Source organism: Bufo bufo, chromosome 4, assembly GCF_905171765.1.
Source record: "Bufo bufo chromosome 4, aBufBuf1.1, whole genome shotgun sequence".
In the NCBI taxonomy this organism is placed as follows: domain Eukaryota; kingdom Metazoa; phylum Chordata; class Amphibia; order Anura; family Bufonidae; genus Bufo; species Bufo bufo.
In genome coordinates this window covers 177,841,737-178,418,452 of record NC_053392.1, presented here as the reverse complement: position 1 = coordinate 178,418,452, position 576,716 = coordinate 177,841,737, and the positions used below count along the sequence as shown (strand labels likewise).

At 43.1% G+C, this 576,716-nt stretch overlaps 2 protein-coding genes across 3 annotated transcripts; one reads left to right on the top strand and one right to left on the bottom strand.

Moving 5' to 3' along the window:
• The first annotated feature begins 118,746 nt into the window (after nucleotides 1-118,746).
• SSR3 (signal sequence receptor subunit 3) lies at nucleotides 118,747-123,382 on the top strand. Its single transcript, XM_040428139.1, has 5 exons — nucleotides 118,747-118,961; nucleotides 120,571-120,697; nucleotides 121,482-121,580; nucleotides 121,774-121,905; nucleotides 123,209-123,382. Exons 1-5 carry the CDS (start codon nucleotides 118,829-118,831, stop codon nucleotides 123,273-123,275), a joined length of 558 nt encoding a protein of 185 aa, XP_040284073.1. The 5' UTR covers nucleotides 118,747-118,828; the 3' UTR covers nucleotides 123,276-123,382.
• Nucleotides 123,383-158,280: 34,898 nt separating this feature from the next.
• Nucleotides 158,281-552,178, bottom strand: KCNAB1 (potassium voltage-gated channel subfamily A member regulatory beta subunit 1). Of its 2 annotated transcripts, none has more exons than XM_040428136.1 (14): nucleotides 551,829-552,178; nucleotides 261,856-261,899; nucleotides 242,787-242,824; nucleotides 234,032-234,111; nucleotides 214,657-214,701; nucleotides 201,487-201,531; nucleotides 200,979-201,022; nucleotides 198,068-198,154; nucleotides 173,922-174,007; nucleotides 170,858-170,978; nucleotides 165,310-165,404; nucleotides 163,289-163,409; nucleotides 162,068-162,156; nucleotides 158,281-159,305 (listed from the first exon to the last, which is right to left on the bottom strand). In XM_040428136.1, the coding sequence occupies exons 1-14, from the start codon at nucleotides 552,065-552,067 to the stop codon at nucleotides 159,216-159,218; spliced, it is 1,224 nt and encodes a 407-aa protein (XP_040284070.1). In that variant the 5' UTR covers nucleotides 552,068-552,178; the 3' UTR covers nucleotides 158,281-159,215. The 2 variants fall into 2 exon arrangements, with proteins under 2 accessions (XP_040284070.1, XP_040284071.1); XM_040428137.1 differs by lacking the exon at nucleotides 551,829-552,178 and adding an exon at nucleotides 357,322-358,037.
• Nucleotides 552,179-576,716: the final 24,538 nt, after the last annotated feature.

The window sequence follows — 576,716 nt, the reverse complement described above, 5'->3', positions numbered from 1 at the left end:
ATTACACAATGGCTGCAGTGGCAGAGAGAAGAGACGCCGTGGCACTGCAATGGAGGGGGGCTGGAATGGTAAGTATTAGGGTTGAGTGAACACCTGGAAGTTTGAGTTCGCCGGCTTCGGCCGAACTTCGCCGCAAAGTTCGGGACCTGAACTTGACCCGAACTTGACGCCGAACCTGAACCCATTGAAGTCACGGGGACCTGAACTTTGGGACACTAAAATGGCTCTAAAAAAGTCATAGAAAGGGCTAGAGGGCTGCAAAAGGAAGCAAAATAGGGGGAAGAGCAGGACAATTGCCCTGCAAACAAATGTGGATTGGGAAATGACTTAAAATAACATAGAATTAAAAAATAATAAAAAAATAATGATCTTGAACTAGGAGGCGGAGGTCAAAGTAGAGTAGGAGGTTGCGGAGGCAGTGGACGTGGCGGTGTGGAGGAGGAGGTAGCCAACACAATTTTAATTTTTTTTATAAATTTGGGAAGACCTCAAAACATTGGGAAATATAAAAAAGAAAGCAAAGAGAAAGTGCGCTGGAGTATAGCAATGGCTGGGTGCGGCTGGTATTCTTGTCTATTCTGCACAAGGTACGGACAAGTCCTGTGGGATCCATGCCTGGTTCATTTTAATGAACATGAGCTTGTCCACATTGGCTGTGGACAGGCGGCTGCGCTTGTCTGTGATCACCCCCCTGCCGTGCTGAACACACATTCGGACAATACACTGGCCGCAGGGCAGGCCAGCACCTCCAAGGCGTAGAGGGAAAGCTCAGGCCATGTGCCCAATTTGGAGACCCAGAAGTTGAAAGGGGCAGACCCATCATTCAGTACGTGTAGGCGTGTGCACATGTACTCTTCCACCGTGTTGCTGAAATGCTGCCTCCTGCTAAGACGTTCCATATCAGCTGGTGGTGCTGGTTGTTGTGGCGTGCTGACAAAGCTGTTCCACATTTCGGACATGCTAACACTCCCTTCTGAGGTGCTGGCGGTGCCCCAGCCCCAGTGCGTTGGCAACTTCTTCCTCGTCCTCTGCCTTCACCTTGTGCTTCCACTGAGCCCCCGGTGTCAGGTGGGAATGCCATCAGCAGCGTGTCTACCAACGTGCGCTTGTACTTGCGCATCTTCCAAACACGCTCCAGTGACGGAATTAAGGACAGCACGTTGTCCTTGTAGCGGGGATCCAGCAGCGTGGCCACCAATAAATAAGCACAAGTTAGAATGTAGGCAACTCGGTGGTCATTGTGGAGACACTGCAGCATGTAGTCGCTCATGTGTGTCAGGCTGCCCAGAGGCAACAACAAGCTGTCCTCTGTGGGAGGTGTATTGTCTGTGTCCTCTGTATCCCCCCAGTCACGCTCCAGTGATGCCCATGAGCTGCTTTGAGTGCCACCCTGCTGTGAACACGGTTCCTCCTCATCATCATCCTCATCCTCCAGAACTGTGCTGTGGCTGGACAATTGTGTACCTGACCTCTGTTGGTGCAGGAACCCGCCCTCCGAGCCACTTGTGAATGACTGGCCTGATAACCATGGAGATGATCCCCCTTCCTCCTCCTCCTGTGCCACGTCCTCTTCCATCATCGCCTAAAGCGTTTTTTCAATGAGACATAGAAGTGGGATAGTAACGCTGAGGACTGCGTCATCGGCACTGGCCATGTTGGTGGAGTACTCGAAACAGCGCAACACGGCACACACATCCCGCATGGAGGCCCAATCGTTGGTGGTGAAGTGGTGCTGTTCCGCAGAGCGACTCACCTGTGCTTGCTGTAGCTGAAACTCCACTATCGCCTGCTGCTGCTCGCACATTCTCTCCAGCATGTGCAAGATGGAGGGTGAGAACGCCGAAAGCGCACACAGACGGACCACACGTTCTGCAGCAGCTGACATATCGGGGTAATTTTTCAGGAACCTCTGCACCACCAAATTCAGCACATGCGCCAGGCAAGGGATGTACGTCAAACCGGCTAGGCCCAGAGCTGCTTCGAGATTTCGCCCATTATCGCACACCATCAGGCTGGGCTTGAGGCTCAGTGGCACCAACTATTCATCGGTCTGTTGTTCCATGCCCATCGACAGTTCCTGCGCGGTGTGGGGTTTTTCCCCCAAACAACTGAGTTTCAAAACAGCTGGCTGTCGTTTCCCCCTGGCTGTCCTGAAGTTGGTGGTGAAGGTGTTACGCTGACCAGATGAGGAGGCGGTAGATGAGGAAGCGGAGTAGGAGGCAACAGGAGGCAACGAGAAATGCCCCGCAGTCCTCGGTGGCGGAAGGACATGCGCCAAACTGCTATCCGCCTCAGGCCCAGGCACCACTGCATTTACCCAGTGTGCAGTTAGGGAAATATAATGTTCCTGCCCGTGCTTACTGGTCCACGTAAGGGTGGTTATGTGGACCTTGCCACAGATGGCGTTGCACAGTGCACACCTAATTTTGTCCAAAACTTGGTTGTGCAGGGCGGGGATGGCTCGCCTGGAAAAGTAATGGTGGCTGGGCACGACGTACTGTGGGACAGCCACCGCCATAAGTTTTTTAAAAGTCTCTGTCTCCACCAGACGCAATGGCAGCATTTCAAAGGCCAGGAATTTTGAAATGCTGGCATTCAGGGTCAGGGATCGTGGGTGGGTAGGGAGGTACTTCCTCTTTCTCTCTAGTGTTTAGGAGATGGACAGCTGAACGCTTCCATGGGACATTGTGGAGATGCTTGGTGACGGTGACGGACGTGGTGGCGTTGCTGCCACACATCCTCTGTTTGCGGGTTGGCAGGTGCCACTGTCACTCCAGAGGAGGAGGAAGAGGCCGAGACTGCAGCAGAAGAGGGACCAGGAGGAGCCTGAGATCTTTCGTGGTTTTTGAGGTGTTTGCAGCTCGTGCTTTGCATTTAGATGCCTGGTCATGCAGGTGGTGCTCGGGTTTAGAACATTTATGCCTCGCTTCAGGCTCTGATTGCACAGCGTGCAAACCACTCACGTTTTGTCGTCAGCACATTGTCTGAAGAACTGCCACACCAGGGAACTCCTTGGAGCTGGCTTTAATGTGCTCAGTCACTGGGTGCGGTGGGCAGTAGCAGGCGTACTGGCTAGGGGATGGCCACTCTGCTTTTGCACACTGCTCCCTCTTTTCCTGTGTGGCTGGCGCTGTGTGACGACCACCTCTTCCTCCGAACTGCACACGTCACTCGCATGACCTTGATTCCATGTGGGGTCTAGGACCTCATCATCCTCCACATCATCTTCCACTCACTCTTCACCCCTGCCCTCCCTGCTGGTCTGCACACTGCAGAAAGCCGCAGCAGTTGGCACCTGTGTTTCGTCATCATCATAGACGTTCTGCGGTGGTCCTCCCATGTCCACATCCTGAAACATAAGTGGTTGGGCATCAGTGCACTCAATCTCTTCCACTTCTGGAGCAGGGCTATGTGGACGACCTTCGGAAACCCTGCCAGCAGAGTCATCAAAAAGCATAAGAGACTGCTGCATAACTTGGGGCTCAGACTGCTTGGCTGATTTGCAAGAGGGTGAGGTGAAAGACAGATCGCCATGGGCTGCAGGTGCCAATTCTGCACTTTCAACAGGGGACCGGGTGGGAGACAATGTGAAGGAACTGGAGGCACTGTCAGCCACCCAATCTACTACCACCTCTACTTGTTCTGGCCTCACCATTTGTACACCGGTATTCGGGCCTACAAAATAACGCTGAAAATGACCTACATGCACCTGAGGAAGGTGTTTCATTTGGGCGTGTAGCTGGCACAGGTCGACCACGTCCTCTCCCTGCAACAGGAGCTCCACCAACCTGAGCAGCACCACGACCAGGGCCACGTCCCTTATTTGATGCTTTCCTCATTCTTTGAGGTCACCCACTGAACTAACAGACAGATTAACTATATTAATTTTCCCTGTCACGTATGCAGTGCTGGTGTACTTCACCCAATAAATGGGTATATGACGTGCACCTAACTAACAGATGGATTAACTATGTCAATTTCCCTGTCACGTATGCAGTGCAGGTGTACTTCAAGCAATAAATGGGTATGTGACGTGCACCTAACTAAGAGACGGATTAACTATTATATTTGTGTGTCAGAGGTACAAAGTACAATGTTGCATTGCACCCACACAAAAAAATCGCTGCAGGTCACCCACAGAATTAACAGCCAGATTTATGATTAGATTTCTGTGTCAGGGGTGCAAAGATGGTGTATTGCACCCAAAAAAAATCGCAAACTGTCCCTCACTTCAGCTGCCTGCTTTCTGTCCCTTCACTACTGAGAGCTGATGGGCGGTGCTACACGTGATCCAGCTTATATAGAGGTTGGGTCACATGATGCACCTGCCAATCACAGCCATGTCATTACTAGGCATGGCTGTGAAGGCTTCTAAGGGCACACAGCTTAAAAGCTTGTTGATTGGCTGCCCATCATGTGATGTGACGTCACCACAGGTCCTTAGCCAGCAGCTCAACATTACAGAAGAAGACAGAGATCCGCAACTACACGATCAAGTGGACTTGGTGAGTTAATTTTTATTTATTTTTAACCCCTCCATCACTATTTTACTTTGCATTCTGTATTCAGAATGCTATTATTTTCCCTTATAACCATGTTATAAGGGAAAATAATACAGATCGGGTCCCCAGCCCGATCGTCACCTAGCAACCATGCGTGAAAATCGCACTGCATCCGCACATCTATGGGGCCTGCGTTGCGTGAAAAACGCAGAATATAGAGCTTGCTGCGATTTTCACGCAACGCACAAGTGATGCGTGAAAATCACAGCTCATGTGCACAGCCCCATAGAAATGAATAGGTCCAGATTCAGTGCGTGTGCAATGTGTTCACCTCACGCATTGCACCCGCGCGGAATACTCGCCCGTGTGAAAGGGGCCTAAGGGTTACCTAACATCAAAAATCAATATAATGCTATGCGACCCCATCAGTGCTGGGAGGTCAGGACTGGAGCTGATCCATACTCACGCTGCGAGTCCGATGCATGGAACTCGCTCATCTGAAAAGGAACCTAAAGTATATTTTTTGGGGGGGCGCTATATATTTTATGCAATTAAATACCGAAAATGAATACAGGGAGTGCAGAATTATTAGGCAAGTTGTATTTTTGAGGATTAATTTTATTATTGAACAACAACCATGTTCTCAATGAACCCAAAAAACTCATTAATATCAAAGCTGAATATTTTTGGAAGTAGTTTTTAGTTTGTTTTTAGTTTTAGCTATTTTAGGGGGATATCTGTGTGTGCAGGTGACTATTACTGTGCATAATTATTAGGCAACTTAACAAAAAACAAATATATACCCATTTCAATTATTTATTTTTACCAGTGAAACCAATATAACATCTCAACATTCACAAATATACATTTCTGACATTCAAAAACAAAACAAAAACAAATCAGTGACCAATATAGCCACCTTTCTTTGCAAGGACACTCAAAAGCCTGCCATCCATGGATTCTGTCAGTGTTTTGATCTGTTCACCATCAACATTGCGTGCAGCAGCAACCACAGCCTCCCAGACACTGTTCAGAGAGGTGTACTGTTTTCCCTCCTTGTAAATCTCACATTTGATGATGGACCACAGGTTCTCAATGGGGTTCAGATCAGGTGAACAAGGAGGCCATGTCATTAGATTTTCTTCTTTTATACCCTTTCTTGCCAGCCACGCTGTGGAGTACTTGGACGCGTGTGATGGAGCATTGTCCTGCATGAAAATCATGTTTTTCTTGAAGGATGCAGACTTCTTCCTGTACCACTGCTTGAAGAAGGTGTCTTCCAGAAACTGGCAGTAGGACTGGGAGTTGAGCTTGACTCCATCCTGAACCCGAAAAGGCCCCACAAGCTCATCTTTGATGATACCAGCCCAAACCAGTACTCCACCTCCACCTTGCTGGCGTCTGAGTCGGACTGGAGCTCTCTGCCCTTTACCAATCCAGCCACGGGCCCATCCATCTGGCCCATCAAGACTCACTCTCATTTTATCAGTCCATAAAACCTTAGAAAAATCAGTCTTGAGATATTTCTTGGCCCAGTCTTGACGTTTCAGCTTGTGTGTCTTGTTCAGTGGTGGTCGTCTTTCAGCCTTTCTTACCTTGGCCATGTCTGTGAGTATTGCACACCTTGTGCTTTTGGGCACTCCAGTGATGTTGCAGCTCTGAAATATGGCCAAACTGGTGGCAAGTGGCATCTTGGCAGCTGCACGCTTGACTTTTCTCAGTTCATGGGCAGTTATTTTGCGCCTTGGTTTTTCCACACGCTTCTTGCGACCCTTTTGACTATTTTGAATGAAACGCTTGATTGTTCGATGATTACGCTTCAGAAGCTTTGCAATTTTAAGAGTGCTGCATCCCTCTGCAAGATATCTCACTATTTTTGACTTTTCTGAGCCTGTCAAGTCCTTCTTTTGACCCATTTTGCCAAAGGAAAGGAAGTTGCCTAATAATTATGTACACCTAATATAGGGTGTTGTCATTAGACCACACCCCTTCTCTTACAGAGATGCACATCACCTAATATGCTTAATTGGTAGTAGGCTTTCGAGCCTATACAGCTTGGAGTAAGACAACATGCATAAAGAGGATGATGTGGTCAAAATACTCATTTGCCTAATAATTCTGCACGCAGTGTACAAGCTCTTGCTCTACATAGTGTGCTCTGTCAGTCTAGCTGTAGCTTTAAAGGGGTGTTCCAGGATCAAGATATTTATGGCCTATCCTTAGGACCCCCGTCCATCTGATAATCTGGGAACATGCCATTAATATGTTGAAACTGGAAAACTACCCTTTGGAATCCTCATTCTGTCTGGAGGTAATGGCAAGTAAACTGCAATAAATGAAAGCAGAAAGAGAGTACTGATGTGATTTATGTGCATTTTTAGCTTGCTTTAGTGAGTTTATATCTACAGATAGCCTTGTCAGTATGCATGTGCATCGGGGCATAAATATTCATCCTATGGGCACAGCTTTGCTATTGGTAACATTGCATTTCGTTTCCAGATTGTGTTTCATCGGAAAAGATGTGCATTATTTACATGAGAGCAAAGAAATATTTGTGTTTCTCACCCTAGCAATGATGATCATGCCCTGAAGTCTATTAGGAGTTGAGTTTTTGGCGCGAATATTCAAATTGTGAATTTTAATCACGAATATCGTCACTTCGAGAATTTGCGAAGATTTCGAATATAGTGCTATATATTAATATTTGCGAATATTCTAGATTTTTTTTTTCATCAGTAACCTCCCCTCTTGCTTGTGGGCCAATGAGAAGGCTGCAATGTCTTTGAGCTTAGCAACATTCCTAGCGACCAATAGGAAAGTTGCCTACCCCTTACTATATAAGAACCTCCCCAGTAGCCATTTTCTGTAGTTCTGTGGAGTTCTGAGAGAGACAGCAGTGTCATTGCTGTGCTCTGTGCTTCACTGTTTAATTACATTAGATAGTTAGTTAGTTAGTTAGTTAGTTAGCCCTTATATATTTATAATACAGATAGTTAGTGGGAGATAGTCAGTGTAGGTTATATCCTGATATAGTGTAGCTGATAGGTTCCAGTGCAGGGTGTTAGGTAGTGTGATAGGTTCTGCTGTCCATACATACATGCTACAGATAGTGCTGTGATGTCACAGCAATACTTAGTGCACCAATCAGTAATATGTAGTTACACCTGCTAAAATGTGAAGTTGCATGTATTGCGCCAAAATATTCGCATCATTAGTGCCGATTTTGCAATCGCGAATATATTGGAGCACTCTATCTGCATATAAAGCTATTGTGATGTTCTGCCGTGCCAACCATTTTCTCCAGTCTCAGGAAACTTCTAGCAGCTTGATAAATGTAGCAACAGTGACCCATGCCTGTATTGCGCACGCAATACGCGCATATTACATTGGCGATTTTCGCAATCAAGAAAATAATTGCGAATTCTCGAATATATGACGTATATTCGCCCAAATATTTGCGAAATATCGCGAATTTGAATATTGCTCCTGCTGCTCATCACTAATTAGGAGTATGAAGAATAGATTAATCTACTGCTACAAAATCGGTACACCGCTGAGGTTTCCTTCCATGTTTCTCATAGCATACCTACAGTTATGGCAGCAGGGGCGAGCAATAGGCAACAATATTTTATACAAGAACATGCTTTATTTTTGGCTTGGTCCCTACTACGCATGGTTGTTGTATTGTCCAATTTACAACATCATTATTAATCCTGCATTGCCATGATCTGAAAAGACTGGGTGCATGAGCCCTGAGGGTCCCATGTGGACATACTCTAAGGTCACTTTTAGAACACATAATCTTAGATACACTGCCTCAGACTGCAGTTTATTTCCCTCCTTAGTGCACCTCACAGTAAAAATGGCTCATTAGTTGGTCCCATAGTGCCCCTATTTGTGTCCCACATTGTAACATTGCTCGCCACACCCTAATGGGTCACCCTTAGCTCCCCCACAGTGCCGCCACACATAAGTGCCCCTGAGTACTGGTGCCAACATAGTGTCCTCGACAATGTAATCATACCTCCTTAGTGCCCCCAGTTTTAAATGATGCCACCTTAGTGCTCAGTACTCCATTATAGTGCCCTCCAATCAGTACCGGAGCCCCTTTAATGCCCCCAAATCAGTAATGGTGCCCATCAGTTCCCCCAGTTAGTCATGGTGTCTCCTTAGTGCCCCATACTAGATAATGGTGAACCTGCTGTGCTCCCTTTCAGTAATGTGACCCCTTTACTCTTCCCTCTGCCCCCAGAGATATAATGGCACAAAAAACCCAATACTTACTGTACCTTACCCGTCTCATCCCTGTCTTTTCAGGCCTGCAGCATATGAGATGCCTGGATGGGATCTCTGCACGGTCGACCCCACTGCACTAACCTATGCAGGAGCTGTCCCAGTCTTAAAGTGGCCTGTAGCCTATGAGACAGAATGGCCGAGCAGGAAGGTGACAGCACGAAGCTCCGTCATATATTCAACTGTATCTGCATCTTAAGGACAACAATGCAGTTCAAAGTGAAGCTGGAGACTAGGACATAGAGTCAAAAATGTGTGCCCTGGATGCCTGGTGCTAGCTATGCCTCTGATCCTGCTGGATTATGGGGCAGTAACATGGCTATGGGGTTGTTCCCTACGGTGTGTGTTGTGATTGCTGTATTTACCATATTATTCCAAGTACTGCTTGAAATTCAATGTAATCTAAAATAAACACAGCAATGAGACAAAGGTAAAAAGCAGCAAATTGCCAGTGTCTTTGCAGCTACCAATCGGTATGAATGCATTCTAAAAGATAAAGGAAAAAAACATTGTTCTGGCACTAAAATCAAGTTTGCTGTTTCTGTACTAGTTTTTTGTTTCATTACCCTTAAAAGAGGGTCAAAGAAACTTCAGTGGCCTAATAGGTTTGCTGGCAGAAGCAGTAATCCTGATGTATGTTAGTATCTCCAGGGCAAGCAGAACCCCGCAGAGATGATGTGCCTGACGCTGATATATGTCCACATTCATAGCTGTGGTATACTATGAGCTGAATGCAATCTGGCCTAAACATCTATACTAAACAATGCCTGTCTTGCCAGGTTCAATTGGTTAAATAAAAGTTCTGGTTTCTGGGATTAACCTTTGTTTCGGGGACAATGAAAGACATAGCGGAGAGTGACTGGGCATGTAGACATTATAAAATCAATAGCACAAGGTCATCATCACCTTCTTCATATCGTGTCTGTGTACATAAGATATCCTTCTTGGCGTGAAACAATACTATAGCCAAAAGTGAAAACAACTGGAAATGATATTTTTGGAATTGCTATCATGATTCAAAAATGCATCTTGTGTACAGTGGAGGAAGGGACAAATCATGTGTCATGTACAGTATGTTGGATGAGCAATGGTTGCTTCATTCAGACTACAAATTCTATACTGCAAATGCTGGTTTCACGCCGCCATAATACAGCTGAATTTAAGGTGCCCGTATATGTAAGAGCAGGCAGATGTATGGGGCTGTGCCATATCATATTGGGTGAAAGGAGAGTCTGGCATGCGGAGATTCAACATGCCTGATCCTTAGTTCTCACTGGACATAATCTGCCCACAGATGTGTTTGGTGGCGACTCTGACCACTGAGAACATGCGGCGTGTGTGCATATGTATACGATGGGTCGGAAGGAATAGCTGACAGCTTAGCCAACAGCTATTGAAGGTGTATGGGTCAGTATTACAGCCGCAACACCCGGACTCCCACAGTGCTACTGAACAGACCACAATAGTACCCTAGAATAAACTGGGATAAGGGGCTATTCACATGACTGTATCCGTTTTGCGGATCTGCAAAATATTGATGCAGTCGGTGTGCATCCTGCACTTTTCGCAGACCCCACTGTAACAATGCTTATTCTTGTCCACAGAATGGAGAAGAATAGGACCTGTTCTATCTTTCGTGTCGGGCCGCGGAACGGACATACGAATGCCGACAACACATGGTGTGCTGTCTGAATTCTTCGCGGCCCCATTGAAATGAATGGGTCTGTGTGCGATCCGCACAAAATGCAGAATGGCTGCAGACCGAAAATATATGCGGTCGTGCAAGGGCTGACTGAGAACTTAAAGTGGCTCTGGAAAAAAAATACTAAAAGTGGCCCTGTTTTGTAGTTGGGTCCAAATTGATGGAAGGCAGCTCCTGCAATACCATATTGTGGCTGTGAGGAGGGCCCAGGTGGGCCCCTGGGCATCAGCCCACCGGGAAGTTTCCCCTGTAAGTTTTTTGGACATAATACATACTCTAAGGGTATGCTCACATGGTGGAATCACTGGCACAAATCCGAGGCTGGGCCCGTGGATTTACACACGCTGTGGATTCTTCCAGGGATTTAGCCCCAATCACTGGGACTATTATTCCACAAGTGGCCATCTGCACATGGAAACCGTGGCAAGAATGAGAATGTCAATAGTTTTGTATTCTTTTTTCCACGCTTTGGATTTCAAATCCGAGCACAAAAAAAAAATCTGTGCTGTATGAACAATATTGTGGATTCCAATCTAAATGAATGGATATTAATCCACGCGGATTACTTGTGTTTTTTCAGCGCAATTTTGATGCAGAAAAACCGTAGCATAATAAAGTACCAGCAAAGTAAATGAGATCTGACAAGCTTTGCTTCCTCCGTGCGGAAATTGACCTGCCTTGTGGATTTTGAATTCCGCAGCATGATAATTGTTAAGTGGTTTTCCCATTAGACTTTAATGAGGTTGTTAACATAAACAGAATATTTGGAACAAAAACATCATAAAAACTGTAAAAAAAAAGACACCAAAAAAGCGATAAATAGTGCGGATTTATGTGCGGTATTTTATGTGTTTTTGATGTGGATTTCATGCAAATCTGCACCGTGCGCAGGTACCCTATATGTTTTTTGCGACAGATTTGAGAAATACCTAGGCTGATGATGAAGACTTGGGTGCCAAGACAATTCACTTTCATTACATTGGCCATGCTTGTCACCGAGGAATACTTCATATGCTAATGAATGGATAAGCCCCCTAGAGCGCCTAGCTTGGGGGAGACATGGGGGCACATACACATATAGGGTTAAGTTCTATTTTGTGGGGTTTTGGGTGTCTTTTTCTTCTCTTCCCCCCCCTTTTTATTTCTTCAGGTAAATCTTACCTGAAACCGGTTTGTGCTGGTTTAAAGCGTTCCTAAGAAAGAATACAGGACCCTCCTGATTGGCTGTCGGCAGTTGCTGGGGGAGAAATCCAGCATCTTGATTTGTCAGGGAGAGTAGCGGCGGGAAACTGGCACCTTTATATTGCGGCATTTCGCTGCATTGAGGTGCCAGTTTGAAGAAGATCGTGACCTGCGCTGGATCTGCGGCTGAAGTCAGCATGGAAGAATTACTCCGGCAGCTGATCCTGAGAGCCGAATCTGCCGGTGGTGAGGAATGGCTCAGGAGCTGTTTGAATCAAGCGCCGCCGGTGGGAATGGAGCCGGAAGAAGAGAGCCCAGCAGCGCCGTTGGCATCAGCGGAAGAGGCGGCGGCCGGTCAGCTGATGGAGGGGGAGTTGTTGGCGCTTCCTGTCATAAGAGCTAGGAAGTCTGGGAGCGCAGCAGGTTGAAGAGCGCTTTGCCAGCAAGTGGGAGCAAGAAGACGCGGCATCAGTCCGCCAGGCAGGAGGTCTCCAGGGCACAGACTTGCCAGCCTTCAGAGGAGCAGAGAGAGGACGTCGCAGAGGAGCGCCGTCTAGTGGGCGGAGCTACTAGGTCACGTGATCCGCCTGCTTCAAGAGTCATGAATGAGAAGAGCAGTACGGGACCTTCAAGTAGCAAAAGCGTCTTGGGGCAGCTTGTTGAGGGGCTCCCTCCTCCGGGGGTTGAGCCACCTCCGAGCCCCCATGGAAGATTGAAGACAGCCTCTGGTGTGGTCCAGGAGGAACATATGGATGGTGAGAGCTTCAATGTATCGTCTGTGTCTGAGTCCACGCTGTTGTCTGGGCTGGTTAAGCTGCTGGCAGAGTTTGCTAGCAGGCAGGTGCCCCACACAGCGTCTGACGTATGGATTAATAATAAGAAGCAGGTTGCTACTAGCAACGCTGCAGTTAGTTCAAGGCCAGTGTTGGAAAAAGGTTTTGGTGTTAATGAAGTGTGTGTTAAGGAGGCAATGGTTTGTGAAGTGTCGCCCCTGGGTTATCATTTGGCTTCCGGTATTAAAGATAAGATTTGGAGATCAGAATTTGCTGAAATCATGTCCCTGTTGCCTTCTGCTAGGGAGCATGTGGTACGTGAAAAGAAAGAAGCTAGAAATGAGGACGATAGAAAGCGTACGATGCCAAGGTCTTTTAATAATTGGCTTCAAGCCTTCTTCATATATGCTGCGGTTCTTGGTGAAAAGCATCCTGAGCTTTGTAGTGGCCTTTTCCAACACTTGGATATTATACTTGAAGCGTATCTAAATTTTTGTGGAATGGCGTGGTACCAACACGATGAAGTGTTCCTCCAGAAGCTGGCGGTGCGCCCATCTCTTAAATAAGGAGTCAAGGATATAGGTCTTTGGGTGAATTTAATGTTACCTAAAAAATCGGTTACACCAAAAAAAATTAATTCTCCTCAGCCTGGTATGAGAAAAGGGGTATGCTTTGCCTTCAATGAAGCAACTTGTAAGTGGTTGTCTAACTGCCGCTACAAACACGAATGCTCTTTTTGCGGTGGCACTCATCCTATGCTGAGGTGTTTTAAAAGGAACTCACAAGCTAACCAGCAGCAGCCTTCCACCAGGGATCAAGTTTCCAAAAGCACCGACCCCAGTGAAGCTTTTAGAAATGCTTCCATGGTTAAGGCAGTACCCTGATCAGACGATGGCGAAGTTATTATTTGAAGGTTTTCAGTCCGGTTTTATAGTACCCGAATTTTTAGGTGAAGGTTGCTGCTGGGTAGACAATATGAAATCCGCTGTTTTATTTAAAGATGTAGTCAGGAGTAAGTTGTTTAAAGAATTGGAATAGGGTAGAATAGCTGGACCTTTTGTCAACCCTCCTTTTCTAAATTTTCGGATTTCTCCTTTGGGAGTAGTTCCCAAAAAGGTTCCTGGGGAATTTAGACTTATACACAATTTGTCGTTTCCTGATGAGAGCTCGCTTAATGACGAGGTGGATAAATCTAAGTCCTCGGTAGATTACGCGTCATTTGATGACGCTTTGGCGTTGGTAAGGCAGTTTGGCATGGAGGCCTTGCTGGCTAAGGCGGATGTGAAATCAGCCTTTTGCTTATTGCCAGTGAGACCCTCTGGATTTAACTCGTTAGGTTTTCAGCTTGATGGTAGTTACTATTTTGACAAATGCATGCCAATGGGATTTTCTTTATCTTGTTTTTATTTTGAAGCATTTTCAACATTTATTAATTGGGTTTTACAGTCATTAGTGCCAAAAGGTGGTTTGTTACATTACTTAGACGATTTTTTGTTTGTTGGTGATTGTAGTTTCAGTTTATGTTCAGAGTTATTGTTTAAATTTTAAAAAATTTGTGAAGATTTTGGTATACCAGTAGCAGAAGAAAAGACAGTTTTCCCTTGTACTTGTTTAGAATTTTTGGGCATAGTTATAGATACCGTAAACATGGAATTTCGTTTGTCATCAGAGAAGTTAGATAAGATTAAGTTGTTGTTGATTTCGTTACTAAAAAAGGAAAAATGCACTTTGAAAGAGATGCAGTCTTTACTAGGGTCATTAAATTTCGCCTGTAGGATTATTCCTATGGGAAGGTTTTTTTCCCAAGCGTTTATACTTTGCAACTAGAGGCCTTAAATCTCCTCGTTCGCATATCAGGTTAATTGGAAGTTTGAAAGATGATATGGCTATTTGGTTGGAATTTTTTGAGAATTTTAATGGATCAAATTGCTGGCAAGAGGAGTTTGTGGAGACGGACGCTCTGGGTTTAGTCACAGACGCAGCTGGTGGCTGTGGTTACGGGGCTTATTGGGATGGCAGGTGGTCGGCAGAGGCGTGGCCATCTTCTTGGAGTGACAATGGGGTAACTCGTGATATTGTTCTTCTAGAGTTTTTCCCGGTTGTTGTCTCAATTGTTTTATGGGGAAGTCACTTTATGAATAGAAGGATCTTGGTCAATACAGATAATAAAGGCGTTGTATTCGCAATCAATACACTGTCATCAAAGTGTGAATTAGTAGTTAAATTGCTGAGGCATTTTGTGCTTTGTTGTTTGAAGCTTAATATTTGGGTTAAGGCTAAATACACTGCGTGCAGAATTATTAGGCAAATGAGTATTTTGACCACATCATCCTCTTTATGCATGTTGTCTTACTCCAAGCTGTATAGGCTCGAAAGCCTACTACCAATTAAGCATATTAGGTGATGTGCATCTCTGTAATGAGAAGGGGTGTGGTCTAATGACATCAACACCCTATATTAGGTGTGCATAATTATTAGGCAATTTCCTTTCCTTTGGCAAAATGGGTCAAAAGAAGGACTTGACAGGCTCAGAAAAGTCAAAAATAGTGAGATATCTTGCAGAGGGATGCAGCACTCTTAAAATTGCAAAGCTTCTGAAGCGTGATCATCGAACAATCAAGCGTTTCATTCAAAATAGTCAACAGGGTCGCAAGAAGCGTGTGGAAAAACCAAGGCGCAAAATAACTGCCCATGAACTGAGAAAAGTCAAGCGTGCAGCTGCCAAGATGCCACTTGCCACCAGTTTGGCCATATTTCAGAGCTGCAACATCACTGGAGTGCCCAAAAGCACAAGGTGTGCAATACTCAGAGACATGGCCAAGGTAAGAAAGGCTGAAAGACGACCACCACTGAACAAGACACACAAGCTGAAACGTCAAGACTGGGCCAAGAAATATCTCAAGACTGATTTTTCTAAGGTTTTATGGACTGATGAAATGAGAGTGAGTCTTGATGGGCCAGATGGATGGGCTCGTGGCTGGATTGGTAAAGGGCAGAGAGCTCCAGTCCGACTCAGACGCCAGCAAGGTGGAGGTGGAGTACTGGTTTGGGCTGGTATCATCAAAGATGAGCTTGTGGGGCCTTTTCGGGTTGAGGATGGAGTCAAGCTCAACTCCCAGTCCTACTGCCAGTTTCTGGAAGACACCTTCTTCAAGCAGTGGTACAGGAAGAAGTCTGCATCCTTCAAGAAAAACATGATTTTCATGCAGGACAATGCTCCATCACACGCGTCCAAGTACTCCACAGCGTGGCTGGCAAGAAAGGGTATAAAAGAAGAAAATCTAATGACATGGCCTCTTCGTTCACCTGATCTGAACCCCATTGAGAACCTGTGGTCCATCATCAAATGTGAGATTTACAAGGAGGGAAAACAGTACACCTCTCTGAACAGTGTCTGGGAGGCTGTGGTTGCTGCTGCACGCAATGTTGATGGTGAACAGATCAAAACACTGACAGAATCCATGGATGGCAGGCTTTTGAGTGTCCTTGCAAAGAAAGGTGGTTATATTGGTCACTAATTTGTTTTTGTTTTGTTTTTGAATGTCAGAAATGTATATTTGTGAATGTTGAGATGTTATATTGGTTTCACTGGTAAAAATAAATAATTGAAATGGGTATATATTTGATTTTTGTTAAGTTGCCTAATAATTATGCACAGTAATAGTCACCTGCACACACAGATATCCCCCTAAAATAGCTAAAACTCAAAACAAACTAAAAACTACTTCCAAAAATATTCAGCTTTGATATTAATAAGTTTTTTGGGTTCATTGAGAACATGGTTGTTGTTCAATAATAAAATTAATCCTCAAAAATACAACTTGCCTAATAATTCTACACTCCCTGTATGTTCAAGGTAAATATAATATTTTAGCGGATTCTCTATCTCGTTTCCAGTTTGGCAGATTTCGGGAACTAGCACCAGAAGCGGAGTTGGAGGGAATGCCGTGCCCTCGACATCTTTGGGATCTGTTATGGGATTGGTTTCAGAGTCGATCAAACAGTCGGTGGCTGAAAAAACATGGGCTGCTTATGCAGCCGCATGGCGGGACTGGGTACTATTCTCTAGTTCATTGCCCAGTGAAGTGGATGACCTTGGTTGTGGTATGTTATTTATGGCTAGTCTATTTAAAAGAAACTTGTCATTTTCGTCAGTTGCTAGGACAATTGCAGGGATTTCGTTTTTTCTTAAGTTGTCAGGTAAGAAACCGTTAGCAGCTTATTTTCCTATTAAACAAATGCTGAAAGGTTACCGTAAAAGTTTCTCGGGTATTGATAATAGGAGACCAATATCAGTTGAGTTATTGGGGAGTTTATATGAAATTTTGTCTTCCATTTGTTTTGATTCTTTCGAAGTGTTGCTTTTCCGGACGAGTTTTATTTTAGCCTTTTTTGCAGCGTTAAGGATTAGTGAATTGGTTTCTGCCAGTCGTTTGGTATGTTCTGGTTTAAAAGTGGAGGAGGTTGTGGTAAATACTGGTTTTGTTGAAATTTTATTGAAGCGTTCTAAGACGGATCAATATGGGAGGGACAGAATTATAAGGTTGAACGAGTGGGTGGGTTCTTCACTGTATCCAGTTGTTATGGTTCGTGCTTGGCTTGAGGTCCGTCCGTCTGGTCCGGGCCCCTTTTTAATTCATAAGAATGGTTTCCCCCTGACTAAATTTCAATTTAGTGCAGTACTTAAGAAATGCTTGATGGCGCTTGGGCTGAGCTCTTTTAAAATTTCTTCGCATTCATTTAGAATTGGTGCAGCGACTGAGGCAGCTAGGTTCGGGTTAGATGATGCCGTCATCAAAAGGATAGGTCGTTGGGATTCTTATAGATTGTATGTTAGGCCGGATTTATTATTACCAGACTAAATTATTTTCTATTTTTTCAGGAAGTCATATAATTGTTTGGATTATTGGCCATTCGTATGTATTCTGGGCACAGAAGAGAGCAGAGAAGAGAACATACACTGAGAACTTATCTTTTGATTGCTCATCTTTGCAGGTGTTTTGGCAGGGTATTAGTGGGATGGGATGGAGCAGTGTTTTACGTGAAATACAAAAGTTATGCGCTAGATGGCCTCATCATAACATTTTAATTTTACATGTGGGCGGGAACGATTTGGGCAAAATCAAAACGTGTATGTTATTATGGGAAATGAAGAGGGATTTTCTGAAATAGTGCCTCGCTTGGTTTGGTCATTTAAAGAGTATTCCTTTTGTGAAAAAATTCGTAAAAGGGTTAATAGAGCCATGGATAAGTTCATGCCTTTGCTTGGCGGAATCTCTTACAGGCACGTTGATCTGGAAGGATGGGTTGTAGGTCTTTTCAGGTCGGTTAATGTGCACCTGTCTGAAATTGGAATTGACATTTTTAATTTAGGATTGCAGGGCGCTATTGAGAAAGGGCTGCAATGCTTGTGGGGGGGCCTCGCCTTTCTAAGGCGTGGCGTGTGGGATTTATCACTCAGCTACAGCTGAGTGGATTATGGTTTTTAATGGTTAATGGACTGATTTTTAATGGTTAATTATTTATTTATGCTAATTTATTGAGTAATGAATATTATGGTAATTTAATGGGTAACTCATAATAAAGCATTGCGGCCTTTTCATCCAACTTTGAGCTTGCTGTGTTTTATTTCTTAGTAAGTATTGATAAGTTATGATTTGGTTTATTGTGTGTATTGTGCCTCCATGGATAAGCCCCCCAGAGCGCCTAGCTTGGGGGAGACATGGGGGCACATACACATATAGGGTTAAGTTCTATTTTGTGGGGTTTTGGGTGTCTTTTTCTCTCCCCCCCTTCCCCCCCCCTTTTTTATTTCTTCAGGTAAATCTACCTCAGGAAGAATCTAACCTGAAACCGGTTTGTGCTGGTTTAAAGTGTTCCTAAGAAAGAATACAGGACCCTCCTGATTGGCTGTCGGCAGTTTCTGGGGGAGAAATCCAGCATCTTGATTTGTCAGGGAGAGTAGCGGCAGGAAACTGGCACCTTTATTTTGCGGCATTTCGCTGCATTGAGGTGCCAGTTTGAAGAAGATCGTGACCTGCGCCCGCCCTCCCTCCCTTGAAATAATTTTTTCCTATTGTTGTTGTCGCATGCTTTATTAGTGGGATTTATAACTCAGCTACAGCTGAGTGGATTGTGGTTTTTAATGTTTGATGGACAGATTTTTAATGGTTAATTATTTATTTATTTATGCTAATTTATTAAGTCATGAATATTATGGTAATTTAATGGGTAACTCATAATAAAGCATTGCAGCCTTTTTATCCAACTTTGAGCTTGCTGTGTTTTATTTCTTAGTAAGTATTGATAAGTTATGATTTTGTTTATTGTGTGTAGTGTGCCTCCATGTTTTATCAAGCCATAGCAATGCTACAAATTTGGTTACCACGTTGTATATGAGGATGACATAATGATCCCCATAGCTACCAAACAACAAGTCATACACAAAAACCACGGCGATCCCTGGGCAACAGAGGAAAGGATCCAACATTTATTGTGCAAATGCTGTCTTTCCTTATGTAAACATTTCACCAGAATACAAGAGCTTCCTGCTACACGGCGGCCCATGGAACGTAAAAGAAGTTATATTTAATGAGGATGTAAAGTGAGAATTGCAATAATATAGATATACAGTACAGACCAAAAGTTTGGACACACCTTCTCATTCAAAGAGTTTTCTTTATTTTCATGACTATGAAAATTGTAGATTCACACTGAAGGCATCAAAACTATGAATTAACACATGTGGAATTATATACATAACAAACAAGTGTGAAACAACTGAAAATATGTCATATTCTAGGTTCTTCAAAGTAGCCACCTTTTGCTTTGATTACTGCTTTGCACACTCTTGGCATTCTCTTGATGAGCTTCAAGAGGTAGTCCCCTGAAATGGTTTTCACTTCACATGTGTGCCCTGTCAGGTTTAATAAGTGGGATTTCTTGCCTTATAAATGGGGTTGGGACCATCAGTGGCGTTGAGAAGTCAGGTGGATACACAGCTGATAGTCCTACTGAATAGACTGTTAGAATTTGTATTATGGCAAGAAAAAAGCAGCTAAGTAAAGATAAACGAGTGGCCATCATTACTTTAAGAACTTTGAAAGTAAGGGCTATTTGACCATGAGGGAGAGTGATGGGGTGCTGCGCCAGATGACCTGGCCTCCACAGTCACCGGACCTGAACCCAATCGAGATGGTTTGGGGTGAGCTGGACTGCAGAGTGAAGGAAAAATGGCCAACAAGTGCTAAGCATCTCTGGGAACTCCTTCAAGACTGTTGGAAGACCATTTCAGGGGACTACCTCTTGAAGCTCATCAAGAGAATGCCAAGAGTGTACAAAGCAGTAATCAAAGCAAAAGGTGGCTACTTTGAAGAACCTAGACTATGACATATTTTCAGTTGTTTCACACTTGTTTGTTATGTATATAATTCCACATGTGTTAATTCATAGTTTTGATGCCTTCATAGTCATGAAAATAAAGAAAACTCTTTAAATGAGAAGGTGTGTCCAAACTTTTGGTCTGTACTGTAGATGTCTATGCCTAGTGCTGAGCGAATGGACTTCGATCCATTCGGGAAAATTCTATTCACTGCAAAGCTGATATTCCTTGTGCTTCGTGGTAATAAATAAATTTTCACTGAAATGGCGGTAAAAATAAATAAATCGCGAAATCTCATGCGCAGTGACATATGATGTCACATCATCATGCACCGCCCCCATTTTTCATCATGGGTGATGAAAGAAGCATCTGAGGAGTTCAATGAGGGGGGGGGGGGGCCGTCATTGCGCCCACTACTTACAAACAAATACGCTTCGTAAGTAATTCAAAAGCAGCCGAATCGAATTTTTGTAAACTTCGCTCATCTATGCCTATCACTTATGTCACATCTCATACTGTACACCCGACAGAAACAAGGCTGTGAGCACACTGCTTCTTAGGCCTCATGCACACGGCCGTTGTTTGGGTCCGCATCCGAGCCGCAGTTTTTGCGGCTCGGATGCGGACCCATTCACTTCAATGGGGCCGCAAAAGATGCGGACAGCACTCCGTGTGCTGTCCGCATCTGTTGCACCGTTCCGTGGCCCCGCAAAAAAAATATAGCATGTCCTATTCTTGTCCGTTTTGCGGACAAGAATAGGCATGTCTACAATGGGCCGCCCATTCCGTTCCGCAAATTGCGGAAGGCACACGGACGGCTTCCGCTTTTTGCGGATCCACGGTTTGCAGACCGCAAAAAACGGCACGGTCGTGTGCATGTAGCCTTATGCTGCTTCATCCAGGAATAATACTCATTACAACATCTGAATCAGTTGAAATTTGCTTAGTGATAAAGTGAACTGCAGCTTAAATATCAAGGCTTTTCGATGCTATGCAAAATTTGAGTCAGATAGAAAAGTATTGCATACATTGGGGGTCATTTACTATGGTGTAAAAAAGTTGCAATCTGCGAGTTTGTGACTTTTTAAACTTTATTATGCCTACATTTAGGTGCCTTATGTTTCTACGCCACCCTAACCACCTTTCAAAAAGGGAGTGTGGCGGTGTGTGGGTGCACACACCAGTGTACTGGAGTAAATGATGATAACGAGTGAGGCCTCTTTTACACTGCCGTTTTTTTTTTTCCGTTTTGCGGGCCGTTTTTTGCGTTCCGTATCCGGTCCGTATACGGAACCATGCATTTCAGGGGTTCCGCAAAAAAACGGAATGTACTCCGTATGCATTCCGTTTCCGTATTTCCGTTTTTCCGTTCCGTTGAAAGATAGAACATGTCCTATTATTGCCCGCAAATCACGTTCCGTGGCTCCATTCAAGTCAATGGGTCCGCAAAAAAAATGGAACACATATGGAAATGCATCCGTATGTCTTCCATATCCGTTCCGTTTTTGCTGAACCATCTATTGAAAATGTTATGCCCAGCCCAATTTTTTCTATGTAATTACTGTATACTGTATATGCCATACGGAAAAACGGAACAGAAAAACGAAACGGAAACAAAACGGAAACAAAAAAATGGAACAACGGATCCGTGAAAAACGGACCGCAAAACACTGAAATAGCCATACGGTAGTGTGAAAGAGGCCTGAGTGAGTAGCGAGTGAGTTGCATATCACGCACGACTTACTGTAAAGTCAATAGAATAAAAGTTGTGCACGACCTGTGATACAAACTGCAACATGTCTGTATTTTTTGCAACTGTCACTTCGCAGTCACAGCATGCTACGTGTCGACACCATTGACAAACATTGCATGAAATGTGGCACGATACATGTTGCCGTGTAGCAGTACCCTGCCGTGTAGCAGTTCGGCCTGTTATCCTGCAAGTTGAGGCATAAGCCAATTTTCCCCACTTAAGGGGGAAAAAATTCCTTCCCGAATCCAATCAGGCAATCAGAATAACAAATCTCTAGTAGCTATAGCCTGTAATATTATTACACTCCAGAAATACATCCAGGCCCCTCTTGAATTCCATAGAGTTCCATAGTCTCACTGCTCTTACCGTAAAGAATCCTCTTCTATGTTTGTGTACAAACCTTCTTTCCTCCAGACGCAGAGGATGTCCTCTCGTCACAGTCCTGGGGATAAATAGATGATGGGAGAGATCTCTGTACTGTCCCCTGATTTATTTATACATAGTAATTAGATCTCCCCTCAGTCGTCTTTTTTCTAAAGTGAATAACCCTAATGTTGATAATCTTTCAGGGTACTGTAGTTGCCCCATTCCAGTTATTACTTTAGTTGCCCTCCTCTGAACCCTCTCCAGATCTGCTATGTCTGCCTTGTTCACAGGAGCCCAGAACTGTACACAGTACTCCATGTGTGGTCTGACTAGTGTTTTGTAAAGTGGTAGGACTATGTTCTCATCACGGGCATCTATGCCCCTTTTGATGCAACCCATTATCTTATTGGCCTTGGTAGCAGCTGCCTGACAGTTTTTTTTCTGCTTAGTTTGCTGTTTAATAAAATTCCTAGGTCCTTTTCCATGTCAGTGTTACCCAGTGGTTTACCATTTAGTATGTACGGGTGATTTGTATTATTCCTTCCCATGTGCATAACCTTACATTTGTCAGTGTTAAACCTCATCTGCCACTTCTCTGCCCAAGCCTCCAGTCTATCCAGATCCATCTGTAGCTGTATATTGTCCTCTTCAGTGTTAATTACTTAACACAGTTTAGTGTCATCTGCAAAAATTTATATTTTACTGTGCAAGCCTTCTACAAGATCATTAATAAATACTGTATATTGAAGAGAATAGGGCCCAATACTGATCCCTGAGGTACTCCGCTAGTGACAGTGACCCAATCTGAGTGTGTACCATTAATAACCACCCTCTGTTTTCTATCATTGAGCTAGTTACTTACCCACATACAGACGTTTTTGCCCAGTCCGAGCATTCTCATTTTATATACTAACCTTTTATGCGGTACAGTGTCAAATGCTTTGGAGAAGTCTAGATATACGACATCCATTGATTTGCCACTGTCAAGTCTAGAACTTACCTCCTCATAGAAACTGATTAAATTAGTTTGACATGACCGATCCCTCATGAAGCCATGCTGATATGGTGTTATTTGCTTATTTCTATTGAGATGCTCTAAGATAACATCTCTTAGAAAACCTTCAAACAGTTTACCCACAACAGATGTTAAACTTACCGGCCTATAGTTTCTGTGGTCTGTTTTTGCACCCTTTTTGAATATTGGCACCACATTTGCTATGCGCCAATCCTGTGGAACACTGCCTGTCAGTATAGAGTCTGTAAATATCAGAAATAAGGGTCTGGCTATGACATTACTTAATTCTCTTAGGATACTGGGGTGTATGCCATCTGGCCCTGGCGATTTGTCTATTTTAATCTTTTTAAGTCGCTGTTGTACTTCTTCCTGGGTCAGACAGGGCACTTTTAATGGGGAATTTACTTTTATATTTTGCATTTCATCTGACAATATTTAATAGCTTTGCTTTCTCCTCGTTGCTCTCTGCAACTCCCCCCTCATTGTTCTGTAGAGGACCGACACCTTCAGATTTATACTTTTTCCAATTTATATAATTGAATAACATTTTAGGGTTAGTTTTGCTCTCTTTGGCAATTAATCTCTCGGTCTCTAGTTTGGTGGCTTTTATTTGTTTTTTACATATTCTATTTTTTTCCTTATAGTTTTTCAGTGCTTCTTTGCTACCCTCCTGTTTTAGTGATTTAAATGCTTTCTTTTTGTCATTTATTGCCTTCTTTACAGTTCTGTTTATCCACATTGGTTTCTTCTTGTTCTTTAACCTTTTATTCCCATAAGGTATGTATCTCTCACAATTAGATTTTAGGATGCTTTTAAAAATATCCCATTTTGTGGCGGTATTTTTATTTTTGAGGACTGTCCCAGTTAGTTAGGCATATAGCCTCTGGCAACGTGTTGCTGTTATGGCATGTGGTGGCAGTGTCTTGGCTTTGGCTGTGTGCGCTGTGACATGGTTGCCACACATGCTGTTGCCGGTGGTGGCTGGTGTGTGCACTTCCCCTTTAAGTTGTAGCCTTCCCCTGTCTAGTGCTGTAAGGGTTAACCCCCTGATTGGGTGTGGTCACTAGGTGCTTCTTATACCTGTGGACTTTGGCCAGGAGTCAGTTGTACTCCAGCCTTGGTGTGTGCTGGAGTTATGCTCCTTGTCTGGATGTTCCATCTTCCTGTGTGAGGGCCACCTAGTGGAACATCGATGTCTCCAGCGATGTCTTCCTTATGTCTCTTCCATTTTCCCTACCTTACCTGTGGTTATGTTTGGTGTGGGTATATGTTCTGGGGTGGTTGTTCGTCTAGATGTTGTTCTGTGTCTGGTCAGTGTTTGGTGTATTATTCTGTCCGGCATGGATGCTAGATGTTCCCCTGTTTGTCTGTCGTGGCCTCCAGAAAGGGGTCTCATGCTTTCCCGGAGGGGTGAACCAAATGTCAAGTCTGTGAGCTGTTGCTAGAGTGCTGGTTCCTGTGTGTCAGTACATACTGCATCTGTTTGGTGTTTGGATTGCAGTATGTTTTTATGAGTTCCAGTTTACCTTGGTGTGGTCTTCTGTTGTGCCGTCCAGCAGCTGCCAGGGGTAAGTTACCATGCCTTCCTGGGTTCTAGGTTCAGTGGTTATCCCCGCCACTGGATACTTACCTGCTGTTCCACTTGGCATTTCTCTGCAACTAGGCCGGTTGAGACTCCTGTTCATCCGAGTCGTGGATGAACAGGTTGTTTCTCCCTTGCTCCTATGTGAGGGATTATCAGAGCGACTCAGGGTCCTAGGTATCCTGGGTATGAGCCGTCCTACCATCCAGGTCCGCTCATACGGTGAGAAGTTAGGGCGAGGATTAGGGACTCATTAGGAGGTGACCTGCTCCCTGATTCCGGTATCCTGGCCTAGCTGCTTCCCCATTATGCCTGACATTGTACGGTGGGGGGTTTCCCCCACTCCCCATCGTGACAGTTTGCTTTTTTGAAGTTTGGTATTTTTGTTCCTCCTTGTAGAAACGCTCATTTGAAGGATAATTGAAAGGTTATTACTTTATGGTCACTATTTCCCAGGTGTCCACCAACCTGCACATCTGTATGATACGTATGATTTTCATTTTTTACATTATTCATTACTGTATAGGGATAATACACACAATGATATCACAGTACAGGGATAATGCACATAGTAATGTCAATGTATAAGGATAGTACACCCAATGATATCACAGTAAAGGAATAATGCACACAGAAATGTCGCTGTATAGGGATAGTACACACAATGATGTCACAGTACAGGGATAATGCACACAGAAATGTTGCTGTTTAGGGATTGTACACCCAATGATTTCACAGTACAGGGATAATGCACACAGTAATGTCATGGGTAGAAATAGTATACACAGTGATGTCACAGTACAAGGATAATGCACATAGTAATGTCATAGATAGAGATACTACACACAATGATGGCACAGTACAGGGATAATTCACATACTGTACGTAGGTCCCAACCGTTCCAGTTCCAGTTTCAGCAGTCAGTCCTGGATTTTAGGTGCTATCATGGAATGTCTGTACCCACTATGTATATTGATGGCTTGGCAGCTTGGCACACAGTACCCCTGACCTTCACTCTCTACTCTGCCCCCCCCCCCCCCCCCCCCACACACACACACACCAAAAGGCAGTACCAGAGGTCTGGGCAGGCTGGTATCTGTGGTGTCCAGGGGAGAGGAAGCAGGGATTGACCGGCAGAGCATTTATATTTCTGTAATTTACAGATGAAACACAAATCAAGAACTATTTGTCCTTGGGGAAGAATGTGCCAGGTTTTCATTCTCATGCATAGATAAAGGAATTAGGGCTGTTGTGTAATTCCCCTCAGCAATCTATGCAATTTGAAGATTAGATTTGCAGACGAAAACAATAAAAACAATAAAACAGAATAGGATATAAGTGGGCTGGGGTAGATATGTTGGGCTGAATCATTCCAAAATACAAGATAGATAGAAAATTACGTTTTTGGCCCATGGTATATCTAGCACTGCTGAGTACTGAGAGATTATTGACAATTTTAGAAGTTCAATCCTGTTATAAAAAATTATCAGTGTAACGTATACCAGAATACTGATGGCATTTATGTTTTCGTGTAGTTCAGGCACTACCAGTTGACAATTGGAGTTTAAAGCCTGGAGTTTAGTGTCACACCTAATATTAAAGGGGAAACTATCTAATATACTATACATGAGAAGATCACACTGGTGGCATTGGTGATCTCAGACCACAATTTATTTTACAACCAGAGTTTCATTTTTTCCCCCGCTGCAGTAAGGCTCTTTTCACATGTGGGTGTTGTGGCACCAGGATGTGCTGGGTCTATCACACAAAGGATCCAAACAGCACCTGATGGAACCCACTGAATTCTAAAGGAGTCCACTTGGATTCTCTCAGGGTTTCCGTTGTTTTGAGAGCAAGAACAGCGAAGCATACTGTATCATTCTTGCCGTAAAAAAGTGACAAAATCCCTGAGCTGAGTCCCCAGAGCCCCAAACGTATCCCAGGTAGCAAAAGAAAAACTGAGGCAATCACCAGTGATTAGTCCTGTTATTGACTTTTACATAAAAGACAACTTCTCTCAGGACAGAAGAATGTGATACAAGAGAAAGGCCGCAATTTTCCTTTTGTTATTTGGGATTTATCCTGGACTTTAACTTTTTGTAGAGCGCCACCAAGATAAGATCCGTGGGGGTCCAGCAGGATTGGTGCAATATGTGGAATAGCAATGCCCATTCCACTTCTATTGTTTCATATCAATGACAATTTGCTTAAGGCCCTATTACATGGAGCGAATACAGATTCTCGTGCATGTAAGTGAAAATGAATGAGAATCATGTGATGTAATAAGTATGAACGATTCAAAGACAAGCGACAAATCGATTGTTCCTTGTCCATCGTGATCTTTCAGCACGCTAAATAATTATAGCTCCTCATTAATAGACCTGCTGGTACAATATGGAGTTTTCTCACTAACGATCTCATACATGCCTTTTGACTAAGCATCTGTCCCCCATCTTTATATATAACAAGGAATGATTTACAAGTGAACGAGTAACGACTGCAAGTATGAACGATTATCTGTGTATAATAAACGGAATTTGTTACATCTTCAATCGTTTATTATGATTTGTATGACATCTGCTGGTGTAATAGTACCTTTAGTATGTTGTTATTTCAGTTACAGAAATGTCACTGTTGCTCCGAAAATCAGTCTGCAAAGAGAGCAGCGCGATCTTCTCACATGTACCCATGCAGGGGCGTAGCTAAAAGGTCATGGGCCCTGTGCAATGGTTCATCCTGGGCCCCCTTCCCTCTGTGCTTTGTGGCCGGGGGGGCAGGGGAGCACATAGCCTTCCTGCTGCCTGAGGCAAAAATTGAAACGGCAACCCCCCCCCATGCCAAATTCTTGACCTAACCCATTTCCTCCAGCCAGAGGTGTAACTTGACCAGCATGCACTTTATATAATGCCAGTGTCTTTTTATGTGGCACAAGGTTCTTTGGAGCCCCCTTAGCCTCCTGGGCCCGGTAGCGACTGCTACCTCTGCACCCCCTATAGCTACGCCCCTGTACCCATGACATCAAAAGATCGTTTAACTGAATGTTCCTTTTTAAAGAGGTTGTCCCATTGACAACGTATCCCTTATCCACAGGATAGTGGTTAAGTGCCTGATTGGTGGGGGTCCAGCCACTGGGGCCCTTGCAGATTATGAGAACAGTAGCCACAGACATGCATGCATGTGCACAAGTCCATTCAACTCTAGGGGACTATACAACTGCTCAGCTATCCCTGGCAGCCCCATAGGTCTGACTGGAGCAGTAGAAACGCATGTGTATCCACCACTTTATTGAAATGGCCGCTCCACTCAAATGGGAGAAAACAGGCTTTGTTCTTGCGATCGGCAGGGGCCCCAGTGGTTGGACTCATGCCGATCCTGTGGATAAGGGATAAGTTGTTTTAATGACCGCTCTAGCTCATTCTATGACATATAGAATGATCATGACATTTGATCAAGTACTGCCTTCACTTAAGAAACGGTTTGCTATCTTTCATTAATACTTTGGTCATGGCTGGGTATTTCGTGCGAATGCTGAATTTCTCTTGCACTGATAACGAGCAATTTGTGTATAACGAAAAAAGTGATGTGACAGTAAACTCAAAATAAAGAAATGATGTTAAGCCTAAGGGGATCAAAGAACGAGTGTGCAGTGTGTGAAAAGCTATTAGAAGTTATAATTATCAGCTGGACTGTGGTCCGCTCTAATCCTATCAATTTGTTCATTTGCTTGAATAAACACATTACGAGGTATACTTGAGTTCAATGCAGTTTCTTCACATCAAGTATCTTAAATGTATTTTGTAACATTCATTTCAGCTCATTGCTTCTAATGAATGGGATTAGCAGGAAAGACTATATGGTGTGTTTGTACCTGTATGGGATGTAGGCCAGGGAACAAGTGTCTGTTTTATTTGACCTGGTTCAGGTAAGTTGAATGAACAGAAATTTAATTAGGCAGGTTAGTACACAGGGACTGTGGCTGTTCTTTTCAAGAATCAAATATTTTAATGCATCATTGCTTAGCTGGCCTCAGTTGAAAAATCGAATATAATGGAATTAAGTTAAGGTAGGTTCACACTAGCGTTAACCGGCAGGCTGCTCCAAGAGAGGAACAGCCTGCCGGAGTTCATCGTATCCGACATAGCTGGACACTGCCTTTCACCTTCGGAGCCCATCAACTATAATGAGACCTGGCGGGGATCTGGCTGGTTTCTGGCATGATCCCCGACGGTTTTTGTCTGGCTCAATCTCGGCACTCGTGCCTTTAAATCTCTGGGATATTCTGGGTCAACGAGCCCAGTGGATGGTCTTACATTCCAGCATGAAAACCTCATCCTATCTGTGAACCAGGATGGTGATAGTTTCATAGTTTAGGCCTGTTTTGCTGCATCTGGGCCAAGAAGTCTTGTCATCATTGATGGAATAATGAATTCTAAATGATAACTGAAAATTTGAAATAAATATTTCAGGACTTCTGGCCATCAGCTAAATCTCAAGCGAACTTGGGCAATGAAGAAAGACAACGACCCTGAGCACACGTTCTACCAAAGCATGGCCAAAGAAGAGTAAAGTTAAAGGTTTGGAATGGCCAAGTCAAGTCCTGACCTTAATACCATAGAAATGTTGTGGAAGGACCTGAAGTGAGGTCATTAGAGGAAGCCCACCAACATAAGGGAGCATTCACATGACCGTATGTATTTTGCGGTCCACAAAAAATAAGGATGATGTCCATGTCCATACTGAAAGCAATGGCTCACATACTTTTGCCACTCACCGACATGTGATATTAGATTATTTTCCACAATAAATAAATGGCCTAGTCTACTATTAATGACTCATTTGTTTGATTTGGTAAAATTAATGCAGAAATATAGAAAATTGCAAAGGGTTTACAAACTTTCAAGCACCACTGTATGCAAGACTCTATAAATCTTCACAATAACCCAGGACCAAACATTATATTCCATGTCCCTAACCACACTTTTAGTCATTCTTTACTTCAGTAAATGAGAAATACACAAACAACCAAATATAAGTGCTTCCAGACTAAAATTTTATTCATGATCATATGACAACACACTTCTAAGCCTTAAATGGTCATTTTTCACATTTCATAAATGAATAGTGAAAGCAACCACAAGAAACTTTGTAATAGGTCTTATCAGAGAGAAATGTCTAGTTCTAATTGCTTTTTAAAACTGTCTCGAGAGGGGCCAGCTCACAGAGGGATCATATTCCACATTATTTATTTATATCCCAGTGATAAATTCACAACCATACAGGTCAGTACTTCTCTGTAATGTCCACCATGCTCCTAAGGCTGCTTCTGAGTGAAAAGGAGAAGGTTAAGAAACAGAGTTTACTCTCCTTTTTGTGTACAATGGATGGCACACAGTTGTGCAATTCTATGACAAACATTAGTTGTAGTGCACATTACACTGAACAGCTCAGTGACTTACACAGCACTAGAAGAGGAAATCACAGTACTCATATCCAATTCACAAGTGTAACTTTTCTTCATCGAACATGTGACATTTCTACCAGTGAGTGGAGTAAGACTTGCCAACCCGTTCGACATGCTTTGCATGTTTTTGGTGAATAACACTTCCACTTTTTCAACTGCAAATTGGATATAGGTGCTGTGGTTTCTTCTTTTGTTGCTGGATATTGTGGGACCCTGGAGGCTGGAGCCTGTCACTGCACTCACCATTTGATTTAAAGGCTATGTACACCTTTGGGGGAAAATTTTAAAGATTATTGCATTGTAGGGATGGGATGCACCTCAATGGGGAAGGGGCAGCTGTTTTAGGGGAGAAGGTGGCTAGAAGGTTGGAGGAGTGTTTAAACTAGGGACTGGGAGGGAGGGAAATTACATTACAGGATGGGAAGATAAAGCAGATAGAGAACTGGGACAAGGTAATGGGACTGGTGGAGGAATGGAAAGAGGGACTAGAACAGTTCAGAAGGAAAGGTATAGAGTAAAAAATATACATAAACCTCATAATGTGGAGGGGGTTAATGCATATTTATAGGTAAGTTTGATATTTTTATTATTGTCGTTTAGGACCGAATAAAATGTCTGCAGCTGTAAATGATCACCCTGCCAGATCAAAAACACATCATCGATGTACCGCGCCCAGAAAATGGCGCGGTCCATCAATGAGTGCCGATCTGACGAAAATAGGTCCTCCTCCCACAGCCCCAGGAATAGATTAGCGTAAGAGGGCGAAAATGGCGTCCCCATCGCTGTTCCCCGGAGCTGCAAGTAGAAGGACCCATTAAAAGTGAAAACATTGTGTGTAAGCACAAAATCGAGTAGATTGATCAAAAATCTCTTTTTATCATCTTAAACATTCACATGTTACCAGCACCATGTCCTCCTCCAGATGGATCCCATCAATTCTAAAAAAATAAGTAAAATCAGTAGTATCTTGGATAAAGGATGGTAAATTGGCCACCAAACCCTTCAACTGAGAGTCCAGATAGTGTCCCACCCGCTCTGTTAAATTACCATTCCCAGATATGATGGGCGTACTTGGAGGTACTTTGGCATTTTTGTGGATTTTTGGTAGAAGATATAATGTTGATATTGTAGGTTCTTTAACAATCAGGGCATCATGAAAAGGTTTTGAAATTACACCTTCATTAACAGCTCTTGTCAAAATATTTCGTAGATTGGCTTCAAAAGACGACAAGGGGTTATATGTTAGTTTTTTATAGCAATCTTTTTCTTTCAACTGCCTATAAGCCTCCTTCTCATACATAGAGTGGGGCCATATCACAATATTACCCCCTTCGTCCGCAAGTTTCAAAACAACACCTAGTAATTTCGATAATTCCCTCAAACTAGAACGTTAAGCTTTGGACAAATTGTTCTTTTTCACAGTAGTAGGAATAGTAACAAATTCCTTAGAAACCAATTTAACAAACAGATTAATTGAAGGACATAATGAGAGTGAGGGAATTTTTTTAGACTTACGTCTGATTGATGAAGGAATCTCCATATCTCTGGTTTGTTCAGCCTCCTCCAGAAGTTGCTCCAAAATATGTACTGCTTCCCGTTCTTACCTGGTGGAAAAATGTTCAAGATCTCCCTCCTTGTGATGCCATTTAAAAAAAAGCAAGGAACGAGTGTAGTGTCCCACTAGGTAAAGGTGGGCACTACACAAGGGTTAATATGTCTATCTCATTAATGTGTTATGTTCATTTCCCTGTGTTATCTGGGTGTCAGGCCTGTTAGGGTGTAGTTCAGCCTCCTAGACATTAGAGGGAGCTAGAGAGCCCTGAGTATATATAGGTAGACCCAGACAGGGGAGAGTTAGTGCATTCCAGGTGGCTAGTAGTACAGTCTAGCCTGCCTGAAGTTCCTGAGCCTCTGTTAGCTCAGAAGATTCACCCCAAGAGAAGAGTTTGCCTCCTGGGAGAAACCTACAGTTCCCACAAGCAGAGCAGAGCCAGTGTTCCAGCTAAACAAGTAAGCTGAAGGGCAGAGGAATCATTGTATTAAAGCAAGGGATATATACCTGAGGAAGATTGTTTACCAACGATAAAAGCCAGCATTAGGGCATATGGGCCTTGGAATATAGCCAGCCAGAACAACTGAGGAATAGTGCAGCCTGGTCTGGAGTCAGTGTAGGGATCGCCATAGCAACCGCTATGGGGCCCGTCCGACCGCATTCATTTATTATTATTATTTTTTTTTTTATTAACAGACACTACACACAGGCAGCCAGGAGGTGGTGTAACTACCGGGGAAGCAGCTGCTTCGGGGCCCGACAGTTTATTTTCAAGTTAGTTAAATATCGATGTCTTAATGTTCAGGGCCCCTTCACAGCAGCAGTCTTAATGTTCAGGCCACCTCGCTAATGTGATCTAATCTTACTGTATTAAAGTCTCCTGATGTGTCTGGGATTCGAACCCACAACCTCCAATGTATGAGTGTATCAGAGCATTTACCCTCACAACCATAAAGGAGGCATTGCAACCGATTGAAAAAATTTGACACTTCTACTGTTCTAGCTGGCTAAGTGTACATCTATACATATGACAGCTGCCCCAACACACCCAGCACTGCTATATCTCTATATGACACTGGCACATGGGGGGAGGGGGGTTGGTACCTGACCTGATACTGGCACCTGGGGGGGGGGGGGGGGGGGCACCTGATCCTGACTGGCACATGGGGGGGGGGGAAGGCACCTGATACTGTGGAAGGCACTGTTTAGGGGAGGGGGATCTGTGTATGGCACTATTTAGGGGAGGGGGGGATCTGTTGATGGCACTATTTAGGGGAGGGGGATCTGTGGATGGCACTGTTTAGGGGAGGGGGATCTGTGGATGGCACTGTTTAGGGGAGAGGGATCTGTGGATGGCACTATTTAGGGGAGGGGGATCTGTGGACGGCACTGTTTAGGGGAGAGGGATCTGTGGATGGCACTATTTAGGGGAGGGGGATCTGTGGATGGCACTATTTAGGGGAGGGGGATCTGGGGATGGCACTATTTAGGGGAGAGGGATCTGTGGATGGCACTATTTAGGGGAGGGGGATCTGTGGATGGCACTATTTAGGGGAGGGGGATCTGTGGATGGCACTGTTTAGGGGAGGGGGATCTGTGGATGGCACTGTTTAGGGGAGAGGGATCTGTGGATGGCACTGTTTAGGGGAGAGGGATCTGTGGATGGCACTGTTTAGGGGAGGGGGATCTGTGGATGGCACTGTTTAGGGGAGGGGGGATCTGTTGATGGCACTGTTTAGGGGAGGAGGATCTGTGGATGGCACTATTTAGGGGAGGGGGATCTGTGGATGACACTATTTAGGGGAGGGGGATCTGTGGATGGCACTATTTAGGGGAGGGGGATCTGTGGATGGCACTATTTAGGGGAGAGGGATCTGTGGATGGCACTATTTAGGGGAGGGGGATCTGTGGATGGCACTATTTAGGGGAGGGGGATCTGTGGATGGCACGGGGGGGCCCATAATTTTTTTTTGCTATGGGGCCCATGCATTTCTAGCTACGCCCCTGTCTGGAGTGTTGATTTTACCCTCTGAGTATCTTGCAAAGAACATTATCTGCCATTTATAAAAAGCCTGCTAATCGTTACTGCTGCAATGTGGAACTGAACCTGAATTGTACAAAGTTGAACTGTTTTCCAGTAAAGCAACGTTTGGTTCACCATACCATCTGTGTACCTCACTTATTACAACTAGAAATCGGTGTGCCACCGTTACAGGCACTGGCGTCACGTTTCTTAAAGGGACCTTGCCCCAGGCACATAAAATACCTGCAACATCCAGGGCACCTCATCCACCACCAGGCCTGGTCCCTAAATACAGAGTGTGCCCCAGAGGACTCCTGTGCCAGCCTCTCCTTCACTGCTGTACGCCTGCCCAGGGTTTTCCTACAGAACTGTGAGTAACCCTCGCTTGCCCATTAACCGTGACCTCACAATACCTTGCAGGTCTGGCAAGCTGCATAAATTGGCGTCACGAACAGGATACAATCATTTCTGCGCCATTGTGGAATATAAAAACTGTGTGCCGTTGTATGCCCATAAAGTGACTAAGCCCTACTTGTTTATTGGAAAAATTGCTGGGCCAAAGAACTGTAATAATCGCGGTGTGAAGATTTTGTTGCATGGACTGTTTGCCGCTTATTTAAGTCACCGCTTGCTGTCAGTGAATATACAGCGATGTGCTCAAAGATGGCCGCTTAACCTGACCGGATTATTAGAGCGCCTCGTTGTGCCCGTTTGGCGCGAAAAAAACAAAGAGAAGGTACCGCCCAGCCTGCAAGGAGGAAAAACGCTGCCCTGTCTTTAAAGAGGATACCGCCTACCTGGAATCCCGGAGCTCCAAGAGGCCGCGCCTACCTTTTGACGCTGTGTGTGGGACTCCCGTCTGACGTAGCCACGCATCTCACGAGATTTGGAGCGAGCACCGCCGGAGTAAGTACAAACTTTCCCATTCACCGGCCCCTTCATATAACTGCACCGGGGAGGTCCCGATCCTTGCCAGGAGACCGGGGAGGGTCCCCCACTAGCAAAAAGAGACTTGACCTGGGGGAAAAATCTGTCCGTCTTAGCTCCGGTCCGCAGTTTCTTAAAGGGCCATACTCACTCCATCGCCTCCTTAGCAACGCTATGTCTGCGCCTGAAGAAGCGGGGCAGGCGGCCCCTGATGTGCCTACTGAAGTGCCTGCAGCTGAGAATAGGGCGCCTGCCATTGCGGCAGCATCAAGCCTGATGCCATTGACCATGCCGTATTATTTTTGGGCCCCCTGGTTCCCGCGATATTCCGGGGAAGCCCATAAATTAAAGGACTTTAGAGACCAGATCCTGGCCTTATTCCGGCTCTACCCTATCTCTGCTGAACAACAAATGGATATCCTCCTAGCTCCGTTAGAAGGGGCTGCCTGCAGGGAAGTCATGTCATGGCCCCGTTCTGAAAAGAGTAGCCTGGAGCAGATTTTCGATCGCCTCGGCACCACGTTTGAGGCCAGAACGGTGTCCGAAGTTAAAATGCGATTTTTCAGCAGGAAGCAACAGCCTGGAGAGTCGCTCCGCGATTTTGCTCTGTCCTTGCAAGAGACCCTGAGGGCTGTGGTCCAGGTGGACCCCAAGGAGGCCGAGGACCAGGACAGGACTCTTAGAGAGCTATTCATTGCGGGTATAAGTACTGAGCACTTAAAGGGCCAGCTGAGGATGCTGTCAGCTCAACACCCCAATTGTGCATTTTTGGATTTTAAGGAGCTGGCCATCAGTATCCTAGGCCAAAACCCGGCCGCAGGGCCAGCAGCCTCCCCTGAATCTCAGGCCTGTCAGCCAAAGACTGTCAATGTGGGACCGGCTGGAGTCAGTCAAGCCACGCAGGCTCCAGTAACAGATGTGGTGGCGGCATTAATGGTGCAGGTAAACCATCTCACTATGAGCCTAGAGAAAGTGTGCAAGAAAATAGAGGAATGGGAGAGACCATTGTTACTGGAAGATGAAGGCCCTTTTCCTCCAAGGCTCCCGCCTGCATATAGAGATGTATACCCCAAGGAACCTGATGAACGACCAAGTTACCGGTCTAGAAATCGTAAGCAGGCTGTCTGTCACTATTGTAAAAATTATGGACATACTGAATCAATGTGCTGGCAGTTAAACGGGCAACCCCTGAGGCAGAGGACCGCCCCTCGGGAGGTAGAACAGTAGGTCCAAAGGATCCAAGCTGGATGCCTAAATACATAGGATCCTGTCCAAAAATTAACATATGTATCAACGGGATACCTTTTGAAGCCCTGCTGGATACTGGTTCTCAGGTCACCACCATCCAACGACCTGCCTTTGACAAGTTCTGGGATTCAAGCCTCCTCACCCAGCCACCAGAGTCCTGGCTGGATATCATCGCCAGCAACGGTAAGCCAGTGAAAGTCCATGGGTACTGGGAACCTACCCTTCAGGTGGGAGAAGCCACCTTACCACAGCAAGGTGTGATCGTGGTACAAGCAGGAGATAAAGGAGGACACCCTGTGATTCTAGGGACTAACGTCTTTAAAAATTGTTACTCCGAAGTGCTTGAAGCTTTGAACCAAACTATATCTTCGGCCTCACCTGCTTCCAGAAGAGACATTCAAAAGACTATCAGTGTGCTGTGTGCTCAGCAAAGGTTCGCCAACGGAAAAGGAGAAATCTGTACTGTCCGGATCCGGGATAACCGGCCGGTAATTCTGCCTCCAAATTCCCAGATCATCCTGTGGTGCCGTGCGGTGTTAGGGATCCAGGGCCAGGACTATCAAGCCCTAGTGGAACCTATCCAAATTGAGAATCACCCCTTCGTACGAACGGCCAAGAGTCTGGTGACCGTGTCTCAAGGTAAAGTGCCTGTCCGTTTGATTAATTTTGGTGATCACCCCGTTACTCTCTTTAAGCATTGCCCTGTTGCTCAGCTTTTTCAGGTGTCTTTCCAGGATGTGATCCGTCTGCCTGCAACGGAGACGTTCCAGACCACACAGAGCAGCAGCTCCCCTGCCAGCGCCTCTTCAGTATCCTGGTGGGAGGAACTTCATGTGGGGAACGAATCCACCCCGAAGGAGCAAATAGAGGGGGTCCTGAACCTGGTGAGAGAGCACCACAAGGCCTTTAACAAACACTCCACGGACTACGGACACACACCATACCCACTGGCTCTCATCCTCCTATCAAGGAGAGATACAGACCCATACCACCTACTACCTATCAGTCTGTGAAAGAGATGATACAGGAGATGAAGGACTCTAATATAATCCGGGACAGTCATAGTCCCTGGGCTGCGCCCCTAGTCCTTGTTCGAAAAAAAGATGGCAGTATAAGGTTCTGCATGGATTACAGAAAAATAAATCAAATCACCCACAAAGATGCTTATCCATTACCACGCATGAGGAGTCCTTGACTGCCCTGGGGTCATCAGCCTACTTCTCCACTCTGGACTTAACTAGCGGGTACTGGCAGGTACCTATGGGCCCGGAAGATCGTGAGAAGACCGCTTTCACTACACCCATGGGCCTGTTTGAATTTAATTATATGCCGTTCGGACTGTGTAACGCTCCAGGGACGTTCCAGCGGCTGATGGAGCGTTGTTTAGGTCATAGGAACTTTGAGACTGTATTGTTATACCTAGATGATGTCATTATCTACTTCAAGACGTATGAGGACCATCTAAAACACCTGGCCGAATTGTTTCAAGTCCTTACTAAATATGGCCTCAAAATCAAGCCGTCCAAGTGCCACCTGCTGAAACCAGCAGTAAAGTATCTAGGGCACGTTGTTAGTGCCGAAGGAGTCCAGCCTGATCCTGATAAACTTGCTGTTGTCCGTAATTGGCCTACTCCCACCACCGTGAAAGAGGTGAGAAGTTTCCTCAACTTCGCAGGATATTATAGACGCTTCATCCCACATTTTGCACAAATTGCGGATCCGATCCTGGAACTCCTAAGGGGGCATCCCAAGAAGAGTCCAAAGACTCCTATCACTGTTGAATGGAAAGAAAAACGGGAGATTGCCTTCCAGCTCTTAAAGAAGAAGCTGACTGAACCCCCTGTCCTGGGTTACCCGGATTATCAGAAGCCGTTCCACCTCTACACGGATGCCAGTAAAAGAGGCCTGGGAGCCGTGTTGGCCCAAATGCAAGACAACAAAGAGAGGGTGATTGCCTACGCCAGCAGATCCCTGAGGGGAGCTGAGAAAAACGATCAGAATTACAGTTCCTTCAAGCTGGAGTTCCTTGCCTTAGTGTGGGCTGTGACTGAAAAATTCAAAGACTATCTTGCTGCCACACCGTTTGTCGCTTTCACGGACAATAACCCCCTGGCACATCTGAATACAGCCAAGTTAGGGGCCCTAGACAAAGATGGGCCTCCCGCCTTGCCAACTAGGACTTCACTGTGAAATACCGGGCAGGCCGCTCCAATGATAATGCTGATGCCCTGTCTCGGCTCAGCACCACAGAAGCACCAGATGAGCCAAAGGATGCCTGGGAAGAAGTGGAAATGCCGGCATTTTACAACAAATTTGCTCAGCAAGATAATATTCGCACTGAAAACCACTCAGCTGCTGATCCTTCCTCATCAAATATTCCTGAGTCCAGGGGCGACCAAGAAAGGTGGATTAAGCTCCAGTCAGAAAGTAGAGTCCTCAGTGAACTGCTCGACTTCCTTACCAGTGGAAGAACTCCTGAGAGAGTCCGCAGGAAGAGTGCAGACCCAGAACTAATGAGACTGTGGAGACATTGACACCAACTCTTCCTTCAAAAAGGCCTGTTGCTAGGAAGGAGCCTGGATCCAGTGTCCTGTGATAGGATATATCAGATCCTCATACCCCGTCGAGATGCCAGTCTGGTGTTAGAAATGTATCACAACCAGTCCGGACACTTCGGCGTGCAGAAGACTGAGGCCACCATTCGCAGGAGATTTTATTGGATTGGGATGAGAGAAGACATTGAGAAATGGTGCAGAGAATGCACTGCCTGTGCCGTGGGGCGAAGTGAACGAAATGGCCAGAGGGCGCCTCTCCATCCTATTGTGAGTAAAACTCCTTTAGAACTTGTTGCTATTGATCATGTGAAGTTGGAGCCAAGTCGCTCAGGGTATACCTATGCCATGACCATTATTGATCACTTCACTAAGTTTGTCGTAGCAGTGCCTGTGAAAGACCTGACAGCCAAGACTACAGCGGAGGCGTTCTGAAAAGCATTTCCTCCTGCCTTATGGCTGCCCAGAGAGGATCCTCACCGACCAAGGGTCTGCGTTTGAATCACAGCTGTTCCAAGAGATGTGCCTGCTGCACAATTGCCAGAAAGTCCGGACTACCGCCTATCATCCACAAGGTAACGAACTCTGCGAAAAGATGAATAAAACTCTCATTGAAATGCTATGAGCAGTACCCCCTGAGACAAGGGGTGATTGGCCTACTCTGCAGCCACAACTCATGTATACCTATAACAACACAATTCACTGCTCCACCGGGTACACACCTTTTTATCTGATGTTTGGCCGTCAAGGGAGGTTACCTGCTGACTATTCCCTGGATGTACAAGTGCCTGATGTTATCAATCCACTACCAAATACTGATTGGGTGGTGGAGCATCAAAGGCGTCTCCTCAATGCTAAGGAGATTGTGCAGGAGCGCATGGAGAATGCCCGAGAACGACAGCAAAAAGACTATGACCTGGCTGCCCATGCGGAACCCATAGCCCTAGGAGACATGGTATGGTTGAAGAACAACCATCGAACCAGTAAATTTGACAGTAAGTGGGAAAGGATTCCCTATGTCATTTCTGCCATCCCTAATGCTGAGGCTCACATTTATAAAATTTCAAGAAAAGGTAAAGGCTCCCAAGTTGTACATAGAAATCGTTTAAAACCCTGCATAGAAGGAGAACCTGCAGCAGAGGACATTGAGCCGGAGTCTCCTGAGCCCGAGTTGCCAGCCTAACCTGCTGATCCTATGCAGGCTGTTGAGAACCTGATACATGACCAAGATCCATTTCATTGGTTCCTCACGCCCTGGTTGAACTTGGTGGTACCAGCTCCAGTTCCTGCTAATCCTCAACCCCAGGACAATCTGTCCCAGAGCGTACCTGAAACAGCTCCAGAGCCTGTGAGCTCCTCTGACCATCCTGAGCCGAGGCAGGAAGAACCTTTGCCAGTAAGGATGTCCACGCGGTCTACCAAGGGGCACCCCCCTGTGAGATTTGGAGATTACATTATGGGCCCAGGTAGCCCCTCACGGGAAACCCCTGTTTAACCATTTACTAGACCCGGGTACGGACTCCTTTTGTTCTTTGAGCCTCCAGGAACTTATGTCATATCTACATTTTCTATAGACTATCATTATGGACTATCCTGGTTATCCTTGATTCGCTGTGCCAGGTCAGCGCCCCCTGTTCCTTTACACTATCCTGAGAGAAGAGAACGACGCCCCTTTTCACCGCACTTTCCAGTGGAACTGCTTGATATATTTATACTGCTAGTATGGTGATTACCGTATATGCCTGTTCTCCATTCTGTCTTTCAGGTTGCAGTTTCCAGCTGGGCGGGCCCCTTATGTTGCGCCGAGGACGGGCAACGTCACAGCAACGAGGTATGTAGTGTCCCACTAGGTAAAGGTAGGCACTACACAAGGGTTAATATGTCTATCGCATTAATGTGTTATGTTCATTTCCCTGTGTTATCTGGGTGTCAGGCCTGTTAGGGTGTAGTTCAGCCTCCTAGACATTAGAGGGAGCAAGAGAGCCCTGAGTATATATAGGTAGGCCCAGACAGGGGAGAGTTAGTGCATTCCAGGTGGCTAGTAGTGCAGTCTAGCCTGCCTGAAGTTCCTGAGCCTCTGTTAGCTCAGAAGATTCACCCCAAGAGAAGAGTTTGCCTCCTGGGAGAAACCTACAGTTCCCACAAGCAGAGCAGAGCCAGTGTTCCAGCTAAACAAGTAAGCTGAAGGGCAGAGGAATCATTGAATTAAAGCAAGGGATATATACCCGAGGAAGATTGTTTACCAAGGATAAAAGTCAGCATTAGGGCATATGGGCATATAGCCAGCCAGAACAACTGAGGAATAGTGCAGCCTGGTCTGGAGTGTTGATTTCACCCTCTGAGTATCTTGCAAAGAACATTATCTGCCATTTATAAAAAGCATGCTAATTGTTACTGCTGCAATGTGGAACTGAACCTGAATTGTACAAAGTCGAACTGTTTTCCAGTAAAGCAACGTTTGGTTCACCATACCATCTGTGTACCTCACTTATTACAACTAGAAATCGGTGTGCCACTGTTACAGGCACTGGCGTCACGTTTCTTAAAGGGACCTTGCCCCAGGCACATAAAATACCTGCAACATCCAGGGCACCTCATCCACCACCAGGCCTGGTCCCTAAATACAGAGTGTGCCCCAGAGGACTCCTGTGCCAGCCTCTCCTTCACTGCTATACGCCTGCCCAGGGTTTTCCTACAGAACTGTGAGTAACCCTCGCTTGCCCATTAACCGTGACCTCACAATCGCAATACCCTGCAGGTCTGGCGTGCTGCACGAGCAAACATATGCAGGCCCTTTATAGCTGTGAATTGATCAAAAGGAGCACAGGGAGAAAAGGTTAAACCCTTTTCAAGCACCAATATTTCCAATTGGGATAGCACATAATTAGAAAGGTTGATTACCTTCAGATTGTCCTGTTGTGTTTCTCCCAGGGAAATTACGTCTCTTCCCCCCGGAGATCATCATAGGGGCCACTTTCCTCTTATGTGATTATGTACAGTACAGACCAAAAGTTTGGACACACCTTCTCATTCAAAGAGTTTTCTTTATTTTCATGACTATGAAGGCATCAAAACTATGAATTAACACATGTGGAATTATATACATAACAAACAAGTGTGAAACAACTGAAAATATGTCATATTCTAGGTTCTTCAAAGTAGCCACCTTTTGCTTTGATTACTGCTTTGAGCTTCAAGAGGTAGTCCCCTGAAATGGTCTTCCAACAGTCTTGAAGGAGTTCCCAGAGATGCTTAGCACTTGTTGGCCCTTTTGCCTTCACTCTGCGGTCCAGCTCACCCCAAACCATCTCGATTGGGTTCAGGTCCGGTGACTGTGGAGGCCAGGTCATCTGGCGCAGCACCCCATCACTCTCCTTCATGGTCAAATAGCCCTTACTTTCAAAGTTTTCCCAATTTTTCGGCTGACTGACTGACCTTCATTTCTTAAAGCAATGATGGCCACTCGTTTTTCTTTACTTAGCTGCTTTTTTCTTGCCATAATACAAATTCTAACAGTCTATTCAGTAGGACTCTCAGCTGTGTATCCACCTGACTTCTCCTCAACGCAACTGATGGTCCCAACCCCATTTATAAGGCAAGAAATCCCACTTATTAAACCTGACAGGGCACACCTGTGAAGTGAAAACCATTTCAGGGGACTACCTCTTGAAGCTCATCAAGAGAATGCCAAGAGTGTGCAAAGCAGTAATCAAAGCAAAAGGTGGCTACTTTGAAGAACCTAGAATATGACATATTTTCAGTTGTTTCACACTTGTTTGTTATGTATATAATTCAACATGTGTTAATTCAAAGTTTTGATGCCTTCAGTGTGAATCTCTAATTTTTATAGTCATGAAAATAAAGAAAACTCTTTGAATGAGAAGGTGTGTCCAAACTTTTGTTCTGTACTGTAGATCTGGTCATCCTATTAATTGGTTCAGAAGCATCCAAAATTAAAGAGACAGAGATGAAAAGGAGGATGTACGATGCTGAGGCCTGGTATTCCCATTTCTTGTGGGATGATTATCCCTCCACCTCCATTTATATACATAAAAGGTTAGTATATAAAATAAGAATGCTTGGACTGGGGGAAAATGTCTGTATGGGGGTAAGTAACTGGCTCAGTGATAGAAAACAGAGGGTGGTTGTTAATGGTACACACTCAGATTGGGTCACTGTCACTAGTAGGCAGGGCCGGACTGGGGATAAAAACCAGCCCTGGAAAAAGTTGCATACCAGCCCCACAGCATTGCGTCATTATTTACTTGTTTATAATAGGAGAAAGCATTCATTTTAAAACACGTGTGGCCACCTATTTAATGATTGTTGCATGCAACATTTTACTTGACCAGCTATTTTAGATATTCTACGGCAGTCCTGTTACAATCCCCCCTCCCCCAATGAGCCTTTCGACCAAATAATAAAAATATTTATAAAATCTCACCCATATGCTGCAAAAAAAATAAAAATAACCTGCAATGTAAAATCGATAATAAAGATCAACTACAAACAAACATATTTCACATGGAAACTTACAATTACTTGGCTTGGCCCTTGGGGATCTCAGACGCCACTTCACCACTTTGGCCGGGGGCTCGGCGGAGCTGATGTTGTGTTTTATCCTAATGAGAAAGATTTCATAATAAGGATTTGGAGAAGGGGCAGAGGGATAGCAGAGCAGGGAGAGGCTGGTGCTGGTGCTGCTACTAGGGGGCTCATACCATGGGGGAGTAATAAAGCCCACCATAATGCCCCCCCCAGTAGTAATAATTCTCCTTATAATGTGCAAAACATACCCCTCTGTAATGCCCCCAGTTGAGCTAATGTTCCCATAATGTGCCAATATAAAATACCCCTTCTCAGTGCCCCCTGTAGATGACCCCATAATGCTCCCCCCTTCCCCATAGTACCCACCATAATGTGTCCCAGTATAAAATACCCCTATACAGAGCCCCCCATATAAATACCTCTTCTTTTTAGCCTCAGTAGATGCCCCTATAGTGCCACCCAATAATCTGCCAGTAATAAGTGCCCCAAAAGATGCCCCCAATCATCTGCCAGTAAGATGTGCCCCCATAGATGCCCCCCAATCATGTGCCAGTAATAAGAGCACCCCCACCATCATGTGCCAGCAGCCAGAGCCCCCCATATTATGTGCCAGTAGCCAGAGTGCCCCCCCTATCATGTGCCAGTAGCCCCCCTTATTATGTGCCAGTAGCCGCCCTCATGTGCCAGTAGCCCCCCTTATGTGCCAGTAGACGCCCCTTATCATGTGCCAGTAGCCCCCCTTATCATGTGCCAGTAGCCCCTCTTATGTGCCAGTAGCCCCCTTATCATGTGCCAATAGCCCCCCCCATGTGCCAGCAGCCCCCATCATGTGCCAGTAGCCCCTCTTATGTGCCAGTAGTCGTCCTTATGTGCCAGTAGCCCCCCTTATCATGTTCCAGTAGCCCCCCATCATCTGCCAGTAGCCCCCTTATGTGCCAGTAGCCCCCCTTATGTGCCAGTAGTTGTCCTTATGTGGCAGTAGTTGTCCTTATGTGCCAGTAGCCCCCCCTTATCATGTTCCAGTAGCCCCTTTATGTGCCAGTAGCCGCCCCTTATTATGTGCCAGTAGCCCCCTTATCATGTGCCAGTAGCCCCCCTTATCATGTGCCAGTAGCCCCCTTATGTGCCAGTAGCCCCCCTTATGTGCCAGTAGCCCCCCTTATGTGCCAGTAGTTGTCCTTATGTGCCAGTAGCCCCCCCTTATCATGTGCCAGCTTGCCCCCCCTTATGTGCCAGTAGCCCCCTTATCATGTGCTAATAGCCCCCATGTGCAGCAGCCCCCCTTATCATGTGCCAGTAGCCCCCCCATCATGTGCCAGAAGCCCTCCTTATGTGCCAGTAGCCCCCCCTTATCATGTTCCAGTAGCCCCTTCATCATGATCCAGTATTGTACCTATATAAAAAAAAACTTAAAAAAACTTATACTTACCTCCAGCGATGCGATGCAGGCCTCTTCCGGTCTGTGTCCCTTGCTATACGGCTCAGTCAGGCGGCGCGATGACGTCTTCGTTCCGCCTGCACCGGCCTCTGATAGGCTGCCGGCCTAGTGCTGGCAGCCTATCAGAGGAACAGGAGGGGACACACCTCTCCCTTCCCTGCCGTAGCATAGACATCTGTATCGCCGTCCTGAGGACGGCGATACAGATGACTATGGAGATGAGCGCTTCCACACTGGAAGCGCTCATCTCCTGCTGTGCCTTGCCGCCGGCCGCCCCCACTTGTCACCAGGGCCGCGGCCTTGCGGCACTCAGGCCTACCAGCCTAACGGGAAATTTTGCGGTATTCCGGCAGGCCAGTCCGGCCCTGCTAGTAGGGTACCTCAGGGGTCAGTATTGGGCCCTATTCTCTTCAATATATTTAATAATGATCTTTTAGAAGGTTTGCACAGTAAAATTCCTGAGTGACCACCTCCAGGAATGTATCTAGGGGTGATCCGTCATTAATTGGCGGGCTCTGTGTCAATGGTAACCTCAGATCCGTGAACGGGCCCTCTCCTGGTTGTCTCTGCCCTTCTACCAAGAGGTCTGTCAGTAGTTGTACATCTGGCATGTCCTCCAGAGACACTCCTAGTTCAAGGGATTGACGTTGATCATGGTTCTGGAAGAATTCCCTCCATTTTAGCTTACAGATTTATAGGTTGATGTCTTTCACCCATCCAAAAGCTTTGAATTTATGCTTACTGATTTGTTCTGCCCCGTAGGAGATAATCTGAGACTGGTGGTGTGTTGCCTAAAATAAAAAACTATTTTGCCTCGTGTGTTGCCTCTTCCTCTCTGAGTTCTACCATGTTCCCTATTTGTTTGTGAGTTCGGGGCTGTCCTACTTGTGTTGGACTCGATTTCACAATCTCCTTCAGACAAGGAATGTTCTGTATCAGTCTCTGGGTTTTTATTTTTAGCCCCTCCAAAATCTTTTCCCCTCCTTGAAGTCACGCGTATCCCTAATATATTGTGCGTGTTTTTTATCTTTGATTAATGCCGTAAATTTTTCCACTGAAAGTTTCCTTCCTGCTAACATTTTTACTGAATTTTTGGGCATTCTCAATGCTTTCTTAATTTGGACAGGAGTGATTTTTCTTCCTCCAATAGCAGTATCATCAACCGCAAGGAGGAATCAATGCACTTTTTCTCCCACTTGGAGATTAATTCAGGAGACTGTAGTCTTGCGGCGGGTGCAAATAGAATCCGCAATCCCCTCGGGAAAATTCTATCCTTGATATATGTCTTGGGGGATTGCACCTAACCCATGACCTGATGTGATCTTTATAAATTCCAGTCAGATTTCTGAATGCACTTGTAATGTTCCCATTAGCACTTTGGGTAGTTACCATATTTTTTCACCCCATAAGATGCATTTTTTCCCCCCATTTTGGAAGCGCTCATTAGTACCGGAGGACCGGGAAGCGGTGAAGGCTCTGTACTCACCACTACAGCGTGAGGGCGCTCTGTGCTGGGTCACATCACAGCAGAAAGAGGAGGAGGAAGACCGAGCATGCTGGAGGTGAGTAGCGTCGTCGTCAAGGAGCAGGAGAGGTAAGTGGGTTTTTAATTTTATTTGCTCTGTGGCACTGGGGGCATCTGAAATGGCACGGGGGCATTTGAAATGGCACTGGGGGCATTTGAAATGGCACTGGGACATCTGAAATGGCACTGGGGGCATCTGAAATGGCACTGGGGGCATAATAAATGGCACTGGGGGCTCATAAATGGCATGGGGGTCATAAATGGCACTGGGGCTCATAATGGCATGTGGGTTAATAATGGGGCTCATAAATGGCATGTGGGTCTGATCTAAGGTCTTACTGGAGTCCTATTAACATTGGGGGTCTGATCTGAGGTCTGATTGGGGCTTTCAGATGAGGTCTGATTAACATTTGGGATCTGATTGCTTGCCTGATCTGAGATCTAATGAAAAAAATTGTTTATTATTGTACTCCTGAAAAACCTAGGTGCGTCCTATAGGGCGAAAAATACGGAAATTCTTTATCTGAAAACACCTCCCTAGCCTCAGTGTTCCATTTTTCCACATCAAGTTCCCCCGATAGAAAGCCTGCCAGCCCCCAACAGAGAATCAAACTAGTTGAGAATCTTGATACAGAATAATACAGGTTCAAATGTTTCCATTTCTCTAAAAATAAATCACTGCCTAATAGAAAATAACAAAACTTTATTATCAATACTTAGTAAAACTTGGCTAATCCCTCTCTGGATATTAGAGAGATAGGCAGTAGAGATATCACTGTATGAGGGTTCAAATGGGTTTATATAACCATCGTACGGGTTTGGGTGAGGCACCATGGATTATCTAATCTGATGCATCAGGAATTGGTGGTTGGAAATCCTGGCTGATCCATGCCTGATTCATCTTGACAAAGGTCAGTCTCTCCACATTTTGGGTGGACAAGCGAGTTCTCCTTGGGGTAACTATGTCCCCCACTGCACTAAACACCCACTCTGATGCCACACTACTGGCCGGGCAGGACAGCTTTTCCAGGGCAAACTCGGCCAGTTGCGGCCACAAATCCAGTTTGTCTGCCCAGTAGTCCAGCGGATCTTCAATGACGGCTGGCAGGGTGCACTCCAAGTATGCCACCACCTGCTGGATCAGGTTCTGCTCTATGTCTAGCTGCTGGTGAGTAGTTTCTTAACTATGCGGGTGAAGAAAGCTGCTCATCATCGACTCTAGACTCAGGCTGCTGCTGATGGAGCTGGTACTGCTCCTGCCACCCCAACCCCCACCCCAGCAGCCATGGCAGTAGAATGTGAGCACAGAGGGCTTCCCCGGTCAGACCTGCGAGAGGATGGACGATGGTGCAGATAGGCAGCGGCCAACTAACTACATACAAAATATTCCAAAGCTTAAGCGGCTCATAACCTAACTTGACCCAGGTAGTAAATCAATTAAAACTTTACTTTTATTTGCTTAATTAAAACGGCTGTGAGCCAACACACAGGTTAAAAACTTTGTTTGCCACTCCTTTGTGTACACAGATGTCTCCTGAACGGGTGGTGGAGATGTGCACAATCTCCTCTCCCTCCTTAACACCCAGCATTTAATTACCAGTGAGTCAGTTTATATTACTGACCACCAGCCTAGTAATGCCGCAGAAAAGGGTATATATTTTGATCTGACACTTTATCAGTAGCTGTCAGACCTGTGATTGAACGTCAATTGATTTACTGATATTCACATGCCCTAGATATGTGGCTGGGTCTGTGTGCCCTTATTTTAAGAGCTACCTATTGATAGGTTGCAATCAAGTTACTTCACTGATGTACACATCCTCTCACAACGTTGAGAACTTATCTGACACTGTGTCAGTAGTTGTCAGATACTTGGTTATTTACATGGTGTCATATTCCACCACTAACCACAGTACACACAAATAAGAGACAAAGGCACATTAGATTCGGATAAATTAGTTGTCTTTATTTTAGTTAAATAACATTGTTTTGGTAATAATTTGGCCACTGTGTTTTACGTTAACTCACTTAAACTATTTAAAATTAGTTAAACACAACTGAACTAAATTATTAAAACCATGACATTGTCTAAGACCCCAACTAGTCTGCTCAAGGAGCGACTATTACCCCATCACCATCAGCAACAGCTAGATGGCTAAACCCCAGTAGCCAATTCAATTAAATGTTGCATTCCGACATTAAAGATGTCTAAACCGATTTCAGACAAAAAGCTCTTATCCATGTTATAGAGCCCGGGGAGAAAACCCTCTAATTCAGAAAGTCTACAAGTGAGACCATTGGAATAGAGCATTTTCCAGAAAACGCAAATGAGTCGACTGCCACTCCCATTTTGAAATTATGTCAGAAAATGCCAACATAGTCGAAGGCAAAATCCTTTGAAGTACTCTCAACCTACAGGTATAATCATCAATCAAAAGATCGGTCTTTACAATGCCTAAGTCACTGTATCCTACATGCAGGATTAATAAAACTGGGGAGGTCAAATTTTCTTAAAATGGGTACACAAATTAACAACATCACGAAGTCTAATGTCAGGAATACCTTTCCAGAAGATATTTACATTCTTACCGAAACCGAGGTTATCAGATTTAAACCTCAACCTCGGGCGGTTACAGGCTTCGGATACCAGTTCTGACCCCAAAATCCAAATGTTTTTGACATCTGAAACAAAGTAATCAGTTTTTTAATAGTAATTCAGGCCTTACGTAAAGTTTGAATCTGAATTCAAATCGAATTCTGAATTTGAATCGAATTTGTATTCGCAAAAGGTTATCTCATACTGTCAATGACATTTCTATGCCAAAGGAGCATGGCAGAATAAGTGTGCCCTTATTTTGGGAGCTACCAGTTGTAGGATTTCCAATCAGTTACTTCACTGACATACAAATGCTCTCTTTGCGTTGAGAAATTATCTGACACTATGTCAATAGCTGTCAGACACTGATTCATTCACACACAGTCACATCGCACACATAACCTTATATAGCCACTACCTAAACTGACTGACTGGCAATGCTGCATTTGGCTTACTAGCTGGTGTACTGGCTGAAATACACGTTCGCTGGCTAAACTAGCTGACTATTTGACAGTTGACTCACTGGTTAGTGCTGCAGCTAAAGTGCAAAAGCGCTATCACTAGATTGCCTATCTGAAATTATTAGCTTGCTGACTACATTGGAGTGGAGAAACACACATTTAAAAGCTGCATCTGCCCCCGACATGTTTCGCCAGTAACCTTGCTTCATCAGGGGTTGGGCAGAGAATTTAAATGCAGGGTGTTAAGGAGTGAGAGGAAATTGTGCACATCTCCACCAACCGTTCAGGAGACATCCGTGTACACAAAGGAGTGGCAAACAAATTTTTAAGCTGTGTGTTGGCTCACAGCCGTTTAAATTACACAAATAAAAGTGAAGTTTTAATTGATTTACTAGCTGGGTCAAGTTAGGTTATGAGCCGCTTAGGCTTTGGAATATTTTGTAGGTGATGTACCTGTACCCAGGTAGTGGTACCTCTTGAGAACAACTAACTACATAGGATGTCTCTATAGTAGTTTAGTTTGTCCTCCCTCTCAGCGGGTGTAAAGGCCCCCATTTTGGACCTGTAGCAAGGGTCTAACATGGTGGACAGGCAGTAGTCATCCCTTTGCCGAATGGTGACAATTCGGCTGTCACTATGCAAGCAAGTGAGCATGCATAAGCCATTTGCGCAAGTGACTCGGAGGAACTCCCTGCCTCCATCTCCACTGCATACTGCCACGGTGTGTCTGGGTCATCTGCCTCGTCTTCCTCATCTCACTCATGCTCCTACGGCTGCTCCTCCTCTCCTGTCACCCGTGTAGAAAAACCACCCATTTCGCTACACATTGCTTGTGCTCCAATGTCCTCCCCCTCCTCCAGTTCAGCCTCCACAGGGCTCATGTGGCCGTGAGATGTAGCCGCCACGTCTCCAGTCCCCTGACCAGCCAGATTTACCAGCATCTTTTCCAGGACATGAATCAGTGTAATGACGTTGTTTATCCTGAAGTCCTGGAGACTGACAAATAAAGTGGCCTCCTCAAAGGGCACGAGCAAACGGCAGGTGTCACACATAAGCTGCCACTGGCTAACATCAGGGGAGTTACACAGGGAGTACCTCTGTCCGCCTGTACCATCAAGAAATCGTTTATGGCCTCCTTTCTCTGTTCGTACAGTCGGTCCAACATATGGAGGGTGGAATTTCAGCAGGTGGAAACGTCGCATATAAGCCTATGTTGGGGGACGCTGTTCTGCTGCTGTAGCTCAAGGACAGTGTGCTTGGCGGTGTACAAGTGGCTGAAGTGCATGCAAAGTTTCCTGGCCATTTTTAGGATGTCTTGCAGATGGGTGTTTAAATGACAAAAATACGTGGTCTCAGAAGGCAGGAAATGCTCAACCCCAAATGATACTGCGCTTGTGGTCTGTTGCTAAGGACGATCCCCAGCAAAAAAATTCATACAGTGGAGGATGCCCGCAACAGTCCACAAGTGCCACAGAGAAATCCTACACCAGATGGTAAAATGTGTGGATGTAGAATGATATGTGTTAAGCAATGAAGGCATTGCTGGGTTTGTGCTAGGGGAGGCGGGGCCACACAGGGTTAAAAGGCAGCCGAAGATACCTGCTGCCTCACGTTCACCGGCACGTCTGAGGCAGAGCACTTCCGGGTCGTTCAGGTTCGGGTCGGGCAGCGCATGCAGGTCGTGTCATCGCGACTCCAAGTAAGACAAGGGCGGCGGCACTCTGGTGGGACGCAGTAGGGGGGGGTGGCAGAGACCGGCGGGCGCCGGCGGGCGCCGGCAGAGGCGCGCTCCGGTCTGCTGGCCGGCGCAGATCGCATTCCTTGGCCGCACGGCTCAGCGGCTGGTCATGATTTGCTCAGCGCCGCCTGGTGGCCACTAGCGGCTACGCTCGGGGGGGGGGGGGGGGGGGGTTCAGCGGCAAGCCGGAGCTATGGCATCTGGGTCAGGCGGCTGCAAGTTAACCCCCCTCTGTGGCTTGCGAATGTCACCATAGGCACCGCTGGGTCTGTGGGGCGGCATGCTCAGAATAAAACGAATTACTACGTACAAAGTTGTTATAGCCTATGGCGACATAATCAGTCTTACTATGGTATTTTGACATCAGCATATGACCGCACCACAATAGAACGACACTGTGTTACCCACCCTCATCTGAGCTGTATCTTATCACGTGGGTGGGCCATATAAAATAAATAAATAAATAAAAATGGTACATAAGAGACATTGGCATAACAAAGGTTAGGCGCTGAGCCCGGTTCATTGGTTTTCCTGCACTTTATCGGCACCTGTGCACTATGGATGGCATTTAGGAGGGATTCTGCAGTAGGTGGTTCTTAAAGACGAAAAGGTTCATCCATTAAATCCAGCAGCCTCATAATTCCCAGGCCGTCGCATCCATGCACCAGGTCTTCAGGCGACTGCACACTCAGCGCACATACAATTACCATGGCCTTACTAGGCAACGGCCTGGGGTAAGTTCCGTTGGCAGTCCCAGTCACCAACCATTCCTGCTGGGCGGGGGGGGGGGTCAAAGTCCAGGTGCGGGTATAATAAAAAAAAAAAAGGGAAATATTTGATAAAATAAATATAAATAAAACAACCCATGTTCATGTTTTCACAGTTCGGGTAACTTTGTGTGCCACCATTGGCATTGACAGAAGACAAGGTATGTATCATGTTCCGACGTAGCACAAACAGTCAGTCATCCATGGCGTTAGGTCCACGGTGGAGGGTTTACCCACAAAAAAAAAAAAAAATCTGTCACGACCTCAGACTCACTTAAGTCCTGTCACGACCACGGGCAGCCAAACGCGTCTGTCACGTCTTCAGACTTGCGATACAATCCTGTCACGACTACAGGCATTCGGGAAAGAAAAAAAAAAAAAAAAAAAACCCTGTCACGACTACAGGCATTCGATAAAGAAAAAAAAAAAAAATAAAACCCTGTCACGACTACAGGCATTCGATAAGGAAAAAACAAAACAAAAAAACCCTGTCACGACTACAGGTGTTCGTGTCACAACGTCTGTCACGTCCACAGACTCGCTATAAAGTCCTGTCACGTCCACAGACAGCCTTGTCATACACTACGCGCACGTCCACAGGCTGGTCGAAGTCCTGTCACGCCTACAGGCACACCACTGCTTATTCAAACATCAGCACAAAGTCCTGTCATGACCACAGGCACACGTACCAGGACGTTTTCTCAGTCATGGTCACTCCACAGGTGCCACCTGGGGTATTCCGACACTGGCCAGGGCCTGTCCCGTCTTCGGGCCTCACAGCCCGGAGACCACTGGGTGCTATAACACAGGTGGCAGTAGCACGCTTGTCAGCCACGGCACCCGCGGGACGGACAGGTCCCTCAGTGGCCAGGCACACGGACACAAGCTCATACTTCGCAGCCTGGCAATAAAGGGGGGTTCTAATAGCTCTCAATTAATAACCAATAGGAAGATGTCGCAAGAACTCACACCTGGAGGATCTTCCGCATCGCGGGATAGTGGGGACACCCAATCGGAGCGAAGCGTGGGACCCTCTTTACGTTCCTGGACCATACCAAAATTGGCCGCCGAGCTGCGCCGAAGGGGCATCCCCTTTCCGGCATCAGCAAGAAAAGCCGAGTTGTATCGTCTTCTGATGTCTGACGTACCTCCAGTGAGTCAGGATGAGGTTTCCATGGGTACCATTCAGACGTCGCTCACCCAAATACACGCCATGATCAACAGTATGGCGTCATCCATGTCAGACCTTCAGGCCAGAATGGAATCGGTGGAAGCTAGGTCTGCGGCGGCAGCATCACCGACACCAACACCGGCGGAACCTGTGGCAGGGCCATCCGGCGCTTCGGGTGGGTCATTCCACTTTCCCTCTATCGCCCCATCCCACTTTATTCCGGCCAGTATCAGGCAGGACATTTTGGAGGGCAAAGACGTCAACCTGGCGTCCCTGCTCATTGCGACACATGAGGCCCTGGACAATAGAACCATTGCCTGTGGGGAAGTTTCAGTAATCCTGAAGTCTAAGGACGCTAGACTTAACAGGAAGTTGAACGCCATGGAATTCGTTCTGGCGTTCAGTTTATATCGGGACGTGATTTGCTCAGTCAACCCGCATAGGAGGGCCGAGCTAGATCTGTATATGTATAAGGTGGTGGAATTAGCTTACAAATATGGCGGCTCGGCATTCTTCGAATATCACCGGTCATTCTCAGCCAAGGCAGCAGCTGCCCTTGTGCAGTGTCAGCGCGTGCTGGATTGGTCTGACATAGACACAGAATTGTTCTGCCGCCATTTTGCTGGGCTCAAAGCTCCAACCTGCACGGTCTGCAACTCGTACTCCCATACTACGGGTTGGTGTTCTCAGACAGGCCACATAGCAGATCCAGCACTACCTTATTCTGCCCCAGGTTCATCAAACACCAAGTCAGCTTTCGGGGTTGATAAGTTAGGTCGTCCCATTAAATACCTTGGCAGGAGCCAGATATGTAACAATTATAACTACGCCATTTGTCACTACAACCAGTGCAGGTTGCTGCACCTGTGTGCGATTTGTTTTAGGGCCCATCCACGCGCAGCGTGCCCTCAAAGGAATCAAGGCCCATCGTGACTAAGCGTGGTCAACGTGGGTCTGCTGGCGGTATTCTTGGCTGAACATCCTCACCCAGCTTGGGTCCAGTTCGTCATCTACGGCTTGACACACGGGTTTCATACAGGGCTTCTGGCGCTTCCTCAAACCACGTTCGAATGTGACAATTTGCAGTCCGCAGACAGAGACCCAGAAGCGGTCACTCAGTTGATCCACACTGAGCTAGACCGGGGGTACTTGACAGGGCCGTTCAACCATCCTCCCTTCGCATGCTGGAGAGTCAATCCAGTAGGCATCGTGACCGGCAAATTCAATAATAAAAAACGCCTAATCTATGACTTGTCCGCCCCACATTCTTTACACATACCAAGCTTGAACTCTCTGATTCCATCCGAGGAATTCACTATGAGATACGCATCTATAGACGAAGCCATACAGGTTATAATCAGATTAGGCAGGGGCACCTGGCTGTCAAAAGCAGACATCACCGATGCCTTCAAGTTACTTCCCATCCATCCTGAGTTATGGCAGTGGCATGGCATGAAATGGCAGGGTGCTTATTATTTCGCCAGTAAACTGACCTTCGGGTCAAAGTCCAGCCCCTGGTTATTCGACCAGCTGGCCAGCGCGCTGCATTGGGTGTTGACCAACACCTTTAGGGCGAACCACGTCATCCACTACTTAGATGATTTTCTCCTGATAGAATCCCCAGATCAAGTACCACAAGATTTGCAAGTCCTAGCGCACTGCGTTTTCAGACCTGAGTATTCCATTGGCCCCACATAAGGTGGAGGGACCCAGCACTGAGATCACTTTTCTAGGCATCCGCTTGAACACAGTGGACATGAAAGCCAGTCTTCCTCTGGATAAGCTGGACAGGATCAAGGCTGTCGTTCATAGACTAACACAAGTGAGGGCAACCACCAGGGCAGATCTGCAGTCACTCCTTGGAATGTTGAATTTTGCAATGCGCATTATGCCGCAGGGCAGGTCCTTCATTTCAAGGCTCCTGGCACTCCTCCCGCTTGCACCCTGCCAAGACAGTCCAGTCCAGCTGGACCAAGACGCCATTGCTGACTTGTTAATGTGGGACAACTTCCTCTCCCAATGGAATGGGGTTTCCCTCTTTATCCCGGTGGCTTCCAGTAATTCCCCAGTGATCCATACAGACGCCTCGCCTGCTGCTGGCTTTGCAGCCATTAATGGCACTCACTGGTTCGCCCAATCATGGCCGGTAGAGGTCTCCAGCATCCCAGGGTTTTCAAGGAGTTCCTCACTCTTTGAGATTTATCCCATAGTAGCAGCGGCCGTCCCCTGGGGGGCACAGTGGAGCAACCAAACAGTCCTGTTTTTGACCGACAATGAGGCTCTCGCTGACATCCTAATGAAGGGCAGGTCAGCCTCCAGGCACGTCATGGCGTTTGTACGGAAGCTGGTGTGGCTGGCTCTGCAAAACAATTTCAATTTTATATGTACACACATAAGTGGCCAACTTAATGTGGCAGCCGATGCTCTATCTCGGTTTAACTTTCCCCTCTTCTTTCAGGTCTTTCCAGAGGCAGATCTCTCCCAAACACCAACCCCGCCTCATGGCCAGCTATTGTTGGAGTAGCACCTTTCCTCCAGATGGCTAAGAACCTCATGTCCGATTCTCTGTCTAGCAACACACGAAAGGCGTACAGAACGGCCTGGCGTTTGTTTAACAGGTTCAAATTCTCTTACCCTCCGGCCGGGGAAGGTCCTATCACTTACCTGCTGGCGTTTATAGCTTTTTGCCACTCACAGCTAAATCTATCATATAGCACCATTAAGCTGTACCTCGCGGGCATACAGCATCATTGGTATGTACAGTTCCCGGATCAACCATCACTGTTCACGGCCCATCCAATCAAGTCCTTGCTGAGGGGCATCCAGAAGCAGGCTATCAGGAAAAAGCCGGCCAGGCAACCTTTCACCGGCAACATGGTTAGGACAGTTTCGGACGCTCTGGCCAATGAACCGTTCGTCCGTTATATTAGCTCACTCGTCAGGGCGGCATTGTATCTGGCCTTCTACGGGTTCCTCAGGCCAGGTGAGTTCACCTGTGTACGATCATCAAACAAATTCTTGCGGAGGAACCAACTGGTTTGGGATGGTACGCACCTCATCCTCAGTTTGGACTCCAGCAAGACGGGCCGACCTGGGGAATCCGTGCAGGTCAGGTACTTTGTCACTAACAACAAGTGGTGCCCAGTGACTGTACTACGCGAGTGGTTGCGGTATACCGGGAACGTGCCCGCGGAGGCCCCCCTGTTCCTGCTGGATGGGTTTCCCTTGAACATTCAGACCTTCCTCAGGTACGTTCGCCTTTTGGTCTCCTCGTCAGAGGGCAACCCGTTAGCCATCACCGGGCATTCATATCGTATAGGTGCCGCCTCCGCGGCCTCCAAAAATAATGTACCGGCACACGTCATTCAGAAATTGGGCAGGTGGAAATCTGCATGCTATGCTCGTTATGTTCCTGATCCTCAACAGGAAATGTCACTTGCTTTCAATTATTTGTTGTTGTAATTCACTTAGAATACACAGATCCTAACCTTTCCTGCATCCGTGTGGTTTTTGGCCCCTTCAGGCTACCCTCTATACAGCAGTTCCGGCATAACTCTACTGCTTCAGGTAGGTACAGGTACATAGTTCTCAGCCAGCCGATCCTGGCACAAGTGTTAAGCAATGAAGGCATTGCTGGGTTTGTGCTAGGGGAGGCGGGGCCACACAGGGTTAAAAGGCAGCCGAAGATACCTGCTGCCGCACGTTCACCGGCACGTCTGCCCACCCTACCCTCCCTTTTTCAACACATAATCCACACTGGGGTAGCCCCCTTCAGGCTACCCTCTATACAGCAGTTCCGGCATAACTCTACTGCTTCAGGTAGGTACAGGTACATAGTTCTCAGCCAGCCGATCCTGGCACAAATATAGAATAAATAATTACAAGAATAGGTGCACTACTGTGGTAGATGCAAACAGTAACATCTGACTAAACCCTCACACTGTTAAAAATGAGACTTTAGCCAGTATATCCTTATATTAAGCACATACGTGAGCCTGCGCACCATGCCAAGGTTTCTCAAGTGGCACGGGACCTAACGCTAAACCTACGTGTACCGTATGGGTAGTACCAGGAGCCAGTGGGCAAATTACAGCAGCCTAAGGTCTAACTCACAGCAAACAGCTCCCACTTCCCGCCAGTGTGACTAACCACACATACAATAGGAGGAGGGAGGAAGCTTAGAGTCCCACCCATGGCTGGCTCATATGTTGCAGGCCTCACAGGTGCACCTAAATGCTGCCTATGGATGGTAATCAAGGCGTATTTAGATTGAAGTTTATACACCTCCACATATAAATATACAATTTAAATTACAAAAATACATGGTCGAAGAAGGTAGGAAATGCTCAACCCCAAATGCAGTTGTGCATTTATACTCGGGGGAGCAGATACTGCGCTTGTGGTCTGTTGCTAAGGGCGATCCCCTGCAAAAAATACATACAGTGGACGATGCCCGCAACAGACCACAAGTGCCACAGAGACATCCTACACCAGGTGGTAAAATGTGTGGATGTGGAACGATATATAGAATAAATAATTACAAGAATAGGTGCACTACTGTGGTGGATGCAAACAGTAACATCTGACTAAACCCTCACACTGATGTTAAAAATGAGACTTTAGCCAGTATATCCTTATATTAAGGACATACCTGAGCCCGCGCACCACGCCAAGGTTTCTCAAGCAGCACAGGACGTAATGCTAAACCTACCTGTACCGTATGGGTGGTAGCAGAAGGAGCAGAGTCGGACCTTATGCTGCTGTAATTTGCCCACTGGCTCCTGGTACTACCCATACGGTACAGGTAGGTTTATCGTTAGGTCCCGTGCCACTTGAGAAACCTTGGCATGGTGCACGGGCTCAGGTATGTCCTTAATATATAGATATACTGGCTAAAGTCTCATTTTTAAAATCAGTGTGAGGGTTTGGTCAGATGTTACTGTTTGCATCCACCAGAGTAGTGCACCTATTCTTGTAATTATTTATTCTACCTTGCAGATGGGTGGAAGACTTCAAGAAATGCTTGACAACCAGATTGAACACGTGCGCCATGCAGGGCGCATGGCTCATTCCTCCTTGACGCAGCGCTGACACCATGTTCTTCCTGTTGATGGTCACCATGGTTCCGATTTTGAGTTGTCGTGGAGAAAGCCAGGATTTGATTTCTTGATGAAGGACGTGGAACAGTTCCTCCCCTGTGTGACTCAGTTCGACCAGGCAAACTAGGTGCAGAACAGCTTGACATCTCTGTGCCATGCACATTTGGTATGCTGGTGGGGCACTGTGAATTGCTCCTGCAGTGGAGGCTGAGGACAAGGTGGAGGATGAGGAGGCAGAGGCGGACATTGTCACAGGACCAACGGCGTGAGAACGTAGAGGTGGTAGCGGTGTCACCTAGCCAAGTTGCTGGTTTGGCTGGGCAGGAACCACATTTACCCAGTGGGCCATAAAGGACATATATTTTCCTTGACCGTAGTTACAGTTCCACACGTCGGACCTGCCGTACACTTTGGCAGACACCGAAAGACTCAAGGACTGGCCCAACTTCTGTTCTACATATGTGTGCAGGGCTGGTACTGCCTTTTTGGCAAAGAAATGACAGCTTGCGACTCTCCACCTCGGCTCGGCACGAGCCATCAGTTCTCTGAAAGGTGCAGAGTCCACCATTTGGAAATGGAGGGACTGCAGTACCAGCAACTTGGCCAGAAGCACGTTCAGCTTCTGCGCCGTTGGATGAGTGCACGCACACTGTTGTCTCTTGGCAATCGCTTCGATGATCGATTGCTGACGGAATGACTGACTAGGAGGAGGAGGAGCAGGAGCATCAGGACCAGCAGATAATAGGAAGGACAGACAGCTTCCTTTGGCTGAGGTGGTGGATTCTTGACTGCCTGAAATCAGGTGCGTGCCACTGGGTGATGCTGCGGTTGCTGCTGCAGGCTGGACCACCACATTGGAGCCACGGTTCTCCCAGGCCACTTTATGTTGACGCTGCATATGTTGACGCAGGGCCGTGATGCCAACATTGGCACCCTGGGCACACTTCACCTTCTGCCCACAGATTTGACAAATGGCCATGTTCACCTCCCCCGGCTGCTTAACAAAAAAACTGCCACACCGCTGAGTAGGTGTTTTTACCCCCAACACTCCACACTGACTGATTGCTACCGCCACTGTCTCCGTGAACCCCTGCACCACTACTTTCTGTCCGGTAGGCTCCTGCGAAGCAGATGGTCCACTCCGGGCACGTTTGGCTCCCAACCTCCCACTGATGCCACCTTGCTGACTCCCACGCAAGTTGCCACCCTCTTCTCCCGATTATGATGAAGCCTCTTCGTCACCTGGCTCCCAATTGCGATCGGCTACATCAACATCATCATTAAGTACTGTCTGCACGTCACTAATGTCCTCCTCAACGGTCTCTGAGCCAGGAGCCTGACCGCTCGCAACACCAGCTCCCACGCCACTCTCCTCATCACTACTTGCCTGCTGGGGGTGTCTGATGTCACTTGCGACGAAGTCGAAGATCGAGTCAACCGCTAGCTGACACAACCGCTAGCTGACACTGGGAGCTCAGGCCTTTCGAAGTGATCCCTCCTGCCACGGCCCCTTACTCTGCTGCGACCAGAAACATTTAGGCCTGTGCCCCTCCCCTGTGCAGGGCCTGTCACTTCTCTGTCTGATATACTGTTAGATCAAATAAGTAAATAAAAAGGAAATTAATACATGCCAAAAAGGGCTGCAATTTTCTCACTTAACCACACAACGGCTAATAAGCCCCTTTTTCCCCCACCAATACACGCCAAAAAGGGCTTTCATTTTCTCACTTCACCACACAACAGCTAATAAGCCCCTTTTTTCCCCCCACTAATACACGCCAAAAAAAGGCTATAGAACATATAACTGCGGCAGAGAACGGCAAATAATTTTTTTTTTTGCCACTAATACACGCCAAAAAGGTCTGTAATTTGTCCACTTCACAACACAACGGCTAATAAGCCCTTTTTCTTTTCCCCCACTAATACATGGCAAAAAAGGCTTTAGAACATATAACTGCGGCCGTGAATGGCAAATAATTTTTTTTTTTTGCCACTAATACATGACAAAAAGAGCTGTAATTTTCTCACTTCACCACACAACGGCTAATAAGCCCCCTTTTTCCCCCCACTAATACATGCCAAAAAGGGCTTTAATTTTTTCACTTCCTCACACAACAGCTAATAAGCCCCTTTTTCCCCCCACTAATACACGCCAAAAAAAGGCTTTAGAACATACAGGGAGTGCAGAATTATTAGGCAAGTTGTATTTATGAGGATTAATTTTATTATTGAACAACAACCATGTTCTCAATGAACCCAAAAAACTCATTAATATCAAAGCTGAATATTTTTGGAAGTAGTTTTTAGTTTGTTTTTAGTTTTAGCTATTTTAGGGGGATATCTGTGTGTGCAGGTGACTATTACTGTGCATAATTATTAGGCAACTTAACAAAAAACAAATATATACCCATTTCAATTATTTATTTTTACCAGTGAAACCAATATAACATCTCAACATTCACAAATATACATTTCTGACATTCAAAAACAAAACAAAAACAAATCAGTGACCAATATAGCCACCTTTCTTTGCAAGGACACTCAAAAGCCTGCCATCCATGGATTCTGTCAGTGTTTTGATCTGTTCACCATCAACATTGCGTGCAGCAGCAACCACAGCCTCCCAGACACTGTTCAGAGAGGTGTACTGTTTTCCCTCCTTGTAAATCTCACATTTGATGATGGACCACAGGTTCTCAATGGGGTTCAGATCAGGTGAACAAGGAGGCCATGTCATTAGATTTTCTTCTTTTATACCCTTTCTTGCCAGCCACGCTGTGGAGTACTTGGACGTGTGTGATGGAGCATTGTCCTGCATGAAAATCATGTTTTTCTTGAAGGATGCAGACTTCTTCCTGTACCACTGCTTGAAGAAGGTGTCTTCCAGAAACTGGCAGTAGGACTGGGAGTTGAGCTTGACTCCATCCTCAACCCGAAAAGGCCCCACAAGCTCATCTTTGATGATACCAGCCCAAACCAGTACTCCACCTCCACCTTGCTGGCGTCTGAGTCGGACTGGAGCTCTCTGCCCTTTACCAATCCAGCCACGGGCCCATCCATCTGGCCCATCAAGACTCACTCTCATTTCATCAGTCCATAAAACCTTAGAAAAATCAGTCTTGAGATATTTCTTGGCCCAGTCTTGACGTTTCAGCTTGTGTGTCTTGTTCAGTGGTGGTCGTCTTTCAGCCTTTCTTACCTTGGCCATGTCTCTGAGTATTGCACACCTTGTGCTTTTGGGCACTCCAGTGATGTTGCAGCTCTGAAATATGGCCAAACTGGTGGCAAGTGGCATCTTGGCAGCTGCACGCTTGACTTTTCTCAGTTCATGGGCAGTTATTTTGCGCCTTGGTTTTTTTCACACGTTTCTTGCGACCCTGTTGACTATTTTGAATGAAACGCTTGATTGTTCGATGATCACGCTTCAGAAGCTTTGCAATTTTAAGAGTGCTGCATCCCTCTGCAAGATATCTCACTATTTTTGACTTTTCTGAGCCTGTCAAGTCCTTCTTTTGACCCATTTTGACAAAGGAAAGGAAGTTGCCTAATAATTATGCACACCTAATATAGGGTGTTGATGTCATTAGACCACACCCCTTCTCATTACAGAGATGCACATCACCTAATATGCTTAATTGGTAGTAGGCTTTCGAGCCTATACAGCTTGGAGTAAGACAACATGCATAAAGAGGATGATGTGGTCAAAATACTCATTTGCCTAATAATTCTGCACGCAGTGTATAACTGCGGCCGTGAACGGCAAATAAAATGTTTTTTTTCCCACTAATACACGCCAAAAAGGGGAGTCATTTTTCCACTTCACCACACAATGGCTAATAAGCCCTTTTTCTTTTTGCCTACTAATACACGGCAAAAAGAGGCTTTAGAACATATAACTGCGGCCGTGAACGGCAAAAAAAGTTTTTTTTTTGCACTAATACATGCCAAAAAGGGCTATAATTTTCTCACTTCACCACACAACGGCTAATAAGCCCCTTTTTTTCCCCACTAATACATGACAAAAAAAGGCTTTAGTACATATACTGTATATAACTGCACCGCACAAGGGCTAATAAGACCCCAATAACAAGAACAGTTTGCTGGAATTACAGAGGTATTACAAATCTGAAATGAGCAGCAGTATAATGGCAATTTGGATCCACAGTCAGTGCAGCAAGGTGTAATAGGATTGTTCCTGTTACCCAGGATGTAAACACCCCTATTGAACCCTGTTATGCTTCAATACTGTGTAATAATTCCTCCCTTTCCTTTCCCTACACTTCTAATGCTCTTTCCCTGAACTTTTTTTGAGCAAAATATAAGTTTTCAAGTCTTTCCTAGCACTTTCCCTAGTGCCTGCTAACGTCTCTCCCTGCACTAAGTACACTGGAAAATAGCTGAATCCAAGATACAGTAGCTGAGGCTATTTAAAGGGCTGTGACATCACAGGACTGGCTGGCTGCTGATTGGCTGCATGCATGGCATTGTGGGTGATCCTTCGTTCCCAGAGTTCCTTGCTCCATGTCCTAACGTGCAGCAGCCGTTTTAGGAAAAAATGTGATTCGTTACCACAAAAGGTTAGGAAATTCGGATTCGGTGCGAATCGAATAGTTCCTCAAATTCTGATCGAATTCCACTTCATCAGCTTTGATTCGCTCATCTATATGTGACATTATAAACATTCATTATTGTTATCTTACTTACCTTACTGATAAGAATGTGACATAAATAAGTGTTTGTGACCGCTTAGTAATTTAGAGATAAAGTTTATTAGATGACCCCACAAAGTGAAAGTGAAAGTACCAGTCACACAGTTAGAAAATAAGTCAACCCTTTGTGACAGAATGGCTCAATATTTTTATGCACTGACTGCAGAAGAACAGGGGGAAGTAAGAAAATACAAAATAGGGATATGGACTCCAGATCTGCACAACTACTCATGTATTACTGTAGATAAGGGTCCACAATCGTGTTGACAGATTCCCTTTAACCCCTTAAGGACATAGGACGTACCGGTACGCCCTATTTCCCGAGTCCTTAAGGACCAAGGACGTACCGGTACGTCCTGACTTAAAATCGGAATTCCGGCGCCGCGGGGGTTAATCGGAACGGGACGCCGGCTGAAATCATTCAGCCGGCATCCTGTAACAACGCAGGGGGGGGTCATTTGACCCCCCCGTATCCGCGATCGCAGAAAACCGCAGGTCAATTCAGACCTGCGGTTTTCTGCGTTTCCGGTCCATTCGGGTGTCCTGTGACCCGATGAACCGGAAAAAGACTGCGATCGGTGGCGTAATTATACACCACCTATCGCAGTCCGAGGATTTGGAGAGGCGGTGCTGGCCCTGGTGCTGAACGCCGCTGTCCAGGGTGCTGATTGGTGCAGGGGAGAGAGGCGCGAGATTCAAACTTCCTGCGCTCCTCTCTCCCCTCCTCTTCCTGTCCAGCACCCTGACCGTGCAGCATCGTCCAGCACCAGCTCCTGCGTCCCCCTAATCGGCATACATCACCCTCCTGCACCCATCGCCACCCAGGTAGGTTAGGGTCAGTGAGGGAGAGGCACCGTTAGGCAGGGAAAGAAGGGAAAAGTAAGTTAGAAAAAAAAAAAGAAAAAGTACTTTTATTCCAAACTTCCATCTATCCATCTAACCCTAACCCAGACCCCCCCCTGCCACTTGCCCACCCCATCAGCCCCCCCACCCCCCACCACATAAAACACTATGGCTCTCAGACTTTGGAGACACGGAAAAAATTTTCTTTCCCCAAAAAATATTAGTTTTAGTGCAGGCATCCTCAAACTGCGGCCCTCCAGATGTTGTAAAACTATAACTTCCAGCATGCCCAGACAACCTACAGCCATCAGCAGGGCATGTTGGGAATTGTAGTTTTACAACATCTGGAGGGCCGCAGTTTTAGGATGCCTGCTTAGTGTTTCCAAAGTCTGAGAGCCATACATATTGGGCATTGTCGCGTGCGTAAAAGTCGTCGCTATAAAAATAACTTTTGACCAAACGCCTCGGATGAACGGTGTTCAAAATTTCAATTTGAATCCATTTTGCCGGTAATAAAGCAAGCCAAACAAAACTAAATATTTATTGCCCCGATTCTGTAGTTTGCAGAAACACCCCATATGTGGTCGTAAATGGCTATATAGCCGCACGGCAGGGCATAGAACGAAGGGAACTCCATACGGTTTCTGGAAGGCAGATTTTGATGGACAGTTTTTTTTTTACACCATGTCCCATTAGAAGCCCCCCCTGATGTAGCCTAGACTAGAAACTCCAAAAAAGTGACCCCCATCTAAGAAACTACACCCCTCAAGGTATTCAAAAGTTACTTTACAAACTATGTTAACCCTTTAGGTGATCCACAAAACTAAATCGCGAATGTAGAAACAATTTTAGAATTTAATTTTTTTGTTACATTGCCTCAAAAAAGAGTAAATCAGAGCAACCAAAAATCTAATTTACCCCAAAAATAGTCCCAAAACAACAACCACCTTATCCCGTAGTTTCCTAGATGGGGTCACTTTTATGGAGTTTCTACTCTAGGGGTGCATCAGGGGGCTTGAAAGGGTACATGGTGTAAATAAACCAGTCCAGCAAAATCTGCCTTCCAAAAACCATATGGTGTTCCCCTTCTTCTATGTCCTGCCGTTTAGCCAAATAGTAGTTTACGACCACATATGGGGTGTTTCTGCAAACTGCAGAATCAGGGCAACCCATTTTGAGTGTTGTTTGGCAGTTAACCCTTGTTTTACTCCTGGAAAAAATTGATTATGTTGGAAAATTTTCCAAAAAATAGAAATTTCTAAATTGTTTCTCCATCTGCCATTAACTCTTGTGGAACACCTAAAGGGTTAACAAAGTTTGTAAACCCAGTTTTGAATACCTTGAGGGGTGTACTTTCTTAGATGGAGTCACTTTTTTGAAATTTCTATTCTAGGGGTGCAACAGGGGGCTTCAAATGGGACATGGTATAAACAAAACCAGTCCTGCCAAATCTGCCTTCCAAAACCCATATGGTGTTCCCCTCCTTCTATGTGCTACCGTTCGGCCAAACAGTAGTTTATGACCACATATGGGGTGTTTTTGCAAACTACAGAATCAGGGCAACCCATTTTGAGTGTTGTTTGGCAGTTAACCCTTGTTTTACTCCTGGAAAAAATTTATTATATTGGAAAATTTTCCAAAAAATAGAAATTTCTAAATTGTTTCTCCATCTGCCATTAACTCTTGTGGAACACCTAAAGGGTTAACAAAGTTTGTAAACCCAGTTTTGAATACCTTGAGGGGTGTACTTTCTTAGATGGAGTCACTTTTTTGAAATTTCTATTCTAGGGGTGCAACAGGGGGCTTCAAATGGGACATGGTATAAACAAAACCAGTCCTGCCAAATCTGCCTTCCAAAACCCATATGGTGTTCCCCTCCTTCTATGTGCTACCGTTCGGCCAAACAGTAGTTTACGACCACATATGGGGTGTTTTTGCAAACTACAGAATCAGGGAAACCCATTTTGAGTGTTGTTTGGCAGTTACCCCTTGTTTTACTCCTGGAAAAAATTGATTATATTGGAAAATTTTCCAAAAAATAGAAATTTCAAAATTGTTTCTCCATCTGCCATTAACTCTTGTGGAAGATCTAAAGGGTTAATAAAGTTTGAAAAAACAGTTTTGAATACCTTGAGGGGTGTAGTTTCTAGCATGGGGTCATTTTTGGGAGGTTTCTATTATCTAAGCCTCACAATATGACTTCCAACCTGAACTGGTCCATAAAAAGATTTTGAAGATTTCTGAAAATTTCTTCTAAACTTCTAAGCCTTGTAACATCCCCAAAAAATAAAATATCATTCCCAAAATGCTACAAACATGAAGTAGACATATGGGGAATGTAAAGTCATCACAATTTTTGGGGGTATTACTATGTATTACAGAAGTAGAGAAACTGAAACTTTGAAATTTGCTAATTTTTCTAAATTTTTGGTAAAAATTGTATTTTTTTATGCAAAAAAATTAACTTTTTTGACCCAATTTTAGCAGTGACATGAAGTACAATATGTGACGAAAAAACAATCTCAGAACGGCCTGGGTAAGTCAAAGCGTTTTAAAGTTATGAGCACTTAAAGTGACACTGGTCAGATTTGCAAAAAATGGCCTGGTCCTTAAGGGGAAAATGAGCCCGGTCCTTAAGGGGTTAAGGGCAGCAGCTCTGGCTGATCACGAGGCAGCATCTGCATCATAGGACAGGGAGATCCCAATCACCAGGGAGAGTCTCAATACAACCAGTCTGCCGCCACCTAGTAGCTGTATTGTATATTAGATTTATATGGCTCTATAGAAGCTCCAGCTGCAAAAAGGGATTTTTGCTTTCCAGTGATACAGTAGCTGCTTACTACTCACTGGTGCTGTATATAGGGTAAAAAGGGGGAAGTTTTTAACCTGTAAACCCCCTCGTGTATTCACACTGACTCACAGTCTCATACTGACGCTGACTGTGCCAATGATTACTGTGAGACTGTGAGTCAGTTCTGCAATAGGTCTCGTAGAAGACCCACTCTCCCAGTGTCTTGTAACAGGGCTTCGGTCACAGTGCACATAAAGAGAGAGGGACTGGATTTGCAGCATGTGTATTATATGGGCCGATAGACCCACTTTCCACTTGCTGATGTGGCATTTCTCGGAAATGTCAGATCGCCATCAGATTTTTTTCTTCAGCCTGTAACCTAAAGCTATCATATCTCACAGACAAGAGATTTCACATACATCAGGGCCGTCTCCATTTCAGTGGGCCTCCTTGTGGCATTTGTCAAATGTCACCACAGCATCAGAGAGTGTAAAAAAACTGAAGCGCGGACGCGCCTTCCCCCAGCGGAGATCAGGGAAAGCACCCTGTTCTAAATATGAGCCGCAGCCTGTACTAGGCTTCCAGGCTCATTGTTAGTATATCCCAGTTCATGCCACTAGGTGGCAGCACTAAACTGTGATATAGTGATAGTATAGAGAATAATAGAGCAATTTCAATTTTTCTGTATAAGTTGCAATCTGATGAAAAGTAATTTAGAAAAAAGTTTTGAAAATATAAAAAAATACTTAAAACATAAGATCACCCCACTTTCCCCCAAATAAAAATGAACAAAAAAAGAATAACATCATGGACATCGTCACATTTGAAAACACCCATTCCTTTAAAATATAAAAAAAAGTTAGCCCATACGGTGAAGGATGTAAACAGAAAAAAATAAAAAAGGTTGATTTGCCGTTTTTTCATCACTTTATCTCTCAAGAAAATTGAACAAAAAGTGATCAAGTCATACACACCCCAAAATGGTATTGTCAAAAAAGACAATTAATTACACATTTATTTTGTGCCATACATTTTTTACAATTACTAAAAAAAAATATAAAATGATACTTCTGCTCTATAGTAATACCTAATACATCAGAAACTACTCAGAGGTTTTCCTAGCACAGTTTAGCATTGAGCTCCAAAGCTCAGTGGTTAAGGTTCTTGCCTCTAATATAGAAGGTTGCGAGTTCAAATCCTCCCAGCAGAAGCATTTCAGAAATAGAGGCTAAATTAGACTTAACCGCCTCACGTCCGCCCATAGGATATAAACGTCCTATGGGTGGACGTCTATTTCTGACAGCACGTTTTAAAACGTCCTGTCAGAAATAGCAGCTGCACGCTAATCGTGCAGCTGCTGATCGGGTTGCCCGCTGTCAGTGACAGCAGGGCAACCCAGAGATAAGGCAGGGACAGTGCCCAGGTGTCCCTGCCTTCACGATCGCTGCAGACACAGCGCTCACCGAGCGCTGTGTCTGCAGAGCAGGAAGCGCTGTGCGCTTCCTGTTCCGGCCCGGCGGTCATGTGACCGCCGTGACCGGAGTGTGCAGGGGCTGTGTGAGGTCTCTCAGAGACCTCGATCAGCCCTGCTGTGAGGCTGTACAGCGCAGGATTGCTGCTGTACAGCCTCTATAGGGGTGCATTTGTCCTGTAACTGGGGCTACTATCTCAGCCCCAGTTACAGGAGAAATCAACTGTGAAAAAAAAAAGAAAAAGTGAAGTAAATGTCCCCCAGAGGTCTTGTATGACCTTATGGGGGACGAAAAGTGTAAAAAAAAATAAAAAAAATAAAGGGTTGAAAAAATAAAATAAAATAAAGTTTCACATGTAAAAAAAAAAAAAGTTCCCAAGTTAGGAATAAAAAAAAAAAAATTAAAATAGAAAAAATAAAGTAAAATAGACATATTTAGTATTGCCGCGTCCGTAAAAACCAGCTCTATAAAAATATCACATGACCTAACCCCTCGGATGAACACCGTAAAAAATAAATAAAAAAAACTGTGTCAAAACAAGCAATTTTTGTCACCTTGCATCACAAAAGGTGCAACACCAAGTGATCAAAAACGCGTATGTCCCACAAAATGGTACCAATAAAACCGTCACCTCATCCCGCAAAAAATGAGCCCCTACATAAGAAAATCTCTCAAAAAATAAAAAAACTATAGCTCTTAGAACATGGAGACACTAAAACATAATTTTTTTGGTTTCAAAAATGCTATTATTGTGTTAAAGTGAAACAAATAAAAAAAAGTATACATATTAGGTATTGCCGCGTCCGTAAAAACCAGCTCTATAAAAATATCACATGACCTAACCCCTCGGGTGAACACCGTAAAAAAAAAAAAAAAAAAACTGTGTCAAAACAAGCAATTTTTGTCACCTTGCATCACAAAAGGTGCAACACCAAGTGATCAAAAACGCGTATGTCCCACAAAATGGTACCAATAAAACCGTCACCTCATCCCGCAAAAAATGAGCCCCTACATAAGAAAATCTCTCAAAAAATAAAAAAACTATAGCTCTCAGAACATGGACACATTAAAACATAATTTTTTGGTTTCAAAAATGCTATTATTGTGTAAAACTTTAATAAATGAGAAAAAGTATACATATTAGGTATCGCCACGTCCGTAACAATCTGCTCTATAAAAATGTCACTTGACTGAACCCCTAAGGTGAACGCTGTAAAAATAAATAAATAGAAACTGTGCTAAAACAACCAATTTTTTGGTCACCTTGCCCCATAAAGTGTTATATTGAATGATCAAAAAATCATATGTACCCAAAAATAGTACTAATAAAACTGGCACCTTATCCCCTAGTTTCCAAAATGGGGTCACTTCTTGGGAGTTTCTACTGTAAGGGTGCATCAGGGGGCTTCAAATGGGACATGGCATCTAAAAACCATGTGGAGTTCCTTTCCTTCTGCGCCCTGCCGTGTGCCCATACAGCAGTTTACGACCACATGTGGGGTGTTTCTGTAAACCGCAGAATCTGGGTAATAAATATTGAGTTTTGTTTGGCTGTTAACCATCGATGTGTTAGAGAAAAAAATTGATTAAAATGGAAAATCTGCCAAAAAAGTGAAATTTAAAAATTTGATCTCCATTTTCCTTTAATTCTTGTGGAACGCCTAAAGGGTTAACAAAGTTTGTAAAATCGGTTTTGAATACCTTGAGGGGTGTAGTTTCTACAATGGGGTCATTTATGGGGGTATCCACTATGTAGGCCCCACAAAGTGACTTCAGACCTGAACTGGTCCTTATAAAGTGGGTTTTGGCACTTTTCTTAAAAATTTGAAGAATTGCTTCTAAACTTCTAAGCCTTCTAACGTCCTAAAAAAATAAAATGACATTTCCAAAATGATGCCAACATAAAGTAGACATATGGGGAATGTTAAATAATAAATATTTTATGAGGTATCACTTTCTGTTTTAAAAGCAGAGAAATTGAAATTTAGAAAATTGCGATTTTTTTACATTTTTGGGTAAATTTGGGATTTTTTCATAAATAAAGGTGAAATATTTTGACTCAAATTTATGACTATCATGAAGTACAATGTGTCACGAGAAAACAATCTCTGAATGACTTGGATAAATAAAGGCGTTCCAAAGTTATTACCACATAAAGTGAGATATGTCCGTTTTGCAAAATTTGGCCTGGTCAGGAAGGGGGCAAATGGCCCAGATGGGAAGTGGTTAAATACACTGGGTGTCCCGAAGCATACTGACAATGCTTGGGGATACCCCCTTTATGTTCATAGCACTGACTCCATATATGGACATAGCCAATTTTCAATTTTATGTCCCAATCTTAAAAATTTCTATGATGCATCTAAGGGGGTTAAGCCAATCACCATGTCCCTAGGTGAATTCCTTGAAGGTTTTGTTTCCGAAATGAGGTAACATTTTGGGGGTTTACACTGGTACGTCATGGACTCTGCAAATGTAACATGGCACCCAAGAACCATTCCAGCAAATTCTGCCCTCCAAAAGCTAAATGGCACTCCTTACCTTCCTGGAAAATCTGCACAAAAAATGTCACCTCCAATTTCCTTTAATTCCTGTGGAGAACCTAAGGGGTTAAAATGATTCTAAAATTAGTTTTGAATCATTTGAGGGGGTAGTTTCTAAAATGGAGTCATCATTTATGGGTGGTATTTATTAAGTAAGCCCCTCAAAATCACTTCAGAACTGAAATAGTACTTAAAATGTTAAAGAGGTTGGCCACTTTCTGGTCTTAGTGTTGATCAATGTATCTGTAAGATGACTATATGGCACTTACTAATAGAGATTTTGTTAAAATTTTGCGCCATTTTCGATTTTTCATAAGCCATGCCCCCTTGTTGGGAAACTTGGGAAAGTATTTTATGCTGTCTGAAAATCTGTCCATAAAATGGCTGCCAATGGAGGGTCATGTGACCAGACAAATCACTCAGCCTCCTAAATTCACATACACTGCATCTGTTATCTGCATTGTTGGGAGTTTAGTGCAGGGGCATTGTGTTTTAATAGAAGAGGCTAAGTGATGTGTATGGTCACATGACCCTCCATCAGCAGCCATCTTGTGAACAGAACGTTTCTGTGGACAGCAAAGAAGATTTGCCCAACAAGGGGAAACGGCACAGAATAGCAGCAAAGACTATATTACTAAGTGCCATATAGTCATCTTATATACACATTGGTCAACAGTCGTGGTCAACCCTTTTAATTAATAACTATTTTGTGAGGTATCGTTTTCTGTCTTAAAATTCAAATTTAAATATTCTATTCCATTAATTAAAAGCATTCCATAGTTATTACCAGATAGTGACACGTCGGATTTGCAAAATTAGGGGATTACTAACTAATTTTATTCCCAATGCAGTAGCAATTCTGGAGCTTTTGTTTTTATAACTCTATGTTGTTCTTTTCCTCAGTTATTGCTCCTAGAAGTATTTTAATTAAATTGCAACTGAGTGTTACCAGAGGGGTGTGTCCCTGGACAGTCTGACCATGTGCAATCAGAGCTGCCAGTGTGAGACTGTCCAAGGACACACCTCCTACTGGTAATAACCAGTTGCAAATTAAAGCCTCATGCACACGACTGTATTTGGGATCCACATTTTTTGTGGTTCAGACGCCTTTTCCATTAATTTCCATGGGCTCTGCAGAAAATGCAGACAGCATACAGATGTCATCTGTGTGCTGTCCATCTCCGTATGTCCATTCCGCAAATGATAGAACATGACCTATTCTTGGCCACAAACTGTGGTCCGTGGTCCCATTCAAGTCAGTGGGTTAGCAAAAATTGAGCTGGCACTTGGAAACCTTCCCCGTGCTTACAGTTGGACCGGCCCACCAGAGTACCAAAGGATCCTATGGTGGACCCAGGCTCTGATGCCATAATAGGCCCCAAAGATCCAGGAGAATGAAACACTGCCACGTCATGCACATTTTGTAGACCCGTTGCCCGAAACTCAAGTACACAGTAAAGAAGTACAGCCCTCTGAGCCCTGTGCAGACTGGTTGTGGAAGAGTTACGGAGAGATGTCTGCCAAATTCATCACAATGCCTCGCATAGATGTAGACAGGCTAAGATGGTTATCATTGGACCAATTTTGATAAATCTTACCCACTCATACACACAATAGCGCTCGGTCCTAGATACATGGGCCTTTTGTCAGCCACGGCTCCTTTATGAAGGGCAGCTCCAGTATCCCAAACTGACCGCATCATAGTGATATGAAACAGTCAGTTCCTATCTGATCTATTGTACTATGTTCACATAGATGATGTTAGCAGATTACAAGAGAAGCATGACACAGGTTTGAATCTCCACGTTGGCATTGTCCATATCCTTCTGTAGGGATGACATGAACATCCTCCACTTGGTGGAAAGTATCTGGAAAGCACATTCCGCATACCAACGGGCTCTAGTCAATCAGTAGTTAAAGATACGCCTCCTGTTGTCCGAGTTGTATCTTGGGAATGGCTGCATCATGTGGGGTGACATTGCAAACCCTTCATCAGCCACGATGACAAAAGGAACCGGAGGTCCTGCAGATCCAGGCAGCCTTCTGGGCTCTGGAAGGACGAGTGGCTTGAAGCCATTCACCCATTCTGGAAGCACGGAGGATGCGGCATCAGATGAGCTTCCATAGACTCCATTATCCACAACTATAAACCGGTAGTTAGTGTCAGCAAAGGACAACAACACCACCAACAAAAATTGTTTATAATTAAAGTACTGGGACCCTGAGTGAGGTGGCTTCCTAACACAGATGTGTTTGTCCACATGAAATTTGTAAACTGCTAAATTCTGAAAGCCCTCGGTGAAAACGGAGCCAGTCTTCCACTGTGGGCGGTAGCATCAGCGTCTCTCAGATTACTTCACAAGTTTGTCAGACAATCCGAGAAATTGTAGAGATCCCCAGCAGGAACTTGAAATTGCAGTGATGTAAATGAGTTCCCGATTGCCAGAAATCTGAGAAGAAAAGAAAATATGTCAGCAAGGGGGAAAATGTGCCAACAAGATAGTCATGTAACAAAGGGTGAAAGGGTTACGTTTGGGTTCTTACCTTACAGTGACGATGAGCCTTTCCTCTGGAGAAATGCAGCGTCCAGGGGCATTGCTATATTAAAACAATCAAGGTCTGGGCCCCTGATGTTTTGTCCCAGGCCCCGAATGTCCTGCCTGCCTGCTAGATAGAACTGTATTGCCCTCCTCAGGATGGCAATACAATTGAATCTAATGCACTGGAAGAGCTGAAGGACCTGTGGTGACATCACAGGTCATGTGACCAGCAAAACAGGCAGTAGTTGAGAAGGACCTGCGATGATGTCACCATCATGTGACCAGTGCAGGAGAGGACAGCAGTGAAGAAGAGAAGTCCTGGGGGAAGAAGCTGTGGTGAGGTCTGTACATGAGGAGAGGTAAATGAAGGGAGAGGCAGAACAATGCTGGGAGTTGTGGTTATTTAACTGGGACTGTATGTTAGGGCTAAAAGGAGGGATGTATGGCTACTTTGACACTAGCGTTTTTGCAGATCAGTCATGGATCTGCAAAAAGACTTCCGTTACAATAATACAACCGCATGCATCCGTCATGAACGGATCCGGTTGTATTATGTCTTATATAGCCATGACGGATCCGTCATGAACACCATTTATAGTCAATGGGGGACGGATCCGTTTTCTATTGTGTCAGATTGTGGTCAGAGAAAACGGATCCGTCCTTATTGACTTACATTGTGTGTCAGGACGAATCCGTCTTGCCCTGCACCACAACAGAACGGAATGCATTTTGGAACATTCCGTTTCGTTCAGTTTAGTCCCCATTGACAATGAATGGGGACAAAACAGAAGCGTTTTCTTCCACTATTGAGATCCTATGAAAACGCTAGTGTGAAAGTAGCCTTATTTACATGGGACTGTGTGTTGGAGGTGGCTGGGAAGGGGGTGATGTTATTTTCATGGGACTGTATGTTGGAGGGGGCTGGGGTGCTGTTATTTACATGGGACTGTATGTTGATGGTGGCTGTAGAAGGGAGTGATGTTATTTACATGGGACTGTATGTTGGAGGGGGCTGGGGAAGGGAGTGATGTTATTTACATGGGACTGTTTGTTGAAGGCAGCTATGGTAGGGAGTGATGTTATTTACATGGGACTGTATGTTGGAGGGGGCTGGGGCAGGGTGATGTTATTTACATGGGACCGTATGTTGAAGGCGGCTGTGGGAGGGGATTATGGTATTTACATGGGACTGTATGTCAGAGGGGGCTGGCGAAGCAGTGATGTTATTTACATGGGACTGTATGTTTAAGGTGGCTGTGGGAGGGAGTGATGTTATTTACATGGGACTGAATGTTACAGGGGTCTGAGGAATGGAGTGATGTTATTTACAGGACTGAATGTTGAAGAGGCGATGTTATTTACATGGGACTGTATTTTGAAGGTGGCTGGTGGGGGAGAATGATGTTATTTACATGGGACTGAATTTTGAGGGGGTGGTTTACACGGGATTGCATGTTGGAGGTGGCTGGGGAGGAGGTGATGTTATTTACATCGGACTGTATATTGGAGGGGGCTGGAGAGATGGTGTGATGTTATTTACATGGGACTCTATGGTGGAGGGAGGTGTAAGGAAAATTTACTCTCTTCCCTAACGGTGTGTCCCTGACACATGATTTCAGTGGCCAGCTTGAATTAAGTCTTACCGGTACCGGGAGAATGAAGAAGATAGACCACATGAACACATGTCTATTTCCAATCCATTCTGGTTTATTCACAGCTGGCAAACAGTTTTAATAGAGGGGGTTGAGCTTCCTTTACATCCAATCATATGTTAGCATTAGTATTTGACCAATAGTATGGTCACACATAAGCTCTGCATTAACATCATAGCTGACTCATAGTAACAGCATTTGACCAATCAGGTATATACACATAGGCTAGCATACAGTTGAACGAGATGTCCTTTTATGGCTAGAAGGCTGTTCATACTTTCAACATGTATGGATTTCATGAAACAGTTTAAGGAAGTGTCTCACATTCCATAGGGGGGAGGGAGGTTTTGTAGTGCACTAACCAAATGTAATACACGTGGCTAAATGAGACAAAATGGAGTCACATATATCCCATCAAATCCCCTCTTAGAACCTTATATATATACCTTATACTATATGGTTCTTTCTCTGCTCTTCCTTGGTTTGCTTATAAGCCTTTAGGTATTCCATATACCCTTCAGCAGTATAATCCTCAGGTTTTGTTGAGGTTGGGTTTACCTCTTCTACCTCTACCGGAGTATAGAGGAATGTTGAGTGTACCCCTCTTTCGGCCACATTTTGACATATGGTAAGAAGGGAGGGCACACACTGTAGACAACAGCAGAGACCCACTATTGCAGCGACCACGGCGAGTACCACTCCTAAAACATACCTTATTTGACCAAAGTCAGATATTCAGCCAAAAAGCCAGTCCCACCAACCTTGGTCAACATCCTGTTTTATATGTTTTCTCATCTCCTCTAATTGGCCTATTTTATCTTTTATTCCACCGGAGTGATCTAATAAATTGAAACAACACATCCCTGCGGACGCTGAGCATCCTACACCATGCTGGAGCAATAAATAGTCAATAGTTGCCCTATTCTGCAAGATAGCCTTTTCATACGATTGTATATCCAGCAGCATATCTTGCAGAACTGCACTAGTGACATTTATCTGTTTTATCATAAAACAGGCAAGTTTTGATATTGTCCTGTGGTTATATATGGCCAACCCTGGTACTCCTATCAAAGATACCCCTAAACTCATATATTCTGATCTAGAGAGGAGATTCATATTATAATCGCAATTTTCTGGTAACTGTAGGGAAGTGTCTCTCGTGTGTCGTGTCTGCATTGCTGGGAATAGTGGTATCATTGCTAATGTCAACCTAGCTATTGTACAGGGTCCCTCTGTAATATTGGCCGGTATGTATGTGTAACTAGTATTCCCACAGGCCAATACCCATCCTGCTGGTAGAGGTACATGTTTGTCTAGGGATGGTACTGTTTTTGTAATATTACATTGCATATTCTTTCCTGATATTATCTTTTTACAATTACCTATATCTCTATCACAAATATTTGGCTTAATCTTATTCTGCATTTTTGCTTGTATGCAGGGAGGCAATAGTGTCTCATCACAGGTGAAGTTATAACATATTTCTGCTGCTGTGACAAGACCTGTAATTACTTCTATCATATTACTCTGCAGATTCTCATATGTAGGACAGTCATAACAAGCATGATAAGGATTTACATATCCATATTTAACATCATGATCCTCCAAGTCTGTGTCGTTCCATTGGGAACGTAGGAGCTCCGTCCATACGTCTAGTGGGGTGGGGACTGCTACCAGACATGTCTCCAAAATGTTAGATGCCGATAAAGTGGTTTGGAGACAAAAGTCAGTTAAGTTCAGAGTTTTGGCCAGGTACAGCCATAAGTTCTCCTTTGTCTTGCATAGACTGTCTTCCCCTCTGCATTCTGTTTCCAGGTATATCTGTCTGTTCCACAGCCATGGGACAGTAAGTAGGAGACACAAAATTACAATTATTAAGGCACTACATCTCAGCCATCTCGAGGAATTTCCCGACTGCGTCATCTTGTTGGGGGTCAAGGCTGTCTGCCTCCGTTAGTACCCCTTCTGTATCTTCTTCGAGGTCAAGGCTGTCTGCCTCCGTTAGTACCTCTGGGCCTCGTTGGAGGTCAGGGCTGTCTGCCCCCGTTAGTACCTCTCTTTTCTTCACCAACTTACTCCTTGTGGCGTGGATCCACGTGAGCGATTGTTCAGTGAGGACCGCTGTTCTGGTGATCGCGACTACCTCGGTGGGTGGTCCGTAGGTGAAACTTCCTGGTTCCTTCCTTTCTTCAGTTTTACTGAGGACTTTGATCAGATTAGTACTTCTCTCTGATCAGGTCCAAGTCCCCTTCCTGCACCACCAGGGGGCGTCTTGCCCATGGTGTGGGGAAAGGCCTACCCATGAGTATCTCAATGCTGTTTATGTCCTACTCTGTGGAATGTCCTACTCTGTGGAAATGTGCTACTTAAGATGGAAGCACTGTGTTGGGGAATGCATAACTTCCCCTCTTCGCAGACTAATCCTATCTCAGGATTTTTCTGCAATACTGGATAACACCAGTCCTGCTGTTCCTGTTCAGTGACATACCACTGAAGATCAGTAAGTATTTGCAGCATCTCAGGGGTTGGAGATGCCAAACATGGCATCTCCCAATGGTTATACAAACCTGTGAGGTTGCTTTTGGCAACTCATTTCGCCATCTTAACTGCCAGCGCATTGCCCTGTGAGACATGATCCTTACCATCTGCTGCCGTGAATCCTCTCCTCTGCCAGATCATACCATGGTCCCACACTACCCCATGTGTGTACCTACTCTCAGTATGAATGGTGACAGGTCTATCAGCATGTAGAATACATGTCCTAGTGAGTGCAATAAGCTCAGCTGCCTGCTGTGTTGAGTGCGGATGTCCTTGAGTAGGCCTACAACATCATGAGTGGTGTGCAAAATGGTGTAATGTCACATTGTGAAAGAATTTGCCGACTCTACCATCATAGCACAGGCTGCAAGAGAACGCAGACATGCCGGCATCCCCTGGACAGAGGTGGGCATTACCTTTGAGAAAAACACACAAGGACGCAACTTGCCTCCGTTTTCTTGTGTCAGTACACCCGCCATGGTTTTACAATTTTGGCGTGCAAACATGTGGAAGGGCATATTATAGTCAGGGAGGCCCAGCCCTGGACTCGACATGAGCGAACATTTCAGATAATCAAATGCATTGTACATTTCAGAAGACCATTTAATCAAATCTGGATTTCCATCCAGAGTGGCTTGCCTCAAAACATTGTCAATAGTGGGAGCAACCAGTAATCCATTGTCTACCGTTTATCATACCAAGGAAAGATAACATTTCTTTCTTGGTGTGCGGGGCGACCAAACCCGCAATAGACTGGACTCTTTCTGTGCTGATTCTCCGTTCACCTTTTGTGAGGACAAAGCCCAAGTATTCAACCTGCATTTTACACCATTGCATTTGCTTAAGTGTCACTTTGTGACCACATCCTGACAACCATTATAACAGTGATAAACCATCCTGAATGCTGGCCTCCGCTGACATGCTACACAGTAATAAATCATCGACATATTGCAGCAGCACAGAACCTTGGGGGGATGTACCATGACTCTAACATCGCTCGGAGGACTATGCTGTACACTACAGGTGAATCAGCATATCCCTGGGGCATCTCTGCACCAGGTCAGTTGGCGTCTGTCAAAGGAAAAAGCAAAAAGTAGTCTGGTTATCTTATCAACTGGGATAGAAAAGAAAGCATTTTTCAGATCTATCACACTGAACCAAACAGCGTCTGCTGGAATGGCAGATAATGATTAAGTGACATCAGATACAACAGGGGCTATAGGCACAATGATGTTGTTGATGGCCCTTAAATCCTGTACAAAGCGGGCAGCACCATCTGCCTTTGTCACTGGATTCACGGGCGTGCTGTAGGGTGAAATCACCTCTTCCAGGATTCCCTTTTGTAGGAATTCTTCTATCATTGGCCTAAGCCCATCAAGTTTCTCTTTTAACAGCAGGTATTGTTTCTGGAACACTGAGATGACACCTGGTTTCACAGTAGCTGTGTAATGTGTGCAATCTATGAATCCTGTGTCATATTCATTTGAGGACCATAATGCAGGGTTAATGTTATTCTGGGTGGTCCTGTATGTTTGCAAGAATCAGTGGCACTGGTGTAGAGACTGGAATGAGACCTGAGTGTACTCTTATGTCCTGATTCTTTGCTGATACCTGCAAGTTAAGCCTAATGAACAAATCTCTCCCTAATAGGCTGACTGGGCAATCTAGTATAATGCTAAATACATGACATGATGTATTCCCTGTCCATGGTTTCTACTGGTAAGGAATCTGTTCTGTATGTCCTTGTCAGTACCCCATTTATTCCCATAGAGGGCTCACATTTCCTTCCTGACACTCTGAGTCACCTAAGTCCGCCCCTTTTGGTGGACGCTTTGGTCTGTCTTCTGTTCTGCCATTAGTATCTTAGCTGTCCATACGAGCAGAGCTCTGATGTTAAGCACAACACTGAACATGTAACATGTAACTGCAAACATTGAAACAAACAGATCTGACAATACAGACATGAACACACAAAGGGCCCATAAAAACTTTTCATTGAAATAAAAATGTACAGCTTGATCAATGCTGTTGGTACCAATAAAAAACCCAAAAACTTCCAATAAAATAAAATAAAATTCTTAATGCGCATATTTAAAAACAAATACCGTATTCCATACGCATTCATATACATTTTCATGTACTCATCTTCACAAACCAGCTCATAACCACGCCCTTATACATAAAATATGAATTACACACACAGCTCTGCTACGTACATATAACTCAGAGCCACACCCATTCACATTCCACTGAATCATGTATCTTTCACCCAATCACACAATCTCTTTGTTACATCCCAAAACTTGCAGCACAGACAAACACAGCAATTGCTGATGGTCTGTCGCTGTAAAACAATATACATGTTAATCATACAGTCATTTTGTTAAAATTAACAAATCATCTTATATGCCATGTCGTTTTTTTTTTTTTTTTTTTAGTGTTACACACATCGCCACTTATTGTATATAACTAACCCTTCCCCCATTTCCTCTGCCTTGCGTCTCCTATTTCAGGAGTGTTCGAACAGGGGAAGTAAAGCAATACATCAAGACGTTCAGCTGTACCACATGTTCCTCAAACTTTTACTCACATCTGAATAAGAACTTATTGGGTGCAACCTTAGATTGATACGAGTGGACACTTCTAATTAGCATCATCACTGCAGGCACATTTTAAACCATCGGAACATACAATTTGGAAAGATACAATCAATACTGGAGCCCTGTCTGGAATATCTTATAGATAACACAGGTTAGTATCTTCACATTGCTGCTTATGCATTACCAGATAGCAGCCCCCCTCCTCCCTCAACCCCCATATGAAATTCCTGAGCAGAGAAGGGGGGTGAGATAGGAGGGGGCTCTCTCTGAAAACACATCTCATACAGGACAGGAAGAAGTTTTTTTTTGTAGTACTACAAGTGACATTTTGGAATGTGGTGGGGGGGAGGGATGCCTCATGGCAACCTTTGTTCTCTATAGGATTCAAAATCCTCCATCTTGAAATAAGAAATGCTGCTCATTTCATTTCTCTAACTTCAAGTTCTCTCAGTCACTTCCCTATACACTTTTTCACCATTACTCAGCTTGCACCAGGCTATTATTATCCTTTAACAACTTCTCTCTTCAACTATCAATACACTTATGCATTAACTGTCCATCTTTTAGTGCTGTAATCTCTAATTCCAGGGACTATAAATCGTCACTATTTAAACACACACAGATCATTAGGGCAACAAAACTTAACCAGTTCATTTCTGAACGTTTAACACAAGCCCTTTCTAATTGCAAACACTGAGACACTTTTTCCCTTGCCATGAATTAACTTCCTGACTCTGCTGTGTCTTCTCACTCACAATAGCCCCCCTTCACAATCACGGGAGTTCTGATGTAACTGATTTTCATCCCTGCCAGCCTGGCATAACATTCTGTTTCACATTTTAACTGTCAATTCTCAAATCTTGCCCAATTGTCTACTCATGTGTTAACTAGGAAATAATTTGTGGGACTAGACCGTGCAACAAAGTTTACATGTTGGCAGTGATGGAAACAGAATGATTTCAAAGCGGGATGCGACCGTAAACTTACCACCCGGCCAACATCTCACACAGACAGATAATCTTAATACCTCTAAAATACTTATACTATATATACATAAGAGTTAATTCAAGCTTGTATCCTTCTGTTCCCGGAACAGATATCCTTATATAGTGCACTATCTCTTAACGATACGGACTCAAATGAGCCTCTTACAATCAACATTTTATAACGATATGGACTCAATGATATGAGCCGCTTACAATCAACATTTTATAACGATATGGACTCAATGATATGAGCCGCTTACAATCAACATTTGCGTGAACCAGACATCGCAATCCACTGAAATCATAAATAGATGGTTCGACTTACTTAAATGGGATTTTTGGTCATTGCTCCCAGGTCCAAGGCGGACAAAAATTGATGTCTTTCACGGTAGACCTGAAGAGTTGACCCTCCCAATCCCGGACGAGCCCCCAAATCTGTAAGGAAAATTTACTCTCTTCCCTAACGGTGTGTCCCTGACACATGATTTCAGTGGCCAGCTTGAATTAAGTCTTACCGGTACCGGGAGAATGAAGAAGATAGACCACATGAACACATGTCTATTTCCAATCCATTCTGGTTTATTCACAGCTGGCAAACAGTTTTAATAGAGGGGGTTGAGCTTCCTTTACATCCAATCATATGTTAGCATTAGTATTTGACCAATAGTATGGTCACACATAAGCTCTGCATTAACATCATAGCTGACTCATAGTAACAGCATTTGACCAATCAGGTATATACACATAGACTAGCATACAGTTGAGCCAGATGTCCTTTTATGGCTAGAAGGCTGTTCATACTTTCAACATGTATGGATTTCATGAAACAGTTTAAGGAAGTGTCTCACATTCCATAGGGGGGAGGGAGGTTTTGTAGTGCACTAACCAAATGTAATACACGTGGCTAAATGAGACAAAATGGAGTCACATATATCCCATCAGGAGGGAAAGTGTTATTTACATGGGACTGTATGTTGGAGGGACTGACGGGAGGGGAGTGATGTTATTTACATAGAACTGTATTTTGGGGGGCAGGAGAGATGGTGTGATGTTATTTACATGGGACAGTATGGTGGAGGGAGGAATATAACTACAGGGGGCACTGCAAATCCATGGGACATTATAGGCGTTCTTATTACTACTGGGGGGTTCATAGAAGGGACTTATAGCTCTGCCTTATTTCTATTAAGAGCACTATGGGAGGCCTTATTACTACTGAGAGGTCTGTAGAGAGCTTTATTACCACTGGGGGAACAATAGGGTCCTTATTTCTACTGGGGGCTCTGTGACAGTATTATTAATACTGGAGGGCTCTTCTACTAATGGGGACATTCTTGGGGAGCATTATCACTGTTGGGGGCAGTTTTAGTGATGAGGGCATTCTAGAAGGAAATTACTATTGGTGGGACTTGGAGGGGCACTATTACTGTGGGAGGGGTCTATCTGTATGGCAGTAATTTTTCTTCAGGATAGTATTTGGGGGTATTGGGGGCACAGCAAGCAGCAGGATAACACAGTGCGGACTCCAGGTAGGGGGATGATAACAGAAATGTGAGGAAGCTAAGATGTCTGTGTATCACACTGCAGAGACAAGGCCGACCAAATGGAGAAGATGATGACAGAGAAGATCTACATCAGAGGAGACGTTACCTGGGAGGCACTGGATGTGACAGGTATGTGCTGCTGTATAGCAAGTACAGCAAAATGCGGTGTGTGGGGGGAGGGGGGATTGGTACTTAAAGAATTGGGCCATATTTATTGGGGCTTGGGTCCCGGATCTTTTGAGACCTTAGCAATGCCCCTGGCAGCGTCTCATTGTGGAGTCATGGAAGGTGAGGCCAGGATGCAGGTCCACCAGCAGGAGATCAAAAGTGGTGAGCGGCATAAGGTCTCATGCACACAGCCGTTGTTTTGGTCCGCATCCGAGCCGCAGTTTTGGCGGCTCGGATGCGGACCCATTCACTTCAATGGGGCCACAAAAGATGCAGACAGCACTCCGTGTGCTGTCCGCATCCGTTGCTCCGTTCCGTAGCCCTGCAAAAAAAATATAACCTGTCCTATTCTTGTCCGCGCTTTGCGGACAAAAGTAGGCAGTTATATTAAAGGCTGTACGTGTCGTTCCGCAAATTGCGGAACGCACACGGGCGCCATCCGTGTTTTGCGGATCTGCGGTTTGTGGACTGAAAAACACACAACGGTTGTGTGCATGAGGCCTAAGACTGAAGCTTTGGCACTTTTCAAGCTGCTGCCACAGGTCAGTGTACAGGGTACGGAAGTGGCCTTTCCTGGAGCGCTGGGAGACTATGGGGTCAACCGTGTACAACCTTCTTCTTTGTCCAGAATACTGCTGTCCGTAGCGCAGCTAAAGAAGCCAGTAAAGGAGGAACTCATCTGCAGAGTTTTTTGCCATGGTGGTCAGCCACAAATCACCAGAAAGCAATGCCAGACAAGCAGAAAGCCATAGAAAATGGCACTGGAGCGATCACGTGACCTTCCTATAGGTATTCAGGGGTTTGGGACTTAAAGGGGTTGTCTTAGTTATTTTTTTGTTCTTTGTATGTTTGTAACTAATCAAATGTAATAGCTTTACCATGCGCTTACTTTATCTGTAGTTGCTCCTTTCTCAAATTTCACTGAGGGTCACATGACCTGTGATGTCAGCTTCTCTCCCTGCTCTGATGATGTTTCCTGCACAAGCCTGTGCTGGCCACGCCCCCCTGCACTGCTATCTGCCCTCTTCCTGGATTCGTAACCCCTTCAGCTGCACAGACTCAGGGCTGAAGGCTTTACTGAGTAGCTGCAGGCAGTGAGGAGACAAATGCTGGGCACAGGAGCTGACAGGCCTATGGCTGCCTACTGGGACATGATAGGGGGGCCCTATGGCCACTGGCACATGATAGGGGGGGCCCTATGGCTACTGTCACATGATAGGGGGGCCCTATGGCTACTGGCACATGATAGGGAGGCCCTATGGCTACTGGCACATGATAGGGGGGACCTTATGGCTACTGGCACATGATAGGGGGGCCTATGGCTACTGGCACATGTTGATGGGGGGCTCAGGCTACTGGCACATGATAGGGGGGGCTCTGGCTACTGGCACATGATATAGGGGGGCTCTTGTTACTGACACATGATTGGGGGGTATCTATGAGGGCACATTTTACTGGCACATTATTGGGGGACATCTATGGGGGCACTTATTACTGGCACATTATTGGTGGGCACTATAGGGGCATCTACTGAGGCCACAAAGAACGGCTATTTTATATGGGGGCTCTGTATAGGGGCATTTTATACTGGGACACATTATGGTGGGTACTATGGGGAAGGTGGGAGAAGAGTACTATGGGGTCATCTACGGGGGCACTGAGAAGGGGTATTTTATACTTACAAATTATGGGGGACACTGAGAGCATCTACTGGGGCACTATATATGGGGCATTTTATACTGGTACATTATGGGGGGCACTAGGAGGAAGGGGGGAGAGGAGCACTATGGGGGCATTTACTGGGGGCACTATATAGGGGTATTTTTTACTGGCACATTATGGGGGCACTATGGGTACATTAACTCAACTGGGGGCATTACAAGGGGGTATTTTTTTGCACTGTCACATTATAAGGAGAATTATTTCTACTGGGGGGGGGGGGGGCATTATGGTGGGCTTTATTTCTCCCCCATGGTATGACCCCCTAGTAGCAGCACCAGCCTCTCCCTGCTCTGTGACCCCTCTGCCCTTTCTCCAAATCCTTATTATGAAATCTTTCTCATTAGGATAAAACACATCAGCTCCGCCGAGCCCCCGGCCAAAGTGTGGAAGTGGTGTTCGAGATCCCCAAGGGCCAAGCCAAGTAATTGTAAGTTTTCATATGAAATACGTTTATGTTATACACATATAGCATACACTGTGCCACACAATATACAGTTTCTTCTATAAAAGTCATCAAGTGTCATGGGTGGGGGGGGGGGGGGGGACGCCTTATTGTTTTTCGCCCCAGGCTTGTTTCTTTAGCTATGGCTTAAGTTATGTTAGTTATTCTCTTAATAGGGGGTTTTATTGCAACATATAACTCTCTTTTAATTTAAATGCTGAGAAACGGGTGGAACATATGTGATGTCATGATATGGGCAGATCATCTGATAAGGGGGGGGGGGGGGCGGCAATTTTTATCTTGCCTAGGGCGGCAAAAATCCTTGCACCGGCCCTGGTCCTACACATACAACATGCTGCAGAGTCACCGAGCAGGCAGACATGTCACTCAGGGCAGCACTTGTATTTACTCCCTTAGCAGTGTCATTATACAGCTGGGACTTGTAGTCCTACACATACAACATGCTGCAGAGTCACCCATCAGGTAGACATGTCATTCAGGGCAGCACTTGTATTTACTCCCTTAGCAGTGTCATTATACAGCTGGGACTTGTAGTCCTACACATACAACATGCTGCAGAGTCACCCAGCAGGCAGACATGTCATTCAGGGCAGCACTTGTATTTACTCCCTTAGCAGTGTCATTATACAGCTGGGACTTGTAGTCCTACACATACAACATGCTGCTGAGTCTCCCAGCAGGCAGACATGTCACTCAGGGCAGCTCTTGTATTCACTCCCTTAGCAGTGTCATTATACAGCTGGGACTTGTAGTCCTACACATACAACATGCTGCAGAGTCTCCCAGCAGGCAGACATGTCACTCAGGGCAGCACTTGTATTTACTCCCTTAGCAGTGTCATTATACAGCTGGGACTTGTAGTCCTACACATACAACATGCTGCAGAGTCACCCAGCAGGCAGACATGTCATTCAGGGCAGCACTTGTATTTACTCCCTTAGCAGTGTCATTATACAGCTGGGACTTGTAGTTCTACACATACAACAAGCTGCAGAGTCACCCAGCAGGCAGACATGTCACTCAGGGCAGCTCTTGTATCCACTCCCTCAGCAGTGTCATTATACAGCTGGGACTTGTAGTTCTACACATACAACATGCTGCAGGTAAACAAAGGGCCAGAAGAGAACCAGGGAAATGAGGAAATAGATTTATTTTTTTTTGCCAAAAACTTGCTTAGCTTAGTTATATATTGCTGACCATCAGATTTACAGTGCTATACATTTTTTTTTCATAACTCGGGCAACCCCTCTAAATAGCAACAATTTCCTCCTTCCGTTTTTTTTTTGGGGGGGGGGGTCCGCAAAAAAGGATAACAAATGGAAACAATATGGCCGTATTTTAATATATGGAAGCTCAATGGACAGAAATGCAGAATCACGTGGTTTGCGGTTGTGTGCACGTAGCCTAACTAGAACTCCTAGTAGCAAAAAAAAGAGGAACAGCACAACACAGAATTATAAGAGCAGATGCTCCAGCATTGTTTTTACATGGGGAGTCCAGGAGAGGTGACGGGTCCTCTTTAAAGAAAAATGGTTCAGGTAGCAAATTTATATAAGGAAATCATTGTTGACTCGAGTGAAGGATTTCTGGACGGTAAACCATGGCTTGTTACAATGTCGTTGACAGATCTGTTTTTGAACTGCAGCACCGAATACCAGCTGTACAATGGTATCAGCCTTGACACAGGGTCTGTCTGTCCTCTGTGCTATTTTTATCAGAAGTTGTAGAGTTAACTCAAGGTCCATTCATTTCCCACATGTTTTTTTACACATAAGTTTATGGTATTTTTGGAACATAAAAGAAAGAAAGTCCCTGACTGTAAAATATCTTAAAAATACAAATGTAGCCAGCATAATTTTGACACTATGATGGTCACTTTAATGTGATTTGTATTAATGTAATGTGTTTTGCTGCAATAGCGCATTAATCCAGTCAAAGAAATGATGGCTACATGTTTTAATAAATCTTAATACAGTATTTCTATTCAACATTTCCTGGGTGAATTAGAGTGTCAGCCTCTGATATATATTTACTTATTACACTTTGTTTTGGCTTTTCCAGAAAGCCATTAAAGGGAATCTGTCACCTGGTTTGAGCATATTAAGGTGTTACTACTGCCATGTAGCATAAAATACCTTATTTCTTGCTGTAGTCTTCATTTTTTGTTTTGTGGTTTCATTAGCGATAATATGTTATGCAAATGAGTGTCCAAGGTGCCCAGAGGGGCGTTGTTATCCTTCTCTGGAGCCCAGGAACTCCCCTGTACAGTGCCCGGCCCGCCTTCCTATAGAGCCCAAGCACGCCTCTTCCAGCATAAGTAACTGCCCACACCCGAACTCTTTGCCGCTGCCCTCCTCCACTATGTGAAATCTCGCGCAGGCGCAGTACTGCAGACTGCCTGCGCGATGTAGAAGCTCCTGAGGGCAATAGCTTCAAATGTGTTACTGGGCATGCGCCGAACCCAGTGACAAATTTAAAGCTATTGCCCTCATGGGCTTCTACATCGCGCAGGCAGTCCGCGGTACTGCGCCTGCGTGAGATTTCACCGAGCGGACGCAAGGAATCTGTGGGCGTAGTTACATCCAAATAATCACATAGCGAAGGGCGGCGGCGGCAAGGAGTTTGGGTGTGGGCAGTTACTTATGCTGGAAGAGGCGTGCTTGGGCTCTAAAGGAAGGCGGGCTGGGCACTGTATGGGGGAGTTCCTGGGCTCCAGAGAAGGATAATAACGCCCCTCTGGGCACCTTGGACACTCATTTGCATAACATAAAAAGTGGATTTTATCGCTAATGAAACCATGAAACAAAAAATGAAGACTACAGCAAGAAATAAGGTATTTTATTTTACATGGCAGTAGTAACCCCTTAATATGCTCAAACCAGGTGACAGATTCCCTTTAAAGGGGTTGTCTCACTTCAGTGAATGGAATTTATCAGGTAGAGGGTTAATACAAGGCACTTACTAATGTATTGTGATTGTTCATATTGCCTCCTTTGCTGGTTACATTCAATTTTCCATCACATTATACACTGCTTGTAACCATGGTTACGACCACCCTATAATCCAGCAGCGGTGGCCGTGCTTGTGCAGTATTGGAAAGGCGCATAGGCCGACGCTTCTTCCTATAGTGTGCAAGCATGGCCACCGCTGCTGGATTATAGGGTGGTCATAACCATGGTTACAAGCAGTGTATAATGTGATGGAAAATTGAATGTAGCCAGCAAAAGAGGCAGTATAAAGAATCAAAATACATTAGTAAGTGTCTTGTATTAAAGGGGTTCTGCACTTTGTTTTAACTGATGATCTATCCTCTGGATAGATCATCAGCTTCTGATCGGCGGAGGTCCGACACCCGGGACCCCCGCCTGATCAGCTGTTTGAAAAGGCAGCGGCGCTCCAGCAGCGGCGCGACCTTCTCACTGTTAACCGCCGGCCCAGTGACGTCACAACTAGTATCGACTAGCGTGGGCGGGGCTAAGCTCCATTCAAGTAAACAGAGCTTAGCCCCGCCCACGCTAGTTGATACTAGTCATGACGTCACTCGGCCAGCGGTAAACAGTGAGAAGGCCGCGGCGCTGCTGGAGCGCCACTGCCTTCTCAAACAGCCGATCGGCGGGGGTCTCGGGTGTCGGACCCCCGCCGATCAGAAGCTGATGATCTATCCAGAGGATAGATCATCAGTTAAAACAAAGTGCAGAACCCCTTTAACTATCTCTACATAATAAATGCCATTTGCTGAAGTAAGACAACCCCTTTAAGCTATAGCACCCACAATATCCATATTATAATACCAGAGAGCTGCTACCTAGTTTGAGTTATCTGTATCTAATGACTATCTGAATTTTCAGCTTTTGTCTAGCATAACAATGCAAATACATGCTAGAGAAGACTGGAACACGCAGTGATTATTTCATGTGACATTTGTCTCTACATGTACATGGTCATATTATGGCTCCACTTCGTACAAATCAGTAATGGTGTTATCATTCAAGTGCTCGGGTCTTTTACTCTACCTCCATATGCCCTTCAGTTTCAAAATTGTATAAAGGAAGGAAGAACCACCCAAACAATCATAGGAGAAAACTGTCTATTGTTGTCCACACAAAAACTTCGACAGAAATACAGAATTCAACCTCAGAAGCTATATGGTTTCATTTCATAGAAACTTGCAACATTCTGTTTGTGAATATAAAAGCTGCGGAAAAATGCAAAGAAAAAGATGGTGGAACCAGCAGAACCTAAAGGAAAGCTATGGGAGAATAGCTATGTAAATGCATCACCTGACAGAGCCTGTACAGTACAGTTCTGTACTAGAGAGCCATACAGCCTCTATGGATGGCAGTACAGGCTGCGTGCACATGGCTCTGTGATTGATGGAAGCCTCTTGCCATATACCACAGGAGACCATCATCATTATAACATGAGCGCAGCGTACATACGCGCCAATTAGTCTGGAGTGGCTTTCCAAGATCAGGGACTACAGTTGCAAGAAAAAGTATGTGAACCCTTTGGAATGATATGGATTTCTGCACAAATTGGTCATAAAATGTGATCTGATCTTCATCTAAGTCACAATAGACATTCACAGTCTGCTTAAACTAATAACACACACAGAAATAAATATTACCACGTTTTTATTGAACACACCATGTAAACATTCACAGTGCAGGTGGAAAAAGTATGTGAACCCCTAGACTAATGACATCTCCAAGAGCTAATTGGAGTGAGGTGTCAGCCAACTGGAGTCCAATCAATGAGATGAGATTGGAGGTGTTGGTTACAGCTACCCTGCCCTATAAAAAACACACACCAGTTCTGGGTTTGCTTTTCACAAGAAGCATTGCCTGATGTGAATGATGCCTCGCACAAAAGAGCTCTCAGAAGACCTACGATTAAGAATTGTTGACTTGCATAAAGCTGGAAAGGGTTATAAAAGTATTTCCAAAAGCCTTGCTGTTCCTCAGTCCACGGTAAGACAAATTGTCTATAAATGGAGAAAGTTCAGAACTGCTGCTACTCTCCCTAGGAGTGGCCGTCCTGTAAAGATGACTGCAAGAGCACAGCACAGACTGCTCAATGAGGTGAAAAAGAATGCTAAAGTGTCAGCTAAAGACTTACAAAAGTCTCTGGCATATGCTAACATCTCTGTTAGCGAATCTACGATACGTAAAACACTAAACAAGAATGGATTTCATGGGAGGATACAACAGAGGAAGCCACTGCTGTCCAAAAAAAAACCATTGCTACACGTTTATAGTTTGCACAAGAGCACCTAGATGTTCTACAGCAGTACTGGCAAAATATTCTGTGGACAGATGAAACCAAAGTTGAGTTGTTTGGAAGAAACACACAACACTATGTGTGGAGAAAAAGAGACAGCACACCAACATCATAACCTCATCCCAACTGTGAAGTATGGTGGTGGGGGCATCATGGTTTAGGGCTGCTTTGCTGCGTCAGGGCCTGGACGGATTGCTATCATCGAAGGAAAAATGAATTTCCAAGTTTATCAAGACATTTTGCAGGAGAACTTAAGGCCATCTGTCCACCAGCTGAAGCTCAACAAAAGATGGGTGTTGACAAAGATCCAAAGCATAGAAGTAAATCAACAGAATGGCTTAAACAGAAGAAAATACACCTTCTGGAGTGGCCCAGTCAGAGTCCTGACCTCAACCCGATTGAGATGCTGTGGCATGACCTCAAGAAAGCGATTCACACCAGACATCCCAAGAATATTGCTGAACTGAAACAGTTCTGTAAAGAGGAATGGTCAAGAATTACTCCTGACCGTTGTGCACGTCTGATCTGCAACTACAGGAAACGTTTGGTTGAAGTTATTGCTACCAAAGGAGGTTCAACCAGTTATTAAATCCAAGGGTTCACATACTTTTTCCACCTGCACTGTGAATGTTTACATGGTGTGTTCAATAAAAACATGGTAACATTTAAAGGGAGTCTGTCACCAGCATTTCACTTTTTTAACCCTTCCCACAGCTCCCTAGCATGCTTACAGTTTATAAAAACGTTACCTCTGGCATCAATCCTGGACTTATAGAACCCTCAAAAACGATCTTTATAAGATATGCAAATGAGGGCTCGCAAGTGCCCAGGGCGGCGTTACTCTCTTAGGTGCCCTGCTTGCTCAGCCTTCTCATTGCGTCCCCCCGCCCCTTCCTACCCTCTGCCCGCCCATCCTTTCCCTCTGACCGCCTTTGTACTAACTTGTTATGCTGCCGATATCCCGCGCCGGCGCACTCATTCCTTTGGGCGGCGCATGCGCACTGTGATGCCCATTCCTTGTACGGCATCACAGTAACTATTGCGCATGCGCCGGCTAACGACGACGATTTTCGCGTCATTAGCCGGCGCAAGGCGATCTCTGTTAGACGGGTTCCTACACTAAATTCTACCTGTTAGGTGCCATGACGGCTACCATACACTTCAGGGAGCGTATGTTCCACAGCAGGCCCACTCTACAACACCACCGGCGCCAAATGGCCTCCAAGGACTGCAGTGAGAGTCCACAAACTATCTCACTCCTGGTGCCATGGCTTCAGTGAGTGAAGGGGAGCAGGCCTGACTATGTGCTAACACTAATTAAAATCAGCCTATAGGGCAGACAGGGTGGTCAGGAGTGCATGACTGAGGAGGCAGCCACACCTCCAGTACAAACTGCAAAGAAAGACAAAAAAGGGGGTCAGTCAGCACATACCAAACCGCAGGAGCACATTGCTATGGCAGGGAACAACATTAAAAGACAAAAACATGCAATGCGACAACTCACTGCAATATAGAGTACAAAATTGCATAATAATTACAAGTGCTACACTATAAGTGAGAGATACTTGGCAAATCGTTTTGTACAAAATTATTTGAGCCCGTCTGCCGCACGTCAAGGCGATCTCTGTTAGACGGGTTCCTACACTAAATTCTACCTGTTAGGTGCCATGACGGCTACCATACACTTCAGGGAGTGTAGGTTCCACAGCAGGCCCACTCCACAACACCACCGGCGCCAAATGGCCTCCAAGGACTGCAGTGAGAGTCCACAAACTATCTCACTCCTGGTGCCATGGCTTCAGTGAGTGAAGGGGAGCAGGCCTGACTATGTGCTAACACTAATTAAAATCAGCCTATAGGGCAGACAGGGTGGTCAGGAGTGCATGACTGAGGAGGCAGCCACACCTCCAGTACAAACTGCAAAGAAAGACAAAAAAGGGGGTCAGTCAGCACATACCAAACCGCAGGAGCACATTGCTATGGCAGGGAACAACATTAAAAGACAAAAACATGACGTGCGGCAGACGGGCTCAAATAATTTTGTACAAAACGATTTGCCAAGTATCTCTCACTTATAGTGTAGCACTTGTAATTATTATGCAATTTTGTACTCTATATTGCAGTGAGTTGTCGCATTGCATGTTTTTGTCTTTTAATGTTGTTCCCTGCCATAGCAATGTGCTCCTGCCATGTGCGTTCCGCGGATAAGAATAGGACATGCTCCATATTTTTTGCGGGGCCGTGGAACGGAACAACGGATGCGGACATCTTTTGCAGCCCCTTCAAAATGAATGGGTCTGCACCCATTCGCAAAATTACGGAACGGATGCGGATCCATTTATACGGTCATGTGAATGCACCCTTACAAAGCTAGAACCAGCCCTGTACCTCACATGGAGATCCAGAGATCTCATCATTCATTGTTCTACTAGATTTATATAAAGCTGACAGCTCAAGGGGAGTGTCTTTTCTGCTGCAGCCAAGGGGGCGTGTCCATGCTCTCCCTATCACAGCTCAGGAGGCAGTTGAAGGATGAAACTGAGCATGTGCGGCCATCTCAGTGAGAAAGACAAAGAAATAAGAAAGAAAAAAAGAACAGGTGGCGCTATACAGATATTTTATTGAATTTTTAATTACATAAAATTACAAAAGTATTCAGATCCAGGTGCTGGTTTGAAAATGGTAAAATATTTTTCGTGGGACAATCCTTTTAACACTGTACAGAGCTTATCTAAGGTGGATATTTAACCCTGTATATGTATTGCTCTAATTTATCTTGTATATGGAACTTGCACTTCTCCTTTGTCAGTAATTATAGGTTGAATTTTTTTAAATTCAGAAACTGCCTTCAGTTGGCCAGTTCTGCATTTAGTAATATAAGAGAACCCTCCGTATGGGGCTGTTTCTTGCTAATTTACCATTTTTGTGCAGCTCGTAGGACATAATGGAAATTTGGATTTCTAATGTTAATGAAAAGATAGTTCCTTGTGCAGCGTCCCACTAGTGTACGTGGGCACTGCAAAATCTTGTTATGTCATATGTTATACGATGCTGTATTTCATTCTTATGTAGAATCCCTGTTACCAGGCTGTTAGGTGCATTTCACACATTCCACCACTAGATGGGGATAGCACCACAATATGTATACTACAGTTCAGGCCTAGTTAGAGGTTGGAAGCAGGAGGAGATGGAGTGAGGAGCAAGGGGGAAGGAGAGGAACCCTCTCCTCTCAGCGCTCTCTTGGGCTCCACGGCCCAGAGGAGCCAATTCATGGTCTCAGTGTCAAGCCAGGAAAATAGGCAGAGGTGAAGTCTTATTCTACCGTCTACTCTTCCGGAGTGTCAAGTTTATTGTGGAAAGACAAAGGAAGGACAATAGCCATTATTCTAGGCGCCCTTTGTAATAACGTGAAGGTTTATTAGCTTCCAGCAGCCTCACCGTTACTTCAAGGACAGATAGGACATCTGTTACATCACTTGTGTGTAGAAGACACGGACTTGAACTACCTTTACTGAGACTGAAGCAAGGCAAAGAGCTGAATACCAGTGAGTACATAACTACCCTAGCCTGAGACATGACCACATGTACAGCCTGTTACTGGGATTCATCACATCCAACTTACATGCTCATAAGAGATTGTTTTATAACTGGATGTAAACTGTTATCGAGATCCTGGTTATAGTAAAGTTCTGAGTTGGATTCAAACCCTGCCTCATTCTTCTATCTTCATACTACAACCACTCTCATAATTTTGCACCCTCAAGGTGCTGGCGTCACGACATTACCTAAGTCAGGGGCCCAGCTGCACAAGCACCCAGAAACCCAATCACCATCAAGGGCACCTCGATCACCACCTGGCCGGTGTCCCCTGTAATAGAGTGTGCCCCGGAGAATCTAGTGCTGTTCTTCCCTTCACTGCACTGCTGGCCCAGGGAGGCATCTGCTAACCATGAGTACCCGTTGAACTGTTGTACCCTTCGGCCCACCGTGAACCTTACGTGTTCTCCCCTGCGGATCGGCACGTTGCACTTCTCTTTAGGACCCACTAAAGGGATTTTCTGGATAATAAACCATTTGGCTATATAAATGTACCATGATGAAAAAAAGAAATAACAAGTCATGTTAAATCCCCCGAAACTTTGGTGCTCTCTGCTGGTCTTTTTTCTTGGCTTTCTTGTATAAATTATAATGTAAGTTCAGAGAAGAGCTACTAAACTAGTACATGGATTGCAGGATAAAACTTACCAGGAAAGATTAACCCCTTAAGGACTCAGCCCTATTTCACCTTAAGGACTTGGCCATTTTTTGCAAATCTGACCAGTGTCACTTTAAGTGCTGATAACTTTAACCACCTCCGGACCGCCTAACGCAGGATCGCGTTCCGGAGGTGGCAGCGCTGCGCACAGTCACGCATATACGCGTCATCTCGCGAGACGCGAGATTTCCTGTGAACGCGCGCACACAGGCGCGCGCGCTCACAGGAACGGAAGGTAAGAGAGTTGATCTCCAGCCTGCCAGCGTCGATCGTTCGCTGGCAGGCTGGAGATGTGTTTTTTTTAACCCCTAACAGGTATATTAGACGCTGTTTTGATAACAGCATCTAATATACCTGCTACCTGGTCCTCTGGTGGTCCCCTTTGTTTGGATCGACCACCAGAGGACACAGGTAGCTCAGTAAAGTAGCACCAAGCACCACTACACTACACTACACCCCCCCCCCCCGTCACTTATTAACCCCTTATTAGCCCCTGATCACCCCTAATCACCCCTGATCACCCCATATAGACTCCCTGATCACCCCCCTGTCATTGATTACCCCCCTGTCATTGATCAACCCCCTGTAAAGCTCCATTCAGACGTCCGCATGATTTTTACGGATCCACTGATAGATGGATCGGATCCGCAAAACGCATCCGGACGTCTGAATGAAGCCTTACAGGGGCGTGATCAATGACTGTGGTGATCACCCCATATAGACTCCCTGATCACCCCCCTGTCATTGATTACCCCCCTGTCATTGATTACCCCCCTGTAAAGCTCCATTCAGATGTCCGCATGATTTTTACGGATGCACTGATACATGGATCGGATCCGCAAAACGCATCCGGTCGTCTGAATGAAGCCTTACAGGGGCATGATCAATGACTGTGGTGATCACCCCCCTGTCATTGATTACCCCCCTGTAAAGCTCCATTCAGATGTCCGCATGATTTTTACGGATGCACTGATAGATGGATCGGATCCGCAAAACGCATCCGGACGTCTGAATGAAGCCTTACAGGGGCATGATCAATGACTGTGGTGATCACCCCATATAGACTCCCTGATCACCCCCCTGTCATTGATTACCCCCCTGTCATTGATTACCCCCCTGTAAAGCTCCATTCAGATGTCCGCATGATTTTTACGGATGCACTGATAGATGGATCGGATCCGCAAAACGCATCCGGACGTCTGAATGAAGCCTTACAGGGGCATGATCAATGACTGTGGTGATCACCCCATATAGACTCCCTGATCACCCCCCTGTAAAGCTCCATTCAGATGTCCGCATGATTTTTACGGATGCACTGATACATGGATCGGATCCGCAAAACGCATCCGGTCGTCTGAATGAAGCCTTACAGGGGCATGATCAATGACTGTGGTGATCACCCCCCTGTCATTGATTACCCCCCTGTAAAGCTCCATTCAGATGTCCGCATGATTTTTACGGATGCACTGATAGATGGATCCGATCCGCAAAACGCATCCGGACGTCTGAATGAAGCCTTACAGGGGCATGATCAATGACTGTGGTGATCACCCCATATAGACTCCCTGATCACCCCCCTGTCATTGATCACCCCCCTGTCATTGATTACCCCCCTGTAAAGCTCCATTCAGATGTCCGCATGATTTTTACGGATGCACTGATAGATGGATCGGATCCGCAAAACGCATCCGGACGTCTGAATGAAGCCTTACAGGGGCATGATCAATGACTGTGGTGATCACCCCATATAGACTCCCTGATCACCCCCCTGTCATTGATCACCCCCCTGTCATTAATCACCCCCCTGTAAAGCTCCATTCAGATGTCCGCATGATTTTTACGGATGCACTGATAGATGGATCGGATCCGCAAAACGCATCCGGACGTCTGAATGAAGCCTTACACGGGCGTGATCAATGACTGTGGTTATCACCCCATATAGACTCCCTGATCACCCCCCCTGTCATTGATCACCCCCCCTGTCATTGATCACCCCCCTGTCATTGATCACCCCCCTGTCATTGATCACCCCCCTGTCATTGATCACCCCTCTGTAAGGCTCCATTCAGATATTTTTTTGGCCCAAGTTAGCGGAATTTTTATTTTTTTTTCTTACAAAGTCTCATATTCCACTAACTTGTGTCAAAAAATAAAATCTCACATGAACTCACCATACCCCTCACGGAATCCAAATGCGTAAAATTTTTTAGACATTTATATTCCAGACTTCTTCTCACGCTTTAGGGCCCCTAGAATGCCAGGGCAGTATAAATACCCCACATGTGACCCCATTTCGGAAAGAAGACACCCCCAGGTATTCCGTGAGGGGCATATTGAGTCCATGAAAGATTGAAATTTTTGTCCCAAGTTAGCGGAACGGGAGACTTTGTGAGGAAAAAATTAAAAATATCAATTTCCGCTAACTTGTGCCAAAAAAAATAAATTTCTATGAACTCGCCATGCCCCTCATTGAATACCTTGGGGTGTCTTCTTTCCAAAATGGGGTCACATGTGGGGTATTTATACTGCCCTGGCATTCTAGGGGCCCCAAAGCGTGAGAAGAAGTCTGGTATCCAAATGTCTAAAAATGCCCTCCTAAAAGGAATTTGGGCACCTTTGCGCATCTAGGCTGCAAAAAAGTGTCACACATCTGGTATCGCCGTACTCAGGAGAAGTTGGGGAATGTGTTTTGGGGTGTCATTTTACATATACCCATGCTGGGTGAGAGAAATATCTTGGTCAAATGCCAACTTTGTATAAAAAAATGGGAAAAGTTGTCTTTTGCCAAGATATTTCTCTCACCCAGCATGGGTATATGTAAAATGACACCCCAAAACACATTCCCCAACTTCTCCTGAATACGGCGATACCACATGTGTGACACTTTTTTGCAGCCTAGGTGGGCAAAGGGGCCCATATTCCAAAGAGCACCTTTAGGATTTCACAGGTCATTTACCTACTTACCACACATTAGGGCCCATGGAAAATGCCAGAGCAGTATAACTACCCCACAAGTGACCCCATTTTGGAAAGAAGACACCCCAAGGTATTCCGTGAGGGGCATGGCGAGTTCCTAGAATTTTTTATTTTTTGTCACAAGTTAGTGGAAAATGCTTATTTTTTATTTATTTTTTTTTTTCATACAAAGTCTCATATTCCACTAACTTGTGACAAAAAATAAAAACTTCCATGAACTCACTTTGCCCATCAGCGAATACCTTGGGGTCTCTTCTTTCCAAAATGGGGTCACTTGTGGGGTAGTTATACTGCCCTGGCATTCTAGGGGCCCAAATGTGTGGTAAGGAGTTTGAAATCAAATTCTGTAAAAAATGACCTGTGAAATCCGAAAGGTGCTCTTTTGAATATGGGCCCCTTTGCCCACCTCGGCTGCAAAAAAGTGTCACACATCTGGTATCTCCGTAATCGGGAGAAGTTGGGGAATGTGTTTTGGGGTGTCATTTTACATATACCCATGCTGGGTGAGAGAAATATCTTGGCAAAAGACAACTTTTCCCATTTTTTTATACAAAGTTGGCATTTGACCAAGATATTTATCTCACCCAGCATGGGTATATGCAAAAAGACACCCCAAAACACATTCCTCAACTTCTCCTGAATACAGAGATACCATATGTGTGACACTTTTTTGCAGCCTAGGTGGGCAAAGGGGCCCACATTCCAAAGAGCACCTTTCGGATTTCACAGGTCATTTACCTACTTACCACACATTTGGGCCCCTAGAATGCCAGGGCAGTATAACTACCCCACAAGTGACCCCATTTTGGAAAGAAGAGACCCCAAGGTATTCGCTGATGGGCATAGTGAGTTCATGGAAGTTTTTATTTTTTGTCACAAGTTTGTGGAATATGAGACTTTGTATGAAAAAAAAAAAAAAAAAAAAAAAATCATCATTTTCCACTAACTTGTGACAAAAAATAAAAAATTCTAGGAACTCGCCATGCCCCTCACGGAATACCTTGGGGTGTCTTCTTTCCAAAATGGGGTCACTTGTGGGGTAGTTATACTGCCCTGGTATTCTAGGGGCCCAAATGTGTGGTAAGGAGTTTGAAATCAAATTCAGGAAAAAATGAGGAGTGAAATCCGAAAGGTGCTCTTTGGAATATGGGCCCCTTTGCCCACCTAGGCTGCAAAAAAGTGTCACACATCTGGTATCCCCGTACTCAGGAGAAGTTGAGGAATGTGTTTTGGGGTGTCTTTTTACATATACCCATGCTGGGTGAGATAAATATCTTGGTCAAATGACAACTTTGTATAAAAAAATGGGAAAAGTTGTCTTTTGCCAAGATATTTCTCTCACCCAGCATGGGTATATATAAAATGACACCCCAAAACACATTCCCCACCTTCTCCTGAGTACGGAGATACCAGATGTGTGACACTTTTTTGCAGCCTAGGTGGGCAAAGGGGCCCATATTCCAAAGAGCACCTTTCGGATTTCACAGGTCATTTTTTACAGAATTTGATTTCAAACTCCTTACCACACATTTGGGCCCCTAGAATGCCAGGGCAGTATAACTACCCCACAAGTGACCCCATTTTGGAAAGAAGAGACCCCAAGGTATTCGCTGATGGGCATAGTGAGTTCATAGAACTTTTTATTTTTTGTCACAAGTTAGTGGAATATGAGACTTTGTAAGGAAAAAAAAAAAAAAAAAAAAATCATCATTTTCCGCTAACTTGTGACAAAAAATAAAAAGTTCTATGAACTCACTATGCCCATCAGCGAATACCTTAGGGTGTGTACTTTCAGAAATGGGGTCATTTGTGGGGTGTTTGTACTGTCTGGGCATTGTAGAACCTCAGGAAACATGACAGGTGCTCAGAAAGTCAGAGCTGCTTCAAAAAGCGGAAATTCACATTTTTGTACCATAGTTTGTAAACGCTATAACTTTTACCCAAACCATTTTTTTTTTACCCAAACATTTTTTTTTTATCAAAGACATGTAGAACTATAAATTTAGAGCAAAATTTCTATATGGATGTCGTTTTTTTTGCAAAATTTTACAACTGAAAGTGAAAAATGTCATTTTTTTGCAAAAAAATCGTTAAATTTCGATTAATAACAAAAAAAGTAAAAATGTCAGCAGCAATGAAATACCACCAAATGAAAGCTCTATTAGTGAGAAGAAAAGGAGGTAAAATTCATTTGGGTGGTAAGTTGCATGACCGAGCAATAAACGGTGAAAGTAGGGTAGGTCAGAAGTGTAAAAAGTGGCCTGGTCTTTCAGGGTGTTTAAGCACTGGGGGCTGAGGTGGTTAAAACGCTTTGACTTATCCAGGCCATTCTGAGATTATTTTTTCATCACATATTGTACTTCATGACACTGGTAAAATGAAGTTAAAAAAAATCTTTTTTATTTTTAAAAAATACCAAATTTACCAAAAATTTCTCTACTTCTATAATACATAGTAGTACCTCCAAAAATAGTTATTAATTTACATTCCCCATATGTCTACTTCATGTTTGGATCATTTTGGGAATGATATTTTATTTTTTGGGGATGTTACAAGGCTTAGAAGTTTAGAAGCAAATCTTGAAATTTTTCTGAAATTTTCAAAAACCCAATTTTTAGGGACCAATTCAGGTCTGAAGTCACTTTGCGAGGCTTACATCAGAGAAACCACCCAAAAATTTTACAAACGTCGTTAACCCTTTAGGTGTTCCACAAGAATTAATGGAAAATAAGTTTTACACAATAACAGCTTTTTTCAAACAAAAAAAATGATGTTTTAGTGTCTCCATATTCTGAGCTATAGTTTTTTTTATTTTTTGGGCGATTGTCTCAGGTAGGGGCTCATTTTTTGCGGGATGAGGTGACGGTTAGATTGGTACTATTTTGGTGGGCAAACGCCTTTTTGATCGCTTGCTGTTGTACTTTTTGAGATGTAAGGTGACAAAAAAATTGTTTATTTAGCACAGTTTTTATTTTTTACGGTGTTCATCTGAGGGGTTAGGGCATGTGATATGTTTATAGAGCCGGTCGATATGGACGCGGTGATACCTAATATGTATACTTTTTTTTTTTCCCTATTTTTTACCAATTTTTTTTAACTTTATTTGGGGAAAATGACATTTTTCCTGCGATCGCCGCCGCAGGTAAAGTTGCAAACCGCAGGTCTGAATTGACCTGCGGTTTGCGGCGATCGCCGATACGGGGGGTTCACATGACCCCCCCCAGCGTTGTTACAGGATGCCCGCTGAATGATTTCAGCGGGCATCCTGTCCCGATTAACCCCCGCCTCGCCGAACTCGCGGTTTAAACCCATGACGTACTGGTACGTCATGGGTCCTTAAGGACTCGGGAAACATGCCGTACCGGTACGTCATGCGTCCCTAAGGGGTTAAAGGACCTTAACATGTATAGCTTGGAAGAAAGACGAGACAGAGGGGATATGATAGAAACTTTTAAATACATAAAGGGAATCAACAAGGTAAAAGATGAGAGAATATTTAAAAGAAGAAAAACTGCTACAAGAGGACATAGTTTTAAATTAGAGGGGCAAAGATTTAAAAGTAATATCAGGAAGTATTACTTTACTGAGAGAGTAGTGGATGCATGGAATAGCCTTCCTGCAGAAGTGGTAGCTGCAAATATAAGGCCATCCTTCATATAAGATAGGGCCAGGGGCTATTCATAGTACTCAGTATATTGGGCAGACTAGATGGGCCAAATGGTTCTTCTCTGCCGACACATTCTATGTTTCTATATAGACAAGGGACAATCCTATAAGACACATTTGGTGTTAGAGTACAATACAATAATACTATAGAATTTTTCATTTTGATTGTGAGATCAGAAGCATGTATATAATACTAAAGCATTCCTGTCCCCAAAACATTAGGTAAGGTCCAGACGCATTAAGCAAACATATTACATACAAGTTTCCCAAAAAGTACGAAATTATGGACCCGAACTCACAGCATCATAGGAGTCTATGATGCTGTGAGTTCAGTTAAACTTGCGGTTGGGCCAGTTCACACATCTGAAAAACTGATGCATAACATGTCTGTAATACATTTGTGTGTACATGGTCTTAGATGCAATCATTGTCTATGTATAGGCAGAGCGTTCAATCAGTTCTATCCACCAGGAAACAATAACTCACAAACCATATGGAATAGAAATGCGGGTAATAGAAAAAATAAATAGATGAAAAATGGATTTTTAAAGCAAACTGGATGACAGATGAACACATATGGAAATGATCAGGTGAAGAATTAAAACGGACACGGTTCTCATCATGTATCTCTTCTGAAATTATTTGTTAGTAAAGTGTAATTTGCATATATACTGTAGCCAGGAGCGGTTGCATATAGATGAGGACGTGTGTATGATTCCTCACTAAAGCTGGACTTACCGGTATGTGCCCTACATGTGCCAAATTGGGAGGAGGGGGTGACAAAAACTATCAATTATGTTCAAACAGGCACTTCCTATTTCCAAGGCTGGGCTGGCCTATTTCCAAGGCGACTTATTGAAGCACAACTTGCAATTTTAACTGTTGAGTGAAAGCTGCTGCCCAGACTAGTGCACTGTGGTGCATGCAGCTCACAGTACTTCTCGGTATTGCAGCTGCAGATTGATAGTTTAAATTGGTAAGTCACACTAGGAAAAGTTGTTGTCAAATGTCTGATAGGTGCGGGTTCCACCTTTGGTTGATCACCATCTATCTGGAGAACAGGAACCCGTCAGGAATGGAGAGGACATTGTGCATGTGTGGCGCTCTCCATTCACTATTATAAGGCTGCATTCAGTCGCTGCCCGGGAACGAAGATTAAGGTTTCTGCACCTTAGATCACTTCACCCAATAAACAATCATTTTGCTCGTTCATGGGGTGAAATGATGCACCTTTTATACGGAAAGATTATTGGGAACGAGTGTTCATAGCAACGCTCATTCCAGATAACCGGATTGAACATCGGGCCATGTGAATGTGGCTTTAGACTACCTTGTTCTTTTCAGGAAACATGCTCCATGTGTGACACGGACTTACGCCATTGTAATGATTTTGCTGTGAGTCCCTGCCCGGCTCGCTGTAATGAATTGTACTCAAATAAAGCCATCAGAACAGTTCTGGAGGTCGGGCAGGAACCCACATTATAAATCATTATAATGCCATGAGTTTGGGTCATAAGAGTAGCGTTTCCTTTAATGAACACGTTCTTCTGAAAGTAGCCTAAGTGTGTAGCAGTGAATGGCGAGAACTGCTCATGTTTGTAATGTCCACTCCATTCCCGACGGGGTTCCATTCTTTAGATAGGACCTTGCCAATAAAGGCCAGATGGGACAACCCCTTTAAGATTATTAGATATGGAAACTAATGGTTTTCCTTCTTCTACTCTAGCATCATGTCATCCATAGTGACTTCATACTTAAAAAAAAAAAAATTGCACAGATATCAGAGGGGGAAAACATACCTAAAAAAGGGAAAAACTCACCAGCATAAACAATTATTTTGTCAAAGAAAACTAGAGGAACCTATCTTATCAAATGGTTGGCCGTTTGACCGGCAGAGATCATAAGTGGCTTTAGACCAGGGGTGCACAACTTTTTCTGGTTGGGGGCCACATTGCCAGACTGAACCAATCACAAGGGCCGAAAATAACATTTAAAGGGGAATTAAGAATTGAAATATTGTATTTATGGTATATTGTACACATTGTATATACTATAAACGTCTGGTTACACCTCCAGGACCCCCATCTAATGGGGGAATACATGAAAAATACATGGGAGCAGCCCCAAGACATAGACATAGATGTCTGTTACCAGATGGTTGGGGGCCACACAGAATGGCTTTAAAGACCGCATGTTGTGCACCCGTGCTTTAGAGGTTGAATCCACAAAGATGTGAGACAGTGAAGACACAGCAGTTTTACAGTGACACCAAGTGGCCTTTTGTAATCTCACAGCATCAATGAATCTGACAGAAGAAACTGTGTAGGTATTCTGAGTATGATCTCATCCCATAATATAAACCAATGGTTAGTAATTACCCTATTCCTGCTTATCATATATGTGCTCCTACAGCTTAAAAACAACTTTTAATGCTATCTAAAACCTCAGATTTCTATAGCAAGCTACATTTGCGTATTTCAACAACTTGGTCAGCGGCAGGCACTACACAGATCGGCTCATGCACACAACTTTATATTTTTTGCGGGTCTGATGCGGACTCATTTACTTCAATGGGGCCACAAAAGATGCGGTCAGCGCACCATGTGCTGTCTGCATCCGTATGTCCATTCCATTGCACCCGTATAAAAAAAGTACATGTCCTATTCTTGTATGTTTTACAGAAAAGGACTGTTCTGTAGAGGGCAGGACGTTCCATTCCACAAAATGCAGAACACGCATGCCAGGTATCCGTGTTTTGAGGACCTACGGTCATGTGCATGAGCCCCAACAAAGATGCGCCTAAATTAAGATGAGGCACACGCCATGTCATAAATTAGGCAAATCTTCCAGTAGCAAAAAAAAAAACTGTGACTAGACACCACGGTTTTAGATAGCATTAATAAAGGATAGGGTCATTACTGACAATTGGCTGATTGATTATATTGTAGGTTAACCAGACGCCCCACATTTATCAGGGTCAGTTGTTTTGTACCTAGTAATCTCATCCCATGTCTGAGACAGAAGGAACTCATAAAGGATGTGTCCTTAACCAGTATGGATAGAATTAAGAGCTTCTTTGTGGGGTGAGACATGTCATAAGCCATACATACAGTAATTGCTTTCCCTAATTAGCATCTGGCTGTGTGCACGGTATAGTCAGTACAGTTTACATGCTTTTACGTGTGTTTAGAGCTACTGTATTGGGCCAAGAGATGTAGAAGCTAAGGGGGTCATTTATCAAACTGATGCAAAGTAGACCTGGTTTAGTTGCTCATAGCAACCAATCAGATTCCACCTTTCATTTTTGACAGCTCCTTTGGAAAATGAAAGGTGGAATCTGATTGGTTGCTATGGGCAGCTAAGCCAGTTCTACTTTACACCAGTTTGAGAAATGGCCCCATAAATCTCTACTGATTAAAGGGCTGATGCAGATGGCAGTGCTTGTCTCACGTATGCCTGCCTGACATCCATATATGACTGGTGACAAGTATAATTTGAGTAGTCTCCTATATCTATACCCCCCTTATAAGGCACCGCCGGCACTGCTGCGTCCATTAGTCATATAGCACCACTGCCATATGAGAGCAGTCTGTTTCTGTTTATTATGGAGACCACACTGTGTGATTTAGATTTGATACCATAGCGGGAGACGGCTAATCTAATGGCTGTGAATATGTTTACGTGGCTCTACGGCTTTCTGTTGCTAACAGATCATACTATGTCACTTACCTCATAACGTTTCCCGGCGCATCCAATTGGACATGTCAGAATTTATATTATCATCATCTACTTAGATCGGGTTACACATGACAACATTGCTGCGCTGGGACTGGAAAGTATGCTCCTAGGATCGCTTTCACTCATACTATCCTGGTAATGCCACAGCTGAAATAACAATTACACTGTCACCTGACATACACCATGGTGTCAAGGAAGGGTAACCATTGCAATGAAGTATTAAATATAGCACAACCCATAAAGGGGAAGTAGCATCCCAAAGACTGGTGACATGAAGGGGTACAGGCTACAGCTTTCTAATATACTCCCCCCCCCCCCATCATAATCTTGTCTAGTTGTACAAATAGTGGTACATGCAAGGTGGGACGTCAGTCCATGGGATGAGTCTGGTTCTAGAGTCAGCTCTGTTTACTTGAATTGGGTGCAGTGCAGTACCACATCAGCCCATGGACAGACATGACAGCCAGCAGACTTGGACAATCCAAGGATGTCTGCAATGTGGCAGAATTGATATAGAGTGTCAGCCACAGCGAAACACAGGCAATCCGCCTAATTCAGTCCCCTTCACCAGGGACCCAGGGTCACGAGTAAGGGTATGACCACCCGTACCAGGACTAAAAAATGCTGGAAACAAACAGTGCAGATTTTGTTGCATTAAGGCTTTATGCACACGAATGTATTTTGTTTCCGTGTCCGTTCCGTTTTTGTTTTTTTTTGAAGATAGGATGTGAACCCATTAATTTCAATGGGTCAGCAAAAAATGCGGACAGCACACTGTGTGCTGTCCGCATCCGTATGTAGGTCCCGTAGCACCACAAAAAATATAGAGCATGTCCTATTCTTATCCGTTTTCCGGACAATCATAGGCATTGTTACAATGGATCCGCAAAAAAAACATGGATGTAACATGGATGTCATCCGTATTTTTTGAGGATCACAAAATACATACTGTCGTGTGCATTTAGCCCTAGGCCTATTGCACACGACCGTATGGCTTTTTCAGTGTTTTGCGGTCTGTTTTTCACGGATCCGTTGTTCCGTTTTTTGTTTCCGTTGTGTTTCGGTTTCTGTTCCGTTTTTCCGTATGGCATATACAGTATACAGTAATTACATAGATAAAATTGGGCTGGGCATAACATTTTCAATAGATGGTTCAGCAAAAAACGAAACGGAAACTGAAGACATACGGATGCATTTCCGTATGTGTTCCGTTTTTTTTGCGGACCCATTGACTTGAATGGAGCCACGGAATGTGATTTGCGGGCAATAATAGGACATGTTCTGTGTTAAAACGGAAAAATGGAAACGGTTTGCATACGGAGTACATTCCGTTTTTTTTGTGGAACCATTATAATGTATGGTACCGTATACGGAACGCAAAAAACGGCCAGTAAACGGGAAAAAAAAACGGCCGTGTGCAGGAGGCCTTATGCTGTAGATTTTCAACAGATTGCATTGCACAGGTTGAAATCCAGTGCAGAAGTCCACAAAATAATGGACACACTGCAGATTTAAACTCTATACTACAGCTTAAAGGGACTCTGTCACCACTTTCTAACCCCCCCTTTTAAAAGTATTGTTCTCTCCATGGCGCCCTTGTGATTACAAAGGTGTTGTTATAACATAAATTCGCCGTCTCGTTTTGATAAAAATACCTTTTATCTAACCTGTCAATCTTGTGGATAAGGTGCCCAGGGCGTTTCTGAAGGTCTGAAGCTGCCGCCCGCCGCCGCCGCCGTTGGTGCCCAGCTCCTCCACTGATCCTTTCAGCGCCGCCTGAATGTAAAGAAATCCGCCTCCGGCTCTCGCTCAGTGCCCCCTCCTCCTTTTCAAAGATCCCGCGCGTGCGCACAGGCCTGTGCCTGATGCGCCCGTGCGGACATTTAGAATCAGCCTCATTGAGCGAAGTGCGCATGCGCGCACTTCGCTCAACCTCCTCATCAGACGAGCACTGCAGCCAGCCACTCAGAGCCTGCGGCTCCATACAGCGCTTGGCAGGCTCTGAGTGGCTGGCTGCAGTGCTCGTCTTATGAGGAGGTTGAGCGAAGTGCGCGCATGCGCACTTCGCTCAATGAGGCTGATTCTAAATGTCCGCACGGGCGCATCAGGCACAGGCCTGTGCGCACGCGCGGGATCTTTGAAAAGGAGGAGGGGGCACTGAGCGAGAGCCGGAGGCGGATTTCTTTACATTCAGGCGGCGCTGAAAGGATCAGGGGAGGAGCTGGGCACCAACGGCGGCGGGCGGCAGCTTCAGACCTTCAGAAACGCCCTGGGCACCTTATCCACAAGATTGACAGGTTAGATAAAAGGTATTTTTATCAAAACGAGACGGCGAATTTATGTTATAACAACACCTTTGTAATCACAAGGGCGCCATGGAGAGAACAATACTTTTAAAAGGGGGGGTTAGAAAGTGGTGACAGAGTCCCTTTAAAGGGGTTGTGCAGGCAGTATATAACGGTATTGTTGGTGTATCCTCAGGATAGGTAATCAATATAAGATCCCAGGTGATAGATCATCAATACCTGATCCGTAGGGGTCAGACACCCAGCCCCCGCAGATCAGCTGTTTGAAGAGGAGGCAGTGCTCTATGCGAGCGCTACTTCCTCTTCATTACACTACCTGTCGTCTCCGAGGCAGAGTGGAATTCACTTGAATGGAGAGAGTACTTGTAATCACACTACGCCACTGCTGCAAGGTAGATGATGGGTAGTGTAATGAAGAGGAAGAAGAGCTCGCATAGAGCACTGCCTCCTCTTCAAACAGCTGATCTGCGGGGGCTGGGTGTCTGACCCCTACGGATCAGGTATTGATGATCTATCCTGAGGATAGGCCATCAATATATACTGCCTGCACAACCCCTTTAAGTTATGTATGGATTTTGTTGCAGAAATTTTCCACAGCATTTGAAAGCAATTTTCTGCTACTCTAAACATTGTGGGTTTTCCCTGTACAATTCTGCAGGTTTTATACGACATGCAACCATGCCCTAAGGGCTCATGCACATGGCCATATGTATTTTGCGGTCCGCAAAAAAAAATACAAATGATGTCTGTGTGCATTCTGTATTTTGCGGAACGGAACAGCTGGCCCCTAATAGAGTAGTCCTATCCTTGTCCGTAATGCGGACAATTATAGGACATGTTCTATTTTTTTGTGGACCCATTGAAATTAATGGTTCTGTATAGGGTCCGCAAAAAAATCCTGGAACGGACGTGGAAAAAAAATACGTTCGTGTGGATGAGCCCTAAGGCAGAGATCAGCAACCTCCAGCATTCCAGCTGTTCTGAAACTACAACTCACAGAATCCTCCTTTCACTTCCATGGGAGTTACAAGGGCAACTGAGTAAGCGTGCATGCTGGGAGTTGTAGTTTCACAGCAGCTGTAATGTCAAAGGTTGCTGATCCCTGCCCTAAGGCCTCGTTGACATTTCCGTTTTCCATGTGCATCTGCATTTTCCTTGGACATCACACATACCCATTGATTTGTTCACGCATCAGTGGTTTTCCACTGACTGTGGGTCACTGGAAAAATCACGGAGACATGCACTACTTGGGTTCATAATGTGGACCAAACATTCCCACTGAAGTCTATGGGTCTGTGAAAAAACACTGACACAGCACAGATGGCGTCCATGTCCATGTTTCACGGACCATTGGTAGGAGATGTTCTGGAAATTATTTTTCAGCTGAGCATTGTCCCCTCCGTAGTGCTTCTGTGGTGTTCCGTTCCGCACTGCATCTCCAGATTTACGGACCTATTCAAGTGAATGGATCCGCATCCGTGATGCGGAATGCACACGGCTGGTGACCCGTGTATTGCAGAACCGCCGTTTGGGGTCCGCAGCACGGGCACGGAGCCCTTACGTTCATGTGAAAGAGGCCTATCTCTGATATTCAGACCAGATCTTTACTACTTTAAGAGGATTTCTACCCAAAATTTCAAATTGGCAATATTTTTTTAAATGCAAAAGTTACCTTACTGACCCAAAACAAAGGTGTGGTGTGATGGAGACAGTACTTTGTATAAGCCTTATTTCAGAATATGGACCTCACAAAAGGCAGTCCAAAACTGATTAAACTTGCATTCAAAACCATCAGTTTCTCCCTGAACAGATCCTGACACAATTCGGATCACTCATGTGATGAGGTCTAAGGTTACCTGCACATAATGCGTGTAATTTGCGTGTGTGAATTTCTGCAGTGTACTACTTTTTGTTGCCAGAAATCTACCTGCCATGAGGATTTAGAAAAAACTGCAGCATGTCAAGTATTTCACCCTTTGCAAAAAAAGGCAGGTAACGTGGTTTTTGGCACAGATTTGGTGTGGAAACGCAGGGAGACGTGCACAAAATGTGTGGGATTTCTGTTTGTAAGCCTGCACTCGTGTGAAGGTACCCCGAAAGGAGACCGAAAAGGAGATTTAGAAATGAAATACCAAAAGGACAGCTCCATCTAGTGCCCTAAAAGAGGGTTGCAGAATTACTGTAGAGGAGAAATAAATTCCCAATGACCCAGTTTTCCAAAAACAGATATACTTTTGTTCTATCCAACCCATCTATAGAAAAATGGGTGTTAATTACAGTTGTATCATTGTATGTATCCAGATTCCTACCATTATTATTTTCAATAAATGCATAAAAATAACAGGAAACACAGAAAAAAGGAACGACAATAAAGTTCCCCAGGGGCCAGATCAAACCAGAACCCAAACCATAGGGCTACATACAGAGCGCACATTGTCGGTGTCCGTATTTTGAGGATCCGCAAGACACATACGGACGTGTAAAAGGTCCCTTAATGGCAGTTTTGCATTAGTTTTTCATGGCTGTTAAAAATTTATTCATTTCATTGCCTTTTTATTTTTATAAAGATCCTAACCCCTGCAGTGCCCTCAGTACACGTAATGTTCCTCACAATGGCCCCCAGCAGTAATAATTCCCCCATAGTGGCCCCAATCTGTAATAATGTCCCCCATAGTTGTCCTCAGCTGTAATAATGTCCCTTATAGTGGCCCCCATCTGTAATAATGCCCTCCATAGTGGCCCCCATCTGTAATAATGTCCCCATAGTGGCCCCATCTGTAAAAATGTCCCCTATAGTGGCCCCCATCTGTAATAATACCCCCCATAGTGGCCCCCATCTGTAATAATGCCCCCCATAGTTGTCCTCAGCTGTAATAATGTCCTATAGCAGCCCCCATAGGTAATAATGCCCCCCATAGTAGCCCTCAGCTGTAATAATGTCCCCTATAGTGGCCCCAATCTGTATTAATACCGCCATAGTGGCCCCATCTGTAATAATGTCCCCCATAGTGGTCCTCAGCTGTAATAATGTTCCCTATAGTGGCCCCCATCTGTAATAATGCCTCCCATAGTGGCCCCATCTGTAATAATGCCCCCATAGTGGCCCTCAGCTGTAATAATGTCCCCTATAATGGCCCCCATCTGTAATAATGCCCCCATCTGTAATAATGTTCCCTATAGTGGCCCCCATCTGTAATAATGCCTCCCATAGTGGCCCCCATCTGTAATAATGTCCCCCATAGTGGCCCTCAGCTGTAATAATGCCCCCATAGTGGCCCTCAGCTGTAATAATGTCCCCTATAATGACCACCATCTGTAATAATGCCCCCATCTGTAATAATGTTCCCTATAGTGGCCCCCATCTGTAATAATGCCTCCCATAGTGGCCCCCATCTGTAATAATGTCCCCCATAGTGGCCCTCAGCTGTAATAATGTCCCCCATAGTGGCCCTCAGCTGTAATAATGTCCCCTATAATGGCCCCCATCTGTAATAATGCCCCCATCTGTAATAATGTTCCTTATAGTGGCCCCCATCTGTAATAATGCCTCCCATAGTGGCCCCCATCTATAATAATGTCCCCCATAGTGGCCCTCAGCTGTAATAATGTCCCCTATCTGTAATAATGCCCCCCATCTGTAATAATGTCACCCATAGTGGCCCTCAGCTGAAATAATGTCCCCCATAGTGGTCCTCAGCTGTAATAATGTCCCCTATAGTGGCCCTCATCTGTAATAATGTCCCCCATAGTGGCCCTCAGCTGTAATAATGTCCCCTATAATGGCCCCCATCTGTAATAATGTCCCCCATAGTGGCCCCTAGATGTAATGTTTCGTTTTAGCAACATTACATTGAAAAGGACCCATTGAAGGACCTGCGCTCAGCTTGATGACGTCACTGCACCTTCCCAGCATGAGCACGTGGTGAAGTCACCATGCTAAGTGCAGGTCCTTTTTAATGAACAGAAGGGCAACTGTCTCTGCGTGTGCAAGTGGATGAGGTAATTTTTTAACCCCTAAAAGTGTGCATTCCGTTTCCATATGTCCATTCTGCAAAAAAATTTACATGTCCTACTCTTGTCCGTTTGCGGACAAGGACAGGTTTTGTTACATTGGATCCGCAAACAAACGGATCCAACATGGATGCTCTGTGTTTTGCGGACCACAAAATACATAAGGTCGTTTGCATGAGCCCTAAGCCTCAATCACAACTCTGTCCATGAAAAGGTGGACAGTGATACCTCCATGAACATGCCCGTGATGGATTTGTGTCCGTTTTTTGCTGTCCGTGTGTCATGGACACTGTGCTGCTGAAAAAAGATTTTTAAAGCATCTTTTCCTAATGATCCATGAAACACGGATTGCATCTGTGTTGTTCACGGACCCATAGACTATAATGGGGGTGATGGATCCGCGAACACTAACAAAATACAGCATGCTTCCATGCTAAAAACACGGACCTGCGGACAGTGGTAAAAACTGACGTGCGAATGCACACATTAAAAGTTCTCACCCGTTTCTTGCTATGCAGAGCACGGACAACAGCCCCTGGGTTGGACTTCCAAGTGTGTTTCTATACCTAATGTGTAGTATGTTATATATTTTGTGATCACCAGTAACTATGACTATATTGAGCTGCTCTACATACTGTTTAGCTAAGGCTACTTTCACACTAGCGTTTTTTGCGGATCAGTCATGGATCTGCAAAAACGCTTCTGTTCCAATAATACAACCGCATGCATCCGTTATGAACAGATCCGGTTGTATTATCTCTTATATAGCCATGACGGATCCGTCATCAACTCCATTGAAAGTCAATAAGGGACGGATCCGTTTTCTATTGTGTCCGAGAAAACGGATCTGTCCCCATTGACTTACATTGTGTGTCAGGACGGATCCGTCTCGCTCCGCATCCCAGGAAGGACAGAAAAGCGCTGCAGGCAGCATTTTGGTGTCCGCCTCCAGAGCGGAATGGACACTGAACGGAGGCAAACTGATGCATTCTGAGCGGATCCTTTTCTATTCAGAATGCATTAGAATGCAAACTGATCTGTTTTGGATCTCACAAACGGAAACCAAAATGCTAGTGTAAAAGTAGCCTAATAGAGTGTGATTACTTCCCTAAGCATGCCCGTCTAGCCACGTGAGATATGTAAAGACGGGAGCTCGTCCTATATAACCTACTGCTTCCCTCTCCTTATAACACTAACATAAGACAATGGAAAACCTGGTATATACTTAAATGGGTTATTCCACAAATATTCTACAGTTTTCAAGCTAGAAGCTGGATCTGAATACTATTGTAATTGCATGTAATTAAAGATTTAGTATAGCTACTGATTGCAGACGAGCGTGTGTCAAGAGCAGCTCCCGGCCTGACCTCCCAGCACTGACGGGGTCACATAGCATTATATTGATTTATGATGCTATGTAACCCTTAGGCCTCTTTCACACGGGCGTTGCGAGAAGAGGTGCGGTTGGTTGCGTGGCGGGAACATGCGCGATTTTTCCGCGCGAGTGCAAAACATTGTAATGCGTTTTGCACTCGCGTGAGAAAAATCGCGCATGTTTGGTACCCAAACCCAAACTTCTTCACAGAAGTTCGGGCTTGGGATCGGTGTTCTGTAGATTATAAGGGAAAATAATAGCATTCTGAATACAGAATGCATAGTACAATAGGGCTGGAGGGGTAAAAAAAGAAAAAAAAAAATTTAACTCACCTTAATCCACTTGATCGCGCAGCCCGGCATCTCTTCTGTCTTCTTCTTTGCTGTGTGCAGGAAAAGAACCTGTGGTGATGTCACTCCGGTCATCACATGATCCATCACCATGGTAAAAGATCATGTGACGGACCGTGTGATGACCGGAGTGACGTCACCACAGGTCCTTTTCCTGCACACAGCAAAAAAGAAGACAGAAGAGAAGCCGGGCTGCGTGAGCAAGTGGATTAAGGTGAGTTCAATTTTTTTTTAACCCCTCCAGCCCTATTTTACTATGCATTCTGTATTCAGAATGCTATTATTTTCCCTTATAACCATATTATAAGGGAAAATAATAATGATCGGGTCCCCATCCGATCGTCTCCTAGCAACCGTGCGTGAAAATCGCACCGCATCCGCACTTGCTTGCGATTTTCACGCAACCCCATTCATTTCTATGGGGCCTGCGTTACGTGAAAAACGCACAAAGAGGAGCATGCTGCGATTTTAACGCAACGCACAAGTGATGCGTGAAAATCACCGCTCATGTGCACAGCCCCATAGAAATGAATGGGTCAGGATTCAGTGTGGGTGCAATGCGTTCAACTCACACATCGCATCCGCGCGGAATACTCGCCCGTGTGAAAGGGGCCTAACAATTCTGGAATGTATTGGATGACACTGACATAATGCTTCCAGTATTATCCAATACATTCCAGAACTGTAAAGCCTCTTTCACATGGGCGTCCCGGATTTGCTCCGGATGTGTCGCGTGTGCATTGCAGGAAATTGCGGGTGCAATGCATTTTGCACGCGCATGATAAAAAACTGAATGTGGTACCCAGACCCGAAATTCTTCACTGAAGTTCGGGTTAAGTGTTCTATTCATTTTATTATTTTTCCTTATAACATGGTTATAAAGGAAAATAATAGCATTCCTAATACAGAATACTTGCTAAAATGTGGATTGAGGGGTAAAAAATTTATAAAAAAATATTAACTCGCCTTATCCAATTGATCGCGCAGCCGGTATCGTCTTCTTTCAGGACCTTTGATGATGTAATCACGCTCACCACATGGTGATGTCAGCGCAGGTCCTGCTGAATGAAGATCCTTCTATCTTCATTCAGCAGGACCTGTGCTGACGTCACCACGTGGTGAGCGCGATTACATCATCAAAGGTCCTTTTGCAGGTCCTGAAAGAAGAAGAAGACGATGGCGGCTGCACGATCAAGTGGATGAGGTGAGTTAATAATTTTTTTTTTTAACCCCTCAATCGACATTTTACTAAGCATTCTGTATTAAGAAGGTTATAAGGGAAAATAATACAGTGAATTTACTTTAATGGTGTCCGGGGTTGCTCATCCTGATCGTCACCTAGCAACCATGTGTGAAAATCGCACCGCATCAGCACTTGCTTGCAATTTTCACGCAGACCCATTAATTTCTACCATTAAATTCTACTATTAATATAAACCATGCTGCAATTTTCACGCAACGCACAAGTGGTGCATGAAAAACACCGCTCATTCACACAGCCCCATTGAAATAAATGGGTCAGGATTCAGTGCGGGTGCAATGCGTTCACGTCACGCATTGCACCCGCGCAGAATTCTCGCCCATGTGAAAGGGGCCTAAGGCCTCTTTCACATGGGCGTTGCAGGAAAATGTGCAGGTGCGTTACGGGAACACCCGCGATTTTTCCGTGCGAGTGCAAAACATTGTAATGCGTTTTGCACTCGCGTGAGAAAAATCGCGCGTGTTTGGTACCCAAACCGGAACTTCTTCACAGAAGTTCGGGCTTGTGATCGGTGTTCTGTAAATAGTATTATTTTCCCTTATAACATGGTTATAATAAGAAAAATATATTTTTCATTAGACCTCAGATCAGATATCAGACCCCCAATATTAATCAGACCTCAGCTCACAGCCCCAATCAGACCCCCAATGTTAATAAGACCCCAGATCGGACCCCAATGTGAATGACCCCCAATCAGACCTCAGATCAGAGCCCAAAATAAAGAAGACCCCCAATCAGACCTCAGGTCGCAAAAAAAAACCACTTACCTCTCCTGCTCCGGACGCCGCCACTCCACCAGTGCTCTTCTTCCTTCTGCTGTTGGCTGTGCTGTGAACTGGCGCGCACAGCGTGAGGTCACAGAGCGCCCTCACGCTGTGTGCACCCACTGCACAGCCAACAGCCGAGGACCAGGAAGCGGTGAGTACAAAGCCTTCACCTCTTCCTGGTCCTCCAGTACTAATGAGCACTTCCATAATGGAAGCGCTTATTAGTATTCACCGCACACTTTGGGGGTGGGGGAAAGTGCGTCTTATGGGGCAAAACATACGGTACTTACCTATTTTTAATGGTATCAAAGCGATCAGTGTGTCATTTCTAAAACAAATGACAGATGTGTTCTATGGATGTCTGACTTTTCCTTTTGTATGTATTCCATCGTCAGTAAAAGCTATAATATAGCCCAAAATCCTGTCTCCTTATGTGAACTGATGCACATAGGGCTGGAATAAAACAATAAAAGGACTGACTACTGCTGTCTTCTAAAGGAACACTACTATCAGGTTTTATATCTCATATTAACAGCATATACAGTACAGACCAAAAGTTTGGACACACCTTCTCATTCAAAGAGTTTTCTTTATTTTCATGACTATGAAAATTGTAGATTCACACTGAAGGCATCAAAACTATGAATTAACACATGTGGAATTATATACATAACAAACAAGTGTGAAACAACTGAAAATATGTCATATTCTAGGTTCTTCAAAGTAGCCACCTTTTGCTTTGATTACTGCTTTGCACACTCTTGGCATTCTCTTGATGAGCTTCAAGAGCTAGTCCCCTGAAATGGTTTTCACTTCACAGGTGTGCCCTGTCAGGTTTAATAAGTGGGATTTCTTGCCTTATAAATGGGGTTGGGACCATCAGTTGCGTTGAGAAGAAGTCAGGTGGATACACAGCTGATAGTCCTACTGAATAGACTGTTAGAATTTGTATTATGGCAAGAAAAAAGCAGCTAAGTAAAGAAAAACGAGTGGCCATCATTACTTTAAGAAATGAAGGTCAGTCAGTCAGCCGAAAAATTGGGAAAACTTTGAAAGTAAGGGCTATTTGACCATGAAGGAGAGTGATGGGGTGCTGCGCCAGATGACCTGGCCTCCACAGTCACCGGACCTGAACCCAATCGAGATGGTTTGGGGTGAGCTGGACTGCAGAGTGAAGGCAAAAGGGCCAACAAGTGCTAAGCATCTCTGGGAACTCCTTCAAGACTGTTGGAAGACCATTTTAGGGGACTACCTCTTGAAGCTCATCAAGAGAATGCCAAGAGTGTGCAAAGCAGTAATCAAAGCAAAAGGTGGCTACTTTGAAGAACCTATAATATGACATATTTTCAGTTGTTTCACACTTGTTTGTTATGTATATAATTCCACATGTGTTAATTCATAGTTTTGATGCCTTCATAGTCATGAAAATAAAGAAAACTCTTTGAATGAGAAGGTGTGTCCAAACTTTTGGTCTGTACTGTATATGAATATTCTATGTAATTTTATTTTTTACAAAAAAAAATATGCTGGATGGTTTTCTGCATATAGGGTCACATTTATTAAGACCGGCGTTCTACACGCCGGTCTTAATAAAGCCCCATAGCTGGCGGGGATCTGCTGAAGTCATGAAGAGGCGCAGGCCTTTTCATAACTGACCATTGGACCACAATCAGCGCCTGAAATACGCCCAATTTAGGTATTTTTCGTATTGATAAATGACCTCCATAATTTTTTTAAGTCACTCCATGTGTTCCACTTCCGGTTGTGGCTCTACTTTCTTAGGCCTCTTTCACACGAACATAAGGGCTCCGTGCCCGGGCCGCATACGGCGGTTTCGCAATAAATGGGTCACCAGCCGTGTGCATTCCGCATCACGAATGCGGACCCATTCACTTGAATGGATCCGCAAATCCGGTGCGGAACGGAACCCCACGGAAGCACTACTGAGTGCTTCTGTGGTGTTCCGTTCCACAAAAAGATAAAACTATCTTTTTGCGGAACGGACGGATCGTGGACCCCACTCAAGTGAATGGGTCTGCGATTCGCATGTGGCTGCCCAACGGTCGGTACCCGTGCATTGCGGACCGCAATTTGTGGTCCACAGCACAGGCACGGAGCCCTTACATTCGTGGGCAAGAGGCCTTAGGGCTGTTTCACACGAGCGAGTCCATTGCGGGAATCACGCTCCGTGTGTGAGTGTGATCCTCTGCTCTGGACTTGCAGGAGCGCACGGCATTATCATGATTTCTGATGCTGTGTGCCTCTGCTTGACCTTATTTCTACAGAATCATACTGGCAGCTTTATGTCACTATGATTCTGTGGAAAAAAGGCCATGCAGAGGCACATAGCATTATAAATCATGATAATGCCGTGCGCTCCTGCAATCCAGAGTGGAGGATCACACTCACACACGGAGCGTGATTCCTGCAATGGACTCGCTCGTGTGAAACAGCCCTTACTCAGACTATACACCCTGACCAGAGAAGGAAGGGGATGAGTGACTCAATTAAGGCCCCTTTATATAGGGAATGGAAGCGGTGTGAGCTGATCCTAATTCTACATTTACTATTATACTAGCAGATAACATCTTTTCCTCATAGAAGTAGTCAACTAAACCATGGTTTACTTATCCATACAGGAGTTTTAGCTCTATGACTGCTATAGAAGGACAATATTTTGGATTTCATTCTCAATGGTATACTACTACCAAAATAAAAAAATTTACAAAAATTATTAAATGTTTCTATTAGCCCCTTAACACAAAAATGCCATACATGCACGGCATTAAGCACCCACGTTTCTGTGGAGCGGGCTGCTGCAGTGAACCAGCTCCATACGCGGCAGGTGCCGGCTGTATCATACAGCAGGCACCCGGCTGCAATGATGGGTAACTGCGATCACGCCGCACCCTGTCATTGTGATTTGGGGATTGAATAATATGCTTTAAGAAAGAATAATGACATTTGGAGCATAATCTGGTACTGATACTCTTCTTTTGTACATGATGGTTTGATTAATCAGTATGTCATCATTTTGGCTCTTCTATTGTACTTCAGCACTGTGTAAAACCATATTTTGCTTCTGAACTGTTTCTAACAGAAAATTAATAAAATGTTATTTTAAAAAAAAAGATCCCAGGTTCTGGCTCCCTAAGGCGCTAACAGTTAATAAAAAGTAAAAAACCAAAAAATAACCAATTTTCCATATAAATAGATCTAAAAATAAATAAATAAACATAATCGGTATTGTAGTGTCTGAACTATTAAAATATTTAAAAAATTTGAAAAACAGAAAAAAATGAAAAACACGCAAATTTGGCATTTTGGGGTCATCTAGTCCCCCCCAAAAAAAAATTAATAACAGTGATCAAAAAGTCGTACATACCACAAAAATGGTACAAAAAAAACTAGTTTTAAATGATACAGCTCTGTGAAAATGGCAATTTTTTTTCAAAGGTTTTAATTTTTTAAGTTTGGTATCGCCGTAATTATATTGAGCTGCAGAATAAGAATGTCATGTCATTTTTAGCACACAGTGAGGCCTCTTGCACACAACCGTATGCCCTCCGAGATATACGGTCCATGAGCGGGCCATATGTCCCGGAACGGCATTGGTCGTGCGCACGGGAGCACACAGCATCATAGGTTACAATGATGCTGTGGACGTTGGGCCGCTCGCGGGAATATTGTCCGGCACTCGGACGTGAGGTAGGCGGCTCTATTGAAAGGGAGGGCGGCGATTTCTAGTCGGAAGGCGGCGCTGGGCACCGAAAGGAGATGGCTGCAGCCGGGCACCCTGCATGATGAGATGTCCCCTTGGACACATTTGGGACGTGAGTGCCAGGTTATATAAACCTGTTTTATATGATAATAGAGCCACAGGCGCATTTAATAAGGTCAGTTTCAGGTTCAGGGTATTAGTAGGGACCTGGCCTTATGTTTAGGTTATAGGCCTCAAATCTGATGACAGAATCCCTTTAACCTGTGAATACCCTGGCAGGTCGTTATTTCTTTACAGAAAAGAATCTAATTGAGGATCAAGGTCAAGTTTACCTCACCAGTATCTAGTATTTCACAGGGCTCTTGTCCTGTGTTAGGGTATGTTCAGACTGCGCAGATACCGCAGGTGGCATAGTCGGCGTTACATCACTGGCTACCAAAAAGTATGAAATATAAATAAGCTATAAAGAACACCCCGCTCATCACTAAGAAGCAAAAGTAGAGAAACTGAACAGAATTCTGGGGGCTGGAATGATGAGAGGAACCGTCCATGAGCGGCTCTATCCTTCCTCTGTCTCCTCTATACATGGCTTCCAAAAAAACACATGAAAAGCGCAGTGTAAAATAGGGCAAGCCTAAGGGTAAGCCATTCATGCGCTGGCCCAGGTTCTCCCACAACATGCCCAGCACCATCCTACACTCACACGCCGCATAAGACTACGGAAACTAAAAGCCTGGTTGGCAAACACGTTGAATAGCGCGCAGAGCTCCGCCCACCAGCACCCCTTCCGCTTCCGGTCCCCTAGTGCTGACGAATCAGTAGCGGAGTCTGGTGACGGCGGCCGGGAGGGCTCAGTCAGAGTGAGACGTGTCGCTTGCCTCTCTTCCTTTCCGATCATGGCTCCTAAAAGCAGCATCAAGCAGCAGTCAGAGGAGGATTTGCTTCTCCAGGACTTCAGCCGCAACCTCTCGGCCAAGTCTTCCGCCCTCTTCTACGGCAATGCCTTCATAGTGTCCGCTATCCCGATCTGTAAGTGTCCGGGCCTCAGCCCATTCATCCTATAGACGTGGCGTTCCCGGCGGTGGGGTACATAGGGCTCGTAGCTGAGGGATAGCCTTATACACGGCGTATGCACTCACTGTATATAGAGGACATGTAGAGGGATAGCCTTATACACTGTATATGCACTCACTGTATATAGAGGACATGTAGAAGGATAGCCTTATACACTGTATATGCACTCACTGTATATAGAGGACATGTAGAAGGATAGCCTTATACACGGTGTATGCACTCACTGTATATAGAGGAGATGTGGAAGGATAGCCTTATACACGGTATATGCACTCACTGTATATAGAGGACATGTAGAAGGATAGCCTTATACACTGTATATGCACTCACTGTATATAGAGGACATGTAGAAGGATAGCCTTATACACTGTATATGCACTCACTGTATATAGAGGACATGTAGAAGGATAGCCTTATACACGGTGTATGCACTCACTGTATATAGAGGAGATGTGGAAGGATAGCCTTATACACGGTATATGCACTCACTGTATATAGAGGACATGTAGAAGGATAGCCTTATACACGGCGTATGCACTCACTGTATATAGAGGACATGTAGAGGGATAGCCTTATACACGGTATATGCACTCACTGTATATAGAGGACATGTAGAAGGATAGCCTTATACACGGCGTATGCACTCACTGTATATAGAGGACATGTAGAAGGATAGCCTTATACACTGTATATGCACTCACTGTATATAGAGGACATGTAGAAGGATAGCCCTATACACAGTGTATGCACTCACTGTATATAGAGGAGATGTGGAAGGATAGCCTTATACACGGTATATGCACTCACTGTATATAGAGGACATGTAGAAGGATAGCCTTATACACGGTATATGCACTCACTGTATATAGAGGACATGTAGAAGGATAGCCCTATACACGGTATATGCACTCACTGTATATAGAGGACATGTAGAAGGATAGCCTTATACACGGCATATGCACTCACTGTATATAGAGGACATGTAGAAGGATAGCCTTATACACGGCGTATGCACTCACTGTATATAGAGGACATGTAGAAGGATAGCCTTATACACGGCGTATGCACTCACTGTATATAGAGGACATGTAGAAGGATAGCCTTATACACGGTGTATGCACTTACTGTATATAGAGGACATGTAGAAGGATAGCCCTATACACTGTGTATGCACTCACTGTATATAGAGGAGATGTGGAAGGATAGCCTTATACACATTGGGGTAGATTTATCATCTCCCTTGCACCTAAAAAGTGGTGTTAAAAAGTTTTTTTTTGCCATCCTCTGCACTTTTCTGAATAGGCGCCGTGGCCAGTGGCCCTGACAAGTTTACTCTCATTTACACCAACTTTCTGGTGTAAATGAAGCCAGAAATCTATGGCAGCTCTGAGCTGTTGTTTTTTGGTTAGGTGCACGGACTGCAGGAGGATGCGCTTAATTCATGCGCCTCATCAGTGCAGGGCATATCCAGATCAGCGCAGAAATCGCCGGCCTTAATAACACCACCCCCCCCCCCCCCCCCCCCCCTTCCCTTTATATCTCACAGAACTGTGTTCATTTTCAGGGCTGTACTGGAGGATATGGCACATGGATCTGGTCCAGTCTGCTGTTCTCTACGCAGTGATCACGCTGGTCAGCACGTACCTCGTGGCCTTCGCTTACAAGAATGTTAAATTTGTTCTTAAACACAAGTAAGAGGTTTTTTTTTATCAATGTCAATGTATGAATGTGTAATGGAATTCCAAATAAAGCGCAGGGTTCTGGTCACACTGTGTCCTGGATGGTCTCCGTACACAGAGATAACATACCAAGCACACAACACACAACTCTATGCTATGGTTGCTAACGACTCCTGCATTAACAGTATTCTCTCTTTATCTGCGGTACACTTGGCCAAAATAACCCTATTGGTGCAGGTAGTATGCGCAGGGTAGGCTTTAGGGGCTTTGACCTGCTTCCAGAATCTGATGGTTTCAGTATATAGATGACTTGTATGGAAATCCTATTTCACCACTATTTTATTTTTATTAATGGGGTTGTCCAGCTTTGGAGCTGACCACCCCTGTGGTCCTCCCCTGCCCCCATGAACATTAAGAACCATCTCGCCTTTCTGTCATCCCACCACTGCTCCACTCACAGCAACTTCTTGACCCCGCAGGACCAGGAAGTCCACTTGGTCTTGTGACATCTGCGGCCAATCACCACCCTCAGTGGTCACAATTCTTCAATCACAAGATTCTTCCTGGTCCTGCGGGGACCACAGGCCAGTATGTTTAGTTTTTTTTAACGTTCAGATTGACAAGCGCCAAGGCCAGACAATCCCTTAAATGTACCAGTATTGGAACGCCGGCATTGTCTTCTGCTGACTGGCTTACAATCTGTCCAGAGGGTAGATGAGCATACAGTCTCATTGACTTCAATAGCAGCATCAGCGTTTGACCTGTCTCAAGAATAAGGCTTGAACTTCTTTTTCAGAGTGGCCCAGAAGCGGGAAGATGCTATCTCAAGAGAAGTAACCCGCAAACTGTCTGAAGCTGACAACAGGAAGATGTCTCGTAAGGAAAAAGATGAAAGGTAAGCAGCCTGGACAGTGGAAGCCTAGTATATGTAAGTTACACATTGGTGCAGCTCTGCTGTGATTTCATGCCTCCCTTAGATAGGCCAGTGAGGTTTAGCTGTCAGATTAAAACCTAAAATTAACTACTCAAAATATTCTCGGATGCTTGGCACAGGCTTTGATTTTCTTTTGTTTCTTCTCTGATTCAAGGATTCTCTGGAAGAAAAATGAGGTTGCGGATTATGAGGCTACTAACTTCTCCATCTTCTACAACAACACTCTGTTCCTGGTCTTGGTCATTGTCTCCTCATTCTTCCTGCTGAAGAACTTCAACCCTACAGTGTATCCTTTGCAGTTTGATCATTTTTGTGATACTAGACATGTGGTTGGTTTCTATTAGATTTACGTGCGGTTACATCTTTATGATCCTCTCAAAGCAGTACTGCGGGGCCGTATTTCAAGAGTGCTGAATTTAGAAGAAGTGCCTTCTAGAGTTGCACCATTCCCAGTAGAAGAGGCACTTTACTTAAGTTCTAAATAGCTATATATTCAGCCCTGATGTTCCTCCATCAATAGGATCACATTAGAGGCTTTCAGCCTCTAGCATGGTCCTGCGGTAGTCATGGGAACTGATGTCTTCTCTACTTTGACTAGCTCTTCCATCCAGCGCAGGTAGTGGAAAGTGGTGGTCATAGGTGCCAGCAAAGTCTAAACCTACCCATATATTTTAGACTGCTTGTTCATTAGACCCCTCTTTCTCTCTTGACTCCCACCCCTTTACATGTATTCTGAATAGAGAGCCCCAAAAACAAAGGGATTGGGCAGGTTGAAATCCAAAGGCCCACTCCTTCTCTTCAAGTCAACAAGACCCCTGTACACATTGCATGGTTAGCAGGATCTGTTGTGTTTAGAACTCCCTTAAAGGGATTCACCCATGGACATAGTTTATCACCATTTTACAGGATGGTCCCGTAGGAGTGAATGGAGCAGTGGACTGACATGTGCACCATCACTCCATTCATACAGAAGACTTTTTTTTATTTTTTTTTGGATGACTGGGGGTGACAATCAGCGATCACACTTCATGATTGTATGCAGATAGGTGATAAATGAAACTTGTGGGGTAACACCTTTAAGGGGACGGCCAAGCAGGCACAGCAGTTGAAGGCACTCGCATTACCTGACAGTCTATTCTGAAGCAGTAGGTGGGAATTGGAGCCAATTTGTAGAGTGCCCATTGAGGGCTTCAGAGTCTAAAACACCATGTACATTACTCATCTATGTGTGGAGGTCTCAGTGAAGTAATAAAAGTTGTGAAATCAATCCCTGCTGCTCGGAAATGTTTTTCTACTTGCTTCACTGGGGCAGGTTGTGTCTGGCTGTGGTTGTTTTGGCTGGATGTGTACAGTGTATGTATGTATGTATGTATGTATGTGCTTTATCCAGAAAGACAGGCATCAAGTAGCCCTTGGAAGAATAGACAGCGGCCAAGAGAAGTGCATGAGAGGGTAGTGTGGGGCCTAGATTTCACATTTATGTTGATGGTCCTAGTAGTGACAGCTTTCTTTTAGATTAAAATTTTTTGCCCTTTAGCAATATTTTCATGTTTTTTCCTCACGTAGGTTTCCTTAACTTTTTACTTCAGAAACTACATCCTGTCTTTAAGTGCTGCTTCTGGCCTTATTGCGCTGCTGTCTACTGGATCAAAGTAAACGCTCTATAACCGGACAAACAACTTGGCGTAGAGAATCGTTCTATGTATTTTTTTTTTTTGTAATAGACAACATGTACAATAAAGATTGGGTTGGATTTCTTTTCATGTTTTTACCATTCATTTAGTTCAGTAAGAGCTGGGCTTAAATCTAGAGTGGTCATTTCAGCTCCTGAGCGGGGACGGTCTTTAAAAAAACAACATCTGCTGTACATGTACGGTGAAGGATGTGAAACACTACAAAAAATTACATAAAATAAAGCCCCATCTATCACTGGAAAAGGCTGAAAATGTTTACATAACCAAGCAGAAAAACAAACGTGCTAACAAAAAACTGAAAATGCACCTGTCAATCAAAATATAAAAATAATTCACTGGATATAATAAAATAAATAAACCTATACCAACCAAAACAGTTGCTATATTCTCCATGTTAATGCAAAACAGTACATATTGTCAGCACATATATGTCAGAATGATACAAAATAGAGAACCCGTTTTAACTATTTAGTTTGGTATCAGTTTGCATATTTAAAGAATAAAGAGCTATAGTTTGAAAAATAGAAACTAAAAGTGTTTTTTGCAGTTTTCCCCAAATTAATTTTGGTATCCCAGTGAATTAAGTTGCAGCCGTTAAACTAACACATGCACAAAATGACAATAAGTGTCTGGTCATTAAATGGGCTGTCCGGGTAGTGTTGAATGAAGCGAGCTTTGGATGCTACATCCAAAGTTGCTTTCTTTCAAAACTTTGGATTATTACAGTACTGAGAGCCTCATATTCAATGATCAGACTCATCAGAGATCCGTCTCCGTATTAGAATGTATGGGCTCCAATGAGCCAAAATTAGTTATTCTCAAAGTCGTGCATGGCTTGAAAAAATGCCCACGAACGTAAGGGCTCAGTACCCATGCTGCAGACAGAAAATAGCGGTCTGCACCAGCCATGTGCCATGATGCGGATGCCGACCCAATTACTTGAATGGGTCAGTAATCCACAAAATACACTAAAGATAGGACATATCTTTTGGGGTGCGAAAGCATGGACCCGAAATCCCACGGAAGCACTTTGTATTGCTTCTGTGGGCTTCTGATCCGTCCCTCAACTCTGCAAAACATAGATTACCAATCTTTGTCTGTATCTGGCAGATCGCGGACCCATTCAAATCAATCTGTCATTATCTCCACCACAGAGTATATTGTGGGCCGCCCATTTACAGTCCTCAATACGGGCACAGAGCCCTTACTTTCGTTGGCATGTGATTAATAAGAGGTGGATTTTCGTTCGACAGATTTGCAGTGTTGTATGGGACCAGCAAATTGGATGAGAATTTCTGACTTCTCATCCACAGACTGCATAAAAAAACACTGGCTTTGAAACCAGCAGCATGCCAATGTATACAGCAGATTTGTCCTGTGGATTTCACAATTCTCAATGGAGAGGGTGAAATCTAGCAGCATTTCTGGACTAGCTGTTTGAAGTACCTGCTATTTATCAGCGTTTTATGTTGTTCCCCTTTTTCCCTTCTGGAGTGTTTGACTATCTAAGAGTGACAGAGATAGTACTTTGAAAGCAAAAACTGCACCTAAGCTCTGTAAATGTGTGATGTGTGCTGCTAAACTGTCAGAATCTTCCTCCAAAAAGATATGTTCTAAATGCATAGTCAATATTGCTAAGGATATTGTTCCGTCTGTTAAAGGAGGTTATTAGACAGGATATGAGATCGGCCATGTCTGAAATATCTGCTGGGCCCTCAATATCTACCCCAACTCCCAGATATAAGGGGAAAAAAAGGTAGAGTGCTCCTCCTGGCTCTGAATCGGACTCAGATCTATTGGACTCTATATCTGATGACTCGTCTGGTTCAGGTTCAGAATATGAAAAGTTCTTGTTCTCCGATGATACTAAAGAACTTATTAAGGCAGTTAGATCCACTGTGAATTTGTCAGACTATAAAGTTCAAAGATCTGTACAGGATGAGATGTTTAGTGGACTAGAACAAAAGAAAAAGCGAGTGTTTCCAGTCCATAAAAAAAAATACACTATGATTAAGAGAGAGTGGGAAACCCTTTTTACCACAGACTATTAGGCGTAGATTCCCGTTTAAGGAGGAGGACGAGGAATTCCTTGAAACTTGCCCTAAGGTGGATGTCTCATTAGCCAAGTTATCAAAAGAGGCTAATGTGTTTACATTTGAGGATACTGAATCATTATAAGACTTAATAGACAAGAAAATTGATGCCTGTCTTAAAAAAAACTTGGGATTCGGCAGTAGCTACAGTATGTTTAAACCAAACATAGCTTCTACTTCTGTGGCTAGGTCCCTAAAAAAATGGTTTATACAGCTGGAGTCTCTTCTAAAAGACAATACTCCGTACAACAGACTCTTTTCTTCTGCTGTTAAAGGCGGTAGATTTTCTATTCAGTCAGGATAACAGCAAGGACTACAGGATTACTAATACGGCCAGAAGAGCGCTGTGGTTAAAATCCTGGACAGGGGACACAGCCAAGTTGAAACTCTGTAGTCTCCCTTTTCATGGTACCAGGTTGTTCGGTCAGGATCTGGAAAATATATTGGAAAAAGCTTCTGACAATAAGAAATCGTTTCCCCTTGAGAGTAGAAAGCGTAAATATCCCTTTCGTAGGTTTTAAAAAAAAGGTTTTGTTTTTTTTTTTAAACCAAAAAAGGGGAAAAGTGGAAATCGAATAGAGGTGGCAGATCTATGGGTTTCCTCTTTAATCCCCAAAAAACTAATTCCGGTAAGCAATGACGGTGTGGAACAGGTAGGGGGAAGGTTAAACATTTTTCACGAGGAATGGGGAAAAGTATCCACAAATCCGTGGATTCTAAGTTTAATAAAAAACGGATATTCCATTCCTTTTGTGTCTTCCCCCCTCACCTGTATTTCAAAATAAGTCTCTATCCCAGAGGTTGTTTTTTTTGGGAGTCATGCTAGACTCAATCAGGCAGATGAGTTTTCTCCCGGTAGAGAGAGAAAAATCCTTGCATTGGTAAAGAATTTCAGAAATAGGTCCTTTTGCTCCATTAGTCAGGCGATTGCCCTTCTGGGATCCTTAACAGCCTGTATCCCAGCAGTTCGTTGGGCCCAGTCTCACACCAGATTACTTCAGAGTGAAATCCTAGACTCTTAGAACAAAACTCAGTAGTCTCTGGAGGATCGCTTTGTGATCTCTCAGGAGGTCAGTCTGTCCTTGACTTGGTGGGAGGTAACACGGAGTCTACAAAATGGGGTCCCTTAGAATTACGACCAGTTGAATATAATAATGACAGACGTGAGTCAGTGGGGCTCGGGGGCCCAATTTTCCCAGACATCTCTTCAGGGGAAATGGTCTCGGGAACAGTAGGAGAGATCCTCCAACTTCTGAGAGTTTCTGGCAGTCTGGATGGCCTTGTCAGCACTGTCTAGTCAGATACTGGATTCCAATGTTCAGATAAGATCAGACAATGTAACAGTGGTCTCTTATAAGTCATCAAGGGGGGACGAGAAGTCATTCCATGCAGCTGTTGGCATTAAAAAAATTTGGTTGGTCAGGTCATCTACGCTCTCTGTTGGCAGTCTATATAAAGGGCGAGTTAAATATAAAAGCAGATTTTCTAAGTCGAGTAAAAGTAGACCCCAAGGAATGGTCCCTGGATCAATGGGTGTTTCTGCAGATTGTAGACAGATGGGGAAAGCCGCAGATAGACATGTTTGCCTCAAAGTTCAATGCAAAAGTAAAAAATGTTTTATTCCCTAACCCCAGGGGACATGGGAATAGGAGTGGACGCATAAAGTCAGGAATGGAACTATCATTTAAGTTATGCATTCCCTGCCCTTCCTCTGATTCCGAGAGTACTAATAAAGATCAGGAAGGAAAAGGCTAAAGTAATCTTAATCGCCTCCATATGGTCAAACAAACCTTGGTTCCCATTGTTAAAAATCCTAGCTCAGGGGGGCCATGGCCTCTTCCATGGACCCAAAACCTTTTGACTTAGGGACCAATCTCGCATCCACAAGTGGAATGTTTACATTTAGCTGCCTAGATGCTGAAAGGTTAAAACTAAGAGCTATGGGTCTTTCAGATGGAGTGATTAGCACTATGTCCGCAAGCAGGAAAGAGACCACATCCAAAATATATTCTAGAATTTGGAATAAATATCGCAATTGGTGTAGTAATGAGAAAATTTAATCTGATTATTTTTCTCTTCAGACAGTGTTAAATTTCCTACAGGTGGGGTTCCTAAAAGGGCTACGACCCTGCAGCTTCAGGTTTCGCTCCTTAGCACAATTTTTGAGATCCCTGGGTGATTCGATTCCTTAAGGGGGTGGATAATAAAGTTCCTAGTTCCTCCTTGGGATCTTAATATTGTTCTTTCGGGCTTATCCGAGTACCCGTTTGAACCACTAGAAGACATTTCTATTAAGCTCCATACTCTTAAAACAGTTTTTTTGTGACAATCACCTCAGCAAGAAGGGTAGCGGGGATCCAGACCCTTAAATCTAAAGAACCGTTTCTAAACATTTTGGATGATAGGATTATTCTAAAGTTAAAGCACTTTTTTTCTCCAAAAGTGGTGACAAATTTCCACAGACAGGAGTAGATTGGTTTTCCTTCTTTTTGTAATAAATTTACATCTACCAATGAAGAGAAATTTAATAGTTTGGATGTTAGACGCTCAGTGATTCAGTATCTTAACTCCACCAGGTCATGTAGAAATTCAGATTTTTTGTTTATACAGTTTCAGGGTAACAGGAAGGGTTATAGAGCCTCTAAAGCAAGCATGTCAAACTCAAAGGCTAACATGGGCCAAAAAAACAAAATTTAAGTTTATGTGGGCCGCATCAAAAAAAAAAAAAAAAATCGTACATTTTCATAGAACAACATTGTTGTTTCATGACTGCTGACCCCCAACATCCCGTTGCCCAATAACACAAGTGAGACCTATATATATATATACAAATATTAAACTTCACTATAAGACGCACCTAGGTTTTTGAGGAGGAAAATAAGAAAAAAATATTTTTAACCAAAAGTTGTGCTTTTGGTGGGCTTTGAATTAATGGTGGTCTGTGCATGACACTATTATGGGGGATCTGTGGATGACGCACTGTCATGTGGGGGATCTGTGGATGGCACTGTTATGGGGGACCTGTGGATGGCACTGTTATGGGGGATCTGTGGATGGCACTGTTATGGGGGATCTATGGATGGCGCTGTTATGGGGGATCTGTGGATGGTGCTGTTATGGGGGATCTGTGGATGGCACTGTTATGGGGATCTGTGGATGGCACTGTTATGGGGATCTGTGGTTGGCACTGTTATGGGGGATCTGTGGATGGCACTGTTATGGGGGATCTGTGGATGGCACTGTTATGGGGGATCTGTGGATGGCACTGTTATGGGGATCTGTGGATGGCATTGTTATGGGGTGGGGGGATCTGTGGATGGTGCTGTTATGGGGGATCTGTGGATGGCATTGTTATGAGGTGCGGGATCTGTGGATGGAACTGTTATGGGGTGGGATATCTGTGGATGGTACTGCTATGGGGTGGGATATCTGTGGATGGCATTGTTATGAGGTGGGGGGATCTGTGGATGGAACTGTTATGGGGGGGATCTGTGGATGACACTGCTATATGTCATCCACAGATCCCCCTCATAACAGTGTCCCCCAATACACCGGGCCCTGCCGCTCAACGCAGTATTTATAAACGTGAATCCTTATCCTGTTATTAAGTTGAACTAACGCTGCGCTCTCCCATGTTCCCCTGTATCCCCACAGCACTTACGAACACGCTTCCATAGCAGGCAGAGCGGACGGCACCAGTAACGTCACTCACTGACGTTGCGCGTCTGCTCCACCTGCTTCATTCATAAAGTGGGCGGAGCAGGCGCTCGACGTCAGTGAGTGACGTTACTGCTGCCGTCCGCTCTGCCTGCTATTGAAGCTTAAGTAAGTGCTATGGGGATACAGGGGAACATGGGAGAGGGCAGCGTTAGTTCAACTTAATAACAGGATAAGGATTCACGTTTATAAATAAAGCACTTACTTAAGCTTCAATAGTAGGCAGAGCGGACGGCAGTAGTAACGTCACTCACTGGCGCCTGCTCCACCCACTTTATGAATGAAGCAGGCGGAGCAGACGCGCGACGTCAGTGAGTGACGTTACTGGTGCCGTCCGCTCTGCCTGCTATGGAAGCGTAACCAGAGCAATGAATATCTTTGCCGGGCCGCATGTTTGACACCCATGCTCTAAAGCATCCTTGAAGTCGTTGGATTAAATTTACAATGCAAGAAATAAAGATCCCCCACCTAAATTAAAAGCCCACTCTACCAGGGCTCTGTCTACTTCATGGGCAGAGCTGAGAGGGGCTTCTATTGATCAAATATGTACTCAGGATAGGTCATCAATATCTGATCACTGAGTGGTCCGACTCCCAGGACCCTTCCAATCAACTGTTTGAAAAGGCCACAGCGCTCTGGTGAGCACTACAGCCTCCTCACAGCTTACCAAGCATAGCGAAGTACATTGTATTCTGCTTGGTATTGCAACTCACTTGAATGGGACTGGGCAGCAACTAGGCCATGTGACCAATGTTCATGATGTCACAGATCTCCGCAGCCTCTTCAAACAGCTGATTAGGTAGGGTGCCAGGAGCTGGACTCCCATTGATCTGAGATTGATGACCTACAATGGTGCTTGAAAATTTGTGAACCCTTCAGGATTTTCTATATTTCTGCATAAATGTGAACTAAAACTACATCAGATCTTCATACAAGTCCTAAAAGTAGATAAAACGAACCAAATCAAATCAATGTATTTATTGACGAAACTTATCCAACATCACATAATAATAATAAAATGTATTTATATAGCGCCACATTATTCCGCAGCGCTTTGCAAGTTCATAGGGTTCATATACAAAACAAAAATAACTGGATAATATGCAACTGAAACACTATGAGTCAGGGCCCTGCTCGCAAGAGCTTACAATATATAAGGAATTGGGGGTGACACATAAAGGTAATTGATTGTGATAAGTAGGATTTGAGCCATTATTGAACTGACAGGAGTGGTGCCGGCCGATCTGCTTTGGGTTTGGGACTACTAGAGGATCGAGTTTAGGCCAGAGAAGTTGGTGGGGGGAGGTTTAGTCGGGGAATAGTCAGTTTAGGTAGCTTGATAAGCCTTCCTGAAAATATGTGTTTTTAAGGCACTTTTGAAGGTGGAGAAGTTGTGGATTGACCTAGTATTCCGGGGCAGACTATTCCAGAGAGTAGGTGCAGCTCGAGAAAAGTCTTGAAGACGGGAGTGAGAGGTACGAATTATGGAGGTTATTATTCTTAGGTCTCTAACAGAACGGAGAGCACTTGTAGGGTGGTAGATGGAGATGAGGGAGGAGCTGTATGGAGGTGCAGCACTGTGGAGAGCTTTGTGGGTGAGGGTGAGAAGTTTGAGCTGTATTCTGTGGTGGACAGGGGAGCACCCAGGAATTTTGTCTAGGGGGGTCCGAAAGGCAAAAAAATTTGGCACGTGTAGTGCTCTGTGCCAATTCTTTTGCCTGCCCATTTTTCAAAGCTCCCTTTATATTTAAAAATGGGGGGGGGGGGGGGAATGTGTGGCACTGATTCTTTTACGTGGCCATTTCTAAAAGCTCCGTAGGAATAGAATATTTTTTTTTAACCCTGCCCATTATTGAAAGCCCCTCCTACATATAATAGGCCACTCCCAACAAACACTGTACAGCTGAAATTCTATTGTTGAGGCCCGTCTCTACACATCATATGTATGGAGAGAGGAGGACCTGTCCTGGCTGCACTGACTGCTTCACATTATACAATAAACAGCAGGCTACAGCCAGGAAGCTTCTCCGCTCTCCTCCCTCCCCAGATCCTGCTCAGGGCTTGTGGTTCCCCCTACCATCTTCCACCCGCCCGTGGCCTGCTGCCCCCTTTGGCCATCCTCACCCAGCTCTGAATCCTCCTTCTGCAAATGGCAGGGGGAGGAGCCGGAGCATCTCCTCTCCTACATTGCGCCCCATACCTCTTACATCCAGTGATGTCACCTTTGTTGTAGACGTTCTCTTTTCTCATCCTCTCCATTCAGACCAGACCGCCATGATGATTTTTCAGCCATCTCCCATCTCTGCAGAGATTGACAAACAGACATTAGTTTCCCACATTTCTATCATCTTCACATCTTCTGAACACCCTTTCCTGCCACCCCCAATACTATACTGCAGAAACAGTCCCCCTGGAAATACTACTACCACACATATAGTGCCCCCTTCAACAATTATTGGCACACAGTGCTCTAAAAAATAACTGTGCCCAGACACTAATAGTATAAAGATGTCCCCCAAAAATAATTGTGCTAAGCTGATACTGTGGCAGAGTGCCCCCCAAAGTAACAGTGCTCCCTAAAATCCCACCAATAGAAATAATTCTCTGCCAGAGCACACTTAGTATTAATAATGCCCCTATAGTGCCCATACTAGTAATTATGTTCCTCATAGCCCCCCAGTAGTAGTAAAGCTCTGCATAATACCTCCTAGTAGTAATAATTCTCCCTATAATATGACAGTACATGAAATACCCCCGCTTAGTGCCCACAGTTGAGCTAATGTCCCCATAATGTATGCCAGTATAAAATACCCCTATATAGTGCCCCAGTAAATGCCCTCATAGTGCTCCTCTCCCCCTTCCCCATAGTGTCCCCCATAATATGCCAGTAAAAAAATGCGCCTTCTTAGTGCCCCCAGCAGATGTCCCTAAAGTGCTCCTCTCCCGCATAATGTGCCAGTAAAAAATGCCCCTTCTAAGTGCCACCATATGCCCCAATAGTGCTCCACTCCCCCATAGTGCCCCCAAATAATGCCACATAGTGCCGCTCTCCCCTATAGTGCCTCCCATAATGTGCCAGTAAAAAATGCCCCCTTAGTGCCACCAGATGCCATAATGCACCCATAATGTGCCAATAAGAAAAAAGGCCTCTTTAGAGCCCACACTTCCCCATAGTGCCCCTAAATAATGCCCCTATAGTGCCACCAGATGCCCCATAGTGCCGTTCTCCCCTATAGTGCCCCCTATAATGTGTCAATAAAAAATGCCCCTTTAGAGCCCCCAGATGCCCCCATAGTGCTCCTCTCCTCCATGGTGCCCCCCCCCCATAATGTGCCAGTAAAAAATGCCCCTTCTAAGTGCCACCATATGCCCCAATAGTGCTCCACTCCCCCATAGTGCCGCTCTCCCCTATAGTGCCTCCAATAATGTGCCAGTAAAAAATGCCCCCTTAGTGCCACCAGATGCCATAATGCACCCATAATGTGCCAATAAGAAAAAAGGCCTCTTTAGAGCCCACACTTCCCCCTAGTGCCCCCAAATAATGCCCCTATAGTGCTACCAGATGCCCCATAGTGCCGTTCTCCCCTATAGTGCCGCCCATAATGTGTCAATAAAAAAAAGCCCCTTTAGAGCCCCCAGATGCCCCCATAGTGCTCCTCTCCCCCATGGTGCCCCCCCATAATGTGCCAGTAACAAATGCCCCCAGAGTGCCACCCCCCCCAAAAAAAATAGGGCTGTAAGAATTGTCAGATGCCCCCATAGTGCCAGCTTTCCCCCCCCCCCCTCCAAAAAACAAACAAAAAAAAAAACCACATACTTACCTCCATCAGCAGCGATGTGAAGCAGGCCTCTTCCGGCCTGTGTCCCTGCTGTGTGCTGCCCGGCTCAGGCGGCACAATGATAATGACGTCATAGCACCTCCTGAGCCGGCCTCTGATAGACTGCAGGCATTAGTGCCTGCGGCCTATCAGAAGAACAGGGAAGGGAGACGCCTCTCCCTTCCCTGCCCTGCCGCAGAACAGGCATCTGTATCGGTGTCCTGAGGACAGCGATACAGATGAATATGGAGATGAGCGCTTCCACAATGGAAGCGCTCATCTCCTACTGCCGCAATTACATCCAAGGCCGCGCCGCCTGTGGTGATCGGCGGTGCGGCCCTGAGTAATAAAAAATATTGGCTGGTTGTTCTAGGGGGGTCCAGACCCGCTGGAACCCCCCTGTAGGTGTGCCACTGGTGGTGGATGGGCAACCAGTGAAGTGACTGGCACAGGCTAGTTGCATCAGTGTAGCGGTTGGATGGATAGATGAGCCTGGCTGCAGCATTTAGAACAGACTGAAGGGGGGAGAGTTTAATGAGAGGGAGACCGATTAGTAATGCGTTGCAGTAGTCAAGACAAAAATGAATCAAGGCAACAACAAGAGTTTTTGCCGTTTCCACCGTAACAAAAGGGCGGATTCTGGCGATATTCTTGAGGTGCAGACGACAAGAGCGTGTAAGTGATTGAATATGGGGAACACAGGAGAGATTGGAGTCAAATGTGGCCCAAAGACAGAGGGCATGTTGCACAGGAGTTATGATAGTGATGCAGACCGAGTTTTTTTTTGTGGGGGGGGGGGGGGGAGGAATGGGAAATTTACTCTTTTTTCTTTTCTCTTCCATCCCTCCGCTAGATGATTAAAGTTGTTTCGTTAAACGTGAGAGGTTTGCGTGAAAGAATAAAAAGATATGCTGTCTTTGAGTGGATGAGGAGGTTCTTGCCAGCCATCGTCTGCCTCCAAGAGACGCACTTAGTCAAAGATTCCCTTATATGGATGGACAAAGGGTGGATAGGGAAGGGGTACCACTCGATGTACACAACTTATTCTAGAGGGGTTTCGATATTGGTACATAAAAAGATTAATTTTGAATGTGTCACATATGAGGCGGACGACTGTGGCAGGTACCTCTTTTTACATTGCAACATAGAAGGGGTCAACATGGTTATCGCAAATATATATATTCCTCCACCATATAGGTCAGAAATGCTGTACGAGTTGCATAGATTTATGTTGAATAGACAGGAATGTATAATGATTGCGAAAGGAGATTATATTGTGGTTATGGATCCACTCAGAGACAGATTGTCTAGCGGAGGGGGAAGAATACAAAATGTAGATCTGTATAAAATGGCCTTTGAATTTAATTGGATAGATGTTTGGCGCTATTTAAATCCAGAACAAACAATGTATTCTTGTTATTCTAAAACACACCAAACGTGGTCAAGAATAGATATGGTTCTAGGAAATAAAAACTTAATGACCCAGAGTAGGATTAAGATAAAGTATATGCCTATGGCCTTATCTGACCACAGTACAGTTGTAATGGACCTGGATCTGAATAAGAATCAACATCCGCCATTGTTTAAGTTTAATCCCCACTGGTTATCACTTATTCCTGATAAAGAAAGTAGTGTTGGAGTTAAAAAAAATATTTGAGGATAATAACGGTTCTACCACTAGACATATAGTATGGGACACCGCTAAGGCATATTTAAGAGGATGCTTGTTTAAAAGGGTTAATTATTATAAAAAAATTACTAGAGAAAAAGGGGAATTATTGGAAAAAAGTTAGAAGAGGCTAGACTTGAATGTATAATGAACCCCACGGGGAATAATAAAAAGAAATGGGAAGAGGAACATGAAAAGTTAAATATACACTACATGGATAAAACAAGGAAGGAACTTTTTTTTCAAGGGTTTCAGTTAGCATCTGAGGGAGAAAAGGTTGGAAAATTTTTAGCAGGTATAGTGAAAAATCAGAGAGGGAAATCATGGATAGGGGCAATCAAGGATAACAGAGGTGAAATAATTAGCTCACCCGATGGAATTAAAAAAGTCTTTGAGGATTATTTTGAGGAACTCTATAGGACCAGGGTGCAATACACTAAAAAAGATCTTGACGAGTTTCTGGACCATATTGCGTTAACAGAAATAACCAAAGTACAAAAAGATTATTTGGATAAAGAAATATCTAACTCAGAAATAATAGAGGTTTTAGGTCAGGTGAAACCTGTAAAATCCCCGGGGAGCGATGGACTCCCCTTTGAAATTTATCAGAGTTTTTCGCAGGTTTTAATACCAGAATTAAGAGCGACATTGTGCGAGGCTCAAAAAATAGGTGAGTTACCAAAGTCAATGAAAGAGGCAATCATAACTTTAATTCCAAAAAAGGGTAAGGCTCAATTAGATCCTGCCTCATATAGACCAATATCCTTGCTGAATACGGACGTTAAAATTCTGACAAAGGTCTTGGCAGGTAGGCTATCTAAAGTAATTAAAGGCATAATACAAGAAGATCAGACAGGTTTTATACCCGGAAGATCAATATACTAAAATATCAGAAGATTGTATCTTAACATTGAAGCTAATAATACAGAAGCTGATGAAAAAGCAATACTCTCATTGGATGAACAAAAAGCTTTTGATTGTATTGAATGGGAGTATTTGTGGGCAGTTCTAAGAAGGGTTGGTATAGGGGAGGGATTTATAAGATGGATCCAGCTTATATATTCTAAGCCAACATCTCGGGTGATGGTGGATGGGAGCTTGTCCCTGCCTTTTTCCCTTTATAGGGGCACTAGGCAGGGATGCCCTCTCTCCCCATTACTATTTGCTATCGCAATAGAACCCTTGGCATGTATGATAAGAAATAGTAGGGATTACAGGGGGTTCCAATATAAGGACGGAAATGAGAAATTAATAATGTATGCCGATGATATTTTATTGATTTTGCATAATACTGGGGATGAGTTTAACACACTAATTGATATAATAGACAAGTTTTTTATTTTTTCAGGTTTTAAGATAAATTGGGGGAAATCTCACATGATGTTATTAGGGAAAGGGATATCACAGAATGCCTCAAGGGTGCATGTGCTTGGGCAACACGAGAGTTTTAAATATCTAGGTATTCAGATTTCGAGAAATATACAAGATTATGAAAAACTAAATGTAGCTCCTTTAATAAAAGAACTTAGAACTAAAATGCATATTTGGAAAAAATTACCAATGTCAATACAGGGCCGGGTGAATTTAATAAAAATGATTTTTCTCCCAAAAATACTGTATGTGGTACAAAACGCCCCAATATGGTTGTCCAAGAAAACTTTTAGGTTGCTGGACAGCCTAACGGGGGAATTTGTTTGGAAAGGTGAGACTCCAAGGTTAAGGCGAGAAGTCCTTCAACTTCCAGTAAAAGAAGGTGGACTAGCAGTGCCCAATTGTTTTTTTTATTATTTAATATCACAATATAGTCAGATAAAAGGAAGTTTAGAGGGAGTAACGGGGAGGGAGTAATTATTAAAGATGGGGTGGATTGGGGACACGAATCACTTAGAGGTGTTGGAATCAGGAACACTGGGGAGAAAAAATACAGGAAATAGGATAATGAATTTAATGGAATGTATATGGGTGGAACTTAAAACAATAATGGAAATTAAAGGGTATTTGCAGTATACACCCATTTGGAAAAACATGAATTTAAAGGAAATCCAAAGGATTAGGCCCTATATAGACTGGGAAAAGAAGGGGATAAAATATCTGGCGCAAATATTTGAAGGACATAAACTGAAGGACTTAGTTACCTTGGTAAAGGAGTTTGGGATCCATCAAAAGGAAAGTTACAAATATTTACAACTTAAAAATGCCGGAAGATCATCAGTCAATCCAAATATATATATTAAAGAACAGTCAAATAGAATACATAAATTTACTAACGGAGTGCAAAAAAATTGAATTACGGGAAAAAGATATAGAATTCTAATGGAGATGAAGAAAGAACGGACTATAATACCAGCAAGAGGAAAGTGGGAAAAAGAGATTTTTTCTTTCACAGAAGAAAAATGGATTGATGCCCTTGGTAGTTATTTTAAGGTGTCAGAAAGGGCCTCACATAAAATCTCCCAGTTTTTTATCGTCCACAGGTTACATCGATCTCCTTGGGTGTTAAAGATAATGGGGGTTAAAGTGTCCAAGATGTATGGGTGAGAGGTCTGATCTTATGCACTGTTTTTGGAGATGTCCTAAATTACTAAGGTATTGGAAAGATATTGTAGATATAACATCTACATCTTTGGGTATTCAAGTTCCGGAAGACCCCGCTGTTTGTGGGCTATGTTACATTTTAAATTAAAAAGAGAAGTACAAACGGTAGTATGTAAAGTACTGTTTCAGGCTAGACTGCTTATACTCCGAAGATGGGTAAATAAAGATCCTCCTACAGTGGGACAGTGGCAGGAAACAGTGCGTAATCTGATCAAATTGGAACAGGCAACTGAGAAATATAGGGGTAGAGACGAAAAAGTTGATAAAATCTGGAAGAAATGGTTGAATCAGGGCCAAGGTGTTTTATCTAATTTTTATTTTATTTTTTCCCCTTTCTCTCTCTCTCTCCCTCTCTTCAACTGGGTGGGGGGAGGGTGGTGGGGTTAAAATGTTAATATGTAAGGATTATTGTGATGACCCGTTGGACGGTCTGATATTGTATATGGTATGTGTTTTCTATAACAATAAAGAACTATATAAAAAAAAAAAAAAAAGATTAGGGTGAGGACTTTGACTTGACCATTCTAGAAATTTAGGTTTATTCTGCTTTAACCATTCTTTGGTAAAACTTATTATGTGCTTAGGGTAGTTGTCTTGCTGGATAACCCACGTTCTCTTGAGATTCCGCTCACAAACAGGTGTCCTGACATTGTCTTTTAAAATTTGTTGGTATAATTCAGAATTCATTGTTCCATCAATGATGACAAGCCATCCTGGCCCAGATACAGCAAAACATACCCAAACCATGATACTATCGCCACCATATTTTACAGATGGGATGAGGTTTTTATGCTAGAATGCAGTGTTTTCCTTTCTACAAACATAATGTTTCTCATTTAAACCAAAAAGTTGTATTTTGTATTCCATCCACAAAAAATTGTTCCAACAGCCTTCTGGCTTGTCCAGATGATCTGTAGATGGGCAGAAATGTTAATTTTGGAGAGCACCCGGCTTTCTCTTTGCAACCTTCTGATGATGGACTAATAAACATTAACATTAGCTAACATCATAAAAGCCTTTAGTTACTTAGAGGTTACCTTAGGTTCCTTTGTGACCTTGCAGACTATTACACGCGTTGCTCTTTGCGTGAAGTTGCACTCGGAACCGAACCTGAGTTCGGGAAATGGTTTTTTACAGTACAAATTAATTTATGAAGTTATTGCGTGAAGTCTCGCGAGACTTAGCGAAGCAATAACTTCGGCTCATCGAAGCCAATACATTCTAATACTGTACAGAGCGCTCACTCCGTACAGTATTAGAACAAAGTTTTATGTGAATCGACTTCGAATGTTTCATCCGAAGTCGATTCGCTCATCCATAGTGGAGACCCAAACTTTAGAGATGGTTTTATAACCTTTTGCAGGCTGATGACCATAAACAACTCGTCTCCAGAGGTCCTCAGAAATCTTCCTGTTCATTAAATAAAACAGGACACCCACTCACACCTGACTGTCATCCCATTAATTGAAAACACCTGACTTAATTTCACCTTTAAATTATCTGCTAACCCAATAGGTTCACATACTTTTGCCAATCACAAACATGGGATATTAGATCATGTTCCATGACAAATAAGTGACCAAGTCTTATATTTTTGACTAATTTGTTTGATTTGGTTACCTTTATCTACTTTTAGGACTTACATGAAAAAAATTGATGTAGTTTTAGGTCAAATTTATGCAGAAATATAGAAAATTCTGGTATTCACACACATTTAAGTAACATGGTATCCTTAGGATAGGCCATTAATATCAAAATCTCGGATCAACCCTTTAAAAGTGCTACAAAAGTCTAGGTGTAGCTCCAGACTTAGGCCGAATGCACATGGCCGTGGAACACGGGATACCACGGACCGCTCACGGCCGTGTTTCACAGCCGTGTGCATTCGGCCTTACTGGTAAATTGTGAGAAAAACTACATAAAAGTACAACATTTTTCAGATTTCTTTTACTTTAATGTAGCAAATTGCAACTAAATAAACGCTAAATAAAGTGTTAAATGTGTTCCCTTAGTTGTTATGCTATTTTAATATACCATATTTTTCACCCTATAAGACGCACCGGCCCATAAGGCGCACCTAGGTTTTTGAGGAGGAGAATAAGAAAAAAAAATGTTTTAACCAAAATGTGTTCTTGTGCTGGATTTTGAACTCATGGTGGTCTGTGGAAGACACTATTATAGGGAATCTGTGGATGACACTGTTATGCAGGGGATCTGTGGATGACACTGTTATGGGGGCATCTGTGATTGATACTGTTATGGGGGCATCTGTGGATGGCACTGTTATGGGGGATCTGTGGATGGCACTGTTAGGGGGATCTGTGGATGACACTGTTATGGGGGATCTGTGGATGGCACTGTTATGGGGGATCTGTGGATGGCACTGTTAGGGGGATCTGTGGATGACACTGTTATGGGGGAGATCTGTAGATGACACTGTTATGGGGGGATCTGTGGATGACACTGTTATGGGGGGATCTGTGGATGACACTGTTATGGGGGCATCTGTGGATGGCACTGTTATGGGGGATCTGTGGATGGCACTGTTAGGGGGATCCATGGATGACACTGTTATGGGGGGATCTGTAGATTACACTGTTATGGGGGGATCTGTGGATGACACTGTTATGGGGGGAATCTGTGGATGACACTGCTATGGGGGGATCTGTGGATGACACATATATAGCATCTTACTTACTCACTACGTCACGCGCTTGCTCCTCCCACTTTATAAATGGAGCAGGCGTAGCAGGCACGTGACGTAGTGAGTGACGTTACGCTGCCGCCCGGCCTGCCTGCTACTGGAGTTTCGAGTGAGTACTACGTGGATTGCGATACTGCTTCAGAGGATTTCTATAATTTAACAAAGGTCCCATGCCTACAGGTTACATATGAATACTACAGTGAGCGGGCCCGGTGTAATAGAATACAGTGACAGAAACCAGATTTTGTCCCTATAGGACCCTCAGGATACTATAGCAAAATCAAACACGGTCAACTGACCAAACAATCCTTTTAGGGGTCCTAGATGTGTGTTAAAACTTCAAACTTTATTATTTACTTTTTCAAAATTCCCGAAGAAGACATTACACAAAGGTGATTTAAAACTATCAGGCCACAGGTGCGGGCTTGAATGTGATACTATGTATCTTGTAATATAGTCACTGTCACTCGCTTTGCACTCTATTTGGGAGGTCAATTACTTCACAAATACTCTGTAGCCGTTACTGGCACTCTGTTGAGTATCAAGTGCACGATACTGTGATACCACTGAGAGAGTGGTGGTGCTACTCCCCTAGAGGATGTTTGATAGCACCCAAGCTCCCCAGGTACGATGCACTGTGGTGTGCTCTCAATGGTGCATTTAGATGTCCCTTAGGGCCCTTTGAGTAAGGGCTCCTATTGAACGTGGATATGGTATATCCTTATATTCCTATTTAACAGACATCCATCATTCATTCACACCATCTGACACACAAGGAAACCAGAGCTAATTAGCCTCCGGACATTCACTCAGTATCTAAAAAGCTAGACAGAACTTGCGACCTTAGTAACTATAATTTCAGTCCTGTACTGTGACCTGCCTAAAATACACAAACTATCACTACCCCACCCGACATGTTTCGCCGTGAGGCGGCTTTGTCAGGGGAGTTGGGGTAATAGCAGTGTACTGCATCGGGCCCCGCTGCCATTCCAATATCAGTTGCTGGCCCCCAGCCCCTCCTCCCTCCCTGCTGATACATCCCCGGCCGCGCTGTGCAGCATTGCGGCCGGCGATGTATCAGTGTTAAATGGCAGCATTCGCCCCATAAGACGCACTGCCATTTCCCTCCTACTTTTTTTTGGGTGGGAAAGTGCGTCTTAAAGGGCGAAAAATACGATATATTATTTTATATAATTATTTTTAAAAAAAATTATATAATAAAATTTATATATATTAATAATAATAATAATTAATATATATACAGTGAGGAACAGAAGCATTTGAACACCCTGCGATTTTGCAAGTTCTCCCACTTAGAAATCATGGAGGGGTCTGAAATTAACATTGTAGGTGCATTCCCACTCTGAGAGACAAAAAAAAAAAAAACTGTAAATCACATTGTATGATTTTTAAAGAATTTATTTGTCTTGCACTGCTGAAAATAAGTATTTGAACACCTTAGAAACAGCAAGAATTCTGGCTCTCAAAGACCTGTTACTGTGCCTTAAAAAGTCCACCTCTACTCCACTCATTAATCTAACTTAGTAGCACCTGTCTGAGCTCTTTAAAGACACCTGTCCACCCCACAGTCAGTCCACTGTAAGACCAAAGAGTTGTCGAAAGCTACCAGAGACAAAATTGTGGACTTCCACAAGGCTGGAAAGGGCTACGGGGCAATTGCCAAGCAGCTTGGTGAAAATAGATCAACTGTTGAAGCAATTGTAAGAAAATGGAAGAGGCTAAAGACAACTGTCAGTCTCCCTCGGATTGGAGCTCCATGCAAGATCTCACCTCGTGGGGTATCACTGATGATAAGAAAGGTGAGAAATCAGCCCAGAACTACAAGGGAGGAGCTGGTCAATGACATGAAGAGAGCTGGGACCACAGTTTCAATGGTCACTGTCGGTAGAACATTACGCCGTCATGATTTCAAAGTGTTGCTCAGCGACAGCCCCGAAACCTTACAGATCTAGAGGAGATCTGTGTGGAGGAGTGGGCCAAAATCCCTGTTGCAGTGTGTGCAAACCTGGTCAAGAACTACAGGAAACATTTGACCTCTGTAATTGCAAACAAAGGCTTCTGTACCAAATATTAACACTGATATTCTCAGGTGTTCAAAAACTTATGTTTAGCAGTGCAAGACAAATACATTCTTTAAAGATCATACAATGTGATTTCCAGATTAAAAAAAATAAAATTCTGTCTCTCAGAGTGGGAATGCACCTACAATGTGAATTTCAGACCCCTCCATGATATACACTGCTCAAAAAAATAAAGGGAACACAAAAATAACACATTCTAGATCTGAGTTAATTAAATATTCTTCTGAAATACTTTGTTCTTTACATAGTTGAATGTGCTGACAACAAAATCACACAAAAAGAAAAAAATGGAAATCAAATTTTTCAACCCATGGAGGTCTAGATTTGGAGTCACACTCAAAATTAAAGTGGAAAAACACACTACAGGCTGATCCAACTTTGATGTAATGTCCTTAAAACAAGTCAAAATGAGGCTCAGTAGTGTGTGTGGCCTCCACGTGCCTGTATGACCTCCCTACAACGCCTGTGCATGCTCCTGATGAGGTGGCGGACGGTCTCCTGAGGGATCTTCTCCCAGACCTGGACTAAAGCATCTGCCAACTCCTGGACAGTCTGTGGTGCAATGTGACGTTGGTGGATAGAGCGAGACATGATGTCCCAGATGTGCTCAATTGGATTCAGGTCTGGGGAACGGGCGGGCCAGTCCATAGCATCAATGCCTTCGTCTTGCAGGTACTGCTGACACACTCCAGCCACATGACGTCTAGCATTGTCTTGCATTAGGAGGAACCCAGGGCCAACTGCACCAACATATGGTCTCACAAGGGGTCTGAGGACCTCATCTCGGTACCTAATGGCAGTCAGGCTACCTCTGGCGAGCACATGGAGTGCTGTGCGGCCCTCCAAAGAAATGCCACCCCACACCATTACTGACCCAATGCCAAACCGGTCATGCTGGAGGATGTTGCAGGCAGCAGAACATTCTCCACGGCGTCTCCAGACTCTGTCATGTCTGTCACATGTGCTCAGTGTGAACCTGCTTTCATCTGTGAAGAGCACAGGGCGCCAGTGGCGAATTTGCCAATCTTGGTGTTCTCTGGCAAATGCCAAACGTCCTGCACGGTGTTGGGCTGTAAGCACAACCCCCACCTGTGGACGTCGGGCCCTCATATCATCACCCTCATGGAGTCTGTTTCTGACCGTTTGAGCAGACACATGCACATTTGTGGCCTGCTGGAGGTCATTTTGCAGGGCTCTGGCTGTGCTCCTCCTGTTCCTCCTTGCACAAAGGCGGAGGTAGCGGTCCTGCTACTGGGTTGTTACCCTCCTACGGCCTCCTCCACGTCTCCTGATGTACTGGCCTGTCTCCTGGTAGCGCCTCCATGCTCTGGACACTACGCTGACAGACACAGCAAACCTTCTTGCCACAGCTCGCATTGATGTGCCATCCTGGATAAGCTGCACTACCTGAGCCACTTGTGTGGGTTGTAAACTCCGTCTCATGCTACCACTAGAGTGAAAGCACCGCCAGCATTCAAAAGTGACCAAAACATCAGCCAGGAAGCATAGGAACTGAGAAGTGGTCTGTGATCACCACCTGCAGAACCACTCCTTTATTGGGGGTGTCTTGCTAATTGCCTATAATTTCCACCTGTTGTCTATCCCATTTGCACAACAGCATGTGAAATTGATTGTCACTCAGTGTTGCTTCCTAAGTGGACAGTTTGATTTCACAGAAGTGTGATTGACCTGGAGTTACATTGTGTTGTTTAAGTGTTCCCTTTATTTTTTTGAGCAGTGTATATATTAGTGGACACAGTATAGAGGCAAGAACAAGTTCTTTGGATCAAACAGTTCAGTGTTTTATTCACACTTTAGGCAAGTGACAAAACAAGCAGTCATAATCAAGCAAAAAGTTACTTTGCGGTGTTGGTGGTAATTCACACCATGCGGCAATTCTGCCTCAAAGAGTCCTTGCTCTTAGCAGCACCAACCTGTTTTCACGCCAAACAGGTAGAAAGCCTTTGTCCAGGCACAAGGCTCCCAGATCCCAAAACAGAGACATGGCTTCTGAGCCCAGCTGCCTATTTAAGGACAGCCAGGTGGTGCCAAAACCCGGACCGGCACTTAAAATCCGGTCCGGTATTTGACCTCACCTGGCTGTAAAACAGCCCAGCAGCACATACTGGGAGGAAAATACCTGTTTTCCCAGACCAAACCTCTCACTGTGTCACAATATATACAGTTGAAACCAGAAGTTTACACTATATAAAAATACGCATATGCACGTTTTTCTCAATATCTGACATGAGAATAAACCTTTCCTGTTTTTAGTCAATTAGGATTACCATAATTATTATTATTTGCCAAATGCCAGAATAATGAGAGAGAGAATGTTTAAGGCATTTTTATTACTTTCTGCAATGTCAAAAGTTTACATACACTAAGATTACTATGCCTTTAAACAATTCTGGACTGCCCATATGATGATGTCATGTGTTAAGAAGCTTCTGTTAGGTTTGTTGGCAACATCTGAGTTAATTAGAGACACACCTGTGGATGTATTTAAATGCACACCTGAAACACACTGCTTCTTTCTGTAGCATCATGGGAAAGTCTAAAGAATTCAGGAAGAGAATTGTGGACTTGCACAAGTCTGGCTCATCCTTGGGTGCAATTTCAAAATACCTGAAGGTGCCTCGTTCATCTGTACAAACAATTTTACGCAAGTACAAACAAGATGGAAATGTCCAGCCATCATACCGCTCAGGAAGGAGACGGGTTCTGTGTCCCAGAGATGAACCTGTTTTGGTTCAACATATGCATGTCAACCCAAGAACAAAAGCAAAAGACCTTGTAAAGATGATGGCGGAAGCTGGACTGAAAGGCCACTCTCCCAGGAAGAAGCCATTACTCCAAAAGAAACATACAAAAGCCAGATTAATGTTTGCAAACGCACACAGGAACAAAGACCTACATTTTTGGAGACATGTTCTGTGGTCTGGCGAAACTAAAATTAAACTTTTTGGCCATAATAACCATCGTTACGTTTAGAGGAAAAAGGGAGAAGCTTGGAAGCCTAATTTCACCATCCCAACTATGAAACACAGGGGTGGCAGCCTCATGTTGTGGGGTTGTTTTGCTGCAGGAGAGACTGGTGCACTTCACAAATTAGATGGCATCATGAGGAAAGAAGATTATGTGGAAATACTGAAGCAACATCTCAAGACATTAGCCAGGAAGTTAAAGCTTGGGTGGAAATTGGTCTTCCAAATGGACAATGACCGAAAGCATACTGCCAAACTGGGTACAAAGTGGCTTAAGGATAACAAAGTCAATGTTTTGGAGTGGCCATCACAAAGCCCTGATCTCAATCCTATTGAAATTTATGGGCAAAGCTGAAAAGGCAGGTACAAGCAAGGCGACCAACAAACATGGCTCAGTTACACCAACTTTGTCCGGATGAATGAGCCCAAATTCCAAACAACTATTCTGAGAAGCTTGTGGAAGGATATCCAAAACGTTTGACCCAAGTCATACCGTTTAGGGGAATGGTACCTGTTCTGCCCAGATGAGTTAGATAATCATTACAGATCATGTCTGCCTCAGTCTTTGTATTTCTGAAGTGTTTAGTGTTTAGTTAGTTATAGCACCATCTAGTGTTGTTAAGTTGTATTACAATTTGTTTTTCCTGTTACAAAGACTACTGCATTGTTGGTAGTGCACTGCATTGTGGGAGTGCAAAGCATTCTGGGAAAGAGAAGTCTCCAGTCTCCAGGACACATCAGCAGAGCTCTCCTATGCATGTCTCCTTCTCAAACTCCACCATCCTTGTAAAAGCATATCTGGTGAGAGCTTTACCTTTCATTCAGACATATTGTGTGTTGCAGAGCTGTTCAGTTATTTATAATTGTTACTCAGGGAGTTGTTACTACTGTTAGCTAGCCATGCAATCTTATGTACAGGCAGCCATTTTACCATGTGCTTCAGTGTTAATGTAATGTTATAGTACATGCTATGCTCTGCTTAATACTTATTTCTGTTATTTGTATTCTTGTAGTTTTACCAAACAATCCTGTTTTACCAATCAACCAATCGATCAATCAATCGTATATAATCAATCACACTTGTACAATCTCTGACTCACGCGCACCGCGCAGAGAGTACAACCTGTTGACCAATAAACAAGTTAGACTATAAAGAACAGTCCTCTTATTTGGAAGACAGGAATGGTTTATGCTGAATGTCAGACTGCAACTGTGTGAACGTGTAAGAAGACAGAACAGTACCAAATATTAATTAAATGTATGTAAACTTTTGACATTGCAGAAAGTAATAAAAATGCCTTAAAACATCCTCTCTCTCATTATTCTGGCATTTGGCAAATAATAATTATTATGGTAATCCTAATTGACCAAAAACAGGAAAGGTTTATTCTGATTTCATGTCAGATATTGAGAAAAACATGCATATGTGTCTTTTTATATAGTGTATATAAACTTCTGGTTTCAACTGTCTATATATTAGTACCATCTGAGATGGTAATACCCCTAAATATTAAAGGAGTTTTCCGAGACTTAAATACTGATGTACAGTATCAGGGGTAAATGCAGGATTTTTAGATGGTGCAGGGTTTCTGGATAGGTCATCAGTATCTGATCAGTCGGGGTTCGACACCCGGGACCTCCACCAGTCAGCTGTTTGAGAAGGGTGTGGTGCTTGCAGTAATGCTGCAGCCTTCTCACAGCTTTCCCTAGGCTGAGTGGCGACACATTCATTGGTCACGCGGCCTAGGTGCAGCTCAGCCCCAAAGAAGTTAATGTGGCTGATTTGCGATACCAAGCACAGCTGCTATACAATATACAGTATAGGGCTGTGGTTGGTGAGCACGGAGAAGGCCACGGTGCTCACAGGAGCGACAGTGCCTTCTCAAACAGCGGATCAGCAGGGGTCCCAAGTGCCGGACCCCCATCAATCAGATGCTGATGATCTATCCAGAAACCCTGCACCATCTAAAAATCCTGCATTTGCCCCTGACACTGGGTGGTGTAGGTAGCCTCATTCGTGTAAAAATAACACTTCAGAAGAACCTGTAGGACTATGTCAAATTATAATGTACTGTCATGTTTATTTTGGGGGCAACCAGTTATTAATATCAGTGTACTGTCAGCTTCACATCTGTTGGGGTGCCATTCACATTCCGTACAGTTCAGGCATTTTATGATTATGGTGCACATGTGTCTAGGTGGTAATAACTTTATTTTTATGTGTATTTCTCCCTTCAGTTATAGTGATTCAGCAGCAGAATAATTCAGTCATTGCTTTCCCTCTAGCATTCATTGGCATTTCAGTATTGCACTCAGTGGAATAGAAGAGATGGAACAAATGCAGAGAAGATTACAATCTGAATTCTACCTAGCACAGTGCCGCAATCAGGGCAAGGTTAAGGCTTTCTATAATATGGAGCAGTTTATAGATGAAGGGGCCCCCAATGCCTACAACTAACATGGAGTCCTTCACAACAATATTTCAAGACCCACAACCTCTTAGAAACCTTTGGCTCACAAAACCTAAGCCAAATTGGATGTAAGAATCAACACCTACAAGTCAAAGGGCATCTTCACACGTGGCAGATTTTGGTGCAGGAATTTCTGCAACTGTAAATCAGTTCCATTCACCTGACTGGGATTTACAGTAATCTATGTTCTTCCTGCCAAAACAACCCCATCAGATGATAGGAAATCTGCTGTGCGTGAAGGAACCCTTAGGACTCTTTGCGGGAATCACGCTCCGTGTGAGAGAGGGATTGTGCGTTCTGGACTTTGGAAGCACACGTGGATTCTTATGTGGAAGGTCAATTTCAACACGGAACGAAAAAAGCAAAGTGTACAAAAGATTTGTCTAATCTCATTCACCTTCTTGGTACTCTATTACGTTGCAATTTTCTGTGCAATTACTCTCAGGCATACAAATAGTGTTGATGTGGCTGATAAGGTCTGTGTGTCATGTACACTGCAGAAACGTACTTCTAAGTGCCTGGAAATGGTCCGGGCAAAGACATGGGTGTGTAATGAGGGTGCCACCTGTGTCTGGATAGAGGATAACTAAACTGTGGAACTGCACTTGCTTGTTGGTGGATCAAATGATTCTCTCTATTGGTAGTCCATCAAAACAGCCTAGATGGTGGGCAATTCATCAAAAGTACCTCTCGCTTCTCTCAGTCCAATGCTGTGACCTCACTCAAAGTCTGTCACCTGGGCAAAGTTTCTTTGAGTGTATTGTAGAAGCATGTCTAGCAATTATCGCTCTTTCACCAAGAGGTACACTACACAAAATTAGCCTCTGAGAGCTTTTTTATAGGGCAACATTTTTATGGCCTCTTGTGGCAAGACCCAGTGTCTAATCAGACCAAGTGTAATCATTTACATATCTGACCGAGACATAATTGCATGTTGAGTTTTGCAGAAATCTAATATTTCTGTCTGGGTGTATGTACATGCTGTGGAGCTGGCATACACATTGCACATACATACACATGGCACACAATTACTAGATCTACACAAGGGTGAGTCAAAAATTATCCGCACTCTGGCTGTAGAATGTATGTTAATCAACTTTCAGAAAAGACAAATACATTTGTTTTCGACATAATCTCCCTGCTTTTAAATAAACGTCAATCTGTCAACAAGCGTTCACATTCTGTCATTTTCATTGGTATGATATTTAAGGCACATATGATTTTTTGATCGCGTGATATTTTGCTGTTCTGGCATATTTTTTATTGAATTTTTTGAGCATGTTCACCTAAATGGGTAGACCATGTGATGGTTGTTATGGAGGTGTTAATACCAGATACTGTATATACATTATTTTTTTTTTGTGCAGTTTTACACAATAAAAGCATTTTTTTAATAAAAAAAAATCATGTTTTTGTGTCTCCATTTTCTGAGAGCCATTTTTTTTTTCTGATGGCCTTTTGTGAGGGCTTGTTTTTTGCGAGGTGAGGTGAAGTTTTTATTGGCACCATTTTAGGGTGCATACAACAACTTTTTTTGGAGATACCTAATATGTCTATTTCCGTGTGCTTTCCGCGTCTGTAAGTCCATTCCGCAAAAAGGACATGTCCTATACTTGGCTGCAAAATGCATACCACAGACTCATTGAAGTCACTGGGTCTGCAAAAAAAGATGCAACACAGACAGCATCCTTATTTTACGGATCTTCAATTTGGGGACCGGAAAATACATACGGTCGTGTGCATGAGGCCTTATAATAAATATATGAGCTCAGAAGGGACATATCTACAGTTCCTTTAATATGCACTAGACAAGTATAAACCGACCAATTCAATATATAGATTTTTATTATAAGTAAAATGAATTGATAAAGATAGCAAGTTTCCATCTGTAAGAGTAAAACAAAGAATTGTCACAAAAATATACAGTAAATATAGCTAAAGGTAAGCTCAGTTATAGTGACTCGATAAAGCAATCCCCAGCAGAATTAAGTACTATTACAGCATCATTTAAGAGTTAAAATGTTTTCTTACTTTATAATTTACTTTTATAATATTGTATTATGTTTTGCATTAGATAATAGCTACACTTAAATCTAATGGTTAGCATTTAATGTATAATGCAATTACTATTTTTCATATAGTATTCAATGTAGGGTAAAATATATGGGGTCATTTACCAAACTGGTGTAAAGTAGAACTGACTTAGTTGTCCATAGCAGCCAATCAGATTCCACCTTTCATTTTTCACAGCTCCTTTGGAAAATGAAAGACGGAATCTGATTGGTTGCTATGGGCAACTAAGACCTTTCTACTTTACACCAGTTTGATAAATGTCCCCAATAGTGTATATATACAGTAATAAAATGCTTGCTTTTTGACAATAGCAAAAACTGTATTGTTGTTAAAGCTGTCTCCTCACCAGAGGATAATAGAATTGATAAGGGTAGGTTCACATCTGCGCTAAAGGTAATTCATTTGTCTGTTTGGCAGAGGAACAGACTACTGGAGTTACTGTATCTGGCATAGCTGGATCCCTGTCACATCTTATTATAGTCAATGGGGAACTGTACCCAAAGTGCAATTGTTTTGCAGTTTTCAAGTCGTAAAGAGGAGAAAAGCATAAAGGAAGAACTTAATGGTGGTCATTTCTTATGACCCCCCTACGTCAGAAATGGGCGTAAAAAAGTCACAACCCCCCAGTTTGCAACTCTTTGAACGACCTTGTGTAAGTGGCGTTTCTGCCCTTGCCACGATCATTTTCCAGGCAAAAACGACAAATAAAATCTATTCCAACTAGGGCCCTGAGTAGATTTCAGGATAGGCCTGCTCCTCATCATCATAACTTAGGTACATCCTCCAATGCCAGGGCAAATCAAAGAGCGGCGTAAAATGCCAGTCTTTGATAAATAACTCCCCAAATCTTTCTCCTTTCCAGACTCTTATCCTGTTTTTGGTTGGAATAAAACAAAAGAGAGTCTTTCAGTTGTTTTTTTTCCCCCCACTAAACCAGTAATATCGCCATGCAGGCATAAACATACTTGCGGCCACTGATCGACTCTGGCCTTGATTTACCGCTCCACCATTCTGTAATGACACTGAAATCTCGTGCATGCTCCATGATGCATGGGCAGTATGGAAGGTACTGTGCATGTGCTGGGCTGTGTCCATGCATGCTCCAGAGATCGGGGCTGAACACAGTCACAGGACAGCGTAGCTGTCTGTTAAAGCCAAGGTAGAGGTGTTGGGTGGGGTTTACTCAGGAGGGTTGGTACACTTGCCTGTGCTTGTGCCCGCCCTCGGGACACTTGCCAGTTCATTTGCATAATGAAACATATTTTTATCTGCAATGATGGGTCAGTCATTGGCCAAAAAGGTATATTTATTTGTGCATGTGTTTAAGTCCCCTATCTGGCAGTATTATTGGTTTAGTGGCCAGAAAACACCTGACAGACTCCCTTTAAGGGACAACTGCCCCTAAATTGTGCCATGTGAACAAAGCCTTATATAAAACCATATTATCGGTTGATGCACTCCTGTATATACCCTGTTTTTGGTTGGAATGAGAAGGCTAGATATTCAGAGTGTATCAACAGACTGGAATGATAAGGGATCGTGCATAAAAATACTCTACTCCTGTATATGGAGTTTAAAAAATTGTGCTAAGAACAACTTTCCATTTCTAAAAAGCGCTATATTAATAAATCCAGATATACTGTATCTGGACCAATAATGCTGCTAAGGGAAACCATAATTTGTACCGTTATCCGCTTTGGCCACACATGTATATGGACAAATTCAATGATAGCAAGTGGTTTGACTCTTTTGTCATTGAAAGGGGTAATCATGGGGTGATGATGGTCCTTAATTAGCATAATACGGTGTGTAAGTTTGGCTTGTAGTGTTCCTATAAAGGGGTGGTGCCAAGATATCAATGTATCCCCTATCCACATGGTGGGAGACAAGCATCTGATTGGTTGGGGTATGGCCGTTGGGCCCCCCTCCTATCATAGGAACAGAGGTCCCGTGCATGCACATGAAGTCAAGCACGCTGCTGCCTTATTCATTCTTGGGCATTGCCACAGTTAGCTGAGCGCCTGAACCCCTGCTTATCATATTCTTAACTCCTATCCAGTGGATACAGAATACATTGATAGCTTGGCAAAACCCTTTTAAAGGGGCTATCTTACAAAATGTTTTCACACCTATCCACCTGATACAGGCCCGAGAAAGGCCCAATAAGGTGAGATTGAACATTGTATTGGACACATGGATGAATACATTTAACATATTTTATCCACTTTGAAGTGCTGACGTATTTTTGTGTATCCTGGCGATATCGGTTCGCAGGGTGTCTGAATGCTGGGACCACCTCGTGAACCTGAGAAGAAAGGGTCCCTGAATGGAGCAGTAATGCGCTCGTTAGTACACTCCATTCATGTCTATGGACTAACAGAGCACTATCTACATCAGAAACGAGTGGAGTGGTGGACCATCATGTGTATTACCACTCCATCCATAGAGGGGACTCAGGGACGCCTCGATTTCAGGATCCCGGAGGGTCCCAGTAGTCAGATACCCCGAGACCCAATATATATCACCTATCCTGTGGATGATGATAATTTCATGGGATAACCCCTTTCGGTAATGGAATCACTTCTAGTTTGATTGGTGAACTTTATAAAGCTGTTTTATATTTGTGTATAACCCCTTTGCACTCATTTGTAATAATTACTAGAATTTTAATCTTTACGCCTCATGCACACAACCATTTTTTTGGTCTGTGTCTAATCCACATTTTTTGCGGATTGCACGCTGTCTCATTCTTTTCTATCGGGCTGCAAAAATGTGGACAGGCACACGGATGTGATCTGTATGTTGTCCGCATCCATGCGGCCGGTCTGCAAATTATAAAACATGTCTTATTATAGGGACAAGGATAGCCATGTCTATAATAGGGACTGAGAAGAGTGCGGGATGCACATGGCCAGCATCTATATTTTGCGGATCCGCAGTTTGTGGACCCCAAAATACATACGGTTGTGTACATGTAGCCGTAAAGCGGTTATACGTGAGATGATAATGATGAGCTATCTTGATTGGCAGCGCCCCCGCCGATCAGCTGTTACGGGAAGCCCCCACGCTCACCGGAGCTCTGGGGAGCGCAGCCGGCTCCTGGCAGCTTTCCAGGAACAGCGCCGTACATTGTATAGTGGCTATGCTTGGTATTGCAGCTCAACCCCATTCACTTCAATGGGGCTGAGCTGCAATTAGTTCACAAAACCGATGTACAGTGACGTCATATAGCCTAGAAAACGGCCACAGTGCTCACTGAGTGCCTGACCTCTTCTAACAGCTGATCAGCAGGGGTCCCGGGTGTCAGACCCCTGCCGATCAGATATTGATGGCCTATCCTGAGGATAGATCATCAATACGTATTACCGGATAACCCCTTTATACCCCATGTATATTGTTGCAAAACCATATAAGGCTACTTTCACACTAGCGTTGTTTTAATCCGGCGTTCAATTCCGACACAGGAACTGCCCGCCGGATCCGGAAAAACGGGTGAAAACTGATTACATTTGAATCCTGATCAGGATTTTGATCACAATGAAAAACTGCATTGGAAAAAACGGATCCGCCATTTATGGACTTTAACTTTTTTTTCACATTTTTCGGGTTTAACATGCAAAAGCCGGATCCGTTTTGACTGAACACACAGTGCCAGATCCGGCGTTAATGCAAGTCAATGGGAAAAAGGCCTGATCCGGCGTTCAGTCAAAGTGTTCAGGCTTTTTGGCCGGAGGTAAAAATACTGCATGCTACGTTTTTCTGAAAAGCCTGATCAGTCAAAAAGACTGAACTGAAGACATCCTGATGCATCCTGAAGGACTGACTCTCCATTCAGAATGCATGGGGATAAAACTGATCAGTTCTTTTCCGGATTTGAGCCCCTAGGACGGAACTCAGCGCCGGAAAAGAAAAACGCTAGTGTGAAAGTACCCTTACATGATCAGATTTAAATATAAAAAGAACTACCTGCAGTGAGTATTACATTTTACTTAGAAATTACACCAAGAACCTCCTGGTATAAAATATACATGTTCAAAAATACCATACTGTTGTCTTTACATTATTTAATCAGTACATCCAAATTCTCTTATTTGTACAGATTAGGTACATTTAGGAAAAATATATAAAAAAACAATATCTTTTGGTGTCTTCAACATACATGCAACCATCAATCATGATAGATAGGCTACCTTCACATCTGCACTATAGGTATACAGCAGGCTGTTCTGGCAGAGGAATGCATGCGCCAGTTTTTGTCTGGCTGAAACCAAGCACTCATGCCAGAAACAGGCCGAATCCCCGCCGGATCCCATTACTGTCACTGAAGTATCCAGCTAGACTGGATCCGGGATCCTCTGCTGGAACAGCCTGTCAGATACTATTGGCACAGATGTGAAACTAGCCTTAATGTACATTATTTGGGTAATCTGAAGTAAAAATTCTGGTTGTGTAAGGAAAACTTAAATTTTTTAGCTTGAGGTATTTATGTGAATACACGCTATAAGTACATGTGGTTAAAGCTACTCACCATAGTATCATCTGGTATAGGGGCCTAAAATGGAGCTGTTTCATATGATGTGTAAACGGAAAATAGTTACGGTAATTAATTAATTAACTAAGCTTATAGTCTCTTTGGAGATTCATGTTAGGTAGGCATGAACTGAAAATGATCAGAGCCTAAGGTCATAGGCCCCTTACTAGTGACCACTGGGTTAATAAATTACATTTGAGGAGTATATATCACTAGGCCCGGCAATTAAATATTAAAGGGGTCGTTCACCTTCAGGGAGGCGGGGGGGGGGGGGGGGCTTTCTGTCAGACCCCAAATGTTGCCGGACCAGTGGAAGGAAGCACCCCGCTGCCGCTGTCTCCAGTCTAACATGGCCTCTGAAGCAAATGACTGGCCACGGAGGTGATGTGTTCACCATGTGTTACGTCAATAGGTCTTGTGACGCATGGGGGACATGGTGGCGGGAACCAAAGGAGACAGAACCTAGCAGCTTCCGTCAGTTTATTTACACACCTTGCTTTTTCCTTTGATTGTGGGTCAGTGGAAAAACAAAAGAGACATGACTACTTTGGCCCATGAACACTCCCACTGAAGTCTATGGGCCTGGGAAAACAACTGTCAGAACATTATGGCATCCACGTTCTGTCAGTGGTTTTCACTGACTTTTGGTAGGTGATGGTTTGGAAATCCCTTTTTCAGCCTAGCAGTGGATGAGGAATACAGATGACACATGGACCCTTCACAGACATGTTCATGGACACAGACATGTGAAAGAGGCCTTGGAGGCTTTGGAACTGACTCAGCAGCCTTGGGCTCGCTTTGGTCAGGGTACATCAACACCGCCTTAATACCCGAATGGTCAGTCTGTCCCTGTTACTGGGCGAATAAGCAACATATTCTGGTGGGGCCTACGCGTTTCTGAGTCACAGAGCAACACATAAAACGTTTAATTAAGAATATACAAGGTAGACAGAGCACTTGTGCCTTACTAGCTCTGTTGACCATGATGGACCTTGATATTGTTAAAGGGAACGTGTAATCATTTTTTTTTTATTTCAGTATTTTTATTTTCAAAATGTCCATTTTCCTTTCTATATTTAAAAAAAATAAAATAAATCATTCAGTTTTCATACTGGCCACTGGGGCTAAAATGAGAGCAGCCACATAAGCCATAGACACAATGGGCAAGAGCGGACCTTATTGACTTCTATTGGGTATTTTCTAGGCATGCTTTGTGACCTGTGCAGAGGTCAGGAGAGGGTAGATAAGCTGTGTTATCACCAAGTGTGACTGGTGGATCCAGTGTTATCTGTACAAAGGTGTTATCTGTCAATGTAATCCTGCCTGTAATGATAATAAGATGGCTACGGAAAAATTACCCATACATAGCAGGATGTCTTAAAATAGTATTAAACCCTGTGACCAGTGAAGAAACTGCAATATTTTACCATTTTTGTAACATAGACAATGACATAGAAAATAAAAATAAAAATCACCATCACCAACTAAAACAATAAGTTTAGCATAAAAACATGATTTAAACAATAGGTCATTTTCTGATGACACATTCCCTTTAATAAAATTTCCCCCTTATAGTTTTGCCTTCTTCATTGACTATTATGAAGTTATTAATTATATTTAAAGGGCATCTCCACCCTTGAGAACAATTTTATGTAAAAATAAAAGGAGTAAAGTCCTCTATTATGTATTTTGTAGTCATCCTATGTTACTGGTGGTGTTATAGTCCAGAAATGCACTCACATACTGAAAACAGTCAACATGCATGTGAGCAGACACATCCCAAAGAGTTTTTGGAGTTCTTACTCTACAACAGGAGATGACAATATAGGGCCTGGTGTAAAGACATTTATGCAAATGAACAAGACACTGAGTCAGCGAGGCATGCTGGAAGATTTCAGCTCTGAAGCAGTTTTGAGCTTGCAGCTCTGGACTATAATCTATAATATGTTTTAGGCACGGTCTGGTCTTGTGCTACCACCCTAAGACACGGTTATCCTTGAGTGAGACCTTATATGTTGCCTTTTAGTAAGTAATGGTCAAATTTTTTGTAAGAACGGTACATATTCCGTGGGAGGTGGGTGTTGGGGTTTACCCTGTCTTTTTTTTCCTTTCTGTATGCACTGTTCAAAACTAATTTTAAAAAAAATGGTCTTGGGCATGGTGCTATATCTCTTTAAACAGAAAAATCCTGTATGGATACTTACTGGGAGTACTCCATGGTATGGAGACATATTGGCAATGCTCCATGGGAAACTAATATGCAAAGAGTATTTCCAAAGGAAGAGAACCATCTTGCCAGCACCACCTATTGGAAGTGGCTCCAAGATCTGACTTTCCAACAAGCCTTAGGATTTGACAAGGAAATATAGCCAAGCCAGATATCCATCCATAGACAGCTGTTTTGAGGTGCTTGCCCCTTGTCAGTACGGAGTAGGATTCTGGCTGGTTGGGTGCAATTCCTTGAATGCGGCTTAGGCAGGGTGCTGAATATCATTAAAGACATCAGTCCTGCATGGAGACTTACTGGAAGTACTCCATGGTATGGAAACTTATTGGCAGCACCCTGCCTGAGACGCATTCAAGGCATCACACCGAGACAGAATCCTACTCCATACTAATGAGGGGAGAGCACCCCCAAAACGGCTCTATATGGATGGATACCTGGCTTGGCTATATTCCCTTGTCAAATGATAAGACTTGTTGGAAAGCTGGATTTTGGCTCATAGGGAGCCACTTCCAAGAGTTTGGTGAGATTATTCTTTTGGTGAGATTATTCTTTTCTTTGAGAGATACCTCTTTGCATATGTCATTTATAAAATGGTGTTCAGAGGTTAACATGCAGCAGCAGGTTTAGTAAGGTTGCCCAATACTGTAAGAGTCATCAGAAATTATGCTCATCAAGATGGGGTGAACTATAGTTGAGTAGGTGGAAGGGCGTCAAGGAGAACACTTTTGTTTACACATACAATTTTGCTTTTTTTATGCCTGACAGCAACAAAAGTAACTAAGAATAATTTCATGCAAATCAATTATCAATGGGTAGATATAGATAAAAAAAATATATATGTTTGCAGCTCTGTTTAACTTTGGTTGCCTATAAAGTTTACAATAATATCCTGCTTATGGAAAAGCATGGTTGCTACAAAGTATATACTATAACTATATAAATGACAAAAGCTACACATGCAAATGCTGTCTAACTCAAAAGCTCCAAAGTACATAAAATATATAAGTAAGTAATCCCAAGAAAATTATCTTTTAATTTCCATTCAACTATTTTGTTATTTGAAATTATTTTAATCATGGCCAACCAAATATCACTCGAAGGTTTAGATGTACAAGGCATGCATTTTGTGGCCTTAATCTCTTGAACTCCTAAGGCAAGGGCTACATGGCGACACCTGTCACGGCCAGGATTGCTGAGCAACGGTGATCCCATAGAACTGAATGGGATCACCGCAGCACTCGCAAGAAATCCAGCCGTGTTAGATTTCTTGCGACTGCCACGGTGATCCAATTCATTTCTATGGGATCACCGCTGCTCAGTGATCATGGCTGCGTCAGGTGTCGCGCAACCAGTGTTGCCGTGTAGCCCTTGCCTAAATTCCTATACCCTAGAAACCTTTAAATGAAAGGGGATGTCCAATTTTGACTAACTATTCTTGCTTAATAACGCCCCCATAAATAAGCTGAATATAGGGCGTTCCTCTGCTGTAAGGGAACTTGGCAATAAGTGTTCTCTTCCGCTGCAGCGCCACCACAAGGGAGAATGCAGCATTACATGGTGCCCTTTTAAAGTATAACTGTAATATTTTTTTTATTTGCCAGTTTATTAGCGCTAGGCATGTATACCTGAGTTAGTCTGTCAATGATTGTCAAAAGATCTGTAATTACCTTATAATAACAGCTTTCATAAATGTCCTCCTTTCCACTGCTCCCTTGAAAGACAGTTGCTATGGCTTGTCTGTCTCCGGCTAAGAAGACAGAGGGGCGGTCCTTCACACTGCATGCCTGCATTAGGCTTCAGAGTGAGGAGGCGTGTCTCTCAGCAATCCAATCTGATTGGCTGGCAAGGAGCTGCTGGCTACAGCAAGTGTGTATGGGAAGTCAGAGAAAGCAGTTTTGGCCTCAGAGAACTGGCAGAGGAGCCATCTTGGGAAGGTCCTCATATTGTAAATGTTTAAACAGCCGTAACGAAGTGAAAAACTCACGGAAAACAGTGGTATGTGAAGAAACTAAAGATTGCTCTATGCATAATGCTGTTGCAGCAGTAACATATGCTAAAATAGATTTTTTTTTGGATGAAAACATGACAGTCTTTAAATCAATCCTTGAGAAACAGACTTTTGGAATGGATCTCCGCTCTAGCTTATTGATGGAGGTCTCAAATAAGGAAATAATGTCCTAATAGTGTATTTAAAAAGAAGTTTTCTAAACCAAACTACCTCTTACATTTTATTATTTTTGTTTGATTTGTACATGAAAAAAATAATCTACTTTTATGAAAACAGTGCAGAGTCTTTAATGTTTAAAGTGCCTTCATTTCTAATGAAATCATATAAAAGAAGGAAGAAATCTGACTGTTTTCTAAGTAAACTTTTCACTCTTTGCCCCCGAAAATCAATCGGCTCTCTTTACAGTAAAGGCATCATCTTCCATTATCATATAGACACAAGTGATATTTCTTATATGAGCCATTCTGCAACCTTTACACAGATAGATAGCTTAAATAGAGCTGTAGTAATGTCCGAGGCTGATGCATAGTTTTCGGATCTCATTACCGGGCATAATACAGACTCGAGTTCCCTTCTCGCCCCATAGAACAACACAGCTGTAATAAAACATATTGCATATTACATGTCTCTCCTATAAATTCTTCCTTCCAAGTCTTTGTATTCATACTTCCATTTAAAAATGGCATTCATTATATCTCAGCATAAGCAGTAGGCATGAAATTAAATGGTAAGAAACAGGTAGAAAGAATATATACAGTTTTTCTTATGTGCTTCTAGGTTCAGTGGTGGCAATCCCCACTCATGACAAGTACTGGAGCAGGAATCCCGGGAAATCCATTAAACAGGTGGTCCAGTACTATATACAGGGCACTATTATAACCATGCAGACTGCTCTTCATGCAGTAGGTTACGATCTATAATCCTTTTTGCTAAATGGCTTGTTTCCCAATATGTTGTCAACCTCGTTCACAATATGTGACGTCATCTTTGGAAGGACCTGTGCAGAAAGAACCAGAATTGGAGAGATGTTATAGAGTCACAGCAAAGGACTTGCTAAAATGTAAGGCTGGCGTCTTCCTGGTCTGGATAGGTACACTGGGTAGGCCATTCCCAGTACTGGTAGCATGTAGCACTTTATTACTATTGTACATTTTTTGCCATATGTTTCTCTCATTGCATGTTGCTCTATGCATTTATTTTCTGCAGCCTTCTTTATATGTGGCATATTTATACATATTTATTTGCTGTACTTTATTGACGCATACCTTCTGACATCGGTACTTGATGTGCTATTTTAATAAAGATTTATACTGTATATTTTTTACTTTGGCACATTTTCTGTAGGTGCTGTATTTACTATTGAGTTTCGCCGATGCTCCATATATCCTTAGATTAATTAGCACATTACTGTGTGATAGGTTTCCTGTCTGGAATCATTTGGCTAACCAGATTGGGGTATACACAAGATATCCTAAAATCTTTACTGCTCCTTTAGGAAAAAAAAAGAACTTCAACTTACTAATATTGTCACGTCCTTTGGTTTACGCTGTGACACTGTTGCCACACTTGCGGTTGCCCGCGGCAAAGTGTTGCTGTGAGAGCATGCGGTGGAAGTGTCTCGGCCTTCTGGGTGATTGCCGGGACATGGTTGCAGCTATGGGTGTCCTGGGTTCCTGTGTGGTTTGTGGTGTGTGCTGTGTCGTTTAATGTTGGTGTGGACACTAGCACTTGTGCACGGGTTCCAGTCAGTGTGTCTGTGGCAGGTAAGTGTTTCACTTACCTGCCACCTCCTTTAGCTGTATGTGTTTCCCCCTCCTTGCAGCCTGGCCTTAGTTAGAGACTCCTGTTCCTCCGTGTTGTGGATGAACAGGTAGTCTCTCCCCTGCTCCTAGGTGAGGGATTTCCAGTGCGACTCAGGATATTAGGTATCCAGGGTATGAGCCGTCCCACCATCGGGGTCCGCTCATATGGTGAGGAGTCAGGGAGAGGATTAGGGACGCGGTAGGAGGTAACCTGCTCCCTTATCACTCCTTTTGGCTAGGCTGATCCCCTTTTTCCTTTGACACCGCACGGTGGGGGAATTCCCCCACTCCCCGCCGTGACGGGTATATAGACAATCCAATTAATACTACAAGAGGCTGAAGAAACATTTTACATCTTTCCCTTGTGGCCATTGTGCTATTGCCATAACAACTCTTTGTACAGTTATTATCTAGCTGCGTCTTATGTTCCACATGCTCCTCTTATTAGGTGTCACAGCTCCTAAAAGCTGTTGGCACAAGCGTCTTTTGGGTACTTTTATACTTGTAACAAACTATAGGTACAAGTGTCAGAGACAGTGGGGAGGTGGACGGCAGCCAAACTCTATATTGTCTTGTGTGTATTTATGCTTCTCAGCTCCCCCTCCTCCCTTTATCATATGTTAATGAGGAGATCTGACAGGAAGGGTTAATGAAGTTATCTTGCAGAGGGATGCAGCACTCTTAAAATTGCAAAGCTTCTGAAGCGTGATCATTGAACAATCAAGCGTTTCATTCAAAATAGTCAACAGGGTCGCAAGAAGCGTGTGGAAAAACCAAGGCGCAAAATAACTGCCCATGAACTGAGAAAAGTCAAGCGTGCAGCTGCCAAGATGCCACTTGCCACCAGTTTGGCCATATTTCAGAGCTGCAACATCACTGGAGTGCCCAAAAGCACAAGGTGTGCAATACTCAGAGACATGGCCAAGGTAAGAAAGGCTGAAAGACGACCACCACTGAACAAGACACACAAGCTGAAACGTCAAGACTGGGCCAAGAAATATCTCAAGACTGATTTTTCTAAGGTTTTATGGACTGATAAAATGAGAGTGAGTCTTGATGGGCCAGATGGATGGGCCCGTGGCTGGATTGGTAAAGGGCAGAGAGCTCCAGTCCGACTCAGACGCCAGCAAGGTGGAGGTGGAGTACTGGTTTGGGCTGGTATCATCAAAGATGAGCTTGTGCGGCCTTTTCGGGTTGAGGATGGAGTCAAGCTCAACTCCCAGTCCTACTGCCAGTTTCTGGAAGACACCTTCTTCAAGCAGTGGTACAGGAAGAAGTCTGCATCCTTCAAGAAAAACATGATTTTCATGCAGGACAATGCTCCATCACACGCGTCCAAGTACTCCACAGCGTGGCTGGCAAGAAAGGGTATAAAAGAAGAAAATCTAATGACATGGCCTCCTTGTTCACCTGATCTGAACCCCATTGAGAACCTGTGGTCCATCATCAAATGTGAGATTTACAAGGAGGGAAAACAGTACACCTCTCTGAACAGTGTCTGGGAGGCTGTGGTTGCTGCTGCACGCAATGTTGATGGTGAACAGATCAAAACACTGACAGAATCCATGGATGGCAGGCTTTTGAGTGTCCTTGCAAAGAAAGGTGGCTATATTGGTCACTGATTTGTTTTTGTTTTGTTTTTGAATGTCAGAAATGTATATTTGTGAATGTTGAGATGTTATATTGGTTTCACTGGTAAAAATAAATAATTGAAATGGGTATATATTTGTTTTTTGTTAAGTTGCCTAATAATTATGCACAGTAATAGTCACCTGCACACACAGATATCCCCCTAAAATAGCTAAAACTAAAAACAAACTAAAAACTACTTCCAAAAATATTCAGCTTTGATATTAATGAGTTTTTTGGGTTCATTGAGAACATGGTTGTTGTTCAATAATAAAATGAATCCTCAAAAATACAACTTGCCTAATAATTCTGCACTCCCTGTACTTACCTGTATGGCTCCTAGGTTTTCTATCAGTTGCTCTGGATTGGATGTTCCTAACAAAACCGAACTCACTCCCTCGTTCCGCAGACACCAAGCTAGAAGAAAAGGGGATCACAGCATTGTCATATGTATATGATCTAAAATAATACAAGGCCACATCTTTTCATTCCTTATGGCCACATATCTTGTGTGTTGTCAGTCCATTGGGCTGTCGTACAAAAGATATTAGGAGTGGCTCAATAATTACAGATATATTTTAGAGTTTATGAAGGTTGATGAAAACATTAAACTGCTAGTAATTATCTGAAAATTGAAAGTTCCTCCTTACATTGTTTTCCAGGGAAACTTCCAGTATCCCTTACCCTATGATCACTTCTATTTTTTATCTGAACATCATGTGGCTGCGATTTGGAAAAAGATGCGACATAACTATTTTTACCAGTTGCTAACAGCAGAGGGCAGCATTGGTCTAGGAACAAGAAGGTGAGTGGCGATAGTTTGTCTATATGTGTGTGTACTACGTAGGCACTGTGTGTCACTCCCTGGAGAACTGGACTATGTGAGCGCTGTATGGCTCTCTTGGTTACTGCAGCCCAGCTTCCATTGAAGTGAATGGTAGCTGAGCTGCAGTTACCCAGCATGGCCACTACACTGTGAATGGAGCTGTGCTTTCTGTTCCATTCACAGTGTTAGTTTCAGAACTGGAGGCTGCAGGGAACCGCTGGTCTGTGGGTTTACAGAGTGTTGGACCTATCCTGAGTCCTCAATATCAGGAGCCGGGAAAATCCCTTTAAAGGGGTTTCCAAGATAGTAAAAAATGTGGCCAGAGGGAGGAAATGTGCTAAAATAATAAAAGAATCTATCATCATGTGATAGATCCCCGCCATGCCACTACCGCAGCACTGGTATTTCCTATGATCTTCACTTTGGTGCAGTGATCCCTAGCCTTTCTACACAATCAAGAACAACACGTAGCTAGCCTTTTATTTTTAGCGTTTTATGTATGTTTTTAATAAATAATTTTATAGATAGCAGAGCAGCACGCTTTTGATTTTCTTTTTCTGCTCCTTGTTGAGTGAACATGTTCCTAGCCTTCCTACACGTCACCACTGCAGCCAATCTCTAGGAGAGTGCGGAGGATTTATCAGAGAAGTATCGGTTTTTTGGGGGGTTTTTCTTTATGGATCCCCCCTTCACCGGCCGATTGTATCTCATATATTTTCTTACCTACGGCAAGCTGTGGCAGAGTGCATCCAAGACGTTCTGCAATAGGTACCAAATCCTTCAGTTTAGACTGCTGTTTGCGCCCCTCTTCACTGACTATTTTGTCCTTTAACCACTGGTAACACTGATAGATCATGACATCACAGGAGGAGTGGAAACATAATCATGAGAATTAATCCTGAATATGGTATTCACTATAATTAATAGTTGATAGAGAAATATCAGCTTCATGTATAAATATTACAAAAGCCACAACGTGAATTAGTAAATTATAAATACAATATATATGCATTTAAAGGGGTTGTCCCATCTGTGTTCTCCGCGGCAGCACTCTGTTTCCTGAATCTTCTGGGGGCGGTTACCAATGATTTGATTGACAGTACAAGCAGCGCACCGTTGATGTCATCACAGTGCTTGCCTGTACGGGCACGCTCCCGATACAACTACCAGCTGTTTCTATTTTTAGGGTCGCCAGCGAGGGAATCCGACAGGGTCTTCACAACCGGCCATGCTAAGAGCGGTTGCTCCAAGATGCCCAGGAGCTGTTTAATTGGTTTCTATGGAGCAACAGAGAGGTGGGAGATGGCGGGCATGCGCGAGTATGCGCGCCTCCGTGGTTCCGGCCGCCACAACTCGGATCAAGGAACAGAAGACTGTGAGCAAGCGCGGCTACCACTGCAGTACTGCAACAGTGGTCATAACCCCTGACAACGAACAAGAGAAAGAAGAAGAAGGAACAGGGAGAGACAGAGGCCCTATCCAAAATTACATGCAGAGGGTAAGTTTATTATTATGCTAGAAGGAACAAAATGAAAGCAACTTTGCAAGATGAGACAACCCCTTTAATAGATAATTCCATCAAACATGTCCTCAAAACCCCACAATAATACAATAGCATTGAGGATTGAGAGGCTGAAGTGATTTTGTAAGGCTACATGCACACGGACATGTGATGTACATTTTTTTTTAACAGCCATCACACATCTGTTTTAGGACCAATGGTAGTCTATGGAGTTCACATAGCAGTTTTTTTGACTGTCAGTGAAAAACGGACGTCAAAATTTTTTCTATCTTGTCCGTTTTTCACTGACAGACTGCCCCCATACAATTGAATGGGTCCATTTTGAACGCCCGTTTCTCAGAAAGGCATCAGTGAAATAAACGTCCGCAAAGCGCAGACAAAAATAGGACATGTTATTTTTTTTTGCGGACCACGGAACGGAGCAACGGATGCGGACAGCACACAGAGTGCTGTCCGAATCTTTTGCGGCCCCATTGAAGTGAATGGGTCCACATCCGAGCCGCCAAAACTGCGGCTCGGATGCGGACCAAAACAACGGCCGTGTGCATGAGGCCTTTAACTGACTTTTTTTTTGTCTTCGGCAGATAAACAGTAGTTTAAGTAATTTAAGTGAATTTAAGTGGAAAAAACTTACTGTAAGGCCTCTTGCACACAAATGTTCTGTGCCTGTGGCCGTATTGCGGCCCGCATACGGCGGGTCCGCAATACATGGGCACCGGCCCGTGTGCACTCCGCATCATGGATGCAGACCCATTCACTTGAATGGGTCTGCAATCACGGAGATGCAGAACGGAAGCACGGATCGGAACCCCACGGAAGCACTACGGAGTGCAAGTTTATTGGGTCTCTATCCGTCCCGGGAAAATTGCAGTCCCCAATGCACAGAACGGGTGCACAACATTCGTGTGCAAGAGGCCTAAGTGTAATAAACAACTATGTAAACCCCAAAAATCTGCAACTTTATGTAAAAGATTTTTTTTTTTGTTGCAGTGAAAATACAAAAATAAAATAGAAGGTATAGTACAGGGATCAGCAACCTCCGGCACTCCACCTGTTTTGAACCTACAACTCTCAGAATCCTCCTTTCACTTCTATGATAGTTACAAGAACAGCATGTGCATGCCGGGAGTTGTAGTTTCACAACAACTGAAGTGCCGAAGGTTGCTAATCCTTAGTATAGTAGGTATATAATGCTGAACTGTGTTTTGCATGTCGTCATTACCTTTAATGATGCTCTCGCACTTTCAGGGACTCCATTTTCATATTTTCCAGAGATGACCCCACAGGCCAATGGTGACCACGTCATCGCACCAACTCCTGTGAAAAAAACAACATTCAAAAGTCCTGTCTTACGATAGGTGGAAGGAGCCATAGAAAGGTGTTACAATGTTATTTCACTTGTTGCCATTGTATTGTGCACGCCAGCGTCGGCAGCTTATGGGTTTGAATTTGGGACGTTGTGTTCAACAGCGGTTCATGTAGTCACTGCTCCGTGTATCTTGGCGTCGGTTACTTGTGTTGTGAATTGCTACTATGTGCTTGTATCTCTCCTTAGTTCTGTATTGCAATGGTTAATCATTCCCTGACTGTCTGAGTGTGTCCATCTGCTCGTCTAATAGGTTTGTTAGTCTGCAATTTATTCCCTGAATTCTGTGTCTGTTTGTTATAGGTTTCTTGAGTTCTGTACACGCTGTGTCTGAACCATGTCCTGTAGTGACTGCCGTCCAGTATCTGCTATGTCTATAGGAGTTCCTGTAGTCTGTATGTCTGGTTCATGAAATCTGTTTGTCTCAGCTCCTGATCATTCTGTCTGCCAGAGCTTTAGGCTTATCTCATGCTTGTATCTATGTTTGCCCTAGATTCACCTGTATTCCGCCTGGTCTGTCCCTCTGGCACTTTGCATTAGTGTCTCTGACCTGCTTGGGTCAGCTGCCAAGTATACCGGGACCATTCCAGGATGTAGTGGTCCGGTTACAACCCTATAGCAAAGTCCACATCCCTGTACAGGAGTGAAAGGGTGAAAACCAGGGGAGTGCCAGAATAACACCCTTAGGCCTCTTTCACACGGGCGTTTGCGGGAAAAGGTGCGGGTGCGTTGCGGGAACATGCACGATTTTTCCGCGCGAGTGCAAAACATTGTAATGCGTTTTGCACTCACGTGAGAAAAATCGCTCATGTTTGGTACCCAAACCCGAACTTCTTCACAGAAGTTCGGGCTTGGGATCGGTGTTGTGTAGATTGTATTATTTTCCCTTATAACATGGTTATAAGGAAAAATAATAGCATTCTTAATACAGAATGCTTACTAAAATAGGGCTGGAGGGGTTAAAAAAAAAACAACAAAATAATTAAACTCACCTTAATCCACTTGCTCGCGCAGCCCGGCATCTCTTCTGTCTTCTTTTTTGCTGTGTGCAGGAAAAGGACCTGTGGTGACGTCACTCCGGTCATCACATGGTCCGTCACATGATCTTTTACCATGGTGATGGATCATGTGATGACCAGAGTGACGTCACCACAGGTCCTGTTGCTCCACACAGCTAAGATGAAGACAGAAGAGATGCCGACTCCGCGAGCAAGTGGATTAAGGTGAGTTAAAAAATTATTATTTTTTTTAACCCCTCCATCCCTATTTTACTATGCATTCTGTATTAAGAATGCTATTATTTTCCCTTATAACCATGTTATAAGGGAAAATAATAATGATCGGGTCCCCATCCCGATTGTCACTTAGCAACCGTGCGTAAAAATCGCACCGTATCCGCACTTGCTTGCGGATGCTTGCGATTTTCACACAACCCCATTCATTTCTATGGGGCCTGCGTTACGTGAAAAACGCACAAAGAGGAGCATGCTGTGATTTTCACGCAACGCACAAGTGATATGTGAAAATCACCGCTCGTGTGCACAGCCCCATAGAAATGAATTGGTCAGGATTCAGTGCGGGTGCAATGCGTTCAACTCACGCATCGCATCCGCGCGGAATACTCGCCCATGTGAAAGAGGCCTTAGAGTTTGGCCCAATGTGAAACCAGTTACCTGGCACAGTAGTTCCACAACTATTGTTCATACACCTGTCCTTAACAATAGGGAGGAAAGCAAACATAAGACAGTCTGAAGGGGTGGAAAAATAATCACATAGGCTGTGTACGATTGCACAGAGAAGAGAGGTTACATGACATACTGCAGGGTAGAGGGGCACATGGAGAAGAGATGGGCTAGAGAAAGAGAAATCTGCACATGAATGAAGCTTTGCTGATACATGTGAGCTAGTGAAGGCAGCAGCATCCTGTGCATACAGACCTCACATCCAGCATGTATTACTGGGGAAGGGGGCATGCTACATGAGAAAAATCTGAAACTAGGAGCAGGTTGCAAACTGAATACCAGGGGGTCTAAACATGAATAGAGAATGAAAATTGCAGACTGAAACTTAGTGCAACTTTTGAACTCAACGTAATCACTAACTTTTAGAAATTTCCCTTATTTCACAGGTATCCATAGTGTTTGACCACAATTGCAGTGAACAAGAAATCTGATATATGAGAAATTTCTGGAATAGGTGCTCAAATGAGAAAGTTGCTGAACAAGCAAACACAAAATGCTGCACCCTGCCATCATTGTGACGTTTTCCTTCCCTTTCTTTCTTTATTTACTACTGAAACACAAAGGGGGAAGTGAGCCTGTTCTGTGCTTCCATTTTCTTCCTTGACTAGGCAGCCTTGTGTCTTGTTTTCCTTCTGTTCCTTTCAAGGGAAAAGTTATGTGTCTGCTAAAGATTGGATGCCTTATTTGAAATGTAGCTCTCATGTCACAATAGATAAGTATTCAGATAGTACTTACAAAATACTGTTAACTGATACTGTGTGCTAGCTCTGTGACATACAATATATTGCATCTTTGCATCTGCAGGGCCGAATAATAAAGTGCACAGGCAAGGGAATGATGATAATTCTCCAACCTGTGCACTGTTGTAATCAGCACAGCAGGTGCGATGACGTCACTTCATAGCAACTGCTGTTGGGGAAAGCAAGAGGCGCTCCATTAATCAGGAGAATGGCACTAGATGAGTGTTTTTTAAAAAATGTTATTACAATACAGGCTTCACTGCTGTAAGGGGGCATTCTACTGTGTGGGGTTAATCAGGGGACATATCTACTGTGTGAGGGCAATTAGGGGGCAAATCTACTGTGTGTGCGGGCACTAAGGGAGCATAACTACTGTCAAGGGGGCACCAAGGGGGCATAACTACTGTATTGGGGGAACTAAAGGGAAAAATCTACTGTGAAGAGGCAATAAGGGGCATTACTACTGCATGGAGGCAATAAGAGGACATAACTACTGTATGTGGGCACTAAAGGGGCATAACAGATCTGTGTTGACACTAAGGGGTATAACCACTGTGTGGGGCACTAAGGGAGCATACCTGCTGTGAAGGAGGCGCTACAGAGGCTTAACTACTGTGAAAGGGGTCACTAATGGGGTATAACTACTGTGTGGGGGCACTAAAGGGGTATAACTACTGTATGGGGAAACTAAAGGGGCATAACCACTATGAAGGGGGCAAAATGTGGCATAACTACTAGATGGAGGCACTAAAGATGCTACTGGGTGGTGGCATTACTGGGGCACAACTACTGTGAATGAGGCACTAAGAAAGCATAACTACTGTGTGGGGACATAACTACTTTGAAAGTGGCACTAAGGGGGGATAAATAATATGTGTGGGCACTAAGGGGGCACAATTACTGTGTGGGGACACTAAGAGGACATATATAATGTGTGGGGGCATATCTACTGTATATGGGGGCACAAAGGGGCATAACTACTGTATGTGAGTGCACTAAGGGGTCATAACCACTGTGTGGGGGCACTAAGGGAGCATAACTACTGTCAAGGGGGCACCAAGGGGGCATAACTACTGTATTGGGGGAACTAAAGGGAAAAATCTACTGTGAAGAGGCAATAAGAGGACATAACTACTGTATGTGGGCACTAAAGGGGCATAACTGATCTGTGTTGACACTAAGGGGGCATTCTGTGTTTGGGCACTAAGGGGGTATAACTTTTGTGAAGGGGGCACTCAGGGGACCCTACTGTGTAGGGGCACTCAGGGGACTCGGAGGCATTGGGTGGAGTTAAAGCCATGGCTTAGTATAAAAAGAATTGCAAATAATGTCCCTCCTTGGCCTTTTTAAAAGTTGGGAGGTATGCTCTGTTCTGGGGCTGGTACACAGGTTGTGGTCCTGCTCTGTAATGTGATTTCCGCTCGTAGATTTCTGCCCAGCTCTCAGACTCTTCACAGTTCTTTTTCGCTCTGAATTAAGCAGGACACACTTGGACGCTAGTTTTCTCCACCTAGGTCTGTAGACACCTCTGTTTCTGCTAGTTCACTGTCCACGACACACAACAGACTCTGTCTACTACAATGTAATATCCTATACTATTCAGGCTGAAAAACCTGTCATGTTATGTAGTGCATCCAGCATATGTATGTAGGGATGGCATGGCACAACTGCAGTTAACAATCCTGGCTCAGCCATTGTGGGAGTTTAGTGTGGGCTGGCCCCACCTTTAACCTTTCAGGAGTCTAGACTGGAGTTCAGTACAAAGACTAACAAACATCTGCAAGATCTACAGAAAGAAAAGGATAGAAATCGAGAAAGCGAGGAAGATAAAGGAGAGTAAAGCATTTGTATGGCCGAGCACTGGAGTCAGTGAGGTAACCTGCTACTAAAACCTACTCAGAACTTGCTGCTGTGAGGGACACCGTTAAGACAGACGTCACACCTGGACACAACTTGGCCAGTCGTATCAGTAAAACCCTGTATCTCGCAGTGGACACTACAGCCAATATTACAGGAGTACTATTGCCTGCCATTGCACCCCACATGCCATGCATTGCACCCATACAAGCACCTAACATCACAGGCACCCCAGCTACCATCAGGCAGAAGCCCTAGAATCAGGTTTTGCCCCCAGGGAGGAAAGGGTGCTTCCTCCTTTTGCTGCATAGACCCTAGTAGCAAAGGTCTAAGGGAGGCCTCTGTGATAGATTGTGATACCCAGAGTCACCTCCACTCCCAACCTCTGCTCCGGCTCCTCAGGGGCTTTCTGCAATAGTAGCTAAAGGCCTCAGTCCAATCACAGAAATTTCCTGTGACTCCATCCAAAAGTCTCTCTCTGACTGCGATAAGCGTTGACTGTGACATTCAAAGCGTTAAATGTTGGAGATCGTTTTCTCTACGCTGAAGCGTGGCTGAGACTGTGACTTACAGCCACTGATCCACTCTTGGTCACATGGGCACGCCACGCTTGCTGTGCCCACGCGATCAGCAGAATGTCCACTAAGGACAAGCATTTCCGCACTGTGTCATCAAGTGGTCCATTTACATCTTCAGATATTTATAATCCCTTGTATTATATGACGAACACAGAAGTAATTATTTTTACACATCTCTCAGCTGCTTCATCATTTTGAATAGAGGTCCTGGCTTTTCTGAAATCTATAGCTACTGTACATGTGATATTACATAACGTGTTCTCATACAGCAGCCTGATATAATCTACATCTCAAGTGGACTAACACCAGCAGTCCTCTCAGGTCATGTACAGCCTATATCTTACCATAACTATTACATACGGTAATATAAACTAGCTATACTTAATACGAAGTTGGTACCTCTAGGAAATGGTACTGAATGAATCTGGGTACATCTTATAATTTAATAAATACAAGATTTGAGTAAAAATTGGAATCTGCGATTTACCTATTTTGTGGTACAGCTCAGGCAGCTGAACTTCTACCTTCTCTCTTTGGAACAGATGATATTCTGCTTGTTCACACACTGGAGGGATCATATTGAACTGTCGTGCTACAGAGTATGCTTCCTACAAATATATCAAGGTATAATAAAGTCAATGCATAGCAATATAGCCACAAATATACTGCATCGTAAGACACATTATGCGATGAAAATGTCTTCTCTTCCAGATGTGCCTATTTTCCATATTTTACCTATAACATATAACACGATTTCCAAGTTATTACAGTATTTAAAGTACACACCCCTATCACCCATGTGAGAACGTAATTGCCCTTAAAAGGGTATTCCCACATCAAACATTTCTGGCATATTCAGAGGATATGCCATAAGTGTCGAGTAGATGTATGTCCTACCTCTGGTACCCACACATATCCAGAATACCGCCCTCCCTCTGACCCCCTCTCTGCCAAGGTGCTGCAGTCAGAGGTGGTTAGAACCACAGAAACCACACTACTACACTGTTTCCACAACTCGAGAGATGCATAGGGAGTGGGGGGGCAATCCTGAGATGGGAAAGCCCCTTTAAATCAAATGATTGCCAGCGGTCACCATCGGGCCTTAGCTGTCACATGAGAGCTGGGCTCCTGCACTAATGGCCCAGATCACCAGAAGCGCTGATCTGGGCTGGTTAACCTTTTAGATGCTGCAGTCAATAGCGACCACAGCAGCTAAATAGTTTAGAGGGAAGATGCTCTCTCAGGCATCTGCACTGCAGGGTTCTGATGTCTTATTATAGCAACGGGGGGCCTAATGAAGGCCCCAGGTCTGCCTGCAGTGAATGGCTGCACCTGTCAGTATCCTACTCACAATATAATACACTGTACTACATAAATTAGTACAATGTACTATAGAAGCGATCATAAGATACATTTTATTAAATACAAAAAAAAATCCAAGTTATAAATATTATCATTTATAATATCATTTGCAAACAGTCTCCCATTGCTGTTATTTTGAAGGAACAACTTTGATTTGGACACAATAACCAAATGTTTGTGCATTATACTTGCTTCCCGTCTTTCCTCCCTATAGATTCCTTTAAAGGGAGGCTGTCTCCATGAAAGTTATTGCTGAACCACAAACAATGCCTTGTAGGACGAGCCCAGGTGAATGTAATGATACCTTTCACCTAGCAATCTGTAGCTTCATTCTGGAGAAAAAAGTACTTTTAATCCATATGCAAATGAGCAGTTAAAGAAAGTGTCCCAAAAAATACTGGCTCTGGCTCTGAATACTTTTGTAATTGCATGTAATTAAAAATTTAGTATAGCCTCTGAGTTATTCAATGAAATCTATCTGTATAGCGCCACCTGCTGTTTGCTCTTCTTCTAATTCCTCTACCTCAATGAGGTGGACGCACATACTCGGTTCCATCCTTTAACTGCCTGCATCAGCTTGGCTGACCCTATCAATCAAGAAGTAAAGGGAGGGGCAGGCAGTGGAAGCGGGAGCAGCAGAATAGCTCGGGCCCGTCCTGAGGGCACTTAATTGCTCATTTGAATATGAATATAAAGTACTTTCTCTCTAGAATAAAGCAACAGATCTCTAAATGAAGGTATCATTACATACAGTAAAGCAAGTCCAGGCGTGGTGCCTGGTTCACCAGTGAACTTTATGCTGAGACTCCCTTTAAGAATTTTGTGGGCATGTTGTATGGAAATTTTCTCTCTTCCAGAATAAAGAAACTCTGTAAGTCAACATCTTCTGATCGATTGAAGACCTTTGACTAGGGATAGCCACACCAGAGACTTCTCAAAGTGTTTTATGGGCTGGATATCAACTTAGAGGTTAGCTTCCTGTATTTAGCTACTAGAGAGACAGTTTTCTTCCTTCTAAAGGAGAGCTCATTTGCATACTTTCCCAGGGAGCATTTCCTCGAAGACTCCCTACATCTGCTGGATATCTGTGGTATACTGTAGAATTTATGGTTCCTTCAAGGGTCCATTCACACGTCCGTAAGTGTTCTGCGGATCCGCAAATTGCGAACACGGACACTGGCAATGTGCATTCCGCAATTTTCGGACCGCACATCGCGGGCACTGTAATATAAAATGCCTAATCTTGTCCTCAATTGCAGACAAGAATAGGACATGTTCTATTTTTTGGCGGAAACGGAAGCTCGGATGCGGAAGTGCGGATCCGCAAATGCGGATGCGGACAGCACATTCTGGCACCATTGAAAATGAATGGGGCTGCACCCGTTCCGCAAAATTGCGGAACGGATAGGGACCCATTTTGTGGACGTGTGAATGGACCCTAAAGGAAGGCCGTCACCACTATTTAAGACTATTATCTGCAGTAATACATGAGTAGTGCTTCACATAAGGAGCCCAGATAGACATTCTTTATTTTCTACCTCCCCCATTCCCCCGCTGTCAGCACTGAAAGCAACGCTGAAATACACAGTCCGGACTGTTGTGCCCTGCTCACATAATGGAGAGGACTCCGATATTTCAGTGCAGCTTTAAATACGAGGGGCAGTATTAAAAAAAAATTATGATATGGACTCTTTGTCTGCCATAGTACTTTATTACTGCAGACAGGGGTGCCTTCATACGTGGCAGAAAAATTCCACGACTGAAAATCAGTTCCATAATAGTCCAAGATAGTCCTAAAGTAAAACATCCATATAATTAAGCTGCCACCAGAGGTATAACGGAAAACTCAGTTCTCTCTGCACCTCCCAACTTTCAGAAATTATTCAAAGAACTGGTCTCCTGATTTGGAGCAGAGTGACATTTTGGGCACCCCTCACTAGGACCCCGTGAACCGTGTTAACCTACTGCTTCTGTGTAGATACAATAATAACCAATAAAAATGACACCTTTTGTACCACTATAGTCGTTATTACCATATGTTTTGTCACTTTTTTCCAAATATTAGTGCCAACATTTTATCACATATTGGTAGTCATAACCGCTCTAGTTTAGATCCTGTTTCTAGTGGTCAAACTCTTTCACATTGAGGATATGTTTTACAGTAATCACACTGTATGTGTATACTGTACCATAATCTCCATGGCGCTCCAGCGTGACGTCCCCCAGTACATGGCCATCCCTTGGTTAATTACGTAGGACATTGCTCTGACAATTTCTAAGTGACAAAGGAAAAATAGTTACAATGTAGGGTAATATGAAACAGATCACACTATGAGTAGAGAGAACCATTATAACCATGGATGGGAAGACCTGGGAAGAAAACATCACCGTTTGGTTGAGTAATGACATCCCTTCTGGTGTGGCCAGAAAGTGCTGTCTAATCAGCACTTCGATATGCCACACCTGTCCAATATTCATGCTGTCTAATCAGCACCTTGATATCCCACACCTGTCTAGTATTCATGCTGTCTAATCGGCACCTTGATATGCCACACCTGTGAGGTGGGATGGATTATCTCGGCAAAGGAGAAGAGCTCACTAACACAGATTTTGGGCTCGTTCACACGAACGTTTTTTACGTTCCGTATACGGACCGTTTTTTGTGTTCCGTATACCGTCCGTATACGGAACTATTCATTTCAATGGTTCCGCAAAAAAAAAATCAAATGTACTCCGTATGCATTCCGTTTCCGGATTTCCGTTCCGTTGAAAGATAGAACATGTCCTATTATTGCCCGCAAATCACGTTCCACAGCTCCATTCAAGTCAATGGGCCAGATTTATCATTAGCTCAGGTCAGAATAATGGAGTGAAAAAGTCCCAAAAAAGTCCCAAACGCTAAAACTGCGCACAAATTTGCGACTTTTTTCTGCTCTGCACTATGCTCGCCAGTTTTCTGAAAGTGGGCGTGTTTTCTTATGTAAATGAATCTCTAGACAGATTTACTATTGGGACTATTTAAAAAAGTCGCAAAAAAGTCCCAATTTCACTCCAGTGAGGACCATGCTTATCTTATGAGACTTTTTAATAGAACATGCGACTTTTTCATAAAAACGTGCGACTTTTTCGCAAAGATGTGCGACTTTTGTAAAGCTGCTTACTGACGGATAAACTGCTACCGTCAAACCACATTTATTACAGTCTTAAAGGGCCGATCATAAATCTGACTTGGCTAAAACTGACTTTAGCCATATGTTAAAGTGGAGTGAGCTGTCAGAGCAGTGATAAATCTGGCCCAATGGGTCCGCAAAAAAAATTGAACAGATACGGAAATGCATCCGTATGTCTTCCGTATCCGTTCCGTTTTTGCGGAACCATCTATTGAAAATGTTATGACCAGCCCAATTTTTTCTATGTAATTACTGTATACGGAAAAACGGAACAGAAACGGAAACACAACGAGAACAAAAAAACGGAACAACGGATCCGTGAAAAATGGCCCGCAAAACACTGAAAAAGACATACGGTCGTGTGAGTAATGGGTCTTTTGTGATGGTAGAAAATGTTTCAGATCTTTGAGTTCAGCTCATGCAAAATGGGAGCAAAACCGAAAGTGTTGCGTTTATATTTTTGCTCAGTTCACTATAATTGCCAAGTCAGCAACTACAGGGTAGAGGAAACGATTGATTTTCCTGCAGAGAAATACGTTCATTTATGCAGACTGGTTGCAGAAGCCGGGGTGTTGCAATGCAGGTCTCATAGGGTAAATACTTCTCACAGTACTGTGGGCTCTTCCACCGATACAAAAAACTCTAAAAAGGTCTAAAAAGGATTTTGGTGCCTCGCATGACATGCACACATTATGAATATGATGTTTCAATATCAGGGATTATCAATATGTTATAATTAAAAATAATCAGTCATTGTGAGGTTTAGAAGCAAGCTTGGCTTTGCTTGTTCTGCAGCAAATGCGATCTATTCAAGTGTCACTTAAGCGCCTTGTGTTAGATTAGAAAAAACTATGGGCCAGATTTATCATGACTGACAGCTCACTCCACTTTCACATATGGCTAAAGTCAGTTTTAGCCAAGTCAGATTTATGATCGGCCCTTTAAGACTGTAATAAATGTGGTTTGACGGTAGCAGTTTATTTGTCAGTAAGCAGCTTTACAAAAGTCGCACATCTTTACGAAAAAGTCGCACGTTTTTATGAAAAAGTCGCATGTTCTATTAAAAAGTCTCATAAGATAAGCATGGTCCTCACTGGAGTGAAATTGGGACTTTTTTGCGACTTTTTTGCGACTTTTTTAAATAGTCCCAATAGTAAATCTGTCTAGAGATTCATTTACATAAGAAAACACGCCCACTTTCAGAAAACTGGCGAGCATAGTGCAGAGCAGAAAAAAGTCGCAAATTTGTGCGCAGTTTTAGCGTTTGGGACTTTTTTGGGACTTTTTCACTCCATTATTCTGACCTGAGCTAATGATAAATCTGGCCCATAGCCTATGGTCAAAAGTGGAGCTGTTTTTGGGAGAAGAAAAAATGACCATTTTCATTTGATGTGTTGATGATGCAAAAAATGAAGGATAGACAAGAGAACTATAGACATGCGGCCCCTTCTGCGGCGCTTTACAGACTTTGACATTGCACTGTCCCCAATGGGGCTCACAATCTAGGTTCCCTATCAGTATGTCTTTGGAGTGTGGGAGGAAACCCACGCAAACTCCATGCAGATGATGTCCTTGGTCAGATTCAAAACTAGGACCCCAGCGCTGCAAGGCACCAGTGCTAACCACTGAGCCACCATGCTGCCCTATGCAATCTTTTCCCTAGTGATAGAAGGTCTTTACACAGTCATGCAAAATGGGAGCAAAACCGAAAGTTTTGCGTTTATATTTTTGTTCAGTGTAATTAGAATGAAAAAAAAACAACATAGGTTGTTATTCATTTGAACACTAGAGGGCAGTATTGTTACAAAGGGATTTCTGCACTATTCAGTCCATGATTGATAACATTTCTTGACACTTAGGATGGGGGTGGGAATGATATTAGGGAAGGTGTTATGAAGTATATATTTATATAATCCGTTTTTTTTTGCATTTTATGGAAATAAGAAAGATTATGGGGCACATAATGGCATCTGTGTTGCAGCCGTGGTTTTCACGGACCCGTAAACTATAATGGGCTTGATGGATCTGTGAACTGACAAAATACAGCATGCATCCGTGCTAAAAACACAGACCCACGGACCGTACTAAAACACTGATGTGTGAATACACACATTAAAATGTATGAGGACGTGTGCTGTCCTTGGAGAACAGGAACAGCACCGTACGTGAAACACTGACGCGTGAATCAGGCTACACTGATTTTCAATTAAAAAAAGGTCTCTATAGAAAGCTAAACCCCTTTAGCACTGCTTAGAGATTTATGATACTATAAACTGTCAGGTTTGCACAGGTAGGCTTGGACAGCGAATCCGTTGATTCTGTCAGTCTCCAAAAGAACACTCTGAGTAAAGGCCATTTTACATGGGCTGATAGTGTGGGCAGTTATCGTGGATGAGCGTTCGTACAAATGGTTATTCCCAATAATTACAGCAACCAGTCTGCTGATGAACAAGCAAAAGCACATAGACACCCTCTAAAATCATCATTTGCTGGAAGCACATCAATCTGTGTTAACAGGGATGTGTGCCAGCAAACAATCTGTATGGGGATGAACAATCGCAGCAGTGATCACTGGTCCGCATATATGGGAGATGATTGCTGCATGTAAATGATCAGGCAATTACTGGGAACATTTGGATTATTCCTGATAATTGCCTGGGCATTGACCCATGTAAAAGGTCTAACTATAGACAAACAACTCTCCTGTACAAACGATAAATAGACAAAAACCTAAATCGCAATAAATCTGCAAGAGATAAGAAAGGGGATGAAATCCTCAATTTAACTTCTGAGCTGTCTGTTCAAACTGTCTTTATATAAGGGGTTAAAACTCATACGTTTAAGAACACGTTCACTTATATCATCTTGCTGCTTCCATGTACTGTATATACAATTGTATACTGTATTGTGCCCCAGTACTACCGGCCTCTGAAGTTAACATCGGGTCTTACTACAATCAGAGTATTTGTGTATGAAAGACTGTTAGGACTGTGTTCCAGAGATCTGTCCGAAGATAAACCTGGCCTGAGGTCCCTGTGAAGCTCACCATGACTTGTCAGAGTATAATTGTATGCTGAAGACTGTTCCGGTTATGAAATGTAATAATGTTCAAGCATATAGCACCACCTGGACTGAACTGCAACCACTGTGTATACTGTGCCATATCTAAGGGGCTGTAACCTTCAAGAGTTGTCGTGCCAATATTGTGAGAAAAAGACAAGTAAAATCTTCTGTTCAACTGTTGTGGTTTGCAATCGTTTCCCCACTCAACCACCCTCTTTCATGTACTGTTCATTTTTGGAAGCTGCTGCAGTTACTAATGGTGGTATTACACTGCCTGGCGAACAGGTAGTATGAGCGCCGATGGATGATAAAACATGGGCGCTCATCTGCACTGGCCTGATAATACAGGCCAATGCAAACAGAATGCTGGAGGTACGGTTCGTTCCTCCATTATTCTGTTCTTTTAATTATCAGTAGCATGTGCTGCCGATAATCGGGCATCTTTCGTCCTGATGAAAGCTGCCGATCAACCAGTGAACAAGCTTCTTCTCATTCATCATCTGATCGATTATACGAGACAATCATCGGGGACAAGCGTTCTTAGGAAGGCGTGTTCCAGATAATTTACTGATAATCGGGTGGTCTAATAGGCTCTTAAGAGGAAACAATTTTCACACCTATAAACAACTGATAAGATTAGAAACTTCTCAACAGTTTCTCTTTTAAGACTGGAAGCTAACATCTGTGTACATTCCTGACACCACTAGTCACGTAGGAGAGAGTATCACCAGAACGGGGCCGTGTGCAAGAACAATACACGAGTTCCTCCATTTCCAATTGAAACACTACAGGATCATGGGAACATGTTCTTCGCATTCCATGTCCTAAAATAACCTCAGAACAGCTGAGTGAAATTTCTAAATTCCATAATAAATCAGCTGGTCTTTAATAATAATATTAAATATATGACTTATGTTAGATGAGTACATGTAATATAGCTGTACTAAAACTTAAAAAACAAAAGATTAATGGCCATTTGAGAGTTTTGTTTGCCATTGTTTCATTGTACATGCAGATTTAGAGGATATCTCATTATCGTTCTCTCCAATATTAATTTCGTTAAGAAGAGTTAAAGGGGTTATCCCACTTTGCGTTTTTATAGTTACCTGCTGCCACCGCGCGTTCACTTCCTGGATTCTGGCTGGGGGCGGGCTTCATCTTGATTGAAGTCTTCTCCCGGCCGGGCCGCGCACTGGACTGAACGCGCACGCCGCTGCGCATGCGCCATGTGACTTATTTCTGGCCAGTATAGTACAGAGCTGGCGTGCGCGTTCGCAGCTCTGTACTATTCTGGCCGGGAAGAAGTCACCGTCGTGCATGCGCGGCAGCGTGCGCGCTCAGGACAGCGAGTGGCCCGGCCGGGAGAAAAGAAGGACTCTTCTGGGCAAGCGCGACCATCGGGATTTTGCAGAAGAGTGGTGGTCGTAACCAGGGGAGACCGAGTCACAACAATAAGGTAAGTGGGGATGAATTTTATCCTAATCGGTGGGAATTTGTTAATAAAGTATATTTACAAAAATGATCACTGTCAAATCATTAACAGATTTAACAGTGATCATTATGATGGGATAACCCCATATATAAATGATTGCTTTTATATCCACTTTCTATCTTAAAGTTGCTCTTCCACTCTGGGACCCAGTGTTGCGAAGTGGCTCTCTTCAGAAATCCTACATATACAGTGTGCCAACGTCACGTCCATCAGAATTCCTGGGGTCTGATCTATGGACAGATACATCACTTCCACGGCCCTGGATGGGGCCAACACTATTCGCCTCCCTGGTGAACGTGCAAACTCTGCACATGTGAAAGGGTGACAAATAGTTCTGACCCCATCCACAGCATCTCTCCCCTCCTGGGCTTCAGAAGTGTTGTGCAGACACCTGAAGGATGTTACATAGGATTTCTGAAGAGAGGGTTCCAAAGTGGCCGATCCACGCAACTTCTAGACGGTAAGCATATTGGAAACTTTTTTCTGCAGGCAAGATATGATTACTTAAAGGGAACCTGTCACCGGGATTTTGTGTACAGAGCTGAGGACATGGGCTGCTAGATGGCCGCTAGCACATCCGCAATACCCAGTCCCCATAGCTCTGTGTGCTTTTATTGTGTAAAAACGAACAATTTGATACATATGCAAATTAACCTGAGATTAATCCCTGACTCATCTCACATACAGGACTCCTCTCAGGTTAATTTGCATGTGTATAAAATCATTTTTTTTTACACAATAAAAGCACATAGAGCTATGGGGACTGGATATTGCGGATGTGCTAGCGGCCATCTAGCAACCCATATCCTCAGCTCTATACACAAAATCCCGGTGACAGGTTCTCTTTAAGATCAGTTGAAGGGTCAGGGAAAAGGCCCAGAAAAGTCATTTTACATCTACATATTTTTATTATATTATATATCCATTTGTTTCTAAAAACTGCCAGCAATCACCTGCTAAAAAAAATCATATCATGATTTAATTAATATACCCTTAGAGCTCGTTAACATATGAACACACAAGTGGTCTGACAACTATAACATATCATGGACACTTACTATTTCAGACTAGATTTTGCCCTTGCAAACTTTACAGCCATTGCTAATCAAAGATGGTGCTTTACATTAACTATTGTATTGGCAGTTGTATACATAAAACTATTTACAACCAATTTTGCTACTTTTAGTATATCTTTTCAGTATATCTTATACCAACATACATGACACAGGGATGGATAATAGGAGAATACATGAAATGGTACACCCCTATGAATTTGATTTTATGTTTAAATACTCTGCATGAATCAATTTTTATGAGAAAATATTATACTGTATATTGCAGCAACAGATATATATTTTTTCTATTATTTGCAGATATAAAAGTCTTCTGACTGGAGCGGGCGTGGTGTCATTCTTGCCCATAAGGCACAGAGCCAACTACTTGTGTTGAAACCATCAGATGGGCAGCTTCATTCTTATGAATTTATAATTGCCAACATCAAAGAAGCAAATGTAAGCAGAAGTGGCAAAGAAGATTAAGAAGAGTGACTAGTTTCCTGCACGCAGCTCTTTATCTTACGGGTCGTGTTCAGGCTTTCATCACACAGAATCTGGAAGCTGCCAAGAAGACAGTTTGTTTGGGTCTTAGTAGAAGGCCTCATTTATTTCCCATATACTTGTGAACATGTACACTTCTTTTTAGGGGGAAAGTGAGAAATGACTGCCTTCACGTGATGAATAAATTCCTCTAAAAATGGTGGAGTACCCCCAAAACAATGCTAGACGGAGTTCTGCCTCAAATGGTGTGCTATTTGCATGGATGCTCTCTGCCTTGATGTGATACCTGAGCAGTCAGCAAGTGGCCACGAGGCCTCCCCTTATTTTGGAGGACCCCAGACAATTGGGGAGAATGACACAATAAATGAGTCAAAGTAACTATATATCATTTTAAAAAGTGTTCCTTTTTAGATTTTTTGTTTTTATTGAAAATCTTTTTTGGTTTGTTGCAGCACATATTTTTTTTAAAAAAAAGCAAGATCCAATAAGGCTATTTATGAATTACGTGTTCATATATAATACATTGTGTTATAATGTAGTGCGTCTGTTTGTTCAGAAGTATGCTGAGCACTGTACAAGGTGTGTTAGATCCCACTGCTCTTGGCTTCCTGATCTCCACACGTGCCTCGCTGATTTTCGGCAGAATAACACAGGAGCTGTCAGCAGTCCAGCCAGGCAGCCAGAGAGGGTGAGATGCCCTTGTGAGAGCAGGGATTTGTAGCTGTCACTCATGCTTTGCTAAGAACTGCGAGCTGAGAAATGTAATAAATCCTGAGCTTGAGTCCCGGCCAATTGATTGTTCTGGCTGTGCCTGTTATCGTGTCTCTTCACATTATCACATTATAGCTTGCTGTGAAGGCCTGTGCTAGGAGAAGTGTAAAATGTGCTGACCCTTCATACGGAAGCCAATGATCTGTCTCCGTAAATAAACCTTTAACAATCCGTTAACTTATTCCAGACACCATGTACGTGTATCTCATGGGGGGGTTCTCTAAACTCAAAAGCATCATAAATGTGGAAATGTGTATTCATCTTAAATATGTATTAACCCCCAAATTGGGTTTTTAATCCCCAGGATAGGCCATCTGTATCTGATCGGTGGATGTGCGACTCCTAGTACCCCCATTAATCAGCTGTTTGAAGAGACCACAACGCTCCGTGGAACACTGCAGCCGCTTCCTAGGCCGGTGGCGCCACTTTCATCGATCATGTGGCCTAGGAGCAGCTCAGTGCCATACAAGTGAATGAGGCTGAACTGCAATACCAAGCACAGCCACTATACAATGGACAGCACTGTGCTTGGTAAACTGCGAGCAGCGCTCACCAGGGCATCTCAGCCTCTTCAAACAGGGGTGTCAAGCGTCAGACCTCCACCGATCAGATATTGATGACCTATACTAAGGATAGGTCATCAGTATTAAACACCTGCAAAATCCCTTTACGTAACAAAATGTATTGGCCAACAATCTCCTGATTTTGGGGGAGAGAAGGATAGCGGATTTCTACATACCTGATATTTTTTCCTGTGAGAGATAATCCAGGGGAAATAGCTATCGGCCAACTTACTGTTCATGTTTTTGACAAGTTTTAGACTAATTGTTGAAGAATGGACTATGCTGGCACTTTAGATATTAAAGCATACCGACACTTTCAGACAACTATTCAGAATAATCAGTCGTGTGTGTATACCTGGGGAATAACAGCCCATCTAACCAGCATATTTTTTTTTATCTTCCATTTTTAGCAGCTTTCTCCTCTTTAATCTCTCTCTAAGGCCTCCTGCACACGACCGTTTTTTTCCCCGTTTACTCGCCGTTTTTTGCATTCCGTATACGGAACCATTCATTTCAATGGTTCCGCAAAAAAAAACAGAATGTACTCTGTATGCATTCCGTTTCTGTATTTCCATTTTTCCGTTCCGTTTCAAGATAGAACATGTCCTATTATTGCCCGCAAATCACATTCCGTGGCTCCATTCAAGTCAAAGGGTCCGCAAAAAAACGGAACACATACGGAAATGCATTCGTTTCTGTTCCGTTTTTTGCGGAACCATCTATTGAAAATGTTATGCACAACCCAATTTTTTCTATGTAATTACTGCATACTGTATATGCCATACGGAAAAACGGAATAGAAACGGAAACACAACGGAAACAAAAAACAGAACAATGGATCCGTGAAAAACGGACCGCAAAACACTGAAAAAGCCATACGGTCGTGTACAGGAGGCCTAAGAGGGTAGGTGGGTACTAGCTTTATGCCCATGGAGAAAGCAGGAGATTCTGCTTCTTCCCCTCTCCACAGACCTTGCACTGGGGCTTGTAATATGACCCTTTGTTGAGCACGCAAGGTGAAAATGTTAGTTTAGGAAAGGTGGGAAAGAACTGATAACTGGAGAACAAGGTATTTTTCCCTGGTTAAATATATTACAAAAATTCTTACTATTGATTTATGGAAAGTTGTGTCAAAGTACAATGACCCTATGAAGCTTCCTGTGAAGCCAGGGCTCCCGTGTTGTAAGATAAGGGAATGAGATTGTTCGCCTTCATGAAGCATTCTGTATATAGCGGTGCAGAATAAAGCTGGCTATACTATACATAGAAGATCTTTTGCAGCATCCCACGTGCTTAGCTCCTGCGAGTACGGATTATTATTTCATGCTTGGTGCAGCACCACATGGCGAATGCCGCTGCCACAGCTAAATATCTGGAGGTGGCAAGACCTAGCAGCCCAAAGGCACCCTTGCTATTAAGCTAAGCACCCTGGCACTGGACCACCCCAACCTACGGGCACAGCACCACAACAAGAGCTGCTATGCAGCACTGCACTATACATTAGTGTAGGGACCTACTCGAAAGAGGCCACCGTGATATGGTGAGTTGCATCAAAACGTATACGAAGAGCCTCTTCCTCATGTCTAGAAATGATGCTTAGCAGCAATAGATTAATGTTCATATTATCATGTTATTTGTCCTGCACATTGACTGCTGTAAAAAAAAAAGCCAGAATTGCTGTTTTATGTCATTTGCCCCATCCCAAAAAAGTTAATAAATAAATGATGAAAAAGTTGCATGTACCCCAAAATGATCACAATAAAAACTACAGCTCAAAACCCTCAAAAAAAGAGCTCTCACGCAAAACAATAAAAAATACGGGAGTCAGATTATGCAACGCAAATCAATTTAAAAAAAAAAAGCTTTTCATTTTTTCATTTGTAAAACATAATGAAAACCATATCAATTTGTTACAGCTGTCTGGTAGAATACGGTCATCATGTCATTTTTACCATGCAGCAAATGTCCTAAAAACAACCCCCCCCCCCCCCCCATTTTCCTTCTTTTTCACGCCACAAATATATTTTTTTCTACAGCTTCACAATACATCATATGGAAAATCAAGTAGTGCCATGAAACAAATCCAACTAGTCTTTACTTTGTACGCCAGTTTCCAGAGTGCAAATATTGGGTATTTTGGTGCATGTTCAGTTTTGTGCAAAAATCTGCCAATCAAAAAATGTATGGGGGCACAGTATGACGGCTAATTAGTGTGACAGTGAAAGTTTCCTGTCCTACTGATTGGATTAGCATGCTGAGTGCCAATGCCAAAAATTTCACTTCTCCTTACTCCCCGGAGGCATTATCTGATATTATCAGCGCCTCCATATAGTATAGTAAGTCCAACTTCTCCCAGAAGAAAGTCAGCGATATCACTCAGCGGCTTCTCTAAATTCCAAGCACCTGCAGATACTGATTAGGGGCTATACTAGTAAGGCCGGGTTTACATCAATGTTTAGGCTACATCCACATCACCAGTGAACGTTTCCGGCAGAGAACAGCCTGCCGTCGTTCACTGGATCTGGCATTGCTGGATTCAACAGATCACCGCTGGATCCCTACTGACTAGAATGCCAGGTTTCAGCCAGCCAAATACCACTTAGTGCAGAGCCAAACGATCTCTAATGGAGATGTAAATGCAGCCTTAGCTTTCTGTTCTTCTAATCCATAAGGATCCGTTATTTTGAGCATCAGTTATGATCAGTTTGTGTCACTTCTGCATGCAGTATTTTTTTCTCCTGTCAAAAATACCTGATCTCTGATGGAAGTGACACCAACTGATGCTCAAAATAACAGATCCATTAGGCAGTGATGTGAACCCTGCCTAAAGGATGGGCTGATTGAGCGGCCGATGGTTGGGAAGGAAGCGTTCCTTCCCAATAGTCGGCTACTCGCTCAGTGAAGGAGACCGGTGCAATCGCTGGTCCACATACAGATTTATGGTTTCTGAGCAGCAAGTCGCTGTTTGCCCAGAAACTATGATCGGTGGTGCCTGCACGTATTGCTTGTTCATCACATTTATATGGCCAGATTACCAGGAGCGAGCGTTCACAGGAACAGTCATTCCCGATGATCTGGACAATTAATGGTTCATCTAAATCCACCTTAAGCCTCGTGCACACGTCTGTAGAACACAGACCGTGAGATACCGGCCTGGATTCCTGCTGAGTGCAGGAGCGCACGGCGTCATTGGTTGCTATGACGCCGTGCGCTTCGTGCCGCCGCCGCTGTACAGTAATACACTAGTATGATCTAAACTAGTGTATTACTGTACAGCGGCGGCACTAAGAGCACGGTGTCATAGCAACCAATGACGCCGTGCGCTCTTGCACTCAGCAGGAATCCGGTCTGTGTTCCACGGACGTGTGCATGAGGCTTTAAGGCTGTTTTCACACAGTCAGTATTTGCTCAGTGATTTCCATCTGTGATTGCGAGCCAAAACCAGGAGTGGAGACTACATAGAGATAATGGAAATATCTGCACCTGTTCTGGCTCAGTTACTGATGGAAATCACTGATCAAATACTGATTATGTGAAAGTAGCTTTAGCTTGTGCATAGTAAGCAATAGCTTGTTCTTCATATCTGCAAATACAAGGTGGCAAAAAATAAAATAAATAATATGCAATAAACTGGTTAAAGGGGTTGTCCCACAAAAAATATTCTACAGTTTTCAAACCAGCACCTGGATCTGAATACATTTGTAATTTAATGTAATTAAACATTTTGAATAGCCACTGGGCTAGTCAATAAAATTCTGTGTCTGTATAGCGCCTCCTGCTCTTTGTTCTGGCTCTTATTTCTTTGTCCTGCTCTGGGATGGCCGCACATGCTCAGTTCTATCCTTCACCTGCCTCCTGAGCTGTGATAGGTAGAGCTGAGACACGCCCCCTGAGCTGCAGCAGAAAAGACACTCCCCTTGAGCTGTCAGCTTGATATAAATCTACCAGAGCAATGAATGGATTAATGTGAGTACAGGGCTGGTTCTAGCTTTGTTAGAAAGAGATTATCATTTACTATATGATGTCTGATTTAAAAATGTTTACATTAGTCATGGGACAACCCCTTTAAGTGAGTGCACTTGTATGATACATAGTTAATAACAGTCTAGACGAGCTGTGCTTGTGGGATGCATTGCTATCCTTCTGCATCCCTCCTTACAGCTTCAGTCAGCATATTTGGTGTGTTCTCATGCGCCCCCTGTTATAGGCATCTCCAGTGACTCCTTTGCATGTATAGTATTAGTATTCTGAGGTTTTTTGTCAGGATAATTGTATTTGTTCCTGAAAGGATAAGGAAGACGTCGCCATTGAGCAGCCCCTGACACAGCGGTCCTCCAGCATTGCGAGGACTAGTGCAATCATTTGTCATGCTTTCAGCCAAAAGATTAATGTGTAAGCATTTGGGTGGATGACACAAGTTATCAGCTTCAATTTGTCCCCTTCAGCGCACATGCACAAAAAAGGCTTGGAATGCTGCTCATCTCTTGGCGTTTTCTCGCTTGCGCATTCTGTCTGACAGCAGAAAGCCTGGGTTGTTATGGATTGTGTGATATAAAGCAGCCCAACACCAGCCCACATACTGTACGGAGGAGAAGCTGCTGCTTTAACCAGATCAATTCTCAGCATTTTGCTTCATTTTACTCCCATCTACATTTATCACAGCCAGGGAGATGTTACAGGAGTCCTCCTGAAATGCTGAGACCTAACTGATGTGATTTGGGGGACGGAGATTATACACTTCAATCCATGGGGGTTGATTTTCAAACCTATTTGACAAATTTAGGAGCCGATGAGGAATTAATAGAAACGAGTCCGGAAAGTTCAGTACTGAAGTATTTTAAGGCCTCATGCAAATGACCGTTGTGTGTTTTGCGGTCCGCAAATTGTGGATCCGCAAAACACAAATGGTGTCCGTGTGCGTTCTGCAATTTGCGGAACAGCACGGACAGCCATTAATATAACTGCCTATTGTTGTCCGCAAAACGGACAAGAATAGGACAGGTTATATATTTTTTGCAGACCACGGAACGGAGCAACGGATGGGGACAGCACACGGAGTGTTGTCCGCATCTTTTGCGGCCCCATGGAAGTGTATGGGTCCGCATCCAAGCCGCAAAAACTGCGGCTCAGTTACGGACCAAAACAACGCTCATGTGCATGAGGCCTAAGGTGCCCTGGTGCTGGGCTCCTGAGATTTTTTTTCGGCTTTGCTTCAAAAAGATATATCTGTAATACACTGAGCTTACCAGACAACATACATTGCAGGTCTGGATTTTGCTAATGCTGCAGTGCAGTAAAGGATTCTGAATGGAAGGATAAAATAGACTGAAGCATTTTGTCGCAGTTTTACTACAAGACTTAGGGCGCATCTGTCAGCAGACTTGTACCTATGAAACTAACTGACCTGTTACTTGTGCACTTGTCAGCTGAAGGCATCTGTGTTGGTCCCATGTTCATATGTGCCCATATTACTGAGAAAAATGAAATTTTAATATATGCAAATAAGGCTCTAGGAGCAATGGGGGTGTTGTTGTTACTCCTAGAGCAGGCATGCTGAACCTGCGGCCCTCCAGCTGTTGGAAAACTACAACTCCCATAATTCCCGGACAGCCTACAGCTATCAGCCTACAGAAGGGCATGGTGGGAGTTGTAGTTTTACAACAGCTGGAGGGCCGCAGGTTGAGCTGTCTCTGCAACTACTGAGCCCTCTGCCCACACTGTGCCCCGTCACAGTAGTTATCCCTTCATTGTGCCCTCACAGTAGTTATGCCCTCTTTGTGCCCTCCTCACAATAATTATGCCTTATCTGTGCCTCTTCAGAGTATGCCCTCATTGTGCCCCCCCCCCACAGTAGATATGCCCTGTCTGTGCCCCTATAACAGTTTGTTATGCCCTTTCACAGTGGGTATGCCCTGTGCTCCCATAACAGTCGTTATGCTCCTTCATAGTACTAATACCCACTCTGTGCCCCTTCACAGTAGTATTGCTCACATTGTGCCCCTCAGTGATAAAATAAAAAAACAAAACAGTAAATACTGACCTTTTCCAGTTCCTGATGACCAGATGACCTCCAGCACTGATGACCAGATGACCTCCAGCACTGATGACCAGATGACCTCCAGCACTGATGACCAGATGACCTCCAGCACTGATGACCAGATGACCTCCAGCACTGATGACCAGATGACCTCCAGTGCACAGGCAGATTCCTGGCTCCTCCTTCACAGTCTGGCAGTGCAATCTGTGCCTGCAGGGCTGAATGCAATCAAACTTTTTTATTTTTAAGTTTTGCAGTAGTTTCATCCAAAAGCCCAATATTAATCCTTGGTACAAACAGTATATTTTGACCAGACGTTTCGGTCATTTCAGACCTTCATCAGTGGTCAAATTTTTTTATCTGTTCTGGCAGGGAGATTCGGACATCAGGGCTCGGATGTGCCGCATTAATATTGGGCTTTTGGATGAAACTACTGCAAAACTTAAAAATAAAAAAGTTTGATTGCAACAATTTAAATCTGTGTGTCCCTATTTTCGCTATATGTACATTGGCTGTTCCCAGCCCTTGATTGGCAGCAGAGACTACTGAATTGAGTGCGGTTCTCCATTCTACTACTTGCAGGACTGAATGGTGAAGCAGGGAGCAGAGGAGGTGCATCGGCCTGGAGGAGGAAAGGAGTGCGAGAAACTGAGCGGTCAGTAAGTGAAAGGACCGCCAGCTCCCCAGCACTCTAGCAATGAGAGCTTTCATCTGTATTGAGGGAAGCGCCCATTGCATCCGGCACCCCTCACAGCTGGCACCCAGGGCGGACTGTCTCCACCTTGGCAAGCCTCTGACTATGGGGCAGATTTACTAATCTGGTCTATAAAGTACACAGCATGAACTTTAACTAGACTGGCTAGGCATCTAACACATTTATTATATACAGTAGGCTCAGGCTGGATAATAAATTTGGTGCGCGGCTAACTTTATTCCACCTATTGGTTGGCTTAGGCTAGGTTCACATCCAGTTAACAGCGGTATTTTGTCCAGCAGAATACTGGAAACCCCAGCGGATTTGGGGACCCATTCAAGTTGTCTACTGATTACTTACTTATTACTCTCTAGCTGTTCCTACAGGGGCGTAGCTATAGGGGGTGCAGAGGTAGCAGTCGCTACCGGGCCCAGGAGCCTGAGGGGGCCCAAAGACCCTTGTGCCACATAAGAAGATACCAGTATTATAGAAAGTGCATGCTGGTCAAGTTTAAGCACTGGCTGGAGGGAAGGGGTTAGGTCAAGAATTTGGCATTGGGGGTTGGGGGGTCTACTGTCAACTTTTTGCCGCAGGCAGCATGAAGGCTATGTGCTTCCCTAGCCACAAAACACTGAGGGAAGGGGGGGACCCAAGCTGAACCATTGGACCAGGGCCCGTGAGCCTTTAGCTACGCCCCTGTGTTCCTATATCATTCTGTACCAAACACCATATAGAAGTGTGCCTTATTCTGATTGGATTCAGGAAGGAATTTTGTTCCCCTAAAGTGAGGAAAATTGTCTTCTATCTCACAGGTTTTTTTTTCTCCTCTGGATCAACTTGCAGGATAACAGGCCGAACTGGATGGACAAATGTCTTTTTTCAGCCTTATAAACTTAATTTGTTAATTTGTAACTCTTTGGCAGAGAACTGAATCCTTTCAGTCATTCCGCCACTGTTTAGGTGTGAAGACTGTTGTGTTCCTCAGTATACTGCAGATGGGGCTGCTCATTAATAGGTACCAGGGGCAACAAGAAGGCAGCAAACCCCTGGAGCAAAGACTTATAATAATTTTTTTATTATTATTATTATTATTTATTATATTGCTTTTATCATGACTGTGCTGAAAAGTACTTTCAGTTCTCTTGCATATTGCAAAAAAAAATAAAATGCTAATTTTAATAAGCTTCTTGGGCGGATTTTAAAAGCTATCATATTCAAGCTTCACTGCAGACCAGTGTGAGTGTATTCTCTGTATGCCGCTATACAAGTACAGTTTATACACTGTAAATAATGTGTTCTAATTCAATATGTAAAGAAAATTCCAATCCCTTTACATCTATCTCTGTTGTTGGAGTTATGGTTCCTTTTCTTTGTCTTTCCTTATCTTTGCATGCAACTCGCTGTCTGTGCACTCCAGACTTCATCAATCACAGGTACTGGCTTGTAGTCATCCGGAGATAACATAATGCATTGACCCATCCTGATGCAAAGGGTCAGTACAAAATGGAAAAAGTAACTAAAAGTTTATAAAGAGGATACACAAGTGAAATATGGAAAATAATGTGCAGATAAGTCATAAATGTGACAAAAAAGGGATACTTTATTACAACAGAGATCAAAAGTGGCACTGGAATGCCAGGGCACTAGGGGGAAGTTCCCAAGTCACCTACCTGCCCAGACAGCAAGACGTCATGGCACATAGTGAGCAGTAGTCTTAATGGGGTATTCCCGTCTGGGACATTGATGAAATATTGCTAGGATATGCCATAAATGTCACATAGGTACAAGTCCCATCTCTAGAACCCGCACCTTTCTTCAGAAAAGGCCCCCAAAGTGAAAGGAAAGCAGGCGCGAAGGTGCGACCACCCTCTGTTCATCACTAGAGTTCCAGTTATTTCTGGCAGTCTCGTAGAGGTGATTGGAGAGGTGGCCACGCTGATGCAGCTTGCTGTCCATTCACCGTTATGGGACTTCCAAGTACAGCTGAGCATGTTTGCCTATTTTCATAGCAATGAATGAAGAGCAAGTGTGCAGTGTGCCCTCCTTGACTTCGGGGGGCCCTATTCTGGAGAAAGGATCAGGTCACAGAGGTGAGACCTGCACCTATCTGATATTGATGGTATATCCTAGTGATATCCATAAATATCCCAGATGGGCAAACATCTTTAAACTGTCTGGTGCATCACAGTGGCTGCGGGAATGTATATGTGTGGGTGCCGGCAGACACTGCAAAGATGGGGAACAGAGATTACACATAACCCCGTCATGATCAATAGAGGTCACAGGATCAGTGAGGTAAGGCAGAGGGATGTGGCTCCCTCTCCCTTTCGGTTGGAGGCACCACAGTGAAATTGCGGAGCTCCAGTCGGTTACTATGGCGACCTGGGAGCTGCTGAAGCTTCCCAGGACTTCCATGGTAAGCTTTCTGCTAAGCTGTGCATGAGGCACAGCTCTGGACCCCCCGCAGATCTGAAGTAACACAAATTATTTCCATAATTCTAAAAAGTCTCATTGAGATACTGTTAAAAATTCAACTATAAGTCTTATCTCATGTGTTTTTTATGTTCTGTATCTGCTAAGGAAGAGAAATTGGTTGCACTCGTCGTCCACAGGGTGAGGTCCTTCAGTGGAGCGGATGTAATCCAAAACACGCTTAGGCCTCTTGCACACGAATGTTGTGCATCCATTCTGTGCATTGGGAACCGCAATGCACGAGCATTGTCCGTGCGGCGGCCGGGATGGATCGAGACCCATTCAACCTGAATGGGTCCGTGATCCATCTGCACCGCAAACAAGTTTGCCCCCCCCCCCTCCATCTTTGTAATGTAGATTGTCTACTGATTACTGACTTATTACTCTTTAGCTGTTCCTATATCAGTCTGTACCAAACACCATATCGAATTTTTGGATCTGGACTACCCTTTATCCCTTTTTTGACTCCATATTTCTAGTCTGTCCAGATCAGGTTATGTACAATAGCTCTACTAAAACTGGCCATCAGCAACACAGCCATATACAGGTCTTTGGCCTGCATTTCCTTATCCCCACGTACTTGACTTACTGATCCTTTATGAGTAATTGAACTAATCATGTTATGCTTTTTCTTGCTTCTGTACTTAAAGGGAACCTGTCACCAGGATTTTGTGTATAGAGCTGAGGACATGGGCTGCTAGATGGCCACTAGCACATCCGCAATACCCAGTCCCCATAGCTCTGTGTGCTTTTATTGTGTAAGAAAAACTATTTAATACATTTGCAAATAAACATAAAAGAGTCATATCTTACTTGTGGGACCAGAGAAGAGTCATATTTTCAAGCTCTGACACATCTCAGGTTAATTTGCATATGTATCAAATCGTTTTTTTTACACAATAAAAGCACACAGAGCTATGGGGACTGGGTATTGTGGATGTGCTAGCGGCCATCTAGCAACCCATGTCCTCACTCAGCTCTATACCCAAAATCCCGGTGACAGGTTTCCTTTAATAATTAATGGACTCTTTTTTGTTTCATTTAGTGACTTTTGTGACCAAGGTCTGGATTTGACCGAAACATCAAGATTTATAGTCACATTTCATAACAGGCATTCCTTTTCTTTTTTGCCTATATACTATATGGAAGACATGTCATAATAAAATAATTTTTATTTGCATGAAAACCTTAAGGCCCCTTTCACACGGGCGAGTATTCCGCGCGGATGCGATGCGTGAGTTGAACGCATTGCACCCGCACTGAATACCGACCCATTCATTTCTATGGGGCTGTTCACATGGGCGGTGATTTTCACGCATCACTTGTGCGTTGCGTGAAAATCGCAGCATGCTCTATATTCTGCGTTTTTCACGCAACGCACGGTTGCTAGGAGACGATCGGGATGGAGACCCAATCATTATTATTTTCCCTTATAACATGGTTATAAGGGAAAATAATAGCATTCTGAATACAGAATGCATAGTAAACTAGCGCTGAAGGGGTTAAAAAAATAAATAAAAAATTTAACTCACCTTAGTCCACTTGATCACGTAGCCCGGCATCTCCTTCTGTCTCCTTTGTTGAATAGGACCTGTGGTGAGCATTAATTACAGGACCTTTGATGACGTCACTCCGGTCATCACATGGTACGTCACATGATCTTTTACCATGGTGACGTACCATGTGATGACCGGAGTGACGTCATCAAAGGTCCTGTTCCGGTAATTAATGCTCACCACAGGTCCTATTCAACAAAGGAGACAGAAGGAGATGCTGGGCCGCGATCAAGTGGACTAAGGTGAGTTAAATTATTTTTTATTTTTTTTTAACCCCTCCAGCGCTAGTTTACTATGCAGTCTGTATTCAGAATGCTATTATTTTCCCTTATAACTATGTTATAAGGGGAAATAATACAATCTACAGTACACCGATCCCAAGCCCGAACTTCTGTGAAGAACCAAACATGTGCGATTTTTCTTACGCGAGTGCAAAACGCATTACAATGTTTTGCACTCGCGCGGAAAAATTGCGGGTGTTCCCGCAACGCACTCGCACATTTTCCCGCAACGCCCGTGTGAAAGAGGCCTAAGTGTGCAGTGGTACTTCTCATTAAGCGTATCTGCTAAGCTGCGTTCACATGTAGATTTCTGCTGCCATTTCAGATATGTGGGAAATGTGAAAAGCACAAGTGTTTTTTGCTACTTTTTGTTTATTAGGTGGTGTTTTTTGTATTTCTGTCTTCTTTTAAAAAACACAGCATGTTGGAGCTCTTGATCTTTTGGAGGCATTTTGGCATCTCCTTTATAGGGGAAAAATACCATGAAGTAAACGCTAGTGGGCAAACACTACTGATACTTGAAGGGGTTATGCAGGCAGTATCTTCAGAATAGGTAATCAATGTCTGATCGGGTGGGGTGTGACACCTGGCACCCCCGCTAATCAGCTGTTTGAAGAGGAGGCGGTGCTCTATACACTTGATTGCGCTACGTGTCGTCTCCCCTGTAGCGGTGGTGTAGTGTAAGAATTAAATGGAGTAAGTATTTGTAATTACACTGCACTTTCGAGATGTCGGGCAGTGTAATAACCAGGACGTAGTGCAGCCTCCTCTTCAAACAGCTTGTCGGCAGGGGGGCCGGGTGTCGGACCCCCATGATCAGATATTGATGACCTATACTGAGAATAGGTCATCAATATAAACAGGCTGTCGAGCCCCTTTAAGTGAGACCTGATGACAGATATATGACACTATGAACTGCCTGGTATTTCTAATTATATCTAAAACAACAAAGCAACCGTTACTCTGTATTTTTCACACTCAGCAAGGATCACATGAATTATGAGTGGGCAACCATTCAACCACAAGAACTTGGATTTGCTACTCATATCGGGAGCCAACTTGGAGTGCTCCATAAAACATGCAGGCCTGGCGGATGGTCTTATGCCCATACACTTACAAAGCACCTTTATGACGTTTAGTATGCTTCTTGGATAGGTTAGTATATGATATGAAAGCTTATTAAATCCTGCTAAAATAATCCATTTTATCACAATCCATGTGGTGTTGTTACATCCCCCCGAGACATATTTGCTGCTACTAGGTAGACTAGTCTGTAGACAGCTACATTCAGATCCTATCGACCTCGCTAGCATCTGTATACGGATTAAAGGGGGTTATCACATGATTAAACGGGTTGTACCCAAAAATAAATACTCATTTTTAAAAGCAGCATTTGAATACTTTTGTAACTGATGTAATTAAAAATGTAATGTAGCCACTGAGTTATTCAATAAAATGTATCTGTATAGCGCCACCATTTTGTTCTTTTCCTCATCTCTCTGTCTACCTTTCGGAGGGTGTGTTCTTTCTCAGTGGTGTGTCCTTCCCACTGCCGCTTTCTCCCTGTAGGGGCTCATGCACACGAATGTGGTTTGGTTCCACATCCGAAACGCAGCTCAGATGCGGACCTATTCACTTCAATGGGGCCGCAAAATATGCGGACAGCACTCCGTGTGCTGTCCGCATCCGTTGCTCCATTCCATGGGGGCCGCAAAAAAAAAAGAACGTGTCCTATTTTTTGTCTGTTTTGCGGACAAGAATAGGCATTTTTATTATGGGCAGCCCGTTGCATTCCGCAAATTCGCAAGTCATACCTGAAATGTCTTCATGGCTGTGTGCCTCAGTGGTTAGCACTGGTGCCTTGCTGCGCTGCATGGACAACATCTGCATGGAGTTTGTATGTTCTTCCCATGTTTGCGTGGGTTTCCTCCGAGTTTTCCAGTTTCCTCCCACACTTCAAAGACATACTGATAGGGAACTTAGATTGTCAGCTCCACTGGGGACAGTGAGTGATGATAATGTCTGTAAAGCGCTGTGGATTGTGTCAGTGCTATATAAGTGTGTAAAATAAACATTCAGTGACCTGAACAGAGCCCCTATCTATACTACAAATGTTATAAAATAATTCTAATGGAACAGTGCTATAACACATATTGCATAGTATTTTAAAACTGCCCAATAGCATGATAAAATTATAAAATCCCCCATCAAGGCTTATGGTGACATTGACTCCCTGGGACGGTAGTTCACCAATGCCCACGAACATAATCCAGATCCCAAGTTGAAAAGAGACAAAAAACTAGTGGGAGATCATGAGCAACTAGTTAGGCCTCTTACACGCAACCGTATGGCTTTTTCAGTATTTTGTGGTCCGCAAAAAATACAGATGATGTCCGTGTGCATTCCGTTTTTTTTGCGGAACAGAACAGCTGGCCCCTGATAGAACAGTACTATACTTGTCCGCTATGCGGACAATAATAGGACATGTTCTATCTTTGAACGGAAATACGGAAACGGAAGGCATACGGAAACGGAAGGCATACGGAGTACCTTGCATTTTTTTTGTGGATCCATTGAAATGAACGGTTCCATATACAGTCTGTATACGGAACGTAAAAAACGGAACATAAATAAAAAAAATAAATGTTCTTGTGCAAGAGGGCTTGTTCACACGACCGTATGTCTTTTTCAGTGTTTTGCGGGTTGTTTTATCCGGATCCGTTTTTAATTTTTTTTTCTTTTCAGTAGTGTTTCCGGTTCCGTTCCGTTTTTCCGTATGGCATATACAGTATACAGTAATTACATAAAAAAAATTGGGCTGGGCGTAAAATTTTCAATAGATGGTTCCGCAAAAACAGAACAGATACGGAAGACATACGGAGTACATTACGTATGTGTTAAGTTTTTTTTGCAAACCCATTGACTTGAATGAAGCCACAGAACGTGATTTCCGGGCAATAATAGGATATGTTCTATCTTTCAACGGAACGGTAAAACGGAAATACGGAAACGGAATGCATACGGAGTACATTCAGTTTATTTCTGCGGAACCATTGAAATGAATGGTTCCGTATACGGAACTCAAAAAAAAGGCCCCTTTCCAGAACGCAAAAAACTTTCATGTGAACGAGCCCTTAAACTAAATCTGTCACCAGCATTCTGTGTCTATCTCTGCACCTTTAAATTATAAGAGAGGATTATTATTTCACTTTCTGTGGTCTGCCCTTCCCTGGATGCTTTGTCATTGCCTGGTCTGTCAATTAAAGCAGCAAGGGAGGGGCTGACCACTCCGGAATGGAGCCTAGAATTAATGCTGAAACGATTGCTCAATTGAATCGAGTAATTCGACACCAAAAAATTCTCGATGCAAATTTTTGGCATTTAGGATTTGTTTGTGTCATGTGACCACAGAGCGGGAGTGAAGCACTTCCTATTAATCATCGCTCCGTGGTCAACTGTGGCCCGCACAGCGCTGTACTGTACTGTATCCTGACACATCGTCAGGTCATAGTGTACGCAAGTGCGCACTATGACCTGACGCTATGTGAAGTCAGGACTACAGTGCAGCGCACTGGAGGAGCTATGGAGCAGCGCCCCTACAGTAAAGGTAAGTACTGGCGCTGGGGACATGGCTAGGAGGAGGAGATGGTGGCACTTGGGGGCAAGCTGGTGGCACTGGGGGGAACCTCATGGCACCGAAGGGGCAGCTGATGGCACGAAGGGGGGGGGGGGCGGCTGATGGCACCGAGGGGGCAGCTGATGACACTGAGGGAGCAGCTGATGAGTTTTCATAAAGAAAAACATTCTTTTAATTCGTTTTTTGTTATTAGAGTACTCGATAGAATACTCAATTCCAAAAATAGTCGATAGCTGCAGCCCTACCTCGGATCATCAAAAATCCCAAAAAACTTTGGTGGACCTTGCCTATTCACTCATGACATGGTTAGTTGAAGGTAATGAAAAGCCAGACTTTTTCTTGGCAATAGCGAGTGGTTGTCAGGGATTAGAGAAGCGGGATCCAAACCAATTACCAGCTAATCTTCTGTTCAAAAATGGGTTACGTGCAATAAAATGCAAAAGTCACGGCCATTCTGATTAGAATCTTCTATATATGTCAAGTGATGCCTCCATGCTGTAACTGAGAACACTTTTATGTAAATGTGGGCTTTTTTGAAAATATAATGATAAAATATAATGAACACAACTCACTTGCTCTTCAGTGTTATATAACTAAACATGAGGAAATAGACCCAGCCATTTGTGAGATTAATATCCAGCTCTTTATGATTAGCATCCGTGCTGCATTATAAAGCGTGGGTGATTCCAGCAGAGAACCTTACATTTTAATACTGAGCGCCTCACACAAGCATCGACAGTATAATATTTTGTAGATAAGAAAAGCCAGGGAGGTCACAATCAAATTAAATCTCATTTTTTTTAAATGAAGAAAATACAAATAGAGATTGTGATCTCCTGACAGAGAGCTGCTTTCTCCAGGATGAATATCACTCTGCAGTTATTAGGTTTCATCAATTCGAACATAAGACAGGCTTTGAGATAATGTGCCCATTCTGTGTATGATGGCAAGCTGCCCATCGTCTATCCTTTATATGGAGAATTTAATTTCCCAGCAACAGGTGATGGGAGCCTGTAACTCAGAATCAATCATCCCTTACTAACCTTCCATGGGGGTATTATTATCCGGTCGGTTTGCGAACACCACGTCCACGTATTCCAGCTGCATCCTCAGGAGAGAGCCCTTTAATCCTACAAGCAGAGAAAGATGAAAACATACGGCAAGAGAGAAGCTTAAATGAGGTACTTACCTGACCCCTAATATAATCACTTCATCTGTCCTAAATTGCTCTCTCTGAGGCATATTTAACATATGGCACAAAGTCGCCTAAAGTGGAAGTATAAAAATGTGTATTTTTCCTATCCTCTGAAGAAAATAACATTTCTTCTCTTCATTTAGAGTTGCAATTAACACACACACACGCATATATACTGTATATATATATTTAATATATAAAGCTGAGTGTATGTATGTGTGTGTGTGTATGTATGTTCGCTAAAGGAATCCGCACCGTCGCATTTACAATCACGAAATTTGGCACACAGGTACATCAGGTGTCCGGGAAGGTTTTAGACCAGGTCTCAGCTCTCTAGCACATACCTTTCCTGAGATATTCCCCAAAAAATGCAAATATGGCACATCACATGACCTACATTAGCCAATAGAAGCCTGCAGGTCTTTCTCTTCATATCCCAACTGCCATACACACAGTCACATGTCCCTTTTTAGCCAATAGAAGCTCGCAGGCCCTTAGTCTCCACATACACACAGTTTTACACCAGGTTTCCATAACAACCCAGCCATTTTTCTTGACTGCTGCAGGTCAGATTTAAAGCGGCAGGGAGCTGTGGATGACACTGTTAAGGGAGCAGAGTGCTGTGGAAGTCACAGTTCAGGGGGCAGGTAGGGTGGCCATTCAGGCCACCCTCAAAAGACAGACTTAAAATCCCCACCCCCAGGTCCCCGATGGGGATGGAAAAAATGAAGGTAAAAATCAACTTCTGTCAGCTGCAGGGGTGGGAGGGAGGGTAACTTTCTCCCTACAGCTTACACAGTGCTGCTGTCTCAGAGTGAGCTGTTAAAAAGGACATCCCTGTGTCCGTCCAGTCCCTGCGCCGGATGGAGGACAGGGAGTCTGAAAGCTGGACCTCTGGCCACCCTAGGGGCAGGCTGCTGTGGAGCTCACAGTTAAGGGGACGGTCCGCTATGGAGATCAGTGTTAAGGGGCAGATTGCTGTAGAGGCCACTGTTAAGGGGACGGGGTGTTGTGGAAATCACTGTTAAGGAGATTGGGTACTGTGGAGGTCACTAATAAAGGGGCGACCGCTGTGGAGGTCACTGTTAAAGGGGTGGGCTGCTGTGGAGGTCACTGTTAAGGGAGTGGGATGCTGTCGAGGTCACTGTTAAAGGGGTGGGCTGCTATGGAGGTCACAGTTAAAGGGGCGGGCGCTGTGGAGGTCACAGTTAAATGGGCGGGCGCTGTGGAGGTCTCTGTTAAGGGGACAGGGAACTGTGGAGGTCACAGTTAAGGGGACAGACCGCTATGGAGGTCAGTATTAAGGGGCGGGGTGCTGTGGAGGTCACTGTTAAAGGGGTGGACTGCTGTGGAGGTCACTGTTAAGGGAGTGGGATGCTGTCGAGGTCACTTTTAAAGGGGTGGGCTGCTATGGAGGTCACAGTTAAAGGGGCGGGCGCTGTGGAGGTCTCTGTTAAGGGGACAGGGAACTGTGGAGGTCACAGTTAAGGGAAAAGACCGCTATGGAGGTCAGTATTAAGGGGCGGGGTGCTGTAGAGGTCACTGTTAAGGGGGCGGGGTGTTGTGGAGGTCACATTTTAAGAGAGCAGAGCTCTGTAAGAGGTCACTGTTAAGGGGGCGAGGGAAATCACTGTTAACGAGACGGGGTACTGTGGAGCTCACTAATAAAGGGACGGCTGCTGTGGAGATCACTGTTAAAGGGGAGGGCGCTGTGGATGTTACTGTTAAGGGGGCAGGCCGCTGTGGAGGTCACTGTTAAAGGGGAGGGGTACTGTAGATGTCACTGTTATAGTGGATACTGTTGATATCTTTTAACGACACACACAAACATTAAATTAAATAGATTAAATATACCCGTGCAAAGCCGGGTCCTTCTGCTAGTATATATATATTTATATATGTAATACCCCGGACTGGTATTACCATTTCTGCACTCCGCTACTGTGTCTAATGGTCTAACATCAATGCCATCTGCCTATTTATTTCCAGGTCCTTAACACTGTGCATTCATAATCCTGTCATGAAACAGTTTTGTACATGTAATATGCCTGGTTAACCAGCAGGTGGCAGTGTATCTGTTTGCTACCAAAGGGAGTGGTTGCAGTTCTAGTTTATTCCAGTTTAGACTCGATAGTAGAGCTGAGAAGACACAAAAGAGGTAGCAGCAAGAGGAAAAAGTTCTCCGGCTGCGGCAGGAGTCTCTCCAAAGGGAAGTAGCTCATAGAGTACCCTGACTCCATGCTAATTTATTTACTGAGTGTCAGGAGGGGGACAGCATCCAAAGGCACCCCAATCCAGGGATACCAGAACCAACCGGAAGTTCAGTAACCAGATCCAAGCCAAGTTTAGCACAGCAAAGAAAGGGACAGCAGAGTTAGGGCTTGTTCACATCACCGTTATGTATTCTGTTATGGTTTTCGTTATAACACGGTTATAACGGAAAATAATGAAATCCATAAGACGGAAATCATAACGGAAACCTTTAGAGGCATTCCGTTTTGATCCGTCATAATAGAAGTATATGGGCAAGCATAACGGATCCGTCTGGTTTCCGTTATGCTTGAGGGAAAACAAAGTTCTGTTGACATAAATTGGGGATGGTTAATAGTTGCCAACAGTACCGACTTTGCAGTGGCTGTCCTTAAATTTCAAAGACAGCCCTGGCAAATAGTGAATAGAGGTCTACGGATACCTCTGATGTACAAAGCACTTCGAATGCAAAAATACATGAAAAAAAAGGAAAAATAAGATAGAATTACCTTCAATAATGTGCTTTCTTGACAGGCCTCTCTCAGTTTCTGCTCTAGAGAAATTACACAGATCGATATGATGTTAAGGTTAAATAGAATTCCTGAAATTAAGCTAGGACACATGGATAGAAGTCTTCAAAATTGCATTATAGAACAAATAGGTAACCAGTACGACAATATTATTCACATTTTATACTGCGATATGCAATCTTTCCTCATAGGGAGTGATGTGAAAATAGTCTTTGATAAAATACTGTATTCTTTCTACAGTCATTTTGCCATTACTCCCCACGAGACTATTAATATCTAACCGGTACATAAGTATTTGTTATGCCATTTCTCCAAACTACGCTAATGTAAATGAGGCCTGAGTGCGTTTATTTTTTATTGTGCTCATTCCAGCAAATTTATATTGAGCCTAAGACAAATGCTATAGATAGGGATGTCAAGTAATAATCATTTTCTAATATTACGATAAGCACATTACTGTTACTATAAGGAAAGTGACAGCACTTACTTTCCTCCCCAGTATAATTTAGTTGTAATGACCAGGCTTGATCTCCTGTAGGAAAAAAAATAAGTTGTAATAATAACTTATTTATAGCAGTTACTTGCTTTACTCATCACCACAGTTTTTGTATTCAAGTTCTCAATTTAAATCTTTCCATATATGGATATGACATCCTGGCCCGTTTGTCATGCGCAGTAGGGTTTGCCGCACAGGACGAGGCATGTCTAGTGTGGGCAAAAAACCTTCATGTAGTGCGCAGGCGCGCGATATGTTGAATTCTTGCGTCAGCAGGATCCGTGCCGGCGCGTGCGCACTGCTTAATAGGGAGAATGAAAGTTGTACGTGTTACGCGCAGGCTCGGGGCATGCGAGATTCTCGAGTTAGCGGGACGCATCTCGGCGCATGCGCGATACACATCATGGGACGCTAACTGGCTCGGCACATGGAACGGATCATGTTGGGGGTTTGTCCTCTTTATTTTTAATCACGTACTTTACACAGGAGCACTTGATTAGCTAATAATGAAATAATAAGATGTAATTATGGAATATGCACAGTAAAATGGATATGAGATTATGTATTATTATACCACTGTCACTGTTGTAAGCACTTGATATTTTTGTATCTCTAATGATTTAGAATTTGATTTATAATCATGTTAGGGCTCTTTCACACTTGCGTTCTTGTCTTCCGGCATAGAGTTCCGTCGTCGGGGCTCTATGCCGGAAGAATCCTGATCAGGATTATCCCAATGCATTCTGAATGGAGAGAAATCCGTTCAGGATGCATCAGGATGTCTTCAGTTCCGGAACGGAACGTTTGTTGGCCGGAGAAAATACCGCAGCATGTTGCGCTTTTTGCTCCGGCCAAAAATCCGGAACACTTGCCGCAAGGCCGGATCCGGAATTAATGCCCATTGGAAGGCATTGATCCGGATCCGGCCTTAAGCTAAACGTCGTTTCGGCGCATTGTCGGAGCCGACATTTAGCTTTTTCAGAGTGGTTACCATGGCTGCCGGGACGCTAAAGTCCTGACAGCCATGGTAAAGTGTAGCGGGGAGCGGGGGAGCAGCATACTTACCGTCCGTGCGGCTCCCCGGGCGCTCCAGAGTGACGTCAGGGCGCCCCAAGCGTCATTCTGGAGCGCCCCGGGAGCCGCACGGACTGTAAGTATACCGCTCCCCCGCTTCCCGCTCCTACTATGGCAACCAGGACTTTAATAGCGTCCTGGGTGCCATAGTAACACTGAAAGCATTTGGAAGACGGTTCCGTCTTCAAATGCTTTCAGTACACTTACGTTTTTCCGGATCCGGCGGGCACCTCCGGCAACGGAAGTGCATGCCGGATCCCAACAACGCAAGTGTGAAAGAGGCCTAAGGCTACTTTCACACTAGCGTTATTCTTTTCCGGCATAGAGTTCCGTCACAGGGGCTCTATACCGGAAAAGAACTGATCAGTTTTATCCCCATGCATTCTGAATGGAGAGTAATCCGTTCAGTTTGCATCAGGATGTCTTCAGTTCAGTCGTTTTGACTGATCAGGCAAAAGAGAAAACCGTAGCATGCTACGGTTTTATCTCCGGCTAAAAAAACTGAAGACTTGCCTGATTGCCGGATCCGTAATTTTTTCCCATAGGAATGTATTAGTGCCGGATCCGGCATTCAGAATACCGGAATGCCGGATCCGTCCTTCCGGTATGCGCATGCGCAGACTGAAAAAAAGGTGAAAAAATAAATGCCGGATCCGTTTTTGCCGGATGACACCGGAAAGACGGATCCGGCATTTCAATGCATTTTTTCGACTGATCAGGCTCCTGATCAGGATCCTGATCAGTCTTACTAATGCCATCAGTTAGCATACATTTTGCCTGATCCGGCAGGCAGTTCCGGTGACGGAACTGCTTGCCAGATCTCTCTGCCGCAAGTGTGAAAGTAGCCTTAATATGTTTATTATCAATTATAAAACACTTATGTAGTCAGCTGTATTTAAATGTGTTTGGAGCACTATTATCACTAGCTTGACAAAGGCTCCATTGAGAGAGCTGAAATGCTGCATTGCTGTTGGGTGTAATAAAAGTATTCACCTATTCACTAGAAGACCGGAGTGCTGCCTTACTTTTTTCGTTACAAATTCATCGTTCCATGTCCTAGGAACAATTGGGGATTTGCACTTGGCATACCAAGGGAGTGCTGCTGTTTATTTTTTGATTTTTTTTCTTTCTCTCTCTTTCTCTCGCTTGAGAAAGGCTTCATGTTGGAGCCGAAACGTTGCATCACCAATGGGTGAATAAACCACTATTTTCCACATTATCCTGGAGTGCTGCTCTATTTTTTTGGACTGGATTCTTGGGTAAGCTTGCCCTTTTGAGCTTGCACCCGCAGTATTGTTTATAGGTTAGTGCTGCCTTACTTTTTCTATTTTTATATATATATATATATATATATATACACTGCTCAAAAAAATAAAGGGAACACAAAAATAACACATCCTAGATCTGAATTAATTAAATATTCTTCTGAAATACTTTGTTCTTTACATAGTTGAATGTGCTGACAACAAAATCACACAAAAATAAAAAAATGGAAATCATATTTTTCAACCCATGGAGGTCTGGATTTGGAGTCACACTCAAAATTAAAGTGGAAAACACACTACAGGCTGATCCAACTTTGATGTAATGTCCTTAAAACAAGTCAAAATGAGGCTCAGTAGTGTGTATGGCCTCCACGTGCCTGTATGACCTCCATACAACGCCTGTGCATGCTCCTGATGAGGTGGCGGACGGTCTCCTAAAGGATCTCCTCCCAGACGTGGATTAAAGCATCTGCCAACTCCTGGACAGTCTGTGGTGCAACGTGACGTTGGTGGATAGAGCGAGACATGATGTCCCAGATGTGCTCAATTGGATTCAGGTCTGGGGAACGGGCGGTCCAGTCCATAGCATCAATGCCTTCGTCTTGCAGGAACTGCTGACACACTCCAGCCACATGAGGTCTAGCATTGTCTTGCATTAGGAAGAACCCAGGGCCAACCGCACCAGCATATGGTCTCACAAGGGGTCTGAGGATCTCATCTCGGTACCTAATGGCAGTCAGGCTACCTCTGGCGAGCACATGGAGGGCTGTGCGGCCCTCCAAAGAAATGCCACCCCACACCATTACTAACCCAAACCAACCGGTCATGCTGGAGGATGTTGCAGGCAGCAGAACGTTCTCCACGGCGTCTCCAGACTCTGTCACGTCTGTCACATGTGCTCAGTGTCAACCTGCTTTCATCTGTGAAGAGCACAGGGTGCCAGTGGCGAATTTGCCAATCTTGGTGTTCTCTGGCAAATGCCAAACGTCCTGCATGGTGTTGGGCTGTAAGCACAACCCCCACCTGTGGACGTCGGGCCCTCATATCACCCTCATTGAGTCTGTTTCTGACCGTTTGAGCAGACACATGCACATTTGTGGCCTGCTGGAGGTCATTTTGCAGGGCTCTGGCAGTGCTCCTCCTGTTCCTCCTTGCACAAAGGCGGAGGTAGCAGTCCTGCTGCTGGGTTGTTGCCCTCCTACAGCCTCCTCCACGTCTCCTGATGTACTGGCCTGTCTCCTGGTAGCGCCTCCATGCTCTGGACACTACGCTGACAGACACAGCAAACCTTCTTGCCACAGCTCGCATTGATGTGCCATCCTGGATAAGCTGCACTACCTGAGCCACTTGTGTGGGTTGTAGACTTCGTCTCATGCTACCACTAGAGTGAAAGCACTGCCAGCCTTCAAAAGTGACCAAAACATCAGCCAGGAAGCATAGGAACTGAGAAGTAGTCTGTGATCACCACCTGCAGAACCAACAGCATGTGAAATTGATTGTCACTCAGTGTTGCTTCCTAAGTGGACAGTTTGATTTCACAGAAGTGTGATTGATTTGGAGTTACATTGTGTTGTTTAAGTGTTCCCTTTATTTTTTTGAGCAGTGTATATATATATACACAGGAGCATAACTATAATTCATGGGGCCCCATAGCAAAATAAGATGGCACCCCCACCACCTAGTGTAAGAAAATTAAAACAGCAGCCAAAGTAGCAAAATTATAGGCATGTGTAATAGCACAATATATCAGAAAACCCACATCTTGCACCTAATTGGATCCCTTGCTGCATTAGCACATGAACCTAACTAGTGATCACACAGGCAATGTTTCTTCTTTAAGGGGTGGTGCAGCTTTCTAAGGGTATATCCACATGATCAGGTTTTCTGCAGCAGTTTTTGAAGCTAAAAAAACGATTTGTCCTTTATACTTTCTCTCCTTTTATGATCAAATCCTGATTGTGGCTTCCACAACTGAATCAATACACCTGAACCTGTGGCCGTACCCTAAGGACAAGGTTAAAAAATAATGTAGTGCCTCCTGGAGATCCCATTCACCAGAATGCTGAATGCCTATGGGACTCTGTGTGCCACTACAGGTTCTGTACGTGCAGTTTGCCATGTGCGTGGACCCCAGAGCCACAGGAGTGGTATTCAGCTGGTTCTCCCGGGAAGAAGCGCTGTGCTGACCTAGTGCTATCCTGCAATCAACTGTATTGAGCTTGACAATGGTGCAGACCGATGCAAGGAAGCCATGCTTGGCTCTCTGCCCTGACAGTCGGTGCCTTCTGCATGATGCAGGCGGCTCAATGACTTCATCTGAGGCTGAAGGTGGACGCAGACAGTGTCCGGCCCCAAGAACAGTGCACCCGTCTCCCTGCGATATGAAGAACAGCAATGAAAGTATTCACTGTATAAAATACAGTCCTGATCAAAAGTTTAAGACCACTTGAAAAATGGCAAAAAATCATATTTAGCATGGCTGGATCTTAACAAGGTTCCAAGTAAAGCTTCAACATGCAACAAGAAGAAATGGGAGTGAGACAAAACAGTTTTTGAGCATTCAATTTAATGAAAACAACGAATAAACTGAAACAGGCTGTTTTTCAGCTGATCAAAAGTTTAGGACCACATGCCTTTAAAATGACAATTCTGTGCAAAGCTGTGGATTCATTGTCATCTTCTGTCAGGTAGTCACACGTTGTGATGGCAAAGGCAAAAAAACTCTCCCTTTTTGAACGTGGTCGGGTTGTTGAACTGCATAAGCAGGGTCTCTCACAGTGCGCCATCGCTGCTGAGGTGGGACGCAGTAAGACAGTCATTTGGAATTTCTTAAATGATCCTGAGGGTTATGGAACAAAAAAGTCAAGTGGAAGACCCAAAAAGATTTCATCAGCACTGAGGTGGAGGATCCAATTGGCTGTCCCTCAAGACACTGGACAATCCTCGACCCATATTAAGGCCCTTACTGGTGCTGACTGCAGCCCCATAACCATCAGACGGCATCTGAGACTGAAGGGCTTCAAAAACAAAAAACTTCTTCAAAGACCTCGTCTCCTTGAACGCCACAGAACTGCTCGTTTGGACTTTGCAAGAGAGCACCAAACATGGGACATTCAAAGGTGGAAGAAAGTTTTATTCTCTGATGAGAAAAAATTTAACCTTGATGGTCCTGATGGTTTCCAACGTTACTGGCATGACAAGCAGATCCCACCTGAGATGTTTTCTACGCGCCACAGTGGAGGGGGTGCTTTTTCCTTCAGTGGAACAATGGAGCTTCAGGAAGTGCAGGGGCGTCAAACGGCCGCTGGCTATGTCCAGATGTTGCAGAGAGCATTCCTCATGACTGAGGGCCCTGTCTGTGTGGTAACAACTGGGTTTTTCAACAGGACAACGGTACAGTACACAATGCCCGCAGGACAAGGGACTTCTTCCAGGAGAATAACATCACTCTTTTGGCCCATCCTGCGTGTTCCCCTGATCTAAATCCAATTGAGAACCTTTGGGGATGGATGGCAAGGGAAGTTTACAAAAATGGACAACAGTTCCAGACAGTAGATGGCCTTCGTGCGGCCGTCTTCACCACTTGAAGAAATGTTCCCACTCACCTCATGGAAACGCTTGCATCAAGCATGCAGAAACGAATTTTGGAAGTGATAAACAATAACGGCGGAGCTACTCATTACTGAGTTCATGTTTGGAAGTTGGATTTCTGTTTTGGGGGGGTTTAGTTTTTTTTTGGAGGTGTGGTCCTAAACTTTTGATCAGCTGAAAAACAGCCTGTTTCAGTTTATTCGTTGTTTTCATTAAATTGAATGCTCAAAAAATGTTTTGTCTCACTCCCATTTCTTCTTGTTGCATGTTAAAGCTCTACTTGGAACCTTGTTAAGATCCAGCCACGCTAAATATGATTTTTGGCCATTTTTCAAGTGGTCTTAAACTTTTGATCAGGACTGTATATGCTGTCCAGTGACTGCTATGATTTTTTCTGCAGCATTTAGATTAAATGGTTCACAGCATAACATACTACATTAACCTATCATATTGTATGTATACTTGTAGCCTTTATATAGGTGTCTTTTTAGTATAAATGTGACAAATTTGCTTCACTGTATTGTTTTTTTCCCTCCAAACTGAGCAGTGTGCCATCTATCCAATATGCATTAACTGTTTTTTTTTTTTTTTTATGAATCAGACATATTCATTCCTATTTGGTCATATACAGTGCCTTGCAAAAGTATTCACCCCCCTTGACTTTTTTCGTATTTTGTTACATTACAGCCTTAAATTCAATGTTTAGTTAATCTGAATTTTATGTGATGGATCAGAACACAATAGTCTAAGTTTGTGAAGTGAAGTGACAAAAATATATAAATAAAACTATTGTTCATAAATAGAAAACAGAAAATTGGCATGTGCGTATGTACTCACTCCCTTTGTTAGGAAGCCCATAAAAAGCTCTGGTGCAACCTATTACCTTCAGAAGTCACATAATTAGTGAAATGAGGTCCACCTGTGTGCCATCTAAGTGTCACATGATCTGTCATTACATATACACACCTTTTTTGAAAGGTCCCAGAGGCTGCAACACCTAAGCAAGAGGCATCACTAACCAAACACTGCCATGAAGACCAAGGAACTCTCCAAACAAGTAAGGGACAATGTTGTTGAGAAGTACAAGTTAGGGTTAGGTTATAAAAAAAAAATCCAAATCTTTGATGATCCCCAGGAGCACCAGCAAATCTATAATAACCAAATGAAAAGAACATGGCACAACAGAAAACCTGCCAGGAGACGGCCATTCACCAAAACTCACGGACCAGGCAAGGAGGGCATTATTCAGAGAGGCAGCACAGAGACCTAAGGTAACCCTGGAGGAGCTGCAGAGTTCCACAGCAGAGACTGGAGTATCTGTACATAGGACGACAATAATCCGTACGCTCCATAGAGTTGGGCTTTATGGCAGAGTGGCCAGAAGAAAGCCATTACTTTCAGCTAAAAACAAAGAGGCACATTGTGAGTTTGCAAAAAGGCATGTGGGAGACTCCCAAAATGTATGGAGGAAGGTGCCTTGGTCTGATGAGAGTAAAATTATTCTTTTTGGCCATCAAAGAAAACGCTATGTCTGGCGCAAACCCAACACATCACATCACCCAAAGAACGCCATCCCCACAGTGAAACATGGTGGTGGCAGCATCATGCTGTGCGGATGGGACTGGGAAACTGGTCAGAGTTGAGGGAAAGATGGATGGTGCTAAATACAGGGATATTCTTGTGCAAAACCTGTCCCACTCTGTGTGTGATTTGAGGCTAGGACGGAGGTTCACCTTCCAGCAGGACAATGACCCCAAACACACTGCTAAAGCAACACTTGAGTGGTTTAAGGGGAAACATGTAAATGTGTTGGAATTGCCTAGTCAAAGCCCAGATCTCAATCCAATAGAAAATCTGTGGTCAGACTTAAAGATTGCTGTTCACAAGCTCAATCCATCCAACTTGAAGGAGCTGGAGCAGTTTTGCAAAGAGGAATGGGCAAAAATCCAAGTGGTAAGATGTGGCAAGCTCATAAAGACTTATCCAAAGCTACCTGGAGCTGTGATTGACGCAAAAGGTGGCTCTACAATTGACTTTAGGGGGGTGAATAGTTATGCACATTGACTTTTTCTGTTATTTTGTCCTATTTGTTGTTTGCTTCACAATAAAATAAAATAAAAAAACATTTCAAAGTTGTGGACATGTTCTGTAAATTAAACAATGAAAATCCTCAAACAATCCATGTTAATTCCAGGTTGTGAGGCACCAAAACACGAAAAAAGTCAGGGGGGGGGGTGAATACTTTTGCAAGGTACTGTAGATATCATAGACGGGATAGAGGGGTAACCTTTTAGCCAGATTGGAGAATACTGAAAATTGCATCTACAAAAGGACTGATGTGTGATGCTGGTGCACTACTGCCCCCAGCATACCCATGTAAGATTACATGTTGGTGTATGCATTATATTTGCAGGGATGTAGCGAGGTGGGGGCAGGTGGGGCATGTGCTCCGGGCGTAGAGGCTGGGGGGACGCACCAGCCCGATGGTTCTTTTCATTGCCGGGCCGTTCGTTTTCATAGTGAAGCAGGGAGCCATCCTGCTTGCTGCTGGCTGTGGAGGAGGTTATCAATATCAGATCAGCAGGGATCTGACACCCGGGACGCTCACTGATCAGCTGATTGAGTTGGTCCAGTGCTTCAATGAGCGCCGTGGCCTCCTCGCAGATTAGCAAGTACAGCCCCATCCACTGGATAGCAGCGGTGCTTGATATTACAGCTCAGTCCCATTCACTTGAATGGAATTGATGTGCACCTAGGCCACATGACCGATGAATGTGATGTCAGTGGTCTAGGAAAAGTTTTGCAGCTTCTTCAAAAAACTGACTAGCGGGGGTCCCAGGTCATCAATGTCAGCATCTCAGAAAACCCCTTTAACATACCTTGCTTTCTGAAGGAGGAGTCTAGACTCAAAGTGCACCACAGGCTACCACATAAAATCTTTCAGGTGACAAGTATGCAAGAGTCAAGAAGGAAAATTACTGAGGAGATCCACCTACAGGTTCTTACATGTCATCTTTCCAACAGCACAGCCCCCTCTTCCCCAGAGCCTTTGTGCAGCTGCACATGTGGTATGTCCGTCCCTGCTGAGCTTGTCCATAAGAGTCCAGACAAGACCTGCACTGCTATAACATGGCATGGGAATAGTATTCACTCTGAGACAATTGATGGGCTGATCTGGAGTCTTGGGTTCAGTATCTGCCTCAGGGTGACTGCTCAGTGTATAGGCAGAATTCAAGTATAGATTTGTGACGGAAAAGCTTTTCCCTTCTCCTAGAAGATGGTGCAAGAATAGTTATGGCCAATGACAGAAGCATGAGGGGTCAAATATTAAAGAGGTTATCCAGTAATATATAATCCTCAGGATAGGTCATCATGATCAGATCGGCAGGGGTCCAAGTCCCAGTACCCCAACTGATCAGTTACGAGAAGCTGCCTTGCTGATTGGATCTCTGGTGAGCGCAGTCGCTCCCAAGCACAGCGCTGTACATAGTATAGCAGCTGTGCTTGGTATTGCAGCTCAGCCCCATTCACTTCAATGGGGCTGAGCTGCAACTAGGCCATGTGACTGATATACGGCGACATCACATGGCCTTTGAAGAGGCTGCGGTACTCATGGAGCTCCGACCTCTTCTAACAGCTGATCGGCAGAGGTCTCAAGTGTCGGACCCCTGCCAATCTGATATTGATGACCTATCCTGGGGATAATATGTGGGGGGAGCTGCATGCATTTTAAAAGGGTGGATAGTGTCACTCTGTATTAGGCTTGGCAAAGGCCATGTAGTAGCAGAAACGTTGCTGTTTATTTTTATGGCACACTTTCTGTGAAGTCTGTCCAATAAAGAAGTCACTGGAGATGCTGCCGTTACCTGTTTGCTTGTACTATCCTGCGGATAGGTCATCAATATTTATTACCAGATAGCCCCTTTAATATTTTCAGGGGGAACCATGTGGCATCAAGACATTAAAGGCTCTAGACACATTTGGGCAGTTTTTATCATTGCATTGTACTTTTTATGGACTAAAAATCACTTTTTCAATTGGCCTTTATTAAAAAAAAATCTAAAGTTTTTCCTTTACAGAATTCTATTTCAGTGCATCTACAGACCATTGCTCTCTGTCTCACACTGAATGAGTCAGGGTGTAGCTATGATGGCTCGATCTGTAGCTCTTATTGCTGAATTCCTGGCAGCTCATAAACAGTCATTATAGCTACATTCTTATTAAGCAAAAAAGAACCAATACAAGATGAATGAAAGGATGCCTAATCATAAGATCTTGGGAATACAACACCTTCCCAATAGTACCACATACCATGATACAGCTAAAAATACCTCCCCAGTAGCATCAGATACAATGTGCAAGACAAAAATACCTCCCCAACAAATCAATGCCAGTTTGTTGGAAGCCAACGTGGACAACGTTTATAATAATTTCAGAAGTGTAATATACAGTTTATATCCTGGACCATGAATAGCAGCCTGTTGTAAGTGGTATTTGGTTATGGTTTTGCTTGCCTTTGATGTGTACCCTGTAAAGGCCATAAAACTGTCCTTTTGCTGTCAACAAGCTATAAATGATACCAATGGAAAGCACAGCTATGACTGGAAGGAAAACGTATTGTTTTGAAGGGTCGTAGAAACTGCCCTTGAGGTATCAGCAAACATTTGGAGAATGCTGTACTATGGCCCTGGGGTAGTGGATACTACCTAAAGGACTAATTCTAAGTGCAAGTACACCATCCGCAGGAAGATGCAGATCATTACAAGGACACCCTTATTGTGTTGATGGAAGCTGATTAGAAAGAAGTCAGCAGGAAGGTTGAAGAATATCTGAGTAGGGGGTGGACTTGTGAATGTATGTGGGTGTGATTGCGAATTCATTCTTGATATATATATATATATATATATATATATATATAATGTTACATAATTAGTTAGTCACTTCCTTCCCTACCCCTTAACTGTATTTTCCCTGTTTTGCTGTTCTTTAGTTAGTTAACCTTTTATCTATAATTCCCTGTACCATTAATAAATCCCCTTTTAAAGATCCAGAAGCTTTTGATGTTAATTTTAACTGGCACCTCAAAAGTCAGCAGATTTTACCCCAGTGCAGCACAAAATACCACCATGCATTAAGTACCTCCCCAACAACACACACTAATATCACCGTGCAAAACAAAATACTACTCAAACAGTACCAAATAAATAGCACCATGCAACATAAAATGCCTCCCAGCAGCATTGTCTCCTGACCAACCCTCCACCACTTGCAGCAGTATTGTCCCCCTAACCTCCCCCCCCCCCCCGCAGTAACATTGTCCCCTTAAGCATCCCCTTATTGGCAGAAACATTGTCCCCCTAACTACTCTTCCCCCACTGGCAGTAACACTGTTAGTTGGGGGAGAGGTAATTAGGGGGTAATTACCTCTCCCCCAACTGACAGTGACACTATCCCAATTTCAGTTTCTTGCATTATCTTGCAGATTGGCAGGATCAGAAACACTGGATGTGGAGGGAGAGTGCTTATCCTGCAGTTCTCCCTTGTACTCTGATATGACCACAGCCAGGTTTCTTCTGCCATCCTAACCTTGAACTGCATTGATACAGTAGGGCTTGCATTATCAGTGCAGTTTTTGTATTCTCACGAGGTGAAGAACTTGTGATGGTGTAATCACAGCCAGGTCCTTCAGCCCTTCTTACCTCAAAACTACACTTATACTGCAGGTCTGGCATTATCAGTGGAGTTGCTCTTTAATCATGTCAGGTGGTACCCAAAAATTTGCCCAGTAGGGCAGATTACCAGTCTGGACATTTGGACAGCACTAATATTTTCAGGAGGCAGTATGGGTGGTATTGAGATTTTCAGAGGGTAATGTGTGGAATTATATTCAGATGTCCCTTTCTGTCACACTAATATTTTCAGGAGCACTACATATAGCAGTGAGATTTTCAGGGGGCACTATATTCCAGGGAAACTATGAGTGATCTTAATGATTTCAGGGAACACTTTGTATGGCATTGAGATTTTTAGAGGACAATGTCCTTATATTCAGGAGGCGCCATGTGTGGCAGTAATATTTTCAGTGTATACTAATGTGCAGCACTGAGACTTCCAAGGGGCACCTTGTGGCACTATATTTAGGATGTAGTGTGTGTGTATGACATTGTTAATTTTTTTTTGGGGGGGGGGGGGGGGGCGTGTCCCAGCATTGTACTCACAGTGCACAGTGTGTTGTAATTATATTCAGCGGACACAGTGTGCGGTGAATAATTTTTTTAAAGGGTGCATATGTGGATGTTTTATATTTGGGGTCACAGTGTGTGGTGCAATTATGTTCAATAGCTACAGCGTATGGCACTATAAAGTGTTTGTGTTAGTATAGAAGGTGAGGGAGTTCTGCAAAAGCAAGGAGCCAAAGACATGCGTGCATGATATACAGCAGAGATGACTCAAGGTAGGGGGAAGTTATCATACTGGTATGAGGTCTACACCACAGGCTCAATGCTCTCTTATCTTTGTCAGCCAAGTAGGCAACCTATTGATAAAATGTCCAATTCCTCCCCTGAGGAGCAGTGCTGGCATATCAACCAGAGATCTGTTCCACGAAGATTAGTTATTACTGTAGTGTGTATAATGTCTGTAAAAGGAAGAAATACCATTGATAACAAACATTATCTATATGACATTTTTTATGCAGCGTGAATCTCAGAAGACAAGCAGTAAGGATAACATGAGCAAAGCATTCCTTAAATTTTTTAGCAAAATATAGCAAAAAAAAAGTCTTTTATAATAGAAGCACTATTATAAAAGACTTTTTTTTGCTATATTTTGCTAAAAAATTTAAGGAATGCTTTGCTCATGTTATTCTTACTTTTAGGACAAATACATCATACATTCTTTATTCTTCAGCATGGCTGCTCTGGCAAAGAATTGCTGTATATGTAAACACATGGCTTTAACCTATTATTAATAAAATAAATAAAAAAGTCATCTGGTGAACATGTAAAGCACCCTAGATCTAGACAAATGGAGCAATTTCTTTTAAAGTACAGTCTGTAAAACCTGCGTCTCCATTCTATCTCTAGACACTCGATGCAATATGGTACTGATAATGTAAACCATGCAACATTTATAGACAGCAAATTCCTATAGGGAAATCCTCCAGTTTGTGTGTTCAAAGAAGCAGCCCGCCACACAGTAGTGGAGGGGGAAGGATGTGAGGTAAACTCACCTCCAGTTCTTCTTCCTGAGGATATTTCCCAAGATCACTTCTGCCCTGTGATAGAAAGAATAGAGAATGTTTTCTACAAACTAAACATCAATCTGGAAAGCAAAGAAAAAAATATTGTTGCGCTTCATCTCTTATTCATTAAATTAGGGTTTGTCCCACGAAAACATTCCACATTTTTCAAACCAGTACCCAGATCTCATCACTTTTGTATTTGCATGTAATTAAAAAATAAAATCTATCTGCATGCAACACCATCTTTTCATTATTTCTTGAAGTGGTCACACAAGCTCAGTTGGAATTTTCAGCTGTCACCAGCTCTATCTTCTGTTAGAAGCTGTGGCAGTTACAGGCAAAGAGATACAGCTGAAAGGACAGGTCTCTGAGCCACCAGTCTAAAATAAATCTAGCAGAACAATTGTAAAAAGCTACAATCTCTGGGGAAATTGTGTGAAGTGTTCTTGCCTCCACCTGTAGTCTACAACTGGAGTGGGCGGAGTAACTGGGTGGAGTGGCTTGAGTAACTGTTGTGTGGTTGGAGTAGCTGGAGTAACTGTGGAAAGGTTGGACTGGGCAGAGTAACTTTATAGAGTGGGCAGAGTAACTGTGTGGAGTGAGTAAAGATAGTAAACATTACACTAACCAATTGATTGATCAAATTTAAAAAGTGCACATGGCAAGCTTGATAGAGTGAGAAATGCATTTAAACTTTTATTTATTTATATAGCACATTTAATTGCAATGTTGTTGCCTAAAGTGCTTCACAGTTACATTAAAACATACATTTATAAAAACATTAGCAGCCGATTCGTGTAGGTGTGCTTGAAAATGAGGGAGTGATGGCAGTTTAGAAATCATGTCCTGATTTTTCAGCTCACACTCTAGCTTTTGTCATTCTGCTGGCTGCTCATACACCTGGTTTCCTATAGCAACTCACTCTACAGCAAGGGCAGAGAAGAGTGGTTAAAAACAAACTGCTCCAACTTGCTCACTTCACTGGCGGTTGCCATCTTCAAACTGTTGTAGTTTAAAAAATATAAATCCTACATCGAAGAGCTTTATATTGTGAGAATCACAAAAACCAAACCTACATGTTGATGCATAGTATGTCTCTGAAATATAAAAAAATGAAAGCACAGTAGCAGTTTAGAAATTGCCCTTCAAATTTGAGGTGGCTAGAGTGGAGTTTCAATGAATGTCAATGGGCGGCGTGAGTTGCAAACAAATGGTCATATTGTGAAAACTATCAGGACTATGGCTTAGCCGTGGACATTTTTAGTGGCAGCAGGGATAGCTGAACGTTTTCATATAAGATTTGTGTAGATGGGCTTGAAAATGAGGGAGTGGTGGCAGTTTAGAAATCATGTCCTGATTTTTCAACTCCCACTCTAGTCTTGAACATTCCACCATTCATTCCTATAGGACCAATTTCGCCACAAAAACGCTAATATTTCGCGAACCATTCGGCGAAACGTTCCACAAAGTAATAGCACACCAATCGGGAACAATCCGCACGTTTTGGTATATTACAGTCTATGCAGTGTAAAAACTGTGGGAGGAGTTAGGGTGGTAAATTTGGCTATAATAATAAGAATATATATGTGAGATAACAGTAAGTGGTCTTGCCATGCAAGAACACTTAATGAGGAGATGAGCAATAAATGTGGAGATCTCTGGAGCCATGTGAGGTACAGGGCTGGTTCAAGCTTTGTTAGGAAGAGATTGTCATGCATTATACGATGTCTGATTTTTATATTTTTTTTACATAAATCATGGCATAACCCATTTAACTTGTTTTTGTGTACTTTCCTGAAGCAGAAATGCAAACATACTCAATTCTTAGAGACCTGTTTATACTACTTAATATAAAACTCTATACATGTATAATACTAGTGAATATGTTCCAGAAAAAACTGACCTAGTACACACAGATCATAACATCAAAAAATGTTCAAAACGTCTTACACAGATTAAACGCTCAACTCATGTACATAGAGAATGCATTTATCCCTACACATGAACTATTTGCGGCTGCTGTTTACCTGCATTTGTATTTAGAGTTAGGGTAAAGTGTAACTGTTGTTTCAGGTATTTTTTAGACTAAGCTGCTATGTATGTATGTACTGTATGCATGGGGACTAACACTGTTTCTGACCATTATATGACTTGTATCTGGCATTTTGCAGCAGTTTTTCCCTCTGCAATCTGTCTGTAATTCTAAGAGTTTTTTTGAGCTTGTGGGCATAGACTAACTGGAAGCATGTCTACCCATAGACTGCTTCCTAAGCCTCTGTAGCACGTTATCAGAAGCTGCAGTAGTAACGGAGGACATTACACAGCAGACCCAAGCAGTTTAGATGTAAATCCAGCAGTGAATTTAGACACAGTAAATCACAATTACATGCCAGTAGCAGGCCCTGTCACTCTATGTGCCTGTCTATCTACAGCAACCCTTTCCTCCACCACCCCATCTCCTCTCCATAGACTTCTGTGTAACTTGAACCTTCAGTGAGCCGGCAGCCCATCCTCACCAAAGATAGATTTGAGCAGTGAATTCAAAGTTAGTCAATAGGAGGCGAGACCAGGAAAGGAGCCTCAGAAGCATTCAGAATGTATCTAGTTTCAAAGCCTTTATAAATCCTTAAAGCAAATGTGTAACCAAAGTTTTTTTCTGCAGTAAAGTGACCAGTACAGACCAAGAAGTGGTGCCTACTATTAGGCTTAGTGACCAGTGTGAATACTGTAGGATTTTATCTTTTTGTATAAATATAGATATTGACATGGAAAATTAATAAAAACAACCACCAAAAAGTCTTTAAAAATTATGTTAAACATAAAAAACTTGATTTAAAACAGTAGGTCATTTTCTGATGACATTTCCTTTAAGGAGAATCTATCCACTTTTTTGACGTGTCTGCTTTAGTAAATACTTGTGATCCTCATGAATGCTGTAGAACTCTGCATTGTGCCTGTAACGGATCTCCTGACACCCCGACTGGGTACCTCCATTGATGGATGCTCCCAGTGCCTCCCGAGGACTCCAAGCACTCCACTCGACACAGATACCACCACAGGAACAGGAACAGCTCTTACAAGAGCTAGGAGTAATAGCCAGGGGAGTATACATGTATAGCAATCCCCATACACATGAGACAAGGCTCTATGTTGAATGTAAAACAGGAACTCCTTTACTGAGGGCTACCCGCCCGTATTTATGCAGGTCCCCATCTGGTGGACACTCCTCTAGGGGACCAGATGGAAGACTGTGACACAGGACAGATATGCAGCAATTCAGAATACACAGACACAATACATCCCCACAATGCATCATGGTTTCCTCCTCTCTGCCCTGGAGACAACCGAGGAGCAATTCAATTATCTCTCAAGACAAAGGGAAATCGCCAATACACATGTGGGGACAACAGGACAGAAATCACCATTTAAACATACAATGTCACAACCCTTACAGTAAACACAAACATTTAACATATCCCCAGATAGCTCAAGTCTGAGTGCATATTATTAGGTGAATGGCACTCAGACTACACGAATACAATAAAATCGACATGGAGACAAAGTCTTTAATTTCACGAACAGGCTCCATGGCATAGCTATCTGGGTACCCTCACATAACATACAATACAATTCCAAAGACAGATGGTTCTGTCACACACCTCAAAACCCCACATTTACCCATAATGTATACATCCATGGATAGCTCTGATCTGGGTGAACAACATATCCAAAAATCACCCAGATCCGAGCAGGGATTCCCGAATTCCATGGAAGTCACATTTGGCCGACTGCAAGCATGGCTTTCCTGCCCAAAACAGTTCCACAGATTGAAGCTGTGCGGCCGGTCTGTCTTCTCCTTCAAAGTTAGTATGGGCCATAATCCTGAGGCAAGAGGCTGGCAAACAGGCCCCTCCAAAACCCAGTGGTGAGGTTATTTTCGCCACACATCTCCTCCTCCCAGGGAAGACTAACCAGATACCTGACCTCACGCCGGTCGGTACCTGAGTTAGTCTGGCAGCCCACCCACAACCAAATACTGGAGCTGTTGAATTTGGTAGCCTGTCTCTGTCCAGTGAGTCCACCAAGGTTATGTTGGTAGCTGGTACTCCCGGTCTCTGTGTTGCTCCCTGGGTTGGAGTGGAGGTTGCTTTGTGGGCAGGGATCAGCGGTACTCTGCCCTGGTGCCAGCGCTACCACGGAAGAAGCCTGGTTGGAGCCTGGTTGTTGGAGGGGGAGACCGACTGTCTCCCCTTTGGCTAAACAGCCCTGTTGCTGGGGGACAGGACCGACTGTCCCTACCCCCTGTGCTGTAAGTGCAGAGACCACGGTCCCATCTGCACTGTTGTGGGGCTTACTGTCTCCCCCTGGTGCGTTAAGCTGCCGCTGGGGAGAGGGGGTAATGAGCTCCTCTCCCATACATACTTCCAGCCGCTGGGGAGGGCGAACAACCGTCTCTGCTCCCAATACAGTGTCCTGCTGCTGGGGAAAGGAGACTGGGGGACAGGACCGACTGTCGCTGCCCCCTGTAACTCAGCCTGCTGCTGGTGAATGGAGACTGGGCTACCAATTCTCTGCAGGACCGGTGGAGAAACCTCGGTCTCATCACCACCTGCACCCTGGGGTTCTTCCCAGTAAAATCCACAATATCTTCCCAGCTGAAGAGGTCCGGCTCTGGCTCTGTCACTCTGCTCTCCTGCTGAGCCTTCTCACTGGAGTGGAACAGCTGCTGGTAGCCCTGTTCCAGCTCCATCTCCCGGGTCACCAGGTGGACCAGGTCCTGCTCAATCTCATGAGTGTCGTCCCAGTCATACCTGCTCTCCCGCCACTCAAAGAGGTCCCTGAACCGGGCTTGTGTAGGGCTCCCAAACTCCAGCTCTGAAAAAGTCTCCCATAACAAGTCAGGACCATAAAACTCCTCTCCCTCTGGCTTGTCATGCTCAGCTGTCCTGGGTAGGTACTGTGCCCCATACCATCAGAGCGCCTGGTAGGCATCTTCCAGCCACAGCTCCTGCCATGCTAGGTGTTCCAATTTCTTTACCCATTCCTCCCGGGGCTGCTCTCCCAGGAAGGGCATCCGCAGGGCTACTCGCTTCTGCAACCGCTGGTCTTCCGTGGGGAGTCTTTCGTCCCGCATATACTCCACAATACCCAGTGCCTGGTACCAGATGCCTTTGTGGAATGCATCTCGGTCATCCATGACACCCTCATCGTACTCCACTGCTGTTTCCATTCTGATGCTGTCAGGGTCGCTGTACTAGGACATGCGTTGCCCTCGAATTGTAAAATCCATGGAATGGTGTCTCCTGTAGCTGTCCTTCTGGCTGTGGGAACGATCCCGCCGCTTGCCACCAATGTAACGGATCTCCTAGCACCCCGACCGGGTACCTCCGTCGATAGATGCTCCCAGTGCCTCCCGAGGACTCCAAGCACCCCACTCGACACCGATACCACCACAGGAACCAGGAACAGCCAGGGGAGTATACACGTATAGCAATCCCCATACATATGAGACGAGGCTCTATGTTGAATGTAAAACAGGAACTCCTTTACAGAGGGCTACCCGCCCGTATTTATGCAGGTCCCCATCTGGTGGACACTCCCCTAGGGGACCAGATGGAAGACTGGGACACAGGACAGATATGCAGCAATTCAGGATACACAGACACAATACATCCCCACAATGCATCATGGTTTCCTCCTCTCTCCCCTGGAGACAACCGAGGAGCAATTCAATTATCTCTCAAGACAAAGGGAAATCGCCAATACACATGTGGGGACAACAGGACAGAAATCACCATTTAAACATACAATGTCACAACCCTTACAATAAACACAGACATTTAACATATCCCCAGATAGCTCAAGTCTGAGTGCATATTATTAGGCGAATGGCACTCAGACTACACGAATACAATAAAATCGACATGGAGCCAAAGTCTTTAATTTCACGAACAGGCTCCATGGCATATCTATCTGGGTACCCTCACATAACATACAATACAATTCCAAAGACACCTCAAAACCCCACATTTACCCATAATGTATACATCCATGGATAGCTCTGATCTGGGTGAACAACATATCCAAAAATCACCCAGATCCGAGCAGGGATTCCCGAATTCCATGGAAGTCACATTTGGCCGACCGCAAGCATGGCTTTCCTGCCCAAAACAGTGCGGCCGGTCTGTCTTCTCCTTCAAAGTTAGTATGGGCCATAGTCCTGAGGCAAGAGCTTGGCAAACAGGCCCCTCCAAAACCCAGTGGCGAGGTTATTTTCGCCACAGTGCCTATCCTCTGGTATCCTTCCTAGAAACAGATGAATAAATTGTCAATTGGTGGTTACCATTCACCTTGTCAATAGGGGGACTGCTTGAACTGATCGTGCGTCATTAGACTGCGTAGGAAAAATCCTCATGAACAAGAGAAATGGTAACATCTACGGTAGTTGTCAATCTTTACTATTCCAGAAATAAGCAACGGCACAATTCCAAGACAAGATGTTCCAGAGTAGTCATTTACTGTGTAATAAAACTGACATGTTGGGAGAGCTGACAGATCCTCTGTAACGGCTTATATGAGTTCTTAAAATATAGAGGAACTGTTAGATTATCATGTAGCACCTGGTGAATAGTTGACACATTCAAGAATGCCGTTTACAGGCTAGGGCAGCGCTACAGCCAGCCCATTAGTGCTGGTGATGCCACCGGGCTCACTGCTAGGCGGAAGCCTCCGCCTAGCAGTCTTTATGGAAACCCCGATAAATCACCGGAACACCATAAAATGCCTTTGCCCTGTGCAATTCAGCGCAGGGCATAGGAGAGCATCAGAGCATGAAATGCTCCGATGCTCATAACAGGGGGCTGCCTGTCATCTCCAGGTATCTCCGGACAACCCCTTTAAATTGGTAAATTTAAAACTTCAAACTTTTTTGATATGTAATGAAACTCTGCTACTACTGTAAGTATTCACACTGTTGCTTATCAGTTACTTTAGGAACTCCGGGTGGGACAATGGGTCAATGCTTGCCTAGCGGTGTTCTCCCACAGTGGGGTAATTGACACTTCATCGTTCTGAGTGAGGGAGTAAGTATTTGATAATGCAATTAAACCCACCACTCAGAATGAGGGATGAATTCCTTCACGATTTCTTTGAATAATCCCCCTAACTGCTCATAAAATAACACTGCTGACTCCTGGGCATTAACCACGACACGCTGGAGCCTTTATAGGTAGACTGTGGTATCCAACATCTGCCAGGAATTCTAATCAGCAACCACAGCGCTTCCTACTAGCATCCCTATGCTCACAGGTATGACTGATAAGTTCCAATAACGACAAACTTAAGCGTTTCAATTAGACATCTTTCATCGGGGTCTAGAAAGGGTCCATTCACACGTCCGCAAAATGGGTCTGCATCCGTTCCGCAATTGTGCGGAACAGGTGCGGACCCATTCATTTTCATTAGGGCCGGAATGTGCTGTCCGCATCCGCATTTGCGGATCCGCACTACCTTTCCGCCAAAAAATAGAACATGTCCTATTCTTGTCTGCAATAGCAGACAAGAAAAGGCATTTTCTATGAGCGTGCCGATGATGTGCGGTCCGCAAAATGTGGAATGCACATTGCCTGTGTTCGTGTTTTGCGGATCCGCAAAACACATACGGACATGGACCCTTAGACTAATACAAGCATCACTGTGCAGTGCTATCTCAGTACTGATGCAAGGGAAATATCTAATTATACTGGAAAACCCCTCTAATTCTGGATATGGGAATGGTTGCTTGATGTTGTTTGAAGATACCATTGTAAAATGGTATCGTCTTCTTTAAACACTTCATTTTGATGTCTTGTAGCAGAATGAACGTTATGTAATAGGTGTTATGTTAATGAAAATCTGTTGGAATTGTTGACATGATAGATATTAATCTTCCTTACCGAGCATGGCCTGGAATATTTCTATAGACTAAGATCCCGATAGACTTCACCTGCAGCTACTGCCTGTTTTCGGTCACTGGCTTTTGGCTAATCTCCCATGAGACGCTTCTCTTCTTAATCCTCCCCATGTTAAACAGGAAGGTTTATTTTTACATTCATTCCCCAGTCTTGAACTATAATTAAAGTGAACTCACACCAAGTATGTTCTGAGAGGAAACAGTATTCAGATAGATAACAAAGCCTGAGCTGCTTGGAGAGTAAGAAAATTCATAGTATAAAACATGAAAGTTTAAAGGGTTTCTACCACTTCGTTTTCACCTAATTAGCCTTCAGACACTAGCGATCCGCTAGTGTCTGCTCTATCAAACCATCCTAATATAAGAGCTTATTGTCCTGCCGTTTCGCAAAAAAACGAACTTATATAGATATGCTAATGAGCCTCTAGAGGCTCGGTCTACCTTCACAAAGCGTCCCTCCAGCCCGCCCATCTCCTCCGGAATGCGATCCTCCCCGTGCGCGTCTTTTTTTTCGGTGCATGCGCAGTGAATGTCTGACCGCTTTCAGCACAGACATCTCCACTGCGCCTGTTCCTCGGAGCACTATGACGTCATCGGCGCATGCGCAGTGGAGATGTCTGAGCAGGGAAGCGGTCAGACATTCACTGTGCATGTGCCGAATACAGACGCGCACGGGGAGGATCGCATTCCGGAGGAGATGGGCGGGCTGGAGGGACGCGCTGGGCGGCGGCAGTTTGTGAAGGTAGACCGAGCCTCTAGGTGCTAATGACGCCCCCATAGCACCTAGAGGCTCATTAGCATATCTATATAAGTTAGTTTTTTAGCGAAACGGCAGGACAATAAGCTGTTATATTAGGATGGTTTGATAGAGCAGACACTAGCGGATCGCTAGTGTCTGAAAGCTAATTAGGTGAAAACAAAGTGGTAGAAACCCTTTAAAGGGATTTTCTGGGATTTAAATATTTATGTCCTAACGGGATAGGTCACCAAGTTATGATCTTCCCCGGCCTGTTACTTCACATCCATCCATCACACAGCCATTTTGTAGATGATTCCCATTCAGGTAAATGGGATTGAGCTGCAATACCAAGCCCAGCCTGTAGGCGATGTACTGCGCTGTGCTTGGGGTAGTATGAAGAGGCAGTGGTCCTTTCAAACAGCTAGGCACTGGCAGGCCCCCCAACCATCAGATTTTAATGACCTATCCTGACCTTTGACCTTCAAGAATAAGATGTAGTCTATGTAAGTAGCACACTGTAATCCTTCACACTACTTTCATAGATTTTGCATTTGACAGAGCAATGAACAGTATTTTGGATCAATGTTCAAGAAGACCCAGTGAATCCTAACAGATCCCAATGACTTATGCTCACTTTCAAAAATTATGGAGCCCAACAGAACATAAGGCCGAACAAATGTGAACACAGCTATAAAGATCACTTTCCCAAAACTATTTGCCTTCCCTTATTTAGCACTGTTATGACAAGGTACAGTACACGTGCTCAGCAGGGTCAAAATGGTCATGTTACGGGTAAGGCTACTTTCACACTAGCGTTTTTACTGGATCTGGCAGGGTTCAGCAAAAACGCTTCCGTTACTTATAATGCAACCATCTGCATCCGTTATGAATGGATCCGGTTGTATTATCTGTAACATAATGGTCCAAAACACCTTCCCATAAATCTAAAATATACCTTTTAATAGTCATTTAAAAATAACCTCAAACCCGGCTCAGATCCCAAGGATCAGGACAACAAATACATATACAATATACAACAAGTATGCTAGCTATCTCAGAACCAAAGGTACTTCATGGTTACTCACGGTTAGCTGAAATAACACAATATCCTTTCTTTAAGGGTAGGAGCGGGACTCATCCACAAGTGTTGAGCAGGAACTTGGATGTTGAGCAGGAACTTGTAGGTAGTACAATTAGTGGTAATACAAGGTTAATATCTTAAGTACATCGATGGATGAAAAACCTAATATTTCCCTGTATGTCCCTTACTATATCTAAGCCCAGAGACACCCCTTAAAGGTAGGGGTTCCCTGTCCTCGTACCTAATCTGATAACCCCTATAATCCCCTACCCTATATTGAAGGAAAACAGCTGAGTACATATAAGCATACCATAAGAGATTCTCAATAATAACTGTAATAAATTAAACAAACAGATAGAATTAGCATTAACACTTAAGAGTGACCCTGACTTCAATAGAAGGGAGGCCACTTCCAAACACTTCCAAACACAATTGAAAGAAAGAAAACACAGACAGTTTATTACTGACCTGATTACCTTTAGAGAGAAAAGAGCTTTTGACTTTCTTAAAGAGAAATCAGAGATTAAGGGTACTGAGGACTCTAGTACTGACATAGACTCCTCCGACACAGAGAGGCTTACTAGGATGAAGGCAACTAATAGAGGACGTAATAGGGGTGGTTTTCGGCCGAGAGGAGGAAGGGGATGGCAAAGAAGTGGCAGGGGATATGACTCTTCCTCATCGGAAACTGTTGTTGCTGGTGGCGGGGGATGGGGGGGCATCGATGGGTTTTTTAGAGAAAGGAGGGGAGGACCAAGTAGGCCCACCCTATCATTTGAGGGACAGAGATCCCACACAGAAGGAAGAAAAATGCAAATGAATGAAAAATGTATCATTAATCTCACAGATAAAATCCTGATATCTTGTGAGCTAGAGGTCCTTTCTAAAGGACTATCTTTTGTACCGACTGTGAATTTTGATACATTCTCATGGATAAAAGATCTAAGCCTCTTCACACGAAAATTAAGATGGCATAAGTTCTATAAAAATAATGATAGGGAGGAATGTACCAGACTTGGTATCCCGATGGATTGTCTAAAAGACACGAGACTCCTCTTATCTCTAAATGAAGGACTAACCCAGATGGTTTGGGTCCCTTCACGGATTTGCGTCCCAAAAGTAATAAGATGCCCCTCCCCACAAGAGAATTCAGCAATTGATATCTTCTCTAAATTAGTAACCCAAGAAATAAAGAAAATACGACCACAGAAAGATCAGAAATTTAATCTCACAAGGGGAGAGAGGGATGCTCTATCTGAACTACAGAGGGATAATAACATCATTGTGAAACCTGCAGATAAGGGGGGAAATATAGTAATAATGAATCATACTCTATATAGTGGGATGTGTAGCTCCCTCCTGAATGATGCTGAATGTTATGGTCGTCTACAGGGCGATCCCTCTGATATGTTTATAGATGAGCTTAATCGGATCCTCCTGGAAGCCTTTGAAGAAAAATTTATCTTCCTGGAGGAGTTCAAATTTATGACTCCAAAAAACCCCCAAACTCCAATTTTCTATGCACTCCCGAAAATCCATAAGGGAACAGACCCATTAAAAGGAAGACCAATAGTGTCAGGGGTAGACTCATTCTCTCAAAACACGAGTATCTACATTGATAAAGTCCTGAGACCTTTCGTCTCTGCGTTGCCCTCCTACATCAGGGACACAACGGATTCTATTGATGTTGAGGCCCTCTATAGTGGTATTTTCCTTCCTGGAGACTAGGGGCATTCAATATAGGGCCCATAACTCCTTCATTCTGTCCATCCTTAGGTTCGTGCTTACCCATAATTTTTTCTTGTTTAAAAATGTGTTTTACCACCAGCTCAGGGGCACTGCTATGGGTAGCCCCTGTGCACCCACTTACGCAAATTTGCTCCTGGGCTGGTGGGAGGACCGTCTCGTTTTTAGTGACGTGGAGGAGCCCTGGACCACCCACATTATCTTCTGGGGAAGATATATTGATGATATCTTTATATTGTGGGATGGTCCAGAGGTCTCCTTCAGGTCATTTGTCACGTCACTAAATCAAAATCCAATTGGATTGAGATTCACCTGTGAGATTAGTAGCAAGGAAATTTCGTTCCTGGATGTGAAAATTTCAAAAAGGGAGGGTATGTTGTGCACTGAAACCTCCAGGAAGCCCATGGCCACTAACAGCCTCTTGCACTGGGAGAGTTTTCATCAAACCCAGTCAAGAATGGTATACCGAAGGGCCAGTATATTCAAATTAGAAGGAACTGTACAAATACGTTGACCTTTGTTACGCAATCAAGGGACTTAAGAGACAGGTTTTTGAGCAGAGGATACCCGGATGAGACACTTAAAAAAGCTTTTAGACATTCCATGGCCACAGACAGAAATTGTTTCCTGGGCCCCCAGAAAAAAGAAAAATTACAGGACAAGGTAATAACAGTGATCGGTACATTTGATAATTCCCATGAGAGGATTTTTGAAATCCTTAAGAGACATTGGGGTATCCTACGTACTGATAGGGACCTTATTGATGTAATCACACAAAGACCAGGTATCACCTTTAGAAGGGGGAAATCCATCAGGGACCAATTAGTACATAGTTTATATACTACACCTAGAACTGAAGGAACGTGGCTTGAAAGAAAACCGCTAGGAATGTTTAGATGCAGTGGTTGTATTGCTTGTCCATTTATTACCACATCCAAGACATTTAGGAGTATCTCAACGGGGAGAGTCTTCGAAATGAGGGACTTTGGCAACTGTAGGACGTGTGGAGTGGTTTATCTGATTACTTGCCAATGCCCCATGAACTACGTGGGGAAGACAAAGAGGGAATTGAGGAGGAGAGTTGGGGAATATCTGGGAGACATTAAACATGGACGGGATAAACCGGTGGCAAACCATGTCCATGAGTTTCATGGGGGGAATGCCAACTCCCTAGGTTTTCAGATCATCGAGGTAATCCCATCCTCACCACGAAAGGGTGACTGGGATAGAAGAATTTTACAAAAAGAATGTCAATGGATCTACAGACTTAAGACATCTAGTCCTAACGGCTTAAATGAACAACTATAATTTGGCTGTTTCTTGTAGGACCCAGATGTTCTCTCTCTCCTCCTCTTCCCCTTCTATTACGGATATGTATCTCTCCTTTCATTCTCTGATTCCCCCCCCCCCCCCTCTCCTCTTGACTTCCAGCTTCTAATGGGGGTTCTATACATATTATTGATATCCATGCCACGCAGTTTTATATTGGATCGCAAGAGATCTATGACTATATAATAAAGCCACAGTAGTGTCATCCTTATCATATATGGATGTCCTTATTGTGGTATGTTTTGTGGGCAATTATATTAATTTAGATGTCTCTTTAGCTGGATATACTGTTTGTCTTTCTGGCCTCATCCAAAATTCTCTCCCCTCCCTCCCTCGACCTGGTTTATTGACACGCCCCATTTCCTACTTAGGCTTCCATCCAATTGTGCCCTCGTCGCCTGCAGATTTATGAAGTTCTGAAATATGCTGTGCATAAATAAGATTTATAATTATTACAATCATAGGGAGCTGTATACACAATGTTTTGGATGCGTGTATATCTTGAGGTACTCGGTTTCACCTGTCAGAATCCGTATGATGGAACGCATAAGCAAGTATTAAATGATGAGGAAACTTCACCTTCGGTCTGTGGAACGCATGGAGGTGACGTGACTTCCAGCTTCCGAGCCCGGCGGTGACTTGACTTCCGCTCTGTGGAATGCATGTGCGTCCCAGAGCAGTATCCGGAACTGAAGGGCTCCAGTAATTTACATCATATCCGCCCCGGGACGCCGTTACATTACTTCACTTCCGCTCTGTGGAACGCATATGCGTGCAGCGAATGTTCTTATAATCATAGGTATCTTTTTATTATAGAACTTGGCTTAACATCAATATGGACAAGATTAACTGCAGGTAGTCGTATTGTTATGTGGAGTAGTGAAAGGCAAATTATTTGAGGAGTAGATAGTATGGGCGTGTAAGTGGGAGGGGTGAGATATGGGAGGACAGTATTTAAGGCGCCAGTTTTGGAACTGGCATTGAGACACCTGACATCCCAAGCCTGCATCCTGGCTTTATTCTCCTAGAGGGCCTTGATTGAGGGGCACTAAATGATAGTCTCCTCTGTGAGACTGATGGTTAAGTGTTATCTTTCCCCTGACGAACCGGTCGAGATCTATGCCGACTGGGGAAACGCAGCGTCGGGAAATTGTGTTGTTTGTCATTCTGTTTGTCCGCTTATGGTATGCTTATACACTCACCTAAAGAATTATTAGGAACACCATACTAATACGGTGTTGGACCCCCTTTTGCCTTCAGAACTGCCTTAATTCTACGTGGCATTGATTCCACAAGGTGCTGATAGCATTCTTTAGAAATGTTGGCCCATATTGATAGGATAGCATCTTGCAGTTGATGGAGATTTGAGGGATGCACATCCAGGGCACGAAGCTCCCGTTCCACCACATCCCAAAGATGCTCTATTGGGTTGAGATCTGGTGACTGTGGGGGCCATTTTAGTACAGTGAACTCATTGTCATGTTCAAGAAACCAATTTGAAATGATTTGAGCTTTGTGACATGGTTCATTATCCTGCTGGAAGTAGCCATCAGAGGATGGGTACATGGTGGTCATGAAGGGATGGACATGGTCAGAAACAATGCTCAGGTAGCCCGTGGCATTTAAACAATGCCCAATTGGCACTAAGGGGCCTAAAGTGTGCCCAGAAAACATCCCCCACACCATTACACCACCACCACCAGCCTGCACAGTGGTAACAAGGCATGATGGATACATGTTCTCATTCTATTTACGCCAAATTTGGACTCTACCATTTGAATGTCTCAACAGAAATCGAGACTCATCAGACCAGGCAACATTTTTCCAGTCTTCAACAGTCCAATTTTGGTGAGCTCGTGCAAATTGTAGCCTCTTTTTCCTATTTGTAGTGGAGATGAGTGGTACCCGGTGGGGTCTTCTGCTGTTGTAGCCCATCCGCCTCAAGGTTGTGCGTGTTGTGGCTTCACAAATGCTTTGCTGCATACCTCGGTTGTAATGAGTGGTTATTTCAGTCAACGTTGCTCTTCTATCAGCTTGAATCAGTCGGCCCATTCTCCTCTGACCTCTAGCATCCACAAGGCATTTTCGCCCACAGGACTGCCGCATACTGGATGTTTTTCCCTTTTCACACCATTCTTTGTAAACCCTAGAAATACAGTGGGATGCGAAAGTTTGGGCAACCTTGTTAATCGTCATGATTTTCCTATATAAATCGTTGGTTGTTACGATAAAAAATGTCAGTTAAATATATCATATAGGAGATACACACAGTGATATTTGAGAAGTGAAATGAAGTTTATTGGATTTACAGAAAGTGTGCTATAATTGTTTAAACAAAATTAGGCAGGTGCATAAATTTGGGCACTGTTGTCATTTTATTGATTCCAAAACCTTTAGAACTAATTATTGGAACTCAAATTGGCTTGGTAAGCTCAGTGACCCCTGACCTACATACACAGGTGAATCCAATTATGAGAAAGAGTTTTTAAGGGGGTCAATTGTAAGTTTCCCTCCTCTTTTAATTTTCTATGTAGAGTAGCAACATGGGGGTCTCAAAACAACTCTCAAATGACCTGAAGACAAAGATTGTTCACCATCATGGTTTAGGGGAAGGATACAGAAAGCTGTCTCAGAGATTTCACCTGTCTGTTTCCACAGTTAGGAACATATTGAGGAAATGGAAGACCACAGGCTCAGTTCAAGTTAAGGTTCGAAGTGGCAGACCAAGAAAAATCTCGGATAGACAGAAGCGATGAATGGTGAGAACAGTCAGAGTTAACCCACAGACCAGCACCAAAGACCTACAACATCATCTTGCTGCAGATGGAGTCACTGTGCATCGTTCAACCATTCGGCGCACTTTACACAAGGAGAAGCTGTATGCGAGAGTGATGCAGAGGAAGCCTTTTCTCCGCCCACAGCACAAAAAGTGGCGCTTGAGGTGGGCTAAAGCACATTTGGACAAGCCAGCTTCATTTTGGAATAAGGTGCTGTGGACTGATGAAACTAAAATTGAGTTATTTGGCTATAACAAGGGGCGTTATGCATGGAGGAAAAAGAACACAGCATTCCAAGAAAAACACCTGCTACCTACAGTAAAATATGGTGGTGGTTCCATCATGCTGTGGGGCTGTGTGGTCAGTGCAGGGACTGGGAATCTTGTCAAAGTTGAGGGACGCATGGATTCCACTCAGTATCAGCAGATTCTGGCGACCAATGTCCAGGAATCAGTGACAAAGCTGAAGCTGCGCCGGGGCTGGATCTTTCAACAAGACAACGACCCTAAACACTGCTCAAAATCCACTAAGGCATTTATGCAGAGGAACAAGTACAACGTTCTGGAATGGCCATCTCAGTCCCCAGACCTGAATATAATTGAAAATCTGTGGTGTGACTTAAAGAGAGCTGTCCATGCTCGGAAGCCATCAAACCTGAATGACCTAAAGATGTTTTGTAAAGAGGAATGGTCCAAAATACCTTCAACCAGAATCCAGACTCTCATTGGAACCTACACGAAGCGTTTAGAGGCTGTAATTTCTGCAAAAGGAGGATCTACTAAATATTGATTTCATTTCTTTTTTGTGGTGCCCAAATTTATGCACCTGCCTAATTTTGTTTAAACAATTATAGCACACTTTCTGTAAATCCAATAAACTTTATTTCACTTCTCAAATATCACTGTGTGTGTTTCCTATATGATATATTTAACTGACATTTTCTATCGTAACAACCAATGATTTATACAGGAAAATCATGACGATTAACAAGGTTGCCCAAACTTTCGCATCCCACTGTAGTTGTGCGTGAAAATCCCAGTAACTGAGCAGATTGTGAAATACTCAGACCGGCCCGTCTGGCACCAACAACCATGCCACGCTCAAAATTGCTTAAATCACCTTTCTTTCCCATTCTGACATTCAGTTTGGAGTTCAGGAGATTGTCTTGACCAGGACCACCCCCTAAATCCATTGAAGCAACTGCCATGTGATTGGTTGACTAGATAATTGCATTAATGAGAAATAGAACAGGTGTTCCTAATAATTCTTTAGGTGAGTGTATGTACTCAGCTGTTTTCCTTCAATATAGGGCAGGGATCAGCAACCTCCGGCACTCCAGCTGTTCAGAAACTACAACTCCCAGAATGCTTCATTCGCTTCTAAGGGAGTTAAAAGCGCAGCCGAGTATGTTTGCATGCTGGGAGTTGTAGTTCCACAGCAGCTGGAGTGCCGAAGGTTGCTGATCCCTGATATAGGGTATGGGATTATAGGGGTTATTAGATTAGGTACGAGGACAGGGAACCCCTACCTTTAAGGGGTGTCCCTGGGCTTAGATATAGTAAGGGACATACAGGGAAATATTAGGTCTTTCATCCATCGATGTACTTAAGATATTAACCTTGTATTACCACTGATTGTACTACCTACAAGTTCCTGCTCAACATCCAAGTTCCTGCTCAACACCCGTGGATAAGGTCCCCCTCCTACCCTTAGGCCGAATGCACATGGCCGTGTTCCGCGGCCGAGAGCGGTCCGTGGTAACCCGGCCGGGATTCCTGCTGACAGCAGGAGTGCACGGCGTCATTGGTTGCTATGACGCCGTGCGATTCATGCTGCCGCTGCTGTACAGTGATGCACTGGTATGATCTATACGAGTGTATCACTGTACAGCAGCGGCGGCATGAAGCGCACGGCGTCATAGCTTGAGGTTATTTTTAAATGACTATTAAAAGGTATATTTTAGATTTATGGGTAGGTGTTTTGGACCATTATTGACGTTTACTTCCCTGGTTGATATTTGCTGCTGAGGCGGTTTTTGTGTTAGAATTTATCTGTAACACAGCCAAGACGGATCCGTCATGAACTCCACTGAAAGTCAATGGGGGACGGATCCGTTTTCTATTGTGTCAGAGAAAACTGATCCGTCCCCATTCACTTGCATTGTGGGTCATTGCTCCGCATCCTAGGACGAAAAGCAAACCGCAGCATGCTGAAAACGGAACGGAATGAGTTTTGAAGCATTCCGTTCTGTTCAGTTACGTTTTGTCCTCATTGACAATGAATGGGGACAAAACTGAAGCATTTTTTTCCGGTATTAAGCCCCTATGACACGGATCCCAATATCGGAAAACTAAAACGCTAGTGTGAAAGTAGCCTGAGATTAAAGGGGGTGCCCCAACATCACATGTCATATTCTTTATTACAAACTATAAATCTCAAGCATATTTGCGATTTACATGGTATCAAAATAATAATCCAGAAATAGCTTTCTGAGGGCACAAAGACATTTTATTAGCTCTTCTGCTGTGAACACAGGGAAGAAAAGTGTTCTGTTGTGAACTGGCATTGGGTGCACTCTGACCACTGGGTGGCGCCATCTTATGTAAGTGAATTTCATAACTACTCACTGTACCGTTTTTGTAAGAGCATGTTAATGGCAATGTGCCTAGTCTATACACAAAGAATATGACATGTAACGGTGGGACAACCCCTTTAAGACCACACTATCCCAATGCCAAACTAACCAATGGGTATTTTCGAGTAGGTCTTCTTGTACTTACTTGGGAACATAGCTTTGTTTCTATTTGATTAGCCTGCAGCTTAATAAATATGTTTCTGAATATCTTCTCGTAATATACTGTACTATTACTATGTGTTTTAGGGTGGATTTGGTTAACATTTGATAAACAAGCTTGCAAATACAATTCAGGGCAATTTTACTGTTGACCGTAATTAGGGTTAGGGAAGCAGAACTGTGATTGGTCTGTGAGGCAGTTCTGATATATAAGGTCTACAGTCCCTACAGCACGGTGTCCTCACACAAGTTCTAGCACAATAACAGTGGTGCTGCCTATAACCTAGTGCTGACAGTAAATGAATATAGTGATTTCATTGGTTGCTGATTTTTTTGTCTAAGGCCTCTTGCACACTAACTTTTTTTTTTCCGTTTCCGTTCCGTTTTTTTTGCGTTCAGTATACGGTCCGTATACAGAACCATTTATTTCAATGGGTCCGCAAAAAAAACGTCATGTACTCCGTATGCATTCCGTTTCTGTATTTCCGTTTCTCCGTTCCGTTCAAAGATAAAACATGTCCGATTAGTGCCCACAAATCTCGTTCCGTGGCTCCATTCAAGTCAATGGGGCTGTAAAAAAACGGATACGGAATGCATCCGTATCCGTTCCGTTTTTGCGGAACCATCTATAGAAAATTTTATGCCCAGCCCAATTTTTCTATGTAATTACTATATACTGTATATGCCATGCTTTCGTTTCCGTTTGCAATCCACAAAAAACGGAAACCAAACGGAAAAATGGAACAGCAAAACCGAACGGAAGTGGAAACACTACTGAAGCAAAAAAAAAACGAAAAATGGATCCGTTTAAAGCAGACCGCAAAATACAGAAAAAGCCATATGGTCATGTGCAAGAGGCCTGAGACAGGACACAAGAACGCACAATCTATACCAGGAGCGCCATTCCCTGTCAATTATATATGGAATCTAGATAAAGAACACTTACTTTCCAGCTGCATAGACCTCTGCCGTGTCAAAGAGGTTTACTCCATTGTCATATGCAATGGTCATGAGCTGCTCAGCCACCTAAGGAATTCAAAAAAATCTTATGAATGAATATACTGTATGTTGCACAGAGAAATAATTTAGAGTCAGGGGATGGCCACACCATCAGGTTTCCTGGTGCAGTTTTGGAAGCCAAAATAAGGAGTTGATCATAAAAAAGAGAAAGTATAAAGGACAAATACAACTTCTCCTCTTCTTTGAATTACCTCCAGGGTTTGTCTTCTAAAACTGCATCAGGAAACCTGACCATGTGGCCGTACTCTTAAAGGGAGTCTGCTACCACAAGTTGCCCTTATAGACTGCCTACATAGCACTGTAGCATAACTATAGATCAGTCAAACGGTACCTTTGTCTTTTTGTTTGGATGTTCACCAGGGGCAAAAACTGAGTTTTTTCATATGTAAATAAAGGCTCGCCAGTGCCCAAGGAAGGCATTTGGGCTGTAAGTGCCCAGGCCTCTCTTCCTTCTTCTCACATAACCCCTCCCCAGCCTGTTGCTTGGCCCGCCCTGTAAGCCTCTTACGTCATCCAGTGTATTGGCTGAGATCCCACCGGCGCATGCGCACTGTGATGACCATTGTGGGCAGCAGCATCGTTCCGTGCAGTGCGCATGCGCATACGGGTTATGTGAGAAGAAGGAAGAGTGGCTTGGGCACTTACAGCCCGAATGCCACCCCTGAGCACTTGCGAACCCTCATTTACATATGAATAAAACTCAGTTTTTGCTCCTGGTGAACATCCAAACAAAAAGACAAAGGTACCATTTGACTGATCTATAGTTATGTTACATTGCTATGTAAGCAGTCTATAAGGGCAACTTGTGGTAGCACACTCCCTTTAAAATAGCTATATGTTGCCCTTAAAGAGGTTGTGTCACTTCAGCAAATGGCATTTATCATGTAGAGAAAGTTAATACAAGGCACTTACTAATGTATTGTGATTGTCCATATGGCTTTCTTTGCTGGCTGGATTCATTTTTGCATCACATTATGCACTGTTCATTTCCATGGTTATGACCACCCTGTAATCCAGCAGCGCTGCCCGTTCTTGCACACTGTAGGAAAAAGTGCCGGCCTCTCTAGTGTTCAGGACTAGAGATGAGAGAATCGAAGTTGACAAAGTGTAATTCGATCCGAATATCATGAAAAATTCGATTCGCACCGAAGCCGAATTTCCTCACTCTTTGTGGTAATGAATTTAATTTTTTCCTAAAATGGCTGCTGCACGTGTTAGGACATGGAGCAAAGAACTCTGGGAACGAGGGATCACCCACAATGCCATGCATGCAGCCAATCAGCAGCCAGACAGCCCTGTGATGTAACAGCCCTATAAATACCCTCAGCCATCTTGGATTCTGCCATTTCCAGTGTGCTTAGTGCAGGGAGAGACGTCAGCAGGCGCTAGGGACAGTGCTAGGAAGAGGATAAGGAGGCATTATCCACGCTATAAAAGGAGAACAGGGTGCAATAGGAGAGTGTACAACCTGGGTAATAGGAGCGATTCTATTACACCTTGCTGCAATAATTGGGGATCCAAATTGCAGTTATACTGCTGCTTTTAGGTTGTTCGCACTATATGATACATCACTAATTCCAGCAAACCTTGCTTGTTATTGGGGTGCAAATTCTGTGTGACACAGCCATTTACGGGGTGCATTAATAGGAAAGATACATACGCCCTATTAGCCATTCTGTGTTGATTTTACATTGTTTAACTTTTTTTGAGGGTGTATTATTAGGGGAAAAAAAGGGAAAAATATATGAAGTTACATTGTACTACAGCCATTTATGGGGTGTATTAATAGGAAAGATACGTATGTCCTATTAGCTGTTTTGCGTTGATTTTACATTGTTTTACCCTTTTTTGGGGGCGGGGTGTATTAATAGGGAAAAAAATGGAAAAAATACATGTCATGAGGGCCATTCAGCGGTGAAGTTACATTGTACTACAGCCATTTACGTGGTGTATTAAAAGGAAATATACGTACAGCCCATTAGCCATTCTGCTGTGAATTGTGATTGTTATATTTCTTTTTTTGGGGTGTATTAATAAGAAAAAGAATACTTCTTAATGGCCATTCTGCGGTGAATTGTGCTAATTTTTTTTTTGAGGGGGGGAGTTCATTAATCAGAAAAAAAAAATATATGTCCTAATTGCCGTTCAGCGATGAAGTTAAATTGTACTACAGCCATTTACGTACTGTATTAATAGGAAATATACGTACGTCCCATTAGCCGCTCTGTGGTGAATTGTGATTGTTATTTTTCTTTTTGGGGGGGGGGGGATTTATTAATCAGAAAAAATATATATGTCTTAATTGCAGTTCATTGGTGAAGTTACATTGTACTACACCCTTTTTTGGGGGGTATTATTTTAATTTTAATTTAATTCTTTTATTATACAGTATGTCAGATAGACAGGTGACAGGCCCTTTAAAGGGAACAGGCATTGGCCAAAATGTTTCTGTCGCAGGCAGCAGAAGAAGTGGGGGTGGCAGCAGGAGTCGCAGCGAGAGGCCTGAACTCCTGGTGTCATCTAGTGGTCGTGTCTTGATCAGCAACCCAGAGTTGCTTGAATGGTTGACTTGTTCTTCGACTTCATGGCATCAGACACCCCCAGCCAAGAGTCGGTGGGTTCCTCTGAAACAACGCTTAGTTGGCATGGCCCGGGAGTAGGCCCTGTGCCCCCACCTGTCATGAACCTTCCTCTGTAATTTTCAGTTCCCTCAGCGTGAGAAGTATTATATGCCGTAGGCTCGGCTCAACTTTCCAGAGAGGACAAGCTACTAGAGGAAAGTTAGCAGCTACTCTCCAGCCAAGATCTGGAGGAGACATCCGCCACTTCCTCTGGTAGGCGGGCAAGTAGTGATGATGAGAGTCGCTTGGAAGCAGGTGTTGCGAGCGGTCAGGCTCCTGGCCCTGAGATCCTTGAGGGGGGTATCAGTGACATGCATACAGTAGTGGATGATGATGATGTAGATGATCACACTTGGGAGCCGGGTGAAGAAGGGGCTTCATCATAATCATCAGGAGAAGAGGGTGGCAGCTTGCGCGTGAGGAAGCGGCAGAGCCAGCAGGGTGGTAGCGTGGCTGTGAGTCAGGAGGGTGGCAGCAGTGGGAGGTCAGGAGCCAAATATGCATGAGTAGACCACCTGTTTCGCAGGAGCCTACCGGCCCGGAAAGTAGCTGTGCAAGGGTTCACGGAGGCAGCGGTAGCAGGCAGTCAGTGCAGTCTTGAGGGGAAAATGCCATACTCGGAGGTGTGGCAATCTTTTGTTAGGTTAGGCCGCCGGAGGATATGAACATGGCCATTTGCAGAATTTGCGGGCAAAAGGTGAAGCGTGGCCAGGGTGCCAATGTTGGCACCACAGCCCTGTGTCAACACATGCAGCATTACCATAAAGTGGCCTGGTAGAACCGTGGCTCTGATGTGGTGGTCCAGCTGCATCACCCAGTGGCACGCACCCAATTTCATGCAGTCAAGGCTCCACCACCTCAGTCAAAGGGAGCTGTCTGTCCTTTTCATCATCTGCTGGTCCTGATGCTCCTGCTCGTCTGCTCGTCTTCAGTTATTCCGTCAGCAATCGATCACCGAAGCGATTGCCAAGAGACAATAGTATGCGTGCACTCATCTAACGGCGCAGAAGATGAACGTGCTTCTGGCCAAGTTGCTGGTGCTGTAGTCCCTTTCTTTCCAAGTGGTGAACTCTGACCCTTTCAGAGAACTGATGGCTTGTGCTGAGCCAAGGTGGAGAGTCCCAAGCCGTCATTTCTTTGCCAAAAAGGCAGTACCAGCCCTGCACACATATGTAGAACAGAAGGTGGGCCAGTCCTTGAGCCTGTCGGTGTCTGCCAAAGTGCATGGCAGTGCCGACATTTGGAACTGTTATTATGGTCAAGGAAAATATATGTCCTTTATGGCCCACTGGTTAAATGTGGTTCCTGCCCAGCCACACCAGCAACTTGGCCAGATGACGCCGCTTCAGCCTCCACGTTCTCACGCTGTTGATCCTGCAACAAAGTATGCCTCTGCCTCCTCACCTTCCACTGTATCCCCAGCCTCCACTGCAGGGACAATTCACAGTGCTCCTCCAGCATACCACATGTGCAGGGCACGGTGATATCACGCTGTTCTTCACCTAGTTTGCCTGGGCGAATGGAGTCACACAGGGGAGGAACTGCTCCACATTTTTCACCAAGAAATCAAATCCTGACTTTCTCCTCGACAACTCAAAATCGGAACCATGGTGACCGACAACAGGAAAAACATGGTGTCAGAGCTACGTCAAGGAGGGCTGAGCCGTGCTCCCTACATGGGGCATGGCGTGTTCAATCTGGTTGTAAAGCAGTTACTGAAGTCTTCACCCCATCTGCAAGACATCCTAAGAATAGCCAGGAAACTTTTAATGCACTTCAGCCACTCGTACACCGCAAAGCACACCCTGCTTGAGCTGCAGCGGCAGAACGGTGTCCCCCAACAAAAGCTGATATGCAACGTTTCCACTCGTTGGAATTCCACCCTCCATATGTTGGACCGATTATATATGTACAGAGAAAGGCCATAAACGATTTCTTGATGATACAGGCAGACAGAGGTACTCCCCTGTGTAACTTCGATATTAGCCAGTGGCAGCTCATGCATGACACCTGCCGTTTGCTCGGGCCCTTTGAGGAGACCACTATTTGTCAGTCACCAGGACTACGGGATGAACAACGTTATTCTCCTGATTCATGTCCTGGAATAGATGCTGCTAAATCTGGGTGGCCAGGGGACAGGAAACATGGTGACTACATCTCACGGCCACATGAGCCCTATGGGGGCTGAAGTGGAGGAGGAGGACATTTAAGCACAAGCAATGTATAAAGAAATGGCTGGTTTTTCTACACAGGTGACAGGAGAGGAGAAGCAGGAGCAGCCGGAGGAGCTACAGGGCGATGAGGAAGATGAGGCAGATGACCTAGACACACCGTGGCAGTATGCAGTGGAGATGGAGGCAGGGAGTCCGTCTGAGTCACTTGCGCAAATGGCCCAATGCATGCTCAATTGCTTGCGTAGTGACAGCTGAATTGTCACTATTTGGCAAAGGGATGACTACTGGCTCTCCACCATGTTAGACACTCGCTACCGGTCCAAAATGGGGGCTTTTTTTACACCCGCTGAGAAGGAGAACAAGCTAAACTACTATCGAGACATCCTAGGTAGCCAGTTCGCCACTGCCTATGTGCGCTATCACCCATCCTCACGCAGGTCCGACCAGAGGGGCCCTTTGCACTCACGTTCCACTGCCATGGCTGCTGGGGGGTTGGGGGGGCAGGAGCAGTACCAGCTCCATCAGCAGCAACTTAAGTCTAGAGTCGCTGATGAGCAGTTTTCTTCACCCGCCTACTGAAGAAACTATTCACCAGAAGCTAGACATAGAGCAGAACCTGAACCAGCAGGTTGTGGCATACTTGGAGTGCACCCTGCCACCCCACATAGAAGATTTCCTGGACTACTGGGCAGCCAAACTTGATTTGTGGCCGCAATTGGCCGAGTTTGCTCTGGACAAGCTTTCCTGCCTGGCCAACAGTGTGGCATCAGAGCGGGTGTTTAGTCCGGCAGGGCCATAGTTGCCCCAAGAGGAACTAGCCTGTCCACCCAAAATGTCCACCCAAAATGTGGAGAAACTGACCTTTGTGAAGATTATTTAGGTGTGGATCAGCCAGGATTTTCAAACACCAGTGCATTATGCATCAGACTAGATCATCCATGGTGCCACACCTACACACACATGGTCCCTATTTTACATCAGAATTGGCTTATGATTTGGTAGCCAAAAGCAGGAGTGGGTACAAAACACAGAAGACATGCAAATATTCCATTCATGTGTCATCTCTGTTTTGGATCCACTCCTGTTTTTTTGGGGGCTTTAGCAATACTGATGGATTACTGACCAAATGCTGACCGAGTGAAGGTGGATGCCCAACAGACAGGATCCATTTTTTGGGGGTTATTGTTCTGACGGATTAGAGGAAGGGCAAAATAATCAGTGACGTCAACACAAACTTACTGCTGACCCCCTCTCCACTCTGTCGGGGGGCTCTAGAATAGAACAGGTTCTGTAGAAATCTATGTGGAATCAGCTGACGGCAGTGTAAAAGGAGTGCGCTCTTTCACGCTATAGTAGGATCTTGGGCCTCTGCATGGTTCTTTATACCTGGTGCTAGCACTGACCTGTAAGGCTGAGTTCACACTTAAGTTATTTGGTCAGTTTTGGCCCTGTAATTGACCAAATGAGTGAAGTGATTTTAAGAGCGACGCCTGTCATCTGCATGTCATACTGACTCACAGTATTGTTTCACTACCATAGCAGACTCCCTATGCGTGTTACTGCAAGACACAGTAACTGTTTTTTAACTCGATTCGTCACAAATAAATTCGGATCAAATCAAATCTTTTCGGAAAATTTGGCGAACCGACCAAATCAAATTTTGGAGAAATTCTCTCATCTCTATTCAGGACTATGGGAGCGCACATAAGTGCTGGTACTTTTTCCTATAGTGTGCAAGCACGGCCACCGCTGCTGGATTACAGGGTGGTCATAACCATGGAAACAAGCAGTGTATAATGTGATGGAAAAGTGAATCAATCGAGCAAAAGAAGCAATATGGATAATCACAATACATTAGTAAGTGGTTTTTATTAACTTTCTCTACATGATAAATGCCACTTGCTGAAGTGACTACAAGTGAATGGTTTGAGGGAGCAGCTTTAGTTACAGAGGAGGACCGGTGTGTATCAAAACATGCTTTTAGACACAGTCCTGGCATCTTAGCCATGTGATTCCCCCCACATGTACAGGAAAGAGCACTAAACACAGCCTATATCTTATACACAACGTTTATAAGTGATAAAATATTCACAAAGCAAAAATACAACAAAGTAAAATATATCGTTTTCATTTTTGTGTCATAAGGCTACTTTCACACTAGCGGCAGCCTTCTCCGGCAGACTGATATACATATGTTTGAGATGGGAATACCCATTCAAGATCTTCTTATACAGTTAACATCTCCTGGTCATCAAATGGTTAATATAATGTTTCAGAGGATAAGATCTTCTTCGTATAACTTTTGCGGACTGAGCAAGAAAGCAACCAATCAATAGTTCTTTGGTAAAACCAGGCCATTACAATCAATGCGATATATAGCATTTGAAACGGATGCAGTTTTCATACACCTAAATATAGACATGATGTTTAAATGATTTCTCATACGGTCTTTGGGGAGCGATGATTGATGACCTGGAGACTGACACTAGTAATAAACATTTATGAGAGGATGACTGTTTGACGCTAAGGAATTAGGATTGTTTCCCAGGGTTTGCAGAGCAGTTGTCATCTTTTTTCTACAAACAAACTTCTAGCAAGACAAACCATTATACTGCAGCCCTCTATAGATTCCACCGACACAAACAACATCTGGAACCTTGTTTGAGGGCGTCAGGTGGTGTGTTTGCCTCTGGCATACATCAGGTTGCGGAAATGTGATCACAGAGGACTTTTTTAGCTGCTAAGACTGATATGCACACTGAACAATTTGTATACAAGAGACCTAATTAGGATTACTGGTTTCAATAATCAAAGCTTATTCAATATTTCTAATAATCTAATACATAATTGAGGCATATTTATTAAATGGAGTCTGTCAGCAGCTTTGACCATGAAAAACTGCTGACAGCACTGGGACAGGGCTGGGAAGAGCAGTACAAAAATACCTTTTGTGTAACTTTCACTGTCAGGAGCAGTGAGAATATGAAGTTTTATTCTGCTAGATTCTGCTCCTGCAAGTGTACTGGAGGTGTGGTTTCAATGAAATCCTCTGTGCGATGAGCTGCTTTACAGTCCCTCTCTTCTGCTCTGAGTAACAGCTACCATATCGAACCACACAGCTGTTGTGGTCTCCTGGTTGGATGTGAAAGTGGTTACTCAGAGGAGAGAGGCTGTGAAGCATCCCAATGCTGGGAACACTTCACACTGCAGCGCTACCTCCAGTGCATTTGCAGGAACAGAACCTGGCAAAATGAATGGAAAACTTTCCGTTTTGCATTCCGTCCTAAAATTCCGCTATAACTCTGTTATAACAGAACCCTATAACGTAATTTATAATGCGATTGCGAACCCGCCCTTACTTAGAAAGGGCGAGAATCTGCAACTGCCACATTCCCTCCACACCTAGAGGCTCTGCCCTCTCTGCAACTGCCACATTCCCTCCACACCTAGAGGCTCTGCCCTCTCTGCAACTGCCACATTCCCTCCACACCTAGAGGCTCTGCCCTCTCTGCAACTGCCACATTCCCTCCACTAGGATTGACAGGCCCAGGCAGGCGTGATCACGTTTACACCGCCTGGCCCTATCAATTAAAGTGCAGAGGAGGTGGCAGTTGCAGAGAGAGCAGAGCCTCTAGGTGTAACAGCAATTCCCCCATTGCTCCTAGAAGCTCCTTTGCTTATATTAAAACTTTTTCTCAGCAATGCGGGCACATATGAACATTGGATCAACACAGATGCCTTCAGCTGCTAACTGCACATGTAACAGGTCAGCCAGTTTCACAGGTACAAATCTGCTGACAGATGCCCTTTAATGCCCTTTAATGCCCTTTAAAAAAAGTATGCAAAGTAAGTCAGCAAATTACATCATAGCAAATGCGGATCTTACCTCATCAGAAATCTGTCCACCAAATGTCACCCAAGTTCCTGAAATAAAGAGAGAATATGTAATACTTAATGGTAAGAAACAATGTAAAATGAAAAGTGATAGAAAATGGGCAGGCACTTTGAATTATTGTATGAATCCAAAGTTCTGTGAACGTTGTGAAATTGCGGTCTGCAGCGCGGCCGGCACACGGTCGTCTGCATGAGGCTTTATACTTTTTCTACAATCTTACAAATATTGATGTAAAATACTGACTATGTGAAAGTGGCATAATACATTTGATATTTTGTTAAAAAAAAACTGTTAAAAACAGTACAGTGTATTTTAGCTACACATATTTTGGTGTTTTTGTGTGTCCGAATCATAGCAGTTATATATACTATAATAGTGAATATTAATTTCCATCAGTGCCATATTAACTCCCATAAATTTCTACTTATTCTAGTATTTGTGCTCATTGATTGTATCAAGAATCAACTAGTTCTATAGTGAAGCCTTTAAAAAAAAATGGCACTGTTCTAAAAGACGCAACAAAAAACCTTGAGGATATCTTACTTATCTTATAGGTGGCATAAACTCAGACAGGCTGTCTAGACCTGCACCAGGTTCATCACAGGGGCTCAGGCTAGAACCTAAATTGGGTGCAGGGACAGACACTTTTGACAAAGGGCTCATGCACATTACCGTAGCCAGTTTTGCAGTCTGCAAATTGCGGATCCGTAAAACACGGATACCGCCAGTGTTCCTTCCACATTTAGCAGAACGGAACATCCTGACCTCTATAGAACAGGCCTGTACGTAAATCGGACAAGAATAGGACGTGTTCTATTTTTTTACGGGTGCCACGCAACAGACATACGGATGTGGACAGTACACAGAGTGCTGTCCGCATTTTTGTGGCCCCATTGAAGTGAATGGGTCCGCATCCAGTCAGCACAAAAATGTGGATCGGATGCAGACTAAAAACACAGTCGTGTGCATGAGCCCTAACTCTGTATCAACTATTGGAGACAGATTGTTGGAGACAGAATTTTACACCAGAATTGTGGCCAGACTGCACCAAATTGTTCCAATTTATGTCAAAATCTGTCCCAATTTACACCAGTGTCTCTATTATCTTCTTACACTATGAAAAGGCAGGTGGCATTTTGATATTAGTTTGAAGGCCTATTTTTTATGCTTTCGCTATTTGTGCATTTCTTCTACAAACAGTGCCACATTTGTCCACAGGTTGCATGTGGTACTGCAGCTCTTGCACACTGACGTCATAGACCATGGTGAGGTAGCACGCTGTTTCTTCATGAATGCAGCCATGTTTCACTAACCCTGCACCCCTGCAAAGTTAGATTTTTTACATGTGCAGGTAGGTGTTTGCTAGATAGTACTTACTTCCTTTATATGTTTAATTAGCTACTTTCTATATTTCCTGAGATAATACTCTTTCCCTAATCCCATAAGCTTATTATACTTTGGATAATAACAGTCAATGAAAACTTTCATGTGGAGCCTGGTTTATGGTCATCTTAAGTTGTTGGCACGCCATAAATGAACTCATATATTTATAATTATATTAAGGGTTTCTTCAGATCTGTAGCAGCTCACATTGCCATTATATCAGAAATGTCCCTAAAACGTAATTGTCCTCTAGCATTGATATGCACTAAATCCATTATACCATGGAAATAATAGAACCCTCCTAGAAATTACCATAGTCTTAGGCCTCTTGCACACGAACGTGTGCGCCCCGTTGCCGTATTGCGGAACGCATTTGCGGATCCGCAATACACGGGTGCCGTTCCGTGGGCATTCCGCATCACGGATGCGGACCCATTCACTTTAATGGGTCCGCAAATCCGGAGATGCGGAATGGTGTGGAACGGAACCCTACGGAAGCACTACGGAATGCTTCCGTGGGGTTTCGTCCAGTACTTCCGTTCCGCAAAAAGATAGAACATGTCCTATCTTTTTGCGGAATGGCCGGATAGCGGACCCATTCACTCTAATCACCGCGGCTGCCCCACGGACGGTGTTTGTGCATTGCGGCCCGCACGACCACTGGGCGCACACATTCGTGTGCAAGAGGCCTTAGTTGGATGGAGATCCATATTCATAAAAAATAACTTTAAATCTTCAATAATATATTGATTTACATAAAATGTTCCTTCTGCTTTATCCCCTTTTCTTCTCTTGTGTCTATTTATAACAGCATGGGTATATAAATAATACCGAGCTATAATTGCTGCTCACCGTCATTACAGGGTCACACCTTATCAACTTGTTCACACAAACAGGTTAGGGATAAATAGACATTGGCAAAAAATGTCTGCCTGCCTCGTCTTATTACATTTCTGGTCTGCTGCCTCTTAGGCAATATTCACTTATACCAAGAATGAAAATTGAGACCCAGTGACGCAACTAGAAATGAGTGTGCCCCACAGAAAATTTTTGGATGCCCCCTTTCCAGAGCAACTTCTTCGCAACCCCAACTTCTGTTCAACTCCACTCCTGTGGCTAGTCAAGATCGTACTCTCAAACCAGGCCTGACAGCCGCTCCATCCATGTCATTGTATAATATTGTAGAGGGGGCCCTGACAATAAAATCTTTTAGTCCTCCTCCTGGGTGAGCCCCTTCTGAGTTTGGGCCCCAAAGCAGCCGCTTCCCCTGCTTCCCCTATAGCTACGCCCCTGCTGAGATCAGTATTTACATGCTTTACTGACAGCTGATTAAAGGGATTGTATGGTGAAAACCCATTTTCCGATACCCTGTTAGGCCACACGGTCAGGTTTCTGCATGCAGTTTTGGAAGCCAAAGCCTGGAGTGAATTCAATGTCCTATATACTTTTTTCCCCTTTATGATCCACTACAGATTTTGGCTTCCAAAACTGCGCCAGGAAAGCTGACCGTGTGTCCGTACGCTTAAAGACTTCTGAATAACAAATGAGTGATCTCCAGTTCAGGACCTTCATCCATTATTCAAAATGAAGAGTAGTTTCATAAAATATTTCAGGGAGGATCTGGCATGCCCATACCTTACAGTTTTCACTGTGTACTGCTTCATTTCCCTTTGGAAACTGAACATTTGCAGACAGTTTCCACCCAAGTTTACAAATGGTGGGGAAGGGTGGGGGGCCCAGCAGCGTCCACTCATTAGCTGCAGGCGATGTAAAACCGGATGTTTACAGCAAGAGAACCCAGCAGGACATCACAGGCTGGGAGAAGAAGGAGCGGGGAGTCAGGTAAAAGCTTCCCTTTATAGGTCCAGTCAAGTGTGGACTTTGCCAAAATCCCCCTATACTTGCACAACCCCTTTAAGGGAAAAAGGAATTCACACAGGTATACAGTGGCACGCAAAAGTTTGGACAACTCTGGTCAAAATTAAATTAAGCAAGTTGAAGATAAAATGATCTCCGAAAAAAGTATGGAAACCCTAGGAAATTTGAGCGCTCAGATAACTTTGACCGAAGGTTCAGACCTTAAATAGCCACAACTTGCGATCATCAGATTGCAATTTATATAGGGCAATGGAATTTTCTCCATTCTAATAATAGTTATATTACAGTTCAGTGCTGCCACCTGCCAACCTGAATTGTAATATACAAGTAATGAGCCTGGAAGCCTAGTACAGGCTCATCACTGCATTGAAACGCCTTCCCCAATCTCCATCGGGGGACACGGGACGGTCCAACCCGTGAAGTGCGAGCTTATGGGTTTCCGGCTTCTCAGAGTCACATTTGACCACGGCATCTGAGAGGTTAAATGTCTGCAATCGGCATTACCACCAGTTGCGTACATTAGCTGTGGGTGTCTGCTGTATGAAACAGCAGGCACCCGCTTGCTATGGTGCTCTCTCCGCTTCGGAGCGGGCACCATCTTCAAAGACCTGACATCTGCCGTGCATGTTAACGGTGGATGCTGTAAATAAAAGAGGATGTGAAAAATGCTGCCTTAAAACATACTACTTGTCCCAAATAAACAAGGCCTCAAACATCTACATAATCTTAAAAGAGAATAGACCATTAACATTAAAATAGTGGACAACCCCTTTAAGGGGGTTAAGAAGTGTATTTAAACATAGCACTACACTGACGCAGTTTATTTGTGTATCTGCTTTCTGTCTCAGTGTGCCATAAACCTACAGGCACAGAGTACATTAGTCTTTGCAGTGCATAGTGAGGATCCACCTGTGGCTCTTGTTTCCACACTGGATGTAAATGTGTGTCACGCTACTTCGCCTAATTAAAAAAGATCATTAAACAAGTTTTATGGCCTCTGTCAGGTGGGTAACATTACAGATAGTTACTGTTATTAGTATACAGTAGCAGCATGCAGTGTGATCTTCTATCTCCATATAGCCTGAAAAAAAATGTAGGTCATGAGATGCAGCCCTCAGAATTCTGTCATGTAGAGCATCTACCTTTGTACTATGGAACATTCTTTACAAAACTTTTCAAACCCCATAAAAGACTCAATGTATCCCTAGGATTCTGATGGAATAAAACACACAGGAATTCTAACTCACTGCCTGGATCTGGCAAATTTCTTAGCTTTGTTTCTTTACATTTTTTCTTTTCAGTTAATACAGCTTTCAACAAGATTTCAGTTTAAATTGATAACATGTTGAGTAACTGTCCTTATCTTTTTTCATTGGCATCTGTCATGGAGGGCGATATATTAGGCAGCAAGTGAACTAACAAGTCTTTCAAGTTGAGTGTTAAGGATATATTAGACAGCCAGATTTTCTGCCCGATAATCTCTAAAGAGTGTTCGTACGGATGCACTAAGGACAAGGTTATGGTTCACACCTGGTTACTGATGTGTATGGGAAATGAAGGCTAGCCTGTCTTTTCTGATCCAATATAAGAGCTACTGTAATACAAATTGACTAAAAAGCTACAGCTTTTTAGCCTACATAGGTGGTGGTCTGGTGAATCACATTTTTTTACATCATGTGGACAGATAGATGCATGTGTGTCACTTACTGGTGGAAAAGGATAGAGGATGTGCCATGGGAAGCAGGCCATGTAATGCTCAGGGCAACGTTCTGCTGAGACCCTTGAATTTTGGCATTCAAGGAGATGCTACGTTGACATGTACCACCTACCTAAACATTGAACAGACCAAGTACACTCCTTGATGGCAAAAATATTCCCTAAGTTCCATAGCCTCTTTCAGCAGGATAATGTGCCCTGCCACACTGCATTTGTTCCAAAATTTTTGAGGTACATGAAAGAGTTCAGGTTGTTAAAGGGGTTGTCTGGGTTCAGAGCTGAACTCGGATATATACCCTTTTTCTCCCAGGCAGCCCCCCTGAGCATTTTATGCTCCAATGCTCTCCCCTGCCCTGCGCTGTATCACGTCGGGCAAGGGCGGTTTGTTTATATTTTTCACACTGCTAGGTGGAGGCTTCTGCCTAGCAGTGTTGCTGGGGACATCACTGGCACTAATGGGCGGACTTTAGCGCTGTCCTGGCCATTTTACACGTTAGGGCAGCGCTAAAGCCTGTCCATTAGTGCCTCTGACTTCACTGGGCTCACTGTGAGGCTGAAGCATCCACCTAGCTTTACCTATGGATAGCCCGGTACATCACCATATCTCCACAAAAAGCCTTTGCCCTGTGCAAAACAGTACAGGACAAATGCTCTGATGCTCATGTCAGGGGGGCTGCCTGGGAGAAAATGGGGATATGTCCGCTCTGAACCCGGACAACCCCTTTATCTTTGCCTCCAAAATCTCAATTCAAGGTACTGTGGAATGTACAAATAAAAAAAATTCAAGTCTAACCCATGGAGGCCCAGTCTTGCAATTTAGGATGTAGGTTTTACATTTTATGGCTGACTGATTTGTGTGTATATATATCTTCTTTTAAAAAGGTTTCCCTTGGAGAAAGACTGCAGTTTAACCCAGCTCTACTGCCAGACAGCTCTGGGTTTAACAACTGATGACCTACCCATAGGGAAGGTCATCAATATCAGATTGGTGGGGTTCCGACATCCCACACTACTGTGGATCAGCTGTTTGGGAGAAACGGCCACCAAAACACAGATCCGTCCATTGCATAGTGGACAGAACTGTTTACTGTAGCAGTGTTCCCAATCAATTCAGTGGGAGCAGCATTACAGTCACCATGTCTGGTGCAAGGTGTTAGATTCCCGCCGATCTGATACTGATGACATAGTAGGTCATCTATTGATAAATCCTGGAGAACCCCTTTAATCTTTGGAAAGAAGCATCTTTAATATACAAAGTAATAGTTATATATTAGTAATTCTCTAATATATACAGTATCTGATGCCTGAATTCCTTTCTTTATGAGTAGGAGTGATCAGGGTATAGAAGAGAGAAGTTGATGGGAAATGAAATTTTCAATTGCTCCTCTCCACGGCACCTGTTTGCTGTGAATAAAGACTGCAGGTGCCTCAAACATCCTGGCATCATACCAGGAGTCGTCCAGATGCCGCTATAATTCCAGAGATGTCCCCTGGACTGTGGTTCTACTTTTATCAAGCAGAACGCAAATAAGGTTATACACATATGTGTACCTTACACAGCCCTGCATTGTCTGATGTGACAATTCCTTTCTCAAGAGGGCTGAAACATGAGACTGATGTCACAACCCTCTGTCTGCCCCCTTTATTTACCAGACTGTGTTATAATTTGCATCAGCACTGTCGGTAGAGGCAGTTTACATACTTGTCATGTGGAGAGGCAGTGATCTAAAGCCATGGCACTATCTCCCAAAAAACATTTAGGCTGGATATAACTATTCCATCCACTGATATGTTCAGAAACATCACCTCCTGACTACAGGGTTGCTATAAACTTTTGGTACAAAGACAACTGTTGTATTTATAGGTGGATCATGCAGCTGCTATGGGGTCCCATATAAAGAGCAGACCAGCCCTGGATGGTCCCCTCCTTTTTGCTATTGGGTGGCAAGAACCTGTGCAGGACTCAACCTTTTACAGAAACTGCACTATTAGCAAACAATGGGGTGAGGATCTGACTCAACGGTCATACAAATGTGTTTCATCTATGCTATTGTGTTGAAAGGGTATTTAACATAGATAATTAAGCAGAGATTAGTTCTGTCTCCTTTAATTATTAAATGACCTTCTATATTCTTTGTAATGAAATTCCTTGTAATGTCGTGAGTTAGGGATAGTTATATAACATATACAAACCCCCCATTGTGCTGAGAAGGCTGCCTTGCTAAGTGATTGTGTTAGAGACATGTGCACTGCACACTGAACATCCTAAGAAGGAGGGGCTGAAAGGTATAAACCTTGTGCACAAGGACAAATAAGTGGAACCCTGCCAAGAACATTATCCAGGTAGCATGTTGTAGGTCACTATCTATTTCTTGGGGTGTCAGCCAAGTGCAACGACATGGCGACAGGAGCTCCCACCCCCTCATATTGTACTGTGCATACCAGGTGATTATTATTTATTTTGTACGTGATTTTTCTGTTTTACCTTATATTTATTCACACTTAGTAACTGTTTTTATCACTTAACCTGCTCAAGCCTGTTTATTCTCAAATCATCAAATTCACATTAAAACACTATTAAACTTCCTCTCTGAGCCACTATACATGTGGTATATTCAACTAGGAATTTAAATTGAATGTCCGTGATTTGCCTCTTGATAACGTATCCTTAGGATAAGGTCATCAATATCAGATCAGCGGAAGTCAGAATCCTGCAACACCCACCAATCCGCTGTTTTCACAAGCTCTGGCACAGAAACAGGCAGCCGGATTACACAGATCAATACACTGTGTAGTGGCCATGAGTGCTTACTGCAGCAGTGCTCCTACCATGCATCGGTTCTGGTGCCGGAATTTAGAAAAACAACTGATCAGCGGGAGTGCCAGAAGTTGGAACATCGCCAATCTGATATTAATGACCTATCCTGAGGATAGGTCTTGATTAAGTACTAAAAAAAAACATTTAGGTATACATTATATTTGATGAAATTTTAATAAGTTAGTTTTGTATGGGTGCTTTCACACATGTTTTTTTTCTGGCATTTTCTATGCACTTTAGCATTTTTTGTCGAGGTTTTTACCCTGGCAATTTTGGCAGAAATTCATTATTCCCCTTATGCCTGTATTTGGTGTAAAAAAAAGTTGCATATCCACAGTATTTGCAACTTTTCAATACTATTGTGACTCTTCTAGTTGCAATTTGCATTTAGACCACCCTCGCAGAAACTGGCGTAAATAATGACTGAAAATTACGACTGCTCCGAGCTGCTGTAGATTTCATTTCGGCACACAGAGTGCCAAAGAAGCCATGTCATTTATGATGAGGCTTGCACCTTGTCATGGCTCCTATGGCAGCACAGGCACCATCAAGACTGGCGAAGCAGATGTTGATCTTGAGAAATCAGGGCCACTGTGTGCAAACAAAATGCCATAAAAAGCATAAGTGGCCAAAAAACAACAACTTGTAAAAACATGTGTAAGAACCCTAAATAAACACTATAAGAAAAAATAATAATGAGGCTTTTCTTTTTGTGCCTGGCAGCAAAATGGTCAATACTGACTCTAAAGATTGCATTTATAGCTATGCTATACTTTTTTTGGCAAAAATATCTGTCTACTAAGGGCTATGGGGTAAAATATATATAACCTTATTAAAGTACAATACATACAGATGCTTGAATGTTTATAGAGCAGATGTTGTTTCCAACACTAAAGCTAATTTAGGCTGTTTTTGCACAAAACATAAGCGGTCAATTTTCAAGGCAATCTGGAAATAACTGCAATATTAACCCCATATCTACTGTGGGAATACACATTTCCCTAATGCAAAAATTGTAGGAATGATTTTATCCTGTGGTTGATTATCATGTTGGGTGATGATCACATGGTCAGAAGAGCAGGGTGGTTCCAGTTATGTAAAAGTGTCCCATAAGGAGACATTTCTTACAATGTATTCCTATAACTTTTTGTATCTGAACATTCGTAAATGTGTTCAAAGTGCTTCTGCTTTAATAATCACAGAGCAAGACACCCACAGATTCTGTAACCATAGCTACCACACCATAAAAATCATAGACATTTTCTTATTTTCCTCCTTCTTCTGCTTCCTTGGGGCTTCCCTTTGATGTATTTACAGTATCATTAGAATTCAGCTTGAACTCTTTAATCTAAAATCATGCTATGAATATGGCAGCTAACGACACCCAAGCATCTTTGTTAATAGTTAAGTGGGCAATAAAATAAAGTATTGTTATCTTAATAATGAGTGTGTTCTATAGAGCGTCCTCCACTGCACAGACAGAACCATTCCTGCATACTGCCACTTAGGAACTTATTAAGCCCCACAGCCTTCTATTCGGGAAGAATACACACAATGGATTGTGCGGATTTGTTTCTGTTGTTTGGATTTTAGACCCTTTACTGGAAATCTGATTTCAAAGTTTTTTCTTAAACACACAGGGTTTCCCGATATATGTGGGTATGCAAACAGTAAGGTAATAAAAACAATGTAAGTGCTGTAGGATGGAGCAGGAAGTCCACAGTCCTGCAGGATGATTTATTATATCGTTGTGCAATGTAAAAAGCTTAAATTAAAAAAAGAAATTTGAAGCTTCACTCCTATGTTCCAAAAAGCAGATTTTATTTGGAGTAGGTAATTAAATTCTGCGGCTGGTGTACTCATTTTGTGAGAGCGTGTAAAACAGTCTGGGTTTCCCAGGTGCTCACATAGAATAGACTATGTTGTGTTTATAGACAGCTGGTCATTCAGAATGTGAAATGGAACGGTAAAAGTGGCTGAGAGGAGCAGCAATGAAGAAGCTGACTACCCCTGACAACCAAATAAATCAACAGCTGCAAAAAATGTATTGATAAAGCATTATATAAACAGTCAGGGCAGCCTGGCCAAATTTTTCTGTGGGCTGTTGCTCAAGGGGCCGCCCGAGCCTTCCTCATGGCTGCTGGTCAGGTATGTAAAGATCTGATTTATGTACCTGGCCAGCGGTAGCAGGTACCTTCCTGAATTCAACAATCACCATCCTCAGGACTATTTTGGGCTGCACTATGATATTGCTAGCCCTGCCCACTTCTGTTGTTCCTCCCTACTTGTGTTGGCCCTGCCTATTTGTGTTGTCCTGCCTTCTGTCAATTTGGGCCTGCCTACAATATGGGACCACTTTTAGGTTTTTCCAGTGTCTCTTTAAGTTCCTGGTCCGCCCCTGTATACAATAGCTATTAAAGGGATTGTTTACCTTTGGTGAGTGCTTCTTGAGACCTCCCCAGCGTTGATAATCATATTACCCGATTCCCTGCTGGGTTCTGGCTTCATCGTTCCGACTCTGTAGGTCCCAGGTCCCCTTGCCTCAAACCAGATGTTGATGTTGTAACGTCACCTATGCAGCCAATGACTGGCTGCAGCAGTCACATGTAACCCATGCGGCACGTGACCCACAGACATGCCACATGAGTGACATTTGACTGCTGTGGCTAGTCATTGTCTGCAGCAGTCAAAATGGATGTTGATCCAGGGAGACCTAGGACCCGCAGAGCTGGCAGGACAGAGATCTTCAGACAATTTCACTTTTTCACATTTTGTGATGTTGCGGCCTGTTACTACAATAAAAAAAGTTTTTCCATTAGTCTGCATTCAGTACCCCATGATGAGATGAAAACAGAATGTTCAAAATCTATGCTAATTTTTTTGAAAAGGAAAAATAAAAATCTTACATTGAAATAAGTATTCAGACCCTTTACTCAGTACTTAGCTAAAGCACCTCTGGCAGCAATTACAGCCTCCAGTCTTCTTGGGTATGCAGCCACAAAACTTGCACCTGGATTTAGGGATTTTCTGCCATTCTTCTCTGCAGATCCTTCCAGGCCCTGTCAGGTTGGATTTGGACCATTGGTGGACAGCCATTTTCAGGTCTCTCTAGAGATGTTCGATTGGGTTCAAGTCAGGGCTCTGGCTGGAGCACTCAAAGACATTCACAGAGTTATCCCTAAGCCACTCCTCTGTTGTCTTGGCTGTGTGCTTAGTCATTGTCTTGTCGGAAGGTAGACTTTTAACCCAGACTGAGGTCCGGAGCACTCTGAATCAAGTTTTTATTCAAATATCTCTGTATTTTGCTACATTCAGCTTTCCCTCGATCCTCACCAGACTCCCTGTCCTAGCCGCTAAAAGACACTACAACAGCATGACTGTTTGTTTGAATCTAGTTTCTCACAGTCTGAGAGTCCTTTAGGTGTTTTTTTGTAAACTCCAGGTCAGCTTTCAAGTTTCTTTTACTGGGGACAGGCTTCTTTCTGGTCACTCTACCATAAAACCCAGATTGGTGGAGTGTTGTAGTGATGTTAACCTTCTGGAAGTTTCTCCCATCTACACACAGGATTTTTGAAGCTCAGTCAGTGTGACCATTGGGTTATTGGTTACCTCTCTTACCAAGGACCTTTTCCCACACTTACTTAGTTTGGTGGGGAGGCCAGCTGTAGGAAATTCCTGGTTGTTCCAAACTTCTTCCATTCAAAAATTATGGAAACCACTGTGCTCTTGGGAACTTTCAGTGCAGCAGAATTTTTTTTATACCATTCTGCAGATCTATACTTGCACACAGTCCTGTCTTGAAACTCAACAGACACTTCTTTCTTCCACATGGCTTAGTTTGTGCTCTGATACATTGTCAGCTGTGAGAACTTATATTGATAGGAATGTTTCTTTCCAAATCACATCTAATCAACTGAATTTACCACAGGTAGGAACATCTCACAGATGATCAAGAGAAATGGGAGGCCCCCAGAGTTAATTTCAAGTGTCATGGCAAGGAGTCTGAATACTTATGTCCATGTGACATTTTATTTTTTTATTTTTAAAAAATTTGCATCATTTTCTAAAATTCCGTTTTCACTTTCTCCTTATAGGAGATGGGGGAGCATGAGTTTTTTTTTTATATTTTAGCACAAGGCTGCAACATGACAAAATGTGAAAAAAGTGAAAGGGTTGGAAGACTTTATACATTGTATGTATCACAATTTGCGCAAAGATACTCAAAGTAGTGCATTATCCATTCAGATGGCGCTTGCTACATCTCTATATATGCAAACACATATAAGTGTATGTATTCAGATGTATGTGTTTTCTGTAAGGAATCTATATCTCTAGTATATTATATAACCACATATAAAAACACAACACTACGCACCACAGTCTTAACACTGAGCGTGTGCAGGGTCAATACAAAATGGCCTCTGCCTCCAACAGAACAAATTTTACAGGGTCATAATTACTACTAATAATCAAGGCCTAGGTATGGCTCCTCTGAAACTAGTTATCAAATTCGACTGGGCATCATAAAGCATAAAACAATTACAAGTGGCATAGCTGGCATTTCACCAAGAGTGCACATAAGAAAACTTTGGACAATGTTTAATAAGTAAGCACAAAACAAACTGCTCCACAGCTTCACTGACTCCATTAACTCTCAAAGATTTTCAGCAAGGTTATACATATATTTTTTGTAATATTTTGACTACTAGTGTTGAGCACGAATATTCGAATAGTGAATTTCTATCGCGAATATCGTCACTTCGAGAATTCGCGAATATTTAGAATATAGTGCTATATACAGTTTTCGTTATATCAAATATTCTGCATTTTTTTCAATCTGAACACATGATTCCTCTTTGCTTCTTGCTTGTGGGCCAATGAGAAGGAAGCAATGTCAAGTTCACAACAATACTTAGTGCACCGATCAGTAATCTGTAGTCAGACCTGCTAAAATGTGAAGTTGCACGTAGTGCGAAAAAATATTCTATTCACTGCCGATTAGCGCAATCGCGAATATATTGGAGCACTCGACTCTATCTGCATATAAAGCTATTGTAATGTTCTGCCGTGCCAACCATTTTATCCAGTCTTAGGAGAAACTCATGAAACTTCTAGCAGCTTGAAAAATATAGACAAAGTGACCCACGCCTGTATTTCGCGTTACGAATTCGCATTATGCAATTTTTACATTACCGATTTTTCGCATTCAATAAAATAATCTCGAATTCGCGAAATTCGCGAATATATGACGAATATTCTACAAAATATTCATGAAATATCGCGAATTCGAATATAGCCTCTGCCGCTCATCACTATTGACCACTCTTCTTGCCATGAAAAATATTGGGTCTCCTGACAAAATCTGGAAAACAAGTGTGAACAGAGCCTAAATGCATCAATGAATGAAAATGTGTGAATGAAGTGACATAACAACCAGTTTAAATCCTGACCAGCAAAATAGTTGCTCGCTGATTTGACACTTGTGCACACTTTTTAGAATTATAATCATGTTATCCCAATCTAAAAATATATTGGTTGACTAATATTTGCATACGACTGTAGTTTTGGTCCACGGCCATTCCGCAAAAAAAAAGTCCATTCACTTCAATGCTGAATTTCCGTTCCACGGCCCGCATAAATAAAAATTGAACATATGTCCTATTCTTGTCTGCATTTCTAACAGAGGCCAGGACGTGCCGATCTGCAAAATGCGGAAGAAAACACGTCCGGTGCATGAGGCCTAATTGTGAGTTCTCTCAGCTGTAGCATTGTACGTATGTTGGAAGCGATATTGGGCCTCTTGCAGAGAAGTGTCGGCGTTGGCCATAGCAAACAAGCAGATTTTAAAACATACTCTAGTATCTGATTGGTTGTTATAGGCCAGACATTTTTTAGAATAGCTTTTATGCAGGAGGCCCATGGCATTTCTCTTGTTACCATGACAACATTTTGATTCCCTAGTTACATCACCCATGGAAAAGATCCTATTTTTGATCACTTATAACCATATTTATGAACAACTGCTTGGTATACGTGTCTGTTTATCGGAACATAATTGTTGTGCAATTTAAAAGCATCATTTTGTGTCTCTATTTCTATGTCACATTCAAAATTGACATAAATACTTCAATATTATGTATATGTGAATGCATTAGATACATTGGGGAAGATTATTAATACTGTCAAACTGTGAATTTCGTGCGCCAGGGGTTACAGAATCGGCATGAGACAATTAGGTGATGTCATTTTAGGCATGGTAGACAACTGATTTGCTCCATCCAAAAATATTCAATATTTTGTATAAAGAATTTCATTGGTTAAAAGGGTTATCCCATGATTAATGTAAAAAATTAAAATCAGATATATATTTCATGGGAATCTCTTTGCAACAAAGCTAGAACCAGCTCTGTACCTCACATGGATCCATAGATCTCCCAATTCATTCCTCTAATTGCTCTGCTAGTTTTGTATCAAACAGGCAGCTCAGGGGCTGTGCCCTTTCTGAGGGGGTGTGTCCTTTCTGCCAGAGCTCTCTACCTATCCCAGCCCAGGAGGCAGTTGAGCATGTGCGTTCACTTCAGTGAGGTGGACAGAGAAATACTGTACGAAAAAGAACAAAAATTAGGTGGCGCTATACAGATACATTTTATTGAATAACTCAGTAGCTATGGAAAAATTTTAATTACATGCAATTACGAAGGTATTCAGATCCAGGTTCGGGTTTGAAAGCTGCAGAATATATTTCCTGAGACAACATCTTTAACCTCTTCAGGACACATGATGTACCGGTACGTCATGTGTATTTTCGATCACCGCCGCCCATCGGGCGGTGATCGGAACCCGGTGCCTGCTCAAATTATTGAGCAGGCACCTTGGCTAAATGCGCGGGGGGGTCCCTGCGGTTTGCGGCTTTTACCTGCGGTTTGCGGCGGCGATTTGCGGTGCCATCGGGTCCCCATGCGGCTGTAGGGGGACCCGATGGCATGGAAGGCAGCGCGATGCCTAAGGAAGGAATCGCGCTGCCTTCCGGTGACGAGCTTGTGAGATCCAGCCCCCTGGATCTCACAGGCCGGAAGCTGTATGAGTAATACTCACTGTATTACTCATACAGCCAATGCATTCCAATACAGTAGTATTGGAATGCATTGTAAATGGATTAGACCCCCAAAAGTTCAAGTCCCAAAGTGGGACAAAAAATAAAGTGAAAAAAAATTTGAAAAAATAAAGTTTTCCCCCCAAAAAATTAAAAGTTTCAAGTAAAAATAAACAAAAACGTAATTTTCCCCAAATAAAGTAAAAAAAAATTTGTAAAAAATAGGGGGAAAAAAGTATACATATTAGGTATCGCCGCATCCGTATCGACCGGCTCTATAAACATATCACATGACCTAAACCCCTCAGATGAACACCGTAAAAAAAAAAAAAAAAAATCTGTGCTAAATAAAAAAAAAAATTGTCACCTTACATTAAAAAAAGTACAACAGCAAGCGATCAAAAAGGCGTTTAACCACCAAAATAGTACCAATCTAGCCGTCACCTCATCCTGCAAAAAATGAGCCCCGACCTGAGACAATCGCCCAAAAAATAAAAAAACTATGGCTCAGAATATGGAGACACTAAAACATCATTTTTTTTGTTTTAAAAAAGCTGTTATTATGTAAAACTTACATAAATTAAAAAAAGTATACCGTATTTTTCGCCCTAGGTTTTTGGGGAGGAAAATAAAAAAATAATTTTTTTTAACCAAAAGGTGTGCTTTTGGTGGGTTTGGAACTAATGGTTTGGAACTAATGGATGGCACTATTACTGGGGATCTGTGAAGGACACTGTTATGGGGGGATCTGTGGATGACGCACTGTTATGGGGGGATCTGTGGATGACGGACACTGTTATGGGGGGATCTGTGGATGACGGACACTGTTATGGGGGGATCTGTGGATGACGGACACTGTTATGGGGGATCTGTGGATGACGGACACTGTTATGGGGGATCTGTGGATGACGGACACTGTTATGGGGGATCTGTGGCTTGCACTGTTACAGGGGGATCTGTGGCTTGCACTGTTATGGGGGATCTGTGGATGGCACTGTTATGGGAGGGGGTCTGTGGATGGCACTGTTACAGGGGGATCTGTGGATGGCACTGTTAGAGGGGGGATCTGTGGGTGGCACTGTTATGGGGGATCTGTGGATGGCACTGTTATATGTGCCATCCACAGACCCCCCCACCCCATAACAGTGCCATCCACAGACCCCCCCAGCCCATAACAGTGCCATCCACAGACCCCCCACCCCTTAACTGTGCCATCCACGGATTTTCCCCATAAAACTGTCATCCACAGATCCCCCCCCCCCCCGCCGCTCCAGTATACAAATATAAAATGTCTTATTCAATTAAAAGTGATTAAACATGCCCCCTTACTCCTAAGATTACCGTACATCCTAACATCTTCTGTACAACCCAGGCAGGCAGGCCGGGCGGCCTGCCTGCATTCTACTGAAGCTGTTAGGATGTACGGTAATAATAGGAGTGGGGGGGCATGTTTAATCACTTTTAATTGAATAAGACATTTTATATTTGAATAGTGCAGCACTGGAGCGACGGGGCTATAGTACAGTGACTGCACCGCCCCGCCGCTATTGCCGGCCCCCAGCTCCTCCTCCCAGTCCCTCCCCGCTCGCTCGTACATCACAGCCTACGATGTAAAACTGCTAGCATTCGCCCCATAAGACGCAGGGGCATTTCCCCCCCATTTTGGGGGGAGAAAAAGTGCATCTTATGGGGCGAAAAATACGGTACATATTAGGTATCGCCGCGTCCGTATCGACCGGCTCTATAAAAATATCACATGACCTAATCCCTCAGATGAGCACCGTAAAAAAATTAAAATAAAAACTGTGCTAAATAAACCATTTTTTGTCACCTTACATCACAAAAAGTGTAATAGCAAGCGATCAAAAAGTCTTATGCACCCCAAAATAGTGCCAATCAAACCATCATCTCATCCCGCAAAAAATTAAACCCTACCTAGCATAATCGCCCAAAAACTGAAAAAACTATGGCTCTCAGACTATGGAGACACTAAAACATGATTTTTCCTTTGTTTCAAAAATGATATTATTGTGTAAGACTTACATAAATAAATAAAAAGTATACATATTAGGTATCGCCGCGTCCATATCGACCGGATCTATAAAAATATCACATGACCTAACCCCTCAGATGAACACCGTAAAAAATGTAAAATAAAAACTGTGCTAAATAAACCATTTTTTGTCACCTTACATCACAAAAAGTGTAATAGCAAGCGTTTAAAAAGTCACACGCACCCCAAAATAGTGCCAATAAAACCGTCATCTCATCCCGCAAAAATCATACCCTACCCAAGGTAATCGCCCAAAAACTGAAAAAATTATGGCTCTCAGACTATGGGAACACTAAAACATTGTGTAAAACTTACATAAATAATAAAAAAGTATACATATTAGGTATCGCCGCGTCCGTGACAACCTGCTCTATAAAAATATCACATGATCTAACCTGTACGATGAATGTTGTAAATAACAAAAAATAAAAACTGTGCCAAAACAGCTATTTCTTGTTACCTTGCCTCACAAAAAGTGTAATATAGAGCAGCCAAAAATCATATGTACCCTAAACTAGTACCAAAAAAACTTCCACCCTATCCCGTAGTTTCTAAAATGGGGTAACTTTTTTGGAGTTTCTACTCTAGGGGTGCATCAGGGGGGCTTCAAATGGGACATGGTGTCAAAAAAAACAGTCCAGCAAAATCTGCCTTACAAAAACCGTATGGCATTCCTTTCCTTCTGCGCCCTGCCGTGTGCCCATACAGTAGTTTACGACCACATATGGGGTGTTTCTGTAAATACAGAATCAAGGCAATAAATATTGTTTTATTTGGCTGTTAAACCTTGCTTTGTAAAAGTAAAAAAAATATTAAATGGAAAATAGAGATACCATTTAAAAATTTCACTTTTTTGGCAGATTTTCCATTTATTTTCCATAATTCTTGTATGACACCTAAAGGGTTAACAAAGTTTGTAAAATCAGTTTTGAATACCTTGAGGGGTGTAGTTTCTTAGATAGGTTCACTTTTATGGAGTTTCTACTCTAGGGGTGCATCAGGGGGGCTTCAATTGGGACATGGTGGGGTGTAGTTTCTAGAATGGGGTCATTTTTGAGTGGTTTCTATTATGTAAGCCTCGCAAAGTGACTTCAGACCTGAACTGGTCCCTAAAAATTGGGTTTTTGAAAATTTTTGAAAAATTTCAAGATTTGATTCTAAACTTCTAAGCTTTGTAACATCCCCAAAAAATGTAATATCATCCCAAAATGATCCAAACATGAAGTAGACATATGGGGAATGTAAAGTAATAACTATTTTTGGAGGTATTACTATGTATTATAGAAGTAGAGAAATTGAAACTTGGAAATTTGCAATTTTTTTAAAAAATTTGGTAAATTTGGTATTTTTTTTATAAATAAAAATTTATTTTTTTGACTTCATTTTACCAGTGTCATGAAATACAATATGTGACGAAAAAACTATCTCAGAATGGCCTGGATAATTCAAAGCGTTTTAAAGTTATCACCACTTAAAGTGACACTGGTCAGATTTGCAAAAAATGGCCTGGTCCTTAAGGTGAAATAAGGCTGTGTCCTAAATGGGTTAATTTATAGTCTAACGTTTAAAGAGTCATTGTTTTTTCCTTTTTTTCCCAATAGATGAACAATACAAGTGAATATAAAAAAAAAACAATGTTGTAATATATCTCATCAGAGAAGGATGCTTTTTTCTTATCTTATCAGGCTCTCCTGCCCCTCTCCCTTTCACTAACTGATGAATTGCATCTTCAGTGGGGATAGGCTGCCTACTAACTGAAGGTTTAAATGACATAGAAGTGTATGGAGAGAGGAGGGGAGGAGGAAACAGGATGGGCTTCTGGAGGCAGACAGAGGCTGCTAGATTCACATCTAAACTGCTCAGCACCGCTGTATAATGCCCCCCATTACTGCTGCTGCTACTGAGGTTGTACTACAGTTATGAAGCAGGATCCCCTATTTCTTCATGTGTAGTGAGTGTATGGGCAGACATGATCCCAACCATTCTGTACTCATCAACTCAAAAAAAAAAAATGAGTTACAGATTGCAGAGGCCAAACTGCTAAAAAAAACTGATACAAGTCATATAATGGTCAGAAATACTGTTATTCTTTACAAGACTATTGGAATAATACACTTACCCAGTCCTAGACAGGATACACGAAGTCCGGATTTCCCCAGATTTCTAGAAAGCAAGAGAGAACATTGCTGTCAATTAAAAGGGAAATGTTTTATTTTGGGTAAATAGAAAAATCAATCAATCTAAGAGGAATCAAATAATTCTACCCCTAAAGAATATAATAGCCTTCATTTAGTACAATCATACCACAGAGGCTACACCTGTAACTACCACTAGGTCTATTAAGAAGGTTTTTCCCATTTCTCTTAATTATGAGTAGCGTGAATCTTGGGGTTTTCTCTCTGCACAAGAACAGCGACATTAGAGAAAAAGGAGGAAAAGGCCTAAAGTTCATGCTATCATTTCTCCAAGGAATGGGAAGGTTGGTACTGTATATAAACTTTAGCCCCTCCTGTCCATCGGGCTAGGGACCAGCGTAGTTGTCATTGCTGTTTCACAAGCAAGAAGGAGATGCACCTCAACACCAAATTTGGCAATGCAAGATGTAGCACACTCATCTGAGTTTGGAGAAAGTTTGTTTGGTACACCATGTACTTACAACTTCAGTTATTTTAGTTCATAAATTAAAAGTAAGTCTAAGAGAAATATTCTTTCCAGGCCACTGATTGACAGTTTTGTTTTTCAACTGAATTAGTAGCCGGAGGAGAAAGTCAGGAGCTCATGAATATTTATGGACTCCTCGGCATGTGCTGAAGCTGTTCAATACAAGATATTAGCAAAACGGCTAAGTCAAATAACTGTTAGACGTCAGCTGCCAAACATGTACGGCAGAAGTTGTCACTTTAAATATGGCGCCCCATTCATGAGCGCTGCGGGCACCATAGCCACCAGGTTTCTGCTGTTTTAAACAGCAGAGATAAGGGGCTAATGTCTGAAATCGGCAATAACTCCGATTGCAGAAATGTAACCCCTCAGATGTCATGTCAAGTATGACCACGGCATCTGAGTGCTGAAAACCCAGAAGCGTTAGTTTCCGGTTCTGGAATGTCTCCCTTTCACGGTGATTGAGGTATGCCATTCCTTTGCTATGATACGCTGAGTGTCTCTAAAGAAGCCCAGTTTATCAGAGCTATAGGCTAACAGCATATGGAGCTTACAATGCAGTGCTAATGCACTGCAATGTAATCTAAAAACAATCTGAAGATCACATATTCTAACCCCCAAGAGGGCTAAAAAAAAGGTTAAAAGTTAAGTAAAAACAAGTTTTTTTAAATATAAAAAACATAAAAATATAAAAATTTAATCTAGCCCCCCCTTTCCCCAGAATAAAAATAAACAATAAAAAAATAGATATTATAGGCAAAACTAATGACAGATTTCCTTTAAACAGATCCTCCGGGAATTAATTAAAATGGCCATCATCAACCTGTTCTAGAATGTGGGCAGGACTGGTTGTCTCTACTGGCGCAGCGGCCTAAGGGGGTGAGGGGCGGGACACTACTATATACTACACTCTAGCACTTGCATATACTATTACATATTGGTGAGTTTTGCTGTCAGGCTGCTCAGACATGATGGCATATCATAGGCAGAATCACAGAGAACTACTTTAACTGCTGTTCCTCTAGTACAGTGATCTCCAACCTGTGGTTCACCATCTATTGTGAAACTACAACTCCCAGTATGCCAGCTGTAGTTTGCAGCTGCAGGAGAGCCAAAGGTTGGAGACCTCTGCTATAGCACATAGCAAGAGGAATACAAATAATAACCATGTTTAAATTTTCTTTATTGGATGCAGGTAAACTATATGCACCCATTAGAATGCCATAGCTCCACTTTTGTGACCATACCATTGGCTGCTTTGTGCTTGTCTAGTGCATATTTTGAATTGATTATACAGGTAGTGCTTTTGACAGAAAAAAATATTTGCAGAATATGATTTTTTTTTTTATATTCTGTTGTAACAAATAATTTTTACGTTATTTATGTCACAAACCAGAACATCTTTCTTGTTTCAACTTTCCCTTGTGAAATGAATATTAATATACTTGTATGCATAAAAAGAAAAAGAAGCATTACTCAGGATTAGAGGACTGAATTTTTACAAGAAAGGTATGGCTATCTTTTGAGGCACCTACCCTACATGGCAGTATGCCTACTTTGTAACATCCTTTAACCCGTAGAGGACCCTCACCATACATGTACGGCGCTGGTGGACGTGACTTAAGGACCTGCGCCATACATGTACGGCAGGCTGATCGGGCGGGTGCAGGAGCTGCGCCCGCCTGATCAGCGGCACGGACCCGGCTAGCACTGACAGCCGGGCCCCTGCTGCATACGCTGGCATACATGTATGGCAGGCTGACCGGGCGGGTGCAGGAGCTGCGCCTGCCTGATCAGCGGCACAGACCCAGCTAACACTGACAGCCGGGCCCCTGCTGCATACGCTGGCACTGGTGAAAACATTGCTGCCGGCGTATTAACCCCTTGTATGCCGTGGTCAAACTGACCGCGGCATGCAGAGGGTTTACAGAGGGTATGGGTGCCCTCTGCATCTCCATCGGGTCCCCGCGCTGCAGTTGGAGTTTCTACTCTAGGGGTGCATCAGGGGGTCTTCAAATGTGACATGGCAACTTAAAATTATCCCAGTGAAATCTGACCTCCAAAAACCACATGGTGCTCCTTTCCTTCTGCATCCTGCTGTGCGCCCGTACAGCAGTTTATTATCACAAATTGGGTGTTTCAGTAAACTACAAAATCAGGGTAATAAATATTGAGTTTTGTTTGGCTGTTAAACCTTGCTTTGTTACCGTAAAAAAAAAAAATGGATTAAAATAGAAAATCTGCCAAAAAAGTAAAATTCTGCAATGTCATCAACATTTTCCTTTAATTCTTGTGAAACACCTAAAGGTTTAACAAAGTTTGTAAAATCAGTTTTGAATACCTTGAGAGTGTAGTTTCAAAAATAGGGTCATTTATGGGTGGTTTCTATTATGTAAGCCCTAGAAAGTGACTTCAGACGTGAACTGGTCCTTAAAAAGTGGGTTTTGGAAATTTCCTGTAAAAGTTCAAGATTTGCTTCTAAACTTCTAAGCCTTCTAACGTCCCCAAAAAATAAAATTGCATTCACAAAATGATCCAGACATAAAGTAGACATGGGAAATGTAAAGTAATAACTGTTATATGAAGTATCACTATCTGTTTTAAAAGCAGAGAAATTGAAATTTGGAAAGTTGAGCATTTTTTTCTAGAGGGCCATTTTACATTATAGTAACTACACACTATTCTCTTCTATGTCCGTATTTATTTCCCTTCATCATTTTACCTATTCGCTTTCACTTTTCCACTTATTTCCACATACAGGATGCAGACACAGCAAGACTTCCTGTCTGAAGGGTATATTACCTGGGTTTATTCAAACAGACCCCAGGAGATCATATGGTGACATTCCACCTTCCTCAAACCACTATTCTCTTTTCCCTTCCTCCCATGACAACTAGGTGAGTCTCTTACGCTCTTGTTTTACTACTAAAGGGGACCCGGCAGACTACAAGTTGACCTACAGTTGTTTATTTTACTATATTTTATTTTACAAACCACCTTCCTTAACCTGCATTTACGATATATCGTTGTATGTATCTTCCATCCACAGACAACTAATTTCGTGTGTATTGCTTCTACTTTATGTGGATTGCTCCAATGTTGCTATTTTCGTCCGTACAATTGTTCACTGATACAACGCATGACACATAGGACACCACAAGCCCCAAATGGGGATCTGAAAATGTATTAAATATATTCTACCTTAGTAGTGCTCGCTTGTATTCTTTTTTCCACTTAATTTGTTTTCGACGTACTAGTTTAATCTTCAAAGACCATCCTATATGTAGTGATAATATCACAGACAGATGTTGTAGAACTTTTGTTTTCCGTAATGTTCTGATATTTACATGTATTTTTGTATCTATCATTTAGTGTTTGAAAAAGGTCTAAACCGAAACGTCACAAGTACACAACAAGTTGCCTTTCATATGAAAACCAAATAAAAATCAACACAATACTTCAAACAAAACTGAAGGAGTGCCTAAGTTTATTTTATTTCGATTGTTTCACGGGGTTGGGACCCCACAACTAGAGTACCCGAGCAATAGGACACGAGTGCAACATTCTACCTTAAAAGGGTTCTGCACTTTCATTTAACTGTAGTTATATTCCTGTTTCATTTAACAGTGCCACTTGTAGTTATATTCCTCCATTTAGTGTCTTCAGAAATAGTGCTGAGTGAACCCGAACTGTAAAGTTCGGGTCTGTACCGAACTTTGCGAATTCAGGTACCCGGACCCGAACTTTGCCGGAAAAGTTTGGGTTCGAGTTCGGTGTTCGGACATCTAATAAAGCTTGTTGAAAGACTGCAGGGCAGCCAATCAACAAGCTTTTAAAAGGGTTCTGCACTTTCATTTAACTGATGATCTATCCTCTGGATAGATCATCAGCTTCTGATCGGCGGGGGTCCGACACCCGGGACACCCGCCGATCAGCTGTTTGAGAAGGCAGCGGCGCTCCAGCAGCGCCCCGGCCTTCTCACTGTTTACCGCCGGCCCACTGACGTCACGACTAGTATCAACTAGCGTGGGCGGGGCTAAACTCTGTTCACTTGAATGGAGCTTAGCCCCGCCCACGCTAGTTGATACTAGTCGTGACGTCACTGGGCCGGCGGTAAACAGTGAGAAGGCCGGAGTCCTGCTGGAGCGCTGCTGCCTTCTCAAACAGCTGTTCGGCGGCGGTCCCGGGTGTTGGACCCCCGCCGATCAGATGCTGATGATCTATCCAGAGGATAGATCATCAGTTAAATGAAAGTGCAGAACCCCTTTAAATACTAATGGGACGGTGGCCATTTTGTTTCTCTTCATGATTACTCCCCAGACAAAACGAGCCATTATAAGTAATAAAATGTATTTGAGAATAGATTTATTATAAAGTAATATTTAAGTATTTTCATTTTCTTAATTCCCGGAGAACCCCTTTAATTGTTACTTTAATACCTAAATCACAGTTCTGATCAATTGTCACGGCTGAGGATGGGGGAAATCCTCAGCCGTGTGCAGCCCGGTGATGTTTCGGCTGCTTGGCCATGAAGACAGGATTAGGGAGCAGGTCACCTCCTAAGGCATCCCTAACCTGACCCTAGCTCCTAGCTGCATGGGCCAACCTTGATGGTAGGAGGGCCCATGCTCCGGAACCTAAAAGTCCCTGCTAGCCCTCAAGATGACCCTCACCTAGGAGCTAAGTAAGACAAGCCCACTCCTCCTAGACACGGAGGAGCAGGAGTCTCAACGGCCAAGCTGCAGGAAAAGGGGAGACATAAACAGCTCTATGGATATGGCAGGTGAACCAGAGTTCCACCTACCTGCCACAGCCTTGCTGACTGGATCCCTGTGTTAGCAGGGTGCAGATCATAAACGCATCCCCACACTGGGACCCAGATCCATAGCTGCACAAAGGGAGACATATAAAACATCACACGGACATCACACATAACTGGAAATAACTTAAGCACAATATGGTTATGACATTAAGGTTTATGACCACAGGGGTGGCTCTTACTGGCAGGTAAGAAATACATGAGGCTGCTCTCAGCTAAGCATGGCTGAAGCAACCTGAAGGCCTGCAAAAGCAGTGAGGCTTTATAGGCCAAGAAGCCACACCCCACAGTCAGACACACCCAGTGATCACACACACTAGGAAGGGGATTAACCCTTCCAACACCAGGGAAGGGAAAACACCACTTAAAGGGAACGTGCACACAATAACATAAAACACAGTGCACACATCCACACATCACACACAAAACCGCATGCGCAGGGTAGCGAGCTGCATGGCACAGCTCAGCCTGCTACGCTGCCACATACATACTGTTGCCAGCGGCAACCACAGGTGAGGCCAATACCACAGCCCTCACCTGTGATTGAACACCAATGAAAACCGCTGACAACCGCATGCGGTTCAGGAGTCACGGTCATAGCCATGGCCGTGACATCAATATGGACATCAGAAGTCCAAGTTCGTCACTAGTGTCGTTATTATTCAAAAAATCACAGAGCACCTTCACCAGTATAAAACGTAAACCTTTAATGGTATTTGTTAACAAATACCATTAAAGGTTATGTTTTATACTGGTGAAGGTACTTTAATACCTAGCCTGATTCAGAGAAATGGCAACTGAGATGTAATCTGAGGGGTGTTGTTAACATTTTTAATCCCACCCCTGGACAACAGGTTCCCTACTCAACGGTGGACACACAGCGTCACGATACATGTTTACATATACATACACCATATATATGCAACACACATACACATAAAAACACCATATACTTGGTGCACATACATGAATACACCATATATACACTACACACACATACCACCCAACTAAGGAGCTAAACTATCAGTGGCGCGCGAAGCAATGAAAGCAAACATCTCCAGCTGCCCTGCTGCCGCCAGAGCACCGGATCGGGACTCAGCCGATAACACGGTTCTCCGATCCAGTTGTAATTTTAACTGCCGGATCTGGAGAACTGGATGGAACTGGCTGAATCCCATGCCTGGTATTGTCACAAGGGTACCAGGAATGAGAGATACTGGATGGTAGAGACAGAAGGGGAGGCCAGTTGCATCCTTTTTAACGCTACATGGCAAGTGATTATGCCTTCAATGGCTTGGTCTTATCCTCACTGATGACATCATTAGGGAGGCTGTCAGTGATATTGGTTGGTACTGATTCTACAGAATCGATTTGTCCAATCAGCAGGGATTATTTATTTCAAAAGATGATGATCGCGCTGCCTATGAGTGTAGGATTCCACTCCCAGATTCTTTTCCCAAATGCTCAGTTGTTTCACCTTGTAGCCAAACAATCGGATTCCAGAGGCTGGCGCACTCACGTACACCCGCACCCTAGAAAGAAGTTTTTACACAATAGTGAAGTTCCACCAGGTAATTCCACTATCGCCCCTGACGAAGCTGGACTGGCGAAACCCGTGTCGGGTGGACTCTTGAGATAAGGACATTCTGATTTTAGAAGGCTGAATTTTTATGTCTATTTTGTAAGTAGAATAAATTGCTTTTAGCGGAATTACCTGGTGGAACTTCACTATTGTGTAATAACTTCTCTCTAGGGTGCGGGTGTACGTGAATGCGCCAGCCTCTGGAATCCGGTTGTTTGGCTTCAAGGTGAAACAACTGCGCATTTGGGAAACGAATCTGGGAGTGGAATCCTACACTCATAGGCAGCGTGATCATCATCTTTTGGAACTTTTGACTGTGAAGCGAACTTTATCCATGTCGCTTGATGGATCTGCAGCGCCGATAAGTAACCACAGAGAATAGAGACTGTTTGAATTTTATAGGGATTATTTATTTGCATAAGCCCTGCTCATTGCACAAATAGATTCTGTAGAATCATTTCCCTCATCTCTAGATGGTAGGCTCCTTGTAGGGCACCAGTGCATGTGCTGACATCATAGAGGTGATGATGCCCTAGTGAGCCTGTCTAATACTTTATAAAAAACATTAAAAGTTCCAGTGCCCGAAGATCCAGTACATCACTCCATGCATGCAAGCATCCCTGCTAAGGCCAGTAATTGGTTGCAGTGGTCACGTAAATGCTGTGCATGATGTCAGCGCTGAAACAGATATTAGTGATTTATCATATTGTCTACTTTTAGCCACTGTTGTGAAAATCCTAGACAACCCCCTTTAAATACAAATATACTTCTTCTGTAGTTCATCCTAAATAATTAAGAATTATAAAGCAACTTGCAAGGATCATTACCTTCTGTAACAGTAAATTATAACACTAGAGGCTAAAAAGTGTCCTCTTTAGAGAACTACAATAACGTGACAGAACTCCAGTAATAACCGCCCCCAACACAATGGAAATAGATTTGCATGTCATTTCAGTATGACTTGTGAGGGCCGATCAATGCAGAATAATTTTCAGGAAACCCTATTGTGGATTGTAAATTGTTCCACTTTGTTGGAAGGAATAATTGGACTTGACAGAGAGGTTATGTTAGATAAGTCAGAGTACCAGGGGTATTGACTGATGTATTTCCTATGAGATAATGAAATAATAGAGGAAAACCGAAATTAAATCTGAGTAGCTTGAAGCTACTGAAGAATCCCGCAATCCTGTTCTTTTTCGTTTTAAATTAATTTCTATTCCAATTTATATCGCTCTGTCCTGACAGAATAAAAGAAGATAACAGTACAGACCAAAAGTTTGGACACACCTTCTTATTCAAAGAGTTTTCTTTATTTTCATGACTATGAAAATTGTAGATTCACACTGAAGGCATCAAAACTATGAATTAACACATGTGGAATTATATACATAACAAACAACTGTGAAACAACAGAAAATATGTCATATTCTAGGTTCTTCAAAGTAGCCACCTTTTGCTTTGATTACTGCTTTGCACACTCTTGGCATTCTCTTCATGAGCTTCAAGAGGTAGTCCCCTGAAATGGTTTTCACTTCACAGGTGTGCCCTGTCAGGTTTAATAAGTTGGATTTCTTGCCTTATAAATGGGGTTGGGACCATCAGTTGCGTTGAGGAGAAGTCAGGTGGATACACAGCTGATTGTCCTACTTAATAGACTGTTAGAATTTGTATTATGGCAAGAAAAAAGCAGCTAAGTAAAGAAAAACGAGTGGCCATCATTACTTTAAGAAATGAAGGTCAGTCAGTCAGCCGAAAAATTGGGAAAACTTTGAAAGTAAGGGCTATTTGACCATGAAGGAGAGTGATGGGGTGCTGCGCCAGATGACCTGGCCTCCACAGTCACTGGACCTGAACCCAATCGAGATGGTTTGGGGTGAGCTGGACCGCAGAGTGAAGGCAAAAGGTCCAACAAGTGCTAAGCATCTCTGGGAACTCCTTCAAGACTGTTGGAAGACCATTTCAGGGGACTACCTCTTGAAGCTCATTAAGAGAATACCAAGAGTGTGCAAAGCAGTAATCAAAGCAAAAGGTGGCTACTTTGAAGAACCTAGAATATGACATATTTTCAGTTGTTTCACACTTGTTTGGTATGTATATAATTCCACATGTGTTAATTCATAGTTTTGATGCCTTCATAGTCATGAAAATAAAGAAAACTCTTTGAATGAGGTGTGTCCAAACTTTTGGTCTGTACTGTATGTTGTAGGGCAATGACATATGAGTATTCCAGAGTCAGACTCTTGAGAAGGCTTCCAGTCTCCATCATCCTAGTCTGTGGCAGAACATTGCATTTAGATTGGGGAAAAAAACCGATTTGATACATATGCAAATTAACCTGAGATGAGTTCTGTCCCTGACTCATCTCACATACAGGACTCATCTCAGGTTAATTTGCATATGTATCAAATTGTTTTTTTTACACAATAAAAGCACACAGAGCTATGGGGACTGGGTATTGCGGATATTGCGGATGTGCTAGCGGCCATCTAGCAACCCATGTCCTCAGCTCTATACACAAAATCCCGGTGACAGGTTCCCTTTAAGGTTCTTGCCAGACATTTATGTTTGTAGCTGCAGGTTTAAAAATTACATTGCTGAAAGCAAGTTGACTGGCTTGCAACTTTTAGATAATTTGCTCTTAGCAGCATACAGAAGCATTTGAACACCCTGCGATTTTGCAAGTTCTTCCACTTAGAAGTCATGGAGGGGTCTGAAATTCACATTGTAGGTGCATTCCCACTCTGAGAGACAGAATAAATAAAAAAAATTCTGGAAATAACATTGTATGATTTTTAAAGAATGTATTTGTCTTGCACTGCTGAACATGTGTTTGAACACCTGAGAAACAGCAAGAATTCTGTCTCTAAAAAAACCTGTTACTGTGTCTTTAAAAAGTCCACCTCTCCTCCACTCATTAATCTAACTTAATAGCACCTGTCTGAGCTCTTTAAATACACCTGTCCACCCCACAGTCAGTCAGACGCCAACTACTACCATGGGCAAGACCAAAGAGCTGTCAAAAGACACAAGAGCCAAAATTGTGGACCTCCACAAGGCTGGAAAGGGCTACGGGGCAATTGCCAAGCAGCTTGGTGAAAAAAGATCAACTGTTGGAGCAATTGTTAGAAAATGGAAGAGGCTAAAGACGACTGTCAGTCTCCCTCAGACTGGGGCTCCATGCAAGATCTCACCTCGTGGGGTATCACTTATGATAAGAAAGGTGAGAAATCAGCCCAGAACTACAAGGGAGGAGCTGGTCAATGACATGAAGAGAGCTGGGACCACAGTTTCAAAGGTCACTGTCGGTAGAACACTACGCTGTCATAGTTTCAAATCATGCATTGCACGGAAGGTTCCCCTGCTCAAGTCATCACATGTCCAGGCCCATCTGAAGTTTGCCAATGACCATCTGGATGATCCAGAGGAGGCATGGGAGAAAGTCATGTGGTCAGATGAGACCAAAGTAGAAACTTTTGGTCTAAACTTCACTCGTCGTGTTTGGAGGAAAAAGAAGAATGAGTTGCATCCCAAGAACACCATCCCTACTGTGAAGCATGGGGGTGGTAACATCATGTTTTGGGGGTGCTTTTCTGAGAAGGGGACAGGACGACTGCACTGTATTAAGGAGAGGATAAATGGGGCCATTTATTGTGAGATTTTGAGCAACAACCTCCTTCCTTCAGTCAGAGCATTGAAGATGGGTCGTGGCTGGGTCTTCCAACTTGACAACGACCCGAAGCACACAGCCAGGATAACCAAGAAGTGGCTCCGTAAGAAGCATATCAAGGTTCTGGAGTGGCCTAGCCAGTCTCCATACCTAAATCCAATAGAACATCTTTGAAGTGAGCTGAAACTCTGTGTTGCTCAGCGACAGCCCCGAAACCTGACATATCTAGAAAAGATCTGTGTGGAGGAGTGGGCCAAAATCCCTGTTGCAGTGTGTGCAAACCTGGTCAAGAACTACAGGAAACGTTTGACCTCTGTAATTGCAAACAAAGGATTCTGTACCAAATATTAACACAGATTTTCTCAGGTGTTGAAAATTATACAATGTGATTTCCAGATTTTTTTATTTTATTCTATCTCTCAGAGTGGGAATGCACCTACAATGTGAATTTCAGACCTCTCCATGATTTCTAAGTGGGAGAACTTGCAAAATCGCAGGGTGTTCAAATACTTCTGTTCCTCACTGTATGTTCAGCATGTTGTCCCAAAGCATCAACCACAACCCTTGTTCTCCAGTTAACTATTTAACCGACTACAGGGTTGCTGTTGCAGATATATAGCAATGACAGAAATATAAAATTAATTTAATAATTATTATATATTTTTTTTATACTTATCATGTATTGGTTTGTGTTTTATAAATGGAATATGGGTTGTGGTTGGTTATTTAACAGGTAATGTATGATTTTGTACTTTCACTTTCACGTGTGGTTCACTGCACTGCATGGAATAAATTTTCACAGTCCTGAATAATCATAATGCATGACACTGTTGTTGCAGTATGAATAAATACAATTATGTACTGAAATTGCAGGTGATCACATAGGATTTTTCATCGATCTGGGAGAGAAAGTGACATGGGTTCACCTGTGGAACGCTTGGGGGCGGAATTAAGTATGATTATCACGCTGCACATCTCATGACTTGGGATAGAGGGTAAGATGTATTCCAGGGTGAAACGCATGTGGGCGGACCCGGATATGATTAATTTTAGTGGGAGTGGCTATCTCCGATACTGTCAATATAGATAGAAGGTTTCTACATGTATACACATGGATATATTGCCCGGATGTACTAATAAACATTATGAGAACGGGTGAGGATGATTTTGTGGCCACAAGTGTATAGAATTGGGTGGTATGTGTGTTCCAGGATTGAATGCAACATGTCACTTCCGGTTGTGTACTTCCGGGTGGCGGATGCGACGCTGAGGAAATCGCCATGGGGGAGTGTAATGACGTGAGCCTAATCAGGTGTTTGAAATTATTGGGTGCAGATAGGTATATATATGTGGGGACTGGCTGAGTATTATTATTCACCCCCTGATGAAGCATTGAGCGAAACGCGTCACCCCCTGATGAAGCATTGAGCGAAAAGCGCGTCGGGGCACAGGACACGTGGCTGGTATGATGCTATAATATTGTTGTACTGTGATTTATGTGGCTGCTATAGGGACTAGGCACATGTTATGAGTATATGTTTACTTGCACAAGCACTTATTTTAATTATTACTATATAAAACTATGTGTATTGTTCCTGTATACATGCTGTCTACTAAGAATGGAATACCTTTATAAGTGTTGACCCATATGACTAGCTAGGGCGTTTTGCCCCATGTTTTCCATGACCACCTGAGATTGTTATTTTTTATGTGCGTTTTTAAAATCATCTGTTAAATTTGGAGTACCGCACACCGTTATTGCTGGTGCCAACAAGGACTTGCAAGTCGTAATCAAATAATAGAAAATTGCAGCACACAGTATTTTTCTTTGCAGTAAAGTTATGTTTATGCTGGCTTCCTGTAGTAGACGGCGTTGGTATCCAGCTCCATCTACTACAGGAAGCCAGACACAGATTATAGACCGCTGAAGAAGGCCCTGACAGGCCGAAATGTCCGGTCTCCACATTGATTTGTACATGACTGTCCTATACATCCTGTAATTGCACTGGATCATGATGATCATATAATGAAATACTATTAAAACATAACTTTACGGCAAAGAAAAATACTGTGTGCTGCAATTTTCTATTATTTGTTTTTAAAATCATGTGATAATAAAGATTTATTCATTTGTATATCTCCGGTTGTTGCTATTCTTTGGTGTTATATTTTGGGGCATGTACCGGAGCACATGTTTTTTGGCCCTTATGTGCGATAGGTGTTAATGAAATGTGAAGTGTACAGTCTTCTCTGAAGAATATACATTATTAGAAGGTTATTTAAAGGGCATCTTTAAGCAGACTTTTACCTATAAAACTGGCTGACCCGTTGCATGTGCGCTTGGCAGCTGAAGGCATCTGTGTTGGTCCCATGTTCATGTATCCGCATTGCTGAGAAAAATGATAGTTTAATATATGCAAATGAGCCCCTAGGAGCAATAGAGGCTTTGCCATTACTCCTAGAGGCTCTGCTTTCTCTGCAACTACCAAGCCCTCTCCACTTTGATTAACAGGGCGAGGCATGATGATGTTTTCACTGCCTGGTCCTGTCAATCAAAGTAGAGAGGGCGTGGGAGTTTCAGAGAGAGCAGAGCCTCTAGGGCTAAACGCAACACCCCCATTGCACCTAGGGCCTCATTTGCATATATTAAAAGATTTTTATCAGCCATGCAGGAACATATGAACAAGGAATCAACACAGGTGCTTCAGCTACCTAGCGCACATGCAACACGTCAGCCAGTTTCATAGGTACAAATCTGCTGACAGATTAAGGCCACAGGGCTTCATATGAACTTTGCTATGGCAAGCCTTGGAGCCTTCAGAATGCTGTTCGGTCACAACAAATGACTGCTCAGATGCCATGTTCGCAATTGACCAAGGCATCTGAGAGGTTAAAAGTCTGTGATTGGAGTTGTCTCCAATCATGAACTCTGCTGTAGAAAACCTGCTGGCTATGGTGCCAGCTCAGCTCCTGAGTGGGCACCATTTTTAAAGTCCCAACATCCACCATATACTGTATGTATGCCGGATGTTGAGAGGGGGATGTAAGGACCTACACTTTTTTCTCTGAAACTACTTTACAATAGCAGATAATAGAAATAATGTAGTGTAATAGGCACATCTGTAACAATTTTCAAATTGGGAAGCTTTCTTTATGCATTGAAGATGCATATAGAACTGTGTCCATGAAAACTGATTTGTGAAAGCTGGGGGTCTGATGACTCGGACCTCTAGCAGTCCTGAAAAATAGGGATCCCAAGCGCCCTTTCTGAATGGACTAGTGCACATGTTGGTTTACCACTCCTTTCACTACTATGGGACTGACATAGACGGGACTCCATTAGTTCCACAGAATGGAATGGAGCATCATGCACTCTGCACTCCATTCCAATGGGGGATCTTAGAGGCCTCTGTTCTTGGGATCATAGAGGGTCTCAGCGGTTGGTCCCAGCAATTAGAAATGTATAACCTATCCCAGGGCCGGCACCAGCACCTGGCATACCCTGGCAAGTGTCGGGGCCCACTGTTCCTGATGGGGCCCACTCCGGTATCACACAGTCTCCTCCTCACACTCCAGTATATCACACACTCTCTTCCCCCCTCCTCTGGTGCCGCGGGTGAAGGCTGAGGCTCGGGCTCCTCATTATCGTTCTCCCAGCAGATTTCAGGGCGTTCATCTTCCACCTGTCTGTTGAAATGATGCAGGGCCAGGTTAGGCATTTACTTCCTGTCACAGCCAATAGACATAAAGTAGGCAAGTTCTAAGTCGCCTTCTCTGCCCTTGTCAAAGACAGCGGGAAATGCTGTGAGCATCTCATTACGTATGACGTTGCCTCTGGATGAGTTCTACATGTATGTTACCTAGGCAACCGCTAGAGTCTAAAGGACACTGTTAGCGGAGAGAGAAAAAGACGTCACTGCACTGATGAAAGAAGTCCAGAGCGAACTGAACCGGCAGTATGCAGCTGAAACACATGAAGACCCTACTGAGCCCACAGGTGACTCCGAAAACTGCAAATCTTTGCTTCAAAAATACCACACATGTATGCCGCCTTTTGTCCTCTCTGTATGGTTATGTGGAGGAGGCAGCAACTTTATAGGGTGACATGGAGGGGCTGGCCGCTCTATAGGGTGACATTGAGTAGCTGGCCGCTCTATAGGGTGACATAATGTGAGGGGGCCACTGGGGGGGTCATTATACTGTGTGAGGGGGCTATTGGGGGAGTCATTATACTGTGTGAGGGGGCCACTGGTAGTCATTATACTGTGTGAGGGCCCCTAAAACAGTATAATGACCTCTAGTGACCCCCCCATACAGTATAATGACCCCCCAGAGCCCCCCATACAGTATAATGACCCCAGTGCCCCCCATTCAATATAATGACCCCAGTAGCACCCCATACAGTATAATGACCCCCTGTGGCCCCCTCACAGATTATAATGACCCCCAGTGACCTCCATATAGTATAATGTCCCCCAGTGCCCCCTCCATACAATATGACCCGACTGCAGTTTCATTGCCGAGTGCTTAGTGCAAAGTACCACAAGGGGGCCTACTGTGTCTTTATCGCCCCAAGGGCCCATATGAACTTGGGCCCTTGGGGCGATAAAGACACAGTAGGCCCCCTCAAGCCACAGTAGGCCCTCATCAAGAGAATGCCAAGAGTGTGCAAAGCAGTAATCAAAGCAAAAGGTGGCTACTTTGAAGAACCTAGAATATGACATATTTTCAGTTGTTTCACACTTGTTTGTTATGTATATAATTCCACATGTGTTAATTCATAGTTTTGATGCCTTCATAGTCATGAAAATAAAGAAAACTCTTTGAATGAGAAGGTGTGTCCAAACTTTTGGTCTGTACTGTATATATTGTAGGAAAGCGCAAGGGGCAGTCATTGACGGAAGATATGTGTCACCGAGGTTCCTGGCCTCGGTGAGGTACGAGCCGATAATTTTAAGTGTCAGCGGCAGCTAGTGCTGACTGACACTATTGGTTATTTAGTGTGGCTGTAAAGCCAATCCGGGCCGGCTCTTACTGGGAGCAGCCAATGTGCAGGGTGGGTGGCTGTTTCCCACGTTCCAGGCCAGGTTTTGGTTTGAAATAAAAAAACTCTCAGTCTCAGCTGGTGTGGATTATCCTCCATCTGACAGTGGAGCTTTGCCAGTCTCTGTGTTGGGGCCTGAGAGTTTGGGCTGGGATTAAGGACTGCTATCTTGTTTGGATGAAAGCACGTGGACTTCTATTTCACCCAAGGACTTATGTGTTGCTGCCTGGTGTGAACAAACACCAGTCTCAAGGTGACAGTTTTTTCTTTTAAACTGACTTTTTGTTGTCACTCTACTTATGTGTGAATAAAATACTGAACTGTTTAAGTTAAAGACGTTGTCGTTGCCTCTATACTGCGTCAACTGGTGATGAAGAGTGCACACAGCCAGTATCCGTGTTTTTTCGGATCTGCGGTTTGTGGACCGGAAATCACTTATGGCCGCGTGAATGCCCCCTCAAAAAGAGTTTTAAATTCATGAGATAACCCCTGCAATTAAAGAATATTGGTAGCATAATAATGGCAAAACTCTGCAAAAAGATCCATAATCGTGTTAAAGTCCCTCAACCTGATGTCTAGTTCTTTTATATGCCGAGCTCTAATGTTCTTCCAGTGCATGAGACGTTTTTATTTCTAGGCTAATAAATATCCATATAAATCAGTTAAATTCCTTATTTCCTGGGAGAGAAGTAAAGAACATCAAAATGCTTAAAGCTTATTCAAGTGCAGCTGCCAGAACTGAGGCCATATTATTAATATCAATCTTTCTTCTTCAGATGTCAAGTAAATAAAAGACGTCCTACTTTACTAACTAGTGACAGCTCTATAAATCGTGAAACTGTGGAGGTCTGAAGTTTTCCACCTGGGGTGATTTTCTTGGTCAGTTTGCTCATGTCATTACTTTAGGATTATGTTCCAATATGATCACAATATGTAGAAAATAGGTCATGAATCGGATTTCATATGACTACATGCCCAAGGGTCATAACATTTCAGTAACATTCTGGGGCTGTATTGCACTGAAAATAAGAGGATGTTTCCCCATGCATGAAAAGAAGACGGAAGAATGTTACTTAGGCCTCATTGACACTTCAGTATTTGATAAGTAATACTTTTCTTTTTTTAGGTCAAGATTGTATGTGTATTCAAGAAAGAGACGTAGAAATATTTCCATTATCATTTTTTCTGCATTTAGAATCTTCTCTTGGTTTTAGCCTCAAAAGAATGAAAAATACTGATACGTATGAAGGGTCCAAGCCAGTCAATTTTCATTTGCTCTTGGAGTTGTAGACATATATGCAATCCATGCGTGTGCTATACAGTAGGTCACATAAACCAGGGGTTTTCCAATGCTCAGGTTCCCCCTGCCCTCCACTTCCTTCTCCTGTTCTTGACATGGCAGCATATGACTGGCACTGTTACTCAGCCATATACAAAGTTTTCTTATTGTGCTGGAATACCTCCTTTAAGGTTGTCATTATATGTGAAACTAAGCAAGTTCTTTAAATCCAGTTTTTGCTGTCACCCAAGACAGCATTCAATTTTGGAGTCTTTTTTAAAAATAGGTCAAGTAAAATTGCTAAATATATGCCAAGTTAAATCAACTTTCCTATATTTCTAGTGACGTTATTTTTTTTGCAGATATGCACCTAAGTATATATTCTAAGGATTAGATATATTCATGATTCCAATCTGAATAATATTACTTTGGGTATGTTATATAGCGTCAATAAAGAATACAAACCAAGAGAGTCTCTCTATCATGATTCTGTATTATACTGGCATGACACATAGAAATTAAAATAATATTATTCACAATAAAAGTATGGGGGGACTTGATTTATGCCATACTTTCAGATCCTATATTATCGGATGGCCACTGAGAATTGACTTTTAAGGATACTGGATATATTAGAAGTCTTCATATTTTTTTAAGAGGAATTTCCTCGTTTCTGCTTCTAGTCTTTTGAATCCAGGAATCAGGTACCTAATAGTACCTACTTGTGCTCCCTTGTGATGGGTTTACAGTATCCTTGGCATGACACATATACAGTATACACACACATTAACCCTTTCATGGCCAGTGTTTTTGGCCTTCATAGCCAGAGCAAAATTTGATCTTTTGCATTGCTAAATTCAAAGGATCATAACAGACATGAATTTGACTCTGACAGTTTTGTAGCATATTTTCTGGTATTTTTGCACACAGTGGTGGTCATTTATCAAAGACCGTTGTTTTACGCTGGTCTTTGATAATCTTTGTGTTGTCGGCAAACTTGTTTATAACGAGGTGCAGGCCTTTTCAGAAATTAGGAAAATCGTCCGTCAGTCTGTGCGCCTAGATTGAAATAGACTCCAGTCCCTAGATGGAGGAGATTTCAATAGTCATTTACACCAGGAAACTGGCACAAATGATGTACCAGGCCAATGGCCCCACCCACACCACACCGCCACCCTGCCACAAATAGCGAAGGTGGTGTACAAATGCCACGTGGGTCTAAAGTTAGGTACATGGGCATTCAAAAGACGCAAAATATGTGCAGGCGTGCAACTTTTTTTTTTACTCAGTTTCTGCTATAGGTGGTCATAATAAATGACCCCCATTGTTTCTTACCACTAGTGTTTTCTGCAAGGTGATTTTCCGCTATAAAGGTGATGTCAAAACACCTGGAAAAATGGCAAAAGGCCCATCATGCAGTTTTTTTTTTAAAGAAGGAAGAAAGACAAAAAATGCCACCTAATGACCAAAAGCACCAGCAGCAAAAAAAAACGCTTGTGTGTCCTGTGATTCATATATCCCATAGACCTTCAGCCAACTTCTCAAGCTGACAGTTTTACAGCAAACAATGCTTCAAAAAACGCAAAAGTGCAAAAACAACTATGTGTGAAGGTATTGTAAAGGTGATTTTGTTTCTCAGTCTATTCCAAAATATACTTATATACATTTTGATCTATGAGGTTGATATCAATTCATTTTTTTACATCTTATTCAGGGGAAAAATGGTCAGTAATGGTAAAAAAAACACAGCTTTTCTTCATTTTTCATGCTACATCTTAAGGTAGTTTGTTCAATAAATATTCACCCCCATAATGAATCTTCTAATGCTCCCATGCATAGTGATGTGTACCTTCTGCATAGTATGAGATGGTGGCTGTTTTAGCTTTACATGTATCACCTTCCTTGAGTTTAGATACAACCTCTGTACATGAACCATGATGATCCAAGGACAGTGAAAGCGCAAAAGTAGATAGAGCTGGGGTAGAACAGGCAAGAATTAGCGGCTGGAGGTAATTATATGTTTGCCTAAGGCCCCATTCACACGGACGAGAATTCCGCGCGGGTGCAATGCGTGAGGTGAACGCATTGCACCCGCACTCAATCCGGACCCATTCACTTCAATGGGGCTGTGCAGATGAGCAGTGATTTTTACGCATCACCTGTGCGTTGCGTGAAAATCGCAGCATGTTCTATGTTCTGCGTTTTTCACGCAATGCAGGCTCCATAGAAATGAATGAGAATGTGTGAAAATCGCAAGCAAGTGCGGATGCAATGCGATTTTCACGCATGGTTGCTAGGAGATGATGTTAGTAAATTGATAAAAGTCCATTTACTGTATTATTTTCCCTTCTAACATGGTTATAAAGGAAAATAATAGCATTCTTAATATAGAATGTTTACTAAAATGTTGCTTGAGGGGTTAAAAAAATTAATAAATATTAACGCACCTCATCCTCTTGTTCGCGCAGCCGGCATCATCTTCTTTCTTCTTCTTTCAGGAGCTACAAAAGGACCTTTGATGACGTAATCGCGCTCACCATTTGGTGAGCGCGGTGATGTCAGCGCAGGTCCTGCTGAATGAAGATAGAAGATCCGGTGACGGAATTGAACGCCGGATTCAACCAACGCTAGTGTGAAAGTAGCCTAACCCAAACCTGAACTTCAGTGAAGAAGTCCGGGTTCGGGTCTGGATACCACAATCAGTTTTTTCTCATGCGCGTGCAAAACGCATTGCACTTGCGCGGAAAAAAACGGACTGCAATTGCGTGCCTACTCGGGCGGGTTTCCCGCAATGCACACGCGACAAAATCGGGGACGCCCATGTGAAAGAGGTCTAAGGGTGCTGGCACACATCTCGGCTGTGTTGCATTTTTGGTGAGGCAAAAAAACGCACCAGAATATACATGCGGTTTTTTGCAACAACATTCCTGCGTTTATGGTGCGTTTTTTTCCAGCAAAGTGGTCATCATAATATGTTGATATTACCCAGTGATCTGATAAAGTGATATTTTGGACAACTGTGCCTTTTGTTGGCATGGGAAAGCATATATTATAAGGTTTAAATTGTGCTTTTGGTGAATAATACAATGTTTAGTTCCAAAGGATCCTGCGGTTCACATAGAAACCAAAACTGGCATAGACTCATGGCTTAGAGCTGCTGTTTAGAAGGTTGTTTGCAACTGGGCACAATACAATGTGCCCATAATTCTGCTCCAATAAATGCATTTTAAAATGCACATGCTGTTTTATAGATCTATAGTTTAAGCTTTGTATTGCTTTGTGTTTGCTGGTAAATTAACTTTGGATGAAGATTCCAAACACAACATATTCTAATGGGGAAAGTTCTTTTTTTAATAACATTTTGCAAGCAGTTTTGTCTGTGATTGCGTTCAGTTGTTCAGTTTTTTTCACGCGGGTGCAATGCGTTTTGATGCGTTTTTCATGTGCGTGATAAAAAACGGAAGGTTTACAAACAACATCTCTTAGCAACCATCAGTGAAAAACGCATTGCATCCACACTTACATCCGGATGCAATGCGTTTTTCCCTGAAGCCCCATTGACTTCTGTGGGGCCAGGGCTGCGTGAAAAACGCAGAATATAGAACATGCTGCGTTTTTCACGCAACGCAGAACTGATGCGTGAAAAAAAAAAAAAAAACACTCATGTACACAGACCCATTGAAGTGAATGGATCAGGATTTAGTGCGGGTGCTATGCGTTCACGTCACGCATTGCTCCCGCGCGGAAAACTCGCTCGTGTGAAAGGGGCCTTTACCTGGGTTAGGTTGGAATCACACATGCAAGTTTTGTTACAGTTTTTCTTGTAGTGGTTGCTGAAAGTAAAAACTAATTTCTCGTTGGCCCCTGATGGGCAATGTAATTGTACATTATATCACAAACAAGAAAAAATAACCGTCACAACGAAAACACATTTCAGCATGACGCACTCCGTCTGCAGCTGCTTTACATTAACTTTCAGACTGGCATTTTAGAAATTCGGTTATGCTGCTAACAATGCCAGTGAATCTCTTCACTGAATTTCTGAACAGATGTTGGAAAAGACTTAGATGTCATAGTGAAGAAGGATCAGAGAACAGCGCTCGAGCAGCTGCCTGGATCCTTATTAGCCGGAAAAAATACGGGCAGGTAAATTTGTGTTGAATTTTATTGATAGCCAGCCCAAAAAATTGATAGAGAGAGATGGGAGAGTCAGGTTTAGGACTTCTGGGAAAGTGGGTGGAAAGTGATCTATGGAGTGATTCTGTTCTGACACAGGCTTTCTGAACGTTAGAGGAATATCTGAATATTTTATACCCAAGCATTTAGCTGCTGGGATGAAGAATATGAAATAACTAAGCTAATGATTTGTAGAGAGTAATGGTAAAGAATGGCTAGGTTGTTTTACTGATGCATCACTTATAGGATTCTAGTAGCTATACAGAAAGCAAAAAGTAAAAGGAGCATCAAATGTACATAGAAGAATAGACGAAAGACAGCAGAAAAGGATCACATAGTCCAGCTAATATCCCCTTATTATTTTCTAAATTCTCTTAGAATATATACCGGTGAAACTCGAAAAATTAGAATATCGTGCAAAAGTCCATTTATTTCAGTAATCCAACTTAAAAGGAATTGCATTAATGCAGCTTAAAATTAGAGTTTTGTGAAAAAGTTCAGTATTCTAGGCTCAAAGTGTCACACACTAGTCAGCTAATTAATCCATACCCCCTGAGCAAAGGGTACCTCAAAATTGTGTCTTTGGGGTTTCATAAGCTGTAAGCCATAATCATCCAAATTATAACAAAGGCTTGAAATATCTCGCTTTCCATGTAATGAGTCTCATATGTTAGTTTCACCTTTTAAGTTGCATTACTGAAATAAATGAACTTTGCACGATATTCTAATTTTTCGAGTTTCACCTGTATATGTTCATCGTTACATTCACTTACTGTTCATTTTCTAACCACATGCGAACCAGAAAATAAGAAACTTTAAATCGTTCACTTCTGAAGTCCAGGCGAACACAGAGCTGTCAATGCAATGATTTTGGTACTAGTGCTGTTTTTCTTTGTATCAAAATTGGAAAAAAAGTTCCTGTTAACCCCTTCCCACTCTGTATAGTATGTTGTGCTGGGAAGATAGTTACGGTAACTCTTAGCACCAATCTATTAGGCTAGTTTCACAAAAGAGCTTAGTATCCGACAGGGAACAACCTACCGAATATCTCTACATTCCAGCATTGCCGGAAGCTTAAACGTCGCTGTCCGGCACCCATTAACTATAATGAGGACCAGGGGAGGTATGGCTGCAAACTCAGCAAATATGCGCCGAGTGGTTTTCTTCTGACCAATTCTCTGCATATTTGCCGGATTGCAGCCTGATCTCTGCTGGTTCCCATTATATTTAATGGAGCTGGACAGAGACATTTAAGCTTTCGGCAATGCCTGAATGCAGAGGGATACTAAGCGCTAGTGTGAAACTAGCCTTAAAGTGCTGTGATGGTATAGGCTCAGGAACTATGCCCCTGCCAACACTTGCAGGTGCTGGCTGTGTTACACAGCTGGTACCGGTGGCGTACATAGAGAAGAATGGGCCCCAAGGATCAAACCAGGCCCCCCACACAGGACAGAAGGGTTTCTGCCTAAACCCTTTTCAATGACCCTTGGGCCATTTTTCCACTGCTTCATTTGCTAAAAGTTGTTCCTTTAGAGGGTAGGGTTCTGACCAAGTTTTCACCTCCAGTAGAAGAGGAGATAATCCCACCTAAGACTGGGCCCCCTCTTGCCCTAGACCCCATAGCAGTCGTAAACAACGTAAAGAAAGTTCCAGCACTTGTAAATCGTTTCGTTGCTTCGTCTTTATTTTCGGTGACAAATTACAGCATGTGGACACCACCTTACACCACTGCACAATTGACGCGTTTCGAGCTTTAGCATTCTTAGTCATAACCGTATGGACTGCCAAATCTCAAGGTTTAAATAGATCTACTCCCCCAAGCAACAATAGGGGGGTGGGAACCACCTCCCAGAGGCAGGGCACTCCAAAACTCTGTCATGTGCTACACCTGAGATCTGCATTTAACAGCATAAAAAATGCATATGTGTATATAAGTCCCACAAAAAACAAAGCATAACATACATAATACAAAATACAACAACACATTTGCAGGGCATAATCTACTTCTTTTACAGCACTTGTTCTGAATCAGGACTCAGGCTTCAAATATTTTTGCCCTGAAAAACTGCATAGTGTGAATGGGATAAAAATAGGTATAAAAATAAAAGGACATCTGAATTACTAGGACATCTTCATGTAGCTATCGGTGAAACAAAATAATGGCTATTATTCGCTTATGAATGTTGTTTTACAACAGTATTAATAAAAATACATCAGTTCTTTCCTCAGATTGAGACCCTGAGGATATCTGGTATTCAGTCTAAATATTCAATATGCCTCCCGATGCAAAACCTTCTTCATATCACACCACCTCTCAAAGGAACAACTACTTTTTCAATCGCATAAGTGCGGAAACCAGTTAGACTACGGCTATGTACTGGTATGAAATAATTGGCTGCATTTGATGTATCCGTCGCTGAGGGGTTAGTAATGTAATTAACATGTTCAGCAGTCTTGTTTTAAATTTTCTGCTGGAACTCCCTATATACATAAAATCACACATTGTACATTCAATGACATAAATAATGCCCATTGTATTGCAATTAACCTCCTCAGGACCGCCGTACGCAGGATTGCGTCTTTGCGGCGGCCCTGCTCTTCTGGGTGGACGCGCCGGTGCGTCCTCTCGCGAGACGCGAGATTTCCTGTGAACGCGCGCACACAGGCGCGCGCGTTCACAGGATCGGAAGGTAAGCGAGTGGATCCCCAGCCTGCCAGCGGCGATCGTTCGCTGGCAGGCTGGAGATGTGATTTTTTTTAACCCCTAACAGGTATATTAGACGCTGTTTTGATAACAGCGTCTAATATACCTGCTACCTGGTCCTCTGGTGGTCCCCTTTGTTTGAATCGACCACCAGAGGACACAGGTAGCTCAGTAATATGTTGCACCAAGCACCACTACACTACACCCCCCCCTGTCACTTATTAACCCCTTATTCACCCTTGATCACCCTTGATCACCCCTGATCACCCCATAAAGACTCCCTGATCACCCCCCTGTCATTGATTACCCCCCTGTCATTGATCACCCCCCTGTAAAGCTCCATTCAGATGTCCGCATGATTTTTAAGGATCCACTGATAGATGGATCGGATCCGCAAAACGCATACGGACGTCTGAATGGAGCCTTACAGGGGCGTGATCAATGACTGTGGTGATCACCCCATATAGACTCCCTGATCACCCCCCTGTCATTGATTACCCCCCTGTCATTGATCACCCCCCTGTAAAGCTCCATTCAGATGTCCGCATGATTTTTACGGATCCACTGATAGATGGGTCGGATCCGCAAAACGCATACGGATGTCTGAATAGAGCCTTACAGGGGTGTGATCAATGACTGTGGTGATCACCCCATATAGACTCCCTGATCACCCCCCTGTCATTGATTACCCCCCTGTCATTGATCACCCCCCTGTAAAGCTCCATTCAGATGTCCGCATGATTTTTACGGATCCACTGATAGATGGATCGGATCCGCAAAACGCATACGGACGTCTGAATGGAGCCTTACAGGGGCGTGATCAATGACTGTGGTGATCACCCCATATAGACTCCCTGATCACCCCCCTGTCATTGATCACCCCCGTCATTGATCACCCCCCTGTAAAGCTCCATTCAGCCTAGGTGGGCAAAGGGGCCCACATTCTAAAGAGCACCTTTAGGATTTCACAGGTCATTTACCTACTTACCACACATTAGGGCCCCTGGAAAATGCCAGGGCTGTATAACTACCCCACAAGTGACCCCATTTTGGAAAGAAGACACCCCAAGGTATTCCGTGAGGGGCATGGCGAGTTCCTAGAATTTTACATTTTTTGTCACAAGTTAGCGGAAAATGATGATTTTTTTATTTTTATTTTTTTCCCATTACAAAGTCTCATATTCCACTAACTTGTGACAAAAAATAAAAACTTCCATGAACTCACTATGCCCATCAGCGAATACCTTGGGGTGTCTTCTTTCCAAAATGGGGTCACTTGTGGGGTAGTTATACTGCCCTGGCATTCTAGGGGCCCAAATGTGTGGTAAGGAGTTTGAAATCAAATTCTGTAAAAAATGACCAGTGAAATCCGAAAGGTGCTCTTTGGAATATGGGCCCCTTTGCCCACCTAGGCTGCAAAAAAGTGTCACACATGTGGTATCTCCGTATTCAGGAGAAGTTGGGGAATGTGTTTTGGGGTGTCATTTTACATATACCCATGCTGGGTGAGAGAAATATCTTGGCAAAAGACAACTTTTCCCATTTTTTTATACAAAGTTGGCATTTGACCAAGATATTATCTCACCCAGCATGGGTATATGTAAAATGACACCACAAAACACATTCCCCAACTTCTCCTGAATACGGAGATACCACATGTGTGACACTTTTTTGCAGCCTAGGTGGGCAAAGGGGCCCATATTCCAAAGAGCACCTTTCGGATTTCACTGGTCATTTTTTACAGAATTTCATTTCAAACTCCTTACCACACATTTGGGCCCTTAGAATGCCAGGGCAGTATAACTACCCCACAAGTGACCCCATTTTGGAAAGAAGACACCCCAAGGTATTCCGTGAGGGGCATGGCGAGTTCCTAGAATTTTTTATTTTTTGTCACAAGTTAGTGAAAAATGATGATTTTTTTTTAATTTTTTTTTCTTACAAAGTCTCATATTCCACTAACTTGTGACAAAAAATAAAAACTTCCATGAACTCACTATGCCCATCAGCGAATACCTTGGCGTTTCTTCTTTCCAAAATGGGGTCACTTGTGGGGTAGTTATACTGCCCTGGCATTCTAGGGGCCCAAATGTGTGGTAAGGAGTTTGAAATCAAATTCTGTAAAAAATGACCAGTGAAATCCGAAAGGTGCTCTTTGGAATATGGGCCCCTTTGCCCACCTAGGCTGCAAAAAAGTGTCACACATGTGGTATCTCCGTATTCAGGAGAAGTTGGGGAATGTGTTTTGGGGTGTCATTTTACATATACCCATGCTGGGTGAGAGAAATATCTTGGCAAAAGACAACTTTTCCCATTTTTTTATACAAAGTTGGCATTTGACCAAAATATTTATCTCACCCAGCATGGGTATATGTAAAATGACACCCCAAAACACATTCCCTAACTTCTCCTGAATACGGAGATACCACATGTGTGACACTTTTTTGCAGCCTAGGTGGGCAAAGGGGCCCATATTCCAAAGAGCACCTTTCGGATTTCACTGGTCATTTTTTACAGAATTTGATTTCAAACTCCTTACCACACATTTGGGCCCTTAGAATGCCAGGGCAGTATAACTACCCCACAAGTGACCCCATTTTGGAAAGAAGACACCCCAAGGTATTCCGTGAGGGGCATGGCGAGTTCCTAGAATTTTTTATTTTTTGTCACAAGTTAGTGGAAAATGATGATTTTTTTTTTATTTTTTTTTTTCTTACAAAGTCTCATATTCCACTAACTTGTGACAAAAAATAAAAACTTCCATGAACTCACTATGCCCATCAGCGAATACCTTGGGGTTTCTTCTTTCCAAAATGGGGTCACTTGTGGGGTAGTTATACTGCCCTGGCATTCTAGGGGCCCAAATGTGTGGTAAGGAGTTTGAAATCAAATTCTGTAAAAAATGACCAGTGAAATCCGAAAGGTGCTCTTTGGAATATGGGCCCCTTTACCCACCTAGGCTGCAAAAAAGTGTCACACATGTGGTATCTCCGTATTCAGGAGAAGTTGGGGAATGTGTTTTGGGGTGTCATTTTACATATACCCATGCTGGGTGAGAGAAATATCTTGGCAAAAGACAACTTTTCCCATTTTTTTATACAAAGTTGGCATTTGACCAAGATATTTATCTCACCCAGCATGGGTATATGTAAAATGACACCCCAAAACACATTCCCCAACTTCTCCTGAATACGGAGATACCACATGTGTCACACTTTTTTGCAGCCTAGGTGGGCAAAGGGGCCCAAATTCCAAAGAGCACCTTTCGGATTTCACCGGCCATTTATTACAGAATTTGATTTCAAACTCCTTACCACACATTTGGGCCCCTAGAATGCCAGGGCAGTATAACTACCCCACAAGTGACCCCATTTTGGAAAGAAGACACCCCAAGGTATTCGCTGATGGGCATGGCGAGTTCCTAGAATTTTTTATTTTTTGTCACAAGTTAGTGGAAAATGATGATTTTTTTTTGATTTTTTTTTTTCTTACAAAGTCTCATATTCCACTAACTTGTGACAAAAAATAAAAACTTCCATGAACTCACTATGCCCATCAGCGAATACCTTGGGGTTTCTTCTTTCCAAAATGGGGTCACTTGTGGGGTATTTATACTGCCCTGGCATTCTAGGGGCCCAAATGTGTGGTAAGGAGTTTGAAATCAAATTCTGTAAAAAATGACCAGTGAAATCCGAAAGGTGCTCTTTGGAATATGGGCCCCTTTGCCCACCTAGGCTGCAAAAAAGTGTCACACATGTGGTATCTCCGTATTCAGGAGAAGTTGGGGAATGTGTTTTGGGGTGTCATTTTACATATACCCATGCTGGGTGAGAGAAATATCTTGGCAAAAGACAACTTTTCCCATTTTTTTATACAAAGTTGGCATTTGACCAAGATATTTATCTCACCCAGCATGGGTATATGTAAAATGACACCCCAAAACACATTCCCCAACTTCTCCTGAATACGGAGATACCACGTGTCACACTTTTTTGCAGCCTAGGTGGGCAAAGGGGCCCAAATTCCAAAGAGCACCTTTCGGATTTCACCGGCCATTTATTACAGAATTTGATTTCAAACTCCTTACCACACATTTGGGCCCCTAGAATGCCAGGGCAGTATAACTACCCCACAAGTGACCCCATTTTGGAAAGAAGACACCCCAAGGTATTCGCTGATGGGCATAGTAAGTTCATGGAAGTTTTTATTTTTTGTCACAAGTTAGTGGAATATGAGACTTTGTAAGAAAAAAAATATATAAAAAAATCAAAAAGGACAATCGCCCTGCAAACAAATGTGGATAGGGAAATTACTTAAAATAACATAGAATAGAAAACAATAAAAAATAATAATCTTGAACTAGGAGGTGGAGGTCAAAGTGGAGTAGGAGGTTGAGGAGGCAATGGACGTGGCGGTGTAGGTGGAAGCGGCGGTGCAGGAGGAGGAGGTAGCCAACACTTTTTTTTAAAAAAAATTTGGGAAGACCCCAAAACATTGGGAAATAGAAAATGGAATGCAAAGAGAAAGTGCGCTGGAGTATAACAATGGCTGGGTGCGGCCGGTATACTTGTCTACTCAGCACAAGGTACGGACAAGTCCTGCGGGATCCATGCCTGGTTAATTTGAATGAAAGTGAGCTTGTCCACATTGGCTGTGGACTGGCGGCTGCGCTTGTCTGTGATCACTCCCCCCCCCACCGTGCTAATACACTGGTCGCAGGGCAGGCCAGCACCTCCAAGGTGTAAAGGGCAAGCTCAGGCCATGTGCCCAATTTGGAGACCCAGAAGTTGAATGGGGCAGACCCATCAGTCAGTACGTGTAGGCGTGAGCAGATATACTGTTCCACCATGTTGCTGAAATGCTGCCTCCTGCTAAGACGTTCCATAGCAGCTGGTGGTGCTGGTTGTTGTGGCGTGCTGACAAAGCTTTTCCACATTTCGACCATGCTAAGCCTGCCTTCTGAGGTGCTGGCGGTGCTGGCGACTTCTTCCTCCTCCTCTGCCTTCACCTTGTGCTTCCACTGAGCCCCCGGTGTCAGGTGGGAATGCCGTCAACAGCGTGTCTACCAGCGTGTGCTTGTACTCGCGCATCTTCCTATCACGCTCCAGTGACAGAATAAAGGATGGCACGTTGTCCTTGTAGCAGGGATCCAGCAGGGTGGCCACCCAGTAATCAGCACTGGTTAGAATGTGGGCAACTCAGCGGTCGTTGCGCAGGCACTGCAGCATGACGTCGCTCATGTGTGCCAGGCTGCCCAGAGGCAACGACAATCTGTCCTCTGTGGGAGGTGTATCGTCTGTGTCCTCTCTATCCCCCCCAGCCACGCTCCAATGATGCCCATGAGCTGCTTTGGTTGCCACCCTGCTGTGAACACGGTTCTTCCTCCTTATCATCCTCCTCCTCCACATTCTCCAGAAATGTGCCCTGGCTGGACAGTTGTGTACCTGGCCTCTGTTGGTGCAGGAACCCACCCTCCGAGCCACTTGTGAATGACTGGACTGATAACCGTGGAAATTATCCCTCTTTCTCCTCCTCTTCCTCCTCCTCTTCCTCCTGTGCCACATCCTCTTTTATCATCGCTCAAAGTGTTTTTTTAAGGAGACATAGAAGTAGGATAGTAACGCTGAGGACGGTATCATCGGCACTGGCCATGTTGGTGGAGTACTCGAAACAGCGCAACACGGCACACACGTCCCGCATGGAGGTCCACTCGTTGGTGGTGAAGTGGTGCTGTTCCGCAGAGTGACTCACCCATGCATGCTGCAGCTGAAACTCCACTATCGCCTGCTGCTGCTCGCACGGTCTCTCCAGCATGTGCAAGGTGGAGTTCCACCTTGTGGGTACATCGCATATGAGGTGGTGAGCTGGAAGGCCGAAGATAAGCTGCAGCGCAGACAGGCGAGCAGCATCAGGGTGAGAACGCCGAAAGCGAGCACAGATGGCCCACACTTTCTGCAGCAGCTGTGACATATCAGGGTTATTTTTCAGGAACCTCTGCACCACCAAATTCAGCACATGCGCCAGGCAAGGGATGTACGTCAAACCGGCTAGGCCCAGAGCTGCTACGAGATTTCGCCCGTTATTGCACACCACCAGGCCAGGCTTGAGGCTCAGTGGCACCAACCACTCATCGGTCTGTTGTTCCATGCCTGTCCACAGCTCCTGCGTGGTGTGGGGGTTTTCCCCCAAACAGATACGTTTCAAAACTGCCTGCTGTTATTTCCCCCTGGCTGTGCTGAAGACGGCGGTGAAGGTATTGCGCTGACCGGATCAGGAGGCGGTAGAGAAGGAAGAGGAGTAGGAGGCAACAGGAGGCAAAACTGCTATCCGCCTCAGGCCCAGCCGCCACTGAATTTATCCAGTGTGCAGTTAGGGAGATATAACGTCCCTGACTGTGCTTACTGGTCCACATAACGGTGGTTACCTTTCCACAGATGGCGTTGTGCAGTGCTGACCTAATTTTGTCCGCCACTTGGTTGTGCAGGGCGGGGATGGCTCACCTGGAAAAGTAGTGGGGGCTGGGAACCACATACTGTGGGACAGCCACCGCCATTGGGTTTGTAAAAGTCTCAGTCTCCACCAGACGGAATGACAGCATTTAAAAGACTAGGATATTTGAAATGCTGGCATTCAGGGGCAGGGATTACGGGTGGGTAGGGGCGTACTTCCTCTTTCTCTCCAGTGTTTGGGAGATGGACAGTGTGGAGATGCTTGGTGATGGTGACGGAGGTGGTGGCGTTGTTGCCACATCCTCTGTTTGCTGGGTGGCAGGTGCCTCTGTCACTCCAGAGAGGAAGGAAGAGGCTGAGACTGCAGCAGAAGAAGGAGCAGGAGGAGCATGAGATCTGAGATCTTTCGTGGTTTTTGAGGTGTTTTCTCCACTGCAGCTCGTGCTTTGCATTTAGATGCCTGGTCATGCAGGTGGTGCTCAGGTTTAGAACATTTATGGCTCGCTTCAGGCTCTGATTGCACAGTGTGCAAACCACTCACGTCTTGTCATCAGCACATTGTCTGAAGAACTGCCACGCCAGGGAACTCCTTGGAGCTGGCTTTGGTGTTCTCAGTCCCTGGGTGTGGTGGGATGTAGAAGGTGTACTGGCTAGGGGATGGCCACTCCGCTTTTGCACCATGCTCCCTCTTTTGCTGTGTGCGCCTGGCGCTGTGTGACCACCACCTCTTCCTCCGAACTACACCTCTTCCTCCGAACTACACAGGTCACTTGCATGACCTTGATTCCATGTGGGGTCTAGGAACTCATCATCCTCCACATCATCTTCCACCCACTCTTCACCCCTGCCCTCCTTGCCGGTCTGCACACTGCAGAAAGCTGCAGCTGTTGGCACCTGGGTTTCGTCATTATCAAAGACGTGTTGCGGTGGTCCTCCCATGTCCACATCCTGATACATATGTGGTTGGGCATCGGTGCACTCAATCTCTTCCACTTCTGGGGCAGGGCTAGGTGGATGGCCCACGGAAACCCCCCCAGCAGAGTCATCAAAAAGCATAAGAGACTGCTGCATGACTTGGGGCTCAGACTGCTTGGCTGATTTGCAAGGGGGGGGAGGTAAAAGACAGATGGCCATGGGCTGCAGGTGCCAACTCTGTGCTTTCAGCAGGGGACCGGGTGGGAGACAATGTGATGGAACTGGAGGCACGGTCAGCCACCCAATCTACTAACGCCTCTACTTGTTCTGGCCTCACCATTCGTACACCGGTATTCGGGCCTACAAAATTATGCTGAAGTTTTTGTCATCTACGTGCACCTGAGGAAGGTGTATCATTTGGGCTTGTAGCTGGCACAGATCAACCACGTCACCAGCAGCAGCACCCATCGAACTAACAGACGGATTAACTATAATTTTTCACTGTCACGTATGCAATGCAGGTATACCTGAGACAAAAATTAGGCATACAGTCAGGTCCATAAATATTGGGACATCGACACAATTCAAAAATTTTTGGCTCTATGCACTACCACAATGGATTTGAAATGAAACGAACAAGATGTGCTTTAACTGCAGACTGTCACCTTTAATTTGAGGGTATACTATTTACATCCAAATTAGGTGAACGGTGTAGGAATTACAACAGTTTGCATATGTGCCTCCCACTTGTTAAGGGACCAAAAGTAATGGGACAAAATAATAATCCTAAATCAAACTTTCACTTTTTAATACTTGGTTGCATATCCTTTGCAGTCAATTACAGCCTGAAGTCTGGAAAGCATAGACATCACCAGGCGCTGCGTTTCATCCCTGGTGATGCTCTACCAGGCCTCTACTGCAACTGTCTTCAGTTCCTGCTTGTTCTTTGGGCATTTTCCCTTCAGTTTTGTCTTCAGCAAGTGAAATGCATGCTCAATCGAATTCAGGTCAGGTGATTGACTTGGCCATTGCATAACATTCCACTTCTTTCCCTTAAAAACTCTTAGGTTGCTTTTGCAGTATGCTTTGAGTCATTGTCCATCTGCACTGTGAAGCGCCGTCCAATGAGTTCTGAAGCATTTGGCTGAATATGAGCAGATAATATTGCCCGAAACACTTCAGAATTCATCCTGCTGCTTTTGTCAGCAGTCACATCATCAATAAATACAAGAGAACCAGTTCCATTGGCAGCCATACATGTCCACGCCATGACACTACCACCACCATGCTTCACTGATGAGGTGGTATGCTGAGGATCATGAGCAGTTCCTTTCCTTCTCCATACTCTTCTCTTCCCATCACTCTGGTACAAGTTGATCTTGGTCTTATCTGTCCATAGGACGTTGTTCCAGAACTGTGAAGGCTTTTTTAGATGTCTTTGACAAACTCTAATCTGGCCTTCCTGTTTTTGAGGCTCACCAATGGTTTACATCTTGTGGTGAATCCTCTGCATTCACTCTGGTGAAGTCTTCTCTTGATTGTTAACTTTGACAGACATATACCTACCTCCTGGAGAGTGTTCTTGATCTGGCCAACTGTTGTAAAGGGTGTTTTCTTTACCAAGGAAAGAATTCTTCGGTCATCCACCACAGTTGTTTTCCATGGTCTTCCGGGTCTTTTGGTGTTGCTCAGCTCACCGGTGCGTTCCTTCTTTTTAAGAATCTTCCAAACAGTTGTTTTGGCCACGCCTAATGTTTTTGCTATCTCTCTGATGGGTTTGTTTTGTTTTTTCAGCCTAATGATGGCTTGCTTCACTGATAGTGACATCTCTTTGGATCTCATCTTGAGAGTTGACAGCAACAGATTCCAAATGCAAATAGCACATTTGAAAGGAAATCTGGACCTTTTATCTGCTCATTGTAATTGGGATAATGAGGGAATAACACACACCTGGCCATGGAACAGCTGAGAAGCCAATTGTCCCATTACTTTTGGTCCCTTAACAAGTGGGAGGCACATATGCAAACTGTTGTAATTCCTACAGCGTTTACCTGATTTGGATGTAAATGCCCTCAAATTAAAGCTGACAGTCTGCAGTTAAAGCACATCTTGTTTGTTTCATTTGAAATCCATTGTGGTGGTGTATAGAGCCAAAAATGTTACAATTGTTTCGATGTCCCAATATTTAGGGACCTGACTGTATGTCACCCACCGAACTAACAGATGACTTAAAGGAGTTCTGCAGTTTGTTTAAACTGATGATCTATCCTCTGGATAGATCATCAGCATCTGATCGGCCGGGACCCCCGCCGATCAGCTGTTTGAGAAGGCAGTGGCGCTCCAGCAGCGCCGCGGCCTTCTCACTGTTTATCGCTGGCCCAGTGACATCACGACTAGTATCAACTTGCCTGGGCGCGGCAAAGCTCCGTTCACTTGAATAAACAAACTGCAGAACCCTTTTAACTATGTCAATTTCACTGTCACGTATGCAATGCAGGTGTACCTCACACAAAAATTGGGTATATGTCACCCACCGAACTAACAGACGGATTAACTGTATTAATTTCCCTGTCACGTATGCAGTTCAGGTGTACCTCACATAAAAAATGGTAATATGTCACCCACCGAACTTACAGATAGAGATGTCCCGAACTATTCGCCGGCGAATAGTTCCCGCGAACATAGCTTGTTCGCGTTCACCGCGGCGGGCGAACATATGCGATGTTCGGTCCGCCCTCTATAGGTCATCATTGAGCAAACTTTGACCCTGTACCTCACAGTCAGCAGACACATTCCAGCCAATCAGCATACCCTCCCTCCCAGACCCTCCCACCTCCTATCAAATAGCAAGGACAGCATCCATTTTAGGGACAGCATCTATCTTTGATTCATTCTGAAGCTGCAGTGTCACAAATTTGACTTAGTTGTAATCGCAATGCGATTAATACAGGTTATAATAATCGCTTAGCGAATTCAACTTAGAGCTGGGTTCCTAATGGTTGTATTGCTAGGATATAATGAAGATTGAGAATATAGTGCTATATTCATTATATTTGTCAATTCTAGCAATACAACCATTAGGAACTCAGATCTAAGTTGTAATCGCAATGCGATTAATACAGGTTATATTAATCGCAATTGCGAATTCAACTTAGAGCTGGGTTCCTAATGTTTACAGTGGCGTTGCTATTGCTGGTGTCACCCGGTGCGGTAAATGGTGTCACCGCTGCCCCCCCCCCCCCCCCCCCCCCGAAGCCATAATAAAGAGATAAAGAGAAAAAAAAAAAGAAGTCACTAAGTCAGCTCCAATCAGATATCTGCATAGACCCAGAGTCTTGGTCTATGTGCAGATATCTGATTAGAGCTGACTTCTTATTTTCTCTTTTGCACATAAACGTTTAAACTATATTCCTTAGTAAAAATGACCAGTCCACACCATGTGGGTCTATATTTATGAGGGCCCCCCTGAGCAAAGATTAGTAAATGTGGCCGGGTGGCCCCAGCCCACAGTTCAACCCAACCCCTTATGTCTCCTGGCCTGGGGCCATCTCTATAATAATCCCCAGTAATTTAGGAATGGGGTTAGGTTATTAACTTATTATTATTGGGGTATTATTAAAATAATTTGGTCTATAAAGTCAGAGCCGCTCTACCTACCTCCTCCTCCCGGCACCAGAGACTCCTGCAGGGCAGCTGCCGCGGCGCCCCACCACTCACCAGGCTGCAGTGAGTCACACCCCAATCCCCGTTTACCACGTGACGGCGCGACCAATACAACCATTATGAACTCAGACCTAAATTGTAATCGCAATGCGATTAATACAGGTTATATTAATCAAATAATTCAACTAGATCGACACAGCCTGTTACATAACAGGGATGTACCACCTAAATATATATCAACAAAATGAGGACCGGTACTATATAGTATCCATTGAAATAGTTTCTTTATTATTATAAAATGACATAAAAAACATAAACCAATACATAAATATGGAGACCATTCAGAGTGCCATCAAAGGCAGTCCACATATAAATCACTGTGACAGCAGTGGATAATCACTATACATCCAGTTATATTACTTTGGAGGGGCTATATATCAACCGTCAGGTCAGCATAGAATATCCAAGCTGGCCCTGGCTGTGTCAATAGCTCCCTGGCTCCAAAGATACATGCAGCTGGGGCATAGGCAGGGTGTAAATAATATGCTTATATTGAGGCCGACATCCTATACAGTGCATCACGATGCTACTATGTGTGTAGTCAGGCCGATCAAAGTCTCATTCTCTTACCCTATATCCAGTGCGGTATAAGTATGAGGAGCACGCCAAACGAAGCCAGCCCATACTTATACCGCACTCCATCAGTTCAGCTGCCTGCTTCCTGTCCCTGCAATACTCAGAGCTGAAGGGCGGTGCTACATATGATCCAGCTTTTATAGTGGCTGGGTCACATGATGCACTGGCCAATCACAGGCATGCCATTAGTAGGCATGGCTGTGATGGCTTCTAAGTGTCTACAGCTTAAAGGGGTTCTGCACTTTCATTTAACTGATGATCTATCCTCTGGATAGATCATCAGTTTCTGATCGGCGGGCGTCCGACACCTGGGACCCCCGCTGATCAGCTGCTTGAGAAGGCAACGGCAGCGCCGCGGCCTTCTCACTGTTTACCGTCGGCCCACTGACGTCACGACTAGTATCAACTAGCGTGGGCGGGGCTAAGCTCTGTTCACTTGAATGTCAGTGGGCCGGCGGTAAACAGTGAGGAGGCTGCGGCGCTGCTGGAGCGCCGCTGCCTTCTCAAACAGCTGATCGGCGGGGGTCCCGGGTGTCGGACCCCTGCCGATCAGAAGCTGATGATCTATCCAGAGGATAGATCATCAGTTAAATGAAAGTGCAGAACCCTTTTAAAAGCTTGTTGATTGGCTGCCCTGCAGTCTTTCAACAAGCTTTATTAGATGTCCGAACACCGAACTCGAACCCAAACTTTTCCGGCAAAGTTCGGGTCCGGGTACCTGAATTCGCAAAGTTCGGTACAGACCCGAACTTTACAGTTCGGGTTCACTCAGCACTATTTCTGAAGACACTAAATGGAGGAATATAACTACAAGTGGCACTGCATGGGGCATTATAAAATACTGGGGCACTTCAGGGTGAGCATTATAACAGTAGGGGCATTATAAATACTGAGGGCACTGTAGGGCTATTATAAATCCAGGGGGCATTATAAATACTGGGGGCACTTCAGGGTGAGCATTGTAACAGTAGGGGGGGCATTATAAATACTGAGGGCACTGTAGGGCTATTATAAATCCAGGGGGCATTATAAATACTGGGGGCACTTCAGGGTGAGCATTATAACAGTAGGGGGCATTATAAATACTGGGGGAAACGTTGGGGCATTTTAAATCCGGGGGACATTATAGGCGTCTTATAACTAGTGGGGGCTCTATAAGTGGGACTTATAGATCTGCCTTATTTATACTTAAAAGCACTATGGGGGGCCTTATTACTACTGGGGGCTCTATAGGAGGGACTTATAGATTCACCTTATTTCTAGTAAGAGCACTATGGGGTTCTTATTACTACTGAGGGGTCTGTAGAGAGCTTTATTACCACTTGGGGAACAATAGGGGGGCCTTATTTCTACTGGGGGCTCTGTTAGGGCATTATTAATACTGGAGGGCTCTTCTACTAATGGGGAACTCTTGGGGAGTGTTATCACTGTTGGGGGCACTGTAGGGGGCAGTATTACTAATGAGGGCATTCTAGAAGGGAATTTCTATTGGTGGGACTTGGAGGAGCACTATTACTATGGGGGCACTCATATTTCTTCAGGATAGTATTTGGGGGTATTGGGAGCACAGCGAGCAGCAGGATAACACTGTGGGGACTCCAGGTTGGGGGATGATGATAGATGTCTGTGTGTCACACTCTGCAGAGATGAGGCGCGGCTGAAAGAAGTTGTCCGGAATGAATGGAGAAGATGATGACAGAGAAGATCTACATCAAAGAAGACATCATCTGGGAAGCACTGGATGTGACAGGTATGTGCTGCTGTATAGCAAGTACAGTAAAATTTCTTCAGTGCTTCTTAGAGAATAGGGCCATATGCATTGGGGCTTGGACCCCGAATCTTTTGAGACCCTAGCAATGCCCCTGCCTGGCAGTATGCCAAAAGCCCCATTAAAGTCAATAGATTCAGTGCTATCCTTTTGAAAATGTATTTGGCATAGCTGTCATGGTTCCATTATCAAGAGAAGCCACAGCACTAGTGGAAATAGACCCCTAACTATTTAACTGACTATTGCAATCCAGCTTGTGGCCTCCATATTGCTTGCAGAACTTCCAATGGTCTCCTATGGCAGGAGGCAGTGGGGAGGTTTAATTACTGTAGCTCAGAAGATTATATTTTTCAGTATAAATTAATACATTTGAATGGCTGTTCACTTTCAGATTATTACTACTTAAAGGAGTTGTTTAGTACTTTTATATGAATTGCTTATCCTCAGTAGAAGCCATGGATATCAAATTGGTAATGTTCCGACACTCTTGCTGCTAAGCTGTTCTGCAGTAGCTAAGGAGCTGAAGCTGGTGCCAGAACTGCAAAGCTCCATCAATTGCGTTGTGAACGTAGCTGAATACTGCAGCGCTCCTCCCACTAAAGTAACTGGAAGCAGTGCTACCATAACCAGCACTGTCCGCTACACAATGGAGGGAGCTGTGTCGTTTCAGCACCAACTTCCAGTGACAGAGCTACTGCAGAACAGCTAATCGGATTTGGGGGTCGGACTCTCACTGAACAGATACTGATGGCTTGTTCCGGGGAAGAGCCATCAGTATAAAAGTAACGGAAAACCCCTTTAAGACCATTTGGCTTATTAAAAATATTTTTGCCACTTTTAGGGGGAGATTTATTCAAGCTTTTACACCACAATATTGTTAAAATGTCGTAAAAAATATTATAGCACATGCATATTTTCACCATAATGTGCAACTTTTTGTGCCTCTCGATACATTTCTAGAATGGTGAAAAAAGGGGTGGGACTTAGCAGGCAGGCAGAGCCTCCCCATGCCAAAAACTGGCATAAATCATGGCTCAAGCCTACATCAGGCCTTAGCTGGATAGATTTGAGTTTCTGGCCCCTGGGGGCCAGAGATGCATTAATTTATTAAGAGGCATGCTTCTGGCGCATCTCATTGGAGTGCACAGGAGATCAAGACTTCCATAGGAAACGCCAGTTTTGATGAACCCCTTCAAAACCACCTTCCCCCCATATGTTTTGTGTCCTTTGCTAGTTGTTCTTTCCATGTATGAATGAATGAAATAATATTTTGTAATGTGTTTTTTGGCTGAATTAGTTCACCCTGCATTTTAAGTGCTTCCCCTAATCCACTATGCATAAATGAGGCCTGACTAGAAAGCATTTTTGGAATTTTAGTCCAAGTCACATTAACTTCAGATTAATAGTAAAAGAAATACTGTAACCATTGAAAATGGTACCAGGGACAGTAGGAGCTGAAACCTCCTCTGTTTGTCTCTGCTTATTCAGCAATCTGGGAGAGCTGTGCTTTCTCTGGGATTCTATCTATGCATGCATGTACAGAAAAGTGCTCCTACCATCTAATAGCTGAGGGCCATGATCAGATTACAGAGAATGTTTAGGATGTGATGAAATCAGCACTACAAAGAAATAAAACTGCTGTTTCATCTGTTGTTCTTCATGACAGGCTAAATTAATTGAAAACTTGATTTACGAACACATCCTACATGCTGAAATGGTAGATCTTGGTTCTGCGCTTTGAATGTTGTGACACTTACAATGAGAGGAACTCCCCAGAGCCTATTTGTGAAGAGCAAAACAGAGAGGAGACCACTGGGAACTAATTAGCAATATTCTATTTTCCTTAAAAACGAGACGTAGGTTATTGCCCTAATGGTGATGGTTCTAAATTAATGTCTACAAAAATTGAACAACATGTTTTCATGCCTAGCCACTGACTGGCAAAATAATTCATTTTATCATACAGTGAATAAACAACCAAATACTCAACCATACTGACAGTCCACAACCATAGTATTACATGATATAAAAGCATAGCTAATAAATAAAATGTCTTCCAGAATGACCTTATTTATTATTTATGACCAGTTAGTTTATCTTCTGTTGTGGGGAAAATGTTTGAAGGACTCTTAAGGGACTATATACCGGAGTATGTGAATGAAAATAATATTATAAATGATAACCAACAAGGGTTTACCAAGGACAGAAGTTGTCAGACTAACCTGATTGGTTTTTATGAAGAGGTGAGTAGTAGCCTGGACAGAGGGGCGGCTGTGGATGTAGTGTTTCTGGATTTTGCAAAGGCTTTTGATACTGTCCCTCATAGACATTTAATAGGTAAAGTAAGGTCTATAGGCTTGGAAAGTATAGTTTGTAATTGGATTGAAAGCTAGTTGAAGGACCGTGTCCAGAGAGTTGTGGTCAATTATTCCTATTCAGAATGGTCCCTGGCTATAAGTGGTGTACCTCAAGGTTTAGTGCTGGGTCCTCTATTATTTAATTTATTTATTAATGATATTGAGGATGAGAGTAATAGCACCATTTCTATTTTTGCAGATGACACTAAGCTATGTAGTACTGTGCAGTCTATGGAAGATGTCCATACACTACAAGCTGACTTGAACATTCTGAGTGATTGGGCATCAACTTGACAAATTAGGTTCAATGTGGATAAATGTAAAGTTATGCATCTTGGTAGTAATAATCTCCGTGCATCATATGTCCTAGGTGATGTAGCACTGGGAGAGTCACTTATAGAGAAGGATTTGGGTGTCCTTGTAGATGGTAGATTAAATAACAGCACACAATGTCAATCAGCTGCTTCTAAGGCCACCAGGATATTGTCATGCATTGAACGAGGCATGGACTCGTGGGGCAGGGATGTAATATTACCACTTTACAAAGCGCTGGTGCGGCCTCATCTGGAATATGCAGTTCAGTTCCAGGCACCAGTCCATAGAAAGGATGCACTGCAGCTGGAAAAAGTACAGAGGAGAGCGACTATACTGATAAGGGGCATGGAGGGTCTTAGTTATGAAGAAAGATTAAAAGAATTTAATTTATTTAGTCTTGAGAAGAGACGTCTAAGGGGGGACATGATTAACCTATACAAATATATAAATGGGCCATACAAAAAATGCTGTGAAAAACTTCCATGTTTAATGCCCTCAAAAAACAAGGGGGCACTGCCTCCGACTGGAGAAGAAAAAGTTCAGTCTCCAGAAGCTTTAAAGCTTCTTTACTGTAAGAACTGTAAATGTGTGGAATAGATTTCCTCACGGCGTGGTCACAGTAGGAACAGTGGATCATTTTTGCGTTTTCATTTTTCTTCCCTATTTTCCTTGAGCCATAACTTTCTTATATTTCCAGTCATATAGCTGTATGAGGGCTTCTTTTCACACGGTGGTGTTGCGGGAAAAGGTGCAGGTGCGTTGCAGGAACATGCACGATTTTTTTGAGAAAAATCGCGCATGTTTGGTACCCAAACCCGAACTTCTTCACAGAAGTTCGGGCTTGGGATCGGTGTTCTGTAGATTGTATTATTTACCCTTATAACATGGTTATAAGGGAAAATAATAGCATTCTGAATACAGAATGCATAGTAAAATAGCGCTGGAGGGGTTAAAATAAATAAATAAATAATTTTAAAAAATTTAACTCACCTTAGTCCACTTGATCGCGTAGCCGGCATCTCTTCTGTCTCCTTCTTTGCTGATTGTAAGAAAAGGACCTGTGGTGACGTCACTCCGGTCATCACATGGTCCATCACATGATCCATCACCATGGTAAAAGATCATGTGATGGATCATGTGATGACCGGAGTGACATCACCACAGGTCCTTTTCCTGCAATCAGCAAAGAAGGAGACAGAAGAGAAGCCGGGCTGCGCGATCAAGTGGACTAAGGTGAGTTTAATTATTTTTTTTTAACCCCTCCAGCCCTATTTTACTATGCATTCTGTATTCAGAATGCTATTATTTTCCCTTATAACCATGTTATAAGAGAAAATAATAATGATCGGGTCTCCATCCCGATCGTCTCCTAGCAACCGTGTGTGAAAATCGCACCACATCCGCACTTGCTTGCGGATGCTTGCGATTTTCACGCAACCCCATTCATTTCTATGGGGCCTGCGTTACGGGAAAAACGCACAAAGAGGAGCATGCTGCGATTTTCACGCAACGCACAAGTGATGAAAATCACCGCTCGTGTGCACAGCCCCATAGAAATGAATGGGTCATGATTCAGTGCGGGTGCAATGCGTTCAACTCACGCATCGCATCCGTGCGGAATACTCGCCCGTGTCAAAGAGGCCTAAGGAAAGATCAAGGTTCACACTCTAAGGCCTCATGCACACGAACGTTGTTTTATTCCGTGTCCGTTGTTCCATTTTTCAATGAGTCCGTTGAAAATTCGGCTAATGCACCGTTTGTCATCCGCGTCCGTGATCCGTGGTTCCAGTCCGTCAAAAAATTATAACTTGTCCTATTATTTTCGCGGAAAACGGTTCGCGGACCCATTCAAGTCAATGGGACCGCTAAAAAACACGGAGGCACACAAGATTGTCGTACGCGTCCGTTTTTTTCCTATCATTTGCATGGCAAACCTTTCTTAGATTTTTTTTTACTTTCCTTTATGTCTGGTGATCCCCCAAAAATAAAGGAAGACACACTGAAACAAAAACGGAAACGGATCACGGAACAACGGAACCCCATTTTGCGGAACGGAACACAACAACGGTCGTGTGCATGAGGCCTAAGCAGAATGTATCCCACTTTCAAAAGTCAAGATGGGACCAAATCTAGTAGTAATATAATCAAAGGCACCAAAGTGCCCTACATCTTAATTCACCATATAGGATGTTGTGGTTTTGCAAACACACATTACAACATACTTCTCAGATGCTGCATTATTATATAAACCCAAGCATAGTAGCAATAGTTTGGATTGTGACCATGGCAAGTCTCTCACAATATGTACTCTATGTCGCTGTACTATCAGATCTGTGTACAGTGTATCAGATTGTATCAACAGGGCTTAGTGGTCAACTAGGTTGGGCACATTGTAAGCAATAACATTAGGGCACCAAAGATTAGTCCTACATTATACTAATACATAACCTTGAGAGAAACTAGGTAGATCTATGTATTTTCTACGTGTTTTATTTAGGGTTGGACTGGGGATCCTTGGGCCCACCAGAGGAAATGATTCCTGTCGGCCAAACTACTTATCATCAATAAAGTCTGATAGATTTTGAGTTGAATAAATAGAACCTAGTGGCAAGTTACTGTATTCAAAGGCAGCTCCAAATGTCTTCTCCTAGACCTTTGTGGCCCATTATGGTATCAGAACCTGGGCCCACCAGAGGATCCTCTGTTACTTTGGTGGGCCAGTCCAACACTGCCGATAGTGTGCTGATAAAGATAGATCTGTTCTACTGGGATGACAGTTGCTGGATAATCATGCCTATTTTGATGGGACCTGTCTATAATCCAATGTCTATGATATTGTTTACTGACTGGATCTGCTCGCAAATATAATGTCTATCATCACCCTGCAATATCCCTAATAACATCATATTTCCTGTACGATAGGTATCCTAGGATATGCCACTTAAGGATAATCTAAAATTGAGGCTTCCTACTTAGCGAAAGCTTTAACATGCATTTACTAGATTGTTCTAAATGTTCTCAGGCCATCATTGACTGTATGTGGCTTTTAGGGGTCTATTCCCATAGACAGCAAATCTCTGACAAAATGACATACGGTATCTCCATGCCTGTGTCATACAATATTAATGTCAGACTTTTAAGTGCTGCCTTGTTAAGTAAAACCATTCAATCACATTTAATAGCTACTTTCCAGTTCTATAGTGCATGCTATTATGAGAGAACCTGAATTACTGATTTAAGTGACTATATATTACAGATTTATTGGAATTTAATGTGTGGTTGCAATCCATACTCTTACTGAAACCAGAATATGACCGCAGAAACAGAGCAACTATGTCCCTGGTCCATCCACGTCACACTATCTTCTATGCTCCATCCACATCACACTATCTTCTATGCTCCATCCACGTCACACTATCTTCTATGCTCCATCCACGTCACACTATCTTCTATGCTCCATCCACGTCACACTATCTTCTATGCTCCATCCACGTCACACTATCTTCTATGCTCCATCCACGTCACACTATCTTCTATGCTCCATCCACGTCACACTATCTATGCTCCATCCACGTCACACTATCTATGCTCCATCCACGTCACACTATCTATGCTCCATCCACGTCACACTATCTTCTATGCTCCATCCACGTCACACTATCTTCTATGCTCCATCCACGTCACACTATCTTCTATGCTCCATCCACATCACACTATCTATGCTCCATCCACGTCACACTATCTTCTATGCTCCATCCACGTCACAATATCTTCTATGCTCCATCCACGTCACACTATCTTCTATGCTCCATCCACGTCACACTATCTTCTATGCTCCATCCACATCACACTATCTTCTATGCTCCATTCACGTCACACTATCTATGCTCCATCCACGTCACACTATCTTCTATGCTCCATCCACGTCACACTATCTTCTATGCTCCATCCACGTCACACTATCTATGCTCCATCCACATCACACTATCTTCTATGCTCCATCCACATCACACTATCTTCTATGCTCCATCCATGTCACACTATCTTCTATGCTCCATCCACGTCACACTATCTTCTATGCTCCATCCACGTCACACTATCTTCTATGCTCCATCCACGTCACACTATCTTCTATGCTCCATCCACGTCACACTATCTTCTATGCTCCATCCACGTCACACTATCTTCTATGCTCCATCCACGTCACACTATCTTCTATGCTCCATCCACGTCACACTATCTTCTATGCTCCATCCACGTCACACTATCTTCTATGCTCCATCCACGTCACACTATTTTATAGATATTTCTTCTCTTCTATGTCACGTTCTGGGAAGGGGCAGTGTGGTTAAATGGGTTTTCCGATAGCTGGAATTTTCTTAAGACCGGCTCAGATCGGAGCAAAACACTATGCCATATAATAAGTGTCCTATACTAATTTGATGGCAATATTTTTTTTTTCAAGCCTACACACAAACACAATTAGGCCTCTTTCACATGACCGTTTTTTTCCCCGTTTACGGGCTGTTTTTTGCGTTCCGTATACGGTCTGTATACGGAACCCTTCTTCTCAAGGGTTCCGCAAAAAAAAAACCTGAATGTACAGTCAGGTCCATAAATATTGGGACAACAACTCAATTGTAACATTTTTTACTCTATACACCACCACAATGGATTTGAAATGAAACAAACAAGATGTGCTTTAACTGCAGACTGTCTGCTTTAATTTGAGGGTATTTACATCCAAATCAGGTGAACGGTGTAGGAATTACAACAGTTTGCATATGTGCCTCCCACTTGTTAAGGAACCAAAAGTAATGGGACAATTGCCTTCTCAGCTGTTCCATGGCCAGGTGTGTGCTTTTCCCTCATTATCCCAATTATAATGAGCAGATAAAAGGTCCAGAGTTCATTTCAAGTGTGCTATTTGCATTTGGAATCTGTTGCTGTCAACTCTCAAGATGAGATCCAAAGAGCTGTCACTATCAGTGAAGCAAGCCATCATTAGGCTGAAAAAAAACAAAACAAACCCATCAGAGAGATAGCAAAAACATTAGGCATGGTCAAAACAACTGTTTGGAACATTCTTAAAAAGAAGGAATGCACCGGTGAGCTCAGCAACACCAAAAGACCTGGAAGACCACGGAAAACAACTGTGGTGGATGATGATGAATTCTTTCCCTGGTGAAGAAAACACCCTTAACAACAGTTGGCCAGATCAAGAACACTCTCCAGGAGGTAGGTGTATGTGTTTCAAAGCCAACAATCAAGAGAAGACTTCACCAGAGTGAATACAGAGGGTTCACCACAAGATGTAAACCATTGCTGAGCCTGAAAAACAGGAAGGCCAGATTAGAGTTTGCCAAACGACATCTAAAAAAGCCTTCACAGTTCTGGAACAACATCCTATGGACAGATGAGACCAAGATCAACTTGTACCAGAGTGATGGGAAGAGAAGAGTATGGAGAAGGAAAGGAACTGCTCATGATCCTAAGCATACCACCTCATCAGTGAAGCATGGTGGTGGTAGTGTCATGGCGTGGGCATTTATGGCTGCCAATGGAACTGGTTCTCTTGTATTTATTGATGATGTGACTACTGACAAAAGCAGCAGGATGAATTCTGAAGTGTTTCGGGCAATATTATCTGCTCATATTCAGCCAAATGCTTCAGAACTCATTGGACTGCGCTTCACAGTGCAGATGGACAATGACCCAAAGCATACTGCAAAAGCAACCAAAGAGTTTTTTAAGGGAAAGAAGTGGAATGTTATGCAATGGCCAAGTCAATCACCTGACCTGAATCCGATTGAGCATGCATTTCACTTGCTGAAGACAAAACTGAAGGGAAAATGCCCCAAGAACAAGCAGGAACTGAAGACAGTTGCAGTAGAGGCCTGGCAGAGCATCACCAGGGATGAAACCCAGCATCTGGTGATGTCTATGCGTTCCAGACTTCAGGATGTAATTGACTGCAAAGAATTTGCAACCAAGTATTAAAAAGTGAAAGTTTGGTTTATGATTATTATTCTGCCCCATTACTTTTGGTCACTAAACAAGTGGGAGGCAGATATGCAAACTGTTGTAATTCCTACACTGTTCACCTGATTTGGATGTAAATACCCTCAAATTAAAGCTGACAGTCTGCAGTTAAAGCACATCTTGTTCGTTTCATTTCAAATCCACTGTGGTGGTGTATAGAGCCAAAAATGTTAGAATTGTGTCGATGTCCCAATATTTATGGACCTGACTGTACATGTCCTATTATTGCCCGCAAATCACGTTCCGTGGCTCCATTCAAGTCAATGGGTCCGCAAAAAAATGGATATGTCTTCCGTATCCGTTCCGTTTTTGCGGAACCATCTATTGAAAATTTTATGCCCAGCCCAATTTTTTACATATACATTACTGTATAATGTATTTGTCATACAGAAAAACAGAATGGAAAAACAGAACAGAAACGGAAACGCAACAGAAACAAAAACAGAACAATGGATCCATGAAGAACGCTGAAAAAGCCATACGGTCAGGTGAAAGAGGCCTTACTCTCAAGTATTCAATTGTATGTGAGGCAGATTAGCATAAGGCCTCATGCACATGACCGTATGTGTTTTGCGGTCCGCAAATTGCGGATCCGCAAAAAAAAACGGATGACGTCCGTATGGCATCCGTTTTTTTGGGCGGATCCATTTCTTTTGCGGATCCATTGTAATAATGCCTATCCTTGTCCGCAAACTAGAAAAAAAATAGGACATGCACTATTTTTTTTGCAGGGCAACGGAACGGACATACTGATGCAGACAGCACATGGTGTGCTGTCTGCGTTTTTTGCGGACCCATTGAAATGAATGGGTCCGTATCCTATCCGCAGAAAAAAAAAAACGAAACGGACACGGAAACAAAATACGTTTGTGTGCATGAGGCTTAAGGGTATTCTTGATGTGTGTGTGGAAACCAGAGTATCCAAAGGAAACCCACACAAACATCAGGAGAACCTGCAAACTCCTTGGCTGGATTCAAATTCATGGTCCCACTGGGTCATCGTGTCGTGTTCCCCTGTGAGTCAGCAAAAAACTGCATCAGTGACATTTACAAAAAGGGTTCCATGTTTTTAAGTATTTTAAGGTTTTACATCTTTACAAGTGTAACTTTCTGTACAAACTTGGTTCAGGTACTTACACATTTCCAGAGCCAATAATTGCAATATATGATGTTACGGACAATCCGGCTCTTAATATATGATGTCACGGACAATCCGGCTCTTAATATATGATGTTACGGACAATCCGGCTCTTAATTTCATCCAAGCACAGACTGCCGCTGTCTGGTAATGACCCTTGAAATACTCCCAATGCTGTTAACACAAGCTGCCAACATAGAAGAACTACTGCCATGAAATCACAATTAAATCACATAGTTTGGTACCAGTGAACACTATGCCCTCTTCCGAAACAAATCTTCATTTTAAAAGAAATCTCATGCTCAAAGTAACAAATGATTGTGATATGATCAAAATAAAGGAAAACAATGGCTAAGATGCTGTAACGTACAAATAAAGCAACGATATTTTCTAATTCCATTGTCATATCTATTCACAATAGGGCACTGGTGGCAGAGCTACAGAACCGCATGCCCTGCTATTAGTACCCTGCTGTTTAGTGCAGAGCCAACGGAATTAAACAACAGGCTCCATCCATTTTACAGGCACTGTGTCTTTGTAAAAAAAAACACAAAAAAACAGAAGTATAAGCTTAAAAAAATCCGCAGGAGATTTTCTTTATCCAGAATGCAGTGCCGCTGTGACCAACGTACAGAAAAGACATTTGTACATTTGTATTTAAGGAGGTATTTCATTAATTGAAATTGATGATCATCCCCATCCATTACTCTGTGATGCATTCATTCACTATTGTATAAAGCCTTATTCACATGTCCGGGTTCCACGGACGTGTGCTGTATGTGTTCTCCACAGACCTCACACATCAGTATTTTAGCACAGTCCGTGGGTCTGTTTTTTAGCGAGGATGTATGCTCTATTTTGTTTTCACAGATCATTATACGCCCAGTATAGTCTATAGGTCCGTGTTGCATCCATGTGTCACGGATCATTAGGAAGAGATGCTTTGAAATCTTTTTTTCAGCTGTTCAGTGAAATGCTCCATAAAAGGTATGTTTGTAATGCTCTTCCCAGCCCCTACCTAGTGCTGTCAGCCACTTTAGCATGGTCAAATATGCTGATTGATTCCCTTTAATAATTGTACAGTATCAGATCTCATTTGCATTTTTTCGTGTTTATTCTGGAGTCAGTTGGACTGATTTGTAGAACCTTTTCTAATGTTTTTGTATGCTCCATGCCTGTCTTAAAATGTTACAGTTTTTGATAAAATTGATAGTTCAGTAACTTTGTATGTGTATTTGTGTCCTATGAAAAAGAATCTTAGATCAACTGTATGCACCACCAGGACTATTACAATAAGCTCGCATCCCTGGCCTTGTACAGTGACCAAGTGAGTGGCTTGTTCGCACCCAACACCTGCACATGCACCCCAGCACCCACTAGCTACTCTACTCATTCATATCATTATAATGTTACTTCAAAAAAATATATAGAATGGCGAATACACATCTTCCCCACTTCATCAGGAGGCATCTAAACCTGCAGTATGAATGATGTAGTACACACAAGGTGTGAATGGGATAAGGCTACTTTCACACGAGCGTTCGGAGCGGATCCGTCTGATGTTTCATCAGACGGATCCGCTCCGATAATGCAGACGTTTGCATCCGTTCAGAACGGATGCGTCTGCATTATTACTTAGAAAATTTTCTAAGTCAGAAAGTAGCCTGAGCGGATCCGTTCAGACTTTACATTGAAAGTCAATGGGGAACGGATCCGCTTGAAGATTGAGCCATATAGTGTCATCTTCAAGCGGATCCGTCCCCATTGACTTCCATTATAAGTCTGGACGGATCCGCTCGCCTCCGCACGGCCAGGCGGACACCCGAACGCTGCAAGCAGCGTTCAGGTGTCCGCTCACTGAGCGGAGCGGAGGCTGAGCGCTGGCAGGCGGATGCATTCTCAGTGGATCCGCCTCCACTGAGAATGCATTAGGGCCAGACGGATGCGTTCGGGGCCGCTCGTGAGCCCCTTCAAACGGAGCGCACGAGCGGACACCCGAACGCTCGTGTGAAAGTAGCCTTAAATGAATTCTCAATAACTAATGCTGCACATCTGGGCTCTACTGGAAGATACAGGAATGGTAAACCAGCATGAAACACATCACATTCTCACTATACTTATGACACAAGTCTAAAAATACATTATAAATACTAATTGGGCACGACTTGAGGTAAATTTGGTTCCAGCAGACATGACTTGTGTATACCGGACTAGTAGAGCAGTGATGCTAATGCAGATTGCCATGTGATGTGTCTTACACATCAGAGTGCTATGGTGTTAATCTCTGAGTCGTTAACAGTTTAACGAATGAGGCTGATAATGAGCTCACTTCTCCAAGCTTCAGCGCTGCCGTTTCTATCTCTGCAATGTGAGTCAGAGGTAGTAAGAAGCCGCAGGGATTTATGTGTGGCGTAAAAGAAAGATTCATGACTGAGTCACATGTTCTACCAGATTCTGATGCTCATTAGGGCGAAGGTGCTGACTAGTGATGAGTGAATCGATCCTAGATCCGAAAGTCGATTAGTTTAAAACCTCTGGGGTCATTTATCAGTAGAACTGGCTTAGTTGCCCATAGCAACCAATCAGATTCCACCTTTCATTTTTGACAACTCCTTTGGAAAATGAACGGTTGAATCTGATTGGTTGCTATGGACAACTAAGCCAGTTCTACTTTACACCAGTTTGAGAAATGACCCCATTCGTTTTGATGCTGTACGGAGACGGGTGAACCGGCAAGATGAAGTCTCACAAGGTACCACTTGGAACCGAACCCGAGTTTTTTACAGTACAAATTAATTTATAAAGTTATTACCCGAAGTCTCACGAGACTTTGCGAAGCAATAACTTCGGCTCATCGGAGCCAATACATTCTAGTACTGTACGGAGCTCCTGCTCCGTACAGTATTGGAACAAAATTTTATGCAAATCGACTTCGGATGTTTCATCCGAAGTTGATTTGTTCATCCATACTGTAAATATTCAATGAAACTAGATGACACTATATTTCTGGGAACATTTTTTCAAAGAAAGATCTCTTGCCCAAGAATGATCGTTCTTTGAATGATCTTTCATCTAACATTTGGCCAAAATTGTATCATTCTTCAGGTAAAACAATAGTTCATTGTCAAATTTCACTCAACAAATGATTCTTTTGATTGAACTTGAAATCATCTATTGTGATCAACTTTAGACCAATGCATATGGCCACCTAAAGGTTAGAGGCGTAGAGCACATTAGGCACACTTTATGCCAACACAACTGCTACTTTGGTAAGGCATTTCACCTATTCCATAAAAGTTTATCTGTAAACCCCACAACAGTTTACAGAAGGAACTATATATAAAAGTAAATATCTTCCAATAACTTTATGACAGTGTTTATCTCTCACTGACCCTGAATTGAATCCTATATTATAGCCCATAATTGAATTTACAGTTTTGTAATTTGCCAGCATGCTAGCTGAACTGTTAAATGGTCACTGATTCTTCACACAACTTTGCATAAATCAATAGTACAACCACAAGAAACTTTGGAATAAGTCTTATCAGTGAGAAATGTCTAGTTCTCATGTTATCAGCTGTTTAGCTCTCCCCCCATGGCTAATTGCTTTTCACTTTTAAATATGCTTCAAAACCATCAAGTACAGGACCAGCTCTGCTGAAGTATCAGATTACACATGCCAATACAAGTCTATGGAGAGGGGAGGAGGAGGAGTGAGCAGAAACAGGAGTGAGACAGAGGAGACAGTCACAGACAAACAGCTAAATAGGGAGTTTAAATCTGAGCACAAGTGTATTTGCATAACCATATAGGTCAATTACTCCTCTGTAATGTTCTCTATGATCCTTGAGCTTTTGAGTGAATAAGAAAAGGTTAAGAAGCAGATGTTCCTCTCCTTTCTGTGCGCAGTAAATGGGAGCTAGTCTCCACCAACAATCACTGAGAGAAATACAGACTAGATATTTCAGGTAAGTATATGGAGTGGAACAGGCACTCTATCACCTGAAGCTGCAGAGAGGTGTTTCTGTAGGTCAATGTGGTGTTTGAATACAGTGTGCGCTGAGACAATATATCATATAAAAATATATATTTATTTAATTATTAGGACATCCAATTCACACGATTTCTCAAAATAGGTTAAAAGTAAAAAGGGGGGGGGGGGCGTGTCCGGCCATGCAGGAGTGAAGACGCGCATGGTGTGAGCTCCTCCGTTGCCCCTGTATTTTAGTACACCAGCAACCCTCGCATTATGGGTAAAACCCTGAAAAAGGGTAAAGCCAAGTCTGTGGCTCCCCTACAATCGTCCCAGGGGGACTTGCCCCGGCTTTTTGCGAAGCAGCCGGCATCACTGGGACCCGGCCTGACAGACTGCGCCACGAGCCTTCAAGATGGCGCCAACTTACCTCCCAAGCACTTGGCTGCAGTGTTCCCAACGGCCTCCTGCTTGATGGATCCTCCACGCGGCCGCGCCAGATCGCGGTCTGCTTCGGAACCATCTCTGGGCCTGCCAACAGGACCGCCTCATGTACCACAGGACACCGCAGGCCCCGATCCGACGTCCGGCTTTAACTCCCTGGATTTAGCTCGGCGGGAACATCCGCCGGCGGCTTTGTTGTTCTCGCGGCCTGCCGGCACCCAGGTCAGTACAGGGGGGTCCCATCTTCCACCTTTGCCGGCCCAGTCATCCTCTCTTATGGCTGGTATGGGCCCTGCAGGCCTCAGGCCCCTGGCGCCTCCATTCTTCCCTGCATCAGAGCCTCCCGCCTGGACACCAAGGCCCACACTTTGGACATCCATACTGCGTCTGTCTGGATGCCTTCTCCCTCCGCTGGTGGACCCCTCAGCTCGGTTGTGCCTCAGTCTAGCCACCGGAGCGCCACGTCCCCACATCTGAGCGTGGCCTCCCTGCAACACTCTCCTCAGGCGCCCTTCCGCCCTCCTTCCCGCTCACCTGGACCGTCCTTAGCTGCATCTCCACACTGGTCCATCAGGCTCCTCATGGGATGGGTCCCACTCGCGCCAATGCGGTCTTGCTTCGCCTGACCCTCATGCCTCAGCCGTCCCTGTCGTTGTGGACCTACAGGGGCCTCCTCAGCCATTTCGGGGGCCTCCTGCCTCTGCTTTTTCTCTATTTGATGAGGACTCTCGGCCATCCACTATGGCGGATTTGCGCAACCTGATTTGCTCCCTGCCGTCCAAAGCGGACCTTTCCAGCTTTGCCGCTGACATATTACAAGAATGTAAGAAGGAGTTCACCCAGGTTCGCTCTGAGATGGCCTCAATGGGTGCTAGAGTGGACTCACTTCAGCAGGATCATGTTTCCTTATCTGCTACTGTTCAGTCGCTGGCTGATAAAATGCAGTCTTACGATACACAATTGCATACATTACACCACCATCTGGATGATGTTGAGAATAGGAGCCGTCGCAACAACTTACGGATACGGGGTCTCCCAGAGTCCATTACTCAAGAGGTTCTGCTGCCTACTTTGGTGAAAATCTTCAACGAAATCCTGGGGCGCCCACCCAGCACTCCCATTGAAATTGACATTGACATTGAAATTGAGTCCACAGAGCCCTTCGTCCTCCTAATCCGGATCCCTTGAAGCCGAGGGACGTCATCTGTAGGATCCATTTCTATTCCGTTAAAGAACAGATCCTATTAAAGGCGCGACAGTCATGATCTTTGTCCTATGAGGGCACCTCCTTTATTCTACTACAAGACCTCTTTCGCCAAACCTTGGCGCAACGAGCTGCTTCACGCCCGCTCCTGTCCCTCCTCAAGTACCGTGGCATTCCCTACCGTTGGGGCTTCCCCTTTGCTCTCCTTGCAGGCTTCAAGGAACAACAGGTTACTCTTCGTGGCCCGTCGGACCTCCGCTACTTTCTTCAACAGCTGGACTTGCCTTTTGTGGACCTGGGATCCTGGCCTTCCATCCTTTCATACGTCCCGGGAGCGCCGGGACGCCCTCGTTCGTCACAGACTATGGCCGTGACTGGGGCCTCCCCTCTGACTCAGCGAGGACGACGACACCCGCGACCAAATGGACCGATGCGTAGCTCTCAGACTCTTCCTACTGCCTGAGGGGTCTGCTACTACTCTCCCTGTCATCTGGGGGTCTGTCGTGCCTTTTCTTGTGATGCTGATTGCTGCGGCTTATTACTAGTAGTTCTTCCTTTTATGTCGTGGGCTTGTTTGCCTTTCTCTTGTATTTGCCTGCCCTTTCCAATTGTTTCATGATTTTTCTGTGGCTGGCGTTGTTATCTTCTGTGTTTCTCTGTTCTGTTTTTCCGATACTTGCCGGGGCTGCGGGGAATAGCTCCTGTCTGGTTGACACTTTTTTCCCGAAAGACCCAGAGGCTCTCCCTTGGGGTGTTTGATCCCCAGCGTTTGCCTCTTTTGACCCTTTGGTCACTTTAACCCTATTTCTGTCTTTCTTTTCCCTTTGTTTCCCGTACCCCTTTCCTTTGTTTCCTCCTAGTCTTCGTCGATTGTCTGTCTCCCCTCCCTTGGTGTTTTTTTTTTTTGTTGTCTCCTTCCCTGCAGATATGGCGTCCTTGAAGATTGCGTCTTTCAATGTGAAGGGTTTTAATACTCCAGAGAAGAGGGCCCTGGTGCTTCACCACTTTCACCGCCAGCGGGTACAGGTTGTCTGTTTCCAGGAAACTCATTTTAAGGCTACTTTCACACTTGCGCCAGGACGGATCCGACAGGCTGTTCACCATGTCGGATCCGTCCTGCGGCTATTTCGCCGTGCCGCCGGACCGCCGCTCCTTCCCCAGTGACCATAATGGGGACGGGGGCGGAGCTCCGGCGCAGCACGGCGAAAGCCGCCGGACTAAAAAACCTGACATGCAGTAATTTTAGTCTGGCGGCCTTTCGCCGTGCACCGCCGTGCTGCGCCGGAGCTCCGCCCCCGTCCCCATTATAGTCAATGGGGCCGGAGCGGTGGTCCGGCGGCACGGCGAAATAGCCGCAGGACAGATCCGACATGGTGAACAGCCTGTCGGATCCGTCCTGCCGCAAGTGTGAAAGTACCCTAAGGTGGGTCATACCCCGACCATCCTCCATCGCCACTATACGTCCTGGCATTTTGCGAATAACCCAGTCAATAAGACAAAGGGAGTCGCCATAGCGATCCATAGATCTTTGACTCATCAAGTGCGGGACTGTAAGGTCAATCCGGATGCCCGGTATCTAGTTCTCACGCTGCTTATAAGTGGTAGGGAATTCACCTTCTTCAATGTCTACGCCCCCAACCAGAATCAGGTCTCTTTTATAGTGGATCTGCTGGATGAGGTTGCTCCACTGATTCGGGGGACATTAGTTCTGGGTGGGGACCTCAACCTGACCCTCGACCCTACCCTTGATAACTCTGCTGGCCGCACATCGCTCCCATACTCCGCCATTAAAAGAGTCAAGCGTGCCCTGCTTCAGCTGCAGCTGAGAGACCCTTGGCGTCTTCAACACCCGGCGGACAGGTATTATTCCTTCTACTCTGCTCCTCACGACTCGTATAGTCGTATAGACTACATATTTTTGCCGCAATCGGCCTTGTCCTGGCTGACTTCCACACATATAGGTAACATTCTGTGGTCTGATCATGCCCCGGTGTATTGCTCCCTGACCCTCCCCTTCTTGGCCAGACAGGAGTGGACCTGGCGTCTCAATGAGTCCCTTCTTCTCGATGAGGTCTGTGTCGCGGACCTCGCTGAGACTGTAAAACATTTTTTGTCGGATCATGTGGATGATCCCACTCCGTTACCTATGTAGTGGGAAGCCATGAAATGTGTTTTGCGTGGTATTTTCATCAAACATGGCGTCTTAAAAGAGAGAAGGCTCATTCCCTTAAACTTGCTGTGCAAAAGGTCGCTTCGCTAGAACTTGCCCACCAGCGCACTCTCTCTGCAAACTTTGCGTGACCTTCAAAACGCACGCATGGAAGCCAAACGCCTCTTGGAAACGTCTTATAGACGTATGCTGCAACTCTGCAGAAGTAAATTTTATGCGTTTGGGAACAAGAGTGGTTGTATGTTGGCAAGAGCCCTTAGAGGACAATTAGCTGCTTCCCATATCCCCGCCGTCAAAACGGCTCATGATCGCATAGTATACACTACCCCAGACATAGCAGCCACTCTCCACACCTTTTACTCGCAGCTCTATAATCTCCCCCGTACCTCGGCACGCGGACTGACGCCCTTCCTGGCTTATCCGCTCTGCTTCCTAAAATGTCAGATGTTGATTCATCCACTTTAGAGGCCCTATTCACTGATGCTGAACTTCAGCTGGTGCTCAAAACCCTGCCCGGTGGCAAGAGCCCTGGTCCTGATGGGTTTACTGCCCGCTTTCGCAAAACTTTTTCAACAGACCTGTCCCCGGTCCTACTGTCAGTCTTCAATGCAGTGTCTCCTGGGCTTCCCTTCCCGGCGCAGTCCACTGAGGCTCACATTTCTGTCATCCCGAACCGGGTAGGGACCCACACCTATGTGCCAGTTATCGTCCTATTTCGCTTTTAAATGTAGATCTTAAGAAATTGTTGGCGAATAGACTGAATGTTCATTTGCCCACCTTAATTTGTAATGACCAAGTTGGATTTGTGCCGGGGAGGGAGACCAGGGACAACACCCTTAAGGCTCTTGATATTATCCATTATGCTAAACTGCATAAGATTCCCCTTATGATCCTGTCCTTAGATGCCGAAAAGGCTTTCGATCGGATATCATGGCCAGCCATCCAGACTGCCTTGTCCAATATTGGTGTTGGTCTGCTGTTTTTACCTAAGGTTCTGTCTCTATATCAACACCCCACTGCTCGAGTTAAGAATAACGGTACTCTCTCCTCCTCCTTCTCGATTCATAATGGAACGTGTCAGGGGTGCCCCCTGTCTCCCCTTTTATACGTTCTTGTTATGGAACATCTTCTTGCCTCCATCCGAGCCAACCTAGATATCTTGGGGTTCAGGATAGGCACCAGGGAATACAAATGTGCGGCATATGCCGATGATCTCCTCCTCTATATAACTAATCCTCGTATCTTGCTGCCTTCCTTGCTCAAAGAGATCTCTGACTTTGGTGTGGAGACGAATTTTAAAATTAACATGTCCAAGTCTGAGGCCTTAAATGTCACGATGCTGGAACCTCTGGTCTCCTCCCTTAAAAGCCAGCGTTCCCTTTTGTCTAGCCCCCTACTGGGATAACTTATCTTGGCACGAGAATCACTTCTGACCTCTCCCGGCTTTTCTCGCTGAATTTTGCACCCCTTCTCCAACGTTTCCAAAAAGATCTGGACGGATGGCGGAGACGTGACATTTCCTGGTTTGGCAGGATTTGTATTTTAAAGATGAATCTGCTGCCCAAATTGCTCTATCTACTACAGACAATTCCCCTCTGAATCCCATCTTCTTTCTGGTCGCAACTGCGTCGCTGTTTTACACAATTTGTCTGGGCACCCGGTAATCCACGGTCAAAATGGGAAGTATTGACACGTTCTAAGGAAAACGGGGGGGGGGGGGGGGGTGGGCCTACCTGACTGCCGCCTGTACTACCATGCTACCGCGTACGCCCGGTTATTGGACATGTCTCGCATGGATACGTCTAAGGCCTGGGTTCACATTGCCCGAGATACTGCCCTTTGCTCGCCTGCTACCCTCCCGTGGTTGACGAGCCCTCATCATCGCGCGTGTCTTTCCTTCACAGCACACCAGACCATGGTGATTCTTTCCTCTATCAATTGCACGATGTCCCTAATTGACCCCAAGGGTCCTCTACTGCCGGTCTTTGATCATCCCAATTTCCCTCCAGCCCGGTCGACCAGATCTTTTCTCACAGGCACTCGGAGCCGCCTGCTCCGGTTCTGCCATGTCCTATCGGGCTCCATATTGAAGCTCTTGTCACAGATACTGGATACTCCGAACCCCTCCGCCGTAATTCTTTTGAATATGTGCAACTTCGTCATTTCCACTCCTCTCTGGCCAAGAACCATAACCTCTCCCGTGATCTAACCGATTTTGAAAAAATGTGTCTTTATCCTTCAGCGGTCCTGCGCCCTATTTCTTCCATTTATAAGCTACTCTTATGCCATCGGTCATTGGGCCCTCCTCCGTCTCGTAGTAACAGATTTACAGTCCCCTCGGCGTCTCTTTCTCCCCCTGTGGGTTAGCGTGCTGGGGGGCGTTGTTTGTCCCAGCCTGAGGTGAGTCCTGTGGACTGTGGCTTGCTTCCGGGTCGTGGATCACTTGTCTGCCGGCGGGTCACGTGGCGTCCCACGTGACCGGAGTGCGACCGGAGTTAAAAAATTTCTTAGCGCGCTGATGGTGGATACCGCTTCTCCTCTAGTAGCCACTGAGGAAGAAGCAGCCATTTTCGAAACACGTCTGGCCTAAAGCATTATCCCTATGAGAAACCGCAACATACTGCATTAACTAGAGGAGAAGCGGTATCCACCATCAGCGCGCTAAGAAATTTTTTAACTCCGCCGCACTCCGGTCACGTGGGACGCCACGTGACCCGCCGGCAGACACGTGATCCACTACCCGGAAGCAGGTGAACACCGTCAAGAAAATAAAATAAAACTTTTTTTTGTCACATTACCAATCTAACTGTCACTCCATCCACCAAAAAATGAGCCCCTACCTAAGACAATCGCCCAAAAAAAAAAATATATATATGGCTCTCAGACTATGGAGATATAAAAATGATATCATTGTGTAAAACTTATATAAATAAAGTATGAACTAATGAAGTATTTCCACGTCCGTGACAACCTTCTCTATAAAAATATCACATGACCTAACCCCTCAGGTGAACATCGTAAAAAATAAAAACGGTTTAAAAAAAGCAATTTTTTGTCACCTTACGTCACGAAAAGTGTAACAGCAAGCGATCAAAAAGTCATATGCACCCCAAAATAGTGCCAATCAAACTGTCATCTTATCCCGCAAAAATGATACCCTACCTAAGACAATCACCCCAAAACTGAAAAAACTATGGCTCTCAGACTATAGAGACACTAAAACATGATTTTTTATTTTTTTTAAATGATTGTGTAAAAGTTACATAAATAAAAAAAAGTATACATATTAGGTATTGCCACATCCGTAAAAACATGCTCTATAAAAATATCACATGACCTAACCCTTCAGGTGAACACCTAAAAAAAATAAAAATATTTAAACGGTGTTAAAAAAGCAATTTTTTTTGTCACCTTACATCACAAAAAGTGTAATAGCAAGTGATCAAAAAGTCATATGCACCCCAAAATAGTGCCAATCAAACCATCATCTCATCCTGCAAAAACTATACCCTCCCTAAGACAATCGCCCAAAAACTAAAAAAAAATATGGCTCTCAGACTATGGAGACACTAAAACATGATTTTTTTTGTTTAAAAAATGATATCATTGTGTAAAACTTACATAAATAAAAAAAGTATACATATTAGGTATTGCCACATCCGTAACAACCTGCTCTATAAAAATATCACATGACCTAACCCTTCAGGTGAACACCTTAAAAAAAAAACTGTGTCAAAAAAGCCATTTTTTATCACCTTACATCACAAAAAGTGTAATACTAAGCGATCAAAAAGTCATACGCACCCCAAAATAGTACCAATCAAACCGTCATCTCATTCCGCAAAAAATTTGACCCCACCTAAGACAATCGCAGGGCTATCAGACTATGGGCTCTCAGACTATGGAGATACTGAAACATGATTATTTTTTTAATTCGAAAATGCTGTTATTGTGTAAAACATTAATAAATGAAAAAAGTATACATATTAGGTATCACCGCGCCCGTATTAACCTGCTCTATAAAAATACCACATGATCTAACCTGTCAGATGAACATTGTAAATAAAAATAAAAAAACTGTGCCAAAACATTACATAACAAAAAGTGTAATATAGAGCAACCAAAAATCATATGTACCCTAAAATAGTACCAACAAAACTGCCACCTTATCCCGTAGTTTCCAAAATTGGGTCAAATGTGACATGGCAGCTTAAAATTATCCCAGTGAAATCTGCCTTCCAAAAACCATATGGCATTCCTTTCCTTCTGCGCCCTGCGATGTGCCCGTATAGCAGTTTACATCTACATATGGGGTGTTTCTGTAAACTACAGAATCAGGGCAATAAATATTGAGTTTTGTTTGGCTGTTAACCCTTGCTTTGTTAGTGGGAAAAAAAATGATTAAAATGGAAAAGTTGCCAAAAAAGTGAAATTCTGAAATTTCATCTTCATTTTTTATTAATTCTTGTGGAACACCTAAAGGGTTAACAATGTTTGTAAAATCAGTTTTGAATACCTTGAGGGGTGTAGTTTCTAAAATGGGGTCACTTTTTGGGAGTTTCTACTCTAGGGGGGCATCAGAGGGTCTTCAAATGTGACATGGCAGCTTAAAATTATCCCAGTGAAATCTGCTTTCCAAAAACCATATGGCAATCCTTTCCTTCTGCGCAATGCCGTGTGCCCGTACAGCAGTTTACGACCACATATGAGGTATTTCTGTAAACTACAGAATCAGGGCAATAAATATTGAGTTTTGTTTGGCTGTTAACCCAATTTTCTTTGGATTAAAATGGAAAATCTGCCAAAAAAAGTGAAATTATAAAATTTCATCTCCATTTTCCATTAATATTTGTGGAACACCTAAAGGGTTAAAAAAGTTTGTAAAATCAGTTTTGAATACAATGAGGGGTGTAGTTTCTAAGATTTGCTTCTGCATTCACAAAATGATCCAAACATGAAGTAGACATATGGGGAATGTAAATAAGTAACTATTTTTGGAGTTATTACTATCTATTACAAAAAGTAGAGAAATTGAAATTTGCTAATTTGCCAATTTTTCAAAATTTTTGGTAAATTTTGTATTTTTATATAAATAAAAATGAAAAATTTTGACTCAATTTTACCACTGTCATGAAGTACAATATGTGATGAGAAAACAATCTCAGAATGGCCTGGATAAGTAAAAGCGTTTTAAAGTTATTACCACATAAAGTGACACATGTCAGATTTGCTAAAAATGACCTGGGCAGAAAGGTGAAAAATTGCTTGGTCCTGAAAGGGTTAGAGGGGTTTTCAGAGATTTAAATACTGATGACCTATCCTCTGGTTGGTGTAGATAGTCTAATGCACATTCTTCCAGGACAAACTGATAGGCTGTCCCTTGGACATGACAGATGTATATGGTGATGTGTAGGTTTAGTACCTTTACCTTGAATGCCAAGCCATCAAACTCCCATTACCGTTTTCTACCTTTTCATGAAATAAAGGCATGCCTTGGTTCTGATACTGTGATATTGATGTTCAGTATAATCCTAGACCTACCTGTTGACTAGAGAGCACTGAGGCTCCACCAGATGTTTTCCCTGTAGCAGAAAGCAGTCATAGTATTTTCCACCATGGTGGTCATTTGCTTTCTGCAGAGTGCCAACAACATTCACATCATTTTTGTTTCTAGCTGACAGCAATGAGCACATTCTCTGAAATGTCTACAAAAGGCAGATAAGTCTAACCCCCCCCCCCCCCCTCCCATGCAATGCTGCAATGTAACTAGCTCTCAACATGAGTGCTTGAATCTGAATGTGTAATATGGGCACTGAGCGGTAATCAGTAGCGCTGTCACTTTCTTTATAATACGTGACAGACACAAACCATGCACAAGAGGCCCATTACAGCAAAGATGCATATTAACACAGCGCGTGCCATGTGGAAAACATAGTGTCGGTGGGTAATAACTATGTCAATGTCATCTTTTATGCATTTGCTTATTTTCTCCATCGATAAATGCAAAAGCTAGTGTTTCCCTGAGAAAGGTGTGTATACAAAAAAAAGGTATAATTCTCTAATGGTGAACAATCTGCTGTATAAAAGCTTTATGTGAATGGGTCGTGATATCCTCACCTTTTGTGGCGTATGGGACAGGGATAAGGAGAGTAGTGATGTCGCGAACATAAAATTTTCAGTTCGCGAACAGCGAACGCGAGCTTCCGCAAATGTTCGCGAACTGGCGAACCGGGCGAACCGCCATAGACTTCAATAGACAGGCGAATTTTAAAACCCACAGGGACTCTTTCTGGCCACAATAGTGATGAGAAAGTTGTTTCAAGGGGTCTAACACCTGGACTGTGGCATGCCGGAGGGGGATCTATGGCAAAACTCCCATGGAAAATTACGTAGTGGACGCAGAGTCGGGTTTTAATCCATAAAGGGCATAAATCAACTAACATTCCTAAATTGTTTGGAATAACGTGCTTTAAAACATCCAGTGTGTGTATACGATCAGGTATGATGTTGGCACTGGCAGTGGGCACACTACAGTCAGTGGAAGAGGGCCTGACACACTGACTGGCAGCAGGCAAGCAACTGAATTTAGACTACTGTCTAAAAATTAAATGCCTTATTTATCGGCAAGCTACTGTGCCACCCGGTATCAGTGGTTGGCACTGGCAGTGGGCACACTACAGTCAGTGGAAGCGGGCCTGACACACACTGGCAGCAGGCAAGCAACTGAAATTACACTAAAGTGTAAAAATTAAATGCCTTATTTATCGGCAAGCTACTGTGCCACCCGGTATGAGTGGTTGGCACTGGCAGTGGGCACACTACAGTCAGTGGAAGAGGGCCTGACACACACTGGCAGCAGGCAAGCAACTGAATTTAGACTACTGTCTAAAAATTAAATGCCTTATTTATCGGCAAGCTACTGTGCCACCCGGTATCAGTGGTTGGCACTGGCAGTGGGCACACTACAGTCAGTGGAAGCGGGCCTGACACACACTGGCAGCAGGCAAGCAACTGAAATTACACTAAAGTGTAAAAATTAAATGCCTTATTTATCGGCAAGCTACTGTGCCACCCGGTATGAGTGGTTGGCACTGGCAGTGGGCACACTACAGTCAGTGGAAGAGGGCCTGACACACACTGGCAGCAGGCAAGCAACTGAATTTAGACTACTGTCTAAAAATTAAATGCCTTATTTATCGGCAAGCTACTGTGCCACCCGGTATCAGTGGTTGGCACTGGCAGTGGGCACACTACAGTCAGTTGAAGTCGGCCTGACACACACTAGCAGCAGGCAAGCAGCTGAAATTACACTAAAGTGTAAAAATTAAATGCCTTTTTTATGCAAAGTCCTGTGCCAGCCGGTATGAGTGGTGGGCACTGGCAGTGGGCACACTACAGTCAGTGGAAGTCAGCCTGACACACACTGGCAGGCAACTAACCTTAGATTAAAGTGTAAAAATTAAGTGCCTATTTTTTAAGCAAAGTCCTGTGCCACTCGGTATGACAGGGGTGGGCACTGGCAGTGGGCACACTACAGTCAGTTGAAGTCGGCCTGACACACACTAGCAGCAGGCAAGCAGCTGAAATTACATTAAAGTGTAAAAATTAAGTGCCTATTTTTTAAGCAAAGTCCTGTGCCACTCGGTATGACAGGGGTGGGCACTGGCAGTGGGCACACTACAGTCAGTTGAAGTCGGCCTGACACACACTAGCAGCAGGCAAGCAGCTGAAATTACATTAAAGTGTAAAAATTAAATGCCTTTTTTAAGCAAAGTCCTGTGCCAGCCGGTATGAGTGGTGGGCACTGGCAGTGGGCACACTACAGTCAGTGGAAGTCAGCCTGACACACACTGGCAGGCAACTAACCTTAGATTAAAGTGTAAAAATTAAGTGCCTATTTTTTAAGCAAAGTCCTGTGCCACTCGGTATGACAGGGGTGGGCACTGGCAGTGGGCACACTACAGTCAGTTGAAGTCGGCCTGACACACACTAGCAGCAGGCAAGCAGCTGAAATTACATTAAAGTGTAAAAATTAAATGCCTTTTTTAAGCAAAGTCCTGTGCCAGCCGGTATGAGTGGTGGGCACTGGCAGTGGGCACACTACAGTCAGTGGAAGTCAGCCTGACACACACTGGCAGGCAACTAACCTTAGATTAAAGTGTAAAAATTAAGTGCCTATTTTTTAAGCAAAGTCCTGTGCCACTCGGGATGACAGGGGTGGGCACTGGCAGTGGGCACACTACAGTCAGTTGAAGTCGGCCTGACACACACTGGCAGGCAACTAACCTTAGATTAAAGTGTAAAAATGAAGTGCCTTTTTTTTAAGCAAAGTCCTGTGCCACACGGGATGACAGGGGTGGGCACTGGCAGTGGGCACACTACAGTCAGTTGAAGTCGGCCTGACACACACTAGCAGCAGGCAAGCAGCTGAAATTACACTAAAGTGTAAAAATTAAATGCCTTTTTTATGCAAAGTCCTGTGCCAGCCGGTATGAGTGGTGGGCACTGGCAGTGGGCACACTACAGTCAGTGGAAGTCAGCCTGACACACACTGGCAGGCAACTAACCTTAGATTAAAGTGTAAAAATTAAGTGCCTTTTTTTAAGCAAAGTCCTGTGCCACACGGAATGACAGGGGTGAGCACTGGCAGTGGGCACACTACAGTCTGTGGGCCTGCAGCTCCTCACACACAGGCAGGCCAGGCAACTGCAATATGTATATAAAGGAAAAAAAAAAAGCAGACTAATGTTGCAGCCCTAAAAAGGGCTTTTTGGGGTGCTGTCAGGACGCTGTCCTTACAGCAGAGATCAGATGAGTCTTTCAGGACTGGAGTGGACACTGAATTCACTAGCCTAGCTATCGATTTCCCAATTAAATCAGCAGCAGTTACAGTCTCCCTCCTCTCACTAAGACTGCAGCTTCAGAATGAATCTAAAATGGATGCTGTGCAGGAGGTGGGAGGGTCTGGGAGGGAGGGTATGCTGCTGATTGGCTGGAATGTGTCTGCTGACTGTGAGGTACAGGGTCAAAGTTTGCTCAATGATGATGTATAGGGGGCGGACCGAACATCGCATGTGTTCGCCCGGCAGAGGCGAACGCGAACAAGCTATGTTCGCCGGGAACTGTTCGCCGTCGGATAGTTCGGGCCATCTCTAAAGGAGAGGACAGAGGGGGAGGAAGCAAGAACACACAATGCAATGTCAAAATTAATTTAGGCAAGAATACCATATTAATCTGAGATTTGACAATGCCTGCCAACCTCCAAAGAATAATGACAGGCATTTATCTTAAAGCAGAACCTGGCATATCTTATAAAGTCCTTCCTGACTATACTTACAAGTTTTGTCCCATGAAAAATATTCTTCAAACCAGCCCCCCTGGATGTGAATACTTTTGTAATTGTATGTAATAAAAAGATTTGTATAGACACTGAGTATAGCGCCACCTGCTGTTTGCTTATTTTATTTCTCTGTTCACCTCACTGACATCAATGAGGTAGATGCACATGCTCTGTTCTATCCTTCAACTGCCACCAGCTGTATTATATGTTGGTCGGTGTTACATTTACAGGGTCAGAGCTAAAGCAGATAGGAACACCCCCTTCCCGAGCTTTGACACAGAGAGAGCTGCAACAGAAAGGACTCCACCCCTAAGCTGTGACACAGAGAGAGCTGCAACAGAAAGGACCCCACCCCCGAGCTGTAACAGAGAGAGAGCTGCAGCAGAAAGGACTCCACCCCTAAGCTGTGACACACAGAGCTGCAACAGAAAGGACCCCACCCCCGAGCTGTGACACAGAGAGAGCTGCAACAGAAAGGACACCACCCCTGAGCTGTGACACAGAGAGAGCTGCAACAGAAAGGACACACACCCCAGAGCTGTGACACAGACAGAGCTGAGACAGAAAGGACACACACCCCTGAGCTGTGACACAGAGAGAGCTGAGACAGAAAGGACACACACCCCTGAGCTGTGACACAGAGAGAGCTGCAACAGAAAAGCCCCACCCCCGAGCTGTGACACAGAGAGTGCTGCAGCAGAAAGGACCCCACCCCCGAGCTGTGACACAGAGAGAGCTGCAACAGAAAGCACCCCACCCCCGAGCTGTGACACAGAGAGAGCTGCAGCAGAAAGGACCCAACCCCCGAACTGTGACACAGACAGAGCTGCAACAGAAAGGACCACACCCCCGAGCTGTGAAACAGAGAGAGCTGAGACAGAAAGGACACACACCCCTGAGCTGTGACACATAGAACTGCAACAGAAAGGACCCCACCCCCAAGCTGTGACACAGAGAGAGCTGCAGCAGAAAGGACCCCACCCCCGAGCTGTGACACAGAGAGAGCTGGCCCCATGAGAAAGGACACACTCCCTGAGCTGCCAGGTTGAAGAGAATCTAGCAGGGCAGAGCTTTGTTAGAAAGAGATTGTCATGTACTATATGATGTCGGATTTTCATTTCTTACAGTAATCATAGGATAACCCCTTTAACACCTTACTGTATTGGCAAAATACGTGCCAATAATTGTATTACATTGTATTATGCAGTCGCTGTACCTAAAAAAACAAAACTGTTTAAACTGATTCTAACTCTATTTTGCCAACCACTGCTATTCAGAAAATGTCCCGTCGGACTGACAGGCACACATGTTTCCCTGTTACAAGGGTCACGGGATCAGCAGTGGACACATGTTCTAGTGCTATATGTAAACTCTGCCTGTTTTTATACATTTGTAGACTATTCAGGCCTTCTGATTTATAGGTATCTACTATGCTTTAGGTTGTCACTGTATCAATTTACCATTTTAAGTATTCATTATTAAAGAAAATGCCAAGTCAACAATTAGTTAATCACAGGAGGCAGTGTCAGTAAAATCAGTAAGACTTTCAGAGACATATTGTATTTTAGAGGGACGCTTGGTTGATGTTCACACCTACAGGTTTTTAAGTAAACATTTGTGAACATAAATGCAAACCGATCATAGAGATGTCCATGAGATTTTATTTGGCACTGTTTGAGTCTTAAAAGTCATGAGTTGTCAAGGACTGAAATGCATCTTTACCTCCTACAGGTACACCCCTGATTATACATATTGGACCCAACATTACCAAGCCAATCCAACACACTGGATCTTTTCTCAGTTTGTTGCAATATCTAAATACACTTTTATTTGTTGCTTTGGGTTACACCGCTCATCTGCAGAAACAGAATTTGGTTGCTTATAGATTAGGTCAATGTAAATTGGACACAGTAAAGGTAAATTAATATTGAGTATTTAAGGGCATCTGTCAGCAGATTTGCACCTATAGAACTGGCTGACCTGTTACATGTGCACTTGGCAGCTGAAGGCATCTGTGTTGGTCCCATGTTCATATGTGTCCACATTGGTGAGAAATATTATGTTTTAATATATGCAAATGAACTTCTAGGAGCAACGGGGGTGTTGCCATTACACCTAAAGGCTCTGCTCTCTCTGAAACTGCCGCACCCTCTACACTTTAATTGAGAAGGCAGTGAAAACATCATCACTAAAGGTAATATGGGACTAAGCCCTGACCACTAGGTGAAATTATACGGATACATATATTACATAGCTGCAAACTGGGCAGATTAGATGGTCATCTGGTCCCACCAAAATCAGGGGGTTCAGTCGGCACCTGATATTTTTCACTGTGAAAAACATCCAATGCAAAAATCTCTTGTCTTATAAATTGATTTGCTAATTGATTTGATTTCAATCTTTAACACTAGGTGAAATCAGCAGTAGTGTTGATCGAGCAGAACACTTTGTAGAACACTTTGCGGTGCTCGGGTGCTCTACAGAGCACACTCGCACAATGGAAGTCAATGGGAGAAACCGAGCATTAAACCAGGCACCCCTGCTCTGAAGAGGGGTGGATGCGGGGTCCCACTGAGGTCTATGCAGAAGATCGATGTACAGTGAGGGAATCCCACAGTGTGAGTCCGCGGCTTAGGATTCCCTGCTCTGACTCCATATATAGCTATGTCCATATATGGAGTCAGTGTTTGGGGACACCCCAGTGTATTTAAATCTAATTTAGCCTCTATTTCTGAAAGGTTTCTGCCGGGATTTTAACTCCCAACCTTCTACATTAGAGGCAAGGACTTTAACCACTCAGCTATAAAGCTGAATGATAAACTATGTCAGAAAAACCTCATGGTAGTTTGTCATGTAGTAAGTATTCCTATACAGCAGAAGTATAATTTCATATTTCAGTGCAGGTTAACATGTAGCTGTATAGCGTAGTGGTTAAAGTTCTTGGCTCTAATGTAGAAGGGCATGTTGAGTATTTGTGGATCCACAACATGCCCTCAAATCCATGTGAATATCTTTCTGTAGTGTTAGTTGGGTTTTGTAAACCTCATATCGTGCATTGTGCTTTGTTGAAAATTGTCAGGGCAGAACTAAAAATCTGCGACAATTCTGTCACACGATATTGTGGCCTTATTGTCAGAAAAATGCAGATCCTAAACAGATGACATATTTTGCATACATAAAGTATATAACATACAGTATGATGAAAAAAGATTAAATACAAATGTAATCAATAAAAATGTACTTCTTTTTAACAGTAATAAGAACTGATATTGCTCCAATGCTGAACATGTGGGTCCAGTAGACCCATGTGCTCTTGTTATTGGTGTTTTAAATAACTTCTCAGCTCCAAACGACGCCGACAACTCCTCACTTAGCAAATCAGTAAGTTATTTCAACTCATCAGAATGAATTAGCAGAACTCAGCATGGCCTATCCATGGGCGCTCTCCAGAACACATGTTATGCAGAGTCCTGATCAAGGTCTCAGTATGGATTCTCACAATTATATCTCACTGTAAGTGTATTTTGTCTGCAGATTCTGGAGCTGGCTTTTAAACTTCAGCAGTAAACAATGTCTCAATTCTCAAGACGGAAATATTTTCTGTGGGAGTTTGATAGAAAACATGGATAACTGATCACTGAATCTGATTTATATGTGCATTCTCACTACTGAAGATGGTGTGCAAGGTATAAATAATCAAAGGAGAAACTACTCCTTAAAGGATTTGTACCAAGATCTAAATGTATCCCTTATCTATAGGTGGGACTCCAACCCATGAGACCCCCACTGATTCTGAGAATGGGGGTTTGGATTCCTCCATCCCTAGAGAATAAATGGGACCTGATTGGTGGGGCCCCAGTGTAAAATCCTTTTAATATAAAAACTCACATCTTGAAAGGATATGATGAGTAAACTGTCTTATTTAGAGTAAATGTAAAAGCAAAGTAAGTAACTTTAAATGGGGACATGAATAAAGAGATCCTTCTTACAGTGGCGGAAATAATTATTTGACCCCTCACTGATTTTGTAAGTTTGTCCAATGACAAAGAAATGAAAAGTCTCAGAACAGTATCATTTCAATGGTAGGTTTATTGTAACAGTGGCAGATAGCACATCAAAAGGAAAATCGAAAAAATAACTTTAAATAAAAGATAGCAACTGATTTGCATTTCATTGAGTGAAATAAGTATTTGAACCCCTACCAACCATTAAGAGTTCTGGCTCCCACAGAGTGGTTAGACACTTCTACTCAATTAGTCACCCTCATTAAGGACACCTGTCTTAACTAGTCACCTGTATAAAAGACACCTGTCCACAGAATCAATCAATCAAGCAGACTCCAAACTCTCCAACATGGGAAAGACCAAAGAGCTGTCCAAGGATGTCAGAGACAAAATTGTAGACCTGCACAAGGCTGGAATGGGCTACAAAACCATTAGCAAGAAGCTGGGAGAGAAGGTGACAACTGTTGGTGCGATTGTTCGAAAATGGAAGGAGCACAAAATGACCATCAATCGACCTCGCTCTGGGGCTCCACGCAAGATCTCACCTCGTGGGGTGTCAATGGTTCTGAGAAAGGTGAAAAAGCATCCTAGAACTACACGGGAGGAGTTAGTTAATGACCTCAAATTAGCAGGGACCACAGTCACCAAGAAAACCATTGGAAACACATTACACCGCAATGGATTAAAATCCTGCAGGGCTCGCAAGGTCCCCCTGCTCAGGAAGGCACATGTGCAGGCCCGTCTGAAGTTTGCCAATGAACACCTGAATGATTCAGAGAGTGACTGGGAGAAGGTGCTGTGGTCTGATGAGACCAAAATAGAGCTCTTTGGCATTAACTCAACTCGCTGTGTTTGGAGGAAGAAAAATGCTGCCTATGACCCCCAAAACACCGTCCCCACCGTCAAGCATGGGGGTGGAAACATTTTGCTTTGGGGGTGTTTTTCTGCTAAGGGCACAGGACAACTTATTCGCATAAACGGGAAAATGGACGGAGCCATGTATCGTGAAATCCTGAGCGACAACCTCCTTCCCTCTGCCAGGAAACTGAAAATGGGTCGTGGATGGGTGTTCCAGCACGACAATGACCCAAAACATACAGCAAAGGCAACAAAGGAGTGGCTCAAGAAGAAGCACATTAAGGTCATGGAGTGGCCTAGTCAGTCTCCGGACCTTAATCCAATCGAAAACCTATGGAGGGAGCTCAAGCTCAGAGTTGCACAGAGACAGCCTCGAAACCTAAGGGATTTAGAGATGATCTGCAAAGAGGAGTGGACCAACATTCCTCCTAAAATGTGCGCAAACTTGGTCATCAATTACAAGAAACGTTTGACCTCTGTGCTTGCAAACAAGGGTTTTTCCACCAAGTATTAAGTCTTTTTTTGTTAGAGGGTTCAAATACTTATTTCACTCAATGAAATGCAAATCAGTTGCTATCTTTTATTTAAAGTTATTTTTTCGATTTTCCTTTTGATGTGCTATCTGCCACTGTTACAATAAACCTACCATTGAAATGATACTGTTCTGAGACTTTTCATTTCTTTGTCATTGGACAAACTTACAAAATCAGTGAGGGGTCAAATAATTATTTCCGCCACTGTACAAGCACCATTTATAGACATATGCATAGTGGGACTGGCACGCTACAGTAGTATTCGTGGCGCAAATTTTGACACAATGAGGAGCCCCAAATGGCTAAGCAGAAGACAACCCCATTTGTGGGTGGTTTAGATCTATCATTTGTGAGATAATTTTATGGCTTGATTTCTAAATAATGTATTAGAATGTTATCAAGCTGAACACAAGTCACATCAGTAATACAAGATAATTTAGGATGTAATTAAAAGTGCTCATGCACATTTTTGTCTAGACTCACAATCAATTCCTGTAGTGGCATCAAAGCACTGGGTCTACGTATGCGAGAAATGTAGCCTCTGGTGAGGGATGGTTTGCAAACTCTAGTATGGTACGCTTACTTTTTAAGAACTGTAAATGACAGATACTTGAGTCCCATTTGTTTTTACACAGATCAATGGGCGGTTGAATGAGATGAATGGAAATGTTTTTTTTCCATAACTCCATGGAATTGATGACAAATTTGACATAGTCCCTTTGACTTGACTGCTGGAGTCAATATGACGATAGATGAAAAATCCAAGCAAAACATGAAAATGTTATTATATGTCAAATCAGTTTTCTATTCATCAATTTCTTAGGTTTTTCCTAACTTCTCACAAAACTTTGTTTACATATTTTTTCCCTATTATTAAGTAAAATAAAATAGAAAAAGAACAAGAAGGAGGAAATATATTTAAAGAGTAACTAAACTTCTAATGAACTTTTTTTTTAAATGTCCCAAATGTCCTAAAAATAAATTTTCTAATATACTTTATTTACAGATTTTTTATTTTTATTAGAGATATTCCCCCTAAAAGAGCAGATTTTCCTGTGCACTTTAAATTCACTATTCTCCACACCACTGACTTCCCAGCGGTGTATGGAGTACAGACTATACACTTTATGAATGGGGCCGCAGTGCATGGAGTACAATCAACTAATTCTGGCATAGTACATTGTTACAAGGTACCCATGTGCTATGCCAAGGTACCCATGTGCTATGCCAGCGTTTAGTAAACCTCGGGAGGCACAGGCAGAAGCAGCGATGTGTGCTCCTGTCCGTATTCTGTTCCCTACAGCCCCATTGATAAAAATGCACAGTCCGTACTCCATACACCGCTGAGAAGTCAGCGATGTAGAGAATAGTGAATTTAACCTGCACAGGAAAATCAGGGCTTTAGGGGGAAATATCTTTAGTAAAAATGCAAAATCAATAAATAAAGTATATAAAAAATATATTATTAGGGCATTTGGTACATTAAAAAAAATAAACTTTATTAAAAGTTTAGTTCTCTTAGTACTTAGTACTCTTTAAGTTTCTTCAGATTTCTTTCCTAAATATTTGAGTTATGGGTCCCTAAGTGCTTCTGATTTAATATATATTTAGAATTTTTAGAATTTCTATAAATTTCGATTTGGCCAGTTCGCCGAAAAGATTCGATTTGATCCGAATTTATTTGTGGCGAATCGCGTTAAAAAACTGCTATTTCCTGGCTGCAGAGAGCCTGTATAGTAGTGAAACAATACTGTGAGTCCGTATGACATGCAGATGACATGCGTCGCTCTTAGAATCAAAGCACACCTCACTTATTAGGGCAGTTACGGGGCCAAAACTGACCAAATAACTCAAGTGTGAACCTTACAGGTCGATGTTAGCTTCAAGAAGAAGCGCACTCCTTTTACACCGTCCTCAGCTGATTCCATATAGATTTCTACAGAACCTGTTCTATTAAACGCTTATACAAGTAGAGCCCCCCGACAGAGTGGAGAGGGTGTCAGCAGTAAGTTTGTGTTGACGTCACTGATTATTTTGCCCATTCTCTAATCTGTCAGAACAATAACCCGCAAAAAACGGATCCTGTGTGTTGAGCATCAGCTCAACATATAACTGCACCACTGAACGGCTAATAACACTTTTATTTCCACTAATACATGCAAAAAAATGCTTTAGAACATATAACTGCACCGCACAAGGGCTAATAAGACGTAGAAATATTTCCTGTCAATGGCTGTATCACACAGCACTTGCACCCCAATAACAAGCAAGGTTTGCTGGAATTACAGAGGTATCATCTATTGCAAACCTAAAAGCAACAGAATAATTCCTCCCTATCCTTTCCCTACACCTAGACTAATCTTTCCCTTAACTTTCAAATCGTTTTGTCAGCACAATAAAGTCTTTCCTAGCACTGTCCCTAGCGCCTGCTGATGTCTCTCCCTGCACTAAGTACACTGGAAAATGGCAGAATCCAAAATGGCTGAGGCTATTTATAGGGCTGTGACATCACAGGGCTGGCTGCTGATTGGCTGCATGCATGGCATTGTGGGTGATCCCTCGTTTCCAGAGTTATTAGCTCCATGTCCTAACACGTGCAGCAGCCATTTTAGGAAAAAATGCGATTCGTTACCACGAGGCGTGAGAAATTCGAATTCGATGCAAAACGAATTTTTCCTGAAATTCGGATTGAATTCCACTTTGTCAACTTGGATTTGTTCATCTCTTCTCTATATATATACTAGTTATTCCATTGGCTCCTGAGGCTGCCATCTTTTAGGAATCTGGCCACAAATAAAGAATACTGTATTGCTAGAAAACATTTTTTAACCAATGTCAAAGAAGATGAATCTACCAACAAATATAGTTTAGGATCAATAGCTATAGTTTACCAAGTAAGTTGTAACCAATCTGCCCTTGGGTCTAGACACTTGGGGCACAAATTAAAGGTCTTTTTGACAATTTTGTGAAGCAAATTAGTTTAATAAAAAGTCTGTTGGCAAAAATAAATTGCGATGTCCTATGGTTACTATTAAAAGATACAAGAGGAGTCAATTTATACATTTTAATCCATTGACTCTCTGAAGCAGGACCACAATCTGGAACCCACCCCTTTATGGATTTAAAAAGAGGTTTTGAGGAAGACTTCAACTCCTACGTAGACAGTGTCCTATATATGCTAGATATTATGCCTCAGTTATTTAGACTAATAGGAGATTTAATCGTTAAAATTAAAGAACCTCCAGAGTCTATTGTAAGATTCAGTTTTTTCTTGGAACAAATGTGAAATCATGTTTCAATTAAATGCTACAAAATTCTATCCTAAGAAAAATCTTTATGCAAACCTCTCAAATGATTTAAGGTCATCTTCACAGAGTATTGTGAAAAAGTAACAATACCTTTGAGACCTAAAATTTTACCTCCTACATTGACCTAAATTGTTCAAGCAAAGAAGTTATGCATTAGTGGCGTGATTAGAATTGAAACCCTAAATATCTTTTTGGTGTCAGATTAAAATCTTATTTATTATATTCATGGTATGGAGCTTAATATAGCCCATACCAGAAAACTGGTATAGAATATACAGGTGAAACTCGAAAAATTTGAATATCGTGCAAAAGTCCATTTATTTCAGTAATGCAAATGAAAAGGAATTGCATTAATGCAGTTTAAAATTAGAATTATGTAAAAAGGTTCAATATTCTAGGCTCAAAGTGTCACACTCTAGTCTGCTAATTAATCCATACCCCCTGAGCAAAGGGGACCTAAAAATTGTGACTTTGGGGTTTCATAAGCTGTAAGCCATAATCATCCAAATTATAACAAATACAGGCTTGAAATATCTCGCTTTGCATGTAATGAGTCTATCTCATATATTAGTTTCAGCTTTTAAGTTGCATTACTGAAATAAATGAACTTTGCACGATATTCAAATTTTTTGAGGTTCACCTGTACATTAAATCTACACCAGCTCCCTTATATGATACTGCCTGCTAAGCTGTGTATCTAATCCCATCTTGTATGATACTGACTGCTGAGCTGTGTGTCTAAACCCTTATGTACATGACCGTATACATTTTGCAGTCTGCAAGTCGCAGATCCACTAAATACGTTTTTTGCAGTTCCATTGAGTTCTATGGATTTGTGGTATGCATTTTGAAGACTAGAATAGGACATGTTCTATCTATTGTGGAACTGACACACGGATGTGGAAAGCACATGTCCTATTCTAGTCCTCAAAATGCAGACCTCGAACCCATAGAAGTCAATGGCTCTGCAAAAAAATGTGGATCGCACATAAATGGTATCTTTATTTAGCGGATTTTAAGACTGCAAAACGGATACAGTCGTGTGCATGAGGCCGAATCCTATCTTTTTGGTCCTGCCTGCTGAAGGGTTTATTTTGGCCTATCTTGTGTGATACACCATGTTATACGACCATGATCAGCCCGGGGAACACGGCCTTTGTGCAGGATGCATCTCCTAGGCCGACCACAATCTCCTGACCCGAACTGACTGTATGACAGTAATTTATGATACACCAGTCTCTATCTGATTGGGGGTATGTATGTAGTACCCCAGAAGGGGCACTACCATTCCTACACCTAGCTAGTGTCTCTAATGGCTAGCAAAGAATGTCATCTGTATATTTAATTCCAGGTCCTCTGATACTGTGCCTTAATAATACCGTTATGCAACTGTTATTACATAGGATGTGCCTGGAACTTACCATTCAATTCTTCCCCTTTTGCACAGAAGTTGTTTAGTCCTGCTTCTTACCAAGGGAGTGGTTGGAGGAAGATATAGTGAGTCAAGAATGGAGAAGTTGAGAAGTGGAGTTGATAGTTGGAGCAAAGTGAAGAAGCATGGTGTGGTGAGGGGGCGTTTCCCCTCACTGGTGCAGGAGCTTTGGGAAAGTAGCTCAGAGAGTAGCTCATTCCTGATATATAAAATAACTTAGTCCATCTGAGAGGCAAAACGTAGCAAAAGACCCCATCTCAGTAAAATGGGTCACAGGATACCTCACTCTCATAAGAAATAGTAACTGAAGCTGATAGGAACAAGACTGAACCCAGAGATTAGCACAGCAGAGGGGGAAAGCAAAGTATTTAAGTTTACCTGCCAGTTTACCCTTAGCCTGCTGGAGCCAAGAGAAAGATCAAGAATTGTTTGGATGACACAAGTTTATTGCAAGTTTATTCAAATAAAAACCATTCAACTTTAACAAGTGTGGACTCTACTTACTCCACCAACTACAACTCCTTTGTTGCTTCGGAGCCTGACCCTGGGGAGCGACAGCATCCAGGTAGGAGTACTGTGACACAAAACTATCAGGCCACAACATACCACTGGGACCCGATCGGCCCTAAAGCGGCGGCACGTCGCATGTACACATGATGAGCTGTTTACACAACAACTGACCCGCAGTCAGACAAAGACCGGTTGTATCATACATTATTATCATACAGGCAGTGTGGGTCAAGGAAGCCATGGTCGGTATGAAAAATATGGCCGACACATGGACTGGGACATGGATTCCTGGGCTGATCATGGTTGTTTGCATGAGCCCTATAACTCATACTAAGCCCCCATAACAGTGACATCCACAGCACTCCCATAACAGTGACATCCACAGTGCCCCATAACAGTGACATCCACAGTGCCCCCATAACAGTGACATCCACAGTGCCCCCATAACAGTGACATCCACAGTGCCCCCATAACAGTGACATCCACAGTGCTCCATAACAGTGACATCCACAGTGCCCCCAAATGCCATCCACACTGTCCCCAGTGCCATCCACAGTACCCCCAGTGCCATTCAGTGATCCTCATGTACAAGTCAGTGGCCACAGGTGACATTCATTTCCCCCAAGATCCATTCAGTGATCCCCATGTGCCATTCAGTGCCCCTATGTGCCATATAGTGCCCCCAAGTGCTATTCATTGCCCCCAAGTTCCATTCATTGCCCCCAAGTGCCATCCAGTGCCCCCCTTGCCATCCACAGTGCCCCAGTGCCTTACATGTACAGATGCGTCCTCTCTTACCTGATCTCCAAACTGGAAGTGGTGTATGTAAATTTTGTCCTGACAGCAAAACAACATCATATCGTGAGACTGTAACTAACTAAACTCTAAAAAGCTGCAATACACATCACAACCACTGGGCGGTGAGTGCTCCACATTTAGCTTATTGCTTAAGCTGCAGAGAAGCTAGCCTCAAATATGAGATATTTAGCGGCAGACCTAGCTAGATTTTCGTGAGATCTATTGAGAATATTAAATGTGCGAAAGTCAAACACATGAGAATAAAGGAACACTAAATCCAGTATCCAAATATCATGTGTGATACTGCCTGCTTAGCTGTGTATCTAATCATATCATGTGTGATACTGTCTGTGGAGCCGAGTACTTCTGTAATTCTACCTTGTGTGATACTGTCTGCTCTGCTGTGTATCTAATCCTAGCATGTGTGATACTGTCTGCAGAGTTGTGTCTCTAAAACTATCATGTGTTATACTGTCTGCAGAGTCGTGTATCTAAGCCTATCGTGTGTGATACTGCCTGCTGAGCTGCGTATCTAATCCTACCATGTGTGATATTGTCTGCAGAGTTGTGTGTCTAAGTCTATTGTGTTTGATACTGTCTGCTCAGCTGTGTATCTCATCCTTTCATGTGTGATATTGTTTGCAGAGTTGTGTATCTAATCCTATTCTGTGTGATACTGTCTGCTGAGCTGTGTATCTAATCCTACCATGTGTGATACTGTCTGCAGAGTCGTGTGTCTAAGCCTATTATGTTTGATACTGTCTGCTGAGTTGTGTATCTAATCCTATCATGTGTGATACTGTCTGCAGAGTCGTGTGTCTAAGCCTATTGTGTTTGAGACTGTCTGCTGAGTTGTGTATCTAATCCTATCATGTGTGATACTGTCTGCTCAGAGGTGTATCTAATCCTATCATGTGTGATACTGTCTGCTCAGCTGTGTAGAATCTGTAGAGTGCTTACATCGCGCTGTGCATCAGTCAGTACAGGCTTCACATAGAGGCCTGTACACTCAGAGGATGGCCAGATGCGCAGTAGTGTGCAGGCGTTGGGACCAAGGAAGGAGGTAGTGACATCAGGGATGATGCGCCATCTCCTGCTCCACAGAGGAAGAGAAGAAGACAGCGAGGGACTGGAAGACCCAAAAAAGCTGCAGAAGTGGTCGTGTGACCGTGAAGAGGATCATAGGAATGCCAGTGCTGCGGAGGGTAAGTACAGTATTAGTATAATAACCTTCCCTCCACAGGTGATTTGCATGGAGAAATTTCAAGTTGGAGCCGGAGAACCCCATAGTAATTTTCTGATGACACATTCCCTTTGAACACCAACAGAAACAGCAATTTCTCATTTAAATCCTTCACACTGGGGAAACAACAGGTTCCAGACCTTAAACATATAATTCTCCACCCTCACCAAAATAATATTAACAGGTAAAAATTTGAAGTTGTGTTTGTCATTGTTTGACATGCGCAGTGTGATGTCAGGAACAGACAATGATCAGGAATATATGACAATAAATAGCGGCTTCATGTGGGACGTATTCCTCACACTCACACATTATAATGTGAAACTCCATTTACTAAAGTCATTTCCTAATGGGAGACGTCAGGTCACAGTGCAGCGCAGGCCGAAAGCAGACCAGGTTGAGTGAGCAGATCTGCAGCAGGATCTGTAGTAGGAGAGGTAAGCTTATTTATTTTAATGACTGATCTGAGGTCTGATGGGGATCCAGTCTGATGGAGGGGTCCGATCTGAGGCTGATGAAGGGGTCTGATATGAGGTCTGATGGGGGTCTTATCTAAAGCTGGTGGGGTTCTGATCTGAGGCTTCTGGGGTCTGATCTGAGACTGATGGAGACTGGGGGGTCTGATCTGAGGCTGATGGAGGTTGGGGGGCCTGATCTAAGGCTGATGAAGCTTGGAGGTCTTATTTAGGGTCTGATCTGAGGTTTGATGAAGATTGCGGGTCTGATCTAATCTTATTTTCTTCCTCTAAATTCTGGGAGAATCTTATAGTCTAAAAAATGTGGTAATTGGATTATTATATGCTGACGAATCAAATAAACGTTTTACTATGTCATTTAGGGTGGGATGGGTCTGCAAGTAGGTGATCTTTAGTTACATAACGGCTCTCCACTCTAGCTGATCGGGAGGATCCCAAGCAACTGCCCTCTATGCTGTCCAAAGTTCCTATGGACATGGGTTGCTGTCTTGGGACAACCACTTGCATAGCTGGGTTTTATGTCAGACTCCTTCCAGAAGATTTCCTTTAATCATGAATCCCATTATATATTATCAGGAGATTACCCATGAATTATGTCCTCTGTTGGAACTTGACATTCTGACACTGAAATTAATGTTGTCTCTTTAAAACTAATCCAACTAATAATAATAATAAGGCATCCTCTCCATGTGGGATGGAGATAGTAACATCTAAACCAGTAGACAATTCTTCTTTATTTGTCTTTGGTACCTTTAATCTTTGCAATAAATAAATGCCAGTTTTTAAAAAGGTTTCAAAGGTATGTGTCATTGAGCTCTGGAGAGAAGTACGTATGTAGCCTCTAACCTTTTCTTTCCAGAGAGAAGTGGCGTCTAACCTTTTGTTTTCATATACATCTAAGTATGTTTGAATCACTGCTCTGCACCTGCACTGCACACTATGCTAGTGATATATTGTCATATGATCAGGGTTGGCAAATATCTGTAAATTCCTGGTAAGTTTGTCAAAATAGAGGACTTTTTCAACGTCAAATTTGATTTGTCCTTGATTTTTATATGACACTTTGTGTTTTGTTGATACTGTAAACTCCAGCAGGCTGTTCCTCTGTTACCACATGTGTGAAGGTAGTCTAAGTCTATTAGAATGGTACATTATGTTAATCTGTCTGGTTGCTGCCCTGGTACTTCTGTTAGTAACATTATTTATTGAACTACCTCTCCTCTCCTTGCTCTGTGGGCAGTTGCTGCTTCTAATTGTTAATCAACTTCTGCTATAAATGCTGGACTGCCCATTCACTCCTTGTTTAGGTTCTGAGTTTAGGTTCCTAGTTTACCAGCATTCTACTGAGTGCTGAAGAAGACCATGTGTACATATAGAGGCAGGCCTCTCAGCATGCCTCTTATCTCACTAATATAGCCATTGCCTCACTATTTGTTCCCTATCTCCACTGTGTCTCTGCTGCTAGTGCTAAACGCTGGCAGCTCTGTACACGTGTCTCTTTCATGTGCTTCTCTCTAAGTTACTGAGCCCAGGGAAGAGAGCAGAGAACAAGGCTTCCAGTGCTTAGGGAAATTGAAAGTAGGTATACAGGGATATAGCACACCTATTATCAATGCAGAATGCTGCAGCTTTGCTCCTCTCCCCATCATCCCTGCACTAAGAAACACACTGGGAAGTGGGGCTATAGCATTCTGCACTGTCAGTAAGTGTGCTATGTTACTTTGCACATACTCACAGTACTAAGCGCTGAATGCCCGTTTCTCCACTTGTTTCCCTGCAGTCACTGAGAAGTGCAGGTTAGAGAGACATGTGCAGAGCTGCCAGCATTTGGCTCTGGCATAAGTGACCCTATTACAGAAGAAGGTAAGTACCCACACAAAAATTTGTTACAAAGTAACAGGCCAACTAATCAAATGACTCGGTACAAGCTCCCGAGAATATCCAGCAACCAAAGAAAAATGGAGCTCACGCAGTACTATTATAAAAATATATACATTTTTATTATAACATGATTAAAAAATATATATGCCATTAAAAAGGGGAAGGAAAGTGACAGAAAGAACACCATCCTGGCGCTGCACGCATACCAAAAAGAGTGATAGACGTATCTCGATAAAGTATAATTACAGCACGTATAAACAGTAATAAATATTATATTTCGAACTACTGGGCTCAACCTGTTTAAAGATGAACGTTAACTTTAAGTACATATTTAATATCAGGAACACATTTATATATTCACCTCTGTAATATTTCTAACAGAATAAAATGCCAAAGGGACCTATAAATAAAGATTAGAGCTCCTAATTTGAATGGGAATGTGGTATGAAATGAAGCTTAGTTGGGCTTCCTATATTTAGATGGTGATCCACTGTCAAGTAGAACTGTTTGATAAGTCCTACAATATGCTGGGCACTACACCCAACAAGACCGCTCTGCTGCGACCTGCAGAGTTTTCCATGAAAATTCCAGAAACACAGCTATACATGGTACTGCTGCATAACAATAAAATAGTTTTTTTTCTAATCAAGTCGAGCTAAAAGATTTGCCATCTGTATTTACAAGGCAAATGCTTGCATCACAATTCAGATGAGCCTTACACCAGATGGGCATGTTTTCAATGAATGCACTTATTCATGGATCTCTATTTCACATTCATGTTTAATTAGTTTCAGTATAGCACCTACAATTCTCAAGTCAGCTTGCTTTACAGATTTCTCTATTAAAAGAAAAGATGATTATATAATATGACAAGCCTTACATATACAATGTTTAGTACATGCACGCTAAACATCTCCATAAAGCCTCTTCAGGGACTGACCATAGGGCTACAGATGAAGCATGGAATACTTGGTGCAATTTATATTAAATGCAGCTTTTGGAGGCAAAAAAAAACAAAAACGGTTTCTTGATGCACATGGAGGTAACTAGGAGCAGCGCACCATACAGGGAGTGCAGAATTATTAGGCAAATGAGTATTTTGACCACATCATCCTCTTTATGCATGTTGTCTTACTCCAAGCTGTATAGGCTCGAAAGCCTACTACCAATTAAGCATATTAGGTGATGTGCATCTCTGTAATGAGAAGGGGTGTGGTCTAATGACATCAACACCCTATATTAGGTGTGCATAATTATTAGGCAACTTCCTTTCCTTTGGCAAAATGGGTCAAAAGAAGGACTTGACAGGCTCAGAAAAGTCAAAAATAGTGAGATATCTTGCAGAGGGATGCAGCACTCTTAAAATTGCAAAGCTTCTGAAGCGTGATCATCGAACAATCAAGCGTTTCATTCAAAATAGTCAACAGGGTCGCAAGAAGCATGTGGAAAAACCAAGGCGCAAAATAACTGCCCATGAACTGAGAAAATTCAGGTGTGCAGCTGCCAAGATGCCACTTGCCACCAGTTTGGCCATATTTCAGAGCTGCAACATCACTGGAGTGCCCAAAAGCACAAGGTGTGCAATACTCAGAGACATGGCCAAGGTAAGAAAGGCTGAAAGACGACCACCACTGAACAAGACACACAAGCTGAAACGTCAAGACTGGGCCAAGAAATATCTCAAGACTGATTTTTCTAAGGTTTTATGGACTGATGAAATGAGAGTGAGTCTTGATGGGCCAGATGGATGGGCCCGTGGCTGGATTGGGAAAGGGCAGAGAGCTCCAGTCCGACTCAGACGCCAGCAAGGTGGAGGTGGAGTACTGGTTTGGGCTGGTATCATCAAAGATGAGCTTGTGGGGCCTTTTCGGGTTGAGGGATGGAGTCAAGCTCAACTCCCAGTCCTACTGCCAGTTTCTGGAAGACACCTTCTTCAAGCAGTGGTACAGGAAGAAGTCTGCATCCTTCAAGAAAAACATGATTTTCATGCAGGACAATGCTCCATCACACGCGTCCAAGTACTCCACAGCGTGGCTGGCAAGAAAGGGTATAAAAGAAGAAAATCTAATGACATGGCCTCCTTGTTCACCTGATCTGAACCCCATTGAGAACCTGTGGTCCATCATCAAATGTGAGATTTACAAGGAGGGAAAACAGTACACCTCTCTGAACAGTGTCTGGGAGGCTGTGGTTGCTGCTGCACGCAATGTTGATGGTGAACAGATCAAAACACTGACAGAATCCATGGATGGCAGGCTTTTGAGTGTCCTTGCAAAGAAAGGTGGCTATATTGGTCACTGATTTGTTTTTGTTTTGTTTTTGAATGTCAGAAATGTATATTTGTGAATGTTGAGATGTTATATTAGTTTCACTGGTAAAAATAAATAATTGAAATGGGTATATATTTGTTTTTTGTTAAGTTTCCTAATAATTATGCACAGTAATAGTCACCTGCACACACAGATATCCCCCTAAAATAGCTAAAACTAAAAACAAACTAAAAACTACTTCCAAAAATATTCAGCTTTGATATTAATGAGTTTTTTGGGTTCATTGAGAACATGGTTGTTGTTCAATAATAAAATGAATCCTCAAAAATACAACTTGCCTAATAATTCTGCACTCCCTGTATGTGCGGCGTCTGTGCTCCTGAACATAGAAGCCCAATGGCTTAGGTAGGTTTAGCGTAGGACCCACCTGACCGGAGACCACCTTGGCGCTTGGTAGGCGGGCTCAGATGTGTTTTGATCAAAATATATTGGCTAAGTGTCTCAGATTTTATCATATCAGAGTGAGGACTTTGTCCATGTATAATGCTTGCATCTACTTCACTAAGTGCATTATTATCTTATTTCTGAGCTTTTGGAGGCTGCATTACCGTCATACATGTACATGTGCCACAGGGACTCTACTGAATGAATCTTGTGTGAGGACTGTAATTAAATAAAGTGTGAAGATCGTAATAATAATAATAATAATACATGCGCCTTTTGCCATTTTGTAGAAAAAACCATTGTGACTGATACTAGTCCACAGAACAATTTTATAAAAATGTAGCATGTTTAAATGGCACCAAACAGCACCAAACCAATGATGTATCAATTACAGAGGAAGAGCCTGTCACTAATATGTAACTTGTAGTGAGGAGGGCCTGATACTTAAACTGTTCTCACTGCTCGATGACCTATTCTTAGGCAACGGGGCAGGGTAAGAGAGGAAGTGGTGCTCCAAGGTTTAAAGGGATTCTGTCATGAGATTTGAGCCCTATAAGCTAAACATATGGCCAGGTCCGTACTAATAACATGAATCCTAAACTGCCCTTATTAAACCTGCTTGTGGCTCTATTAGCCCAAAAAACAGTTTTTTATAAGCTGTCACTCACCTACCTAAGGTGCCCAAGGGGTTTTACGTTAGCCCAGGGTGCCCGCCTGCACCCCTCGCCGTCTGGTGCCCAGCGCCGCCTTCCTCACCTCAGCCCCGCCTCTGCAATCCTCCCGTCCCTCTGCTAGATCCGGCGCCTGCGCACTAGGCTCAGCCTGATGCGCCGCGGCCTCCTGGCAGCGGCTTCGTTGAGCGAAGTGCGCATGTGCATCAGGCGGCGCATGCGTACTTCGCTCAACGAAGCCGCTGCCAGGAGTCCGCGGCACATCAGGCTGAGCCTAGTGCGCAGGCACCGGATCTAGCAGAGGGACGGGAGGATTGCGGAGGCGGGGCTGAGGCGAGGGGTGCGGGCGGGCACCCTGGGTTAACGTAAAACCCCTTGGGCACCTTAGGTAGGTGAGTGACAGCTTATAAAAAACAGTTTTTTGGGCTAATAGAGCCACAAGCAGGTTTAATAAGGGCAGTTTAGGATTCATGTTATTAGTACGGACCTGGCCATATGTTTAGCTTATAGGGCTCAAATCTCATGACAGAATCCCTTTAATAGGGTTGATCATGGTGACAGATGTTCTTTAAAGGGGTTGTCTAAGTTTTTTCTATTGATGACCTATCCTCAGGATAGGTCCTCAATATCAGCTTGGCGGGGGCCCGACACTCTGCACCCCCACCGATCAGCTGTATGAGGAGATGGCATGCGCGCGGTGTGCACGTGCCGTCTCCCTTCTCTCTTCCTGTTCGCTGTAGCTTTGCACGTGCACAGTGCGCGCGCTGTCTCCTCATACAGCTGATCGGTGGGGGTACAGAGTGTCGGACCCCCGCCAAGCTGATATTGATGACCTATCCTGAGGATAGGTCATTAATATAAAAAAAACTTAAGACAACCCTTTTAAAGAGCATCTGTCACCATGATCAACCCTATTAAACCTTGAAGCACCACTTCCTCTCTTACCCTGCCCCGTTGCCTCTCTTTCTCCCCCACTGAAAGACAGAGCCTGGCATCCTCACTGTTCCGATGTCTGGCCCAAACATCTTGTGCATGCGCCTGCAAGAGTACAATTGTTGCACGCCCAGTTGATCTCAGAGTAGGGACAGCCGAAAAATATGCAGTGTTTGTGGTACTCTGGGCATTTAAAAAAAAAATTAACACTTGGTTATAAACCAGTTCTATCAAAGACATCTCTTTCACATGTGCCAACTGAGAAGGAAATTATTGGGAAAGAACCGTATCTTCCCAAAAACTGCCTGTCATCAGTGAACGTAAAAAGCTGTGTTTATCACCTCCACTGTATGGGGACAAGCAATGGTCTTTATGGGGACAAGCTACTGCCATCGCTCATCCTCATACAGATTCATTATTTCTGGGCAGCAGATCGTTGTTTATACAGCAGGATCTGCTGCTCAGAAACGATGATTTAGGTGTTCACATAAATGATGATTTCATCCGACGAACCAATGTTTTTCTCTTTCATCTGGTGATTAGCAGCACCTTTATGCAGGAAGATTATTGGGGACAAGCATTTGTATTAAGGTTGTATAAAGGTTCGTTCCCTACAATTTTTCCGACAGTAATAGGAGTTGGAGGAATTTCTCCCTGTGACCGACTGCCAAGGAGGTTTTATAGAGGGTTGGGTAGGACCCTCTGGATTTCCATGTGATGGAGAAAGCAGCCACATGTGAAATAATCCAGCGCACAAAAGATCAAGACTGGTGTAGGAAACAACAGTCTTGAATAACCTCCCTCAGAGTACCAGACGGAAAAATATACAAAATATATTTGATAGATCGTCATGAAAATGTATCCACAATCATGAATGGGGCTGTGCTGCAAATCTCTGCAGAGAGGATGAGGAGTGCCTATGTGTAAGGAAAAAGCTGTACATGGTCTTTTCATTATTGGGATTGTCAGGGTCAGTGGTCAGACCCCCAACAATCATAATGTTTTATCATATCAATGTGCCATAGCAGTATAAGATGGGAATCTCTCTATGACAATATTTTTGAATAAACAGGATATAACTAGTATTTGCCTGATAGTCTAGTATCAAGATATGGCATGAACAAGATACATGATTATTCAGGCATACAGTATAGTACAGGGATCAGAAACCTCCGGCACTCCAGCTGTTCAGAAACTACAACTCCCAGAATGCTTCATTAACTTCTGTTGGAGTTAGAAGAGCAGCTGAGCATGTTTGCATGCTGGGAGTATTAGTTTCACAGCAGCTGGAGTGCCGAAGGTCCCTGGTATAGTAATTATCAAGGTATCAAATATATGTAACGTGTAGCAATAAGATGTGGACTGCTTCCTAGTCACGCACTGCTACCACTCCATGCACTTAGTTTATCTACAGTTCTGTATTACAGCCACCAGTAATTGGCAGTAATATACTGTATACTATCTGCAGATAGCAGGCACACCACTTTGAGGGCAGAATCAATGCACTTGTTAAAAGGCTTTTCAGTTAAATAATTTAGCAGAAAAACAAGAACAAATGAATTGTAATAATGCAAAGAATACAATGATCAGCGCCCAAGTCCAGGGTGATAATAGGAGACAGTATTTACCCGAAAAGACAGTTTTCCAATTTCCAGCTATTACATCAATTCCAGTAGTAAAGATCACATATCCTGATAATATAACGCACATGTTCACCTTTCTTGAACCTTCCCTTATAAACTATAAAATATCATTAACAGCAATAGATACCAATTATCTGAGCTGCTGCTCCCTTTACAAAGACTGAGTGTATTTCCAAGTGGGCATGGCTTTAAAGTAGAAACAGTTATTATTGTAGTCAGAACTGTGACCCTAAATTGATTGAAACAAAATCAAAAAACCTCTATAAAAACCTTGTGGTTGATGTTAAAACACTTGGGGGTGGGGGTCATTTACTAAGCGTTACCAGTATTTGGGCATAGAAAAGTTGCAAAGTTTGTCACAAGTGCCAGTTTGCAACAAAATTTGTGGAGCTCCGCCACCTGACTCATGTGTGCCAGAAAACGGGTGCACATTACATCAGAAATCTACTCCAGAGCCTGGCTGGAGCATACCTCCCAACCAGCCCGGATCCAGTAGGACAGTCCCTGATTTCTGTGGCTGTCCTGTATCCTATGGACGCAGACAGCTGATTGTAATGGTGAAACAGGGAGCTGGCCACTCCCCTCTTCACCATTCAGCTCAGCTGCCGGTGCTCTACACTGCTGGCCTGTGTAGGAGGAACGGACGGGAATCAGCCTGTGGACTCCTCCTACAGAGCCCAGCAGAAGGATGTGTGATGGCATTGTGCTGCTGTTGGGAGTGTGATCATCGGAGGAACTAGGTGAAAATGTACTGTTTTGTTTTTTTACTTCCTGTGAAGGGGGCACATATCTAGGTATAAAGATGGCACATGTGGGCAAAACTGTTGGAGAGGGGGCACATCTGGGCATAACTACTGTGAAGGAGGCACATATGGCATAACTACTGTGAAGGGGGGACAATGTTGGCATGACTGTTGTGAAAGGGGCACATCTAGGCATAAAAATTGTGAAGATGGCACATGTGGGAATAACTGTTGGAGAGGGGGCCCTTGTTGGCATACCTACTGTGAAGGGGCACATGTGGGCATAACTACTGTAAATGGAGGCACAGTGTGAGCATAACTATTATGAAGGGGGCACATCTGGGCATAACTACTGTGAAGGTGGCTCATCTAGGCATAACTATTGTAAAGGGGGCATATCTGGGCATAACTAGTGTGAAGGGGACATGTGGGCATAACTAATGTGAATGGAGGCACAATGTGGGCATAACTACTGTGAAGGCGGCACATCTGGGCATTACTATTATGAAGGGGGCACGGTGTGGGATTGGGTGTGTATAGTTATGTTTTGACTTAGAGGCATGGCCTTGTATGAAAATATTTATGCTTTTCAAAAGTAGGGAGGTATGCTGGAGGAGATTTCAGTTCTGGTGCAAACACAGCAATAGATTCTCCAAATTTCTTAATAGGCGTGCACCTCCTCATAAATTGGTTGGATCTTCCGCCAGCGGGATTTTATATTCTAGCAAATGACCCCCTTGATGCTTGCAGAAGGTCTTGCAGGGTGGAAATGATGCAGCTTTCTCCTGCCTCTGACTATGTCTTTATGCAGATAATCAGGGAGAGCAGGCAAGGGGATATCAAATTACCACAGCTATTCTCCAAGGCACAGGTGCCATTAAACCGAGAGGAGAGGGGCTGCCATGTCTGGTAAGACTTCTCCTCTCTCTGTTGTCAGAATGAATGGTGGCTGAATTCTTTTGATTGTACCAGGGAGAGGCACAAGTGTGAAATATGATTTTCCTGCACTTCTCTCCCACTACCTTATTACACTAGGTATGTATATTATGGACCTTTAATGACATTATACTACTCTGTGTGTATTACGCTGCACAGAACTGCCATCCCTATAAGACATGATACAAATACACATAAGCTGAGTATACAAATATACATTTCTGAAAATGATTGTAAGTGCTGTGCAGAAGAGCTAGATGTGAGATTAGAGCTGTCAGTCATCCCGCAGCCCCGCCCACCTTCAGCTGCTTGGCTTGTAAACACTGGACTCGACACAGCAGCACATTAGAGCTGTCAGTCATCCCGCAGCCCCGCCCACCTTCAGCTGCTTGGCTTGTAAACACTGGACTCGACACAGCAGCACATTAGAGCTGTCAGTCATCCCGCAGCCCCGCCCACCTTCAGCTGCTTGGCTTGTAAACACTGGACTCGACACAGCAGCACATTTACTGAAGAGCGGTCACACACTGTACAAAAAAAACGTAGCTGCAGATTTTAAACATGCATCATGTCAATTAATGTTGGGGATTTGCACCACAAATTTCACCCTTTTCAATACACAGAGAAAGGTATGAAGCAATGAATTTTTCCATTGGTATTTACTTCCCTTGTGCACCTACAGCTCCCTATATGATACACTAAACAGATGAAACCCTTTAGGACAATGTGTTTTAATGACTGATTTAATGTTTTAATGACTGCTTGCTGTAAATTCCAAATATTCAGTGACACGTTGGAAAAGATAATTGCTGAAGAGGCAAAGTGACCACACTGGTCTCGAAGAAGAAGCATGGACAACGTCAGCACTGCAGTTCATCCTTCAGTATATGGGACGTCAATCTGTTCATCTGGATGCATCATTCATAGACCACTTTATGAACCAAATTTAAAGGGGTTGTCTCACTTCAGCAAATGGCATTTATCATGTAGACAAAGTTAATACAAGACACCTAGGGCTCATGCCCATGAACGTAAGGGCTCCGTGTCCATGTTGCGGACTGAAAATTGCGGTCCGCAATGCACGGGCCCCGACCGTGGGGCAGCCGCATCCGTATCGCGGACCCATTCACTTGAATTGGGTACGCAATCCGCATCCGACGGCCCACACCGCAAAAAAGTAGTGCATGCACTACTTTTTTGCGGTGCGGAGGCACGGCCAGAAACACCACGGAAGCAACCCGTAGTACTTCCGTGGGGTTCCAATCTGTGCTTCTGCACCGCATCTCTGGATTTGAGGACCCATTCAAGATAATGGGTCCTCATCCGTGATGCGGAATGCACACGGCTGGTAACCCGTGTATTGAGGAACCGCCGTATGCGGCCCGCAGAATGGGCACGGAGCCCTTACGTTTCTGGGCATGAGCCCTTACTAACAGCCTCGGACTAGCCCACAGGAGAACAGTGGAATCACCCTGAGGGCCCTGAGTATGGTTGGGCCCCCAGTCTCCCACTTCTTACACAAGTGGCACATGGCACAGTTGGCTTAGATGACGTCAATGTACAGAGGCTGGCCAGCAGGTATCCTTTTCCCCAGGGCCCTGCCTTTTTGAAGTTTCTGAAGTTGTTGTAGGTACCTCCATAATCAATCATCTTGAGTGTCCTGCTGCTGTGTGAGCACATAGTATTTGCATGTATTTGCCCCCAGAATGAATTTTACTAGTGAGCCCTAGAAACCCCAGTCAGACACTGCTTAACCACCTCAGCTCCCATAGCTTAAACACCCTTAATGATCAGACCACTTTTTACAATTCTGCACTACACTAATTTCACAGTTTATTGCTCGGTCATGCAACTTACCACCCAAATGAATTTTACCTCCTTTATTCTCACAAATACAGCTTTCTTTTGGTGGTATTTGATTGCTGCTAAGATTTTTCGTTTTTCCGATATTAATCAAAATAGGCCGCAATTTTCTCAAAAAAAGTGTATTTTTAACTTTCTCTGGTTAAATTGTTCAAATATAATTACATTTCTATACAAGTTTGTGTCAGAATTTATTGTGCTACATGTCTTTGATAAAAAAAAAATCAAATAAGTGTATATTTATTGGTTTGCGCAAAAGTTATAGCATTTACAAACTATGGTACAAAAATGTGAATTTCCGCATTTGAAGCAGCTCTGACTTTCTGAGCACCTGTCTTGTTTCTTGAGGTGCTAGAATGCCAGGATAGTATAAATACCCCCCAAATGACCCCATTTAAGAAAGAAGACACCCCAAAGTATTCGCGGAGGGGCATGGTGAGTTCATGTATAATTTAATATTTTTTCACAAGTTAGCGGAAAATGACACTTTCTGAGAAAAATAAATAAATAATAAAGTTTCCATTTCTGCTAACTTCTGGCAAAAAAATAAAAAATCTCCCACGGACTCACTATGCCCCTCAGTGAATACCTTGGGGTGTCTACTTTCCAAAATGGGGTCATTTGTGGGGTGTGTTTACTGTTCTGGCATTTTGGGCGGGGCTAAATTCTGAGCAACCCTGTAAAGCCTAAAGGTACTCGTTGGACTTTCGGCCCCTTTACGCACCTAGGCTGCAAAAAAGTGTCACACATGTAGTATCGCTGTACTCAGGAGAAGTAGGGCAATGTGTTTTGGGGTGTATTTTTACATATACCCATGCTGGGTGAGAGAAATATCTCTGTAAATTGACAACTTTGTATAAAAAAAATTAAAAAGTTGCCATTTACAGAGATATTTCTCACACACAGTATGGGTATATGTAAAAATACACCCCAAAACACATTTCCCTACTTCTTCTGAGTACGGCGATACCACATGTGTGACACTTTTTTGCAGCCTAGGTGCACAAAGGGGCCCAAATTCTAAAGAGTACCTTTAGGCCCCTTTCACACGAGCGAGTATTCCGCGCGGATGCGATGCGGGAGGTGAACGCATTGCACCCGCACTGAATACTGACCCATTCATTTCTATGGGGCTGTGCACACGAGCGGTGATTTTCACGCATCACTTTTGCGTTGCGTGAAAATCGCAGCATGCTCCTCTTTGTGCGTTTTTCACGTAACGCAGGCCCCATAGAAATGAATGGGGTTGCGTGAAAATCGCAAGCATCCGCAAGCAAGTGCGGATGCGGTGCGATTTTCACGCACGGTTGCTAGGAGACGATCGGGATGGACACCCGAACCTTATTATTTTCCCTTATAACATGGTTATAAGGGAAAATAATAGCATTCTGAATACAGAATGCATAGTAAAACAGGGCTGGAGGGGGTTAAAAAAAATAAAAAATCATTTAACTCACCTTAATCCACTTGCTCGCGATGCGGGCATCTCCGTCTGACTCTTTTACTGTATAGGACCTGTGGAGAGCATTAACTATAGTTTAAGGACCTGGGATGACGTCACTCCGGTCATCACATGGTACTTCACATGATCTTTTACCATGGTGATTCACCATGGTAAAAGATCATGTGACGTACCATGTGATGACCAGAGTGAAGTCATCCCAGGTCCTTAAACTATAGTTAATGCTCTCCACAGGTCCTATACAGTAAAAGAGTCAGACGGAGATGCGCGGCATCGCGAGCAAGTGGATTAAGGTGAGTTAAATGATTTTTTTTTTTTTTTAACCCCCTCCAGCCCTGTTTTACTTAGCATTCTGTATTCAGAATGCTATTATTTTCCCTTATAACCATGTTATAAGGGAAAATAATACTATTTACAGAACACCGATCCCAAGCCCGAACTTCTGTGAAGAAGTTCGGGTTTGGGTACCAAACACGCGCGATTTTTCTCACGCGAGTGCAAAACGCATTACAATGTTTTGCACTCGCGCGGAAAAATCGCGGGTGTTCCCGCAACACACCCGCACATTTTTCCGCAACGCCCGTGTGAAAGAGGCCTTAGGATTTCACAGGGCATTTTTTATGAATTTGGATTCCAAACTACTTCTCACGCTTTAGGGCCCCTAAAATACCAGGGCAGTATAAATACCCCACAAGTGACCCCATTTTGGAAAGAAGACACCCCAAGGTATTCCGTGAGGAGCATGGCGAGTTCCTAGAATATATTTTTTTTGGCACAGGTTAGCGGAAATTGATTTATTTATTTTTTTCTCACAAAGTCTCCCTTTCCGCTAACTTGTGACAAAAAGTTAAATCTTTCATGGACTCAATATGCCCCTCAGCGAATACCTTGGGGTGTCTTCTTTCCAAAATGGGGTCATTTGTGGGGTGTTTGTACTGCCCTGGCATTTGAGGGTCTCCGCAATCATTACATGTATGGCCAGCATTAGGAGTTTCTGCTATTTTCCCTAGGCCTCATGCACACGACCGTTGTTTGGGTCCGCATCCGAACTGCCGTTTTTAGCGGCTCGGATGCGGACCCATTCATTTCAATGGGGCCGCAAAAGATGCGGACAGCACTCCGTGTGCTGTCCGCATCCGTGGCTCCGTTCCGCGGCCCCGCTAAAAAAATATAACATGTCCTATTCTTGTCCGCGCTTTGCGGACAAGAATAGACATTTATATTGCCGGCGCCCGTTCCGCAAATTGCGGAAGTCAACACGGGCGCCTTCCGTTTTTTGCGCATCCGTGGTTTGCGGACCGCAAAAAACGGAACGGTCGTGTGCATGATGCCTTATATTGAGCATACGGGTAATGAGATTTTTTTTTTCGTTCAGCCTCTGGGCTGAAAGAAAAAATGAACGGCACAGATTTCTTCATTCGCATCGATCAATGTGGATGAAAAAATCTCTGCCAAAAAATGTGCAAAAAACAAAAAAGCTGCGATCGCTAATAAAGATCCACAAAGCTCAAAAGTGATCTTTATAGCGCCGCAGCGATTTTATGGTGTTTTTGCAGTGATCAGAAAAAAAACATTTCTGTCACTGCGGTGGGGCGGACTGAACGCAAGTGTGAGCACAAGATCAGGCCTGATCGGGCGAACACTGCGTTTTTTGTAGAGCCTAAGGTGACGCTAATGTACTGATATAGATCTGATTGTGATCAGTCTTGATCACTTACAGATACTATATAGTACTAGTGCTGATTAGCGACAGCAATGACGCTAATCAGCGACTAATCAGTGACTGCGGTGCGGTGGGCGCTAACTACCTAACAAGTAGCTAACTAACTGGCGGTGATAAGGGACCCTTAGGCTCCATTCACACGTCCGCAATTCTGTTCCACATTTTGCGGAACGGAATTGCGGACCCATTCATTTCTATGGGGACAGACTTTGTCCCGCTCGAATCCGGAATTGCGGATCTGCACTTCCGGGTCCGCACTTCCGTTCCGCAAAAATATAGAACATGTCCTATTCTTGTCCGCAATTGCGGACAAGAAAAGGCATTTTCTATATAGTTCTGGCAATGTGCAGATCCGCAAAATGCGAAAAGCACATTGCCAGTGACGGGGGAGGGGGGGGGGTGTAGTGTGGTGTGGTGATTGGTGCCACTTGCAGAGCTGCCTGTGTCCTCTTGTGGTCGATCCAAGCAAAAGGGACCACCAGAGGACCAGGTAGCAGGTATATCAGACGCTGTTCACAAAACAGCGTCTAATATACCTTTCTGGGGTTAAAAAAATCGCATCTACAGCCTGCCAGCGAATGATCGCCGCTGGTAGGCTGTAGATCAACTCGTTTACCTTGCGATCCTGTGAGCGCGCGTTCACAGGAAATCTTGGCTCACGCGAGATGACGCATCGATGCGTCCAGGAGGAATAACCCGGCCTCCCGCAGGACGCATCCCTGCGTTAGGCGGTCGGGAGGTGGTTAATATTGTGATATTATGGTATGATATTGTGATTGTCTATATTGCCTCCTTTGCTGGCTTGATTTATTTTTCCATCACATTATACACTGCTTGTAACCATGGTTTACGACCACCCAGCAATCCAGCAGCGGTGGTCGTGCTTGCACAATATAGGAAAAATGATCAGCCTCTCTGGTGGCCAGGACCGTGGGAGCTCACAAAGGCACGCATATACAGCAACTCCTGTCCCGGCCCGACCTCGTATCTGTGCTGCAGCGGTGGTCATAATGAGCAGTGTATAATGTGATGGAAAAATGAATCCAGACAGCAAAGGAGGCAATATGGACAATCACAATACATTAGTAAGTGCCTTGTATTAACTTTCTCTACATGATAAATGCTATTTGCTGAAGTAAGGCCTCTTGCACACGACCGTATGGCTTTTTCTGTATTTTGCGGTCCGTTATAGAACCTGATAGAACAGTACTATCCTTGTCCATTATGCGGACAATAATAGGACATGTTCTATCCCTGAACGGAACGGAAATACGTAAACGGAAGGCAACGTTTTTTTTGCGGATCCATTGAAATGAATGGTTCTGTATATGGTCCGTATACGGAACGCAAAAAACGGAACGGAAACGGAAAAAAGAGGCCTAAGACTGAAGTAAAAATGGATATGTGTAACGCCAATTCATGTAATACTTTTTTATGCAGTGGTATGTACACGGGGCTGAGAGGGGACAATGATGTGATGCAGTGCAGCATCTACAGCATATTACACTTTCTTTATACACCCCAGTTCAGATCACCCCCATTGACGCACCATAACGTTCCGCTCCGCTGAGCTGTGAATGATAAATCACTGCAGTTGTCTAGTACAGTAGCTACATATGTAAGTGCGCAGAGCTTATTTATGGGATTCACCTTGCAGTAATCATTAACCCTAAGCTCTGATTTATGAGTAATACCCTGGTTTCCTTTAGCTCCATTCAATTATTATCAATCACAGTCACAGCAAATCAACTCCACATTACCCTAAACGTTTCATTTCCTAAATCATCCTGGCCAGTTTTAGGGAAATGATACCATGGGCCAAACATTTATAAATGGGTGTAAAATGAGAATTGTTTGCCTCGCTAACTTCAGCCAGCTGCAATAAAACTCATTTTTAACATTTTTTGGCGTCATCATACCATCTATTTCAACTGAGAATAAAAAAAGAGACGGTTCTTGTTCCATTTCAAGTAATAATCTGCAAACGGCGATTTTTTTTTTTGCACATGGAAAATGTCATAATTGATTTCTATCGAAATAAATAAAAGTCAGAAGCAATTTCCTGGAGGGAGGACTAAAAAAATAGTTAATGACATTTTTAGTGCTGTATGGGTATATGTGGATGACTAAGTAGTAAGCTAGTTAGTACTGCCCCCTGGGTCTGCATAGAACCAGGGCAGCATCTGCAAGGAGTTGGTACATCATCATTTTGCATGCGCTTCCTCCAAATAATCCTCACTCTGAAAGTATTAATTGGCTTCCTTTGAAAATGAGCCTCATCAATATGTGTTTTGTTGAGATAAGGAAAGTAGCGTGTGAGCCCCAAAAGGGACAGGTTCCAGTCTGAGTGAGTACCTTCTGTATACAGCGCTGCAGAATATGTTGGCACTACAAGTGTAAAAACATGTTTAGGCCTCATGCACACGACCAGTCCGCAAACCGCGGATCCGCAAAAAAACGGAAGCCGTCCGTGTGCCTTCCGCAATTTGCGGAACGGAACGGGCGGCCCATTGTAGAAATGCCTATTCTTGTCCGCAAAACGGACAAGAATAGGACATGTTCAATTTTTTTTGCGGGGCAACGGAACGGAGCAACGGATCCGGACAGCACACGGAGTGCTGTCCGCATCTTTTGCGGCCCCATTGAAGTGAATGGGTCCGCATCCGAGCCGCAAAAACTGCGGCTTGGATGCGGACCAAAACAACGGTCGTGTGCATGAGGCCTTAGCATAAAAAAACCTCTCACTCTAGTTTAGTAATTACTGTGTCATTCCTCTATTATTCCTACTAACTCGTCATGTGTACATTGACAACTGGGTGGTATCAGTCAGTCCTTGCGCAGTCGACGCTGCCCTATCAATGCTGACAGCGGCAGACTGCGTAGAGAGACACACCTCACTGACAGGGGAGATAGTAATGCCCAGTTTCAATTTGTTCATAAATAGTTAGGAGGAATAATAGAGGGATGACAGAACACAAAGTAATGGGAAAATATGTTGCATAGAAGCTATTTTATGGGGAATACAAGTCATTACTACAACAGACATGTGAAGAGAGAGGACAGGTCCTCTTTTATCAACATTACCCATAGGGCAAATTACCAGCCCCATGAAGGACCCGGATTAATTGTATTGTCTGTACATGGCTACAGAATAAGTTCGCCCTATATAAGAACAATATATTGTGATCTTTATGTTACACAAAATTATATAGAGTATGGTGGATGAAAATAAGAGTATATTGATAATCTAATGCAACCACATGTTTAATGCCACAGACAGCTTGAAAAAGTTATGTGAGAACCTCCACCATTGATCTATAACTATATATGAGTGAAAAGGCGTCACATACATTATTATCTGTCTACCTATTTCATATCTAGTGTTCTCTTTTCTATTTATCTCTTTTCTATCTCTTTTATGTCTAGTTACTGTATCTGATTTATGTCTGTCTCTTATCTATCTACCCATTTATCCTACACAAGCATTCTTCTGAGGAGCACAACTTACCTGTATTTCATGCCAGTTTGCTTGGCTGTGGATTCCTTCAGTGAGATATGGTGCTGGGGAGTGAAAGTTCCCAGACTCCTGGCAATGATGGCCACAGTGCGGAACCTTGCCCTGGCTGCATTGACCACATTTGGACCGCTGGAGTTCTGCTTGCTGTGCCTATCGTCCCCATTCCTACTCTTGAGGTTGTGCTCTGTGCAGGCTATGGAGACTTGCATGGCTTCTGCTGGATACTCTGTGACCAAGCAGTCTGATGTTCAGAGGCTCATGGATCCCTTCTACTGGAAGCTGCCAGAGATCAATGAGTGCAAGTGTCAGGATTAGAGTTCAGGGGAGGGTGTCCTGTGTCCTTGGGATGCCACCAGTAAGCTTCTGAGAAGTCAGGAGACCACCAGGCAGTGAGCTCACAAGGAATTTCATTCCATCAAATCCTCCAGGACTTGCAAATTCAATCAAAAGAGTCTTGTGCCCCCATAATCGCCCACTGTTCACTCTTCTGTCCTGGTGCAGTCTTAGAAACAAATCAGTGCAGGTGCCTCTCAATATGTGAAGACTTCTGCTCTCTGAAGACCATCAGCTGATGAACAGACAATATCCTCCAGACCTGGAAGGACCTTTAATCACTTCAGGCTCCCTGAGGACAGGAGATCTCCATCTAGTTGAGGAGTGTGATGGTGTGAGATGTGACAGGCAGGAGCCTTCCTTTCATGTGCTGCTGAGTGTGAAGCTAGCCCAGGCTCTGCTTTGTTCCAGCATGCAGCGCCTGTAGTGAGAGGCAGATGGTGGGAATGGCTCTTTAAGAAGTGAGGAGTGTGCTGTATTTCTTAGCAGCACATCAGAAGGGAAATGTGGAGGTTGCAAGCATTTACAGCACCACTAATTAGAGAAGGCTCTGGCTTCAGGCTGCATTACTGTATTCTTTGGTTACCCAAAACTTCTCTACACCCCAAATATGAAAACCTCATGTTAGTAGTAGCCTGTGACAAGCAGCTCTCTGGAGTTGATAATCATGTCAGCAGTGAGAGGGTGAACATCTCTGCGTCCTCTTAAAGGGAACCTGTCACCGGGGTTTTGTGTATAGAGCTGAGGGCATGGGTTGCTAGATGGCTGCTAGCACATCCACAATACCCAGTCCCCATAGCTCTGTGTGCTTTTATTGTGTAAGTAAACCAATTTGATACATATGCAAATTAACCGGAGATGAGTCCTGTCCCTGAGATGAGTCCAGCGTGAAGGAGCCCAGCACCGCCCCGCATCCTCCAAATCTCCTCCTTGCTCGCCGACATCAGAAAGCTAAAGCGCCGTAATTTTGCGATGTGCGAGCTAGCGCATGCGCAGTGTCATCATAGTGTTACTTCCCTGTTTATTTTACACAATAAAAGCACACAGAGCTATGGGGACTGGGTATTGCGGATGTGCTAGCGGCCGTCTAGCAACCCATGTCCTCAGCTCTATACACAAAATCCCGGTGACAGGTTCCCTTTAAGTACATGATGTGCCCAGGGTGATAAGGAGCAGAACATCATCTGCCCATTGTCACACACTGGGGTGATGCAGGACCTGTGTCAGCTCTTCCCTACAATACACAAGAACCACACTTGGTTTTTGTAACACTGCAGAATCCAAACAGCATAGCTCAATGCACAGAGCCTAGAAGTCTACAGTATGTGCCAAGGTTTGAGCAGAACTCTCCGTGGCTGCAATGTACTGTAGTGATTTATATGCTTTACAGAGCAAGTGAATTACTTTAAGCCTCCAAAAACTCACACTGCACCAGAAGTAAATTCTTATATAGAAGAACAACATCTTCCATGCAGCAGCGCAGCACGACCACCCCCACACGCTCAATTATAACTATTAGTCCCTGTATACCATTCACTTACAAGCAAATACAGGTGAGATGGAAAAAAATCCATATATGTGTACATTGTAAGTATTATTTAGATCAGGGATGCCCAACCTGCGGCTCTCCAGCTGTTGCAAAACTACAGCTCCCAGCATGCCAGGACAGCCTACAGCAGGGCATGATAGGAGTTGTAGTTTTATAACAGCTGGAGGGCCGCAGGTTGAGCATCCCTGGTTAGAGCAATCAGCATGAGGAGGCTCCATAGGGACACACATGAGAGACAGAAGTTTAATTGAATTGATCCTAAACAAAAGGATTCATCCTGGGCCAGCATCCCTGAGTACTGCACAATTAAAGAAATATATGAGCGTGCACAGAAACGGCAGCAAACCTCAGATATTTAGAGCATTTTATTAGAACAGATGTTATAAAACATGTACCGAATATAATTACAAAAGATGCACCATCCATGAGGCTAGATGAGGCACCTTCAGGACAGTAAAAGGCTGGTGCAGGGGGTCAGCATTTTGTCAAATATTCAGTTCCTCCGTCCATTTTTTGATCTGTAATCAGAGGGTCACTGCAAATACAAGACTGCTGGTCTGCAGATGGCGTAATCTGGGGGCGCAGGAGTTTTTATGGAACTTTTTATATTTTCTTAGTAAACATAACTGAAGTGGGATATGAAGGCTAGGGCTACAAACAGACATTTAGTTGGCCATATTCTCTACTAGGTTTCAGTGACATGGTGATGTGATGTTATGTGGCCTTGGTAACTGATGGGTGCCATGGGGCATTAAGTTATTATAGACAAAACCTCACTGCGAGTCATTGGATATTCGGGCCAAATGATATTATGCCACCATGGGCACAACACCAGTGAGACCTAGTACATACTGACCAACAGGGACTAGCAGCAGGGAACAATTCCAAAGATAAGTAATATATTAAAAAGTTGTTTGCGTCATTTTCTTTTTATTTCTTACAGATTCTGGGAAGGGGTTTCCCTTAGAAACCCCAGTTTATAAACTTCTTACCATATAGTAAATGATGACACAAGAATAGTATAAAATCTACTTATTCATACGATTTTCAAGTTATTTTCCAATGGAGAAAACTCAACTGCTGAAATGTTCCATCTTGTAATCGGATAAATTAATAGCGAGTACATATTGATTTTCAAAGCCTGATTCAATTCAATTTTGTAAAGGAGGCATCAGACAAGTGTGTGTTCCTCTGCCGCAATCAGTGCCTCAAATATTGCCTGCTATAATCAGTGCCACAAAACACTACAAACAATAGCTAGCGTCCCCCATAACATTGCTAGTAATAACTAGAAACCCTATAACATTCTCATTTACAGTCAGTGCCAGGGGGCGTTGCAAGGGTTCCATGTAAATAACATCACTCTGCCCAAGCCCCCTCCAACATACCGTCCCATGTAAATAACATCACTCCCTCCCACAGCCACCTTCAACATACAGTCCCATGTAAATAACATCACTCTGCCCCAGCCCCCTCCAACATACCGTCCTATGTAAATAACATCAATCCCTCCCACAGCCGCCTTCAACATACAGTCCCATGTAAATAACAGCACTCCCTCCTACAATCTCCATCAACATACAGTCCCATATAAATAACATCACCCCCTCCAACATACAGTCCCATGTAAATAACATCACCCCCTCCCCAGCCACCTCCAACATACAGTTCCATGTAAATAACATCCCTCCCTTCAGCCCTAACATACAGTCCCAGTTAAATAACCACAACTCCCAGCATTGCTCCGCCTCTCCCTTCACTTACCTCTCCTCATGTACAGACCTCACCACAGCTTCTTCCTCATGACTTGTCCTTCACTGGGGTCCTCTCCTGCACTGGTCACATGATGGTGACATCATCGCAGGTCCTTCTCAACCACTGCTTGTTTTGCTGAACACATGACCTGTGATGTCACCACAGGTCCTTCAGCTCTTCCATTGTATTAGCATTCAATTGTTTTGCCGTCCTGAGGAGAGCAATACAGTTGTATCTAGCAGGAGGCAGTACATTCGGGGCATGGGATAAAACATTAGGGGCCCAGGCCCCGAATGATTTGACCTAGCAACGCCCCTGGTCTGTGCCCTCATAATAGACCTCTGTAAAAGTACAAGCTTGGAGGTATTGATATGTTCAGTGATCTTAAAGGCATACACATACCATAGAGGCACATCATGTGGCTGCTATAGGACCCCTGAAGAGAGGAAGTGTATTAGTACTTATTCAGGGATCCTGACTTCTCAGGCCCAAATAACAATAGTTTGGTGGAGTTAACCCACAGATGATGGAAGGGAGATTGGGAAAAAAATCGTAAAACTCATCCTATATCCTTGTGTTTGAGAGTGTGGTAGTGTAAACCAGTACAAAAGATGGGCTCCACTTTAATCTTTAAACGCTTGCTGTGACACATCTGAGAGATACTGTATGTTCCTAGTAAGCACATCAAGTCCTTATACTTGTGGCATCTAATTTATTGGAACACAATGAAAGATTATCTAAAACCAAAGTACAATCAGGGGATATCAAATGTTATACAATCCATCATATCTTATCATTGTAGCTACAGTATCTGGTATCGGAATCTTTTTCTGTAAAAACAGCCGGTGCTCGACCCCAGGAAGCACTTCTCCTTTCTCTGCCACAGCTCCAGCACCATCCTTAACAATGCCTGGCTAGTTTATAGCGATTCCCACCCATCAGACGTTTGGTTGGATACTGCAACAGGCAGGGGCGGACTGGGAACTTAAAGTGGCCCTGGAAAAAACCTAATCGTGGCCCCAATGTTGTAGGTGGGCCCAAAGTGATAGAAGACAGTGAAAGCACAAGTAGATGGGTTCATACAAGTTGGCAGGGTCAGTACTACCATAGTGCAGCACAGAATATCATTCCAGAAGCTGTCCCTTTGAGGTGGCCATCAATAGCTACCACGTGTCCTCTTCCAGTTGTATATGGATATGGAGCAGGGGGCTTAGGAGGTGAGATGTGGGCCACAACACCAAGGCAGCGTGACCTTCAGCATGCTGCCTGGACTTTCTCTAATAATGACCAGTATAGTTCCCTCAGTAGTATGCACACAGCCAGTGGCAGTGGGGAGGGCTCTGGTGGCCCTGTGGGAATACGCCCACCTGGAAATTTCCTCATGACCAATCGACCCCTGACAATAGGAAGTGTTGCGTACTGGATGTAATAAACCAGAGTCATTTGTTTACATGGTGAAAACGAGCCAGGAGGATCCAAATTTGAAAAAGAATATAGATAGATGTACATGAAATACCCAACTAAATTATCTGTTGAAAGCCATAGTAATCCCGGAAAACCCCTTTAACCCTTTCTGAATTCAGTAGAAGCCCAGTCTTTAAAAATGGCATCCTCTCGCAGGCGCATCAAGTGCCATAGCTGTTGGGTTTCTGCTGTTTTAAAGCCAGTTGTAACCAGGGGCGTAGCTAGAAATGCATGGGCCCCATAGCAAAAAAAAATTATGGGCCCCCCCCCCCTCTGTGCCATCCACAGATCCCCCTCCCCATAGCAGTGCCATCCACAGATCCCCCTCCCCTAAATAGTGCCATCCACAGATCCCCCTCCCCTAAATAGTGCCATCAACAGATCCCCCTCCCCTAAATAGTGCCATCAACAGATCCCCCTCCCCTAAATAGTGCCATCCACAGATCCCCCCTCCCCTAAATAGTGCCATCCACAGATCCCCCCTCCCCTAAATAGTGCCATCCACAGATCCCCCCTCCCCTAAATAGTGCCATCCACAGAGCCCCCCTCCCCTAAATAGTGCCATCCACAGATCCCCCTCCCCTAAATAGTGCCATCCACAGATCCCCCCTCCCCTAAATAGTGCCATCCACAGATCCCCCTCCCCTAAATAGTGCCATCCACAGATCCCCCTCCCCTAAATAGTGCCATCAACAGATCCCCCTCCCCTAAATAGTGCCATACACAGATCCCCCCTCCCCTAAATAGTGCCATCCACAGATCCCCCCTCCCCTAAATAGTGCCATCCACAGATCCCCCCTCCCCTAAATAGTGCCATCCACAGATCCCCCTTCCCTAAATAGTGCCATCCACAGATCCCCCCTCCCCTAAATAGTGCCATCCACAGATCCCCCTCCCCTAAATAGTGCCATCAACAGATCCCTCTCCCCTAAATGGTGCAATCCACAGATCCCCCTCCCCTAAATAGTGCCATACACAGATCCCCCTCCCCTAAATAGTGCCATCAACAGATCCCCCCTCCCCTAAATAGTGCCATCCACAGATCCCCCCCTCCCCTAAATAGTGCCATCCACAGATCCCTCTCCCCTAAATAGTGCCATCCACAGATCCCCCCTCCCCTAAATAGTGCCATCCACAGATCCCTCTCCCCTAAATAGTGCCATCCACAGATCCCTCTCCCCTAAATAGTGCCATCCACAGATCCCTCTCCCCTAAATAGTGCCATCCACAGATCCCCCCTCCCCTAAATAGTGCCATCCACAGATCCCTCTCCCCTAAATAGTGCCATCCACAGATCCCTCTCCCCTAAATAGTGCCATCCACAGATCCCTCTCCCCTAAATAGTGCCATCCACAGATCCCTCTCCCCTAAATAGTGCCATCCACAGATCCCCCTCCCCTGAACAGTGCCATCCACAGTATCAGGTGCCTCTCTCTCCCCCCCCCCCCCCCCCCGCCATGTGCCAATATCAGGTGCCAAACCCCCCCCCCCAGGTGCCAGTATCAAGTGCCCCCCCCCCCCCCGCTCCCCCCATGGCAGTAACAGTCGGGTATTAAAAAAAAAAAAAATAAACACTTCTACTTACCTCCATGTCAGCGATGCGATGCAGCCTCTTCCTGTGTCCCTCCCTGTATTGTGTCCCGTCCTGTATGTCCATATATGGAGTCACTGCTTGTATTTCAGAAAAGGTTTCTGCTGGGATTCGAACCCACGACCTTCAACCATGTAACCTTGTAACCATGGCATCTGATGTAGAAATTAATGGGGTTGCGTGAAAATCACAAGCATCCGCAAGCAAGGAGTTGCTAGGAGACGATCGGGATGGAGACCCGATCATTATTATTTTCCCTTATAACATGGTTATAAGGGAAAATAATAGCATTCTGAATACAGAATGCATAGTAAAACAGCGCTGGAGGGGTTAAAAATTTTTTTTACATTTTTTTTAACTCACCTTAGTCCACTTGATCGTGGCCCGCCATCTCCTTCTGTCTCCTTTGCTGAACAGGACCTGTGGTGAGCATTAATTACAGGTAAAGGACCTGTGGTGACGTCACTCCAGTCATCACATGATCCATCACATGATCTTTTACCATGGTGATGAATCATGTGATGACCGGAATGACGTCACCAAAGGTCCTGTTGCTGCACAGAGATCAGATGAAGACAGAAGGAGATGCCGGGCCGCGATCAAGTGGACTAAGGTGAGTTAAATTATTATTATTATTTTTTTAACCCCTCCAGCGATGTTTTACAATGCATTCTGTATTCAGAAGGCTATTATTTTCCCTTATAACCATGTTATAAGGGAAAATAATACAATCTACAGAACACCGATCCCAAGCCTGAACTTCTGTGAAGAAGTTCGGGTTTGGGTACCAAGCATGCGCGATTTTTCTCAGGCGAGTGCAAAACGCATTACAATGTTTTGCACTCGTGCGGAAAAATTGCGGGTGTTCCCGTAACGCACCCGCACATTTTCCCGCAACGCCCGTGTGAAAGAGACCTTATAGTTCCTGCAGGTGGAACAAGAACATAGCAAATCTGCAATGAACTGCAATAGCAATGTATTGTAGAAGCAATCTAATGATTGCTTATTATATTATTATAGTCATCTAGGGTGACTTAAAAAATGTAAAAATAAAAAAAAATTCAACTATTAAACTATATGACAAAAGGTGTAATCGAAAGAAAAAAATCTAAATGCCCGATTCACCATTTTTTCTTTGCTTCGCCTCCCATAAATAAAAAAAAGTGATAAAAATACACACTCCAAAATGGTATTAAAAAAAAAATACAGATTTTCCCACAAAAAATGAGCCACCCCACAAAAAGTTCAGGGCGGTCAGAATATGACAATAAAAAGAAAAAATAAATTATTTTCCAAATTTTTTTTAGTATTAAAAACACAAGAAAAACTGTATACATGTGGTATCTTTGGAATCGTACTGACCCAGAAAATGAACGGCATGGGTCAGTTTTACCACATAGGGAGCACTGTCAAAACAAAACCCATAAAACTGTGGCATAATAGCTTTTTTTTTTTTCTTCTAACTCAAATTCATTTGGAATTTTTCCAGCTTCTTACTACATCGTATGCAATATTAAATGGTGCAGTTAGAAAGTACAACTTATCCCGCAAAAAACAAACCCTTATATGTCTATGTGAATGGAAAAAAAAAATGTATGGCTCTGGGAGGGCTGGGAGTAAAAAATTAAAACACAAAAACGGAAAATCGCAGGGTGCTGAAAGGGTTAATGTTCCAATTCTCACCAACTAGACTAATAGATTTATTCATCATGTACTTTTCAGTGTTTTTCCTACGTTTGTCCACTGCCTCTTTTATTATGTCAGAGATCTCCACATTCACTGCTCCAATTGATAATCTTTAGCCTGGCAGCTCAGGGTGTGTGTCCTGTCTGCTACAGCTCTCTGCCTGTAACTGCCACAGCTTCGTAAAGAATATATGGCTGGCGGAAGTTGAAGGTTTAAACTGAGCACGTCCGACCAGCTCAGTAAGATGGACAAAAAAAAAAGAAAAGAACAAACACCGGGTGGCGCTATACAGAAACACTTTGTTGAATAACTCAGAGGCCATGCTAAATTTTTAATTACATGCAACTACAAAAGTATTCAGATCCAGATGCTGGGTTGAAAAATGTAGAATGTGTTTTGTGACACAAACCCTTTAATGTATTTCTGCCCACAGAAGGCAAATCCTACAAAATTATTGAGGATCAGCCACCACTTGAAAATAAAAAAGTAAAACCAATGAATATTTTCATTCTAAATAGTTTTTTTCTTGCAGTTGTAACCTAGGCTAAGAAATCTTAACCTATTATTATGTTTGATCACACATAAAACCAGGCCCGAACACAAAACATGAATAATATTTGATGACATACTGTAGATCTACCAGGCCTTAATAAAACCCTCAGTGTCATGAAATGATTGGGCTGACATTGAAGGTCCCAGGGGATTACTTCTCAATGTATTACTTGGGCAGAAAGGCTTTTACGGCCCATCTTTACAATGCATCTAAGCGTATCTTAAATTATAAAACAAAATGAAAAGTGCTCTTTACGTATAAAGGCATCTTTGAGTGTGGAGACGCAGCAGCCAACAAATCACTTAGTCAATGGATCAGAGAAAGCAACTGTTAACATGGAACACGCTTAGGGGGGATCTGGTTTTGTGCCAACGTCTTTGAAAAACTCTTCTTAAATCCTTAAATGCCATGGGGGACACAGGATCATTGCCAAACTGTGCACTTGTTCTAGCAGTGAAGATGTTAATCCGCTAATGCTTATCCCTGTAAATGGAGCACTGGCTCTCCAAGGTACTGAAATAAGATAACAGTTGGTGTTAAGAGCTCTTAGCCTTGATCATTTTATACGAAAAGGCTATATGCTAATTAAACAGGAAAATGAGTTAGTAACAGTTTAATAGGAATACAAAGCTCGGAATTTCTGACTATTCCTTAAAAAGAAGTACTTGAACTTTACATTTGTTGTAGTAGAAATTTAAAGCAAAGCAGAATGCAGCTTGTGTATTGTGAAAGGACAGGCTTTTTCTATAGATACTCCAAGCTGAATGAGGCTGCCTCATGGATGGTGCAGAAGTCTCATGAAAAGACCACAACTCACTAATAGGATACATGTGCCTTTGGACCAGGTAAAGCTTTCCTTGTTGTCAGTGATGGAAAATTCCTACCATTCTGTTGTTTTCTAATTAAGTCTTCCTGACTTGATACTCTTCTGTTTGCCAGAAGCTTTTCTGATGTTTCAATGCCAGACTGGCTTGACATTCCAACACTGTGCCTGACCAATGCTTGCATGTTATTCACTGGCTTAAAGGGGGATTACTAGGGTTTTTAACAGATATGCTCATGTACTGTAGTTGCTTACCTTGTGTACTGTACCCCTGCAGGACAGATTCTAACAGAAGGTGGCCACAGCAGGTGTCTTTAGGGCATTTGCTGGGTGCATGTCGGTGTTTGACCCTTTCCATCCAAGGGTCTGTTTCTTCAGAGTAATAAAGGTTTTTTGACAGCACACCAATAGGATTTTAATATGCTTTAATACTTTTCAGCCGTTTATACAGTAGGCATTAGAACGGTGTCAGAATAGGGTACTTGCAAATTGTTCTTGTTGTGCAATATCTCTGTATGGATCAGTCGGGGTTAATGATTCTGCCTCTGCTCATGTAGGAAGTCAGGTGTTGGACTTAGATCCACACCTAGCCAAGTCAGTGTTTTTTTGTTAGCTGAGGAATTGAGAGAGATCTACATGTACTCACTGCTCAGAGTACTATGTCTGAGCTCCTGAGAACCTACGTCTCCGAGGGATACAGACAGAGAAAAACCTTCTCTACTTCACAATGCTCCAGTAAAATAGAAAGGAAAGAGCTAGAAGTTCCAGAATCTGCTTGGTCAAGCATTGGAGTCAGTCAGTAAGGTATTTGCTGTTTCAGGCTGATAGAGACTTTACTGCAGTGAGAGGGACATTGCTAAGACGCTCTTCACACTTGGACATGGCCCGGCCCACCATATCTTAATCCTGTACTCCTTAGCTGGGAATTACAGCCACCACTGCAAGAACAGTATTGCCAGCCTTAGATTCTGCAGAGAGATACTTTGGAGGAAGAGAATGAAGGTGTACTACAATTCCCATCCTTTCCTATATCCATACATTGCTATCTGGGAAGATTTTCACTGAGTATTGTCTGGAACTGTGTTTTGATACTGTTGGATGTACTACAACTCTCATTATGCCCTATAGTAAAGAGATACATTTGTCTTCTACAACTGGTCTGGTGACTCCAGCACCATTCGCCACCCCACTGTACCTACATCTCCTGCCTTGCACCCACACAAAATGTTAGCATCAAGGACAGCCCAACCACTATCAGGCAGGAGCCCCCACATCAGGGTGTGCCCCAAAGGAAGAAAGGGTGCACCCTTCCATTACTGTCCTGGCCCTGGGAAACATTTGTGTGAGGACCACTACTGTGAATGATTATTGCAGCCAGAGCCATTACCACTCTCATCCTCCGCTCCTTTCTGCTGGAGGTTGTGGCACATCTTTCTCATGATTTTTTTTCAATTAGGACTCTCCTCACCCATTTTCACCATGTACACAAATCACTTCAGTTGGTTTATATCCCATGCGTAGCACTTCTCCATTATCTGCCAGAACTCCAACACTGCCCAAAACAATGCCCAGCTAGTTTATAGCTCCTCCCATCCAGTTATATAGACACTCCCCAATCACTGCCCCTAACAACCCCCAGCTAGTTTATAGCTCCTCCCCCCAGCTAGTTACACAGACACTCCCCTGTCACTCCCACTGTTGCTGCTTGGACACACCCATGGACATAATCTCACAGGAAGTAAGAAAGCGCTGCATGGACATGGTCATGTGACCACAACCCAGTACGGAAGATAGGAGCAAAAAGGTAAATAAATATATTACAAAATTACAGCTACTTTCCTAAATGATTATATTATAGCATGTTACTGCAAACTGGAAAATCCCTTTATTCTTGATGCTGAATTGACCCATGTCATTTTATAAATATGCTTCTTCAGGCAAGCCATGCCAATTTGTCATTGGTATCACAGAATGCCTGGCAGTCTTCAAACCCCTATGACACATTAGCTACTGCGCATGCGCCGGCCAATGCCGCAAAACCTGCGGCAAGGAGGCGGACCAGAGGCGCAGTAGCTACAGTGATGCAGTGCCCACAATGGGCATCGCAGTGTGCATGCCCCGGCCCAATGAGGGATCTCGCTGGCAGAGAAGGAGGACTCAAGGGAAGAGAAGGGCGGGCAGAGGCAGAGGCAGAGGCTGGGATATGAGCAAAAGAGGCAGAGCAGCCTGGGCTCCAATGAAGTGAACGCCGTCCCTGGGCACTTGGGAGCCCTCATTTACATACGAATAAAACTCTGTTTTTGCCTTGGGTGAACTTCACAAGAACACAACAAAGATACCATTTGAATCATCTACAGAAGGGATGCCCAACCTGAGGCCCTCCAGCTGTTGTAAAACTACAACTCCCAGCATGCCCGGACGGCCTACAGCTATCAGCCTACAGAAGGGCATGCTGGGAGTTGTAGTTTTACAACAGCTGGAGGGCTGCCGGTTGAGCATCCCTGGTCTACAGGTTTGCTACAGCGCGATGTAAGCGGTCTATAATGTCAAAATGTGGTGACAGACTCCCTTTAATATTACAATCTTTGACACAAACAAGAGAAAATCCATTTTGTTTCATCAGAACAAATAATTTCTATTTTGCCTCCATAATAAAAGATTTGAAGGAAAGAATTGACATATAATAGTCTAAAAATGGGATAGAGATTGAGTCACTTTATTAGACTAACCAAGATAATCAATAAGAAAGACAGTCCCTTTCCAGAGTTACAATTGTCATAGCAACACATTGAATTTAATGTATTGGAGCTACTCGGGTCTAAATTAAAAGGTAGCGGAGGGATTAGAAGTGCGTTGCCTCTAGAGCTGGCAGCATAGGTTCAAATATATCCAGCGTAACATCTGCATGACTTTTTTTTTAAATCAATTTGTATAAATTCTCCACTTCCCTCCCACATGCAAAAAAAAAAAAAGAAAGAAGAATGTTATTTGGCTTCCTATGTATGGAATGGGATAATACATGTCAGCGCTTTCTCTATACACTGCTGCAGAATATGTAGACAGCAGATAAGGAAAAGAACATCCACCTTTATACAAAGCTTCCATAGTTTGGACAGGTAACCATTAAATGTGATGTGAATATTCCATCTCTGCAAAAATGTGATTGATTATAAAAGAATAGGAGTATTATAGACGCTTCATGCTGGCAGCGGGTTCTTAGTGTTTCTTTGCCAAAAGTGCAAAAAGGTCAAAGCAATTTGTTCTTAATTGAAAAGTGCCTTTATCTGCAAGACAGTAATTTGCGCAGTATGTCAGGCCAGGGATAGTCCTTGTGCCCTTTCAATAAGTGTTATCATTTATCCTACAATTATTGGTGTGACAAGCAATAATGACAATGTCTTCTAACGATGTCAAGAATCCTTCTAAAGTAGCACATTAACTGTGAGAGCAGTAAGACGGTGAAGTAACTCATCTATCATTCTTTCTTAACCCCTGTGGATGTTCTCGGTAAAATAACGATATCACTTGTAAGTTATGTTCACATTGACACTTCCTATTTCTGTTGTTCCTTCTCCTTTATAGTAGCGGAACAAAGAAAATAAAAGCAGCGTTGTTTCCATCACGGATATAAAGGGTTCACTTGGATTTCCATCAGGAAGCCCCTCATTTTATAAGACAAAATAGAGCTCCATTCGCATACATGCAGTGGTGTGACTAAGGTATTTGGCACCTGGTGCGGGCCCTTTCTCTGGCATCCCCCCCAGTACTTAAATTTTTTTTGTACCCCCTCACAGTAGTATAGCCCTCATTGTATAACCTTTACAGTAGTTTTGTCCAGATATGTGCCCCCTCGCGGTAGTTATACCCATATGGTGCCCCCTCATAGTGATGAGCGGCATAGGCAATATTCGTTTTTGCAATATTTCGTGAATTTTTCGCATAATATTCGCAACAAATTTGCGAATTCTAGAATTTGTGATCTCCAGTCATTATTTTCGCGATTGTGCAAATCGGCACTAATGATTCGCATATTTTTTGCGCAATACGTGCAACTTCACATTTTAGCAGGTCTGACTACATATTACTGATTGGTGCACTATGTATTGTTGTGACATCACAGCACTATCTGTAGCATGTATGTATGGACAGCAGAACCTATCACACTACCTAACACACTGCACTGGAACCTATCAGCTACACTATATCAGGATATAACCTACACTGACTATCTCCCACTGACTATCTGTATTATATAAGCTAACTATCTAATGTAATTGGATAAGGAAAAGGATCCAGATGAAAGCACAGAGCACAGCAATGACACTGCTCTCTATCAGAAATGAAAAAAAACTGCTGCTGGGGAGGTTCTTATATAGTAAGGGGTAGGCAACTTTCCTATTGGTTGCTAGGGATGTTGCTAAGCTCAGACAAAGACATTCCAGCCTTCTCATTGGCCCACAAGCAAGAAGGGAGGTTACTGATGGAAAAAAAATCTCGAAGTGCCGATATTTGGGCTAAAAATTCGTAATTAGAATATTTGCAATCAACACTACCCCCTCACAGTATTTATGCCCTCACTGTACAACTTTCATAGTAGTTATGCCCACATTGTGCCCCCTTAAAGTACTTATCCCTTCATTGTGTCCCCTCACAGTAGTTATGCCCTTATTGTGCCCCGTCACAGTAGTTATGCCCTCTCTGTGACTTCATAACAGTTATGCCCCTTCACAGAGTAATGACCTCTTTGTCCCTTCACAGTAGTAATGCCCATTGTGCTCCCTTTACAGTAGTAATGCCCTCAACATACAAACCGGATTCCAAAAAAGTTGGGACACTATACAAATCGTGAATAAAAACTGAATGCAATGATGTGGAGGTGCCAACTTCTAATATTTTATTCAGAATAGAACATAAATCACGGAACAAAAGTTTAAACTGAGAAAATGTACCATTTTAAGGGAAAAATATCTTGAATCAGAATTTCATGGTGTCAACAAATCCCCAAAAAGTTGGGACAAGGCCATTTTCACCACTGTGTGGCATCTCCCCTTCTTCTTACAACACTCAACAGACGTCTGGGGACCGAGGAGACCAGTTTCTCAAGTTTAGAAAAAAGAATGCTCTCCCATTCTTGTCTAATACAGGCCTCTAACTGTTCAATCGTCTTGGGCCTTCTTTGTTGCACCTTCCACTTTATGATGCGCCAAATGTTCTCTATAGGTGAAAGATCTGGACTGCAGACTGGCCATTTCAGTACCCAGATCCTTCTCCTACGCAGCCATGATGTTGTGATTGATGCAGAATGTGGTCTGGCATTATCTTGTTGAAAAATGCAGGGTCTTCCCTGAAAGAGATGACGTCTGGATGGGAGCATATGTTGTTCTAGAACCTGAATATATTTTTCTGAATTGATGGTGCCTTTCCAGACATGCAAGCTGCCCATGCCACACGCACTCATGCAACCCCATACCATCAGAGATGCAGGCTTCTGAACTGAGCGTTGATAACAACTTGGGTTGTCCTTGTCCTCTTTGGTCCGGATGACATGGCGTCCCAGATTTCCAAAAAGAACTTTGAATCGTGACTCGTCTGACCACAGAACAGTCTTCCATTTTGCCACACTCCATTTTAAATGATCCCTGGCCCAGTGAAAACGCCTGAGCTTGTGGATCTTGCTTAGAAATGGCTTCTTCTTTGCCCTGTAGAATTTCAGCTGGCAACGGCGGATGGCACGGTGGATTGTGTTCACTGACAATGGTTTCTGGAAGTATCCCTGAGCCCATTCTGTGATTTCCTTTACAGTAGCATTCCTGTTTGTGGTGCAGTGTCGTTTAAGGGCCCGGAGATCACGGGCATCCAGTATGGTTTTACGGCCTTGACCCTTACGCACAGAGATTGTTCCAGATTCTCTGAATCTTCGGATGATGTTATGCACAGTTGATGATGATAGATGCAAAGTCTTTGCAATTTTTCGCTGGTTAACACCTTTCTGATATTGCTCCACTATCTTTCTGCGCAACATTGTGGGAATTGGTGATCCTCTACCCATCTTGGCTTCTAAGAGACACTGCCACTCTGAGAAGCTCTTTTTATACCCAATCATGTTGCCAATTGACCTAATTAGTGTTAATTGGTCTTCCAGCTCTTCGTTATGCTCATATTTACTTTTTCCAGCCTCTTATTGCTACTTGTCCCAACTTTTTTGGGATTTGTTGACACTGTGAAAATTGGAATCAACGTATTTTTCCTTTAAAATGATACATTTACTCGGATTAAACGTTTGATCTGTCATCTACGTTCTATTACAAATAAAATATTGACATTTGCCATCTCCACATCATTGCATTCAGTTTTTATTCACAATTTGTTTAGTGTCCCAACTTTTTTGGAATCCGGTTTGTAGTAGTAATGCCAATTGTGTCCCCTTCATAGTAGTAATGCCCATTGTGCCCCCTTCATAGTAGTAATGCCCTCTATGCCCCATTCATACTAATAATCCCCATTGTCCCCCTTCATAGTAATAATGCCCACTGTGCCCCTTCATAGTAATAATGCCCATTATGCCCCCTCCATAGTAGTAATTCCCATTGTGCCTCTTCACAGTAATAATGCACATTGTGCCCCCTTAATAGTAGTAATGCCCTCTGTGACCCTTTGTAGTAATAATGCCCTATGTGCCCCCTTTGTAGTAGTAATGCCCTCTGTGCCCCCTCCATAGTAGAAATGTCCATTGTGCCCCCTTCACAGTAATAAAGCCCTCTGTGCCCCCTCCATAGTAGAAATACCCATCGTGCCCGCTTCACAGTAATAAAGCCCTCTATGCCCCCTCCATAGTAGAAATACCCATCATGCCCCCTTCACAGTAATAAAGCCCTCTGTGCCCCCTCCATAGTAGAAATACCCATTGTGCCCACTTCATAGTAATAAAGCCCTCTGTGACCCCTCTATGTTAAAAAAAAAAAACAATCAGTACCTACTCACCTTGTCCTGTTCCTGAAGCTCACAGACCTCTCTCCCCTGCAGACACAGATCACTCTGCAGCACTGTGTTGGAGGAGCACAGGCAGATTCCGGGCTGCAGGCTCCTCTCACACAGGCCAGCAGCAGATGGAGCAGGTGGAGCAGAAGGCTCTGTGCTTCATCATTCACTGTGGGAGAGATGGAGCGCAGAGAGCTGAGTGGCAGGACCGCAGCTCCCGGCGCTGTATTGATGGAAGTGCTCATTGTTTCTGGGCTCTGGCCATATACCCTGCTTGAGCACCTTCAGCTCAGCTGGATGAGGAAAGCAGAAACTACAGACAACCTCCAGAGTTCCAGAAAGAAAGCATCCCCTGAGAATCCATCTGTGAGATAAGTCCAGAGTCCTTGGAGAAGCTATTTCCTCCTCAGCTAGTCTGTCCCCACACAGCAGAAGGTACCAGATAAGTGCAAAAGCTAACCCTGCCACAGTTACAGAGCTACCAAGCAGACGTTTATCCTGCAAGCTCCACATTTAAAGCAGAAGTACTCATTCCTACCAATGATTGCCAAAACCTGCTGGGACCAAGAGACCAAAGCTGTATACCGCTTGGATGCAAGTTATTTCAAGTAAAACAACATTTGAACTTGAAGGTATGGACATCAATTATTCTGCTAAGCTCCTCTATTACTCCTACTTATCACTACACTCAAATTTATTGCAAGTGAGCCAGGAGCCATGAGTCCGGACGTACCCATGTAGGAGACACCGTGACACAACTAACATCAAGCTATAGAGACATTATAGGCCATTACACCACTCTGGCATTCCTAATCTGGGACGTGCATTATAACACCTTGGAAGGGCCCTGGGATAGTACCCTGCGCACGCTGCAATAGGCGTCACAAACAAATTCAGGATATATTATCCACCTGACCCGGCCACTGCACTAAAAGTGGTGTCAGCTAACCCGTTCCTGGTCCTCCGCACTTCTAGCAGGAATAATAAAGGAATGGCATGGAACAACATAGACTCATAACAATAGATGCTTTAGAATTGTTATTACGTGGGGTACGCAAGTAATTACTAAAATAGGCATGTCAGGAGAGATTACAGGTCCCCTTTAAGTAGCAGCATACAACAGAATAGACTATGAGTGTTTAGCATTCCCCGGCTGACATTTAACATATGACCAGTATTCTCGTACAGCATTAGACCTAGCATGGGAAAATGCTAAGTGGAGAGGATGGGAGAAAAAAGCTGTGCAATGGTGGTTGGTTCCGCTCCATCTTTCCCCTAGGGCAACATACACAGTGAAGAGACAGGTGCATACTTCCTTCCCCTTGAGGAAAACCCTGGTTTGGTGGTCTCCAGCATAGTGGTGGTTAGGCTGTTGTTGATGTTGATGAGTTTTTGTAAGGTGCAAGGCAGGCAGATGAGGCCAAGTGTGGATTACAATGATGAGGCCCAAGTGGTCGAAACCAGTTCTTTACTGAAGACTTTGTCAGTTTATACATACACATACTGTTAGATCTTATTAATAGTTTCCCAAAAACTTCTGGCAGAAGAAAGAAGGTGAATTCCACTTGTTACATCCACACATCCAGACACTTTCTTAGTATATCTATATTTTCAACCTGTTCCATCCTGATATAGTGCACTATATTCTCACAAGACAATATCCACTCACAATGTGGTTCTACAATGTCCACCGTGCGGTACAGAACATTACCAGACTTGTATCTGTACATTCTAATATCACCAAGGACCTGAGGCTTTTACCTCTTGCCAAAATGCTGTGAAGTCCATAGCCAGCATTTGTGTGTTACCTTCACATGTAGTCATCCTTCACCAAACAATATGGCTGCTAAACCTTAAAAAAATGACTTTCTGAACCTCCTGGATGGATGGCTGAAGTGAAGTTGGGCCCCAGATACTCAGCTGTATGTCTCCTCAGGATGCCTACTTGCTCACCAACTCTCAGCTCACTCACGGAGAAGGCTGAACTCAGGGGCATTGATGCAGTAAGTAGTTTTAGTGCTATTCAATAAACTGTTAATATATCCTCAAGAGACGAGAAAAATTCCTGATTGTAGTGAATGGGCTGGAAATAACCATTCTCCTGTATGCTGACAAGTTGTATTACTTCCAGAGAAGCAGATACATCTGCAGAGCCATCTCCTACCTCTATGTTTCCTCTATGGTCATTGATGATATACATTATCTATACTGTATATGTGCCTCCTATGGAACTAAAAAGACATTGATAACATGATGGCTTCTCGCCTATAATTGAATTGCAGTGGTGACACCAGCCTTGTGTCCTGGATCAATAGAGTCATCTGTAATTAAGAAGTGCAAAGAACTTCATAAGATTGGGGACACTGGTTTTTAGATTAGCCAGCTAATATCTGATTAAATGTATATACTCTATTAAGCAGAGCATTGCAGTGTAATATTATTGCTAGTTAGAATAAGTAGATCAGAAATATATTTCCACATTTATCGAAATAGACAGGTAAGTGGAATTGTCTCATAAGATATTGCAAACATCTATGGCCGGTTTAGCTATATGTGCTCAATGGGCTCCTTGAAAACCATGGCACACAGCTTCTAGTCACCTATTGACAGTATACAAAGAGTAATTTATTCCACAGACTGTGAATTCTAGTAAAACTTACAATCCACTCTGCTCAATCAATCATGACATGGACCATAGACAGTAACATGTACATTTTGATATGAGTTTCCCTGCATTATGTAGCATAAAGGCAGTCTGCCGGCAGGAAATTCCCAGTTAAGCCAGCACAGTGCCTTGTAGGACTAACTCAGTTGAATGTAATGATGACTTTTACTTAGTGATCAACTGCTTCATTCTGAAGAAAAAGTACTTTTAATTCATATGCAAATCAGCAGTTAAGTGCCCCAAGGGCTGGCCAAAGCCACTGTGCACCCTTGCTCCTGCTGCTTCCTCTGCCAGCTCCTCCTGCTTCCTCTGCCAGCTCCTCCTGCTTCCTCTGCCAGCTCCTCCTGCTTCCTCTGCCAGCTCCTCCCTCTCCTTCTTGATGGACAAGGCCAGGTTCCTGCAGAATCATCTCTGCTGACCCCATCAATCACAAAAAAGAAGGAGGGGCTGGAAGAGAAAGGCAGGGGACGAAGGGTGCACAAAGTGGCTTGGGCCCGCCCTTCGTGCACTGAACTGTGACTAAACACCGCCGATTCAAGAACTGTGTACTTTGCCTCTATACTGCATCCGCTAGTCCTAACTACCAGAGCGAATCCCCACAGGGGATATAATTATATACATTTTTAAGATATCATGAATAAATGCTAAGGCTACTTTCACACTCGTGTTTTAGGCGGATCCGTCATGGATCTACAAAAACTGATCCGTTACAATAATACAGCCGCATGCATCTATCATGAATGGATCCATTTGTATTATCTGTAACATAGCCAAAACGGATCTGTCATGAACTCCATTGAAAGTCAATGGGAGACGGATCCGTTTTCTATCGTGCCAGAGAAAATGGATCCGTCCCCATTGACTTACATTGTGTGCCAGGACGGATCCGTTTGGCTCAGTTTCGTCAGACGAACACCAAAACGCTGAAAGCAGCGTTTGGTGTCCGCCTCCAGAGCGGAATAGAGACTGATTGGAGGCAAACTGATGCATTCTGAGCGGATCCTTTTCCATTCAGAATGCATTAGGGCAAAACGGATCTGTTTTGGACGCTTCTGAGAGCCCTGAACGGATCTCACAAACGGAAAGCCATAACGCCAGTGTGAAAGTAGCCTTAGTTTTAAGGGTCATCATTTGCTCAGTGAACTCTTTCTATATATTTACCCATTCTCACATTTTTTGTTACCAGTTATAGTAAAGTTGTATCTTTATAAACTTGTGGTTCTTTTATTTCCTTAGTTGCTTTTTTAACTTTGACTTTCAATGATGAGGCATGCTGCAACATACAGCAACACCAAGAATCAACACTATGTACCCTTAATTGTCCATGGGATATTTTACATTTTCAACTATATAACATCTGGGTACTGCCACTAAAAAATGTATGTATCCAGACCGCTTTAAGATGCAAACAGGGAACAAGCCCTGTACTACTCTGCCTTACCAGTATGGTTTTAACATTTTATATTTTCCATGAATAATCATCAGACCTTGTGCGATTAGTTGCGTTTCTTGTATGATTTTTTAGATATATTTTTATCATGTTTTGGATTGACTCCTGGTCTTAGCTATAAAAATAAAATGTGCATACAACATATGCTCCGAATATGCACTTTATGTGGCTAATAACACATTTGGGATGCATTGGTATCCAGTTTCTGCTGCATTTTCTACTGTAAAAATAAGCATATATGGAAGCATGTTGCATCCAGTAGAAGCAGATGTGTTGTAGGATGAACCAACATTCAACAAGTATGAGATGTGTTATTTATTCACTTAATTATGAATCAGTTATTTTGATGTGTCCTAGATTGGGTGCTTTTTTTTTGAACAACCCCCCCCCCCCCCCAAAAAAAAAACAAAAACAAAAAACAGTGCTATACCTGTCCATGGATTGCATCTGGGAATATAGCTCAGTGTCATTAAAGGGAATACGGCTAAGCTGGAATACTACATGCAACCTGTGGATGGGTCTGGCATTGTGATTTTACAGTTTGCAATAGCATAGGCCTTTAATACCATTACCGTGGGGGCCTGACTTTTGGCCCCCCACTGATCAGCTGTTTGAAGGGCTCATGACCCTTTAACATCACAATGTCCCCATCACATGGTCATTCACACTGCCCCTCCTTATCACATTTGGTCACTGTAACTACTCCATGTGCTGCTTCTCCTGTTTCCACTCTTTCCAAAACTTCACACATTAAGGCCTCTTTCACACTGGCGTGTGCGGCCCGTTGCCATATTGTGGACCGCATTTGCGGATCCGCAATACATGGGTGCCGTTCCGTGGGCATTCCGCATCACGGATGCGGACCCATTCAATTAAATGGGTCCGCAAATCCGGAGATGCGGAATGGTGCGGAACGGAACGGAACCCTACGGAAGCACTACAGAGTGCTTCCGTGGGGTTTTGTCCTGTACCTCCGTTCTGCAAAAAGATAGAACATGTCCTATCTTTTTGTGGAACGGCCAGATCGTGGACCCATTCAAGTGAATGGGTCCCCGATCCGCTGCGGCTGCCCCACGGGCTGTGATTGTGTATTGCGGCCCGCATTTTGCGGGCCGCAATACAGCAATGGGCCGCACAGGACTAGGTAAATGACCTCTGGCATAAGGGGGTAGTGCATAAAAGGGGGGTGGGGGGAAATGGACCTGTAAAGGAAAGCTTACTTACCTACTTCCCAGTGCTGGCTCCTTGCTCCTTCTATTTTGGGTCTGGGCTGCTCCTCTGGGTTCCCTCACTGAAAACATCTGGTTTGAGATCGCCGCAGCCACTGGCCACAGCGGACACCGGATCCCCTTACATTATGTGACCATAACGTAAGGGGAGCCAGTCACCGCAGCGGGCAGTGATTGGCTGCAGGCACTATCTTGGTTGGTGCATCCTGTGTCATCTTATATATTTATTGCCATTTCCTGCAATGTGTGTATGTATTTCCTTGCAAATGTAATGTTCAAGTTTAATGTGCCTGGCTGACCATCAGGTGGCAGCAACATCAGCAGAGATAGTCTTCCTGGAGAGGAACCTTCTAGTTCTTTTCAGCCCTCTCTAGAGAGGGAGGAGTTAGTTAGTTAGTTAGTTAGTAAGTCTAGCCTACCCTTCCTAAGGGGAAGGTTGTGTGTCGGCCAGCAGAGCTCTGTCTGCTCTGCTGTGCCCAGAGGCCCTTACATTATGTTACCATGACGTAAGGGGAGCCAGTCACCGCAGTGGCCAGTGATTGGCTGCAGGCAATGTCAAATCGGATGTAGAGATGAGCGAAGTATTGGAAAATTTGATTCGGCTACTTTGCAGAATTTTTTTTAAAAATTTGGTTCGTGACAAATTACTTTGTCATGAAGAACATTTCTTTGTGAGTAATAGGTTCAATGACAGGGTGCTGCGATTGCGCTGCTCCCAATCATTGTACCCCTCAGATGCTGTGATCGTACATGATTGCGTTATCTGATAGTAAAAATGCAGTGTAAAATTAACAGGACAATATATAAAATCATACTTACCTACTTCATTTGCTCGCGACAGGCCAGCCACCGCCATTTTGATTGAAGATCTCGCGGTGCGAGATGACGTCATCGCGCCGGTGACAGGATTTCGAGCGAGACCTTTAATCAAGATGGCAGCAGCCGCCCGTTGCAAGCAAATGGAGGAGGTTTATGATTTTTTTCGTTTTTACACTATTTCAGGTGAAATCTATTCGCTACCACAAAGCATGAGTAAATTCGGCTTAGCGTTGAATTCCACTTTGTTGGGTTCAATTCGCTCAACACTAATCAGATGTTTACAGCAAGGGAGCCCAACGGAGCATCACAGGCCAGGAGAATAAGGAGCGTGGAGTTGTAATGACCCAGAGTAGGGATTACCACCTCCTTTGTACCCCCACTATCTTGGTTGGTGCATCCTGTGTCATCTTATATATTTATTGCCATTTCCTGCAATGTGTGTATGTATTTCCTTGCAAATGTAATGTTCAAGTTTAATGTGCCTGGTTGACCAGCAGGTGGCAACAACGTTAGCAGAGATAGTCTTCCTGGAGAGGAACCTTCTAGTTATTTTCAGCCCTCTCTAGAGAGCGAGGAGTTACTTAGTTAGTAAGTCAGTCTAGCCTACCCTTCCTAAGGCGAAGGTTGTGTGTCGGCCAGCGGAGCTCTGTCTGCTCTGCTGTGCCCAGAGGCCCTGCCGGCAATCCTACCCTGGGTGCCAACACTACCATTTACAAAGGGGACTCCATGTCCTCGTTGCTTAACTGCAACTGGCATCACGATTACTTGCTCCAAACCCCTCTATTCTTGCACAACTCTTAAATCCAGATTGCTTTGGTAGTATACTGGTTCCTATCAAAATTACCACTTGGTTGATGAATGACAAGTGTCTTTCATGTTATTTCATACCTTAGCCACACATAACAAATTCAATTTCTCAAACAGATCATATCCATTTTTCTCTTATTGCTTTTACAATCAAGTTACTGGTAAATTCATTATTTCATAGTTTTTTTTCTTGCAAAAATATTAGCCCAAAATCTGCTGACAGTAAATTGACAGGCCAGTGATTGTCTAAAATAGTGCACATTATTCACTGTAAATATAGGAATGCTGTTTAGAAAAATCAGCAGACCTTAGTTTCAACTCCTCTGAAAAGAGGTATTGACCACCTGCTACCTTCTTCTTATCTTTCTCCATATTTATCCCCTGGTCATTCCTATAAATACTAAGATGGATCCAAAATGCTTCTTCCAGAAAACAATAAAATAAACCTGTCAAACTCTATCTGTGTCTACATTGCTTGTCATAATCTATCAGTCATATGAGCTGCAAGCAAAGCAAAGTTCAAGGTAGTCAGCATATTATGTGGTTATTTAAGTGAAAGGCCAAAAAACTACGTATTTTTGGGTGATGTTTAAAGGGTGATATTAAGAATCATACACTGAGCAAAAATATAAACTCAACACTTTCGGTTTTTCTCCCATTTTGCATGAGCTGAACTCAAAGATCTGAAACATTTTCTACATACACAAAAGACCCATTACTCTCAAATATTGTTCACAAATCTGTCTAAATCTGTGTTAGTGAGCTCTTCTCCTTTGCCGAGATAATCCATCCCACCTCACAGGTGTGGCATATAAAGGTGCTGATTAGACAGCATGAATATTGCACAGGTGTGTCTTAGACTGCCCACAATAAAAGGCCACTCTGAAACGTGCAGTTTGATCACACAGCACAATGCCACAGATGTCGCAACGTTTGAGGGAGCGTGCAATTGGCATGCTGACTGCAGGAACGTCAGAGCTGTTGCCCGTGCAATGGATGTTCATTTCTCTACCATAAGCCGCCTCCAAAGGCGTTTCAGAGAATTTGGCAGTACATCCAACCGGCCTCACAACTGTAGACCACGTGTAACCACACCAGCCCAGGACCAACACAGATTTGTGAACAATATTTGAGATTAATGGGTCTTTTGTGTATGTAGAAAATTTTTTAGATCTTTGAGTTCAGCTCATGCAAAAAGGTAGCAAAACCGAAAGTGTTGCGTTTATTTTTTGCTCAGTGTAATTAAAGCAAGCCTGGCACTGATAGATCCACTAGCATCTTATACATGACCCTTAATTAGATGACATATTGGAAATATCTGAAACCATTTGAAAAATATATAAAAATGAAATAAGAAATTTCGTAGGTATTCTTTAACCACCTCAGCCCCTATAGCTTAACCACCTCCGGACCGCTGTACGCACAGACGCGTCCTGGAGGTGGTTGATTCATTCCTCCTGGACGTGCCGGCGCGTCCTCTCGCGAGACGCGAGATTTCCTGTGAACGCGCGCACACAGGCGCGCGCGCTCACAGGAACGGAAGGTAAGAGAGTTGATCTCCAGCCTGCCAGCGGCGATCGTTCGCTGGCAGGCTGGAGATGTGTTTTTTTTAACCCCTAACAGGTATATTAGACGCTGTTTTGATAACAGCGTCTAATATACCTGCTACCTGGTCCTCTGGTGGTCCCCTTTGTTTGGATCGACCACCAGAGGACACAGGTAGCTCAGTAAAGTAGCACCAAGCACCACTACACTACACTACACCCCCCCCCCCGTCACTTATTAACCCTTTATTAGCCCCTGATCACCCATGATCACCCCATATAGACTCCCTGATCACCCCCCTGTCATTGATTACCCCCCTGTCATTGATCACCCCCCTGTCATTGATCACCCCCCTGTAAAGCTCCATTCAGACGTCCGCATGATTTTTACGGATCCACTGATAGATGGATCGGATCCGCAAAACGCATCCGGACGTCTGAATGAAGCCTTACAGGGGCATAATCAATGACTGTGGTGATCACCCCATATAGACTCCCTGATCACCCCCCTGTCATTGATCACCCCCCTGTCATTGATTACCCCCCTGTCATTGATTACCCCCCTGTAAAGCTCCATTCAGACGTCCGCATGATTTTTACGGATCCACTGATAGATGGATCGGATCCGCAAAACGCATCCGGACGTCTGAATGAAGCCTTACAGGGGCATGATCAATGACTGTGGTGATGACCCCATATAGACTCCCTGATCACCCCCCTGTAAAGCTCCATTCAGATGTCCGCATGATTTTTACGGATGCACTGATAGATGGATCGGATCCGCAAAACGCATCCGGACGTCTGAATGAAGCCTTACAGGGGCATGATCAATGACTGTGGTGATCACCCCATATAGACTCCCTGATCACCCCCCTGTCATTGATTACACCCCTGTCATTGATCACCCCCCTGTAAAGCTCCATTCAGACATCCGCATGATTTTTACGGATCCACTGATAGATGGATCGGATCCGCAAAACGCATCCGGGCGTCTGAATGAAGCCTTACAGGGGCGTGATCAATGACTGTGGTGATCACCCCATATAGACTCCCTGATCACCCCCCTGTAAAGCTCCATTCAGATGTCCGCATGATTTTTACGGATGCACTGATAGATGGATCGGATCCGCAAAACGCATCCGGACGTCTGAATGAAGCCTTACAGGGGCATGATCAATGACTGTGGTGATCACCCCATATAGACTCCCTGATCACCCCCCTGTCATTGATTACACCCCTGTCATTGATCACCCCCCTGTAAAGCTCCATTCAGATGTCCGCATGATTTTTACGGATGCACTGATAGATGGATCGGATCCGCAAAACGCATCCGGACATCTGAATGAAGCCTTACAGGGGCGTGATCAATGACTGTGGTGATCACCCCATATAGACTCCCTGATCACCCCCCTGTCATTGATTACCCCCCTGTCATTGATTACCCCCCTGTAAAGCTCCATTCAGACGTCCGCATGATTTTTACGGATCCACTGATAGATGGATCGGATCCGCAAAACGCATCCGGACGTCTGAATGAAGCCTTACAGGGGCATGATCAATGACTGTGGTGATCACCCCATATAGACTCCCTGATCACCCCCCTGTCATTGATTACCCCCCTGTAAAGCTCCATTCAGATGTCCGCATGATTTTTACGGATGCACTGATAGATGGATCGGATCTGCAAAACGCATCCGGACGTCTGAATGAAGCCTTACAGGGGCATGATCAATGATCAATGACTGTGGTGATCACCCCATATAGACTCCCTGATCACCCCCCTGTCATTGATCACCCCCTGTCATTGATCACCCCCCTGTCATTGATCACACCCCTGTCATTGATCACCCCCCTGTCATTGATCACCCCCCCTGTCATTGATCACCCCTCTGTAAGGCTCCATTCAGACATTTTTTTGGCCCAAGTTAGCGGAATAATTTTTTTTTTTTCTTACAAAGTCTCATATTCCACTAACTTGTGTCAAAAAATAAAATCTCACATGAACTCACCATACCCCTCACGGAATCCAAATGCGTAAAATTTTTTAGACATTTATATTCCAGACTTCTTCTCACGCTTTAGGGCCCCTAGAATGCCAGGGCAGTATAAATACCCCACATGTGACCCCATTTCGGAAAGAAGACACCCCCAGGTATTCCGTGAGGGGCATATTGAGTCCATGAAAGATTGAAATTTTTGTCCCAAGTTAGCGGAACGGGAGACTTTGTGAGAAAAAAATTAAAAATATCAATTTCCGCTAATTTGTGACAAAAAAAAAAAATTTCTATGAACTCGCCATGCCCCTCATTGAATACCTTGGGGTGTCTTCTTTCCAAAATGGGGTCACATGTGGGGTATTTATACTGCCCTGGCATTCTAGGGGCCCCAAAGCGTGAGAAGAAGTCTGGTATCCAAATGTCTAAAAATGCCCTCCTAAAAGGAATTTGGGCACCTTTGCGCATCTAGGCTGCAAAAAAGTGTCACACATCTGGTATCGCCGTACTCAGGAGAAGTTGGGGAATGTGTTTTGGGGTGTCATTTTACATATACCTATGCTGGGTGAGAGAAATATCTTGGCAAGAGACAACTTTTCCCATTTTTTTTATACAAAGTTGGCATTTGACCAAGATATTTATCTCACCCAGCATGGGTATATGTAAAAAGACACCCCAAAACACATTCCTCAACTTCTCCTGAGTACGGAGATACCAGATGTGTGACACTTTTTTGCAGCCTAGGTGGGCAAAGGGGCCCATATTCCAAAGAGCACCTTTCGGATTTCACAGGTCATTTTTTACAGAATTTGATTTCAAACTCCTTACCACACATTTGGGCCCCTAGAATGCCAGGGCAGTATAACTACCCCACAAGTGACCCCATTTTGGAAAGAAGAGACCCCAAGGTATTCGCTGATGGGCATAGTGAGTTCATGGAAGTTTTTATTTTTTGTCACAAGTTAGTGGAATATGAGACTTTGTATGAAAAAAAAAAAAATCATCATTTTCCACTAACTTGTGACAAAAAATAAAAAATTCTAGGAACTTGCCATGCCCCTCACGGAATACCTTGGGGTGTCTTCTTTCCAAAATGGGGTCACTTGTGGGGTAGTTATACTGCCCTGGCATTCTAGGGGCCCAAATGTGTGGTAAGGAGTTTGAAATCAAATTCTGTAAAAAATGACCTGTGAAATCCGAAAGGTGCTCTTTGGAATATGGGCCCCTTTGCCCACCTAGGCTGCAAAAAAGTGTCACACATCTGGTATCTCCGTACTCAGGAGAAGTTGGGGAATGTGTTTGGGGGTGTCATTTTACATATACCCATGCTGGGTGAGAGAAATATCTTGGCAAAAGACAACTTTTCCCATTTTTTTATACAAAGTTGGCATTTGACCAAGATATTTCTCTCACCCAGCATGGGTATATATAAAATGACACCCCAAAACACATTCCCCACCTTCTCCTGAGTACGGAGATACCAGATGTGTGACACTTTTTTGCAGCCTAGGTGGGCAAAGGGGCCCATATTCCAAAGAGCACCTTTCGGATTTCACAGGTCATTTTTTACAGAATTTGATTTCAAACTCCTTACCACACATTTGGGCCCCTAGAATGCCAGGGCAGTATAACCACCCCACAAGTGACCCCATTTTGGAAAGAAGAGACCCCAAGGTATTTCGTGATGGGCATAGTGAGTTCATAGAAGTTTTTATTTTTTGTCACAAGTTAGTGGAATATGAGACTTTGTAAGAAAAGAAAAAAAAAAAGAAAAAATCATCATTTTCCACTAACTTGTGACAAAAAATAAAAAGTTCTATGAACTCACTATGCCCATCAGCGAATACCTTAGGGTGTGTACTTTCCGAAATGGGGTCATTTGTGGGGTGTTTGTACTGTCTGGCCATTGTAGAACCTCAGGAAACATGACAGGTGCTCAGAAAGTCAGAGCTGCTTCAAAAAGCGGAAATTCACATTTTTGTACCATAGTTTGTAAACGCTATAACTTTTACCCAAACCATTTTTTTTTTACCCAAACATTTTTTTTTTATCAAAGACATGTAGAACAATAAATTTAGAGCAAAATTTATATATGGATGTCGTTTTTTTTGCAAAATTTTACAACTGAAAGTGAAAAATGTCATTTTTTTGCAAAAAAAATCGTTAAATTTCGATTAATAACAAAAAAAGTAAAAATGTCAGCAGCAATGAAATACCACCAAATGAAAGCTCTATTAGTGAGAAGAAAAGGAGGTAAAATTCATTTGGGTGGTAAGTTGCATGACCGAGCAATAAACGGTGAAAGTAGTGTAGGTCAGAAGTGTAAAAAGTGGCCTGGTCTTTCAGGGTGTTTAAGCACTGGGGGCTGAGGTGGTTAAACACCCTTAAAGACCAGGCCACTTTTTACACTTCTGACTTACCCTACTTTCACCGTTTATTGCTCGGTCATGCAACTTACCACCCAAATGAATTTTACCTCCTTTTCTTCTCACTAATAAAGCTTTCATTTGGTGGTATTTCATTGCTGCTGACATTTTTACTTTTTTTGTTATTAATCGAAATTTAAAGATTTTTTTTCCAAAAAATGTCATTTTTCACTTTCAGTTGTAAAATTTTGCAAAAAAAACGACATCCATATATAAATTTTGCTCTAAATTTTTTTGTTCTACATGTCCTTGATAAAAAAAAAATGTTTGGGTAAAAAAAAAATGGTTTGGGTAAAAGTTATAGCGTTTACAAACTATGGTACAAAAATGTGAATTTCCGCTTTTTGAAGCAGCTCTGACTTTCTGAGCACCTGTCATGTTTCCTGAGGTTCTACAATGGCCAGACAGTACAAACACCCCACAAATGACCCCATTTCGGAAAGTAGACACCCTAAGGTATTCGCTGATGGGCATAGTGAGTTCATAGAACTTTTTATTTTTTGTCACAAGTCAGCGGAAAATTATGATTTTTCTTTTTTTTCTTTTTTTTTCTTACAAAGTCTCATATTCCACTAACTTGTGACAAAAAATAAAAACTTCCATGAACTCACTATGCCCATCAGCGAATACCTTGGGGTGTCTTCTTTCCAAAATGGGGTCACTTGTGGGGTGGTTATACTGCCCTGGCATTCTAGGGGCTGCACGTGTTTGGAAACCGGACTTACGCTGTACATATACGGCAGAGGTCCTTAAGGGGTTAAAAAACAACAAAGGAATCACCATAAAATCTGCAGATAAAGGTGGCGCTATGTAGAAGAAGCACACCGACAACTCACAGACACACAATACTATATCAAAATGGAGGGAGACCCAACTCAGAAATATTTGAGAGAGTTATAAAAGGTAATCAGGGGTCGTCCTTCAGGATCTACACAACTTTTAGAGTTGGTACCTGAGAATCCCAGGATCTGAGTATTCTACATGCTTCCAAAATACACAAAGCAGGGAATCAAGGGAGGCCGATCATTTCAGGTGTGGGAACCCTCACTGAAAAAATCTCAGGTTGGATAGAGTATATCCAAAGAATAGGCAGCACTCCAAACGTGGTAAAAGGTGATGACCCGTTTATTCCCAGGCAACGTTTCAGCCCACACACTGGGGACTTTGTCAAGCAATTACAATAGTGTCACACATGGGTATACACTGTGTACAGAATTATTAGGCAAATGAGTATTTTGACCACATCATCCTCTTTATGCATGTTGTCTTACTCCAAGCTGTATAGGCTCGAACGCCTACTACCAATTAAGCATATTAGGTGATGTGCATCTCTGTAATGAGAAGGGGTGTGGTCTAATGACATCAACACCCTATATTAGGTGTGCATAATTATTAGGCAACTTCCTTTCCTTTGGCAAAATGGGTCAAAAGAAGGACTTGACAGGCTCAGAAAAGTCAAAAATAGTGAGATATCTTGCAGAGGGATGCAGCACTCTTAAAATTGCAAAGCTTCTGAAGCGTGATCATCGAACAATCAAGCGTTTCATTCAAAATAGTCAACAGGGTCGCAAGAAGCGTGTGGAAAAACCAAGGCGCAACATAACTGCCCATGAACTGAGAAAAGTCAAGCGTGCAGCTGCCAAGATACCACTTGCCACCAGTTTGGCCATATTTCAGAGCTGCAACATCACTGGAGTGCCCAAAAGCACAAGGTGTGCAATACTCAGAGACATGGCCAAGGTAAGAAAGGCTGAAAGACGACCACCACTGAACAAGACACACAAGCTGAAACGTCAAGACTGGGCCAAGAAATATCTCAAGACTGATTTTTCTAAGGTTTTATGGACTGATGAAATGAGAGTGAGTCTTGATGGGCCAGATGGATGGGCCCGTGGCTGGATTGGTAAAGGGCAGAGAGCTCGAGTCCGACTCAGAGGCCAGCAAGGTGGAGGTGGAGTACTGGTTTGGGCTGGTATCATCAAAGATGAGCTTGTGGGGCCTTTTCGGGTTGAGGATGGAGTCAAGCTCAACTCCCAGTCCTACTGCCAGTTTCTGGAAGACACCTTCTACAAGCAGTGGTACAGGAAGAAGTCTGCATCCTTCAAGAAAAACATGATTTTCATGCAGGACAATGCTCCATCACACGCGTCCAAGTACTCCACAGCGTGGCTGGCAAGAAAGGGTATAAAAGAAGAAAATCTAATGACATGGCCTCCTTGTTCACCTGATCTGAACCCCATTGAGAACCTGTGGTCCATCATCAAATGTGAGATTTACAAGGAGGGAAAACAGTACACCTCTCTGAACAGTGTCTGAGAGGCTGTGGTTGCTGCTGCACGCAATGTTGATGGTGAACAGATCAAAACACTGACAGAATCCATGGATGGCAGGCTTTTGAGTGTCCTTGCAAAGAAAGGTGGCTATATTGGTCACTGATTTGTTTTTGTTTTGTTTTTGAATGTCAGAAATGTATATTTGTGAATGTTGAGATGTTATATTGGTTTCACTGGTAAAAATAAATAATTGAAATGGGTATATATTTGTTTTTTGTTAAGTTTCCTAATAATTATGCACAGTAATAGTCACCTGCACACACAGATATCCCCCTAAAATAGCTAAAACTAAAAACAAACTAAAAACTACTTCCAAAAATATTCAGCTTTGATATTAATTAGTTTTTTGGGTTCATTGAGAACATGGTTGTTGTTCAATAATAAAATTAATCCTCAAAAATACAACTTGCCTAATAATTCTGCACTCCCTGTAAATACCCGAATTAAGTCATGTGATGAAAGTGAGCAGTTTAACCATTCAGTGTGATTGCAGCTTATAATTATACAATTATACAGTCCAACATAACAATTAATATAGAAAGTGCATGATTACAATGAATAAACACAGTATCTCCATGATTACAAACGTGATTAAAAGTACATATATAATGTTGATGTTTATACATAAAACAATCTAAAGTGCTGGTGCATCAGGTAAGTGAAGGGTTAAAAAAGAGGATAGGCTCAGTTGAACTTGCACAGCTGACCTATATTCGATATAAAGAAATAACAAAACAGCGTACCATTGGTGGTTCGGCGTGTCAGCATGGAATCGGCGTTCCCCTGTAGTCACTGCGCAAGTCACTCGAATCAACCTCCTCCCTTGGCCGCAGCGGCGCTCCTCCCCAGCAACGTCCACATAACACGCTGACGAGAGGTCGAAATCCACGTCAGAGGGAGAGGGCGAGTCACATGACTACGGCTTGGCCAATCAAAGACAGGGGTGTGTCGGTCACCAAGGTGACCATATAGTTTATGCCATACGGGCGCTGAATACAATATATAATATATAAACCATAACATCAGTGGAATCGCTTGAAGGTATATAAAAAGATGAGGTGAATATAGGCAGGACTTTGCATGCGATGCATCAGGGGCTCCACGGAGCACCCACTGAAGGGGCCCGGCGAAACCCAGTTGTAAAGCGCCACTCCACACGTCAATGTGGAGAGGCACGTCACCACATGAAACAACACATGTGTCCTCCCCTAGATTGCACAATTATCAAATGCAGGACCAGACAGACTTAAGAGGGACCGGACTAAATGGTGGCACAAGTGTGGCATAAGACAGACCATCCTGGTCAGGACAATCAATCAATCGCAGATGTGTCTACAGGTGACAAGGCACGCTAGTGCCCCATCCCTGGGGTTGAACATCAACACCCTCTACATGCAAACCAGTCACAAAGTACCAAGTCACTTGAGGTCCTGTGGAACATAGTAGAAAAACATATTATAGCAAAATATGAAATAAATAAATCACAAACAGACACATCCACTGATGTACATTCAGTCCAGAGCGATGAAGTGATGCAGCCAAACCATGCGGACACCAAGAACCTCTTCAGGCATGCTGAATAAATATTGCAAAAGACTATCTAGAATAAAAAAGACAAAAACATGTTACATGTTTATGTTTGGAGCAAAGTAACCTTTGACACTATTGTACCATCATATACACAAACAGACCAGAAAAACATCGGTCCAAAGCCAAGAGCTAACAACCCCTAATTGTCATATAACCCCCATCTGAACTCAGTATTTAACCCATGCGGTTTCAAGGTGTGCAAACGATATATCCATACCAATTCTCTACGTTTCAATGTTTCCTCTCTATTACCACCTCTGATAAGAGGGGGAATGTGGTCAATTATCCAGAATCTAAGGTCCTTCTCTCTATGTCCAGCTTCAGTTAAATGTTTGGATACAGGTAAGTCTTTCTTTTTCTGTCGGATAGTGTACCTGTGTTGGTTCAAGCGTGTCTTTAAATCTAGAGTAGATTCCCCCACATACAGTAAGTCACATGGACACTGAAGCAAGTAGATTACAAAAGAGCTGTCACATGTTAAATAGTGGCGAATGTCATCGAGTAGGGTGTACAAATTTATCACCTTTGAGCATATACCTGCAATTCACACAATTCAGGCATGGAAAGCAACTTTTCCTTTTTGTGCCTATAAAGGATTGACTTAAACCCCTAGATATCATTTCAGTTTTGACAAGTTTGTCTCGTACATTCAAGGATCTCCTATATGACATAAGGGGAGGGGCCTGAAATTCCTTCACAGAGTGTAGATTACTGCGCAAAATAGGCCAATGTTTTTTAACAACCGCAGCTATGTGATGACTGTGCCCCGTGAATGTAGAGATAAAAGGTATACGTGTCTCTGTCTCCCTGTTAATCACTGGACTATCTGATCTCAATCTCTCAAGATGTGTCTGAACCAACTGTCTGGGATATCCTGTGTGTATAAATTTGTTAGCCATACCTTGCAATCTCTTAGCTTGCGTTACAGGGTCCTTAACGATCCGCTGTACGCGTAGAAGTTGACTTCTCAGAAGGGACTTAACCATTGCACGTGGGTGACAACTATTAAAACGCAACATAGTGTTGCAATGTGTCGGTTTGATAAACAGATCCGTAGTAAGGGATCCCCCTTGTACACTGACCATTGTGTCAAGGAACTGGACCTGCTTTGTTGAATGAGTGAGTAAACTTAATCTCAGGATCAATATTATTGAGGAAGCAATGAAAGTCCAACAACTCGTCCTCACTGCCATCCCAGACAACAAACACATCGTCTATGTATCTCCACCACCCCAGCACATGGCTGAAGTGGTGGGACACATAGACGTGGTCCGTCTCCAGGCGCGACATGAAGACGTGGGCGCCATATTTGAACCCATTGCAGTTCCTTGCAATTGAAGATAGTAGCCATCTTGAAACGCAAAGTAGTTGTATCTCAACACGATGTTGAGTAATTCAATGATAAAATCCTTGCATTCTAAAGTGTATTGACTATGGATTAGGCATCTTCGAATAGCCTCAACACCCCTATCATGGTCGATAGAAGTGTAGAGGCTAGTCACATCAAAGGATGCCAAAATCGTAGTAGGAGTCACTGTGACGTCAGAGATTTTATCCAAAAAGTATGTAGGAACGAGCAGAGACAGCAAAGCTACGTAGGAGTTTATCCAAAAAGATGGCAATATTAGAAAACACAGACTCCCTACCTGATACTATCGGCCTCCCAGGAGGATTATCTAGAGACTTATGTATTTTAGGCAGTATATATATAAGTGGAGTCTTGGGATGCGTCACCAATAGAAAAGTATACAGAGAGTCGTCAATGATACCAGTGGCCTTAGCCCTCGTGAGTGTGTTAGTGATCACTTTTAGTACATCAAACTTTGGGTCATGTTGTAACCGTTTGTACACTGTAGTGTCATGTAGCTGTCTGAAAATCTCCGCCACATACCATTCAGTGTCCATGACAACAACGGCTCCACCCTTATCAGCGGGTTTGATAGTGAGGGAGCCGTTGCCACACAGCTCTTCCACAGCCTGTAAATCAGCTGTAGTCATGTTTGGATGTGAAAGACCCTTAGTGACTGATGCACTCTTCAATGCCTCAATGTCAAGATTGACCTCATTGATGAATGTATCTATAGCAGGACAATTCAATACAGGTGTGAAGTCACTTTTGGTGCGGAGGCCAACTACAGCAAGACAGAGTTCACTACTTCTCATATCTGTCTGCCTGTTAGAATTGTGACTGGCTGCATCTGCAAACCATACCTTTAATTTAATGTTACGGTAGAAACGATGAAGATCCAATTCTAGTTTAAACCAGTCAATGTCAACCGCCGGACGATATGACAGGCCCTTAGTTAACAAATCAATCTGTGGTTTGGAAAGTATACAGGAGGAGATATTTACCACATTGGGTTTTTCTTTCTCACAGTCCGGCTCTTCAGTGGAAACCTCTGTTCCTGTGCTTGGACTTTTTCTCCATCTATGTTGCCTTTGTCCACCTTGTCTGGTCCTTTTGGTTCAGTGACTATTTCTAAAAAAGGAAAGTCCTGTTGTACTGCTTGTGCTGAACCTGAAGCTGTTGGAGGAGGTTGATTCGAGTGACTTCGCACTTGTGCAGTGACTACAGGGGAACGCCGATTCCATGCTGACACGCCGAACCACCAATGGTACCCTGTTTTGTTATTTCTTTATATCGAATATAGGTCAGCTGTGCAAGTTCAACTGAGCCTATCCTCTTTTTTAACCCTTCACTTACCTGATGCACCAGCACTTTAGATTGTTTTATGTATAAACATCAACATTATATACAGGGAGTGCAGAATTATTAGGCAAGTTGTATTTTTGAGGATTAATTTTATTATTGAACAACAACCATGTTCTCAATGAACCCAAAAAACTCATTAATATCAAAGCTGAATATTTTTGGAAGTAGTTTTTAGTTTGTTTTTAGTTTTAGCTATTTTAGGGGGATATCTGTGTGTGCAGGTGACTATTACTGTGCATAATTATTAGGCAACTTAACAAAAAACAAATATATACCCATTTCAATTATTTATTTTTACCAGTGAAACCAATATAACATCTCAACATTCACAAATATACATTTCTGACATTCAAAAACAAAACAAAAACAAATCAGTGACCAATATAGCCACCTTTCTTTGCAAGGACACTCAAAAGCCTGTCATCCATGGATTCTGTCAGTGTTTTGATCTGTTCACCATCAACATTGCGTGCAGCAGCAACCACAGCCTCCCAGACACTGTTCAGAGAGGTGTACTGTTTTCCCTCCTTGTAAATCTCACATTTGATGATGGACCACAGGTTCTCAATGGGGTTCAGATCAGGTGAACAAGGAGGCCATGTCATTAGATTTTCTTCTTTTATACACTTTCTTGCCAGCCACGCTGTGGAGTACTTGGACGCGTGTGATGGAGCATTGTCCTGCATGAAAATCATGTTTTTCTTGAAGGATGCAGACTTCTTCCTGTACCACTGCTTGAAGAAGGTGTCTTCCAGAAACTGGCAGTAGGACTGGGAGTTGAGCTTGACTCCATCCTCAACCCGAAAAGGCCCCACAAGCTCATCTTTGATAATACCAGCCCAAACCAGTACTCCACCTCCACCTTGCTGGCGTCTGAGTCGGACTGTAGCTCTTTGCCCTTTACCAATCCAGCCACGGGCCCATCAAGACTCACTCTCATTTCATCAGTCCATAAAACCTTAGAAAAATCAGTCTTGAGATATTTCTTGGCCCAGTCTTGACGTTTCAGCTTGTGTGTCTTGTTCAGTGGTGGTCGTCTTTCAGCCTTTCTTACCTTGGCCATGTCTCTGAGTATTGCACACCTTGTGCTTTTGGGCACTCCAGTGATGTTGCAGCTCTGAAATATGGCCAAACTGGTGGCAAGTGGTATCTTGGCAGCTGCACGCTTGACTTTTCTCAGTTCATGGGCAGTTATTTTGCGCCTTGGTTTTTCCACACGCTTCTTGCGACCCTGTTGACTATTTTGAATGAAACGCTTGATTGTTCGATGATCACGATTCAGAAGTTTTGCAATTTTAATAGTGCTGCATCCCTCTGCAAGATATCTCACTATTTTTGACTTTTCTGAGCCTGTCAAGTCCTTCTTTTGACCCATTTTGCCAAAGGAAAGGAAGTTGCCTAATAATTATGCACACCTAATATAGGGTGTTGATGTCATTAGACCACACCCCTTCTCATTACAGAGATGCACATCACCTAATATGCTTAATTGGTAGTAGGCTTTCGAGCCTATACAGCTTGGAGTAAGACAACATGCATAAAGAGGATGATGTGGTCAAAATACTCATTTGCCTAATAATTCTGCACTCCCTGTATGTACTTTTAATCACGTTTGTAATCATGGAGATACTGTGTTTATTCATTGTAATCATGCACTTTCTATATTAATTGTTATGTTGGACTGTATAATTGTATAATTATATGCTGCAATCACTGATACACTGAATGGTTAAACTGCTCACTTTCATCACATGACTTGATTCGGGTATTTATACCTATGTGTGACAGTATTGTAATTGCTTGACAAAGGCCCCAGTGTGTGGGCTGAAACGTTGCCTGGGAATAAACGGGTCATCACCTTCTACCACATTTGGAGTGCTGCCTATTCTTTGGATATAATATATTGGAGGAAAGGTTGTCCACCTTTCCAGAGGATCTTGCACCCTTACTACTTTCTTCCACTGTGCTGCTGTTCTCTTATCTTTTTAATTTATTTTTTTAGGTTGGATAGAGGGCATCCTCAAACCATTAGTGATGGACACAACAAGTTATCTACAGGACACCACTGACTTATTGAACAAACTGTCAACCATAGGTCTTGGCCATACTGGATGTGGAATCCTTATATATTCCACACGATGATGGATTAACTGCTTGCCGAGTATACCTGAAGGCGAATGGGATCATCTCAGAGTCTGTACTACAACTGATCAACTTCATCCTCTCTCATAACTATTTCTCTTTTGACAAGGAGATATATTTACAGTGCACTGGGACCGCCATTGGCAGTAAAATGGCACCACAATATGCAAATCTCTTCATGGCAAAACTGGAAAATGACTTTTTGGTATCCTGCCCCAAAAAACCCTTGGCCTACTTCATTGATGAAATCCTAATAATCTGCACCGACTCTGAACATGAACTGATATAATTTCATGAACAATTCAAGAAATTCCATCCCACCATAAACCTAGTGGCGTTGCGAGGGGGGTGCGGCGGGTGCGGGCCGCATCGGGTGACACCAGTGGCGGCGGCAGGGCACAGGGAGATGAGCGCTTCCATTTTGGAAGTGCTCATCTCCATAGTCATCTGTATCGCCGTCCTCAGGACAGCGATACAGATGACTGTGCTTCGACGGGGCAGGGGAGGGAGAGGCGTGTCCCTTCCCTGTTCCTCTGATAGCAGAGGCCCGGTGCAGGCAGCGCGATGAGCTGTACAGCGCGGAACACAGGCCGGAAGAGGCCTGCATTGCATCGCTGACATGGAGGTAAGTATTACAGTTTTTTCTTACTGGCACATGAGGGGAGCTCTTGTTACTGGCACATGATGGGGGGCTCTTGTTACTGGCACATGATGTGGGGGCTCTTGTTACTGGCACATGATGGGGGGAGGCTCTTGTTACTCGCACATAATGGGGGGGGCTCTTGTTACTGCACATGATTGGGGGGGCTCTTGTTACTGGCACATGATGGGGTGCTCTTGTAACTGGCACATGATTAGGGGGGCATCTATGGGGGCACATTTTACTGGCACATTATTGGGGGGAATCTATGGGGGCACTTATTACTGGCACATTATTGGGTGCACTTATTACTGGCACATTATTGGGGGCACTTCTTACTGGCACATTATTGGTGGGCACTATAGAGGCATCTACAGAGGTCACAAAGAAGGGATATTTTATATGGGGGCTCTGTACAATGGCCTTTTATACTGGGACACATTATGGTGGGTACTATGGGGAAGGGGGGAGAGGAGTACTATGGGGTCATCTATGGGGGGCACTAAGAAGGGGTATTTTATACTGGCAAATTATGGGGGACACTGAGGGCATCTACTGGGGCACTATATATGGGGCATTTTATACTGGTACATTATGGGGGGCACTAGGAGGAAGGGGAGAGAGGAGCACTATGGGGGCATTTACTGGGAGCACTATATAGGGGTATTTTATACTGGCACATAATGGGGGCACTATGGGTACATTAGCTCAACTGGGGGCATTACAAGGGGGTATTTTTTGCATTGTCACATTATAAGGAGAATTATTTCTACTGAGGGGGCATTATGGTGGGCTTTATTACTCCCCCATGGTATGAGCCCCTTGTAGCAGCACCAGTCTTTCCCTGCTCTGCAACCCAACTGCCCATTCTCCAAATCCTTATTATGAAATCTTTCTCATTAGGATAAAACACAATATCAGCTCCGCCGAGCCCCCCAGCCAAAGTGTTGAAGTGGTGTCTGAGATCCCCAAGGGCCAAGCCAAGTAATTGTAAGATTTCATGTGAAATATGTTTATGTTATACACATATAGCCTACACTGTGCCACACAATATACTGTATACATCTACACTGTGTAGTCTGTGTAGTAGGGAAAACCTATTGATCGGCCTACATACCTCAAATGGGACAACTTCCACCCCAAACATATTAAAAAGTCCATCATCTATAGTCAAGCCATCAGATATAACTGAATCTGTTCCAGACTATTAGACAGGGATGAGCATTTACAACATCTGAAAGGACATTTTTACACCAGGGCTATCATCCTGCTTCAATTGAAGATCAGATCATAAGAGCCACCAAGATCTCCAGAAGTCAACTTTTCCAATACAATGAAAAGAAACAGAACCAGAGCTTACCTCTGGTTGTGACTTACAACCCACAACTAGAGGCACTGAGGAAAACCACCAAAAAATTACATCATGTCCTACGTAAGGATGATCGACTAAAAACAATCTTCCCAGATCCCCCCTTACTAGCTTACTGAATACCTCCAAATCTAAGGAATATTCTGATCAGATCAAGTTCAAGGCCATGTACTACAGAAAAAGGAACCTATCCCTGTATAATAAGAAGATGCAAAGCTTGTTCCAATATAATGACAACAGATAAGATCCGGATCCCCAACACACAGCATGACTATAAGATCCCAGGGACATTCACATGTTCTACATCTAATGTTGTTTATCTGATTCTCTGCACTAAATGTTGGAGGCCTCTATGTTGGAGAAACAGGACAGAAACTCAATGCAAGGATGAGGTCCCACCGCCACACAATTAAAGAGAAGAAGCTACACATTCCTGTGGCTAAGCATTTCTGTAGTCCATGACACAATAAAGAACCCATGCAAGTTCTCATATTAAATGGTAACTTCAAATCCCAAAGAGCTAGAAGAATTTGGGAATACAAAGTTATTTAGCTACTTTTACACTTGCGTTTTGGCTTTCCATTTGTGAGATACAGTCAGAGCTCTCACAAGCGGTCCAAAATGGATCAGTTTTGCCCTAATGCATTCTGAATGGAAAAGGATCCGCTCAGAATGCATCAGTTTGCTTCCGATCAGTCTCCATTCCGCTCTGGAGGCGGACACCGAAATGCTGCCTGCAGTGTTTTGCTGTCCGCTTGACGAAACTGAGCCAAACGGATCCGTCCTGGCACACAATGTAAGTCAATGGGGACGGATCCGTTTTCTTTGGCACAATAGAAAACGGATCCCTCTCCCATTGACTTTCAATAGGGTTCATGACAGATCCGTCTTGGCTATGTTACAGATAATACAAACGTGAGTGTGAAAGTAGCCTAACACTGCTTGACACTTTGAATACCTGACTGAATTTGTCCCCGGGATTTATGACACACTATAAGATTAAAAGAGTCTTCTATAGATATAGTTGGGGCACCAGGACTCAGATAACATTAATTTAGAGACCATAAAACTTTCACAACCCTTATCTGTAGGATAATTAAGGACTCATTCTCAAGATCTTTGATATGTTGTTTTGTTATTTTTCAAATATCCATTCATTCCCCCATGTCTCTGTTCTTATTGTATATATATTGCTGTTTCTTCATATATTCTTGTAGTACGCCTGATGAAGGGACTGGTGATGTCTCGAAAGCTCGCTATGTAACATCATTACTTCTATTTTTATTAGCCATTAAAAGGTATCAAACCTGCAATACTCTTATTTTGTTTCTCTAAATGAGAGCACTAAACTAGTTTTCTATTGGCTAACACGGTACAAGACTTTTTCCTTTTTCTTTTGATAGAATTTTTAATACTTGGGTGTGAAAATGAAATTTATTTTTATTTTATTTTACAAGAAAATGGTGCTTTGGGAGAATATCACCCCACAATTGGCTCCTGTAACGGGGTGCCGAAGGCACACTCGGTCTCCCATCAGCCGCAGACCTGCTGCTTAGCTTCGGGAGCCAGGATCTGTGTTTGACCTCGTTCCCAGGGCGGCTTTGCTAGCTGGGAAGCTCCCTGCTCCTAGGTCTGCCTTGAGCGCCGAGCTGATCACTCGGTGCTCGACTGGTTGGTCTGTCGGTCATGTGACGCTGGCCACGTCACATGACCCTCACTCCCCACTATAAATACAGGCAGCCTGCTGGCCACAGGTTGCCTGTTAATTTAGGTTCCTGCCAGTTGTTGGATACCTGTGTACTTACCTGATCCTGTTCCCTGACGACCCTTTGCCTGCTCCTCCTGTACTGTGCATCCTTCCTGGTATATTGACCTCGGCTTCCACCTGACTATTCTTTGCAGACTCCTTTGGTACTTCTCGACTCTCCTGGTATTTATGACCCCGGCTTCTCCTGACCTTTCTTTGCTTATCCCTCTGTACTGCGTTGTCCTCTTGGTTTTGACCCGGTCCTTTCACTATCCGTTATTTGTCTTGTCTGTCCTTCCCGCACGTATACTAAGTTAGGGACTGCCGTCCAGTTGTCCCCTGTCATCAGGACTCGTGAGGCAAGTAGGCATGGCCAGGGGTGAGGGTGGAGCGCAGTGGTCACTATCCTCCCCCCTGTGTGTGTGTGTACGTGACCATTACAGCTCCCCACTTTCTCCTGAATACAGTAAGATCCCAACTGTGGTCGTAAACCGTTATTTGGGGATACGCCAGGGCTCAGAAGGGAAGGAGCGGCATCTGGATTTTCTAGCATGGAATTTTTAAGAGTGATAACTTTTTTTTATTTTTTGTTGAATGAGCTGCGTGAGGGCTGTAGTTTTTATTGCCACCATTTTGGGGTACATTTGGCTTTCTGGTTGCTATTTATCTAAATTTTTTGGAGGTGAATTCACAAAAAAGCAGTTTGGTGTAATGTCTCTATTTTACTTGATGGGGTAGATCATGTAATATTTTTATATATCCGGTCCTTACGGACGCAACATTACCAAATATGTCAATTTTTTTTTATTTTTACGTTTTACACATTAGACATTTTTAGAAAAAAAATTATGTTTTTGTGTTGGCATTTTCTTAGAGCCATATTTTTTTCATTTTTCTGGCTTTAGTCTAGTGTGCGGGCTTGTTTTTTGCAGGACGAGGTGACGTTATTATTGCTACAATTTTCGGGTACATACGACTTTTTGATTGATTGATATTATGTTTTTAGTGAGGTGACTAAAAAAAGCTGTTGTTTTGGTATTATTTTTATTTGTTTTTTATTTGTTTTTTTTACACTTGATGGGGTAGATCATGTGATATTTTTGCAGAGCCAATAGTTACAGATGTGACGATACCAAATATGTCAATGTTTTATTTTGTTTTTATGTTTTACACAATAAGAGCATTTTTAGAAAAAAAAAAAATCTTTTTGTGTAGCAATTTTCTTAGAGCCCTATTTTTTTATTTTTCTGGCTATGGCATTGTGTGGGGGCTCATCTTTTGCGGAATGAGGTGACGTTTTTATTGCTACCATTTTGGGGTACATACGACTTTTTGATTGATTAACATTATGTTTTTTGGGAGGTGAGCTAACGAAAATATCTGTTTTGGCGCAATGTTTATTTATTTATTTTTTACAACATTCACCTGATGGAGTAGATCATATGATATTATTATGGATCCAGTCGCTGCGGACATGATGATACCAAATATGTCTATTTTATTTTTTTTCTTCGATTTTTTACATTTTTTAAATAACGAGTTTGGGGGAATTTTTTTTTTTAAAGTGAAGCTTTTTTTTTTTTCAAAACACTTTCTTTCTTATTTTTTATTTTACACTTTGTGTCCCCCATAGGGTTATACAAGACCTCTGGGGGACATTTAACTTCATTTTTTTTTAAACTATTGATTTCTCATGCAACTGGGGCTGACATAGTAGCTCCAGTTACAGTGGAAATACACCCCCCAGAGAGGCTATACAGCATAATACAGCGCTGTACGGCCTCAGTGCAGGACTGATCGTGGTCTATGGAAGACCCGACAGCTCCTGCACTCACCCGGCCATGGCGGTTACATGATCACAGGGACAGCAAACGGCAGATCGCTTCCTCAGCTGAATACACAGCGTTCGTTAAGCACTATGTATACAGCGATCTAGAAAGCAGGGACACCAAGGAATGGTCCCTGCCTTCTCTCTAGGGTGCCCTGCTGTCACTGACAGCGGGCCCCCCACTCGGCAGCTGCATGATTAGTGGCCATCACTGAAAGAACGTTCAGAAACGTCCGATCAGAGATAAACTCGACCGCCCAGGACATTTATAGTCAATGGGCGGTCGGGAAGTGGTTAAGCAACTCTATAAAGATTTATTTCTGTCACTTATATATATATATATATATAGAGCCAGAGGATAGGTCATTAGTTAAACTGGATAGTTTTATGTATATTTTTAATGTAACTGTTGTTTAAATGCTGATAGCCCCTTAACAATGGAAGATGGACAGATCTCCTAGTTCTCACATTATGATGGATATATCAAGACAATTACATAAGCACTCCTCAATTTCCCCATGAGATCAGGGTGGAAGCTCATCTGTATTGCACTGCTGGACCCCGTCATAAGTGCCAATTATGGCAGTTTAACTCCTTAGATGCTGCAGGCAATAGCAACCACAGGATGTAAGTGGTTGACAGAGGGAAGGGCTTACTCTGTCTAGCCATTGGCCCCTGGTGACATGATCACGCAGTTCAGATGCATCACCATGGCAGCCTGGGGCCTAACAATAGACCTTAGACCTACCATCAGTATCTGCTAATGAGGGCAAGCCAGTGGCATGGCCTAATATGCCATGGTGCCAAAATACAACTCATCCCTTAAAAAACAAGACCCATATACAGATATATCAATGAAAAAATAAAAAGGTAGGGGTCTTGAACTGTGAAAAAAAGACACCAGATAGTAAGGGGTTAATACTGTTAATGTTCTTAGATTTGTAAAATGATATTGCTTTCATATTCTTATTTAACTGATTTAAAGAGTACCTTTCACTTGTAAAAACGATGTGAACTAAGTATGCTGCCATGTAGAGCGGCGCCCGGGGATCTCACTGCACTTACTATTATCCCCGGGCGCCGCTCCGTTCTCCCGTTATGCCCTCCGGTACCTTTGCTCCTTAAGTTATAGTAGGCGGGTCTTCCCTTGTCCTGTGGGCGTCTCCTTCTCCTAGGCTGCAGCGCTGGCCAATCGCAGCGCACAGCTCACAGCCTGGGAGAAAAAAACCTCCCAGGCTGTGAGCTGTGCGCTGCGATTGGCCAGCGCTGCAGCCTAGGAGAAGGAGACGCCCACAGGACAAGGGAAGACCCGCCTACTATAACTTAAGGAGCAAAGGTACCGGAGCCTAGAACGGGAGAACGGAGCGGCGCCCGGGGATAATAGTAAGTGCAGTGAGATCTCCGGGCGCCGCTCTACATGGCAGCATACTTTGTTCACATCGTTTTTACAAGTGAAAGGTCCTCTTTAAATCTATCATAGTTCAAAATAGTCCCTTTAAACAGGCCTAGGAACATAAATGGGGAGTAGAAGCCAAAACCATCTCTTTTTCAATAGAAAAGGGAACCCATCTGCAGATAGCTATTTGAGGGTGTTTGCCTCTCATATTGCACAGTGGGGTACTGGTTTGGATGAGAGGGCTTTAATGTGGGCTTGTGGAAATAAAGTTTCTCCTTGTGAAGACCACTGTTGGCATAGGGAGTCTTTTAGGTCAGACAATGCTCCCTGGGGAAAAAGGAATGTAAATAAGATCTTATCTAGAGGACAAAAGCTGTGTCTTTTGTGCCAACTATTGGATGGGTTACCCTGTAACCATACAGGCTGTATGACACTGCCCGATTTTTTTAAGCTGATAATTGCTAATAAGCGATCTGGCAGTGTAATACCGCTGCCGATTGCCCGATGAATAAGCAAACACTTGATCATCAGGCAATCCAAATCTTTTGAGTTAAAAAAATTATCGTTTGCAGGTGGCAGATTGTGGTGTCTAACAATGATCTGCCGCCGGTGAACCACTATACAGCATGTAGAGAGCCCCATTCTGCGCAGGAGAGATCGCGCAGATCGGGAGGGAACACTTCCCTCCTGACAATCGTCTGCCACATCAGCTGTGTAATACAGCCTTAAGTCAACGTCTGGCTTTTTACAACCATTAACACATAGGGAATTTCATTCTATTATATATAAAATATACTGGCTCCGATTCACCATTAAATCTGCACCTCGATTTTGTCTACAAAGTTGTCACAAAAAACAGCATCTAGTGGTTTTTTTCAACATGGGTGTGGCTTAGTGGCTTTTTGTTTTTTTTGTGCCAAAATACACTGCAATTTCTGGTATAAAAATTGGAAAAATTAAGACAACTAAAAGTGCAACAAATGTATCATATCACTTGAGACACTATGATAATTCTGGTGCATTTAAAGACTTCCTGTCTACATGTCTACCTTAGCTATCTCATAGTAAATCTTGGTTATTGATCCATGTGTCATCATTATTACAAACTTTAATCTCATGTGATCCAATGCAAAATCTGTAACAGGCCCCCTCATCTACTATGTGCCATTTATAACACAGGGGTCTTCTTATGTGGCAGAGGAACCTTTGGGCCTTCTCAGGCATCGAGGCATAGGAACAACATTCTTCACCCCATGTATATCCATGGCCCTGCTTGCAACATTTATAAAATAATAGCAGAAGGACGCGGCTTCACACGGGTATATTTAATCTATTTAATTTAATGTTTCTGTGTGTCGTTAAAAGATATCGACAGTATCCCCCATAACAGTGACCTCTACAGTACCCCGCCCCACTGTCTGCTGAGCTTTGTTTCTAATCCTATCCTGTATGATACTGTCTGCTGAGCTGTGTATCTAATCTTATGTTGTGTGATACTGTCTGCTGAGTTGTGTATCTAATCCTATCATGTGTGCTACTGTCTGCTGAGGTGTGTATCTAATCTTATGTTGTGTGATACTGTCTGCTGAGCTGTGTATCTAATCCTGTCATGTGTGATACTGTCTGCTCAGCTGTGTATCTAATCCTATCATGTGTGATACTGTCTGTTGAGCTGTGTATCTGATCCTATCATTTGTGATACTGTCTGCTGTGTATCTAAGTCTATTGAGTGATACTGTCTGCTGAGCTGTGCATGTTGTTGTGTAGCCCTAGGTTAAAGCTGACCTACAGTGAAGAAAAATGGCTGGGTTGTTATGGAAACCTGGAGTAAAACTGTGTGTATGTGGAGACTAAGAGCCTGGGAGCTTCTATTGGCTGATAAGGGAGATGTGACCGTGTGCATGGCAGTTGAGGGCTTGTATTGGTTAATGCAGGTCATTTTTGGGGAATATCTCAGGAACAGGATGTCCTAGAGAGCCCGGTCTAAAACCTTCCCAGACACCTGCTGTACCTATTGATGTGCCAAATTTGGTGAAAATCGGTCCAGTCGTTTGGTCGTGCATAAAGAACAGACAGATGTCCAGACAGACAGATGTCCAGATAGACAGAAACTAATTTTTTTATATATAAGAGACTAGCAGAAGGACCCGGCTTTGCACGGGTATATTTCATCTATTTAGTTTCATGTTTCCGTGTGTCGTAAAAAGATATCAACAGTATGCCCCATAACAGTGAACTCTACAGTACCCGCCCCCTTAACAATGACCTCCACAGTGCTTTCCCCTTTAACAGTGATCTCCACAGTGCCCGCCCCTTTAACAATGACCTCCACAGTGCCCACCCATTTAACAGTAACCCCCCTTTTAGCATTGACCACCCCTTTAACAGTGACCTTCATAGTGGCCCCCCTTAACAGTGACCTTCACAGTGCCCGCCCCTTTAACAGTGACTTTCACAGTGCCCGCCTCTTTAACAGTGACTTTAACAGTGACCGACCCTTTAACAGTGACTTTCACAGTGACCACCCCTTTAACAGTGACTTTCACAGTGCCCGCCCCTTTAACAGTGACTTTCACAGTGCCCGCCCCTTTAACAGTGACTTTCACAGTAACCGCCCCTTTAACACTGACTTTCACAGTGAACGCCCCTTTAACAGTGACTGTCACAGTGAGCACCCCCATAGCAGTGACTTTCACAGTGACCGCCGCTTTAACAGTGGCCGCCCCTTTGACTGTGACTTTCACAGTAACTGCCCCTTTAATAGTGACTTTCACAGTGACCGCCTCTTTAACAGTGACTTTTACAGTGGCCGCCCCTTTAACAGTGACTGCCCCTTTAACAGTGACTTTCACAGTCGCCGCCCCTTTAACAGTGACCACCCATTTAACAGTGACTTTCACAGTGGCCGCCCCTTTAACAGTGACTTTCACAGTGACCGCCCGTTTAACAGTGACTTTCACAGTGACCGCCCGTTTAACAGTGACTTTCACAGTGGCCGCCCCTTTAACTCCTTAAGGACACAGCCTTATTTCACCTTAAAGGGAGCCTGTCACCAGCATTTCACTTTTTTAACCCTTCCCACAGCTCCCTAGCATGCTTACAGTTAATAAAAACGTTACCTCTGGCATCAATCCTGGACTTATAGAACCCTCAAAAACGATCTTTATGGGATATGCAAATGAGGGCTCGCAAGTGCCCAGGGGCGGCGTTACTCTCTTAGGTGCCCTGCTTGCTCAGCCTTCTCATTGCGTCCCCCCGCCCCTTCCTACCCTCTGCCCGCCCATCCTTTCCCTCTGACCGCCTTTGTACTAACTTGTTATTCTGCCGATATCCCGCGCCTGCGCACTCATTCCTTTGGCCGGCGCATGCGCACTGCGATGCCCATTCCTTGTACGGCATCACAGTAACTATTGCGCATGCGCCGGCTAACAACGCCGATTTTCGTTAGCCGGCGCATGGTTTTAAGCACAACCGGGGCCTGGTGACACCCAAATGGACCAAGTTGACCTCCGCCAGTGTTCAAAACATAATTTTTGTCAAAATGAACAAAGCCTGGATTGGGGGTTATTTTCACACTACTCTGGCTGAGGCCGAATAGATCTGGCCTTGCTGGAAGTGCTCAATCTTGCCATGGTTGCTGCCTGCCTCCATCATGCCACCGCCACCATTATGCTACTGCTGCGATCTGCCAACCATCATGTTTTGTATGGCTGCTGCTGCCTCCATCATGCACTGCCTCCATCCTGCCACTGCTGCGACCTGCCAGCCATCATGTTATGTATGGCTGCTGCTGTTTCAATCCTGCCACCGCCTCTATCATGCCACTGCTGCGGCCTGCTGACCATCATCTTCCCTAAGGCTGCTTCTGCCTCTATCATGCTGGTGCCTGCCGATATGTACCATATGGCTGCTGCTGCAGCTGCCTCAACTGCTGCTAATCCCCTATTAATGCAAAGCATCTGCCACATCTACCACTACCACCACTACTATTACTGCTACTACTCATAGACAGCCGTTCTACTGCCTTGTATGTTCCATGCTATGCTGCTTCTGCTGCCACTACTATTGCGGCAACATGCCACTATATCCATACCCTTTCCACATCCACACTGTAGTGCTGCTGCTCAATTAAAAGGGACAATTTTAGGAAAGTTTTGCTGGCGTTGTCGGTGGCGAAGATGGAGAGATATGCTGGGCGGAACCCTGCCATAGTAACATTAGATGCTGAAAAGGCTTTTGACAGCCTGGGCTGGAGCTGGATGAACTTGGTTTTAGATGAAATGGGATTCACGGGCCTTTTTAGAACAGTGCTAGGTAAGATTTACCAGAACCCTAAAGCAAGGATATACAATGCAGGCCATATGTCCAGTACATTCAATCTTCAGAGAGGGGCTAGACAGGGATGCCCATTGTCCCCCCTCCTGTTTGACCTGGCTATTGAGCCACTGGCGAGATATCTGGACACGCAAGGAGTATTTGAGGGGTTGAAGGTCGGTCAGAAGAATCTGCGAGTAGCACTATTCGCGGATGATATTGTGCTATTTATGGCAGACCCTATTGGGGACTTACACACAGTAACGCAAACTTTGTCAGATTTTGGATCTTTCTCTGGGCTCCGAATAAACCGGATCAAAAGTGAAATACTCTTCCTTAGAGACAAAAAAGGTGTAGAAACTGGGGGTCAAACAACGTCCATCGCAGGGGTGCCAATAGCGAGATCTAGTATAAAATATCTGGGAATACGTATAGGTAGCACTTTAGAATCCATATATCGGCTGAATTATGCCCCACTGATAGACAAAATAGTGAAGGAACTGAAAAAATGGCATGATTTGCCATTGTCCCTGATGGGTAGGAACCACCTATTAAAAATGATGTCTATGTCCAAGCTGCTTTATCCCCTGCAAATGATTCCTTTACTGTTAAAACACCAAGATGTGCAGAAACTAAACAAAGCTTTTACCACATTCTTGTGGCACGGAAAAAGGCCTAGAATCGCACTATGTAAACTGATGGCCACTAAAGAAAAATGTGGCGTTGCCTTCCCGGACATCAGGGGATACAACCTAGCTTGTATGGCGAGGCATATAGCCGACTGGATCAACGGGACGAGTCATTACTCGGCATTGTCTTTGGAGGTGGGATTTTGTGCCCCCTGGTCGCTGGTGGCATTGCTGCATTCTAGATTATCAGTTATCCCCTCTTGGATAAAACAATCCATCATAATAAAAGACACCATAGCGGCCTGGAGGATCCTGCGTAAGCGATACTGGCTCTCTTTTAGGGTATCAAAACACTTACCGCTCTGGAATAATCCAGAATTCAAACTGGGACAGACAAATAGCCTTTTCTTAGAATGGAAAACGAAGGGTATACTCTTAGTGCAGCATCTCTTGCATGCTCAAGAGCCTAGGTGGCTTAAAGAGGAGGAACTGATAGCCAAATTTTCCTTGAGACCCTTCCAGACTATACAATATGCTCAAATAAAAATGGACATCATGTCCAACTTAGTAGTTGTTCACAAGGAAATCACCCGAAACACTTTAGATAAAATACTGGGCTTGGGGGGTGGGGGAGTATCGGTCTCGCAATTATACGCCAGACTAAAAGAGGCAGACTCTCAAACAGACAGGGTAGATAGGTTCAAGAAATGGGAAGAGCAACTAGGAATTGAAAATGGATCGCAAATGATGTATCAGGGCTGGATGAGAGTCAGGAAATATATTATAAATAAAGTATGGAGGGACACGCAACTGAGAATAATACATAGGGCTATATTTGGATTCAACATACCCCCACACCCGGACAAACCTGACAGAATAACACACTGTCCAAAGTGTAAACAGGGATATACCGATCTATTCCATGGACTATGGGAGTGTTCGCACAGCAAGGACCTTTGGAAAGAGGTGGGAAACATGGTGCAAAATATTTGGGGCCAGTCGGTACAGGTCACGCCACAACTATTTTTGTTCCACTATGAGACTGAGGATCATAACACGTGGCCTCTCCCTGTCTTGTTCCACTCAATATGTCTAGTGGTTAAACGATGTATTCTGCAGAGGTGGTTACAGCCAGAGGTGCCCACACTACAGAATATTGTGGAGGAGCTGAAGAAACTCTTCCACTTGGAACATATAGATACTTTAAGAGTAAAAGATAAAAAAACAAAGAACCTATTTAAAAAATGGAGGAAGTTTATTATTACATACATGACAGAAAACGAAATTCAGACAGTTATAGGTCCATTCACACTAACAGACTGGTATCTGACTGAACAACTGAAGGGCACATTGGGCAAGTTATTGTTGTGCGCACCAAGTGAGTAGGGGTACTGCCTTGACACCCACTCAAACTCATGCTGATGATGATGATAAGCTATATGTAAATTGTTGCATCTTTAACAAATGACCTGAGCCGAATTGCAATATGTTGTGAGATACCCTGGAAAAATTTGGATGTTATTGTTATTAAGAATGTGTTTATGTTCTTGTATTGTTGGGGTCTGCGTATGTGAGAAAAAAAAAAAAAAAGCAAAAATATGTATGCGAAGACAAATGACGTGACAGAATATATATGGACAAAAGTATTTGGCAATAAAAATTATAAAAAAAAAAAAAAAAGTTATGGGGGTCAGAATATGGTGATTACGGTATATATATAAAAAAAAAAAATTCTCAAAGTTTACATTTATTTTTACACTATTTAGACCTAAAGAACCTATACATATGGGGTATCATTGTAATCGTACTCACCCAGAAAATTACCCAGTTTTGCTGTAAAGAAAAGGCAGTGGGAATAAAACCCGTAAAACGGTGAAAAAAAAAAGGGACAATTTCTCTAGGATCGTTCGCAACAAGCCACTTTTTATTTAACACTTGTGAGTGTCATATGGGCAGGCCTGTATTTTTTGGCTGCTTGGCCCCCAAGCCACTTTTTAATTGTTTTATCTCAAAATACTGTATGTGTTTAACCCCTTCAGGACCCTGCCATTTTGCACCTTAAGGACCAGGCCATTTTTTTTTAATCTGACGTGTCACTTTATGTGGCGATAACTTGAAAATGCTTTTTCATATCCAAGCCATTCTGAGATTTTTTTCTTGCCACATATTTTACTTCATGACAGTGGTTAATTTTCAGTCAAAATATTTCATTTTTATTTATAAAAAAAATACCAAATTTACCAAAAATTGGGAAAAATTCACAATTTTCAAAATTTTAACTCTACTTTTAAAACAGATAGTGATGCATCCTAAAATAGTTATTACTTTACATTTCCCATATGTCTACTTCATGTTTGGATCATTTTGTAAACTACATTTTCTTTTTTTTTGATGTTAGAAGGCTTAGAAGTTTAGAAGCAAATCTTGAAATTTTACAGAAAATTTCCCAAACCCACTTTTTAAGGACCAGTTCAGGTCTGAAGTCACTTTGTGAGGCTTACATAATAGAAACCACCTATAAATGGCCCCATTTTAGAAACTACACCCCTCAAGGTATTCAAAACTGATTTTACAAACTTTCTTTACCCTTTAGGTGTCCCACAAGAATTAAAGGAAAATGTAGATGAAATTTCAGAATTTCACTTTTTTGGCAGATTTTCCATTTGAATCTTTTTTTTCCCCAGTAACAAAGCAAGGGTGAACAGCCAAACAAAACTCAATATTTATTGCCCTGATTCTGGGGTTTACAGAAACACCCCATATGTGGTCGTACCCTGCTGTACGGGCACACGGCAGGGCAAAGAAGGAAAGGAACGGCATATGGTTTTTGTAAACTGAAAACAGGTTGCTGGTGGCTCACCTGGCCAATACAATGTGTAGGTGCTCTAGGTTTGACTGATTCACCCAATCAGGAAGGAAGAATATGCAATCAAATATATGTGGAAAACGGCACTCTTCACCTGGTAGTACACTACAAAGAGTAATGTAGACAAGTTGGTGGGTAAAAATATGTGCTTATTAAGTATCAATATCACTAATAAAAATATTATAATGGGGTGAGGGATGGTGTGCATAAATTTGATTTAAAATTCAGTGATAGAATTCACCTAAAAGAGCATGATGGTTGAAGGATGGAAGATAAAAGGTAAAAGGTAAAAATCAGGGGTAAAAATATATAAATATATAATTGCAATTATATATTTATATATTTTTACCCCTGATTTTTACCTTTTATCAATATTTATTACCCTGATCCTGTAGTTTACAGAAACAATCAATATGTGGTCATAAACTGCTGTACAGGCACACGGCAGGGCGCAGAAGGAAAGGAACGCCATATGGTTTTTGGAGGGCAGATTTTGTTGGGATAATTTTAAGTTGCCATGTCCCATTTGAAGACCCCCTTATGCACCCCTAGAGTAGAAACTCCAAATAAAGACCCCATTTTGGAAACTACGGGATAAGGTGGCAGTTTTTTGGGCCTATTACCTGGCCTATAAGAGTCCCTACTCCCATAGTACCCCCCCCAGATCCTGACAAAGACCGGTTCTGACCCAGCTAAGCCAGTTCTCTCTGCTCGGCAGTTATGAGGGACAATTACCTCAAAATAGCTGTCTACAGACGAGGTAGTGGCTGACCTATATTGTTAAGTTATGTCCCAAGGCCTGTTTAAAAGTTCAAACATTGACTTATAGGATAGCTACCTCTCATCTAGTGGCATTAGAAGCTCAGTTTTGTTTTCTTTGTAGATCTGTATGAGTGAAAAAACACATTTATTAGGATCTATTGATTTTATTTTAGAAAAATATTTGTTCATTAATTATTGTTTTCATGAACAGAAATTGAGATTTTGCATGTTCCAATAAGACGCACACATTTTTCCTCTCACGAAAGAATAGCAAAAACAAAGTCATTTTCACAATATGTCTACGGGTGGTTAGCAAGAAATTGCTACTAAACAAAGCCCATTATGTTTACCTAGAAACGGTTTCCGTGGGAACAGTAAGCAGGAGTTTTTCTTCCTCCCGCCCTCAGTAATTATTTCATGAAAGTCCAAGTTCAAAATGCATTGTTTTCAGGCAGAGATCTGTAAAACAGGAACTTTCTTTCTACTGAGCATAATTACATAGCATTTTATATCTGTCTCATATGTGGTATCTTCAACGTGGGATGCTTCCCCCAAGCCATTACGAAGAAGAGATAATTAGAGGTGTTTAGCTTTGTGATGCATGTAATCTCTTTGTAAAAGAAGAATATTGGGGGTCAAATGCGCAATCTGACTTTCAAGCAAATTTACCTAATACAATGAATATTAAGAATCCATGGTGAAGTTCTTAAGATGTAAATGTTCATTTGCAACAGTGACTTGTTCTAAACATGATGGGATCTTGGAAAAAGTGCAAACAAGAGTTTTTTTCAGCAGGTTTATCAATGTGGGAGAACTAAAAATCAGTATTTGCATCAGTAAGGTAAAACCAAGAGTAGGTCCTAAACACAGAAGAGACACACATATTTCTATTTTACATTTTCTCTGTAGGTTCCACTCCTGGTTTTGGCTTACAAATACTGACCAAATACTGATGCAAAATACTGACCAAATGCTGACCATGTGAAACAGGCCAAAAAGTGATTTGTTTGTTCGCCATTGTTTCTTGAATATATAATATCTGCTCATATTCAACCATTTGATTCCCGTATTTCATGGGGTATGGAATTCTAGAGCAGGGGTACTCAACTGGCGGACCGTGGTCCAAATACAGACCGCAGACGCCAGCTGTCCAGAACCCTGCCATGCCTTCCATAGGAAACAGCACTTTAGGCTGCTTCCTAATCTCCCAGTGCGCCGGAAAGAGCCGGGGCACAATCTCCTCCCCATGCAGAAGCTGGATGGAAGGGGAGGAGCGCGCTGAAAGAGACAGGTCCCTCCACATGCAGGCACCTGGACTTGTCTCTCTTAGCGCTTTCATCCAGCGCCTGCACGTGGAGGAAGCTGTTTCTCTCAGCGCGCTCAGTCCCTCCTCTCCTGCAGCAGCACGTAAGGGAGCTTCAAGCTCCAAAGGACACTTACGTGCTGCTGGAGAAGACATCACCACTGCCAGCCTCAAAAGAAGTAGTATAAAATGCCGCCCCCGACTCCGCTAAGCCACGCCCCAGATTGGTTAGGCCATGCCCCTCCCACTCCACAGCTGACCGGAATTTAAAAACTCAAGGTAAAATCAACTTGGGGGGTGGTGGAGGGGAATGAGGGGTACAAACAGGGCGGGAACGCATCGCTGACCTCAGGAAAGGACTCCACAGTGTCAGTGGTTTGTGGTTTGTTCCCATCTTGCCTGTGCCTCACTCTGTAAGGCTGCTTTCACACTAGCGTTTCTATTTTCCAGTATTGAGATCCTTCATAGGATAAAAATGTTTCCGTTATGTCCCCATTCATTGTCAATTGGGACAAAACGTAACTGAACAGGACGAAATGCTCCAAAATACATTCCATTCCGTTTGGTTGCGTTCCCATACCGGAGAGAAAACCGCAGCAAGCAGCGGTTTTCTTTCTGTCATGGAATGCAGAGCAAAACTGATCCGGCATGACACACAATGCAAGTCAATGGGGGCGGATCTGTTTTCTTTGACACAATAGAAAACAGATCCATCTCCCATTGACATTCAATGGAGTTCATGACTGATCCGTCTTGGCTATGTTAAAGATAATACAACTGGATATGTTCATAGAGGATGCAGATGGTTGTATTATCAGTAACGGAAGCGTTTTTACTGAGCCCTTCCAGATCCAGTAAAAACGCTAGTGTGAAAGTAGCCTACTGGTGAAATAAAGATAAGGCTCCATTCATACCATGGTATTTTTGTTCCATATCCATATTGGTGGATTGGATGCGGACGCCTTCATTTCAATGGGGCCGCAAAAGATGAGAGAGCACACTGTGTACTGTCTGCATATTTTGTGGCCCCATTGAAATGAAGGGGTCCACATCCAATTCACCAATAATGGGGATTGGATGTAGAACAAAAATACATATGTCTTTTCTGCAGCTAGCTTTGCCACCCGGCCAGTAGCTCACCAGCAAGGCCGGTATTTTAATGGCCTTCCAGTATTTTCCTGTACAGACTGTTACTAATGAGTGCTTCTATTGCAGAGCGCTCTTTAGTACAGCCTTTACCTCCACCGCCACTTGTGTTATTAAAAAAAGAAAAACTTACCTCCTCCATTTGCTCGCGCTGTAGGAAACACTTGCTGCTGACTGGAAGCTCCGGATAGGACCTGCGAGACGTCATCACACTGGAGCGCAGGTCCTGTCCTGAGCTTACAGTCAGCATTATTCTTACTGGGGGCACTAATGGGGAACTTCATCTTTACTGTTGCTATTCAGCTCGGACCTTTACCTGACTGTAGACCGAGGTATGTGGACCTTTAATAAAACTAGTTGAGTACCCCTGTTCTAGAGTATAGATTAGCACATAAAACATTTTGTAGATGGAAAGTGAGAGGTTGGGATAAGAGAAGATAATTTTGGTGGATAAAGGTCATTGGCAGATAAAGAAGGTATGAGTAGCACGGGAAAAACATGAGGGAGAAGATGTAAGAAGGTTCAAGCTTGATGAAGAGATTTCTAAATTAATAATCAACATGAAACATCTAGTGTAATGAGTGAAAGCAGTATACCCATTAGAAGCATCAGTCTGCCTATATAGGATGGGCTGAAGCAGACACATTGTGGACAATTAAGAATTACAATAACTGAGGCAAAAAAAAAAGAATTGTCTTAGCAATGTCAATAAGGGTAAGAAGGGGATAAGTAGGAACTTGACTGCACCACTGGTACTAAGAGGCCTTCAAGCAAAGTTCATCCAAGATAGAAGCTTTAATGGGACTACGCGTTTCAACACTGAACCAGTGACTTCATCAGGCCCAAATAGTTACAACAAACATCAGGAATTTATATACAGAATAAAACATATTAAGACAGGAAAAGGAAATTACATCATAGAATGATGTCAAGGGTTAAAACACCACGAAAAAGGGCTAGGGTTGAACTCATGACTCTAACATTAAGAGGGTTAAATAGCCTAGTATTGGAAGAAGAAATGAACGGGAGGCTCACCTCCAATCTGAATGGAATCATGTATATGTTTACCCCAAAAAGCAAGCGCAAAATAGATGTGTGTATAGAACGGGCACTCAAAACATAGGGAGTTGCATCAGAACGAATTTAATAAACATATCACCATAAAACATATACCATTAATAAAACATAGCATTAAAAACAACTCATTCCATAGTAATTGAATATTGTATCGAGTGTTGGTTATATAATCGACTAGTAGAATAGGGCCATAGGATGCTTCCTCGGGGGAGGGGTCCCAGGCCCTATTCTACACAGTGATTTTGCACAGAGATCCCTTATTCGACAAATCGAGAAAAATGTTTTCGAATAGGTTTTTTCGAAAAAAACTTGGAATAATGTTCCAAAAAAGATTCCTTTGGAGAGAATTAACTATTTCACCTTCCTAAGATTAGTTCGTAATGAGGCCTAGGATAGTCTGGAATGATGAGATAAAGATTATATATTAACTATGTAAATATTGCATTTGCGTTTTTGGTGCGTTTTCTATGCGATTTTTGTGTTATTTCTGATCCCATTTGAGATGGAAACCTTCTGTTGGTTATTCCATCACATTTGATGAGAAAGACCTAGTGAAACACCTTGAGTTAAAAGTCTCTGAGGAAAAAGTCGCTTATACATAATGCGAAGTATTAGATCACATTATTTTCAATATTGAGGTTTATATCCATGTCTCTTCTTAGAATATTACTACTTTCTGAATTGACATTTGCATTGTTTAAAGAAAAGGATATATTGGTATTTATAACTGTTGGGACAAATAATCCCCACCATATGACTCACTAGGTAACTTTATAATGATCCCTTTTAAATATACTATTTTTATAATAATGAGACATAAGTGGTACATTAATCGCATAGATACCGTATGTACGCTTCTGATGCATTTTTTGTGTTATTCCCACATTATATCCCTCTTTTGCAACATTTCAGGACACTATTTTAAATCAACACTTGTGTTTCAAATGTTGATTGATGAAATGGGAAGCACCACATTATAGAACAGCTGAGACTGCTGAAAACCACCCCTCCTAGTAAAATTTTGACCAATGGGTGTTCCAATCCCACCCCAAAATATAGACTGCCACATATAGAGATTTACAACAGCCGCTGAAGAAGAGGTCTGCAACCTCGAAACGCATATGGCAATTTAAACTACAGAAACTACGGATGAAATAATCTGGAAAGAAACAGCGCGCTGTAACTTGGAATAGGTGACATACAAAAACAACTTGGGACGCCACGTGAGACGCGCCAAATACGCGATCACCATTCGAAAGTTTTGTTTGAGTCCCGATTTAATGCAATACGCTACTGAAGCTTGAATCCACATCGAATTACCTGTGCCTATATGGTAAAAGAAATCATCGCTGACCAGGCGTGCGGTCTGTTCTCCCTGTGCCTATATGGTAAATAAAATCATTGCTGATCAGGGGTGCGGTCCGGTACTCGGTTCAGTCACCAATGGAGATATATACTCAATGGCTTAAAATAATACAGAGGTTACTGCGAAGTGGCTCAGTGGTAACTAGTGAACATATGCAGGTTTACATAGATATCGCAATGGCTGAGCAAGAACGCAATGGCTGAGAATTGAAAATACTAAAAGGGTAAGAGCCAAGTGGAGACACAAATGAGGTCATAAATGCATGTCCCTAGGGAAAAGAAAGGGGGGATCTCCAGCCTATGCCTATGGATATCTGTATCTATATACACAGATAAGACCTGCGAAAAATATATATACTGACCCACTCTAGAAGCACACAAACCCCTTTAAAGGGATTCTGTCACCAGGTTTCACCCCTGTCAGCTAAACATATGCTGATATTCAGGGCCTCATCAGGATTCCTAATGTGGGCTTCTAAATGTGATCCGTAGCCTTATTTTGCTAAAAAACAGGTTTTACTAACCTGTCACTCAAAGAAATAAGGTGCCCAAGGGGATGTCAAGGGATGCAAGGTGCCCGCCGCACCCGCCGCCGTTCGTGCCCAGCACCGCCTTTCCAGACTTCTGCACCGCCTCCTAATCCTCTGTGCCGCCTCTCGCTCTCCCTCCCTCCCCCCTCCTCCTGCTGTAAGATCTCGCGCGTGCGCACAGGGCTCTGAGAGGCTGGCGCCAGAGTGCAGGTCATACCTGGGTTGAGCGAAGTGCCAGCGCATGCGCACTTCGCTTTAAAAAGCCAAATCGAGAAGTCCGCACGGGCGTATCAGGCAGAGCCCTGTGCGCACGCGCAAGATCTTACAGCAGAAGCAGGAGGAGGAGGGAGGAAGGAGGAGGAGGGAGGAGGGAGGGAGAGCGAGAGGCGGCACAGAGGATTAGGAGGCGGTGCAGAAGTCTGGAAAGGCGGCGCTGGGCACGAACGGCGGTGGGTGCGGCGGGCACCTTGCATCCCTTGACATTCCCTTGGGCACCTTATTTCTTTGACAGGTTAGTAAAACCAGTTTTCTAGCAAAATAAGGCTACGGATCACATTTAGCTGACAGGGGTGAAACCTGGTGACAGAATCACTTTAAGGATATTCAAATGCACATATATTGGTAGGAGAATGATACACACACAAGGTATAATCATATAGTGGTGGGATATCATATATAACAACCGAAAAGTAGTTGTTCATTCAATCCTCTAGGATGGACTGTTTTAAGTTAAAAAAAAATCCACCAGGTTTCCCTCTGCAATACCTTTTTGTCCCAGTCTCCTCTTCTCTTAAGAGGCTGAACAGCCTCAATACCCATGAATCAAAGTTTGGAGGAGTCTCCCCCATGGTCCCTTTCAATATGTTTTGCCAGAGGGGTGTCCTTTATATGTCTTAAATCGCCCAAATGCTCTCCAATTTGCCTATGTAGTTCTCGGGTGGTTTTACCAATAGGCCACACACACAGGTAGCTTTATAAATAACCACTTTTGTTCTACAATTTATAAAGGATCTAATGGGGTATTCCTTACCTGTGACCCTGCTGGTAAAGAAACGTCCCTGAGTATTCACTGTGCAGGCTACACAACCACTACAGCGAAAGCACCCCCTAGTTGGTTGAAGACAGGTATATGGCCTGGGTGGTACCTCACTGAAGTGGCTGTGCAATAGCCGATCTTGTAGGCTGCGCCCCCTGTGGTAGGAGACTTGAGATGTTTATGAGATCACTGTATTGAAAAAAACGTGAAAGCGTACAGCGGCTCACCCCCGTTCCGTATGGATAGGTGCTCACCCTCTGGTCCTACCCTCAGGACCCACAAAAGGTAATGGCAATATAGAAAAGTGAGGGGGCACTCCAAGAGGGATGTCTAGATGATATAGATATTTATTAATATATTAAAAACATACCCTTAAAACCATTAAAACATACATAAAACACATATGCAAAACGTCACTGGTAGGGTCCCAGCATCAATCTACATAGAATTGACAACACTTACAGTCTGATTGCAATGGTAAAGACAAAATGAATGTCCCAATCATATGTTGCAACAGTGTGCAATTTCACTATAACCAATGACGTTGAAGCTTATAGTGATTCTTATCACTAGCGGCCCTGTGGCCCAGTCCTATTGGGGCAACGATGATGGTGGTGTCCCTTAATCTGATGTTTCTGGACAAGCAGAGGTATATACCAAATTTGGAGACTGAACTCCAGCTACTTACAGTCTCTCGTCGCTTTCAGTGTTGCGGTCTTACCCTTCCTGGCTGTCTCTCCGCAGCGCTGGTTTCCAGGCGGCCGTACACTCACAGCGTCTCACGTGGTGTACTCGGCCAAAACGTGGCGTCCCACGTGACCTGGTTACCTGGGGTGCCGGCTGGACGCTGGTTTGACGTCACTGGTGTGCGACTTGAGCTCCGGTTCTATGCCGGTAAAGAATCTAGTGTAGCGATATCTTTGTCTTTGTTGTAGAAAGCTTTCTTGTTCTTTCCAGGAATCCACGCTCACTCGGTATTTGCCAGACGCGTTTCAGGGTCATACACCCCTTCCTCAGTGGCCAACTGAGTGAGTGGATTCTCACTCCTTATATATGGGTTTTGTTCTTTCTCCCCACCCACAATCCCACTTTTCTGGGCTTCTCCTAATAGGTGGGATGGATTACGTTGTTGCTGGCTTGTATCACTATTAGCTACTTAAAACATATATAAATGACAATTATAATCATAAATAACATCCCCTATATTTATTATCATTAAAAACAGGTAATGGAGAAGACTACAAGGTCAATATGACATTCTAAAGGAGAACCGCATCAAAAACGCATCAAAAACGCAATCAGTGTGAACTGCGTTTTATGTGCGTTTTTGGTATTTTAATGCTTTACAGGGTTTTGACATATTGTTGCTGTCTGTAGATTGGAGGTTTTCTTGTTATGTTCATTGATTATATTTAGGAGGAGCCTTCCAGTGGGGAGGGGAGATCACAGTGTCAATAATTGGCAAACTGCGATGTCCCATCCCCCCCGGACGACCCCCCAATATTCACAGAAACCCGAACACCTCCATCTCGGCATTGAGGCCTCTGGGAACAATGGTGTCATATTCAAAGATTCTGCGGGATTCTTGTCTGGACATGTGTGCAATATGGTTACCCCCCTCTCCATAGTTTCTTGACCCTTTCTATAGCTGTAAATTTGAGGCTAGTTGGGTCACAGTTATGTTGGATTTTAAAATGTTTCGATAGGGGGTGCGTTTCTAAACCTTTTTTGATGTTTGCCACATGTTCCGCTACCCTCTTTTTGAGTGTTCTCTTTGTCCTACCTATGTACTGCTTCCTGCATCCACATTCCAATAGGTATATGACGTCGGTTGAGTCACAGGTTAAGCATTCTTGTATTTCTAGACTAAAAGAGTTTACTGTGGATGCTACTGTAGTGGTTTTTTTGGGGAAACTTGTAACTCTGCAGTTCGCACACCTACCACACTTGAAAAAACCATTTATTGTCAGCCAGTTGTTTTTTAGGTGTTTCTGGTTATTTTTATTGACTTTAACAGTTGGGGCTACTTTCCCTGCTAGGCTATTGGCCCTCGTATATGTGATTTTAGGTGTATCACTCAAAAGGGGCCCAACTAGCTTATCGTTCAGCAGATGTCCCCAATGTTTTCGAATACTCCTTTCCACCACTCTATACTGAGAACTGAATGGGAGGATAATTCTTATCGTTTCATCTTGTGGTTGTGGCTCACTTGTCGCAAAAAATTGTTCCCTTTCCATCTTTTTTACCTTTTCTAATGATTTATTTACAATTTGGACTGGATAATCTCTATCCAACAGTTGCTGTTTCAGGACAGTGGCCTCTTCATCAAATTTGCTATCAACCGTGCAGTTCCGCTTGAGTCTGCGGAACTGACTGGTTGGTATATTAGTCAGCCACCGTGGGAGGTGGCAGCTGGCATATCTGATGAAGCTATTTTTGGCCACTGGTTTGAAAAATGTATTGCATTGCAACTGATCTTCCTTAATCCATATTTCCAAATCTAGGAATTCTACCTTCTCTTTACTAATGATAGGGCTGAATACCAAATTTCTATCATTATTGTTAATGTTCTTTAGAAACAGATCTAGGGATTCAGCTGTATCCTGCCAGATAAATAAAATATCGTCAATGTACCGCCGCCACAGCACCAGATCCGCCCCCAGCCTGGGCAAAATGATCTCCCTTTCCCACTGGGCCAAAAATAAATTGGCATAGCTCGGGGCGAATCTGGTGCCCATGGCGGTACCGGTACACTGCAGATAAAACTCATTTTCAAAAGCAAAATAGTTGTGAGTTAAAATGTACCTCACCCCATCTAGTAAGAATGCTAATTGTTCACTTGGGAGCTCGGCATCACCCGATAATTGTTCATGTAGTGCCTGAATCCCCCCAGTGTGTTCTATCACCGTGTAGAGAGATCCAACATCCAGTGTCCCCAAGATCCATCCATCCACCCATTTGACATTCTCCAATGTTTTAATAATGTCAGTGGTATCCCGGATGTATGATGGTACCCGTTTGACGTAGGGCTGAAGCCATTGGTCAATGTATCTAGATAGATTACATGATATTGACTGGATACCCGACACTATTGGACGGCCTGGGGGTGCTTCCAGGCTTTTATGGATCTTGGGGACACAGTAGAACATTGGAATCCTCCCCTCGGTGTCCAGGATAAATTTCGCTTCCTGTTCGGAAAGAAAACCTACTTGCGTTCCCCTTGTACAGTAGCCCTTCAGAATATTGTAGTACTCTGTTGTTGGATCTCCTTTTAATTTCTTATATGTATTCTCTGATCCTAATTGTCTACAGCATTCCTGTATATAATCTGTCGTATTCAGTATCACAACGGCCCCGCCTTTATCTGCTGGCCTAATTGTGATATTATTGGTGTCTTGTAGTGATTTAATGGCCTTAATTTCCTCTCTATTCAAGTTTGTGTTGACCCTACGACTTTTGATTTTTCTCAAATCCCGTTCTACATTATTCTTGAATGTGGCCATTTCACTACTAATCTCCTGTCTGGGAAATTTTTTTGACCTGGCTTTTAAATCTGTATGTGGGTATTTCATAGTATTCCCCATCAAATCCGCCTCCCTATTTATTGGATTTTTTAGGAAATATTTCTTAAGGCATAGGCGTCTAATGAACTTTTCCACACCAATATATGTGGCAAATTTATCCATAGGATTCGTAGGGGCAAACTTCAAACCTTTGTTAAGGAGTTGCGCCTGAATATTTGTGAGGACAGTGTCACTGATATTTATCACATTGGTAGGTGTTGTTATTAATTTTTGTGTTTTCTTCTTTTGTGCATGTCGTCCTCTTCGAATTGTGTGTTGTGCTCGTGTCTCTGTCTGTTCGTTGTTGGTGTGTAGTAATGTGCTGTGTTCTGATGGTGTCTGTGTTCCTGTCTGTGTGTTTGGTGATACCCTCTGTTCTGTGTATACTCCCTCGGACGCTCCCTCAAGTTGTAATCGTGTACATAACTCTGTGTTTTGTGATTGTGTGTCTTTGTCTCCTGTCGTGGTGGGGTAGGAGTGCGTGTGCTCCTCGTGCGTGTTTTGTGATGTGGGGGTGTAAAATCTAAAAAATGAGGTGTAGCAAGAGTCTCAAATCTATTAGTGATTTTAACATTATCAAAGTGTCCCTGTGTTGAAATGTGCTCTACCTCCCTCTGTTCATACGTATCAGTGACCACCTTCTTCTCCAAATGGTATAATTTTCTTGATTTTTTGCCTATTATTTCTCTTTCTAATGTATCTAGATTTTTGCAGATTCTCTCATGCCATTTACGAACTGAATCAGTGTCTGGAAATGTTTCCATTTCCTTTTTTAGATTGTCTATTTGCCCTGTCATCTCATCAGTCATTTGTATCCTTCTTTTAATGATCATCTGTATAAGGGCCCCTGACTGTATTTTCAGGAAGCCATCCCATTCTTTTTTGAATTTATCATCCACCAAGTCCAAGGCAGGTGTCTTGGCGAGTGACAAACCCCTGGGAATGAGGCCCTTATCTAAATATTGCGTAAGTGATCGTATCTCCCACTTATTACGCAACTGACGTTGTAAAGTCTTCTCCAAAGCCCTAAAAGTATCATCCATTGATCTATTTGTATCTGTTAGTGCTTCACCTTCTACATTGAAGGTGAAAGCCTCAATTTTTCTGTACTTGTTATCTAGATGTTCCCAAATGTCCATCTCGAAACAGAGGGAGCTCAGCTGTTTGAGGGTACTGTATTGAAAAAAACGTGAAAGCGTACAGCGGCTCACCCCCGTTCCGTATGGATAGGTGCTCACCCTCTGGTCCTACCCTCAGGACCCACAAAAGGTAATGGCAATATAGAAAAGTGAGGGGGCACTCCAAGAGGGATGTCTAGATGATATAGATATTTATTAATATATTAAAAACATACCCTTAAAACCATTAAAACATACATAAAACACATATGCAAAACGTCACTGGTAGGGTCCCAGCATCAATCTACATAGAATTGACAACACTTACAGTCTGATTGCAATGGTAAAGACAAAATGAATGTCCCAATCATATGTTGCAACAGTGTGCAATTTCACTATAACCAATGACGTTGAAGCTTATAGTGATTCTTATCACTAGCGGCCCTGTGGCCCAGTCCTTAACCCAGGCTTAACCTGTGACTCAACCGACGTCATATACCTATTGGAATGTGGATGCAGGAAGCAGTACATAGGTAGGACAAAGAGAACACTCAAAAAGAGGGTAGCGGAACATGTGGCAAACATCAAAAAAGGTTTAGAAACGCACCCCCTATCGAAACATTTTAAAATCCAACATAACTGTGACCCAACTAGCCTCAAATTTACAGCTATAGAAAGGGTCAAGAAACTATGGAGAGGGGGTAACCATATTGCACACATGTCCAGACAAGAATCCCGCAGAATCTTTGAATATGACACCATTGTTCCCAGAGGCCTCAATGCCGAGATGGAGGTGTTCGGGTTTCTGTGAATATTGGGGGGTCGTCCGGGGGGGATGGGACATCGCAGTTTGCCAATTATTGACACTGTGATCTCCCCTCCCCACTGGAAGGCTCCTCCTAAATATAATCAATGAACATAACAAGAAAACCTCCAATCTACAGACAGCAACAATATGTCAAAACCCTGTAAAGCATTAAAATACCAAAAACGCACATAAAACGCAGTTCACACTGATTGCGTTTTTGATGCGTTTTTGATGCGGTTCTCCTTTAGAATGTCATATTGACCTTGTAGTCTTCTCCATTACCTGTTTTTAATGATAATAAATATAGGGGATGTTATTTATGATTATAATTGTCATTTATATATGTTTTAAGTAGCTAATAGTGATACAAGCCAGCAACAACGTAATCCATCCCACCTATTAGGAGAAGCCCAGAAAAGTGGGATTGTGGGTGGGGAGAAAGAACAAAACCCATATATAAGGAGTGAGAATCCACTCACTCAGTTGGCCACTGAGGAAGGGGTGTATGACCCTGAAACGCGTCTGGCAAATACCGAGTGAGCGTGGATTCCTGGAAAGAACAAGAAAGCTTTCTACAACAAAGACAAAGATATCGCTACACTAGATTCTTTACCGGCATAGAACCGGAGCTCAAGTCGCACACCAGTGACGTCAAACCAGCGTCCAGCCGGCACCCCAGGTAACCAGGTCACGTGGGACGCCACGTTTTGGCCGAGTACACCACGTGAGACGCTGTGAGTGTACGGCCGCCTGGAAACCAGCGCTGCGGAGAGACAGCCAGGAAGGGTAAGACCGCAACACTGAAAGCGACGAGAGACTGTAAGTAGCTGGAGTTCAGTCTCCAAATTTGGTATATACCTCTGCTTGTCCAGAAACATCAGATTAAGGGACACCACCATCATCGTTGCCCCAATAGGACTGGGCCACAGGGCCGCTAGTGATAAGAATCACTATAAGCTTCAACGTCATTGGTTATAGTGAAATTGCACACTGTTGCAACATATGATTGGGACATTCATTTTGTCTTTACCATTGCAATCAGACTGTAAGTGTTGTCAATTCTATGTAGATTGATGCTGGGACCCTACCAGTGACGTTTTGCATATGTGTTTTATGTATGTTTTAATGGTTTTAAGGGTATGTTTTTAATATATTAATAAATATCTATATCATCTAGACATCCCTCTTGGAGTGCCCCCTCACTTTTCTATATGTTTATGAGATCACTTTTTTGATGTCTGGATCCAACTGTAAGATGCCCCAATATTTATTGAGGACCAATCTCACCTTTTTTTGCTGCTAAATCAAAAGTCCCTATTAGGCGGATTTGGTTAGTCTCAATTTTATCCGTTTTGGGATGCAGCAGCTCTGTCCTATTACTTACACGTGCTCTCCCATAAGCTGTCCTGAGTATTGGGTCAGGGTAGCCTTTTTCCAGAAATCTGTTTTGCAAGTCGTCGGTTTGTTCTTTAAAGTCCCTTACTGTGGAGCATCTTCTTCACATCCTGAGGTACTGCCCCACAGGAATACCTAGTTTAAGGGACAAAGGATGGTGACCAATTTAAAAGTGAATTGGTGGCGGTCGGTTTGCGGAATGTTCTGCTCCTGATTCCCCCCCCAGGATCCCTAGTGATCTCAATGTCAAGGAATGGGAGAGCATCGGTCTTAAAATCAAAGGTGAATCTCATGCCCATGTCATTGATATTTAATTCCTATGCAAATTCAGTAAAATCATGTTTAGTACCTTTCCAAATCAGAAAAATATCAATAAACCTATTCCAGGTAACTACATTAGTAGTGTATATATTTGGTACGTCTCCAAAGACAATGTTCCTCTCCCACCAGCCCAGGAAAAAGTTAGCGTACGATGGGGCACACGAGCTCCCCATCGCCGTGCCCCTGAGCTGGTGATAGTTGCTTCCATCAAATACAAAGTAATTTTATGTTAATGTAAAGTTTAACAGCTGTAGTACCAGTTTGTTATGGGATTGATATTGGCACCCTCTCACAGTAAAAAATGCCTCAACCGCCTTCAGTCCCAAGTGGTGCAGTATGGAGGAGTAGAGCGCCTCCACATCAATAGATGCAAGTGCCATCCCCTCCTCCACCGAGACCCCTTCAAGTCGACCCAAAAGGTAACTCGTATCTTTGATATAGGAAGGCAAAGTTTTAACAAATGGTGCTAGAATCTGGTCAATATAGATTCCTACATTTTGACTGAGGCTATTTACGCCTGACAGAACTGGACGTCCCTTGAGGGGAGTCACTCCTTTATGTATTTTTGGTAAGCTGTAGAAAGTTGCCACTGTAGGTTGTTTTTTGTACATGAAATCATCTACACATCTTTTTGTATTGGGGAGTCTCCTTAATAACAATATTGCACCTTTTGTCTGACGGCTTTATTGTTATTTGATGATCCTGATATTTGATAACCAATTGGTTAGTGCTTTGAATTTGGCGGGGGGCCTAATGGAACGCGCCGGGACAATTGTGTTAATTTGATTATATGTTCCCTCTTCTGTTTCTGTTTCTGTATCACTTGATAAAACGGGGCAGTCACTGTCTCTTGGTTGAGGGACACTGATGGGATATATGTGACTCCATTTTGTCTCATTTAGCCACGTGTATTACATTTGGTTAGTGCACTACAAAACCTCCCTCCCCCCTATGGAATGTGAGACACTTCCTTAAACTGTTTCATGAAATCCATACATGTTGAAAGTATGAACAGCCTTCTAGCCATAAAAGGACATCTCGTTCAAGTGTATGCTAGCCTATGTGTATATACCTGATTGGTCAAATGCTGTTACTATGAGTCAGCTATGATGTTAATGCAGAGCTTATGTGTGACCATACTATTGGTCAAATCCTAATGCTAACATATGATTGGATGTAAAGGAAGCTCAACCCCCTCTATTAAAACTGTTTGCCAGCTGTGAATAAACCAGAATGGATTGGAAATAGACATGTGTTCATGTGGTCTATCTTCTTCATTCTCCCGGTACCGGTAAGACTTAATTCAAGCTGGCCACTGAAATCATGTGTTAGGGACACACCGTTAGGGAAGAGAGTAAATTTTCCTTACAGATTTGGGGGCTCAGTTTCCGGGATTGGGAGGGTCAACTCTTCAGGTCTACCGTGAAAGACATCAATTTTTGTCCGCCTTGGACCTGGGAGCAATGACCAAAAATCCCATTCAAGTAAGTCGAACCATCTATTTATGATTTCAGTGGATTGCGATGTCTGGTTCACGCAAATGTTGATTGTAAGCGGCTCATATCATTGAGTCCATATCGTTATAAAATGTTGATTGTAAGCGGCTCATATCATTGAGTCCATATCGTTATAAAATGTTGATTGTAAGCGGCTCATATCATTGAGTCCATATCGTTATAAAATGTTGATTGTAAGAGGCTCATTTGAGTCCGTATCGTTAAGAGATAGTGCACTATATAAGGATATCTGTTCCGGGAACAGAAGGATACAAGCTTGAATTAACTCTTATGTATATATAGTATAAGTATTTTAGAAGTATTAAGATTATCTGTCTGTGTGAGATGTTGGCCGGGTGGTAAGTTTACGGTCGCATCCCGCTTTGAAATCATTCTGTTTCTATCACTGCCAACATGTAAACTTTGTTGCACGGTCTAGTCCCACAAATTATTTTCTAGTTAACACATGAGTAGACAATTGGGCAAGATTTGAGAATTGACAGTTAAAATGTGAAACAGAATGTTATGCCAGGCTGGCAGGGATGAAAATCAGTTACATCAGAACTCCTGTGATTGTGAAGGGGGGCTATTGTGAGTGACAAGACACAGCAGAGTCAGGAAGTTAATTCATGGCAAGGGAAAAAGTGTCTCAGTGTTTGCAATTAGAAAGGGCTTGTGTTAAACGTTCAGAAATGAACTGGTTAAGTTTTGTTGCCCTAATGATCTTTGTGTGTTTAAATAGTGACGATTTATAGTCCCTGGAATTAGAGATTACAGCACTAAAAGATGGACAGTTAATGCATAAGTGTATTGATAGTTGAAGAGAGAAGTTGTTAAAGGATAATAATAGCCTGGTGCAAGCTGAGTAATGGTGAAAAAGTGTATAGGGAAGTGACTGAGAGAACTTGAAGTTAGAGAAATGAAATGAGCAGCATTTCTTATTTCAAGATGGAGGATTTTGAATCCTATAGAGAACAAAGGTTGCCATGAGGCATCCCTCCCCCCCACCACATTCCAAAATGTCACTTGTAGTCCTACAAAAAAAAAAACTTCTTCCTGTCCTGTTTAAGATGTGTTTTCAGAGAGAGCCCCCTCCCATCTCACCCCCCTTCTCTGCTCAGGAATTTCATATGGGGGTTGAGGGGGGAGGGGGGCTGCTAATTGGTAATGCATAAGCAGCAATGTGAAGATACTAACCTGTGTTATCTATAAGATATTCCAGACAGGGCTCCAGTATTGATTGTATCTTTCCAAATTGCATGTTCCGATGGTTTAAAATGTGCCTGCAGTGATGATGCTAATTAGAAGTGTCCACTCGTATCAATCTAAGGTTGCACCCAATAAGTTCTTATTCAGATGTGAGTAAAAGTTTGAGGAACATGTGGTACAGCTGAATGTCCTTGATGTATTGCTTTACTTCCCCTGTTCGAACACTCCTGAAATAGGAGACGCAAGGCAGAGGAAATGGGGGAAGTGTTAGTTATATACAATAAGTGGCGATGTGTGTAACACTAAAAAAAAAAAAAAAAAAAAAAACGACATGGCATATAAGATGATTTGTTAATTTTAACAAAATGACTGTATGATTAACATGTATATTGTTTTACAGCGACAGACCATCAGCAATTGCTGTGTTTGTCTGTGCTGCAAGTTTTGGGATGTAACAAAGAGATTGTGTGATTGGGTGAAAGATACATGATTCAGTGGAATGTGAATGGGTGTGGCTCTGAGTTATATGTACGTAGCAGAGCTGTGTGTGTAATTCATATTTTATGTATAAGGGCGTGGTTATGAGCTGGTTTGTGAAGGTGAGTACATGAAAATGTATATGAATGCGTATGGAATACGGTATTTGTTTTTAAATATGCGCATTAAGAATTTTATTTTATTTTATTGGAAGTTTTTGGGTTTTTTATTGGTACCAACAGCATTGATCAAGCTGTACATTTTTATTTCAATGAAAAGTTTTTATGGGCCCTTTGTGTGTTCATGTCTGTATTGTCAGATCTGTTTGTTTCAATGTTTGCAGTTACATGTTACATGTTCAGTGTTGTGCTTAACATCAGAGCTCTGCTCGTATGGACAGCTAAGATACTAATGGCAGAACAGAAGACAGACCAAAGCGTCCACCAAAAGGGGCGGACTTAGGTGACTCAGAGTGTCAGGAAGGAAATGTGAGCCCTCTATGGGAATAAATGGGGTACTGACAAGGACATACAGAACAGATTCCTTACCAGTAGAAACCATGGACAGGGAATACATCATGTCATGTATTTAGCATTATACTAGATTACCCAGTCAGCCTATTAGGGAGAGATTTGTTCATTAGGCTTAACTTGCAGGTATCAGCAAAGAATCAGGACATAAGAGTACACTCAGATCTCATTCCAGTCTCTACACCAGTGCCACTGATTCTTGCAAACATACAGGACCACCCAGAATAACATTAACCTTGCATTATGGTTCTCAAATGAATATGACACAGGATTCATAGATTGCACACCTTACAAAGCTACTGTGAAACCAGGAGTCATCTCAGTGTTCCAGAAACAATACCTGCTGTTAAAAGAGAAACTTGATGGGCTTAGGCCAATGATAGAAGAATTCCTACAAAAGGGAATCCTGGAAGAGGTGATTTCACCCTACAGCACGCCCGTGAATCCAGTGACAAAGGCAGATGGTGCTGCCCGCTTTGTACAGGATTTAAGGGCCATCAACAACATCATTGTGCCTATAGCCCCTGTTGTACCTGATGTCACTTAATTATTATCTGCCATTCCAGCAGACGCTCTTTGGTTCAGTGTGATAGATCTGAAAAATGCTTTCTTTTCTATCCCAGTTGATAAGATAACCAGACTACTTTTTGCTTTTTCCTTTGACAGACGCCAACTGACCTGGTGCAGAGATGCCCCAGGGATATGCTGATTCACCTGTAGTGTACAGCATAGTCCTCCGAGCGATGTTAGAGTCATGGTACATCCCCCAAGGTTCTGTGCTGCTGCAATATGTCGATGATTTATTACTGTGTAGCATGTCAGCGGAGGCCAGCATTCAGGATGGTTTATCACTGTTATAATGGTTGTCAGGATGTGGTCACAAAGTGACACTTAAGCAAATGCAATGGTGTAAAATGCAGGTTGAATACTTGGGCTTTGTCCTCACAAAAGGTGAACGGAGAATCAGCGCAGAAAGAGTCCAGTCTATTGCGGGTTTGGTCGCCCCGCACACCAAGAAAGAAATGTTATCTTTCCTTGGTATGATAAACGGTAGACAATGGATTACTGGTTGCTCCCACTATTGACAATGTTTTGAGGCAAGCCACTCTGGATGGAAATCCAGATTTGATTAAATGGTCTTCTGAAATGTACAATGCATTTGATTATCTGAAATGTTCGCTCATGTCGAGTCCAGGGCTGGGCCTCCCTGACTATAATATGCCCTTCCACATGTTTGCACGCCAAAATTGTAAAACCATGGCGGGTGTACTGACACAAGAAAACGGAGGCAAGTTGCGTCCTTGTGTGTTTTTCTCAAAGGTAATGCCCACCTCTGTCCAGGGGATGCCGGCATGTCTGCGTTCTCTTGCAGCCTGTGCTATGATGGTAGAGTCGGCAAATTCTTTCACAATGTGACATTACACCATTTTGCACACCACTCATGATGTTGTAGGCCTACTCAAGGACATCCGCACTCAACACAGCAGGCAGCTGAGCTTATTGCACTCACTAGGACATGTATTCTACATGCTGATAGACCTGTCACCATTCATACTGAGAGTAGGTACACACATGGGGTAGTGTGGGACCATGGTATGATCTGGCAGAGGAGAGGATTTACGGCAGCAGATGGTAAGGAACATGTCTCACAGGGCAATGCGCTGGCAGTTAAGATGGCGAAATGAGTTGCCAAAAGCAACCTCACAGGTTTGTATAACCATTGGGAGATGCCATGTTTGGCATCTCCAACCCCTGAGATGCTGCAAATACTTACTGATCTTCAGTGGTATGTCACTGAACAGGAACAGCAGGACTGGTGTTATCCAGTATTGCAGAAAAATCCTGAGATAGGATTAGTCTGCGAAGAGGGGAAGTTATGCATTCCCCAACACAGTGCTTCCATCTTAAGTAGCACATTTCCACAGAGTAGGACATTCCACAGAGTAGGACATAAACAGCATTGAGATACTCATGGGTAGGCCTTTCCCCACACCATGGGCAAGACGCCCCCTGGTGGTGCAGGAAGGGGACTTGGACCTGATCAGAGAGAAGTACTAATCTGATCAAAGTCCTCAGTAAAACTGAAGAAAAAGTGGCTTGTAAGTCTCCTTCTCTTTCACAGGAATCAACCCGTCCATTCCGGATAGGCAACCAGGTGATGATCAAGATCTTAAAGAAGGGAAAGGAACCAGGAAGTTTCACCTACGGACAACCCACCGAGGTAGTCGTGATCACCAGAACAGCGGTCCTCACTGAACAATCGCCCACGTGGATCCACGCCACAAGGATTAAGTTGGTGAAGAAAAGAGAGGTACTAACGGGGGCAGACAGCCCTGACCTCCAACGAGGCCCAGAGGTACTAACGGAGGCAGACAGCCTTGACCTCGAAGAAGATACAGAAGGGGTACTAACGGAGGCAGACAGCCTTGACCCTCAACGAGATGACGCAGTCGGGAAATTCCTCGAGATGGCTGAGATGCAGTGCCTTAATAATTGCAGTTTTGTGTCTCCTACTTACTGTCCCATGGCTGTGGAACAGACAGATATACCTGGAAACAGAATGCAGAGGGGAAGACAGTCTATGCAAGACAAAGGAGAACTTATGGCTGTACCTGGCCAAAACTCTGAACTTAACTGACTTTTGTCTCCAAACCACTTTATCGGCATCTAACATTTTGGAGACATGTCTGGTAGCAGTCCCCACCCCACTAGACGTATGGACGGAGCTCCTACGTTCCCAATGGAATGACGCAGATATGGAGGATCATGATGTTAAATATGGATATGTAAATCCTTATCATGCTTGTTATGACTGTCCTACATATGAGAATCTGCAGAGTAATATGATAGAAGTAATTACAGGTCTTGTCACAGCAGCAGAAATATGTTATAACTTCACCTGTGATGAGACACTATTGCCTCCCTGCATACAAGCAAAAATGCAGAATAAGATTAAGCCAAATATTTGTGATAGAGATTTAGGTAGTTGTAAAAAGATAATATCAGGAAAGAATATGCAATGTAATATTACAAAAACAGTACCATCCCTAGACAAACATGTACCTCTACCAGCAGGATGGGTATTGGCCTGTGGGAATACTAGTTACACATACATACCGGCCAATATTACAGAGGGACCCTGTACAATAGCCAGGCTGACATTAGCAATGTTACCACTATTTCCAGCAATGCAGACACGACACACGAGAGACACTTTCCTACAGCTACCAGAAAATTGTGATTATAATGTGAATCTCCTCTCTAGATTAGAATATATGAGTTTAGGGGTATCTTTGATAGGAGTACCAGGGTTGGCCATATATAACCACAGGACAATATCAAAACTTGCCTGTTTTATGATAAAACAGATAAATGTCACTAGTGCAGTTCTGCAAGATATGCTGCTGGATATACAATCGTATGAAAAGGCTATCTTGCAGAATAGGGCAACTATTGACTATTTATTGCTCCAGCATGGTACAGGATGCTCAGCGTTCGCAGGGATGTGTTGTTTCAATTTATTAGATCACTCCCAGGGAATAAAAGATAAAATAGGCCAATTAGAGGAGATGAGGAAACATATAAAACAGGATGTTGACCAAGGTTGGTGGGACTGGCTTTTTGGCTGAATACCTGACTTTGGTCAAATAAGATATGTTTTAGGAGTGGTACTCGCCGTGGTCGCTGCAATAGTGGGTCTCTGCTGTTGTCTGTAGTGTGTGCCCTCCCTTCTAGCCATATGTCAAAAAGGTGGCCGAAAGAGGGGTACACTTAACATTCCTCTATACTCCGGTAGAGGTAGAAGAGGCAAACCCAACCTCAACAAAGCCTGAGGATTATACTGCTGAAGGGTATATGGAATACCTAAAGGCTTATAAGCAAACCAAGGAAGAGCAGAGAAAGAACCATATAGTATAAGGTATATATATAAGGTTCTAAGAGGGGATTTGATGGGATATATGTGACTCCATTTTGTCTCATTTAGCCACGTGTATTACATTTGGTTAGTGCACTACAAAACCTCCCTCCCCCCTATGGAATGTGAGACACTTCCTTAAACTGTTTCATGAAATCCATACATGTTGAAAGTATGAACAGCCTTCTAGCCATAAAAGGACATCTCGTTCAAGTGTATGCTAGCCTATGTGTATATACCTGATTGGTCAAATGCTGTTACTATGAGTCAGCTATGATGTTAATGCAGAGCTTATGTGTGACCATACTATTGGTCAAATCCTAATGCTAACATATGATTGGATGTAAAGGAAGCTCAACCCCCTCTATTAAAACTGTTTGCCAACTGTAAATAAACCAGAATGGATTGGAAATAGACATGTGTTCATGTGGTCTATCTTCTTCATTCTCCCGGTACCGGTAAGACTTAATTCAAGCTGGCCACTGAAATCATGTGTTAGGGACACACCGTTAGGGAAGAGAGTAAATTTTCCTTACAGATTCCAAGGGATATCTAGAGAGAGTGTATTAGTAGGTAGACAGAGGGACACATAGGGTTAGAGACCCAGTATCCCTGTCTGTTCAACACCTATCCTTCTCTATCCTCTGTCTATCTTTAGACCACATTATCATCGTATGGCAGTTAATTGTCGCACCACTATTCAGTGCGACCTCTGTTTATATACGATCTTTAAAAAAATATATACAGTACAGACCAAAAGTGTGGACACACCTTCTCATTCAAAGAGTTTTCTTTATTTTCATGACTATGAAAATTGTAGATTCATACTGAAGGCATTAAAACTATGAATTAACACATGTGGAATTATATACATAACAAACAAGTGTGAAACAACTGAAAATATGTCATATTCTAGGTTCTTCAAAGTAGCCACCTTTTGCTTTGATTACTGCTTTGCACACTCTTGGCATTCTCTTGATGAGCTTCAAGAGGTAGTCCCCTGAAATGGTTTTCACTTCACAGGTGTGCCCTGTCAGGTTTAATAAGTGGGATTTCTTGCCTTATAAATGGGGTTGGGACCATCAGTTGCGTTGAGGAGAAGTCAGGTGGATACACAGCTGATAGTCCTACTGAATTATGGCAAGCAAAAAGCAGCTAAGTAAAGAAAAACGAGTGGCCATCATTACTTTAAGAAATGAAGGTCAGTCAGTCAGCCGAAAAATTGGGAAAGCTTTGAAAGTAAGGGCTATTTGACCATGAAGGAGAGTGATGGGGTGCTGCGCCAGATGACCTAGCCTCCACAGTCACCGGACCTGAACCCAATCGAGATGGTTTGGGGTGAGCTGGACCGCAGAGTGAAGGCAAAAGGGCCAACAAGTGCTAAGCATCTCTGGGAACTCCTTCAAGACTGTTGGAAGACAATTTCAGGTGACTACCTCTTGAAGCTCATCAAGAGAATGCCAAGAGTGTGCAAAGCAGTAATCAAAGCAGAAGGTGGCTACTTTCAAGAACCTAGAATATGACATATTTTCAGTTGTTTCACACTTGTTTGTTATGTATATAATTCCACATGTGTTAATTCATAGTTTTGATGCCTTCATAGTCATGAAAATAAAGAAAACTCTTTGAATGAGAAGGTGTGTCCAAACTTTTGGTCTGTACTGTATATTTGGGCCTTTTTATTTTATGAATTAATGATTAAATGTTAAGTTTTAATTGTGGTCACCCAGCTATGTGAATTGATATTTTGAATACGGTTTCTGTTGATATACAAGGCTTTGACTAGAGCAACTTGGTTGTGTGATTTTCTACTGTCTTTTGCATTGAGGTTATGACAGGTTTTCTTACGACTGGTGTTGATAAAAACCAGTGGCTTTTGGAGGCGGAAGAGGTATTCTCTGAAAAGACTCTGATATAAAAAAGATACATACCTTCATTTAAAACAGCTTTTAAAGAGCTAACTAAGATTTAAAAAAGAACAGATTACGTCGTGGTGAGAGGTGCAGTCCCTAGAAAACTATATTAAACATCATATTGTCTCAAGAGGTTTGAGGATAACCCTTACTCCAGCTAGGAGATGTAGGAATACTTCATTAATGAGTAAATGGGAGCTGGAAGCCACACAAAGCTCATTGTGTTTTATGCATCTTCTGCTGGAGGAGGAGAAAAACAATCTTGCTACGCTTGACAATAAACTAAAGGAACAGATTGAGTTGACACAAATATTCAAACAAGAAGCAGATTTTTCCAATATGGAACTTCAACTCAAAAACACCCTTGATAAGTTTCAGTTTCATCTTAAGGAGCGCAAACATCGCCAATTTAATAGAGACCCTCAGGATTTCAAATAGAACCATGTTTACACTAGTATAGAACGTGGAACAACATATGATAAATCACAAGATTCAGATATTACATCAAGTGACACGGGGGCCTCTGAAATAGAAAAGGAGGGGGGACAGAGAAATCGAGAAAGGGGCAGAGTACACAACAGAGGTAGAGGTGCACGGGGGGGACGTGACAATAATACTTTTTTTTAGAACAAAGTGGTCCCTATCAACTGCAAAATCGCAATCAACACAAGTCACCCCCCTTAACGAGCATATCCCAGAGCAACACGGGCAGATAGTGAACCTCTCCCATAAACAATTACAGCAAACAGAAACGACAATTCGAAAGAGAGGTCTATCCTTTGTCCCAACCTCCACATTTAACCTGTTTAACTGAATCAAAGATATAAATCTCTTTGCGCAAAAACTAAGATGGCATAAACATTTTACATTAAAAGCAAAAAGGCAAAGTAAAGAACTGGGGATCCCATCCTACATTTTACAAAATGTCCAGTTTAAGCGAAAGCAGACCGCAGGAAGGCAAGGGCCCCTTCACTAATTTGAAAAATAAAAGTGTTAAGATGCCTCCTCTAAGTGATCCTACATGTATAGATGCCTTTGTCATTCAGGTCTCGCAAGAATTAGAGGCAATAACAATTAAGAAGCCATGTTTTAACTGTTCAAAATTGGAATTCAAAGCACCCACCAATTTGGAACAGGATCATCAAATAACAATAAAGCCGCCCGACAAAAGGGGCAATATTGTTATTATGGAGACTCCCCAATACAAAAAGATGTGTTTGGATTTACTAAATGACAAAAATACATATGAGAAACTTTCATTTGATCCTACAACACAGTATCAGAAGAAATTATTGGATATGTTGCGCCTGGCTAAACTGGACGGTCTAATCTTAGAGGAGGAATTTGATTTCATGTACAAAAAAACAACCTATAGTGGCAACTTTCTACAGCTTACCAAAAATACATAAAGGAGTGACTCCCCTCAAGAGACGTCCAATTGTGTCAGGCGTGAATAGCCTCAGTCAAAATGTAGGAATCTATATTGTCCAGATTCTAGCACCATTTGTTAATACTTTGCTTTCCTATATCAGAGATACGAGGGACCTTTTGGGTCGACTTGAAGGGGTCTCGGTGGAGGAGGGGATGGCATATGCATCTATTGATGTGGAGGCGCTCTACTCCTCCATACTGCACCACTTGGGTCTGAAGGCGGTTGGGGCATTTCTTACTGTGAGAGGGTGCCAATATCAATCCCATAACAAACTGGTACTACAGCTGTTAGACTTTACCTTAACATCCAATTACTTTGTATTTGATGGAAGCTTCTATCACCAGCTCAGGGGCACGGCGATGGGGAGCTTGTGTGCCCCATCGTACGCTAACTTGTTCCTGGGCTGGTGGGAGAGGAACATTGTCTTTGGAGACCTGGAATTGATGATATTTTTCTGATTTGGAAAGGTACTAAACATGACTTTACTGAATTTGTGCAGGAATTAAATATCAATGACATGGGCATGAGATTCACCTTTGATTTTAAGACCGATGCTCTCCCATTCCTTGACATTGAGATCACCAGGGATCCGGGGGGAAGGGGGAAATCAGGACCAGAACGTTTTATTTAGTGCGACCTCCGTTTATACGATCTTTAAAAAAATATATATAATTGGGCCTTTTCATTTTATGAATGAATGATAACATTTTACGTTTTAATTATGGTCCCCCAGCTATGTGAATTGATACAGTGGAGTACAGGCCCCCAAAATGTGTCATTCGCCTGACAAAAAAGAACTTGTGATGATGTGGCTGGAGGTACAATAGGCGGTCACCGGCTAAAAATTTTACTGTAGGCCAGTACAGACCCCAAAAATTAGGCATTAACCTGACAGAAAAGAACTAGCGATTATGTGTCTGGAGGTACATTAGGTGGTCACTGGATAAAATTTTTACTGTAGGCCACTGGAGTAGAGGCCCCAAAAATTAGGCATTCACCTGACAGAAAAGGCCTTTTATGCCACTATATATACATAAGACAAGGACCATTCTTTGTTCTACGTGGTGGCGGATATGTGTGGGCTGGCATGAGGAAATTCAATTATATGTGGTCGTCACAGGTGTTGAATTCCTCCGAGATCCATGCCTCATACATTTTTAGAATTGTGAGGTAGTCCACACTGTTGTGAGCTAGGCGAGTGCGCTTATCGGTCACGATCCCCCCTGCTGTAATGCACGTCCTTTCGGACAGGACACTCAATGAGGGGCAAGCCAAGAGTTCCAAGGCAAATTGTGCCAGCTCTGGCCACAGCTCAAGCCTGCACACCCAGTAGTCCAGGGGTTCCTCGCTTCTCAGAGTGTCCACATCGGCCGTTAACCTGATGTAGTCGGACACTTGGTCTAGGCTTTCCCTGAGGCTGGATCTGGAGGGCGGCTGTCGATGGGTTGGCTGCAAGAATTATCTCATATACGAAGTGACGAACACATCTTCAAACTGCCCTCTTCTTGCAGGTGCGGTAGGATTGGTACCCGCAGCTGTTTCGCTGTGGGTGGAAATTCGTCTGCCAGCGCCTGCAACAGCAGAATGCAGCATTTCTCACAGCAAGGCTTGGAAATGCTGCATTCTGTTAGCCCTCTGTGATGTTTGTAACATGCCTGCCATTTTGTGTTTGTACCGGGGGTCTAAGTATGTTTGCACCCAGTACTGGTCCTTGCCCTTTATGCTTTTTATACAGGGGTCCCTCTTTAAACACTGGAGCATGAAGGCCCCCATTTGCACTAAATTGGAAGCGGTGGAGCTCTCTGGTTCCTGCTCATCGCCCAGGAGAATGTCGTCCTCGGTCTCCTCCCCCCAGCCACGGACAACACCAGGGATCCCCGAAAACCACAGACAAAAGGAGGATGAGTGAGCCGCTGCTAAACCCTGCCACTCCTACTGCCCTCTGGCTTGGAGAAATCAGCACATGGTGAGAACGTAGTGTTCTGCTCCAGACTCGATGTGCGCCAGACTCGATGTGAGAGCAGACCAGAGCGGGCAACGTTTGGAGCTAAATTTGTGCTCATTTATTGTGGGCTTTACAAAGTTAAAATACCTTTGGAAAAAAACTATTTCAACTGAAAATATTGCATTTTATATGCATAGGAGCACATTCCTGCTCTAGACGAAGAACCTGCTGCTGTCAGAGGTGTCTTAAGTCTATTTGTGGTGTTGCCCTGGTCTGGTGGGGGCCCATTCCTGGGAACACATTTCTGCTGCAAAGAACCTGCTGCTATCTGTCCTGATCATGCAGAGTTATGTGTAGGCCTTATACTTCACCATTACCATTACCCGCTGCTGCTGCTGTCTGTCTGGATCCTGGTGAGTTTGCCATGGACTAAAGGGGCCACTGCAACCTTATCATTTAAAATTACATGAAAACGTAACAGTATTAAAAAAGTACGCACACGTTTTAACTGCAAAAACTATTTATTCAAAAGTTGGAGCCAAACATGGCTCTATTGCAACTTTTTAAGTAGCTCGTGCAGGTCACACAACTCCTGCATCTGATTTAGTTGCAGCGCATCAAACTGCTGCACCTTCAGTGCAATCTTCCACTGCTGCTCATAGATCTTCTTCACCTTCTTTGTCAGCTGCCGCTGCTGCTCCTCGATCTCCTGCATGTTTTTTTCTTCTCCTGCTGCATCTTGTTCAGGAGTCTTTTAAATTTACTGAGTACTGTTTTGTTAGGGAAAAAAAAAACATGAAAATTACTTGCAATTCAGATTAAGAGACAATTAGTGCATTGTGTGCAGTATTTGTTTAACCCTTTGGATACATTTTTTTGGTTTGGCGTTTTCATTTTTCCCTATTTTCCGTGAGCCATAACTTTTTAGTTTTTCCGGTCACATAGCTGTATGAGGGCTTATTTTTTGCTGGACAAGTTATACTTTCTAATGCCACCATTAATTATGGCATACAATGTTGTGGGAAGCAGTAAAAAATTTCCAAATGGGGTGAAAGTGTAAAAAAACTGCAATCCCTCCACCATTTTACGGGTTTTGTTCCTACTGCATTTTGTTTACGTAAAAACTGACCTTTATTCTCTGGGTCAGTATGATTACAACGATACCCCATATGTATAGGTTCTATATGTCTAAATAGTGTAAAAATAAATGTAAACTTTGAGAATTTTTTTTATTTTTTATATCACCATATTCTGACCCCATAACTTTTTTATACTTATGTCTACTGAGCTGTTTAGGGGCTCATTTTTTGTGGAACAATCTATACTTTTAATTGATACCATTTTTGAGTATGCGTGACTTTTTTTATCACATTTTATTACATTTTTTTGGGTAATAGAAGCAATAAAAAATGGCAAATTGGCTATTTTGACCCTTTTTTCCGTTTTTCTATTTTAATAGTATCGTCATTTTCGGTCGCAATGATACCCATGATGTTTATATTTATTGTTATTTAGGTATTTATTTTTTAATTATACGGAAAGGGTTGTGAATTAAACTTTGATATATTTTTTAACTTTTTTTTTTTGTGATCATTATGTGCCTCATATATGAGCTTATTAAAAAAAATATATATTTGTAATTTTTGTTTATCAGGAATTTATTATTAGCTTATTTTGCTCACTTTTGCTCATTTCTTATCCTGGCCTGCCATCTCACTTGATCGCGGCATCTAAAGCATTTAATTACCACGATCACGGTAATTTGCCGCAGGTCTCTGCTGTATGAAACAGCAGAGATCTGCCGGCTATGATGCCCGCTGCACATGCGAGCGGGCGTCATGTTTACACATCGCACCAGCGCCGTACATGTACGTCTCTGGTAGCCTAAGGGTTAAGCACTGCCGGTTTACATCTCAATTCGTTAGTTAATGATATTTATGCTAATTATATAGTTGGTTAGTTAGTGATAGTTAAGTAGAGTATAATGTTATTTATTTGGTTAGTTAATGGTTTTTATGTAGATTACAGAGTTAGTGCCCAGTGTTGTTGTTTTCCATTACTGTACTTTGTGTTGTTCCCTCATTGTTGGCTGTTTTAACCCCTTCCCGACCATCGCCGTAATAGTACAGCGCAGCGGGAAGTGAATTGCGGCCCAACGCCGTACTATTATGGCGCAACGAACACCCGGCCACCAGGCATAATCGTTCGGGAACCGGCGTGCAAAGGCTGCTTTGCCAAGCAGGCAATCATGTTAACTAAGGGCTGTGGGTGGTTTTTCTGGCCCCTTGCAGCCTCGATCGCTGCTATTGGCCGGATTCCTTACACATGCGCATCGCAGCTCCAGAGCTGCAGGGGGTGGGGGGCGGTGGGTGTTATGTGGCGGTGACCAGCGAAGAAAAAGTCTTCACCTGTTTACTGCGAGGTGAGGCAGGGGACATCAGTGTTTTGAGTCGCCTGCCAGCGCTACTATTGGCTGGAACAACACTCCAGCCAATGGCAGGGCTGTAGCTGTACAGGAAGAGGCAGAACGTCCATGCATGCAGCCATTCTAACTGGTGACTGCATGCAGAGAGGTTATGTACCTTTCTATGCTGCTTGTGGCTTGCTGGGACTTGTGGTGCACACCACTGCGATTTAACCCCCTTCATGCTGAAAATAAAAAAGAAGAAAAAAGAACATCTGGAATTGCTGCACAGATTTTTATTTTCATTTGCAGTGTTGAAGTGTTTCAGAAAAATCTATTAAAATTTAAAATCTGCTAAAATAAGTGATTTTTTTTACATTTTATTCCCATTTTCATTTCATTCTCGTGGGCCACCTAAAGGGTTAAGAAATTATGTAGAATCAGTTTTGATTAGCTTGAGGGGTTTAGTTTCTAAAATGGGGTGATTTATGGGTGATTTCCACAATGTAAGCCCCAGAAAGGGACTTCATAACTGAACTGGTCCTGAAAAATTTTGGGTTTGGAACAGTTCTTAAAAATTTTAAGATTTAATTCTAAACTTCTAAGCCTTCTAATGTCCCAAAAATAAATACATTTCTTTTTTAAAAAGATCCAAACATGAAGTAGGCATATGTGGAATGTAAAGTAATAACTATTTTTGGAGGTATTACTATCAATTTATGGTAAATTGGGTATTTTTTAATGAATAAAAAATGGATTTTTGAAATCAATTTTACCACTATCATGAAGTACAATATGTGATGAGAAAACAGTCTCAGAATGGCCTGGATAAGTAAAAGTTTTTTAAAGTTATTACCACATAAAGTGACAGGTCAAATTTGCATAAAATGGCCCGAGCAGGAAGTTGAAAACTGGTCTGGGGTAGAAAGGGTTAATGTTTCTGAATATGTTATGTATACAGAATTATATTGCTGTGTGCACATATTTACCCTCCTGGCGGGGGCTGGTGACATCCTCCTCATCATGAGCTGGGGGGAATCCGGCTGATGGGAGGGTCCGGCCTCTTCCGCCGCCACCTCCACTACTTCGCCAACATCAGGTGGGGGGGGCATCCACATTCTGGAAGGGTCCCGCCTGCTCTCCCTCCTCCTCCTCTATGGAGGCCTCCACCACCTCCAAATCCTCCATGGAATGCCTGCGGCGGACTGAGGGAACGGGAACCCCTGTAATCACACAATATTCATAATTTTGACAAACAACTCAGAACTCCTAACAAATGCAAATTAAGTGGGGGATGTATCTAATGTAATGATGGACGGGGCCTTTTACTGGAATACAGAATGATGATTGCAGTTTATGTACATATACACACACACGTATATATGTGTGTGTGAAATGTACAAAATCAGCTGGTTACATCATACATGTCTACCTCGTTGTGTGTATAAATATATATATACACTCACAGCGAGGTAGAGATGTATGATGTAACTGGCTGATTTGCTACGTGTCACACCAGGTACTAAGTAATCATTTATAAAGGGATGAAATACTTATTTGGTTAACTGTATATATATATATATATATATTACAGAGTGTAGGCGAGAGATACAAAAGTAATGTAAGCATTGTACCTGGGCATTTTCTGTCACGGATCTCTGTGATCCAGTCAATGTGCCTCCTCTTCAAATCTGACCAATGTTTCATGATGGCCATCGCACTATGCTTTCCCTTATGTTCCCTCCTAAGCTTCTTCCTTAGATCCCTCACGATCAGCTGTTTTTTATCCTGGACCCGGGTCCTGTCGTACCCCCCCTCCAACCTACGCTGCAGGATAAAGATACAAGCATATAATCCCAAATTTTTTAAATACAAGTATTGAAAATAATGTCATTAACAACACAGCCAAAACAATTTAAGTGTTTGAAGGGGAAATATTAGATTTAAAGGGAACCTGTCAGCGACAAAAACCACCCCAAACCGCCAGCAGCACCTTCATGTAGCCGGCAGTGAGTTTCTAATGATGATTTTCTTTCTGCAGTCAGATGCGGTAAAAGCAGGAAAAAACATTCTTTTATCCTCGGTCGGCGCTATTTTTGAGTGCCAAACAGCCTGCTGTCAGTCACAGGGAAGGGGCAGGGAAGGGGGCGCGGTTACCGTGACTTGAAGCAAGGAAGCCGCTGCCCACTTGACTTCAAGAGTGACTCAAAAATAGCACCGACAGATGATAAAAGAATTTTTTTTCCTGCTTTTACCGCATCTGACTGCAGGAAGAAAATCATCATTAGAAACTCACTGCCGGCTACTTTAAGGTACTGCTGGAGGTTTGGGGTGTTTTTTGCCGCTGACAGGTTCCCTTTAATGTTATAAGATCATATTGTATTGCAATTGTACGTGTGTGGGGTCTGAGCAATCGGATATTGGCCAGCTGAGCAGAGATGTACCTGTCTAGTGAAGTGACGGTACGGCATAGGGTGTACACAGTGGCGGATCCCCTTTAAGCCGCCACCGCTGCACCGCAGTGCCGCACTGAAATTACAATACTTGTCCTACAGTCCAGCGGTTCACATAGGAGGGGCGGAGGCAGAAGAGCCGTACATGCAGGCGCACGCAGCCAGGAGAGGGAGTGGTCCCGTCTGGGCAGCCGGCGGCAAAGTTGAAAGGAAGGGCTGAGCTGCTTGCCCGGCACGCGCGCCTAGTGCTAGTGAGGTGAGGGTGGTGGCGGCTTGATAGTATTCATGCCCGGCTGCTGCTGCTCCCTTACAGGATACAAGAAGAACACTGCTGCCCTGGCTGAGACCCGTGAGTCTGTGACCCTACCCTACCTCTGTATAATTAAGTGATTATATATATATATATATATATATATATATATACACACACACACAGTAACAGTATATAACGCATATGTACCCTACCCTGCTGCCCCTCCTCAGTTATATTACTCCCTGTATATAATGTACCCTGCCTGATACCCCTCAATTATATAACTAAGGTATCATGGTACATTACACAGGGGTAATATAACTAAGGGGTATCAGGGTACATTATACAGGGGTAATATAACTGCTGAGGAGGGCTATCAGGGGACATTATACAGGGGTAATATAACTTAGGAGGGCTATCAGGGTACATTATACAGGGGTAATATAACTGAGGAGGGGTATCAGGGGACATTATACAGGGGTAATATAACTTAGGAGGGCTATCAGGGTACATTATACAGGAGTAATATACTTTATATTACCCCTGTATAATGTCCCCTGATAGCCCTCCTCAGCAGTTATATTACCCCTGTATAATGTGCCCTGATACCCCTTAGTTATACAGGGAGTGCAGAATTATTAGGCAAATTAGTATTTTGACCACATCATCCTCTTTATGCATGTTGTCTTACTCCAAGCTGTATAGGCTCGAAAGTCTACTACCAATTAAGCATATTAGGTGATGTGCATCTCTGTAATGAGAAGGGGTGTGGTCTAATGACATCAACACCCTAAATCAAGTGTGCATAATTATTATGCAACTTCCTTTCCTTTGGCAAAATGGGTCAAAAGAAGGACTTGACAAGCTCAGAAAAGTCAAAAATAGTGAGATATCTTGCAGAGGGATGCAGCACTCTTAAAATTGCAAAGCTTCTAAAGCGTGATCATCGAACAATCAAGCGTTTCATTCAAAATAGTCAACAGGGTCGCAAGAAGCGTGTGGAAAAACCAAGGCACAAAATAACTGCCCATGAACTGAGAAAAGTCAAGCGTGCAGCTGCCAAGATGCCACTTGCCACCAGTTTGGCCATATTTCAGAGCTGCAACATCACTGGAGTGCCCAAAAGCACAAGGTGTGCAATACTCAGAGACATGGCCAAGGTGAGAAAGGCTGAAAGACGACCACCACTGAACAAGACACACAAGCTGAAACGTCAAGACTGGGCCAAGAAATATCTCAAGACTGATTTTTCTAAGGTTTTATGGACTGATGAAATGAGAGTGAGTCTTGATGGGCCAGATGGATGGGCCGTGGCTGGATTGGTAAAGGGCAGAGAGCTCCAGTCCGACTCAGACGCCAGCAAGGTGGAGGTGGAGTACTGGTTTGGGCTGGTATCATCAAAGATGAGCTTGTGGGGCCTTTTCGGGTTGAGGATGGAGTCAAGCTCAACTCCCAGTCCTACTGCCAGTTTCTGGAAGACACCTTCTTCAAGCAGTGGTACAGGAAGAAGTCTGCATCCTTCAAGAAAAACATGATTTTCATGCAGGACAATGCTCCATCACACGCGTCCAAGTACTCCACAGCGTGGCTGGCAAGAAAGGGTATAAAAGAAGAATATCTAATGACATGGCCTCCTTGTTCACCTGATCTGAACCCCATTGAGAACCTGTGGTCCATCATCAAATGTGAGATTTACAAGGAGGGAAAACAGTACACCTCTCTGAACAGTGTCTGGGAGGCTGTGGTTGCTGCTGCACGCAATGTTGATGGTGAACAGATCAAAACACTGACAGAATCCATGGATGGTAGGCTTTTGAGTGTCCTTGCAAAGAAAGGTGGCTATATTGGTCACTGATTTGTTTTTGTTTTGTTTTTGAATGTCAGAAATGTATATTTGTGAATGTTGAGATGTTATATTGGTTTCACTGGTAAAAATAAATAATTGAAATGGGTATATATTTGTTTTTTGTTAAGTTGCCTAAAAATTATGCACAGTAATAGTCACCTGCACACACAGATATCCCCCTAAAATAGCTAAAACTAAAAACAAACTAAAAACTACTTCCAAAAATATTCAGCTTTGATATTAATGAGTTATTTGGGTTCATTGAGAACATGGTTGTTGTTCAATAATAAAATTAATCCTCAAAAATACAACTTGCCTAATAATTCTGCACTCCCTGTATTATCACTGTATAATGTACCCTCATACCCCTTAGTTATATTACCCCTGTATAATGTACCCTGATAGCCCTCCTCAGTTATATTACCCCCTGTATAATATACCCTGATACTCCTTAGTTATAGACAGAGCATTTCTTCTGCTCACACTGTCACTGACAGCCAGACGGGGACATCGCTGCCCGTCTCTCTCTTTGTGCCTCGGGAGCCTGTATGTGTGTGTGAGCGCCTGCAGCAGGGTGTTGTGTGTCAGTCTGCGGTAAGGTGTGGGGGTCCTGTGTTGTCTCTGCGGTGCGGAGGGAGTGCTGCGATCTGTCTCTTCAGTGCAGAGTGTGATCAGACTGGCCCTGAGCTGCCCGACCCCCAGGAAGACCTGCAGAAGACCAGTGTGTGTAACTGATCAGATCTGAGGGCCCCAATGAAAACAAATCATTTACTGCCCCGTGTGGTCAAAGACTATTACCAGGGACTCTGTATCCACAAGGGCCCAGCGCACCGCCATCTTTATAGAAGACCGTACCAGTACTTCAGACAGTCTATTAGATTATATGTAATGTGATTAACTAGCCATGGGGACTGGTGCATTTCAGTTCGCCCCTTAGTTTGGCGGGACAGGCATTTGGCATCTGTCCGTTGCCACAAAACAATCTGGTAGTGCCCCTCCCGAGACCAGGCTCTGGATCCGCCACTGGGTGTACAGCTTCCCCCCCCCCTCCTCGTGGTGCACCCTGGGTAACGCTAAATGAACCAGAAAATACTGGCGGTCAGACAAAGAAAGCTTCTCCTGACCAACAGGACACAAACTCTAATCTATAGACTGTGTGTGTGTCTGGTATATAGTGTGTGGCAGGAAAATGGATGTGCAATGTGAATTTGAGAGATATTTCCTCTGCTGTCCATACATACATGCTACAGACATTGTGCTGTGATGTCACAACAATACTTAGTGCACCAATCAGTATTATGTAGTGTGACATAGCAAGGGGTTTTGTTTGGGAAGGCAGGTATTTTCCTCCCAACATGGGCGGCTGGGCTGATTTCCAGCCAGATGAGATCAAATACCGGACCGGAGTTTAAGTGCCGGTCCGAGTTTTGGCAGCACCTGGCTGTCCTTTACATAGGCAGCTGGGCTTAGAATCTGAGCCTCTGTTTTCGGATCTGAAGCATGGTGCTGTGCTGGAAGGTTGAGAGCCGCATGAGGGCTGCACGCTGGGAAACAGGCCCCCTAAAGCCTGCTGTGACATGCCGGGATAAAACGGCTAGAAAGGTGACGTGTCTGTTCTATGGACTTTTCATTGTGTGAATTACCACCAAGACTTTAATAAGTCGTTTTTTCTTTTGCCTTTTGTGTGAATGAACACTGACATTTTGATTTACAAACTAGTTTTGCCTCTGTACTGCGTCTGCTTACCCTGCGTACCAGAGCAAATCCTCACAGTAGTCAGACCTGATAAAATATGAAGTTGTATGTATTGCAAATACAAATTCACATCAATAGCGCAGCTTTTCGCAATCACGACTATTTTGAAACACTATCTGCATATAAAGCCATTGTTCTGCAATGCATGCAAAATGTAATCAAATACAGTGCTGTAATGTAACATTACTTACAGTGATCAGGAGTTCTTCCTCACCGTCGTGAAAATTGCTGCCCACCATCTTTTCCAGTCTCTGCAAGCTTCCCGCAGTTTGAAAAAGGTAGCAAAACTAGGCCAAGCCAGTATTGCACATACGCAAATACGTGCATATTACATGCCCGATTTTCATGATCAAGAAAATCTCGAATATGACTAATATTCTACAGAATATTCGCGAAATATCGTGAATCAGATTATTGCCCCTGCCGCTCATCACTAGTCGTTAACGGCACGTTGCTGCTGGAGCAGCCCATCAAGCATATACAAGGTGGAATTCCAGTGCGTTGGGCTGTCACAAATCAGACGTCTGACAGGCAGGTGGTGTCGCCACTGAATGTCAGCAAGGCGAGCCATGGCCGTGTAAGATCTTCTAAAATGGCTAGAGATTTTCCTGGCCTGCCGCAAGAAGTCCTGGACCCCGGGGTATTGGGCAATTAATCGCTGCACGACTTAGGCTACTTTCACACTCGAGTTTGGTGCTGATCCGTTATGGATCTGCACAGACGGATCCGTTCAGATAATACAACCGTCAGAGCGGATCCGTTTGTATTATATTTAACTATTGTTAACTATTGCCCTGTTTCAGCGCGCTTAGCAGTTTGGCACCGTTGTCGCACACCACTTGTTGTCGCAGACCTCAATCAGTATTTGGTGGAAGCCATTATATTAAACCCCTTAATCAGTATTTTGTGGAAGCAGGTGTATCGCAGGCCTCAATCAATATTTGGTGTAAGCAGGTATATCGCAACCCTCAATCAGTATTTTGTGGAAGCAGGTATATCAAACCCCTTAATCAGTATTTTGTGGGAGCAGGTGTATCGCAGGCCTCAATCAATATTTGGTGGACGCAGGAATATCAAACCCCTTAATCAGTATTTGGTGAAAGCAGATATATCTAACCCCTTAATCAGTATTTGGTGGAAGTATGTATATCAAACCCCTTAATCAGTTTTTTTGTGGAAGCAGATATATTGCAGGCCTAAATCAGTATTTGGTGGAAGCAGGTATTTCAAACCCCTTAATCAGTCATTTTTGGAAGCAGGTGTATCGCAGGCGTCAATCAATATTTGGTGGAAGCAGGTGTATCATTCCCCTAATCAGTATTCTGTGGAAGCAGGTGTATCACAGGCCTCAATCAATATTTGGTGGACGCAGGTATATCAATCCCCTTAATCATTATTTTGTGGAAGCAGGTGTATTGCAGGCCTCAATCAATATTTAGTGGAAGCAGGTATATCAAACCCCTTAATCATTATTTGGTGGAAGCAGGTATATTGCACTCCTCAATCAGTATTTTGTGGAAGCAGGTATATAGAACCCCTTAATCAATATTTGGTGGAAGCAGGTATATCGCACCCCTCAATCAGTATTTTGTGGAAGTAGGTATATCAAACTCCTTAATGAGTATTTTGTGGAAGCAGGTATATTGCACCCCTCAATCAGTATTTTGTGGAAGCAAGTACAGTCAGGTCCATAAATATTGGGACATCAACACAATTCTAACTTTTTTGGCTCTATACACCACCACAATGGATTTGAAATGAAATGAACTAGATGTGCTTTAACTGCAGACTGTCAGCTTTAATTTGAGGGTATTTACATCCAAATCAGGTGAACGGTGTAGAAATTACAACAGTATTTTGTGGAAGCAGGTATATCAAATCCCTTAAAGGGGTTGTCCGGGTTCAGTGCTGAACCCGGACATTCCTTATTTTCACCCCGGCAGCCCCCCTGAGGCTAGCATTGGAGCATCTAATGCTCCGATGTGCTCCATTGCCCTGTGCTAGATTGTGCAGGGCAAGGTCCCTTTTGTCTTCAATAACACACTGCCAGGTGGAAACTTCCACCCGGCAGTGTGTTCGGTGATGTCACCGGTCCTGATGGGCAGGCTTTAGTGCTGCCCTAGCCGCTTTAATGGCTAGGGCAGCGCTAAATCCCACCTATCAGTGCCGGCGACATCACCGGGCTTCCTGGCAGCCCAATGGAGAGCCCCGATACGTCACCGGATCTCCAAAAATGCCTTTGCCCTGCGCGATTTAGCGCAGGGCAAAGGAGAGCATTCGAGCATGAACTGCTCCGATGCTCAAGTCAGGGGGGCTGCCGGGGTGAAAATTTAGGTATTTTGTGGAAGCAGGTGTATCAGCAGGTATAGCAGGTGTATCAATATTTGGTGGAAGCAGATATATCGCACCCCTCAATCAGTATTTTGTGGAAGCAGGTATATCGCACCCCTCAATCAGTATTTTGTGGAAGCAGGTGTATCGCAGGCCTCAATCAGTATTTGGTGGAAGCTGGTATATCAAACCCCTCAATCAGTATTTTGTGGAAGCAGGTATATCGCACACCTCAATCAGTATTTTGTGGAAGCAGGTATATCGCACCCCTCAATCTGTATTTTGTGGAAGCAGGTATATTGCACCCCTCAATAAAAAAATTTCGGGGCAACAGGTATATCACACCCATTGTAAATAGTTGTTCTAATAGCTCTTGTCCCTCTATATACCTGTAGTATCGCAACAAAACTGCACGCAACTGCTGCACAATACAAATGCACTATATACTTTCTATGTTAGAAAGTATATTCTAGGTATATCACACCCCTCAAACAGTTTTTTTGGGGGGGCAACAGGTATATCACACCAGTTGCAATTAGTTATTCAATAGCGTTTGTCCCTCTATATAACTGTGGTATCGCAGCAGAACCGTACACAACTGCTGCATAATACAAATGCACTATAATATACTTTCTATGTTAGAAAGTATATTATAAGTATATCACACCCCACAGTAAATCACACCTATCGATAGCACACCTATACCAGTCTTTAAAAGGACTTTTGTGGCCCTATTAGCTAGCGTTTGGTGTCCCTAACAGTCTGTCCTTGCTCCACAAAGCAACCTCTCCCTATACTGGCAAAACACAGAATGTAAAATGGCTGCCAGATCGGGATCTGTTATAGGGTGGGGGTGTGTCCATGTGCTGAAACGTCTCAATTGGTCGTCCTGTCCTACCTGATGGATGTGTCATGGGTCAAAGTTTGGCGCCATGCAAAATAATATGGCGCATGCGAACATCGCCATATGTTTGCATGTTCGGCGAATCGTTAACGAGCAAGGTTCGCCGCGAAACGACCACAGGGCGAACCGCAAGACCATCTCTTTTGAAGACCTCTCAGTACCAGTGGCACGTTCAAGCCCCTGCTTACCTCTTCTTGTTTACTTGTCTTCACTAGGGTTGTTCTTTTAGTTAGCACAGACACAAAGATAAGCACCCAATTACTCACATTTGAACCATCCCATACAGACAATGCTGATAAAAGTGCGCTGCGTTTAAAAGGCTTCTGTCATCAAGAACATGGTTATTAAACTGGCTGACTTTAGACATGTGCTTATATCAGCTGAAGCTAACACTCTGTGTCACTTATTTCTGTGTACCCTGTTTTTGTGAAAATTACGTTTTATTTTATGCAAATGAGCCACTAGGAGCAAAGGGGGTGTTGCCTCTTCTCCTAGATGTTCTGTTCTCCCTCTTCTGGACACGCCCTCATCATGTTGATTGATAAAAGTTCATTTTTCACAAAACGTCAGCCAGTTTAATACCCACGTTCCTGATGATAGACACCCTTTAATTCTCTTGTGCAGTAATGAGGGTAAGAAGTAGGAGATATGCTATAGGTGAAGATGACATGATTTATCAGTCACCTTATTGAAGGGAGTGTGTGATTCCTTTCCAAGACAAAAAGCAAGGATGCTATAAACCAAAGGACCTCTTAAGTTCAGGAACAGGCTGTAGATGTTTACAGTTTACACAATTGTAAGATAACCATTGTTTTTTCAGTAGTGAAGGAGAATTTTCTATTATGAAGTTTACAGCAGGGGATCATCAGCATAAAGATGGCCCTGAAAGCCAAGTCTAAACCAATAAAATTCAACAGGGCATCCTATTATTTATTTATGCTGCTTGTATATGCAGTATCCCAGACCTGGGGGTATCTGCAATTGTACATGGTTTTGTATTGTTACGTTATATATTTTTTTATTTTTTGACTATGCATTCCAGCAGAGGAGGTAGGTTGGCAGGAAAAGAGCTAACTACCTCTGTTCGTTCTCTCTTGGTAGGAGTACGCTGGTCCTGCTTCTTGCCAGGAGGTGGAATTCCTGTCTAGCTAGAGAGAGGAAGCACATGCTAGAGCTCAAATCATTCCCTGTCCCTAATAGGGATCATAGTCTCATTTTCCCATACTCATTCGTTAACCTATCAGTATGTTTTTGCAGAGTGGGAGGAAACTGTAGTACCCAGAGGAAACCTACAGAAACACAGGAAGAACTATGCAGATATTGTCCTTTGCTAGATTTGAACTAAAGTCCCTAGTATTACAAGGATGTACTGTAGTGCTAATCACTGAGCCATATTGAATCTACCTGGTAATCTATCTAACCTACTGCTTTTGACAAAGAAGAAATAGTTATGGAAATGCACTGAAAAACTAGGTGACAACACTAGTGTAATGCCTGTAGGTAGGGAAAGACATGGACAGTGAGCCCTGACCTGGAACCCATCCCACTTACAAGACCTCAACTGATAGACAGTCCCTATGATACTAAGGTGCATAGACAGACAAACACCAAGAGACAAAAACAACACACAGGGATAGTGGTATGAATATGGGTCAGAGCCAGGCAGACAACACAGCACAACAATGATAGAGAAAGAATAGTCAGAAATAAAATACCAGACGGGATCCACAGTACAAATCAAGTGAGACAGAGAGTTGTCAAAAGACAAGCCAATGTGAAAAGCTCAAACATCCAAATGAATTCAAGAACCAGGAACCTAGCTAGTGACTCCAAACAAGTCTATCACTGGCACTAGTATATGCTGTGCGCCGCTGTTCCCCTGCTTACCGGGTGCCGTGTTCAGCGGTAATCTGCTGCCAGTGTTTCCTTTCAGCCCTGGCCACAGCATACTTGCTGCTTGTTTCCTGCAGCATTTCTTTAAGGACCGGTGCACGTCACTTCCTGTGTTTTATGGGTTGGATGATGTCACCTCGCCAACCAATCCTAGCACTCCTGCACATATATAAGTGGCTCAGCCTCCTTCCCAGATGCCTCAGTGTCCAGGTCCTTGTGTCCTGCTAAGGTTCCTGATATCCACTTGTGTTCCTGACTTGTACTTGTGTTGCTGGACTTTGCTACCTGTTTGATCCCTGCCTGCTTTCCTTGACTCTCCTGTTGCCGATCTGGATTGCCTGACCTATTCCTGTGCCACCTGCCCTGACCTTTTGCCTGTCTGACTTCGCCTCTGCCTCATCCTTTGGTCCTGAACTGTTGCTCCTGGTAATGACTCAGTCTGCTGACGCTTGTACATCTGGTACCTTTCTCGGGTACCTCCTGGTCCGCCTGGACCAGCTGCCTTGTGTGCCTATCCTCCTCAAGAGGTAGCGACCTGGTGTTCCCCTCGGGAAAGTCTATTCCCACCATCAGGGGTACTGTGAAGACTGAGGGGTTTACTTAGACAACACCCTTAGAGGAGGTAGGACACGTGGCACAGTGGGTTCACACCCGCTGGTTCGTGACACCAGCAAGGGGTTTAAATAGAGCACCAAGTCCCAGGATCAGAACGTGATAAGTCATGACTCGGCGCTCCATTAGTCAGAACACTAGCATACAGTAATAGAGCAGCTGAGCAATCAGCCCACTGCTCTCCTTCAGCACATGCCGCTGTGGGTAAAAAGAGCATTGCATCTTATTGCTAAGGATGCTGTTGCATCAGCAGGGTGTGTGGCTTAGCAGCACATCTCTCCTGGCGCAGTCACGCCGAAGATGGAGATCTCACTGCTGGAGCCTGGACCGGTAAGTTTGTGACAACTAGGCTATGAACCAAAAAAAGTATTGAATGGAACCTGACATCTCGGATATAGCTGCCGACAGTACCTTATTCATGTGTTTATGGGGCTCTGGAAGCAGCTCTTGTTGTGGTATTTTATGCACTTTTAGTCTTCTTCCCGTAAATTAGTTTATCCAAGCCAAGGAGGCCGACGTTTTACTCCAAGTCAAGGTTTCCCCTCCCAACCCCCGCCTAGTTAAAATACAGCAATAAGAACTGCTTCCAGAGCCCCATAAGAGCATGTATAAGGTACTAGGGCCAGCTAAAATTGCATACCCAAGATGTCACGTTCCCTTTAACCATTATGGGTTGATTTGCTATTAAAAATGCAGCAGATAAATCAAAGTTAATTGAAATTGATAATTGCCTCCTAGTAATTCATAGATCATTACATAGTTTAGTAACAGCTGTTTTTGTGTATAAAGCAAGTAGCACTGTAATAAACAGTTGGACTGAAAAAATTTGACTTAAATGATGCAAAATGCCAATTACTCACCAGATTAATCCCCAATCACTCCAACACTGCCAATCCGGTTGTCCCCGATGGTGTTTGATGATTTCTCTGCTATGGTGACGTGCTGTACACTGATGTAACCACTGCAGTCAACAAACTGGCCTCAGTGGTAAAGCTAGCATGTATGGCATTATTAACTGATTGGCTTAAGTGGTCACATGGTGTATGGCATGTCACCACTGCAGGAAACCGGTGGAGACCATCACACTAGAGTGGTGCGGGATTTATCAAGTAAGTAATGGTTCCTTTTTTATTTTAAGACATTTTTTTTGCTGTTAGACCTACAGCTTCTGCTCTCTCTGCTACTCTCCGTGCAACTGCTGTGCCCTCTCCACTTTGATTGACAGGGCCAGGCAGTGTAAATGTCAGCATGCCTGGCCCTGTCAATGAAAATGCAGTGGGTAAGCCTCATTTGCATATATTTAAACTTAATTTTTCTCAGCAATGTGGACATCTATTAACATGGGACCACACAGATGTCTTCAGCTGACAAGTGCACATGCAACAGGTCAGCCAGTTTCATAAGTACAAATCTGCTGACAGATGCCCTTTAATGGGCGCTGAACTGCAGTACAGCAGAATGGCCACTACAGAGTGAATGGAGCTGTCTGCTGCCAGCTTTGTACGCTGTATGGTTTTGGCACAACGGCTGTCCGAAACAGAAGATCGGTAGGTGACAGGTGTCGGACAACACCAATATGATATTGATCACCTATCCTGAAGATAAGTCTTTAATATCTGTAGTTCAGACAACTCTTTTAAGAAAAAATAATAATAAACCTGGGGGTTGAAAATCTCCACCAGTTGATGTCTTACAATTGTTGAGAGAACAGACAACAAGCTGTGAACGAATTATTAAGGGATAAGTGCAGAACTACTTATTACACCTCTGGGTCCCCTTTGTTCTTTGCACTCCCACTATGTCACTGTACCCTTGCAGCTGAAGCAAGGCCATAAAGTGACTATGCCAAGCCCTATGTTATAATACTTGAATATAAATATTTAATGACTGTTATGTTAAAATTACTAGTTACATAGTTTATGTAGATGCTTTTCCCCAAAGGGGTTCACAATTTATTCTCTATTTCAGTGAGATTCAGTTTCAGTTTGTCTCCTCTGCCTCCTGCTTCTGATTTCTCCTTAACACTTCTTACAAACAGGGGGTGAGGGCAGTATGAAGCTGCAAAGAATACACTGGAGATTCAGCATACAGCACTCACAAATCGTACAGACAGCTAGTTTGAGTCCAAGGAGTTTTACAATTCTGCAATTAAAGGGATTGTCCCACAAGTGGAGGTCCCAGCAGATAGACCCCCACTGATCAGGCATTTACAGGATTGGGGGGATATGTCTGATAAAGGGGAGAAATTTATAGAAAAAAGAGCAAATGTACGAATGCGAGTATGTTTGCTGGATGTAAGTATAATTGCAAATAAGATATGGATTTTCACTGAGTGAATATAAGTATATGTTCCCGATGTCTGTGTTCATAAACATAATACAATACTGTGTAATAAAGTGCACAGTATGTCATACACCAAAGCACATTTAGTTTATATAATATGAAGTATGGGCGCTGAACCTCCTTTTCACTTTTTTTTTTTATTTTGTTATGTTGCGCCCATGTGCTACAATAAAAAAATATATAGTTTTTCTCATCATTCTGCACTGAATATCCCATAATGTAAAAGTGAAAACACAATGTTATAAATATTTGTTAGGCTTCTTACACATTTGCGCTAAAAGCTTCCAGCAAGCTGTCTCGGCAGAGGAACAGCCTACCAGAGTTCATTGTATCTGGCATAGCTTGAAGCAGTTTTTGTCCGTCAGCATCTCTGCGCTAATGCCGGAAACAGACCAGATCCCCACCAGGTCCCATTATAGACAATGGGCTCCAGCGGGAAAAGGTAGTATCCAGTGTGAGGCAGTGACAGGCCTCACGGCTGCTAGGTGAGAGATATGGCCGGAGTTTCCATTTCTTCGCTGTCAATCAGCAGGTCAGAGGCCGCACCAGGTGGAACAACCAGTCTGGGATAAGAGCCCATTCCAGACTGTTAGGAGGAGGAAGAGTCTGTTTGCAGCGATCCAGACTTCATGCAGAGCAGGAAAGAGATGAGCTGGCTGATGAGGTTCTAAACAGCGCCTCAAAAAAATCTGCTCTCTTGGAGGAGAAAAGACATTTGGAAGCCAGGATGGCTCAACTTGATCAAGAGTTTTGTGATCGGATGGTAGACCTGGATCACCAGAAACAAATTATGTCTAAATTGGAGAAGAAACAGAAGATGTTGGAAAAGCTCCTGGCTGAAGAGAAAACCACCTCGGCCAGATATGCCGAAGAACGTGACCAAGCGGAGACTGATGCTCGAGAGAAGACGACCAAGGCCCTCTCCTTGGCCAGAGCTCTTGAAGAAGTATTTGAGGAGCGAGATGAATTTGAGAGACTGAACAGCAAAATGGAAATACGGAAATGGAATGCACACGGAGACACTTCAGTTTTTCTTGCTGACCCATTGAAATTAATGGTTCAGTATAAGTAACGCATACTGAAATTAAAAAAACGGCCAGTATACTGAACGCAAAAAACGTTCATGTGCATGAGCCCTTAGGCCTCTTTCACACGAGCACGTCCAGATTAGGTCCGGATGCATCCCGATGCATTGCGTCAACCCCGCGCGAGTAGTTACGCAATTGCAGTCAGTTTTGACTGCGATTGCGTTCCGATGTTCAGTTTTTATCGTGCGGGTGCAATGCGTTTTGCACGCGCGTGATAAAAAACGACTGTGGTACCCAGACCCGAACTTCTTCACAGAAGTTCAGGTTTGGGTTAGTTGTAGTGTAGATTGTATTATTTCCCCTTATAACATGGTTATAAGGGAAAATAATAGCATTCTGAATGCATAGTAAAATAGGGCTGGAGGGTCCCCATTCCGATCGTCACCTAGCAACCGTGCGTGAAAGTCGCACCACATTCGCACTTGCTTGCGGATGCTTGTGATTTTCACGCAACCCCATTCATTTCTATAGGGACTGCGTTGCGTGAAAATCGCAGCATGCTCCTCTTTGTGCGTTTTTCGCGTAACGCACAAGTGATGCGTGAAAATCACTGCTCATGTGCACAGCCCCATAGAAATGAATGGGTCCGGATTCAGTGTGGGTGCAATGCGTTCACCTCACGCATTGCACCCACGCGGAAATCTCGCCCGTGTGAAAGGGGCCTAAGGATTGTGTTTTAGTCCTGGTCTCTTGCCATGAGCAGGTCATTTATGTGAATGTTGATTCTGTACTGGATTCGGACTGAAAAGGATCATGGAAGCAATCGCCTCTAGTCTTGTCTGGTACGTATCTGGTTAGATAGTATCAGTCTTTTCTTTCACTTTGGAAGGGCAGGTTACAGATAGGTCTGTAGAAAAATGTTATAAATATTTCTAGCTCCTTTGAGATTCAGCATCTTCTTTTATTGTATTTGTATTTTTATAGATGTAATTGGTACAATTTATAAAAGCTAATGTCATATATATATATATAAAAAGCTAATCCTAAAACTATATGGTTTACCCAAAACTCAAAGCATAAAATAATCATTTATACATGAAATACAAATATTTATTTTAATGTAACCTGTTTAGAGCTGCTTCTTCATAAAAAATTACATTAATTAAAAGGAAAAGAAAAACAAAAGAAACAAATGAATGAAGCAGGAATGATGAAAAGCCCTAGTCCATCAGGGTAAATAGTATTGTCTATACGTACCTGTCAGCTATGTTTTTCACTTTTAAAATTGTGCGCTTTATGGCCTGCCTGTTACAGCTCTGTCTCCCCTAGGGGAACATTCAATTTCATTCAAAATCCTTGTAACCACAATTAATCTTATGTGACATTAATTTTAATGGTACATGGAGTACACAATTGAATGAAAAATCACCGCAAGCTAGAGAGGGTACAGCTAATTGTTGCTCCTTACAGCTAATAAAACAAGGAAGAACATTCTCAATGCGACAGTTTTACATTGTGTACGAAATGCTCATTGTCAAAGCGACATATAGCATCAAGGAAATGTATTTGCACTCATGGCCTGGGAAGCATAGTAAAGATGCCTGAAGCTCAAGAAGAATAGGACCATTTCTTAAAGATTACTCAACCTGCTTCATCTCAAGACAAAATAATCTATTAGAAAGATTTTCAGTTCATGTTCCCATATGTTAAGCACCAATTGTGTTCTCAGTATGTGGGGCTTTTAGATTATTTCCTGCTGTTGAAATCAACAACTATTGTATGTCCAGAATGTCCTCCTGCATATGAAAGGCGCATAGGTTCTAATAGCTAAAATTATATCACGAGTGAATATCATGTCATTGGTCCGAATTGTAAATAGAAATGCGTTTATGCATTCTCAATGGCCATATTAAAGGGGTTGTCTCACTTCAGTAAGTGGCATTTATCATGTAGAGAAAGTTAATACAAGGCACTTACTAATCTATTATTATTATCCATATTGCCTCCTTTGCTGGCTGGATTCATTTTTCCATCCCATTATACACTGCTCGTTTCCATGGTTACAGACCACCCTGCAATCCATCAGTGGTGGTCGTGCCATAATCTGCTAATCCTTGACTTTTTTTTAATCACAGTTTTATGCTATTCCCAGGGGCCTAAATATAATGACTCAAGCACACTGTCTCCAGTTACTGGGAGATAATATAGCGATATATTAGTTGGTTTTGCTTTCTTCATTATGTAAAATTAATTTGTAAGTATGGATTTCTGCATTTTCCTTGTCAGATTGTGTGTTTTCTAAGTGCATCATTTATCAGATCTTCCAGATTGCCTTTCTGTTCTAGCTTTTTTCCTTCAGCTCAGGATTTCTATAGTTCTCACTACTAGTTTTAGATCAGATAATCATCAAAGTGTTCCTGAAGGATTTCGATGATTTATCCAGTGACTGGAGCCTCCCCAGTACTACTACAGAGCACCGAGCATTAACTAGGATTACCTCTTGGAGATAACTCAGTACTTGAGTAGAAAGCACTATTAAAAAGCATGTACACATTAGAAAACACGTCCGTATTTACATGTGCACTGTATTCCTGGCATGATAAACGATAGCTATGCAACGTGGAGGAGCTGTTGACCTTACTAAGTCTTGGTTTTTCCATATGTGTAGGTGGCAGAATTCATTTTTTAATAGTTGCCACCCTCTAATATCTGTCCGTGATTACAGTAATTTGGGCAGCTCACAGGTTGCTTCCTCCTAGTGCACAAGTAGGTGGGGAGCACTAAGTGGGGTCCTCTGACATGGACGCTGTATATGGGGGCAGTGGCCGGTGCACTCGGACTGGAGCTTTGTGTATGGAGCCCTCTCTGGCAGGCACTGTGTATACTGGTTACTCTAGCAGAGATGGGGCCTCATTTATCAAAACTATCTCACAGTAAATTGCCCTTGTTGCCAATAGCAACTAATCACAGTGCAGCTTTCATTCCGTAAACTGTTTAGCAATAAGAGCTGCACTACTATTGGTTGCTAAGGGCAACAAAGGACATTTTTCCAGTTAGATAAGCTCTGATAAAATTAGACCCATTGTGTATGAGGGCATTCTGGAGACAAGTACATTAGTGAGCGTGTCACACAGACACTTGATGATTTATTCAGCTGGAGGATGCTTAGTTTTAATTATGGACCTAACAGCATTGGGGTTCAAAATCTTCAGGCACTGCCCCTGATAGTACCACAGACACGTCTTTCTATGCATTTATTCATGTAATAAAATGGTCTTTATCTTCCTCATGGTCATCTCAGTTTTCTTGCTGCCAGGCAGCAGGCATTATCTAGCAACAGGATAATGCTGTAAATGGAGGCTAAAGTGGCCATGAACATGAAATAACTATTGGCTGACAGCTATATCTCTTGGTCATCCCATACACATGCATGCTTAGCTCAGCTAGTCAGTCTTAGCAACCACAACAAATGCAAACATGTAATGCCGATGGCTTAGCTTATCCTGGACCCGGTACCCTTCAGTACAGGGCTGGAACAACTACAGAAGCAGACCAGATGTAAGAGAGAGGGAAAGTTCAGTAGAGATCACTTATCTGACAAGGACTTATTGACTGTATGGCATTCATGTTCAGGAGTAGCCTCCGGTGGCTAAGCAGAACAAACCACAATTTGTCCCACTGAGAGAATTTCCCCATCCCAAGGTTGATTTCATGGAAATGTACTGTAAGTACTACAACCTGTTCAAACAATACAGCAGAAGAGTTTTCCTGCCATGAGGGATAACTACTCTGTGGGTTGCATTGCAGTGCTTCACAAGAAGTATTACACCTTACATCTGCATGTTTATGTCAGTGTCAGCTAGAGAAGCTCAGGATGGGGAAGATAACTGTAAAGAGACACCTTTTGGCCTATTAAATACCTATGCAGCTGTAAAACCTGTAACATCTGTGGAAAATACATTCTGTGTATCAACTACCGGTCCATTGCATGCTATGAACTGTCCTGATCTGTTTGCATTTGAATCCTTCAGTAAAGAACTGTCCTGCTGCATTACTGCCTCATCATTGCTTCCTGCACTTATTTTACATTGCAAAGTGTTGGCATACAACAACCAGGCCCTGTCTTGGCCCTCAAAATCTTCACCACCAAGGACACGTCAAGCATCATCAGGAGGACCCCATAACCAGAGCATGCCCTGAAAGGAGAAAAAGGTGCATCCTTCCCATCACTGCATGCCAGCCCAGGGAGTACTGCAACTACTATCTCCATCCATCCACTCACACACGCCCCTGCAGCCTGGTCACTGCATAAAGTAGGAAGGCCCTCATGAACTTTCGATATTAAGCCAATCCTATTGAAATTGGGGGGCGTTTTGGCAAGCATACATCTAATGTGTGTGGCCAGCTTTGCAAATCCTTCATTTTACCATTATACTAGATATATACAGTATTTTATAAATCCTGCTTTTTGATTCACAATGTGAAAGATAAGAATCAACCATTAAACCTCTGACTTGATTGTACTAATATGCATCCTAGCTATTTATACTCAGCGCCGGTTCCTTAGCAACAGCTGTCGAGGTTTTTCCGATCCGCTCCAAACAGATTTATTTATAAGTATGCAGGTTGTACCAATCAGAAAAACACAGATTGTTCTTCCAATTAACTAAAAACTATTTTAATGGACTTAGAGATCTGAGCATTTCTGAATAAAAACTCTCATAAAGTGATAAAAGTCTTTAATCACTCTAGAAAAATATTTTCCGCTACCCTTTCAATTGGTCCAGCAAGACGTTCCACTATTGCCTCTACATTTGATATATGTTATGTTTCTAGTGCCGTTAATAGTTGTTTTAATTGCATAACATTAAGGTTATTGCAAAGTCATTATTATCTATACAGGCATTTGGGCAACATAAGTAACATTGGGAGAATGGAGAGCTAGCTCTGTATGGACGCATCTCTTTCTTTTGAAATCTGTTGAGCCTTTGAAATACATCAGCATGGGCTGCCATTTACAATGTTCACAAAAAATAAATGACTGTGTATCTTGGGCTGGTTGACTATGACCACATAATTTTATTGCCTGAATTCGGCTTTATTTACATCAGCCTTGTAGCTTCTAGTGATGAGCGGCAGGAGCAATATTCAAATTTGCGATATTTCGCAAATATTTGGGCGAATATTCGTTATATATTCTCGAATTCGCGATTATTTTCTTGATTGCGTAAAATCGGCAATGTAATATACGCATATTGCGAGCGCAATACAGGCGTGGGTCACTGTTGCTAAATTTTTCAAGCTGCTAGAAGTTTCCTGAGACTGGAGAAAATGGTTGGCACGGAAGAGCATCACAATAGCTTTATATGCAGATAGAGTGCTCCAATATATTCGCGATTGTGCAAATCGGCACTAATGATGCGCATATTTTTGCACAATACGTGCAACTTCACATTTTAGTAGGTCTGACTACATATTACTGATTGGTGCACTAAGTATTGCTGTGAACTTGTGACATCACAGCACTATGTCTGTAGCATGTATGTATGGACAGCAGAACCTATCAGCTACACTATATTAAGATATAACCTACACTGACTATCTCCCACTAACTATCTATATATATATATATATATATATATATATACATACACACACACTAACTATCTAATGTAATTAAACAGTAAAGCACAGAGCACAGCAATGACACTCCTGTCTCTCTCAGAACTCCATAAAACTACAGAAAATGGCTGCTAGGACATTTCTTATATAGTAAGGGATAGGCAACTTTCCTATTGGTTGCTAGGGATGTTGCTAAGCTCAGACAAAGACATTGCAGCCTTCTCATTGGCCCACAAGCAAAATGGGAAGTTACTGATGGAAATTTTTTTTAGAATATTCAAGAATACGAATATATAGCACTATTCGTGATTAAAATTCGCGATTTGAATATTCGCACCCAACACTAGTGGCTTCTATATATAATTAGAGATGAGCAAATTTTCTAAATCCATTTCGGTTCTGATTCGATCGATTTAACTGCCAGATTTGTACTGATCTGAATAAATTTGACTTGAATACAAAGTGCCCTAATTGACTTGAACAGTCATGTGTTACACTCTGGATCTCCTATAACTGTATTCAACCCCATTTAAACTCTTTAATGCCAAGACTAGTGTTGAGTGAAGCAAAACATTCAAGAGGAATTTGGTAGTTTAGGAAAATTTCAATTCGCAATGAATCCGAATTTGCCTATGTTTCATGGTAATGAAATCATGGTTAATACATTTTTCCTAAAATGATGTGTTACAAAGTGAAAGTAAGAAGCCCGGAAACGCAAGATCACCAATAATGCCAAGCTGAGCACACACATGGCAAGCACTAATGTGCTAGGAACAGTGTTGCTGAAAACTATTAATAGAAGAACATTCGAGCGGCAGAGTGCAGGGAGATTGTAGGGAGAGTGCAGGGAGACTTATTCTGCATCAGTTTTGTTTATTTATTCCTACATTTACTTATTCCCACATCAGCTGTAAACTAAGATATGTAATTTAAAGAGATGGAAGCCTTTATTATTCCAGTGCCAGCATGCCAACCAATACCATCCAGTCTGCACCCCTTAGGGGGCCCAGGTTTTAAGGATGACCATTGACCATTCTCATCTCTTGCTAGATTTACTTCTTCCAAATCATAAAGAATACAGAATAGTACCCACAGTGATTCCAGCACACTATTTTGAAACATAGATGACCATACAGTCAAGAAGATATACTTGCCGTTGCAGACATGTAAAGAAGAAAGTGGCTCAGTTCTGTTCTTTCTCTTATGGGAGCGCGATGTTCCTCCTCTGCTGTTTCTGCTTGCACCCAGTAGCCGCGCTGCTCCGGCCGGTAGTAAGCGCGAGTGGGGAAGCTGGCAAGTGGTTGCTGTGAGGGAGCTTCTGTGTGATTTAACACCCCTCTATGGATGCCCCTAAGGACCAAAAAACCTTCTGACGCGTTTCAGAATACACGTATCCTCCCTGGCAAAGGAATATGTGTATTCCGAATAGTAAGTATTCCTATACAGCAGAAGTCTCAGATTTAAATTTTTTAAATAACTCGCCATGCATCTCTATAGTGTAGTGGTTAACAATCTGGGCTATGATGTAGAAGGTTGTGAGTTCGAATCCAGTCAGAAATAGAGGCTAAATTAAATTTATATATTTTATATTTTTTTAGTAATTGTAAAAAATGTGTAATTACTTTAAAAAAAAAAAAATATATATATATATATATATATATATATCTATATATATATATATCTCTCTATCTCATACTTCTGATATATATGAATGCATAATATGTGGGAAACTACTACTGATGTTTTAGCTATAATATATTTACATATATTATAATATATTATATATTCTAAATATATAATAATATATGTAAATATATTATGGCTAAACACTTATATATGTTTAAATTAAATTGAGCCTCCATTTCTGAAAAGTTTCTGATGGGATTCGAACTCACAACCTTCTGCATTACAGCCCATAATGTTAACCACTACACTGTACAGCTGCAAGGCCAGTTGCTTAAAAAAATTATAATAATATGATACTTCTGCTCTATAGGAATACTTACTACTAGTAAGTATTCCTATACAGCAGAAGTCTCTTATTTTTTTATTTATTTTTTAAGAAACTGGCCATGTAGCTCTATAGTGTAGTTAAGATTCTTGACTAATGTAGAAGGTTGTGAGTTCAAATCCCGCTTTTAATGAAATAGAGGCTAAATTAGATTTAAATACACTGGGTGTCCCCAAGCACTGACTCCTCCATATATGCAAATAGCTATATATGGAGTCAGAGCAGGGACTCCTTAGCCGAACTACTGATTAAGGGGACTACCTCACATTTCTAAAGATGAATGAGGCATGGATCTCGGAGGAATTCAAAACCTGTGACGACCACGTGTAATTGAATTTCCTCATGCCAGCCCACACATATCCGCCACCACCCAGAACAAAGAATGGTCCTTGTCTTATGTATACACAGAGGCATAAAAGGCCTTTTCTGTCAGGTAAATGCCTAATTTTTGAGGCCTCTACTCCAGTGGCCTACAGTAAAATTTTTATCCAGTGACCGCCTAATGTACCTCCAGACACATAATTACTAGTTATTTTTTTCTGTCAGGTGAATGAATCATTTTTGGGGCCTGTACAGGCCTACAGTAAAATTGTTATCCACTGACAGTCTAATATACCTCCAGCCACATAATCAGTTGTTCTTTTCTGTCAGGTGAATGCATAATTTTTGTGGCCTGTACTCCACTGGCCTACAGTAAAATTGTTATCCACTGACCGTCTAATATACCTCCAGCCACATAACCACTTGTTCTTTTCTGTCCAATGAATGCCTAATGTTTGGGGCCTGTACTCCACTGGCCTACAGTAAAATTGTTATCCAGTGACTGTCCAATATACCTCCAGCCACATAATCACTTTTTGGCAGGTGAATGCCTAATTTTTTGGGCCCGTACTCCCGTGGCCTAAAATAAAAAAATTCTAGGCTCCAGCAGGGCACATTTTTGAAAGTTTCCTTTTAAGACGCATAAAAATTGCCCCTGATTAAAATACATATTTTTTGTGGGAATTTTTGCCATTGATCCCCCTCTGGTATGTCACTGTCCATGTTGTAGGACTATTTGTGCACTTCTAGTAAGTATTTGGTGGCTGCAAATATGACCTGAAGGTTTTTCAGGTTCGCCTGCTATTAAAGTGAATGGGTCCCGCGGCGAACGTGCGGTTCGGGAACATTTGATTACGAACACGCATTAGCAAAATGCCCCGGCCGATGTTCGTTCATCACTAGATGTGTATACCAAATTTCGTTGAAATCGATGGTTGCGTTTTTGAGTGATCACGGAACATACATACAAACACACACACACACACACACACACACACACACGTATATACGTCATTCTTTATATATATATATATATATATAATTATTAATATTTTACAAATATTTTTAAGCATTTTATTGAACTTTTAGTCCCTTTAGGGGACTTGAACATGTGATCATTTAATATCACAGTACATAGTCATTCTGACAGGCAGGATGCAGTAGTGCCTAAGACATGGCAGGCCTGGGTCTGATCAGAAGGCCCCTATCTGGCAGGGTGCTGAATAGAGGACAGAGGGAGATACCTTACTTTGTCTAACTGCTCTGATGCTGCAGCTTCGATTGATCGCGTCATCAGAGGGGTTAAACTGCCAGCATCAGAGTTAGCTTTGCTCACAGCAGTGAGAGCCAGGAGCCTGCTGTAAAATACTGCTGGCACCGGCAAATAATAGTGCGTGCCCAGCTACTGCATTACCATGATGTATTATTACAGCACAGAGAGTTAAATAATAGCACTCTGTGACGTAATAGTACATCACAGAGTGTTAGCAGGTTAATAATAACATTTTCTGGAATATTAGTCTTTAGTGTTAACAACTGACTAAGTGTCACTTTAGACTCTAAAGGAGCAAATAATTCCTTCTAAATTAGACGTTAACTGCCTAGAGACAGCTAAAACTATCAGTGAGTCAATTTAAAATATCTTCTTATCATGTTTGAACATACAATTTAGCAGAAAATGTGAATATAAGTGTTTTATTTGTGAATTTATTACCACTCAGAGAATATGTTTTACTTGTGACACAACTAGAGGTAGACAACTTTGCTTACAAATTAAAGTCAAAATATATACTAATGCCACATGACCATCTACAGTAAGTGGTACATTATTTGTGGTTCAACTGCAATTCTATCAACTCACAGCTTATATCACAGAATATCACAGCATTGAATCATTTGCATCTGATGGCATTTGTATGTGTGCTCACTGCTTACATATAGTGACCAGTTTATTATGCTTTGTTGGACATTTCACATGTAGGGGTTATTACATAGATATTATTGACAGCAGTTGTTAACGTTCTAAGCAACTGGACCGTGATACAAAATATTGGAAATGACAAAAATTTCGGGGGTAATAAATCGCTATTAAATGTTGAGGCAAAGGTTTTTAGACTTGTGCACCCACAGATGTGTAAGCTGTCCAATGCATAACGGATATTCTAAATCCAGGACCTGATGAGTTTTCAAACTTTCATATACATGGTCCAGCCAAGGGATCGGAATGCTTATTGCTGATAATTGCCAGGATTACCCATACTTACTATTTTTTTTCTGGTTTAGAATATATATTTTTCAAAATATCTTATTAGTAAGTCATTTCACGGACATTTTGAAAAAGTGCAATGTTTCATATTCCTTGAATGGAGACAAAAAGGGTCATTTATTAAAACTGGTGTTTTAGATGCCGATCTTAATACCCCTTGCGCTGGATTCGACTAGGTTATGTGGGGGTGCCGGCCTACATAACATCCACCGCCTGTCTAAATCTACATCCGTTCCTGTGCTGGCGTAGATTAAGACAATTTTCTACGCCGGCCCGCCCCCTTCCCCACCCACACCACACACCCTTTTTAAGACCTGGCATGTGCAGGGAAAAGTTGCAGATTGCGGTGCAAATAACCTTTGTGCTGCAATCTGTGTCAGGTATATGCCAAAAAGTGGCATATATCTGTTAATAAATGACCCCCTAAGTTCTTGTTCCCAGGTTCCCCCAAAGATTATAACTGATTCCTGGGAGTTCCCAGAAATGTTATACCCTGTGATCAGCTTCTGAGGGGTTGTTCAAATCGAACATACAGTACAATGCATGGCCAGGAAAGTAGACATAGTAAACAGGTCACTAAGTCCATAGTATAGTGTGAGCTTAGTCCTCATTTAGGATTTATAAAGACTTTTGGTTCAGTGTCTACAGTAGCAGCAGAAGAAACTTGTAATATTCCTATTTATTTAAAATATGTATATATTGAGGAGCCTGGCCCACTGGCCACCCCCAGTTCTCCAAAATTACCAAATGTCAACAAAATAGCTGTCTCACAATATTCTGAAAGTATTTTTACTCATCCATTTAATTAGAAACATTTAATCTCACAATATACCAATAATTAATAAATCCCCAATTCAAATATATTCACAATAAATTAATAGAACTGTATTCGCAATAAATTCATTAATCTGGTCTCTTTATAATGCAGAGCTCACGCATAAAATGTAAAAATAAAAAACAAATCAAAAAGTGCAGATGTTCACTTATGTTTGGGCGTGTGGTTCAAGATATGATGGTTTACTTTCAAATAGTTTAGTCAACTAATGTAGACAGGCAACGCAACATCCATATATCTTATTGCCGTCTATTCTAGCGAATATTTTAAATATAGTGCTATATATTTGTTTTTCAAATATTCGTCTTTTTTTTTTTACTCGAAAAATCGGCAAGGTAATGATCGTGTAATATGCAATACAGGCGTGGGTCAAGAACGAATATATAGCATTATAGAATATAGGGCTATTGTCACGGTAGGTGAGGGAAGGACAGCAAACCCAATACAACAAAAGCAACAAAACACCAGGCTAGGCCCCAAAGCCAAGGAACAGGGAAAGGTCACCACCTGACAATCCCTGAGCCTTTCCCTGACTGCTGACAACATGAGCAAATCCTTAGGGTGGAAGTGCTCATGCGCTGGAACCTAAGCCTAGCTGAAACTGAAACAAACCCTCAGCTAGGGAGCGAGAGATAAGGCAATCGGTTCCTAGCGCAAGGACACACAACAAAAAGGGAAGGAGTAAGACTTAGCTTAAGACAGATGGGGAGCAGGAGATCCACCAAACACCAGCTGAGAACTCCAGAAGCAAATATAAACTGCAAGGGCTATAGTGAGAGGCGGGTATAAATAGGTGCTATTTATACCCGTCTCTCACTATAGCCCTTCCAGTTTATATTTGCTTCTGGAGTTTCTTATTTTCCTTCTTTAAAAAAAACGTATTTTCCTCCTCAAAAACCTTATGGGCCGGTGCGTCTTATAGGGCGAAAAATACGGTATTTAGTGGTGCACTAAATACCGTATTTTTCGCCCTATAAGACGCACCGGCCCATAAGGTTTTTGAGGAGGAAAATAACAAAAAAATATTTTGAACCAAAAGGTGTGCTTATGGTGGGTTTTGAACTAATGGTGGTCTGTCACAATTCTAACATTTTCTGCTCTATACACCACCACAATGGATTTGAAATGAAACGAACAAGATGTGCTTTAACTTCAGACTGTCAGCTTTATTTTGAGGGTATTTACATACAAATCAGGTGAACGGTGTAGGAATTACAACTGTTTGCATATGTGCCTCCCCCTTGTTAAGGGACCAAAAGTAATGGGACAGAATAATAATCATAAATCAAACTTTCACTTTTTAATACTTGGCTGCAAATCCTTTGCAGTCAATTACAGCCTGAAGTCTGGAACGCATAGACATCACCAGACGCTGGGTTTCATCCCTGGTGATGCTCTGCCAGGACTCTACTGCAACTGTCTTCAGTTCCTGCTTGTTCTTGGGGCATTTTCCCTTCAGTTTTGTCTTCAGCAAGTCAAATGCATGCTCAATCGGATTCAGGTCAGGGGATTGACTTGGCCATTGCATAACATTCCACTTCTATCCCTAAAAAAACTCTTTGGTTGCTTTTGCAGTATGCTTTGGGTCATTGTCCATCTGCACTGTGAAGCACCGTCTAATGAGTTCTGAAGCATTTGGCTGAATATGAGCAGATATTATTGCCCGAAACACTTCAGAATTCATCCTGCTGCTTTTGTCAGCAGTCACATCATCAATAAATACAAGAGAACCAGTTCCATTGGCAGCCATACATGCCCACGCCATGACACTACCACCACCATGCTTCACTGATGAGGTGGTATGCTTAGGATCATGAGCAGTTCCTTTCCTTCTCCATACTCTTCTCATAACTCTGGTACAAGTTGATCTTGGTATCATCTGTCCATAGGATGTTGTTCCAGAACTGTGAAGGCTTTTTTAGATGTCGTTTGGCGAACTCTAATCTGGCCTTCCTGTTTTTGAGGCTCACCAATGGTTTACATCTTGTGGTGAACCCTCTGTATTCACTCTGGTGTAGTCTTCTCTTGATTGTTGACTTTGACACACATACACCTACCTCCTCGAGAGTGTTCTTGATCTGGCCAACGGTTGTGAAGGGTGTTTTCTTCACCAGGGAAATAATTCTTTGGTCATCCACCACAGTTGTTTTCCGTGGTCTTCCAGGTCTTTTGGTGTTGCTGAGCTCACCGATGCATTCCTTCTTTTTAAGAATGTTCCAAACAGTAGTTTTGGCCATGCCTAATGTTTTTGCTATCTCTCTGATGGGTTTGTTTTGTTTTTTCAGCCTAATGATGGCTTGATTCACTGATAGCTCTTTGGATCTCATCTTGAGAGTTGACAGCAACAGATTCCAAATGCAAATAACACACTTGAAATGAACTCTGGACCTTTTATCTCCTCACTGTAATTGGGATAATGAGGGAATAACACACACCCGGCCATGGAACAGTTGAGAAGCCAATTGTTCCATTACTTTTGGTCCCTTAACAAGTGGGAGGCACATATGCAAACTGTTGTAATTCCTACACCGTTCACCTGATTTGGATGTAAATACCCTCAAATTAAAGCTGACAGTCTGGAGTTAAAGCACATCTTATTCGTTTCATTTCAAATCCATTGTGGTAGTGTATAGAGCCAAAAATGTTCGAATTGTGTCGATGTCCCAATATTTATGGACCTGACTGTAAATAGCATCCACAGATCCCCCATAACAGTGTCACTGTGTAGTGTGAAGGACCCCCAATACAGGGGGTGGGGGCCGTCATCTAGTTTTGTAATGGCAGCGGGGCCCGGTACAGTCACTGTATTCTATTGCATCGGGCCCTGCTCACTGTAGTAATCTTATCGAAGTGTAGGCATTGTTTAACAATAGAATTAATCTTCATTCCAGCAGCCTGTACTACTGTACTTACTAACTTCTGTAGCAGGCAGGAGGCCGGGCGAGAGGGTGGGCGGCTGTAGCATATCTCACTACGTCACACGCCCGCGCCACCTGCTTCATTCATAAAGTGGGAGGAGAAGGCGCGTGACGTAGTGAGTTATGCTACAGCCGCCCGCCCTCCCGCCCGGCCTCCTGCCTCCTGCATGCTACGGAAGTTAGTAAGTATGTTAGTACAGGAATGAAGATTAATTTTATTGTTAAACAATGCCTACACAGATAGGATTACTACAGTGAGCTGGCCCCGCTGCCATTCCTAAACCAGATGCCGGCCCCCAGCCCCTCCTCCCTCCCCACTCATACACCCTACGGCCGCACTGTGCAGCATGCGGTCGGCGATGTATCAGTGTAAACTGCAGCATTCGCCACATAAGACGCACTGCCATTTCCCCCCCACTGAGAAACAGAACAATCTATCAGATAGATTTATGTGCAGCAAGTCTGTCAGATCTTCTCAGGCTTCTCACAGGGCAGGGTGTGACAGTACCCCCCTTCTACGGATGACCTCCGGGCACCCAGGACCAACCTTATCCGGGTGTTCCCTGTGAAAGGCCTTCACAAGGTGACTAGCATCGACATTGGTAGCCGGAAACCACATTCTTTCCTCAGGGCCGTATCCTCTCCAATGCACAAGGTACTGAAGGGAGCCACGAAGAACACGCGAGTTTAGTATTCTGGAGATCTGAAACTCCAGATTACCATTTACCAAGATAGGATGAGGTGGCAAAGGAGATGGTTCAGCAGGTTCCGCAAACTTCTTCAACAAAGACCTGTGAAACACATTATGGATCTTCCAGGCCTGCAGAAGTTCCAGACGAAACGCAACCGGATTAACAATGGCAGAGATTTTGTAAGGACCAATAAATCTTGGGCCCAATTTCCAAGAAGGAACTTTCAACTTAATGTTCTTAGTGGACAACCACACCAAACCACCCACACACAGGTCCGGACCAGTCATACGTCTCTTGTCAGCCATCCGTTTATATCTTTCACCCATTTTTTTCAAATTAGTTTGAATCTTCCGCCAGATAGACAACGAAGAAGAGAATCTCTCCTCTTCAGGTATACCATAAGATTCAGTCCCAGAAAAAGTACCAAACTGAGGGTGAAAACCATATGCGCCAAAAAATGCTGACTTTTTAATGGACTCCTGTCTACGGTTATTCAAGGCAAACTCAGCCAAGGACAAAAACGAAGACCACTCTTCCTGATTCTCAGTGACAAAACACCTCAAATAAGTCTCCAGGTTCTGGTTAGTGCGTTCAGTTTGTCCATTCGACTGAGGATGGAAAGCCGAAGAGAAATACCCAGACGAGTACAAAACGCATTCCAAAACCTGGAAACAAATTGCGTCCCGCTATCAGACACAACATCAGAGGGGATGTCGTGTAATTTCACAATGTTATCAACAAACACCTGAGCAAGAGTTTTAGCATTGGGCAGACCCGACAAAGGTACAAAGTGAGCCATCTTACTGAAGCAGTCCACCACCACCAAAATCACAGTTTTCACAGAGGAACTCGGTAAATCAGTGATGAAGTCCATGGACAAATGCGTCCAAGGACGAGACAAAGGAAGAAGAGATCCTGAAGGCCGAGTGTGAGCCACCTTAGCACGTGCACAGGTCTCACAAGCTGCTACACACCCCTCAACACATTTACGCAAACCTGGCCACCAGAATCTCTGGGAAATAAGATTCACCATGGATCTACTCCCAGGGTGTCCCGCAAGGACAGTATCATGATGTTCCTTAAACACCTTGTGTCGAAGTTCAGAAGGAACAAACAACTTCCCTGAAGGACAGGAATCAGGTGCCTCACCTTGAGCCCCCAACACTTCCACCTCCAGTTCGGGATAAAGAGCGGATACAACCACCCCATCAGCCAAAATGGGAGCGGGATCCTCCGAATTCCCCCTCCAGGAAAGCTACGTGACAAAGTATCCGCTTTGATGTTTTTGACCCCGGGGCGATATGTGACCACAAAATTAAATCTGGTAAAAAACAATGACCATCTGGCTTGCCTAGGGTTCAGACACTTTGCTAATTGCAGGTAAGCCAGATTCTTATGGTCCGTAATAACAGTAATCGGATGAATCGCTCCTTCTAGCCAATGACGCCACTCCTCAAAGGCCAATTTAATGGCCAGCAACTCTCTATTCCCAACATCATAATTTCTTTCGGCAGCACAAAACTGCTCCACTTCTGACGCGTCAACCTCCACAATGAATGGTTGAGACACCTCGGGTTGCATCAGAATGGGAGCGGAAGCAAAACATTCCTTTACAGCAGAAAAAGCCTGTAATGCTTCTTCCGACCAGACTGAGAAGTCCACACCCTTCCTAGTCATATCAGTCAGAGGCTTGACAATAGTGGAATAATTCAGGATACATTTTCTGTAGTAATTAGTAAACCCCAAAAACCGTATCAGAGCTTTCTGATTCTCCGGCCGATCCCATTCCAGTTCCGCATGGACCATTTCAGGATCCATGCGAAAATTTGAGGCAGAAAGTAAGTAACCCAGAAACTGCAGCTCCTGGACAGCAAACACACATTTCTCCAACTTGGCATACAATTTATTCTCCCGAAGGATCGATAATACTTGTTTTAAATGATCCTGATGAGTCTCTATATCGGGTGAGTAAATTAGTATGTCATCGAGGTAAATAACAACAAACCTCCCCACCAAATGATGAAAAATGTCATTGATAAAGTGCTGAAAGACTGCTGGGGCATTAGTCAAACCAAAGGGCATGACCAGGTTCTCGAAGTGGCCCTCAGAGGTATTGAAGGCCGTCTTCCATTCATCCCCTTCCCTGATTCTTATCAGATTATAAGCCCCTCTTAAATTCAACTTAGACAACACCTTGGCTCCCACAATCTGATCAAATAAATAATAGGATAAGGATCATGGACAGTAATGAGATTCAGCTCCCAGAAATCTAAGGGTCCCGTCTTTCTTTTTAACAAAAAAGCCAGCTGCCATAGGTGACTTAGATGGCCTAATATGCCCTTTTGTCAAACTCTCGGCAATATACTCCCGCATAGCTACTCTTTCGGGTTGGGAAAGATTATATAGCTGAGACTTTGGCAATTTAGCTCCGAGAAAAAGATTGATCGGACAATCATACTCTCGGTGAGGGGGCAACTCCTGATCTCCACCCTCAGAGAAAACATCAGCAAAATCAGAAAGAAACGAAGGTAACGCCTTAGTAGAAACCACAGAAATAGATGCGCCGAGACAGTTGTCCATACAAAAATTACTCCAAATACTGATTTGTCTAGTTTGCCAATCAATGGTAGGGTTATGTTTGATCAACCATGGTAAACCCAGTACCAGAGGAGCAGGCAAACCTTTCAGAACAAAACAAGAAATGGACTCAACATGAGAATCACCCGCCCTCAAATGAATATCCTGCACAATATGAGTTAGATACTTTTGTGAAAGAGGAGTGAAATCAATAGCAAATACTGATATCCCTTTGCTTAATTTGCTTGTTATGAAACCATGACTCTGAACAAATTGATAATCAACAAGGTTAACACCTGCATCACTGTCGATAAATACTTCTAACTCAATATTTTCAGAGTCTAGCGCCACCATGGCAGGCAGGAGAAATCGGGTACTGCAGGTAGAATACAAATATACCTTTTCTGACTCCCCATTCATGCTACCAAGGGTAATGGAACTCGTTTTACTGGAAAGAACCCCTTTTTTTTTTTTCATTTCCACTTTGAGGCTTCCGCTTTGAGACATTAATGAAATGTCCTTCTTTACCACAGAAGAAACAGAATCTTCTATGACCTCTAGAGTTCCTATTACCAGGGCAAGAAGAGACCTGACCTAACTGCATAGGTTCATCCCCAGGCACTGATTCAAGTATCACTGTGCCCCGAGGGACAAGAGGAACAGTTTCCCCACATGATAGTGCATCCTGGTTGGGGGGAACCTTGCACCTCTCCCTCAGGCGTCTATCAATCTGTACGGCTAGGGACATGGCCGCTTCCAAAGAATTAGGGTTTTCATGAAATGCAAGGGCATCTTTTAGTCTCTCAGACATCCCCTGACAGAACTGACTACGGAGAGCTGGGTCATTCCACTCCGAGTCAGTCGCCCATCTTCTAAATTCAGCACAATATGACTCAGCAGAATGTTCTCCCTGACTCAAGCTACACAGCTTAGATTCAGCCAGAGAGACCCGGTCTGGATTATCATAAATCAGGCCCAGGGCTCTGAAAAAATAATCCACCGATCGGAGGGATTGAGAACCGATCGGCAGAGAAAAGGCCCAAGACCGAGCATCACCTTTTAGCAGAGAAATGATAATCCCCGCTCTTTGATTTTCGTCTCCAGATGAAATCGGATGTAGACGAAAATACAATCTACAAGATTCCCTAAACCGAACAAAGTTATCACTCCCCTCAGAAAACCTATCTGGGAGAGCGACCTTAGGTTCAAGGCTGGCCTGGTTCCCACCAGCGGAGCCAGACGCAAGGAATCTCTGACACAGTACAACAGAATTACGGAGGTCAACTACCTCCCAAAATAATTCCTGCAGGAGAACCACCAGTGCATCAACAGCTTCCATTTTGCACAGAGCAAGGGTAAAAAAATGACGGTATGGGCAGTTTATAATGTCACGGTAGGTGAGGGAAGGGAAGCAAGCCAAATACAACAAAGCAACAAAACAGCAGGCTGGGCCCCAAAGCTAGGGAACAGGGAAAGGTCACCACCTGACAATCCCTGAGCCTTTCCCTGACTGCTGACAACATGAGCAAATCCTTAGGGTGGAATTGCTCATGCGCTGGAACCTAAGCCTAGCTAAAACTGAAACAAACCCTCAGCTAGGTAGCGGAAGATAAGACAACCAGTTCCTAGCGCAAGGTGCAGGAACCAGCGTCTTCCTGAGGCCTAGCCAGAACACACAACAAAAAGGGAAGGAGTAAGACTTAGCTTAAAGAGAACCTGTCACCGGGATTTTGTGTATAGAGCTGAGGACATGGGTTGCTAGATGGCCGCTAGCACATCCGCAGTACCCGGTTCCCATAGCTCTGATACATATGCAAATTAACCTGAGAGGAGTCCTGTACCTGAGATGAGTCCAGCGTAAAGGAGCCCAGCACCGCCCCGCAACCTCAGAATCTCCTCCATGCTCCCCAACGTCAGAAAGCTAGAGCGCCGTAATCTCGCGATGCGTGAACTAGCGCATGCACAGTGTCCTCATAGTGTTCATTCCCTGTGCTGGCATCAGCCTCAGGGATGGAACTGCGCATGTCCTTGCTTGCGCATTGCGGGATTATGGCGCTCTAGCTTTCTGACATCGGGGAGCAAGGAGGAGATTCTGAGGATGCGGGGCGGTGCTGGGCTCCTTCACGCTGGACTCATCTCAGGGACAGGACTCATCTCAGGTTAATTTGCATATGTATCAAATAGTTTTTTTTACACAATAAAAACACACAGAGCTATGGGGACTGAGTATTGCGTATGTGCTAACGGCCATCTAGCAACCCATGTCCTCAGCTCTGTACACAAAATCCAGGTGACAGGTTCCCTTTAAGACGGACGGGGAGCAGGAGATCCACCAAACACCAGCTGAGAACTCCAGAAGCAAATATAAACCGCAAGAGCTATAGTGAGAGGCGGGTATAAATAGCACCACTAAATAGCTAATGAGCAGAACCTGTGGGGAGGTGGGATCCTGCCCAAAACCACAACAAAGAGAAACAGAACAATCTGTCAGTTTGACTCACGTGTAGCAAGTCTGACAGATCTTCTCAGGCTTCACACAGGGAGTGACAGCTATATATTCATTTTTAGAATATTCATCATTTTTTTTCCATCTGAATAAATGATTCCTCCCTGCTTGTGGGCCAATGAGTCATTGGCCAACAAGCGACTTAAGCAGGAAGGAATCCTGACTTCAGATGGAAATAAATGACGAATATTCTAAAAAACGAATATACGGTATAGCACTATATTCTATAGTGCTATATATTCATTTTTGACCCACGCCTGTATTGATCGCGTAATATTCTCATATTACGAGATCATTACCTTGCCGATTTTTCAAATAAAAAAATGTAGAATATAACGAATATTCAAATTCGCGAATATTCGACAAATATTCTACACAATATTCGTGAAATATTGCAAATTTGAAAATGACCCCTGCCGTTCATCACTAATTTCGCAAATATTTTGTAGAATATTTATCATATATTCGCGAATTCGAGATTATATTTTTGATTGCGAAAATCGGCAATGTATTATTCGCGTAATGCGCACGAAATACAGGCGTGGGTCACTTAAGCTACATTTTTCAAGCTGGCATAAGTTTCCTGAGACTAGAGAAAATGGTTGGCATGGCAGAACATTAGAATGGCTTTATATGCAGATAGAGTGCTCCAATGTATTTGCGCTTGTGAATTTTCGGCAATTAATGATGCGCATATTTGTTCGCAATACGTGCAACTTGCGACATCACAGCACTATGTCTGTAGCATGTATGTATGGACAGTAGAACCTATCAGCTGCACTATAGATCAATCTAACCTACACTGATTATCTCCCCCTAACTATCTGAATTATATATATAAGTTAACTGTCTAATGTAATACAACAAAACACAGAGCACAGCAATGACACTGTCTCTTTCATAACTGCAATAAACCTTTGAAAAAAGCTGCTGGGGAGGTTCCTATATAGTAAGGGGTAGGCAACTTTTTTATTGGTTGCTAGGGATGTTGCTAAGCTCAGACAAAGACATTGCAGCCCTCTCATTGGCCCACAAGCAAGACGAGAGGTCATTGATGAAAAAAAAATCTAGAATATTCAAAATTACTATATTCTAAATATTCTCGAATTCTTGAAGTGCCGATATTCGCGATAAAAATTTGCTTTTCGAATATTTGCGCTCAACACTAGTCTATTCACATTAATGTGATTTATCGCTGTTGGTGCGCATTCATATGTAAAGATTGTGCTGTTGGTCACAATCTGCTTTTCAGATAATTGAAATAATAAAATTTTTCATTTTATAGTATATGGCCGTTGATGTTCACATTCATTTTAACAATGTTGTATGTTTCTCACGACCAACTGCAGCTTATTAGCCGACTTTCGCTCCGGTCTCTCTGCGCAAATGTCCGCTGTATCGCTCACAGCCTCCTACGGATTACTCACTGCTTTGGTTCTTCTCTCAGTGCGAGTCTCTGCTAAATCTCTCTTGGCTGTGTCTTTCCCAGCGCATGCGCTCTGAGGTTCCCGGGACGCCGACTTCAATTTGTCAGCTGACATTAGAAAAATTAACAATAGCCATAAAGTAACAGCAAGAAATCTGACTAATGCTGAGATGAAAATAATGCAGGAACTTCAACACAATCATGAGATAACAATATGCCCAGCCGATAAGGGAGGGGCCATTGTCATGCAGATACTGTGAAATATGAAGCAGAATGCATGAGACAACTGGCAGATACCAGTACGTATATTTTACTTGAAAAAGACCCTATGGGAGAATATCATAATGAATTGACAAATATGTGTGGAAAAGCCTATCATAGTGGAATACTCAACAAATCTGTGTTTGATTTTATTGTGGGGACCCCATGTAGACTCCCAGTGTTTTACTGTATTCCCAAAGTCCATAAGGACCCTTTGAATCCCCCAGGGAGACCTATTGTTTCCGGCATAGTCACATCTAATCTGTCCCAGTATTTGGACAGATTTTTACAACCCTATGTCGGAAACACCCCATCACATTTAGGAGACACTACAGCAGTAGTCAATTTACTAGAAAAAATGGTTTGTCAACCACACTGGATATTGGCAACATTGGATGTAAGTGCACTCTATACAAGTATTAATCATAAACAAGGTATTGAGGCCGTCTCAAAAATCCTCGGGCAAGCAAACGAGTTAGCTACCGACCAGATAGACTTCATACTGGATGTCATTGATTTTGTATTGCGTCATAATTATTTTTATTCAAAATATTATTTGCAGATTACTGGTACCACCATGGGCACCGGGTTCCCCCCAGCTACGCTAATTTATTTATGGCGGCATGGGAACAGGAATACATTGGTCCCAGGCTGGGGGCGGACCTGGTGCTATGGCGTAGGTACATAGACGATGTCTTTCTCATTTGGCAGGGTTCATATAAGACCTTGGTAGAATTCGTAGAATGAATCAATGCCAACCAGTATAATCTAAAATTCACGCCCAATATTAATACCAAAACCGTGGAGTTTTTGGATCTAAAAATAGAAATGGAAGCTGAATCATTTATATGAAGTACCTATCAAAAAGAGTTAGCAAAGAACAGTTTCATTTTAAAATCCAGTTGCCATCTGCCAAGATGGCTACTAAATGTGCCAAAAAAAATTGCACCGAAGTTGAGCAATTCGAAAAAGAAGCAGAACAATTAACTACCCAATTTATAGAGAAAAATTATCCACTACATATACTTGAAAAATCTCAAGATGAAGAATTTGGATAGAACCACATTTTTCGGCCAAAATCTATAAAGAATAAAAATACAAAGACAGATGTGGAAGCGGCTGTGAAGGGGCAGTGTGTATGAGAACATATCATAAACAAGGCGAACACGATCATCATTATTACCAAATTGAAGTCAGCATCCCGGGAACCTCAGAGTGCATGCGCTGGAAAAGAGACAGCCAAGAGAGATACAGAGGAGACTCGCGCTGAGAGAAGAACCAAAGCAGTGAGGAATCCATAGGAGGCTGTGAGCGATACAGCGGACATTTGCGCTGAGAAACCGGAGAAAAAGTCGGCGGATAAGCTGCAGGAGGTCGTGAGTAACACACAACATTGTTAAATATGAATGTGAACATCAACAGCCATATAGTATAATCTGCAAAATTGGATTATTTCAATTATCTGAAAAGCAGATTGTGACCAACAGCACAATCTTAACATTTGAATGTGCACCAACAGTGATAAATCGCATTGATGGGAATAGACCGCAATAAGATATATGGATGTTGCGTTGCCTGTCTACATTAGTTGACTGAACTATTTGAAAATAAACCATAAAATCTTGAACCACACGCCCAAACATAAGTGAACATCCGCACTTTTTGATTTATTTTTTGTTTTAAAATTTTATGCGTGAGCTCTGCATTATAAAGGGACCAGTTTTAGAAACATAGAATGTGTCGGCAGATAAGAACCATTTGGCCCATCTAGTCTGCCCAATATACTGAGTACTATGGATAGCCCCTGGCCCTATCTTATATGAAGGATGGCCATATGCCTATCCCATGCATGCTTAAACTCCTTCACTGTATTTGCAGCTACCACTTCTGCAGGAAGGCTATTCCATGCATCCACTACTTTCTCAGTAAAGTAATACTTCCTGATATTACTTTTAAACCTTTGCCCCTCTAATTTAAAACGATGTCCTCTTGTAGCAGTTTTTCTTCTTTTAAACATTCTCTCCTCTTTTACCTTGTTGATTCCCTTTATGTATTTAAAAGTTTCTATCATATCCCCTCTGTCTCGTCTTTCTTCCAAGCTATACATGTTAAGGTCCTTTAATCTTTCCTGGTAAGTTTTATCCTGCAATCCATGTACCAGTTTAGTAGCTCTTCTCTGAACTCTCTCTAAAGTATTAATATCCTTCTAGAGATATGGTCTCCAGTACTGAGCACAATGCTCCAAATGAGGTCTCACTAGTGCTCTGTAGAGCGGCATGAGCACCTCCCTCTTTCTACTGGTAATGCCTCTCCCTATACACCCAAGCATTCTGCTAACATTTCCTGCTGCTCTATGACATTGTCTGCCTACCTTTAAGTCTTCTGAAATAATGACCCCTAAATCCCTTTCCTCAGATACTGAGGTTAGGACTGTATCACTGATTTTATATTCTGCTCTTGGGTTTTTACGCCCCAGGTGCATTATCTTGTACTTATCAACATAAAATTTTAGTTGCCAGATTTTTGACCATTCCTCTAGTTTTCCTAAATCCTTTTCCATTTGGTGTATCCCTCCAGAAACATCAACCCTGTTACAAATCTGTGTGTCATCAGCAATATGACACACCTTACCGTCGAGGCCTTCTGCAATTTCGCTGATAAAGATATTAAACAATATGGGTCGCAACACAGATCCCTGAGGTACCCCACTGGTAACAAGACCATGGTCTGAATATACTCCATTGACTACAACCCTCTGTTGTCTGTCCCTCAGCCACTGCCTAATCCATTCAACAATATGGGAGTCCAAGCCCATGCAATTTATTGATAAGCCTTCTATGTGGGACAGTATCAAAAGCCTTACTAAAGTCTAGATAAGCGATGTCTACTGCACCTCCTCCATCCATTAATTTATTGTGAATACAGTTCTATTAATTTATTTTGAATATATTTGAATTGGGGATTTATTGATATATTGTGTGATTAAATGTTTTTAATTATATGGATGAGTAAAAATACTTTTTGTTGACATTTACTATTCCTATTTATTGCCTGTGCATGCTGGAGCAAGCAGTGCAATTACAACTTCGCCATCCCATTCACTTCAATGGGACGGCTCCTTCCTGTTCAAGCGAATAGGACGGAACCGTCACATTGAAAAGAATGAGGACAGTCCAGTTGTAATTACACCTGCTCACCGCTGCATTTGTGACCGCAAACATGTAAACAGTGAAGAGAATACAGCACCCGTATGAGCTCTGTGTTCTCTTCAAAAGGCTAACGGGCGACGGTGCTGGGAGTTGGTCCCCAGCCGATCTGATATTTATGACATATCCTGAGGATAAGTCATGAATATTAAAATAAAAGGCAGACAACCCCTTTAATTCTGTACCTCTAAGTCTGGGAATTACAGACAAGTTTGGCAAGAACATTATTACCAGCCTTAGATTCTGCAAAGAGAGACTTTGGAAAGAGAGAAAGATAGGAAAGGAGTACCACAACCACCATCATTGTTGCTATCCATATATTGCTATCAGGGAAGACTTGCACTGTGCACTGTGTGGAACTGTGCCTTGAAACTGTTTGATTTACTACTACTCCTGCACTTTAGTAAAGAGAGATTTATTTTGTAAACTGGCCTGGTTACTGACTCCAGACCACACTACCTACATCTCCTGCCTTGTACTCATACAACACTCATAACACCAAAGGCACCCCAACTACCATCAGGCAGGAGCCCCAACATTAGGGTGTGCCCTGAGGGAGGAAAGGGTGGGCTCTCTTGTCACTGCCTGGTCCTAGGGAGCATTGGTGTGAGGATTGCCACTGTGATTTGTGAGAACAAAGCCATTTACACGCCTATCCTCAGGTCTGTTCCTCCTGGGTTTGCGGCAATGTCACAATGATTTCACACTTGAATTTGAGGATTTTCGGCCATTTTTCTCTGCAGATCCTCTTAAGCTCTTAGGTTGAATGGGGACTGTTGGTGAACAGCAATTTTCAGGTCTCTCCAGAGCTGTTTGATTGTGTTCAGGTGTCTGACTGGGCCACTCAAGGACATTGAAAGAGTTGTCCCTATGCCACTTCTGTATCATCTTGGCTGTGTGCTTAGGGTCCTTCTCTTGTTGGAAAATTACCTTCAGCCCAGTCTGATGTGCAGAGCACTTTAGATCAGGTTTTCAGTAAGACTATCTCTGTACTTTGCTCCATTCAGATTTCTATCAACTCTGACTAGTCTCCCTTTCCCAGCCACTGAAAAACACCACACAGCATGATGCCACCATCATGCATCACTGTAGGGATGGTATTGGTCAAGAGATGAGCAGTGTCTGGTTTCCCGCCAGACATGACACTTAGAATTGATGCAAAAAATTTCAATTTTGGTTACATCAGACCAGAGAATCTAGTTTCTGAGAGTCCTTTAGGTGCAATTTTGCAAACTCCAGAAAGGCTTTAATTTGTCTTTTACTGAGGAGATACTTCCTTCTGGCTACTCTACCATAGATTACAAAAATTGGAGCTCAGCCAGAGTGACCACTGGGTTCTTAGTCACCTCTCTTACCAAGGCCCTTCTGTCCAGAATACTTAGTTTAGGAGGGTGGGTGCTGCCAGCTGTAGCAAGAGTCCCGGTTGTTTCAAACTTCTACTATTCTCTTGGGAACTTTCGGTGCAGCATAAAGTTTTGGACCCTTCTCTAGATCTGTGCTTCCACACGATCCTGTCTATGACCTGTACAGGTAGTTCTTTCCCCCTCATGGCTTGGTTTTTGCTCTGATATGTATCATCAGCTGTGAGACCTTATATAGACAGGGATGTGTCTTTCCAAATCATGTCCAACTTAATTTACCACAGGTGGAGTCTAATCAATGTGTAAAAAGGTCTCAAAGATGATCAAGAGAAACAGGAGGCCACCAGAGCTACATTTCAACTGTCATAACAAAGGATCTGCATACTTATGTCCATGCAAAATTTTATTTTATGCTTTTTAATAAATTTGCACAAATTCCCGAAATTCTGTTTTCCAATGCTGCAACATAACAAATTATGTAGCACAAGGCCATAACATAACAAAAAAGTGAAGGGGTCTGAAGACTCTCAATGCATTAAATGTTACTTTACAGCAGACATTAGTGACAAAACCCAGAGCTATAACAATGTAGTGTAGGATTTGATTTAATCATACATCACCAGCCAAATGGTAACGATGCTTGTGGTTTTGAAGTGCAGCTTTTCTTGTTGAAATTACAATCAAATCATAGCAGTATACATCCCTAGTGGGTAGTGGCTGCTTGCATGAAAGCCTTCTGTTTGTACACAATTTCCAAAGAAATATGGACATTTGTGATTATGAGATGGATCACAGTAAACATTTTCTTCTAATCATAGTGGTGGAATGCTGGTTGTTCTTCCATCTGCCTAGTAAAAAATTATGCTAAAGTTTCTGGGACAAACCTGAATATAGTTGCTGAATCGAAACAGATCAGGCCCTTCGCAATTTAATGTATTAAAATGTACCTATTGTGCACTAGTACTAGTTGAGAGGTACAAGTTTTTTTTTGCAGATGACCGAAGACACTCGGGCATATATATTAGGCTTATTTTGTGCCACAATATTGTGCTTTCACCATTTTAGTTTGTGCGAAATTTATTATTTGGATGGTTAAATGTGTCTAAATCCAGTGATGAAACTACCGCCATAGCAGGCTTACCGCTTGTCATGGGGCCCAGGCAGGTGGGCCTGGCCGTAATGGATCATCCATTATGGCCCGGGCCTCATTTCCTGGGCTGCGCTGTCCCCAGCTGGTGTGATGCAGTGCAGTTCATGCAAATGCTAGTTAGCGATTTTCGGCTGAAATATCGACTAGTGCAATACAGCCTTAAGTGTTTTAAGCAGCTCTAGCCAGGTGACCTTTCTAGGACATAGTGGCATAGTGTTCAGTGCACAGTTATCTACCTTTTTGAGGCGCTTGTGCACAACTGCTTTTTCCACTACCAAATAAATCAGTAAAGGCTGCCATATATATTCACTAGCTTTCTAGCCCAACTCCCTACTGATTTCCCCCATACCCATCCACCTTTATTTGGCTGAACAGGTATGGGGAAAGGGGAGAAAATCGCTCCCTTTCACTTTGTCCGATCCTTCCCTCCCTAAAAAAAAAAAAATGTTGGGAGCTCCTCACTAATGTCTGGTGGCCTTAAAGGTGTTTTCTCACTTCAGCAAATGGCATTTATCATGTAGACAAAGTTAATACAAGGCAATTACTGATGTATTGTGATTGTCCATATTGCCTCCTTTACGGGCTTGATTCATTTTGCAGACACATTATACACTGCTCGTATCCAGGGAGGAGATGGCCGTGCTTGCGCACTATAGGATGAAGTGCCAGCCTGCCTCGTGACTGGGACAGCAGGAGTGCGCATAGGCCAGTGCTTTTTCCTATAGTGTGCAAGTATGACCATTGTTGCTGAATTGCAGGGTGGCCTTAACCATGGAAACAATAGGTGTGTAAGGCAGTGGAAAAAAGGAATTAATCCAGCAAAGGCAATATTGACAATCACAATCCATTAGTAATTGCCTTGGATTAACTTTGTCTACATGATAAATGTCATTTGCTTAAGTGAGACAATCCCTTTAAAGGGATTGTGCAGTGATTTATGCCGATGACCTACATCATTACAGTACACCACTGCTCCACAGGAGACGAAACTCAGTGTAATGACAACGGAGCGGATTTGGGATGGTGCTGGGTGTCAGACCCCCGCTGATCAGATACTGATGAGCTATCCTGAGGATAGGTCATCAATATAAATTGCTGCACAACCCCTTACAAAAATCTGTGTCCTCTATACTGACATGACTGAATAAGAATATGTGCTTAATACCATCAATGTGATTGCACCAGCCACACTAAAGGCCCTTTTATATAAGCTGACTACATAGGCAGTTATTGAGAGTGAACGATTGAATACCAACTTGCCTATTGGGAAGCAGAGGGAGAGCGACATTTACATGCAGCAATCACCCCCTTTGTATGGGAGTGAGTGAGCGCTACTCTGATCGCTTTTACTCATAGATGATCACTGTTTGCTGGCAGCAGATTCCTGTTTCTACAGGATGTCCAGCAAATGATTATTCCTGTTACCACTACCAGCAACTGATGACTAGCTGGCTGATTGTCGGTTTGTGTAAAAGAGCCTAAAGTAAAATCCCTTTACATACACTGAAGATGGGGGGCAACAGGAGCCAGCATTTTTAAGAACTTTCATTCCCGATAATTGCATTGTGTAGATATTACAAGAAAATTTAGACTGGCATATTCTTATTCATAATCCTAGTCATGGGTGCACATCCATAAGGCAAACATAATAAATAAAAAAATAATGGCTGCACACACATATAAGCAGTAAAGCTGAGAAATGGGGATCATTCTAAATTCAAGTGGTACTATACCTACTATTTGGATCAATGGAAGCTCTTAGCGCACATTTTGATCAAACTTGTGTCGGGCCCATCCACCAGGCGTCAAGGTGGCTTCCGCGGACGCGTCCCTATCACTAATACACCGCCTCTCTTGGACTTATCCAAGTCCACATTATCAGGGCAGTGAAGGAACCAGCTACATTTGTACTTTGCTCAGAAGCCCCAGGCAGATGGGCGTGTGCTCAGTCTAAAAGAGGCGCCACCCTCAGATAAATATTACAAGAAAGTTTAGACTGGCATATTCTTATTCCTAATCATAGTCATGGGTGCACATCCATAAGGCAAACATAATAAATAAAAAAATAATGGCTGCACACACAGATAAGCAGTAAAGCTGAGAAATGTGATCAAAATGTGCGCTAAGAGCTTCCATTGATCCAAATAGTAGGTATAGTACCACTTGAATTTAGAATGATCCCCATTTCTCAGCTGTACTGCTTATATGTGTGTGCAGCCATTATTTTTTTTATTTATTATGCATTGTGTAGATGTTGTACTCCAGGGAGCATTAGTGCTCGACCAGTAGCTTTTTAAGGTGCATGTCTGTAAATGTAAGTTGTAGTTGTAACTTGCACCAAATTCTCATGCAAACGCCATTGAATCTCATTTAAGCCAAAATGTTATGGTGTAAGCATAAGAGCACAAAGCTAGGCAAGATTTTGGCACAGTTGCCTACCTCTGTCAATCAACTATCAGAAGGAGGGGCTGACCAGAAAAAGAAGCGGAGCTTCTGTGCAGCAAAAGCAACAATTCCGCCCTCATTGCACTCAAGGTCTCATTTACTTATTTATAAAATGGAGCCACAGATCATGAAAGCAAGGACAGCATTAGAATTGGCAATACCTGTCGGAAATTGTGCGTTGTTTCCTCTGGAGGTCACTGATGACAAACTCCCTTTAATTTAATGTACGGAACAAGCAGCCATTGCATTTCTTGTTTGCAGTAGTAAGCGCTTGTATTCAATAAATCAGTAAGTGTTCTAGATACGCCTTCTGTTTCCATCAAATCTTGAGGAACAAGTCAGTTCTTAATTATAGTCACCAGCGAGATTGTCAACGGAAATAAAGAGACTTTCAAAATGTTCTGTGAGGCAAAAGTCTTCAAAGTTTAGCATATTAAATCACTGACAAGATGTGTAGAACATTCTCCCCTCTAAAATGTAATTAAAGCTTCTAATATTACTCCGTTTAGATTCTCCACCTACACAGAGTGAGCCAGGAAAGGAGGAAAATTACAGCTTTTAATGTAAAATCCAGCAATCATTGCTAGCTTTCTAAAGGTTACACTATCGTTTCTCTCTTTTCTATTGTTTTCTGGGAGTGAACAGTAAAAATTCTTTACAAATTAATTCATATAGTTCTATAACCAGATCTTTACATGTAATGTTTGACTATATTAATTTTGGCAGCCCCTGTTGTTTTTACATCACTTCTATGTGAAGGCTGATATTACATAATCTTACCATGCTGACCAAACTATTTAAAGGGGTTGGCCACCGTATCTTTACCTCTCCACATGTGCTGGGAACAGCGCATATTGTAATACACTTTTGTTAAACTACCTGATGTTTTAAATTGCTTACCCCTTTGTAATTCAAATCCGTCTTAGGGCTTTACAGTATTACACTGCCTGATGTTCGTTCAGTGTAAGCGCTGATGGATAATAACAGGGGAGTGCGAGGAGAGAGGACTGGAGTGGTGGTTATGGTCCTGAAAGGGAAAGTAGTACACACAGTTCAAGCTCCGGTGCTTCCTGGGGCAGTGCAGTGAATGGAGGGCACACTTCTCCCCCTGTGACTCTCCCTAGAATTGGGGTTCCTCTCTGGTGTAAGTTGGGGTGCCCTTGATTTAGCAGGTTTGGCTGGGTGTAAGGCAGGAGTGTGGAATGCAATATCTACGGCTTCTCTTTACTAAATTTCTCTAAATTTCATGATAGAAGTAGCAGTACAAATAGCAGAAAAAGGCACAGTTCCAAGGTAGATCACAGTGTAATCCTCTCTCAATAATAGTGTAGAAGCAACAATGATGGTGGTTGTAGTACTCCCTTACTCTCTTTTTCTAAACACTTTATAGTCTTTCAGCAGAACCAGAGGTATTAACTTCTTCTGCAATTTCTGGACTGAGTGCAGAAATTTAGAAATCGGTGGCCTATCCTTATCAAAGTATGGGGGATGTTTTAGCAGTATTCTCTCACAGCAGCAAAGTATTTCTTCTATAAATATGCAAAATACTTTGCTGTCTGAGTCCAATGCACGGGCTTGTGGGTCCTAGACCTTTTAAGGGTATTTTCACACTTGCAGCAGGACGGATCCGACAGGCTGTTCACCATGTCGGATCCGTCCTGCGGCTGTTTCGCCGTGCCCCCGGGCCGCCGCTCCATCCCCATTGACTATAATGGGGATGGGGGCGGAGCTCCGGCGCAGCACGGCGGTGCACGGCTTAAGGCCGCCGGACTAAAATTACTGCATGTCAGGTTTTTTAGTCCGGCGGCTTTCTCCGTGCACCGCCGTGCTGCGCCGGAGCTCCGCCCCCATCCCCATTATAGTCAATGGGGACGGAGCGGGGGCACGGCGAACAGCCACAGGACGGATCCGACATGGTAAACAGCATGTCGGATCCGTCCTGCCGCAAGTGTGAAACTAGCCTAAGGCTACTTTCACACTAGCACCGTCATTGGGTCTCAATACCGGAAAAAAACGCTTCAGTTTTGTCCCCATTCATTGTCAATGGGGACAAAATGTAACTGATCAGAACGGAATGCTCCAAAATACATTCCATTCTGTTTGGTTGTGTTCCCATACCGGAGAGCAAATCGCAGGAAGCTGCAGTTTTATTTCCGTCATGGGATGCGGAGCAAGACAGATCCATCATGACCCCCAATGCAAGTCAATAGGGACGTATCTGTTTAACTCTGACACAATAGGAAATGGATCCATCCCTCCTTGACTTTCAATGGAGTTCATGACTGATCCATCTTGGCTTTGTTAAAGATAATACAACTGGATCCGTTCATAATGGATGCAGACGGTTGTATTATCAGTAACGGAAGCATTTTTTCTGAACACTGCCGGATCCAGCAAAAACGCTAGTTTTTGTATTAGAGTTGCTTCTCTGGCAGCTGTAGACTCAGAGACAGAGCTCCTGTGAGCTTGGGCCTAGTCCATGCAGGAGCTCTCAGCACGCATGTCCTTCTTATAGCTTCTCCTTAGACTAGACTACACTAAAACTCCTATCTAGGAGGCGGAACTAGGCTATCACCTGGCAACCTAAACCATGTCTGCCAATTGGTTAACTGTTAGCTTGCCAATATATTGCTACTGAGTTCACATAAAACACAATAAATGACAACATTTAACCCCTTTCTAACCGCCGCTGTACGTGTATGGTGGAAGTCAGGTCTTTAAACATGTTTCACACAGCAGACACCTGGGGCTAATGTCTGAGATCCTTAACACCTTTATATTTCCCCAATATTTTTTTTATTAATATAGAGAATATATAGGTGTTGAGGGACTGAAAAACAAAAAGACAAAAATGGAAAATTGCCAAGTCAGGAAAGAGTTCACTTAAGAACATTGCATTAACTCTTTTGGTATTAGTTAACGCTTTGCAGTAGTCCTCTGCAGTACTGCAGTCTGCCTACATAGGCCAATGCAAACTGAATGTGGGAAGAACAATTGCCACCACGGTCATTCAGTTCTATTTACTATGGCAGCAAATTCCTGATTACACAGGGAGATGTGTTGCCGATAATGGAGCATCTTTCCTCCTGATAAAAGATTTACATCAACTGACAAATGAGCAATGGAAATAACCCTTTAATAATCTATGAATTTATTTCACCTGTCCTTGATAGCAAGCAGATACTGAAAGTGTTAAAAATACATATAAAATAAATGAATGAACAAATAAAAATATAAAATAAACACATTTCAGGGTGTTTTTTTTCTGTGTAGATGGCATTAAAAATACATCAACCAGTGATTTAAATAGTTCTTGTTTTAAAAGAATGTGGTGGTGCTCTGCCACCTGTTCTGTCTATGAGAAGTCGCTTGTTAGGACCTGTCATCATCTCTGCCACTTGGTGCTCCATAAAGGGCTTAAAGTGAAGGAAGCTCTGTGCTGATGACAGAGTGTCCGGAGGACGAGACAGATGCAGATAACTAGTGTTATAAGAAGAAACCTCTTGTCTTTTACTGAATCTGCTGAGATCCCTGGGTTAGTTACAGATACCAGTGCGTTAATAATACTGTGACTAATTAAAGATTAATGACATTGGGTGTAGCTAAAGGATAACTTGCTGTTAGTTCTGTGGTATAACTGAAACCATTTGGGGACTATTGTAAAACATATATACATTTCCATTAATGACAAAACCAAATATCAGAAATATATCACTTCAAATGCTGATTGTCTTTTCAAGAGGAAAACGCCTCTTCTGTTTTCCCTATATGTTCACTCATGACATTCTGACTTACAGGATGTCTTACCTGTTTTATTATATATTTTCTTAGCTCTTAACTTTTAAAAGCTATCCTCCCTGCTACGGCACAGCATGCTGGGGTCACTATTACATACTTGAGTCAATTATTGAGTGCTGTATCTGCAATTTCTATTGCTAAAGTCTGTATGCTGGCGGGCTGAGTCCTTACAGCTCCATATATTAGAGCAAATGCATTTCCTGTGCCAATGTTACAGTAGTCTAGGGAGGAGATGATGAGGGCATGTGCAAGCATTTTTGCAGACTCCTGGTTGAGGAATGCACAGATTTGAGAGATATTTTTGAGATGGAGGTGGCAGGTGGTGAAAAGGGCTTGGATGTGCGTTTTGAAGAACAGGGCAGAATCAACGTTTAATCCAAGGCAGCGGACTAAGTTGAACAGGGAGAGCGTTCAGCAATTGACCGTGATAGATAGGTCTGTTGGGGGAGTTGAGTAAGATGGGGGAAAGAGGATAAATTCTGTTTTATCCATATACATTTTTAGAAAGCAGGTAGAGAAGAAGGAGGATATAGAGGATAAGCATTGTGGGATTCTGGATAGTACAGTGGTGATATCTGGACCAGAGAGATAAATTTGCATGTCGGCAGCATAAAAGTCATACTGAAATCCATAGAACTCTATGAGCTGTCCCAGGCCGAAGGTGTAGATTAAGAAAAGCAGGGGACCTAGGACAAAGCCTTGAGGGACACCAATAGAGAGGGGACGAGACAAGGAGATGGTGTGTGAGTGGGAGACACAAAATGTCCAGTCTGTGAGGTATGATGTGATCCAGGAGAGGGCCAATTGCTTGATGCCAAGAGATGGGGAGGACAGGGCAGTCTCGGTCAAGTGGTGTGGTCAGAAGCTGGATTGTAGCTGGTCAAAATAGGAGCAGGAAGAGAGGTGGGAGGTGGACATGTTGTTCAGCTGAAGAGACCAGTAAAGAGAATCTGAGAAGGTTGTGGTAGGGATGGAGAGAGAAGCAAATTGGAAAGGTTAGATAGGGAGCAGAGGCCAGTAAAGATAAGATTGAGTGTGTGACCATCTCTGTGGGTGGGAGTGGAGGACCACTACGAGAGGCCAAAGGATGAAGTGAGTGAGCTTAGAGGCAGCTGAGTGGCAAGTGGCAATGAGGCTGTTTATGTCACCCATAAAGATAGTGGAGATGTCAGAAGAAAGAAAGTGTAGGAGCCAAGTGTTGAAGTGGTCAAGAAATATGGGGGCCAGGCCTGGGGGCTGTAGATGTGCATGAGTCTTTTCTGCTAGTGCTGAAATGGAGGTTGTTTAATAGGTTTGATGTAAACTTACTTTATAAAGAGCTATTGGAGCAGGGACTGGGGCCAGGGTACACTGATATTGGAGGGAGTTGTTTGGTGTTTGGGAAAGTTCTGTTGGACATGCCATGTAGTGTACCAGGTAGAAAAAGGCAATCATTTCTCTGAGGGCCTCCTTTTTTGTGAAAAAGTATACAGTGTTTTTTTTACTCCAGTATTTTCTGTATTTCTGCATAAATTTGTCCTAAAAATACATCATTTCCTAGTAAATGAAGAGAACCAAATCAAACAAATGAGTCAAAAATATTTAACCTGGTCATTTATTTATTGAGGAAAATGATCCAATATCATGTGTCTATGAGTGTCTGTGGATCTATGAAAATGTGATCTTCTCAAACTAGCTTGTGAAAGTGTATCATGAACAAAGGATATTTCTGAGCACGTAAGAAAAACAGTTGCTGATGCTCATCAGGCTGAAAAAGGTTTTAAAACCACCTCTAAAGAGTTTGGACTTCACCGTCAGACAGATTCACAAATGGAGGAAATTCAAGAGCATTATTACTGTCCCATGGAGTGGTTACCCAACAAAGATCATGCCAAGGTGTGTCATAATCCGCAAGGTAACAAGGGGACCCAAAATATGTTCTAAGCAACTAATGGCCTTTTTCACAATAGCTAATGTTAATGTTTGAGTGTACCATCAGTAGGACACTGAACAACAGTGGTGTGCATGGCAATATTGCAAGGAGAAATATGGTGCTCTCCAAAAAAACATTGTTGCCCATCTGTTTGCTAAAGATCACCTGGACAAGCCAGCAGATTATTGGAACAATGCTTTGTGGATGGATTGTGGATTTAGCTTAAATGGGAAGTGTTATGTTTGGAGATAGCACTGCATTCCAGTATAAAAATCTCTTCTATGAAACATGGTGGTTGTATCATGGTTTAGGTCTGTTTTGATGCATGTGGTCTAGAGCAGATTGCCATCATTGATGGAACAATGAATTCTAAATTATACCAGCAAATTCTAAAGGACAATGTTAGGACATCTGTCTGTGAGCTGAATCTCAGGAGAACATGGGTCAAGACAACAGACCTACCCTAAGCACATAAGTTGCTCGTCCAAAGAATGGATAAAAAAGAATAAGATTAAAGTTTTGGAATGACAAAGTCAATGTGCTGACTTTAATCCAATGAACATAACAGATTTAAAACTGAGCAATGGACTAAAATTCCTCCAAGCTGATGTGAAGTTCAACAATTACTGGAAATGATTATTTGTAGATATTACTGCACAAGCGAGCAGATGAAAGCAAAGGTTCACATACTTTTGCCCCTGACAGACATAGTTTTTCTCAATAAATAAATTACTAAGGCCAGTTTCCCACTAGCATTCTTGAGATCCATAAACGTGACAAAAGATACAAAGAAAAAAAGGAGGAGAAAAAGGGGTTAAACAGATTCTTTATGTAAGAAGGTGTGAAAACCCCCCGAGGCGCCACCAGTGATGGTTTCTACACAACAATGGTGAGGATACAAGTGGTCATACAAGATGCGTACTTTGGATATAAAAGTGGAGGGGAAGGCAGCTGAGAAAAAAACGTTAGTGGATACTAAACGCTTGTGAATAGAAAAAGATCCAAAAAAGGAAAATTAAGGATATGTACAACTGCGTATATATTCCTCTGAAAAGCGCCACGCCCAAGATAAAAGTACTGAGTGTATAAATAAAATTCAAATAAAATATTTATTTAAAATAAAAGGATTTCTCAAAGTGTTTGGATGCAAACAATCATCTGTTAAGATAGAATATAGCTATGAGGAGTGGGTAGAAATAATCATATGGTGTTACGGTCTGCAACAACAATTGAAATAATTAGATTTCCACTCACTTCACTGGGGGGTTGTCCACAGGTTAAACTCAAGACGCCCGTGACAATACCTCCCCCGGCCAGGATCACTTAGTAGGTCTCAGAGATTGCAGTCAGCAGGACATACCAGGGCTTCAGTTCAATCTCTCTTTTAATGGTAATGCAGGCTCAACGCGTTTCGGGGTTCAAATAAAGGTGACCCCTTCCTCAGGAGCAAATAACAATACAATAAACAGATACACTCACATATTTATAGTAGTGCTGGATATGGTTTTCGCGCTCGTTGTTTCAAGCGGCGGCTTCTGGTGCTTGTGAACCGCATGAGGTTCCGCCCCGTGGAACGCATCGCCCCGGCGCCGGAAGTAAGTTGGTAACATAATATATAAAATTTTAAAATATAAGAAAAAACATCAACATTCCATTACAAGAATCAGATAAAAGGCAAGTGATTTACATTACATTATAGTACATATTAATCCCTTCGTGGACTGTGGAGAAAAATAGGAGAATGGGAAAAAGGGTTCATATTGGTATTAAGGATCTGATTTACCAAGAATTCTTTTATATTCTGCAGTGAAGATGATTTTTTATCTAAAACCTAACCGAATATGGTACTTAAATATACAAATAGATGAATAAAAGAGAGTAATATTTTAATATATTGAAATTATTTTAATATATTTAAATTATATAAAAATATATTTAAAAAGGTAGAAAAAAAATATAATAAATATATATATAAAAAAATAAAAATAAATTATAATGATAAAAATAAACTATAGAAACTAATAAATATATAAAAAATGATTATATACTATAAATAATATAATCAGACTATATCCATAAAAAGATTCCAATTGAACCAGATGTTCTTTTTTATACCTGTAAAATGTCAAAAAAATCAATATTCGAATAAATATTTATCATAGATAATATTTAAAATTTAAAACCCATACTTAAATAAATAATGAAGGTCAATCGCTGAAAAACACTAATCGATTTTATAGTCTGAGTACATTATTGAGATTCTAAAAAGATTAGTGTGGAAAAGAGAAAAAAATAAAAATAAATTATATATATATATATATATATATATATATATACACACACACACACACTCACCTAAATAATTATTAGGAACACCTGTTCTATTTCTCATTAATGCAATTATCTAGTCAACCAATCACATGGCAGTTGCTTCAATGCATTTAGGGGTGTGGTCCTGGTCAAGACAATCTCCTGAACTCCAAACTGAATGTCAGAATGGGAAAGAAAGGTGATTTAAGAAATTTTGAGCGTGGCATAGTTGTTGGTGCCAGACGGGCCGGTCTGAGTATTTCACAATATGCTCAGTTACTGGGATTTTCACGCACAACCATTTCTAGGGTTTACAAAGAATAGTGTGAAAAGGGAAAAACATCCAGTATGCGGCAGTCCTGTGGGCAAAAATGCCTTGTGGATGCTAGAGGTCAGAGGAGAATGGGCCGACTGATTCAAGCTGATAGAAGAGCAACGTTGACTGAAATAACCACTCGTTACAATCGAGGTATGCAGCAAAGCATTTGTGAAGCCACAACACGCACAACCTTGAGGCGCTGCAACAGCAGAAGACCCCACCGGGTACCACTCATCTCCACTACAAATAGGAAAAAGAGGCTACAATTTGCACGAGCTCACCAAAATTGGACTGTTGAAGACTGGAAAAATGTTGCCTGGTCTGATGAGTCTCGATTTCTGTTGAGACATTCAAATGGTAGAGTCCGAATTTGGCGTAAACAGAATGAGAACATGTATCCATCCTCTGATGGCTACTTCCAGCAGGATAATGCACCATGTCACAAAGCTCGAATCATTTCAAATTGGTTTCTTGAACATGACAATGAGTTCACTGTACTAAAATGGCCCCCACAGTCACCAGATCTCAACCCAATAGAGCATCTTTGGGATGTGGTGGAACGGGAGCTTCGTGCCCTGGATGTGCATCCCTCAAATCTCCATCAACTGCAAGATGCTATCCTATCAATATGGGCCAACATTTCTAAAGAATGCTATCAGCACCTTGTTGAATCAATGCCACGTAGAATTAAGGCAGTTCTGAAGGCAAAAGGGGGTCCAACACCGTTTTAGTATGGTGTTCCTAATAATTCTTCAGGTGAGTGTATATTAAGGTTATATCCGAAAAGAGGTTCCAAATGGACCGGTTTTTATCTTCTATACATCTATAAGATGGGTTCATCTATTTGTTATAGTACCTTAATAATTTGTGTACTCTAAAGATTCGTTCATACCGAATAGTACTAGAGTATTTAATTTAAAAATCCAAAACATCTCTTTCCTTGATAGGGTTTGGTAGGAGTGTGGAACCCAATCAAGAGGAGTGACCCTTAGACCTCTCGGGTCACCCTCGTGATGTAATGCAAAATGTCTTAAAACACTGTGGGTGGTGATTTTATGTTTAATATGTGAACGATGTTCGTTCATGCGCTCTCTCAGCGCTTGGGTTGTTTGACCCACATAAAGGGTGTTGCATGGACATTGTAGTAGATATACTACATAGGAAGTACTACAGCTCATCGTGTGTTGATAGGTTCTAGAGGCGGTGGCAAGGTTATTGTTTCACCACATTGAATCATTTCGCAACACTTGCATTTTCTGGATCCACATCTGAAAGAGCCATTTTTATTTTTATTTATCTTTTCGGAAGGTTTTTGTCTTATGGATTTTGGACATGATGGTGCCAGTAGATTTTTAAGGGTCTTGGCCCTACGGAAAATTAACCCCGGAACTTTTGGAATGTTTTTCTCCAGGACTGGGTCCTTTAGCAAAACTTTCCAATGTTTATTAAGTATTCTCCTTATCTCAGTATGTTTCACATTGTACACCGTGATGAGACACAACTTGGTAAAATCATATTTGGACTCTTTCTGTTTACGGCTTGTTAGACTATCTTTCTGGCTTTCCTTTAGAATTCGTTTTTTCGGATTCTACTATGAGTTTGTTGGGATATCCCTTCTCTCTAAATCTTTGTTTTAAAATGTTTAGTTGTTTTTTCATGATATTATCATCTGTACAGTTTCTATGGATTCTTTTGATTTGTCCAAAGGGGATGTTGTTTTTCCATCTGCGGTGATGACAACTTTTGTAATCAAGATAGCTATTCGTATCCACTTTTTTAAAATGTGTTTTTGTCGGAATTACGTTATTAATGGTTTCAATATGTAAATCTAAAAATATTGCCTCTGTTGGATGGTGTTCAAGGGTAAAACTTAGATTCCAATAATTTTTGTTTAATTGCTCAATGTACGTTGGTAAATCATTTTGTTCCCCTTCCCATACTAAAATGATGTCATCTATATAGCGTTTATAAAAACGGACATTGGGGTGTTCCAGCAAACCTATTCTGCTCTCGAAGCCCCCCATAAATAAATTAGCATATGCTGGAGCTAATTTAGTCCCTATAGCTGTTCCTTTTTTCTGTTGGTACATAACATCCTTAAAAGAAAAATAATTTTGATTTAAAATAAAATCTATGGAGTTTAAAATAAAGGTTCTCTGAATACCTGGCATTAAATGGATCAGATAGGAGAACTTTTTCAACTTCTCTCAGACCCAGAGTATGGACAATATTACTATATAATGAGCATACATCTAAGGTAGCCCAATGATAGTTCTCTTTCCAACTCAATGTATCCAAAATGGTAATGAGGTGGGAAGTGTCTCTTAAATATGATGGAAGTTCTATAACATATCTCTGTAGAATACTGTCTACATATTCGGAAAGATTGGCTGTCAGGGAACCGATACCCGAAATTATAGGTCTCCCAGGGGGCTGTGTCAATGATTTATGTATCTTTGGTAAAAAGTTAAATTTTGCTATGGAGAGATGTAAGGTTTTTAAATGATTCTTCTCTTTTTTGTTGATGATACCTAATTGGAAACCCTCTTCTATTAGACAAATTAGTTTATTTTTGTAATCGATGGTGGGATCATGTGCTAGGGTTTTATAGTATTCTTTATCTGCGAGAATCCAGAGGGCTTCAGTTTCATAGTAGCTGGTGATCATGATAACAATGCCACCCCCTTTGTCGGCATTCTTGATAACAATATTTCTATTCTGGGTTAGGGAATTAAGGGCTTGTATTGTAGTTTTGTTAAAATTATTGGTATCTCCTAGGGGGGTTTGCATGGAGAATTGTTTCTCTAAACTCAGAAATTACCATGTTATAGAAGGTCTCAATATGGGCACCCCTGCTCTCTATGGGATAAAAATTTGATTTCGTTTTCATAGTAGATTTTATTGGGAACATTGTATCCGGATCCTCCGTAGGGACCTCAGAAATGGGTATACAGACTGAAGTTTTTTTGGGTTGGATCTCTTTTATGGGGAAGTGACGATGTAGAGTTAGTCTACGGATAAATTGATTAAGATCCACAAATAAAGTAAATAATTCCGGTTGATTACTTGGGCAGAATGAAAGACCTTTCAAGAGAAGTTCAATCTCATTTTGTTTGAGAATGTAGTCTGATAAATTAAATATGCCTACTTCCTTTTCTTTCAAATCCTTAATTATTGTTTCGGTTTGAGTTTTTTGTTTAAAGGTGCGCTTCTTCTACCTCCCGACATCCTCTATATCGGATCTTTTTTTCTTTTTCAGAGTCGATAGCGGAGTGTAGAAGTGGGTTATTTTTAGGGTACGGGATGACGCTGGAGTACTCAGTTGCGGAGGTTCTATCTGATGGAACAGCGGACTGAGAGCTAGAATACTTGTTAAGATTTGTCTCATAGGGGGGGCTTGCAAGCCCTTTTGGGGAGTGGGGGAAACTTGATCTAAAAAGGAGTTCCCTGAGAGATTTTTGGGTAATGCTAAAAAATTGTTCTCGGAACTAGAGGGAGATGTTGAGTTTATTACATCACGAGGGTGACCCGAGAGGTCTAAGGGTCACTCCTCTTGATTAGGTTCCACACTCCTTCCAAACCCTATCAAGGAAAGAGATGTTTTGGATTTTAAAATTAAATACTCTAGTACCATTTCTTTTTTTTTCTTTATTTATTTTTTCTCTTTTCCACACTAATCTTTTTAGAATCTCAATAATGTACTCAGACTATAAAATCGATTAGTGTTTTTCAGCGATTGACCTTCATTATTTATTTAAGTATGGGTTTTAAATTTTAAATATTATCTATGATAAATATTTATTCGAATATTGATTTTTTTGACATTTTACAGGTATAAAAAAGAACATCTGGTTCAATTGGAATCTTTTTATGGATATAGTCTGATTATATTATTTATAGTATATAATAATTTTTTATATATTTATTAGTTTCTATAGTTTATTTTTATCATTATTATTTATTTAAAAGCAGATAAACATATTTCAGAGGCTCCACTGACAGCAGATCACAGATAGGTGCTCTCTCCACAGTGGCAGTACCAATTGCCAGAAATGGGTATAATGTATAATGTCAAAGGATGGAGGGCACTCAATGAATGGGTGTATATATAAGGAGTCAGTTGTAATATATATCCATATATTTATTAAGCTTTGCACAGTATTCAATAACTGACTGACTCAATCGTTCTGATTGGTCACAGTTATATATCCTCCTGTATTAGGAGGGCTCAGGTTTATACAGAATTAAAAACTTTCACAGAATTGTAAAAATTATTATACAGATTATTAAAATAAGGACCTACTAATGCAGGTGATCAGTCTGCATGAAGGTACTGAGGCAGTGTACACTGTATTGGATGTCTGTTAAGAGAATAAAATTTGCACTGAGTGCTGATGGTGTTTGTCCCAGGAAACAATATTGAGACGAGAGGATGAAAAAGTCAGGTAATCTTACCCCATGTAGCCGGATTCCAAGTGGCTATAGCAGGGGAATACCTCTCTCATGGAGCGCTCCGATCCTGTGTATCGTCGGTGCGCACGTGTTCCTCGGCGTTTGTTTAGGCTGCGTCCCAGTAACGTCCAGTAACGTCCTGTTCGTTTAGGCTGCGTCCCAGGACGTTACTGGGACGCAGCCTAAACGAACGCCGAGGAACACGTGCGCACCGACGATACACAGGATCGGAGCGCTCCATGAGAGAGGTATTCCCCTGCTATAGCCACTTGGAATCCGGCTACATGGGGTAAGATTACCTGACTTTTTCATCCTCTCGTCTCAATATTGTTTCCTGGGACAAACACCATCAGCACTCAGTGCAAATTTTATTCTCTTAACAGACATCCAATACAGTGTACACTGCCTCAGTACCTTCATGCAGACTGATCACCTGCATTAGTAGGTCCTTATTTTAATAATCTGTATAATAATTTTTACAATTCTGTGAAAGTTTTTAATTCTGTATAAACCTGAGCCCTCCTAATACAGGAGGATATATAACTGTGACCAATCAGAACGATTGAGTCAGTCAGTTATTGAATACTGTGCAAAGCTTAATAAATATATGGATATATATTACAACTGACTCCTTATATATACACCCATTCATTGAGTGCCCTCCATCCTTTGACATTATACATTATTATTTATTTATTTCTATTTTTTATATATATATTTATTTATTTATTTATATATTTTTTCTCTACCTTTTAAATATCTTTTAATATAATTTAAATATATTAAAATATTACTCTCTTTTATTCATCTATTTGTATATTTAAGTACCATACTCGGTTAGGTTTTAGATAAAAAATCATCTTCACTGCAGAATATAAAAGAATTCTTGGTAAATCAGATCCTTAATACCAATATGAACCCTTTTTCCCATTCTCCTATTTTTCTACACAGTCCACGAAGGGATTAATATGTACTATAATGTAATGTAAATCACTTGCCTTTTATCTGATTCTTGTAATGGAATGTTGATGTTTTTTCTTATATTTTTAAATTTTATATATTTGTTATCATGGGGAGATGTAGCTACGGGTCTTTTTTGATACCCGGGCTACGTCTCTAAATTATGTCACTCTTGATATGCGCTCCATCTTGGAACGCACAACTCTCCTCCCCGCATGAGTGACGAGGGCGGTCCCTTGCGCTTCATGTGGTAGAGGAGAAGGCTGGGCCTCTTGCGTTCCACGACGACCGGAAGTCACTGTCAGCTGACTTACGGCGCCGACGTTGTGCGCTCCAGATATCCGCATACGGTACATAGGTACCTAAACTGGCCCCATGCGTTCCACGGCGACCGGAAGTTGTTACCAACTTACTTCCGGGGCGATGCGTTCCACGGGGCGGAACCTCATGCGGTTCACAAGCACCAGAAGCCGCCGCTTGAAACAACGAGCGCGAAAACCATATCCAGCACTACTATAAATATGTGAGTGTATCTGTTTATTGTATTGTTATTTGCTCCTGAGGAAGGGGTCACCTTTTATTTGAACCCCAAAACACGTTGAACCTGCATTACCATTAAAAGAGATTGAACTGAAGCCCTGGTATGTCCTGCTGACTGCAATCTCTGAGACCTACTAAGTGATCCTGGCCGGGGGGGTATTGTCACGGGCGTCTTGAGTTTAACCTGTGGACAACCCCCCAGTGAAGTGAGTGGAAATCTAATTATTTAAATTGTTGTTGCAGACCATAACACCATATGATTATTTCTACCCACTCCTCATAGCTATATTCTATCATAACAGATGATTGTTTGCATCCAAACACTATGAGAAATCCTTTTATTTTAAATAACTATTTTATTTGAATTTTATTTATACACTCAGTACTTTTTTCTTGGGCGTGGCGCTTTTCAGAGGAATATATACGCAGTTGTACATATCCTTAGTTTTCCTTTTTTGGATCTTTTTCTATTCTTGAGATCCGTCAGGCTGTTATGGCAGCGGTTTTAGTCCAGCCAATTCTTGCCATATTTGCCGGGATCTCTGCTGGTCCTCATTATAGTTAATGGGGTCAGACAGCATCCATGTAGTTTCCGACAATGCCGGATCCAGAGAAACTCAGCAGGCTGTCCCTTGCTGAAACAGCTTGCTGGATCTCACTAACGTTAGCTTATTGCTAGTTTCACACTAGCGGTAAAAGATCCAGGCTGTTCTGCTCAGCGGTTTTTGTCTGGCCAATTCTCTGAATATTTGCCAGCAGACCCCATTATAGTTAATGGGGCCGGAGGGCATTCAGGTACCGTCCAGCAATGCCGGAACCAGAGAGCTCCGGCAGGCTTTTCCCTGTCAGAGCAGTCAGCTGGATTTCTTACCGCTAGTTCTAAACTAGCCTAAGTCTAATGTTTTTGATTCATTTGTTTGATTTAGTTATTTTATCTACTTTTAGGACTTGAAAATCTTAGTGTGAAAAATATGATGTAGCTTTAGGTCAAATTTATGCCGAAATACAGAAAATGAAGGGTTCTCAAACATTCAAGCACCATTGTAATTATATGGATTTAATTAAAGATGTTCTCTGGGATCAAAAAAGAATGGGTTGTTGGGATAATCATGGGCATTGTTAGAGTATCAAAAGATCCAGGCCCCAAACCTCAATGCCTATTTGCCAAATTCCCAATACAACTTCCCACCCCCCTTCCGCTACAGTGCTAATGGCATCTTTGAATTGAAATTACATTAAGGGTTATGGAACATACAGGAGTATATAGCACTACATATCTGTTACATCCAGTGATGTCTCTTCTGATTATACAAGTTCACTTTCCTCATCTTCTTAATTCAGGCCAGATTGTCATGCCAACTTATTTCAGCTGTGTCTTGTCTCTGGCACAGTTTGCCACACAGACATCTTAGATTCCTCACTTTTCTATCATCATCCCTCTCCTGGTGCCCAAAGAGTGTTATCCTGCTGCTACCCCCAGTACTGCACCCGTTGTGCTCCCCAATGCCCTCAAAGTGCTATATTGAAGAAGTAATAGTACCATACAGATAATTTTCCCATCCCATACTAATAGCGCTCCCAAAAGTCCCACCAATTGAAATCCTCTCCCAGTGCCTTTCTTTCTAATAGTGCTCCTTACTGTGATAATGCTCCCTGAGTGTTCCCCCATTAGTAATAGTGCCCTCCACATTGTGTCCAATAATAATGCCCCTGCAGAACCCCCAATATTACTAATGCTCCATGTGCCTTCTGTAGTGATGAAGTTCCCCAAAATTGTCCACTGTAATAATAAGGTCCTCTAAAGTGCCCCCCACAGTAATAAGGCCCCCTAAAGTTCCTGATTAGTAATAATACCTCACAATGCCCTCAGTAGTAATAAAACCCCCTTAAAGTTCCCCCAGTATTAATACAGCCCCCTAAAGTGCTCCCAGTAGTTATAATATGCCCCTCTATAGTGCACCCTGTAGTTATAATGCGTCCCTCTATAGTACAACAAGTAGTTATAATATGCGCCTCTATAGTGCCACCAGTAGTTATAATGCATCCCTCTATAGTGCTCTCAGTACTTCGAATGTTCTATGTATTGCCCAAGTACTTAAAATGCCCCCTGTAGTGCCACAGTACTTATTATGTGTCCCTCTATATTATAGTTTGAATGTGCCCCCTCTATTATAGTTGAATGTGCCCTCGCTATATTACAGTTTGCATGTGCCCCCTCTACATTATAGTTATACTGTGCCCCTCTCCTCTTATAGTGCCCCCCGTAGTGAACTCCACCAGTAGTATCCCAGTATACCAGTAGTACCCCAGATGTTTTGGTCTAGCGACATTCCTGGGGGTGCCACAAAATAATACCAGACCCTTTACTTACCTAATAAATCCTCCACAGCTCCACCACCACTGCTCTAGTATTCCCAGCCGGTACACTGCTGATGCCACTGATTCTCTGCAGCGGTCACATGTCGATGTCATCACTGCAGCACAGTAAACAAAGGGGGAGATTTATCAGTTGTGTAATAGGTTTCTTCTTATTTTATGCTATTTTCCCCCTCCCATTCCCCCTTAACCCAATTCTGTTCCCAGAAAACCCCTTTAATAATAAAGACCATCAATGCAGAGTTTAATCCACTTCTTTGGAAGTGTATTTAGATTTACCTGAATTGATTCTGTTCATTATAGGGGTTTTCCGGGAGTTTAATATTGCTGGCCTATCCTCAGGATAGGTCCTCAAGATCTGATCGGCGGGGGTCTGACTCCACCACCCCCATCAATCAGCTGTTTAAAGAGGCCATGGCGCTGTGGTGAGTCTCTTCCTAGGCCAGTGATGTCACATTCATTGTCACATTGTCAAGTAAATGGGCTTGAGCTGCAATAACCTCCACTATAAAATGTACTGCACTGTATTTAGTAAGCTGTGAGGAGGCCATCACTGAAGTGCTATTCCCTCTTCAAACAGCTGATCAGTGGGGGAGACAGAAGTTGGACCTCCACCGATGGTACTATATCCTAAGGATTGGCCATCAATATTCAACTCCCAGAAAACCCCTTTCAATAATGCTCAGGTCAGCCCTTTGTGTATTTATAGCCATAATCCCCCCCCCCCCCCCCCCCCCCCCATAAATTTGGTAGGTAGTGCATTTTCCTTTATGCAGTTGTAACAGGATTTTTATCATTACTTTTTTCCACCACTTTTCACTTAGCTATGACTAAAACTTTGTTACATAAACTCCTAATGATTTAGGATGAGGGACTGTGATATATCTGCTTTCGGTTCCAGATAAATACATGCACAATAAAACAAGGGAGATTAGCATTTAAAGGTTACTAAGATTTGACAAAGGTTTGCAGAGTTTAATTACAAGCATCAAATTCTTATAAAGGATGTACAGTATAAAGATTCATATGAGACATGCTTACAGCAGAAATTCTATTTTGGCAAAATATCTTATGTGCAGTCAGCAGGTTTTGCAAAATGAAAAATTTGCTTGAGGGTATTTTTCTATTTGCAGAGCCGAAAGTCTAACACAAGCTCTTTGGACATTATCAAACAAGCAAGCATTGCAGAACTTCTGCATTTGGTGTCAAAGTATATTTACAGACATCCATTGTGAAGGAAGACGTCTTACAGCTTAAATGGAAATTGTGCTGATGATTTTACTAGCACTAATCTCGTGCAAAGGAGTAATTCCATATATTCTATTAGAGCTGCAGCCACAGCCTCATCAATAATAATAGTAAATGCCGTCAAACTCCCATTGTATACGTTTCCAAGAGGACAAACAACTTGCTGTTCATCTGAAAAATGAACACGTAACAGTTCCATGAAATATGAGGTGAAGACGGCTTTGTTAATGGCCTAGTAGAGAACACTAATTTGATGTCATCCTGATATCGCTCTAGGATTTTAGATTTGCTACATTCAGTGAACACCATATTGGGGGCTCTTCTTGTCTGGTTACAAGGATATATCCTTCTACTGTAACACTATGTTGATTCTTTATACAATAAATGGGCCACACATTAGATCACACAACCTCAATATGATCAACATATGGAAAAAGAAAGAAGTTCATATCATATGCCCCTCATAATCACAAGTGGATTGGAGTATGATACACCAAATGTACAGATGGTTTTTCGGGAGTTTAATATTGCTGGCCTATACTCAGGATAGGTCCTCAAAATCTGATCGGTGGGGGTCTGATGCAGCAATACTCATTTGGACAATTACCAAGTTTAATAAACAGTGGCAAGAAACTTTTTCTTGACTGTTTCAATGGATTTTGAACGTGATATCATTCTGTGACATGACTTCACAGTCAAGTTAGAACCTCCTCCATATTTATGAACAGGCGCACGTAAGGGTTGAGTGATTTTACCACATGTGGATCTCATTCTCTAGCACCTCAGATTTGACGGAGTGCCATGTTCTTCTGTCTACTGTAAGGGTTGGCTGTCATGGCCCTTCTACAATCCTAATTCCAAAAAAAGTTAGGACACTGTGAAAAATGTAAATAAATGTAAATGAAAACAGAATGCAATGATCTCTTATAGACTCCTATTTCATTCACAATAAATCATAGAACACATATGTTGAAAGTGAGACATTTACAAACTGTCGGTTAAAGATGAGTTGATGGTACACAGTGGAGCATCCTGGCATTGCGCCAACTTTCCTGTCATCCTGTCTCTGAGTCTCCCTGTAATAGGCAGCATTGAAGATGGCTTTTCCACTTTACAGGCCACGGTAATTCTCCTCATGGAGCACTCCACACATTCTGTAATGGCGTCTCTTTTGGGTATGGCATCTCTCTCCTAACAAGACACAGGCCACTGCACAAGAGCCAATTATTGGGCCGATTATCAGAAACAAACATTTGTACAAGCACTTGTTCCTGATAGGTGGCCCATGATCAGGGCTAACATTCATTCATCGGTTGACAGCATTGTTGATGTGGACGCCAACATTTCTGTGTAAAGAGGGATCTTTTGTCCAGAAGCAATGAATCTGTATGGGGAATGGTGATTGCAGATACAGAGGAGATGATTGCTGCATTTAAATGCAGATCTCACCTCCTCTGACAAGCAGGTTTTTGTTGGGAACAAATGACTTGTTCCCGATAATTGTGTGCAGAGTCGACACATTTAAAGGGGCCATTGTGCCCACTATCCACTGGTGCTTTCAGGTCATGGTATCTCCTTCACAACTGTGTTCATTTGTGCAGGTTTGTCCATAGGTTTCTAGCAACTATTGGGGTACAGAAGCTAAGAGGTGTTTCAGTGAAGCTCAGCTGCTCAGTGGCCCTATCTGTGTCCTGATGTGGTGTGCCAATTAATAAGCAACACTCAACTCCACTTGCTAGCTAGCTAAATACAGTGTTAAGCTGTTTCTCTCTCTCTGGCTTTGCAGTCTGCCAGCCTGTTCTCTCTCCCTGTTGGTCTACTATTTATCAATTCACAGGCACATGGTTCCACTTTTGCTTGAGGACCTGCATAATTAGGATGTGACCAAACAGGCAGCACACTAAGGACTCATTCAGACAGCCGTATGCTGTCTGCAAAAATGCGGATCCGTTTTTTTGCGGATTAGATGCTGTCCCATTCACTTCTATGGGGCCCTTTTCTTCCATTGCACGGCTCAGCAAAAAAATGAAACACGTCCTATACTTGTCAGTGAAAATCAGGACATGGCCCTATTGAATTATATGATGCAATCTGTTTTTTGCAGAGATGCTGAACTGTCCGCAAAAAAACGGATCCGCATTTTTGTGGACAGCATACGGCCGTCTGATTGAGCCCTAAATAGCATTTTATCAAATAGCAATAACAAAATCAGCCACTAGGTAGCAGCATAATCACAATGCTGTTTATAACATAAAGGGACAGAGAACCATCTTACTAGAACAACTTTCTGGAATTGGCTCCCTATGATTCAAAGTCTGACTTTTTAACAAGTCTTCGAACATGACAAGGAGCAATAGCCAAAACAAATATCCATTATTTTTCATGTTCCATGGCTTGTTAAAAAGTCTGACTTTCAATCATAGGGAGTGACTTCCAGAAGGTGGCGCTTGTGAGATGGTTCTCTTTCCCTGGGAGATACTTCTTTGCATTTTTTCCCATGGATCATTGTCAATAAGTCTCCATACCATGCAGCACTGCTTAAAAGTCTCCATACCACCTGGTCTGTTTAAGGAGAGCCAGCACCCTGCCTAAGATGTTTATAACATGCAAATATGTAATACCCATCGACATCCTGAATGAGGGAATATAACTCCCAGGCTGAGATTTTGCTGTCTGTGATGTTAGCACTCAGCAGCATACATTTGTAGGCATAGTATACAGTTAGTTTCACCCACAATAGTGCATATACATATCTGGTTACCTAACTGGCCTCTCAAAGTGGATTGAAGGTGCATAGCATCACATTACAGGGCACACTTAAGTGAGAGGAGCTATGAGATAACTTACAGTATTTAAACATAGCCATTATCACATTTCACGTCATATAACAGTTCGACAGTCAACAGGTTAGTATTGCCTTCATGGCAGGGTCAACGGTAACCCATGGCAGTAGACTATAATAGCAAAAGATGCGCTTTCTCTGTAAGAGGAGCTAGGCTGTTTTTATCCTCTTAAAGGGAACATGTCATGCTGAACATGGTGTTTGACGTACAGGCAGCATGTTATAGAGCAGGAGGAGCTTAGCAGATTGATATATAGTTTTATAGAAAAGATTCAGTAAATGTAAATGTATAAAATACAGGTTATACTGAATCTTTTCCCATGAACTATATATATATATATATATATATATATATATATATATATATATATTACAGTACAGACCAAAGGTTTGGACACACCTTCTCATTCAAAGAGTTTTCTTTATTTACATGACTATGAAAATTGTAGATTCACACTGAAGGCATCAAAACTATGAATTAACACATGTGGAATTATATACATAACAAACAAGTGTGAAACAACTGAAAATATGTCATTCTAGGTTCTTCAAAGTAGCCACCTTTTGCTTTGATTACTGCTTTGCACACTCTTGGCATTCTCTTGATGAGCTTCAAGAGGTAGTCCCCTGAAATGGTTTTCACTTCACAGGTGTGCCCTGTCAGGTTTAATAAGTGGGATTTCTTGCCTTATAAATGGGGTTGGGACCATCAGTGGCGTTGAGGAGAAGTCAGGTGGATACACATCTGATAGTCCTACTGAATAGACTGTTAGAATTTGTATTATGGCAAGAAAAAAGCAGCTAAGTAAAGAAAAACGAGTGGCCATCATTACTTTAAGAAATTAAGGTCAGTCAGTCTGCCGAAAAATTGGGAAAACTTTGAAAGTAAGGGCTATTTGACCATGAAGAAGAGTGATGGGGTGCTGTGCCAGATGACCTGGCCTCCACAGTCACCGGACCTGAACCCAATCAAGATGGTTTGGGGTGAGCTGGACCGCAGAGTGAAGGCAAAAGGGCCAACAAGTGCTAAGCATCTCTGGGAACTCCTTCAAGACTGTTGGAAGACCATTTCAGGGGACTACCTCTTGAAGCTCATCAAGAGAATGGCAAGAGTGTGCAAAGCAGTAATCAAAGCAAAAGATGGCTACTTTGAAGAACCTAGAATATGACATATTTTCAGTTGTTTCACACTTGTTTGTTATGTATATAATTCCACATGTGTTAATTCATAGTTTTGATGCCTTCATAGTCATGAGAATAAAGAAAACTCTTTGAATGAGAAGGTGTGTCCAAACTTTTGGTCTGTACTGTATATACAGTGCTCAAAAAAATAAAGGGAACACAAAAATAACATCCTAGATCTGAATTAATTAAATATTCCTCTGAAATACTTTGTTCTTTACATAGTTGAATGTGCGGACAACAAAATCACACAAAAATTTAAAAATGGAAATCAAATTTTTCAACCCATGGAGGTTTGGATTTGTAGTCACACTCAAAATAAAGTGGAAAAACACACTACAGGCTGATCCAACTTTGATGTAATGTCCTTAAAACAAGTCATAATGAGGCTCAGTAGTGTGTGTGGCCTCCACATGCCTGTATGACCTCCCTACAAAGCCTGTGCATGCTCCTGATGATGTGGCGGACGGTCTCCTGAGGGATCTCCTCCCAGACCTGGACTAAAGCATCTGCCAACTCCTGGACAGTCTGTGGTGCAACGTGACGTTGGTGGATAGAGCGAGACATGATGTCCCAGATGTGCTCAATTGGATTCAGGTCTGGGGAACGGGAGGGCCAGTCCATAGCATCAATGCCTTCGTATTGCAGGAACTGCTGACACACTCCAGCCACATGAGGTCTAGCATTGTTTTGCATTAGGAGGAACCCAGGGCCAACCGCACCAGCATATGGTCTCAAAAGGGGTCTGAGGATCTCATCTCGGTACCTAATGGCAGTCAGGCTACCTCTGGCGAACACATGGAGGGCTGTGCGGCCCTCCAAAGAAATGCCACCCCACACCATTACTGACCCAATGCCAAACCGGTCATGCTGGAGGATGTTGCAGGCAGCAGAACGTTCTCCACGGCGTCTCAAAACTCTGTCACGTCTGTCACATGTGCTCAGTGTGAACCTGCTTTCATCTGTGAAGAGCACAGGGCGCCAGTGGCGAATTTGCCAATCTTGGTGTTCTCTGGCAAATGCCAAACGTCCTGCACGGTGTTGGGCTGTAAGCACAACCCCCTCCTGTGGACGTCGGGTCCTCATATCACCCTCATGGAGTCTGTTTCTGACCGTTTGAGCAGACACATGCACATTTGTGGCCTGCTGGAGGTCATTTTGCAGGGCTCTGGCAGTGCTCCTCCTGTTCCTCCTTGCACAAAGGCGGAGGTAGCGGTCCTGCTGCTGGGTTGTTGCCCTCCTACGGCCTCCTCCACGTCTCCTGATGTACTGGCCTGTCTCCTGGTAGCGCCTCCATGCTCTGGACACTACGCTGACAGACACAGCAAACCTTCTTGCCACAGCTCGCATTGATGTGCCGTCCTGGATAAGCTGTACTACCTGAGCCACTTGTGTGGGTTGTAGACTCCGTCTCATGCTACCACTAGAGTGAAAGCACCGCCAGCATTCAAAAGTGACCAAAACATCAGCCAGGAAGCATAGGAACTGAGAAGTGGTCTGTGGTCACCACCTGCAGAACCACTTTTTTATTGGGGGTGTCTTGCTAATTGCCTATAATTTCCACCTGTTGTCTATCCCATTTGCACAACAGCATGTGAAATTGATTGTCACTCAGTGTTGCTTCCTAAGTGGACAGTTTGATTTCACAGAAGTGTAATTGACTTGGAGTTACATTGTGTTGTGTATATATATATAATATATATAGTAGGGATTTGCTCTGGTAGGCAGGGTAAGCGGACGAAATACAGAGGCAAGACCACGGTTGAAAAAACAAAAGTCCAGTGTTTATTCACACAGAAAAGGCACAAAAAAATTAATAAAAATGCTTTACAGGGTCCTGGAGTTAGTTCACACAGCAAGAGCTCCCAAAATAACATAAATCACCTGGCAGACCACAGCAGGCTTTAGGGCACCTGACTCCCAGCAGGCGGCTCTCATGCAGCTCCCAGCCGTACAGTATGGCGGATCTCCTCAGCTCCCAAAAACACAGAGCTTTCACAGCTCCACTATCACTTGGAGGAACATACCACACCCAGCTGAGCTGAACACCCTACAATTTTGCAAGTTCTCCCACTTAGAAATCATGGATGGGTCTGAAATTCACATTGTAGGTGCATTCCCACTCTGAGAGATAGAATAAAAAATATAAAAATCGGGAAATCACATTGTATGATTTTTAAAGAATGTATTTGTCTTGCACTGCTGAACATAAGTATTTGAACACCTCAGAAAATCAGTGTTAATATTTGATACAGAAGCCTTTGTTTGCAATTACAGAGGTCAAACGTTTCCTGTAGTTCTTGACCAGGTTTGCACACACTGCAACAGGGATTTTGGCGCACTCCTCCACACAGATCTCCTCTAGATCTGTCAGGTTTCGGGGCTGTTGCTGAGCAACACAGAGTTTCAGCTCCCTCCAAAGATTCTATTGGATTTAGGTCTGGAGACTGGCTAGGCCACTCCAGAACCTTGATATGCTTCTTACAGAGCCACTTCTTGGTTATCCTGGCTGTGTGATTCGGGTCGTTGTCATGTTGGAAGACCCAGCCACGACCCATCTTCAATGCTCTGACTGAGGGAAGGAGGTTGTTGCTTAAAATCTCACAATAAATGGCCCCATTCATCCTCTCCTTAATACAGTGCAGTTGTCCTGTCCCCTTCGCAGAAAAGCACCCCCAAAGCATGATGTTACCACCCCCATGCTTTACAGTAGGGATGGTGTTCTTGGGATGCAACTCATCCTTCTTTTTCCTCCAAACACGACGAGTGAAGTTTAGACCAAAAAGTTCTACTTTGGTCTCATCTGACCACATGACTTTCTCCCATGCCTCCTCTAGATCACCCAGATGGTCATTAGAAAACTTCAGACGGGCCTGGACATGTGATGACTTGAGCAGGGGAACCTACAGACAGTGACCTTTGAAACTGTGGTCCTAGCTCTCTTTAGTTCATGGACCAGCTCCTTCCTTGTAGTTCTGGGTTGATTCCTCACCTTTCTTATCATCAGTGATACCCCACGAGGTGAGATCTTGGATGGAGCCCCAGTCCCAGGGAGACTGACAGTCATCTTTAGCCTCTTCTATTTTCTAACGATTGCTTCAACAGTTGATCTATTTTCCCCAAGCTGCTTGGCAATTGCCCCGTAGCCCTTTCCAGCCTTGTGGAGTTCTACAATTTTGTCTCTTGTGTCTTTTGACAGCTCTTTGGTCTTGCCCATGGTAGTAGTTGGCGTCTGACTAACTGTGGGGTGGACAGGTGTCTTTAACCTCTACGGCATGTTGTCCTGTTACTTAAGGACACATGACGTACCGGTACGTCATGTATAGTTCCGATCACCGCCGCCCCGCGGGTGGTGATCGGAACCCGGTGCCTGCTCAAATCATCACCTTGGCTAAATGGGAGGGGTCCCGTGGCCCTCCGTGTCGGCGATCGCCGCAAACCGCAGGTCAATTCAGACCTGGGATTTGCGGCTTTTACCTGTGGTTGCGGCGGTGATGGGAGGTACCATAGGGTCCCCATGCGGCTGTAGGGGGGACCCGATGGCATGGAAGGCAGCACGATGCCTTCCTGAGGCATCTGCGCTGCCTTCCGGTGACGAGCCTGTGAGATCCAGCCCCCTGGATCTCACAGGCCGGAAGCTGTATGAGTAATACTCACTGTATTACTCATACAGCCAATGCATTCCAATACAGAAGTATTGGAATGCATTGTAAAGGATTAGACCCCCAAAAGTTGAAGTCCCAAAGTGGGACAAAAAATAAAGTGAAAAAAAAAGTTGAAAAAAATCTAGTTTTCCCCCCCCAAAATTAAAAGTTTTAAGTAGAAATAAACAAAAACGTCATTTTACCCAAATAAAGTGAATTTTTTTTTTGTAAAATAAAGGAAGGGGGGGTGGGGGGGGAGTATACATATTAGGTATCGCCGCATCCGTATCGACCGGCTCTATAAACATATCACATAACCTAACCCCTCAAATGAACACCGTAAAAAAAAAAAACTGTGCTAAATCACAAAAAGTACAACAGCAAGCGATCAAAAAGACCAAAATAGTACCAATATAACCATCCCCTCATCCCGCAAAAAATTAGCCCCTACCTGAGACAATCGCCCACAAAATTAAAAAAAACTATAGCTCAGAATATGGAGACACTAAAGCATCATTTTTTTTGTTGCAAAAAAGCTGTTATTGTGTAAAACTTACATAAATAAAAAAAAAGTATACATATTAGGTATCGCCGTGTCCGTATCGACCGGCTCTATAAAAATATCACATGACCTAACCCATCAGAGGAACACTGTAAAAAATAAAAAATAAAAACTGTGCTAAATAAACAATTTTTTTGTCACCTTACATCACAAAAAGTGTAATAGCAAGCGATCAAAAAGTCATATGCACCCCAAAATAGTGCCAATCAAAGAGTAATCTCATCCCGCAAAAAATGAGACCCTACCTAAGATAATCGCCCAAAAACTGAAAAAACTATGGCTCTCAGAATATGGAGACACTAAAACATGATTTTTTTGTTTGTTTCAAAAATGATATTATTGTGTAAAACTTACATAAATAAAAAAAAAGTATACATATTAGGTATCGCCGCGTCCGTATCGACCGGCTCTATAAAAATATCACATGACCTAACCCCTCAGATGAACACCGTAAAAAAAATTAAATAAAAACTGTGCTAAATAAACAATTTTTTGTCACCTTACATCACAAAAAGTGTAATAGCAAGCGATCAAAAAGTCACACAACCCAAAATAGTGCCAATCAAACCGTCATCTCATCCCGCAAAAATCATACCTTACCCAAGGTCATCGCCTAAAAACTGAAAAAATAATGGCTCTCAGACTATGGAAACACTAAAACATGATTTTTTTTGTTTAAAAAAAGAAATCATTGTGTAAAACTTACATAAATGAAAAAAAGTATACATATTAGGTATCGCCGTGTCCGTGACAACCTGGTCTATAAAAATACCACATGATATAACCTGTCAGATGAATGTTGTAAATAACAAAAAATAAAAACGGTGCCAAGACAGCAATTTCTTGTTACCTTGCCTCACAAAAAGTGTAATATAGAGCAACCAAAAATCATATGTACCCTAAACTAGTACCAACAAAACTTCCACCCTATCCCGTAGTTTCTAAAATGGGGTCACTTTTTTGGAGTTTCTACTCTAGGGGTGCATCAGGGGGGCTTCAAATGGGACATGGTGTAAAAAAAAAAAAACAGTCCAGCAAAATCTGGCTTCCAAAAACCATATGGCATTCCTTTCCTTCTGCGCCCTACTGTGTGCCCCGTACAGCAGTTTACGACCACATATGAGGTGTTTCTGTAAACTACAGAATCCGTACAATTAATATTGAGTTTTGTTTGGCTGTTAACCCTTGCTTTGTTACTGGAAATTTTTTTATTAAAATGGAACATTTGCCCAAAAATGTAAATTCTGAAATTTCATCTCCATTTGCCAATAACTCTTGTGGAACACCTAAAGGGTTAACGACGTTTGTAAAATCAGTTTTGAATACCTTGAGGGGTGTAGTTTCTTAGATGGGATCACTTTTATGGAGTTTCTACTCTAGGGGTGCATCAGGGGGGCTTCAAATGGGACATGGTGTAAAAAAAAAACCAGCAAAATCTGGCTTCCAAAAACCGTATGGCATTCCTTTCCTTCTGCGCCCTACCGTGTGCCTGTACAGCAGTTTATGACCACATATGAGGTGTTTCTGTAAACTACCGAATCCGGGCAATAAATATAGAGTTTTGTTTGGCTGTATACCCTTGCTTTGTTACTGGAAAAAAAATATATATTTTTTTTTTCAACAACTTTATTAGTATACAAAGGAGTAAAAGTACACTAATCAATATTAGCATTTAGTACAGTTAGCTTACTCCATTTTCTCCCCCAATCCCATTTTTTCTTTTTTCCCCCCGCCCCTACCTGCGATGCATCCACTGTCCTCCCTCCCCTTCCCTCCTCGAAAAGAGTAGGGGGAAGGGAAGAGAGAAGAGTAAGAGGAATGAGAAAAAAATATATATATAACACATTACTAAATTCAGCATAAAGGCCTATCAGAACTTCCAACCTTCCCATATCTTATTCCATTCCTCCAATCCGCCCCTATGCTTATACAAAATCCATTCATAGTTTTTGATCTTATTAACCAGATTTATCCAGTTATTTACTTCTAGAATATGGCGTGCAAACCAACTTCGACTGATCAACAATCTAGCCAGTAGCAGTATTCTTCCCAGTAGAATCTTTTGGTATTTATGGATAGTTAATGTGGACAAATCGTTCAGTAAGAACAATTGTTGGTCAAGAGATATACGTACTTTTTAGTTTGTGGGTAAGGAGATTTTTAATACCATTCCAGTATACTACCAGACCTGGGCAGAGCCGCATCATGTGGAGATAATCCGCTCCTTCATTATCACAACGAGGGCACTTGGAGGTATCTCTTAATCCACACTTGTTTAACCAAGTGGGAGTAACATATAATCTATGGTAAATATTAAACTGTGTGAGAACATGATTAAAATTGTGAGAAAGTACATCTGGATTAGAAAAGATACTCCCCCATCCCACCAGCTTTATATTTGGACAGTCCATCTCCCAGGCCCTTTGTCCTGGTGATTGTGTCTTGGGAAAACGTGACTTAATTAGTAGTTTGTATATATTTGAAATCTTCCTTCCTAGGGATATCTTCCCAAACCATTAATTTAGTGGAGACAAAGTATCTATTTCCAATAGTGATTTATCATCCAAGCTAGAAAGTGCCGACCGAAGCTGGAAATACCTAAACCATGAGAGGTTCTGTACACTATGTGATAGTTCCACAAACATCTTAAGGCCCCAAGAGGAAGCATTTTGCGAAACGATCGTCGGGCGGCTGTTTCAGACCAGGGTCAGTAGGTATTTCATTGCACTTGCACTTTAATGTGTTTTTCTTTCCCCCCTTTCTCCTGGCAGTCTCTGCTTGGTGTGGGCGGCACCCAGGCTTGCACTCCTTCATACGGTTGGAGTGTTTGCGTATGTATGCTCTGGTTGCCAATTTTGCTATATGCGCCCCACCGAGTTGACACTGTCTTACCGTGTATGGGGGGATACTAGTCCCTTAATGGTTTGGAGCTTACTCTGTTTTTACACTTTTTTATACAATTATTGTAACATCGTTGTGCTCTCAGTATGTGCTGTTTCTGTATATGTTTTAATTGATATACCATTTTATGTCTTGGATATCTAATAAAGAATAATTAAATTAGAATTACTCTCTGTGTGGTTGCTCTTTGAAACATAGAAACATAGAATGTGTCGGCAGATAAGAACCATTTGGCCCATCTAGTCTGCCCAATATATCTGAATACTATGGATAGCCCCTGGCCCTATCTTATATGAAGGATAGCCATATGCCTATCCCATGCACGCTTAAACCCCTTCACTGTATTTGCAGCTACCACTTCTGCAGGAAGGCTATTCCATGCATCCACTACTCTCTCAGTAAAGTAATACTTCCTTATATTACTTTTAAACCTTTGCCCCTCTAATTTAAAACTGTGTCCTCTTGTGGTAGTTTTTCTTCTTTTAAATATGCTCTCCTCCTTTACCGAGTTGATTCCCTTTATGTATTTAAAAGTTTCTATCATATCCCCTCTGTCTCTTCTTTCTTCCAAGCTATACATGTTAAGGTCCTTTAACCTTTCCTGGTAAGTTTTATCCTGCAATCCATGTACTAGTTTAGTAGCTCTTCTCTGAACTCTCTCTAGAGTATCTATATCCTTCTGGAGATATGGCCTCCAGTACTGCGCACAATACTCCAAGTGAGGTCTCACCAGTGTTCTGTACAGCGGCATAAGCACTTCACTCTTTCTACTGCTTATACCTCTCCCTATACATCCAAGCATTCTGCTGGCATTTCGTGCTGCCCTATTACATTGTCTTCCCACCTTTAAGTCTTCTGAAATAATTACTCCTAAATCCCTTTCCTCAGATACTGAGGTCAGGACTGTGTCAAATATTCTATATTCTGCCCTTGGGTTTTTACGCCCTAGGTGCATTATCTTGCACTTATCCACATTAAATTTCAGTTGCCAGAGTTCTGACCATTCTTCTAGTTTTCCTAAATCCTTTTCCATTTGGCGTTTCCCTCCAGGAACATCAACCCTGTTACATATCTTTGTGTCATCAGCAAAAAGACACACCTTCCCATCGAGGCCTTTTGCAATATCACTTATGAAGATATTAAACAAAATTGGTCCCAGTACAGATCCCTGTGGAACCCCACTGGTAACATGACCTTGTTTTGAATGTTCTCCATTGACTACAACCCTCTGTTGTCTGTCACTCAGCCACTGCCTAATCCACTCAACAATATGGGAGTCCATGCTCAATGACTGCAGTTTATTGATAAGTCTTCTATGTGGGACAGTGTCAAAAGCCTTACTAAAATCTAGATATGCGATGTCTACTGCACCTCCACCATTATTTTAGTCACCCAGTCAAAAAAATCTATAAGATTTGTTTGACATGATCTCCCTGAAGTAAACCCATGTTGTTTTTCATCTTGCAATCCATGGGATTTTAGATGTTCCACAATCCTATCCTTTAATAGGGTTTCCATTAATTTGCCTACTATTGATGTCAGACTCACTGGTCTATAGTTGCTCGATTCCTCCCTACTACCTTTCTTGTGAATGGGCACGACATTTGCCAATTTCCAATCTTCCGGGACGACTCCTGTTACTAATGATTGGTTAAATAAATCTGTTAGCGGTTTTGCCAGCTCACCACTAAGCTCTTTTAATAATTTTGGGTGTATTTCATCAGGCCCCTGTGACTTATTTGTCTTCACCTTAGACAGCAAACTTAGAACATCTTCCTCTGTAAAGATACATGCATCAAATGATTTATTAGTCATCCTTTTTAGTGGAGGTCCTTCTCCTTTTTCTTTTGTAAAAACAGAACAGAAGTATTCATTAAGGCAGTCGGCTAGCCCTTTATTCTCTTCTACATACCTTCCGTCCTTTGTTTTTAATTTAGTTATTCCTTGTTTTAATTTCCTTTTTTCATTTATATATCTGAAGAATGTCTTATCCCCTTTTTTCATAGACTGAGCTAGTTTTTCTTCTGCCTGCGCTTTAGAAGTTCTTATAACTTGCTTGGCCTCTCTCTGCCTAATCTTGTAGATTTCCTTATCTTCATTGCTCTGGGTTTTTTTATAATTCCAAAATGCTAGCTTTTTATTTTTAATGATTTGGGCCACTTCTGCTGAGTACCACAGTGGTCTCTTCCTTTTTTTGCTTTTACTGACAAGTCTAATGCAATTTTCTGTTGCCTTCAATAATGCACCTTTTAAGTAGTCCCATTTCTCCTGGACTCCATGTAATCCGTTCCAGTCTGATAAAGACTCATTTATGACTAATTTCATTTTTGAAAAGTCTGATTTTCTAAAATCTAAAACTTTTGTTTTTGTGTGGTGGGACTCTTTCACAGTTCTTATATTAAACCACACTGACTGGTGATCACTAGATCCCAAGGTTTCGCCTACAATGACATCATATACCGAATCCCCATTTGTGAATACCAAATCCAAAATGGCCTCCCTCCGGGTTGGCTCCTCAACCACTTGTTGTAGAGATAACCCCAGTAGGGAATTTAGAATATCTGTACTCCTGGTAGAACTTGCTATTTTGGTTTTCCAGTTTATATCTGGAAGATTGAAATCTCCCATAATGATAACTTCTCCTTTCATTGTCATTTTAGCTATTTCTTCAACTAGTAGATCATCTAGTTCTTTAACTTGACCAGGTGGTCTATATATCACACCTACACGAGTTACTGCATGGTTAGCAAACTGCAACGTAACCCAAACTGACTCTATGTTGGCCTCACCAACTTGTATTAGGTTAGATTTAATGCTATCTTTCACATACAGGGCCACTCCCCCTCCTTTCTTGCCTTCTCTGTCTCTTCTGTATAAAGAGTACCCTGGTATGGTTATGTCCCAGTCATTTCTTTCATTAAACCATGTCTCCGTAACAGCCACTAAATCTACATTCTCAGATGCCATTATTGACCCAAGTTCATAGATTTTTTTACCTAAACTGCGAGCATTTGTAGACAGGACTCTGAGCTTATCATTTCTTAACCTCTGTGCTTCTGACCTGTTCTGGCATTGTTTCGGGGGGCAATTGGACTCTTTTATTTTCACTCTTTTGCCCCCCCTTCCTAGTTTAAATACTCTTCCGCAAATTCTTGGAGTTGTTCACTAAGTACATTTGTTCCTTTGAGAGAAAGATGCAAACCATCTTTTTTGTACAGTTCCTTTCTATTCCAAGTAGAGCTATCATGAGAAACAAAGCCAAATCCTTGCTCTTGACACCATTTACCAAGCCATATGTTGAACTCCTTTATGCGCCTCTGCCTATCATTCTGAACATTATGCACAGGCAGAACTTCAGAAAATGAAATGGTGGATGCAAAATCCTGTACGTCATTACCAAGTGTGATAAAAGATTTTTTCACCTCTGACACTTCATTGCAAGCCAGGTCATTTGTCCCTAGATGGACAAGAACATCCACATCCCCTTCCTGCTTTGCTTGCTTAACAATATTAATAATACGTCTTCTATCTCTTCTAGCAGTAGCCCCAGGGAGACATCTCACAAAACCATTTTCTTTAAGCTCCACACTTCTTATGATTGAATCACCCAGCAACAGCTGCTTCCTTTGAGACTTCACTTTATCTTTTTTTTTGCATACATTAGACATAGGAGTCGATGGTTTCTCACCCTCTGTGCTTGAGTCCATATCCATGTTGTCCTTACATTCTGAGAGTGCTGCAAATGAATTATGGAGAACCACCGACTGTGGGACATGTCTTCTATCCACCACTCTAAGTCTTCCAGAACCTACATTAACCCATCTGCCATTTCTGGGGGTCCTCTGTGGCAGTGGCATTGCAGCAGTCCTAGCTGGAGTTTGTTTAACAGATAATTTAAATATTTCAGATTTCAAAAATGCAATTTCCTGCTGCAGTAAGGAGAACTGTCTACAGATCTGACAGTATCCGAATCTCCAAAGAGTGGAACATGAAATAAATGCACAACAATTCCTGCACTGAACCAAGTCTGCCATTTTAAAGAGGAGAAAAAAAAAAAAAAATTTGTAAGTTTAAATCAAACAAATCTTACCTTTTTTTTTGTATTGTTTCCACCTTCCAGCCTACCTCCTGACTATCTCCTGCAATATCTCTTTACTGTACTTAATGTAGTACTTGCTAGTACTTGCAGCTAATGAATTAGGCCAGCTAATGAGTCTGTCTCTATATATACACACACTGCTTCCCAAACTCCTCCCCCAGCAACAAATATAACACCTTAGTGAGCTAGGCTCATTAGCAAACGCACAATAGCAAACAGCTGACCAAATTCCTTACCTCTTCTCAAGCAATGGTCAGAAAAAAACAACACAGATGAGCCAGATGCAGACTCTAAGCCAATCTCTTGAGCTGTATAGGTGATAATACGAATAACTCCATGCGAGATATTTATGATATAGTTGTTTTTTGGTGCTTTAAAACATCTTAATTTCTTTATTCTTAACAACCTGAGTCCACATTTATGCCCCCGAAAATATACCATCCAGTGGAAACGTATGTACAGCTGGTAACCAAAGAAGTAAGGGAGCATTGTGATAAGATTAAGAATGGTGGACTTTATATGACACATATTATAACAAGAGAAGAAAAAGGAGCGATCAGGGCCCTCATGGAGGACAATACTTTAATGATAAAACCTGCTGATAAGGGGGGTTCAATTGTGGTGATGGATAGGGAGAAATATATAAGTGAAGTCATGAGACAGCTGTCTGATTCTCAAACATACCAACTCCTTGAAAGAGACCCGGTTTGGAGAATTAAAGAGAAGATTATTACCTTAGTCAAGCGTTTTGAGACAGCTGGGATGATTGACCAAAATATGAGTAGATTTCTGATTAAACAGTCTCCAATCACCCCGGTGCTATATATACTGCCAAAGGTGCATAAGACCCCCCCAGGACGCCCAATTGTGTCCTCAGTAGATTCTATTTTTAGCCTATTGGCTATGGTCCTAGAGAAGGCCTTGACGCCACTTGTAAAAAATACAAAGTCGTTCTTATTGGACACACTCCACTTTTTGAGGATGATTAATGATTTGGGTCATGTTCCTGGAGATAGCCTCCTAGTGACTATCGACGTTGTTAGTCTATACACGTCGATTGGCAACAGGGAGGGTATTCAGGCAGTCTCTATGATCTTAGAAACCAGTGAATATTCACCATCTATACGTGATTTTTTTTGTACAGCTGTTAGAGATTGTTCTGATGGAGAACTATTTTCTGTTTGGGGATAATTATTATCTCCAGAAGCGTGGGACCGCGATGGGGTCGAACGTGGCCCCGCCCTATGCAAATATATTCATGGCTGCATTTGAAGAAACATGTGTTTACACCAATGACTTATGCAGTAACAATGTCCTTATTTGGAAAAGATTTATCAATGATATTTTTTGCATATGGGTGGGGCCACGTGAGACCCTGTTGATGTTCATTGATGATTTAAATACAGGTTGTGATGGTCTACGGTTCACCATGTCATGTGACAGGGGCATGGTCAGCTTTTTGGATACGATGGTTATAAAAAACCAAGAGGGTCAGCTATCCACTGTCCTCTACAGGAAGGAGACAGACAGAAATAGCATTCTACATTATACGAGTGCACATCCCCCCTCTTTAAAGAGGACCTTTCATCAGCATCAAGTATGTAAACTGAATATACATACATGGAGAGCGGCGCCCAGGGATCCCCCTACACTTACTATTATCCCCGGGCGGCGCTCCGTTCTCCGGTTACAGGCTCCAGTAAAGTCATAGTTAGGCTCCACCCATTTGAGCCTGCCGGCGTCTCTTTCTCCTATGTTGTAGCGCTGGCCAATCGCAGCGCTCAGCTCATAGCATGGCTAAGAGCTGAGCGCTGCGATTGGCCAGCGCTACAGCATAGGAGAAGGAGACCGCGGCAGGCTCAAATAGGTGGAGCCTAACTATGACTTTACCGGAGCCTGTAACCGGAGAACGGAGCAGCGCCCGGGGATAATAGTAAGTGCAGGGGGATCCCTGGGCGCTGCTCTCCATGTATGTATATTCAGTTTACATACTTGATGCTGATGAAAGGTCCTCTTTAAAGAAATCTATACCTAGATCTCAATACCAGCGGGTGAAACAGATTGTTTCGGATCCATCCATACAGAACCAGAGGCTTGAGGAAATGACTACCAGATTCAAGGAACGAGGATATCCCTCAAACATACTAGCTAGTAGTGGTGTTGACCAATCTATTGTGAGAATCAACCCTAATAAAAGGGACACCGCTAGGGTAGCATTCATACACAAATTTCATCCTTTTAACACACAGATTGACAATATTGTCAGAAAACATTGGCACCTGTTGGGTAAGGCCTATCCAGAGGTTTTGGAATTTAAAAGTCCACCTCTGATCTGCAATAGAAAGAACCCTAGTTATAGGGACATGCTAGTTAAAGCAGATATAGGAGGTACCAAATGCTTATCACGCCAGAGTGTACTGTCAACACCACGTAAAGGCACGTTTCCCTGCCTGCATTGTCTCCAATGTTTGCACATCATAAAGGGCCCTACATTCTATCATCCACATACTGGACGTTCATTTGAAGTAAAAGGTTTCTTTACATGCGAGTCTTCCAACGTTATCTATCTCATCAAATGCCCTTGTGGTCTGCTGTACATTGGAGAGACAATGCAGGCAGTGAGAGACAGAATTAATAAGTACAAGTCAACCATCAGAACAAAAAAAATTGTTGGTACCTATACCAAGCCACTTTGAGAAATGTAGACATTCCATAGCCCAGCTGAAGTTTCAGGTTTTGGAACAGGTAATTAGACCACGTAGGGGAAGTGATATCAAGAAAATTCTCCTACAGAGAGAAGCCTACTGGATCCACATGTTGGATACATTGCACCCAAGAGGCCTGAATAGGGAATATGAGGTTATTCACCATGTATAAATTTTTACTTTTTATTGATTATAATTGATCTATTGTTTATTTTTTTCAGACGTCAACTATCTAATTATCTATCATGGGATTAGTCTACAACATGTAAGATAGTCCTTCTATCATAGTGCTTTTTGTTTGTTTACTATTGTAGTATGCTGATTTATATTGATGTTTTGTATCGCTTTGTGGCCACTCCCCTTGTGGGATGGGCCTTCCGTCCCTGTGGGCGGTATCTTTTTTATATATATCTTGTTCTTATCACACTTGGATGTACCTGTTGATGAAGGCACATCGCCGAAACGCGTCCTGGTTATAGGACCATTTCCGTCTATGGAATAAAGTAATTTATCTGCATCAAGACACAGCTGCTGGGAGTCTTTCTTAATCAATTATTGTGGAGTGGCCTCTTCTCCCGGGCAGCGTGCACCTGAGCGAGTGCTGGCTTCTTTATATTCAGTATTCAAGTGACTAGGCTTGGGCTGCACAGTACAGTGCTGTGCTTAGTAAGCTGTGAGGAGGCCATAGCAGTCACTGGAGCTCCAAGGCATCTTCAAACAGTCGATCAGTGGGGGTACTGGGAGTTGGACCCCCACGGTCAGATATTGGTGACCTATCCTTAGAATAGGTCATCAGTAGTCTACTTCTGGAAAAAAACATTAAGATCCCTTGGTTGTAATCCATCTGAACTTGGAGCCTTGTTCACATCTACTTTATTTAGCTTAGATTAGGCCCTATTTACATTCAGCCCCTGAAGTATATTACTGGATGTATCAGCAGCCCTGCCAGCACCTACATCAGTTCCTCTCTCTTCTTTGATATATATTTGAAGGTTGAAGAAAACTAGGACCACTTTCCTGCGCTGTAGGCATATAAATCGATCCACATGATGGCTTGGATGTTTTTTCTTTTTATTTAATGATAATAAAGCTGTCTACGCGTTTCAAGGGGATACAGTCCTCTTCCTCAGGACAGTATGCTTTTACAGAGTGTTGATAAGAACATGCAGTGTATATAAAACAGTTTTGGCGCCCTGCAGAAGAAAAAGGGGGCGTGGCTAAATGGTTTATTTTTTTATTTTTATTTTTAAGAGCTTTATCCGCAAGGGGCACTCGAACCAGTAAGGAGAAAGACACTTTTAGACTTGTACATAAAATATATAGATAAACAAGTAAATAAATAAATAAATAAATATATGCATACATATATGCATAGGTTTAGAAATAGCAGTCAAATTGAGGACAAATAGGAGTAAAAAATGTATGATAAAGAGGGGTTTATGGAAAGCGTATTTTTAGTATGTTAATCAGACCGATAAAATAGTAGAATTACATTAGTGGATGCCTATGTGTTAAAAATAGAACAAGTATGTATACCATGTACACTAAACTAGCAGTACTTATGGTATATATCTTTGATATATACAGAGCTAGAAAATCCATTTAGTGGTTCTCACTTTCCTTAATCCTCAGTGACCATCTTATCTTTACCATGTTTACTCTAGGTTTACCGGTCCTTTTACATAAATATTGAAAATAAAATATTACAGTGTCTACAACCAATAGTAAGGCCTCATGCACACGACCGTTGTGTGCACCCATGGCCGTTGTTCCGTTTTCCGTGATTTTCTGCGGACCCATTGACTTTCAATGGGTCCGTTAAAAACTCGGAAAATGCACCATTTGTCATCCGCCTCCGTGATCCGTGTATCCTGTCCGTCAAAAAAATATGACCTGTCCTATTTTTTTGACGGACAACGGTTCACGGACCCATTCAAGTCAATGGGTCAGTGAAAAAACACGGATGCACACAAGATTGGCATCCGTGTCCGTGATCCGTGTCCGTAGGCTACTTTCATACAGACGGATCCGAAGACTTCGTGAAAACTCAAATCCGACAGTATATTCTAACACAGAGGCGTTCCCATAGTGATGGGGACGCTTCTAGTTAGAATATACTACGAACTGTGTACATGACTGCACCCTGCTGCCTGGCAGCACCCGATCTCTTACAGGGGGCTGTGATCAGCACAATTAACCCCTCAGGTGCCGCACCTGAAGGGGTTAATTGTGCGTATCATAGCCCCCTGTAAGAGATCAGGGGCTGCCAGGCAGCAGGGGGCAGACCCCCCTCCCTCCCCAGTTTTAATTTAATTGGTGGCCAGTGCGGCCCCCCCGGCCCCCCCTCCCTCTATTGTATTAATATCATTGGTGGCCAGTGCGGCCCCGGCCCCCCCTCCCTCCCTTTATTGTATTATCATTGGTAGCCAGTGTGGGACCCCCCTCCCTCTATTGTATTATCATTGGTGGCCAGTGTGCGCCCCCCCGGCCCCCCCTCTATTGTTTCAATATCATTGGTGGCCAGTGTGTGGCCTCCCCTCTCCCCCCCCCCCCGATCATTGGTGGCAGCGGAGCGTTCCGATCGGAGTCCCAGTTTAATCGCTGGGGCTCCGATCGGTAACCATGGCAACCAGGACGCTACTGCAGTCCTGGTTGCCATGGTTACTTAGCAATATTAGAAGCATCATACTTACCTGCTGCGCTGTCTGTGACCGGCCGGGAGCTCCTCCTACTGGTAAGTGACAGATCATTAAGCAATGCGCCGCACAGACCTGTCACTTACCAGTAGGAGGAGCTCCCGGCCGGTCACAGACAGCGCAGCAGGTAAGTATGATGCTTCTAATATTGCTATGTAACCATGGCAACCAGGACTGCAGTAGCGTCCTGGTTGCCATGGTTACCGATCGGAGCCCCAGCGATTAAACTGGGACTCCGATCGGAACTCTCCGCTGCCACCAATGATCGGGGAGGGGAGAGGGGAGGCCGCACACTGGCCACCAATGATATTAATACAATAGAGGGGGGGCCGGGGGGGCGCACACTGGCCACCAATGATAATACAATAGAGGGAGGGGGGGCCGGGGGGGCCGCACACTGGCCACCAATGATAATACAATAGAGGGACGGAGGGGGGGCGGGGGGGCCGCACACTGGCCACCAATGATATTACAATAGAGGGAGGGGGGGCCGGGGGAGGCCGCACACTGGCCACCAATGATATTCAAACTGCGGAGGGAGGGGGGTCTGCTCCCTGCTGCCTGGCAGCCCCTGATCTCTTATAGGGGGCTATGATATGCACAATTAACCCCTCAGGTGCAGCACCTGAGGGGTTAATTGTGCGGATCACAGCCCCCTGTAAGAGATCGGGTGCTGCCAGTCAGCAGGGGGCAGTTATGTACACAGTTCGTAGTATATTCTAACTAGAAGCGTCCCCATCACTATGGGAACACCTCTGTGTTAGAATATACTGTCGGATATGAGTTTTCACGAAGTGAAAACTCATCTCTGAAAAAGCTTTTATGCAGACGGATCTTCGGATCCGTCTGTATAAAAGTAACCTACGGCCACGGATCACGGACGCGGATGCCAATCTTGTGTGCATCAGTGTTCTTTCACGGACCCATTGACTTGAATGGGTCCGTGAACCGTTGTCCGTCAAAAAAATAGGACAGGTCATATTTTTTGGACGGACAGGAAACACGGATCACGGATGCGGCTGCAAAACGGTGCATTTTCCGATTTTTCCACGGACCCATTGAAAGTCAATGGGTCCGTGAAAAAAAAATGAAAACGGCACAACGGCCACGGATGCACAACGGTCGTGTGCATGAGGCCTAAGAAGGAGACTGGAGAAGACAGTTCAGTGTCTGTGTTGTTTTGCACTTGACTTCCACATTGGTTTACTACAGACCAGGCTTGACAAAGGCTCCATGGAGTGAGCTGAAACGTTGCTGTCTACACGTGGGTGAATAAAATACCCTTTTTTTCACGGATATTTGAGTGCTCCCTTGGCCTTTTCTTGCGCATATATATATATATATATATATATATATATTAGTAGCAGAATGACCCAGCTTCACATGGGTATATTTTGACTATTACATTTAATGTTTATGCATGTGATTAAAAGATATCCAAAGTTTCCCCCCATGACAGTGTATCTCCCCCTTAACAGTGACCTCTACAGTGTCCCACCTCCTTAAAATTGACCTCAACAGTGGCCTGCCCCCTTAACAGTGACCCTCCCCACAGCACCCCACCCCCTTAACAGTAAACCACCCACAGCACCCCACATCCTTAACAGTGTGCTCCACAGTGGCCCACCCCCTTAACAGTGAACTCTACAGCACCTCGCACCCTTAAAATGTGACCTCAACAGCACCCCGGCCCTGAACAGTGACCCTCCACAGAAGTCTACCCTTTAACAGTTACTCCACAGGGCCCTGCCCCTTAACATTGACTTACACAGAAGTCTGCCCCCTTAACAGTGACCCTCCCACAGAGTTCCACCCCCTTAACAGTAACCGCCACTATACCCCGCTCCCTTAACAGTGACCTCCACAGCACCCTGGCCCCTTAAGGCTGCGTTCACACGGGCGAGATTTCCGCGCGGATGCAATGCGGTAGGTGAACGCAATGCACCCGCACTGAATCTGGACCCATTCATTTCTATGGGGCTGTTCAGATGAGCGATGATTTTCACGCATCACTTATGCGTTGCGTGAAAATCGCAGCATGCTCTATATTCTGCGTTTTTCACGCAACGCAGGCCCCATAGAAGTGAATGGGGTTGCGTGAAAATCGCAAGCATCCGCAAGCAAGTGCGGATGCGGTGCGATTTTCACGCATGGTTGCTAGGTGACAGTCTATAAACTGTATTACTTTCCCTTATAACATGATTATAAGGGAAAATAATAGCATTCTGAATACAGAATGCATAGTACAATAGGGCTGGAGGGGTTTAAAAAAATAAACTCATTAACTCACCTTCTCCTCTTGATCTCGAAGTTCCCGGTCTCTTCTTTACTTGAGTTGTGGGCTAAAGGACCTTTGGTGACGTCAGATCTCATGCTCCAATCACATGGTACATCACCACGGTGATGTACCATGTGATTGGAGCATGAGATCTGACGTCACCAAAGGTCCTTTAGCCCACAACTCATCAGTAAACTCAACTCAAAGGTCCTTTAGCCCACAACTCAAGTAAAGAAGAGACCGGGAACTTCGAGATCAAGAGGAGAAGGTGAGTTAATGAGTTTATTTTTTTAAACCCCTCCAGCCCTATTGTACTATGCATTCTGTATTCAGAATGCTATTATTTTCCCTTATAACCATGTTATAAGGGAAAGTAATACAATCTACACAACACCTAACCCAAACCTGAACTTCTGTGAAGAAGTTCGGGTCTGGGTACCAGTGTCGGTTTTTTATCACGCGCGTGCAAAAAACATTGCACCCGCGCGATAAAAACTGAACATCGGAACGCAATTGCAGTCAAAACTGACTGCAATTGCATTCCTACTCGCGCAGTTTTGCCGCAACACACCGGGACGCATCCGGACCTAATCCGGACACGCTCGTGTGAACCCAGCCTAACAGTGTCCTCCACAGCAGTCCACTCCCTTAACAGTATGCATACAGACATGTCCATCTTTACTGGAGCACAGATTTGAAAGTTTAATTAATTTAAGGTTGGAGGCAATATTCAGCGCTTTAATACCACACTCAAATTTATTTTCTAGATCTGCTTTTCCATTTTAAGATAAAATACGCATAATTCCATAGCTGATTTTCATGTTGTGAATATTAAATACTACAATTTCCACATCAAACCCATCAGTTTGTATAATATGTGAGTTTCCAAAGCATCTTCCTCTATGCATCTGAAAACATCTTTGTTTCAAGTATAGCAGCATTATATATTCATATTTCACTGCTCATAGAGTGGAGTTTTATCATTTACATTTTTTTTACAATTCAGAACACCAACTTCTTAAGCGTTATCTGTGCTAATTTCATAGATGCTCACCTTCCATGACTTCTCCTAAATCCTTCTCCTTCTTACTTCTTCTTACATTTAGTCAGTTTCTCTTCTATTTTAAAGGTTCCACATATATAACTATACACTATAAAGTGTCAGGATCAATGTTCCCTCTCAGACTTTGTAGTAGTGTAGTGCCCCGAAGCAAGGGTACTTTGGAGTATTGACATTTGTGGACATTTGCCCCTATTGCTACTACACAAAGCAATTAACTCATTACTTTAGGGTTAACTGCACTATGATTTATGCTGTTGTTTACACTTAGGGATCTTTCACACGAGCGGATCCCGTGTGTGTCATCCGCAGCATGAATGAGAGCCAAGCCGCGCTCCGGACAGCAGAGACACGGAGCATTAACATGATTGATAATGCTCCGTGCCGCTCTGTGATCTTTTTACTACAAAATCATGGTGACAACTTTATCTCACTGTGATTTTGTAGTAAAAAGATCACAGAGAGGCAAAGAGCATTATCAATCATGTTAAAGCTCCGTGTCTCTGCTGTCCAGAGCGGGGCTTGGCTCTCATTCACGATACGGATGACATGCACGGCATCCGCTCATGTGAAACAGCCCTTATACTGTTTTCTGATGTGAACTGCATTTTATATGCTCATTGTAATATATCCTGTTCATTTGCACAGGTTGTTATTGAACTTTATCTGCACTGCACTGCACTGTGGAAAGATTTAATGCACAACCAGATAATACTGAGAGACTTTGGGATTGAGAAGCTAGTAATTTCCCAAATATGCAGATTTAAAGGTGTTGTCCAGGAATTTATTTTATCATTATCAGATTGGCGGGGGTCCAACACCTGGCACCCACTGCTGATGATCAGCTGTATGAGTGCTGGCTATATCTATGAGAGAAGCAATCTAATGATTGTTTGTTCAAAGTATACATGAAAGAAAGATAAGGGTGAGATTTTTCAAACTGGTGTAAAGTAGAACTGGCTTAGTTGCCCATAGCAATCAATCAGATTCCACCTTTCACTTATCATAGCTATTTTGGAAAAAGAAAGGTGGAATCTGATTGGTTGCTATGGATAACTAAGCCAGTTTTACTTTACACCAGTTTAATAAATCTCCCCCAAAGTTTTTAAAAATGTAACTATATCAACCCCCTTTCCCCAAAATAAAAATAAATTAATTAAAAAATAAACATCATAGTCATTGCAGAGTGCAAAAAATCCTGTGCTATTAAAATATAAAAAATATTTATCCCATATGGCGAATGGCATAATGGAAAATAATTAAAATTGTGATCAAAAAGTCAAACACGAGTCATATACAAGTCAAAGTGGTATCAATAAAAACTACAGATCGTCTAGCAACAAATGAGCCCATACAAAGCTCCGTAGACTTAAAAATAAAAAAGTTATGGAGTTTTTAATATGGTGATGTAAAGAAAAAAATTGCATATTTCCAAAGTTTTTTTTCCCCAGTATTAAAACGCAAGAAAAACTATGGGGGTCATTTATTAAGACTAACGTTTTAGATGTCGGTCTTAATATCCCCTATAGGTGGCAGTGGATCTGCCTGAGTTATGTAGAGATTGCTTCCTAGCGCCTCAATCTGCGCTACAAATACGCCTAATATAGGTGTATTTCTGGTTAGTAAAAGACCCTCCTATGTATATAAATGTGGTATTGTTGTAATTCTACTGACCCGAGGAATAAACAGGTCAGTTTTACCCCATAGGAAATGCTGTAAAAACAAAACTTATAAAAATGTGGCAGAATTCTGTTTTATTTATAATTCCACCCAATTTGATTTTTTTCCCAGCTTACCACTATATTGTATGCAACAGTAAGGCCCCTTTCACATGGGCGAGTATTCCGCGCGGATGCAATGCGTGAGTTGAACGCATTGCACCCGCACTGAATACCGACCCATTCATTTCTATGGGGCTGTTCACACGAGCGGTGATTTTCACGCATCACTTGTGGAGACCCGATCATTATTATTTTCCCTTATAACATGGTTATAAGGGAAAATAATAGCATTCTGAATACAGAATGCATAGTACAATAGGGCTGGGGGGGTTAAAAAAAATAAAAAAATTATTTAACTCACCTTAGTCCACTTGATCGCGATCCTGGCATCTCCTTCTGTCTCCTTTACTGAACAGGACCTGTGGTGAGCATTCACTACATGTAAAGGACCTGTGGTGACGTCACTCCGGTCATCACATGATCCATCACATGATCTTTTACCATGGTGATGGATCATGTGATGACCGGAGTGATGTCACCACAGGTCCTTTACCTGTAGTGAATGCTCACCACAGGTCCTGTTCAGTAAAGGAGACAGAAGGAGATGCCGGGCTGCGCGAGCAAGTGGACTAAGGTGAGTTAAATTATTATTATTATTTTTTTAACCCCAGAGCTATTTTACCATGGATTCTGTATTCAGAATGCTATTATTTTCCCTTATAACCATGTTATAAGGGAAATAATACAATCTACAGAACACCGATCCCAAGCCCGAACTTCTGTGAAGAAGTTCGGGTTTGGGTACCAAACATGCGCGATTATTCTCACGTGAGTGCAAAACGCATTACAATGTTTTGCACTCGCGTGGAAAAATCGCGGGTGTTCCCGTAACGCACCCGCACATTTTCCCGCAACGCCTGTCTGAAAGAGGCCTAAATGGTGCAATTAGAAAGCACAACTTGTCCTGCAAAAAAAAAGTCTTAATATGGCTATGTGGATGGAAAAATAAAAATGTTATGGCACTGGGAAGGCTGAGAGTAAAAAACGGAAAATGACACGGTCCTAAAGGAGTTAAGGGTCTCTTTTTTTGAACCAGTTTTTTGTTTTTCTTTTGCATATAAAGCTATTAGCCTTCTAATGCCCTAAAAAAATAAAATGACAAAATGATGGTAATATAAAGTAGACATATGGTGAATGTTAATTAAAGGGGTTCTCTGAGAATTAAAAAAAGAAAATTACTGAAAGTATGCAAATATTACTTTATTACTTGTTTTGTCTGGAGAGCTATCATTAGGAGAAAGGAAATGTCCGCCGTCCTGTTCACACAGCAGGACAAGTTACTTCACAACACTGAGGTAAAGAGCTGCCTCATCCTCCTCTCTGCTCTACTTGTCAGGGATTATTGTTCTGAATGCAGTTTAATAGGATCTTCCGCTGAATCTCTGTAGGAATGGAGTTGATTTCCCCTCATGAGCTCAATTCCTACAGAGATTCATCTGAAGATCTTAATAAACTATATTTATCATCATAAATTAGCTGCATTCTCCTCCAGTCCGTGTACATAAGCAGAAATCTACATCAGCTCAGAGCTTCCGTACATTTCTGGCTTCATTTGAACCAAAAATCTGGTGTGAATGAAGATAAATTTGTCTCAGCTGTTGGCCACACCGCTTTCCCATCTTTGCCCCTTTGGAAAAGTGGCAAGAGTGGCTTAAAAAGAGGCACTTGCGATTTTTTTGTTTTTAAAAAGTCATATTTAAAAAGTCACGAACGTGTGCACCCCGTGGTCGTGCTGCGGCCCGCAAAATGCGGGCCGCAATGCACGCACACCGTCCGTGGGGCAGCCGCAGCGGATCGCGGACCCATTCACTTTAATGGGTCTGCGATCCGGCCGTTCCACAAAAAGATGGAACATGTTCTATCTTTTTGCGGAACGGAAGTATGGGACGAAACCCCACGGAAGCACTCTGTAGTGCTTCCGTAGGGTTCCGTTCCGTGCTTCCATTCTGCACCATCCCGCATCTCCGGATTTGCGGACCTATTGAAGTAAATGGGTCTGCATCCGTGATGCGGAATGCACATGTAGTGCCCATGTATTGCGGATCCGCAAATGCAGTCCGCAATACGGCCACGAAGTGCACACGTTCGTGTGCAGGAGGCCTTAAAGCCACTTTTCTGGTGCAAAGGAGATGAAGTACAATGTGTCACAAAAAAAAAAAAAAAAACTATCTCCGAATCGGTTTGGTAAGTAAAAGTATTGCAAAGTTACCACATTATGTGACACATCAGATTTGGAAAATGAAAATGAAAACTAGAGGAATGGTCAAAAATCTGGCAACTAAAATGTAATGTTGATAAGTGCAAGATAATGCACCTGGGGCGTAAAAACCCAAGAGCAGAATATAAAATCAGTGATACAGTCCTAACCTCAGTATCTGAGGAAAGGGATTTAGGGGTCATTATTTCAGAAGACTTAAAGGTAGGCAAACAATGTCACAGAGCAGTAGGAAATGCTAGCAGAATGCTTGGGTGTATAGGGAGAGGCATTACCAGTAGAAAGAGGGAGGTGCTCATGCCGCTCTACAGAGCACTAGTGAGACCTCATTTGGAGTATTGTGCGCAGTACTGGAGACCATATCTCTAGAAGGATATTGATACTTTGGAGAGAGTTCAGAGAAGAGCTACTAAACTGGTACATGGATTGCAGGATAAAGCTTACCAGGAAAGGTTAAAGGACCTTAACATGTATAGCTTGGAAGAAAGACTAGACAGAGGGGATATGATAGAAACTTTTAAATACATAAAGGTAATCAACAAGGTAAAAGAGGAGAGAATATTTAAAAGAAGAAAAACTGCTACAAGAGGACATAGTTTTAAATTAGAGGGGCAAAGGTTTAAAAGTAATATCAGGAAGTATTACTTTACTGAGAGAGTAGTGGATGCATGGAATAGCCTTCCTGCAGAAGTGGTAGCTGCAAATACAGTGAAGGAGTTTAAGCATGCATGGGATAGGCATAAGGCCATCCTTCATATAAGATAGGGCCAGGGGCTATCCATAGTACTCAGTATATTGGGCAGACTAGATGGGCCAAATGGTTCTTATCTGCCGACACATTCTATGTTTCTATGTTCCATTTTTTTTTGCGGACCGTATGCGTAACCATTCACTTCAATGGGTCCGCAAAAAAAAAACCAGAAGTTACTCCGTGTGCATTCCGTTTCCGTATGTCCGTATTTCCTTTCCGCAAAAAAATAGAACATGTCCTATTATTGTCCGCATTATGGACAAGGATAGTACGAACAGTGAAGGGCCAGCTGTTCCGTTACGCAAAATACAGAATGCACACGGACGTCATCCGTGTTTTTTGCAGAACGCAAAATACATACGGTCGTGTGCAAGAGGCCTAAATGTTATTCTGTGAGTCATTGCAATTACGAGAGTACCAAATTTATGTTGTGAGTTTTTGGTACTCATTTTACACAGAATTTTTTTTTTTTATTAAACAAGTTGTTTTTTTGTCTTGAGTCACCAAATTCTGCCACTAAGTTGTATATATTTTGGAGGAGTTGTAGTTGTCACAGATGCAATTTGGGGTACTTATAACTTCCATGACTGATTCATTTATATTCCTTTCTTTGTGAGAGGGGAATGAACAAATAGATACAGTTTCTCCATATTTTTAACAGCTAATCCATTAACTGTGCCCCCTATTCAATGGAGCTCTACGTCGCCACCTTCTTCAAGTGCCCCATGTCCCACACTATATGTCTTACAAAATATGAGCACTTATTGATCCCATTACATCTATAATTATATAATCCTGGAGACCTAATTTAAGTTTTTTATGCATCATGTCATATAGATTCTCAGAGAGCCATGATTTGATAGATATATAAAAAAAAAAAAGAAGAAACTAAAATGAAGAGAACCAGTAAACTACATCTGCTACCTACATTGACAAGCAAAAATGCTATATATTCTGCAACATTTAAGATGTGAGGTTGGAAAAAATGATTCAGACGTTACACAAATATTCAGCGCCCCCTGCTGGATATATAAAAATTGTTGGCTGAAGAAAAGTTCAAAATTAACGATTTATTTCCTGGATTGTGGATACAGTAGAGTTTAATCACACTGCATCAGACCCTCTAATCCTTGATGTTGGATATGAAATAAGTTATTTGTAGGTATATTCAATTAACTTTAGGAAGTAAACTTCTCCAATACATTTGTTTTCAATCTAATATGGGTATATATGCACAATATTTGCTGTCTGTCCTTGGATTATTTTATGAAGGGTAACCACATGGGGTTCTACCAGGGTGATAAAGGCTCCACAGTTCATTAAATCTTAAGCTGACTGTCCATTCACCTGTACCAGAACAATGTTATTTTCCCTCTTTTCAGTGCCAGTCCAGTGGATTTGCATCGCCACATACTCAGAGTCTCACATGCTCTGTAGCACATCGGAAATCCCGCTGGCATTCTCTGCTACTAAACATATCCCCAACCGGCTGCCCATTCCTTTGTGACTGACTGAAGCAATGGGGTGTGCTACTGGAGCTCTTATAAGCTCTTATGCTTGCAGGTGCCCTAGGGAGCCATATTTATAACAGTTCCTTGAGCCAGCAGCGGCCATTGCAGATAGTTTACAGGAAGCCTGTAGAAGTTGGGTGGAAGCCCCCAGGATGGTGCGGTCATTTACCTTGACTGGTGTTGTAGTTGTTTGTGCAGGGCTTCTAAGCCCCACAACCACAGGCCTACTGGTCCATAGCATGGGACAACTTGTTACTAAATTCCTGAAAGGTGTCCTTTCAGGAGGTTATGGAAACTGTCTGTAGTATTCCAGGGTGAGGGCATAATGTTCTTATGCCCCTCGACCTCAGCATAGTCCAGCCGCTGTTCCTCTGTAACGTTTACAGCCAGTAAACATGTTCTCTTCGGCAATATGGTGAGACTTACACATGATCTTAAAGGTTTCCAGATATGCATCAATATTCTCCTTATCCTTCTGAAAGGTGGGAAATGCATCTGACAGCTTGAGAATGTCCTGGGGGCAAACATCTCCATTGATTCTCTGGTGCTGAGCTCTGTTAGCTTTGTCCCTCCTTGCCACCTCTTCAGACAAGTTTCATCAGCTCCATCCACTGGCTGGTGCATAATTCTCCACTGAGCACTTTCATCCTTCTGTGAATATTTTCCTTTTGTGAAACAACTCCTCAACCAGATCTGCATCTGGCTCTTCAGTGAAGACCGATGGTTTTATATATGACCGACAACTGTGAATGGGGAGACTGAGGCGGCAACTTGTTCTTGGACAAGAAGTGGTATCATGATGTCAATAAGTTCTGGCTTCTTCTTGCCAACTGGAACAATCCTTCGACTTCTGCACCACTTCATCAGGATGGTGGCCTCAGTTAGTACCTCAGGTATTTGTCTCCTCTTCCTGTTCAGTGCCTCAATGTACTGTATAATACATGACATTTTTTGTATTGGATATTTGATATATTTGATATATATCAGATAGAATATTGCTTAAGTTAGAATATTGCTTGTATTATTACTGCTATTATTATTATGTTTTACCTAATTGTAGGTAGATAAATGCTAGTTAACATGACTCCTAATTTTTTGGCCTGATGTATAGTATAGTATAATTGTATAGTATATAAAAGTCAATGGATGCAAAGCACTTATTTTTATTGAACAGTATGGCTGACTATGATTCATCACAAAAGCGAAACCTCAGGAGAGGTTATCAAAATCCGATCTCTGGGAATTCCACTCCCAAAAACCCTGCTGATCAGATGTTTCAAGAGGCTGCAGCTCTCGTCCAAGCACTGTGGCATCTTCATAGTGTACCAAGCAGATTGTATAATGGCTCTACCTGGTATTGCAGCTTAATGCTATTTAGTTAAATGGGACTGAGCTACCCAAAGGCCATGTGACTGATAGAGATGTCGCAAATTTACTCAAATGTTTGCGAACGTGCGAACCGCCATAGACTTTAATAGACAGGCAAATTTTAAAACCCACAGGGACTCTTTCTGGCCACAATAGTGATGGAAAAGTTGTTTCAAGGGGACTAACACCTGGACTGTGGCATGCCGGAGGGGGATCCATGGCAAAACTCCCATGGATAACCCCAACGCACGTTTCGCGTTAGCTTCTTCAGGGGAAGAAGCTAACGTGAAACGTGCGTTGGGGTTATCCAGTTCACCACTCAGGTATTTTATGTCATAGTTTCATTATGGATGTTTCATCAATCTGATTCATGTACTTGTATTTTGGCACTTTGCACTTTATTTATCCATGTACTGTTTTTGGATATTCATCCGGTCTCATTATTTATGACTTTGCCTGCTATCCTTGATATCTGGCGTTTATTCATTTATACACCATGTTATATTTATATGACTTTACCAGCCTTGATATCTAGATTTACATTTATATATTTATACCTATATGTTCATTATTAGTGGTGTTGGTTTTCTTCCTGTGTGTCCCTCATCCACCATAGTATTGTGTTTTATCTGTATTTTATTACTTCCAGTCTCATGTGGAGACCATAATAAAGATTATATATATATCCATTTCTGTGCTGGCCTCATTCCCCTTTTTTGGTGTTAAATTTGTGACACTGCAGCTTCAGAGTGAATCTAAGATGGATGCTGTCCTTGCTTTTTGATAGGAGGTGGGAGGGTCTGGGAGGGAGGGTCTGCTGCTGATTGGCTGGAATGTGTCTGCTGACTGTGAGGTACAGGGTCAAAGTTTGCTCAATGATGATGTATAGGGGGCGGACCGAACATCGCATATGTTCGCCCGCCGCGGTGAACGCGAACATGCGATGTTCGCCAGGAACTGTTCGCCGGCGAATAGTTCAGGACATGTCTAGTGACTGATGGACGGGACAATAATGGCCAAGGAATAGGCCGCAGTGATTACCCAAGCACCTCGCCCCTTCCAACAGATGATTGGCAGGAGTGCTAGTAGTCAGATCCCCATCAATAAGATATTGGAGACCTGTGCTAAGGATTAAAGAAAAGTGTGGGCTGCACTCTTTGCCATTGTCAGGCTTACAATGCAATTAACCCCTTAAGGATCTTGCCATTTTTATATTTTTTTAATTTTTTTATTGTTTTAATTTTACAACAAAAATAGCGAATAAGCAAGCAAATGGTGACGGACACATAATTGTGTTCCAAGGCATCACCTTACATTCAATATTGTGAAAAATAATAGAGATAATAGAATAAAAAGTTATAAAAATAATAAAAAATAATAAAAATAATAATAATAATAATAATAATAATAGAACAGAAACATGTGGATTTCTGCACAATACAACCAAAATCATTCTATACTGTATGGGTTATGGCACCCAAGTGATTAGATTCACAGAGATAATTTCCTAAAGTCCTGCCAAGGTTTCCACAAAGTGCTGAAGATTCTATAAGAGTGATTTTCCCAAGCAGACATTTCTTCGAACCTGTAAATGGAGTCAATTTTATTAAGCCAATGCTCGATTAGAGGAAGGTCATGGGTCAACCAGTATCTAGGTATCAATAACCGTGCTGCTGACAGTAATTTTTTAAATAATTTAAGTGATATGGGGCAGATAAGATGTGTGTGAGTGCAGGCCTAGGAGAGCAAACTTGGGACAGGGAGGGAGAAGTGTACTACAGATTGAATTGCAGAGTGTGGATCTTGCCATTTTTCACCTTAAAGGGCTTCTGTCACCCCACTAAACTCTTTTTTTTTTTTTGGGTACTTATAATCCCTATACTGCGATATATCCATACATTATGTTATTAATCATTTTCGTTCAGTAGATAATGCAAAAAGCATACTTTTATAATATGCAAATTACCTGTCTACCAGCAAGTAGGGCGGCTACTTGCTGGTAGCAGCCGCAAAAAACCGCCCCCTACTCCTGTTGATTGACAGGGCAAGCAGCGATCTCCTCCTCCGGCTGGCTATGTCTGCATTTCAAAAATCGAGCGCCTGTCTTGATTCGGCGCAGGCACTCTGAGAGAAGGAGGCTCGCCTCCTCAGCACTCCCTCAGTGCGCCTGCGCCGATGACGTCTTCTCTTTCGGTGATGTCATCGGCGCAGGCGCACTGAGGGAGTGCTGAGGAGGCGAGCCTCCTTCTCTCAGAGCACCTGCGCCGAATCAAGACAGGCGCGCGATTTTTGAAATGCAGACATAGCCAGCCGGAGGAGGAGATCGCTGCTGGCCCTGTCAATCAACAGGACGAGGGGGCGGTTTTTTGCGGCTGCTACCAGCAAGTAGCCACCCTACTTGCTGGTAGACAGGTAATTTGCATATTATAAAAGTATGTTTTTTGCATTATCTACTGAACGAAAATGATTAATAACATAATGTATAGATATATCGCAGTATAGGGATTATAAGTGGCCAAAAAAATAAATAAAGAGTTTAGTGGGGTGACAGAAGCCCTTTAAGGACTAAAGGCCATTTTTTGCAAATCTGACATGTCACTTTATGTGGTGATAACTTTAAAACGCTTTTCCTTATCCAAGCCATTCTGAGACGGTTTTCTCCTCACGTATTGTACTTCACGACAGTGGTAAAATTGATTCAAAATATTTCATTTTCATTTATAAAAAAATACCAAATTTACAAAAAAATATGGAAAAATTCGCAATTTTCTAAATTTCTATTGCTCTGCTTTTAAGGGTCCATTCACACGTCCGTATGTGTTTTTCAAATCCGCAAAACACGGACACTGGCAGTGTGCGTTCCACATTTTGCTGACTGTACATCGCCGGCACTCTCTTAGAAAATGCCTTTTCTTGTCCGCAATTGCGGACAAGAATAAGATATGTTCTATTTTTTTGCGGAACAGAAGTGCGGATCCGGAAGTGTGGTACCGCAAATATGGTACGGCAGATGCGGAGAGCACATTCCGGCCCCATTGAAAATGAATAGGTCCGCACCTGTTCCCCTAAATTGTGGAACGGATGCGGACCCATTTTGCGAACGTGTGAATGGACCCTTAAACAGATAGTTATACCTCCTAAAATAGTTATTACTTTACATTTCCCATATGTCTACCTTATGTTTGGATCATTTTGTAAATTACATTTTCTTTTTTTTTTGAAGTCTTAGAATTTTAGAAGCAAATCTTAAAATTTCCAAAACCCAATTTTTAAGGACCAGTTCAGGTCTGAAGTCACTTTGTGAGGCTTACATAATAGAAACCACCCATACATGGCCCAATTTTAGAAACTATACCCCTCAAGGTATTCAAAACTGATTTTACAAACTTTGTTAAACCTTTAGGTGTTCCACAAGAATTAATGGAAAATGGAGATGAAATTTCTGAATTTCACTTTTTGGCCGATTTTCCATTTTAATCCATTTTTTCCAGTAACAAAGCAAGGGTTAACAGCCAAACAAAACCCAATATGTATTACCCTGATTCTGTTGTTTACAGAAACACCCCATATGTGGTCGTAAACTGCTGTACGGGCACACGACAGGGCGCAGAAGGAAAGGTATGCCATATGGTTTTTGGAAGGCAGATTTCACTGGAATAATTTTAAGTTGCTATGTCACATTTGAAGACCCCTTGATGCACCCCTAAAGTAGAAACTCCCCAAAAATTACCCCATTCTGGAAACTACGGGATAAGGTGGCAGTTTTTTGGGCACTATTTTAGAGTACATATGATTTTTCGTTGCTCTATATTACACTTTTTGTGATATGTGGTATTTTTATAGAGAAGGTTGTTACGGACGCGGCGATGCCTAATATGTCTACTTTTTATTTGAGTTTTACACAATAACATCATTTTTTAAACAAAAAAAATCATGTTTTAGTGTCTCCATATTCTGAGAGCCATAGATTTTTTTTTTTTGGGCGATTGTCTTAGTTAGGATCTCACTTTTTGCGGGATGAGATGATGGTTTGATTGGCATGATTTTGGGGTATTACACTTTTTGTAATGTAAGGTGACAAAAAATAGCTTTTCTGACACCGTTTTTTTTTTTTTTTACGGTGTTCATCTGAAGGGTTAGGTCATGCGGTAATTTTATAGAGCAGGTTGTTACAGTTGTTATATCAACTTTTTTTGTTTATTTAAGTTTTACACAATAACATTATTTTTTAAACCAAAAAAATCATGTCTTAGTGTCTCCATATTCTGAGAGCCATAGTTTTTTAATTTTTTGGGCGATTGTCCTAGGTAGGGTGTCATTTTTTGCGAGACGAGATGATGGTTTTATTGGTTTAATTTTGGGGTGCGTATGACTTTTTGATCGCTTGGTATTACACTTTTTGTGATGTAAACAAAAAATTGCTTTTTTTTTTAGCACAGTTTTTATTTTTTTTAAATTTACGGTGTTGACCAGACGGGGTGGATCATGTGATATTTTTATAGAGAAGGTTGTTATGCACGTGGTGATACCTAATATGTCTGTTTTTTTATTTATTTTTTCTATTTTTTACAATTTTATATGTCTTCTTTTATGGGGAAAGGGGCTTTTTTTTTATTGAAACTTACATTTTTTTATTGTTAAAAATACTTTTGTGTTCACTTTTATTATTTTTTATTTTTGTCCCAGTATGGGACTTCAACATTATAGGGTCTGATCCCTGTTTCAATGCAGCACGTACATCTGTATTGTACTGCATTGCCTATCGGTGTATTACACAGTGTAATACACCGATAGTCTGCCTATGAGACCCAGCCTGGGGGCTGGGCCTCATAGGCCTCCATACATGCCAGGCCCCAAGGCCTTGGAATGGCTTGAGGCTGCCATGGCAACCATCGGGTCCCCGCCACTGCAGCACGGGGACCCGATGGCTTAGGAGAGGAAGCGCAAACCTCCCATATGCTGTGGCATATGAGGGGTTAATCCACCGGCATCACCGATGCTGGTGGATGCAACAGGGATCCGGCTGTCAGTAACAGATGGATTCCTGCCGCTGATCGCGGCACCACACATGGGGGGGGGGGGAAGGACCCCAGGACGAGATTGCTCGTCCTTGGGCGCAAAGTACCGGCCATTTAGGACGAGCATTCTCCTCCTGGGTCATTAAGGTGTTAAAGGAATATTTGCCTGCAGACGATTCATCTCACAGAATAGTGCTGCGGTATACTTCCACCACTGATATGTCCACTGAGGAAGGTCCTGTTGGACCAAAACGTCCGGTGAGCTATGATATTTTATGGTGTTTCTTAAATCTATGACCTCTAAGTGGATTGTTTTCTGGACATTAGGGGAGATTTATCAAACTGGAGTAAAGGAAAACTGGCTTAGTTACCCATAGCAACCAATCAGATTCCACCTTTCATTTTCCAAAGGAGCTCTGAAAAATAAAAGGTGGATTCTTATTGGTTGTTATGGGCAACTAAGCCAGTTTTTCTTTACACCAGTTTGATAAATCTCCCACTTTATGTTCTCGCAATCATAATTTAAGGCTATGTACACCTTAGGAGACCATTTTTTTTTATGATAACAAGTTACTCATTTTTGGCTAAAATCATTTTTCAATTGGCCTTTATTAAAAATATTGAGCTGTTCTGTCACAAAGGGTTAACCGTTTTTCTAGCTGTGTGACTGGTACGTTCACTTTCACTTTGTGCTGGTCATCTAATAAACCTTATCTCTAAACTACTAAGAGGGCATAAACACTTATTGTACCACATTCTTATCAGTAAGATAAGAGCTGAGCTATAATGAGCGTTTATAATGTCAGAGAGCAGAGACAAGGAGCCCGTCTGCTTCTGGTCTGATGGAAAAGACAGAAACTCCAAAGGGTGCCATTGATGGCATATTCTAGCAATATGCCATTAATGTAAGAGATAGGCAAACCCCTTTAAGGCCTGGAAATAAAAAAAATATATATATCAAAGTGACAGTAAATTCACAAACTCTTTAACATTAAACTTATTTCTGAGGGCGAGTGATATGATACATTTTCATGTTCAGCCGATTATCTAATGTGTGTGGGGAGCTCCCACTTCTCCCCCAACAAATGATGTTGGGGTGAGCAAGATCAGACAAAATGAATATATTATTTTCAATCAATCCCTTTGTTTTCCCTGGAGATAAGCTGCCACCAGAAGTGTCTGGCAGTGGCTTTCTCCCCTCTCCCCATTAAAAACACATTCATGTTTGGCCAAGCACAGGTCAAGGAAATGACAATAGTTGAAAATTGTGGACAGGGACTGATGCGAATGGTGACTACCTATACACTGCGTGCAGAATTATTAGGCAAATGAGTATTTTGACCACATCATCCTCTTTATGAATGTTGTCTTACTCCAAGCTGTATAGGCTCGGAAGCCAAATACCAATTAAGCATATTAGGTGATGTGCATCTCTGTAATGAGAAGGGGTGTGGTCTAATGACATCAACACCCTATATTAGGTGTGCATAATTATTAGGCAACTTCCTTTCCTTTGGCAAAATGGGTCAAAAGAAGGACTTGACAGGCTCAGAAAAGTCAAAAATAGTGAGATATCTTGCAGAGGGATGCAGCACTCTTAAAATTGCAAAGCTTCTGAAGCGTGATCATTGAACAATCAAGCGTTTCATTCAAAATAGTCAACAGGGTCGCAAGAAGCGTGTGGAAAAACCAAGGCGCAAAATAACTGCCCATGAACTGAGAAAAGTCAAGCGTGCAGCTGCCAAGATGCCACTTGCCACCAGTTTGGCCATATTTCAGAGCTGCAACATCACTGGAGTGCCCAAAAGCACAAGGTGTGCAATACTCAGAGACATAGCAAAGGTAAGAAAGGCTGAAAGACGACCACCACTGAACAAGACACACAAGCTGAAACGTCAAGACTGGGCCAAGAAATATCTCAAGACTGATTTTTCTAAGGTTTTATGGACTGATGAAATGAGAGTGAGTCTTGATGGGCCAGATGGATGGGCCCGTGGCTGGATTGGTAAAGGGCAGAGAGCTCCAGACCGACTCAGACGCCAGCAAGGTGGAGGTGGAGTACTGGTTTGGGCTGGTATCATCAAAGATGAGCTTGTGGGGCCTTTTCGGGTTGAGGATGGAGTCAAGCTCAACTCCCAGTCCTACAGCCAGTTTCTGGAAGACACCTTCTTCAAGCAGTGGTACAGGAAGAAGTCTGCATCCTTCAAGAAAAACATGATTTTCATGCAGGACAATGCTCCATCACACGCGTCCAAGTACTCCACAGCGTGGCTGGCAAGAAAGGGTATAAAAGAAGAAAATCTAATGACATGGCCTCCTTGTTCACCTGATCTGAACCCCATTGAGAACCTGTGGTCCATCATCAAATGTGAGATTTACAAGGAGGGAAAACAGTACACCTCTCTGAACAGTGTCTGGGAGGCTGTGGTTGCTGCTGCACGCAATGTTGATGGTGAACAGATCAAAACACTGACAGAATCCATGGATGGCAGGCTTTTGAGTGTCCTTGCAAAGAAAGGTGGCTATATTGGTCACTGATTTGTTTTTGTTTTGTTTTTGAATGTCAGAAATGTATATTTGTGAATGTTGAGATGTTATATTGGTTTCACTGGTAAAAATAAATAATTGAAATTGGTATATATTTGTTTTTTGTTAAGTTGCCTAATAATTATGCACAGTAATAGTCACCTGCACACACAGATATCCCCCTAAAATAGCTAAAACTAAAAACAAACTAAAAACTACTTCCAAAAATATTCAGCTTTGATATTAATGAGTTTTTTGGGTTCATTGAGAACATGGTTGTTGTTCAATAATAAAATTAATCCTCAAAAATACAACTTGCCTAATAATTCTGCACTCCCTGTATACAGCACTGTGGAATATTCTGGCGCTATAAGTAATGGACATAAATAATAACAAAAAAAAACTAAGGATCACGTATTTAGGGGAAACTGATAAAAAATATTTATCAAGAATGACTCTACTCGAGTCTGATATTGATATATTATGAAGCGTTACTTGGGTGACCTACATGAAGACTTAGCTGATGTACAGAAAGAAGATTTCAGCTAAAGAAATTTAACATTGTTGTATCCAGGAACTTAAAACGGTTGTCTCACTTCAGCAAATTGCATTTATCATGTAGAGAAAGTTAATACAAGCCACTTACAAATGTATTGTCATTATTGATATAGCTTCCTTTGCTGGCTGGATTCATTTTTCCATCACATTATACACTGCTCGTTTCTATGGTTACAGACCACCACGCAATCCATCAGTGGTGGTCGTGCTTGCACAATTTAGGAAAAAACACTACCCTATGTGCGCTACCATGGTCCCAGTGACCAGAGAGGCTGGTGCATTCTCCTATAGTGTAAAAGCACGGCCACCACTGATGGATTGCAGGGTGGTCTGTAACCATGGAAACGAGCAGTGTATAATGTGATGGAAAACTAAATCCATACAGCAAATGAAGCAATATGGACAATCACAATACATCAGTAAGTGCCTTGTATTAACTTTCTCTACATGATAAGTGCCACTTACTGAAGTGAGACAACCCCTTTAATGCTTTTTACTTGTTCAGGAACAGCATAGAGAAGTGCTTTGTAATGAAAATGTGTTGTCTTAATACTTAGAGGATACTCGGCCACATCATAGGCAGAATCCTTTAATTGCCACCACTTGTAGAAATTCATTGATCGCAAATAAATAATTATCCATTAGTACAGAGCACGATGTAGGCATTGTTTAAGGATTATGATTTTGTGTCAGAGGAGGATTTATGATTTGGATGGCATTATATATCTTAATTGTTGAACATCATTAGAACAATCTCAAAAGGTCTTATTAAGTTCATCCTATTCCTGAAATGCAATTTGTGTAAAGATCTCCCTTGGGAACAGTTCTTGCAGAAGAAAGGTTCCCTAATGGATGTAAAGTCTAGTCTTCATGGACTCTCACAATGGAGTTGCCTGAGAGGAGAAGGGCAAAATGTAGCAGCCAGTTCATTTATCATTGTGATACATATGTTAGCTAACATTAGCACTAATATTTGTACTTAAATGCAGAAAATACAGGACTGCAAAGAGATATTTAATCAGGAAACGCTCGTTCATCGAGTGAAACTGTCGTTAGTGCAGGTACCTAAATTATCGTTTTTGGGCAGCAGATCATGCAGTCTAAACAGCAATGAGGACGAGGGATGGCAGTAGCGATCCCTAGTTCTCATACTGTGGAGGTGATCGCTGCATGTAAATGTAGAGCTTCACCTCCACTGAACGAGCAGCCGACTGTTAGGCCCTTTTCACACAGGCGAGTATTCCGCGCGGATGCGATGCGTGAGTTGAACGCATTGCACCCGCACTGAATCCTGACCCATTAATTTCTATGGGGCTGTGCACAAGAGCAGTGATTTTCACGCATCACTTGTGCGTTGTGTGAAAATTGCAGCATGCTCCTCTTTGTGCGTTTTTCACGTAACGCAGGCCCCATAGAAATGAATGGGGTTGCGTGAAAATCGCAAGAATCCGCAAGCAAGTGCAGATGCGGTGCGATTTTCACGCACGGTTGCTAGGTGACGATCGGGATGGGGACTCGATCATTATTATTTCCCCTTATAACATGGTTATAAGGGAAAATAATAGCATTCTGAATACAGAATGCATAGTAAAATAGGGCTGGAGGGGTTAAAAAAAATAAAAAATAATTAAACTCGCCTTAATCCACTTGCTCGCGCAGCCCGGCTTCTCTTCTGTCGTCTTTTTTGCTGTGTGCAGGAAAAGGACCTGTGGTGACGTCACTCCGGTCCTCACATGGTCCGTCACATGATCTTTTACCATGGTGATGGATCATGTGATGGACCATGTGATGACCGGAATGACGTCACCACAGGTCCTTTTCCTGCACACAGCAAAAAAGACGACAGAAGAGATGCCGGGCTGCGCGAGCAAGTGGATTAAGGTGAATTTAATTATTATTATTATTATTTTTTTTTTAACCCCTCCAGCCCTATTTTACTATGCATTCTGTATTCAGAATGCTATCATTTTCCCTTATAACCATGTTATAAGGGAAAATAATACAATCTACAGAACACCGATACCAAGCCCGAACTTCTGTGAAGAAGTTCGGGTTTGGGTACCAAACATGTGCGATTTTTCTCACGCGAGTGCAAAACGCATTACAATGTTTTGCACTCGCGCTGAAAAATTGCGCATGTTCCCGCAACGCACCTGCACCTTTTCCCGCAACGCCCGTGTGAAAGAGGCCTTAGGAAGGACACTTCCTTCCCGACAATCTGCTGCTCATCTGCGTGTGTAAATGTGCCTTTATTAGACAGTCACCAAATTTATCAGGATCATCTGGTACTGGTCCACGGGGAGCGCCAGAGTTGAATGCCGAGAATGGGAACTATTGGCTTCTGTGCCCCGCTGTTTAGCCTCATAGTCTGAGGCCTAAGATGGTCACAAGGTGCAGGATGGGTGTGATGCCGTCATTGCGCCACCAGAGACCCGGCGCAGGAAGTCGCAGTGACATTGGTGACCTCCTGTGAGTATTTTGCTCTTTTGTTTTGTGAACACTACTGAGGGTACTATGGGGGAGGGGTTGATGCATTATTTACTTGGGGGCACTGTATGTAAAGAGGCACTACTTGGGGGGTGGGGCTATATTAAAATAAGCAACTGCTGAGGGGCGCTATATTTAAAGAGGCCACTACTAGGTGACACTATATTTAAAAAGGCCATAAATGGGGGACCTTTATATAATGTGGGCATTATATGCAAAGAGGGCACTACTAGGGGCATTATATATGAAGAGGGCACTACTGGGGACAACTATATATAAAGGGGCAACTCCGGGGAGACATTACATGTGAAGACGGCACTACTGCGGTGCATTATAGGTAAATAGGGCACTACAGGGGGAGCATTATATCTACAGGGGCCAAAATGGGGATGATTACTAAGTAGGGGCATAGAAGAAGGCATTAATACTAAAGAGGTGTATTGAATTATGCAGAAACAAGTTGTAGTCAGCAGAGGTCATTATAGTGGTTTGTGCAGGACTGAGAAAATAAAGAAAGAGAACGACTCCAGCCAGAGGAGACCTCACCTGTAAGTCATTGAGTGGGGCCTAAACGGGACCATTAATTACTGTCTTTTGTTATGTGTGTGATTGACGCTGATGTAGGTGGGGAGCACTGAGGAGCTGAACTACTGCGCCAAACCACAAGAGGAGAGGAATCAAGGGTAAGGGCAGGCTGAGTGGAGCTATACTTATACCCGGGGAAGGCTGAGACTGGTAGGAACATGTATGCAGTGTACATAGGTCGATTTACTACCCTGAGGACTGTCATGTGCCCTGCTTGGTTCAGTCCTGGGAAGTAGCTGCCTGAACGGTAGCATGTTTCGAGTAGACTCACTAAGGGTTGGGTGTGTAAAGTGCCCCTATTTGGAAAGTTGGAGTAAATTGTTGTGTTATGTTACCAGTTTTTGTATGGTAAGTTATAGTAGTTGGTGCAAACCTAACAACGCCTTGCGGTCTTTGAAGTAAATATAGGCATTACTAACGTTAAAAGAGTTGTGCCATGAAACGTATTATAGATTTTTCAAACCAGCACCAGGATCTGAATACTTTTGTAATTGCATGTAATTAAAGGGTTTCTATCACTTCGTATGACATAATTAGCTGTCAGACACTAGCGATCTGCTAGTGTCTGCTCTGGCCAACCATCCTACTATAATCACTTGTGGGGCAGCGGTTTTGCTAAAAAACTAACTTTTATAAATATGCTAATGAGCCTCTAGGTGCTATGTGGGCGTCATTAGCACCTAGAGGCTCCGTCTACCTTCATACACAGCGGCCGCCCAGCACGTCCCTCCAGCCCGCCCATGTCCTCCTCCGTGTGACGCAGCGGCCGAATTCTCGCGCATGCGCCGTCCGCGGCTGTATTCGGCGCATTAGAGATGTCTGAGCTCGGAGCGGTCAGACATTCAATGCGAATACAGCCGCGCATGCGCATTGAATGTCTGACCGCTCCGAGCTCAGACATCTCTAATGCGCCGAATACAGCCGCGCACGGCGCATGCGCGAGAATTCGGCCGCTGCGTCACGCGGAGGAGGACATGGGCGGGCTGGAGGGACGTGCTGGGCGGTGGCTGTGTATGAAGGTAGACGGAGCCTCTAGGTGCTAATGACGCCCACATAGCACCTAGAGGCTCATTAGCATATTTATAAAAGTTAGTTTTTTAGCTAAACCGCTGCCCCACAAGTGATTATAGTAGGATGGTTGGCCAGAGCAGACACTAGCAGATCGCTAGTGTCTGACAGCTAATTATGTCATATGAAGTGATAGAAACCCTTTAAACATTTAGTATAGCCAGTGAGCATTCAATAAAATGTATCTGTATAGCGCCATCTGCTGTTTGTTCTTTTCCTTTTTTTTTGTCCGTCTCACTGAGCTGGTCGAAGCTCAGTTTAAATCTTCAACTGTCACCAGCCATATACTGTATTTTCTGTTAGAAGCTGTGGCAGTTACAGGGAAAGAACCACAGTTGAAAGGACACACTCCCTGAGCTGCCAGCCTGAAGATAATATAGCAATAAGAGCAATGAATGGGGAGATCTCTGGCTGCATGTGAGGTACAGGGCTTGTTCTAGCTTTGTTAGAAACAGATTGTCATGTCCTATACGATGTCTGATTTTCTTTTTTTTACATCAATCATGGCATAACAACTTTAAATTGTGTGTGAAAGACTGTCTCAACTTACTGTTGCCCCTGAAGTTAGTGTGAAGGAGACACTGACCTGTGCTCCATGTGCAGATATCCATAACCTGCAGAGTGTTTCCTAAAGAATGTTCAAGTAATGTTATGGAATGTGCAAATGTACAGCATCACCTTCCATGAACTGCAACCATTATGCATACTGTGCCCCATCAAAGAGACTGTAACTTTAGAGACTTGTGCCTCTGTTTGAAAATGAAAAGTACAATTTTCTGTTCAACTGTTCCAGTCTGCCATCATTTATTTAAACAGAAATCTTTTACCCTCATACCAGCGCTTTCAGGCCCTTAAACGTCACTGTTGGTATCTTGGAGGTATTACATGGGTGCCCTTGAGGTAAAATATTGTTATCACAATGCTACACATCTATCCATATTGTATTTTAGCTCTAATTTACCCTTATGTTATTCATGCTGTGATGTGTTCAGTGTTTTTGAAAATAGAAATGACTACGGCCTGGCTATACTTTTATAATCCTTGGGTTTTACCAGGTTTCTTTATTGTATAGAATTGTACTCTACTTGTGTAATGTGCAAGAACAGCAGTCCGCAAGGGGTCCCTTTAAGATGAGATAAGTGTTTGTTTTTCGTGACGCCAGTTGCAATGAAGCAACAAGGGCACAGGGCCCCTTTTAGTGGTACAGTGGATGGTACCCAGGTTTAGGAATGCCAGAGTGGTGTAGGATGGCCTAAATGTCCCTTAGTGTTTTGTGCACGTGTCACGGTGCTCCTACATGGATACGCTGCAGGTAGGAGCAGACAAAGGGGGTAGTTGATAAAGGGGATGAAGTTGATAACAGCTTGACTTTCAATAAATGTTCCTCCAAATGATTTACAGGATTTGTCTTGGTTTCCAGCAGGCTTTGGCATTAACTGTGGCATGCAAGCTCCTTTCTGCTATGTCTGTTACTCTCTGGCTCTGCTGTGCTAACAGGCTGGCTATGGAACTCAGCTTCTTCTTTAGGCTGTACTTCACTTTGTAATCTGGTCTGTCTCTAGCTCTGTCCAGGTTTCTGAGGCTTCAGGCTTCTGCCTCCATGTCCAGCTGAGCTGAAGGTGCTCCAGTTGGTTCAGACAGGGCACCTGCTGCACACCCTCCCTTGGCAGGGGGCAAACCCAAACTCACTAGAACCTGAACTTCACCCTTCCTGCAGCAAGTGGGACACACCACAGAAGGGGGTGGTAGAATGGAATATAAAGCTCTCTTCTATGTACCTGTAGCTCTGCCATTTATGCTGCCACCTGCTGGTGAACCAGGCACATTACATGTTAACAGTTACATAAGAAGATTATGAATGCGCATTATATGAGACCTGGAAATAAATACATAGGATGACATTAGGTTAACCATAAAAGACAGTAGCGGGGTGCAAAGGTGGTAATGCACCTCTGGGGCATTACAAATGTTCATAGACAGGTATAAAACAGGATTTACAGCAGACATTGCAGTCACGGGAGAAGCCACAAACAACGCTGTAACAATACACAAGCTAGGATTAGTGGTAATCAGCGTGCTGCCAGAAGCCCCAGTATGCCCTGCTGCTCTGCAATGGGTTAGGATTACATGTTTCTTGTAATGATTTATTCAGGTATACAAGGAAACGCGTGCCTTTCCAACGATAGCAATAGTCAGAACTTAGTTACCTCAGAAAGAAGAATCCATAGTGATGCAGCGGAACACAATGCAGCGTCCTTGTATATTAGAGACCTGAAATCTACACTACACTGTTCATTCATATGGGTGAGAAAACTACAGTCACAAAGATTTCCCACCAATCAGGCTGATCTAAAAGGCCCTTTACACGGACTGACAATTCGTCATATAATTGCTAACGAGTGTTCATAGGAACGCTCATTAGCGATTATCTGGCGGTGTAAAAGTGCCGGCGATTAATAGATCATTTGTGCGGACACAAAAATCGTCATTTGCTGGCAAACAGCGAGTCTGTATGGAGACGAGTAATGGCATTAGCGATTGCTCCCCCCTATACTGTGGAGGAGATCGCTTCCTTCCCAACAATCACCTGCTGTATCATCCCATCTAAAGGGACCTTTACAGATATTGAAACTGATCTGAGTAGTCATTGCACACACAGAAATTTAGTAAGATAAGACTCAAACTCTTTAATCCATGTCAATCCTTAGAATTAGGGAGCATTCACACGACCGTGTTGGTTTTACGGTCCGCAAATCACGGATCCGTGTGTTCCGTATGTCTACAGTTATCTTTCCGTTTCCGTTCCGTAAGTCTGTATAATACGGACGTGGTGCTTCCGTGTGTCAACCGTTTTTCACGGTCCGCAAAAAACTTAAATGGGACTGAAATGGGGTTTCCTAGAATGTTTTCAGTCCAGGGGTCCGCAAAAAACGGATGACATACGGATGCATTTCCGTGTGCTATCCGTTTTTTACGGACCCAATGACTTTCTATGGGGCCACGGACCGCAATTTGCGGCCAAGTATAGGACATATTCTAAAATAAAAGGAAAGGACACACGGAACGGACAGCACACGGATGACAATGAAAGGCATTCTGCAATTTTTGCGGACCCATAGAAATGAATGGGTCCGTGCATTGTCCGCAAAAATTGCGGAATGGACACGGAAGAAAAACACGGTCGTGTGAATGCTCCTTAAGAAAGGGACTAGAATGCTAGTCCTTGCACAATGGGGCACTCAGCCACCTGCTATATAGGGAACTACAGTAAAGTATCATTCAACCCCTTTATGAAGAGTGGTTTAGACGCCATCTGTCAGCAGATTTGTACCTATGACACTGGCTGACCTGTTACATGTGCGCTTGGCAGCTGAAGACATCTGTGTTGGTCCCATGTTCATATGTGCCCGCAGTGCTGAGAAAAATGAAGTTTTAATATATGCAAATGAGCCTGTAGGTGCAATGAGAGCGTTGCCATTACACCCAGAGGCCCTCTCCACTTTGACAGGATCAGGCAGTGAAAACATAATCAAACCTGGCCCTGTCAATCAAAGTGAAGAGGGTCCGGCAGTTGCAGAGAGAGCAGAGCCTCTAGGTGTAATGGCAATGCTGTTGCTCCTAAAGGCTCATTTGCATATAAAACCTCCTTTTTCTCAGCAATGCGGGCACATATGAACATGGCACCAACACAGATGCCTTCAGCTGCCAAGTGCACATGTAACAGGTCAGTCAGTGTCAGAGGTACAAATCTGCTGACAGATGCCCTTTAACACAAATTGTGTTTTGTAAATCTTTAAATACATTTTGATTGTTTTGTTTTATGTTCTATGCAGTTTATAATTATCCTGAAGATGAGACATAAACCTCATTATGCTGCCTGATGAAAAAAATTGCATTATTTTTTTACTGATAAGTGGATAATTTTTTTAATTATTCTGCTTTTTACATTCTTATACAGTTTAAATAACACGTTTCCTTTTGAGTCAAAATATTTATCCTAAATAGAAATGTAAAGCTAATATAGGACATTCCTTTCTGCTGTAGTTATATAGTGACTGACTGCATTGTTATACAAGAATAGGAGCAGGCTTGTCTGGGACTTACTCACCATCCATGGTCACTGGGACTTACTAACCTCATATATAAATAACAGCATTTGATCCTTTTTTTCTCTCAGGATCATGAAGACACATAGTAGGAATCATAGATCACAAGTTACTCTTGTACCATATTTATGAATCTTTTGTCCGGCAGTTCTCAGATTGCTCTAATTTATGAAGCACTTACTACATTTTGGGACATCTCACCCCCAGTCACCCTAGCAGAATATCATAAATATGACCGTGATACTTATTTATGCCTATAGTGAGCATGCTTCAAACACTATTACCAAGTTTGCATCAAAACCTGCAATAATCTAGTACGGTTAGCACATGTCTAGCAAACTGTGCAGTATTCTTACAGGCAAAAGTCAGTCTGCACAAATCCAAAAAGTTCTCCTATAAGCAGAGTGACATTAAACCAAATGATGCACTTGAACAGCTATGGTACGGTATTTCACTGTAAACTCTGCCCTTGAGATCACAAGTGCATATGGACGTGTCTACATTATATAAATTACTGTAGTTCGTATCAACCTTTAACCACCAAAGATTAGAGAGCAGCTTGACAAAGCATCATTCGCCACACTTCTTCTTTACTCATTATACCTATATAAACCTAAGACTAACACAAAGTATAAAGTTTATCTACCTGTAGATCATTCCAGTTTCCGCCTTGACTGTTTCCTTCAGGGACAGCCCATGTACATTGGCAAACCTCTCTAGGTACTTCTGCTCCATGCTCGCATTGAGGGTCATTGCCAAGCATCGTAGTGGAAGGCAAGTTTTGGAGACGGCATTTGGCTTTTTTGCCTTTGCAGTTTCATTACCTTTCTGCCCTGCTATTTTAGGGTTTGGGATATCAGCGTAGCTTGCCTTGTATAGATGCATTTTCCTTGTGAGGCCTCTATTTAAGAGTTTGCACTTGTCTTTTATGCTTGTTTTCTTGCATAGAAGCAAAGAGTGTTGTGCCTTGATTTGCCTCTAACAGATCTAAATGTAGGGAAGCAAAACTCCTATGATAAATATCATGGGGATATGCTGCTATCTGTGTTTCCCAGTGGAGCTGGTTGTCACTGTTACATTTTTATTGAAGCTATCATGGTGTGGACCTCAGCCAGTTAGAACTTATTTCCTATGTTCAGATTATCCCTAGTCTAGTTTTGACAATGGGGATAAGGTTGATCCCCTCAGGGCATGCTGGTTTTCCCACGTCCTTATATTTAGGTAAAGCACAAACATTTTTGCGGGATGCAGTCCAAATACTTGTTCTCATAGTATCTATTTAAGGCACTGATTTAAACAAGCCATTAATAGGGCAGATAACTCACAAGGGCAGTCTGCATGGCAGATGGAAACAAACAAGCTGTCCTTGGCCAGTGGTATTTTATTTCTGCAACACAAAAGGTTTGATGCTTTTGATTACACGTGTAACTGGCTTTATAAATGGAAAGAGATTGCAAGCTCTTGCGAGCTGGGCCCTAACTCCTAGTGTTTCAGTTGTATATTAGCCAGTTACTTTTGTTTTGTACATGAACCCTTTGAATTTTTAAAGCTGAATATGGTGGCGCTATATAAATAAATAAATATTATTATTATTATTATTATTATTATTAAAGAGGGGCAGTAATAAAAGACGAGCGCATAGATAAGAGTTGGAAATCAAATCCAATTTCAGTCCCCAGAAAGGGATTAAATTTGGAACCAATAGTTGAAACCCCTTATGATAAGTTACGTTATAGAAATTAAAAATAATAGAGCAAATTACCACGCCCTGTAGTGCAAAATTCTGGCTTCCAAAAGTCACAAAATAGGGCTTTTACAACTTTTTCTGTCCATTTGCATAGAAATTGTGCAACTTTTTGCTTGTTTACACCACTTACTCAACTGTTGAAACTGAGTGGAAATGGGGGCTTGGTTAAGTATGGAAGTTAGTTTCACTCAAGATTTATCATTAATGTAAAAAACTGGAGAATCATTTCTAGATAAAAGTGTTTTGTTGCACCAAATTTAAACCCACATGATAAATTCTCTCTGTTTTTAAAGTACTTGAGACTACCTCTTGTGGTCCTTGCAGCTTCATTTCCACATTCGTTACAACATATGCAGGTAGCTTCCTCTGCTCCCTGTTACGGTGATGTACTTGATGGGGGCTGGTTAGTTTAGTTCATTAGATAAGCCAACCTTCTTCTCTGTCTCTACAGGACCCTTTACACAGGCAATCATAGCAGGCAAATATTGGGTACTAACTGTTCCTTCCTGAAAATTGCCTGCTCATTGCAGGCGGTGAGAGCTGCTTTTACATGCAGCAGTCACCTTTGCTTTATGGAGATGAACAATTGCTAGAGGGAGCTCTTGTCCCCATATGCATTAATTGTTTCTGGGCAGCAGATCACTGATTAGACAGCACAATCTGCTATTCAGAAATGATGGTTTAGATGACAACACCAGTGATGAATGAGCATTTGCTTGTTCATCAGTTGATCAGCAGCACCTTTAGATAGGACAATTAGAAGGAAGGTGTGTTCCTTCCCAATAATTGCCATGATCACTGGCCCATGTAAATGGGCATTAATACAGCTGTAGCTCCATATCAGTATCAGTGATCCATTGTGTTTGTAAAGTTCAGCTGGCCATACACTTTCAATAGTCAAACATTCATTCACAGGTAGCCATTACTAACAAACTCAACATACCTCAGCCAAACTGAGCATGCTTGTGTTTTCAATGGGAAGAAAGGGAGTAATGGCGGGTTTACACATTCTGAAAAGCAATTATCAAGAGGAACCATTCCATCTCAACAACTGACTGCTCGTTCAGTAGAGGTGAAGTGCTGTATTTACATGAAGCGATCACCTCCACAATATGAGAATGAGTAACTACATTGTTTAGACAGCACAATGTACTGCCCAGAAGTGATAATTTACTTGCCTGCATGAACAACGGTTTCACCCGAAGAATAATGGTTTCTATTGTTCATCAGGTAATAGGTTGATCCTTCCGACAAGCAGCTTATCGGGAATAAGTTTTCGAAGGAACGTTCTTTCTAGATAAGCTGTCCAGCAATCAGGGCATGTAAACATAAGACACCTCTGTCAGTCTTATAGTCCTTACAAAGAATCCAGTGTGTTGAAATTCCAAATATCCAGCATACCTTGGCTGAGCATTTCTTATGCAATGGATGGTGTCCATTCCTGACAGAATTGGTGGACTTCGTTGACCTAAGTCTAATGTGTATAGCCACCTTTACTAAATGCTCTATATATTGTATTTTAAAGGGGGTATCCGAGCCTGGAAATGCCCCTCCATATGCCAGGGCCCGTCAAATTGATTCTACTTACCCTGCTTCCCGCTCCTGGTCCCCGCATGGCCGCCGCTGCTTCTCCCTGTGCGCGGATGAAAACATCCAGTGTCAGGGGGGCAGCCAATGGCAGGCATTGACGGGGACGAGCCTCCCTCATGTCACCGGCGTACCCGTCACCGCCTGCCATTTGCTTCCCCCTCTCCCCTGACACCAGATGTTTTCATATGTGCACGGGGAGAAGCAGCGGATGCCAAGCGGGGACCAGGAGCGACGCGGGTGTTAGGGAGCCAGCTAGCTCTAATGCGCAGTCATATGAACGCTTGTTAGCGATAATCTACCTGAATATCGGGCAGTGTCAAGGACCCTTTAGTTACCCTGCTACTTAGATTGCAAACAAGACAATTTTAACCTAGATGTAACAAGTACAAGCGAATAAAATTAAATCCCACATGGCTTACCAATAGTGTAAAAAGGGCAATAAATGATAAAAAGAGGGCCTTCAAAAAATTCAAACCTGAGGGGTCAGCTGTAGCCTTTAAAAATATAAAAAACTAAATAAATGATGTAAGGGGGTAATAAAATCAATTAAAATACAAAATGATATGCAGGTGGCCAAAAGTAAGACCAACACCAAAACCTTCTTCAAATACATAAATGCAAAAAAAAGGTCAGAACATGTAGGAACCCTAAATGTTGGTAACAGGGTGTTGGTCACTGGGGATCGAGAGTAGGTAGAGCTTCTAAATGGGCTTTTTTTCTAGCTCCGTTTATACAAAAGAAAAGAGGGCATCTCATGAGGGTGGTGCCACTGGTGTAAATACCTCAAATAACATACTCAACTGGCTGACTGTAGATATGGTCCTTAATATGCAAAAAAAAGGTAAAAGGGTACAAGGCCCCGGGTCTAGATGGATTAAACCCTTGGGTTCTAAAGGAAATCAGTTCAGTCATTGCTTTGTCTCTGTTGATAATATTTAGATTCTTTAATGACAGGCTTTGTACCAAGGGACTGGCGCAAAGCAAATGTTGTGCCCATTTTCAAAAAGAGTGCTAGGTCTTCACCAGTAAATTATAGACCAGTACGTTTACAGTAGCATCCATAGTGGGGAAAATGTTTGAGAGGCTTATACAGGACTACATAAAGGATTATGTAACTGTCAATAGTATAAGTGATAACCAACATGGTTTTACTAAGGACAGAAGCTCAAAGTAACCTGATTTGTTTTTTAAAAAGAAGTGAGTAGAAGCCTGGACAGAGGGAAGGCTGTGGATATAGTGTTTTTGGACTTTGCAAAGGCATTCCATACTGTCCATCACGGATGCCTAATAGGTAAATTGAGGTCTATCGGTTTAGAACATATGATTTGTAATTGGATTTAAAATCGGCTTCAAGATCATATCCAAAGAGGTATGGTCAATGATTCCTACTCTGAATGGTCACCGGTTATAAGTAGTGTACCCCAAGGTCTGTGCTGGGTTCGCTATTATTTAACTTATTCATTAATGATATTGAGGATGGGATTAATAGTTCTCTTTCTATTTTTGCAGATTACACCAAACTTTGTAATATAGTACAGTGTTGGAAGCTATTAATAAGTTACAAACTGACTTGGACAAACTTACTGTTTGGGCCTCCACTTGGCAAATGAGGTTCGATATAGATAAATGTAAAGTAATGCACCTGGGGGCTGATAATATACATCCGGAATATGTCCTAGGGGGACTAGAACTGGGAGAGTCACTTGCTGAGAAGGATCTGGGTGTATTAGTAGATCATAAACTAAATAGCATGAAATGTCAGTCATCTGCTTCTAAGGCCAACATAATTTTGTCTGGTATTAAGAGGTATGGACTTGCGGGACAGGGATGTAATACTGCCACTATACAAAGCATTGGTATGGCCTCACATGGAATACACAGTTCAGTTCTGGGCACCAGTTCATAAAAAAGATGCTCTGGAGTTAGAAAAAGTGCTAAGGAGAGCAACAAAACTAATAAAGGGCCTGGAAGATCTTAGCTATGAGCAAAGATTAAAGGGGTTCTCCGGGCTTTTAATATTGATGACCTATCCTCAGGATAGCAAATGAAGAGAGGTAGCGGCAGCATCTCCAGTGAATCCTTTATTGGACAGACTTTACATAAAATAAAGCATCAATGCTATCCCAGCCTTTGTCAAACCTAATACTCTCTTCATTTGCTATACGGTCGACTGCTGAGGATCTGAGGTTGTGGCTCAGCTGTTGCATTACCGATGTGGCCATTTATGTCTGTGGGTGCTGCTCTACAAACACTTTTGTCTACTCTCCTCAGGATAGGTCATCAATATCAGATCGGCGGGGGTCCGACACCCGGCACCCCCGCCGATCAGCTATTTGAAGAGGAGGCGCACACCGTGCCAGCACTGCCTCCTCTTCACTGTTTACCTTCTCGCCGTAGCCTCTGCAGTGGTGAGCAGGTGTGATTACACCTAACCGTCCCATTCATTTCAATGGGACGGATCGTTCCCATACACTTGTATAGGAGCGATCCATCCCATTGAAATGAATGGGACGGCTTGGGTGTAATCACACCTGCTCAACGCTGCAGAGGCGACGGCGAGAAGGTAAACAGTGAAGAGGAGGCAGCGCTGGCACTGCGTGTGCCTCCTCTTCAAACAGCTGATTAGCGGGGGTGCCGGACCCTGCCGATCTGATATTGATGACCTATCCTGAGGATAGTAGACAAAAGTGTTTGTAGAGCAGCACCCACGGACATAAATGGCCACACGGGTAATGCAACTGCCGAGCCACGACCGCAGATCCTCAGCAGTCGACCGTATAGCAAATGAAGAGAGTATTAGGCTTGACAAAGGCTGGGATAGCGTTGCTGCTTGATTTTATGGCACACTTTCTGTAAAGTCCGTCGAATAAAGGATTCACTGGAGATGCTGACGCTACCTCTCTTCATTTGCTATCCTGAGGACTTTCTTGCAATGAGAAGCGTGTATCCAGTTGGGTTTTCCTTCAACTTTTACAGCAGTCTCAGTCTTTAAGAAAACTTGGAAGGGACCATCAAATCTGGGCTCAAATGTCTTTCTCACGTGCCTTTTTATGACAACCCAATCACCAGGCACCAAGGGTGCGTCCCTTCCACTGAGTCTGGATCTGGAATGGAAGCAAACACTTGTTTATGATTGTGCTCCAACCTGCGGTGAGGGCCTTCCTGTAACTGGGTTGATCATGTACATATGAAAAGCCAGAAGTTTATTGTCGCATTAATTGGACACAATCATGTTCATCTGTATCTTGTAATTTTTGTAGAAGAGCGCTTGTACCCCGTTCCTCCATTTCTGAATCCGAAATCGGTAGGAGAGTTGCAGGATTCAGAGTAGTACATCTCTTGAAAGTAATGGACTCAGGCATGAGTAAAGAACATTGCAACCATAGCTGGTGTGCCATGGATATGTGCTTTGGTTGCACCTGACTAAGGATACCTTGGATGTCATGAGGGGTCTGTACCACCAGGGGATAGTCAAATACAACTTCATAAGCTTTTTCCACCATCAGCTGCACTGCCGCGACCACCCTGACACAGGAGGGGGCACCGCGTGAGACTGGATCTAATCTGGCAGAAAAATAGGCAATCGGCCTTTGTCTGTCCCCATGTTTCTGGGTCAGGACAGAGGTACTATGGCCACTCAGTTCTGAGCAGAACAGGTTAAAAAGGATGGTCATAGTCTGGTATGCCTAGTGCCAGTGCTGACAGGATTGCCAATTTGAGTGAGTAAAAAGAATCCTCTGCACGGCGGCTGATTGAAAAAGGGTCAGAGGCCAAGCAGTCATAAAGGGGTTCATCAACATGGATGCATTCCGGATCCAAGGTCTGCAATAGGACACCAGTCCCAAAAACATTCTGAGGGGCTTCGGCTGTAGAAAATGTGAACAATATCCAGCTCACCTGCTGCCTCTATCCCATTTGTTGACTTCCTTGATGCACGGAAACTTAGGTAAGACCAGGTTACTTGCAATAATAAAGTCCAGCATCAAAGTATTACAGCGTTGTAGGTTCCTTTATTCACAATAGCACAAATCTATACAGTGACAGCATCACCTCAGTGTTCCCATAGGGTCGTCTACGCGTTTCGAACAGACATGTTCTTATTCATGACTCAACACTTCGGCCTCTGAGGGAGTAGGATGTTCCTTCACAGCCTGTTTTCTTTCCTCTGTGAGGTGCTGGGCACCTTCTAAAAAAACTGTGACCGAGGAAAGTAACACGGGATTGGCAAAACTGCAGCTTGTCTTTGGAAGACTTACACCCACTTTCTGCCAGAAAAATCAACAGTGACAGAGATGCATTTTTACAAGTTTCATAGTCAGGAGCACATAACAATGGATCATCAACATATTGCAACAAAACAACCTGATCAGGAACCTGCCAACCTGTCAGGACTGATTGGAGGGCTTGAGTATACATGGTGGGTGAGTTTTCAGCTCCCTGCGGCAATACCGTCCATGTATACTGTTTACCCTTAAATGTAAATGCAAAAAGATATTGACATGTCACGTGGATCGGGACACTGAAAAATGCATTTGCAAGGTCAATCACAGTATAACACGATGCCCTCGGAGGGACCTGTGACAACAAGGTGTGTGGTTGCGGGACAATTGGAGTCTGCAGGACAGTAACCTTATTAACTTCCCGTAAGTCATGCACCATCCTATAAGTCACAGGCTGGCCTTTTAACACTTTGTTTTTAACCCGAAACAGGGGGGTGTTTGCAGGAGAATTAGTCACCACCAGGACCCCCATTTAAACATACTGATCAATCTGAGTGACCACAGATTGTTCTTGTGCATGACTCAAGGGATACTGACGGACTCGGGGTGGTGTACATCCTGGTTTTAAATGTACCATGAAAGGAGTGACATCCACTCTGACAATATCAGTTTTACCCTTTTCCCACAATTTGTCGGGGAGTGGCTGCAGGTCCTGCTCCAATTGTACCACACAGGATGTTTGGTCCGGCTCCAGGTGTAAAGGTAGAACCCGGGTTAAAACATCATCGGGGGTGTCAATATGTGTGGTACCATCCTCATTAAAGTGAATATGAGCCCCCAGTGCCTGCAGGACGTCAGTACCCAGCAAATTGAATGGGATATTTTCTTTTACTAACAACTGAGTCACCACTGTACTGTCTTTGATTTTTAATTTTTATAGGTATGGTCTCTGGGATGAAGACCACTTCCACTGTGAACCCTGTTTCGGGGACACATTGTGTGCCGATCTGCCATGGCTTAATATAATCAGGATTGATCACTGTCTTGGCTGCCCCCGTGTCTATTAAGAGAGGAACCTGTTGGTTGCCTACCTGGACTGGTATCTCAATTTGGCAGCCCTCGGCTGCTGCAGTTATGGCAGATAAGTACACGGGGTTGCCGGCTTCCTATTGTGAGGTCACCAGACCAGGGGTGTGCACTGAACCCTGGTTCTGTGAGTTTACCTGTTGTCCTTGAGGGGGTAACCAACAATTTCTGCATATGTGACCAGGTTTGCCACAATTGTAACATCTGAAGTCACCCCTCCACTGTCTGTTCTGTCCCTGTTGACCAGACCATGGTCTCTGTTGTCCTTGTACCATATTTATTTTCGAATATTTGGTAATGGACATGTCTAGTTCCAAACCCTTAGCAGCAGCAACTAACTGAGGTAGTGCTGTCACCCTCCATTCAGGCTTACATGCCTTCAGTTTTGTCTGGAGGGCAGGTCTCAGTCCCTCCATGAAAGCAGATGTCAGTAACTTCTGTCCCATAGGTCCAGTGGTATCCCAACCCATGTCTGTCCACACTGTCCGTAGTCTAGACTCAAATGCCACTACGTCTTCTTTAGTCTCCTCTATTACGTCTTTTAAACTACAGGCACTGTCATCTTCCTTTGTCCTAGGCCATCTACCAAACATTCTGCAGAATTCTATGCCCGATGTGTCCGTTTTTTTCCCAGTCAGACCATGAGGACTGGTCAGTTTTTACCCTTTCAGCCAGTAACTGTTCTTTTAGAGGGTTATATGGTGATTCTGCCATTTTTAAGGCCACTAGGTCATTTAAGTCAGCCCATGTTGCCCTATATGTGGCTTGTATCTGTTGTAACATACGGTGGGCAGGCATAAGTCTTGTCAGTGGGTCAGGAATTCTACCTAAAAGTCCCATTGGTCCTTTGGACTCCATGGGCAGTAAGACAATATGTGCTGTTGCACATATTGGACTTGACCACCGGGTGGTGGTGCCTGAGGGGCTTGATTGTCTCCCCCATCTCCTGGTCCCCCTCCTCCATCCACTGGTGGCGGTGGAGGGACTTGTGGGTTGAATCCGTTACGTATGATGACCGGATAGAGTCCTGTATGCAGTCTAGGTCGGGGTACCCCACATACTCTACAAATTTTGTCCAGTCAGGATTCTGGTTTCCACACATTGTACATGTCCAGCCTGGTCTATCCATCGTCCCAGAATATGACGGTGGGGGAGCTGAAGGTGGCGGACATATTTTCTTTACTGTCTCACTGCCATTGTTATGTTTTAAACTTGTGTCATAATACAAATTTCCTCCAAATGTTACATTTGGTTATTTCTCATTCTTCACTTTCTCTGCTGCCCAACACCAACATTCCACAACCTCCTCACATTCCTGATCCTTCAGCTAATCACTATGTGTTCTTTTGAACCTTTTCCACACTTCAGAATCTAAGTTACCATGTTTCATACTCGCCTTCTGTAACATCTTCTCTGACTTTTCTTGTCTTGTTTTCCTTCTACATCTTTGACTATGTGCTAGAGTGCTTGGCTAATTTATATCCCTCAGGTATACTCTGCATATTGCCCATGTCTATGTGTTAAGAATTTCTCTACCAGACGTTTGAAATATCTACAGTTGAAACTAAATTTCAACAACCATCCATCTGCTTCCTTATAGCCAACTTCCCCATTAATCTCTTGTTAATGTATCAACGATATTACAGATAGGAAAACTCTATATTATCTTAACACTCTCTCAGAGGACTCCACAGTTCACTATTTCCTCTACAGGCATTTTCTGTGATACGATACAAAATCCAAACAACAACCAGTACATAAATCCCAACACCAATAACCAAACCAAACGTTTCCCAAGACCAATCAAATTCCATATCTCAGCATAAATAGGTTCTTACCATTTTAAAAGTCTTGACCGTCAGAGAAACTTCAATAGAACCACTGTCTTGGACCCAGGAGAAGACACAGGAAACACAGATATATTTTTGTAAGAATAAGCTTCTTACCCTACAGCGCTGTTTGTAGTATTTGTGAGTCCGGGTCTCCTTCTGTTGTGGCCGGAACCGTAAGGTCAGAGTTCACTGGTCAAGCCCCACGTTGGGCGCCAAAGAAATTGTGGGGGCAAAGACCCCTTACTCTAATTTATGCTGAGTTCCAAATCATCATTGTCCATAGATTAATAATGAGTACTCATGGAGCATTGATTGACCGACACATTTGAGTGATCAAACAAGTCTCTGCTTTATTTTTCACGGTAGAAAATACTTGTCATTAGGGCCAGTTCCGGTTATACACCCACACACTTACCACGAAACATCTAGACATATATAAATGCTTATGAAGCAGAAGGTGTAAAATGTCAGTTAATCGCAGATGCATACATTTCAGAATAAAGGAAATAAATGTCACACCTAGCAGTTTCCATTTATCGAGAATAGCTTTATAGTTCCTAATCTTTTAACTTCAAAAAGGTCATACAATGTAAAATGGCTGCTGCAGACACAAAGATGGAGTCTCATCCCTCACAGTTGGACTTGATGGACTTTTTCCAACCTTAACAACTATGTAACCTTTCTAAATTAATTGATATATAATTCATATCTAAATTATAGCAGTTAAATAACTACTGTATAATGCTCAATGCAATTTGTCAAAAGGTCTTTTCAAATGCTGTCATTGTATTTGCCATTACTGCCTCTTGGGGTAAGGCTTTCCATAGTTTAATGGAATATTGTAATCGTAAGAAACCTTTTCATGGTTGAACTTGATGGACATGTCTTTTCTAAACTGTACTTACTATGTGACTATAATGTTGTATAAAAAGCTCTTCCTCTACGTTTTAGGAATCTATTGGCATTTGGTAGATCATTTTCATCATATACATTTTACACTAGTGACATCTGAATGTTCTCTGTAACTGGTCTCTGACATTTATTGGTGGCTGTTAGTTATTTGTTTGGTAAGCTATTACTATATTTTAGATCGAGCTCTTAATGAATATGGTCTTTATGTGTATTTTTAATACTGACCATACGAAATATGTAAATCCTCCAACTACCATGCATCCTTAACTGAGAGATCTTTTTGAACAACTTAGGCTCCAGGACTTGGGTACGATTGCTACCTCTACACTTCCTTCATGAGTCTCCTGAGTTTCAATACCGACATCATTTGGGCACATTATACATATTAAAATATACAAATTCACAAGTATTTCTTGTCATTTTGCAGGGTTATGTCAGTCACATAGTATATTTTCTATTGTTAGTCTATTCAGCATTATCACAATGTTATGACATTATACACATTTTACTTAGATAAATCCCTAGAAATGAATTGCAAATGAACAGAATGCCTGCATTTGCAGTACCCCAGGGGATATCTGTAAATGGTTTGTTTAATGTACTGTATTGTTATGTAATGTGTACCCAGCAAAACATGGATGGCACAGCCAGGGTAAACAGTGCTCAGCCCTTGTAGGAGGTTAGATGTGGGTTGGCCCCTCCCCTAACCTTAGGAGAGTCTAGACTGGAGTTTGGAAGGAGAAGGAAGCTGTGCCTTATGCTCTTTCTCCGCAGTCCTCAAGTTCCAGATACTAACAGATCTGTGTGATTTGCTGCAAGATCAACAGGAAGAGAGAGAAAGAGGAGAACTTGGAATCTGCATGACCAAGTATATAAAATCAGTAAAGTAATCTGCTACTATAGCCATTGAGATTATGTTGCAGTGAGGGACACTGTTAAGACCCTTCACACTTGGACATTTCTTGGCCATAAGTGATTTCAAAACACTGTATCCCACAGTGCACATTACAGCCATTATTACCAAGGTATAGTGTGCCAGCCTTCATATATCATTATCTGGGGAAAGGATTTGTACAGACAAAATTGTGCTACATTTGTGTTGGATGTACTACAACTCCCATTTTCACGTAAGTAATGAGAGATGTTTATTCTTCTACTTCTGGCCTGGGTTTCTGACACTTACACTATACACTGGTCATTGCACCTTATACCTCCTGCCAGGCACCTGCACCAAACCTATAACATCAAGGGCACCCCAACTACATCAGGTAAGAGTCTCAACATCAGGGATTGCCCCGAGGGAAGAAATGGTGCTCCTTCCTGTCATTACCATGGCCCTAGCCAACAACAGCGAGAGGATAGCCACTGTGAGAGCTACTACCATCCTTAACCTCCACTCCAGTTCCTCCTGGGCCCCAACACATATACAGAACCAGTTTGAGAATGTCATTATACACAGTGCCAACCTGAAACTACCATAATAAACAGTACCAGAGAGTGTGTCCCCTATACACTTCATCTAGGGAACTACTGTAGCAGCATGTTGCCCAAAGTGCAAACCTAAAGATTTCTTTCTGGAGAGAGGATCCCTATTTACAATGTCAGGCAGAGTGCCCAGTTAAGCAGTGACATTCATAGAGTGCCCTTACGCTTAGCTCTTAGCTGCAGTGCAGCGCCCTGCAGAACTAGAGGTGATGCTTAGCCAAGTGTTTCTCACATATAGTGCCACTCCAAGCAGAGATCAACATTATTAGCATGTTCTATCTGGCAGAATAATCAATGACCTGACTTTGTGGGAGATTTGCCTGCCCTTTTGGAAGTTTGGAAGGTCCGCTTTTTGTTTGAAAATCCTGGACAAACCAAGAAAACAAGCATGCATTGCCTACAGTATGCTGGTACCACACTGGCAAACCAATCTGGGAGCCCACTTAACACATGAACAAGCCAGAGAGTGGTCACATTCCCACCATATCACACTATCTACTTCTAGAGAGTATGGAATCTATGCACAATTGTCACCTAATTACCCAAACATGTACAACCCTTTTTGTTCTCCTCTCCATATGTCTATACAGCCATAGCCATACCCTTTGCTTGATTGGATTAGTATACAAAATCTAAAGGGTGCATTACATGGGCCCAATGATCGCTAACGAGCATTTGTATGAACTCTCGTTAGCGATCATCTTGCAGAGTAATACTGCCACCGATTGCTGAAAGATCAGGATTTGCCGGTGGCAGATCGTGCTGTCTAATTATGATCTGCCGCAGGCCAACCACTGTACAGCATAGGGACGAGCGATAGCATAGCGATCACTCCTCCCCATGCTGCAGACAAGATCGCTGACAATCGCCTGTCTGATCGGGGTGTCTAATATACCCTTAAGGCCTTTATTACACTAACAGATTATCTGACCGATTTTATGACTTATCATTGGTCAGATGGTCGTTTACACACAGAGATCTTTTGTTATACACACCAACTATTGGTCTGATTGGACAGGTATTGGTCAGATAAACTTTTGGTGTAATACAAGCCTAAGCATTCCTGCACTGAGGAAGGAGCACCCACATGACAGCCCACAAGCTCACAAAACAAAATTCTGCTTTTTAAAGTGTCAATTTTAAAGTGAAAAAAAAAGTTTCAATTCACCTACGGTATCTACAAGAAACTTTAAATTCATAGCTAGAATGTGGTTTACGTGTAAGTTGTAGAGGTCTGGTAGTTCGTACATTAATTACTACAACACAGAAATCAGGCAATGCAATGGAAATTAATCCAAGTATCGATGAACCACACTAACTTCTTAATTTTATTTAAAATATCCGCCTGTCAGCACATTGCCTAAGAGCAGGCAGGACAGTTTGTCTCACATTGGATCTGTCACTTTAATCATTTTTCTAATTCTAGCTCTTAGCAGTGCATGATACATTAGCAGATGCTTATTTTTATGATTTATGGAGACGTCTGAAATCTTCTGCAGTAAAGCCTGTTTAAAGCCAAACTCTGTACTTGTCATTAGGATCTGCTGATATATGTGCCCTTGATGCGGGTCTAACAAGGAGCTTTTAATCGCTTACACTACCTCAATTTTGTCACAACTATGTTACCCAGTAATATAGTTATTGAAGTTATTGAGCTGAAACTGATATAAATGTGTTTCAAATACAAAATCCTACAAATAACACTGATCTGCTACTGCTGTAATGTCAGGGGATTACATTTACAGCAATGTGTGCGTATTTTTTTATTTTTATAAATGAGAGCAACTCAGGAATAAGGAGACTGGTGTGTGTGGCCAGGGCCAGTGCAAGGATTTTTGTCAACACAAGCGAAGCTACATTTTAGCGCCCCCCACCCCCCAGAACTCCCCCTAACACCAGCATCCCATGGATATATATACAGGGGCAAAATGGAATATATACAGATGGGGCAAATGGATATATATACAGGGGCAAAATGGAATGTATACAGAAGGGGCAAATGGATATATACCGTATTTTTCGCCCCATAAGACGCACTTTCCCCCCCAAAAGTGGGGGGAAAGTGCCCCTGCGTCTTATGGGGCGAATGCTGGCAATTTACATCGCAGTCTGCGATGCTGCAGCATCGCAGACTGTGATGTATTAGTGAGGAGGGAGGAGGGTTTGGAGTAGGCGGGGAGAGCGGCAGGGCCGTGCAGGCACTGTACTCTGGCCCGCCGCTCAGTATGTACTGTATACGTAGTGTTAATCATCATATCTAAACTGCGCTCCCCCTGCTCCCCATGTGTACCGTACTTAACGGTACACATGTCATGCTCCTGTAGTAAGAACTAACCGCTAGCAGTCAGGCCGGGCGGCCGTAACTCACGGAGGTCACGTGCCTGCTCCGCCTGCTTCATTCATAAAGTAGGCGGAGCAGGCACGTGACCTCCGTGAGTTACGGCCGCCCGGCCTGCCTGCTAGATGCTAGTGCTTACTACAGGAGCGTGACGTGTACCGGTAAGTACGGTACACATGGGGAGCAGGGGGAGCGCAGTTTAGATATGATGATTAACACTACGTATACAGTACATACTGAGCTGCGGGGCCAGAGTACAGTGCCTGCACGGCCCCGCTGCTCTCCCCGCCTACTACAGACCCTCCTTAGGGATCTGTGGATGGGATAATGATGGGGGGGGGGGGGCTGTGGATGGCATTATGATAGGGGGATTTGTGGATGGGACTGTTATGGGGGGATCTGTGGATGACACATATAGCAGTGTCATCCACAGATCCACTACCCCATAACAGTGCCATCCACAGATCCCCCCCATCATAATGCCATCCACAGATCCCCCCCACCATCATAATGCTATCCACAGATCCCACCACCATCATAATGCCATCCACAGATCCCCCCACCATCATAATGCCATTCACAGACCCCCCCCCCATCATAATGCCATCCACAGACCCCCCACCATCATAATGCCATCCACAGCTCCCCCCCATAACAGTGCCATCCACAGATCCCCCACATAACAGTGCCATCCACAAATCCCCCACCCCATAACAGTGCATCATCCACAGATCCCCCATAATAGTGTCATGCACAGACCGCCATTAGTTCAAACCCACCAAAAGCACACCTTTTGGTTAAAAATGTTTTTTTTCTTATTTTCTTCCTCAAAAACTTAGGTGCGTCTTATGGGCCGGTGTGTCTTATAGGGCGAAAAATACGGTATACAGGGGGCTAAATGGAATATATACAGAGGGGGCAAATGGATATATATACAGGGGGCAAATTGGAATATATGCAGAGGGGGCAAATGGATATATATACAGGGGGCAAAATGGAATATATACAGGGGCCCTGTATATATCCATTTTGCCCCCTCTGTATATATTCCATAATCATTTGTCCACTGTGTATATAATCAATTTTTTGCCCCCTCTGTATTTATTTCATTTTTTGCTTAGTTTACTTATTGCCAGTGCCATATATTTTTGCCCCCGGGTCCGGGCCCCTGTGAAGGATTTGCTGGTGCCTGCCATTTAGTGCCATGCCAGGTGTGCATATTTAAAAAAAAAATACTTACCTCGTTCTTAGAGTGAGACTGCTCCGCTCCCGCCGTCTTGGTTTCGCTCGCAGCCTCCCAGAATTCCGTCTTCTGGTGTGCGTTGCGGGATCCAGCGAGACCCGGCTTGAGATCACAGCAAGAAAGCAGCGCCGGGCCCAGATTGGTGGAGGCCAGGCCGGCTGGGCCCAGATGGGTGGAGGCTGGGCCTGGGGTGGTGGGGCGGCGTAACTGCTCACAGAGGCCAAGCGGCCGGCGGCACAAGTAATTTATTTTAAAAAAATTAAGTTTCATTTTTCCGCCCCCCTATCTCTGAGCCCTAAGGCAGCCGCTTGATCTGTCTTATTATAGTGCCGGTCCTGTGTGTGGCCCACCAACCATTGAGACACAGGCATCAATAGTATTGGATCCCCCGACTCTCTTTGTGGCTCTTCAGAAAACAGGAGGCTTTCTGTTGTCATTTAAGGGAGTTGCAAAATATTTAGCTGTTTTCGTAAAAAAAAAAAATCTATAAAGAAAGTGATGTGCATCCATGGACACCCCTCGGCGTGTCTAAAGAGCTGAATAAAGGAGCAGTGGACCCAATTTTTCCAATAGATATAAACTTTAAAAGTTAAAACCAACCTAAAATGTATTTCATATATCATTGATTGTTTCAAAATGTATACAATGGTAAAGCCTACGCAAACTTTCTAGCTAAAATACTAGTTTTCTTCATCCTTATTTCTTTTTGATAGGAGACCCAAGCTAGGGTGTGCCCAGGGAAAAATAACATCAGGTGCACCCCATTCTCACTGCATGGCCCATGGGAGCGAGGGAGCAGGGTCACTGCACTATGTCCACCTAACTAAACTTTCCCTGTTCTTCTCAAAGAGCAAAATATAACATAGGCTGGTCTGGACTCCACAGTCAGTGTCATCAAAGACAATTAGCAAGAGGCAAAGATGAATTTTCCTAAATGCTAGACAGTTTTTAAAGATAATATAAATGGCTCTCTGTTTTGGCTCATAGAGGGGGTTCCAAGAGGGAAACACCTTACAGGGTATATAGACAAAGGTTGTCCTGTGAGATAAACCCTTTAAATAACAGGAACAGAAATATCCCTATATGCACATTACAGTATTAGTGAAACCACACTCGTTATCGTTATAATTGATGTATCCTAGAAGATGCTAAAGCACTGACATGTTGGACCACAGCCTCACCAGATAGTGTGATTACTTATACTCTTGCTGGACCATTTTTATTTATAGATCACACCCCACAAGTTCCCATCGTGATTATTTTAATGCTGCCAGCCTATCCACTTGAGAGTAAAGTCTCATAGAGTAATCCTAGGGGCTCATGCACAAGATGGTATTATGGCTCTATACAACTTCTTAGTTGTACAAGGCTATAATACAACTCTCATATCTGTCTATGAGCCAGTCTTATCTTGAGTGAACCAATTTGAGTGAACCAATAAATTACAAATATTTGTAAAGGTGCTTTTTGCATTAGCCAGGTTTAGGGTGTCCCCAACGCTACTCTGGATCCCACAAGACACCGGTAAGGTTTCACCATGTGTTGCTGCTAACCAGAAGAGATGGTAAGGTATGGCGCACCTCAATGGGAAATAAATCCAGAGATGGCACTGCGATAGCTTCTACAGTCTCCTCCTGGGCAAAAGAAGGATTCTTGCTGAGGAAAGGCCTGAGCTAGCTGTCCTTCTCTCTCAGAAAGCTGGTACCCTGGCGAAAGGCTGGTGGCTCAGTATCTATTGCTCATTTGTCCAGTTAGAGCCCTCATCAACAGGCTGGTGACCCAGAGTCTTTGGCTCAGCATTCCCATCTCAACATCTTTTGGTCACTTATGCAGTCTAGCACAGAGCCTGTCACTGTCTGTAAATAAGTAAGGGCACTAACTACTTTCCTTTTATACAGTTTCTAGCTGAACTAGAACCTTCTAGTGGGAGTGGTGGAGTGGAAAATCACAGCCTAATTAGAAACAGTGTCATCATTTCTATCATAGACTTGTATAAGACATAAACAACATAGCTAAACCAGACAGTCAGAAGGCAGTATGTGTGTTTCTCCCCTTCCAAACTTTGTATAGGTAGGAAGTCATAAAGTCTCTCAGAATTAGCTTGCTGTGCATTAACCTTTTGCACAGTGCAGTGCACCTATAGTGTCATAACTGTGCAAATGAACAGGATACATTAAATATAAATGCAGTTCAACAATATAAAACAGTGTAAGCGCACACAATAGCGTGAGTTGATGGCTTTGCATAGTAGTAATAAGGGAAGATATGCACACTCCCCTTGCTCCTGGGCACTACACTTTCTCACAGGGAATTAAACTGCAGGGCTGGTTATGTGACTAGGGCGACGACCTGTCAGTGGCTGCTGTATAGGCGCTTGACGCCAACACTCACTAAGGTCAACTTCATAGGAAGCCAATTTGCCTATTTTTGGAATAAGGGAGATAATTCCAGCCTCAGTGCCATAATTCCAGCCTCAGTGTACATGTGTGCAGTGGAGCAAAAATAAAAGCAAATGCCTACTTTTAGCTGTTGAATTGCATAGCATCAGTATCAGGCCACTGTTAAATATTTCACCCTATACATGTGTGCAGTGGAGCAAAATTGATTATAGCGAATGCCTTTTGTTAGCTGTTGTGTTACATAGCGTCAGTATGACACCACGGTTAAATATTTCACCCTGTACATGTGTACAGTGGAGCAAAATTCGAAATAGCGAATGCCTTCTGTTAGCTGTTGCATTACATAGTGTCAGTATTAGGCCACAGTTAAATATTTCGCCCTGCACGTGTGCAGTGGAGCAAAATTTACAATAAGTTAGCGATACAGTTGTTATACTCTACGGAAGACAGTTGCCTGGGTCATCCAAAGGTACAGGCAGTGGCAAAAATGATGCTGTAGTCAGCACCGGAGGCTTCTCCTGAACACGGAGGCCATAGAGTCCATAAGTCTTGTTAGACAAGTCACTTCTTTTTTACATCTAGTACGCTTTTGGTAGTTGTTTCTTTCTCCTTCAGACCTCCCATTGGCTGGTACCTGGGTCCAGGGGTGGCTAGGGTATCAGCTTCACATCTTTGTGTTTTCTCTAACACTGCACTGTCTCTGACTGAACTGGTTTAGACTGGATTAACACCTTAGACTGTGCTGACACTATCCTTTTCTTATATAGAGGGTGACACCAGCCCCATCTAGTGGTGGCTGTGAGATATAGCCTATAATTAGCATGTGCTTATGCAGTGTCCCACTTAGTGTGGTTGTGGACACATTAAACTTTTATATGCTTATCAAATGTCCTTCTGTATTTACCTGTAATTCCTATTAACAGGCTTAGGTTGTCATTTCATTTATTGGCCCCTATGTGGTGCTGGCATAACTTATATAGATAGTTGGGGTTTGCTAATATAGGTTGTTGAAAAAGTAGAGTTGAAATTGAATAGAGTCAGTGTGTGAGACAGAGGAGGAGTAGAACATGCCTTGTCCACCATTTAGCTGCTATTTCACCCCCTTGGCTCTGGCCAGGCCAAGGGAGAACCAGAACAGCATTACAGCAACACAGCATAGACCAGTAAGTCTACGTCTAGTATAAGGAAAGTCTAGTGGAGATCAGAGCTAAAGTAGCCAGTGCACTTCACAAGCAACAGTGACCGGGAGAGGCCTACAAGCACCTGGACACAGCCGGATGATTGATGCGCAAAGTGGTCCTTTACCACATTCGTCTATGGACATTATGGATCAGAGTTTTTCTGAAGGCATCCTATACAAAGAATGATGCAGAGTTTTTGCCTGCCATTAGGGAGACCGCCCTGTGGATTGCTAAATACAAGTAAGAAGTTATTATATCCAGTACCTAAGTGCTAGAGGTAGGACCTAGTATAGACAGTTATAAGAAAGAAAGGAAAACTCCTCAACTTACAATTACCAAGCCTGTTATAAGGAATACAGCTGAACCAATATTTGGATTATTGCCTTGCCATATACATGAACTGTACTGACTACCTGAAGACAATTGATCTAGTAAAAGTTCTGTTGTTGTTTACTACAATTGACTCCTCCTCCTTTCTACCAACTTCATTTGCACCTAACGGTACTGGCATCACGAACACCAGGGGCCCAGCCGCCAAAGCACCCTAAACACCTATACCATCAAGGGCATCTCAACTACCATCTGGCTGGTGATCCCTGTACTAGTAAGTGCCTCAGAGGATTTAGTGATGTCTTCCCCATCACTGTACGCCGGCCCAGTGAGCTACAAAAATCGTGAGTACGACTACTACCCCCATCAGCCCGCCGTGTGCTCACAGATTGCCCCTGCGGTCTGGTTCACTGCACTTACAGAAATACACAGTGAATACATACATGACATGATGACAATATACTTGTGCACTTTGCAGTATGGAGACTTCTAGGAGAAAGATGCTGCAAACGTAATGCACACGGCGATACACTCCCCCTGAACTCTCCCTGCAGCTTAAGTTCCAAGCATTCACACTGAGATTGGGCCACCAAGTGGGATGAACATGATTAGGCAAAATGACCTGGGTATAGCTGATTTATCGTGATTCGTGATAAATTAATTTGTAATAAATTGAATTTATTGTCGAAGTTCGGCGAATCGGCCTAAACGGATTTTTCTAAACTTTGTTCATCTCTACTCACAGATGCCGTGATTGGTGTTGATCACAGCATCTGAGGGGTTACGTGACAGGGTTCGGCGTGATTGCCTTTCCTCGTCATTGCGGCTGGGTGTCTGCTGCATGATACAGCCGACACCAGCCCTGTATGGAGGCGGCTCACTGCAACAGGCTGCTCCATACATTCCATCTGCCGCTGTGACATACGAGTACGTTGCGGTGGTTGAAGGGGTTAGATACTCTCACAGTTACTGCCACTGCTGCTGCTGACGCTGTTTTCCCTGATTTATATATATTTCTGATGAATTAAATCGTAAACAAATCGAATTTCTTGTGGAACTTAGACGTATCGAATATTTCAAAACGTGACGGGAAAGGGTGGCGTGTCTGCTTTATTAGGGTTGGATTTTCTGACTGTGTCTGAAATGTAGGTTACTGACAATATGACAAGAGGCTGATCACCAAATTTGTGTCATCTGTACTCTGGAGTTGCTGCTATAGCTGTTGGTGAATATTTTTCTTGTCCCACTTACTGATAGGGGATTGCAGTTCCAGGGATATGCTAAAAGCAAAATGATGGGCTTTGCTAAATCCCTAGGAAGCAGATGATTAACATACACTGCAGATTAGCATTTGGAAGCAGTTCTCCTATTACTCTGCTTTTATTTCATGCTGGCAAGTTTTTTTTAGATAGGCTTTTATTTTAAAGCACTGGAAATTTCCATCTCATATCCTGCTGCTCAGGACCAAGAAGTTCACACTTTTATTAGGACTAGGACGGAGCTTGCATCCTATATAATTATCCATAGTATTCTCATAAACCTAGTACAGAATAATGTCAGTATGGTTTATAGACCAGAACAGGTGCATAAACAGGCACGTTACTAAACAATATATAAGATCACGTATTCAGCATGTACATTTTTTGCTATAATTTTAATGTCAACGAAACATTCTTACATGTAATAAAAATCAACATTAAAGGAGTTGTCTCCCTCCAGTAACTGGCATTTATCATGTAGAGAAATTTAAGATTAGAAATAATCACAGCAGGATACTAAAATAAATAAGTAGCATCCCACCTAATGAAAAAGCCAGAGCTCAGTGTAAGTGCATTCATACTATAGATGAAGACCATGTGGCTCCTTGGCGTGAGAGGGCCCAGCCTTGATCGTTTCCATCAACTTTCATACTGATTGGAAAAAATCTCTGCAGGACTTCCAGAAGGAAATGGATGATGGGGGTATAAAATAACTGTGTTTCGTGATAATCCAACAACTGCAATTCTAATATTCTGTCTGAAGCTTTTTTATGTAACACTCACCTAAAGAATTATTAGGAACACCTGTTCTATTTCTCATTAATGCAATTATCTAGTCAACCAATCACATGGCAGTTGCTTCAATGCATTTAAGGGTGTGGTCCTGGTCAAGACAATCTCCTGAACTCCAAACTGAATGTCAGAATGGGAAAGAAAGGTGATTTAAGCAATTTTGAGCGTGGCATGGTTGTTGGTGCCAGACGGGCCGGTCTGAGTATTTCACGATCTGCTCAGTTACTGGGATTTTCATGCACAACCATTTCTAGGGTTTACAAAGAATGGTGTGAAAAGGGAAAAACATCCAGTATGCGGCAGTCCTGTGGGCAAAAATGCCTTGTGGATGCTAGAGGTAAGAGGAGAATGGGCCGACTGATTCAAGCTGATAGAAGAGCAACGTTGACTGAAATAACCACTCATTACAACCGAGGTATGCAGCAAAGCATTTGTGAAGCCACAACACGCACAACCTTGAGGCGGATGGGCTACAACAGCAGAAGACCCCACAGGGTACCACTCATCTCCACTACAAATAGGAAAAAGAGGCTACAATTTGCACGAGCTCACCAAAATTGGACTGTTGAAGACCGAAAAATGTTGCCTGGTCTGATGAGTTTCGATTTCTGTTGAGACATTCAAATGGTAGAGTCCGAATTTGGAGTAAACAGAATGAGAACATGTATCCATCCTCTGATGGCTACTTCCAGCAGGATAATGCACCATGTCACAAAGCTCGAATCATTTCAAATTGGTTTCTTGAACATGACAATGAGTTCACTGTACTAAAATGGCCCCCACAGTCACCAGATCTCAACCCAATAGAGCATCTTTGGGATGTGGTGGAACGGGAGCTTCGTGCCCTGGATGTGCATCCCTCAAATCTCCATCAACTGCAAGATGCTATCGTATCAATATGGGCCAACATTTCTAAAGAATGCTATCAGCACCTTGTTGAATCAATGCCACGTATAATTAAGGCAGTTCTGAAGGCAAAAGGGGGTCCAACACCGTATTAGTATGGTATTCCTAATAATTCTTTAGGTGAGTGTATACTGTATAGGACGTCTGGACTCTGGAGGGAAGGCAGATACCTTTTTCACAGTGCTCTATGGTACACATCTAGATTTACATGTGTATTGGCTGAAAGTGTGGTGTCTATGCAAAGTACTATCAATTTGCTTGCACTAGCCACATAAATGATGGGTGTGTTCCTTTCACAGTGATGAGACTGAACACTCCATTTGATTAACCACATTGCTTTCCTTGACAATGAATAGAGAAAGGAAGAAATCTCCCTAAATAGATACATATCGCTGTCCTGTAGGCAAACTATAGGCACAGCTGCTGTGATGTTTGTTCAGCGCTTGAGCTGTTTACTTTGTATGTCATCATGACCATTTATCGTGAGCCCAGATATTAATTACAGGATGGGGCATTAGGATTTAATAACATATTATGTGTTTCTGTAATATAAATTTTTTCCTCCTGTGTCCTCTCGGCAGTTGCGCCACATTGCTAGGTAGCCAGCGCTTTCCCATGACTTCAGCAACAAGGACTAGAATCCACTTGATCCCAATGCTTTATCTGGGTAGGCAAGATCCTCTAGAGTGTAGAGTGGTTTGATTTAGAATGTGGATCTCCAGGCTGCAATTGGTTTTGCGCTGGCTATACTGTCTACGGAATTAAAGAGGTTGTTCACCTTTATGATCTTTTTACATGCCCCAGAACATGGCCAGACCCGCTGTGGTGATCACACTTACCTAATCCCCACTGCTAGGTTCTGGATCTATCAGCACCCTGCCGGCTCTGTAGGTCCCAGGTCTCACCTTCTCAACTTTCAGTTGACACAGGGCGTGTGAAAACTGCAGTCAGTCACTGTCTTCTGCACATCATTGCATTATGTGCTACATTGGTGACACATGGATGTTGATGCAGGGAGATCAGGGACCTGGAGAGTCAACGGGACAGAGTTTGAGCTGCAACCCAGCATCGAGGATCAGGTAAGAATGATCACCACCACTGGTGCAGCTACACTGTTGGGTCAATAGAAAACATCATAAAGGTGAACAACCTTTCAAAGGAACCATTTTGACCAGTGTTCCTCAACTCCAGTTTTCAGGGCCCACTTGCCAGTCCTGTTTTCAGAATTTTCTTTGTATTGAGCAGGTGATATAATAAGTGTCATGCATCAGGACTTATCTGTGAGATACTCTCAAATCATGACCTGCAGGTGTCCCTGAGGACTGGAGTTGAGGAACACTGATTTAGACTGTGTCCCTCAGACTAGCCAGTGCAAAACCAGTTACACTCCAAGTATCCACTTTCCAACACCTTGCCTGCTCAAACAAGGCACTAGGATCAAAAAGGGTTCTAGTACAGTGCCTTGAAAAATTATTCATACACTTGAACTTTTCCACATCTTTTCACATTACATCCGCAAACCTAAATGTACACTGCTCAAAAAAATAAAGGGAACACAAAAATAACATCCTAGATCTGAATTAATTAAATATTCTTCTGAAATACTTTGTTCTTTACATAGTTGAATGTGCTGACAACAAAATCACACAAAAATAAAAAAAATGGAAATCAAATTTTTCAACCCATGGAGGTCTGGATTTGGAGTCACACTCAAAATTAAAGTGGAAAAACACACTACAGGCTGATCCAACTTTGATGTAATGTCCTTAAAACAAGTCAAAATGAGGCTCAGTAGTGTGTGTGGCCTCCACGTGCCCTTATGACCTCCATGTGCCTGTATGACCTCCCTACAACGCCTGTGTATGCTCCTGATGAGGTGGTGGACGGTCTCCTGAGGGATCTCCTCCCAGACCTGGACTAAAGCATCTGCCAACTCCTGGACAGTCTGGGGTGCAACGTGACGTTGGTGGATAGAGCGAGACATGATGTCCCAGATGTGCTCAATTGGATTCAGGTCTGGGGAGCGGGCGGGCCAGTCCATAGCATCAATGCCTTCGTCTTGCAGGAACTGCTGACACACTCCAGCCACATGAGGTCTAGCATTGTTTTGCATTAGGAGGAACCCAGGGCCAACCGCACCAGCATATGGTCTCACAAGGGGTCTGAGGATCTCATCTCGGTACATAATGGCAGTCAGGCTACCTCTGGCGAGCA

Excerpts from the sequence above, each read along its gene's own strand:
- SSR3 (XM_040428139.1), top strand. The coding sequence starts at position 118,829 with ATGGCTCCTAAAAGCAGCATCAAGCAGCAGTCAGAGGAGGATTTGCTT. Across the intron at positions 120,698-121,481 it reads AAATTTGTTCTTAAACACAA|AGTGGCCCAGAAGCGGGAAG; the intron begins GTAAGAGGTTTT and ends CTTCTTTTTCAG. Across the intron at positions 121,906-123,208 it reads AAGAACTTCAACCCTACAGT|AAACTACATCCTGTCTTTAA; the intron begins GTATCCTTTGCA and ends TTTTTACTTCAG.
- KCNAB1 (XM_040428136.1), bottom strand. The coding sequence starts at position 552,067 with ATGCATCTATACAAGGCAAGCTACGCTGATATCCCAAACCCTAAAATA. Across the intron at positions 163,410-165,309 it reads GTGCGAGAGCATCATTAAAG|TGTTACCAGTGGTTAAAGGA; the intron begins GTAATGACGACA and ends ATGATCTATCAG. Across the intron at positions 162,157-163,288 it reads TCTGCCACAGCTTGCCGTAG|CTTGGTGTCTGCGGAACGAG; the intron begins GTAAGAAAATAT and ends CTTTTCTTCTAG.